This window comes from Bos taurus, chromosome 7, assembly GCF_002263795.3.
Source record: "Bos taurus isolate L1 Dominette 01449 registration number 42190680 breed Hereford chromosome 7, ARS-UCD2.0, whole genome shotgun sequence".
Classification (NCBI taxonomy): Eukaryota; Metazoa; Chordata; class Mammalia; order Artiodactyla; family Bovidae; genus Bos; species Bos taurus.
This window is the reverse complement of record NC_037334.1, coordinates 1,792,267-2,368,982: the sequence shown is the minus strand read 5'-3', so window position 1 is coordinate 2,368,982 and position 576,716 is coordinate 1,792,267. Positions and strand designations below refer to the sequence as shown.

Genomic DNA, 576,716 nt, shown 5'->3' with positions numbered 1-576,716 from the left:
AGTACACCTCCCCATAAACCTGCCCACATTTGCATCCACACAACCAGGAAGGGATCCCTGCCAGCTTGGGCCCCCTTTAGGGACTTTATGTTTTCAAAATGGCATCTCCAATGCCATCCCTCTACTTCTCTCAGTAAAGACCCGAAACGCACCCCCAACAGGTGTGGGGTCCACCCCTGTGTCCCAAAGTCGCAAGAGCCATGCTACCAAAGGTTCCTCTTGCTTTTGTCAAAACTGCATACCCAAGTCAACCAGCTCCACCTGAGTGTATGGTCAATATGTTATGAACTCAGTCACACTGGGTGCCCCTTGAGGATGCCCGCCCTGGGCCATAACGTGCTCATGCGTCACTTTCTGCTGTACAATGGGCCTCTCTGCCAAGCAGGGACCTGCAGTCTCATAACGTTCATCATCACTGTCACTTACTGCCTCACTGTCAGAGATGCTGCGTTCTTCAGGGCCACGGGGTTCTTGCTCTAAAGCCAATATACCTTACTCTAGTTCTTCCAAACATCTCTGCACATCGCACACTGGTGTGGCATCTCGGAACACTACTCATATTCGCCTTCATGGCAGTCAGCAAAATCCACCCCACAGTGCCAATGGCAGTCCGTGCCACCTTGTTCAGCAAATAAGAACTCACCACCTGTAACACTTTTTCAATGCTAGCCAGTGAACCGTCCACCACGTCCCAGTCTTCCACCAGAGCCCAAGCCAAGAGAATCATAGCCACACAGCACCACATGCTACATGGTGGCCACTGGCTTCCTCCATCCAGTGGAGCCTCAGGCTCCCCTATCTGCTGGGTATCCTGCCCACTATATCAATTGTATTGCTTCCCATCCTGCTTGTGACACCAATTGTCTTGCTGTTCACACTGTCTGCACCATTCGCTGACCCCATGGTAGGCAAGCCGCAAGCTAAGAGGCTGGAAGAAAATGTAAGGAGGCATAGGAATTGCAGACCATTTATCTTTTGCTGGCTGGTGCAGCAGCCGTAGCAGCTGACACGCTATATTCTCTCCTCTCGTGGCTGACCCAATGGACACTGCCGTGATGCAGCAGTAAGACCGCTACTTCCTTTAGTTGAAGCTCATATATGGGAATTGCACAAAGTAACCTCTGGGGCTTCCTGGCCCACCCATGGCTTGGGGTCGTGGACCTGAGACTTTCAAGGTCATGCTGGCGGCTTTGAGTGACTTGAGGAGAGTGAAACAACACCCACAAGAAGGCCTCTCCTACGAGGACCCACAGCACCAGGCTCGGACTACAGGCCTTTGCCAAGAGACTTCAACCAAAGGGCAAATTAACCCTTTAGTGGTTAGCAGCTTAACTAATTCTAGCTAGAATCACTGATTCTAGCTCATCAGTGTTGTTGTTTATCCTCAACTACCTCCAAAACCCTGGAATGTATTTTTTGTCATCTGCATCTCTTGGAGTAGTATTACTGATGCCAACCTGGGTTCTTGAGCTCTTTAATCCATAGAAACTTATGAGGTCAAATGAGAAATTCAGGCAAGGCTTTATTGGACTGGTGGAACGTGAGGGAGCAAAAACAAATAATAGATTCCCTTGCTCACTCCCATGGGGCAGAAGGAGTGAGCCAGTCACTTAAGTGGGAACCTATACTTCCATATGTGAGAAAGTGAGACTGGCAAGGAGAAATACTACGTATAGCACTATATGCTAGATAAGGTATGCTAAAGACTCTCACTGAAATCTGACACAAAATTTTCATGTGTCAGAAAATCTAAATTCCCACTTGCTAATCTAAATTCCAGGGGAGACATATCATAGATCACTTTGCTTTTTCTTTAAGGGGTTGGTATTATTAAACATTCCTACCCTTAAAGTTCAAACAGCACAAGTAATTGTCACTTTGAAATTGAACTACTTTATACTGTAGCTCAGTTGGTAAAGAATCTGCCTGCAATGCAGGAGACCTTGGTTGGATTCCTGGGTCAGGAAGATCCACTGGAGAAGGGATAGGCTACTCACTCCAGTATTCTTGGGCTTCCCAGGTGGCTTAGCTGATAAAGAATCCACCTGCAATACAGGAGACCTGGGTTTGATCCCTGGGTTGGGAAGATCCCCTGGAGAATGGAATGGCTACCCACTCCAGTATTCTGGCCTGGAGAATTCCATGGATTTTATAGTCCATGCAGTTGCAAAGAGTCGGACAGGCCTGAGCAACTTTCACTTTCACCTTCTTTTCTTTATACTGTAATTGCAAGGCAGAGGCTATATAATACCTAATCTTGCATTTTCAGACACAACTCCTCTTATTTCTGTTAAACCAAATACATTATTATTGTTCCCTAGGCAACCAACTTTTGCTTATAACTACAACTTAATTTCATGTTAACAAAATATAGTGAAAAGACAACTTTGATTCTGAAGAACTGGTTGCTATAATAAAGTAATTTACATTAAAAAATGTTGAATTTAGTTTGAAATTACTCAGAGGAATCAAGATGGCCGAGGAGTAGGAGGATGTGGAGATCTCCTTTTCCCACATATGCATCAAGAATACACTGCAAATGAAACAATACTCAGAGAGCACCTGCTAAACACTCACAAAGGAGCTTGGACACCTAAAAGGACAAGAAAGATCTCTACATAACCAGGTAGGATGAAAGAAAGAAGGGAAAAGGAAGAGGAGAAGAAGTGGGAGAGGACTTGCACCCCTGGGGGGAGGTGAAGGAGAATAGAGATTCCCTCATCTAGGGAAGTCCCTTCACCAGCAGAGAGATCACCTAGGACAGAAAAGGAGCTTTCGGGGCTCCAAGGAGAGTGCAACCTGGTCTGTGGCAGGCAGGACAGAGTGAAACCCTCACAGATGGTCTGTGTCATAGCACTGCACTCCCCAACCTGAGACATATTTCCACCAGTGTGGATGGGGCTGGGTGATGGAACATGGGGTTTAGAAAGAAGACCCAAGGAGAAGTCTGCTGTTGGCTATGAGGAGACAGCCTGAGCGATGGGAGTGAGGCGCTCTGCTAGCCCCTAGCACCAGGAATGCTAGTGGCGGAAGTCTAGACTGTCACAGAAGCTAAGTGCTGTTGTTGAGTGGTGTGCAAAGGATGGGTCTGCCACTGCAGCTTCTATCCCCATGTACCACCCCCTGCCTCCCTGGGCACTAGAAGTGGTACCCACCAGAGTGGGCTCTCACATCCCTGGCAGCTGCCTCCTCCTCCTCCTCCTCCCCAGTCCCTGGGCTTGTGTGCTCTGGGGCAGCCTTGGGAGCAGATGCCAGTGGGTGGCCCACATGCAGAAGTAGGCCTGAAATCACCTCTTAGAGATCCCCGTGAAGCCATGCAACCAAGGAAGAAGAGCTTAAATATCTCATGGCTACACAACATAATTGACTTTGTAAACTCGGCATTTGCAAACCATCTGAACAGACAGTGAGTGCTCCTGTAGCCAAGACAGGTCTAGCTTTAGCAACTGTGGGCTTTGTGGGCACGTACATGAAGGAGTCGGGCCAGGCCAGAATCTGGGCTGCCCCCATTGCACCCAGAGCAGGTCCAGATCCATATAATCGAGGTACCTGACTTCAGTGTATCTATGCTGGTGGCCTGGTGAAAACAACACCTGAGAGATATCAGGACCAATTGCTGGCACACCCACCATGAAGATGGGGCCAAGAGCAGTACCAACGGTAGTGCAATCTGAGAACTCACACAGTGGGTGAAAGGCGACAGAACAGAGCACATCTTGTCTTCTCTGCAAGTAGAAGTGCTCCAATCCCACCTTCATCGCACCACAAATCAGAAACACAGCTAAGACACACATATGTGGGCCTCTAGTTCAATAACTAGGGAGCAGACCTTACCCCTTACAGGACAGTGACAACCACAGAGCAAAAGGAAGGCACTATTCAATATATAGTGCAAACTTTAGGCACCACATCAGCAGTCATACCTCCTATCAGGGAGATAATGGCCATCATAAACAGAGGAAAGAGGTGGCAGATAGCTATACTGAAAGAAGCCCTCACACCAAAAAAAAAAAAAAAAAAATTAAATCCATGCATGATATGCAGGGACATTCCCACATAAAATTAGCCCTCCAAGAGTATCTGAGGGTCTGGCCTCAGAGAATTTAGCCTCGATGGCCAGTGGAGCTTGAGTGCATGAGCCCCACAGGGCTGGAAAACAAAGCCCACTCTTGGAGGGCGCACACAGTGTCTCATGCGCACTGGGACCCAGCACAAAGAAGTGCTGTTGCTGTTCAGTTGCTCAGTGCTGTCTGACTCTCTGTGACCCCATGGACTGCAGCATGCCTGTCTTCCCTGTCCTTCACCATCTCCCAGAGTTTGCTCACACTCACGTCCACTGAGTCAGTAATTGCTATCCAACAATCTCATCCTCTGTTGACCCCTTCTCCTCCTGCCCTCAATCTCAATACCTCCACAAGAACTTGGCCTAGGCCTACCTAGGGGTTTTGGAGGGTGCCCTTGACAACAAAGGTCCGTCTAGTCAAGGCCATGGTTTTTCCAGTGGTCGTGTATGGATGTGAGAGTTGGACTGTGAAGAAAGCTGAGTGCCGAAGAATTGATGCTTTTGAACTGTGGCGTTGGAGAAGACTCTTGAGAGTCCCTTGGACTGCAAGGAGATCCAACCAGTTCTAGAGGAGATCAGTCCTGGGTGTTCTTTGCAAGGAATGATGCTAAAGCTGAAACTCCAGTACTTTGGCCACCTCCTGCAAAGAGTTGACTCATTGGAAAAGATCCTGATGCTGGGAGGGATTGGGGCAGGAGGAGAAGGGGACAACAGAAGATGAGATGGCTGGATGGCATCACTGACTCGATGGACATGAGTTTGAGTGAACTCCGGGAGTTGGTGATGGACAGGGAGGCCTGGCGTGCTGTAATTCATGGGGTCACAAAGAGTCGGACACTACTGAGTGACTGAACTGGGGAGGGAAGGGTCAGCTGAGCTCATTGTGGGAGCAAGTATGTCAGTAGCAGAGGACCCAGGGAATATTGATTGGCATGAACTCTCTGGGAGTCCTCATTCTGGCACCAAGACTTGGCTCAACCCAGCAACCTGCAGGCACCAACTACTGAAAAGCCTCCAAGCATACAACAAACAGGGTTGGAATACAAGGCCTCCCCCATCAGAAGACTGGCTGCCTAAAGTAGTACTGAGCTCACAGTCACTCCTTGATATGGCCCTGTTTACCAGAGGGGCAAGAACTAGCTCCATCCATCAGAGGACAAGCAGCAGTCCCTTCCACCAGGATGCCTAAACAAGCCCCTGGACCAACTTCATCCACCATGGAGCAGATACAAGAAGTAGGAGAACAGTCCTGCAACCTGTGGAAAAGAGACCATAAGCACAGAAAGTTAGACAAAATGAGATGAAGGAGAAAAGTGTTAAAAAGAAGGTACAAATTAAAAACCCATAAGAACATCTAAATTAAGAGGAAACAGGAAAACTACCTGAAAAAGAATTCAGAGCAGTGATAGTAAACTTGATTCAAAATCTCAGAAAAGAATGGAGGCACAGACTGAAAAGCTATAAGAAATATTTAAGACATAGACGATTTAAAGAAAAAAACAGAGATAGACAACACCATAACTGAAAAAAGAAATGCACTAGAAGGAATCAATAGCAGAATAACTGAAGCAGAAGAGCAGATAAGTGACATGGAAGACAGAGTGGTGGAAATCACTTTCACAGAACAGAATAAAGAAAAAAGAATGAAAAGAAATGAGGACAGTGTCACAGACCTATGGGACAACAGTAAACACACCAACATTTTTGTTATAGGGGTCCCAAGGGCAAAAGAGAAAGGAAAAGGGCTTCAGAAAAATATCTGAAGAGATTATAGCAAAAATTTCCCTAACACAAGAAAGGAAATAGTCACCCAAGTCCAGGAAGCACAGAATTACATGCAGGATAAACCCAAGGAGGAATACACTGAGATACATGTTAATTAAAGTCACAAAAACTAAATACAAAGAAAAGTATTAAAAGTAACAACTAATATACATGGGAAGCCCCATAAGGTTATCAGCTGAGTTTTTCAGTAGAAACTCTTCAGGCCAGAAGAGTGTGGCACAATATATTTAAAGTGATGAAAGGGAAAAACTTACAACCAAGAATATTCTACACAGCAAGGCTCTCACTCAGATTCATTAGAGAATCAAAAGCTTTATAGGCAAGGAGAAATTAAGAGAGTTCAGCATCATCAAACCAACCTTACAACAAATGCCAAAGAAACTTATCTAGGCAAGGAAGAAAAAAAAAACAGGCCACAACTAGAAACAAACAAAAAAATCACAAATGGAAAAAGTTCACAATTAAAGGCAAATATAAAGTAGTAGGAGGAAATAATCATACACAAATATGATATCAAAACCAGCAATCATGAAAGGAGAGTACAAATTCAGGAAGTGGGAAATATATTTGATATTAAGAGACCAGCAACTCAAAACAACCTTGTACATATAATATATATGAGGACAGCTATATCAAAACTTCATGAGAACTGCCAACAACAACAACAAACAATAGATATACAACAAAAAAGAAAAAAGCAGCTCAAACCCAACATTAAAGATAGTCATCAAACTAGAGGAGAAAAGAACACAAGAAGAAGAGAAGAAAGAAGACCAACAAATTCAAAACAATTAATAAAATGCAAATAAGAATATACACATCAATAATTACTTTAAATATAAATGGATCAAATGCTCCAACCAAAATATCATCCAGACAGAAAATCAATATAGAAACAAGCTTTAAATGACACATTAGACTAGATGAACTTAATTCATTTTTACACAGGATTCAGCAGACTACACATCCTTCTCAAGTGCACATACAACATTCTCAAGGCTGAATGGATTAAAAAAAAAGAATACCCCATATATATGCTGTCTACAAGAGACTAACTTCAGACCTAGGGATGCATATAGACTGAGATTGAGGGGATAGAAAAAGATATTCCATGCAAATGGAAATCAAAAGAAAGCTGGAGTGGCAATGCTCATATAAGACAAAATAGATTTTAAAATAAAGACTGTTATAAGAGACAAGGAAGGACACTACATAATGATCAAAGGTATCAATCCAAAAAAGGATATTACAATTGTAAATATACATGCACTCAACATAGGAATACCTTAATATATAAGACAAATGCAAATAGCCATAAGGGCTTCCCTGGTGGTTCAGTGGTAAAGAATCTGCTTGCCAACCCAGGAGACACAAGAGGAATGGGTTTGATCCCTAGGTCAGGAAGATCCCCTGGAAGAGTAAATGGCAACACACTGCAGTATTCTTGACTGGACAAGTCCATGGACAGAGGAGCCTAGCAGGTTACAGTCCATAGGGTTGCAAAGATTTGGACATGACTGAGCAACTGAGCACATATACATACAATAAAAGGAGAAATTGATAGCAACACAACAATTTAATCCATTTACACCAATGGACAGATCATCCAGACAGAAAATCAATAAAGAAACACAAGCTTTAAATGACACATGAGACCAGATAGACTTAATTGATTTTCTTTTATATAGGATTCCATCTGAAAACAGCAGACTATATATCCTTCTCAAGTACACATGTAACATGCTCCAGGATAGATCACATCTTGGGCCACAAAGCCAAGCCTCAGTAAATTTAAGAAAATGGAAATCATATTAAGCACCTTTTCTAACCGCAGTGCTATGAGATTAGAAATAAATCACAAGAAAAATTGAAAAAACACAAACAAATGGAGGCTAAACAATATGCTACTAAACAACCAAACAGATTAGGGAAGAAATCAAAAAGGAAATAAAATATACCTAAAGACAACTGAAAAAGGAAAACAGGACAATAGAAAAACCTGTGGGATGCAGCAAAAGCAGTTCTAAGAGGGAAGTTTATAGCAATACAGTCTTACCTCAGGAAATAAGAACATTTTCAAATGAACAGCCTAACCCTATACCTAAAGCAACTAGAGTAAAGAGAACAAACAAAACCCAAAATTACTAGAAGGAAAGAAATAATAAAGACCAGAGCATAAATAGATGAAATTGAAATGAAACGAATAATAGAAAAGATCAATGAAACTAAAAGCTGGTTCTTAGAAAAGTTAAAATTGAGAAGTCTTTTTCTAGCTTCCCTGATGACAGAGACAAGCAGAGAGATCTCAAATCAGTAAAAACAGAAAAAGGAGAAGCTACGATAGACACCACAGAAATACAAAGGATAATAAGAAACTACTACAATCAACTATTAAAATACTTCAATAAGATGTACTACCTAGAAGAAATGGAAAAATTCTTAGAAAGGTACACACTTCCAAGACTAAACCAGGAAGGAAAAGAAAATATGAACAGACCAATCACAAGTACTGAAATCAAAACTGTGATTAAAAAATTCCAACAAGCAAAAGTCTTGGTCCAGATTACTTCATGGGTGAATTCTATCAAATATTTAGGGAAGAGTTAATACCCATCTTTCTGAAATTGTTTCAAGAATTGCAGAGGAAAGAACATGCCCAAGCTCATTCCATGAGGCTACAGTAATCTTGATACTAAAACCAGACAAACATACCACAAAGAAGAAAATTAGAGGTCAATATCAAAAAGTTATGACCAACCTAAATAACATATTAAAAAGCAGAGACGGTACTTTGTCAACAAAGGTCCGTCTAGTCAAGGCTATGGTTTTTCCAGTGGTCATGTATGGATGTGAGAGTTGGACTGTGAAGAAAGCTAAGCGCCAAAGAATTGATGCTTTTTCACTGTGGTGTTGGAGAAGACTCTTGAGAGTCCCTTGGACTTCAAGGAGATCCAACCAGTCCATCCTAAAGGAGATTAGTCCTGGGTGTTCATTGGAAGGACTGATGCTAAAGCTGAAACTCCAATATTTTGGCCACCTCATGCCAAACTCTCACAGTCCAACTCTCACATTCATACATGACTACTGGAAAAACCATAGCCTTACATAATAGTAATACTAAAGACACTGCCAGAAAACTATTAGAGCTCATCAGTGAATTCAGTAAAGTTGTAGGGTATAAAATTTTTACACAGAAATCTGCTGCATTTCTATACACTAACAATGAATGGTCAGAAAGAGAAATTAAGGAAGCGGTTCCATTCACCATCACATCAAAAAGAATAAAATACCTAGGAATAAACCTACCTAAGTAGGCAAAAGACATGTGGTCTGAAAACTAAGATGCTGACAAAAGAAATCAAAGATGACACAAACAGATGGAAAGATACACCATGTTCTTGGGTGGGAAGAATCAACATTGTCAAAATGATTATACACCCAAAGCAATCCACAGGTTCAATGCAATCCCTATCAAATTACCCATGAAAATTTCCACAAAACTAAAAAATTTTACAATTTCTATGGAAACACAAAACACCCCCCCAAAGCCAATGCAATCCTGAGAAAGAAAAATGGAACTGGAGGAATGAGGCTCCCTGACCTCAGACTATACTACAAAGATATAATAATCAAAAGAGTTTGGCACTAGCACAAAAACAGAAATACAGATCATGGAACAGAATAGAAAGCCCAGAGATAAACCCACTCACATATGGTCAACTAATGTATGACAAAGGAAGCAAGAATATACAAAGAAGAAAAGATAGTCTCTTCAATAAGTAGTGCTGGGAAAACTGAAAAGCTATATGTAAAAGAATGAAATTAGAGCAGTCCCTAATACCATACACAAAAATAAACTAAAAATGGACTAAAGACCTAAATATAATGCCAGATACTATAAAACTCTTAGAGGAGAAAATAGGCAGGACATTCTCTGACGTAAATCGCAGGACTACCTTTTTTGATCCACCTCCTAGAGAAATGAAAATAAAAACAAAAATAAACAAATGGGACTTAATTAAAAAGCTTTTGCACAGCATAGGAAACCATGAACAAAATGAAAAGACAACTCACAGAATGGGAAGAAACGTTTGCTAACAAGCAACAGACAAGGGATTAAGCTCCAAAATATACAAAACAGCTCACGTAGCTCAATATTAAAAAAAAAAAAAAAACTGAATCAAAAAATAGGCAGCAGATCTCAATTGACATTTCTCCAAAGAAGACATACAGATGGCTGCCAACCACATGAAAAGATGCTCAACGTCACTAATTATTAGAGCAATGCAAATCAAAACTACAATGAGATATCTCCTCACACCAGTCAGAATGGTCATCACGAAAAAAATCTACAAACAGTAAGTTCTGTAAAGGATGTGGAGAAAAGGAAATCCTCCTACACTGATGGTGGTAATGTAAATTGGTGCTACCATTATGGAGAACAGTATGGAGTTTCTCTAATAAACTAAATGTAGAACTATCATATGATCCAGCAATCCCACCACGAGGCACATATGCAGAAAAGCCATACTTCTAAAAGATACATGCTAAAGCAACTATATTCCAATAAAAATTAATTTTTAAATGCATACAAAAAAGATACATGCACCCCAATGTTCAGTGCAGCACTGTTTACAATAACCAAGACATGGAAGCAACCTCAGTGTCCACTGACAGACGAATGAATAAAGATGTGGTATATTACTCAGCCATAAAAAAGAACCAAATAATGCCATCTGAAGCAATATGGATGGACCTAGAGATTGTCATGCATGGTGAAGTAAGTCAGAAAGACAAATATCATATTCTAGTGTCTCTATCTGGATTTTTTTTTATTTTTATTTTTTTTAATTTTTAATTTTTTTAAATTTTATTTTATTTTTAAACTTTACATAATTGTATTAGTTTTGCCAAATATCAAAATGAATCCGCCACAGGTATACATGTGTTCCCCATCCTGAACCCTCCTCCCTCCTCCCTCCCCATACCATCCCTCTGGGTCGTCCCAGTGCACTAGCCCCAAGCATCCAGTATCGTGCATTGAACCTGGACTGGCATCTCGTTTCATACATGATATTTTACATGTTTCAATGCCATTCTCCCAAATCTTCCCACCCTCTCCCTCTTCCACAGAGTCCATAAGACTGTTCTATACATCAGTGTCTCTTTTGCTGTCTCGTACACCGGGTTATTGTTACCATCTTTCTAAATTCCATATATATGCGTTAGTATACTGTATTGGTGTTTTTCCTTCTGGCTTACTTCACTTTACAAACAGAAATAGAGTCACAGATATAGAAAACAAACTTATGGTCACCAGGGAGAAGAGAGAAATTGGGAGACTGGGATTGACATATACAGACTACTATATCTAAAATAGATAACTAACAAATACTTACTGCATAGCACAAGGAACCCTACTCAGTACTGTGTAATCACCTACATGGAAAATAATCTAAAAAATAGTGGTTATATGGATAACTGATTCACTTTGCTGTACACCTGAAACTAACACATTGGAAATCAAGTATACTCCAATAAAAATTATAAAAATAAATAAGATTTGAATGTACAAAAAAAAAGATCACTCAGCAACTGGTTAGACATTCATATATTGTATTTCTATTTGCCTAATTGGTTCTATTAAATACTTAAAATACACATTAAAAGATTTTTAAAAACTTGCATCTGAAATTATCTATCACTCCCCTGAATAAACAAGAACAGTAGTCTGCTACTATATTCTCTTTGCCATTCTTTTTTGTAATCATTTTGGTTTTTGATCTATGATTAATGACCTTCCCATTATCCCTCAAGTGTTATTTTGACTCAGAGATTTTACTGATTAATTTACTTGCTTCATTTTCTTATAATCCATACAAATTTTACTTTCTTTGATTTTCTAGTGAATTAAATTCATAAGTAATCCCACCAGAGATATGATAGTAACTATAATCTGCATAAATACTTTTACTACCCAATACAAGTTTGTGTACCAAACTAACAGAAAAGTCAGAGTTTGGAGCAGAGAAATGTTGTAGCAGGGCCATATGAGGAGACACGCAGCTCATGACCCCCAAACTCTCAACTCTTGGGAGGGTTTCAGCAAGACACTTTTAAAGGCAAGGTGAAGGAGGGGCATATTAGTTGTTGCCAGCTTCTTGGTGTAGAAAATCTTTGTTCTTCCAGCTTCAACAAGACAAATGTTATTCCCTGTTATGCACTTTTCAGTCTCTATATGAATGCAGTCTTAAAGGCCAGGGCCTTGAGAATAGGCTATCCTGTGTATTTGAGACTATAGGTAACATTATTTTACAAAAGGTTTAGAACCAGCATGACTACACACAGGTGACAGAGCACAAACGTTAAAGTAAAAAGGAACAAGTCTGATATAGGGTCAGATTCGTTCTTGCCTATTACACCTTTAGCTCCCAAATACCTTTGCTTTACTCACAACTGAATTACTAAGTTATGAGTCATAGAATTTTAAGTTATAAATTATTTTACTTTGGAAATCTGAGGATATTGCTCCACACTGTTTTCTAGAGCCCAGTGCTCCCGGTGAGAGTCTGAATGGTATGGACATTCTTGTCTACCCAATATACATCCCCTCTCCTCTTCCTATTTCCCAACAGAACCAGAAGCCTGATTCTGTGTCCATATCCATCGTCCAACCAGCACCTGAGGAGCAGAGTGAACAGAAGATAGAAACCTGATTTTTCGATGACCTTACTGAACCACTGATTCTGCTAAGCTGTAGTCTGGACCACATACTAGTAAGATTATACTCAAAATCCAAGTTAGACTTCAGCAGTACACAAACTGAGAACTTCCAAATGTACAAGCTGGATTTAGAAAGGGCAGAAGAACCAGAGATAAAATTGCCAGCATCTCATTGGATCATAGAAAAAGCAAGGGAATTCCAGAAAAACATCTACTTCTGTTTTGTTGACTACAAGAAAGCTTTTGTGTGGATCACAGCAAACTGTGGAACATTCTTAAAGACATGGGAATACCAGACCATCTTACCTGTTTCTGAGAAACCTGTATGCAGGTTAAGAAGCAACAGTTAGAACCAGACAAGGAGCAACAATATGGTTCAAAATTGAGAAAGGAGTACAACATGGCAGTATATTGTCACCCTGCTTATTTAACTTATACACAGCATACTTGTGAAATGCCAGCCTGGATGAATCACAAGCTGGAATCAAGATTGCCAGGAGAAATATCAACAGCCTCATATATGCAGATGATACTACTCTAATTGCAGAAAGTGAAGAGGAACTAAAGAGCCTCTTGATGAGGGTGAAAGAGGAGAGTGAAAAAGCTGGCTTAAAACTCAACATTAAAAAAACTAAGATCATGGAATCAGTCCCATCACTTCCTGGCAAGTAGACTGGGAAAAAGTAGAAGCAGTGACAGATTTTATTTTGGGGGGCTCCAAAATCACTGCAGATGGTGATTGTAGCCATGAAATAAAAAGATGCTTGCTCCTTGGAAGGAAAACTATGACAAACCTAAACAGCCTATTAAAAAGCAGAGACATCACTTTGCTGATAAAGATCCATATAGTCAAAGCTATGGTTTTTCAGTAGTCATGTGCGTATGTGAGAGTTGGTCCATAAAGAAGGCTGAGTGCCAAAGAACTGATGCTTTTGAATTGTGGTGCTGGAGAAAACTCTTTAGAGTTCCTTGCACCTCAAGGAGATCAGTCCTAAAGGAAAGTCAATCCTAAAGGAAATCAAACCTCAATATTCATTGGAGGGACTGATGCTGAAGTTGACACTCCAATACTTAGGCCAGCTGATGTGAAGAGATGACTGACTGGAAAAGACCCTGATGCTGGGAAAGACTGAAGGCAAACAGCAGAGCATGAAATGGTTAGACAGTATCACTGACTCAAGGGACACGAACTTGAGTAAACTCTGGGAGACAGTGAAGGACAGGGGAGCCTGGTGTGTTGCAATCCATGGGGTCACAAAGAGTCCGACACGATTTAGCGACTGAACAACAGCCTGGCCCAAGATTTCTCGTTGTGCCTTTACATGCGTACTAAGTCGCTTCAGTCGTGTCAGTCTCTGTGCAACCCTATGGACTCTTCTGCCCATGGAATTCTCCAGCAAGAAATCTGGAATGGATTGCTGAACCCTCCTCCAGGGGATCTTCCCAACCCAGCGATTAAACGCACGTCTCCTGCATTGGCTGGCAATGCAGTGCTCCTGTATTGGTGGGCAAGTTCTTTACCACTAGCACCATCTTGGAAGCCCTTAAATGCTTTTACATTTAAACTAATTTGAGCAGTCCCGTCTTCTATTATTGTACAAGTAATATACAGGATATCTTGTGTTTCCTTTTTATACCCTGGTTGCTTTTAAGATTTTAGAGTTCTGAAATTTTCTCCAGGAAGTATTTCCTCCTCCTTTTCCCCACCCTCCTGGCCCCCTGCCAGTCATGCTCAGCACTTTATCGTCTATTTAATCTGAAGAAAGACCCAGGCTTTCTTCAGTTTGAATATGTTTTCTACTATATCTCTACATGTAATCTATTTGGAATTATTTCTTTCTCTTTTTTTTCTATTTTCTTCTGAATCTTTCTGTTAGATAGCCTTTGGCTCTCAGGGCACATATCTGCTACACACCTTCCAAGATTTTCAATTTCTGGTACTCCGATGGCATTTTCCTAGACCTGTATGGGTTTTATTACTTTAAAAATTATATATGGGGCTTCCCTTGTGGCTCAGCTGGTAAAGAATTCATGTTGCAATGTGGGAGACCTGGGTTCGATCCCTGGGTTGGGAAGATCCCCTGGAGAAGGGAAAGGCTACCCACTCCAGTTTTCTGGTCTGGAGAATTCCATGGACTATATAGTCCATGGGGTTGCAAAGAATCGGACATGACTAAAAATTATATATGGAAGTGTTTTTATTTTAAAGAATATGAAGAATATGTACATTTCAATGCTGTCTTGCCAATAATGGTTCACAATTATTTTATTTTAAATTATTACTTTTATTGTGGTAAAATACACATAATATAAAATTTACCAGTTCAACCATTTTTTAAGTGTATGGCTCAGTAGCATTAAGTATATTTTCACTGTTGTGCCATCATCACTACTAGTCATCTCCAGAACTTTTTCATTATCCCAATCTGAAATCCAAACCCAGTAAACAAGAAATCCTCACTTCCTCCTTCCCTTAGTCCCTGGTAACCAGTATTCTACTTTCCATCTATGAATCTGACTATTGTAGACACCTCGTATAGGTGGAATTATACAATATTTGTCTTTTTGAGTTTGCCTTATTTTACTTTTCATGTCTTCAAGATTCATCCATATTGTAGCATATATCAGATATTCCTTCCTTTTTATGGATGAACATTTCATTGTATGCATAGACCACATTTTGTTTACCCATTTACCAGTTCACTGACACTTGAGTTCTTCCTACTTTTTCACTATTTTGAATAACACTTCTGTGAACAGTAGTGTATAACCTGCTTGAGTCCTTGCTTTCAATTCTTTGGGGAATATACTTAGAAGTGGAATTGCTGGATTATATAGTAATTCTATTTTTAATACCGAGGATCCACCATACTATTTCCACAGCAGCTGTGTTGCAGGGAGGAAGCCAATTTTGACTCCATGTTGGAAACTGTTTCTTTGACTCGCTTTTCATTGCTTTAATTATTATAATCATACTCAGTGGCTTGCCTGAAGCACCCTGCCCCTCTGTTTGATTAAAGTACCTTTGTTCAACTGGTGAAGAGATAGTTTGTCCCTGCCCACCTGTGAACAGAAGAGATTAACACACCACTTCTGACGGCTGGACATTCCCTTGGAGATGTTTTGCAAGACTGAAGGCCCTTTCACTTTGTTTCCCCATTGCTTCTCCTTCTCTAGTCTGCCTTTTGACTTTAGTTCCTCATTGCTTCTTTCTCTCTGATCTATAAAATAACCTGGCATCCAGACCCCAATAAGATGATTATTTTGAGGCGCAAGCCTGCCATCTTCTTGGTCTGCCGTTCCCCTGATTAAAGTCTCCTCCTTGCCTCAACACCTTGAAGGTCAGATTTGTTGGCCTATGGTGAGAGGAGCAGACCAAACTTGGACTCGGTAACAGCTGCAGCATTTTACATTCTCAGCAGCAGTTCACAAGGATTCAATTTCAACAAGTCCTCACCAATGCAAGTTGCTTTCTGAATTATTTTGTTCTTGTCTTTGTTTTGATAGCAGCTATCCTAATAGATAAAGTGCTAGCTCATTGTGGTTTTGATTTGCAATTCTCTAAGGTTAGCAGTGTGTACTGTTGCATTTGACTATTTTTGCTTCAGATCTCTTTCTCATATTATTTTCCTGGTATATAATAATTAATCTCTTTATTCTCTACCTTAGGTGTCCTTTGGTTTTAGGCCTGGTTTTGTAAACTTTAATGGTGGCTATTTAAAAAAGCATTCACTTGATATTTATAGAATTGTATTATTTGGTATGTACAGTGCCAGACAATGAGGATGGAGTGGGAAAGAAGGGGGTTACTCTCAATACTGGAAAACAAGCTTTACAATTTAAAGGAACCCTTTTAAAAGAAGTAATGAATGTCACGAAAAGGGCAATACTAGGTCTATGTTTTTCTTTTCACCCCATGTGTCAGTTAAATTATATATATATATATTTTTTTTTTATTATAGGTTACAAAATTTAGACAATTTTTTAAATTAAAAAAGTCGTTAAATAGATACCAACAGTTTTCTCAATAACCAAGAAAAAGCAGCAGCAAGCGGCTAGTCTTCCACATTTTCTACTACATGCTCACTTTTTCCACTTATTATCATTGTCATCATAATTTTAAATACAACGGGTGCACGAAAGGACACGTGGTTACAGCCGAGGCTTCAGCCTCTGGCTTTTGCAAGACTGCTTTCTCTAGCCTTCCCTTCCTTAGACCTTCTCGGTCTCCGTAGAGGGCCGTGCCGTGGAGACGTCTGGGAAGTATAGTTCGAAAGGAAAAGCGCTAGGGTTCTCCTGTACGCACGCGCAGTTTTGCCCGGTGGCCTGGCGGCGGCGACGCTAAGTATCCTGCACTAGGTTCTCCTCTTACCTTCTGTAGGGTCCGCCGCTTCCCACGTCCCGGCGAGCACAGGTACAGACTGCCTTTGAGAGTGGGCCCGGGGTGTTAGGCTCCTACAGCAGGGGGCGGACAGAGGGTCAGCCGCGGCGAGTCCCAGCTTCGGGCGTCCAAGCCCGGGCGGCCTTGGCAGGTGAACGCGGCCGGAGGAGGGGGCGTTGCCCCGGCAAGGCCCCTCGACGGACGGCGCGGCTCAGTCTGGGCCAGGCTCCCAGAAAGGTGTCCCTCGAGAAGAGATTGCAAGGAGCTGTGTCTCATTTCGGGATTCGTGAGCCCTGAGGCGGTTTTCAGCTTTTACCGTTTGTTGGTATTTTCCCCCTGCAGTTGAAACTTAATGTTTATGCCTTTTGCCAACCTTGTATTTTGGCATTGTTCAGGCTGAATCCTGAGTGACTTAACTGTTTCCTTTTGTGTTTAATTTTGTCCACTTGTTAAGTTACGTCCCTTTCCTCTAAATGTTAAATTCATTTCTAGCCAACGAAGGTATTTTTTATGTCTTGTACTTTTAGGAGCGTGGGGGTATGGAAGGTGGATCGGTAACGTTTCCTTTTACAGTTAAGGATGTTTAATAACTTTCTTCACAAAGGAAACACAATGTCCAAGAGGAAGAGAAGAGGACTAATTTTTGGTTGGCTGTTTCTGAAAAGGACACCAATTCTTAAAATGACATTTGAAGAATTATTATAATCCTAATTACTACAGCTCAAAATACCTAAATGCAGGTGTGAAGAATATTTGTCATGTCTCATCAGTTTAATGTCTCTGTGAGCCCGGTGAGACTGCTGTTTACAGTGTTAATTTGTATCAGGTGGTTCTAATACCTTCATTTAATTCATCTTTATTCATGAATCATTGGCTGAAAGGTTGCAGGCTCAGGGACTGGAAGTCTGCTTACTGTGCACTCCTGGTTTTGGTGGTCAAGCACAGGTCCCCTCCAACTCAGAAATGCCTGGGCTTCCAGGTTTCCTTTGGTTTCTACAGGGTGCTCAGCCTGTGGAGACTTCTTAACCTGGTCTAACCCTAATGAGGAGGGGAGTGCAGATAGAATGGAAAGACCTCACACTTTCTTTCTCCCTTTTAGGTGCCCTCTCTAAAAGGAGCAGCAGGACGGAGGGAGAAATGGCCACAAGGTTGCTGCCAGCCCAGGCTCTGGTGAGTGAAGGTTTCTTTCTTGAACTGCCTTCTGGGCTTAGAGGTTGGGGACATGCGTCATCTATTGTTGAGCTTTTCTAGGTAATGAAGCCCACTGAGGGACCAGAATTGAGGAACTCCAAAAAGACGGTATTTCCCTTGCTGCAGGGCCAGCCTCTTTGTGAATTTTCCACTTAACCAGTTAGTGCTTGTTGACTTGGAAATGAATGGGCCCACAGGCCCCATGCCAATGCCATGCCCAGAGCTTTGTGAAGGATCCAGGTTTGTTTTGCCCCATGGAGGGCAGAGACATCGGGGAGTCAAATCTAGGAAATCAACTGAGAACTAATCTACTACAGTAATACCTGATCAGAGTCTGGGTGATTTTCTAAGAAGATCCTAGAAAGAAGACCTAGTAGTCAGAGATGCTTCCTACTATTGTGGTCAGAGATTCTTCCTGCTATTGTGCAGTTTTATACATATGAGCAGTATTAGGCTTATACAGTTGTTGAAAGGAAAAGAAGTTACAATTTGGGCTGTGGTTTGGAGGAGGGGACAGATTCAGGGAAGTGAGACTTCCCTGAGGTGAGAAGCATCTGGTTCACAGTGATTTCTTCCCTTTTTTGCCCTTTCACTTGGGGAACAATAATTAAAAGCATAATCTCTTTCCAACCCAGAAAACCTTTCCACATCAGTAGAAGAGAAAGAAAACACTTTTATTATTGAGTAAACATTACACCAGAATGTATTGTGTATTACTGGCAATCCACTAAAGAGATTGCAGAGACAGAAAGCTCACTTACATATCGCTAAGTGCATAACCCAGTTTTGCAGTTTGGAAATTTGTCAGGTAGCAAGTTAGGCCCATCTCCTCCTAGGAAATGGTGACCAGGTCCTTGAGGAAACAGTCCTGAATTGTGAGACTTATTTAGCCATTAAAAAGACTTACATACATTTGGTAAGGGAAATTCGGAAAGAAAATGAAGGATGGGGTTGGAGTCTTCTCACTTATTTCTAACAGCCTTTTATTTTTAATTTGCCGTTGCCCTTACCAATCAAAGAACACCCTGGCCTTGTGACTGCCTTTCTGGATTTTAGGGATAAAGTGTGGAAGTATTTTTACCTCTAGAAATGTGTCCTAAGAAAATAAGCTTTTTTGTGATGTGCAGGGACATTCAATCCAGTATTTTTAGGGTTACAAAAATGGAAATAACCTAAATACCCACCAGTAGATTAGTTAAGTAAACCATCTAATAATCTATAAGTAATCTATACAGTGAGATATGTGGCAGCAAATAAAAAGTGTTGAGTGGGGTAAAGTTATCTGTGTAACATTTTATTTTTATTTAAATTTAGGGCCATATTATCATGTAAAAAGTCTGAAAGAACACACAACAAGAAGTGAACAAACCTTGTATTTGATGGTAGGAAGTTACATTAATGTTGCTTTTTCTTTTTTTGTCTGCACCATGTGGCATGCAGGATCTTAGTTCCCTGACCAGGGATGGAACCCATCCCTCTGCAGTGGGAGCATAGAGTCTTAACCACTGGCTATCAGGGAAGTCCAACATTCCTTTTTCTTTTGCTTGTTGATCATTCCTAATTTGCTGAAAGAAAAAAAAAAGATTCTTAATAATAAAAGAAAGGGACCACCAGTTTAAAACAGGTGACTTGTGATGCACTGAAGCCGGAGATGTTCCCAAAGCCACATTCATGTGTCTGATGTACCGTGAGGCCAAACAAACCAAAACATCAGAGTTTGGAGTGGGAAAGGTTTATTGTAGGGCCGAGCAAGAACAGATGGCTTGTATGCAAAAAACTCAACTCCCTGATGGTTTTCAGGGAAAAGTTTTTTTAGGCAAAATTTGAGATACGGGCTGCAGACTGTAAATTTCTTCTGACTGGTTGGCAGTGAGGTAACAGGGCAGTGTTCCAGCACTGTTGTGCTCAGCCTTGAGTAACCATCCTCTGCCTGGGTGGGGGCCTTAGTTCCTGCAGAAGAACTCAAAGATACGTTCTTATGTGTGTCCCTTGAGTAGGAACCAGGACCCTGCTTTTTGGCTGCACAGTTGTTTCTTGACTCCTGTTCCTTTGTTTCTGCATTCCCTCAGTTCCCTCATTAGCGACTGTTTGAATATGCCCCTTGGGATTCAGAAAGGTCTAGGAGGTTGAAGCCCTTTTCCTACAAACAAGAAATGGAGACCATGGAAAGGCTTTATGTATATAGGAGGGCCCCTCAGGGCTCCTGCTTGGTTTCAGAGAGAAGTAGAACAAAGGCTTCTGGGATGGGGAGAGTCCCAGCTGCAGCCTTGTCACTTGGCTCTTCAAAGATTGTACAGCCCACGTGCTGGGGCTGCTTCTGGGAAAGCCACGCCTGGGGCCTTCTCAAAGCCTCCTTCACTGTGACTGGCAACATCCTTTCATCCGAGACAGAGGTGGTCCAAGGTGACCACAGAATCCAAGCACACCTGTTGCTCCCTGAGTGAGTGTACCGGAGGCTCCTTCTAAAACCCAGTTCTCATGTCTCACCTGTAAAATGAGTTTGGTCTAGGTGATTGTTGTACCTTTCTATGCCTAGAGTTCTGTGTTTCCCTCATTCTGATTTTATTCCACGACTTCAAGTGTTTTATGTTGTTTGGCTGCTGAATTTCATTTTGCTGGGAGCACAATGCTTCACTGACAGTAGGTAGGTGACAGAGATGTATGTGCTGAGTACAGGAGGGGTGGTCAGGAAGTATTCAGCTTGAAACTGCTCAGAACCTAGAATGGTGACAGGGTTGCTGCTCAGTCATCCCACTGCGGGTATGGTCGTGGGTGAGCAGGAATGGGTTTCTGTTACAGGTGTCTGTGACATTCAGGGATGTGGCTGTGTTCTTCAGCCGGGACGAGTGGCTGTGCCTAGACTCTGCGCAGAGAACCTTGTACCAGGAGGTGATGCTGGAGAACTACAGCACCCTGTTCTCTCTGGGTAAGGACATTTCCTTGTGATGTAGAATCTGCTGGGGGAGCACCTTGGTGCCCTCTCCGAGGAGGGCATGGCCAGACTCAGCCCACAGGTAGACTCAGAAAGCAGCGGTTGCTGTTGCCCTCAGCTGCAGGGACAAGTCTCAGCTTGGCACAGTTGGTGATGGGCATCCTCTCTGTACTCTTCCTGTCTTCTGCCCCCTGGACTCTGTCCCTCTGCGTCTTACAGGAGGTTCCAGCTTAGAGGAATGTACAACCAGAGCCCTGACTTTCTTCCTGAGACCACTTCCTGGCCCTCCTCTGGGAGCCTGGTTTTAAGCCCTTCTCAGAACAAATCTATTTACTCTCAACTGTCCTTTGCCCCAGACTCTGGGGCTGGATCTGAGTGAGTCACTGGCCACTCATGTCTGCACCATGGATTCATTCTCTTTCTTGCTCATGAACAGGGATTCTGTTTTCCAAACCAAAAGTTATCCTCCGGTTAGAACAAGGGGAAGACCCCTGGATGGTGGAAAATGGAGTTTCTCAAAGCACATATCTAGGTGAGTGACAGTAATTGGGAAATGGGCATAGCATTTCCGAGCTGCTTGGGCTTTGCTGATCGGTAAGGAGGAGATACTGGCCATGCTTGGGAGATACTGACCAAGATGCTCCTTATGTTTCAGGATAGGTGGGAAATGCTGGGAAGGGCATATCGTCACTCGACCTTTTTGAGTACTTGGTATAGCAGGCTCAGAGGGAGAGTTGAATTCTTCCAGTATGAGTTGTACTTTGTCATATGTCCTTTGTAATTTGAATGCAGAGCATGTAATGTGTAAAGGTTTGTGATTCATATCTTCTTCCTTTTTTCTTTTACTGGTTTGATTATTTTCTTAAATTATTTTCTTTTTATGATTTGAACAAACCTTTTATCACTACAATGCATTCCTCATTGTCCCACCTTGGGTCTTTGCTTTGACTAACCTGCTACTTTTTACACATGGTTTAGCTAAAAAACCAAAATGATGCATGTATATTTATGTACTATGCAAGAGAGAGACAGCAAGGTTAGCAAAATGGTAACAGTTATTGAATTTAGGCAGAAGGTTTGCAGATATTAAACATAGCTTTCTCCTCATTCTTTTGGTGTGAAACAATTTTAAAATAACATGTTCCATCACTTCTCAGCCTTTTGGCTAAGATCTAAGTGTAGTATCTGTTCTTAACAGTTTAAAATAGTATGGTCCAGACCCTGGCTGCTAAAATGTATCTCTCAGTCTCTAAAATCCCTGTGGGTTGCTGAATCATAAGGTCTTGGTTTCTGTTGCATTTTAAAGTTTGTCTTTGTTTCTGACACTGGAGGATGACTCACTCTTTTGAGTTTTGCTCCTTGTCAGGAATTTATTTATCCTGATGGCAAAAGATAGGTTTTCTGTGTCAGTTCAGTCTGTGTTTCTATTTATGAGTTCTGTCTTGAGATTTTTGCCTTTGGTTTGACTAGAGTATTTCCTGACTAATGTTTCAGAAAGGTTCATGTATACTCTATTTGTACCTGTCTAATATCAATTCTTTTCCCTCTCCTGTGGGAATTATGTTTTGTATCTAGAACTCTGGCATCAGTTTTTATTTCCTAGAAATTGTTCAGCCTTTGTTCCACTGCTTTGGGGTTGAGTATTGTTGACTGTAAGCCTCTCTTTCCCCCACCACCTCTGTTTCCATTTAGAAAACCCTTTTCTCCTTTTTCATTTTTTGATAACCTTTTCATCTTGAAATTCACAAGTTTCATTAAGCTGTATCAAGGAAGTTTTTTTTTTAATACTATTCAGCATTCATGGGGGCCACTGCTTTGAAGACCCAAGTCTTTTTTTCATTTCAGTGATTTTTTTCTCTACCCACTTACTGACAAATATTCTGCCATATTCCATGGACAATTGGAGGTGCATGACTGTAAGAATAACAATATGAAACAGAAATTCAGTCACAGCTGTCAGAAATAAATGTATCTGTTGAATGAGTTTCAAATTTGGTTGTGAGCTTTCTGATTGGCAAAGAAATTACTAATTTCAAATTGACTATATTCTTTTGTAAGATTTAAAAAATTAATTATTTTTAATTTATTTGAGGTGTGCATGGTATTAAAGTGAGAAACAGAAAAACAAAAGAAAAGATTGATTTGAAATTTTACCAACCATACTGAGTCATTGTTAATATTTTACTATTCTTTCAGACTGAATATTTGAGTGTGTTTGTATATGAGAAAGACACACAGAGAAACAGATTGATTGTACATATTGTTCTTGAGCTTGTTTTTAGTTATAAATGTTTAATTATTTAGCCATCATTGAATAGAGGTCTACCTCATTGAAAGAACTCTACTGTATTGTTGAGCCATATTTTATTAAACAGTCTTCCTTTTGGAAATTTTAGTTTCCCATTTTTCACTATTAATATTGTTATCATTGCTGTCATGGCTGTGGAATATAAAAGTAAAAGGAAGGGGTAAAGTTCCAAATAATTATAGCACAAAGGCACAAGTCAGTCAGTTCAGTTGCTAAGTTGTGTCTGACTCTTTGTGACCCCATGAACCGCAGCATGCCAAGCTTCCCTGTCCATCACCAACTCCCAGAGTTTACCCAAACTCATGTCCATTGAGTCAGTGATGCCATCCAACCATCTCATCCTCTGTTGTCCACTTCTCCTCCTGCCCTCAATCTTCCCCAGCATCAGGGTCTTTTCCAATGAGTCAGCTCTTCGCATCAAGTGGCCAAAAATTGGAGTTTCAACTTCAACATCAGTCCTTCCAATGAACACTCAGGACTAATTTCCTTTAGGATGGACTGGTTGGATCTCCTTGCACTCCAAGGGACTCTCAAGAGTCTTCTCCAACACCACAGTTCAAAAGCATCAATTCTTCTGCACTCAGCTCTCTTTATACTCCAACTTTCACATCCATACATGACTACTGGAAAAACCATAGCCTTGACTAGATGGACCTTTGTTGACAAAGTAATGTCTCTGCTTTTTAATATGCTGTCTAGGTTAGTCATAACTTTCCTTCCAAGGAGTAAGTGTCTTTTAATTTCTTGGCTGCAGTCACCATCTGCAGTGATTTTAGAGCCCCCCAAAATAAAATCAGCCACTGTTTCCCCATCTATTTCCCATGAAGTGATGGGACCGGATGCCATGATCTTAGTTTTCTGAATGTTGATCTTTAAGCCAACTTTTTCACTCTCCTCTTTCACTTTGATCAAGAGGCTTTTGAGTTCCTCTTCTCTTTCTGCCATAAGGGTGGTGTCATCTGCATATCTGAAGTTATTGATATTTCTCTGGCAATCTTGATTCCAGCTTGTGCTTCCTCCAGCCCGGTGTTTCTCATGATGTACTCTGCATATATGTTAAATAAGCAGGGTGACAATATACAGCCTTGACGTACTCCTGGAACCAGTCTGTTGTTCCATGTCCAGTTCTAACTGTTGCTTCCTGACCTGCATACAGGTTTCTCAGAAGGCAGGTCAGGTGGTCTGGTATTCCCATCTCTTTCAGAATTTTCCATAGTTTACTGTGATCCACACAGTCAAAGGCTTTGGCATAGTCAGTAAAGCAGAAATAGATGTTTTTCTGGAACTCTCTTGTTGATGATGCTTTTTCCAAGCAGATGTTGGCGCTTGGATCTCTGGTTTCTCTCCCTTTTCTAAAACCAGCTTGAACATCTGGAAGTTCACAGTTCACGTATTGCTGAAGCCTGGCTTGGAGAATTTTGAGCATGACTTTACTAGTGTGTGAGATGAGTGCAATTGTGTGGTAGTTTGAACATTCTTTGACATTTCCTTTCTTTGGCATTGGTATGAAAAGTGACCTTTTCCAGTTCTGTGGCCACTGCTGAGTTTTCTAAATTTGTTGACAAATTTAGTGCAGCACTTTCACAGCATCAACTTTTAGGATTTGAAATAGCTCAACTGGAATTCCATCACCTCCACTAGCTTTGTTCGTAGTGATGCTTCCTCAGGCCCACTTGACTTCACACTCCAGGATGTCTGGCTCTAGGTGAGTGATCACACCATCATGATGATCTGGGTCGTGAAGATCTTTTTTGTATAGGTCTTCTGTGTATTCTTGCCACCTCTTCTTAATATCTTCTGCTTCTGTTAGGTGCATACCATTTCTGTCCTTTATCGAGCCCATCTTTACATGAAATGTTCCCTTGGTATCTCTAATTTTCTTGAAGAGATCTCTAGTCTTTCCCATTCTGTTGTTTTCCTCTATTTCTTTGCATTGATCACTGCGGAAGGCTTTCTTATCTCTCCTTGCTCTTCTTTGGAACTCTGCATTTGGATGGATAATAACTTTCCTTTTCTCCTTTGCTTTTTGCTTCTCTTCTTTTCACAGCTATTTGTAAGGCCTCCCCAGACAGCCATTTTGCTTTTGTGCACTTCTTTTCCTTGGGGATGGTCTTGATCCCTGTCTCCTGTACAATGTCACAAACCTCCATCCATAGTTCATCAGGCACTCTATCTATCAGATCTAGCCCCTTAAATCTATTTCTCACTTGCACTGTATAATCATAACGGATTTGATTTAGGTCATACCTGAATGGTCTAGTGGTTTTCCCCACTTTCTTCAATTTAAGACTGAATTTGGCAATAAGGAGCTCATAATCTGAGACACAGTCAGCTCCCAGTCTTGTTTTTGTTGACTGTATAGAGCTTCTCCATCTTTGGCTGCAAAGAATATAATCAATCTGATTTCAGTCTTGACCATCTGGTGATGTCCATGTGTAGAGTCTTCTCTTGTGTTGTTGGAAGAGAGTGTTTGCTATGACCAGTGCGTTCTCTTGGCAAAAGTCTATTAGCCTTTGCCCTGCTTCATTATGTACTCCAAGGCCACATTTGCCTGTTACTCCAGGTGTTTCTTGACTTCCTACTTTTGCATTCCAGTCCCCTATAATGAAAAGGACATCTTTTGGGGGTGTTAGTTCTAAAAGGTCTTGTAGGTCTTCATAGAACCGTTCAACTTCAGCTTCTTCAGCATTACTGGTCAGGGTTATAGACTTGGATTACTGTGATATTTTTATGGTTTGCCTTGGAAACAAACAGAGATCATTCTGTCATTTTTGCGATTGCATCCAAGTACTACATTTTGGACTCTTTTGTTGACTATGATGGCTACTCCATTTTTTCTAAGTGATTCCCGCCCAGAGTGATAGATACAATGGTCATCTGAGTTAAATTCACCCATTCCAGTCCATCTTGTTTGCCGATTCCTAGAATGTCGATGTTCACTCTTGCCATCTCCTGTTTGACCACTTCCAATTTGCCTTGATTCATGAACCTAACATTCCAGGTTCCTGTGCAATACTGCTCTTTATAGCATCAGACCTTGGGTCTATCACCAGTCACATCCACAACCGGGTGTTGTTTTTGCTTTGGCTCCATCCCTTCATTCTTTCTGGAGTTATTTCTCCACTGATCTCCAGTAGCATACTGAGCAGCTACTGATCTGGGGAGTTCATCTTTCAGTGTCCTATCTTTTTGCCTTTTCATATTGTTCTTGGGGTTCTCAAGGCAAGAATTATGATTAAAAAGATTTATTGAAAAACTACTCAACTTCATTATAAATCAGAGAAATTCAAAGTAAAGAAATATCATTTTTCCCTTTAATAGGGAATATTACAAAAGGTTAAGAAATACACATTCAGTGTTTTGCTACTGTTCTGAGCAGTAAGCACTATCTTTAGTGGGATTTTGTTTGAAGTATTTCTGGCTTTATTTACAGAAATCCCAGGCTTAAGAATTTTTCTTAAGAAAATAATTCCATAATTGTGCAGAGCTGCAAAGATAGTGTAAAGGAATGTTTGCTTTAACATGAGGCATTACTTGAAGTAAAGAAAGCTAAATGACTTAGAAGGGGATTTATTAAATGTGACATATTCATGTACTGGAATACTGTAGCCATCAAAATGATATCAGCCTACTGTCATTCACATGGAGAGAAGTTCATGATTTTTATCCCCAAACTTTAAAGTTTTTATTTTGTATTGGTGTATAACCAATTAACAATGTTGTTGTAGTTTTAGGTGAACCGAGAAGGGACTCAGCCATACATATTCATGTATCCATTCTCCCCCAAACTCCTCTCCCATCCAGGCTGGCACACAGCATTAAACAGAGTTCTATGTACTATAGATCCTTGCTGAATATCCGTTTTGAATATAGCAGTGTGTATGTGACCTTCCCAAAGTCCCTAACTATCTCTTCCCACTGGCAACCATAAGTTCCTTTTTCTAAGTCTGTGAGTCTCTATGTTTTGTATGTAAATTCATTTGTATCATTTCTTTTTAGATTCCACATATAAGGGAGGTCATATGATATTTCTTTCTCTGACTTAACGTCACTCAGTATGACACTGTAGGTCTGTCCACATTGCTGCAAATGGCAAGATTTCATTCTTTTTAATGGCTGAGTAATATTTTATTGTATATATGTACCACACAATAATTTTTTTTAAGTGAAGTGGTGCAGGAAGGTTAGTTTCAACCCACTTTAATTTTTTAAGTAAAAGTGTTTTCTTTCTCTATTGAAAAATTCTGGTGAGCTAAATTCCACATTTAGCAGTGATTGATTATATTTGCATGATATGTTTATGGGTAAACTACATTTTCATTTTAATAGTTTTCTGGAATTTCTTAATTTTTCTTACAATGGTTATACATTTCCTTTTTATATAAGAATATTAAAGCTCTATTATAAAATATATTCATTCCTTTTGAATCAGTAACCCCATTCTTGAATAGTAATCTAAGTGATAAAAATGGTAGACAAAATCATTTTCAAAAATGTACTCTCCCAGTGTTCCCTGTATCACTATATAGCCGCATCTCCATTGGATTCCCCAGGCCAGAGTGTTAGTTGCTCAGTTGTGTTTGACTGTTTGCTACCCCTTGGACTGTAGCCCACCAGCCTCTTCTGTTAATGGAATCCTCCAGGCAAGAATAGTGGAGATCCCTTCTCCAGGGGATCTTTCTGACCCAGGGATTGAACCTGAGTCTCTTGCATTGCAGGCAGAGTCTTTACCATCTGAGCCACCAGGGAAACCCCAAGCCAAAAGCTAGGCATTACGGTTGAGTCCTCTCACTTATTCTGTACTCCTTATTCACAGGTGAACATCCCTGTGGTCTCTGTTTTTAAAATACCCCAGTGTGCCTGCTTCCATTACCATGCCAGTGCAAACTGCCGTAACCTTCATCCAGGAAGACTGGTGGAGCCTCCTAATTGGCAGCCCTGCACCTGTCTTTGTTTTCTTTTCCTCTTTCCCCCCAATTACAGTCCATTTGTCACACAACTCCATAGTTTTCCTTTTTAAACAAAACCATCGTGTTCTTCCAACCCCGCAATGATCCTTAGAAGAAATTCCAAATACTGCCCTATATTTTACAAAACCTTGCATGATGTGACCCCCTGCCCATCTCATCTCCTCCTCTTGAAGCACTCTCCCCTGTTTCCCTCTTGCTTAGGCCACACTAGTTCTTTATATTCTGCAAACACACAGAGCTTTTTCCTGCCTTGTGGCCTTTGTAATTGCTCTTCTTACCCAATTTTTACATGGACAACTCTTTATGTTATTTAAATCTTTAATTTTATTTCCTCACCATAGTTTGAAATATCAAGTTGTACACATCACCTTGTTTTTGTTTATTTTCCCACAGTTGTCATCACTCCCAGTACTTTATTTGGTTACTTGGTCATTGTCAATATTGGCTGTTAGAATGTAAGCCCTGTGAAAACACGACTCTTGTCTGGCATGTTCTCTATAATCCTGAGTCTTGACCTTTGCGTGGTACATAGTGGATGCCAAGTAGGCACTGTCAGTGAAATGGATTACATTATTCATAGCACTCAAGGAGTCCCCAAACTTCACTAGTTGAGGCTGTGTTTCAAAGAGACTTTTAGAGGCAGTGCTTCTCCCACTTGTTTATAGCCCCTCTGCAATTTTCTCTTGGTTTTGGCTTGAATGTACTGGTGGCTGACCTGAAAGATGAAGCTGAATAATATACAACCTGCTGTACGCAGATATACTGTATACCCTGCTGACCTCTGCTTTGTTACTAGGTCAGGCCTGGTTCCTTTACTAGAAGAGCTCCCATCTCAGTTCCTCAGCCCACCCACATATAGTTTTCTTCAGACTTTTCCCCACCCAGGTAGATCTTCCATTCTGCTTCTTTTTCTTGCTCTTCTTTTTCTCACCCTTTTCTCAGTTCAGTTCAGTTGCTCAGTCGTGTCTGACTCTTTGCGACACCGTGGACTATAGCATGCCAGGTTTCCCTGGCCATCGTCAACTCCTGGAGCTTACTCAGATTCATGTCCATCAAGTTGGTGATGCCATCCAACCATCTCATCCTATGCCATCCCCTTCACCTGCCTTTAATCTTTCCCAGCTTCAGGGTCTTTTCCAGTGAGTCAGTTCTTCGCATCAAGTGGCCAAAGTATTGGAATTTCAGCTTCAGCATCAGTCCTTCCAATGAATATTCAAGACTGATTTCCTTTAGGATGGACTGGTTGGATGTCCTTGCAGTCCAAGGGACTCTCAAGAGTCTTCTCCAACACCACAGTTCAAAAGCATCAATTTTTTGGTGCTTAGATTTCTTTATGGTCCAGCTCTCACGTCCAAACCTGACTACTGGAAAAACCGTAGCTTTGACTAGATGGACCTTTGTCAGCAAAGAGATGTCTTTACTTTTTAATACACTGTTTAGGTTTGTCATAGCTTTTGTTCCAAGGAGCAAGCATCTTTTCATTTCATGGCTGCAATCACCATTTGCAGTGATTTTGGAGCCCAAGAAACTAAAGTCTCTCACTGTTTCCATTGTTTACCCATCTGTTTGCCATGAAGTGATAGGACTGGATGCCATAATCTTGGTTTTTTGAATGTTGAGTTTTAAGCCAGCTTTATTACTCTCCTTTTTCACTTTCATCAAGAGGCCCTTTAGTTCCTCTTTGCTTTCTGCCATAAAGGTAGTGTCATCTGCATATCTGAGGTTATTGATATTTCTCCCAGGAATCTTGATTCCAGCTTGTGCTTCAGCCAACCCAGAATTTTGCTTGATGTACTCTGCATATAAGTTAAATAAGCAGGGTGATAATATATAGCCTTGACGTACTCCTTTCCTGATTTTGAACCAGTCTGTTGTTTATGTCCATTTCTAACTGTTGCTTCTTGACCTGCATACAGATTTCTCAGGAGGCAGGTAAGGTGGTCTGGGATTCCCATCTTTTTAAGAATCTTCCACAGTCTGTTGTGATCCACACAGTCAAAGGCTTTGCCATCATCAATAAAGCAAAGTAGATGTTTTTCTGAAATTCTCTTGCTTTTTCTATGATCCAGTAGATGTTGGCAATTTGATCTCTGGTTCCTCTGCCTTTTCTAAATCCAGCTTGAATATCTGAAAGTTCTTGGTTCACGTACTGTTGAAGCCTAACTTGGAGAATTTTGAGCATTACTTTGCTAGCGTGTGAAATGAGTGCAGTTGTGCAGTAGTTTGAACATCTTTGGCAAGTACCTCTTCTAAGCACTCCATAAATATAGTTGTTAGCCATCCTTGTATTTTTTGATGTTATTTTTCTTTATTCTCAGTGCAAGAGAGACTTACATGTTTCATTTATTTTAGGATGGGAGAGCTTGTTTGAAACCAGAATTTCTGAAGAAGAAAATCAGGAAGTAATGAATCAACTCTTAGGTGATGGTCCTTTTGACTTTAGGTTGGGAAAAATCTACATAAACGAGGAAACCCTAGAGAATCAACAAAGCAAAGAAAACAGAGCTTTGAGGGAAGTCTTAGTTACCATCAAGAAAACATGCATGAAGGACAAGAGCTTTATAGGTATTGACCTTGGGAAAAATCTTGATCTGAAATTATCACTTATTAGAAAACCCAGAATCATTTCCAGAGGAAGGAAACCTTGTTCACAGCAGTATTCAATTCTATTTAAACAGCTGGGAATCAGCACAGTGCGTAAGTGTTACAAGTGTAATATCTGCGGGAAAATCTTCCTCCACAGTTCTTCCCTGAGTAAACATCAGAGAATCCATACTGGAGAGAAACTCTATAAATGTAAGGAATGTAGGAAAGCTTTTAGCCAAAGCTCGTCTCTAACTCAGCACCTGAGAGTTCATACTGGAGAGAAGCCTTACATATGTAGTGAATGCGGAAAAGCCTTCAGTTTCACTACATCTCTCATTGGACATCAGAGAATGCATACTGGAGAGAGACCCTATAAATGTAATGAATGTGGAAAAACATTTAAAGGTAGTTCATCCCTTAATAATCACCAGCGAATTCATACTGGAGAAAAGCCCTATAAGTGTAATGAATGTGGGAGAACCTTTAGCCAGTGCTCATCTCTTATTCAGCATCATAGAATTCATACTGGAGAGAAACCATATGAATGTAGTCAGTGTGGGAAAGCCTTTACTTCAATATCACGACTAAGTAGACACCACAGAATTCATACTGGAGAGAAACCTTTTAATTGTAATGAGTGTGGAAAGGTGTTTAGTTACCACTCAGCCCTTATTATACATCAGAGAATTCACACTGGTGAGAAACCTTATGCCTGTAAAGAATGCGGGAAAGCCTTTAGCCAAAGCTCAGCTCTTATACAACATCAAAGAATTCACACTGGAGAAAAACCCTACAAATGTAATGAATGTGGGAAAGCTTTCTCCTGGATTTCACGGCTTAATATACACAACAGAATCCATACTGGAGAGAAACCATATAATTGTAAGGAATGTGGAAAAGCTTTCAGTTCGCACTCAGCAGTTAATACTCATCGAAAGATTCATACCGGAGAGAAACCTTATAAATGTAATGACTGTGAAAAAGCTTTCAACCAAAGCTCAGCACTCATTCAGCACCAGAGAATTCATACTGGAGAGAAACCATATAATTGTAAAGTATGTGGGAAAGCCTTTAGACAAAGTTCATCCCTTATGACACATATGAGAATTCATACAGGAGAAAAGCCCTATAAATGTAAAGAATGTGGGAAAGCTTTCAGTCAGAGCTCGTCTCTTACAAATCATCAGAGGACTCATACTGGAGAAAAACTATAAGTTAAATGCATGGGGAAAAACCTTCCAACTGAAGTTCATTCCTTACAAAATATCAAAGAATTCATTCTGGGGAGAAAATCACGAGTAGTTAATTGTGCATTAAACTTCAGGATTTAGACCTTGCCAAACATCAGAAACTTATGATGGAAGGTAACCTTAGAAATATTAGGAAAGCTTGTATAAAATGTTTCTTCATACATTCTTAACTTATTACTGACTATAAAATAGAAAATTTATCAGATCAAAGGGTTGGTATTTTATTTTTTTTCTAGTGATATGTGGTAACAGCCACCAGCTTTCACAGGCATCACTGGGAAGCTTGTTGATTAATGGAAAAGTGCAGCCATAAAATCCAGACTTTGGATTAGTCTAGGATTGTATATTTTTGAAACTGCATTAGAGTTTCAAAGCCAGTTGTACTAAGAAAAATGTATTAGAGATGAAATGTAAACAGATGACCTGGAACTACCTCACTGTCAGTAAAATTTGTTTTTTTAAGAGTTTAAAAGCAACTTCTGTACTTGGTGGTTGTTAAAACTTTTGAGTTATTTCTCCTGTGCTTCCTAAGCCATTCACCTGAAAATAAAATCACTCTGTAAACTGGTTTAAGTTTTGGGAGTGTTCTCCCTGACTACTTGTTCCAAATTCTGAATCAGATCTAAAGTTACTTTATTTCAAATCACAAAATACATGGTATTTCACTTGTTTTTCTCATAAATTGATTACCAGTGTTGTATTACCTTGAGAATTAAAGATAATTTAGACAACTACTGCTTTTGCAAGTTGATTTACTGATAAGAGTTGTTAAAAATTATCTTGCAATGTAAGCATAGGGAGCATGACTCTTGGCTGCAAGGCTGTGTGCCTGCTTCCTTGAATTCTCTGGTTACCAGCCACCAGGAAGACCCAGGAACACATGGAACTCTGGTTGTCCTCCTGTTAGGTCAAGTGAACAAGGTAGTTTTCACGCTTATGTTTTACTTTCACCTCCATCAGGTGATGCTTGCTCTGTTTCACACTGTGAGGACCACTAGACAAAAGTTGAGGCTCTAAGTTCAGATGCTTTTTCCTCCAAAAATTGGGCTGTGTCCTTTAACAAGTTACTGATCCCAGAAACCATTTCTACAATGTGAACAGTAATTTGAACAAGATAAAAACAAATCATACTAATATTGTTGAGCTTAACAGAGGCTAACATCTAATTTTGCCAATTTTATCAGGAGTAAGCAAGCACTTAAGAACCAGAATACTCATTTCATTGAAAAAACTGTTAGTTTTTTTCTATTTGCCAAGGTGCTTTAAAAAAAAAAACCTCCAAAATGGTTAGGAGTGGAGATTAAGTAAAGCAAAAATTAGTGAATTCAGTTTTGCCTCTTAGGACTAATCAGTCTCATTGTTTCAGACTTGTGAGGAACAAATTCTTCAGGGTCGTTTAGTATTCTGCTTGCAATGTCCCTTTTCATATAACCATTCTTTTAAATTCTCCGATTACCTAAGGGAAGTTCCTAGGAAATACATAACTTTCCTAGGAAAGATAGAGCTTCTTAGTTTGGAGTGCTATACCAGAGACTGGATAGCTTATAAACAATGGACATTTATTTCTCACAATTATGGCTGGGAAGTCTAAGTTCAGGGCATCAACATGGTTGTGTTGTGGTTAAAATCCCCTTATTTCTGGTGCCTTCTCACCATGTCCTCATGGTGAGGGATCTCTCAGGGCCTCTTTTTTTAAGGGCATTGATCTATTCATGAGGGAGGTAGCCTCATGAGAGATACCTCCCAAGGCTCCACCTCCTAATAACATCACCTTTGGGGTTGGATTTCAACATGTATTTTGAGGGGACACAAACTTTCAGACCATAGCATTCCATAATATCAATGACCTAAAATCATCAAAAATCACACAATATTTTTAAGGTGAGGCCTATCAAACTTGCAGGTAATATTTATATCTTTAGCAGGATCCTTCAGAGGAGATAATCTGTAAGCTTGATGATTTCTAATATAACCCAGTACCAAAATCAGGCAAGGAAAATACAAGAAAGATTGCAGTCCAGTATCAGCCATCAACACATGTAAAAATCCTAAACAAGGCATAAGTAGATGGTACCAAAAGTACCTAGACATAGTACTAGTTTTACTGATAAGTACAGGTTATTCATGGAGATGCATGGGTTGTTTTAACATTAGGAAGCTTACAGATGCTATGTGCCATTTTAATATTAACAGAAATCCATAGGTTCGTCTCAATAGATGCAAAAAAAACAACCAAAATACTCAGCACCTACTCATGATTAAAAACTTTAACCAAGCAGCAGTAGGAAAGAAGTTTATAACTGGATAAAAAGCTATTTACCAAAAAACCGGCTGAAAAAAAAATGGTAAAAGATTAGAAGTATTCATGACATGACAAGTATGGGGAAAGAATAGACTACTCAATAATGGTTCTAAGAAGCATAAATGGTTCATCCACATAGAAAAAAACCTATTTTTTTCTATGCCTACTGTCACCATATCAAGAGTTATATGCTAGGCAAAACTGACTTTTGGAAGAATATGTAAGCAATAACTTTATGACCACAAGATAAGGATTTTTTAAACAGGACACAAATAAGCTTTATAAAATGTTTATAATGTTTGCTCACATTGAAATAGGGAACTTGTGGTTATCAGAATATACCAAAAAGGAAAAGACACAAAACAGAATGAAATGTTTCTACAACATGCCCAGTATGTTTTCTGGAAAATCTGAATGATTTGTATGGATCAATTAAAAAGAAAAACCTAATAGAAAAAAAGTGATCTGAATACATGACTACTTATTTCATAGATGAGAAAAGAGAAATTTCTAAAAACATAAAAGGATATTTCATTGGGACCAATGTAAATTCGGACCATAGATATGATTTTATAAGTACAGATGAGCAAATATGTATTACAATACTGAGTTTTGGAATATATGTGAAATAACTGGGATTCATACCCTACTAGTGGGAGTATAAATCAATACAGATCATTGACATCTTACAAAGTCGAATATTTGCTTGCTTACTGGCACCTGTACATGCTAGATAAATGTTTGCATATGAGCACAAAGAATTATATATAAAGATACTTATACTGATCATAATAGCAAATATTTGGAAGTAGTCTGAATGTCCATTAGTAGGAGAATGTATTCAGTAAACACCAATGAAAATCAATGAACCAAAGCTATATACAAAACAGATGAATTTTAAAACATACTGAGTCCTAAAAAGTCATGGGAAACTATATTAGGGATAACAATTTTTTTGCAAAATTAAGTTTATACTAAGTGATATGTGGGGAAGATCATAAAAACAAGTGATTGGATGAGATGGTATTTTAGTTATAATTAACCACCCAAACATAGAAGACTGCAAATAAGAAAAAGTATTTGAAGTCCTAAGTATTGCAATCAAGAGGCACAGATTCTAACAGCAACTCAAATGTGCTCCAAGGGGACTATTTATTTCCCAAGGGAAATAAAACATTGGGGTTTATAAAAGCAACAGATAAGGCATTCCAGAGGTGTTTAAAGATGTATTTTTACAGAAATATGGTGGCATTCAGTCACTTGTGGACAGCAAATTGTTTGCTAATCCATGATCTCTAATGAATAAGGAAAGCAGGTTCTAGATGGTCTCAGGAACTTGTGACTGTGTCAAAAGTTGATATTGCATCTGCCTTAATGGCCTCTTGGCTCCTTTTTAGATCCCTTGAACATAAGTGACTCCATTTCATTGTTCATGGTCCACATTATCCATCACTGTGTAACAACTCTCGCCCAAATTAAACAGTTTAAAAAACAAATTATTTATTTCTGTCTTGGTTTCATGTTTGGGCTCAGCTGAACAATTCTTACTTAGAGTGTCTTAATATGTTTGCATTCAAGTAGCAGGTGGGGCTAGAGGCACAACTGGGCTTGATACCCAAGACTGTCAGTTTTTGATGACTGTAGGCTGGGAGCATGGTTGGATTTCTCCATGTAGATTGGGCTTCTCACAGAAAGGTAGCTAGTTTCAGAGAGACCATGTCCCTAGAGCAAGCATCCTAAGAGACCTAGGTAGAAGCGCAAATCTTATAACTCAGTTTTGGAAGTCACAACATTAACTCACAGATTTGGTCCAGATTCAAGGCAAGAAAATTATACAAGGACATTAATACCAGGGAGCATGGTTCATTGGATGACCATATTTGGAAACTAGCTACCACAAAAACAGAAAATTCAGGAGATAATTAGCTCTGTGAGGCAAGGAAATGACTTGGAGAGGAGCAGAGAATTCCTCAGCTTGTTTGATGCCTGAAAGAGTCCCTCATCAAGAAGAGGCTGCCCAGGCCAGTCACAATGATGATCAATATGAAGACCAACGTGTATGTCAGTAAAAATAAATACCAATTTTTGGTCCAACTCTGCACTGAGTGAGAATAAAACAAAGATCTTCATGGCTGAAGAACTTAGATAAGCTGAACATACAGTTTAATATAAAGTTTAAGGAAGAAATAGTTTAAGGATAAAGTTTAAGATGTAATGACCTCAGATGTTGTACAAAGGGCAAGCTCAAGGTCATAGCATTCTTCAGTTCAGTTGCTCAGTCATGTCTAACTCTTTGCGACCCCATGCACTGCCACATGCAGTCTTTCCTGTCCGTCACCAACTCCTGAAACTTGCTCAAACTCATGTCCATCGAGTCAGTGATGCCATCAAACCATCTCATCCTATGCCATCCCCTTCTTCTCCTGCCTTCAGTCTTTCCCAACATCGGGATCTTTTCCAATGAATCAGTTCTTTGCATCAGGTGGCCAGAGTATTGGAGTTTCAGCTTCAGTGTCAGTCCTTCCAATAAATATGCAGGACTTATTTCCTTTAGGATGGGCTGGTTGGATCTCCTTGCAGTCTAAGGGACTCACAAGAGTCTTCTCTAACACCACAGTTCAAAAGCATCAATTCTTAGGTGCTCAGCTGTCTTATGTAGTCGAACACTCACATTCATACATGACTACTGGAGAAACCATAGCTTTGGCTAGAGGAACCTTTGTCAGCAAAGTAATGTCTCTGCTGTTTAATATGCTGTCTAGTTTGGTCATAGCTTTTCTTCCAAGGAGCAAGCATCTTTTAATTTCATGGCTGCAGCCAGCATCTGCAGGGGTTTGGAGCTCAAGAAACTAATGTATGTCACTGTTTCTATTGTTTCCCCATCTATTTTCCATGAAGTGATGGGACTGGATGCCATGATCTTAGTTTTCTGAATGTTGAGTTTTAAGCCAACTTTTTCACTCACCTCTTTCACTTTCATCAAGAGGCTCTTTAGTTCTTCTTCACTTACTGCCATAAGGGTGGTGTTATCTGCATATCTGAGGTTATTGATATTTCCCCCGGCAATCTTGATTCCAGCTTGTGTTCATCCAGCCTGGCATTTCTCATGATGTACTCTGCATATAAGTTAAATAAGCAGGGTGACAATATAAGCCTTGACATAATCCTTTTCCAATTCTGACTAATGTTTACCATGTCCAGTTCTAACTGTTGCTTCTTGACCTGCATACAGATTTCTCAGGAGGCAGGTCAGATGGTCTGGTATGCCCATCTCAAAGAATTTTCCACAGTCTGTTGTGATGCACACAGTCAAAGGCTTTGGCATAGTCAATAATGCAGGAGTAGATGTTTTTCTGGAACTGTCTTGCTTTTTCAGTGATCGAACGGATGTTGGCAATTTGATCTCTGGTTCCTCTGCCTTTTCGAAATCCAGCTTGAATATCTGGAAGTTCACAGTTCACGTATTGTTGAAGCCTGGCTTGGAGAATTTTGAGCATTACTTTGCTAGTGTGTGACATGAGTGCAATTGTGTGGTACTTTGAACATTCTTTAGCATGCCTTTCTTTGGATTGGAATGAAAACTGACCTTTTCCAGTTCTGTGGCCACTGCTGAGTTTTGCAAATTTGCTGGTATATTGAGTGCAGCACTTTCACAAGATCATCTTTTAGGATTTGAAATAACTCAACTGGAATTCCATCACCTCTACGAGCTTGGTTCATAGTGATGCTTCCTAAGACCCACTTGACTTCACATTCCAGGATGTCTGGCTCTAGGTGAGAGATCAAACCATCGTGGTTATCTGGGTCATGAAGATCTTTTTTGTATAGTCCTTCTGTGTATTCTTGCCACCTCTTCTTAATATCTTCTGCTTCTGTTAGGTCCATACCATTTCTGTCCTTTATTGAGCCCATCTTTGTGTGAAATGTTCCCTTGGTATCTCTACTTGCAGAGATCTCTAGTCTTTCCCATTCTGTTGTTTTCCACTATTTCTTTGCATTGATCACTGAGGAAGGCTTTCTTATCTCTCCTTGCTATTCTTTGGAACTCTTCATTCAAATGGGTACATCTTTCCTTTTCTCATTTGCTTTTCACTTCTCTTCTTTTCACAGCTATTTGTAAGGCCCCGCCAGACAGCCGTTTTGCTTTTTTGCATTTCTTTTCCATGGGGATGGTCTTGATTCCTGTCTCCTGTACAATGTCATGAACCTCCGTCCATAGTTCATCAGGCACTCTATCTATCAGATCTAGTCCCTTAAATCTATTTCTCACTTCCACTGTATAATCATAAGGGATTTGATTTAGAACATACCTGAATGGTCTAGTGGTTTTGCCTACTTTCTTCAATTTAAGTCTGAATTTGGCAATAAGGAGTTCATGATTGGAGCCACAGTCAGCTCCCGGTCTTATTTTTGCTGACTGTATAGAGCTTCTCCATCTTTGGCTGCAAAGAATATAATCAGTCTGATTTCAGTGTTGACCATCTGGTGATGTCCATGTGTAGAGTCTTCTCTTGTGTTGTTGGAAGAGGGTGTTTGCTATGACCAGTGTGTTCTCTTGGCAAAACTCTATTAGCCTTTGCCCTGCTTCATTCTGTACTCCAAGGCCAAATTTGCCTGTTACGCCAGGTGTTTCTTGACTTCCTACTTTTGCATTCCAGTCCCCTGTAATGAAAAGGACATCTTTTGGGGGTGTTAGTTCTAAAAGTTCTCATAGGTCTTCACAGAACCGTTCAACTTCAGCTTCTTCAGTGTTACTGGTTGGGGCATAGACTTGGATTACTGATATTGAATGGTCTGCCTTAGAAACAAACAGAGATCATTCTGTCGTTTTTGACATTGCATCCAAGTACTGCATTTCGGACTCTTGTTGACTATGATGGCTGCTATATTTCTTCTAAGGGATTCCTGCCCGCAGTAGTAGATATAATGGTCATCTGAGTTAAATTCACCCATTCCGGTCCATTTTAGTTTGCTGATTCCTAGAATGTTGACGTTCACTCTTGTCATCTCCTGTTTGACCACTTCCAATTTGCCTTGATTCATGGACCTAACATTCCAGGTTCCTATGCAATATTGCTCTTTACAGCATCAGACCTTGCTTCTATCGCCAGTCACATCCACAACTGGGTATTGTTTTTGCTTTGGCTCCATCCCTTCATTCTTTCTAGAGTTATTTCTCCACTGATCTCCAGTAGCATATTGGACCTACCGACCTGGGGAGTTCCTCTTTCAGTATCCTATCATTTTGCGTTTTCATTCTCTTCATGGGGTTCTCAAGGCAAGAATACTGAAGTGGTTTGCCATTCTCTTCTCCAGTGGACCACATTCTGTCAGACCTCTCCACCATGACCCGCCCCTCTTGGGTGGCCCCACAGGGCATGGCTTAATTTCATTGAGTTAAACAAGACTGTGGTCCATGTGAGAAATAGATTTAAGGGACTAGATCTGATAGATAGACTGCCTGATGAACTATGGACGGAGGTTCATGATATTGTACAGGAGACAGGGATCAAGACCATCCCCATGGAAAAGAAATGCAAAAAAGCAAAATGGCTGTCTGGGGAGGCCTTACAAATAGCTGTGAAAGAAGAGAAGTGAAAGCAAAGGATAAAGGGAAAGACATAAGCATCTGAAGGCAGAGTTCCAAAGAATAGCAAGAAGAGATAAGAAAGCCTTCCTCAGCGATTAATGCAAAGAAATAGAGGAAAACATCAGAACGAGAAAGACTAGAGATCTACCAAGGGAACATTTCATGCAAAGATGGACTCGATAAAGGACAGAAATGGTATGGACCTAACAGAAGCAGAAGATATTAAGAAGAGGTGGCAAGAATACACAGAAGAACTGTACAAAAAAGATCTTCACGACCCAGATAATCATGATGGTGTGATCACTCACCTAGACCCAGACATCTTGGAGTGTGAAGTTAAGTGGGCCTTAGAAAACATCTGGAGAAGGCAATGGCAACCCACTCCAGTACTCTTGCCTGGAAAATCCCAGGGACGGCAGAGCCTGGTGGACTGCCGTCTATGGGGTCGCACAGAGTCGGACACGACTGAAGCGACTTAGCAGCAGTAGCAGCAGTAGAAAACATCACTACCAACAAAGCTAGTGGAGGTGATGGGATTCCAGTGGAGCTATTTCAAATCCTGAAAGATGATGCTGTGAAAGTGCTGCACTCAATATGCCAGCAAATTTGGAAAACTCAGCAGTGGCCATAGGACTGGAAAAGGTCAGTTTTCATTCCAATCCCAAAGAAAGGCAATGCCAAAGAATGCTCAAACTACTGCACAATTGCACTCATCTCACACACTAGTAAAGTAATGCTCAAAATTCTCCAATCCAGGCTTCAGCAATACGTGAATTATGAACTTCCAGATGTTCAAGCTGGTTTTAGAAAAGGCAGAGGAACATGAGATCAAATTGCCAACATCCTCTGGATCATCGAAAAAGCAAGAGAGTTCCAGAAAAACATTTATTTCTTCTTTATTGACTATGCCAAAGCCTTTGACAGTGTGGATCACAATAAACTGTGGAAAATTCTGAAAGAGATGCGAATACCAGACCACCTGACCTGCCTCTATATGCAGGTCAGGAAGCAACAGATAGAACTGGACATGGAACAATAGACTGGTTCCAAATAGGAAAAGGAGTACATCAAGGCTGTATATTGTCACCCTGCTTATTTAACTTATATGCAGATTACATCATGAGAAATACTGGGCTGGAAGAAGCACAAGCTGGAATCAAGATTGCTGGGAGAAATATCAATAACCTCAGATATGTAGATGATACCACCCTTATGGCAGAAAGTGAAGAACTAAAGACCTCTTGATGAAAGTGAAAGTGAAGAGTGAAAAAGTTGGCTTAAAGCTCAACATTCAGAAAACGAAGATCATGGCATCTGGTCCCACCACTTCTTGGGAAATAGATGGGGAAACAGTGGAAACAGTGTCAGACTTTATTTTTTTGGGCTCCAAAATCACTGCAGATGGTGATTGCAGCCATGAAATTAAAAGACACTTACTCCTTGGAAGGAAAGTTATGACCAACCTAGATAGCATATTGAAAAGCAGAGACATTACTTTGCCAACAAAGGTCCCTCTAGTCAAGGCTATGGTTTTTCCAGTAGTCATGTATGGATGTGAGAGTTGGACTGTGAAGAAAGCTGAGCACCAAAGAATTGATGCTTTTGAACTGTGGTGTTGGAGAAGACTCTTGAGAGTCCCTTGGAGTGCAAGGAGATCCACCCAGTCCATTCTGAAGGAGATCAGCCCTGGGATTTCTTTGGAAGGAATGATGCTAAAGCTGAAACTCCAGTAGTTTGGCCACCTCATGCGAAGGGTTGACTCATTGGAAAAGACTCTGATGCTGGGAGGGATTGGGGGCAGGAGGAGAAGGGGAGGACAGAGGATAAGATGGCTGGATGGCATCACTGACTCGATGGATGTGAGTCTGAGTGAACTCTGGGAGTTGGTGATGGACAGGGAGGCCTGGTGTGCTGCTATTCATGGGGTTGCAAAGAGTCGGACACGACTCAGCGGCTGAACTGAACTGTGGTCCATGTGATTAGATTGACTAGTTTTCTGTGATTATGGTTTCAGTGTGTCTGCCCTCTGATGCCTCTCGCAACACCTACAGTCTTTCTTGGGTTTCTCTTACCTTAGACATGGGGTATCTTTTCACAGCTGCTCCAGCAAAGTGCAGCTGCTGCTCCTTATTTTGGATGAGGGGTATCTCCTCGCCACCCCTCCTGATTTTGAACGTGGAGTAGCTCCTCTCAGCCCTCCTGTGCCCGCACAGCCACCGCTCCTTGGACATATATTATTATATTATATATTGATAGGTTAATAATGAGATATTAATATATATAATACATAACGTATATGTATAATGTATTAATTTACATATATCATACATTAATTAATATTATGTTTATATATGTGAAGTCGCTCAGTCATGTCCGACCCTTTGCGATCCCATGGACTGTAGTCTACCAGGCTTCTCTGTCCATGGGAATTTCCAGGCAAGAGTACTGGATTGGGTTGCCATTTCCTTCTCCAATGTTTATATATAACACACAATTTATTAATTTATATAATATACACAATATACATAATAGATAATATTAATATATCATATATATGGTATATATAATATATATTTATAATTATATAAACCATTATATATTATTATATATATTATTTATATTGTAATATATATAAAATATTATAGAAGATAATCTATTATATAAAATAAACTATTATAATAATAGTTTTCAAATGGAAATTTTCTTATTCTGTAAATTTTTTTCTACACTTAATAATTGACTTCCCACTTTACGGAAGAGTTTCATTTTCTGTTTATTTCTGTGATTCTGGAAGCACAGTTTCTTTTTTCATCAGTTGACTGTAATCTGCTGATATCAGTATTGAATTTGATGCTGAAATTGTCCCAGAATTAGCCTCTAAGATTCCCAGCAAGGTGTTGTCTGTGTCCTTTCTGTCACAACAAGTTTGGGTTGTGTCCAAGATTTCAAATTCAAGTACACTTAGTTCTTTCTGTGTAGCAAAGTATGATTTATTGCCTAAATTTCTTGAGGATTGTGGAGAAAAATTGCGGGGTCTAAAATACTTAGAGTGATTTTTTTCTTTTCCAGGATATTTCCTCCCTTGAAATATGGTTTCCACACCTGTTTCTTTCTGTTAACAATATTCCCCTGAAGCATTACCTTCCCAGTAATGCCCTCTTGCATCCAGCGTGTACTTAAAATTTTTTTTTGGTAAAATATTTATAACCTGAAAGTTGTCATTTAACCACTTTACCATGTACAGTTTAGTAGCAATGTGTGAAGTCACAATGTGGGTGTAATATCACCAGAATGTATTTCTAGAACATTGTCATCATCTCAAATAGAAATTCTGTACTCATTAAGGAGTCACTCTCCATCTTACCCTTCCCGCAGACCCTGGTAACTTCTGTTCTACCTTCTGTCTCTGTGAATTCGCCTTTCCTACTTCGTTCATTTAAGTGGAATCATAGCGTGTATTTCTTTTTTGTGTTTGGCTTATTTCACTTGTGTAATGTCTTAAAGATTCATCCATGTCATAGCATGTTTCAGAAGTTCCTTCCCTTTTTTAAGGCTGAGTAAAATTCCATTGTATGTGAAGACCACATTTTGTTTATCCATTCATGAATCAATGGACTTTTGAGTTGCTTCCACCTTCTGGCTACTGTAAATAATGCTGTTATGAACACCCACATGCGTGTATCTGTTTGACTCCCTGGTTTCAATTACTATCCCATAGTTTTCCCTTTTATAGAGTATCATATGTCTGGCTGCTTTTTCTTAGGCTAGTACATTTGAGATTACCCCATGTTGTGTGTATCAGTATTTTGTGCCTTTTAATTGCTGAGTGATACTCCATTATATGAGTGTACCACAATTTATTATTCTCCACTTGAGGAACACTTGGGTTATTTCCAATTTTTGGAAGTTATGAATAAGGCTGCTGCAAACAATTGCATACAGGTTTTTGTGTGAACATTGTTTTAATTTCTGCTTGGGTAAATACCTAAGAGTGGGACTGCATCATCATTTGAGAAGTGGATATTAACCTTTATATGACACTGTCAAACTATATTCCACAGAGGATGCAGCATTTTACATCCCCATCAGCAAAGTACAAGTGTTCTAATTTGAATATGGGTTCTACTATCTACATCTTCAACAACAGTTGTTAACACTACTTTTTCCTTTTTTATAATAACTGTTCTAACAGTTGTGAAGTGGTATCTCATTGTGGTTATGAGTTGCATCCTTCTAATGACTAGGGATGTCGAGCATCTTTTAAAATGCTTATTTGGCCATGTGTATTGTATCCATTTTATTTGGAGAATTGTTTATTTAAAACCTTTGCCGGTTTTTGAATTGCATGGTTTTGCTGTTGTTATTGAGCTATGGAAGTTGTTTATATATCCTGCATGTACTTTTAAGCACTTACCTATATATGGTTCTCTTAAATACCAGTAAACTTGTGTATATTTTCACACAAAGGCTGTACTTTCTCTTTCTGGTGGTGGTTTTATATCAGTTTTAAGAACCCCACTGCCTCTTTATGTTCCATGTCCTTTATTGTTTTTTTAAAGGATATGGTGGGAGCTGTAGATTATACCACCATTGCTACCTCACCTCCAAGAATTATCTAAATAAACATTTTTATTGTCCAAACAACCATACATGATTTTTATCCGATTTTTGTTTATTCCAAAAATATTATTTAAGTGCTTATTACATGCCACATCCAAAAAACTTGCTGTTTCTTAAACAGAACAAACCCTTGTCATACCTGTGGCAAGAAGTCTAGAAACTGTCAGTGCTCCAACATCTGTTTTGTGATCTCTATTTCAGTAGAAAGATACAGGCAAAGGAAAACAAGCTGGCAAAGCATCCATTTCTTTTAAACAAATAGATTGTACATAATAAAAATCGTTTGTAGTTTTTCATGACTCACCCCGTAAATTTATAGAGTTGTGATGGAAAGACCTGGATAGATTTACCCCCTGAATCCCTATATTTCAGCACCATCCAGCCTGTACTTCTCTTCATTTAGATCAGTGGGTTTACTTTTTCTAATTTTGCAGTCACTTTTATTTTTGTTTTTGGCAGTGCTGGATCTTCAGTGCTGTGTGCGGGCTTTTTTCTGTCTATGGTGAGCAGGGCTACTCTTTGTGGTGGTGTGCAGGCTTGTCCTTACAGTAGCTTCTCTTGTAGGCCATGGGTTCTAGGTACCTAGGCTTCAGTATTTGCAGCTCCAGGGCTCTAGAAGGCAGGCTCAGCAGCTGTGGCACACGGGCTTGGGCTTAGCTGCCCGTGGCATGTAGAATCTTCTTGGACCAGGGTCGAACCCATGTCCCTGCACTGGCAAGTGGATTGCCAACCACTCAATCACCAGGGAAGACCTTGCAATCACTCTTAAATGTGTTTATACAAATATCCTTTAAACGTCTAAGAGTTTATATATATATAGGACAGGAAGATATAAATCACTTATTGCATGTTTCTATTATAACACTCAGGTTTGCAGTAGTATTTGGATGGCATTTTAAACAGTATGCACTCTTGTGTTCCCCAAATCTAGCCAGTCCATCAGCCTCAATTGCACATGTACGTATAGGGATAGATGTCGTTAAGATTGAGAGGGTAACAGGCAGGAAGCCAGAGGTCCCCCAGCGGCAGGAGGAAATAAACTGCAAGTGGTAGATTTTTTTTTTTTCCTTCTCTACACAAAATTAAAAGAGGCTTCTTTCAATTCTGTACTGATGACTCCTGGTTCTGCCTTGAGCTAACCAATGCGTTTTTCTTATGTTAATGAAACTATGTATTTGCTTAGGAATTTGCCTTTCTTCAAAATGGTTCCACCTAAGACTAACTTTTTTTCTTTTCTCAAACCTTGGGCTCAACAAACCAGAGTTCCTGTCAATTGTTTTATGGCTGGGGGATGACACACCCCATGCCATCCTATCTCAAAAGTGCTTTTTGTGGAAGAGGGACCTGGTGAAACTCCCTCAGCCTTGAGGTGTCTCTCTTACTTGATTAATAGCTTTCTAATAGACATAAAACACCTTGCTAAAAATTAGCAAGGGGACACTCTGTCCCCTTCTGATGTCTATGTCAGAAGCTTTCCCTGTCTCTATTTTACTTTAATAAAATTTGGCTACACAAAAAGCTCCAAGTAGTTAGGCCTCGTCTCTGACCCCGGATTGATATCCTCTCCTCCAGAGGTCACGGATCCTGGCATAATACACAGCTTACAGCAGCAAACTTTCAACCTTTCAGCTGATTAATTAAGAGAATAAGATGGAAGAGAAACTGTAATTTAATTTTAAACACTTCACATATATTTCATTTTAGCCTTTCAAATTTTGAATAGTTGGAAACAATTCCTACTTTTTTTCTTTTCTACAATTTTTCTTCTTATTTTCCCACTGTTAAAAAGGAAGGGAAGATGGGAGAAAGGGAGGCAAGAAAGAAAGGAGAAAGTAGTTGACCTTCAGTTACACTACAGTGGACCCAAGCGGCCTGCTGGGTTAAGGTTTCTTACTATTTCATGGATGTTGTATGTAGTGCAGACATTTTTTCAAATAAAGTAGATGGTCATTTCTTTTAAAGCAGTAAACTACATGATAAAGTGGAAGAATAGTCCTTTATTTTTTTAACTTGGGAGATAAATTTGAAACCCCTCCCATAAAATGGAGGAAAGGACAAAGAATTAAATGTGAGGTTTTCACATTGTCCTGAAAGCTGTACACCAAGAATAACAGTTTAATATGTTGCCAGTGAAGAAAGGAGAAAAAATTAGAATTGAGCCTTATCCTTTCTATTGTCCCAGACAAAAATAATGGAAAAAACCAAGTGCTAGCTACAGGGGGGATAACAGAAAAAAGTACTTAAAGATACAGGAAATGGGGAGTGGGGGAAGATTTATATAAGTCAATGTAGAGAAATAAACAGAAGAAGGTTTTCTAAAAGAGAAGAAAAATGAGATTGGCTTCAGCTGTCTCTAGAAAACTAAGTAAAGAGGTTCATGGAATAACTGAGAGGGCACAGATAAAAACTAGACTGTGACAATGTGAAAAAGAAACAGAAATGTCGAGACCAAAAGTGAAAATTAGGAAGTGATGGTATAGACATGGTCAAGAATCCATCTGAAATTGCAGGAGACACAAGAGACCTGGGTTCAATCCCTGGGTTGCGAAGATCTCCTGGAGAAAGAAATGGGACCCCACTCCAGTATCCTTGCCTGGAAAAATCCATAGACACAGGGGCCTACTGGGCTAGTCCATGGGTTTGAAAAGAGTTGGATACGACTGAGCACAAGCATCTCATCATCAGTAAAGAAACTGATTAAGTATAAATTTAATTGCAAATAAATTATAAAACTTAAGGAAATTACCAAAATTCACAGCTGAGAGAGAAAATGGAGTACAGAAGTATTAAAATTAGATAGCCTATTAGTTCATATTTTTAAAATTTTAAGTGGGACAGAAAATAAAATTGTGTTTGGTTTAAAATATTGGAATATTCAGAAACCTGAATGAATTTTTGGCCAACCCAAATGCAAAGTGTAAGAAAGCAATAAACAGAAACCTCAATTAAATAGAGATAGGAGACCAGAAGGGGTGCTCTCACCCTACAACAGGAAGAACCCAACAGGAAAAGCAAAGACTTCCCCTTCTTTGCCAGCAAGAGATCAGCCAGTGACAGTCTGTCAGGACTCAGCCAATGAAAACACCACGGACTCTTTATCATAGCCTTCTCAGCTTCTTTTCCCTCTATAAAAGAGAGCTCTTCTCCATTTTTGCTAAGGACTTGCACAGACATGTTTACAGACCTCAAATTGCAATTCTTTTGTTAATCCTGAATACACCCATCTTGCTGGAGGAAAAAACTGGCTGTGTATTTGTTGTAGGTCAGCAAAAGGAAATCAAGAGACAAGCTAATTTTTTTTTAATGGATTTATTTATTGGCTATGCTAGGTCTTTGTTGCTGCAAGGACTTTTCTCTACTTGCAGCAAGTGGGGGCTACTCTTCATTGCAGTGCATGGGCCTCTCATTGCGGTGGCTAAGAGACAAGCTAATTCTTAATAATCAGACAAATAAGCATAAAGAATGTTTTTAAAAAATTAATATAATTACCAGGACTATTTAAAAGGAATAGATATACTTCCTAGTTGAAAAAACAATGTTAACATTCTCATCTTTTCCATATTTTGAATTTTAGTATTTCCAGACACTTCTCATAACTTCTACTGAGTCCAAACTCCTGTCTTCCCTCACAGATTTACTACAATAGCCTTCTAGTCTTAGTTGCTCTACTTCTTCCTTTGACCTTTTAGTTTATTCTCAGCACAGCAGTCAGTGATCACTAAAAAAATGGACATAAGAGTTTATCTCTACAGTGCTCAGAGCATTCTCTTTCAGAGTCAAATCCAGTGGCATAATGACCAATAAGAGCCTATAAATTTAGTCCTCTTGCCTCTGATCTCCTGCTTCTCTGTCTCCTTATTTCTGTTTCAGCAACTGTAATCTTACTGTCTCCTCAATAGGCCAGGTATGCTCCTACCATAGGGCACCTGCCTGTTGGTCTGTCAGAAAGCTTTCCACCAGATATTTAGTTTGGCTCACTTCTCATCTTCCGCAGGTTCTTCTTCAAATGTTTGACCTTGTCAGTCAAACATGTCTTAACCACTTTGTGTAAAAGTGTAAAATCGGTCTCATCAAGGGTCCTGGTCCCCTTTCTTGTTCTTATTAGCATGTGGCAGTATCAAATACATACCATTTATTTATTTTATTTACATAGAGTTGATTTACAATGTTTTGTTAGTTTCTGGTGTACAGCAAAGTGATTCAGTTATGCAGCTATACATATTCTTTTTCAGATTATTTTCCCTTATAGTTTATTACAAGATATTGAATATAGTTCCCTGTACTACACAGTAGGACCTTGTTGTTTATTTTATGTAGTTTGTATTTGAAAATCCCTAAATTCTAATTTATCCCTCCTCTACCCCTTTTCCCCTTGGTAACCATAAATTTGTTTTCTGTGTCTGTGAATCTGTTTCTGTTTTGTAAATAAATTCATTTGTATCACTTTTTTAGATACCACATATAAGTGATACCATATGATACTTGTCTTTCTCTGCCTGATTTACTTCACTTAGTATGATAATCTCTAGGCCTATGTATTTTGCTGCAAATGGCATAATTTCATTCTTTTTTTTTTAATGGCTGAGTTATTTTTGCTATTATTTTTCTGCTTTCTCTCCCCTTGACAATTTAAGCTGCATGAATGCAGAGGTTGTGCCAGTTTTATTTACTGGTTTATTTCTAGCATCTACAACAAAACCACGTGCAAGACAAGTGTTAAATATACTTTGTTAAATGAATGAATAATGCAATCATACAACAGTGAAAATGAATAAACTTTTCATATATGAAGATAGGTGAACCTAATAAGTTTAGCATGTAAGTCACATTCAGCGTGTAAGTCACAGAAAAACATATAGCAGTTTCTATTTACATAAAGATGGAACACCTTGCAAAAGTAAGCACATTGTTTTAGGGGCGCCTGCTTGAGATGTACTAATCAGGCTAAGCCAGGAAGTGCTTAACACAGTTTAGAAAAATGAGGAACATCGTGGACAGGTCTTCCGAGATTCTGGTCAAGTTCTCTTTTGAAGCAGAATGTTGAGAATATGGGTTAGTTTCATTATGCTTAAACATACCTGTTCATACACTATCCTCCGTGTACACATTAAAATAATTAAAAACAATCAAAACTAGCTGGTAGGAGCTAGGTAGCACTGACCTTAAAGGCGTCAAAATTCAGGGTTTTTATTCAAATGATTTTGCCTGTCTAACAAAACAAGTCACGCAGCTGATTTAGGCAGGAAGCATTTTGGAGGAGATAACCGGCCTTATTTGTTAACGTGAACGGCCCCTCGCACTGCAACCCCAGGAGACAAACAGCTAGGCCCAACAGCGCCCCAGAAGAGAGAACATTCCCGTCTGGGAAGTTGCGGCGCCACCGGCGCCCCTGGGAAGTGTAGTAGGCGCGAGCCCATAGGCATGCCGGGAGTCGTAGTTCTCCTGGGTTTGCGGGGCTGCAAGGAGGGCTCGCGGCTTTCTCGGGGCTCGTGGCGCTGGTGATCCCGGCTCTGCTAGGGCGGCCTACCAGGGACTGAGAACCTCTCGGTTGCATCTTCCGGTGGCAGTCAGAGCCAGCACGTGTGCGGGTCTGGGCTGGGAGGTGTGCCGGCCGGGCGGGGCTGCGCGCAGGCACCAGGGAGATACCGAGGCCGAGTGGGTCTGGAGGCGGTCTGCACGGCCCAGGCCGCGATGCTTCAAGGGGAGTCGCTGCCCTGCCCCCACTCCCACCCCTCCCCAGGGAGAGTCGCGGGCAGGGAGCGCCCCGTCAGGTGAGTTGGGGTCGTCCGGGACTGCTGTTGGTGGGAGTCTTTTGTGGCTGGCTTTTCAGAAATTTCTGATGAAACAGTAACAACCATAACAATGCCTATGGAGACCTTATCTGTGCCAGGTGCTAGTCTGGCGCCTTGGATGAATGAATTCATTTCAAGCTCAGATAACAGGTAGATCCTGTTTTACAGATGAAGAAAATGAGGCACAGGTGGACAGCTAATTTGCCACATTAACTGGGGCCTTGGACTCCACCATGATCCTTTTTGCCTCTACTGTGTACTTAGCAGTTTTGTTTCTTGGGGAAGGTCACTAGACTCCCTGGTTCTCAGTCTCTCTCACATCTGTAATATGAGGTAGCAATACTTTTTAGAGTGGTTGTGCGGATTAAATAATACATGCAAGATTCAAGATGGGGAGAAGATGTGCATCGTAGAGTAACTATGGCACTTGTACAGCAGCTTTCCTTCTCTGGCTGACAGTACACAGCACACTCGGTTTGCTGAGCTTTCATGCCAGGTGCTATACCTGTAGAACCTCCTGCAAACTTAGGTAGCTAGTGCAGCAGCCTTGGCCACCACTCTTCTCTGACAGTGGTCTGCCTACGTCTCTTACCTGGCTTTCCCAGTTGGGTTTTGTGTATGAAGAATAAAGGATTTGGGGAGCTGTGGATGCTAAAAGAGGTGGCACTTGCAGAATTTGTGTTTAGGAGTGGCATCCAAATCGGTGTGCATGATGTGTGACACTTCCCTGGAAAGAACACAGCAGTCCAGGAAGGAGCCACTCAGGAGCACCTGTTGGTCATCCTGTTGAAGGAAGGGGGACCCCTTCCAGGGCCCGAAACTGGGCTCTTGTCTAACACTCGGAAATGAATTGTCCGAGGAGACACATGTGCTGACAAAGCAAGAGATTTTATTGGGAAAGGGCACCCGGGTGGAGAGCAGTAGGGTAAGGGAACCCAGGAGAACAGCTGTCACATGGCTTGCAGTCTCGGGTTTTATGGTGATGGGATTCGTTTCTGGGTTGTCCTTAGCCAATCATTCTGACTCAGAGTCCTTCTTGGTGGTGCACGCCTTGGTCAGCCAAGATGGATGCCAGAGAGAAGGATTCTGGGAGGTGGTCAGACAGGTGATGTCTCCTTTTGACCTTTCCCGAATTCTTCTGGTTGGTGTAGGCTTATTAGTTCCCTGTACCTTACTAGGACGTCCTGTTGTAAAACAACTCATGCGAATAGTTACTATGGTGCCTGGCCAGGATGGGTGGTTTCAATCAGAGTGCTTCCCCTAACAACTCCATAGAAAAAGGGACGATATGTGTGGGCAAACTCCTTTATTGTGGTTTCTTCAGGAAGGAAATGGTGAAGCAAGGCAAACAGGCTTAGGATTGGCTAGATATGTTTGAAAGTGGCAGTCTGGGACACTCACGTTCGCTGTGACCATTTGAATGTATAGTTTAAAACTATCTTCAGGACTCCAGAACTCTGTGATGAGTCACAATTTGCTTAGATACAGCTAATAGAGCCCAGTGGATGTTAAAAAGCATCTATATATGGAAATTAGAATTATGGTTAATACAAGGTGGAGGTAGAGGTTGACAAATTGTCTTAGAACTTAATTGGCTTAGTAGGCACACTTTTAAACTTGGTTTGCCTCATTTATATGGCATGGCTTTGTTCGGACCTAATGGACATTATGGGTAGTTGTAACTTCCTTTTTCCAAGCCATGCTTTGACACCAGAGTTCTTCATGACACCTTTTTTCTTTGCAGACCTACCTTGTCAAGCACTCTGCTCTCCCTTGACAGGAAAACTGAGAAGGAAAGAATGGCCTTGGATTTGCTGCCTGCTCAGGTGACAGTAAGTACATTTTGTCTTTTCCATGAATTTCCCACTGTGTTCAGAGATGGTAGATATATTTCCATTCCTTGTCCAGCTACTTTGCTTTCCAGTGAAAACTATGGTGAATCTAGAGTCTGATGGTTTTTCCCATGGTCCTGGACTTACCAAGGGGTTGCTGAGGAATGTGCATCCTCTGTCCCTAGACAGAGGTCACTCTTAATTCACACCCAAACTCACTTCATGAGCAAAGATTGAGTTGGCTCTGAACATAGGCTTCCAGATAGGATAGGTGCTTGGTGAAGAGTAGGCGTATAGGCAGTCTTTATCTTCACCGGTGATAGAGTGTCACTGGAGCAAAGCCATGGAAGGGCCAAGAGACACGCTCAATAGGCATTTGTTGAGCACTGACAATGTACAGGGTGCTGTGCGTGTCACTGGGGATACAGAGGGGATATAGAGAGGAGAGGTGTTATTTCTGTCCTCAGGGAGTTTGGTACTGATCTTAGGAAATGACCAAATGCCCAAGAAAATTCAGGGAAGAGATTGGAGAAGTGGAGTTATTTTGAGCTGATACTGAAGGTTAGGACTGATGCCTGGTGGGCATCACAGAAGGAACTGAACTTGACCCGGGCTCTCAGGCTGACGCTGGGGAGGACCAAGGCCTCCCTCTTTCTTGGCACTTTCTCTGCCTTGCGCAACTGTGATGCTGAGCCATCTCATATCCCTCTCGTCCATCGGGCGCCTCTATCGCCTTCTCTTTTGTTTTTTTCCCTGCTATTTCAGATCCCCCTCCAGCTCTTGTTTCTTGGTCCTTTTGAGATCTCTTTTCATTATTTAACTCTCATTTTTCTCAGGATCTTTATCGACTCTCTCTCCTCAGACCTGAACTTTTTCCTAAAGATCCAGTCTGTCATTCCCAAACTCTTATGAAATATTTCTACATGGAACTTCTGTTATTCTCCCAACACCAACTTTCTTCCCTTGTTTGTCACTGGCTGCTTTTCTAAAAAGTAGTAGCAGCCCACAGTTTGAAAATGTGGACTCTGGAAGTTGATTTTATGAGTTCACATGCGGACTAACAAGGTGATGAAATAAAATTATTTTCTTCCTCTGTGCTTATTTCCTCATATGTAAGTGTGGTTAGTAATATACATGCCTTGTTTAAACTTGCTAATAGAGGACTGCTAATATCTGCATTTTACAGATGGGGAAACTGGGGCACAGAGAAGCAATTAACTTAATCACAGTTTTGTTGTTGTTCAGTTGCTCAGTCGTGTCCAACTCTTTGCGACCCCATGGACTGCAGCATGCCAGGTTTCCTTGTCCTTCACCATCTCCCGGAGCTTGCTCAAACATGTCCATAGAGTCAGTGATGCCATCCAACCATCTCATCCTCTGTCGTCCCCATCTCCTTCTGCCTTCAGTCTTTCCCAGCATAAGGGTCTTTGCTAATGAGTCAGCTCTTGACATTAGGTAGCCAAAGTATTTGAGCTTCAGCTTCAGCCTCAGTAATTCCAATGAATACTCAGGATTGATTTCCTTTGGGATTGACTGGTTTGATCTCTTTGCAATCCAAGGGACTCTTAAGAGTCTTCCAAAACAGTACAGTTCAAAAGCATCAGCTCTTCGGCATTCAGTTTTCTTTATGGTCCAACTCTCACATCCATACATGACTACTGGAAAAAGCATAGCTTTGACTAGATGGACCTTTGTCGGCAAAGTAGTGTTTCTGCTTTTTAATATACTGTCTAGGTTTGGCATAGCTTTTCTTCCAAGAAGCAAGTGTCTTTTAATTTCATGGCTGCAGTCACCATCTGCAGTGATCTTAGAGCCCAAGAAAATAAAGTGTGTCGCTTTTCCATAGTTTGTTGTGATCCACACATTCAAAGTCAGTGAAGTAGAAGTAGATGTTTTTCTCGAATTCTGTTACTTTCTCTATGATACAAGAAATGTTGGCAATTTGGTCTCTTGTTCCTTTTCTAAACCTAGCTTATACGACTGGAAGTTCTTGGCTCACATACTGCTGAAACCTAGGTTGATGGATTTTGAGCATAACCTTGCTAGCCTGTGAAAAAGTCCAATTGTACCATACTTTGAACATTCTTTGGCAGTGCCCTTCTTTGAGATTGTAATGAAAACTGACCTTTACCCGACCTGTGGCCACTGCTGAGTTTTCCAACTTGCTGGCATATTGAGTGCAGCACTTTCACAGCATTATCTCTCGGATTTTAAATAGCTTGGCTGGAATTCCATCACCTCCAATAGCTTTGTTCATAGTGATGCTTTCTAAGGCCCGCTTGACTTCACCCTCCAGGATGTCTGGCTCTAGGTGAATGACCATACCATCGTGCTTATCCAGGTCATGAAGATCTTTTTTGTATAGTTCTTCTGTGTATTCTTGCCACCTCTTCTTAATCTCTTCTCTTTCTGTTAAGAGCTTGATATTTCTGTCTTTTATCATGCCCATCCTTGCATGAAATATTCCCTTGATATCTCTACTTTTCTTGAAGAAATCTGTAGTCTTTCCCATTGAGTTGTTTTCCTCTATTTCTTTGCATTTTTAATTTAAAAAGGCCTTCTTATTTCTCCTTGCTATTCTCTGGAGCTCTGCATTCAGTTGTGTATATCTTTCCTTTTTTCCCTCTCTTCTTTCCTCAGCTATTTGTAAAGCCTCCTCAGACAACCAGTTTGCCATTTTGTATTTATTTTTCTTTGGGATGGTTTTGGTCACTGCCTCCTGTACAGTGTTAGAAAACTCCATCCATAGTTCTTCAGGTGCTCTGTCTACCAGATCAAATCCCTTGAATCTACTCATCACCACCACTGTATTATCAAGTGTGCTAAGTCACTTAAGTTGTATCCAGCTCTTTGCAACCTTATGGACTGTAGCCCACCAGGCTCCTCTGTCCATGGGATTCTCCAGGCAAGAATACTGGAGTGGGTTGCCATTTCCTCCTCTGGGGGATCTTCCCAACCCAGGGATCAAATCCATGTGTCTTATGTCTCCTGCATTGGCAGAGGGGTTCTTTACCACTAGTGCGACTTGGGAAGCCCTACTGTTGAATCATAAGAAATCTGATTTGTGTCACACCTGATTAGCCTAGTAGTTTTCCCTACTTTTGGCGTCTCTGGTGGCTCAGATGGTAAAGAATCTGCCTGCAGTGCGGGAGACCTGGGGTTGATCCCTGGATTGGGAATATCCCCTGGAGAGGGGAATGGCACCCCCTTCCAGTATTCTTGCCTGGAGAATTCCATGGACAGAGGACCTAGGTGGCTACAGTCTATGGGGTCCCAAAGAGTTGGACACAACTGAGCGACCAACACTTTCGTTTTCAGTTTTCCTTCTTTCTTCAATTTGAGGCTGAATTTTGAAATAGAGTGCTCATCACCTGAGCCACAGTCAGTTCTGGGTCTTGTTTTTGCTGACTGTATAGAGCTTCTCCATCTTCTGCTGCAAAGAATATAATCAGTCTGATTTTGGTATTGACTTTTTGGTGATGTCCATGTGTAGAGTCATCTCTTGTGCTTTGAAAGGGTGTTTGCTATGGCCAGTGTATTCTCTTGACAAAACTGTTAGCCTCTGTCTGCTTCATTTTGTATTCCAAGGCCAAACTTGCCTGCTATTCCAGGTATCTCTTGACTTTCTACTTTTGCATTCCAGTCCCCTATGATGAAAAAGACATTTTTTTTTTTGGTATTTGTTCTAGAAGGTCTTGTAGGTCTTCATAGAACTGATCAACTTGAGCTTCTTCAGCATTAGTGGATGGGGCATCAATTTTGATTACTGTGATGTTGAATGGTTTGCTTGGAAACAAATTGAGATCGTTCTGTCATTTTTGAGATTGTACCCAAGTACAATCACCATCACTGCAGATGGTGATTGCAGCCGTGAAATTAAAAGACACTTACTCCTTGGAAGGAAAGTTATGAATAATCTAGACAGCATATTAAAAAGCAGAGACATTACTTTGTCAACAAAGGTCCATCTAGTCAAGGCTATGGTTTTTCAGTAGTCATGTATGGATGTGAGAGTTGGACTATAAAGAAAGCTGAGTGCCAAAGAATTGATGCTTTTCAACTGTGGTGTTGGAGAAGACTCTTGAGAGTCCCTTGGACTGTAAGGAGATCCAACCAGTCCATTCTAAAGGAGATCAGTCCTGGGTGTTCATTAGAAGGACTGATGTTGAAGCTGAAACCCCAATACTTTGGCCACCTGATACGAAGAGCTGACTCATTGGAAAAGACCCTGATGCTGGGAAAGATTGAGGGCAGGAGGAGAAGGGGATGACAGAGGATGAGATGGTTGGATGGCATCACAGACTCAATGGACATGGGTTTGTGTGGACTCCAGGAGTTGGTGATGGACAGGGAGGCCTGGCGTGCCGTGGTTCATGGGATTGCAAAGAGTTAGACACAGCTGAGTGACTGAACTGAACTGAACCCAAGTACTGCATTTTGGATTTTTTGTTGACTATAAGGGCTACTCCATTTCTTCTAAGGGTTTCTTGCCCACAGTAGTAGATATAATGGTCATTGGAATTAAATTTGCCCATTTTCATCCATTTTAGTTCACTGATTTCTAAAATGTCAGTGTTCACTCTTGCCGTCTCCTACTTGACCACATCCAATTTACCTTGATTCATGGACCTAACATTCCAGGTTCCTAAGCGATATTGTTTATTATAGCATTAGACTTTACTTTCACCACCAAACACATTCACAGCTGTACATCATTTTCACTTTGACCCCATTGCTTCATTCTTTCTGGCTCTAGTAGAAATTGCCCTCTGCTCTTCCCTAGTGGTATATTGGACACCTTCCAACCTGGGGGACTCATCTCCCAGTATCATGTCTTTTTCCCTTTTCACACTGTTCATGGGGTTCTCACAGCAAGAACATTGTAGTGGTTTGCCGTTTTCTCCTTCAGTGGACCACAGTGTGTCAGAACTCTTCACTATGACCCATCTGTCTTGGGTAGCCCTGCAGGGCATAGCTCATAGCTTCATTGAATTATGTAAGCCCCTTCACCATAACAAGACTGTGATCCATGAAAGAAGGTATTCCATTTATCGAGTAATTTTAAATGATCAAATTTAAATGTTGTATTTTGAACAGGGAAGGTGATATATGGTATGTCAGTAAGAATTTTAAGGGCATGTAACAGTAATCATTTTTTATTAGTCACAATTGCTCTGGATCGAGAATGCAGGCTGATAGCAGGAACAATTTCTGTCTCCTATGCAAAGCCTGGGGTCTTAGCTGAAAGGCCCAAAGTTTAGAGGGTAGAATCATATAAAGTATCTTTCCCTCGCATGTATTGTAGTTGATGCCAGCTTGTGGCTGAGACCTTAGTTAGGGTTGTTGGATCAAACAGCCACCTGTAGTCTCTATGTGTCTTGTGCTTATAGGGTGGTGGCCAGATTCCAAGGGTGAGCATCACGTGAGCCAGGTGGGAAGCACCTTCTTGCCTCAGAAGTCACGTAACATTACCTCCACTGAATTCTAGTTGTCATAGCCCCCAGAATCCCCTGTGCTGATTCAAAGAAAGGAAATGTAGGCCTCACTTCTTGGTGGGAGAAGTGTCAGTGTCACATTATAGAAAAGCATGTTATATGGGAGGTGTATTGGTGTGGTCATCTTGGGATAGTACAGTCTGCCACAGCTGTCAGAATTAAAAGTGTACATGTACTTTGAGCCAGTAGTTCAATCTCTACCAGTTTATCTTTTTCTAAATAATATTTTTATCTGTTTATTTTTGGCTCTGCTGGGTCTTCATTGCTGTGCAGCTTTTCTCTAGTTGCAGAGAGCAGGGGCTTCTCTCTGGTTGTGGTGCATGGCCTTCTCATTGCAGTGGTTTCTATTTTGCAGAGCACTGGCTCTAGTACACATGGGCTTCAGTAACTGCAGCTTCCAGGTTCTAGAGTACAGGCTCAATAGTTGTGGCATACAGGCTTAGTTACTCTGTGGCATGTGGGATCTTCCTGGATCAGGGATTGAACCCAGGTCTCCTGCATTGGTGGGAAGTTCTTTACCACTGAGCCACTAGGGAAGCCCCTCTACCACTTTATGTTATAAATATAGGTGTACACATACCGAGAGATATCTGTGTGAGAATGGTCATTGCACATTGTATGTGATAGCAAGAAACAGAAACCATCTAAATACTCATCAATGAAGGAAATGATAAATAAGTTTGGGTATCTGTTCAATGGCATATATCATGAAGTTGTTAAAAAGAATAAGATTTGTATATGTAGATGTGGCAAGTCTGTACAATACAAGTTAAGCATGATTCAGAATTTTTCCATTAAAAACAAGAATACATATGTGTATTTGCACAAAACATTTCTGGAAAGAAAGACGAGAAACTTTATACCATTACCTATAGGATGGAGCTACTAAACACATCACTGTGTGTTCTTTTGTGCTCTTCATATTCTTTAGCATGTGTCTGTTTTCCTTTTGTTTAATGAAATGGCCAAAAGAACACATGAATGTTCAGTTGGATATGAATTTTGTAATATATTCTTAAAACATGAATAAAACTTGTCTATAATAGGATTTAGTGTGGTATATATTCATTTTATTTTCATGTTTTTTTTCTGATTTTTCTGAAGTTTTTATGTTTAATTGTGCACTTTTTAAAAAGTTAATGACATTTAAAAGGAAAAAGAATGTCATTTTGCTGGGAGTGTTCTAAGGCCCAGGGAGATGGGATGGAAGTATAGACAGAATATAGAGTTGCTGTGAGTATTCTACGTATAGCAGCAAGATGCCTGCTCAGGCTGCCATAACAAAATGCCACAGACTGAAAACAACAGAAATGTATTTCTCATAGTCCTAGAGGCTAGAAGTCTAAGATCAAGATGTTGGCAGGTTTGGTTTCTTCTGAGGCCTGTCTCCTTGGCTTGCAGAAGGCAAGGCGCAATTCTCACTGCATTCTTACATGGTCTTCTCTCTGTGCGTGTACATGTCTGGGTGCTAATCTCTTCTTATAAGGACACCAGGCATGTTGGATTAGGGCCCAATCTAAAGACCATATTCTAATTTACTTACATCTGCAAAGACCTTATTTCCAGAGTCTGAGAGTTCTAGAGGTTAGGACTTAAACATATGAACTGAGTGGTGGTGGTTTAGTCGCTAAGTCATGTCTGACTCTTGCAACCCCATGGACTGTAACCTGCCAGGCTCCTCTGTCCATGGGATTCTCCAGGCAAGAATACTGGAGTGGGTTGCCATTTCCTTTTCCAGGGGATATTCCAGACCCAGGAAATGGACCTGGGTCTCCTGCATTGCAGGCAGATTCTTTACCAATTGAGCTACAAGGGAAGCCTATAATTTCACTTGAACTGGGTAGTTCAGTTCAGTTCAGTTGCTCAGTCATGTCCGACTCTTTGTGACCCCACAAACTGCAGCACGCCAGGTTTCCCTGTCTGTCACCAACTCCTGGAGCTTACTCAAATTCATGTCCATCAAGTTGGTGATGCCATCCAGCCATCTCATCCTATGCCATCCCCTATTCCTGCCTTCAATCTTTACCAGCTTCAGGGTCTTTTCCAATGAGTCAGTTCTTCACATCAGATGGCCAAGGTATTGGAGTTTCAGCTTCAGCATCAGTCCTTCCAGTGAACACTCAGGACTGATCTCCTTTAGGATGGACTGGTTGGATCTCCTTGCAATCCAAGGGACTCTCAAGAGTCTTCTCCAACACCACAGTTCAAAAGCATCAGTTCTTTGGCACTCAGCTTTCTTTATAGTCCAATGCTCACATCCATACATGACCACTGGAAAAACCATAGCCTTGACTAGACGGACCTTTGTTGGCAAAGTAATGTCTCTGCTTTTGAATATGCTCTCTAGGTTAGTCATAACTTTTCTTCCAAGGAGTAAGTGTCTTTTAATTTCATGGCTGCAATCACCATCTGCAGTGATTTTGGAGCCCAGAAAAATAAAGTCACTCACTGTTGCCACTGTTTCCCCATCTATTTGCCATGAAGTGATGGGACCAGATGCCATGATCTTAGTTTTCTGAATGTTGAGCCTTAAGCCAACTTTTTTACTCTCCTCTTTCACTTTCATCAAGAGTCCCTTTAGTTCCTCTTCACTTTCTGCCTTAAGGGTGGTGTCATCTGCATATCTGAGGTTATTGATATTTCTCCCAGCAATCTTGATTCCAGCTTGTGCTTCCTCTAGCCCAGTGTTTCTCTTGATGTACTCTGCATATAAGTTAAATAAGCAGGGTGACAATATACAGCCTTGACATACTCCTTTTCCTATTTGGAACCAGTCTGTTATTCTATGTCCAGTTCTAACTGTTGCTTCCTGACCTGCATACAGGTTTCTCAAGAGGCAGGTCAGGTGGTCTGGTATTCCCATCTCTTTCAGAATTTTCCACAGTTTATTGTGATCCACACTGTCAAAGGCTTTGGCATAGTCAATAAAGCAGAAATAGATGTTTTTCTGGAACTCTCTTGCTTTTTTGATGATCCAGCAGATGTTGGCAATTTGATCTCTGGTTCCTCTGCCTTTTCTAAAACCAGCATGAACATCTGGAAGTTCATGGTTCATGTATTGCTGAAGTCTGGCTTGGAGAATTTTGAGCATTACTTTACTAGCGTGTGAGATAGCAGAGAAAAAGGGGACGACAGAGGATGAGATGGCTGGATGACATCACCGACTTGATGGACATGAGTTTGAGTGAACTCCAGGAGTTGGTGATGGACAGGGAGGCCTGGCGTGCTGTAATTCATGGGGTCACAGAGTCGGACACGACTGAGTGACTGAACTGAACTGAACTGAACTGAGATAGCAGAATAAAAAGGAAATCACAGTTAGGCACATCACTGATCAGTGCTGTGCAATAGCAATATAATATGAACCATGAATGCAAGCCACATATGTAACTTAAAACTTTTGGAGTAGCACATCAAGATGGCAAAGGAGTAGGATGTGGAGCTCACCTTCTCACCATATATACATCAAAAATACATCTATATTTGGAAAAACTCTCACAGAACATCTACTGAATGCAAGCAGAAGACCTCAGACCTACAAAAGAGCAAGAGTATCTCCATGTAACTGGGTAGGACAAAAGGAAAAAAAAAAAAAGAAATCAGAACAGGACCTGTGCCACTGGGAGGGAGGAAAAGTTGTGAAGGAGGAAAAGTTTCTACACACAGAGAAGTCCCCTCACTGGTGGATAGATTGGCCAGGACATAGGGGGAATGCTGAAGCCTCTGAAGAAAGCACAGTAACAGGTTTGCAGAGGGCAAACCAAAGAGAGAACTATACAGACAGTTGTTGTTGACTGGCACTCCCCAGCTTGACAAGCTCATCCATTGGAGTGGTTGGGGCTGGATGCTGATACTTGGGCTTTGGGAGTCAGACCCAGGGGAGAGCATTAAGGTTGACTGTATGAAGACAGCCAGAAGGTCTAGGGTGTGGTTTGCCGAAACCAAGGGAGTCCAGGAAGAAGCCTGGATCTGCCAGAGATGCAAGACACCATTGTTGGGAGTAATGCAAGGAGAGGGGCGGGCCCTCCAAAGGAGCATCTTTCTCTGTGCACTCTTAGGCAGCAGGGCACCACCTGCTACCTACAGGGGCAGATGCAAGCCACTGCTGCTGTCTTAGACTCCAGAGGCAGCTGCAAACTACTGCCACTGCCAAGCATCCTGTAAACAGGTGCAGGTCCCTGCCCCCACCTTCTCAAGGGTGTGCTCTTGGTGACCCATCACTGCTGCTGAAAGTCCCACAACGCAGCACCAACCACTGCCCCTTCCTCCCCAGAGTATGTGCAACCAGCTGCCTACACTGAGGGACCCAGACTGGGAGCTAACTGCTGCCCTTTTCTTGCTGGGAGTGTGGAAGCAGGCCATGCACTTGCATAACCCCTATCAATGACCAGCACATGCTGGGGAAGGAGACAGCAAATATCCAAACCAAAAAAAGGCCTCACATCAAAAAAAAAATTAAACCCACACAAGACATGCAGGGATGTTCCTGCATATAAATAGCTCTCCAAGACTACAGTAGATATTTGTTTGTTTGTTTGTTTTTTTCTAATTTTATTTTATTTTTAAACTTTACATAATTGTATTAGTTTTGCCAAATATCAAAATGAATCTGCCACGGGTATACATGTGTTCCCCATCCTGAACCCTCCTCCCTCCTCCCTCCCCATACCATCCCTCTGGGTCGTCCCAGTGCACTAGCCCCAAGCATCCAGTATCGTGCATCGAACCTGGACTGGCAACTTGTTTCTTACATGATATTTTACATGTTTCAATGCCATTCTCCCAAATCTTCTCACCTTTGAAACTCATTGAGTTAGAAAAATATAAGCAAACAGAAGAAGCAAAGAAACCACTGTCAGTTAAAAGACCAAGAGAATTCCCCTGAAGGAACAAACAATGAAACAGACTCTTCAGTCTAACAGACACTGAGTTCAAAAAGGAGGCAATGAAAATATTGAATTACTTTAAAAAAAACTGTCAACAGAAATGTAGATTATTGTAAAAAGGAGTGGAAACTATAAAGAGGAGTCAAGGAAAATTGGAGCATTCATCTGCCAAGATAAAAGCTGCACTCAAGACAGAATAGAAGAATGAATAATACAGAAGAAAGGATAAATGATCTAGAAGATTGAATAATGGTATTTACCCAATCAAAACAATGGAAAGCCAAATGAAAAAACAAAAGCAATATAAGAGACAAATGAGATAATATAAGGCAGGCCAATCCACAGAAGGAGAAGAAAGATAAAAGGGGATTGAAAATATATTTGAAGAAATTATGGCTGAAAACTTCCCAAACATAGGAAGGAAACAGATATCCAGATAAAGGAAGTACATAGGGCCACAAACAAGATAAGCCCAACCAGACCTACTCCAAGATATATTATAATAAAAATGTCAAAAGTTAAAGATAAAGGATTCTAAAGGTAGTAAGAGAAAAACAAAGAGTTAATTACAAACAGATCCATTAAGGCTATGAGCAGATTTCCCTCAGAAACACTGTAGGCCAGCTGGAAGTGACAAAATATATTCAGTCTTGAAAGAGAAAATTTTCTAACCTAGAATACTCTATCAAGCATGATTATCATTTAGAGTAGGTGAAAAAAAGAATTTCTCAGACTAGCAAACATTTAAAAAATATAGCAATACTATAATATAATTAAATATTATAAATATAATACCTAAAAGAAATATTGAAACATCTTCTCTAAACAGAAAAGAAGCAAGAAGATATAGGAAGGAGGAAATCACAGTTGGAAAGTAGCCAGTATACAGATTTAAAAAAAAAAATCTTATTTGTGAGAGCAATAACTAAACACAAGGAACAGCAAAAGGCATAGAAAAGGGCATCAGAATCATAAAATCTGGGGAAAGAGGATAAGAAAATCTAGGTTCTTTTTCTTTCTTTCTTATTCAGAATGTGTGACTAATATGACTATGAGTGTAAAGCAAGCAGATGAAGGAGTTAACATACTTGAAAAACAGGGCAGCCATAAATCAAAAACATACAATAGATTCAGAAAAACCAAAAAGAGGAGAGCACAAATATAAAACAAAAGAAGTCATCAAACCAGAAAAAGGACAAAGAATCAACTGGAAAGCAAGATTTGAAATGGCAATAAATACATCACTTTGCTGATAAAGGTCCATGTAGTCAAAGCTCTGGTTTTTCCAGTAGTCATGTACAGATATGAGAGTTGGGTCGTAAAGAAGGTTGAGTGCCAAAGAATTGATGCTTTCAATTTGTGGTGCTGGAGAAGACTCTTGAGAGTCTCTTGGACTGCAAGGAGATCAAACCAGTCAGCCCTAAAGGAAATCAACCCTTCACTGGAAGGACTGTTGCTGAAGCTGAAGCTCCACTACCTTGGCTACTTGATGGAAAGAGCCAACTCATTGGAAAAGACTCTGATGCTGAGAAAGATTCAAGGCAAAAGAAGAAGTGGGTGACAGAGGATGAGATGGTTAGATAGCATCATTGACTCAGTGGACAGAGTTTGAGCAAACTCTGGGAGATAGTAGAGGAAAGAGGGGCCTGGCATGTTGCAGTCAGTGGGGTCGCAAAGAGTTGGACACAACTTAGTGACTAAACAACAACAATAATTACCTTAAATGTCAATGGACTAAATAATCAAAACACATAGAATGGCAGGCTGGATAAAAGAACAGGAATGTTTGATATGCTGCCCACAAGAGACCCACCTTAGGGCAAAGGATTCACATAGATTGAAAGTGAAGGGATGGAAAAAAGGTACTTAATGCAAATAGAAATGACAAGAAAGCAGGAGTTGCAGTAGACTTTAAAGACTATAAAGAAAGAAGGACACTGTATAATGATAAAAAGATCATAACAAGAAGAGCATATTACACTCATCAACTTAATATGCACTTAATATAGGAGCACCCAAATACATAAATACTAAATAAAGGGAGAAATTGATGGAAATACAATAACAGTAGGAGACTTTAACACCCCACTCACATCAGTGGACAGATCTCCTAGACAAAATCAGTAAGGCAACTAAATAAAACAATAGAACAGTTAGATTTAATTAGTGTTTTCAGGACATTACATCAAAATAAAGACAAATCAGAATACACATTCTTTTCAAGTGCACACAGAACATTTTCTAGGATTTATCACACATTAGGGCACAAAACTTAATAAATTTAAAACTATAGAAATTATTTCAAGCATCTTATCTGATCACAATGGCATGAAACTAGAAATGAACCACAGGAAAAGAAGTGAAAAAAAAATTACTGCATGGAGACCAAACAACATGCTACTGAAAAACCAGTGGGTCAATGAGGAAATAAAAAGGAATATTTAAAAAGAACCTTGAGACAAATCACAGTGAAAACACAACCATACAAAATCTGTGAGAGGCAGCAAAAGCAATTTGTACAGGGAAGTTCACAGTGATACAGGCCTTCATCAAAAACTAAGAAAAATCTCAAGTAAACAATTAAAACTGCCACCTAAAGAATTAGAAGAACAATCAAAACATAAAGTCAGCAGAAGGAAGGAAATAATAAAGATCAGAGAGGAAATAAATAAAATCAAGATTTAAAAAAAAAAAAAACTAGAAAAAAATCAATAAAACCAGTAGTTGGTTCTTTGAAAGGATAAACAAAATTGACAGCCCTTTAGCCAGGCCCATGAAGAAGAAGAGAGAACCCAAATAGACTAAATAAGAAATGAAAAAGGTGAAATCTCAACTGATACTGCAGAAATGCAAAAAACCCTCAAGAGAATACTATGAACAATTATGCATGCATGCAGGCAGCACATGCTTAGTCGTGTCTGACTCTTTGTGACCCCATGGACTCTAGCCTGCCAGGATCCTCTGTCAAAATTGACAACCTAGAAGAAATGGATGACTTTCTAGAAACACACATACCACAAGTTGAATCAAGAAGAAATTGATGATTTGAACAGACCAATCACTAGAAGTGACATAGAATCTGTAATTTAAAAGAGAAACTACCTACAAACAAAAGTTTAGGGCCAGATGTCTTCATAGGTAAATTCTACTAAACGTGCAAAGGTGAATTTATGCTGATTCTTCTCAAACTCTCAAAAGATTGAAGAGGAGGAAACACTCCCAAAGACATTCTATGAAGCCACCATCACCCTGATACCCAAACCAGGGAAAGACATCACCAAAAAAGAAATTTACAGTCCAATATTTTGAATATGGAGCTTCTCTGGTGGCTCAGAAGTAAAGAATCTACCTGCCAATACAGGAGACATGGATTCAATCTCTGGGTCAGGAAGATGCTCTGGAGAAGAAAATGGCAACCCACTCTAGTATTCCTGCCTAGGAAATCCTATGGACAGAGGAGCCTGGTGGGCTACAGTTCATGGGGTCCTGAAGAGTTGGACATGACTGAATGACAATAAAATATTTGAATATAGTTGCAAAAATTCTCAACAAAATATTAGCATACCAAATCCAACAACACATAAAAAAGATTATACATCCTCACCAAGTGGGATTCATCCCAAGTTCACAAAGATAGTTCAACATTTGCAAATCAATCAATGTAATACACCACATTAACAAAAGAAAAGTATAGAAAACTACAGGATCATCTCAATAGATATAAAAAAAGTGTCTGACAGAATTCAACATTCATTCATGATAAAAACTCTTACAAAAGTGGGAATAGATGGGCCATATCTCAATATAATAAAAAGTAAATCTCAACATAATAAAAGCCACTTATAAAACCCACAATCAATACAGTACTCAGTGGTAAAATGCTAACAGCCTTCTTATTGAAAAACTGAAGCAAGACAAGGATGCCCAGTCTTACCACTTCTATTCAGCATAGTATTGGAGGTCCTGGCCAAGCAACCAGACAAGAAAAAGGAATGAAAGACATCCAAATTGGAAGGGGAGAGGTAAAATTATCATTATATGCAGATGACGTGACACTATATATAAAACCCTAAGGACTCAATGCAAAACCTACTAGATCTGATAAATGAGCTCAGCAAAGTAGCCATGTAAGATTAATATTCAAAAACCAGTTGCCATTTCTGTACACTAGCAGTGAAATATCAGAAAGGGAATGTAAAAAGATACATTTAAAAATAGCACCCTTAAATATAAAATACCTAGGAATAAACCTGACCAAGGAGGTGAAAGACTTGTACACTGAGAACTATAGACATTAATAAAAGCAATTAAAGAGGATTAAAAGAAATGGAAAGATATTCTATGCTGTTGGATTGGAAGAATTAATATTATTAAAATGGCAATACAACCCAAAGCCATATACAGATTTAATGTGATCCCTATCAAAATGCCTATGACATTTCTTCACAGAACTAGAACAAATAATCCAAAATTTTATATGGAATTGTAAAATCCAGAATTGGCAAAGCAGTTCTGAGGTAAAAAAAAAAAAAAAAACGGGCACAACTCTCCCAGACTTCAGACAATATCACAATGCTACAGTAATCAAAACGTGTGGTACTGGTGTAGAACAGACATACAGATCAATGGAAGAGAATAGGGAGCCATAAATAAACTCACACACCTACAGTCAATTAATATTTGACAAAGGAGACAAGAATATAAAATAGGAAAAAGTCTCTTTAACAAGCGGTACTGGGAAAGTTGGACAGCTGCATGTAAATCAATGAAGTTAGAACACATCCTCACACCATGCACAGAAATAAACTCAAAAGGGCTTAAAGAGTTAAACAAGACATGACACCACAGAACTCCTAGAAGAGAGCATGGGCAAAACATTCTCTGACATAAGTCATACCAATGTTTCCTTAGGTCAGTCTCCCAAGGCAATAGAAATGAATTAACAAATAGGACATAGTCAAACTTATGAGATTTTGCACAGCAAATGAAACCATTAAAAAGAAAAGACAAAAAGATTATGAAATGGGAGAAAATATTCGCAAATCCTGGGACTTAATTTTCAAAATATACAAACAACCTGAACAACCCAACAGCAACAGAACCCCATCAAAAAATGGGCAGAAGATCTTAATAGACTTTCCTTGAAAGAGGACAAATATGGCCAGTAGGCACATGAAAAGATGCTCAATGTGGCTAATTATTAGAGAAATGCAAATCAAATTACAATGAGGTACCACCTCACACTGGTCAGAATGGTCATCATACCAGGAGAGTGGAAGAAGATGACAGAGGAGTGAGATGAGGAGATTGTCAACCTCCCCACAAATACATCAAAAAACTCATCAAAATACCAAACAACCCCTACAAAACAACCTCTAGGTGATAGCAGAAGACCCCAGGCCTCCAGGAGGGGCAAGCTAAGCTCCCTGAAATGAGGTAGGAGAGAGGATGGAGACATAAAAAGGGAAAAGACAAAGAACTCCTGGACAGGAGCATGTACCCCAAGAGAGGGAATCCTGAAACAGGAAGGATTCCCATGCACTGGGAAGCTCACTCACAGGCAGGCCCAAGGGCGAGCGGCGGAATCTCAGAAAACTGGGCAAAGCAAGGACTAAGAGGGCAGAAAACAGAGAAAGTTGCAATTCTCAGCCCATAAAAGGTGCTCAGACTGTGGCCCCGACCAGACAGCAGGCTTGGGGAACTGAGAGAAGCCCATAGAAGTCCCGCAGCACAGAAGGCAGGCCGGGTTGCCTAGAGAAGGGAAGCATACAAACCTCTGCAGCACACACAACCCTTGCGGTGCAGAGGGCAGGCTGGGGTAGCTGAGAGTGGCACAGCATACAAACCTCTCCAGTGCACACAAACCTCAGGGTGCAGAGGGTGGGCCTGGGGAGCCAAAAGAACATACAAGCCCTGCAGCATAGAGGCTGGGCCAGTGAGCCAAAAACAAGCCCTGTGAAGCAGAGTGGCTGGTGAGCCGAAATAAGTTCACATAAGCCCTGTGATAATAGAAGGTGGCCTGGTGAGCTGAAACAAGTGCACACAAGCCCCATGACACAGGGGGTAAGCTCAGGGGGCTGACAGAAGCCCATACAAGTTTCTGAGATGCAGAGGGTGTGGTCGGGGAGCTGAGAAAAGATCCTCACAAGCTCCTACCTAGCAAGCTTTGGCCTGTAGTGCAGGGTGGGACCAGGGAACAGAAGCATTGGCAAAGGTTCTAGGGACAAATAGAGGGTTGGCGGCAGATAAGATATGCTGAGAGGGCCACTTTGATGTGGCTGTGGAAATAGAAGTGTCTAACACTGACTCATTGGAAAAGACCCTGATGCTGGGAAAGATTGAGGGCAGAAGGAGAAGGGGACAATAGAGGATGAGATGGTTGGATGGCATCACCAACTCGATGGACATGGGTTTGGGTGGACTCCGGGAGTTGGTGATGGACACGGAGGCCTGGTGTGCTACGGTTCATGGGGTCACAGAGAGTCGGACACGACTGAGTGACTGAACTGAACTGACTGAACACTGCCAAGGCCAGAGGATTGCCCAAAGACATACTGAACTCATAGACACCCCAAAACCTACTACTGGACACTGCACTGCCCTTCAGAGAGACAAGATCCAGCTCCATCAACCAGAACACAGGCACAAGCTCCCCCAACCAGGAAAACATCACAGGACACTAATCCAACCTCATCCGTGGAGGCAGACCACAACCAAGAAGAACTATGACCTTGAGAACTTTTCCTATAAAGCACACTGTTTATTCCCCCTACATGTTTCTACCTTCACATTAGCCTTTTTCAGGGCTGTAGAGTTTTCCTTGTTTAAAATTTTCATTTTAAGATTTTTTTTCTTTTTTTTTCACCTTTTTTTGTGATTTTTCTTATTTGTTTTTGATATATTTGACTGCTTTTCTTATAGTTCTTTACCAGCTAATCCTGAATATATATATTGTAGGATATGTGTGTATATATATATATATATATACACACACACACACGTATATGTATATAGTGGCTAATCCTGAATATATATAAATCTTTTCCACATATGTCTATTTATCTTTGCTTTTCTCTTTTTTTAACCTTCTTTTCCACCCCTTCCTTTTCTTTTCTCTGCCTTCTCTTTTTTTCCTCCTTTTTCTTCTCCCTTTTTTCCTTCACTCTTTCTTTTTTCACCAAGCAAGTTAAATTGCTGAGCTCTCTTTGCTATGTTCCCTAGTCTGCACTCTGCTCAGGCTCAGTTTTCCAGATTGAGCTTTAGTTAGCTCTGCTTTTAATTGGTCAATATCACTTTGGGTTTCCCTTGTTCACCAAGTCAATCTCCTGTACTCTTTTCCTTAGAATGCTTTGGTTATAACTGTGTGTGTGGAGTGTGTGTATATATCCCATTATTTCTGTAATTATCTGCTTGATCGCCCACTAGAACACAGGCACAAGTCACCCCTAACAAGAAGTCAACACAAACCACTCAATCAACCTTTCCCTCCAAGGGCAAAAACCAAAAGGAAGAATGAATACAACCCTAAAGGGAGACCTCAATTGGAGCAAGTTAGAAAAAAAAATGAAAAGACAGAGAAATACAGCACAAATCAAAGAACAAGGTAGAAACTCACAAGACCAAATAAACAAAGAGCAAATAAGCAATTTACCTGAAAGAGAATTCAGAATAATGATAGTAAAGATGCTCCGAAGACGTGAAAATAGAATGAAGAAAATGCAAGAAACAATTAATACAATCACCAAGGACATGGAAGAAATTAAGCAAACAAGTGAGTAACACAACTACCTGAATTAAAAATACCCAAGAAGGAAGCAGTAGCAGAATAACTGGGGCAGAAGGGATAAGTGAGCAGGAAGATAGAATGGTGGAAATAACTGCTGAAGAGCAGAATAAAGGAAGAAGAGTGAAAAAAAATTGAGGACAACCTCAGAGAAGTTTGGGCTTCCCTGGTGGCTCACCTGGTAAAGAATGCCCCTGCAATGTGGGAGACCTGGGTTCAATCCCTGGGATGGGAAGATACCCTGGAGAAGCAATGGCTACCCACTCCAGTATTCTGGCCTGGAGAATTCCATGGACTGTATACTCCATGGGGTCACAAAGAGTCAGACACAGCTGAGCGACTTTCACTTCACTTCAGAGGCCTTTGGGACAATATTAAACACACCAGCATTCGAGTTATAGGGGTCCCAGAGGAAGAAGAAAAGAGAAAAGCACCGAGAAAATTTTTCAAGAAATTACAGTTGAAAACTTCCCCAACATTGGAAAGGAAATAGTCAATCAAGTCCAAGAAGTGCAGAGAGTCCCTTATAGGATAAACCCAAGGAGAAACACATTGAGACACATATTAATCAAGCTAACAGAGATTAAACATAAAGAAAGAATATTAAAAGCAGCAAGGGAAAAGCAACAAGTAACATATGAGGGAAAACCCATACAATTAACAGCGGATCTTTCAGCAGAAACTCTGCAGGACAGAAGGGAATGGCAGGATATATTTAAAGTACTGAAAGAAAAAATCTACAACCAAGATTAGTATACCCAGCAAAGATCTCACTCAGAATTGATGGAGGAATCAAAAGCTTTATAGACAACAAAAGTTAAGAGAATTTAGCACCACCAAATTAGCCTTCCAACAAATACTAAAGGGACTTACATAGCCAGTAAACACAAGAGAAAGGAAAGACCTACAAAAACAAACCCAAAACAATCAAGAAAATGCTAATAGGAACATATATATCAATAATTACCTTAAATGTAAATGGATTAAATGCACCAACCAAAAGATACAGACTGACTGAATGTTCAGATACAAAAGCAAGACCCATATATATGCTGCCTACAGGAGATCCATTTCAGACCAAGAAACACATACAGATTGAAAGTAAAAGTATGGAAAAAATACTCCATGTGAATGGAAACCAAAAGAAAGCTGGAGTGGCAATCATTATTTCAGACAAAAATAGACTTTAAAATAAATATTATAAGAGACAAAAAAGTACACTACATAATAATCAAAGGGTCAATCCAAGAAGAAGACATAACAATTGTAAATATTTATTCACCCAACATAGGAGCACCTCAATACATAAAGCAAATAATAACAGGCATAAGAGGGGAAATCAACAAGAACACAATAATAGTAGGGGATGTTAACACCCCATTTAACACCAATGGACAGATCATCAAAACAGAGAATCAATAGGGAAACACAAACCTGAAATGAAACATTAGACCAGATGGACCTAATTGATATCTTCAGGACTTTCTATCCAAATGCAGAAGAGTACTTTCTTCTCAAGTGCACACGGAACATTCTCCAGAATAGACCACATCTTGAGCCACAAATCAAGCCTCAGTAAATTTAAGAAAGTTTAAATTATATCAAGTATCTTCTCTGACCACAACGCTATGAGACTAGATATCAACCCCAGGAAAAGAAATGCAAAAAACACAAACTCATGGAGGTTAAGTAATACATTACTAAGTATCAAAGAGGTCATTGAAAGTATAAGAAGGGAAATAGAAAGTTCCTAGAAACAAATGACAATGAAAACATGATGACCCAAAACCTATGGGATTCAGCAAAAGCAGTTCTAAGAGGGAAGTTTATAGCAATACAATCATACCTCAAGAAACAAGAGAAACATAGAATAGACAACCTAACTTAACAGCTAAAACAACTGGAAAAAGAACAAAACCCCCCAAAATTAGTAGAAGGAAAGAAATAAGAAAGATCAGAGCAGAAATAAATGAAAAAGAAATGAAGGAAACAGTGGCAAAGATTAATAAAACTAAAAGCTGGTTCTTTGAGAAGATAAACCAAATTAACAAATCACTAGCCAGACTCATCAAGGTAAAAAAGAGAGAAAAATCAAATCAACAAAATTAGAAATGAAAAAGGAGAGCTTAAACAGGCAATGCAGAAATACAAACGATCTTAAGAGGATATTATGAGCAATTATATACTAATAAAATGCAGTCCCCGGAACTCTCCAGGCCAGAATACTGGAGTGAGTAGCCTTTCCCTTCTCCAGGGGATTTTCCCAACCCAGGGATTGAACCCAGGTCTCCCGCATTGCAGGTGGATTCTTTACCAGCTGAGCAACAAGGGAAGCCCAATAAAATGGACAGTTCAGTTCAGTTCAGTTGCTCGGTCATGTCCGACTCTTCGCGACCCCATGAATCGCAGCACGCCAGGCCTCCCTGTCCATCACCATCTCCCAGAGTTCACTCAAACTCACGTCCATCGAGTCGGTGATGTCAGCCAGCCATCTCATCCTCTGTTGTCCCCTTTTCCTCCTGCCCCCAATTTCTCCCAGCATCAGAGTCTTTTCCAATGAGTCAACTTTTTGCATGAGGTGGCCAAAGTACTGGAGTTTCAGCTTTAGCATCATTCCTTCCAAAGAACACCCAGGACTGATCTCCTTTAGAATGGACTGGTTGGATCTCCTTGCAGTGCAAGGGACTCTCAAGAGTCTTCTCCAACACCACAGTTCAAAAGCATCAATTCTTTGGCACTCAATGGACAACCAAGAGGAAATAGATTCTTAGAAAAGTTCAAGCTCCCAAGACTGAACCAAGAAGAAATAGATATTATGAACAAGCCAGTTACAAACACTAAAATAAAAACTGTGATCAGAGATCTCCCCCAAAACATATGGCCCAGGGCCATATGGCTTCACAAGGGAATTCTATCAGATATTTAGAGAAGAGCTAATGCCTATTTTTCTGAAACTTCCAAAAAGGTGCAGAGGAAGGAATACTTCCAAACTCATTCTACGAGACCACCATCACCCTGATACTAAAACCAGGCAAAGACAATACAAAAAAATAAAATTTTAGGCCAATATCACTGATGAATATAGATGCAAAGATCCTCAAGAAAATTCTAGCAAGTAAAACTCAGCAACACATTAAAAAGCTCATACACCAGGATCAAGTTGGGTTTATTCTAGGGATGTAAGGATTCTTCAGTATACACAACTCAATCAGTGTGATACACCATATTAACAAACTGAAAGATAAAAACCATATGATCATCTCAATAGAAGCAAAAAAAAGCCTTTGACAAAATTCAGCACCCATTTATGATAAAAACATGTCAAAAAAGCTGGCATAGAAGGAACCCACCTCAACATAGGAAAGACCAAATATGATCAGCTCACAGCAAACATTATTCTCAGTGGTGAAAAACTAAAAGCATTCCCTCTAAGATAAGAACAAGACAAGCGTGTCCACTCTCACCACTATTATTCAACATAGTTTTGGAAGTCCTAGCTATGGCAATTAGAGAAGAAAAAGAAATAAAAGAAATCCAGGTCAGAAAAGGAGAAGTAAAACTCTCACTGTTTGCAGATGACATTATAGTATATATAGAAAACCCAAAAGAAAGTATCAGAAAAATACTAGAGCTAATCAGTGAATTCAGCAAAGTCATGGGATACAAGGTCAACACACAGAAATCACTTGCATTCCTATATACTGATAATGAAAAATCAGAAAGAGAAATTAAAGAATCAATCCCATTCACCATTGCAGTGAAAAGAATAAAATATCTAGGAATAAACCTACCTAAGGAGACAAAACAACTGTATACGGAAAATTATAAGACACTGATGAAAGAAATCAAAGATGGAGAGCGATTCCATGTTCCTGGGTAGGAAGAACCAATATTGTGAAAGTAACTATACTACCAAATGCACTCTGCAGATTCAGTGTGATCTCTATCAAATTACCAATGGCATTTTTCATAAACCTAAAACAAAAACTTTCACAATTCATGTGTGCTTAGTCACTCAGTCATGTCCGACTCTTTGCAACATGATAAACTATAGCCTGCCAGGTTCCTCCATCCATGAGGATTCTCCAGGCAAGAATACTGGAGTGGGTTGCCATGCCCTCCTCCAGGGGATCTTCCTAATCCAGGGATCAAACCCAAGTCTTCCACATTGCAGGCTGATTCTCTACCATCTCTACCAGGGAAGCCCACAATTTATATGGAAACACAAAAGACCGTGAATAGCCAAAGCAGTCTTGAGAAAGAATGGAGCTGGAGGAATCAACTTTCCTGACTTCAGACTATACTACAAACCCATAGTCATCAAGACAGTATGGTACTGGTACAAAACAGAAATATAGACCAATGGAACAAAATAGAGAGCCCAGAGATAAACCCACACACCTATGGGTACTTTGTTTTTTTTACAAAGGAGGCAGGAATATACAATGGGGCAAAGATAGTCTCTTCAATACATGCTGCTGGGAAAACTGGACAGCTACGTGCAAAAGAATGAAGTCAGAACACTTCTAACACCATACACAAAGATAAACTCAAAATGGATTAAAGCCCTACATATAAGAACAGAAACTATAAAACTCTTAGCGGAAAACATAGGCAGGACACTTGATGACATAAATCAAAGTAAGATCTTCCATGACCCACCTCCTGGAGTAATGGAAATAAAAGCAAAAATAAATAAGTGGGACCTGCTACTGCTGCTGCTAAGTCACTTCAGTCATGTCCGACTCTGTGCGACCCCATAGATGGCAGCCCAACAGGCTCCCCTGTCCTTGAGATTCTCCAGGCAAGAACACCGGAGTGGGTTGCCATTTCCTTCTCCAATGCATGAAAGTGAAAAGTGAAAGTGAAGTCGCTCAGTCGTGTCCGACCCTCAACAACCCCACTAATTAAAAGCTTTTGCACAGCAAAGGAAACTAAAAACATGGTGAAAAGACAACCCTCAGAATAGGAGAAAATAATAGCAAAGAAGGCAACTGACAAAGAATTAATTTCCAAAATATACAAGCAGCTCATACAACTCAAAACCAAAAAAACAAACAACCCAATCAAAAAGTGGGGAAAAAAATCTAAACACATTTCTCCAAAGAAGACATAACAGTTAGCTAACAAACACATGAAAAGATGCTCAACATCACTCATTATCAGAGAGATGCAAATCAAAACCACAATGAGGTACCATCTCATGCTGGTCAGAATCAGTTCAGTTCAGTCGCTCAGCCGTGTCTGACTCTTTGTGACACCATGAACCACAGCACGCCAGGCCTCCCTGTCCATCACCAACTCCCAGAGTCCACCCAACCCACATCCATTGAGTCAGTGATGCCATCCAACCATCTCATCTTCTGTTGTCCCCTTCTCCTCCTGCCCTCAATCGTTCCCAGCATCAGGGTTTTTTCCAATGAGTCAGCTCTTCGCATGAGGTGGCCAAAGTATTGGAGTTTCAGCTTCAACATCAGTCCTTCCAATGAACACCCAGGACTGATCTCCTTTAGGATGGACTGGTTGGATCTCCTTGCAGTCCAAGGGACTCTCAAGAGTCTTCTCCAACACCACAGTTCAAAATCATCAGTTCTGGTCAGAATGGCTGCCATCAAAAAGTCTACAAGCAGTAAATGCTGGAGAGGGTGTGGAGAAAAGGGAACCCTCTTGCATTGCTGGTGGGAATATAAATTGATACAGCCATTATGGAAGATGGTATGGAGATACCTTAAAAAACTAAAATCACCATATGACCCAGCAATCCCACTACTAGGCATACTACCCTGTTGGGGGCCAGCGCAAGGCACTCCGCCTGTGACAAAGGTCATGAGGAAGGAGGCTCGACATACGCAAAGGCGGGATCGAGCCTCAGGAGTCCCCCTGGAAATCCTTGAGCATTTACCCCCATAACCAGAGCCTGCCTACTTTACTACTTTGTGCTCTCACCTACGCCTCTGACTTTACGGGGCGCTGTCCCCCACCACCTCTTTTGGAGAAGGAGTTAACTTAGAGCTCCAGTTAGTAAAAACTCCTGGGCATGACAGAGTGTTTTAACCTACAAACTCCTCTGAGGGTTCTCTAGCTTGCCTGACAGGCTTGTCCGGCCACATGTGATTGCTCACAGCCTCCCAACCGTGAGAGGCATGAGATGCTTTAAACCTTCTGAAAACAGGTTCCTTAGAAAAGTTAGAAAACTATTAGTATAAGTATAGTGGGCTGATGAGAAATTGTATTGGTGAAGGGTTTTTCATTTGTTGAGCCAATGTTTGTTGCTAAGTCTCCACATCCCCTGCCCTTACACACATTAATGAATATATAGAAGAAATAAGTATTAATCTTTGATATTAATCACGTTAGACCTTAGGCTAAGTAAATTCTATCCTTAATTAAAACTCACTACACCCTCACCCTATAGGAATGTAACTTTATCTGGTACCTTCGGAAGGTGGGGTCTGTTTTAAGAATAATCACCCCTGGAGAAATAAGTGTCCTGGTTGACTGACCGCTGTCACAAGGAGAGGGTCATAAATTGTCAGCAGGCCCCCTGGTCAGAAGATGATGTAACACCCCTAAGACCTCTGTATACATTTGTATGAAGCACCTGACTTTGATAAAAGTCAGGACTGCTGACCCCACGTGACTTTTGCATAACATCTCAGTGTATAAAAGTAGACCATGGAAAATAAAGAATTGGGATCAGTTGCTCGAAATACTGGTCTCCCCATGTCGCTCTCTCTCTCAAACTCTGGCTGAGTCTCCATCTGGAGCACGGAACCCGCCATGCTTACTAATTATGCCTGGGCTTCTAAGATCTGACCGGGGAGACCTCAGTGTCTCCTCTCCTTCGGGAGAATGGAAGGACGCCTGCAGCCTACATAAATGGTGCAAACTTCTTGTCTTGAAGTTTTATTGGTCTCCTGCGTAAACCAAGCTACTCAGCCTCTTTTCTCCACTGAATTTTCCTGCTGAGCTATCCTCATTCTATTACTCTTTACATCTCTAATTAATATCTAATTGAAGCTATTGTATCCTGATCCTCGCCGACGCCGTCCCCGCTTGGAACTCCCTGGATCAGCCAGGGCTGGACCCCGGCACTACCCTGAGGAAAACAAAATTGAAAAAGACCCATGAACCCCAGTGTTCATTGCAGCACTGTTTACAATAGCTAGACATGGAAGCAACCTAGATGTCCATTGACAGATGAATGGATAAAGAAGCTGTGGTACATATACACAATGGAATATTATTCAGCCATAATAAAGGAACACATTTGAGTCAGTTTTAATGAGGTGGATGAACCTGGAGCCTATTATACAGAGTGAAGTAAGTCAGAAAGAGAAATGTAAATATTGTATACTGACACATATATATGGAATCTAGAAAGATGGTACTGATGAATTTACTTGCAGGGCAACAGTGGAGAAACAGACATGGAGAACAGATCTATGGACACTGGGGAAGGTGGGGGGAGAGGGTGAGATGTATGGAGAGAGTAACATAGAAACTCACAATACCATGTGTAAAATAGATAGCAAGCGGGAATTTGCTGTATGACTCAGGGAAATCAAACAGGCCCTGTGACAATCTAGATGGGTGGGATGGGGAGGAAGATGGGAGGGAGGTTTGGGAAGGAGGGAATATGGATGATTCTTGTTGATGTTTGACAGAAAACAACAAAATTCTGTAAGGCAATCATCCTTCAATTAAAAACTAAAGTGGCAAAAAAGGTCTACAGATGATGGAGAGGGTGTGGAGAAAAGGGAACCCTCCTACAGTGTTGGTGTAAGTTGATGCAGCCGCTGTGGAAAACAGTGTAGAGGTTCCTCAGAAAACTAAAAATAGAATTACTGTATGATCCAGTAGTCCCACTCCTGGGCATATACCCAGACAAAATTATAATTTAAGAAGATACATGCACCCCTATGTTCATGGCAGCCCTATTCACAATAGCCAAGACGGGAAGTAACCTAAACGCCCACTGACAGATGAGTGGTTAAAGAAGATGTGGTGTTTTGTGTGTGTATATGCACGTACAGTGGAATGTTACTCAGCCATAAAAAGAAGGTGGTAATGCCATTTGCAGCATCGTGGATGTGACTAGAGATTAACATAGTAAAGTAAGTCAAAAAGAGAAAGACAAATGTCATATGATATCACTTTGATGTGAAACCTAAAATAGAGCACAAATGAACCTATATACAAAACAGAAACGGACTCACAGAGAACAGACTTGTGGTTGCCAAAGGGGAGGGGGATGTGGGAGGGAAGGACCGGGAGTTTGGAATTAGCAGATGTAAACTGTTATATATAGGATGGATAAACAACAAGTCCTACTGTATAGCACAGGGAACTATAGTCCACCTCCTATAATAAACCATAGTGGAAAAGAATATTAAAAAAGGATGTCTATGTGTGTATAACTCAGTCACTTTCCTGTACATCAAAGATTGGCACAACACTGGAAATCAGCTATACTTCAATTTAAAAAGTAAAGTTTCTAGTAGTCACAGTAAAAAATAAACAGAAGCAGATTAATTTTAATAAATATTTTACTTGACCCAGTATACCCAAAATATTATTTCAACATGTGTTGTTGTTGCTCAGTTGTGTCTGACTCTTTGCAATCCCACGGACTGCAGCACACCAGCCTTCCCTGTCCTTTGCTACCTCCTGGAGTTTGCTCAAACTCTTGTCCATTGAGTCAGTGATTGCATCCAACCATCTCATCCTCTGCAGTCCCCTTCTTCTGCCTTCAGTCTTTCCCAGAATCAGGGTCTTTTCCAGTGAGTTGGCTCTTCAAATCAGGTGGCCAAAGTATTGGAGCTTCAGCTTCAGCGTCAGTCCTTCCAATGAATATTCATGGTTGATTTCCTTTAGGATTGACTGGTTGGATCTCCTTGCTGTTCAAGGGATTCTCAGGAGTCTTCTCTAGCACCACAGTTTAAAAGCATCAACTCTTTGGCGCTCAGCCTTCTTTATGGTCCAGCTCTCACATCCATACATCTCACATTTCCACGTTATGAGTATTAAATTATTGAAGTATCATCTATATATACATATATGTGTATATATATATATATGTATGTGTGTATATATATATAAATATTTTTAGTAAATATTCTGATGTGTATTATATAAATAGCACTTAACAATTCAAACTAGCCACCTTTTAAGCACTGAACATCCATTTGTAGATGGTGCCAATAGTATCAGGCAGAGAAGTCATAGACAAGTCACCAAAAACCAGAGATTTTAAAGCAGACAGAGGGAAAAAACATGTTATATACATAGAATCAATATCTGAATGTCCATTGGCTCCTCATTCGAGACAACAGTGGCCAGAAAACAATAATGACCTTTTATATGCCGGAAGAAAAACACTGTCAACCCCGAATTCTGTAAACAATGAAAATATTCTTCCAGAATGAAGGTAAAATAAAGGCATTTTCAGATAAAAGAAAACAAAGCTGATGCATCATCAGCAGTTCTGCAGTATAAGACGTGCTAAAGGAAGTTCTTCAAGTTAAAAGGGAACAATGCCAGATGTAATCTTAAGAAGGAAATTAAGCGTATTAAAAGTGGTGACTGTCTGGATAAATATATATATTATAGAAATATATAACTAATTTTTCCTCTCAGTTTCTTTGGTATGCATGCTGCTGCTGCTGCTGCTGCTGCTGCTGCTGCTGCTAAGTCGCTTCAGTTTGTGTCCGACTCTGTGCCACCCCATGGATGGCAGCCCACTAGGCTCCTCTGTCCCTGGGATTCTCCAGGCAAGAACACTGGAGTGGGTTGCCATTTCCTTCTCCAATGCATGAAAGTGAAAAGTGAAAGTAAAGTCGCTCAGTCGTGTCCGACTCTTTGCAACCCCATGGACTGGAGCCTACCAGGCTTGGTATGCATGTGCTTGTTTAAAGCAAAAATATAGTCTTGTGTTATGGAGTTTATCATGTAAGTGGATGTAATGTATATAACAACTGTGAATTTAGAATTCATTAAGGTCTGGACTGGAAAAGTTTTGTCTCCAGGGATGCCTGAATGGCTGTTTTTTTGGTTCCTGGCCAAGATAAGGGCAATGGATGTGCTCTTATTTTATTTTTTATAATTTTCTTTGTTTTTCTTTGACTGTGTTGGGTCTTTGTTGCTGCATGGACTTTTCTCTAGCTGCAGAGTGTTGGGGCTGCTCTCTAGTTGCAGTGCATGGACTTCTTACTGTGATGGCTTCTCTTGCTGCACAGCCCAGGCTCTAGGGCATGAGGGCTTCAGTAGTTATGGCATGTGGACTCAGTAATTGCAGCTCCCAGGTTCCACAGCACAGGTTCAATAGTTTTGCACAAGCTTAGCTGCTCTCAGGCATGTAGGAACTTCCTGGCTCAGGGACTGAACCTGTGTCTCCTGCATTGGCAGGCAGATTCTTTACCACTGAGCAACCAGGGAAGCCCTGGATGTACTCTTTAAATGCTACTGACCACTCTCAGGGTCATCTTCACTTGATTTGCAACTGGCTTAAATGGTATGTCAAGGCATGCTTGATGCATAAAAAGCCCCTGCTGAGCATTTCTCCTTTAAGCTCCCCCAAACCAAGAATCTTGTCTATTAATAGATCCAATGACACAGCATAGTCTGTGCATGCAAATAAGGAGACTCATGAAGCATCTCTGGCTTCCAATACTTTCCTACACAGTTTTTATTTTGCTGCAGTGTACCCTTCGGGCTTCCAGGTGGCTCAGTGGTAAAGAATCCACCTGCCAATGCAGGAGATGCAGGTTTGATCCCTGGATCAGGAATATTCCCTGAAGAAGGAAATGACAACCCTCTTCTGTATTCTTGCCTGGGAAATTCCATGGACAGAGGAGCCTGACAGGAGGACAGAGGAGCCATGTGGTGGGAAAAGAGTCAATGACTAAATAACAACAACAAAATTGTACTGTTTGCCTTCCATGAGCAGTCTCAGAGTGAGCTGATGAGTCCTGTCAACTTTATGATCTGGGAACGTCTTTGTCATAACTTTGTAACAACTACAGCATGAAGAAGAACCGTATGTTTGCAAGCGTTTTCCCTTCTATGTGAAATCATATATTAGCTCTAAATATGCTGTGAAAAACTAAGAATGTATATTATGATTCTCAGCAGCCACCAGAAATGCAAAACTAAAAAATGAATATGTAAATTAAAGTGGAATCTTAAAAAAAGTCAAAACAAACATACACCCTGTAAAAAATGTAAGCCTAATGAAGGATATAAGTGGTAGAGTGCCATTCTGTCCCTCTCTAAAATATCAAATAATAATCTGGAACAGCTTGTTTTCTTCCAGATATTTTTGTATGCACCTATGCATATAGAGATAAAGAATTTTTCAACACATATTGACCGGGAGTTTGCTTTTTCATATGAATCGATAATATATCACAGTCAAATTCCAATGTCAGGCATACAAATCTACCTCATTCTGTTTAATGGCTTTATAACATATCATGGGCTAAATGCAGTATAAATTGCTTATCTATTCTTTTATTGATAGATAATGTAGGTTGTCTTGAAAATTTCACCATTGTATTAGTTTCCATTGTTGCTATAACAAATTATAACAAATTCAGTGGCTAAAACAACATAAATGTATTCTCCTATAGTTGTGGAGGTCAGAAGTGTGAAATCAGTTTCACTGATTTAAGGTCAAGTTCCCAGCAGGGCTGATTCTGCCTTGGCTGTAGGGCGAGGGGTGGGGAATTTGTTTCCTGGTCTTGTTTTCATCTTCTAGTGGCCCCCTATTTTCCTTGGTCTGTGGCCTTTTCAAGCATCTTTAAACTATATCATTTCAGTCTCTGCTTCCATCATTACGTAGCCTTCTCTTGTAACTCCTTTTGTGTTCTTCTTACAAGGACTGTTAAGATTACATGAGATCACCCTGTATAATAATCCAGAATAATCTCTCCCCCACTCAAAATCCTTCAACAGATCCTCAAAGTCCCATTTGTTATATGTACAATGTTTACAGGCTTATCATTCAACCTACCATAACCATTAACTTACAGGTAATGTTTTAGTGAACACCTGTGAGCAGATATCCCTACCCAGTTGTGTGATTATTCCTTGTAGTAGAATCCTAGAAGTAGAAATGCAAAGTCATAGTGATGTGCCTTTTACCTTTTGATAGATTCTAATAATATCCACTAAGCTTTGTACCGTTTGTCATTCCCTTCAGCCCTTTCATTAAAAAATTGGTATCTGCCTTCTTACATTTTGTGTTTGACTGAGATTCTCTTGGAAAGTCTTAGCTTCTCAGTATTTCCTTTTTGCACCTATGTAGTACTTGAGTTCTTCTAATTTCTTCTAGTCCACGGAACCCATCTGACAATATAGCTTAGAGATCTGTCTACCTGAATTCACTTAGGAGCTCCACCACTTGAACAGTATTAGCTAGGAAAGATTTTGTAACTTTTCTGGACTGTTTCTTGATCTGCAAAATTATTTATAGTGTCTTCCTAATAGAATATCTATGAAACTTAAATTGGCTACTGTATAAATAGTTTCTATCATAGTCTCTAACATCTTTGTGACCCCATGGACTATAGCCCACCAGGCTCCTCTGTCCATGGAATTCTCCAGGCAAGAATACTGCAGTGGGTAGCTATTGTCTTCTCCCGGGGATTTCTGACCAGGGATCCAACCCTGGTCTCCTGCACTGCAGGCTGATTCTTTACCATCTGAGACACCAGGGAAGCCCATTAATAGACATTAACGAGTATTATTTTTTTATTCTTTGCTTTATGTCTCAGAAATTCCTTTTTATTTCTGTTCTACTAGTTATATTTCTCCTACTTTTCCAGCATTGCTCTAAACGTACTCTGATTTTTTCTTTCCAGTTAATTTGGATTTTGAATTGGAAGGAGGAGATAAATGGACTCTGACAGATCCCAGGGTGCAATATAAATTCCTTCTCAGCAGGAAATTTGCCCTGTTTTTCTATGCCCTCACAAACATGCCATGTGTCTTTGCTCCAAGTGGGTAGTCGATAAATATTGTTTGTTAGTTGATGGGTGGTTCCAAAAGTAAGATAAACAGTTGCTTTGAAATATTTAGAATCCTGAGACATTTTCAGAATAGTTGCTACACATCCCAGTATCACCTTCTTACCGAGTCTTCCAGGGGAGATGTTCCTGGGTAAACAGGAATGGGTTTGCCGTTACAGGAGTCAGTGACATTTAGGGATATCGCCGTGCTCTTCAGCCGGGACGAGTGGTTGCACCTGGATGCTGCCCAGAGAACCTTGTACCGGGAGGTGATGCTGGAGAACTACAGCACCCTGGTCTCGCTGGGTAAGGAGGCTTGCCTGTCATGGAGAGTCTGCTGTGGGAGGACTTTAGAGCTCCCTTGGAGGTTCAGAGTCTGCAGGTTTCTGTCCTCTGCCCTGGGAAAGGACAAATCTCTGTAGAATTAAAAGTGTACCTGTTTGTTTTGATGCCCTTCATGCTGCTCTTTGTCCTCTGCCTTCCTCCCACCCCACGTCCTTAATAGTTCCTTCCTACTCCAATGATTGGACCCCCGTTTAGATTCTGAAAAATGCAGAGGACTCCCATCGTCATGGCATTCATAGACAGGGCCCCGTATTGTTTCTGAACCAAGACCCACCTCCTGCTCCATGCCTGTGAAAGCCTCAGTCCTCTCAAGAGTGCTTTTGCTGCCTACTTTGCCTCTCTATCTAGACTTGTATTATCTTTCCTGTAGGTTCTGGTTTGAGTTTGGGGCTTGCTTTTCATGCCATTTGTTCAAACTCCATTTCCTTCCTGATGAGCAGGGATTCCATTTTCAATGCCAAAATTGATCTGCCAGTTGCAACAAGGAGAAGATCCCTGTATGGTGGAAAGAGAAATCCCTCAAGATACCTGCCTTGGTGAGTAAGTGACTGGGGGATTGGGCACAAGTGTCTTTATACATAAGCAGGTTGTGAGGAGTGTTTGAAAACTCTCCTAGAAATTCTGAGCCCTGTTGAAATGCTCAGGACCACCTGACAAGGCTCCTTGGCTGTAATGGTTTTCTTTCATCATGAAGGTCCTTGCCTTGACATTTTCCTTCTCATACCACTCCCTGCATTCTTTCCCTCCCCACCACCTTTTGTTTTGCAGCCTCACTCACTTCCTTCTATCACCTCTTGATCTTCATGTTATTTTTCCATCTGCATTTACACATGTTCATGTCTGACAGATTTTTTTTTAACACTTTACACCTTCTGCCATATTTTGAATTTTTTTAAATAATTTTTTCATTTTGTTTTTACCATCCACATATTTCAAAGTATTATTAACATTCCTTTGTCTCTGATTTCTTATTTTCTTGGTGACTAGATTGTCATATCCCAGTATTATATATTCAATCAGCTGTTGTTAACATTACCCCCGTAGCCTTTCCAGTCCAGGGGGTCAGCAAGCATGTTGTTCCTGGTGGGCTGCGGTGCATGGAGTCACAAGGAGTCGAATGTGACTGATCACACAGCACCACCACCACCAGGCATTAAGGATCATGGTTTGAATTCAGACATTCCGAATTTTGTCTTACCCTTACCCCTGCTTACATGAGCTATAGGATAGTTACCTACCTTCTCTGAGCCTCTTTTTTCTCACTCATTTTCCATGCCATGAGCACAGTGATCTTTTTGAAACTCATGTATTTATCCTGTACCTTAAGAGACTTCATTGTTTCTCCATTATCCATGGAGTAAAGAAAGATTCCTTAATATGACATTAAACCTACATCTTAGCCTGTCTTCATATTCCTTTATGGTCTCCTCAGTGGCCACTTCCTCTTCAGCTCAGTGTTCTGGCTACATCTGCATACTCACTGTCATTTGTGTGTTATTCCTTCAGCTTGAATCACCTTTTCTACCTTGTCCATTGGGAAACTATTTATCTTTCAAGATCCATTTGTCCACCTAATATGCCACTCTTATCTGTAGATTTTTCTTATCTTTCCTACTTGCCTCAGTTGTTTGCTTGCTCAGTCATGTCCGACTCTTTTAGACACTATGGACTGGCCTGCAAGGCTCCCCGGTCCATGGAATTTTCCAGGCAAGAATACTAGAGTGGGTTGCCATTTCATACTCCAGGGCATCTTCACAACCCAGGGACTGAACCCGTGTCCCTTGCGTCTCCTACATTGACAGGCAGAGTTGTTACCACTGCACCACCCGGGAAGCCCTCCTACTTCCCAGGCAGCATTAATTTTTCCATCATTCATGTTCATACAGCACTTTCTACATAGTTGGAGTGCATTGATTATTGTATCTATCAAATGAATTGTAATTATGTTTGTTAATTATTTTTATAATAAGATTGTGCATATTTAAGGGAGAGGCCAGATCTTTGAATTCTGTTCCTCAAGCATCTGATATATTAGATTTAGTAATATTTTAAAAAATTTTTTAAATTCTGTTTTAATTGAATTAATTAGCTCTCTGATTAACTCAGTGCTGATGAGACTCAAGTTACTCAATTCAGCCAGACCACTGCAGCTACATTATTTTTCAGATTCCATTCTGTCCTTCCTCTGATCCAAGCTGCCCATTTTACCAAATATAAACATTTTTGCCTTGTTATTATCTGTCTAAGAATTTATAGCACCTTCTGTTAGTAAATTCTTCTAGTTATTTAGTAACTGTATATTTGGCCTTACTGTGCTTAACCAAAATTGTAACTAATTCCAACTCAAATTCCCTTCTTTAGTCAATAACCTCCCCCCCCCCCCCGCCCCCGCCACATAGGTTTACTTTCTCCACAAATGACTTTAACAGGCCTTCTTTTTGACTCACAGGGTCCTCTTTTCTTTTTCTGTTGAAATCCAACCCACCTCTATTGTGTATCTTCCATTCTTTACCAATATTATTGATATTGGTATCCTCATTTTCTGAACCTTAAATCTGAGTATGCAGTTGAGTCTTCTCAGATCATGGAGAAATGAACTATTACTGTTTGGCCATTTATTTTTTTCCTATTATCATTGCTAATTATTCAGTATTTGTTCAATAAATGACTGAGTCTCAGGAATCCAGTAAGAGAGGAGAGGTCTCTTTTCATTTTCAAGGTTACCTGCCCTTCATAATAATTTTTCCAACTTGGCCACTCTGCTCATTCATTCTTTATTTTTTATCTAAGACATTCTAATTGTGTACTTATCTTGTACACAATAAAGAATTAACAAATCATCATAAGACATAGCTACTGCTCTCCTTGAACAAATAACTTTGAATTATTTCCACAAACTTTATATATGTAAGTTAAGTGATTGGATGTTTGGAAAATATGTTTTGAAATTTGCAGAAAGAGGTGGATTATTTAGGCTTAAGTAATTGAGTTTTTGTAAATAAATAAGATTAGAGTAGTAGGGTACATTTCTAGATAGACAGGGAAGATCATATTGTAAGAAAGAGTAAAAAGAGAGAAGGTACCTGGTTGATCCTTGAAAATCTGAACTGCTAGGTTTCCGATGGATACCATTAAGAAAGATCTATATTCTTATGCAGATTTATAGCCTATATTTCATATTCTTATTTAATTTCATTAAATATTTTTATTACTAAAACCAGATAAACTTTATTAACATAGATAATCTATATTTTATTTAATTTGTATAGTTTATTTAAGTACACACAGTCACCTAATTAGTGATATAACTTTAATCTATTTTCAATCATGGATTGATAAAAGTAAGCCAGGTTTTAACTCAGAGTTTCTTAGAATCAGCTCAAGCTAAATCTTTTCACTTTAGAATCAGATCTGAGCTTGGGGCTTGGGCATACTTCAGAACGTCACATCTCTTGTAGACTTTTGTTAGTCTCAAAAGATCCCTGCCTTTACTTCTCTCAGATGGCAATATCTTCGTTGTCACTGTTAATTTGTCTACTATATTCTCCCACACTACTCCTGTTTACTTCTCCTTCCATTCTATCCTGTTTTTCTCTAGATTCAAGTCCATATTTGAAATTATATGGTATCAAACTCTCTTCTAGCAGAGGAGCAACTATTCTGATTTATTCCAGGTTTCAAGATATGGCCTGAAATAGAAGCATTGCCTCGCAAACAGGACATTTCTTCAGGAGAAACATCTCAAGGAATAATAATGAAAAACTCCATTAAGTTGGACATCAAGTGTGGAGAAGCTTTGGAATTTGAGGGCAGGACACAAGAGCAACAGAAAAAAACTCTCAGGCAAATGGTAGCCTCACAGAAGCAAACCATCAGTAGAACTGGAGACCAGACAAGTCTTGAATTAGGGAAAGGTTTATTTATAAATACAGTTCTTATTAGACAACAAAATGTTCCTACAGAAAGAGTACCCAGTGTATATTATACTTTTGGGAGAGATTTTAAACAGAATTTTGATCTAATGAGATGTTTCCAGATTTACCCAGGAGAAAAACCTCATATTTACAATGCATGTGATAAAAGCTTCAATCAGAGTCTTCATCTTATTGAACGCCAGAGAATTCATACTGGTGAGAAACCTTACAAATGTAGTGAGTGTGGGAAAACCTTCAGCCACAGATCATCACTTCTTGCCCATCAGAGAATTCATACTGGAGAGAAACCTTACAAATGTAATCAATGTGAGAAAGCATTTAGTAGCAGTTCAACCCTTATCAAACATTTGAGAGTGCATACTGGAGAGAAACCCTATCAGTGTAAGGACTGTGGTAAAGCTTTTAGCCAGTGTTCAACCCTCACTGTACATCAGAGAATTCACACTGGAGAAAAACTCTATAAATGTGGAGAATGTGAGAAGGCCTTCAATTGTAGAGCAAAGCTTCATAGACACCAACAAATCCATACAGGTGAGAAACCCTATAAATGTAGTGAATGTGGGAAAAGTTACAGCCAGTTTACATCCCTGGCTGAACATCAGAGGCTTCACACTGGAGAACAACTGTGTAAATGCTTGGAATGTGGGAGAAATTTCACTCGCATCTCAACCTTTATTGAACATCAGCGGATTCATACTGGACAAAAACCATATCAGTGTAATGAATGTGGGAAAGCCTTCAACCAGTATTCATCCTTTAATGACCATCGGAAAATTCATACTGGAGAAAAACTTTACACGTGTGGAGAATGTGGGAAAGCCTTTGGTTGCAAATCTAACCTTTATAGGCATCAGAGAATCCATACTGGAGAGAAACCATATCAGTGTAATCAGTGTGGAAAAGCTTTCAGCCAGTATTCATTCCTAACTGAACATGAGAGAATCCATACTGGAGAGAAACTCTATAAATGTATGGAATGTGGGAAAGCCTACAGTTACAGATCAAACCTTTGTAGACACAAAAAAGTTCACAATAAAGAAAAACTCTATAAATGGAAAGAATATGGGGTCAGAGATTTCTTAGAGGAGATAAGCCTATAAGGTTTAATTCATCTCTGAAATAATTTAAGGGTTCTCATTGGAGAATAATCAGGAGAATAATAAATAGGGCACAGACTTCTAATAGATCAAGTCTTTTTTTTACTTCTCTTAGAGAAAATATGCAAGTTATCACTAAGTAATGGTAAAATTGACCAACGAATATTAAGAGCACTGCCTTGTCAAATTTTATAAGAATCAGTAAATTTAAGGTTTCTAAAAACAAAAATTTTAAATTCACAGAAAATTGTAAAAGACCTAACTTAAAAAAATGAAAACAATGGAATATAAGTTTTATTTCTTTCATTAGACTTTGTTGCCTTTCTAACAGTAAGCTTCAATATGAATTTTCTTTTAAAGGCAGTCACTGAGTTATTAATAATGTGAGTAAGTGTGGGGCCATATTTTCTAAAATGGCAGATAGATATAGGACATGCTCTCTTTCATAAAGAGAAGCTAAAGATAAGAAGAAATTCTTTAAGTTTAGATTTTCACATGGAAATAATTAAGCTCACTTTTCATGAACTGCCTCACCAGCAATTTATATTTATAAATATACATGTATGTATATGTGTGTTAGTTTCTCAGTCATATCTGACTCTTTGCAACCCTGTGGACTGTAGCTCACCAGGCTCTTCTGTCCATGGAATTCTCCAGGCAAGAATACTGGAGTGGGTAGCCATTCCCTTCACCAGAGGATCTTCCTGGTCCAGGCTGGGTCTCTTGCTTTGCAAGCAGATTCTTTACTGTAGCCTGAGACACCCATGATAGAGATAAATGTGTGTATGTATTCATGTGTATATGTGCACACAGAAAGAGTTTTGGTCTATATTTTTTCAAAATTCTTTGATGATTAAAAAATGTGGTTTTATTACTTTAGAATTTAGTTTTGAAAATTAAAATTTTCCCCAATGGTGTCTCTTCCTTTTCTTTCCTTACATTATTTCTTAATTTGATATGGTTCTACATTACTGAACAGTCTTAGAGAAGTCAGTGTAAACTGAAGCAAGTGGAGAGACTGTCATGCAAATACTGTCTTGTGTGTTGCAAAAGGGATATATTTCCAGCCTCTGATTATATACCTGGTAGCTTATTAAAACCAGGAGAGATTTTAATTTAGTTAGTTATAGCTTTTCATTTTAACTAATGAAGAAATTGAGCTTTTTTAGTACAATTAAGACTAGAAGCTAGATCTTCAGCTCTGGTTTTCTGTAATAATTATAGGTTAATTTACAACTTCAGGCCCCAAGAGTCCAAGTCCCAAAGCTATTTGTTTTGTAAACTGGTTAGGCACAATTGCAGTAATTTAATCAGTTTTATTTTTATGTTTGGTAAGTTCCCTCAATTTTAACCTTAATAATTGACTTAGTCATGTTTTCCTTTTTTCTTATGAGTCCCTAGTTATACCTTCTTTTGTAGTAACTGTACTTAAATCCTAAAAGCTAGCTATAGACCAGATAGTGAAACTACATTTGGGGGGGTTCACATATAAAATTGCCTTTTTGTTTATGTTTTGTTACACATCTTTTAGGACTTCTTTTATGTGAAGTGATATATGAGTATCTTATTATTAAACATTCTAGTTATTGGTATAAATTGGTTATCCAAAAACATTCCATGTTTTGCAAAAAAATGTCATTTTCCCCTGGGCCTACTTCCTTCAGTTATATTTACTTTCACAGTGGATATCATTCAATAGAACTGTTCTATTAATATGAAAATTAGCTAGAACCCCCTGAGACATCTAAACTTTAAACTCAAGCATTCAGCATTTGACTTGTCTTAGCTCATTAAAAAGTATTTTCTTGGGGATTCCCTGCTGGTCAAGTTTTTTAGAATGTGGTGCTTTCACTGCTGGGGCCCAGGTTCCTTCCCTGGTCAGGGAACTACGATCCTTCAAGCTGGGTGTCATGGTCAAAGAAAGTGAAGTGAGGTGGGGGGTGTTTCTTACATATTCAAGTATATTTATAAGGAAAATGGGGCTTCCCAGGTGGCACTGGTGGTAAAGAACCTGCCTGCCAGTGCAGGAGACATAAGAGATGTTCCCTGGGTTCGATCCCTGGGTTGGGAAGATTCCCTGGAGAAGGGTATGGCAACCCACTCCAGTGTTCTTGCCTGGAGAATCTGATGGACAAAGGAGCCTGGTGGGTTCCAGTCCATAGGGTCGCAAAGAGTTGGACATGACGGAAGCAACTTAGCACATAAGGAAAATGAAGCTTTTAAACCTCAGTTTTTCACATCATACAGAGCCATTTGCAAGATATTCTAGATAAAAACCCATTTGATTACCCAATAGCAGTATCCACACATTATGCAGATTTTGGTCTCTAAATGCTATTCCTCACTAAAAGGAAGTAGGGCTCCTTGGAGAAATGGCTGATTCCGTATGTTTGGAACAGGGAAAATGTAAGATATGTTTGGAACAGGGAAAATATAAGATATGCCTTGAATACTTTTTTTGTGAAACAAAAAAAGAACTCAAAGACTAAAGGGATAATGTCAGAAGGATGTGAGGGCCAATTTAAAGGAGCTCCCACTAGTCAAATTTAGGACAATTTGAACATCAAAAAGAATAATCACAGTAATTGGATATAACATGCTAAATAAAATGATCCTATAATGAAGAAATAGAGGAAAATAGAAAAGCTCTTTATATACTTATTTGGAGAATGTCCTCTCTTCATTGTACATGGTGTGATAGATTTAGAAAAATCACCATTTTACAACCCTTAATGTAATTAGGCACATTCAATGGATGGAAAAACCCTATTACATGAAAAAAAAATTAAACATTATTTACACGGTGTCAAGATCACAGATACCAATTACAGAGGAAAGATATGCCTTTATAATGGAGAAATCTGGCTGTTAAACTGAGTGTCTCTACCAGTGGAACAAGCTGACATGTGACTCCTGATGAGATGCAGTATAAAGTAAACATGATCATCCTGTGATGTATTCTTGGGGAAAAAATGAAACTCTAATTAAATCTCTTATCTAGACTTTTCTTCCTGTTTACCAGAAATACAAGAAATAGAATTACATAGTGAATTACATAGTGAAGAATTGGACAAGTCTAGAGTTTGAGTTATTGTACAAGATAGCTTGTCTGGACTTTTCAAGAAACCAATATAATAAAACAGGAGTGGAGTCATCTAGATTAAGAAACTTGAGATATAACCAAATGCAAGGTGTGATTCTTATTTGGCATCTGATTCAGAAAATCAAAACAACTGTAAGACATTAAGGGGGATGTGGGGAAATACGAGGATAGAATGGGTTTTAGGTAATGTGGTATGTTTAATTTTCCTAGAGGTATGATGTTGATGATGTTGTTGAAGTGTGAAGGACAGTACCCTTCTTCTTAGGAGATGCATGCCAAAGTTTTCAAATTTAAAGAGTCATGATGTTTGTAGCATATTTTAAAATAAATATGTAAAAAATTAGTCAGCTGTTGTTGAATCTTTGTGGGAGATATAGTATGTTCACTGGTCATTCTGTAAACTTCTGTAAAAATTTTTAATAAAAAATTGAAGCAAAAATTTGATTGGAAAAGTGATGCATATGAAACTTCCAGTCAGTATTCTTCCTTTATACTCAAATTTCTGGTTTGAGAGTTTATCCTCTATGGATGTGATCATTGGAGATAACTTAACCATCATTTGTTCTGGTTCCTCTTATAGAATAAGCACACAACACCTTATATCTCCTACTAAATATGACTAAAAATCCTAAAGAATGCATGGAATAGCAGCCTTAGGGTCCTGAAAAGTAATGATGGTAGCAGCCAGATTTGGGAAGGAAACAAGATTTTGAAATAAGACCAGTCTGTTACTCTCAGGCGTGTCTGTGGTGAGGACACTGGTGGTTGAGCAGACACCTAAACCTCTCAGAGAGGACAACATTTATTTCTGGTCAGAGAACTGTTGGAAGAATCCTCATTGCTTTTCATCTCTCACTTTTTGCTGCTTGGACCTGGAGGTAGGTATATCCATTATGTGTGTAGCAGAGAGGAGAACCTAAAGCCTTTGTATTTTAATCAAAAGACCAGAAGAGGAGTGGGCCCTGGAAGCTGGAAATTGTCAGGCTGGTGACAGAAAAGGAAACTCAGGAAAGTAATTTCATAAGGTTGTGTATATAACCCCAGACTCATCCCTAATCTCAATCCAGAATCTCATAATGTAGAATTGCACAAAGTGTAAAAATCAGGAAAGTCTCAACAGTTCATAAGGAAAAAAGACAACAGGCACTGCCCCAAGATGACACAAATTTTGGAATTATAAAAGCATTATAACAGTGTTTCAAAAAAAATGTGACCATTCTTGAATGGAAACTTAAAAGTTCTCAGCAGGAAAATAGGTAATACATTAGAAGGAACCAAATGGAAATTTTAAAACTAAAAAATACAGTCATAAAATATACCAAAACAAAAACCACTGGACATACTTAGCATCAGCATAGAGATGACAGCGAAAAGAGTCCATAACGGAAGACAGACTGACACAGATCCAAACTGAACTAGAAAGGGGAAAAAGACATGTCGTATCAATTGATGCAGAGAAAATTTTGACAGTATTTGTGATAAAAACTAAGAAAATCAGAAATAAAAGAGAAATTAGCCTAATAAAGGGCATCTACCAAAATCCCACAACTAACATCCTGCTTAATGGTGATCAGCTGAATGATGTTAAGGTTGGGGACAAGTCATGATGTCCACTCTGAACACTCCTAACCAATCCTTGCTAATGCAATCAGCCTAAAAAAAAGAAAATACAGTTTATAAAGGAAGAAATTAAATGGCCTCTGTTTAAAGATGACATGATTGTCCTCTTAGAAAAACCCAAGGAATCAACAAAAAAAAAGCTCTTAGAACTGAGTTTAACAAGGTCAGAAGATATTAGATTAACATGCAAAAGTTTCTGCATTTGTGTACTAGCAGTGAACAATAAGGATTCCCTGGTGGCTCACTGGTAAAGAATCTGCTTGACGATACAGAAGACAGATTTGATCCCTGGGTCGAGAAGATCCCCTGGAGAAGGAAATGGCTACCCACTCCAGTAGTGTTAAATGGGAAATCCTGTGGACAGAGGAGCCTTGCAAGTGAGAGTCCATTGGGTCACAAAAGAGTCACACATGACTAAACAACAACAAAAGAACAATTAGAAAATAAATTTAAGCAATATACACCATTTGCTGTACTCTGGAAAGTAAAAAGGAAGTGGAAAGTAAAGAAATACATAGCTACAAATATGCAAATGTGTAGGATCTCTATACTGCAAAAAAAGCCCACCAGGCTCCTAGCCATTCCCTTCTCCAGGGCATCTTCCTGACCCAGGGATCAAACCCAGGTCTCCTGCGTTGCAGGCAGATTCTTTACCCTCTGAGCCATCAGAGAAGCACCGTACTGCAAATTACAAAATGTTAATGAATGACATAAAAAGATGAATTAAGGAGACATAGTTTACAAGTGAGAAGACAATATAGCTAGTATGGCGATTCTCATCAATTTATTCTACAGATTTAACACAATTCCAGTAAAAATTTCATTAGGATATTTTTTCTGTAGCTAGAAAAGCTGATTCTAAAATTTAGGTGGAAAAGCAAAGGAAGTAGGGTAGCCAAAACAATTTTGAAAAAGCAGAATAAAGTTAAAGGACTCAAAATACTCAACTTTAAGCTACAGTAATAAGTGAAGGAATAGATATGTAGATTAATGGGACAGAAAGTGAGTTCAGAAATAGACTGGTTAAACAGATGGTGGTACATCCATATATTCGAATCAGTTCAGTTCAGTTGCTCAGTCGTGTCTGACTCTTTACAACATCATGGACTGCAGCACACCAGGCCTCCCTGTCCATCACCAATTCCCAGAGCTTCCTCAAACTCATGACCATGAAGATGGTGATGCCATCCAACCGTCTCATCCTCTGTCATCCCCTTCTCCTCCTGCCTTCTATCTTTCCCAGCATCAGGGTCTTTTTCAGTGAGTTAGCTCTTTCCATCAGGTGGCCAAAGTATTGGAGCTTCAGCTTTAGCATCAGTCCTTCCAATGGATATTCAGGACTGATATTCAGGACTGTTGTGCTTTGATCTTCTTGCCATCCAAGGGACTCTCAATAGTCTCCAACACCACAGTTCAAAAGCATCAATTCTCCAGCACTCAGCTTTCATTATAGTCCAACTCTCACATTCATACATCACTACTGGAAAAACCATAGCTTTGACTAGACAAACCTTTGTCGGCAAAGGAATTTCTCTGCTTTTTAATATGCTATCTAGGTTTGTCATAGCTTTTCTTCCAAGGAGCAAGCATCTTAATTTCATGGCTACAGTCACCATCTGCAGTGATTTCGGAGCCCAAGAAAATAAAGTCTGTCACTGTTTCCATTGATTCCCCATCTATTTGCCATGAAGTGATGGGACTGGATGCCATGATCTTAGTTTTTTGAATGTGGAGTTTTAAGCCAGTTTTTCATTGTCCTCTCTCACTTTCATCACGAGGCTGTTTAGTTCCTCTTCACTTTCTGCCATAAGGATGGTGTCATCTGTGTATCTGAGGTTATTGATATTTCTCCCGGCATTTGTGATTCCAGCTTGTGCTTCATCCAGCCTGGCATTTCGCATGATGTACTCTGCATATAAGTTAAATAAGCAGGGTGACAATATACAGCCTTGACGTACTCCTTTCCCAATTTGGAACCAGTCCATTGTTCCATGTCCGGTTCTAACTGTTGCTTCTTGACTTGCCTACAGGTTTCTCAGGAGACAGGTAAGGTGGTCTGGTATTCCCATCTATTTAAGAATTTTCCACAGTTTGTTGTGATCCAAACAATCAAAGGCTTTGGCATAGTCAATAACGTAGGAGTAGATGTTTATCCAGAACTCTTTTGCTTTTTCTATGATCCATCAGACATTGGCAATTTGGTCTCTGGTTCCTCTGCCTTTTCTAAATCCAACTTGAACATCTGGAAGTTCTCGGTTGAAGCCTGAGAACTGTTGAAGCCTGTCTTGGAGAATTTTGAGCATTACTTTGCTAGCATGTGAGATGAGTGTGATTGTGCAGTAGTTTGAACATTCTTTGGCATTGCCTTTCTTTGGGATTGGAATGAAAACTGCCCTTTTCCAGTCCTGTGGCCATTGCTGCATTTTCCAAATTTTCTGTCATACTGAGTGCAGCACTTTCACAGTATCATCTTTTAGGATTTGAAATAGCTCAACTGGGATTCCATCACCTCCACTAGCTTTGTTCATAATGATGCTTCCTAAGGCCCCCTTGTCCTTGTACTCCAGGATGTCTGTCTCTAGGTGAGTGATCACACCATTGTGGTTATCTGGGTCATGACGGTCTTTTTTGTACAGTTCTTCTGTGTATTCTTCCCACCTCTTAATATCTTCTGCTTCTGTTAGGTTCATCCATTTCTGTCTTTTGTTGTGCTCATCTTTGCATGATATGTTCCCTTGGTCTCTGTTTTCTTGAAGAGATCTCTAGTCTTTCCCATTCTATTGTTTTCCTCTATTTCTTTGCATTGATCACTGAGGAAAGCTTTCTTATTTCTCCTTGCTTTTCTTTGGAACTCTGCATTCAGATGGATATAGCTTTCCTTTTCTCCTTGCCTTTTGCTTTTCTTCTCTGCTATTTGTAAGGCCTCCTCAGACAACCATTTGGCCTTTTTGCATTTCTTTTTCTTGGGGATGGTTTTGATCACAGCCTTCTGTACAGTGTTACAAACCTCTGTCCATAGTTCTTCAGGCACTCTGTCTATCACATCTAATCCCTTAAATCTATTTGTCACTTCTACCGTATAACCATAAGGGATTTGATTTAGATCATACCTGAATGATCTCCCTATTCAGGTCTCCCTAAAAAGTAGTGGTTTTCCCTACTTTCTTCAATTTAAGTCTGAATTTGGCAATAAGGTGTTCATGGTCTGTGCCACGGTTAGTTCCTGGTCTTGTTTTTGCTGACTGTATAGAGCTTCTCCATCTTTGGCTGCAAAGAACATAATCAATCTGATTTTGGTGTTGACCATCTGGTGATGTCCATTGTAGAGTCTTCTCTTGTGTTGTTGGAAGAAGGTGTTTGCTAAGACCAATGTGTTCTCTTGGTAAACTCTGTTAGACTTTGCCCTGCTTCATTTTGCACTCTAAGGCCAAACTTGCCTGTTACTCCAGGTATCTCTTGACTTCCTACTTTTGCATTCCAGTCCCCTGCAATGAAAAGGACATATTTTTGGGGTGTTAGTTCTAGAAGGTCTTGTAGGAAAGTCTTCATAGAACCATTCAACTTCAGCTTCTTCAGCATTAGTGGTTGGGCCATAGACTTGGATTACTGTGATATTGAATGGCTTGCCTAGGAAATGAACAGAGATCATTCTGTCATTTTTGAGACTGCATCCAAGTACTGCATTTCGGACTCTTTTGTTGACTATGAGAGCTACTCCATTTCTTCTAAGGGATTCCTGCCCACAATAGTAGATATAATGGTCATCTGAGTTAAATTCACCCATTCCAGTCCATTTTAGTTAACTGATTCCTGAAATATCTATGTTCACTCTAGCCATCTCCTGTTTGACCACTTCCAATTTACCTTGATTCATGGACCTAACATTCCATGTTCCTGTGCTATATTGCTCTTTACAGCATCGAACTGTACTTCCATCACCAGTCACACACACAGCTGGGTGTTGTTTTTGCTTTGATCAGCCTCTTCATTCTTTCATGAGCTATTTCTCTACTCTTCTGCAGTAGCATATATTAGACTATCACTTAGCAATAAAAACATAAGAACTGTTGATACATTCTGCATTGAAGAATGTCAAAGGCATTATGCTATGAAAGAGAAACCTGACACAGAGCTTATATGCTTTGATTTTATTTATATGGCTCTATGTAAAAACCAAAAACTAGAGACACAGAGACTAGATCTGTGGTTGCCAGGGACCACAGATAAGATAAGCAGAAGGTTTGACTATGAAAGAACAGCACAAGAGAGTTTTCTTGGGGACAGAATTGTTATACCTGTTTGTAGTACTTGTACAGATCTGTAGTGTGAAAATGTTAGAACTCATGAAACTCTACATTAAGAAAATGCAAATTTATTATATGTAAATTTTAAACATAGTTTTTTTAAATAAGATAAACATTTGTGTCTGTTCAGGACCTGTGTGTTTGTATGTGTCTGCATGATGTTGCATTAAACTGTGGATGAACCATGGAGGAGCCCATCATAAGAGGCAGTTTAAGGCCAAAGAGATGAATGTTGTGCCTGAGTTAATAAGATGAAAGCAACCGAGAGAAAATAATATAGAAGTCTGAATTTATATCAAAATTCACAGCTAATAGAAAAGCAAAGTTGGTATGAAAGTGAAAAAGTGAAGTCGCTCAGTTGTGTCCGACTCTTTGCGACTCCATGGACGATAGCCTACCAGGCTCCAGGTCCATGGGATTTTCCAGGTAAGAATACTGGAGTGGGCTGCCATTTCCTTCTCCGGGGGATCCTCCCAATCCAGGGATCAAACCCCGGTCTCCTGCATTCCAGACAGATGCTTTACCATCTGAGCCACTAGGGAAGCCCAAAGTTGGTATAGAATTGACTTAGCCTCCGCAAGGCCACACGTAATGAGGACAAGTGAAAGTAGACAGGAATTTTACAAATGAAATCTACTATGGCCCATATGGGAAAGTGGTGTGGTTTACAAGTGAAGCTACAGGAAAACATTATGAAGATGTTTTGGTTTCAAACACAATTCTAAGATGTAGAAGAAACATTGACTTCAGAATCAAAAGACTTGAGTTAATAAAGCTGATTGTACCACTCAATGTTGTGAACTTGGGAAAGTTTGATACTCTCTCTGAATCCTACTTTTTTATATCTGTGAGAAACATAGACATATAGATATGTAGGTATGGACCAGATTAGTTGACAGAATATTTTCATTTATATCATTGAAATATCCTAAGCCAAAGAAAACTGCCTCACCTGTCTATGTTTCTGTTCAATAATTTTCACCATTATTGTACCAAGAATTTCCTGCATTGAGTCCCCAGCAATTAATGCAACTTAATGAAAGAAGCTTTCTTACTTTTTTTTTTTTAAATCTATATCCTGTGTCCTCTAGTGAATTCCTTCTCCTGTTCCCTATCCCATCCCTGGATCTTCCATCTTATAAGAAAGATCTTTAAAGAGGACTGGCCGAATAAGTGAGAATAAATGTTGTCAGAAGGAATGCAGGATGAAAATAATTTTCTTTCAACCCTATATTTAGTACTTGGGAAGTCCTGGTGTGAAAGATAAAAAAAAAAGTTGTGTGATGTACACCAAACACGGTGCTGATGGCCTTTTTATGTCTTGTTGGGACTCAACTGGTAGAGAGATTAGTTTGCTCCATATGGCAACTTGTAATACTGTTTGCTGTGGTAGCTTTGTACTGCTCTCTGCTGCTTCATCTACTTCCCCTGCTTATTTCTCCCTTCGCCCACAGAAATCACATTTACTACACCAGAATTAACATATTTTAAAGGGTTTTCTTCACTAAATGTTATACTTAATAATTCAGTATATAGTTTTATAATTGTAATTATAATATGGCTATATTATATGTTATGCTTAACAAAGTTCCCTAATAATGAAGGGGCTGAAGCTAGAAATAGACTGAAAACCTGAAAAGCGAAAGTGAAAATCACTCAGTCGTGTCAAACTCTTTGCGACCCCATGGACTATACAGTCCATGGAATTCTCCAGGCCAGAATACTGGATGGGTAGCTGTTCCCTTGAACCCCGGTCTCCCAGGTTGTAGGTGGGTTCTTTACCAGCTAAGCCACTTGGAAGGCCCCAAAATACTGGAGTGGGTAGACTAAGCTTTCTCCAGCGGATTTTCCAGACCCAGGAATCTAACTGGGGTCTCCTGCATTGCAAGCATATTCTTTACCAGATGAGCTACTAGGGAAGCCCCCCAGAACGTTCAGCACTCCTCGTTGGGGAATCGAATTCCAGTCTCCCACGTGACAAGGGGGGATACTCACCACTATACTGAGGAGTGAGCCGAAAACCTAGATTGGGATAACAGTTGAACCACATTTAAAACACAGGAGCAACCATGTTCATCGTGGATAAAGCTGCTCCCTCTGGAAGGGAAATTGGTCTCTTAGGGTCAGCACAACAGGACAAGGATGCAATCCGATCCCACCTACAACCAGTGAAGAGATGAGCTAGCAAGTGTGATGAAACCCAGGGAAGAATTTGCTCCCAGAGGAAAAGAAAAGAAATACGACTCTCCCTGGGTCTGGGAACCCAAGTACAAAAAAAGTTTATAGGATTAAAGGCTATCCCAAGCAGTGTAACTGCATATTAGTCATCAACCTAACATCAATGTGAAATATCCTCCTATTGATATAGAATTTATGTGTGTGAGCTCAATCATTCAGTCATGTCCAACTCTACAACTGTATGAACTGTAGCTTGCCAGGCTCCTCTGTCCATAGAATTTTCCAGTCAAGAATACTGGAGTGAGTTGCCATTTATTTCCCCAGGGGATATTCCCAACCCAGGTATCAAACTTGTGTCTCTTATGTCTCCTGGATTGGCAGATAGATTCTTTACCACTGAACCACCAAGGAAGCCCTTATGGACTATAAGATTGTAACCTGTCAGGCTTCTCTGTCCATGGGATTCTCCAGGCAAGAATGCTGGAATGGGTTGCCACTTCTTCCAGGAGGTCTTCCTGACCCAGGGTTGAACCTGCATTTCTTGCATTGGCAGGTGGATTCTTTACCGCTGTGCCACCTGGGAAGCCCTGCCCTCTCCCCTAACCCCCTGCCAAATGTATATGGCTCTGTAACTTAGGCTCCAAAAGAGTAGTGATGATACCTGTGCTGTAAGGAACTGCATGTTTATCATATTGAGCAGTTCAGTTCAGTTCAGTTCAGTCGCTCAGTTGTGTCCGACTCTTTGCGACCCCATGAATCACCACACACCAGGCCTCCCTGTCCATCACCAACTCCCAGAATTCATTCAAACGGACACCCATTGAGTCGATGATGCCATCCAGCCATCTCATCCTCTGTCATCCCCTTCTCCTCCTGCCCCCAATCCCTCCCAGCATTAGAGTCTTTTCCAGTGAGTCAACTCTTCGCATGAGGTGGCCAAAGTACTGGAGTTTCAGCTTTAGCATCAATCCCTCCAAAGAACACCCAGGGCTGATCTCCTTCAGAATGGACTGGTTGGATCTCCTTGCAGTCCAAGGGACTCTCAAGAGTCTTCTCCAACACCACAGTTCAAAAGCATCAATTCTTCGTCGCTCAGCTTTCTTCACAGTCCAACTCTCACATCCATACATGACCACTGGAAAAACCTTGACTAGATGGACCTTTGTTGGCAAAGTAATGTCTCTGCTTTTGAATATGCTATCTAGGTTGGTCATAACTTTCCTTCCAAGGAGTAAGCGTCTTTTAATTTCATGGCTGCAGTCACCATCTGCAGTGATTTTGGAGCCCCAAAAAATAAAGTCTGACACTGTTTCCACTGTTTCCCCATCTATTTCCCATGAAGTGATGGGACCAGATACCATGATCTTCGTTTTCTGAATGTTGAGCTTTAAGCCAACTTTTTCACTCTCCTCTTTCACTTTCATCAAGAGGCTTTTTAGTTCCTCTTCACTTTCTGCCATAAGGGTGGTGTCATCTGCATATCTAAGGTTCTTGATATTTCTCCCAGCAATCTTGATTCCAGCTTGTGCTTCTTCCAGCCCAGCGTTTCTCATGATGTACTCTGCATATAAGTTAAATAAAGCAGGGTGACAATATACAGCCTTGACGTGCTCCTTTTCCTATTTGGAACCAGTCTGTTGTTGCATGTCCAGTTCTAACTGTTGCTTCCTGACTTGCATATAGGTTTCTCAAGAGGCGGGTCAGGTGGTCTGGTATTCCCATCTCTTTCAGAATTTTCCACAGTTTATTGTGATCCACACAGTCAAAGGCTTTGGCATAGTCAATAAAGCAGAAATAGATGTTTTTTGGAACCTCTTGCTTTTTCGATGATCCAGTGGATGTTGGCAATTTGATCTCTGGTTCCTCTGCCTTTTCTAAAACCAGCTTGAACATCAGGAAGTTCACAGTTCATGTATTGCTGAAGCCTGGTTTGGAGAATTTTGAGAATTACTTTACTAGCATGTGAGATGAGTACGATTGTGTGGTAGTTTGAGCATTCTTTGGCATTGCCTTTCTTTGGGATTGGAATGAAAACTGACCTTTTCCAGTCCTGTGGCCAGTCTTTCACTCAAAGATGGGCTCAATAAAGGACAGAAATGGTATGTACCTAACAGAAGCAGAAGATATTAAGAAGAGGTGGCAAGAATACACAGAAGAACTATACAAGAAAGATCTTCACGACCCAGATAATCACAATGGTGTGATCACCAACCTAGAGCCAGACATCCTGGAATGCGAAGTCAAGTGAGCCTTAGGAAGCACCACGATGAAAAAGCTAGTGGGGGTGATGGAATTCCAGTTGAGCTATTTCAAATCCTGAAAGACGATGCTGTGAAAGTCCTGCACTCAGTATGCCAGCAAATTTGAAAAACTCAGCAGTGGCCACAGGACCAGAAAAGGTCAATTTTCATTCCAATCCCAAAGAAAGGCAATGCCAAAGAATGCTCAAACTACCACAAATTGCAGTCATCTCACATGCTAGTAAAGTAATGCTCAAAATTCTCCAAGCCAGGCTTCAACAGTATGTGAACTATGAACTTCCAGATGTTCAAGCTGGATCTAGAAAACACAGAGAAACCAGAGATCAAATTGCCAATATCTGTTGGATCATCAAAAAAGCAAGAGAGTTCCAGAAAAACATCTATTTCTGCTTTATTGACTATTCCAAAGCCTGTGACTGTGTGCATCACAGCAAACTGTAGAAAATTCTGAAATAGATGGGAATACCAGACCACCTGACCTGCCTCCTGAGAAATCTGTATGCGGGTCAGGAAGCAACAGTTAGAACTGGACATGAAACAACAGACTGATTCCAAATCAGGAAAGGAGCACGTCAAGGCTGTATATTGTCACCCGGCTTACTTAACTTATATGCAGAGTACATCATGAGAAATACTGGGTTGGATGAAGCACAAGCTGCAATCAAGATTGCTGGGGAAAATATCAATAACCGTAGATATGCAGATGACACCACCCTTATGGCAGAAAGTGAAGAAGAACTAAAGAGCCTCTTGATAAAAATGAAAGAGGAGAGTGAAAAAGTTGGCTTAAAACTCAACATTCAGAAAACTAAGATCATGGCATCCGGTCCCATCACTTCATGGCGAATAGATGGGGAAACAGTGGAAATAGTGACCATCTATTTTTTTAGGCTCCAAAATCACTGCAGATGGTGACTGCAGCCATGAAATTAAAAGACACTTACTCCTTGGAAGAAAAGTTATGACCAGTCTAGATAGCATATTAAAAAGCAAAGACATTCCTTTGCCAACAAAGGTCCATCTAGTCAAAGCTATGGTTTTTCCAGTAGTCATGTATGGATATGAGAGTTGGACTATGAAGAAAGGTGAGTGCTGAAGAATTGATGCTTTTGAACTGTGGTGTTGGAGAAGACTCTTGAGAGTCCTTTGGACGGCAAGGAGATCCAACCAGTCCATCCTAAAGGAAATAAATTCTAGAATATTTGTTGGAAGGAGTGGTACTGAAGCCGAAGCTCCGATATTTTGGCTACTTGATGTGAAGAACTGACTCATTGGAAAAGACCCTGATGCTGGGAAAGATTGAAGGCAGGAGAAGGGGACGACAGAGGATGAGATGGCTGGATGGCATCACTGACTCAATGGACATGAGTTTGAGTTAAACTCCAGGAGTTGTGATGGATAGGGAGGCCTGGCATGCTGCAGTCCATGGGGTCTCAAAGAGTGGGACACGACTGATCGACTGAACTGAACTGAATATTAGGGGGGAGAATTTCAAATCATTTTTTAAATAAATTGTTCTATTCATGAAGATAAAAGGATAATGTTACCAACAGGAGATACAGTTAGAAATCTGTGTGCCCTTATGTCAAAGTAGTAAAATAGCTTATTTTTTTTTAAAGACAGTCAAAAATGGATAAAACTGCAAGGAGAAATAGAAAAATCCACAATCAGTGGGAGGTATTAAGACAACTTTCTATCTAGTTAATGGAACAAGAAGAAAACTAAATCAAAATACAAAAGATTTGAATAATAAACTAACACATTTGACTTAACAGACATATATAAAATACTGCATTCAACAGTTACCAGTGCATATTCTTTAAAGCACATGTGCAGTTCTTTAAAAAAACAAAAATTGACTACATCATGGGCCATGATGTAGTTTCAAAGGATTGAAATATTTCCCAAAATAGTTTTCTGATCATAATAAAATAAGCTAGAAATCTGTAACAATCCATAACCAGAACATCCTGTGCATGCTGTGTGCGAAGTTGCTTCAGTTGTGTCTGACTCTTGGCGACATCAGGCTCCTCTGTCCATAGGATTCTCCAATCAAAATTACCAAAGTGGGTTGCCATGCACTCCTTAGACGATTACCTAATGTTTGGAAATTCAGCAACATGCTTAAAATAACCTTTAGGTAAAAGAGAAAGTCACATTGGAAGTTAGAAACTATTTGGAATGAAATGACAAAAATGTATGAAATATCAAAATATTTAGGGCACAGCTAAAGCTCTAGAGAGAGAAATTGATAGCCACAATTGCATAGGATTTTTAAAAAATGGAAAATCAGTGGTCTAAGTGTTCACCTAAAGAAACTAGAAGAATCTTATTTGGACCGAGGCACTGGTTGCTTCAGTGTGCCATAGGGGCACTCACACATTGTGTAATCTTTATGTTATTTGAGGTTAATCCCTGAGGAGCCCCCAGAGATGAAGCAACAGCTGTGTGGGGTCATGAGGTTCAGGGAGAACAGGCTACATGGCCTCTAAATGGAAGTGTACTGTGTTCCCCTAGGTTAAGAATGCACAGTGGAGTATAAGCCCCTGGGTATGACCAGGGCACGGCTGCTCTGTGCATGGTAATCAAGGACTCACAGGGTACCTAGAGGAGGGAGTGGTGGCCGAATCCTCTGTAATGACATCATTTGGTTCCTGCTAACCATTTATCAACATCCTTCGGAAAGCACAGACTGGGCCTTCCTTACTACTTATTCTACAACCCAGGGCCTGTTTTCTAAAACAACCTCGCTGGGCTATCCAGTTATGAATTACCTGTGCCAATACTTAGTCTCAGTTCCTGCTTACCCAAAGGCTCTTAACTCTCCACTTCTAACACAGACTCTCACACACACCCATCCCAAGTTCCTCTTCCCCATTTAAAATAACTAACTGTACTATAAAAACAGAGTCAAAACAAATTACCGCAAAGAACAAGAAGAAATGCTGTGCATTCCTAAGCCACGTACAACCCCTGTACAAATTAATGTCTTCTTTTTTCATATAGACCATTTTTTTAAAAATTTGTGACCATTTCTAAAAATGAAATGACTATTTCCTTCCAAATAGTTTCTAGCTTGCATATTTATTGGCTGTGGTGGGTCTTCGTTGCTGCACGCAGACTTCCTCTAGTTGCAGCGAGTAGGGGCTTCTCTTTGCTGCAGTGCCTGGGTTTTCTTATTGTGGTGGCCTCTCTGTTGTGGAGCATGGGCTCTAGGTGTGCGTGTTCAGTCATCACGGCTTACAGGTTCAGGAATTGCAGCTTGCAGGCTCTAGAGTGTGGGCTCAAGTTGTTGCACAGGCTTGGTTGCCATGCGGCTCATGAGGTCTTCCTGGAGCAGTAATTGAATCCGTGTCCCCTGCATTGCAAGGCAGATTCTTAACCACTGGGCCACCAGGGAAGCCCCCAAACTAATACCATTTCTGATTGTTTCCTCTCCCCAGCACTGTGTACACATTGCCTGATTCCTACTTGGTCAGGGTAGCAGAAGAAATCACCTCTTCTGCCCTTCAACCTTTCTCTTCCCCAGTATCTGCTAATATCAAAGAGGGCCAGAGAGAATGCACTTTTCTTTAAAAGTGGAATCCTGATTGTAAGTAGGATTACCAAATTTAGCAAATAAAAATACAGGATTCTCAGTTAAGTGAGAGTTTCAGAGAAACAATAAATAACTTTTAGTTGAAGTGTGTCTTTTTTTTTTAGCTGCGCTTGATCTTTGTTGCTGTGTTGGCTTTTCTCTAGTTGGGGCGAGCAGGTGCATATTCTAGTTCATAGTGTGGTGGCTTCTCGTGTTGCAGAGCACAGGCTGCAGGGCACGTGGGCTTCAGTAGTTGCAGCAGGTGGGCCCCAGAGCACAGGCTCAGGACTTGTGGCCCACAGGCTTAGCTGCTTCATGGCGTGTGGGATCTTCCCAGACCAGGGGCTGAACCTGTGTCTCCTGCATTGGTAGGCAGATTTGTTACCACTGAGCCACCAGGGAGGTTCCCCATACTTTTATTTTTAATTTATTTATTTTAATTGGAGGCTAATTACTTTACAATATTGTATTGGTTCTGCCACACATCAAGTTCACTGCTGTTTTCCTGAATTTAAAATTTAACTCAACATCTAGTATTTTTTTTTCCCCTGGAAACCCAATTATAGGAGAGAAGGGGTTGTAATCAGGGAGGAGGGAGTGTCTGGAGATACTTCACCTCCACTTTGAACTAAAGGTTGACTTGGGAGCCTTTGGCTAAGTTATGTTTCCTGGAGAACTGACTCCGTGGGAAACCGGGAGAGGGATCGGTCCTTATGCGTGCCTCTTGCTGTTCATGGGATCCCGCCTTGGCTCACTGCATGCTGGTCCCTCCAGACCTTTTGGCTTTGCAAGGGCAGCACATCCTTCTGTCTGCTCAAGTTTAAGCTGGGAATGGAGGACAAGTATAGTCAAGGTAACAAGCAAACACAGGCATGATATGCAAAAACACAGACGTTTTTACTTTAATAAGTTATAAAATCAAGGAGCCAAATTTTACTCTACAGAAAACAAATGTATTGATTGCTGTCATCAGAGAGAGAAAAACACTGTGATTGAGTTCAGCACCAGAATAACCCATGCGACAGCTGCCTGTCAGACAGGGAGTACATAGTTAAAATGCTTCATCTGATAAAGACTTTGCTATTGAGCACCATTTGTATACTCCAGACAAACAAAATACCTTAAAGTACACATGAAAGGCTTATACGTGAAATTCCATGGGTTTTCCAAAAGGAGTAGATCAGAGAGCCAGGTCCCAAAACTCCAGCGGAGTCTTCCCACAAACATGAAGTGACTCTTGGGCCCCTCAGCTGACTTTCCAGAGCAGTGGACAAAAAGGACCTCTGAATCTCAACCTGGTATTAGGAAACCTTAGCTCAAAGACGGCCTCTGCCTCCCCCAGGCTCTCTGGAAGCCTCTCTGGAAGCTCAGGACTGTTGCTAAGCCAGCTGTCCAACCTCCTTAAGCTCAGTGGAAACTTACAGTGTCTCAGAGCAGGTGAACACTGCCTTCTTGGAGAGACCTCTGAGGACCATCTAATCCAGAGAACTCTGTGGATATATGGCCCAAGGCATTAAGTATGGCATGTTGAGCCATGCCCATGTGGTCTATAGTTCCCAGAGGGCATCCTTCTTCCTCCTGCAAAAGACAGATCCCCCTGGGAGTGTCCCACCTGGGGTTCTCCCCAAAGGCTTCCAGCCCCCAAGACACACAGCCTTGCTTTGCTGAGATACAAGAATGGAGTGTTCCCATCCTGTGGCTTCTAAGAAAGGTAAACTGAGTAATACTCTGGCTAGGACTAGTCCAGAGCTTCCTCAACATTCTAGAATAGACCCAAGCCAGCACTGCCCAGCCCTTCAGTCTGTGAGGAGCACCAGTTGCCATGCGTTCAGCCAACAGAGGAAAGCCGTGGGTCTATTTCCTAATAATAGAGAGGTGGGGTTGCAGAAGTGCTTCACACTACATCTTGTTAAAGAAGTGACAGTAATGATATATTTTCAGAAATATTTCCTCCAGCTGGGTTCTTAGGAGCCAGCAAGCTCCTAAGAGGACATGTATAAGAAAGTGTGGAATGTGGTGGCAGAGGGGAGGGAGGCGGGCTGTGCTGGGGCGATGGCAGGGCTGGTCCTCAGCCGTGTGATGGCTCGGCATCGTCCCACATGTTCCTCACTGTTTCCTAGAACCTTAACCTGTCCCTAGACACACACAGATACACGCACACACACGCATGGGTTCAGATAAAGGGATTTAGCACCTCAAAACTCAAAAAGTAAACATCGTGGTGTTATCTTGAACCTCAGTATTTTCATCCACAGAATGGGGAATGGAACAAGAAAGAGTTCTCTAAGATCTATGACTGGTGAGAATACAAAGTCTTTAAAACTTTCCTGGATGTGAAAAGCTTAAGAATTACATGTCAGGCTAGGCCCGGCTAAGGAGCTAATGTGCTTGGGTCCTGTAATTTCGGGAAGTTTAAGCTACATGTTCACACACAGAAAAATGAGCCCTGACCACTCACTGGATTTTCCAGCAGAGTGCATGCCTCCTTCATCCTTCCAGTGACTTGAGGAAGCAGAGAGTGTCTCTGGGGAGCCCCAGGCCTGAGGCCAGGCTGGCCAGAGGTGACAAGCAAGGCCAAGGTTAGTGAAGAAGAGAGACGTGTGAGAGCCTGGGAGTGCCAGCTGGTGACCACACTCATCCACGCCACCTGCCTCACCACCTCGTCCTGGAGTTTGCTGGAATTCATGACCTCCACTTCACTGCATTCGTCTTAATGACTGGTCACTTAGTAAATAAATCACTGTTTCTTGTAAGAGCCCCATGGGTCTTGTACCTCAACCTGGAGATTGGTAGGAACTGTCCTGCGTCTCCAGCAGGGTTGTCACCGCAAGGAAAAGATTCGCAATCACTGCTCAGAAACTTGGGGCAAAGGTTTTTTCTCTCCCTCCTGCTGTCCCTCATTGATGGGAGGTGTAGAGCCTCCATATTCCTCTCTACCCCACACCCAACCCCAGTGCAGGACTTAGAACATTCCAGGACTAGGAAACATAGGTACCAACCTAGTTGCCACATGCTTACAACTATGTGTGTGTGTGTGTGTGTGTGTATAATGTAAATATAGCTATATATTTACATTATTCTCCTTCTTTGTTTCCTCAAAACCTTTTGGAGTCAGGAATCTGACTTCATCTCCACAACACAGGAGTTGCCATGGAATATCTCTATAAGCAAGCAAAAAAAAGCTATTGATGCTATCTTTCCATTTTATTAGAACTTTCCGAGCATCTCTTTCTTCCTCATCTCATCAATGAGCTCTTGGATTCTTTGGTTTCTGGTCTTTTCATATGGGCTCGGTCGTCGAGGGATCAGGTTGGGTGGCTGGACTTCATCTTCCAGGCCAGGGATTTTGTAGGGCACATCCACAGCATTGGTTTCTGGATGGTCCTCGGTGGCATTGGTGCTGGAAGTATTGAGAGGCACCTCCAGGGGTATGCCTGGCGGAGGCTGCACCTCCATGACTAGAGTGGGCACTGAAAGGGTGGGCATGAGCTCTTCAATGTCATTGTGCTTCCCAGAGGGTGGCTCTGCCCTGTCGTCCACATCAGTGAGGTTGTCGTGCGGGTTACAGGACTTGCAGCACAGCTTATTGTAGCCTGGGATGGAGCAATAACGAGACAAGACTTCCATCCTACAGAACACTGACTTGTCACCTTGGCAGCGGCCCTCTGAAAGAGAAAAGTGGGACAAATAACCAAAGGACAGATAAGGGGGACCTTCTTCCCCCACAGGAAGCAGTTTGCTGGAGGAGGCATTGAAAAGAGCCCAGAGACAGCACAGAGGCAAGCGAGCTCACACAGAAACTCTGTGTGGTTTAGATACGAGGGAGCCCTTGGGCAGGGCGGCATCCGGGGACCCCCGCCCTGGAGTGGTGTCACACTAGCTGTGAGCAATGCTCCCCTCCTCCAAGCAGGCCCCAGGTGAGTCCAGATGTTTCAGTATCTGTCAAAGTTGGAGACAGAAATGAGGTCTGTCTGTTCTTAAGGAGTGATTCCAAGCCCCAAAATTTGGGCTTTGTCAGATCTTCACATGCGAGATCCCAGGGGTAACCTCAGTGACATTCTGTGGCACAATTTGACTCTATTTACAATCATCTTTAACCTGTAACTGTAACAAAATTAAACCTAAAAGAACCAATTGCTAACACCCAAGAAAACAAATCCCAGAGCCTCAGTTTTGGCCTCGCCATACTCCTCCACATCTTGTTTCCATCTTCATCCAAATCCCCCAGAAGAGCTTTGCTTCTGAAAAGTGCCTACATAAAAATTAAAAGTCACCCGGACTTATCTGGGATTTCTTCCACCTGCCTCAACTTATGTGACACCCCGTGTCCCGCCACTGCTGCACCAACCACACGGCTCTGCCACAACTGGGTTTCTGGTCGTTTTCCAAAGTGCTCCAGAACTCGATGCCTTCACACAGGCCAATCCAGCCTTACATGTAGATCCAGCCCAGCATATCTGCCACTTTCTTTCCCACCCAAGATCTGCTCATCCGTGGTCCCAGTGCATGGAGAACCCTGACCCTGCAGGCCACTGTTGTCTCTCTTGTTTCCTCTTTCCTCATGGCTGTCTCCTTCTTGGCCTAGCTCCAACCCTGTCTGCAGCGATATTAATAAGACCCACTCTTCTCCTCTTGTTCTCAGCCTCTGTCTTCTTCCCGAATTTCTACCCGCTTCCCTTTCCGCTAACACCTAATTCCACACATAAATTAGGTGCTATTGAGATGATTTACAAAAATGCATTCAACATAGAAGAATAAACTAACAATATAACAGGGGATATTTGATCCATCATAAATTCCTAATCACTGACCTCAATGGGCCCCACTTTCCAACTATGTTCCCTGCTCAGCCACTCTCTATTCTTCATAATGGGCATTTCAGACTTTTCCCGTCTGCTGTGCCCTCCTATCCCCTCATTCCCCTTAGGGCAGATGATATCTCCTACTGGAAGGAACCACATAGGGGAGATGGGAAGGTAGGAAGGAGGGAAGGGGCAGCCACTGGTGGGAACCACACCTGACATAGTTACTCTTTGCACTAATGAAGGGCGTGTTCTACATCTACAGGTAAAGCTATGCTAACTCATTGGGATTTCCTGCAATAACAGACAGGCAGGCCCTCTCCCATGTAAAAGCCAGTGGTTCTGACATCTGCCCTCTGCATGGCCTTTGCTCCAGCTTATAATTTCACGTTACAGGCTGGCAACCCACTTACTTGGACACCAACCTCACACTTTTGGAGCTTCAGACTCTTGGATACAACTGCCTACTAGATACCCCTCAATTTCTGAGGTGCCAAAAGTTGACTCCACGTGTCCAGCCCAAGTCCATGGCCTCCACTGGCATCATCCATCTCAGAGATTGGTCCTTCATGCACACAAGCCAGATCCCAGGGATCCCCTGTCCGGTCATCTCCAAGTCCATCAGCATGTCCCCCGATGCTCTTGACATATCCACGTTCCCCTCTCTCCTGCCTCCACCGAGCCAAGCTACCTTGCCTCTGGGCTGCACTGTGGTGAGAGCTTCCTTTCTGCCTGTCTCCTTTCTCCCTCCTTCCTATCTACTTATCCTGCTGCAGGTTCTTCAACTGGAGATATGAACATATCCCAACGCAGACTGAAGCTCCTGGAATGCCCCTCCCTTGTTTCAGGATGAGGACCTGCCTCCTGCACCTCTCCAGGCTCACTCGGGCCTTGCTTGCCTTGCTCTGCAGGGTGCTCCCTGTGGCTGCAGGCCCTTTGCACATACTATGTCTCTCTTCTTCCTCATCCTCGAGGCTCAGCTGACACACATGCTCCTCGGTCAAGCACTGCCTGACCGCCCTTGGAGGTGGCATCCCACAGCATGTAGTCTAGTGGTGCCGCGGGTCTCCCCTTCCCAGCACTCCATCACAGCTACGAAGTCCACATTTGCTCTCAGGTAAGGTAACTAACTGGAGAGGGCAATGGCACCCCACTCCAGTACTCTTGCCTGGAAAATCCCATGGATGGAGGAGCCCAGTAGGCTGCAGTCCATGGGGTTGCTAAGGGTCGGACACGACTGAGCAACTTCACTTTCACTTTTCACTTTTATGCATTGGAGAAGGAAATGGCAACCCACTCCAGTGTTCTTGCCTGGAGAATCCCAGGGACGGGGGAGCCTGGTAGGCTGCCGTCTATGGGGTCGCACAGAGTCGCACACGACTGAAGCAACTTAGCAGCAGCAGCAGCAAGGTAACTAATGCCTGACACTTTCATTATCCTGAAAGCTACAAAGGGCAGAGCCCGAAGCTGTATCCGGGTGTCCCTTTATCCCAGAGCCTAGAACAGAGAATCAAAGAATATGTAAGTGTTCAATGTGAATAAGACAGATGCAAGTAACTGAGTCCAAAACAAGGAATTCGTGGATGTTAGAATGCAATGCTACAGGCAAGAACATACAGAGGCATATATCATCAGAGAGGGACCCAACCTTGACTCTGAGCTGCTAAGTGGCTGAAATAAGGAGGAAACATGACTGGGCAAGGGCTGACGACATGAAGAGCTAGGGACAGATGGGCTGTTTAGGAAAAGCCCCGGTCTTCCTAACCCTGAGACGGAGGAACAGGCCAACGTGTGGAGGGGAAAGGCAGATGGTCTTGCACAGAGGGTCAATTCCTGAAATCAAACTAAAACGATCCTGAAATGTGGCTTTCAGGGTTTTAAAACCTTGGATAAAATTTTACATTAAATATTCAAGATCTGAGACAGATGAAATCAGAACAGTGCTGTTTGAAGCTGGGTGGAGCATGCTCAGAGCCTCTGCTCCCTTCCTCCCTCCTGGCCCCTTTACCCTCCCTGACAGCCACTGAGGTAGGCACGTGAAAACCATGCCTACTGCCCTCAGGAGACACACGGGGCTTTGGTAACGCTAGGTGTGGCATCTCCCCCAGGCACTGGCCATCAGCTGGGGCAGGGAGGCCAGAGGCCAGGTCTCAACAAGGATGGGGCAGGCCTGGCCATGCTGCTGGGACTGGGCCCCCCTGCCCCAGAGACGCCCTCTCCCGTCGCCTGTGCCGCCTCCTTCACAAAAGATCAGGACTGGCATTAAGCATCTCCCTCACTTGTCTCCAACCAGGCAGGGATCCTGAGACGCCGGTGTCACGTCAGTCTAGGGTAGGGGTCTGCCAACCACACATGTTGGCAAGTTGGTCCCTCCACCTGGTTTTGTAAACAGGGTTTTATTGGAGCAGTCCTGTTGGTGGCCTGCCTGCAACGCTATAGACAGGGTGCCCTCAGCAGGGATTTCTCCTGACCTGTCTGGGCAAGGAGACTTAGTGGACACAGCTCATCAGGCACAGTTGTCTTGATCTCCTATCTCTGGAGCTGGGAGTCTTTCGATGATCAGAGCTCTGGGCAGGCTGACCTCAGTCATGGCTACTCTGACCCCCACCCAAAGGCTGCTACCTGGCACCCTGTGCCCTGACGCCCATCTCCACAGTGCTGGGTGGTCATCATTTCTCATGAACTCCCTCCGCCCTGGAACAGGACCCCTTCGTGGGAATGGGAAGGACAGATGCCCAGATTGGGAGGCCCCATGGTGGACCTTGACATGCTGTGTGGTCCTTGTCAGCAAGGGCAGTGGACACACAGGCCCCGTGGATCCTGAGGGCAGGCCGTGGGAGACAAGGTAGGCATGGCTGGGCACACACCTGTGTGACTGCTGCAGGCCAGGAGCTCAGAGCCACAGCTGCCTTGTCCTTCTCCAGCCTAGACTCTCCGGAGGCTGGCCTAGCCCCTGAGTTGTGCCAGGAGCCAGGGCACTGGCCTGATGGTGGCTCAGGGCACAATGACCTGGACATTGTCTCCACTACTAAACACAGATTCCCATTCCACAGGCTCAGATCCCAAAGACAGGCCCTGTTCCCAACTATGAGGCCTTATCTACAAGGAGAAAACCGAGGTGTTCCTGCAAGCTGCCTGTTAGCACTAAAGGTTCAAAAATCATGGTGGGGCGTCTCCATGGGCTGCTATCATATTTTGAAAAATGCCTGGGGAGGGGGCCTAGGCCTCGGGTTGGGGGAGGGGCCCTCAGCATCTATGCTGAGCAGGGTAAGGGGGACAGGAAAGTCACTGGAATCAGAAACTGAGGAACTGATGTTCCAGAACGGCACCTGCAGCTCTACAGCGCCGTTGGCCACAGAGGTGAAAAGAAGGAGGCAGCAGTGTGCCAGACCCAAGCATCCAGTTTCACTGAACTTTTATTGAGTTTATTTGTGGGATGCATGACAGGAAGTCTTTCCACGGTTAGTAAGAGTAAAAGGTCATTTTCACAGTCACTTTGGCACACACTAACGTTGTCTCATAAAAAAACCAGAAAAGCAACGATAATGGAACCTATATAATACGTCATTAGATACATACAAAACACTAATAAAATATCCCTGATGAACCAAAGTGCATATAGACAGAGAGCACAATGCCCAGGACCGCATTGCACCTTCCCAGAGTCACGCGTGCCACTCACATCGCCTAAGTCAAAGTTGGAAGTTAACAGTCGTGAGAATTAGTATGTGTTACACCGCATATTTACATAACAGTAACTAGTGCCAAGGGAGAGCTGGACGCTGTCCAGCGGGGACGCTATGAAGAGGGGCCAGGGCTGGGGCAGGAGGGGAGTGGCCGGCTGGACTGTTGCACTCGTCACACCAAGGGCCAGGCCAGTCACCCCCTGGTGTGCGGCTGTGCCAGCGGCAGGGCGCTCAGGGCTCCAACAACAGTCAGCGCCAAGGGGCCTCCAGCGGGCCTCCTTTCCACAGAGGTGATCCCGCACCTGGGGCCCTGCACAGGCCTGGGCCTCCTGGACTCCTGGACTCAGCCAGGCCTCCTGAACTGAGAAGGCTTATCCTTGGCCAAAGGTGGGTGAGCCGGCCGCCTGCCTCTAGGTTGCACTGCCTGCCTCCTGCCTGGGTCATGTCTCCCCTCGGAAGCTGGAGCTAGCAGCCAATTCTGTTACCTTTCAACTTTAAGGCATCTTCTACATAGTTTTATCTAAGCAAAAAAGCAATAAAAATTGAGGTAATTCTGTAGTTGTTCACACGGGTAGGCGGCCACATCCATGTGAGACAGCCTTGAGCTCTCACTTTCTCGCCCCTGTGCATGGGGCCATGTGCACACGATGAGAAAGGCCATTGGAGCAAATGGACAGAGAATGGAAGTGGCGGTGTGTCCCGATGTCCCACCGCAGGGACACATTCCCTGCCTCTTCCGCTTTACCTGAACCCCAAGAGGGGCCGGGTATGGGGGCCAAGGGTTGTGTGAGCTGGGCACAAAGGCCACAGGAAGCAGGCCACGGTCACACGAGTCAGGAGGACACACTGAGCACAGGGGCAGCAGCAGCAGCAGCAGCAGAGGAGGCTGGGGAGCCCCTGGAACACTGCTGGACACGGGCCGGGCGCCAGGCTGGTGACGCGCAACTGCATGCCCGAGACCCCTCTGGGCTCCCTCTCCGGGAGGCGGCATTTAAAAGGGGGCAGGTGGGCGCCCCCTCAACTTCCAACCTGCAGCTCCAGCCTGGAGGGCTGTGGCCCTGGGAGGCGGTCACAAAGTGGTCACATTCACACTTGGGCCTCTGGCCCCTCCAGCACCACGACAGATCTTTGCCCCTTTAAAAGCCATCACCACCAGGTCCTGGCACCCCACAAGAGGCCAGTGCCCCGGGCCGTGCCTCTGCAGGACTGGCCCTCCCGGCCAGGTGGCTCCAAAGGAGACAGCCGAGCACAGATGCCCGGAGAAACAGATTCCACCAACAGAGCTCAGGAAGAGTCAGGGGAGTTTTCCATAGACAGAGAGGAGGGGCGCCCACGGCAAGCTCCACAAGGCGCAGGGCATGCACTGGAGGGCAGAGACAGAGTTATAAACGGGCCGGTTACTTGACGAGGTCTCCTGGACTGGCGAGTTGGGGTCCGGTCGGGATAGCCACTGGACCACGTAGCTCTTCTTGGAGGGGTCAGAGGTGTTTCCTAGAGGGAAAAGACAGGCACCTGTGGCTGCTAGGGTACCGGGTCTGGGCCTCCAATCCCCCCACCCCAGACAGGAGGGCTCCATGGACTCTGGTGTCCCAGGGACAGGCGGGCCCCAGTCACCCTCCAGGCCCAACTCCTGCCTCTCCTACACCAAGCATCTTGGGCCTCAGCTACACAGGGTCACTCCCCATGCAGGCCCCACCAGCACCGCCTTATCTTGAGAAGTGCTGGGAACAAGAGATCCTGGCTCTACACTCCCCTCGGCTGGGGCAGACACACCTGACCGCCAGAGCTCCCTGGTCTGTAGCAGGCACTCCTGACTGGGTCTATCTCATGAACTGTCGGGAGCAAAGAGGTAATGTGTGTCCAGCCCTTGGCAAGGCGCCCAGCGCAGTCAGGATTCTGGCTGCTTTCCTTTCAGGGCATTAGGCACCCTCTGTACTCACACAGGTACCCTCTACTCACATGGGTACCCTTACTCACACTGGTACCCCTACTCACACAGGTAACCCTACCCACACAGATACCCCCTACTCACACAGGTAACCCTATTCACAGGGTGCCCTACTCACACAGATACCCCCTACTCACACAGGTAACCCTACTCACACAGATACCCCCTACTCACACAGATACCCCCTACTCACACAGGTAACCCTACTCACACAGGTAACCCTATTCACACAGATACCCCATACTCACACAGATACCCCCTACTCACACAGATACCCCCTACTCACACAGGTAACCCTACTCACACAGATACCTCCTACTCACACAGATACCCCCTACTCACACAGGTAACCCTACTCATACAGGTAACCCTATTCACAGGGTGCCCTACTCACACAGATACCCCCTACTCACACAGATACCCCCTACTCACACAGGTAACCCTACTCATACAGGTAACCCTATTCACAGGGTGCCCTACTCACACAGATACCCCCTACTCACACAGATACCCCCTACTCACACAGATACCCCCTACTCACACAGGTAACCCTACTCACACAGGTAACCCTATTCACAGGGTGCCCTACTCACACAGATACCCCTTACTCACACAGATACCCCCTACTCAAACAGGTAACCCTACTCACACAGATACCCCCTACTCACACAAACACCCCCTACTCACACAGGTAACCCTACTCACACAGGTAACCCTACTCACAGGGTGCCCTACTCACACAGATACACCTACTCACACAGATACCCCCTACTCACACAGGTAACCCTATTCACAGGGTGCCCTACTTACACAGATACCCCCTACTCACACAGATACCCCCTACTCACACAGGTAACCCTACTCACACAGGTAACCCTATTCACACAGATACTCCATACTCACACAGATACCCCCTACTCACACAGATACCCCCTACTCATACAGATACCCTCTACTCACACAGGTAACCCTACTCACACAGGTAACCCTATTCACAGGGTGCCCTACTCACACAGATACCCCCTACTCACACAGATACCCCCTACTCACACAGGTAACCCTACTCACACAGGCAACCCTATTCACACAGATACCCCATACTCACACAGATACCCCCTACTCACACAGATACCCCCTACTCACACAGGTAACCCTACTCACACAGGTAACCCTATTCACAGGGTGCCCTACTCACACAGATACCCCCTACTCACACAGGTAACCCTACTCACACAGATACCCCCTACTCACACAAACACCCCCTACTCACACAGATACCCCCTACTCACACAGGTAACCCTACTCACACAGATACCCCCTACTCACACAAACACCTCCTACTCACACAGATACCCCCTACTCACACAGGTAACCCTACTCACACAGGTAACCCTATTCACAGGGTGCCCTACTCACACAGATACCGCCTACTCACACAGATACCCCCTACTCACACAGGTAACCCTACTCACACAGATACCCCCTACTCACACAAACACCCCCTACTCACACAGATACCCCCTACTCACACAGATACCCCCTACTCACACAGGTAACCCTACTCACACAGGTAACCCTACTCACACAGATACCCCCTACTCACACAGGTAACCCTACTCACACAGGTAACCCTATTCACAGGGTGCCCTACTCACACAGATACCCCCTACTCACACAGATACCCCCTACTCACACAGGTAATCCTACTCACACAGGTAGCCCTACTCACACAGATACCCCTACTCACACAAACACCCCCTACTCACACAGATACCCCCTACTCACACAGGTAACCCTACTCACACAGATACCCCCTACTCACACAAACACCCCCTACTCACACAGATACCCCCTACTCACACAGGTAACCCTACTCACACAGGTAACCCTATTCACAGGGTGCCCTACTCACACAGATACCCCCTACTCACACAGATACCCCCTACTCACACAGGTAACCCTACTCACACAGGTAACCCTACTCACACAGATACCCCCTACTCACACAGATACCCCCTACTCACACAGGTAACCCTACTCACACAGATACCCCCTACTCACACAAACACCCCCTACTCACACAGATACCCCCTACTCACACAGGTAACACAATTCACAGGGTGCCCTACTCACACAGATACCCCTTACTCACACAGATACCCCCTACTCACACAGGTAACCCTACTCACACAGGTAACCCTACTCACACAGATACCCCCTACTCACACAGGTAACCCTACTCACACAGGTAACCCTATTCACAGGGTGCCCTACTCACACAGATACCCCCTACTCACACAGATACCCCCTACTCACACAGGTAACCCTACTCACACAGGTAACCCTACTCACACAGATACCCCCTACTCACACAAACACCCCCTACTCACACAGATACCCCCTACTCACACAGGTAACACAACTCACAGGGTGCCCTACTCACACAGATACCCCTTACTCACACAGATACCCCCTACTCACACAGATACCCCCTACTCACACAGGTACCATCTATACTCACATGAGTACCCCTATTCACACAGGTATCCCTACACAAACGGGCACCCCCTACTCCCTACTCACACAGGTATCCCAACTCACACAAGTACCCTCTACTCACATGGGCACCCTTACTCACAAGGGTGCCCTATTCACACAGGTACTCCCTACTCACACAGGTACCATCTATACTCACAAGGGTACCCCTACTCACACAAGTACCCCTATTCACATGGGAACCCCCTACTCACATGGATACATGCTACTCACATGGGTACCCCTACTCTCACAGGTATTCCCACACACATTGGCACCCCTATTCACATGGGTACCATCTATACTCACACAAGTACCCCTACTCACATGGGCACCCCCTACTCACACAGGTACCCCCTACTCACACAGGTACCCCCTACTCACGTGGGTACCCTCTATACTCACAAAGGTACCCCTACTAATATGAGTACCCCCTACTCATACAGGTAACCCCTACCCAGACAGGAATGGGCTGAGCCCTGATGTGCAGTCACCATGAATCTGGTTTCTCTCCCAGACCAAAAGGGAGTGCCAGGAAGGCAGCGATGGGCGTGCCAGGAAGGCAGCGATGGGCTGAATCCATGCCATCCTTCTCTAGGGCCTGGCCTGGAGATGAGCATGGCAAATGCCAGTTCCTTTCATTTCCTGCCAGGGAAAGGCCCCAGACCAGGCCTGGGTGGCCCTGGCTTCTCCTTCAAGTTCACAGATGCTGTATTTGGCCAGTTGTGGGAAGAGCTGCATTTGCCTGGGCTACCCTCCTCCCCGGACCTGCTGCATGCAGAGGGCTTACGGGGACAGGGGCCAAGCCTGCAGATCCTTGCCGTCTCAGGCCGCTCCTCCCGGCACACCCCGAAACTGTCGTCCGCAGTTCGGCAGAGCACTGGCCGTTCCTGGGTGCCGTTTCCACAGGTTACTGAGCACTGCGGACAAAGAGTACCAGTCAGGGCCCACCTCCCATGCTAGGCTAGGTCTTCAAGGGCTCCCCAAGTGGGTGACCCCACGACACTTGGGAGGTGGAGAGGGACAGAGGGGAGAGTGTGAGCTAGAGGTCTGCCCAGCCTTGCCCTGGCCTCTGGAAGCTGCCTCAGGCTCTTGGGCTCTCAAGTGAGTTGGAGAGAGCAAATCTGCAGGGCCGGATAGAGCCCAGCACTTCTGGACTCGCATCGAGTGCTTCCCTTCTCCATCTAGAGGAGTTGAGGCCCGGAGAAACGGCTATGCAGTGCAGATCACCAGGAAAGCTCTGCCTGCGTCCAGGAGGCGTTAGCAGAGGACGCTCCCTCCCCCTGGACACAGAGCTCTGTGCCACCAGCACCCGCACCGTCCCCTCCAGCCTCTGGCCCCCTTGGCGTCACCACACTGGGAGGGGCCAGAAGAAGCCGTCATGCCCAGACTCCTGGCTCTGCTCACAGCTCAGCCCAGCCGAGCCAAAGGATGATTCTCAAGTTCTTGCCTCCTGTGTGAGAAAGGGCTGACTCAGCAGACTGGGTTGCTTGAACCTGCCCAGTCCCAAGAAAGGCCTATTTTCAGAACTAGCCCTTGGTTAACTCCTGGGAACCGAGTTCATGGAACCGTCTGTCTGGTAAGAGCATATACCTGTGTGCCTGAGGTCCTGAATCAGGCATTACCAACTTGTTTGGTTGGTTTACACCAAGAATATTATTTGTGGTGAGCATCTGCTTTCCTTCTGGGGTCCAGGGCTTCACTAATGGATGTCAGTCACGCAGGCACCCTGTGCTTCCATGAGTGATCCCCAGTGAAAACCCTGGACACCTGGATGCTTGTGCCTGGTTTCCTCCAGATGCTTCACCCAAGCGCTTTTTCCCTTTACTGATTCTACTCTGTACGTGAACCACGAACTCCCAGATGCTGAAGTTGGATTTAGAAAAGGCAGAGGAACCAGAGATCAAATTGCAAACATCTGTTGGGTCATAGTAAAAGAAACAGAGTTCCAGAAAAACATCTACTGTTTCATCGACTATGCTAAAGCCTTTGACTGTGTGGATCACAACAATCTGTGGAAAATTCTTAAAGAGATGGGAATACCTGGCCATCTCACCTGCCTCCTGAGGAACCTGTATGCAGGTCAAGAAGCAACAGTTAGAATCAGACATGGAACAAGAGACTGGTTTCTAACTGGGAAAGGAGTATGTCAAGGTTGTATATTGTCACTCTGTTTATTTAACGTATATGCAGAGTACATCATGTGAAATGCCGGGCTAGATGAAACGAAAGCTGAATCAAGATTGCCAGGTGAAATATCAATAATCTCAGATATGCAGATGACATCACCATTATGTCAGAAAGCGAAGAGGAACTCAAGAGTCTCTTGATGAAAGTGAAAGAGGAGAGTGAAAACACTGGCTTAAAATTCAACATTCAAAAAATGAAGATCATGGCCTCTGGTCCCACCACTTCTTGGCAAATAGATGGGGAAACAATGGAAACAGTGACAGACTTTATTTTCTTGAACTCCAAAGTTACTACAGATGGTGACTGCAACCATGAAATGAAAAGATGCTTGCTCCTTGGAAGAAAAGCTATGATCAACCTAGACATTGTATTAAAAAGAAGAGACATTACTTTGCCAACAAAGGTCCTTCTAGTCAAGGCTATGGTTTTTCCAGTAGTCATGTATGGATGTGAGAGTTGGACTTTGAAGAAGGCTGAGTGCTGAAGAATTGATGCTTTTGAACTGTGGTGTTGGAGAAGACTCTTGAGAGTCCCTTGGACTGCAAGGAGATCAAATTAGTCAATCCTAAAGGAAATCAACCCTGAATATTCATTAGAAGGACTGATACTGAATCTCCAATAGTTTGGCCACTGGGGGCAAAGAGCCGACTCATTAGAAAAGATTTTGATGTTTGGAAAGATTGAAGGCAGGAGGAGAAGGGGACGACAGAGGATGAGATGGTTGGATGGCATCACTGACTCAATGGACATGAGTTTGAACAAGTTCCAGGAGTTGATGATGGACAAGGAAGCCTGGCATGCTATGGTCCATGGGGTTGCAAAGAGTCGGACACGACTAAGCGACTGAACAACAATAGAACTTTCATTGTAATAAAGCATAACCATGACTATAGCAACTTCTGTGGGAACCTTTGAGCCCAAAGCTGGTCTTGGCAACCCCTGACCCACCAGGCATGTGGGCTGGATGTCAGTGCTCACATCAGCTCAGCCTTGCCCCCAAAACTCTCCTCCAGCCCCTGAGACTATCCTCACTATTTTTTCAGCTAGATCTAAGCCCTCCTTTGCTCATGTCCCTTCTTGCAAGTCTGATTGGTCTTTTAGCCACAGTTCTGCCCCAGAGACAAAAGCCCAGGCTTCCTTTTGCATCTTGGAGCCCAGGCTGCCCCTAGTCTTCTGGGGTTCCAGTCCCCCGTAGCACATGGGAGCCTCTGCCCTGCAGAGTAAAGATACACATTCCTCTGAGTTTCACACAGAACAGTAGCCAGGGAAGCATGGGTGCCCTGAGACCTACGGACGTGGCCTAGGGCAAGAACGGCATCCAGGCCAAGGCGGATCACCCTGGCCACCTCAGTCCCCCCCGAGCTTGGTTTCGGGGCTGAGGACACAGGGCCGGGGAACTGCTCACCTGGGACCAGGATCCAGCCCGCCACCGGCCAGGGCACAGCTCGCGGTTGCAGGCCCGGCGGCCCTCGGGTCGAGCGTCATTGCAGTGCTTGGTGTGCACGGAGCGGGTGGTGTTGTTGTGCAGAGGCTGAACACAGCGCACAGAGCGAACCTGCATGCCTGTCCGCCCACAGCTCCGGCTGCACGGCTCCCACTCACCCGTGACCCACCTGCCAGGGCACACAGCACACGGTCAGCCCCTGGAGAAACCCCGGTGGACAGGGGCAGGGCAGCCTGTTCCTCCAGGCGCATCTTCCCTGTGTCAGGAAGGTGCCCTGGAGGCTTGCTGTACCCCTGCCTGAGGTCCTGCAGACCATGAACCCCAAGCGTGCCCATTGCGGGGAAACCCTGGTTTGGGGGTGGCCTTTGTCCTTTCTTAGCCTCCTGACTCTGCCCTCTGACCTCACCAACCCTTCTGGGCAGCAGCATGGAAGCCCTCAGCACCTGTCCTCAAAGGGCCCCCACCTGCCTATTTACCCAACATCTTCCCTGCTCGGGGCCCTGCAAAAGGAACCTGGGCCCAGAAATGCAGCCCCATCAAATTCCGGGTCTGGAGGGTCAAGGCTGCAGCCCCTGGGGTGAACTGTGAGGGAAACATCTATCACAGGGCCAGAAGCAAGCCCGATACCCTCAGAGCCTCAGTTTCCCCATCTGAGCATTAGTACTTATTATCATTTCTAGCATCCCAGGTGGCCCAAATGGTTAAGAACCTGCCTGCCAGTGCAGGAGAGGCAGATTCAATCCCTGGGTTGGGAAGATCCCCTGGAGAAGGAAATGGCAATACACTCCAGTATTCTTGCCTGGAAAATTCATGGACAGAGGAACTTGGTGGGCTACGGTCCACGGGGTCACAAAGATGTACATTATTGTTTCCTTCTAGCAAGTCTGAAGGAGGAGGCCACTGCACAGCCTCAAACACCTTAGACTCCATAGAACATGTTGAGTGAGAAAGACTCTGAAACGTCTCAGGGCCTGTGGGGCCCAGAGCCACCGAGAAACCTGATCCTGCGCCACCATCCACAGAAGCCCCAGGACGCTTCCCCCCTCCTCTAGTGGGGCTGGGGGCCAGAGAGCCCCGGCACTCACACGGGCTGGGAGCACTCCTGTGGGTTGCAGGTCCGGCGGATGGCTTTGGGCTTTGAGACGGAGTCGCAGAAGCCTCGGTGCACCATCTTGTGGTCCAGCCTCCGGCGGCAGCCATACTTGGTGAATTGGGACCCTGAAGATGAGAGCTTGAGGGGGCTCAACGGGACAGCATGGGCCCTCCCGCAGGCGTGGAGGGGTGGCTCCTCAGGCCACTTCAGCCCTGCTCTCCCTGTCCTGCTGATGGGGCGAGGGTGGGGCAGTTTGGACAAGTCCAGCCTGGTGCCCGCCCAGCACTGCAGGCCAAGTGAGGGTGCCAGGCCAGGGAGAGCAGCCTGCTGGGTGGCTTCCTGGGGCAGGAGGGAAGGTTCTATTCCTTCTCCCAGCATTTAGTCATTGACGATACCTTGGATTAATATGCACTGAGAACCTCACTAAACATGGAACACAGCCTGCAAGGCTCCTTCAGCCAGTCTAGTGTAGCAGTTCTCAGCTGCTGCAGATTTTGTCCCTGGGGACATCTGGCAATGTCTGGGACACTTAGTTGTCACAACTGGAAAGGAGATGCCACCAGCATTGAACACGGAGAGGCTGGGGATGCTGCTCAGCATTCTACAGTCAGGGGACAACCTCCAAAACAGACGACTATAGAGCCCAAAGTGTCAACTGGGTAAGTCTCAAAATCTCGGCCTAGTGCATTAGACATGACAGAATATGAAAGGACAGCCTGAGCTAGACTGGGCATCTGGGGGTGCCCCAGGAAATACAGCACCCCAGTGCTCTGGTTTCATGGAAAGCAGTGAAGGAGGCTCCCCAGGCAGGAGATGGCCCGTGCAAAGGCCCCGAGGCAGAAGCGCAGCATGTCCAGAAAACCAGCTAAGCCAGCACGGACAGGCCCAAGTGAGCGAGGGTTGGGAGTGCCGGTGGCAGAGGGAGATGTCAGAGAGTTGCTTCGACCTTGGAGGCCATGAGGAGCATTTTGTTTTTTTATCAAGAGCAGAAGGATCTGCTGATAACTACGACACCAGGAAAGGGTATGGTCTAATTTGCCCCTTTAATAGTTTAAAGTGGGGGCCAGTCAGGTAGTGAGGATGCCACCAGGACTGGGAAGATGGTAACAGCAGATGAGTCCAAGAGAAATGCAGGAGGGAGGCTCAACAGGACACGCTGATAAAATCCAGGGCTGGGTGGCTCAGGGGACGGCTGGGTGTCACCTACTTAGGCAGCAGCACTGGGAGAACTCCCTGTCTCATCTTGTATGGGAGCCTGCGTGGTCCTGCATCTGAAGGTGGTCTGTCCTGGGCACCTGCTTCTGCAGGCTGAGTGTCCTCTCCTGCTTCTCATCTCCTCCAGCCCCCAAGGAGCAGCGAACACACTGGGCAGATCAGAGCTTCCTATCTGTTACGTCGTACCCAAGTTTGAGGTCCAAGGCAGGTGGGACCTCCTTGCACCCAGCCCTGCCCCAGAAAGGAAAGGCCTTTCTGAATGAACTCAGGGGTGACCTGCAGAGGAGGCCTCTCCACTGGTCTCCAGCATGGCCCAGTCCTTCCTGTGGCCTGCCTCCCGGTGTCACAGTGATCTATCCAAACCACCCTCACGGTGACCTCCTTCCCATGATGATGCAGGTGGGTGCTGGTGTCAGGCAACCCCACACATGCCCCCCTGCTGCCTTTGGCCAGCAGCCCTGAGCACCCGCCCTTCCTGTCCACCCTCTGGCACCTCCCTGGCAGGGCTAGGCCCTTGTTACCTGGGCAGAGGTCACTGCTTGTGTTCTCATAGCTGGCACAACCCTCACTCCAGACAGTCAGCAGAGACCACGGGCTGAAGGGAGCTCCTCACCCAGGAGACCCTTCCTGCTCATCCCCCTCTCCTCTGGGGCCCCGGCTCTGAGAAAGCCCCTCACCTCCACCGCAGGGCTTGGAGCAGGGCGACCACTTCTTCAGGGCCCACTCATAGCCCACAGAGTCGTCTTCCAGGACGTTGTTGTCATCCACATTGAGCGAGTCCTCATGGATCATGTACTTGTAGGTCAGTGAGATGCGGGCGTCCCCCTCTGGGATGACCTGCCCCGGAGACAGGGGTGAATATGCCCGTCCCCCACCACTCTCCCCTAGAGACCTGGTTAGGAAGGTCAGCCTGAGGAACATGCCTGGCCAAGTCTCATTATTCCCAGTAGTCAGGTTCTAGAAAGTCCCAGCAAACACTGAACCTGCCCATACTGAACCACTGGGGAACACAGGGTCTGGGCCAGCGAACCTCTGGTCATGACATTTTCATCAACAGCCTATGCATAAGCGTATTCTATGGGTGTTTCTGTTTAGACACCTTAATCAGTACACACTGTTGATTCATTGATACTGAACTCACAGCCAGCACCCAGGCACTTGTGCCTGGACAAAGCTCAGTAACACATGCATTCTTGTCTCTCCACGGGGCAAACCCACAGCCTCCACGCAGAGGGACACCAGGCACACTTCACAGCCACAACTGGGGACATTTTAAACAGTGAGATTATCTTCCGAAAGCTTAAAAAGGCAAAGAACATGGCAGTAAATAGAGTGTGAAAAGACGCTTGTTTACAGTAGGAGCTGAAATAAGTAGCAGAACCAGGCCTGGCTCCGCTCTGCTGGGAGCACGCATGTCAGGCGCTCACACTTTCCCTGCTCCGCCGAGAGCACAGGCAGACCTCGCTTTATGGCGCTTCGGTTCACTGTGCTTCACAGACGTTATCTTTTAACAACTTAAAGGTTTACGGCAGCCCCATGTGCGGCAAGTCTATTGGCGCAATTTGTCAACAGCATTTGGTGACTTTTTGTCTGTCTGGGTCACATTTTGGTACTTGCCACAATCTTTCAAATGTTTTCATTACTGTTGGACAAATCAACGGAAGTAGTCTTGTTAAGGCTTCAAAAGCTACTGACTGTTAAACAGAGACCCTGAAAGGAGTTACCTGCCAAGCTGCTCACTAGCAGAAATGGCAAAAGATCCTGGGAGCCAGCAGATAAGGAAGGAAGTAAGTCACAAGAAAGGGAGTAAGTCACGAAGCTTCCTGGGCCTTGGGAATCTGCCCTTTCCCAGGCATCTGCTGACATTCTGAGACTTACGAATAGACATACAAGGCTTCAACATAATAGCCAGAGCTGCATCTCCACAAAAAGGTACCTGTGGCTTGAAATAAAAGCAGGACTGCTTTGAACTGAGTTCTGGAGTCTCAACAGTGAGAGAAGGGATGGGAGGTTGAGGGGGACAAACTGCCCAGAACCTCTCAACTGGGGGTCCAGACTGCTGTTCCAGGGACAGCCCAGCATCGCCTGAGTATGGATGCATGCGTTTGTGTCTTGCTGTACCATGTACTGGGAGCTCCAGATTAGATCTGGATGGTTCCCAATTTAGTGATATATATCATATATATATATTTATATATATATAACATTAATTAATAATATAATAACATTATATATTATAATATATATAACATATATTATGTAATACAGTATATAATACATATAATTATATTATAACTAATTATATTATTATATATAATACATTATATTATATATAATTGTATATAATATAATATATACAATTATATATTATATTAATTAAATTAATTAATTTAATATTTAATATATATAATACATTATACAATTATATATAATATATACAAATATAGAATTATGTATTATATATTTTATATATTTACAAAATATATTTATATATTTAAAAATGTTTATAAATTTATATATTTATAAGATATTTTATATTGATATATTTTATATTATATATTATATAAATAATATAGAATATATAGAATAGTATTATATAATTATATAATATTATATAATATATTATATTCTATATAGAATATATAATTATATGTTTTTATATATTTATAAAATATTTTTATATATAATATATAACACATAGTATACTATATTAATATAATTATTTTATTAATATAATTATTACAATATAATGATTATATTAATATAATCATTATAATAATTATAAATCTAAATATACAACATATTTATTATTATATATAATTTATATATATTATATTTAATTAATATAATATAATTGTATATTATTATTATATTATATATAATATATATTTATATATCAAATATATTGGAGAAGGCAATGGCACCCCACTCCAGTACTCTTGCCTGGAAAATCCCATGGGCGGAGGAGCCTGGTAGGCTCCAGTCCACCGGGTCGCTAAGAGTCAGACACAACTGAGCGACTTCACTTTCACTTTTCACTTTCATGCATTGGAGAAGGAAATGGCAACCCACTCCAGTGTTCTTGCCTGGAGAATCCCAGGGATGGCGGAGCCTGGTGGGCTCCCATCTCTGGGGTCGCACAGAGTCGGACACGACTGAAGCGACTTAGCAGCAGCAGCAGCATCAAATATATATATATTTCTTGTGGCGATGTATGTATAATAATTTCTTACTATATTACTTGTCCTCATACTGTAACTCACTAATGTAATAAACTTCCTATTTCTTGCTTACTAAATGTGCTCTGTATTTGCTGCTCAGATGTGTCCGACTCTTTGTGACCCCATGGACTGTAGCCCACCAGGCTCTTCTGTCCATGGGATTCTCCAGGCAAGAATACTGGAATGGGCTGCCATGCCTTCCTCTAGGGGATCTTTCCAACCCAGGAATCGAACCCAGGTCTCCTGCATTGCATGTGGATTCTTTACCATCTGAACCACCAGGGAAGCCCAAGAACCTGGAGTGGGTAGCCTATCCCTTCTCCAGGGGATCTTCCAGACCCAGGAATTGAACTGAGGTCTCCTGCGTTGCAGGCAGATTCTTTATAGTCTGAGCCACCAGGAAAGCCTAGGGTGGTTATTTTGCCAGTGAATCCTCTGAACCTGAAACCAAAAGTAAGTCTCAGCAGGACATAACTCTTTCAGCAGAACAATTATTATTACTTTTATCATGGTGATCTCTGACCAAGTGGTCTTTGATTTTATTATGTAGTTGCCTTTTTGCTCTTTATCTTTAATTGAGGTATGTACATTGTTTTTCAGGCCTAAGGCTATCATACATTTCACAGACCACAGGATAGTATCCCATGTGCTCTGGGAAACAAACACATCCGCATGCCTTGCATGACTATGATATTCACTTTACTGTGGTGGCCTGGAACCTAACCTACTTATTTCTCCTGAGGTGTGTCTGTCCCAGTTTGGAGATTAGAAATACTTTCAGTAGGTGAATTTACCAACACAGAAACAGCAGGACTGAGGCCCGACTGTATGTGCACTGACAAAGGCAGGGCAGCAGAGGCATCTCTGGGGACGGAAGTGCACGCGGGCGGGGTGAGCAGAGCATGGTGCGCGTGAACACCCCAGCCCCCTGCTGCACACCCTGGTGTGGAGCGCTGAGCCCCAGCACGGTGTGCTCACCTTCACAGAGGGGCAAAAGGCACCTGAGCCTTATCTGCAGTGTTTTAATTTTTTTTTACTGACAAAACATATTGCATATGCAATTGAAATTAATTTTTAAAAAGTAAATTAGGAAATCCAACCCTCTCTGTGTTCCTATCACCAGGAGCAGCCTGTGGTCCTGGACTCAGGGGACCCGGGGTCCAGTGCTGCTCAGAGACAAAGGCTTAGTGTGACTTGGGTCTCGCAGTCCAATTTCCTGCAGCCCCATTGGTCACCCCCAGGGAGCTTCAGGATTTGAATGCAGTAGCAGACAAGAATAAGCACGATGAGAGGTGGCCGTGAATGTCGCCCAGAGTTGTTTGTGGAGGGGAAGCCTAAATGCTTACAGGGGATTTTGTCTCTGGTCGCCCAGGGACACAGGGCAAGGAGCCAGACCGGTGGCTCCATGCGTGCTCCTCACTCTGACACAGAGACGGAGGTCCTCAGCTCAAAGGTCAGGCCAGGAGGGGCCGTGCAGAACATGGCCTGAAGGCTGCAGGGAGGCTCAGGGCTCCCAGGAACCACCCGACCCCTTCCCCAGCAGCCATCTGCCCCACCTGCCTCACCCGCCTCACGCTGCAAGAAGCGGCGGGCCTGGCCCCTGTCTGACTTACCAGCACAGTGATGGTGCCGTGGAGGGGGCCCATGGTCTGCAGCGTCTCCCGGCCGTCCTCATCCCGGTACTCCCACTCCACGCCCATGGCGATGAAGGTCTTGGAGTTGGGATCCACGTCATTCTCCTCATTTAAAATGAACTTGCCTGTCTCCAGGTTTTTGACGGCTGAACGATAAAAGACAGAAGGATGGAAGACAGCCACGATCACCCGGGGGCAGAAGCGTGGGAGGTCATCAGGGTTCACTAGTTTGAACAGGTTGGGGGAATTGTGGGGAGCAGAGCCCCTTTTCTTCCTTCAGTCCCACTGACAACCCAAGCCGCCTTGGGAACCTGCCTTGTCCCCTTTCTCTGCACTGGACTTAGGTTTCCCTCTGACCCGCCCTTCTGCCAGGTCTGGGGCTCTTTCCTGGATCTGCCTCTCAGGCCCTGGAGGAGAGGCTCCATGGTAGGGACTTAGGAGCCACCAGGGCCACGTCCCTACGGTCTACTTGGAGCACTCAGGGGGCTCTCAGGGCCACTGCCCTCCCTGACCCAGCTCCCTGGGTGAGGGGTACCTGGTGGACACCAGGGTTTCCTGCCCTGGGGTGAGCATGTGTCCCACACACCCTCCCACCCTGTTGATAACTATGGCTCAGCCTGGTACCCAACCAGTCCCCTACATCCCAAAGAGGCCTGACCTGACTCGGGGACCACCCAGCCTACTGCTGCTGCTGCTGCTGCTGCTGCTGCTGCTAAGTCACTTCAGTCGTGTCCGACTCAGTGCGACCCCAGAGACGGCAGCCCACCAGGCTCCCCCGTCCCTGGGATTCTCCAGGCAAGAACACTGAAGTGGGTTGCCATTTCCTTCTTCAATGCATGAAAGTGAAAAGTGAAAGTGAAGTCGCTCAGTCGTGTCCAACTCTTCGCGACCCCATGGACTGCAGCCCACCAGGCTCCTCCGTCCATGGGGTTTTCCAGGCGAGTATTGGAGTGGGGTGCCATCGCCTTCTCCAGACCCAGCCTACTATGCATCCACAAAGAATGTCCAGGAGATGAGAATCCACTGGCACAAAGCCCCACACTTGCCAGAGTGTGGAAAGCGGCTCCTGGGGGGCTGCTGGAAGATTTTAGCAGGGAGGCCACAGACTGGGCACAAAAATCACAGGATAACAGTGAGGAAACCATTCCCTGCACAAGTTTCCTAGACTCCCTTGAGAGCCGTGGTAAGTGCCAGGAGGTCCCCGGCTTGCCACTAACCCTCCCTCCTTGTTTGCAGGGATAGCCCTGGGCAGGAAGCAATGTTTAGGTAGAAGTGTCTTTTTTTAAGGGATTGACTTTTATATTTGCCTCCTACTTAAGACAAGGAGTACTGGCTGTCCATGTTGGGACAGCAACATAAAAGTCTCCTCTAAAAATAAGGAAGAAAGAAGCATCTGCATTTTAAAAAGAGTGGTGTTTGCTCACATCAGCGGAGGTGCTAGATGCCCGCAGTCATGGAACCCCTGACCCCTCCAGGGCACAGGGAAGAAGATGGAACCCAAACTAGGAGAAAGGACTTGTGTGGGGTCCCCTCACTGACCCCCAGCATCACTTCCTACTTTGGCCCTGCAACTTGGGGGCGTGTGGATGAGTGAACCCCTGTGAGGGGTTCCAGGCAGCCTGCAGGAGCACAGTGCCACAGGGGCTGCCATGTGAGAAGGGGCATCCCGAGTTGTCAGAACATCCAAATTTCCAAGAGATGCCAGGCATCTCTATTCCAAAAGAACCGCTCGAATTCAAAATGAAACTAAATGAAAATATGCAAACGCACCATGGGAGCCCATCTACCAGCTGGCCTCGGCACCCACTGCTTGTGGAACTTGCTGACTTCCAGTGAGCGAGGGGCTTCCCCTTCGACTTTGAGTGGGAGGTATGGCATGTCTTAGACACATGTCCCTCCAAAACTGCTGTGAGGGAAGGCTTCTCCATTGGGAAAGTACTAAAGGAGAGACCCACCCATCAGCTGGGCCAAGCCAGGGGCAGAGGAGATAGGGTTGCAGCCCATGCCTCCCAGTCAGGCCCCCGACCCCCAGAAGAGTCAGGCTGTGGAGCCACTGCGCTGTCTGGCTCTGGCACTCACCCAGGTGATGGCTGGTGGTGTCTGCTTCCTGGATTAGCAGGTGTCTGGCTCCTGCCGGGATCTCAAACATCTTGATGTAACCTTGGTTGGGATGTGGGGAGACAAAGCCAAAAGAGAAGGGAGAGGCTGTCAAATGCGGACAATGTGAGGAGGGCCTTGCCCTCCATGGTGGTTCCAGAGGCCCAGTGTTTGATGGGCTCTGACTGCCCACTGAGAGAGGGGCCCATGGGAAAGCTAGTATATCCCAGACAGCAACAGCCCTCCGGCTCATTTTCAAATCCCGGCGCTTCTTCAACCTCTTCCATTGAAAACCTGGTGGGTGTCCTCACGAGTAGCCCCGGAATCATGCCCCGCATGGAGCTAAGATGCCACAACCAAGAGAGAGGCTTTCAGCAAACTGCTCGGTCTCCCTGGACCTCAGCAGCTTAATCCCTAAACAAAAGACAGCCTGCTCACATGGGACTGTGCAGCAGCCAGCTGGCAGCAGCCCAGCACCAGCTCTGAGTGGAGTGTGGCAGGTTTGCTCCAGGCCCTTCTTCCAAAAGAGTTGAGCCAAAGTGCCTGCGTGCCTGCGTGTGTGCTCAGTCACTCAGTCTTGTGCAACCCTGTGTGACCCCATGGACTGTATAGCCCACCGGGCTCCTCTGTCCCTGGGGTTTCTCCAGGCCAAAATACTGGAGTGGGTTGCCATGCCCTTCTCCGGGGGATCTTTGTGACCCAGGGATGGAACGCTCATCTCCTGCGTCTTCTGCATTGGCAGGTAGCTTCTTTACCAGTGAGGACCCGGGAAGCCCACCAAAGTGGCTTCTCCCCATTTCAGTCAGAGGCAGAGCAGTCAGCTGCTGCAGGCCCACCCAGAGCCCCGAAGCCAGGTGGAGGGACCACTCTGGAAGGAGGTTCATCCAAAGGGCTGTTTTCCCAGAGCCCACCTTGGCCAGGGACCCCAAGTTCCCCAGCCCCAAATTTCCTGTGGCCCTGTTGGGACAGGCCTACGTTTCCCTAGGCCGCAGGCTGCACTGGCTAGCTCGTCAAAGGTCCCACCCACAGGCGCCTGGGGGCGGCAGTGGTGGGGCAGAGAGCAAGGGAGGCCAGTGGTGGCTAGAAAGCCTTGGAGAGCTGGGGAGGGAGCCCTCAAATAAAGGCACTGAAGACTCACCTTGTGCACCCCACACCCTGGCATCTCCCTGTCCCCACCCAGCCTGGGGCCTGACACAGCGACCCCTAAGGTTGCCTCTCCACCTCACCCTCCCAGACTTAGAGCCCCTCTTCCCAGACAGCCCCCGGCTCGGGCCTCTGGGCAGGGGGAGGGAGGGGTGCACTCACCAAGCTTCTTGGGCGAGCGCGAGAACGTGCCCTTGACCACCTTGCAGTGGGAGTTGTCCCCTCCGCACACACCACACTTGTCCTCCTGCTTGCTGGAGCCGATCACCCCGTCACAGCCCACCTTCTGCAGAGGGATGGGGGAAATGCGGTGCCCGCTGAGACCCTACTCCCCATTGGGCCCTGGCGCCTGCTCCCTTGGCAGCCTGAAGCAGAGGAAGGAGAGGGGGCTTCGGAGCAAGAAAGAGCCTGTGTGCCCACTGCAGGGAGGGCGCAAAGTGGCCCAGATGACGTGTGCAGGCTCTCTCACCCCACATTTTGTAAATAATGACCATGTAACAGCTGAGCACATTTGTGGCCTTGCGCATGCGCATCACGAGGTGCTTGCTTAGCCGCGAGTTACTTGCGCTGTAGGGATATGTGAGCTCCACGTAAAAAGGGGCGGCGTGACTGCTGCCTCACGGCTGTGTCCCTTGGGTCAGCCACGAGAGGAGAGAACACAGCGTGAATACTGCTACAGCTGCTGCGTCAGCCAGGAGAGACGCTGTGTGCAGTTGTGTTATGTTACGTCTGCTGCTATGGCTGCCGCGTCAGCCAGGAGAGAATAAATGTGTCTGCAGTTCCAGCGGCTCCTCGAGTCTCCGTCCAGCCTCTTAGCTCTTGCCTTGCCTACCCTGGTTTCAGCGAACGGCGTGGACAGTGTGAACAGCATGACAATTGGCATCATGAAAGGGATCAGCAAGACACCCACCCAAGGACCAGCCTTTTCCTTGCTCACTCATCCACTCATCTGGACACTGTAACCTGTAGCGGACTCTGCACAGCCTAGTGTGAGAGTCGCTCAGTCCTGTCTGACTCTTTGTGACCCCATGGACGATACAGTCCATGGAACTCTCCAGGCCCGAATACTGGAGTGGGTAGCCTTTCCCTTCTCCAGGGGATCTTCCCAGCCCAGGAATAGAACCCAGGTCTCCCACATTGCAGGCGGATTCTTTACCAGCTGAGCCACCAGGGAAGCCCAAGAATACTGGAGTGGGCAGCCTATCCCTTCTCCAGTGGATCTTCCTGACCCAGGAATTGAACTGGGGTCTCCTGCATTGCAGGTGGATCCTTTACCAGCTGAGCTACCAGGCCTTAGTCCCGAAGCTGCCCTGGCATAGCACACTGGCGTCCTCGTGAACATGAATCAGACGTGGCCTCTGCCCGTGTCCCTGGCGTCCACGCAGCGGCCCTCTGGGGCTCCCCACAGAGCTTCGGCCTGCAGGTCCCTCCCTCACACTGCTCCCAGGAATGGTGCCCTCTCAGTCTGTCTCGGGGCGTGTGGGCGGGACACAAGAGCTGGTAGGACCGCTTCTGCCTTCATTCTCTCGATGAATCCTCTCAACACTGTCCACCCTAGTATTAAAACTCGTTCCACACAGAGCAGGGATGTTTCCTTGCCCGAGGCCACCTGGTAGAGGCAGTAACACATTCCAGTCCTTTTGCTCGCTACAGCCCTGCGACAGCACACCATTCCCAGCCGCAGAGCTCTGTGCGGAGCAGACCCGGGGTGTGAGCACACTGCCTGAGGCCACGTTCACACCCATGCCCACACTCAGCAGGGAAGACAGCCTCTCCTCTAGCTGCTCTGCTCCCCGCCTGTTCTAGCGTGCGCCGCAGCTTCACAGGTTTCCCTCTTTGCCCTGGCTGCCAGGAAGCCCAGAGCCAGTTCACCCCTCAAGATCCTCCTCTCACCACCTCTTGTGAGACTGCTGCCTTTCCCTTTTCTCTTTGATTTCTGCCTTTTGTCTTACAAAGACCTTTGAGGGCTGGGTCTCCAGACTACGAAGGGGCTACAGAGCCAGTTTCTGGCCATGCAGTCTTAGAGAATTATTCAAACTGGCCAACCCCAAGCTGTTTATTCTGCCTGCCTCCCCTTTCCCACTATGGAAACCCCAATAAAAGCTCTGGCCCAGACTTTCCCCTGCTCCTTCTGCCTCCTAACTGAACCTGGTGCACAGCACAGCATGCTCTTCCCTCAGGAAATGAAAGTAATAAGCTCTTCTTTAATGACAAGTGACTTTTCTGTGTCATCATTCAGTCACCTCCCTCAATTAAAATCCCACGATTACGGAAGAGACATTGCTGTCTTTGTTTTCAAGTATTAATACTTGGTTGCGTGTTTGGAGCGTGAGCAGACTACGTGGCTTGCCCTCCCTGCTGGCTACAATCCTACTGAAACATGTGTGGAGAGAATCCCTGCGCTCTCCTCCCACAACGCCACACCCCACTTCTCTGTTCTTCCATCCTCTTCCACCTCCTCCAGGGGACCCGCCGCAGGCTCTCTGCCAGAGATAGCCTGAGGATGCTCACTTCTCAGGAAGGTGAGACGGGAGTCAGCCTCGTTGACACTGCAGTCTGCCACATTTATAGAAGCTGCAGAGGCTCCCTGCTATTTCTAGAAAAGGGGGCAGGTCTGCACTCACGTCGCTAATAACATGCTGAGTGTGCCCCGGAGCTGTCTCCTGTGACATCCAAAGACAGTACAGTAAAAAAACACAGCATTTCAACAAAGAACCAAGCCGACAAGAACCACAGTGGGCTCCCCTGAGCAAGAGTAAGCTGTCCAGTGCCCAGCGGAGTGCAAGGACACAGTGGTGCTTCACAAGGGGGTCCCCAGGACCTAGTGTGTCCGGGCCACCTGTGGCGCTGGTGAAACTCATGTTCTGGGCCACGGCCTCGTCCTACACAAGCAGAATTTCTGAGGTGGGGCCCTGAGCTCCTCAGGGGGCTCCTCAGACTCAAGTCTGAGAACCCCTGTCATGGAGGAGGACAGCAGGGAGTAGGGGCTGGGAACCAACATTTGCTGACAGCCTGCCCTGATCGAGGTGCGGTTTGCAGTACTTTGCATGCTTAACCTCAGCAAGTCTTCCCGAAGCCCCAGAAAGCCGAGGCCCTGAGCCATCGCTGCCCCTGCTCCTGGGGCACTCACCCTGCAGTCCCCACGCACGCAGAGGCTGAAGGCGTCCTTGTAGGAACAGCGTGTCCCGTCATGCACCATACGCTTCATGGACACCACCTCCCCGGTCTCCTTGGACTCACAGTAGAGATGACACCGCTCCTTGGCTGGAAGGGAAGCAGGGGGGTGTTGGCTGGCTGGCCGCACCGCTCACTTTCTTGTAGTTTCCTTCCTAAGTTTGCTAAAGGGAAGCACCTCGCAAAGAGAAACTCCCACCCAGGAGCGTTTCCTTCTGATTCACCTGCCCCCCGCCCCACGTCTGCCCTGGGCCAGGGGAGAAAGGGAAAGAGGAGTAACGACAGCAACCTGCTTCATGACCCTGTTGTACGGGACTTAGCTTCCCCCAGCTGAGCCAGGCTGCTGTGGATGCAGCCAGGTCTCGGATCGCTGGGGTCCTACCTAGGGAACCCCATATTCAGGGGAAGGGCAGCTGGCTGTTTGCCAGCTCTCTACTTGAAGACCTTTTCCAGTCCACCTCTGTAACCCCAAATAAGATGCCCCTTGATTCAGTCTCGGGTACCAGGCACCTTCCCTTCTCAGCATTTATCTCAGAAGTCACTGAGACACCTCATCATTATTTGATTTTTTGCCAGACCACAGTCCCCCTCTTGGGGGGGGGGGGTCCCATCTGCTCTGGCACCTTCTCCTTGCATGCAGACGTGGGGCTTGCAACAGGTGCTCAGCTGAGGTAAGAGATACAGCAGAGCAGGCCGCAGACCCCGCCTCCCTCTGCTCGATGCCTGAAAAGAACGGAAACTGCGTGGGATCCAGTTGAAATACAAACACTCTCACGCCTGAAGCTACCAGACTTTTCAGTCCCAGCAGCCAACAAATGCCTTTTGGTGCTTAAACCAGTTCAAGTCACTTGGAACGGAGAGTTCTCACTCAAAGATGAGAGGTAAAGGTAACCTGATTCCTTGGACAACTCTGGCCTGTCCCTGCCCTGCGGCTGAGCGGGGCTAATGGTGCAATGCCAGCCTTGTCCACCAGAGGGCAACTGCAGGCGCCTGGGGCCAGCTGGAGCTTCCCTCTCTGCTGCATCCTTGGCCAGGCTCAGTTCCCTGGCTTTTCTGGGACTGCAGTCCTGCCATGAGACCCCAGCCCAGGGTGGGCTCTGTTGGCACGCCCATACAGAATCAGTGGCCCAGGGAGCCCTGGCCCCTCCACCGAGTGCCCGCTCCCCCTGGGGCTCACCGTCCCGGTGCTCGTGGGGCAGCCAGTGGTGTTGAGCGTCACCATGCTCGAAGTACAGGTCCCACTGCCGGCACTGCTCCTCGCGGAAGTCGGCCAGCGCGTCAGGGCAGTCCTGCGAGTTGCAGAGCTGGAAATCGTAGGCGAGGCCCGAGCATGTGCGGCCCCCATTGGCTGGGCTGGAGGAGAAAGCAGAGAGGCCTTCCAATGGGGTGCCACCAGGAAGAGGCCAGCACTTAAGAGTGCCACCTGTGGGATCTGAGGGGATCCCTGAGCCTTGGGGGTGAGGGGGCAGCGCTGCTGAGTGAAGGAACCCAGCCCTGCCCTGTCCCAGAGCCTTGGCGCATCAGTACAGGAGAGGCTGGTAATCCTCCTGGGGGCCCCAAGGGGAGGGAGCAGCTACTCAGGCCCTGTGCACCCCGGGCCCCACCCCAGCTCCTGTAGCTATGGCTGTGAACCAGCAGTGATCTGTAACAGGGCCTGTAGGGTCTGCCACGCCCCCAGCCATAAGCCCCAGGGTGGAGGAGCTGGGTGAGCCTTCCCTACATCCTCCCGACCTGGGCCTCACACACAGTGAGAACTCACAGTAAATCTGAAGTAGTGGAATCCTGCTACAGGTATTCTCAACAAGTGTCAGGTACATCTCCAGGTTTCCTCCACCTCAAGAAAACTTGGGCTGTACATCTGTAATTTCCTTACTTTGCTGAGAACCTCACCAGTCCTAAAAGCACTAACTCCATGGGAAACGTGCTGGCTGGTGGCCAGCAAGTGCCCCTGGAAGTCAGGGTGCTGGAGCATGGCAGGCCAGCACCTTGGGAGGAGGGGGGTGGGGGGCTTCAGTGTTGCCATCTGCCAGGTGTGACAGAGCCAAGCAGAACCCAAGGCCCCACCTGAGTCTTGGGCAAAAGCCATGCTCTGCTGTGATGGGGGTGTACAGCATATAGCATTGCAGAGTGGACGATGGAAGGGGCTGGCTTCCATGAGGCTCCTTGCACAGTGCCATGTTTTTGGGGGAAGTCAGTGGAAATAATGACCGCAGAAATTTGTGGAGTAAGAACCAAGAGGCTCAGTGTTTGAATGGGACCATGAAAGAATTTGAGATTTACATCATGGCCCCTGATGGGACGACAGACAAATGACAGTAACAGCTTGGGCATTACCAAGAAGGGGTGCAGGCCTGGGTGTGTAGGTATGGGAAGCCCAGGGCATCGGGCAACAAGAAACAGCAGGAAGGGGCCAGCCTAGGCAGGAGACAGACATATTCAAACAGAAATCTGGGATAATCCCAAAAGAGAGCATGAGTGGGAGAATATAGCAGAGGCCCGGGAAGAAGAGAAACTGGGGAGCTTGAGCTCATGCTGCAAGCTGCAGTTCTGCAATCACAAGAGTGGCAGGGCAAAGAACACAGAGGGAACTCAACCCAGGGAGCAGGGGCCCAGCGGGGAGCCTCAGAAGCCTTCATACTGGCCCTAGAATCCCAGGAAGAACTACTGAGCACAGGGAGCAGCAACTAAAGATTCGGCAGTGGGAGGCCCAGCCATTATCTCCAGGAGGACACACGAAAGGGGAGGCCCATGGAGTGGCCCCTGGAGTGTGGGGGCCTCCGGGCTCTGCTGGGCTCTGGAGGCTGGGTGCTGACGCAGGCCAGGCTGGCACGAGCAAACCACAGTCAGAGCTCTATGCGCACATCTGTGCTGTCTGATGGTCACTGATGTGGAGGGAACGGGGCGCTGGCCTGCACTGGGCAGGCCCGATACTGTTTGTGAACAGACGGGTTGGCAGGTGGTTCTGGCGGTTTTGTTCATGTTACTGCTGCCCTTCAACCCTTGCTGCATAAGAAAGCTGGACCAGCCAGAGGGGGAAAAATATCCCTAAAGTGCACATGTGGGGAGGGACAGAAGATAGAGCACCTGCAACCTGCATGATCTCCCCTAGGGCCAGACCTGGGCTGAGTCCCCTGAGCCCCAAGAGCCTGGCATCAGGCAGGCACCAGGAGGAGTCAGGGCCTGGTGAGGAGCGAGGGGGAGGCCAGGCCAGATCTGCTTCTCTGACGGTGCATCCTGGTCCGGAACCTGAAAGTCCTTGCCCAGCACCCTGTAGCCTCTGAGTCTCTAACTTCCGGTCTTGTCGATCTAAGTACGTGAGGCTCAAGTACTAGCCCCAGGGGCGCTCTGAGGATAGCACAGGGGCTGGGGCTTGCTTGGGAGGCTGGACAGAGCGCGTGGTTGGAGGTGGGAGCCTGGTGGGCCTTCGGACACCTCTCCAGGCTTTCCCCTTTTGGGCAGCTGGGCACGGGTGGCATGCCGCTTGACCTTGCCTCTTGCCTGATTGCAATCATTTGCTCTCCTGCTCAGGCTCTCAGCCTCCCAGGGCCCGAGAGAGCCCTTCTCTTTATCCCCACTGCCTCATCTCTGTTCCACCTTCTGTCTTGATGCCCTCAACCAGGAAGAGCAGAGCAGGTTGGGGTCCAGAGTAGGATGCAGGCCAGGAGGAAGGAGACCAGGTTTCCGAGTCTCCAGGGCTGGCTCTGCCCCCAGCAGACTGTGAGCCTTCCCCTTCCTAAGTCTCGGTCCCTCCCAGGGAGGATGAGAAGGGGCCAGACTTGCCTACTCTCACACCCTCTCCTGAACTGACATCTGGAGGAGCCTTGCAGGATAGGGTAGGCTAGCAAGGGCCCTTGGGGACCACAGCTGCCCCCCAGGAAGACTGGGAAACATCAGGGCAAACTCACTGTGGGTTGTCGCACTGACGGGTCCTGAACTTCACACCTGTGCCGCAGGTACGCGAGCAGGAGCCGAAGGGACTCCAGGCACCCCAGTTGCCATCTCGTTTGAGAATGTCAGGTGTCAGCCAGATGCAGTGTCCTTTAAAGCAGTGCTGAAAGACAGAAGGTCATATGCCCCCCACTCTTCAGCTTGCAGTGTCCATGATGATTGCCCGGCCCTGGAGGTACAAGAAAGAAGGCCCTACTGACCCCTGGAAGCTCGGAATCTCTTTGGGAGGTGTGGTAAGGTGTTGGCCTGCCCAGATTTGGGCACCACCCTGGCCTCCACCCTGGCCTCCTGCCACCACCACCACCACCCTGGCCTCCTGCCACCCTCAGTGCCTCGTTTAGCCTGCTCTGCCCCCTCACCAGAGCCCACCCCACGCCATGCCTGCAGGGTGAAGCCCCCAGGCCAGTGTGCCCACACAGTGCCATTTATAAAGATGCAGGCGACACACCAAGCCAGTGACTCTAGAGACATACAAGGTCTACTGTTTAAGTTAAAAAAGCAATTTAAATAAAGTACGGAAATGAAGGACAGGTGATATGCTGACATGGTAAAAATTCGTGAATATAGGACGTAGAACACTGGAGCGCAGCAAAGTCAGCCTGAACCTGATCACACTGCTGCCCTTCTTACCCCAAGGAGGAAGCTTAGACAATTTAGGGCCAACTTGAAGAAGACTGAAAAATTAAAAATACTAAATGAGGTATGCAATGGAATGTTGATTTACAACTAGAAAGTATACAATATAAAAAAGTTTAAAATTTAAAAACTGACAAATACCACAAACAACCAAAAACAGAAAACAATGATTTTTTTAGAATTGGTTGATTTACACAATGTTTGCTGCAATTCTAACTGCATACTCTTTCATCCCCTCTTCAGATGACAACAATTTGGTCAGCATGTATTTCACAGGGAGAGTAGAAAGACGATTCCCCAGCAAGCTTTTTCTGTAAGGACCAGGTGGTAACTGTTTTAATCTTTGAAGGTGACAAGGTCTCTACTGCAACTACTCAACTCTGCCATTAGAGCATGAAAGTGGCTAGAGACAACACATAAACAGATGGATATGGCTGCATTCCAATAAAACATCATTTACAAAAGCAGGCAGCAGATGGAAACTTCTAGAATGGAGCTGAAAGAGGCTCAGTGAACTCGCTCGTCAGTAAAACAACCATTTAACTGGTGAAAATTATTTTCTAAACAAACTATTTAAATTATCTGGACAATAAGGACTGAGTTATATCATAGGGAACTACATTAAATATCTTGTAATAACTTATAATGGAAAAAATCTGAAAAAAAATATTACAGAATCATTTTGTTGTATACCTGAAAGTAACACAATAATGTAAATCAACTATACTTCAATATAGAAGGAGAAGAGGGCATCAGAGGATGAGACAGCTGGATGGCATCGCTGATGCAATGGACACGCACTTGGCAAACTTCGGGAGATGGTGAGGAACAGAGAGGCCTGGCGGGCTGTAGTCCATGGGGTCACAAAGAGTTAGACACGCCTGGGTGACTGAACAACACCACCAACAACAAAATACTTCAATAATAAAATAAGGTATCTGGAAACTGTCCTAAGCTCAATACAACAAATGGAGAAAATATACTAATTCTTGTAAGAATTGTGAAAGTCTATACATTTGAGCCACAACCCTCTCCCATTCTTTCCCCATCTTAGTGTGATGGAGGCCTTACCACTTAAAAGACAGAGATTCCTTGTTTCCTCAGCTTCCAGTCTAGGGCTATAGTTTCACCCTGGGAAAGGCAGGCCATTGGCATCTCCCATACCATGCAACTCTGTGTTGCAGAAAATCTGTTTCAGGCAGGGAACTCCCTTTGCGCACCCAGTCCTCACTCCTAGAGTGGAGGCTCTACCCCAAGTATAGAAAACCAAGAATGCTGTACTCTAGTAACCCCTTCCCTGGTTTGCTTGTAGGGAAGACGTTTTATGCTGAAAGGGAAGAGCCAAGAGTAGGGTCCTATCCCTATTCACTGACCTGTTTGTACACCAAGAATGTCACTCTGGAAGTGGAAAACCCTGCTCCTAGTTCCAGGGCAGTGCTGCAGTGGTCTTCCCAGAAGGGGAGGTAGAACTGAGAGCTCCATAGCTCACCCTAAGAAGACTAAATCTATTTGGAATGGAGCATGAGGAAGTCCATGCCTAAGGGCATTGTCAAAAACAACAGAAATCTCGGTAGTGAGCAATTAAGAGGAGACCAGTAGCTCCACGATACTAGTAAGCAACAAGTAAAATAGTAACCCAACTAGAAGTGAAACAGAGAGAACCAGGGAAAGGACAGCTAGAGTACTTCTGGGATCTGTACTGTGCTGTGCTTAGTCACTCAGTCATGTCTGACTCTTTGCAACCCCATGGACTCTAGCCCACCAGGCTCCTCTGTTCATGGGGATTCTCCAGGCCAGACTACTGGAGTGGGCTGCCATGCCCTCCTCCAGGGGATCTTCCCAACCCAGTGACTGAACCCGGGTGTCCCACATTACAGGCGGAATCTGAGCCACCAGAGAAGCCTGAGCAAGCTTCAAATACTGGTAACAACCTGCCCCTGTGAAGGGTCCAGAATTTAACTGGGTCAGGCTGTGGACAACTTGTACCCCAGAGCATTATCAAAAACAATACAGCAATCAGCTAGCAGCTAGTGAAAGCTAATTGGGTGTGATACCAATAGAGGCATAATAGCTAGAGCTTAGCAGTAAAGCCAGAGAAAAAGACAAAGAGAACGTGGCTAATCCCACCGTTCTGGTGGTGGAGGTGGAGCTCTGTGGCCTCAGTGACTATGTTTCTGCCCAAGGCTATGGTCTCCGAGGAGAAGGTGATGGCAATCCACTCCAGTACTCTTGCCTGGAGAATCCCAGGGACAGGGGAAGCCTGGTGGGCTGCCGTCTATGGGGTCGCACAGAGTCGGACACGACTGAAGCAACAGCAGCAGCAGCAGGATCTCCAAGGGGCAATATCAGCAGCTGCATGCTGCAGGGCAAATAAAATTTATTCAAACAGTGCAGCCAGGTCACTAAACAAATAAACAGGTAAACAAGCAAACAACAGCACAACAAGGTCTGGGGGAATCAATATAACCAGTATCCAGAGTTTCTTCAATGTATTATCTAAAATGTCCAGTTTCAACAAAACTTACTGAGACATGAAAAGAAATGTAATCCATACACAGGAAAGTAAGCAGGCAACAGAAATTACCTTTGAGGAGGCCCAGATGCTAGACTTAGTAGACAAAAATTTCTAACCAGCTATTATAAATACATTCAGAGAACAAAAGGAAACCATGTCTAAAGAACTAAAGGGGAGTATAAGAACAGTGTCAAATAGCATCAAGAAAGTGATAGAAACTAAAAATGAAAAAGAAAAAAAAAACTAAATTCTGTAGCTCAAAAGTACAAAAACAAATGAAAAACTCACTAGAGGTCTCAGTAATAGATGTGAGCTGGAAGAAGACTCCATGAACTTGAACACAGATCAATGGAAATTATACAAGCTGAAGAGCAGAGAGGGGAGAAATAAAGAAAACTGAACAGAACCTCTGAGAAGTATGGAAGACCATAAGTTCACTGAAATGTGCATAGTAAAAGTACCAAAAGGAGAGGACACAGAGGACGGAGTAGAAAATATTCAAAGAAATAATGGTTGAAAACTTCCAAAATTTGATTACAAACATTAATGGAAACATCCGAGAAATTTAAGCAAGGACGATAAATGCAAAGAGATCCACTCCCACATTATAGTCAAAGTTGTTGAAAGACAAAGCAAAAATGTCAAAAGAAGGAAAAGAAAAATGACTCATTGGACACCCAATAAGATTAACAGCTGACTTTTAATCAGAAATAATGGAGGTCAGAGGTAATGGTGTCCACCAAGAATCATATATAACAAAGCTATCTTCCAACAATGAAAGTGAAATAAAAATATTCTTAGATAAACAAAATCTGGGATAATTCACTGCTAGCAGACCTGCCATAGAGCAAATACTAAATTAAGAGTTTAAGATTAACATACACACACTATTATATATAAAACAGATAACCAACAAGGGCCTATTGTATAGCACAGGGAACTCTACTTAGTACTCTGTAATAGTCTATATGGGAAAAGAAACTGAGAAAGAACGAATATATGTCTATGTATAACTGAATCACCATGCTATACACCTGAAACTAACACCACATTGTGAATTGACGATACTTCAATACGGTTATAAAAAAGAAATACTAAAAGGGGTTATTCAGGCTGAAAACAAGTGACAACAGAGAATAATTGAAATCCACATAAAAAAAAACAGAAAGTTCTGAAAATGGGCAAATTTCTAGAAAGACACCGACTACCAAAGCTCATTTAATGAGACCTAAAAATTTCAATAGACCTGTAACAAACAAAAGAGATTGAATTAGTGATTTAAAATTTCTCACAAAAAATAGCTGAAGGCCCAATTACTTCACTGACGAATTCTATCAAACATTTAAAGAAAAATTAATACCAATTCTTCACAAACTCTTCCAAAAAATGGAAGAGAAGATTTTCCCCAGTTCATTCAATGAGGCTAATATTACCCTGATACCAAAATCAGACAAAGATATTATAAGATAAAGACTAGAGAACAATATCTCTTATAAAAATAGACTTTAAATTCCTCAATAAAATTTTAGCAAACCAAATCCAACAGCATGGTAAAAGATTACATATCATTACCAAGTGAAATTTATCTGAGGAATGCAAGGTTTAGCATCCTAAACCTTGAAAAGAATAAAGGAAAAACAATATGGTCACCTCAAGACTCAAAAACTAAAATTGGCAAAATCCAACATCCTTTCCTGAAAAAAGCACTCAAAAGACAAGACTAGAAGTTCCTCAAGTTGATAAAAGACATCAATGAAATACCCCATCATGCTTAATGGTGAAAGAATGAATGGTTTCCCCCTAGTCAGAAGAAAGAAAAGGGTGTCTGCCCACACTACTTCTAGTCAACACTGTACCGTAAGTTCTAGCTAGAACAATTAGGCAAGAAAAAGAAGCAAAGGGCATCCAGTCTGGAAAGGAAGAAGTAAAACTATATCTATTTGCAGATGAAATGATCTTCTATGTAGAAAATCCTATGAAAGTGAAAGTCACTCAATCGTGTCCGACTCTTTGTGACCCATGGAATTCTCCAGGCCAGAATACTAGAGTGGGTAGCCTTTCCCTTCTCTAGGGGATCTTCCCAACGCAGGGATGAACTCAGGTCTCCCACATTGCAGGCGGATTCTTTATCAGCTGAGCCACAAGGGAAGCCCTAGAATACTGGAGTGGGTAGCCTGTCCCTTCTTCAGCAGATCTTCCTGACCCAGGAAGCGAACCAGGGTCTCCTGCATTACAGGCAGATTCTTTACCAACTGAGCTATGAGGGAAGAAAATCCTATGGAAACCACTAAACACTATTGAAAAGCACTAAAAACTAATTTTTAAAAGTTCAGTGAGATTGCAGGATTCAAGATCGATATACAAAAATCTATTGTATTTCTATAGACTAGCAATGAACGAACTGAAATGAGATTAAGAAAACAATTCTATCAGAGACATTGAGAACAGACTGGTGGTTGTCTAGGGGGAGGAAGGTGGGAGAGGGTTGAATTGGGAGTTTGGAATTAGCAGATGCAACTGGTGTATACAGAATGGATAAACAACACAATCTGACTGTATAGCTCAGGGAACTATATTTAATATCCTGCAGTAAACCATAATGGACAAGGACATAAAATATTCATATAATTACAGTATTTATATTAGACAATTTATAAATGTTTATATAAATACAAAAATTTACATAAATAAATGAGTCATTTTCCTGCACAGCAGTAACATAACATTGTAATTCAGCTATGCTTCAATAAAAAGTAAAAAGAGAAATTAGAAGCATTTTGAGTTAAAAAAAAAAAAAGAAAACAATTCTACTTACAATAACATCAAAAAATGACAAAAAAAATTTTAGGGATAAATTGAAGGAAAAAAATGTGACATTAGTACACTGAAAACTATAAAAACTTGTTGAAAGATCAATGATCAAAGGTCTAAGTAAATGGAAAGACATCCCATGTTCATGGACCAGAGTTTAATATGGCAGCACAGTCATGCTCAGAGACATTGCTGGTTCAGTTTCAGACTACCACAATAAGTAAATATCAAAATAAGGAGGGCCGTATGAATTTTTTTTGGTTTCCCAGCACATGTAAAAGTTACGTTCACACTATACTGTAAGCTATTAAGTGTGCCATTATGTCTTAAAAAAACAACGTACATACCATACTTTAGAATATTTTATTGCTAAAAAATGCTAACCATTAACTGATAATGCAGGGTGTTAGGGAAATTAAATGAATAGTCTGTTTAAGCTTCAGAGACAAAGCAGAGCAGGCCTCTGACCTTGCTTCTAACCTGCCTGGACACCGCCCTGGCTGGGAGTGACTGCCTGCTGTGAGGGCAAGACTTGTAGCAGTTTAGGTAAGATGGGGCAGCAATCTTGAGATTGTTGAGCCCCTGAAGGGGGCCTGGCCACCAAGTCCTAGGCTGAACAACATTCCAAGTTTTACAAGACAAAACAAACAGCATTAACATGAAACCAGGCTTGCAATTTGGTCATAGATGGATGATGATATCAGTTTGCTTCCATCCTGGGATTATAAGCAGGAACTCCTGACTGCAACCTTTAAAGTCTCACCCACAGAGCTGACTTGCTGACCTCTCCCAGTTGGGACTCCAGATGCTCTGGGACACGGGACTTCCCAGCACTGATTAAGTCTGGATGTTTGTCAAAACCCAATTTCGTGATGTATCCTCTGCTCTTTCTATTTCTCTTTTCTTTTAATCTTAGTATATTGAAAGTAAGCTAGATAATTCTCTAATAAATATTTGTATCATTTATTTGTATTATCAAGCGACTTATTTTGTTAACAAATCCTTTGAACCTGAGACGAAAGTGAAAACTTTCAGCAAAACACAGGTAGCTACAAACCTTCAATTTGTTAAAAAAAAAAAAAAGTAGTGTCTGCAAAGCGCAATAAAGCAAAGTGTAATAAATCGAGGAACGCCTGTATTCCCCATATTGATCTGTGACTCAATATGACACTTATGCTAGAATTTTGCAGACACCGAGATACTTGTAAAGATTCAAATCAAAGGATCAGGAATAGCCAAAACAATCTTGAAAAAGAAGAAAGTGGAAGGACTCAGACTTACCTGTTTCAGAGTTTACCACAAAACTAAAATAAACAAGACAGAGTGGCTCTGGCATAAAGAAACAAAATTATTAATGGAACAGAACACAGAGTCCAGAAAGGAGCCTTTACATATTGAAGGAGGAAACAGACAGAGCTGGGCTCCATCTTAGGCCAGGCTGCGAACATTAGGCTACACGTATGGTCACCCTCCCAACGGACTCTGAACTTTGTGCCCAGTGTCTATAAAGATGGCATACCAATGGAAAACCAGACCCCCAGATAAAAGAGCCTCAGGACTTGTCCTTGGACTCTCTGTTGCCGAAAAGAATATGCTAATTATCTCTGTAACAGAACAAAGTGGTAAATTCCCATTATGTTTATAGGGATATGACCACAATCCTACTGATAAATGTCCACTGTTTATCTAGTCTTGTGACACATGAATCATGGGTTAACTCTGATCGTTTATCTCTCTTTTACCTTGTCCAGACTAGTTTCAAGGAATTTGGGGAGGTGAGTTTGAACATGTACACTTAGGGTATATAAGGTTTTCACAAAACTGGCCGGGGTCCTTGGCTAAGAGGAGACTCTGCCTTGGGCCCGCCGGTGTAATAACCTGCGCTCCGCTATCTGCATTGTCCGTCTGAGTGAGTTTGTTTCCCGGAACGCATGGCTACAACCATATGCTCAACTGATTTTCAGCAAGGGTAGCAAATGATTCATTGGGAAAAAATAGCCCCTTCAACAAAGGGTGTTGAGACAAATGGGTATTCACATGCAAAAGAGCAACGCTGGCCTCCTTCCTCACACCTTACACGAATCCTAACTGACAGTGAGTCACAGATCCAAAAGAAAGAACAGGAACACACCTTCTCCACTGGATGGCAATGGTTTCTTAGTTAAACACCAAAACCAAGTGACAAAAGAAAGCATATCTACATTAGACTTCACCAAAATTAAAAACTTTTATGCATCAAATGATACTAACATGAAAGTGAAAAGACAATAATAGGAGAAAATATTTGCAAGCCATTCATCTGAGCGGTCTGATACGGGATTTGTATCCAGAATATAAAATGATAGAATGAATAAAGAATGATTATAACTTGATCATAAAAAGATAACCCAATTAAAAATAAGCAAAGGCGATAATGAATAGACATTTGTCCAAAAAAGATACATACGAGCTGTCATTACGCTCATGAAAAGGTGCTCAAAACCACAATGAGATCATACGTCACATCCACTGGGATGTTATAATAAAAACACAGGTAATACGTTTTGGTGAAGATGTAGAGAAAGTGTTAGTAGGAATGTGAAAAGGTACAGCTGCTTTGGGAACTGCTTTGGCAGTTTCTCAAAACGTTAAACATAGAGTTACCACAAGAACCAACAATTCTACTCCTAAACACATATTCAAGAAAAATGACGCAACCACGGAATAACTTGTACACAAATGTTTTCAGCGGCATTTCTTATAATAGCTGAAAAGTAGTTAACAGCTCAATGTCCATCAACTAATAAACTGATAGATTAAAAAAACAGTATGTCTATACAGCAGATTATAATCGAGCAATAAAAAGGAATAAAGTCCTGACAAATGGTATAACATGGATGAACCTTGACAACATTATGCTAATTGAATGAAGCCAGTCAAAAAAGGCCACATATTGTACAATGCCATTTATATGAAATATTCGGAAGAGGCAACTCTAAGGAGACACAAAGTAGTGATTGCCTAGGATTGAGGAGGAGGGGTGAGGACTGAGGAGGAGGGGTGAGGATTGAGGAGGAGGGGTGAGGATTGAGGAGGAGGGGGTGGATCATGTCGTAATGGCTGTACACCTCCAGGAATACAGTGAAAAGCATTGAATTGTACACTTCAGATGAGGGAATTTAAATGTGAGTCACATCTTTATAAAACTGTTACGGGAAAATAAACCAGGAGGCAGGTAGAATTGGTGTGTGTGCTGTAGCTTGCCAGCACTTGCTCTAGCATGTTGAGAGAAATATTTAATTTTCCGTAATTTAGAGAAGTTATTGGTGATGCTATACGAATATTTAGGTGACCAAATTTGGAGAAACTGCATCTGGTGTGCTTCTGGATGTGGATTTCAGGGTGTCTGACGTTTTCTTGGTCGGAGACTGATTTAAAATGCTTTTTAGATTAGCAACTCAGTAACTGTTGCTGTCAACATTTTTACTGTAGAGGCAATATTCTGAGCTTTACATTGTCTTTGATGTTATTTCATGTCAAAATCAGAAAGAAGTTTAAATGCTTTTCCAATGTGTTCATCAGATTCACTCCTCTTTGTTAATTGCACTGTCAAACACTTCAAGAGCCTGTCTATTACTTACTTCTCTTGGATATTTTTATCTCTTCCTCTTAATGAATGACTGCTTCAGTCTGATCTGAAACTTTTTGGTTATAATTAAATTTTTTGAAGTCAGATTTATTTCTACTGATTTCTTCACTCATTTTAAATCTTTATTTATTTTCCATGGATTTTTACCTGAGTTTTATTTAATAAATAAATTTAAAATGATAAAAGAAGGTATATTAATACATATCGAACTACTGCACAATTGCACTCATCTCAAAATTCTGCAAGCTAGTCTTCAACAGTATGTGAACCGAGAACTTCCAGATGTTCAAGCTGGATTTAGAAAAGGCAGAAAAACCAGAGGTCAAATTGCCAACATCTGTTAGATCATAGAAAGAGCAAGAGAATTCCAGAAAAACATCTACTTCTTCTTCATTGACTAGGATAAAGTCTTTGACTGTGTGGATCACAACAAACTGTGGAAAATTCTTCAACAGATAAGAATACCAGATCACCTTACCTGCCTCCTGAGAAATCTGCATGCAGGTCAAGAAGCAACAGTCAGAACTGGACATGGAACAACGGACTGGTTCCAAATTGGGAAAGGAGTATGTCAACGCTGTATATTGTCACCCTGCTTATTTAACTCAAATGCAGAGTACATCTTGCAAAATGCTGGGCTGGATGAAGCACCAACTGGAATCAAGATTGCTGGGAGAAATATCAGTAACCTCAGATATGCTGATGACACCACCCTTATGGCAGAAAGCGAAGAAGAACTAAAGAGCCTCTTGATGAAAGTGAAAGAGGAGAGTGAAAAAGCTGGCTTAATACTCAACATTCAAAAAACGAAGATTATGGCATCCAGTCCCATCACTTCATGGCAAATAGATGGAGAAACAGTGGAAACAGTGACAGACTTTAGTTTCTTGGACTCCAAAATCACTGCAGGTGGTGACTACAGCCATGAAATGAAAAGATGCTTGCTCCTTGGAAGAAAAGCTATGACAAACCTAGCATATTAAAAAGCAGAGACATTACTTTACCCACAAAGGTCTGACTAGTCAGAGCTATGGTTTTTCCAGTAGTCGTGTATGGGTGTGAGAGTTGGACCATAAAGAAAGCTGAGCACCGAAGAATTGATGCTTTTGAACTGTGGTGTTGGAGAAGACTCTTGAGAGTCCCTTGGACTGCAAGGAGATCCAACCAGTCCATTCTAAAGGAAATCAGTCCTAAATATTCATTGGAAGGACTGATGCTGAAGCTGAAGCTCCAATACTTTGTCCACCTGATGTGAAGAACTGACTCATTGGAAAAGACCCTGAGGCTGGGAAAGATAGAAGGTGGGAGGAGAAGGGGATGACAGAGGATGAGATGATTGGATGACATCACCGACTTGATGGACGTGAGTTTGAGCAAGCTCCAGAAGCTGGTGATGGACAGGGAGGCCTGGCGTGCTGCAGTCTATGGGGTTACAAAGAGTGAGACACGACTGAGCAACTGAACTGACTGAAATCAGAAGTCTTCATCTCTTCCTTATTTTATTGTAAGCTAAAATTTTCAAAATAGCAGTTTAACTGGTAATAGCTTTATCAACATTTTGAGCAAACTTTTCACATCCTGTCTGCATTTAAGTTTCTCTCCTGGTGTTTGAAAATTATTTTTAATGCCTGTTATGCTTTGTAATATGTATGTTTAGAGGTCTGGGCAGTTTTTCAAGAAGCAAATCATCTTGTTACACTTAGCATTTTCAAAGAACTATCCAAGTTGGATCTGTGTTAATAGTCCCAACTACAAGACAAACCCCAAAAGGAAACAAACTATTGCAAACACAGAAGTAATCACAACCTCTAGTACAGTTGAGGCCCCTTGTCTCCAATCACTTGAGAAGGCTGTGCTGAACACAGCACATATTCTTCAATGACCTTTGGTGAGTTGGTACCGAGGCAGAAAGAGTATTTCTAGAAGCTAAAAGTATACCTGGACAGAATCAACAACCTAGCTGTACATATAGGGCACTAAAAGCCAAATGCACGCATGCTCAGTCGCTCCAGGCATGTCCAACTCTTTGTGACTCCATGGACTGTAGCCCCTCGGCTCCTCTGTCCATGGGATTCTCCAGGCAAGAACACTGGAGTGGGTTGTCATGTCCTCCTCCAGGAGATCTTCCTGACCCAGGGATCGAACCCTCATCTTTTACGCCTCCTGCATTGGCAGGCATGTTCTTTACCCCTAGTGCCACCTGGGAAATCCCCAAACCATATAAATAAGCCAATAAATATACCCCAAATCCAATTTCCCCTTTGCCAAAGCCACAAAACACCTGTGGCTGCTTTAATGTCAGCCAACAGGAGAGGTGTATCAAAGGGGAAGCAGGAGTAAAAGCAGGAATGGCCCTAACTGATTATAGTCAGTGAAAACGTAAGACCATGCTGACACCCTGCTCTCAGACTTCTAGCCTCCAGACCTGCTGTTTTAGTCACCCTGCTGCTAAGTCGCTTCAGTCGTGTCTGACTCTGTGCGACCCAATGGACGGCAGCCCACCAGGCTCCCCCGTCCCTGGGATTCTCCAGGCAAGAACACTGGAGTGGGTTACCATTTCCTTCTCCAATGCATGAAAGTGAAAAGTGAAAGTGAAGTCGCTCAGTCGTGTCCGAGTCTTCGAAACCCCATGGATTGCAGCCTACCAGGCTCCTCTGTCCATGGGATTTTCCAGGCAAGAGTACTGGAGTGGGGTGCCATTGCCTTCTCCATAAGTCACCCTAGTCTCAGATATATCTGCCCCACCTGACTAAGACAACGAGGGTGGGAAGGGTCCTGGCACCTCTGAAGTTGTGATGGGGCCCAGCCTCTAAATCACTGGTGGCCACAGGGACCAAGGACCTGGGGAATGCAGGAGGCCACTCAGTGGTCCCCCTGTCCCCATTGGACTAACGGGTCTTCAGTTTGTAAATGGGGAGCTGGGCATGGGGCAACTCAGGACATGCCACGGGCCCATGGTGTGATGGACCACCTCCTCCACAGACTTGGGTCCAAGTGCAGAGAGGTAACACATACACATTATAGGAAATATGAAAACAGGGCAGGAAGACAGGAAAATCATCCTGAATTCCACAACCTAGAAGCTGTCCCTCTAATATTTTGGTTTATTTCTTCCTGGATGACTGTGAGCACTTGAAAGAGTACAAGCAAACGGAATGAACAGTTTTAAACTCTGATGCCTCAGTGTTATTAAGAAAGAAACACGTTTAATATTATTAAAGTGTTCTACAAACGTATGTTTAAATGCTTATAAATATTTCATCCAGTAGAGGGGCTTAAACCTTTAAAAGCACAAAGTCACACGTCATGAGTGAATTGGAGCCACACACACCCATGAACAAAGCTGACCTGCCTCTCAGGATAAGCACCATGGACAGCACCGGTGCACTTTCGCAGGGCCAGGAACACTGCCAGCTTGGTCTGAAAGCCTGAAAGGCAGACTGTTCTTTTCAGGAAGTGCGCATTTAGCATTTCTGAACCACTGTGGTCCTGGGTTTCCGTTCTCCACCCACCAGCATGTCCTGAGCTGGTGCCATGTGCCAGGAGCCTGGGATGTGAAGATAATTGAGTCGGACACTTAGGTGACTCGCCCGAGGGGGGACAGGATGGCTCAAGGTCACACAATGGGGAGGGAGGGAGGGCTTAAACTCCCACGCCCAGACCCTGGGCGATCCCTACCGTTATGCCTGCCTGCCAGTCCTCGACTGTGCGGCAAAAGCTGGGCATCACAGGGCCTCCGCACTTGCGTAAGCACCGTGGCACATGTTTCTGAAACAGTGCTTCTGAATTCATGAAAACGTAGAGTGAGTGTTGTTCCCAAGACACTGCAGGTGAAAGTGAGACATGAAGGACTGTTTTCTGCCAGGACACTCGGATGCAGGAGCCATCTTCACCCAGTTGGATCTGCACCCTGGCTCGGGCAAGGAGGGCAAGGCGAGCCCACTAACCCAGCCTGCAGAGTAGAGGCACCTGGGGGGACCCTCTGTGCCTGGCCTAACCTTGCCTCCAGGGGATGAAAGGCATCCCTGTGTGGCCACAGGAAGCTCCTGTCTGAGAGCAGATCCGAGCCAAGTCTCCAGCACCCTGGACAGGGCAGGACATGACTCACGCTCAGGAAGAGTCATCATCAGTTCAAACAGTCCCTGCCTCTCTCCCGCCATCATTCTAGTCTCTTGGGGAGCCATAAGTGTCAACTATGTCTTTTGTTTTCTGGATTCTGATGCTTTGACATCTGGGTCTTGCTGACCCTGGAGGGACTCCCCCTCCTAGGGTTAACCAGCTCCTAGAGATAGTAAACAACTCATCCACAAGGGTAATTTTCAAGTGCAAACTAATCAATCCAGAGCACACATACCCCCTTCTCCCCGACAGCCTCCTCCTTCATCAGCGCTCCTAAATTCCAGGCCACCATCTCCCATCCTAATCACTCCAAGCCCAGTCAGGTACTAGGAGCACCCTGATGCCCCAAAGCCCACTGAAATGATTCCCACCAGCCGACCCTAATCCTGCTCACCTTGCTTTGGCATTTCTTTCTGTCCAAACGCAGTTCCTGCCCCCACCCCCTGCCCTGCTCTCTAACTGATCCTGGAGCTCCCCTGTGAGGCTAACCACTCCTCCCCCTACTTCCTTGGGATTTTTGAGGAACTGTCTTTTCAATGACAACTCTCTTGATTTGTTGGCCTTAGCACGCTTCAACTTTTCCCTTAGTACATTACATTTTAAAATACCGTGCTCCTCTCAACCACCCTCCCCAGCCATCTTCCCCATGCTCCCACCCAAGGAGATCCCCCCACTTGGAGCACTGGTCCCACTTCTCCCCAGTCTTTGGGCTTTGGCTGAACTCCACTGAAAGCCTCTCTGTGCTTCCTCCAGGCCCCTCCCCATCCCCTTGCTCACCATCACATCATTGCTGCCTTGTCACATTGATGGCCAACCATCAGAGACAGTGACACCCTGGTGGAAGAGAAAGCCTGACATATGGATGGATGGATGGGTGGATGGATGTGAAGCCGAGGTGACTAACCAGCCTAACCCCCAGGCCCACTGCACACATCTCTTCCAAGAACAACAAGCTCAGCTCTCCCCTCTCAGCCAAACATGCCTGCTCAGAACTCCTGATTCTGTAAGAAAGCTACATGCCCACAGGCCCTCATTGCTCACTGCCCATCCTCTCCACCTGACCTCACCTTCCCATCCACTCCACAGTGTGCAACCCAGGCAGACAAGGAACAAGTCATGAAACTGGGGGCAAAGGATGCAGGTGGCTCAGCTATAGGTTTAATCCCTCTTTCCAGGTCCTCTCTGTGGATGGAATAAAGATACGTGGTTCTGTCTTTGGCAAATGGCAGGTGCAGGAGAGGAAGATTTGCTTGGGATGACCCACTGTGGACAGTGAGGAGACCAGGAAGAGCCTGAGTGCCGTGTGACCTCCTGCCCAGCGTCTGGGGTGGGGGCAGCAAGGGACAGAAAGGGACAGCTGTGCCTGGCACAGCCCTGATTCCCCAGACAACCTGCTATTTCTCCAGCCTGCCTAGTCGTTACCCTGCTCCCTTCTCACTACCTTCTCTCCTGGGCCTGGTGGCTATTCTTAGAGGAAAGGAAGAGATAAAGGATGACTGCTTTCCAGATACAAGATTACACTGCCCATAAGTAAGATACTAAAACATACAAACTCACAAGGGCAGAGGATTCTGATGGAGCCCTGGGAGGTGCCCCTCCTCCGCTTTGCTCCTGCACCAGCCCCACACACACCAGGAATCCCTGATCCAGCTCAGCTTTCTCCCTGTGCTCCTCGTGAACCAGGGCAGGCTGAGCAAAGCCCGAGCACCCCCTCAATCAGCACGACTGGGCTAAATAAACTGAGGGTCCTACCGGCAAAAACAGTGAAGAGTCATCACTGGGTTAGCACTTTCCGTGTGAAAGAGTGCTTTGGCCACACCTTCCCCCTTCCTCCCCATCCTGCCAAGGGGAAATGGGCCAGTAAGCCGGTGCTCAAGCATTCCCTGGCCCACCTTTGGCAGTGGCCAGGATTCCTGTGGGAAGGCCTACCACCGCCCCTCCACCCCGGACGAGCACACCACACAGTGTCTGCCCCCACCCCTTCTCTCCAGGCCAGGGTTGGACCTGAGGGGCAGATTGGGATAGGGGTCCATGCCAAGCTAGTCTCATTCTCCAGCTCAGCATTTACTGAGTTCCCCACTGGGGTTATGGCAAAAGTTTTGGAGCCCCTGTCTTCTCCATCGAGGTCCCTTGGAGAAGAAGGCTATGAGGTCCGTTCTGGCACAACATCCCATTTGCAACGTCTAGTCTACGGGCACAGCTGAATCATCTGAATGCCTCTTAAAAACACCAATTCCCAAGTGTTCTAACAAAAACATACACATGAATGGTCATTAGCAGGACTATTCACAGATACCAAAAGGTAGAAAAAGCCCACGTGCCCACCAAATGGTAAACAAATGTGGTATATCCATATAGTGGAATGCTATTTGGCCATTAAAAAAAGAAACGAAGCCCTGATATCTGCAACAGCACAGATGATCTTTGAAGTTAGGATGCTAAGTGCAAAAAGTCAGACACAAAAGGCACATACTACGTCATTCCACTTATAGGAAACTCCAAAATGGGCAAATCCATAGACAGAGAAAGCAGGTTAGTAGTTTCCAGGACCTGGAGAGAGGACAATAACGGGGAGTCACTGGTTCGTGAGGTTTCTTTCTGGGGTGATGAGAAGCTCTGGAAACTAGAGTGGTGATGGTTGCACAACACTGTGAAAGTCCTAAAAGCCACCGAGAGGGATTTAACTGATGAATTTTATATTATGTTGGATTTTAACATAATCTTACAAATAAAGAACCAAACAAAATAATTCTCAAAGCTTATCCCAAATCAAAATCTTCAGGATGGACCTGGAAATCCATATCTCTAACAAGCTCTGCCAGGGACTAAAATAAAGCAGAATTTAAAACCTGCGGTGCAGAAACCTCAGGCCCAGGTGGTTTGGGTGTCTTTCTAGGCCTAACACTGGGGGACACTGGAGCCCTCTCCTGGACCTCACAGCATCCTGCTGTGTCTGCTGTGTTCCCTGGGCTGAACTCTCATGGGCTCGTCTGCATAAGGAGTGGGAGTGTGAAAAACCAAGATCTGGCATCCGGTCCTGTCACTTCATGTCAAACAGAAGGAGACAAAGTGGAAACAGTGACAATTTTATTTTCTTGAGCTCCAAAACCACTGTAGATGGTGAGTGCAGCCGTAAAATTAAAAGACGCTTGCTCCTTGGAAGAAAAGCTATGACCAATCTCGACAGTTTGTCAGAGACGTCTGAGACATCAACAGAGACAAAGCAGAGACATCGCTTTGCTGACAAAAGGTCCGTCTAGTCAAAGCTATGGTTTTTCCAGTGACACATGTGGACATGAGAGCTGGACAATAAAGAAAGCTGAGTGCTGAAGAATTGACGCTTTTGAACTGTGGTGTTGGAGAAGACTCTTGAGAGTCCCTTGGACTGCAAGGAGATCCCACCAGTCCATCCTAAAGGAAATCAACCCTGAATATTCATTGGAAGGACTGATGTTGAAACTGAAGCTCTAACACTTTGACCACCTGAGGCAAAGAGCCAACTCACTAGAAAGCACTCTGATGCTGGGAAAGATTGAAGGCAGGAGGAAAAGGGGATGACAGAGGATGAGATGGTTGGATGGCATCATCAACTCAATGGACATGAACAAACTCAGGGAGATGGCGAAGGACAGGGAAGCCTGGTGTGTTGCAGTCCATGGGGTCACAAAGAGTAGATGACTCAGCAACTGAACAACAAAAATGAAAATCAGGCCCAGAATTTGGGCTGGAAGGAGAAGCCCTTTGTCTTGCTGCTTCCATTGAAAGTGGGAAGTGGGCCTGGGGTAGCAGGCAGGCACTGGTAGGTGGCCATCCAGCTACCTCTAGGTACAAGTGTGCCCACCAGGGACCAAACAGCAGTGTGCTAGGGGGTAAAAAGGCCAAGCCTGATGCTGGGCCTGAGGATCCCAGGGCCACCAGAATGTTGGCCAATGTTGGTGTCAGGGTGAGGTGATGCAGGCACCCACAGTGTGCAGGGGGTATGGAAGGCTTCCGGAACCCCAAAACTGGTCCTTAGAGGAGAGGATTCCCACAATGGGCCTTGAAGCACAGTGAGGAGCTCTGAGACATCAGGTTCCCTCTGACAGAAGAAAGAGTGTATAAGAGGTTCAGAGGGCAGGAGCTCTGGAGAGTGGAGAGTGGGGTTACTAGGAGAGAGGCAGGGGTCCCCTGAGACGACCCCGGCCCTACTCCAAGGCCCTGCAGGACCTGCCCTGGAGAGCTGTGCGCGTCCGTGTCTGCCCTCTGCCCTGACTCACCTTGCCAGGCGCACACATGGTCCCATCCAGGGGTGGCCCCTTCTTTGTCTTGCAAAAGTAGGGGTTGTCAGGGTGGCTGCACCACAGCTGTTTGCACGGGTCGAAGGTCCGGAACTGGAAGAGAGCAGCGGCAGCTGGCAGGCTGCCTCCCACTGCAGGGGCCCTCCAGGGTTGCCCGTCACCCCAGGCTCTCACGCATGGCTGCCCAGGACAGGCCTGCGTGTTGCCCTGAGCTCTGTGTGGTTCTGGTGCTGTGAGGATTTCGGGCGTACTTCATGCTTCATGACTGTACATGACGCAGGGACAGCGCCTTACGTCCCTGGGGGCTGCTGGGCCTCCCGAGCCTGCAGACCTTGGTGGCTACACCTTTCATGGAGCCTGGACCTCTTGTGGAGCCGGCTGGGCACCAGTGTGCTTGGCATGAAGGCTGGTTGGCATTCCTTTGGCCCAAGCAGGCGTCCCATGGGCACCCGCTATTCCCCGGCTGAACACTCCACTGCCTGAATCCCTCCCGAAGCGACGTCTGGACCAGCCAGGAGGGCACGGGGCACCCACTGGATATACAGCAGTAGGTGTGGGGAGAACCTGATGTTTGGAGGGCTGCTCCACCCCGTCCCGGGGAGCCACCCCGACACCAGCCACCTCCCAGGAGACCAGGCAGGTCTGGGCTAAGCTCCCGCTCAGCCCTTGCAGGTGTCCTGGGCTCCGACACTCACCGCGGTACACATCATGTAACCAAGGCCAAAGTCGAAACGGCACTGCTCGTTCATGGAGTAGTGCAGCCCGGGGAGCTGGGGCAGCGCCGGCCAGTCGTGGGTGAAGGGGTCATCCCGCAGGCAGTCATAGGAGCTGTGAGGGGACACGGGGCACCACGAGCTGCCTTCAGCACGACCGGGCTGTCCAGACCAGGCGGCGGCTGAGGCCCCCCATGGAGCCCTGGTGGTGGGGCGGCTTGCACACCCAGCCCTAAGGCTGTGTTACTATGGTTTCCTGTTGCACCTCTTTTCCTGGCATGGTTAGGCAGGATCTGTCATGCCTGGGCCCTAGGCATCCATTAAAGGTGCAGTGTCTGTAACCACTTTCCATCCAAAACTTAGCCCCCAACAATGGGATCCCCCCACTGCTGTCCCCCTCTGCCCTGCTTTGCACTTGGGGCTAGAGGCGCCCTCCTAGAGCTGAGTCCAGCACTCAGGTTCCTCCTCAGGGGACAGGGTGGTACTCACTGCAGGTAGCGGCTCAGCTCCTGCTGGCTGCAGCGGGACCAGTGGAAGCGATGGAAGGCTGCCTGCACCAGGGGCGCCATGATGCTGCCCAGCCGCACCTCGTCACCGCAGCGGTTGCCCTGCCCATCATGCTCCATGCCCAGCCTGTGAGAGGAGCCAAGACAGCCTCACTGGACCCTCACCTGTCAGCCCCACCCCCTCCAGACGCCGGGAGGGGACCCCGACCTCCCTGAGCTGACTCCCCTCGCCCTTAGCTGGCCTGGTCAGCCCTGAGCCAGGTGGTACCTGATTTCTCCCAGCTGGATTTTAGAGCTGGGGCGCTCTGAGGGGAAAGCATCCAGCAGCAGGCCCTGCAGGGTCCTGTCCCCAAGGCAGAGCGCTGCGGCATGAGAAAGCAGCGGAGGTGGAGGCAGCCACTGCCCTCCCTACACACCAGCAGCATGCACACCCGAGCTCCAGCTCTCTGTTCCTGGGGAAGGCTCCCTTGCACCCTCATCTACAGAATTGGATGAGAAGACCCTCCTGCCCAACTGCTTCAATGGCATAATGAGTGGGCAGCCCCCCCCTGCTGCCTGGCCCTCGGTGGAAAGCGGGCCTGCTGCCTGCCCAGTGCAGCACGGGGTCAGGACATCACATCCGAGGGGCTTGTCATCCAGGGTGTGTCCCTCTCAGGGCGCAGAGGAGAAGCGGGGCCCCTTGAGCCCCAACCTGCCTCAGGCAGCAGGGCCTGCTGAGGCCACTTACACATGGCCAGTCTCGTGGGCCACCACGAACGCAGAGGAGAAGCCGTCCTCGTGGTTCAGCGTGCAGCTGCGGACGGGGTGGCACATCCCAGTGACAGGAGCATAGCCTGGGAGAGACAAAGGGGGCTCAGAGCCCTCCCCACGTGGAGGGGCCCAGACCCCAACATGTCCTGGCATCACCAGAGCAAACGAGCACAGCCAACTGCCCTCAAGGCTGGCACAGCTCGAGACCAGCTTTCCCCTCCCCTAGGGGAGCGGGCCTCAGCCCTGCCCATCAGCAGCCACCCTGCAGCCAGCTCAGTTTCCCGTGTCCAGGTCTTATCTGCCAAGACTTTCTGCCACCTTGGTAGCCTCCTGCCCACTGTTCTCTTTCAGGGCACCTTCCACTTTCCTCCCCCTCTTGGCTGAGTGGCCTTTTGATCCCCGAGGCTGCAGGTTGCTTCCTGGGCTGTAGGCACTCTGGCCCTGGTGCCTGGCACCACACCCTGAGCCCGCTCCCTCGGGGCCTCCCTGGGGCCTCTGAGACCTCAGCTGGCCCCTTTCCCACAGTGCACAGATGGCTGCAGGGAGGGTGGTCCCAGGCTGTTCAGGGCAGTGCTGTGCTGCCTGCTGAGCTGTGCAGAGGAGACCGACTATGTAGACTGGCACGCAGACCACAGATGATGAGGCTCCTGGAGCCCTTGGCCTGGGAACCCTGTGCTCTGACTGGGGAGATTCTGAACCACATTCCTGCTGAGGGGTCCAGGGGTCTGTCCTGGGCAAGGCACCCCCAGAGGTGGAGAATGGGGATCAGAGGGGGGAGGGCAGCTGCAGCAGACTAACCTCTGATGTGAGAAGCCACAGACCCTCCAGCCACCGCTCAACCCACCAAGGGCTCCCGAAGAGCCACTGAATTAACAGGTCACAGTGAGGACACACAGTGGGTTTTGCCTGCCCAGTTACAGCGTGTGGGCCAAGGAAGAAGTTGGGAATGGAGTCTCACAAGGAGAGAGGGCAGGGAGGAGGCAGGAGCCTGAACCGCCTGAGCAGGCAGGTGGGAAGGCCACCCTGTGATGTGACTGGTCTGCAGAAGGATGATCCCCCCTGACTGGGCTGATCCTGATCACAGGGAGTCTTAAGATGCCCCCAGGGAAGGACCACGTTCCCGCCCACGGGGAGAGGCAGAGTGACGGGAGGGCATGATGATCCCACCCAACATGGAGGAAATCCAGACAGTGGGGCCTCGCCACTTGCCACTGGGTGAGATACAGAAGTGTGTGCAGAGCGTGTGTGCCAGGCAAGGCCTCTGTTTAAAGACCTGGGCATCCTGGAGGCTGTCAGCCACAAATCAGCATCGCCATGGGCACTTGCCATCTGCCCATGGTTAAATCAGGTGCCGCTGTACCTGCTGACCTTCAACACCCCCTGAAAGGGGTTCAGGGTGGAGATCAGGGATGAGGCGCTCTGTGCTCTGGGAAAAACTGGCGGGACAGGTCTTCAGATACTTATGTTCAGGGGCCAATTTTATGAGCTCAATTCTTGAATCTCCTTGTAACTTGAAAAGCACTAAATTCCTTTATGGTGATGTCTGCTCCTCATGACTAACAGGAATTCTCAAGAGACCAACAGAAACCTTCTGCAAAAAAATACATACTTGATTGCACGTGTTCCCTCTTCACTAAAATCACAAGTGTACTGACCTTCCCCACTACCTCTTTGGAGCAGTTTCTCAGAGCTATCTGAAATGCTGTCTCCCAGGCTATAGGCCTCGTTTTGCCCCAAATAAAACTTAACTCGCAACTCTCAGGTCATGTACTTTTTTAAGTCAGCAAGACCCAGAAAATTAGAAACCCGGACTGTCCCCCCACTGAGCCTCACTCATCTGAGACCCCACAGAGAGGTCCTAGGCAATGTGCTCCAAGAGAAAAATACAGAAAGGAAGAAGCGTGACCAGGGAGTGCTGGTTTCAGAACTGTCTAAAAGCAGTATACCCAACCATTGTCTATTTCCCTTCTAATAAACAGGAAAATATGTGTCTTAAAGTATTTTTTTGCTCTGCAGATTTTGAGATGCTTGTTCTTGAATCAGCGCCAGGGCCAACCTTTGTGGTCTTCTCTTTGTCCTTTGTATGCAAAGCCTGCATATGAATATGTGCCTCAGTCTGTATTTCTCATTCACCCACACTAGCATTACATAAACATTTAGGATCTGAAGATTTGAAAATGTATCTATATCTTTTCTTTATATCCTCCATTCTTAGTTTATTTTGCTATTATTTTCTTTCCAGATATCCTTTTAGATAGACAGTGTTCTTCCTGGATTAAGCCTCTACATCAATTTTTCTCTCATATTTTGATCCTTTTTGGTGCCCTTGACTTTTTATCTCAGCTTTTGAATTTTCCATTTCACCCACTGAGAAATGGAATATTTCTCCCCATATCAGTAAAGAAAGGATGTCACAGCATCAGCAGTTGCAGCCACCATGGATGGTGAGCTGGTGAGCCCCGAGGAAACTCAGGATGTGAAAACATTGGATACTGGCCCCAGATGGCTGAGACGCATATCAAAGGAATGATTTCAGTGAGCCCAGACTCCCGCATCTTCCCACACATAGAAAAGCACTTAATTCCTTATCTTGAGATTTCCGTTTTCTTCAATTAACAGTAAGCTTTGTTCTTATTAGCTGCCCTTTGTTGCAAAACTCCTACATATCCTAGCCCCCCTCGCCTCTTAAGAGCAGCTCAGTTCTCTCAGGGTTACTTGAGATGCTGTCCCCCAGGACTGAAGTGCTAAACATTTCTGATGAATTAAAACACACACACAACTTTCAGGTCAGACATTTAATTTTTTAGTCAACACCATCAAATCTTTAATGAAAACCCTTTTTTTCTCTGATTCTTCTTTGTAGCCTGGTCTGAGTTTACAGATATATTTCCTCAAACATTTTGGAGATATGACTTTATAAAAATGTACTTTTCCCTTCTCCAAATTATCTGTTTCCTCTGGAGTTAGCTTTTTAATTTTATTTTACATGTCGGTCCATCTTTTTCATCCTTTCCCTTTTTTTTTTTTAATATCTGGTAATTCTTGGCTGTCCTTTCACATTTTTAAATGAAGAATGAAGTCACTTAATATAAAGGTTGTGTTGGTTTCTCTCCCACAGAACAGTTCTGCTCCCTGTTAGAGCTCTCACCCGGACAAAGGGGGACAGAGGGCTCTGTCAGCTGGCCACACAGACGGGCTTGAAAGGGAGCAAGCAACCCCTCATGGTGGAGAGGCAACACCACCAACCAGGAGGCAAAGTGATCACACCTGTGTGGCCACCCCGCTGACCAAGAAATAAAACTGTCCCCACACTGCAGAAGCCTCTTCTCGGTTCCAACAGCAACTCCCTCCCTCCTGCCCACTCTCCTGACTGTGAACACTACGGATCAGTTTTGCCCACTTCCAACCCTAAAATAAGTGGAGTCATGAGTATATATTCTTCTCTGACTGTCTTATTTCACTTATTTAACAGTCACTGTGTGAGATCTTCAACTATGATTGTAGACTTGTCAGTTTTTTCTTTTAGATCTTTCAGTCTTATATAGTTTGAATTTTTAAGTAAAGTCCCTTATCTTTTAAAGATTGAAAATTTATTCAAATTTGTTTTACAAAAGGTGGAGGAAGCAAGGGCTTCCCAGGTGGCACTAGTGGTAAAGAACCCACTTGCCAATGAAGGAGACATAAGAGATGCGGGTTCAATCCCCGAGTAGGGAAGAATCCCTGGAGGAGGGCACCGTAACTCCTCCAGTATTCTTGCCTGGAGAATCCCATAGACAGAGGAGCTGGGTGGGCTACAGTCCATGGGGTCGCAAAAGAGTGGGACACGACTAAAGTGGCTTAGCAAGCACGCACGGAGGAAGCAAACAACTTAAACCCAGCCTCAGAGCTTGTCTGGCCCCCAGGCTGCCAGCCCCAGACTCTGCCCATTTCACTCCCTTTGATCTTCCCTGTCCCCTGAGAGATGCAGTTTCCTGGGGGACATGTCAGAGTTCCTGGTAGTTTTGAAGAGCCAGGAGGAGACTAGCACTTACCCTCAACCCCGACACCCTTCTCAGCACTTACCCCCTTGCCCAGACACCCCTCTCATCCCAGGCCAAGGCTGCTGGGGGCCCTGGCAGGGTCAGGCACTCACGTGCAGCCCCCCTCCTTTCTGTGTCCCCGCAGGCCCGAGGCTCACCTTGCATGCCCGAGGGCCCGAAGTCCTGCCGTGTGAGGAATATGGCGTGATCGTGGTACTCGTCGTGATCAGTGTCTGGCTTCTGCTGGAGGTAGGCCCAGCGGCAAACATTCTCCAGACTTTGAGAGGGGTTCCCAATCTCAATGAGACTCATGGACTGCAGGGGCAGGAGAGACAACAGAGACAGATTGGTATCTGGTGGCCCAGATGGGAGTTGAGCAGACTCCGTAGACTGGGGACCTGGCCCAAGTGGCCTCTCAAGAATTCCCTCCCACGTGGCTCCATTCTCCAGAGTGGTAGAAAAGCTCCCTGGCCACACAGACCTGCCTGAGCTTCCACACAAAGTCACTGCATCATTTTGGGTGAGACACAGGAACAAAACTCTGAGGCCTCAAAGCCTCAAAGGGTCCATTCAGTCCCCCACCCCCACCTCCAAGGTCCCTGCATCCTACTTGGCGCCTGCTCTGTGCAAGCTCTGGCCAGGAGGCCAATGCAGTGGGCCTCGGTTACCCCAAAGAGTTCACACTCTGGCAGGATCTGGGACAGGGAAGACAGAACTCCCAATATGGCTACAAGCCCAAAGAAGAGGAAAGGAACCCTGTGTTTCCCCCTTGATATAAGCTATTTGCAGAAAACAACACAAGGGAGGGGAAAACTCTGCAGCACATACAGTGAAGGAGCCACATAAGGAACAGGACCACTGCGATAATTCCCGCAGGAGCCATGGGCAGGAAGCCACCGGGAGCAACCGCATTCCATTTGTACCATGACACATGCCTGCTAGCCAAGGCTGACCACCAGACTGGCAGTATCGCAGGCCAGTCTGCCTCATGGCATTGGCATTCACTCTCCTACTCAGTTTTCACAGTTACCCAGAAAGGCAAGAAACTGAGGCTCAGAGAGGTCAAGTAACTTGCCCCAGGTCACACAGCTCAGAAGCCTAAAGCCGAATGTCTATATTCCATCCACTTCCCTAAACTCCCTTTCCAAATAAAACACACACCGTATCGTCTCAGAATCAGGTCTCACAAGCTGCACTCACCCCTTTTCTATCTGCAGTCAGCAGGCATTCCGGTTTCTGCTCTCACCACATACTCCTACCATCCAAGCGGTTCCCTCTAGGCAAACCTGTCCATAAAGTAGAGCTATGCATTCCTTGGTAGACCTGAAAACATACATTTTGCCTCTTCTCTTGCATAAACAAATCCAACAAGCATAGTCACATATTTCTCTTTGTGTGTATAAGTAGAATGGATTTGGGCTGTATTTATAGGGCACTGTTAGTAAGCCAGCATGTTGCAGAAGAAGGAAGAATGAGTCAAGGCCAGGGAAAACCCGTCATTGCCAGGCATCCCGTGAGTTACCCAAGTCAATGGTTTACAAGACAGTGGATCTGTTCCCACGTCCTAAGCACAGAGCCAATTGCTCCTGAGAGATGAAAATACTTGTTTTAACAGCATTCAGTGAGTCCTAATGAAGTCAGTCACAGATAGGAACGAGAGATCTGGTGGCTGGGACCTACTGGACATTCCCCAGAGATGGACAGCCCCAGAGGATGCTGGGAAAGGGGAAGAGAGGCACCTTACTGCCCTCCCTGTGACTGGGAAAGCATGTGACTACCTCCGGCCAATTAGTTGCAATCAAAAGTGATGTGTGTCTCTTCCTGGTCTGAGCACTTTATTGCCCACATGAGAGCCTTTGGAGATCTCTCCTGGCTGGCATGGGAAACAGCGACCAGGCTGCTCTGTCGCCCAGGTCCTGAGTGAAAATGAGACCAGGGTCCGATGCCAATTCACACTGAAGACACCAGTGTGAGCAAGAAATCAAGCTGTGTTGTTGTAAGCTGCTGGGACATGGAGCTGGTTTGCTTCTGCAGCACAGTCTTGCCCACCCCAAGTGACACAGAAGGGGCAAAGGAAGGGGACATGGCATCTGTATCTCATCCAAGCAGGTCAGCCCAAAACACTACCAGGAGATCACTGCCTCCAGAAAACCTTGAGAAGCCACAGCTCTGGAGGAGGAAGCAAGACAAAGAGTCTCCTTTCTAGGGAAGGAACTTTGGGTGGAATGAGAAGGAAGGGAACTTCAGGGATGGATCTAGTTTGGTGCTTGAGTTTGGACCCCATTGGGCTTAAGAGTGCCACCCCAGTTTGGACCACAAGGGCCACTGACCATCACTCGATCAAGGAAGGATGCAGAGCCCCCATGGGAGGGGGACCCTCCAGCTCCACAAAGCCCAAGACACGTGCAGATCACTCAGTCGTGTCCAGTCTTTGCAAGCCCCATGGACTGTAGCCCGCCAGGCTCCTTGTTCATGGAGTTCTCCAGGCAAGAATACTGGAGTGGGTGGCCATTCCCTTCTCCAGGGGTGGAACTGGGCTTTCCTGCATTGCAGGCAGACTCTTTACCATCTTAGCCACCAGGAGAGCCCGGAGCCTTGCTAAGCCACTTCCAGCAGAAGGACCTTGTTCTCTTTAGGGCCATGTCTCTCAGCCCAAACATCAGGGGACCGAACCCCTGGTTGGTTACAGTTACTTTTGCCTGCGTTCTTCTGACAACAACAGCCCAATCTCCCTCTGGTAAAATATCTCCTCTGTTAATCTGGGTCTGACCTCGGGCTCAGCGGCAGGAGAGGTCAAGCCCAGACAACCCCACCTAGCACCTTCCCAGCACCACGATGGTTGGGGCCAAGGAGTTGGAAAGGTGTGTGACTGTGAGGCTGGAGCTTCCCCCAGAGCAGAGAATTCCAGGGAAGGAAGAAACCAGAACAGACAGAGTGTGGCCTGGGGTGGAGAGAGCTTGATTCCCAGTGTCCTCACACCACCACGTGGCTTACCCAGGCCTGAAACCAGCTGCCCACAGGCCCGTTTATTTCCTGCAGCCATGAAATTAATAGACGCTTAAGCCTTAGAAGAAAAGCTATGACAAACCTAGACAGTCTGTTAAAAAGCAGAGACATCACTTTGCCAACAAAGATCCATATAGTCAAAGCTATGGTTTTTTCCAGCAGTCATGTATGGATGTGAGAGTTGGAACATAAAGAAAGCTGAGAGCTGAAGAATTCATGCTTTCGAACTGTGGTGCTGGAGAAGACTCTTAATAAAAGACTCAAACCAGCCAATCCTAAGGAAATTAGTCCTGAATATTCATTGGAAGGACTGATGTTGAAGCTGAAACTCCAACACTCTGGCCACCTGATGTGAAGAGCCAACTCATTGGAAAAGACCCTGATGCTGGGAAAGATTGAGGACAGGAGAAGGGGTCAACAGAGGATGAGATGGTTGAATGGCATCACTGACTCAATGGACATGAGTTTGAGCAAGCTCCAGGAGATAGCAAAAGACAGAGAAGCCTGGCTTGCTGCAGCCAGTGGGGTTCCAAACAGTCGGATATGACTTAGCAAATAACAATGAATAACAATAACATAATGAGTTATTTCCAAACTTTATGATCTGAAAAGTTTGGAAATCTGAAAAGAGTTTCCCTGGTGGCTCAGATGGTAAAGAATCAGCCTGCAATGCAGGAAACTCTGGTTTCATCCTTGGGTCGGGAACATCCCCTGGAGAAGGGAATGGCTACTCACTCCAGTATTCTTGCCTGGAGAATTCCATGGAGAGAGGAGCCCAGTGGGCTACAGTCCATGAGGGTCGCAGAGAGTTAGACACAACTGAGTGACTAACACACACACACACATGATCTGAAAAACCCCAAACACGTGTTATCTCATGGTTCCTGGGTTAGTAATCCAAAGGCAATCCAGTAGGGTCCTCTACTCAAGGTTCTCCCGTGAGATTGCTGGCAGCTGAGACTGGGGCTGCAATCTCAGCTGAAGACTCCCCTGGGTGGGACAAACTCCCACACTCATTCATGTGGTTACTGGCAGGATCCAGTTCCTCACGTGCTGCTGGACCTACGGCTCCTTGCCACCTCACATGGACCTCGCCACAGAGCAGTCACACAGGGCAGCTTGCTTCCCCCAGCATGAGTGACCTGGGAGAGCATATCTGAGACACAAGCCATAGTCCAGTTAGAGGCAAATCTCGGTCCTGCCCACACCTGCAGGGAAAGGACTATAGCAGGGAGTGACCACCAAGATGTGGGCTCACAGGGGCCATCCTAGTGCCTGCTTGCAGCAGAGATGTGTCCCACATATGTTGTCAGGAAATTCCTCCCATGAAAGTCAACTGGAGTTGTGTTATTGTCACTCGCAGCTGAAAGACCATGAGCAGCGGACTTCCTCCTTGGAGACTCGTGGGAAGCCCAGTCGAGTGCACTGGCTGGATGGTTGGAGGGCTCAGCTAGTGTGTCCAGCACCAGTGGGAGAGAAGCTCTAGTCACATTTTTGAAGAGAAGTCAAGAGTCCCAACTAGAAAGACACATGGTGTCAGGGCCAGAGAACAGGAATAAGGGCATGGAGTTGGAGACAAAGCCAAAGGGTTAAACGAGGTGAGAACAAGCAGTCTGGGGGCTCAGAGAGAGGCCTGACTGCTCAGGGAGTGGGCTCACTGGAAGTGATGGGTTGGTGTTGCAAACCCAATGCCCACAGGCCAAGGCTGGTGATGTGAGTCAGTGAGGCAGGTTGGCTCAAAGAAAAGCAAATCTGTCTTTTGTTTGCCAGTTTAGAAGTTTACAGAAGAATATTTCCCTGTTATGATAAAGAAGTTGGGGTGATAAGGAGTGGCAAGAACTGGCAAACCAAGGAGCCCATGCCCCGATGCAGGGGCAACAATACTCAGCCCCAGCTCCATGGGCATGGTATGCAAGAACAGAGCCCAGAGCTGTCGCCGGACTGATCTCTCAGGCCAGTCTTTACATTTTACAAAGGTGTGTGTGTGTGTGTGTGTGTGTGTGTGTGTGTGTGTGTCTGCAAGTTGCTCGGTCATGTCGGACTCTTTGCAACCCCATGGATTATATAGCCCGCCAGGATCCTCTGTCCAGGGAGTTTTCTAGGCAAGAATACTGGAGGGGGTTGCCACTCCCTTCTCCAGGGGGGTCTTCCTGACCCAGGGATCAAACCTGGGTCTTCTGCATTGCAGGTGGATTCTTTGCCATCTGAGCCACCTGCGAAGCCCACAAAGAAGTTCTGTGGACCAAAGACAACACATCCCTCACGTCACCAGCGGAGAAGGAAATGGCAACCCACTCCAGTGTTCTTGCCGCGAGAATCCCAGGGATTGGGGAGCCTGGTGGGCTGCCGTCTATGGGGTTGCACAGAGTTGGACATGACTGAAGCGACTTAGCAGCAGCAGCAGCATGTCACCAGGTAAGGAACCCTGGAATAAAGGCCCTTCTGGGCTGGACCCAACACTGGCATGCTGGTGAGTGCCTCCTGCCTCCCAGACACCAGGCCCTTGGATTCAGCCCAGGTTCCTAGGCCCTCTCAGCAGCCACCGTGATCTCACTGCTGTGGCAGGATAATTTACTGAAGTATTGATCTGCATTTTGTTCTTGCCTTGTCTTCCCTTCCTCCACTCCAAGAAGCAGCCCATCACTCCTGTTTTCCAGGCCCACGGGGGTCTGTGCTGCAGGACGCAGAGCAGAAGTTGTCTGGGACTCTCTCCCTGCTTTTGGGCTCCGAGGAGACTCCCCAAGGAGAGGGGCAGAAGGAAGGGCTAGTAGGGGTTCCACCAGGACGAGGTGGCCCTGAAGAGGCAGATCACAAAAAAAGCAGTGGCCATGTGCCGGGCCCTGGGAACCTGCAGCCCAGATGGGGCCTGGAGGAAGGTGATGTCAGCGTCTGACATCCACAGTCCGGAGCTGCTTGGACTTCCTGTTTCTTTGCCCACGTCCCACTTCTCCGAAGGTTCTGGCCATTCTCAAGGAATTAAGGGCTGGTATCGTCCTCCATGCTGGCCTGGAGAGCTCACGAGGGTGCAGTGTGCCTCGTGCTGTGTGGCAGGTGCCAGACCTGTATGCATTTTAGAAAGAGCTGAGTCAGTGAGGAGAGAGGACACAGTCAGGACCGTGAGGCGGCAGGAGACGAGCGAGCCAGCTGGAAGGGGAAGGAAGCATGGTTTCTGGCCATGGAGGTTGTGGAGGAGGCACGGGAGAGGCCCACACACGCGCATCCAAAGGGAGAGTCCGCAGTGCCCTGGGACACAGGCCAGAGAAGGTCTTTTCAGGCCCAGGTTTCCTCCTTGGTAAAAGTTCAGCAATTTTCCCTTGGGGAGCTCTGCTGCTTCTCAGGTGCAGCTCCCGGGGGAATCGTTTAAAGCCAGCTGGGGATTCAAGTAAGGTCAGCGGATCCGAGGCTCAAAAGAATCAAAACACCAGGTGAAGGAGGCTTGCCCAGAGGCAACCCCCACCCCCAAACAACCACCCACGAGCTTCTAGGCAGAAGGCTGCACCCCAGACTCAACTCTTCCTTGGCTTACTTCTCCCCCTTCCTGAGAGCTGCCAGCCTTCCCATCGGTTCTGCCTGCCTTGAAGGGCTCTTCACAGACAGAGCTGTCCAGGCAGAGGGCCCAGGAGGGAGGTCTGGACACCCACAAGGGTCACTCGGGCTCTGCTGGGATCTCCCCACGCTGCTCTGCCACCTGAATCACACTCACAGCCCTCCATCCCCTGTCTTTGCCACGTATCACGCAGCACATGGACTGTAGTCCTATCCAAGCAAGGACAAGAGACATGTCTATCTTTCTTTCAGAAGCGATGGCGATCCGTGCCGCCATAATAGTGTGTGTGAATGTCCGGGCTGATGCTCTGAAGAATATCAACAGCGCTGAAAAGAGAGGCAAACGCCAGGTGCCCATGCTCCAAAGTCATCGACGGGCTTCGAACTGTGATGATGAAGGGTGGTCACTTTGGCGAATTCGACATCACCGAGGATCACAGAGCTGGGAAAGCTATGAGCTTCACAGGCAGGCTGAATAAGTGTGGGGCGCTCAGTCTCAGATTTGATGCACACCTCAAGGGCCTAGGAAAATGGCAGAATAACCTGCTCCCACCCCGTCAGCTTGGTTTCACTGTCCTGACAACCTCCGCGGGCATCAAAGACCACGAAGAAGCGAGACGAAAGCACACAGAAGGAAACAAATCTTTGGATTCTTTTTCTAGGGACGTAATACATACAAATAAAATGCCTCAGAGGGGCGCCTGGAAGCCACGCCACCTCTGAAGGCGTTCTCTGTGTGGGGCCGTATCTCCCCTACGCAGGCAGGACAGGAAAGGAAGGGCGAGAGACGAGGCGGCCACCAGGTGGCGCTGCTGCCGCAGGAACAGCAGCGGGAGCCTCGTGCGCCTGAATCAAAGGGCTGCTTGCTGCTGCTCTTGAGACGCTGGCCACTGGCTCAAACGGAACCACGGAGGCCCCAGCCAGCCTCTGGGGTCCCACATTAAACAAATCAATTAAGACTTCTGCAGAAAGTTCTGTCCCAATCTCTGCTCTCTCACATCTCCATTGTTTGCTCTAGAATGAGCTGAATTATTTATGCTCTTATCTCCTTTAGTCAAGGAGACAGGAGAAAAGCGGGACCAGCAGCGCGGAGGCTCCGCAGGTTCCAGGATGTATCAGGGAATCCCTCAGATCACCAATCCCACACACCAAGGTACCTGCGAGTGATGGTGCGGCTCCCCAGGCAGCTCGGGGCCCTGGGGGTGGAAGCTTGCTTCGCTGTCATCGGCCCTGTGCCCCTGGACATGTTCCCTACATCACTGTCCCGGGCGCCCCCTCCTCAACCGCAGCGTACAGCTGGGAGCTCAGGCGCTTCCGGCCACGGCGATCAGCATCTTCAATATTCTCATCCAGCGCGAGCCAAGCGAAACCTTCTCAACTGCTCTGACCCCAGAGGGTCCTCCCCGACCCCACCTCGCAAATCCGCCCTCCCAAAGAAGCACAACACAGGACCGCGTGCACAGAGTGGAGTCCAGATCTGCTGGGTTCAAGAAAGCAGAGCCCCCTTCTCAACCTCGACACTGCTAAAATTCTCTGCGGTGGGGGCCAGTCTGCGCACTGAATGATGTTGAAGAGCATCCTGACTTCTTCCTGCTAGACCCCATGAGCACCTCCAAGGTGGGGGGCTGCAAAATCGCCCTCTGAGGGGAGCCCTGCCATGGGAAACCCCCAAGGGAAGCAAACCCAAGGAGCCCTGTGGAAAAACAGCCCAACCCAGCCTCCCTGAGCAAAGCCGCTTGCTCCCTGTTGTGTGACTTCGGCAGTCCTCACCTGTCCTGTAGGCGGTGGGTGGTGAGGTAAGTGCCCCAGAGAGCTGCTGTGAGGGTAGGTGAGGTGAGTGAAGTCACACGAGGGGCTGCAGACAGGACCCGACCCAAAGAGGGCACTGCAGGCTGAAACTTGCAAGAACCCTCGCTCCTGCGGCCATTGCTAGTGTGCGCTCACCTTACAGGGGACCCTAAGGCTCAGTGATGGTAAATGACTCACAAGGACCAACAGGAGCCAGAATTAACACCAAGCTGGGGGTCTTCTCCAGGCTGCTCTTGGGTGCCAGGGACTACCTGGAGCTCAAACCTCACCACAGGCATCCACACTCCCAACACCAGTGAGGGCTAGAAGGCGTGATCCATATTTCTGTGCTCAGGACTCCCAGATCATCAAGGCACATTCCAGGCATCCTCCCGGAGGCTGGGAATCTATTCCCAGAGAAAGCCAAGCTGCCAGCTCAAGACTCTTCAAGTGAACCTTCCCAGCTCAAGCCTGTAGGGCACACATGTGCCTCCATTGCTTCCTGTTCTTCTCTGGACCCTGGAGACTCTGGCTCAGGAGGTGGGCCACAGTGGCCAGGGGCTGGGCACCAGGCCTGGCGCCAAGTGGTTGGGGGTTGGGACTCAGACTCTGAGGAAACCAGGGGGCTGTCCCTGGGATGTTCTGAATCCCCTACACAGCCCCCACACCGTCAGGGAAGCAGAGGTCCATATCGGGTCAGCAATGGCCTGGCATATGCAGGAAGAGGGCGGTGGCACCAGCCCCTTGAACGCTGAGCCCAGCCCCAGCACTTTCTTCTCTTGCCTTCCCCTGAGAGACTCACAGTCAGAATTTCTCCGACCCTTCGCCTCTAATGCTGAAAAATTCCTAGGAGCCTTCCATACTTTGTCCTGACCTGGTCTTTCACAACAAGATACCTTATGTTCTTTGACTGTCCCCAAGTCTCTGATTTCCATTTGCTTTGATTTTCATCATCTTAGGAAATATTTAAAATGAGAACAGTTCAGTAGCTTTGGTTCCTTCTCAAAAAAATCAATTGAAAAGCCAGTTGCTATGCAACCCTCAAGCATTGCTGATGTTCTGCTCCCTGGCTGATGGCATATTGTATAAAATAAGATAATCTCTTTTCTTCTGCTGAGTTTTTTTTTTTTTTTTTAAGAAATGGAGAAAAATGTTGTTTTAGGAAAAACTTGAGATAACTCAGAGGCTCCTCATAAGCTGGAAGACAAACAACATGTCCTTTGCACAAGTCCTCCTGATTTTATCCCCAGCGGGCCTCGGTGGGGCCTGGGACAGGTGCAAGGGGAGCAGAGGGCAGGGAAGCTGGGCTGCTTCCATCACAGCTTGGAATGAATAGCAAATCTGAATACCCAGGCCACCTTCTGCCCCCAGTCTGGGTCTCGATCTCACTGCTCCCAGACCTACCCCCTTGCCCTGACTCTGCAGACCTTGGAAGACACAGCTCAGGGCCCTCTCCTGGCAGGGGTCAGCCTGCAGTCCCCTTGGCCTTTCTGTGCTTCAAGCCTTGCAGGGACAGGGCCTCACTCACTGTCAGGAAGCACGTGGCTCCTTTAAGAGCAGCTCATCAGAATCCATTCTCCTTGGGAGCCAAACTCTATTTGTGACTCTCACCCAGAAGCCCTTCCTGGCTTTTCCCGCAACAAGCAGAGCTCACTCCCTCTACACGAGTGCCAGCCAGGCAGTCCCCTCCGGATCACCCCACCCAGGACGCCCGGTGTCCTGTCTCCTTCGTGGTGCTCACCACTCCGAAACGACCTTATTTACTGGTGAACTCACGGGGAGCTGGTGCCCCAGGCCTGGGGGCAGGCACATCCCAGGATCCATTTGCCCAAGAGATGGGTCCTCCCGCTTCCGGAGGTCCCTGAGAGCCCTGGAAACAGGGCCTTACCCCCAGAACTCTGCCAGGTGGTGTCTGTGGCTGGTGGACACAAACTGTTATCAACCACAATGAGATAAGTACAGAAATGGGAAACTTTCATAGCAGTTTGATGGACTGACTTTATGTCTATGGAATTTAATAATAAAAAGTCGGGGCTGGTATTCATGAATAATCTTGGTTTTGTCACATTTCCCTTTTCCAGTTAAACGTACTTACAGAAATATTGGTCAGTGGTGCGACCTCCGGCTCTGAGGCGTTCTGTCTGTCTGGCCTGGCCTCCTTGGCCCTGGCACCTACTCTGCAGCGACTGTCACTGACAGACTTCCTGTTTGATTGCTTCAGGTCCATGGAGTGACCCCTCCTTTCCCAAGGGTGTCTCCCCTGAGCCACAGCCAAGCATCCCACACCGTCCCTGGGCTCCTGTGCGAGGTGCGCCCACTCCAGAGCCCCACCCCTCTGCATGCGATGTCTGTCCAGCACCGGCCTCCCTGGATGTGGTCAGCCAGCCATGTCCTCCTGACTCTCCTATCCCCCCAACCTGTGTTTCTGCAGCGTGTCCTCCCCGGGGAAAGTGAGATTCCCCACCTTGGACCCCACTTGCCTCTTAAAATCCCGCAACTTGCTGAGGAGGCCAGAGTCTGGCCCTGTACCTTTCTGGAACCCTGCAGGACACACAGGCTCTGAGGGGCGACAGCCTTCCCCATGGTTTCCTGAGAACAGGAAGGGTGTGGAGGTAGGGGCGGCGGGCAGGGCATGGGGCAGGGCCTGGGGGAGGCTCTGCTGCAGGAGACGGCTGGGCCCCGCTCCGTCCCTGGGCCCAGGCAAGGGGCAGCAGTATCTTGTCCTTTGTGGCCAGGCTTGGGGGCTGGGGATGGATACGGGCACCGAACTCCACATCCTAGCATGTCCTCTGTCTTGACACCTCTGAACTCCATGGCAGAGGTCTGAGTCTGGTCAGCTGTGCCCTGCTAGGCTACAGCGGGTGCAGTCTGCGCTCTGCCGAAAGCACGCATCGAGCTCCACTTTCTCCCTTCCTGCCACCTCACCACCACGGATTCCCAGCTTCCCAGCAGGAAGTCAGGGAAGTGAGCGGGGACCTCGGGCCCCCTGTGCCCTCTCACTTCTCACTGCATCGGTCCTGGTCTCGCTGGAGCTGTCCCACTGCCCAGGTGGGCTGCGGCCACCTATCTTGTTGGCCAGGGGCTCCGGTTAGCCCCATGGCCCGCCCTCCCCATACCATCCGCAGAAAGAGGAGCGTCACAAGGGGCCCATGCCCACTCCCCTTACCCTCACTCTACCTGTGGGGGACTCCGAGGGTATCAACATGGCCCAGGCAAAGCAGAACCCCTCCCGACAAGGTGGAACGTAAGGAGCTGTGGCCAGACTGGCCGTGGCCATGAGGGCAGGCCCTGCCACACTTCATAACCTGACCTCACCTGCAGGCGAGGCCATGCACTGGTGGCAGCCTGCATCCCCCTCTAGCCGATGTGGCTTGCTCGAAGTTTCCACAGACACTCGGGTGACTGAGGTCCCAGGCCCAGGCCCAGGAAAGGCAAGATTGCCCACAGGGTGGAAGAACACAGAGGCCTCTCCACTACCTCCAAGCCATCACAGAGAAGAGGAGCCAAGTAAAGCGTGAAGTCCTTCCTGCATCCTCCTTCAAATCAGAAATAAAACATTGGACACGACACTTGTAGCATGCCACTAGAGACCCTTCCCCAGGTGCTAGCACTCAGTTAAACAGAAATACTTGGACTCTCTCATTTTTAAATTATTGCTTTTAAAAAAAATAAGCAATTTTTCCATAGTTAAAAATGTGCTATAAGTGTATAAAAGAAACCAAGTATAAAAGAAACATCCTTATCATGATACATTAAGAAAATTCACCAAAGTAGAAGGAAGAAAATAAAAATCCATGACCTACTACCCAGAGATAAGTACTGTTCACATTTTATGTATTCCTTCAGTCCCTTCTGTGTATATATTTGTACACAAAATCGAGATCATAATACTGGAAGCTTATATCCTTCTTTCCCCAAAAGCAAACCAACTTGACTTTATGCTGTAACCATTTTCCAAAGCCCTTACACATGCTTTGAAAATGGGATTTATTGCCAGTCTAATAACCCACCATTGAAAAAGCAAGAAAGTTCCAGAAAAACATTTATTTCTGCTTTATTGACTATGCCAAAGCCTTTGACTGTGTGGATCACAATAAACTGTGGAAAATTCTGAAAGAGATGGGAATACCAGACCACCTGACCTGCCTCCTGAGCAATCTGTATGCAGGTCAGGAAGCAACAGTTAGAACTGGACATGGAACAACAGACTGGTTCCAAATAGGAAAAGGAGTACGTCAAGGCTGTATATTGTCACCCTGCTTATTTAACTTATATGCAGATTACATCATGAGAAACGCTAGGCTGGAGGAAGCACAAGCTGGAATCAAGATTGCCAGGAGAAATATCAATCACCTCAGATACGCAGATGACACCACCCTTATGGCAGAAAGTGAAGAAGAATTCAAGAGCCTCTTAATGAAAGTGAAAGAGGAGAGTGAAAAAGTTGGCTTAAAGCTCAACATTCAGAAAACTAAGATCATGGCATCCGGTCCCATCACTTCATGGCAAATAGATGGGGGATTTTATTTTTGGGGGCTCCAAAATCACTGCAGATGGTGACTGCAGCCATGAAATTAAAAGACACTTACTCCTTGGAAGGAAAGTTATGACCAACCTAGACAGCATATTAAAAAGCAGAGACATTACTTTGCCAACAAAGGTCCATCTAGTCAAGGCTATGGTTTTTCTAGTAGTCATGTATGGATGTGAGAGTTGGACTGTAAAGAAAGCTGAGCGCTGAAGAATTGATGCTTTTGAACTGTGGTGTTGGAGGAGACTGTTGAGAGTCCCTTGGACTGCAAGGAGATACAACCAGTCCATTCTAAAGGAGATCAGTCCTGGGTGTTCTTTGGAAGGACTGATGTTGAAGCTGAAACTCCAGTACTTTGGCCACCTGATGTGAAGAGCTGACTCATTTGAAAAGCCCCTGATGCTGGGAAAGATTGAAGGCGGGAGGAGAAGGGGACAACAAAGGATGAGATGGTTAGATGGCATCACCGACACGATGGACATGGGTTTGGGTGGGCTCCGGGAGTTGGTGATAGACAGGGAGGCCTGGCGTGCTGCGGTTCACGGGGTCGCAAAGAGTCGGACACGACTGAGCGACTGATCTGAACTGAACTGAGAATTTCCAAAACCTCAGTAACAAAATTATATGTCTCTTTCTTGTTGCCCATTTTACTGTAACTGTCTCATAAGGGCAGCATTTCCCAAAGTAAATTCTGTAGAACGTTGATTCCATGAGGAAAAGGGTTCTGTTGAGAAAGAATTTTGAGAAACCATGTGTATTAACCCACCTCTTGGAGATTCACCCTGCACATTTTCATAGTAAAGTCTCTGAGAAATTTTGTTATCAGAAATACCTGTTTTACTTTGTCGTATAGGCCTTTCCCAGACTCATTTGACCATGGAACCCCTCTATTCTCCTATGCAAACATCTAAGAACATCCTAAGAATTAGCAATGCAGAACACTTTTAAGGACAATGTGCTTCTTTTTCTACCTTTAAATAAAATTTGGGTTGTGATGTTACCATCTGTTACCAATTCTCACCCTCTCAGCTCCCAAGGAGCTGATCAGGCTCCCTGCCCTGCTGGTGCCTTCAGCAGAGGCTCCTGGGCTTTGCCAGGTGCCCCAGACTCGGGGTGCTCCCCTGTGCCCTCCAGGCTTTAGCCCCGCGTGCCAGTGTCTCCCTGGCTGGCCCTCCTGGAATGGCACGAGGTGCCCCAGACCCAACACATCTCCTCTCAGCTCGCTGCCTTTCTCCCCAATGTGCCCCGTCCCCTCCTGTGCTCTCCCCCTCAGGGGCCGCCTCATCACCTAGCAGGCTGCCCAAGGCACAAGCTCAGTGGCCTTTCACCTTCATCCACGTAGCACCCATCCCCTCCTGGTCTGGCCTCCTAAAATTCTCTCCCTTCTCTGTGGCTATGGTCCCAGGACAGCCCACGACTGTCCTCCCTTTGACGCTGCCCACTTTCTCCCAAGCCACCACTCCCACGGCCATTCTGCACACTGGAGCCCGGGGATCTTCTTAGAAATGCAAATCGGATCGTGTTACTCTCCTGCTAGAAACTGCCCTAGTGAGAAAACCAACCCCCTTGGCAGGAGGTACAGAGCCCTGAGGATCCGCTCCTTCCAGCTAGCTTCTTCAGCACCAACTTCTGCTGTTTTCCCATCTTACGCTGTCCCCTTCAGTCAGATTCAGCTGCCCCGTTCCTCCCACGGCCTGCTCTCTTCCTGCCTTTAACTTGAAACATCCCTGTGCTGGTTCATCCCCTTTTTCACTCCCTCCCTGTGGCTGAAAAGTCACTGCCTCCAGTCATCTGCCTTGACCTCTAAGGAAGGCTTGCCTGCCCCACCTTTCCCCTGCCAAGTCTCTGAGCCCTCGGTTATAACTGTTTCCCTGTCTGCATCTCCATTCCAGAGCAGCCCCTGAGGTCCAGGGGGTGACACCTGATGCACAAAAACCCTCAAAAAGTGCTTGTTAGATGATGAGCTTTGTCCTGAGGCAAATGGATGTGGCAAATTATATGAACAGACTTTCTGATATTAAACAATCATCACCTTCCTATAATAAACCCTATTTAATCATGAGGGGAATTTCTCTTTATGCATTGTTGAATGAAAGACTTAAAGCCTTAGGATTTTTTACATCTATTTTTAGAAGTGAAACAGGTCTGTACTTTGTCTTAGATATGCTACCTTTGGCAACTTTGCATGTAGGAATCAGATCGTCCTGAAAGAGAAATGGGGTGGATTTTAGAACATATATATATTCTGAAATTGTTTATATGATATTGCATTATCTTTGCTTAATAATTCCTTGCAAATGAATAAAATATACTGGCAAAAACAGGTTACCTGATTCTCTGTTTAGAGGTAATTTTAAGATAACTTTGAAAACAGTGAAGCACTTGAGTTCTCACATGATTATGGGGTTTCCCGTTTCCCCAAGAAATCCTGAATTTCCCAAGATCTTCTGGGTCCCTGACCCAGAGTTTCTCAAAATCTTACCTTCAGGTTTTCTACTGGTTTCTACCAGGTTTCTACCTGCGTGAGATACTTAAGGAAAGAAAAACAAGAAGAAACATCTTTGGGTGGGGACAATTTAGCACAAAGCCTGTCAGGAAGTAGTTAAAATAATCAAGGCTTTGTTCCATGGAGTAATTAACATCGGGAAGGAGACAGACAGTTCCTAGGCCAAATAAGAACCAAAACGTTGCCAGCACTGGTAAGCAGTTAACCACACAGAGCCCTCCAGTTTTTCCTTTTAGTGCCCTGACCACTCGGTAGCTCTTCTCCTCTTCCTACCCACTGCCCTCTGCAGAGGCAAAAAGTGGGGAGGGGGCTGGATATAACCATGCCCATCCCTCACGATACCAGCCTCGAAATTCCTCAGATGCCGAAGGATGCTAATGAGGGGTCTCAGGCCAGGAAAGGGGAACCCAGCCTGAGGAGGGGGCGGGAGGGGGAGGAACAGGGAGCAGGTTGATGACTGCTCTAATGGGGATGCACAAGTCCCGTTGGACATTCCAAAGCCCTTTGTCAGCAAACGGAGGCTGGAACTGTATCACTGGGCGTGGGTCACCCTAACCTTACCCCGCTGTATACTGCTCCTGCGTGCCGAGAATGTCCCACTCTGCCACAAACTGCCTGCTTACCTGCAGAGGAAGGTGTGCACGCCCCTCCTTCACAGACCACCACTGGGTATCAGGGTGGAAGGGTCGGGAAAAGGCCCAGGCAGCAACTGTCCCCAGAGCTTTCCCTTCAGCCAGGAAAAGCACCCCACTGTGGGTTGCATTGTACATATGCTTTCTGATATTTTAGCTTATGCTTCCTCTCTTCTTTCTAGACTAAATACGCCAAAGATTTGCTTTTCCCAAGGCTCGCTTCTCGATGGATCCTATTGTTACTTTCTATTTGCTACTTTATTGATTTTTGCCTTTTCCTAAACTATTTCCTTTTTACTTTCCTTAGGTTTTGGGGTTTGGGTAGTTGTTAATATCTGTTCTAACTTACTGAGTTGAATACAGGGCTAACTTGTTTTCATTCGCTCAGTGTGATCTTGGGAGGCGCCTGCCTCTGAATACAGCTTTGGCCACACTCCACAGGTTTTGATCTGTAGTGCTCTCATTTTGATTGCAATTGAGGCTCCAACAGTATTCTTCCCAGGAGATTTTTTTTTTTTTTTTCAGAGAGACTGGACTTACTCTTTTTATATATCCCTTTCCTCCATCTAGTTTTAGAGCACTGAGTATAGTCCAAACAATTTTTGCTGTATGAAATTCACTAAAACTTTCTTTACGACCTAAAGTACATTTGTAATTGTTAAATGTTCTATGATTCCTCAAAAAGAAGGCGTATCTTTCCATAGGTATAGCAAGGGGAAAAGATGATATAACTAATTTAACTTTACCCATTATATTATTTGTGCTTCCCAGGCAGCTCAGTGGTAAAGAATTCGCCTGCAGTGTAGGAGACATTGGGTTCAGTTCCTGGTTTGGGAAGATCCCCTGGAGTAGGAAATAGCAACCCACTCCAGTATTCTTGCTAGGGAAAACTCCATGGACAGAGAAGCCTGGTGGGCTACAATCCATGGGGTTGCAGAGTCGGACACAACTGAGCATACTAAGCATGAGCATTGTATTATTTGAAACTCCTGTGCCTTTAAGAATGTAACCTGTTAAAGGTTTCGGAAAAGGTATGAAAGACTCCTGCAGTTAGGTTTTTGCAGATTTCCCCCTTGTTCTGACAGTCTGCTTTGGTACATTTTACATTGTCCTTGGGACATTGAGGGACCATGACTACCATCCTCTGCAGTGGTCACTTGTATCACTATAGTGTAACACACTTCCCAAGGCAGGAAAAGTGGGCTCGAGGCCCAGCATTGCTGGGATTTGTCCAATCACAGAGTCCTTCGTCATCATGTCTATACTGCAGATCTTGTATGTTGTGTGCAGTTCAATTTCATTTTGTGAGACTAAGGCTCTGCCTCTGAGTAGAGGACTTAACCCTCCCCATAATTACTACGCCTGATGTGCCTCGGCTTCATCTTAATACGACTTGACTTTATTCATACTGAGTGAGGTCAGACCACGGATTCCAGAATTTGGCTGCCAGGGTGAGAAGCTGGACTCCTAAGGAGCCAGAGAAAGAAAGAAAGCAAGTGAAGTCACTCAGTTGTGTCTGACTCTTTGCAACCCCATGAACTGTAGCCTACAATGCTCCTCCGTCCATGGGATTTTCCAGGCAAGAGTACTGGAGTGGGTTGCCATATCCTTCTCCAGGGTATCTTCCCGACCCAGGGATTGAACCCAGGTCTCCCATATTGTAGGCAGACGCTTTACCATCTGAGCCACCAGGGAAGTCTAAGGAGCCAGACGCTACTGGCTACTCATGCCACTGAACTGCCTTAAACCTCAGTTTAAGTTTCACAGGTCCTTACTTGTGAAATGGGATCATCATAGTTCCACCTCCTCCTCTGTCCTTGGATTGAGTTAATTTCATGTAAAGTGCTCCCAAGCTGCTTAGCACAGGCCTGGCTCAGTCCACACCGGCCTGGCACCACGAGGCTCCTTCCTTCCTCACCAGCTCTCCTTTCAGCCCACCCTGTTATCTTTCCGTCTGGGGGCTTCCTAACCCCACTTGCATAGACCTGTGCATGCTGATAGGAAAAAGGCTTCAAGTCTGACAGCAAAGGGGTGTAAGAAGGCCAAGAGCGCTCAGTGAGAACAGCAGCTACGTGGCATGAGAAGAGGACGTAGGCTGAAGACACAGGCAGGAGTCAAACTGAGGGGCGTCTCCACCTTGCGTTTCTGCTGCTTTGACATCCAGGGCCTCGCTGACCTGGGAGGAACTGTCCCTCCCAGGCTTAACCAATTCCCAGAGTCAGTAAAGTGCTCACTCTGAAGCACATGCTCTTCAAATGCAGACCAACCGATGCAGAGTCCACACCCCCAGCCATCTCCTTCATCGGGCGCTCACGCTCCAGCCCATTATCCCCAGAGCACATCCCCAAGGACCAGGTACCAGGCACTCTGAGGCAGCCCTGGTTCCCCAGAGCCCACTGAGATGATTCCCACCGGCCAGTCCTAAGCCTGCTTACCCGTGATTAACCTGGTCCTTCCCAAGGAATCCATAATGAAGGCGCTCACCCAGTTTCCCTCTCCTTTCCCAGGCCTCCCGACCAACCCTGGAGCTTCCCTGTGCAGCCCTGCAGGGCCAGAAACTGTGGGTAAAACCCAGCTCTTCCATGGCAGTCACCTCCTGAGCTGTTGGTCTCACCAAACCTGAACCTAAATTTTTAAAGAGAAAGTGAGGTTGAAAGGAGAGCAGGGGCGGCTCACAAGTTCCTTGTTTCTTACAGGAAACACGGGGCAGCTGGGGAGAGGCGAGGTGGTTTTGGCCAACATAAAGGCTTTTCAAGGGGGCCTCTGCCCCACTGGAGGGCCCCATTCATCCCACAGAGGTGGGGGCCCTGGTGAGGTGCCCACTCACCTTCCCGTAGCTCAGCAGGATTATCCGCACCAGGACGACATTGATGTGGGCCCCCAAGGACTCATCGTGATAGATTTCGTTGACCTGAAAGACAACCAGGGACACGTCAGCAGAAACCACAGACTCACAGACCAGCCCTGGCTTTGTAAATGGCATCGCCACCAGCTCAGCCCCGGGGCAGAACCCGGGCACACCACCCCACCCCTTCCTCCTTGCCACACTTCATACTCAGGCATTACCATCAGCTCTGAATCAACCCCTTCCTTTCCCTCTGCTCCTCCTGCCCTCTTACAGCCAACCACTGAGTGGACACTGCCCCTCTCTCCTCAGCAGCCCCTCCGACCACCCCAGGGAATCTCCACCTAGAGCCTACACTGGGATGTGAACACTGCCCACGCTAAATGCTGGAGCCGCTAACTGCAACACAGCCCTTTCTGCCAGGGTGAACACGGCTCAAACCTCGGTAGAAGGGGCAATCCTGGGACTGTCATTGGTAGAAATTACTCCATAGGCGCTGTCGCTGGTTGTGAAATATTATCTGTACTCATCACAGCTTGGAAAGGGGAGTCATTTTAGGTGACCCCTAGATCTAATTTTTAATGTGCTAATTAAGAACAGATATTGCTGTACCACAAAGGTGCTTTCTGTGTTCTGTTTTGGGAACTACAGATGACTCAGTGGGCTTCCTTTGTGTTTTATCATTTTTTACTTTCTTTTTTGGGCTTCCCAGGTGGCGCTAGTGGTAAAGAACCCATCTGCTGGGTTGGGAAGATGCCTTGGAGGAGGGCATGGCAACCCACTCCAGTATTCTTGCCTGGAGAAGCCCCAGGGACAGAGGAGCCTGGTGGGCTACAGTCCATAGAGTCGCAAAGAGTCGGACACAATCGAAGTGACTTAGCACATGCATGTATTTTATTTTTTACATTTACAAACATTATTTGAACAGGTACCCGTGGGCCTCAGCAGAAGTCAGAGGAGTCCACGGCACAAGAAAGGTGAGGCACCTCCCCTCCCCACAGCATAGCCTGCATGGCCTTCCAGAAACACTGGTTATGGTTAACCCCGCGTTCAGGGCCAGCCAAGTCTCCCTTTCCCACTGATCGCACCCTCACACTCTCAGGATCTTACCTGGAACAATGCTCTCACTACCAGCCCCTTCATTCATTCACTTCCTGACCAAACTTGACTCTTCTGGAGGCCCAGCCTCCAGATCTCATCTGCTTCCCAGGAAGCATCAGGGTCCATTACTTCCTGAGTTCTCTGTATTTTCCCTGCATGTCTCCAGCACTCAGGATGCAGTCGCACCCAGCAGATACTCAGGACACACTTGTCAAGAGAACAAATCCACTCATGCCATCACTCAGTGGAGAGGCATGAACTCGTCGTGCAGGGCCTCCCTGTGTGCAGACCAAACCCCAGAACGCTGACCTTCCCCTGGTGAGGGCAGATCCCGCCACATGCATGTCCCAAAGCCCACTCTGTCATCTCAGGCCAGGGCCCTTCTCCCCCGGAATCCCAACTTTTCGAATCTCTATCTGAGCAATGGAAATTGCTACCTACAAACAGCAGGAAAACCCTTTGGGAAATCTGAGAGTTAGCAAGTAAAATCGATTCACGATGGATGGGACGTGCAGGCACATGGGGCATGGTAGACAAAGAGCCTGGTGATGACTGTCACCCTTGCTGTGGCACCAATGAGAGGGAAAGAGGGGTCCTGGGACGCCTCCAGCCAGCCCTACATGTGGCCCCGTGGGAAGCCTCCTGCCCACAAATCTACTTTCCAATTATAATTTCTCTGCCCAGACCTGGCTTTCCTCCAGGGAAGCGATGACCGATAGCCTACAGGATGGTCACTGCAACTCGTGCATGAGTCTGGAGAGAGTGAACACTGGCCTGAGAGTCACACGCCGACAAGGTGAAGCTATGACTGGCAAGGTGGAGCCAACTCACCCACACTGGGCCTTCCCTTCAGTAAAACAAGATGAAGTCTCAACTTGCTTTGTGAGGACTAGACTTCCACACGTATGTGATGGACTGATCCTGGTGAAAACAGCAAAGCTGGGGTTGTTACTGCTGCTAAGCCATGTCACCCTGCAGCCCCTAGGAGGTCGCAGTGGCAGGGTGCACACCCTCTAAATCCGGATGTCCTTGCCCACCTTTGAGGGTCAAACCAGACCTAGGCTTTTTGGTCCACAGTGAGACAATAACCCTAAAAGTCAGTTTTTCCTAAGAGAGAGGGTTTTTTTTTTTTGTCTGTTTCCAAAGTATCATTTTATCTCTCACAAGCAATTTGGCTCACAGAGTTTGACCGAAAGTTGTGGTGTAGAACAGAAGAAGGCAGTGATACAGGGAGGTTCCGCTGCCCCTGAGGCGGGGAGCAGGGGTGGGCACGAGAGAAGAGAGGGGGCAGAGACAGGGGTGAATGGCAAGCTTCACTCTACACGCTTCACTTCTGACTCCCAGGTCATGCTTCGAGTGAAAACAGTTCAGATACTTGGGAAGAAGATGAAAGCAGAGAAAGCTTGAACCTTCTCTCTGGGACCTGGGAGGGGACAAGGTCACATCAAGTCCCCGAAGTCTGGGTGACTTCAGATGGCTACCCCTGGGGACCCAAAGACAGTGGCAGGGTAGCCTGCTGTTCAGAAGGGATTCAGGGCTGAGTTTACAGAATTATCTCCTTTGATGTTCCCAATAGCTGTTGGAGGCCAGAAGGAGGGGTGTCAAGCCCTCCTGAGAGATGAGGAAGCTGAGGCTGGCCCCCGAGGGAGGAAGGAGATGCAGGGCTGGCCCCACTTCAGTTGCTGGCCCAGAGCCTGCCATCAAGGCCCTCCTGTCTCCTGGCCCCACCACTAGGGCTGAGGGTGGCCACTCTCACCTCAGGGAAGGGGTCTTATGTCCTTCTTGGACAGTGGGCGGGTCTGACCCTGACTCCTGATTCTGGACAGAAGGGGGCCAGACCCCCCAGCAACTCCACCACTAGGTCCCAAGCTCTGCGAGGCAAAGCCCCACCTCCCGCTGGGGGTGAGGGCCAGGTGTTCAGGGCCAGGGTGTCGGGCTGCTGCACAAGGCCCAGCTGTATCTTCTGAGCTGCCCACCAGCCACCAGCTCCTGGCAGTGGGGCTGGGCATCCTGCCTCTGGCCTTGGAGACCAACTAGGCCTTCAGGACTGCTGGGGAGCTAGACAGGGCATGTCCAGAGCTTGCCCAGGAGACAGCCAAAAAGGAAGCCAGGCCTGCTCTTGAGGTGTCCCAGCCCTGCCTGCCCTGGTGCCCTCCACTGAGGTGCACCTTTCTCTGTTTCTCCTAGAAAGCCTCCGCCCTTCCACACAGAGACACAGCTCCACACAACCTGCTTCTTTGGGAATCGGGGCTTTGAGCTGGGTGTGCCCCAGCCCCTCTCTACAGCACAGGCACCTCTTGGCAGCTGCTGGACCTTCTAGGTGGTCCCCAACCTGGATCCCCACTCCTAAGCCCTCCTGATGGCTCGGCCCCTGCAGACCCCCCAGCAGGTGGGAACCCCGCAGTGACCAGCTGGCGGGGCATGTCTTCTTGCCCATTAGGTGGTGTGACCGAACCCTTACGCCTGCAAACACGTCCCCCTCTGGCGTCCGGCTCCCAGTGCCCATGCTGTGATTCATCAGGACCAGAAAGAGCAGAATGCAGGGCTTGTGGGGCATGGAGGAGGCAGGCTGTGCTGAGGAGAGGGCCCTGCCCTGCCCCCCAGGGCCACGCCAACTTTTTAGTGGGTTGTGAAATTGCCACAGCCCCACAAAGCTAGCTGCACCCCATTCCCCACAGGATGCTCCAGCAGGGCCCACTGTGGCCTGGAGACCCCCATGAAGGGGCAATACTTCTGCCAAGCAGAGAGCCCACAGACACAGCACAAAAAGCCACAAAGACAGAGGCAGCTTCCCAACATCTGCCTTCCAATGCCCCTTCCTCTTCAACCCCCATTCCACTTTCTCAACAGGCAGACAGGAAGCAGCTCCTCTCCACCCCATGTCCTCCTGCCCAACCTCCCACCCTCATGGATCATTCTTTATGATGGCTGCCACTCCGAAAGGTCTGACTTCCTCTTTCCTCTGCCTGAAACCCTCAACGGCTCCTCAGTGCTTTCAGGAACAGCCCTCAGCCCTCAGCTTGGCACGTGGGGCCCTTTCAAAGGTGGCCCTGGCTTGCTTCTCTGAGCTCCACTTCAGCTACTTTCCTTCAGGAACCCTCACTCCTGACAGCTCCGCCTTCTCCTGCTTGTGCAATGCTTTGTACCTGTAATTCCCTCTCCAGCCTCTGGATTCTTGAAAAGCATTTGAAAAAGCAAAGGGCAATCAATGTGTTTCAAAGGAGGAGGGCAGTTATCACCCTGCGAGCGTCCCGCAACCCCCAGCCCAGGGCCTTCCCCCTACAACGGGAGGAAGCCCGCTGCAGCTTCTCAGGTTGCCCCTGCTTGCTCACAAGGATCCAGTCTGAGCTTCTTAAACAGGGAGTCCTACCCTTCCCTGGGACCTTTGTACTTGCTGTGCCTCCGGTTTCTCACGCTCTTCCCCCAGCACAACTATCCTCTGCTCAAAGTGAGCCCTGAAAAGTAGTTGCTCCCAGAACAGCATGGAGGTTCCTTAAAAAACTAAAAATAGAGCTACCACATGATGCGGCAATCCCACTCCTGGGCATATATCTGGAGAAGCATATGGCCCGATGCAGCACTGTTTACAATAGACAAGACATGCAAACAACTAAACGTCCATAGAGGAATGGATAAGGAAGATGTGCTATATATAGATGTATATAGTGGAATATTAGGAGCAGGCAATGGCACCCCACTCCAGTACTCTTGCCTGGAAAATCCCATGGACGGAGGAGTCTGGTGGGCTGCAGTCCATGGGGTCACTAAGAGTCAGACACGACTGAGCGACTTCACTTTCACTTTTCACTTTCATGCATTGGAGAAGGAAATGGCAACCCACTCCAGTGTTCTTGCCTGGAGAATCCCAGGGACGGGGGAGCCTGGTGGGCTGCCGTCTATGGGGTCGCACAGAGTCGGACACGACTGAAGTGACTTAGCAGTGGAATATTACTCAGCCATTAAAAAGAATGAAATAAGGCCATTCGCAGCAACATGGATGGATTTAGAGAATGTCATACTGAGTGAAGTCAGTCAGACAGAGGAGAAGTATTATATGACATCTCCTACATGTGGAATGTTAAAAAAAAATGATACAAATGAACTTACAAAACAGAAAGAGACTCACAGACTTAGAAAAGGAACTCGTGGTTGCTAGGGGGAAGGAATAGTTAAGGAGTTTGGGAAGGTCATGTACACAATGCTATATTTAAAATGGATAACCAACAAAAACCTATTGTATAGCACATAGAATTCTGCTCAGTGTTACGTGCCAGCCTGGATGGGAAGTGGGGTGGGGGATGCATGTATAGGTATGGCTGAGTTCCTTCACTGTCCACCTAAAACTATCACAACATTGTTAAACGGCTACAGCCCAATACAAAATGCTTTTGGTGTTAAAAAAACTAAATTTCAAAAACAGCCGTTGCTCCCATACTGGACTATGCCCTTGATGCGGACGCACCCCTCTTCCTCACTCACTGCTGTGTCCCCAGCAGTGCTGAGCACACAGCAGATGCTCAGTAAACAGTTTTGAATGGGTGAACAAGAGAATAACCGGAAAATGCAGACCAAGAGGCAACGGGGCAAAGTGCAACAGCAGCAGGGCGCGCAGTGCCCTGCAATGATCGAAGGCCAGGCCAAGCGCCCCAGAGCCTGCCTACCCTCCCTGCCCTCCTGAGGCCTCCTGTGTGCTGGGGAGAAGCTACTCACCTCTGTCCAAAGCCGCAGGGCTTCTCTGCGCAGAGAGAGGCCAACGGCTCTCTTGTTTGGGGAAATACATTGTAATGCACCTTTTGCTTATGCAAAGGTGCAGCCAAGTTTCTGTTCTGGAATAGAAAATAAGAAAGGATGCAGGCTCTGCATGATAATGTAAAAGTTGGCTTTCTTTGTGGCAGACTTCTACCCTGGACACCAGTGAGCCTTGGCAGGTGGCCTGCGGCTACTGGGCAGAGGTGACCTTCTCCCCTGCTGAGGTGGAAGGACAGGGCAGGACAGAAGAGGCTGGTCCAGGCAGTGGGGCCCTCCCGGGGCAGGCAGGGGCGAGCTGCTGGTTGGGTTCTCATCCCTTATGCCTAACCATCAGGAAAGTTACCACCTCTTCCTCTGAGCCAAGCTCTGCCAGCTAAGGCGCCTAGGCACCCAGTGAGAAGAAGGCAGGCCTGGAGGAGTCTGTTGTGAGGCCTTGGAAGCAGGCACAAGCTGGCTCTGCTTTGTGGCGTCTCGGAGCCTTTGACATGACTGGGAAGAAGGTCTGTCTGAGCCCTCCAGGAGGAGGCTTGTACATCACAGTGGAGGTGGAGGTGAAGGCAGTGCTGGAGAAGCTGGGGCAGAAAGTCTGAGGGCCGCCAGTGAGCATTTTCATTCGTGCCCGTCTCATAACACAGATGGGGCTGCAAAAGCCCAGTCTCACTATAAGAATGAACATTCCCTTTGCAGATCTTCTTTACCACTCGCTTCTCAGCAAATGCTTCGCAGGCAAAGCAAGAACAAACACGACGCTAGCCTCTGCTCATAATATCAAACTGTCTTGAAACGCAAATGAGCAGGATAGGAATTGCTAAGATCATATTGTGCACAAAAATCCAGGCCCCACCACTGTGACTCCTCCCATGACGGTGAAACCATCCAGTCCCCAAGCCTGCACCAGGCCACTCTCTGCTGGGCCTGGGGACATCCCTGCAGGTCTCCAGGGTGGAGACGGGTTCCTCCACTCCCAGACAAGTAGTTCGATGCCCAGAATCTAGATGGAGCCTCAACAAATGGTTACTGTGCAAACAAAGAAGCAAAGCTGCCTTAAACCATTGCCGTGTTGGTGCTGATTACTTCCAAGAAGCTGCCCGTTCCAGTCACTTCGTCAGGTTGCAGGGGTTCCAGGGTGGGCTCGGCTGCCATCTTGCCCTGTGACTTGGGCTTGATATTTTGCCCGTTTGAGCCTCAGTTTCCTCATCTGTGAAATGGAGGCAATACCAGTTCTAACCTCTCAGGCTGTTACCATGAACCAAACTCAACACTATATTTAAAGCATCCAGCAAACATCCCAGGCACATAGCACAGACTCAGGAACTCAGAAGAGCTGTCATCGAATGACAGAAGGTCAAATACCGGAGTTCTTTCTCTGGCCCCACTGGGGGTCTCCTCAGGGCAGCCAGGAAGGGCTTGCTTGGACCACAGCGTGCAGCCAGGCTGTTTCCCAAAGCCCACGCTGGGCCTCAGCAGGCACCTGTGTGAGACCCAGACCTGGGGTTCTCCCCTCTAGCTCTGCCACAGGGCAACCAACAGCCACACCAAGACTGGAGGCCCAGCCCTCCCACTCACCACCAGAGGGCTCATCAAACAGGGATAAGGCTGCAGACCAGGGAAGAACAGCTCTGCCGAGGCTGCGGGACACAGAAGGATCTGTCTGAGGCCGTGGGACACAGAAGGATCTGTCTGAGGTCCATGTGGAGGGCTCTGACAGGAAGGAGCAGGGGAAGACAGGGACCTTGATTCCTTCTGACAGCGGCCCTGGCCCTGGAGAGCCCTGGGGTGTCGGCAGCCTCCCTGTGCCCCCTGAGCTCCAGCCCCGGAGCCTGGCGTAGAGTCTCCTCTGGAGAAAACCCTTCGGAGAGGCCCTGGTGGCGACGCCACGTGACATCCCTATGGCCCCACCAGCCTCAGAGACCGTGAGCAAGACAACCAACCCCCGCCCCGCCCCTGGCCAATGTCAGCAGTTGGGCACTGGCAGGGCATGTGAAAACAGTGATTTTTCATTCCTCCTATGATTCATGTTCTTCTAATTCCCTACCGCTCTTTGACCCCAGGAAAGGAAGGGGAAAATGCCATCGTGGGGAGGGGAGCCACAACACCTGGGAGGTTCCCGGGGAGGGGAACAGGGAAGCAGCAAGTGCCCTGGCTGACGAGGGTTAGTGGAGGCGGCTGAGGACAGGCAGCAAGGCAGACCTAGGCTGTGCCCCCAACCCCTGCTCCTGCTTCTCACACACCTTTAGGGTCAAACGTAGATCCTGAGAGCTGTGGGCCCCGCTCCCCACTGGGACCCTAAGAGGAGATTACACTGCAAAAGCAGAGTCCCCTCCCCAGGTGGCTCTAGCAGGAGGTGAGGGGACCCTGTGAGTAAAGTGGCCTCAACAGCGGCTGGCGCCACCCACCCCAGCCCTGAGAGGTGTGTGTGAGCTCCAGAAGCTCCTGTCCAGCTGGCTGGGTGGGAGGTGGCAGCTGTGGGCTGGGAGAGGCCGCAGAGTGGATAGGTCATCACAGCGCCAGGCCTGGACCGGGTGGGATAAGCACACCCGAGTAGTCCAGGGCAGGAGCCCGGCCCTGGGTCTGAGGATACGCAGGGCAGGCATTCAGGCCCGCCTCCCCACCGCCATGAGGGCCTCAGGGTCCCTCACCCGAGGAGGACAGCCAGGCCCAACCCCTGGGTCAGAAAGACCCCCTGGAGGAGGGCACGGCAGCCCACTCCAGCATTCTTGCCTGGAGAACCCCATGGACAGAGGAGCCTGGCAGGCCACAGTCCATGGGGTCGCACAGAGTCAGACGTGACTGAGTGACCAACTCTTACTTACTTACTTACTGCATCAGGCCTGCCTCCCCACCGCCACGAGGGCCTCAGGGTCCCTCACCCGAGGAGGACAGCCAGGCCCAACCCCTGGGTCAGAAAGACCCCCTGGAGGAGGGCACGGCAGCCCACTCCAGCATTCTTGCCTGGAGAACCCCATGGACAGAGGAGCCTGGCAGGCCACAGTCCATGGGGTCGCAGAGTCAGACGTGACTGAGTGACCAACTCTTACTTACTTACTTACTGCATCAGGCCTGCCTCCCCACCGCCATTAGGGCCTCAGGGTCCCCAACATGATGAGGAAGAAGGAAGAGCTCCGCCCAGCAGGCACTGACCCAGAAGAGACTGGGGACACCCTGGCCACCTGAGCCTCTGGCACAGCCAGGGGGTCATCAGGAATTCCGATCTCCCAGCAAAATACAGAAGTTTCAGAGCACCGCTCCCTGTAGTATTACAGAGTTGTCTGCTGTGAACATATCCCTCCTCTGAAGTGAAATCCCTCAGCACAATTCCTAACATCCGTAAGGACCCTCCCCAACTGCAGTAGGAAGCTGCTCTGTCCACGTGGCCCACTGCCTGGTGCCACAGGAACCTGTTGGGGTCATGGCGCTCCCTTGCTAGCCTCTGTCCCCAGGCAGAGCACTGTGCTGGCTGCCTGGGCCAGGGTGGGAGCAGGGACCCAGAAGCGTGGAACCAGAGAACAAACAGGTGGCCGAGAAGATGGGTGAACATCCCCTGTGACGCAGGGAGCCCAGAGCCAAAGGCAGAGGGCCTGAGCTCACAGACACGTGAGGAGCTGCCCCAGGGCACTGCAGGATCAGAGGGGCCCACTGGAGCCCACAGGCCCGCCTCACTGCCAGGCCCGGGTGCTCCACCCCCGCACCCGGCTGCCCCCCATGCTGTGAGCTACGGACATCCCCACAGAAGGGGCTAAGCTCCCTCGGGTGCTGCTCTCCTCGGGGCCGGCCCGTCTGCTGCACCACCGTGGCCTCCAGTGCCTTCAACGGGTTGTTACGTTGTTAACTGCCACCTCCCTCCATTGGGCCCGTCTGTGCCCACTGAGAACTGGGGGCTCCTCTGCATCTTCAGCTGCCGCATCCTCAGTGTCTAGGACCCGGCTGGCTCCCAAAGCTTCAGGATCAATCCAAGCTTGGCCGTTCTGGCCAGCTCTGTCCCTCCAAGGCCTCCTGTGCCACAACCCCACACCTGCCCCACTCCGTGCCTCCCGGGACACGCTGAAGGTCCACACGGGAAAGCATGCTCCCCAACTTGTCCACTTTGCCAATATGTGGTCAAAACCAGTTCCAGACGCACCTCAACTGTGACCTCCCCAGCCAGGCAGAGGGCGCTGGCTGTGTCTCGAGGCTGCCGAGGCCCCTGTCCTTCCTGTTGCACTAAGGGAAGCCAGTGTGTCCCCAAGAGAGCCAAGCTTCTCAAGGACAAGAGCGGGGCTGCTTTGACAGACATCATAGACAAAGAAACAATGGCTGCACCTCATTGGCCAGCTCTGACCTTCCCAGACCTGTGCCAGGCACCTCCTCGCATCACCACCTTCCACTCCCGCACTCTGCAAGTGAGTGTTGCTGCCCCTGTTTACCTGTTGTGGGACAGAGGCTCAGAGAGACTGAGAAACTCGCCCACATGAGCACTAGTGGGACAGGGCAGAGGCTTTGGAGAGCACTGGGCAAAAGTGCTGACATTAAAGCTGCATATCCCTCACCCTGGCGACTCAAACCTCCAGCACCTATGCTAGAGACAAACAACCTTGAGCATCAAGGAAGGCGGACGCGAACATTCATGCTACTAGGGCTTCTTTTCCATGGGAGTCTGTGGGACCACCGTCATCCTATGAGAACTCATTTACTCAGTGATTCGTTCATTCACGAGACACTTCCTCAACCCCTGCTGTGTGCCTGACCCTTCCCCAGCTGCTGAACGTGCAGAACCAGGTAAACAGACCCTCTAAATCGGACATTAAACTTGGGGCACCCAGCCCTCCTGAGACATGCCGCCAAGGGGCCCCTCAGGCAGCAGAGGGGTCTGCTCAGCTACAGCTCCCGCAGCACAGGGGGCAGACAAGGAGGAACCTGGGTGGGAGGGACAGCTGGGGGGAAGCAGCACCCTCTGCTCTTCAGGCTCGACTGTCACCTCCTTACTGGAGTTTGCGGGCGACAAGCTCTGCCACTTCCCAGAGCTGTCACCAAGGAGTGACACTGCCCAGCCTTCCTCATCCACGGCGACTCACACTCCTACTTTGGCAACCGCCAGCTCCCCAGGGGAGGCCAAGGACAGGCTGCTCAGAGCCTTCCCTCCTCACCTGTCAGGAGGCCTCCAGGAGCTGGGAGGAAGGTGCAGGGGAGTCCTGGGGGCAGGAGAGAGCCTCACACTTCAGGGCAGAAGAGGCAGAGGGAAGGACAGGTCTCGGCTCCCCCCATCAAAATGTCCTCTGCCTGTACTGTCATCCCTGGGAGGAGGGACGTGGTCTATTGTCTCCCCCACAGGAAAGTGACTTCTTGCAGCAGGACCTCAGGCCTGCTAACATGACGCTTCTAGCACCTGGAACTGTGCTCAGAGTAGGTGCTCTGTACATACAGTGAAGTGAATAAGTCAGTGGGTGAGGGGGTGAACACACCCTAGAGCGAGGAGGAAGACACAAGCCCAGGGGAAACGCCAGGAGAGTCACAGATGGAAAAGACAGTCAGGGCCGTGGGCAGCGGGAAGAGGACCAGTATCCAGGGCACACAGGTATGTGAATCCCATCTGCCATGCCCCAGCCATGCCACTCAGCCTCTCTGAACCTCAGTGATCATATCCAGGAAAGGCAACCTCATGGGGCACTGGGGCAATGTAGAAACACATTGTGTAAGTACTTCCTTACATGTGTGTGAAAACTCAGCCCCCTAGGCCACAGGGACAGGTGTCTGGAATGGTATCAACAGAAGGCATGAGCCCTGGACTCCCTAAGAGAGATGATTCTATCTCTTTAGAACCCAAACCAACCTCATGATTCCACTGATAGTCTGTTGGGATCCCAGGCCCCTTAGCCTGGCACAGAAGGCTTTGCCAACCTCATTCCTGCCTCTCCCCCAGCACCCTACACTCTGATTGGCCCCAGCCTCGAGCTGTGATGTGGTGATGCCATTGAGCCTTTACACATGCTGTTCTATCACCCACAACACCATCAGCCCACACCACGCTGCCCTGCAGGTTAACTCTGCCTCTGGGGCCAGGCAGCTCAGCAGTGAAGAATCTGCAAGAGCCACAGGAGACACAGGTTTGATCCCCAGGTGGGGTAGATCCTCTGGAGGAGAGCATGGCAACCCACTCTGGTGTTCTTGCCTGAAGAATCCCATGGACACAAGAGCCTGGTGGGCTACAGTCCATAGGGTCGCAAACTCAGCTTAACACGCATCCAACCTGGGAAGCCCCCAGTGCCCAGCATGGGGCCCAATTTAGACCAGGCTTCTGAGAGTGCCCAACAATTAAATACAAGACTGGGGACAGCTTACACTCAAGGCATGCTCTCTGTGTGCCCAGCATGCTGTTAAGCACTTTTCTGGTATTTAACTCAAGTTATGCTCCCAACAGCCCTGGGAGGTAGTACTAATTATCCCCTATCCCAGCATACAGCAGGGCAGGCCGTCGCCTCCTTTCTTCTAGGCCTGAAGGAACAATCTACCTGCTGAGCAGCCAGTCATGTTCCGACTCACTAGTGCAGTGTGAGGTCTTAATTTCAATTCGTTGCCAACATTAAAAAGTAATTAGATTTCCTGTAAATTTGGATTTCCAGCTTCTCAGGGGACATGGCGGGGGGCAGGGGGAGGGGGCTCACAATGGTTCACCTTTCATTCACAATGGGGCTCATCTCAGGGGACATGGCAGGGGGGCGGCTCACAATGGTTCACCTTTCATTCACAATGGGGGCTCATCTCAGGGGACATTGTGGGGGGCGCTCACAATGGTTCACCTTTCATTCACAATGGGGGCTCATCTCAGGGGACATTGTGGGGGGCGCTCACAATGGTTCACCTTTCATTCACAATGGGGGCTCATCTCAGGGGACATTGTGGGGGGGGGCTCACAATGGTTCACCTTTCATTCACAATGGGGGCTCATCTCAGGGGACATTGTGGGGGGGGCTCACAATGGTTCACCTTTCATTCACAATGGGGGCTCATCTCAGGGGACATTGTGGGGGGGGCTCACAATGGTTCACCTTTCATTCACAATGGGGGCTCATCTCAGGGGACATTGTGGGGGGGGCTCACAATGGTTCACCTTTCATTCACAATGGGGGCTCATCTCAGGGGACATTGTGGGGGGGGCTCACAATGGTTCACCTTTCATTCACAATGGGGGCTCATCTCAGGGGACATTGTGGGGGGGGGCTCACAATGGTTCACCTTTCATTCACAATGGGGCTCATCTCAGGGGACATGGCAGGGGGGCGGCTCACAATGGTTCACCTTTCATTCACAATGGGGGCTCACCTGTTCATTCCAAAATGACCACAAGGGAATGGGACCCAGGAGGGGATCTCCAGGGCTGTAGCCTCTCTTGTTGCCCCAGTCCCAACCACGCCCTATTGTCCACAGCCCGGACACCTGGATTAGGCTTTCTGCCTGGCTCCCACCAGCATCTGAGGTGCTGCCCCTTCTAAGTGCTGTATTTGCTGGCAGTCACACCTCCTGGCGGCTCATGGGGCTGTGCTCTCAGAGCACTGGGATAAACGTGAGGAACAGGAACAGTGCTGGGACGCCCGGCTGTGGCTACACGAGGAGCAGAGCCCGAGCCCTGGGGAGCCACCATGTGACAGTGGGAGCCTGTTCTGCCCATCCTCACATCCCTTGCTACACCCAGGCCCAAACTCAGTGTGTCCTCTTTATCCCGGGAGCCCTGCTCGCTTCCCTTCAGCTTCAGGGAGCCAAGCTTTCATGCCCAGTTTCAGACATGTGTTTCTCTTCCCAGGAACCAGAGCCAGAGACATGTGAAAGGGACTGGGGCCTGCGCCTTTCCTCTCTGCAGCTCTGCAGCCAGTTCACGGGATCATCCCCGAGACCCGCAGAAAACATGCCTGTCCTGTCTCAGCCTTCCCTACCATCACCACATGGCCCCAACATTCTTGGAAGTTGGTGAGAAATGGAGCCCATGGGCCTGATTGTTTGCAAACCCTGGCAAGGCTTTGGTGAGCCCAGGCCAATTTCTGGATTAAATTAGAAAAGAGGAAAAATATCTGAATCCTGGCACAGAGAGAAATCATTCAACAAAAATTGTTTAAGAACATCTCATGCTAGGAAGGGTCAAAGGGTACAGTCTCTACTCTCAAAGCTCAGAAGCTCCTTTGGGTCCCTGTTCTCCACAAGCCTAAAGAGTATGTCTGCCCTTGACAGAAGACATGCTTGGGGTGGGGGTGGGGCAGCAGGAATTCTTCCAGAACATGAGCAATTAGCCTAGCTAGGAGGGGCAGCTATGTCTGCCCAGAAATCTTGCTCCTCCTGCTCTGTTGTTTTAAAATGCTCGCTCAGTTGCTTTAAACAGAATCCCTAAAGTGACTTCCTGGATCCATTCAGTTGGCAAAGTCAGGGTGGGGGTGGGCTGGGGTCTGAGCAGGGAGAGGGTGGAGCTCAGCTCAAGTGTAAGGTCCCTGCAGTGGCCTTCAGAAAAGGTTGCTCTAGCTGCAGGGTCTTAGAGGCCTGAAGGGGATAGAGGGAACTCGTCTCCTGGGGGCACCTCAGGAGTGCCTTTCCTTCCAGTCTTTATTGATCAGGGTGTGTGGGAGGTGTAAAGACAAAGAAACCAAGTTTTGGGCACGGCAGGACCTTTGCCAGGTAGGTAAAAGCCAAGATTAGGATGCAACTGTTTCTGACTCCAAAGCTGGTCTTCATTCTATGCCCAGTGCTTCCCTAACACATGCGCCCACATGCATTGACACAGTGGGAGGCAAATGAAACTATAAAGTGCTGGGGTTCAGCTCAACATGTTGTTGCTGGTTTCCAGTTGCTCAGTCGTGTCCGAATCCTTGCAATCCATGGACTGCAGCACGCCAGGCTTCCCTGTCCTTGACCATCTCCTAGAGTTTGCCCAAACTCATGTCCATCGAGTTGGTGATGCCATCCAACTATCTCATCCTCTGTCAGCTCAAGGTGGGCATTAAGTAAGTAGAAGATTTCTTTAGCTCTAAGTGCACATATTTCTTGAGCCCCAGGTAGTGGCTTTGCGGGCCGTATGGTCTTTGTCCCAACCACTCAGCTCCACCACGGTAGCACAAAAGCAGCCATAGACAATTCACAAATGAGTGGGCATGGTCACGTCCCAATAAAACTTTATTTTCAAAAACAGATGGGCTGAATTTGGCTCTTGGGCTCTAATTTTGGCAAGCTTGCTTTAGACTACCAGTTCATCCTGAAAAAAATCATGTGAATTTGCTTAAACCTACTAATATGTCCAAGTTTCAGTTCAGTCACTTGAGTCATGTCTGACTCTGCAACCCCAAGGACTCCACCACAACAGGCTTCCTACCCATCACCAACTACCGGAGCTTACTCAAACTCATGTCCATCGAGTCGGTGATGCCATCCAACCATCTCATCCTCTGTCATCCCCTGCTCCTTCCCTCTTCGATCTTTCCCAGCATCAGAGTCTTTTCCAATGAGTCAGTTTTCGCATCAAGTGGCCAAAGTATTGGAGCTTCAGTTTCAGCATCAGTCCTTCCAATGAATATTCAGGCTGATTTCCTTTAGGATTGACTGGTTTGATTTCCTTGCAGTCCAGTCCAGTTCAGTTCAGTTCAGTTGCTCAGTCGTGTCCGACTCTTCGCGACCCCATGAATCGCAGCACGCCAGGCCTCCCTGTCCATCACCAACTCCCGGAGTTCACTCAGACTCACGTCCATCGAGTCAGTGATACCATCCAGCCATCTCATCCTCTGTTGTCCCCTTCTCCTCCTACCCCCAATCCCTCCCAGCATCAGAGTCTTTTCCAATGAGTCAACTCTTCACATGAGGTGGCCAAAGGACTGGAGTTTCAGCTTCAGCATCATTCCCTCCAAAGAAATCCCAGGGCTGATCTCCTTCAGAATGGACTGATTTGATCTCCTTGCAGTGCAAGGGACTCTCAAGAGTCTTCTTCAACACCACAGTTCAAAAGTATCAATTCTTCAGAGCTCAGCTTTCTTTATGGTCCAACTCTCACATCCATACATGACTGCTGGAAAAACCATAGCTTTGACTAGATGGACCTTTGTTGGCAAAGTAACATCTCTGCTTTTTAATATGCTGTCTAGGCTGGTCATAGCTTTTCTTCCAAGAAGTAAGCATCTTTTAATTTCATGGCTGCAGTCACCATCTGTAGTGATTTCAGAGCCCAAGAAACTAAAATGTCTAAATCTTTCCATTATTTCCCCATCTATTTGCCATGAATGATGGGACTGGATGCCATGATCTTCGTTTTTTGAATGCTGAGTTTTAAGACAACTTTTTCACCTCCTCTTTCACTTTCATCAAGAGGCTCTTTAGTTCTTCACTTTCTGCCATAAGTGTGGTATCATCTGTGTATCTGAGGTTATTGATATTTCCCCCTGTAATCTTGATTCCAGCTTGTGTTTCATCCAGCCTGACATTTCTCATGATGTATTCTGCATATAAGTTAAATAAGCAGGGTGACAACATACAGCCTTGACATAGTCCTTTCTTGATTTGGAACCAGTCTGTTGTTCCATGTCTGGTTCTAACTGCTGCTTCTTGACCTGCATACAGATTTCTCAGGAGGCAGGTAAACTGGTCTGGTATTCCCATCTCTTTAAGAATTTTCCACAGTTTGTTGTGATGCATACAGTCAAAGGCTTTGGCATAGTCAATAAAGCAGAAGTAGATGTTTTTCTGGAACTCTCTTGCTTTTTTGATGATCCAACGGATGTTGGCAATTTGATCTCTGGCTCCTCTGCCTTCTGTAAATCCAGCTTGAACATCTGGAAGTTCACGGTTCACATACCGTTGAAGCCTGGCTTGGAGAATTTTGAGCATTACTTTGCTAGTGTGTGAGACGAGTGCAATTGTGCAATAGTTTGAACATTCTTTGGAATTGCCTTTCTTTGAGATTGGAATTAAAACTGACCTTTTCCAGTCCTGTGGCCACTGCTGAGTTTTCCAAATTTGCTGGTATATTGAGTGCAGCACTTAAACGGCACTATATTCTAGGATTTGAAATAGCTCAACTGGAATTCCATCACCTCCACTAGCCTTGTTCATAGTGATGCTTCCTAAGGCTCACTTGACTTCAGACTCCAGGGTATCTGGCTCTAGGTGAGTGATCACACCATTGTGGTTTTCTGGTTCATGAAGCTCTTTTTTGTATAGTTCTCTTGTGTATTCTTGCCAGCTCATCTCAATATCTTCTGCTTCTGTCAGGTCCATACCATTTCTGTCCTTTATTGTGCCATCTTTGTATGAAATGTTCCCTTGGTACCTCTCATTTTCTTGAAGAGATCTCTAGTCTTTCCCATTATATTGTTTTCCTGTTTCTTTCCATTGATCACTGAGGAAGGCTTTCTTATCTCTCCTTGCTATTCTTTGGAACTTTGCATTCAGATGGGTATATCTTTCCTTTTCTCCTTTGCCTTTAGCTTTTCTTCTTTTCTCAGCTATTTGTAAGGCCTCCTCAGACAACCATTTTGCCTTGTTGTATTTCTTTTTCTTGGGGATGGTCTTGATGCCTGCCTCCTGTACAATGTCACGAACCTCCGTCCATAGTTCTTCAGGCACTCTGTTTATCAGACCTAATCCCTTGAATCTATTTGTCACTTCCACTGTATAGTTGTAAGGGATTTGATTTAGGTCATACCTGAATGGTTTACTTTCATATAAATGGTTTACTTTCATGTAAATTTCATATAAAGTTGATGTTTTAAAAAGTCTTGCCATTCAAAACAAGTGGCACTTTACAGAAAGACTCCTCACACCTGTGTCCTGGCCTCATGACATAGGCCTCCTGAGAGGATGACTGGCCACCTCACCAATGCAAGGAGGCCAACTGGACCAGCAGCTTGGTCAGGAAGCACTAGGTCACTACGGAGCCTGAGAGCCCAGGCAACCAACAAGGCCTTTGCTTTGTCAAGGAGGAGTAGGATTGAAATGATATAGCTTTAGTTAAATGCTATAAGCCGCATAGGAAGCACTGATCTTGAGCCCAAGATTTTATATTTTTTGAAGTCTTGGCACAAATAGGTTTTACTTTTAAAAGTGCATATGTAAACACATATGTATGTATGTTCATCACTCAATCGTGTCCAACTCTGCATCCTTAAGGATTATAGCCTGCCAAGCTTCTCAGTCCATGGGATCCTCCAGGCAAGAATACTGGAGTGGGTTGCTATTCCCTTCTCTAGGGGATCTTCTCAACCCAGGGATCAAACCAAGGTCTCCCACATTGCAGGCTGATTCTCTATCATCTGAACCAATAGGGAATGGACTGGTTGGATCTCCTTGCAGTGCAAGGGACTCTCAAGAGTCTTCTCCAACACCACAGTTCAAAAGCATCAATTCTTTGGTGCTCAGCTTTCTTTACAGTCCAACTCTCACATCTATATATGAGTCCTGGAAAAACCATAGCTTTGACTAGACGGACCCTTGTTGGCAAAGTAATGTCTCTGCTTTTTAATATAATAAAATGAGGTACCAATAAAATGAGGTACTAGGCAATAATTGGTAGGAGAAAACACTCACAACTTATAGGAATATATTCTAATTTTCCATCATAAATAGTATATCAGACATGTTAAACAGTATATTTTAATAAACAAACAATGTTACTTTTCTAGATTTGAGGAGGAAAAGAAGGAAACTAGAACTCACAGGAGGTGCTTGAATGGGTTGGTGGGAGGGTTCTGAACACAATGAGACCCTTTCTAAATCCAAGTGGTTTCGCTTGAAGTGCTCAGCAAATATTTCCAACCCTCCTCACACTCCAGAGATTCTGAGATTTAAAGAGGGATGGATTCACTCCCATTTTCCTACCAAAAAAAGGGCATAAAATGTCTTGCCCATTAATTTGAAAGGAAGTGAAACTTTCACAATTTCCTACTGCCCTCATAGTCACATTCAACTCCCTCTCCTGACCCTTCCTTGGTTCCAGTTTCCCCTCTTACCTGGGCCCCTTGCTTCCCACATTGGCCCTATTTCACTTCTGACATAGAGCTGACACCCAATAAACACTGGTTGATCATACTGTATGGACAGGAGCTGTGCGGATTATGATAGAAGAGGCTGAGCTGCAGTTAAGAGAGAATCTACCACATCTCAGTAGCTCAATAGGGTAAAGGCTGGGGTGCGTTCTCCTGCACACATCAAGGCTTTATGCAGCCCCATTCTGTAGCTGCAGCTACTGGGATGTGTGGCTTCCAAGGTCCCTGTGGCAGAAAGAGAGGGAGGGAAGGGACACAGCAGCTCTCAGCTGCCTTAGCCAAGAGGCAACCTCTGTCGTTTCCATACAGGCTGTCAGATAAAACTAGCCCCACAACCCCAAGTGCGGTGCAAGGGAGGCTGGGAACTGGAAGGGAGGGGAGCACGTGAATACTTGATGAACCTGGAATGTCAGCATCACAGCAGGACCCGTGTCCCAGCCCTGGCTCTGCCACAAAGAGAACCCAGAGGGAGTCCTGCAAGCAGAGGAACTGAGTGATGAGGGACCCCAAGGTGGCTTAGCGCTGCCGGGGCTGAGCCACAGTGACACCTGGCCCCGCTTGGCCTTGTTGCTCCTCGGAGCCCACAGTTCCCAGGTTCTTGCCACCAGACCCCCGACAGACCCTCCTCCCAGAGCCTCTACGACCTTCCTCAGGAAACAGGCTGTCCGCCCAGGGCCAGCCCCAAGCCTGGGGAGCTGGGAACACTTCTGCCCTGGTCCTGGCCGTTCTCACTCTGGGCCAGCCTCCTGTCCTCCACGGCACCGCTCTGGCTCCAAGTGCTGGGGAGCCTCCTGATGGCCTGTGCATCTACAGGAAGGGGGAGACCTACCCTGGCCAGGCCTTGTGGGGCCCATGGGGCGCTGGCTGCAGATCCAGTGGGCCAGCACCTACAGGGTCTAAAGGCCCCCACTCCCGCGGCTGCCCATGGTACTACTGGTCAAGTTCAGAGGCAGGGCAGAGCAGGCAGGAAGTGGAATGGTGCCTCCCAAGGACTGGAGAGAGGGGGCACTGGGGAGTTATTGCTTAGCAGGTACAGAGGGGCAGTTCTGCAAGATGAAGAGAGTTCCGGAGATGGGTGGTAGTGATGCCTGGCTGCACAATAAGGTGAGTATGCTTAATGCAACACAGGACCCAAGAAGGGTGCTTCATCTCCCGCGAACACCCTGCACCCTTAGAGTGGGAGCTCAGCGTGGAGGCTCAGACACCTCCCGCTGCAGTGTCTCCCTGAGCCCAGGAGAGTCCGCCAGGCCCTCTGCCTCTGCAGGACCAACCCCTGAGCCTGGGACAAGCACCACCTGCTGGATACAAGCAGGGAAACAAGACACAGCCCAGTTACTCTTTCCTGGCTCCTCCGATTCATCTCCTATAATCCCTTTTCTGTTGTCTCAACAGCAGAATTTTTATACTTCTCATGCTTTTCAAGAAACTAACCAAACCATCCCTTTACCCAAAATCGAGGTTCAGTTGGATCATGGCAGTGTAAATGAATAAAGTGAAGTTAACTGGTGAAACCAACACAAAGTTCTAGACTTCCTCCCAGCACTTCATGGGCACAACGTGTGTGTGGCAGAGGGGGCTTCCACCTCAGGCAAAAGGCAGAGCTGGTCCACAAGCCTCAGGAAGACACTCCTGCAGGGTCCTTGTCAGACTTGATAAGAATAATTCTAAACCTGCTATCACTAAACTATTAATAAATATCGCCACCATCACAATAAAACCCACATTTATTTAGAGACTGAAAAGCAAGTTCATCTTCATTTATTTAATTTAATGCTCATTGACAATTCAAGATAAAAATGACTGCCCATTTTAAAGATGAGAAAACCAAGGCTCAGAAGATTGAAGCCCATTTTTAGAGACATAGCTGGTAGTAGTAGGGCCAAGAGTAATCCAGATACAAATAATAAGAAACATATATCTGGACTCTGCCCCACATTTCTGGCACAAACCTTCTAAAATCCTTGTAATTTCCTGAATGATAGGGGTGAGAGGAGCACCTTATGCTATTTATAATGAGCCCCTTTCAACCTTACCTGAGCTCATGTTAATGAAGGTATTCTTGGTGGGCCCTTAGATTGTTCAGAGTTCGGGCTGGTAGCCTGAGGAACCAGCTGTATGATTAGAATTGGAACTTTCAGCCCCATCCCCAACTTTCAGGGAAGAGAGAAGAGCTGGAGACTGAGTTCAATCACCCATGGGCTTCCCTGGTGGCTCAGTCAGTAAAGAATCTTCCTGTGATGCAGGAGACCCAGCTTTGATCTCTGGGTTGGGAAGAAAAGACGCCCTGAAGAACAGAATGGCAACCCATTCCAGTATTCTTGCCTGGGAAATCCCATGGACAGAGACTTCTGGCGGGCTACGGTCCATGGGATCTCAAGAGTCAGACATGAGTTAGCGGCTAAACTACCACCACCATCCATGGCCAGTGATTCCCACCAATCACACCTACAAAACAAAATCTCCATTAAATTCTAAACAATGGAGTTTGGAGTGCTTCTCAGTTTGTGAGCACATCAAGGTGCTGGCAGGGACGTGCATCCAGAGGGGCCACGGAAGCTCCATGCACCTCCCCCATGCATTCCTCCCTTTGGCTGTTCCTCAGTTTTCCTCAGCTGTGTGCTTTATAATAACTGGGGATAGTAAGTAAAGTGGGTCCCTGAGTTGGGAACTACTCTCGCAAATTATTGAACCTGAGGAGCTGGTGGTTGGTTGGTCAAGTACAGCTGACATCTTATACTTCTGGGGCTTGAGATGAGCGTTTAAAGCGGGGCTGTCTCGTGCGACTGAACTCTTACCTTCTGGGGTCTATGCTAATTCTGGTCGTTAGTGTCACGAGTGTTGGTATGAGTAGAGGAAACGAGTAGTTTTCCTTTACCAGGATTCAGGACTCTAATTCACCCCAGTCCTTTTGGCCACCGAGTTAGAGAGTGGTATAATGTTTGAGGAAAAACATATTTTGAAGGCAGACAAGATTTTATATTCTACCAATTTTATAGAGTTAGTGTGAAGATTTCCAAAGAGATGCATGATAAGTGACTAGTACAAGCCTGCCACACAGAATCACATATTAAGATCTCAATATTTGGGGCTTTCCTGGCAGTCAAATAGTTAAAACTCTCCCTTCCAATGCAGGGGGGTGGGCAGGTTCAATCCCTGGTCGGGGAACTAAGATCCCACATGCCTCTCAGCCAAAAAACCAGAACATAAACAACAGAAGCAATATTGTAACAAATTCGATAAAGAGTTTTAAAAAAACAGCTCCATATTTGTGGGCATCATGGTATTATTATTATTATATTAAAGGTAATTTTCAAAAGTAAGTGAGATTAAGTGTGACAACACTCTCCAAAGTAAAATAATATCTGCAAATGTAGCAGATGTCAGCCCGCTTTGCAGATGAGGTGGCTGCATTCCAGAGTCAGTGACTTACTTAAGGCAGGTGGAGAGGAAGAGAGGCAGGTAGGCAGGCAGGGGCCTCCTGGTCCCGTGACCCCGTGGCCAGCTCACTTATCTCTTCCCTCTTGCTCCTGACCTATCTCTTCACTGGGGCTCTGGGAGCAGGGTCTTGCCCAAGGGCCAGCTGAGTCCCCGGGGCTCACTGTGGCCCAGGAAGCAGAGCAGAGCTGACAGGCTGGGGCACACAGCCCTTCTGCTTTAGGACTCCCCATCCCCGGGGCTTCCCTGGTTGTCTCCAGCCCCCTGCAAAGCCACTCCTCCCACGGACACAGGCCCCCTGCTATCCTCCCAGCAGGGCTCAGCGGAGGCGCCAGGCCATGAGGGGCAGGACCTCTGTGCCACTCAGGGCAGGCAGGGCTGCACTCTCTGCAAGGTCAGAATTCTGCCCCTTCTGGGATGGGAGGGCTGGCATGCAGGGAGACACGACAGTGTGACCTGTCAGGAGACTGGTGGGGCAGGTGCGCGGTGATGCCACAGGGGGCGTGGGTGGCACACAGTCACTCAGTTAAGGAGCCCGGCCTCACAGGGAGACACCGATACTCTCTTAGTCTTTATTTCTTCTGACTGCCTCAAGGAGGAACCTCGGATGGGTGTTATTCTCTGTCCTCCTCTCTGACACATGCTAATCTCCTTTCTGCAGAGCAGAAAGCAGAGCTGTCCAGCTGGGGCTGAAACTGTTGTTCAGTCACTCAGTCGTGTCCGACTCTTTGCGACCCCGTGGACTGTGGCACGCCAGGCTTCCCCGACCTTTACCATCTCCCCGAGTTTTCTCAAATTCAGGTCCAATGAGTTGGTGATGCCATCCAACCACTTCATCCTCTGTCATCCCCTTATCACCTTGCATTTTAGTTTTAGATTCAGTTCAGTTCAGTTCAGCTGCTCAGTCGTGTCCGACTCTTTGTGACCCCAGGAATCGCAGCACACCAGGCCTCCCTGTCCATCACAAACTCCCGGAGTTCACTCAGACTCATGTCCATCGAGTCAGTGATGCCATCCAGCCATCTCATCCTCTGGCATCCCCTTCTCCTCCTGCCCTCGATCCCTCCCAGCATCAGAGTCTTTTCCAGTGAGTCAGCTCTTCGCATGAGGTGGCCAAAGTACTGGAGTTTCAGCTTCAGCATCATTCCCTCCAAAGAAATCCCAGGGCTGATCTCCTTTAGAATGGACTGGTTGGATCTCCTTGCAGTCCAAGGGACTCTCAAGAGTCTTCTCCAACACCTTTACAATAAACTGGGCTTCCCTGGTAGCTCAGCTGGTAAAGAATCCACCTGCAATGCAGGAGCCCCCAGTGATTCCTGGGTCAGGAAGATCTGCTGGAGAAGGGAGAGGCTACCCACTCCCGTATTCTTTGGCTTCCCTGGTGGCTCAGCTGGTAAAGAATCTGCCTGCAATGTGGGAGACCTGGCTTTGATCTCTAGGCTGGATCCCTGGGCTGGGAAGAATCCCTGGAGAAGGGAACAGCTACCCACTCCAGTATTCTGGCTGGGAGAATCCCATGGACTATATAGTCCATGGGGTTGCAAAGAGTCGGACAGGACCGAGGGACTTTCAGTTTACAATAAAGTGAGGCTGCTTTTGTAAATAATTTTAAGCTTTTAAAAAATCAGTTGATTTATATGAAAACACATAGCCTACACAATATGGGTATTGTGAAAAATTAAGAAAACTAGTACACAAATCGGAGAAGGCAATGGCACCCCACTCCAGTGTTCTTGCCTGGAGAATCCCAGGGACAGGGGAGCCTGGTGGGCTGCCGTCTATGGGGTCGCACAGAGTCGGACACGACTGAAGCGACTTAGGAGGACGAGGAGTACACAAATGATGAGTGTCTAGAAAATGGCCTTAGCATATAAATGGCTTTGCCAAGTCAGAATCCCCACCAACATTTGCAGATGAGAAAAGTCAGGCTAAACAAGGTCGATAGGAGGGTCACCTCTTCTCACCTGTAGACCCAGAGCCTCCCTGTGACCATTTCACTCATGCCCAGCTCCACCAGGAAGCTGTGGCAAGCAAAGGTGCCCTGGCCCACCCACGCCCCCAGCCTCCCAGCCCCACCCCAGAGCCCTCCCCCGCCACCGCACCCCTACTCACAATGTTCATGAGGGTGAGCAGGTACTTCTGCACGTGCTCCGTCCCGTGGAACTGGACCACAGAGTCGTCCACCCCAAGCAGGACCTCGATGTTGTAGTCGTCGTCGGCAGCATGCCTGCGCATCCTCCGCCTGGAGCTGTTGACTCGCTCCTCCAGAACACCCAGAGCACGGCTGAGGCTGTCCAGGCTGTCTGCGGAGATCCCTGAAAGGAGAGAGAGGACACAGCCTGTAGCAGCAGTCCAGACTCAACAAGGCCACTGCAGCCGGAAAAAACCCCACTCAGATGCAACTCGGCCCCTGCAAGATGCCAGTGTGGCCATCAGCCTGCCATCATCACAGCACTGTGACCCAGGGCACTTCTGTCCCCATTTCACGGAAGAGCAAACAGGTTCAGACAGCGCAGTTGTGATAGGCAAGTCAGCTCAGACCCAGGAGCATGGAAACCCACAGCTCGGCCATCCCAGGGGCTGGGCCTGGCACCCAGTGATGAACGGAGAGGAGGGAGCCTGGTGGACAGAGCCAGCTCTTGTCACCCATTCACATACTCGCCCAGTGCCAAAAGGCTGGTCCCCCAGGTGTTACCGGCCCATTTATAACCGGGGAAACTGAGGCCCAGCCCAGGTGGCACGTGTTTCACAGAGTCTTCCCAGACAGCTCCCCTCTGGGGCTTTTGGCTCAGTCCCTGGTTGAAGCAAAGTCCCTCCTCTCTCAGCCTGGTCCACCCACTCCCTCCTGGGCTGGGACCAGCCCGTGGGCACCCTTCCCCTGCCCAGACCTCTGCCTGCCCCTGGTGCCACGTTCTGAGGAGACGAGAGGCTTCCTGATAATCATGCAGAGCCCAGGATGAGCCCTCACATGGCAACTAGTCCACAGTCTGCTGGCCACGGCTCACTCCAGCCCCCACGGACTAACACGCGGCTCAGAGCGGGGCAGCCCATCCGGGGCCTGGGGCCACGCTGAGGGGCCGGGGGCTGCATCCCATCAGGCCAGGACCCCAGGGTGTCGCTGCATCTTCTGCAGAGCTGCAGCATGTCTCCATTCCTTCTGCGTTCCCACTGGGCCTGGAGCCCCCCATGGACCAGAGCCGCTGCCCCCACCTCCCAGGGCTGCAGCTGAGTTGGCTGGGCTGACCTTCAGCATTGCTGGCAGCCACAGACCACACTGCCCAGTAAGAACCAGTGCCAACGTCCCTGGAAGCCCCTCACACCCCTGCATGGATCTCTGCATCCGCTCCAGGCCTCTGACCCCAGGGTCCCCCTATCCTCGGCATTCCTGGTGAGGGGAGAAGCAGGTGTGTCTCAGAAACTCTTGCCCTGGGAAGGACCTAGGACATCAGGTTATCATGACATCGCCAGAGAGTCTTCCAGAACAATTCTCACTCGTCCCCTAGGCTCTTGTCTCCTGGCTCCTCTGGAGATACAGCAAGGCAGCCTGTCACCAAGGTCCTGCTCCCCCAGCGGGCCCCCTGCTTATGTGTCCTTATCCAGTGCTGACAACAGGCCTCTTTGATGGGCATTACTGACTCCACTTTACAGACTGGAGGACTGACAGAGCCCCCCGAGCCGGGCAGAAGCTCTCTTCTTTACACCTGCTGTCTGTTAGTTTTGGGGCACAAACCTGCCACCTGGTCGCTGACAGACCAAGAAGTGGAGGTGAAGGAGCAGTGGAAGGGGAAGCGCTTCACAGAAAAGAGGAATAAGGTAGGGCTGGGCTGAGGGTCTACGGCATTCCTGTACCTCCTGGGGCCCTTGTGTCGCTGCCACAGCCCTGAGTGCCCCGTGTCTCCTCATATGCACACGTGCACACACACACACACACTCCACACACGCGCACACACACATGCACGCACACGCACGCACACACACTCCACACATGCACACACACACACTCCACACATGTGCGCACACACGCACACACACACTCCACACACATGCACGCACACATACTCCACACACGTGCACACACACACACTCCACACACACGCACACACACACACTCCACACACACGCACACACACACACTCCACACACGCGCACACACACACTCCACACACGCACACACACACACTCCACACATGCACACATACACACTCCACACACGCGCACATACACACTCCACACACGCGCACACACACACACTCCACACGCGCACACACACACTCCACACATGCACACACACACACTCCACACACACACACACACACTCCACACACGCACACACACACACACTCCACACATGCACACATACACACTCCACACACACACACACACACACACACTCCACACACGTGCACACACACACACTCCACACACGCACACACACACACTCCACACACACACACACACGCACACACACACACTCCACACACGCACACACACACACTCCACACACACACACACACACTCCACACACGCACACACACACACTCCACACATGCACACATACACACTCCACACACGCGCACACACACACACTCCACACACGTGCACACACACACACTCCACACGCGCACACACACACACACCACACATGCACACACACACACTCCACACACACACACACACACACACACTCCACACACGTGCACACACACACACTCCACACATGCACACATACACACTCCACACACACACACACACACACACTCCACACACGTGCACACACACACACTCCACACACGCACACACACACTCCACACATGCACACACACACACTCCACACACGCACACACACACACTCCACACATGCACACACACACACTCCACACATGCGCACACACACACACTCCACAGGTGCACACACACACACTCCACACACACACGTGCACACACACTCCACACATGCACACACACACACTCCACACACACACACACACACACTCTACACACGCACACACACACACTCCACACACGCACACACACACACTCCACACACGCACACACACACACTCCACACACACACACACACACACTCTACACACGCACACACACACACTCCACACACGCACACACACACACTCCACACATGCACACACACACACTCCACACACGCACACACACACACTCCACACACACACGTGCACACACACTCCACACACGCACACACACACACTCCACACATGTGCGCGCACACACACTCCACACATGTGCGCGCACACACACTCCACACATGTGCGCACACACACACTCCACACACACTCCACACACACGCACACACACACACTCCACACATGCACACACACATACTCCACACATGTGTGCACACACACTCCACACACACACACACACACACACACACACACACACGCACATGGCAGGCACTGCCAAGGGCCGCTCCAGGGCCGGCGCCTGTGAAGAGCTAGTCCTTCTGCTGGGCTGTCTGGAGATGATTCAGGGCCATCCTTGCTGCTCCCAGGGGAGACATCAGCTACTTAAACCTGACGGGGGGGTGAAGAATGGCTGCTCTATTTTTACACATTTATTTCTTTGCATTTTCAACAAGCAGGGACAGTTCACCTTCAGAACCACCTTGGGAAGCAGAAAGATGATAATTTTCATTAAAAAAGAACTCTTCCTGGGGAAGAGGCTGGAGCTTACCCTCTGCCCCTGTCAAGCCAGGGTTCACTGACAGGTGGTCCCTGGGCAAAACCAGACCACGGGGGTGCCTGTTAGGGCTGTGTGTTTTTTTAAATACTGCATTTGGTCAACAGTATTTCAAATTTCGAGATTTCATGTTAAAAATCTAGAATAGTCAGCTTGTCTAAGAAATTAGGACACAGAGCCACTGTAGAGGGGAGAGGGGGGTTCATGCTGTGGAGTAATGGCCATGCCTGGGACACAGCACAGAGGTCTGGGCCCCCAGCCCTCCTGGCCCGCTGTCCTCTCTGCCCACCTAACCTCTGCAGGCCTCAGCGTGGGCCCCAGACCCTGAACCATGATGACACTGTGCAGGGACTTGGCCTGACATTCTCTGAGGAGGGCTCGGGGCTACCATCAGGACATGCTGGCTGGGGTACATCTTATAGTTGCTTCTGTTGAGCAAACTCTGTTTTAACTAAACTGTATGTTACAGGTCCATAAAGACAGCAATGTTTCCTAAGAATGCACTAGAAACATTCATTTCACCACAAGCATAATTGTTCTTATCATTATTATTTCAATCATGATAACATTGGAGGGTGACTTGGACATTATGTCCTAGAACCACTCCCAAGACCCAGCCCCTGTAGAGCTGTGCTTGAATCCAAAGGAAAGGGCAGATGAAGGGAAGCAAACAGGGCCCCCCAAGCAATTCGAAGGTGGCAGCCCCGCCCTGCAGTCAGTCCCTGGGAGCCCTAGCCCTGCTTAGCCCTAGCATGGCACAGGGAGCCGGCCCCAGACCCAGGGCCCCCAGTCCCAGGGCCACGTGAGCACTGACGGGATCCAGCAGCCAGGCTGACGCTCCACTTTCTCATTCTTGGACATCTCCCAGTTTCCCTACAGTGGGCGCAACCCTACAGGCTAGGCCACTCGGAGATCCCAGCTGTGCCCTGGTGCCGGCTCCTAGCAGACCTGCCCCTCAGGTTGAGAGTCCCGCTCAGGTCCTCAGTGGGCTGTTCTTGGTTACTTGCAACCACGCCCAGCCTCAGGGCCTATCTGCCTGCACAGGGCTGCCTGTCCGGTCTACAGGCCCCAGCTCCTCTCAGTCCCCCTCCCGCCTCCTCTGGCAGCTCCTGCATGCTCGTAAGTGGCCAAGCCTCAGTGACCCAGCACTTACCTAGCCTTGTGCCTGACCCTTCATTTCTGGCCAGGCCTGGACACTGAGCAGTCCGCACTGTCCATCTCCTGCCGAGGACGAAGGACAATCTGTCCCGGCTCCTGACACAGCCACCTCTGCACACAGCCTCCCACATGGGGAGAAGTCACCAGTCCCTTTGGGGGCTGATCCACAGCAGACAGGAGCAGGCTGGACCCCAGCAGTCTGAGGCTCCCCTGAGTGGAGGTGTCTGCGGCAGAACCCTGTCTTTTCAATGGGCAACCACGGGCTTTTAGTTGCTGGCATTCCCTGTGCTGGGGGCACCCTTCTGGTGAGCTCATGTCTCGGGCAAAGGATGATTCAACAGGAAGCCTCCAAGAGCTGTCCCTCATTTGAGCGTCTCTACAGGAGGGCAGACAAAATCCCTCAAAGAATCAATAGCAGTCTGTGGACAGGATGGAAGAAGGGGACGCAGAATGGCATCCAGGAAACCCTGAAGTGCCTGCGCTCCAGGGGAACAAGCGGGTCACAGCAGCCAAGCTCACCCACAGTGCCTGGATCACAGGACCCTGCCCGGCTCCCGCTGCCCCTGAAGCCTGGTGCGCTGGCGCGTGTGCACAGGCAAACCTCCACTACGACCCAGCCATCCAACCCTCAGCAAGTAGGAGGCTCCTCCCCATCCTCATTACTGTCTCAGTTTAGCATCAAGGAGCCTCAGGAAGATAACGCGATGCAGACAAGTCGCACCACAGAGGAGGGGCCGGGACCCAGCCCAAGCCACAGCATCCAAAGTTGTTGACGAGCCCTGGAGTGGCCTGTGTATCTCACCAGCAGCAAGAGATGGCGTGGGGAAACCAAAACTGGGAGAAACAAGCAAGCGTGTTTAGTGCAGAGAAGAGCAAGCCCAGGGACCTGGGTCTATAAACGCTGTGGGAGCGCCATGCAGCAGGTGTGGGCTCAAGGGGCCTGGATGCTGGCTGTCCCTGTGCAAACCCCATGCCCAGCCCTTCGCTGCACTCGTCTCTCCTGGGATGCCCTTTCTGCTGCTGCTGCTCCTGCCCAGATTTAGCCTTCCTATCAGGTCCAGCAGGAGCCCCCGAAAGGTCCACAGGGAACAGAGCTCACAGGCCTCTGCCTCCCGCACTGGACATGGTCCCCATCTGCCTCCCCCAAGGACACATCTACAAGGGAGGAGGGCACGGAGCCTTGAGAAGCCACTGCCCAGTGATGGGGAAGACTGCTGTCCTTTCTTCAGGAAATGATCTTCCCCTCATTCCTCCCTGGACCTACTCCCTCTCATCCTGCAGGTGTCAGCTAAAATGTCCCCTCCTCAGGGGGATTTGCCTTGTTTCATCCTAAATTAAAATAGGCTCTCTCTTCCCCCAGTGTCTCCGTGACAGCATCCTGTTTTCCTCCTTTATGGAATGTACCACTGTTTGCAGCTTGAATCTCATTTATGAATTTTCTTGGGCATTACCTGTCTACTCCACTTGAAGGAGGCCCCCTCGGAAGACAGGCCCCCTCGGAAGTGTCTTGTATGCCTTGGTACCCCACAGATACACACAGGTACCCGGGTACCACCCAGCAGGGCTGTGAGGGGCAGGAGCCCCCGTAGAGACACAGTGGGAGGAAGCACAGACCCAGCAGTGGGGGGTGAGGGGAGGGGTGCCCCTGGGAGCTGGGCAGAAGGAGGGCAGGCACAGCAGGGCCAGGAAGCCCAGGCTTGGGATGGGGGAGCGGGCAGCAAGAGCAACAGGAAGGCGACCGGCATAGGAGCATGAGCTGGCACAAAATCCTGCCGTAAATTACTTACACAAGGTGTAACTGAAACAAAATTACCCAGGAGAAGTGAAAACAAATGGGGTGAAAAGAGAGTTACCATGTAACTGCCAACAAAACAGAACCAGGCATAATGATATTTATGAGATAAAATATAATCTGACATTAAAGGGACAAACTGATCAACAATTCATTGGAAAGATAAAAAAGAGATGAAATTTCATTCACCTAACAGAGCTTCAGCCTGGTACAGGAGAAACAGGCAAAGCCGCAGTTCATGTGCATTGTAATATATTTACTCCAGAAAACACCAGATGAATTAGGTGAAACATTAGGCAGGATCTGAATTACCGTGCGTGCTCAGTCACATCCGGCTCTTTGTGACCCCATCGACTGTAGCCCGCCAGGCTATCCATGGGATTTTCCTGATAAGAATACTGAAGTGGGTTGCCATGCCCTCCTCTAGAGGATCTTCCCAACCCAGGAGTCAAACTCGCATCTCTTGTCTCCCGTATTGCAAGCAGATTTTTTTTTTTACCACTAATCCACCAGGGAAGCCCTGAATTACTGTAGAAGATCTAAGTTACTAAAACAACCTAATGTTTAAGCTCAACAAGCAGAGAATGTGTGCTGTTCAAGTACAAGTTCCAAATTTCACTTACATTAAGACAAAAGGGAAACTCAAAAATCATGCCCTCAAAAATCACAGCTGCTATCATAGATCAAAATCAAAGAAAACAAGAAGGAAGCCTCTCAAACCCTAAACACCAGAAATTAAAAACACAGTTCTAGTAAGCCTAGACTAAATAGAGAACATACATTCTAATTGTTGGCTCAAGTAGAAACCTTGAATAAACCTTAGAAAAAAATGGAAAAAAAAAAAGCAGTCAAAGACAAGCTCAGAAGGTTTTACACAAGAGTTTTACCAAACCTACAAGAAATAGTTAATTCTCATCCTCCATATAATCAGTATGCAAACATCAATACCTTTCTTGTACATAACAGACATCAGCTAGGAAACAGAATGGGAAAAGAGGCTTATTGACTATTAAACCCCACAAAATATCTAGGTATAAACAAAAATACGAAATGTAGAACGATGACACAAAGAGTAACACAATATAGTCAAAACTCTCCGGAAAAGCGTAAGGCAACCTCAGTGTTCTTGCCTGGAGAATCCCAGGCACGGGGGAGCCTGGTGGGCTGCCGTCTCTGGGGTCGCACAGAGTTGGACACGACTGAAGCGACTTAGCAGCAGCAGCAGCAGCAGCAACGTCAGTAACTGGAGACACAATGACAGTATCCTGGGCTGCAAGCTGATTGTCTTCCAAATCAATCTATAAATTTAACACCCTCTCCATTAAAAAAAAAAAACAAAACTGTCAAAATCTAACAATATAGTTCCAAAATTCAACTGGAAGACTACATATAGGAGATTAGCTGGAAAAAACTATTAAAAAGGAATAATAACAAGGAGATATTTACCTTTCAAAATTTCAGAACACATCACAAAATAACGTTAATTAGATCACAGTGGCATGACCGTTATGAAAGATAGATCATGGAACTGAATACAAAGTCTAAACGCAAATCTAAGCATAGAAGGGACCTTAGGTAAAAATGGTACATTAAACACATATATCCAATTTTTCTCCTCCTTGGAACCCCATTATAATTTTAGTAAAGGAATATTTTTTTTTTCTTAAATCACAAGCAAACAAGGACAGGGGGAGCAGGAGAGGAAAAAAATAACAGAACTGTTGCAGGCTGGAGAGCAGATGGCCACATGGCAATGGACTTAGTATATCCGAGAAGCTGGCCAGACGCTTCCAGTTTGCATCGCAGAATCCTCCAAAGGCACCAAGTACCTCTAGAAGCGGGATGATGAGTGGATTGAAATAAACACTAGTTGTCAGCTAAGGCCAAATCCCTTTCTCACAACCTGCATCCTAGTAGCAGCCCCGTAACTCACACTGCATTGGTCTGGAAGCGCACTCTCTCTCGAGAAGATCTCTGGGCTGCAGGCACCGGGTGTAGCTGAGAGCATAGGTCCCATGCTAAAAAGGAGGATGAAATGAGTGCTGAGACACCAGCCTACTTCCACAATCCACTCCCAGAACGCTGCTACTCAAGCCTTCATCCCTCAGGCAGGAAGCTGGAAGGAGGCTTCTCAGGGAATATGACCAAAGACCAAAAGGCAACATGACTGTCCATGGCTCCTCTACTACCTGCATCGAGCTCCCAGTCACCTCCTCTCTTGCCCAGGTTGCACATGAGCAGCCAGCCAAGGATCTCCAGCTCTCCGGGGTGAGCCCCAGACTCCATAGATGGAGATCAATAAAAAGCACAACAATCAAAATGAGGAGAATGGAGGAAACAGAGACTGCCTAGGAAGGTGGAGAAGCCTATTATTAGTGACCCCTGAGAGCCTGAAGGAAACACTGCACCCACTGAACAAGAACAAAATGAGGACAATCAAAAGGATCCTTTGGAATTAAAAACTTTTCAGCAGAAATAGTAAATTCAGTGAAAGGATTACGAAGACAAAGTCGAGAATCTCCCAGAAAGTAAAGCAGTAAGACCAAAAGGCTTGAACCATCAGGAAAAAGAGATAAGAAAATTGGAGGACCCAATCAAAGAAAAAAAATCGTCCATATACTAGAAACTCCATAAAGAAAGGAAAACAGAGAGGAAATAACTAATGAAATTATTCCTACAATTAAAAGGTGCTCCAAGACTGAAAGGGCCCAGCTAGCGCCCAACACAGTAGACGAAAACACACCAGCACCATGGCGCATCACCGTGAACTTTCAGAACACCAGTAACATTCTACAGACTTTCACAGGGAATAAGAGAGGGTCAAGAGGAAGCAGTTACAGAAGAAATTAAAAGAACCGGAAGCAGAACGGCTTTCAGTTCAGTTCAGTCACTCAGTTGTGTCCAACTCCTTGCGACCCCATGAATCGCAGCACGCCAGGCCTCCCTGTCCATCACCAACTCCCGGAGTTCACTCAAACTCATGTCCATCGAGTAGGTGATGCCATCCAGCCATCTCATCCTCTGGCGTCCCCTTCTCCTCCTGTCCCCAATCCCTCCCAGCATCAGAGTCTTTTCCAGTGAGTCAACTCTTCACATGAGGTGGCCAAAGTACTGGAGTTTCAGCTTTAGCATCAGTCCTTCCAATGAACACCCAGGACTGATCTCCTTTAGGATGGACTGGTTGCAGTCCATCTCCTTGCAGTCCAAGGGACTCTCAAGAGTCTTCTCCAACACCACAGTTCAAAAGCATCAATTCTTCGGTGCTCAGCTTTCTTCACAGGCCAACTCTCACATCCATACATGACCACTGGGAAAAACCATAGCCCTGACTAGACGGACCTTTGTTGGCAAAGTAATGTCTCTGCTTTTTAATATGCTATCTAGGTTGGTCATAACTTTCCTTCCAAGGAGTAAGTGTCTTTTAATTTCCGACTCTGTGCGACCCCATAGATGGCAGCCCACCAGGCTCCCCCGTCCCTGGGATTCTCCAGGCAAGAACTCTGGAGTGGGTTGCCATTTCCTTCTCCAATGCATCAAAGTGAAAAGTGAAAGTGAAGTCGCTCAGTCGTGTCCGACTCTCAGCGACCCCAGGGACTGCAGCCTACCAGGCTCCTCTGCCCATCGGATTTTCCAGGCAATGGCTTCAGACTTCCCCAAACCAGCAGTAGCTCAGTTGGTAAAGAATCTGCCTGCAATGCAGGAGTCCAGTTCTATTCCTGGGTCAGAAAGATGCACTGGAGAAGGTATAGGCTACCCACTCCAGGATTCTGGCCTGGAGAATTCCGTGGACTGTATGGTCCATGGCGTCGCAAAGAGTCGGACACGACTGAGCAACTTTTTCACTTTCAAACAAGCATTAGATGCAGGAAAACAAATGGAGAAGATAACTTTCCCACAGATGACTTCCCCTGCACAGGTTGGGCCCAGGACTCTTGGCCTGGCCCGCACTCCTGCAGGAGTCTGCACTGGTTGCAGAAGGAGAGCTGGGCTGGCCTCTGACCCCCGTCTATTCCATAAGAGCCATTCTCCCCTTCTTCACACATGGCAGTTTCTGCTCTGCAGGGAGGTAGTAGAGATTTGAGCTTCAGGGGTTCCTGAACACTGGGGCAGAGAGACTGGCTCTCATCCACACAGGGACTTCCACCCACTTGCTTGTCCAGCAGAGGCCAGGGGTGTGAAAGCTGCTTGTGAGCAACAGGCAGTCCTGGGGGAACCTGGAAGGGGCACTGGCATTAGCGTTCACAGCCTGCCTAATAAAGGGATCATAAGAAAGCCTTTGGCTCAACTTTCTTCTAGCATGTTTATGACTTCATTTTCATCATCCCAGGTCACCAACTGGACTGGAACTGGTTTCTGCTTAGGTGCGAAGCCACTATTTGAGTTTTTCCTCCTTTATCTAAACAGTTGTCCCAATATCATTAAAAAAAAAAATAGAAGAAGGCATATATCTCCACAACCAGCTTTCTCTCCTTTCCCCTTGCAATGAGCACCATTCTAAGATAATCAAAGGGCATCCTTTTGATAGAGTGTATTTTTGCAAAATCAATGCTGCTCTTTGACTGTGTTTGTTTTTAATTGACAAGTGCTGCCATGTTGTATCTCATCCTGTTTCTTTCACTCACCACTCTGTCTGTCTATCTTCAAGCCTGTGTGGAGTGCAGCTGCCAGATTTGCCCCTCTCGTCCACTGATGACACCCAGGTTTCTGCCAACTGCCCCCCAGCCTACCCAAGCAACGTTGCCATGAACAATGTTCCTGAGAGACCTGTGGGACTGTGACCACCTGTGTGCCCAGTCCAGGGGAGGGGAGAAGAGCCCGCAGGGCAAGGGTCAGTTCAAGGAGCGGACTGGGATGTCCTAAGGACACCCTGTGTTTAGGATGTAGACCCAAGAGTGAAATTACTGAGTTAACATGCTCTTATAATCATCGAGTAAGGACTGCCAGATTTCCAGGATGTCCATACCTGTTCCACTTCTACCACTTACCAAATCATCCAGTTTGGAATTGCTGCCCTGTTGTCTACTAATTTTATTTATTGTTTTATTATTTGATCAGCCATTTAAAAAAAAATATATATATATATTTAATGAATATCAAAGGTGATTAAATTAAAACAAAAGACAAGCACACACCAGCCATGCAAGGAGAGGGCGGCACTGCCCCCAGTGGGCGGAGGCTCCTGGAGGAGATGAATGGAGCAGCCTGGGGTCATGGTTGGTCTGGCTTCTGTTTCTCTGGGAAGTGACAAGGCCCTTTCTGGGGAACTTGCGAACAAGGTCACAAGTGAGTCTTGAGAAACACAGGCCTCTCTGCAGACTGAGGTGTTGACCAGGTGCTGGACATGGTCCAGGATTCCGGCCCAGCTCTCCTTCTACAACCAGTGCAGGCCCCTGCGGGGGCAACGGGCCGGGCCCAGACTCCTGAGCACAGCACCCTGCAGGAGCACAGCGGTGCCACCAGCCAGGAGAGGTCACCTGGGGGAGAGTCTTCCTCTCCATTTGTTAACGAATGAGAGACAAGCCCTCTGTGACTGCAAATTCCCCTAAAGATGATCATTAAGATAAAATATGTTTACGCAGAAGCATAATTAGGACACAGCAAAAGCACTGTTTGGAAGCCGGCAGGATCTTTGGAGGCTCTGCAAACAGAAAGAGGCTCAGCCCCACGGGGGCCATCAGCACCGAGCCCCACTGGTGAGCTTTATTAAAAGCAGCTCGTTAGGGTTATTTCCTCCCAGCCCTTTATAACTTCATTACCAAGTCAGAATTCATTTTTGCAACTCTGGCAGACACAGCCTGTCCGGTGTCACTTTTATGACTCGAGGTGGAGGGGAGGAGAGGTGGGGCGGCTGGGGCCCGACCAGCGTTTCGGAGCTCGTCCACCAGGGCCACATCTGTTAACGGCTGCCCCGAGTCTGAGACCAGCGCTGGGAGATGCGTGAATGCCTGGAGTCCAGACTCCTTACCATTCTAGCACTTTCATGGGGGGAATGGGAGCTCATGAGAATGGGGAAGGAGCTGCCCCTGGAACCTGCCCTCCCAGAGATGGGGCAATGGTGCTCCTCGTGGGGGACATGAGCCACCGGGCCTCCCCAGCACCCCCGCTCCGCTGGAGGTGAATGGAGCCACCCACAGCTGTGCTGCGTGGCAACCTGGCCTTTCTCTGGGAGCTGCTCCCTGGTTTTTCTTTGGTGACCCACCACACCCTCCCAGTCCTCAAGGGGAGTCAACGCTGCTGGATCCTCAGGTCCAGGAGCAGCCACCTGGCCCAGGCAGGCCAATGAACCCCCGTGCCAAGCATCCGTTAGGGTCTCTGGGAAGACATGTCCTCTTTTCTCTCTGCTGGGGGTGCTGAGGCGGACAAAGTGGGCCAGCGGCTGCTGGGCACCCCCTCCTTCCAGGAGAAGCAGAGCTGGGACAGGAAGGGAACAGGTGATGCCATTTAGGTCCGAATTTCAGCCGTACCGGAAGCTGACATACCCCTGGACTCTCCAGCTCTTTGAGTCAATTCATTTGGATTTCTGTCTTGAAACCACAAGAATCCTAACATGTCCCCCCCAACACACACACACACACACACACACACACACACACACACTCTCTCTCTCTCTCTCTCTCTCTCACACACTGCCCTAAGCTAGACACCATCTTTTGGTTTGATAACCAGAGCACCATCAGGCTGTGGGCATCACATGGTACTGCTCTGTTATACCTCCTGTTTTTAGAGAAACCCCAAGGTAGCTGTGGAGAAGGCAATGGCAACCCACTCCAGTACTCTTGCCTGAAAAACCCCATGGACAGAGGACCCTGGTGGGCTGCAGTCCATGGGGTTGCTAAGAGTCAGACGGCTGAGCGACTTCACTTTCACTTTTCACTTTCATGCACTGGAGAAGGAAACAGCGACCCACTCCAGTGTTCCTGCCTGGAGAATCCCAGGGATGGGGGAGCCTGGTGGGCTGCCGTCCATGGGGTCGCACAGGGTCAGACACGACTGAAGCGACTGAGCGGCAGCAGCAGCAGGGTATCTGGGGTAGAGGAAGTCCACTGGGGATTTAAGGTATGTGGCCGAGAGAAAGGGGCTCTGGCTCAGTTCCTCACAGATGCTTGGAAGGATCTCAGTCCTTGGAGGTAAGGGTGCCTGCACAAGTGTCGAGGCCATGTGAGACGAGGCCCAAACCCATGGGCCACCCAGGGCGGTGGGGAGCTCCTCGCAGCAGGACCTGGGGCCTGCGTCTGTAGCCCCCACACAGGAAGCCCCAACACCCCAGGCCTGCTCTGCACCCCCACACCAGCTGAACGGCCTCAGCTCCTCTGCACCTGCTTGCTCCCCGTGCACCACACTCCAGGTGGCTTCTGAAGCCCACCCAGGCCCAGGAACACACGTGGCTTCTTCAGGAAGCAGGCCCCTGGGGCCCCGGGGCTGACGGCCCTGCCCCGGGGAGGTCCTGCACATGGTCACGGCAGGCGGGTCCCTAAAGCCGGCCTCAGCCTCCAGGGCACCAGACACTCTCTCCGCTGCGGTCAGCTGAGGGGAGGGAAACTGGCCCTGAGTTACCTCCACACTGCCGCTCCCCAGCACTCAGCAGCCAGATGGCGGGATACAATGGAGAGCCTGGCAGATCGCTTAATGAAAATATTTACTGTGAACTTCAGAACAAAACACAGACACCCACAGGTCCCAACAGAAGGGAGGATTCCCTGGGATTTCACTGTGAATGTAGAGGAAGTGAGAGGCTGGCAAGCGGGGTGCTGACAGCCAGCGTCAAGGGACCACAGTCCTCACAGTCTCCACCCTGGCACAGCTTGTCCAAGTGTGACACCCTCAGGGACATCCCTGCTGACAGCTCCATATGCCTTCCAGATCCCAGACTTGGACATCCAGCTCTCTGGAAGGCCCTCAGGCCTCCACACTCGGACTTCCAGGACCGAATGCCTCCTTCCCCGCCATCCCACCCCTTCAGGTGCACTGCCCACCGGGGGCTATGGCACCTGCCACCACCAGGCCCCCACTAGGAACAGAGTCAGCTCCATCCTCATCCCAAGGGCCCCTGAATTTGCCCCTACCCCCATCCCTCTGTGATTGCTCATGCTAGGAACCAGCCACTCAGTCTTTGGAGTCTCCAAATCCAAGCTCAAGGCATTTCTCTCCAGCTGCCAACCTGTTTCTCCTCTTGGGCCTTTCATCTCTTCAGATATTGAGCCCCGTGTCTTGCAGGGTGGGCGAGGCCACTGCAGCATGGTGGTCCCAGTGCTCTGAGAGGGGCCTGGTGCCAACAGATGCTGCGGGTGCAGGAGGCTGCACAGCCCTGCTCTAGGCCCGCTCATGCCAGGCCATCATGGTTGATGCAGGAACTCTCGGCACCTGTCCAAGCCCCCACCCACAAGACTGGGGGATTACCCTCCTGGCTGCACCTGGAGCCTGGCACACAGAGGGGCTGGGGAGAGGATAAAGGGCTCCTCCTCGCTGATGCTGAGACTCAGGATGGCAAGGCAGGAAGGTCCACATCCTAGCACCAAGCCAGCATCCTAGGATGGAGAAGAGAATTCTCCAGACAACCCCATCAGCAGCACGACAGGGAAATGATGATGAAGATGAAACTGGTGACATGGGGGCTTTATGTTCATCTCTTATTCACTCTTCCCAGCAGCCCCACGGAGCAGGGCTTGACTCCCTCCTGTGCGGATAGGGGGACAAGCCCAGGAAACTCATGCTCCAGCCACCGCCTCATGGAGCAAAGGGAGCAGGTAAGGGTCTGACTCAGGATCCAGCCCACTGCACCTGAGCCCTGGACAGCACCCCTCAGAGCCAGCTGCACTGGGGCTGGTATACAAGAGGCAACGGAAAGGGCTGGGGGGCCCTTGCTAAGCTGGAGACCTCGTCCCAGAGCCACACACACCGTGACCCTGCAGCACAAAGACCCACGCTCCACCTCACCACGTCCACTCAAAGCCCTGAGATGTGGGACTCCAACAAGGACCCAGGGAGGCAGGATGGCATTTCCATGGAAGCAAAAAGTAGCCTTAGTTGCTCAGCACCCCTTCCCATCTCATTCTTTGCATTGTCGTTCTGCTCTGAACTGGAACTGTTAGATGTTCTCAATGAGAGTGTGTGCCGGATGGTAGGAGGGAGGCATATTCAGGACCCATAGTCAGGGCCATCACGTTCAGTGGTGCCCTGCACAGTTCTGGGGGAAAGGGGGTGCCCCTCAAATGGAGGGGCTCCACTCATCAGTGCATGCTGGAGGGGAGCCGAAGCGCTGCCGGATCTAATGCTTTAAAACCTTTCCATGAGGACTTTCCTGCTGGTCCGGTGGTTAAGAATCCACCTGCCAATGCAGGGGACATGGGCTCAATCCCAGGTCCAGGAAGATGCCACACGCCGCGGGGCAACTACTGAGCCCCCATTCTAGAGCCCACGAGTCACAACCACTGAAACCCCCTTACCCTAGAGCCTGTGCTCAGCAACAAGAGAAGCCGCAGCAATGAGGTCTTCGCACGTGGCAAACGAGAGAGTAACCCCACTCAGAGAAGAGCCTGCACACAGCAAAGGAGGTCCTGCACAGCCAAAAATTAATATATAAAAAATTAAAAAAAAAAAAAAACACCTTTCTGGGGACTTCCCTGGCAGTCCAGTGGTTAAGACTCTGCACTTCATTGCAGGGGGCACAGGTTTGATCTCTGCTCAGGGAACTAAGATCCCACGCACTGCACGACCCACAAAAACCAAAACCAAACAAACAAACAAAAACGTTCCATGGACTGAGCAGGAAAACGGACAGAAAGATTCTGAAGATCCCAGGTTGGGCGAGGCAGAGGGACTGGGGATTTCTAACTGGAGAGATTGTCCTGCAGGAGGGTCACCTTGGGTCAGCCCAGAGAAGTGCTCTGCACGGGGCTCACGTGCGTCCTCTCTTAAACACTGCTGACCCAGGAATAGGGAGCCCTGAGCCCCCAGCTTCCCAGCAAGTCCCAGGGACACATCAGCCCTCCCCGCTACACAGGCTCAGCCTTCCTTTCTGGACTTTCTCCATCCACCACCAGCAAGAGACCCAGCTCTGCCATGGATAAATCCCAGGGTGCAGACTGAGAGGCCCCCAGTTCAGCCCACTGTGGACGCCCACCATACCAGAAATGGTATGCAGGTATGTCTGCAGAAACTGAGTTTTCCTCTGCTGCCTTCCTGTGTGAGCTCAGGGGGTTCAGAAGCCTGCAGGGCTGGGGGGAACAGCGATTAGTATGGATGAACCAACATGTCCCTCTCCCATGGTGCTCCTTGCCTTGAAAGGCCATATCCTGCGGTCACCAAGGGAATCCCTGGAAACCTAGGGCTGCTGCGCTTCCACCGTGGCCAGGAAGGGACATGCCCTGGGCTCCCTACACAGCACCAAGCCTCCCGGCAGACAATGGTGTTGACGGGCCTTAATTTGATCAGCCTCATCTGAAGAAGGGAGGAAATGAGAAATCAGAGCAAGTGCTGAACGCTGTAAATTCAATCTGTGACACAGCCTCACAGGGGCCTTTCCTAACAGACTGGGGTGCAGAGGCGGAGGCTGCAATCCAATGCTGAGTCCCACGCTCACCAAGGGCTGCCCTTTCTGCAGGGAGGTGGCACAGGGGCCAACTCACCAGGGCCCTGGCTGCCCTGGACACCCCAAGGGCTCCCAGGACAGGCCAGTGGCTGGGCAGGCGGAGACTGCAAGAATCATCACAAAGTTGAACATGTTTGGGGTTTCCTTTCCTGGTTTAAAAGCAGATGTGATCCCGCCAGGGTCTGTGCAAGTCGGCTCCTGGACCACAGTGCCCTGGCCTGGCCCCAGCGGGCACCCCACCAGCCTGGCACACAGACACCACAGGGGCTACTGGCACCTGCTTCTCCCATCTCCTGCAGCTCCAAGCAGGGCAGGGAAGGCCATTTATGACCCTGCCCCGGCCCACCTGCCAGTCTCCGTTTGCTGGCTTCTCCCACCCTTGAAGCTCGCACACACTACTCCCTGGGGCAGAAACACCCCAAGCGCCAGACCTAGCTACCACTGTCTGCCTGGCAAATCCAGCTCCTCCTTGAAGGTCCAGCCCCAACCTTCCTCCTGTTCAGGAAATTTCTGACTGGCTGCCCTTCCCTATGCCATCCACCTGGCCCCCAAAATCTGTGTTTTCATTCCGTCATTGGTTCCTTCACTCCTCCAGTATTTCAGTCCCAGTGATCTGCCAGACCCCTTTCATCTGAAGAATCACCCCCATGACAGCCCTCTGGGGCTATATCACCTTCATAGATTTGCTGACTGGCTTGACACACATTGGCACGTGTGCACACAAGCTCACACACTCACAATCACGTGCTTACCACACATTCACACATGCTCATTTACAACACACACACTCTGGGGAATTCCTGGAAGAGTGAGTCCCCCTTGGACCTCTGACAGGGCTTGGCAAAAATAAACCAACAAGCCGGAGGCCAAAACCACCTGTTGGATACATGGAAAACAACTGTCTTCCTTATTATACGTCTGAGCAAACTGAGGCTGAGAGAGCTTAAGGGGCTGCAGGCATGGAAGCAGCATTTCCTTGGGAGGAGCAGTCACAATCGCGGGGAGTACCTTGAAGGGAGGTGTGTCTACCGCTTTCCCCGTCATGGGAGTGGTGCCGGGAGGTTAGGGGCTGCATGTTCACGCCCACTTGGCTGTGCAGCTGGTGATGTTGCTACTGATCTTCTGTCTTCTCCTGGGAGAGCAGTTGCCAAGCTGCTAGCACATCCCAATGCCCTGCGGGAGCCATCTGAGAACACATCACCAGGCCCAGCCACAGGGCAGGCATCACTCCAAAGAGACCCTCGTTGCGGCTCCCAGCCCTGGGGGCCTAGCTGTGCCAGCGGCAAGGACTCAGCATGTGCAGGTGGCTAGGCCAGCTCTGTTACCATATCCCTTTCTCTCTTTGACCCAGACACACGTTGTTTACATATTGAACACAGAGAAATAGTCTGCATTTCCAGAAAGAGATATGTTCTCCCATTTTTCCTGGAAACAGGGGGACTTCTTGGCTCATCTTTCGTGTTTTTCACTCTTAACTGAGAAATATCGCTCTCCTAAGAGAAGCCAGGTGGAAATGTTGACTTGGGCCAGGGACAAAAGGGCACAGCAGGGGTGGGAAGGGGAAGTAGGTGGGGTGGAATGGTGGAAGGCAGTGGCTAGGAGTGTGTAGGTCTGTGTTACTGGGCCTTATGTTTATAAAGAAGTCTGAAATGTGGATTTGCATGTGAAGTCTCTGTTCTGTAGATCAAGCAGCTCAGTCACTCAGTCGTGTCCGACTCTTTGCGACCCCATGGACTGCAGCACACCAGGCTTCCGTGTCCATCACCAACTCCCAGAGCTTACTCAAACTCATGTCCATTGAGTTGGTGATGCCATCCAACCATCTCATCCTCTGTTGTCCCCTTCTCTTCTCACCTTCAATCTTTCCTAGCATCAGGGTCTTTTCCAATGAGTCAGTTCTTCACATGAGGTGGCCAAAGTATTGGAGTTTCAGCTTTAGCATCAGTCCTTCCAATAGATTTTCAGGACTAATTTCCTTTAGGGTTGACTGGTTTGATCTCCTTGCAGTCCAAGGGACTCTCAAGAGTCTTCTCCAACACCACAGTTCAAAAGCATCAATTCTTTGGCACTCAGCTTTCTTTATAGTCCAACTCTCACATCCATACATGACTACTGGAAAAACCATAGCTTTGACTAGATGGAGCTTTGTTGGTAAAGGAATGTTTCTGCTTTTTAATATGCTGTCTAAGTTGGTCAAAACTTTCCTTCCAAGGAGCAAGTGTCTTTTAATTTCATGGCTGCAGTCACCATCTGTAGTGATTTTGGAGCCCAAGAAAAAGTCTGTCCCTGTTTCCATTGTTTCCCCATCTATTTGCCATGAAGTGATGGGACTGGATACCATGATTTTAGTTTTCTGAACATTGTTTTTAAGCTAACATTCTCACTCTCCTCTTTCACTTTCAACAAGAGGCTCTTTAGTTCTTCTTCACTTTCTGCCATAAGGGTGCTGTCATCTGCATATCTGAGGTTATTGATATTTCTCCCAGCAATCTTGATTCCAGCTTGTGTTTCATCAAGTCTGGCATTTCACATGATGTACTCTGCATATAAGTTAAATAAGCAGTGTAACAATATACAGCCTTGACGTACTCTTTTCCCAGTTTGGAACCAGTCCATTGTTCCATGTTCGGTTCTAACTGTTGCTTCTTGACCTGCATACAGATTTCTCAGGAGGCAGGTAAGGTGGTCTGGTATTCCCATCTATTGAAGAATTTTCCACAGTTTGTTGTGATGCACACAGTCAAAGGCTTTGGCATGGTCAATAAAGCAGTAGGTTTTTTTTTTTTTTTTTTTTTTTTTGTGTGCTCTCTTGCTTTTTTGATGATCCAGCAGATGTTGGCAATCTGATCTCTGTTCGTTTACAAGGCAAACCATTCAATATCACAGTAATCCTTCCAAGTCTATGCCCTGACCAGTAATGCTGAAGAAGCTGAAGTTGAATGGTTCTATGAAGAACTACAAGACCTTCTAGAACTAACACCCAAAAAAGATGTCCTTTTCATTATAGGGGACTGGAATGAAAAGTAGGAAGTCAAGAGATACCTGGAGTAACAGGCAAATTTGGCCTTGGAGTACAAAATGAAGCAGGGTAAAGACCAACAGAGTTTTGTCAAGCGAACATACTGGTCATAGCAAACACCCTCTTCCAACAACACAAGAGAAGACTCTACACATGGATATCAACAGATGGTCAATACCAAAATCAGACTGATTATATTCTTTGCAGCCAAAGATGGAGAAGCTCTATACAGTTAGCAAAAACAAGACTGGGAGCTGACTGTGGCTCAGATCATGAACTCCTTATTGCCAAATTCAGACTTAAATTGAAGAAAGTAGGGAAAACTCAGGTATGTTCTAAATCAAATCCCTTATGATTATACAGTGGAAGTGACAAATAGATTCAAGGGATTAAATCTGGTAGACAGAGTGCCTGAAGAACTATGGACAGAGGTTCATGACATTGTATAGGAGGCAGTGATCAAGACCATCCCCAAGAAAAAGAAATGCAAAAAGCCAAAATGGTTGTCTGAGGAGGCCTTACAAATAGTACTGTCTGAGAAAAGAAGAGAAGCTAAAGGCAAAGGAGAAAAGGAAAGATATAATCATTTGAATGCAGAGTTCCAAAGGATAGTATAAGGAGAGATAAGAAAGCCTTCCTCAGTGATCAATGAAAAGAAATAGAGGAAAACAACAGAATGGGAAAGACTAGAGATCTCTTCAAGAAAATCAGAGATACCAAGGGAACACTTAATGCAAAGATGGGCTTGATAAAAGACAGAAATGGTATGGACCTAACAGAAGCAGAAGATATTAAGAAGAGGTGGCAAGAACACACAGAAGAACTGTACAAAAAAGATCTTCATGACCCAGATAACCACAATGGTGTGATCACTCACCTAGAGCCAGACGCCCTGGAATGCAAAGTCCAGTGGGCCTTAGGAAGCATCACTACGAACAAAGCTAGTGGAGGTGATGGAATTCCAGTGGAGCTATTTCAAATCCTGAAAGATGATGCTGTGAAAGTGCTTCACTCAATATGCCAGCAAATTTGGAAAACTCAGCAGTGGCCACAGGACTGGAAAAGGTCAGTTTTCATTCCAATCCCAAAGAAAGGCAATGCCAAAGAATGTTCTGTGGACATCAGAAGGCAATTAAAAACAGTGTGAGCCCTGTACTGCCTGATGAATCAAATCAAAGCTGGGCTCCCAGGTCATTCTGAGGCCTCAGCCCCATCCGGCATGCACATTTCCTAGAGGCTCCTCCTGGCAGAGAAGCCTGTGGTCAGGACCACAACAAGCCAGACCAAGTCTACTGTCTGAAGTCTCACAGTGACTGAAAGTTCCTGGGCCAAACTCACACCCACTGTCTACCAGAGTCCCTTTCTCCTTCAAGCCAGGTCCTGGTGGCTGTGATCCATTATGGAGTCTTCACACAAGGACTCAGTAGAGACCCGCTGGTTATCCACACTGCAAGACACACTCAGTGTCTCCCAGGCTCTTCCTCTTTCAGGGTCTTGGCTCATTCCCACACACAGCCAAGGAATCACCCAAGATCATGTGCACTACACACAGCGGCTTGATGTCCTTAAGAAAGTAAAGTGCTATTCTATTTACTGTAGCTAGGACATGGAAGCAACCTAGAAGTCGACCCACAGAAGAACAGATAAAGAAGCTGTGGTACGTATATACAGTGGAATGTTACTCAGCCATAGAAACGAATGCATTTGAGTCAGTGCTAACGAGATAGCTGAACCTAGAACCTATGACACAGAGTGAAATAAGTCAGAAAAACGAATATTGCATATTAACGCATATATATGCAATCTAAAAGATGGAACCTATTTTCAGGGCAGCAGTGGAGATGCAGACAGAGAGAACAGACCTATGGACGGGGAAGGGGGGAAGGAGAGGGTGGGGCGAATGGAAAGAGTAGCACAGAAACATAGCCATTAACATATGTAAGATAGACAGCGAGTGGGAATTTGCTGTATGACTCAGGGAATTCAAATGGGGGCTCTGTGACCATCTAGAAGGATGGGATGGGAAGGGAGGTGGAAGGGAGGTTCAAGAGGGAGGGGACATAGGTATACCTATGGCTGATTTATGCTGATATATGGCAGAAACCGATATAATCTTGTAAAGCAATTATCCTTTAATTAAAAATAATTTTTAAAAAACGTAAAGTGCTCTTTCAAGTCAACAAGAAGGATCCCAGCAATCCAAAAGGAAAATGGGCAAGTGGTATGAATGAACAGTTCTTGGAAGGGAACATCACGCAGCTTTTAACTATATAAAAAGATATCCAACCTCACCCTTGATAAAAGAAATACAGACCTGCTCAGATTGCCAAATTTGAAATGTGTGGATCTGGGGGCCCATGTTGGTAGAAATATATCCCTGTGTGGTGAGTGAGGGGAGCCATACGCAGGGAGGGGCATGGAAGGACAAGGAGGGGGTAGAGCCAGGAAGGAAGGTGCTCAGACGTGTAGAAGCCATCAGAAAGGCCACACTGCGTGCAGGAGCTGGGCCCCCTCTGGAGGACATGCCAAGAGACACGCAGCCTCCGTAAGGAGATGGAAAGAGGCAGCGGTGGCTGCAGCCTGTGGACAAGCACACAGGCTGAGAGGCAGTGTCGCTGCTGCGACGTGTGCAGGGAGTGTGAGGGTGGGGAACTGGGCACCCTGCTACCCTGGGAAGCCTTCTGCTACAGGGAAAGCCTTGGGAGGAGTCACGTGGAAGAGGTGAGCCCACGTTGGGGCATGCTATGCTGGGATGGGAAAGAGCAAATCGGCCAAGATGGCATGGGCAGGCTCTCTTGCCCCACGTTTTGTGAATACGTGGGTACGTAACAGCTGAGAGCGCTTAGAGCGGCACTTCTGTGCATCACCAGGCACTCGCTTGGTCAGGTTCCTTTGTGTGGGACGCCTGTATAAACAGCACCTGGAAAAGGCCTGAAGGGTTGTGTGTGGTTATGTTGCGTTATGTTATGTCTGTGGATACGGCTGCTGCGCCAGCCAGGAGAGAATAAACGCATCTGCAGATCCTACAGCTCCCTGCATTTTCTTTCAGCCTCTTAGCTAGCGTCTTGACTAGCATGGGTTCAGTGAACAGTGTGCATGGTGAGATACTGTGAGACAACTGATGCTGTGAGCAGGATCAGCAATACAGTTGGCATAGTCAGCAGGACACTCAGCAGGTAGAGGAGTCTGAGGCTACACAGAAGAAGAGCCAGCAGAATACCCAGCGAGTAGAGGAGCCCGAGGCTCTGCTGGATGGAGGAAGCCAGTGGCCACATATAGCATGTGATACTCTGTCATTGTGATCCTGTTGGTGCGGGCTCCGATGGAAGACTAGGAGGTGGTGGACAGTTAACCGGATAGCTTTGAAAAGGCGTTACAGGCAGTGAGTTCCCATTTGCCAAACAAGGCTGCACAGACTGCCGCTGGCTCTGTGGGGTGGATTTCGTGACTGCCCTGAAGGTGAATATGGATAATGTCCTCAGTGATCCTGCACTGGTGTGCAGTGTGCAGAGATGCTCGGAAGGACTAGAGCAACGTACATTGGCGTTAGAGCAAGAACCCCGTGGCACAGAAGAACCTGCCATCTCTGACAGCAAGGCGGTAAGTGACGGTGATGATGAACGTTACGAGACTGAGGGTCCCTGCTTGGCAGCGAGGCTGTTGTGCAGCAGACAGTGAAGCACAAGCAGTCTAGAGACCAGGGAGGCATCCTCAAGGGGCCCCTGATGTGACTGAGTTCACGACATATCAACCATACACTCAGGTGGAGTTGGTCGCCTTGGGTATGCAATTTTGGCAAAAGCAAGGGGAACCCTTGGAAGCGTGGCTCTAGCGACTTTGGGACACAGAGGTGGACAGTATCCTATGCGTTGGGGACAAAATAGAACGGTTGGCATCTGTAACCATTCACCCCTCATTGAGACAAAGGTTCCACAACATTAGGCAACTCATGGAAGGAACACCCAACCAACGCACACCCTGATGGAATGGATTGACACTGCCATGTGCAGTGCATACTCAACACAGGAGAGTGCCCAGATACTGCAAGTAAATGGCACACCTATGCCAAGATGACCAAGTGGCGAGAAAACTGGGCATGAAGCAGTCAATGTTCAACCCAAATAACCAAGGCCCAGATGATGAGCACTTTACTGGAGCACTCGCAATGCCATTTTGAATAATATCCCATCTACCTCCTTTGGATCGCTGACCGCTATTCTTGTACCCTGTGTGGGGTGACCTCGATGGTGGCTAGCTTGGGAGAAATAGAGAGATGGTGGAGGCACAGGGGATTAGAAGGGCGAAGACCCTGAAGGGCACCGGAGCCGGTGAAGGCCCCATCCTGGTGACAAGCATGCACATGCGGGCTGATTTTCTGGCAGCAGGAGTTGACAGAAATAAAATCAACAGACAGCACACTGCTCTGCTTCTAGTGCTACAGAGGCACTGAGACTGCAGCAGCAGTTTACCAAGTTTGGGAGGCACCCACAGCAAGAGACACGGGCACTGCAATGACCACGTGGTGCCCAGGATGCTCCTTCAGAGGATGCCCTTTTCCACTTTGAATAGGGCTCAGACAAAGGTGCCAACCTGAAGAACCCAAGCAAGGACTGGAGGCCCCTGCAGAACTTGCAATTTGCCAGTCACTAGCGGAGAAGGCAATGGCACCCCACTCCAGCACTCTTGCCTGGAAAATCCCATGGATGGAGGAGCCTGGTGGGCTATGGTCCATGGGGTCGCTAAGAGTTGGACACAACTGAAGCGACTTCACTTTCACTTTTCACTTTCATGCATTGGAGAAGGAAACGGCAACCCACTCCAGTGTTCTTGCCTGGAGAATCTCAGGGACGGGGGAGCCTGGTGGGCTGCCATCTATGGGGCCGCACAGAGTCAGACACGACTGAAGTGACTTAGCAGCAGCAGCAGCAGTGAATGTACAGAGAGTAATGGCCCTGGTCAACCCCGGTGCTGAATGCAGCCTTGTTTACAGCAAGCAGTTTCCCAGTCCTAGTGCAGACACTGATGGCCATGGCGGCCAAATGATGTAGATTTAGACTATAAAGACTTAAGCTGTGTTTGAGATTTAGAACAGTGTCCTGTGATGTAGATTTAGTGCAACAGCATCCTGTAACGGCTGTGTCCTGGGATGTAGGTTTAGTACAACAGTGCACTGTAAAGGCTGTGTTCTAAGACGTGCTACTGACCTCTGATCTTCTTGCAGATTTAGAACAGTGTGAAAGCATGTGGAATCATGTGGGTGGGCTGTGAACACCACAAAGATCCCCTCCTTGAAGGGGTGGGCCCGGCGCCTGTAGGGGATTTTGTGGGTCTTTAATATAAAAACTCCACAGAAGCAGAGTTGTCCCTGTGGAGACTTTCCTGCAATCTCACATGGACAGACAGCAGATTGGATTGGCCGTGGAAGATAAAGGCACTCCACGTGTGGTAGGTGGCTTTTCTAGCCCCGTGAGGGCAAGGACTACAGTGTGAGTTCCAGGCGATACCTGGCGTTGGGTTTTGCTGTGTATTAGAGATGTAACTTGTTGTAGCTAATGCTATTGCAGGATATAAGTCCAAGGGTCAGCGTTACTCGCCAAGGAAATATGCAGAAGATGGACTGGGCATAGAATATGAGGCGAGAGACCCTGAAGGGGTGGAGTGTGGGGAGAGAGCAAATTAGCCAAGACAGTGTGGTCCTGCTCTCTCGCCCTGTGTTCTGTAAATAATGACTGCATAATGAGTGAGATCACTTGGAGACATGTGTGTGTCACGGGGTACGCGCTTGGTCCCTGGGTACTTTGTGTGGTATGCCTGTGTGAGCTTCACCTGGAAAAGCCCTTGTGGCTGTGTGCAGTCATGTCATGCCATGTCCGCTGCTATGGCTGCTGCGCCAGCCAGGAGAGAATAAAAGCGTCTGCAGTTCCTACGGCTCCCCGCATTTTCTTCCAGCCTCTTGGCTGGTGCCTTGACTACCATGAACAGAGTGCACAGCAAGATACAGTGAGATAACTGGTGCCGTGAGCAGGATCAGCAATACAAACTCCAAAGACAGATATCCACTAGGCACTTGAGTACGAGGGCTCTGGGTACAGAGAAAGGGCTGGGGTGGAGTCTATGTCAGCCATGAGGTTTGCCTTCCAGGACACACTAGGGGAAGGACATCAAACTGACTGCAAACTGGCAGACAGAGACTCTTGCCCACTCCCCAGAATCCTGTCTGGGCAGCTGGCTGTCCTGTCCTCTCCAACCGGGGGGCAGACGGAGGCCACCTCGCCACAGCACATGCCTCCAGCAGGGCCCCCTCGCCTGCAGCAGTCCCCGGCCAGCCTGGGTGGGAGGTGTGAGGAGCCTGTGCCGCAGGTCCCAGCTCTCAGCCCAGCACTTCCTTGCATCCAGCTGTCTGAGGTCTCTCAGAGCAGCCAGTGTGCCCACGGCTGAGGGACGGACCAGACGTGTCTGGGTCTGCCAGCCAAGCCCTTGGCACCAGCAGGATCCAAACCAAACCCAGGTGGCACTTCACCGCTCTGCCAGGCTGATCCTGAGCATCCGCGGCAGACCCCGGAGGCAGTGCCTTCACACCTACGGCCTGGTTCCACATCTAAAACCACTCAACCCTGTGCCACTTCCAAGATGATCACTGGCTCGCAGAGTCTGGAGGGAAGTCTTAGCAGTGAGCACTGTCTCCCACACAACAAGCTCTCCCTGGCCAACAAGACCCTGTGCTTCCTGCCCACACCTGAGAGGCACCCTGGGTTCTGGCCCCCAGCAAAACCGCCCCCCCACCCCGAGCTGTGAGATGTGGCCACACCACTCCCTCTCTGGGCCTCGGTTTCCCCATATGAAAAACAGGCACAATGATTTTGGCAACAGCCCACAGAACACATGTTCCATGCACATAAAACAGCTGAGGCTCGGGGAAGCGAGGGAGCTGTAAAGGCCCTTGGTCAGAGAATTGAGAGAAAGAAGCTGACAGCCATAGGTGGGGAGTAGTCGTGCATGCTCTTTGCGACCCCAAGGACTGTAGCCCCCCAGGCTCCTCTGTCCATGAAACTTCCCAGCAAGAATACTGCAGTGGGTTGCCATTTCCTCCTTCAGGGGATCTTCCTGACCCAGGGACTGAACTCACATCTCCTGAGTCTCCTGCATTGGCAGGCATATTTTTTACCCCTGGGCCACCTGGGACTCTGACAGCCGTAGAGTCAGAGTCAAATGGCTTGGAACTGAGTAAAATATGGGAATTGGTCACAAACACCAGACCCCTGTTTCTCCCCTCTGCCCCCTGGCTAAGAGGTATCCAGCCTGGTCCAGGCCTCCAACTGCTGCTAGAAACGTTCTTCTGAGGGGTCCTGCCCCAAGTGGAGCTCAGGGGAGTATCACCCAAGGTCCAGCCCCCCAGAAAGTGCCCCATCCCAGGCTGCTCTTGAAATCACCTCGAAGAAGAATCACTTCTGCTTCCAAAGACATCCCCAGGCAGGAAATGGGCCGCAGGCACCATGAATGTTTAATTACATTAATTGTCCAAGTCCAGTGCACATCATCACTTTATAAGTACCTTATGGGAAATTGTAATTAAGCATGAAGTGGCTCATTTTTACAATTCCCCCTGTTCATCCTTCTCCAGGCTGCTGGGAGCCCCTGCCTGCCTGCCAGGCTCTCTCACTAACGCTCGCCTTCCTTCTCCCTCATTTAATTTTTTGACCTTTTCTCTTGACATCCCTGCCCCCACACATTCCTCTGCCTTGGCATACATATACCAAGCACCATAATTACTTAACTATAAACCTCTTGTGGAAATTTGCTTTTGACTTTGTTAGAAAGCATTGTAATCAAGTCCCTGAGGGTCCCAGTCGATGGGCTGGCCTGTCAGCGGAAATGCATTGCAGGATTAAAAGGTTTAGCAAGAGGAGGTCCAGGCGACAGGCAGGGCTGGCTAGCTGGCAAGGCGGCTGGGTACAGAGGCCTGAAGGTGTGGCCTGTCCCTCTCTGGGGCAGCAGGCATTACAAGTGCTCTACCAAGTACTCATGAGGCATGGACCCGAAAATGCTCCCCTGGGCTCAGTGTGACAAACCTGTGCAGGTCTTGAGGCTATCATTCACGTATACAATGATCTGTCCAGGGTCTGCTCCTGCAGAGGCCGGAGGGAAATCTGGCCTCAAATATACATCAAATATACACCTGTGACATTATGCCAGGAGGCTGTGCATACAGGTGCACAGAGAGGGTGGGGTTTGAAGGGGAAGACCTGGGGTCCCTTCTCTGGAACTCCTGCTCATTGGAGGCCATGGAATTGACTGGCACCAGCGCCTGGCAATGTGTTTGCACCTGGTACAGTTCAGTTCAGTCACTCAGTCGTGTCCAACTCTTTGTGACCCCATGGACATGCCAGACTTCTCTGTCCATCACCAACTCCTGGAGCTTGCTCAAACTCATGCCATCCAACCATCTCATCCTCTGTCATCCCCTTCTCCTCCCGCCTTCAATCTTTCCCATCATCAGGATCTTTTCCAATGAGTCAGTTGTTAGCATCAGATGGCCAAAGTATTGGAGTTTCAGCTTCAGCATCAGTCCTTGCAATGAATATTCAGGAATGATTTCTTTTAGGATGGACTAGTTGGATCTCCTTCCAACCCAAGAGACTCTCAAGAGTCTCCTCCAACACCACAGTTCAAAAGCATCAATTCTTCAGCACTCAGCTTTTTTTACAGTCCAACTCTAACATCCATGCATGACTGCTTTATCTCAGGCACACACTTAAAATGTACCTACATGGCACCCCTTCACTTTTTAATATGATGGGGCTTTCGAAAAATGAAAGGTAGCCAGGCCTGTCACACATCCAAGTCCATGGCCATGTACTCTGTGCACGGACTCACACTTCTGCACACACATGCCCTTTCTCACATGGAGATGCCTGGGTGCTGAGCAGGTACCAAGGACCAGACCCCAAGTTTTGGGGGATGGATCAGCATCTCCCCTTTCCTGGATCAGTACCCCAATTGTGTTTCCAGGAATCACACTGGTCCCCCATGTGCACACAGCCTTCCTCTGGACGCTCTCCTGAGCCAGGTGGTCCAGAGATAAAAAGCCATGGGCTCACCAAAAAGGGCTCATGGCTGTCCAGCCCCTCCTGCAGCCCGCCTGGCTCCCAAGTCCTTCCGTAGCCTGGCTCCCTCCCTCTCCACTGACCCTGTGGGTGTCTTGACTTTCTAAGGCGCTCGGACTCTATGCATGCTGCCTGCCACCAGGGAACCTCCCTGCTGCCCAGGCACCCATAGCAGGCCCAGGGACGTCACTGCCCCCACGGCCTAGGCATCACAGAGCTTAACCCCTGATCTAGAGGGAATTCTGGCCCTGCAGCCTCCGCTCTCCCTGATGGGAAGTCCTAGGTGAAACCCGCCAGCTCTGCAAGGCTAAGCTCAGAGAGGGGAGTGAAGCTGACCCCACAGACTCTGGCCCCACACACCTGGGTCTAGTCACCACAGAGGCCTGCACATTCTCTAAGCTTCACACCCACTGTCCTCTCCCTTCCTTCTGTGCTTGCTGCTTCCACCCACAGGATCACGTGAGGGTTGAAGGTGCCTGCCCAGCTGCAGCCTGCCCGAGGGCTCCAGACCTGCCACCAGCTGCCCGCAGCTGCCCCCAAGCACCTCCACATCAACAAACCCCAGGCGAGCTTTCCTACCCCAATCCTGGTAGATGCCACTGGTCACCCATCTTCCCTCCATATCCAAGACACCATTGAATCCCCGGCACTTTCCCCGTCTGTTCCATGAAATCTGCCCCTTTCCCCCTGCAAGGGGTGAGGTCACCCCTCATTACCTCCACCCAGCAGCCTCCTCACAGACCTCGCCACATCTGCCGTATGCCCTGCAGTGGTTCCTGGGCAACCCAGAACCCCCAGAAGTGGAAGCCTCACTGGCCAGAGACTGCTGACAGGCCTGACACCATGCCAGCCCCACCACCCTGTCCCAGTTACGCCAGTCTCCTGCCTGGGAGACCAGCTGAGGACCCTGCAATGCATTTATAACCTGGGGTCCTAGAAAGCACTGCTTGCTCTGCCCGGAATGTCCATCCCTGCCTTTTCTGGCAGACTCCTATTCAGTCATTAAAACCCAGCTCCATGCCCAGTTTATCACCCCTGAAAACAGAGAAAGTCACTCCCTTTTCTAGACTTTCATAGCCCCCTGCACTTTCTTCTGTTAAAAGACTGATCACTCAGAATTATTAAATTCACGTGCTCCCCAAGTAAATCTGTGTGTTAGATTCACCACTGGATCTTCAGCACCACCCAAGAGGAAGATCTCAGTGAAGACAGCACGAGAGAAGGCGTGCATGCACACTAAGTCGCTTTAGTTGTGTCCGACTCTGCCCACCAGGCTCCTCTGTCCAGGGGGTTCTCCAGGCAAGAATACTGGAGTGGGTTGCGACAGAATGAAGAAATAAACAAAGAGCAAGGAAAGGAGCCCACCCTCAGGTCACTTGACATCATGAAGTGCCCAAGGTGTATGAAACAGAGATGTCCTTCACGCCTATGGAACCAAGTGCCCATCCCTGTGTGTATCCACATTCTGCCAACTGACACAGGCCAAGACCAAGTGCAAACCAGATGCCCACCAAAGAGGATCAGCTGGCAGGCCTTGAAGAAACTCACCCGCACTTTGTCTCAGATGGTTAGAGGTTGGGGTTGCCAAGAGCTCTAGGTAATGGAGGAGAAGGCCTTCTTCTCATCCTTACCCCAGGAGTCCAGGCAGGATCACTGAAAAGGCTTAGGTGCCAGGCCCACCAATTTGGTCTTCTCTATTTCTGGACATTTTCCATGGACCATGTGAGTCCCAAGCAGAGCTCTCAGTGGTTCCAATCGATAGTCGTCCCCAGTAAATCCTAGAGTAGATCTTTCTGCACCAGGATTACTCCAGCAGTCCTCCCCACACACCAAGACACAGGTTGCTCCCCATCTGGTCCAGCCCCTTCTCAGACTTCTTCCGACTTCAGCCCTGCCTCTTGTCACCTTTGTGCCCATCAGCCTGAGTCCTGATTCCAGCTGTCCTCCCGTTCCAGCTGCACTGATCTAACAGGAAAAGCCTCTGCCCCTGAAACAGTGCTCAACTGTGAAGCCCCCTGCCACTTCCTAGCTTCCATGTGTCACCAGGCCTTGCATTCTGCCCAGCCTTCTGCCCACGGCTGGCTTGACTCCAGCAGGGTGAAGAGCTGCCCAGGAGAGAAATAAAAAGGAGAACAGAGGGGTTGGGAGTGCCAGGCCCGTGATGGTAGGGGCAGGGGGAGGTAGGCTACAGAATATTCAAGTGATCAAGGTAACACTCACCTAATGAGGACACGTGGGCAAAGACCTGAATGAGGGGATGGAGGGAGTCGTAGGAACATCTGAGGAAAGAGCATCCAGGTAAGGCAGAGAGGCCAGAGGGAAAACAGGATAAGGAGGCAATGGGCCAGATCGCCAAGGGAGGTGGTAAAGACCATGCCTCCTACGTCAAATCAAGCGGGAGCTATCGTGAGGGTTCAGGCAGAAGATAGATGTGATCCGACTGAAAGCATCAGAGAATCCCTGACAGGACAGTGTGGTGTACGACAGCATTTATACAAAATGCCTGGAGAGGGCAAATCCATAGACAAGAAGGTGATTAGAGGTTGCCTAGGGGTGAGAGGAGGAGAAGGCGATGGCACCCCACTCCAGTACTCTTGCCTGGAAAATCCCACGGACGGAGGAGCCTGGTGGGCTGCAGTCCATGGGGTCGCGAAGAGTCGGACACGACTGAGCAACTTCACTTTCACTTTCACTTTTCACTTAGGTGAATTGTATGGTATGTGAATGATATCTCGATAAAACCATCAGAGAAAAAAGAATGCTTGCTGCTGTACTGGGGCTAGACTTGGGAGGGGGTGGCGGGCAGCTGGCTGGGGTAATGCAGGGAGACTTGTGAGCAAACTACTGAAGTCTTCCAGGCAGAGGAGGGTGGCTCAGCCCGAGGTGGGCCCAGAGGAGGTGTTTAGACAAGGGCCAGTTCTGTGCGGACTTTGACAGTGAAGCCGAAAGATTTCCTGATAGACTATCCAGGGGTAGCTTCCCAGGTGGGTCAGTAGTAAAAAAATAACCTGCCTGCCAATGAAGGAAACACAGGTTGGATCCCTGGGTCAGGAAGATCTCCTGGAGAGGGAAATGGCAACCCACTCCAGTATTCTTGCCAAGAAAATCCCACGGACAGAGGAGCCTGGTGTGCTACAGTCTATGGGGTCACAAAGAGCCAGGCAGACATGACTCAGTAATTGAACACGCACACACAGGCATGTGAGAGGAAAGCATGAGCAAGTGGAGACTCGAAACCTTCAGCTGTGCGGATGGGAGGAGGATTCGCCATCCACAGAGATGGGACTCCGTGTGCAGAGCAGTGGCGTGGGTAATTCTGGGGCTTGGTTTGGGGTGTGTCAAGTTCAATATTCCTATTAAGTACTCAAAGATCAAGGAGGCAGTTGGGAATATGAGTCTGGGGTGCAAGAGAGAGGACTGGGCTAGAGATACAAATCCAGGAGCTAACAATATTTAGATGGTATGCAAAGCAGTAAGGTGAATGAGGTCACCAAGGAAGACATGTTGAGGGTAACAAGAACTCCAGAGGTGGGGCACTGGGGTTCGCCAACATTTAGAGTGAAAAGAAAAGAGGGAGCATCAGTGAAGACCAGTGAGGTAGCTGGAGCCCAGGGGAGTGGAGTATCCCATCAGCCACAGCAAGGGTAGGAGGGACCGGCTACAAGGAGAACTAGGGCTGGCCAGTGCATTTTGCATCATGGAAGTCATCAGTGACCTCAAGGAGGAGAGTAACGGGGACAAAGGCCTGACCGAGCAGGGTTAAGAGGGAATGGAGGAGAGGAACTGAGGACAATGACTCCTCATGGGGAAGTTTTGCTGTAACGGGAACCAAAAAAGTGACCACAGCCAGTAGGGGAGGGGAGTGATCAGATGTACAGAGAATGAGGAGGTGACGTTGGAGAGAAATGACAGGAAAAGGTGCCTGGGGAGGGGAGACTGAATGGACCAGGGAGTGTGACTGCTGGCAGCCTAAAGACCCACTGGAGTCTTGTGATGATCACTGTGAAAGAGACCACCCATGCGGCTGAGCATCTTCCTGATGCTCCATTCTGGGCCCCCACTCCCAGGGTTTGCAGTAGTTACAGAACTTATTCTACCAGGATGCCAGCAAAGCCGCCGTGATCATAATGAGTGAACACTACTTAAGTAATTTCAGAAAAGGAGGTTGTTTAAGGGATGGAAAGAGACACGGACAAGGAAACAGCATGGATGGGTTGGAGGTCTTAGCTGGGCTGAAGGTTTGTTAAAGCCTACAAAAGCAGAAGGTAGGGTGCAGAAAACTTGATGCCAAAACATATACCAAGGTCACTGGCGAAACAAAGTCTGGGGCATGACCACAGGTGCCATCAAAGGAAAACCAAGGTCGTGAGTCCTCTTGGAAACCCTGAAACCTACTGCCATCATCAAACTGGTGGGAAGTTCTGCGGAACTGGGCCCTCTGTCAGATGAGCCCCAGCAATGGGTCAGGGCACAGGCTTGCTGCGCTGGGAGGCAGCAGCTCCAGCTCCCTGTGCCTTGCTGTTCTCTGCCCGGCAGGCACTGCTATGAGAGGCACTGACACAACTCTTGGTCACAGCAGTGACCAAGAAAACTATAAACAGTCTCAAACTTTGAGTTCACATCCCATCTCTTCCAGGGACTTTTTCCAGAAAGGGAAGTGGAACTTCTGGCAGTACTTGAGGGACCTCCCAGAGGACCACTCTGATGCATTCAGCCCAAGTTGGGAGGGGCTCTCAGGTTCTGTCAACGAGAAGCAAACCCAGTTCTCAGGAGGACTGGATTGGACAACTTAGCTTGAGTCTTGGTTTTGCTGACAGATGAGCTTAGCTGTATGGATGAGGTAAACCGAGGCCCTTTGTGGGAGCTGCTGGAAAACAGTGATGTCCTTTGGCCAAGAAGAAACTGAAATGTGAGAGAAAAAGAGGGGTGCACCCTCCAAAGTCAGAGGCCAGGCTGCTGCAGGCTGGGCTGAGCAGCGAGTCTCATCACCATGTCAACCAAACTCCTCAGGACAGAGCAGACACGTCCTTGACCCAGGAAGCCCTCCTCTGCGACCCTGACCAGCAGCCAGTGCTTGCACTCTGAGCAGCCTCCGTGAAGCATGCCTGCCAGAGATGACCTCACACCCATGGAAAGTGAGGCCACAGCAAATCAGTCCAGCCAGGCACCCTCTCCTCCAGCAGGGCCAGGCCGGATCAGTCTGTTACTCTGTATTTTTATGAGTCAGAGTTTTCAGTCTCAGGGCCATCAAAACAGATTCAAATCAATTTGATGTCCAAAATGACATGCAAATAGCTGTGTCAAAGGCCATTCTGTAATTTTCAGTTTATTAAAGTCAAATAATGGTAGCCTCTTGGAGAAGTTTGTTTTGGGGTGGGATTCAAGTTTACCCTTCCTTTTATTTGTGCAATTTGAATGTGTTTCAGTGTTTCAGGAAGTGACCAATCATTTTGGCATGAAAAATGAAGTTAAAGGAGCTATAACTCTCATGAAATTTATTTTTAAGTTCTGAGTATATGGAAGAGATTTACAGTGGGTGAAAACTAATTGTACAGAAAATAGTGTGTGTGCCTATCTATACGCATTTTTTTAAAGGGTAATTAAAAGCTATTTGTTAATTTTTTAAGCCAGCAGCCCTCGGGACTCTTTGTGTGCAAATCAAGCCCACCTGCTCCCAGCTGGCTCAGGGGAGGCGTATAACTCACACCTGGTACCTCAAACCCTTCACCACAGTGAGTGGTCCAGAGGGTGGACATGTGACTGCAGTGAGGCTAATCAGTGGCCCTCCATGAGGTCTGGACACTGGGAAAAAGAAACATTCCCTTCCTGGGTCAGCTTGGGGCTGCTTAAGCACAGAGCCAACCTAAGGAGATATTTGTGCAGAAGACAGCCAAGTCAGGAAAGAGAGGGAGTGGCAGAGCCTTGGCAGCTTCTTTGGGTCAGCCATGCACACCGTCTCATTCACGTGTGCCAGTATTTCCTTTCTTACCTTAGTTAGATTTGTGTCTCCATCACTACGGATGTGAGAGCTGGACCATAAAGAATGCAGAGCACACAAGAATTGATGCTTTCGAACTGCGGTGCTACAGAATACTCTTGAGAGTCCCTTGGACAGCAAGGAGATCAAACCAGTCAATCCTAAAGGAAATCAACCCAGAATACTCATTGGAAGGACTTGTGCTGAAGCCCCAATACTTTGGCCACCTGATACGAACAGCCGACTCATTGGAGAAGACCCTAATTCTAGGAAAGATTGAGGGCAGGAGAAGGGGACGACAGAGGATGAGTTGAATGGATGGCATCACCAACTCAACGGACATGAATGTAGGCAAACTCTGGGAGATAGTGAGGGACAGGGAAGCCTGGCATGCTGCAGTCCATGGGGTCACAAAGAGTTGGACACAACTTGGTCCGACAACTCCATCACTTACACTTTGAAGGACCCTGATAGATACAGGGTCCTCTCTTTTCCTCACTGCTGTGGTCTGAAGAAAGGTTAAAAATGACCTGTCTTGAATTCCAGTTCTAGAATGGTGGTATGAGAAATCCTATGGGCCCCTTTCTCAGCAAAACAACAGTAACTGGTGAAAATAGTTAAAAACAAAACCAATAACAACAATCCAAAGTCTCTCGAAATTGTTCTAAGGGCATAGAGCAAAGAAGAAACGTCATATATTCAAGAAATCTATTGAATCTTGCTTTTAAAAAGAACTCAGTAAGCACAGAAAGAGTCTGTGGCGCTTGAATCATAACCCACCCCCTACTTCACCCCAGCCCAGCCCATCCTCACCAAATCAGTCTAAGGGGAGCTCTACCATGAGGCATGGCTGTGGCCAAGAAGATGGAGCTTCATCTCCCATCAGATCCCAATCAAGGGGTGCAGTATCTCACTGGAATACGCTGGCCACCATCTCCAAGTTGCAGAGGCAAAATTCCTGGTGAGCCAGGCTGAAAGGTCAGGGGCTCCCTTCCTCCACTCAACCTCATTCAAAGGGAACAGCCTCTACTACAGGGGCAGCAAAGTGAGAATACTGGGGTCCCAATTCTCACCCCATTTGGTTTGTAGGAAAAAGATTCCATGCTGGGAAAGGCAAGCCGAAAAGATCAGAGGCTACCTCTTCTGCCTAGCACCTGGAGTAGTGGCTTACAGATTTTCCCTAAGGAGAAAAACAGTTCAAAAGAACAGAATACTCGGAAACTCTCCCCAAAAGGCTGAATTTATTTGAATCAGGGTGTGGACAAGTTCAAGCCTGAGCATGCTCTCAACAATAATAGAGATTTTGGTGCTAAGCATGTAACAGGAGGCTAGTAGCTCTAAAAGGGCTTGAGCTAAATACTGGACGGGTAGCCTTTCCCTTCTCCAGGGGATCTTCCCAACCCAGGGATTGAACCCTGGTCTCCCATACGGCAGGCAGATTCTTTACCAGCTGAGCCATAAGGGAAGCCCAAATGTAAACTACTAGTTTACTAAAGAGAATCATGAAAACAGACAGTTATGAAGAATCCTCCTACAGGCAGAAGAAATCTCAAAAGACTTGCCTCAAAAACCAGTGCTACCAAAATTCAGTTGGATCAGACTATAATACAATTTATGGTTCCCAGGCATTGTTGAAAATAATAGAATAATCAGCGATCAATCAGGGGAGCCTAAATGAGGCAGAGAGCCAACAGAGAGAGCAGAGAGAGAGTCAAAGAGCCCTGCTAAAGCCACTGTTACAGTCCAAGGGTGACCATGCACATGCCCCAGGCTGTGCCCTCTGAGGAGCAACATCAGAGGTTTCACACTACTGGGGAAGCAGACTTCACTACAACAGTCTAGTCAGGTCAAGAAACAAATAAATATGCAAACATCAACCAAATTAAGCCCCAGAGTAGAGGAGGAGAATCGGCATCCAGAGTTGTTACAATACATTGCCTAAAATGTCTAGTTTTTGAAAGCCATAAAGAGAGAAGGAAAGCAACGTGAAGAAAAGAGAGAGTATGATCCAAATACAAGAAAAAGAAGCAGGCAATGGAAACTGCCTGTGAGACAGCCCAGATATTAGATGTAACAAATATTTCAAAGGAGCCATTTTAAATACATTTTAAAAAATCTAAAGGAAAGGAGCTCTGTATGGTGACACTGTCTCATCAAATAAAGAATGTCAATAAAGAGATAGAAATTTTTTAAAAAGAACCAAATGAGAGTTCTGGAGTTGAAAAGTGCAATGAGCAAAGGGCACAAGAGTATATCTGAACTGGCAGAAGACATTTATGTGATTTGAAGAACAAGAAAAAGAAAGAAAAAACGTGAACAGAATCTAAGAGAAAGGAGGAACATCATTAAGGACATACAGCAGCAACAGAAAACTAATATAACGTGTATGGCAATAAGAGTTCAAAGAGAGTAAGGAGAAATGGCGCTACATAGGAGTAACATTTTATAGCTCATTGGAATCAAGTTAACATAAATCTGAAGTGAATTCTGATAAGATGTATATGGTAATAGAGAGGACATCACTAACATATCAATAGCAGAGTAAGGAACTCCCTGGTGGCTCAGACAGTAGAGAATCTGCCTGCAATGGGGGAGACCCAGGTTCGATCCCTGAGTCAGGAAGATCCCTTGGAGAAGGAATGGCTACCCATTCCAGTATTCTTGTCTGGAGAATTTCATGGACAGAGGAGACTGGTGGGCTACAGTCCATGGGGTTGCAAAGAGTCGGACACCACTGAGCAAAGAGCTGGACAACACTTTCACTTTTTTCAGGGAACTCCAAAAATCTGTCCCTCTACAGAAGCAACAAATAACCTGGTAAAATCTGTCAGAATCAACTTTTTTTTAAACTCCAGAACTTGATAAAAAAAATTTTTTTTTACAAGGGATATGGTTAATGAAGAGAGAAGCTGCTGAATTTCAGTAAGTGAGTGCTGTGGTGTTCTAATTTACACACTTCCCATCCCCTACTCCCCATCTCAATGCTGGCCATGAAGAAGGCAGCCCAAGTTCTGTTTGTGGGCACCAGTGAGAGCAATATGAACCTTATTCCCAAAGAATTGTGATTTTGTGTTTTGACTTATCTAGTTGTTCCTTGAAAGATCAGCTCAGGGGCTTGCTTTTGTTTCTCCTGCTTTGGCCCTTCCCCAGGGCTGAAGTGGATTCCTGGGCAGTGTCTGTTAAAAGCATTTAAAAGCAAATGTATTAGCCATAGCCACTTGGGGCAATAGTCAGGGCAATGCAAATAATACACAAATCAAAAGGCCTGGGAAGGAAGAGCCTATGCAAGGAGATACTTGGAGAAATAAGTCTTCGGAAAACTCTCACATATGCCAAGGAATCTGGAAGGGCACACACATACCCAGGACTAGACACATGCCCCAGAAGACCTGGGAACACCCAAAGCTTTCACCTCTGATTGACCTTTGAGCTTCAAGGAAGCAGGAAGTGAAGTTTAAGACAGAGTTTAATCTGGCTAAGTACTGAAAGTTGCTGCCACACAGAGCTAATCTGTAAAGACTGAAATAGTATTATTTCTTCTTTGGTCCAGAGCATTTATTGAAATATGTCAAACAAACAGCTAACAGGACAGAGATTTCAATGGCCACACACAACAAAACAGACTTTACAAAAACAGGTTATAAAAGTCACTAGGGAAAGAACAAAAACCCACAAAAAGCAGCAACAAACCCTGAGGAGGGAGGCAAATCTGATCTCCAGAGTCGTCACATACAATACTCAAAACGTTCAGTTTCCAGCAAAAAACTTACGAGGCGTGCAAAGAAACAAGAAAAGTACAGCTCATTCTCAGGCAAAAAAAGAAATTAAGACAAACTCCCTGAGGAAGTCCAGACATTGGGCTTCCTAGACAAAGACTGTAAATCAACTGTCTTAAATATGCTAAAATAGTTAAAGGAAACCATAAACAAAAGACCTAAAGCAAACCAAGATAAAGACTGCCTTAAATATACTCAAATAGTTAAAGGAAACCACAAACAAAAGACCTAAAGCAAACCAGGATAAAGATGTCTCACCAACAGAGAATGTCAGTATAGATAGAAAAGTACCAAAATAAATTCTGAAGCTGAAGATTATAACTAAAATGAAAAATTCACTAGATGGGTTCAACAAGAGATATGAACAAATCAGTAAACTTAAAAATAGGTCACTTACCCAGGATGAAATCTAGGAGACCTGTGAGAGACCTCCAATGCACCAACACACGCATAATGGGAGTCCCAGAAAGACAGCCAAGAGAAAAAGGGCAGAAAGAATATTTGAAGAAGCAATAGCCAAAAACTTCCTAAATTTGACAAAACATCAATCTACACAGCTAAGGATCTCCAAGTTGGATAAATTCAAAGAGATACATTCTGAGACACATTATAAGCAAATTATCAAAAATCAAAGTCAAAAAGAGAATCTTAAAAGTAATAAGATAGAAGCCACTCTACATGTACACAGGATCTTCAATGAGATTAACAGCTGATTTCTCATCAGAACTATGCAGGGATGAGAGAAACTGGGATGACATATTTAAAGTGCTGAAAGAAAAATATTATCAAGCAAGAATTCTATATCCAGCAAAACTTTTCTTCGAAAATGAAGGAAAAAATCAAGATATTATCAGATAAACAAAAACTGAGGGAGTTTGTTGCTAGTAAGCCTGCCATTCAAGGAATGCTAAAGGAAGTCCTTCCAGTTAAAATAAAAGGGCACTATAGTTCAAAGGGTCACAAAGAGTCAGACATGACTGAACACACTAATACACAGACAGTAACTCAAATCTGAAATTCTTCAGGAGATGGGAATACCAGACCACCTGACCTGCCTCTTGAGAAATCTGTATGCAGGTCAGGAAGCAACAGTTAGAACTGGACATAGAACAACAGACTGGTTCCAAATAGGAAAAGGAGTACGTCAAGGCTGTATATTATCACCCTGCTTATTTAACTTATATGCAGAGTACATCATGAGAAACGCTGGGCTGGAAGAAGCACAAGCTGGAATCAAGATTGCTGGGAGAAATATCAATAACCTCAGATATGCAGATGACACCACCCTTATGGCAGAAAGTGAAGAGGAACTAAAAAGCCTCTTGATGAAAGTGAAAGAGAAGAGTCAAGAAGTTGGCTTAAAGCTCAACATTCAGAAAACGAAGATCATGGCATCCAGTCCCATCACTTCATGGGAAATAGATGGGGAAACAGTGGAAACAGTGTCAGACTTTATTTTTGGGGGCTCCAAAATCACTGCAGATGGTGACTGCAGCCATGAAATTAAAAGATGCTTACTTCTTGGAAGAAAAGTTATGACCGACCTAGATAGCATATTCAAAAGCAGAGACATTACTTTGTCAACAAAGGTCCGTCTAGTCAAGGCTATGGTTTTTCCTGTGGTCATGTATGGATGTGAGAGTTGGACTGTGAAGAAAGCTGAATGCCGAAGAATTGATACTTTTGAACTGTGGTGTTGGAGAAGACTCTTGAGAGTCCCTTGGACTGCAAGGAGATCCAACCAGTCCATCCTAAAGGAGATCAGCCCTGGGATTTCTTTGGAGGGAATGATGCTGAAGCTGAAACTCCAGTACTTTGGCCACCTCATGTGAAGAGTTGACTCATTGGAAAAGACTCTGAGGCTGGGAGGGATTGGGGGCAAGAGGAGAAGGGGATGACAGAGGATGAGATGTCTGGATGGCATCACTGACTCGATGGACGTGAGTTTGAGTGAACTCCGGGAGTTTGTGATGGACAGGGAAGCCTTGCGTGCTGCGATTCATGGGGTGGCGAAGAGTCAGACACGACTGAACTGAACTGAACTGAACTCAAATCTATATGAAAAACAAAGAACAGCAGTGAAGGAAACTACAAACTCTTGGTTTATAAGTCCTCTTTTTTCCCAATATTATTTAATAGACAAATGCATAAAACAACAATTATCAACCTATGTTAATGGGCATGAAATGCATAAAGATGTAATTCATGACAATAATATCATAAAAGGTGGGGGAGACTGAGGTGTATAGGAGTGTAGTTTTTTGTATATTGTTTAAGTTAACTTGGTATTCATTCAAAATAAAATTTTACACATTTAAGATAATAATTACAGGATTTCCCTAGTGGTCCAGTGGTTAAGAATCTGCCTGCCAACTAGGGGACACAGGCTCGAGCCCAGCTCCAGGAAGATCCCACATACTGCGAGGCAACTCAGCCCATGTGCTGCAGGTACTGAAGCCTGCACACTCTGGAGCCTGAGATCCACATGAGAATCCACCACCGTGAGAAGCTGCAACTAGAGAAAGCCTGCACACAGCAACACAGACCCAGCACAGCAATAATAAATAAAAATGTAAAAGATCATAATTATAATCCCCTGGGATTACCACCAAGAAAATGACTTTAAAATATAGTTAAGGAAATGAGAAAAGACTCAAAACAACACATTAGAAAACGTCAATGAAACACAAAAAAAAGCGGCATTGGTGGCACTGCAGTGCAAAAAAAGATATGACATATAGAAAACAAAGAGCAAATGGCAGAAGCCCTTTCTTGTAATTACTGTAAATATAAATGAATTAAATTCTTCAATTAAAAGACAGAGATTGGCAAAATAGATTAAAAAAAAAAAAATGATCCAACTATATGCTGTCTAAAAGAGACTCAATTTTGATCCAAATACCCAAATTTGTTAAAAATAAAAGGTTGGAAGAACAAATTCCATCCAAATAGTAAGCAAAAGAGATCTGAGATAGCTATACTAATGTCAAACAAAACAGATTTTAAGTAAAAATATATGAAGCTAAAACTGACAGAACTGAAGAGAGAAATAGACAGTTCTACAATAATATTTGGAGGAGACTTCAACACTCCACTTTATTTTTTAATTGGACTATAATTGATATACAATATTATATGAGTTACAAATGTGCAATATGATACACAATTTTTAAGGGTTATCCTCCATTATAGTTATTATAAATACACTCCATTTTCAATAATGGATAGAACAACTCTCCAAAAAATCAATAAGAAAACAGAGGACTTGAACAACCCTATAAACCTACTAGACCTAACAGATATAAACAGAGGACACCACCCCCCAAAACAGCAGAATATGAAGTCTTCTCAAATACAATGGAACTTTCTCCAGAATATCATGTTAGGCCACAAAATAAGTCTCAATAAACTTTTAAGGACTGAAATCAAATGAAGTATCTTCTCTAGTCACAATGGAATAAAATTAGAAGTTAGTAATAACCTCAGATATGCAGATGACACCACCCTTATGGCAGAAAGTGAAGAGGAACTAAAAAGCCTCTTGATGAAAGTGAAAGTGGAGAGTGAAAAAGTAGGCTTAAAGCTCAACATTCAGAAAACGAAGATCATGGCATCCGGTCCCATCACTTCATGGGAAATGGATGGGGAAACAGTGGAAACAGTGTCAGACTTTATTTTTGGGGGCTCCAAAATCACTACAGATGGTGACTACAGCCATGAAATTAAAAGACCCTTACTCCTTGGAAGGAAAGTTATGACCAACCTAGATAGCATATTCAAAAGCAGAGACATTACTTTGCCAACAAAGGTCCGTCTAGTCAGGGCTATGGTTTTTCCTGTGGTCATGTATGGATGTGAGAGTTGGACTGTGAAGAAGGCTGAGCACCGAAGAATTGATGCTTTTGAACTGTGGTGTTGGAGAAGACTCTTGAGAGTCCCTTGGACTGCAAGGAGATCCAACCAGTCCATCCTAAAGGAGATCAGTCCTGGGTGTTCTTTGGAAGGACTGATGCTAAAGCTGAAACTCCAGTACTTTGGCCACCTCATGCGAAGAGTTGACTCATTGGAAAAGTCTCTGATGCTGGGAGGGATTGAGGGCAGGAGGAGAAGGGGATGACAGAGGATGAGATGGCTGGATGGCATCACTGACTCGATGGACGTGAGTCTGAGTGAACTCCGGGAGTTGGTAATGGACAGGGAGGCCTGGCGTGCTGCGATTCATGGGGTCGCAAAGAGTCGGACACGACTGAGCGAGTGAACTGAACTGAACTGAATGGAACAAAACCTGGAAAGATTCACAAACATATGTAAATTAAGCAACACACTCTTTAACAACCAATGGGTCAAAGGAGAAATTACCAAGGAAATTAGAAAATATCTTGAGAGAAATACAACATACCCAAAATTTATGGGATACAGCAAAAGCAGTACTCATCAGAAAATTTACAGCTGCAAACTCCTACATTAAAAAAAATAAAGAACTCAAATCAATAAAAACTTATACCTCAAGGAACTAGAAGAAGAGCAAACTAAAACCACAGCTGGCAGAAGAAAGGAAATAATATAGATTAAAACAGAGATAAACAAAATAGAAAATAGAAAAACAATAGGGAGAGTCAGTGGAACCAAAAGTTGGTTCTTTGAAGTTGACAAAATTTAGCCAGACTGACCTAGATAAATGAGGGAAGACTCAAATTACTAAAATTAGAAACAAAAGTGGGGGCATTACTATTGACCTTACAGAAATAAAAATAATTACAAGAGAATACAATGAACAACTGTATACTAACAAATTAGACAACCTAGATGAAGCTTCGGAGAACACAATGGCACCCCACTCCAGTACTCTTGCCTGGAAAATCCCATGGACGGAGGAGCCTGGTAGGCTGCAGTCCATGGGATCGCTAAGAGTCGGACATGACTGAGCGACTTCACTTTCACTTTTCACTTTCATGCATTGGAGGAGGAAATGGCGACCCACTCCAGTGTTCTTGCCTAGAGAACCCCAGGGACTGTGGGGCCTGGTGGGCTGCTGTCTATGGGGTCGCACAGAGTCGGACACGACTGAAGCGACTTAGCAGCAGCAGCAGCAGCAGATGAAGCTTAAAAATTCCTGGAAACACACAAACCACCAAAATTAACCCAAATACTAATAGATTTAAACAGATCCCTGGTGGCTCCTGCAATGCAGGAGACGCAGGTTTGATCCCTGGGTCAGGAAGATTCCCTGGAGAAGGAACTAGCAACCCACTCCACTATTTGTGCCTGGGAATCCCATGGACAGAGGAGCCTGGCGGGCTCTAGTCCACTGGGTCACAAAAGAGACTGACACGACTTAATAACTAAACAACATCAAAAATAAAAAGTAAAGAGTACAAAATTAGTATTGAAAAATCCCCAATAAAGAGAAGGCCAGGACCAGACTGCTTCACTGGTAAATTCTACCAATCATTTAAAGAATTAACACCAATCTTTGTCAAATTCTCCCCCAAAAAATCCCACCATGACCATGTGAGATTTCCAAGAAGGCAATCGTGATTCAAAATACAAAAATCAATCAGTGTAATACAACAGGTTGGTTGGATGGCATCACCGACTCCATGGACGTGAGTTTGAGCAAGCTCCAGGAGTTGGTGATGGACAGGGAAGCCTGGCATGCTGCAGTCCACGGGAGTCGCAAAGAGTCGGACATGACTGAGCAACTGAACTGAACTGAACTAAATACAGCAAGTTAACGGGATAGAGGAAAATAAAGCACATAATCATCTCAGGTTCTTAGTTCAGTTCAGTCACTCAGTCGTGTCCGACTCTTTGCGACCCCATGAATCGAAGCACGCCAGGCCTTCCTGTCCATCACCAACTCCCGGAATTCACCCAAACTCTTGTCCATAGAGTTGGTGATGCCATCCAGCCATCTCATCCTCTGTTGTCCCCTTCTCCTCCTGCCCCCAATCCCTCCCAGCATCAGGGTCTTTTCCAATGAGTCATCTCTTCGCATGAGGTGGCCAAAGTATTGGAGTTTCAGCTTTAGCATCAGTCCTTCCAAAGAACACCCAGGACCTATCTCCTTTAGAATGGACTGATAATCATCTCAACTGATGCAAAAAAAAAAAAATATCTGGCAAAACCCAACACCCTGCATGATTATTCAGTTCAGCTCCATCACTCAGTCGTGCCTGACTACTTGTGATCCCATGGACTGCAGCACGTCAGGCCCCCCTGTCATCACCAACTTCCAGAGCTTGCTCAAACTCATGTCCATCAAATCGGTGATGCCAGTCAACCATCTCATCCTCTGTTGTCCCCTGCATGATAAAAATATCACCCTGCATAATAAAAACATCAATAAACTAGGAATAGTAGGGAACCCCCTCAACATGAGAAAAGGCATGTTAAAAGTGACAGCTAACACTATTCTCAGTGGCAAAAGACTGAAAGCTTCTCCTTTAAGATCAGGAAACACATAAGGAAGTTCACTTTTGCAAATGCTATTCAACAGAATACTAGAATTCTAGTCAGAGCAATTAGGCATGAAAAAGCAATAAAAGCCATCTAACTGGAAAGGAAGAAAGGAAGATGTCTTGAGGGTAAATGGGAAATGAGTGTTAATGAGTATGAGGTTTCTTTGGGGGCAATGAAAATGTTCAGAAGTTGATGTGATGCTGTGACTACACCAAAACTCACAGAGTTGTGTATTTAGAATGGGTGAATTATGACATATGATTATATATTAATAAACCTATTATAAGGGATTCTGTGGTGGCTCAGCTGTAAAGAATCCACCTGCCAATGCAGAAGACACAGGAGATATGGGTTGAGAAGATTCCCTGGAGAAGGAAATGGCAACCCACTCCAGTATTCTTGCCTGGGAAATCCCATGGACAGAGGCGCCTGGTAGGCTACAGTCCATGGGGCTGCAAGGGTCAGACACAACTTAGCAACTAAACCACCACAAAACCTATTATAAACAAAAGCTAAAAGAATGACCTGACCCTTGACCTAATTTCTCTGAGTCATTCCCAGTCAAGCTCAGACTCCAGGTGAAACTTGGTGGTGACCACATGACCACCCATATTTTGTTGCTGCTGCTCCTAAGTCACTTCAGTCGTGTCCAACTCTGTGCGGCCTCATAGATGGCAGCCCACCAGGCTCCTCTGTCCCTGGGATTCTCCAGGCACCAGCTAATGAGGCCTCTCGGTCCTGCTTTGCGGCTTTTAGGTGTTGCACGGTGCAAAGTCGTGGGAGGCCACTGAGTTAGTTGAGCTCTCAAGATGAAAGGAAATGAGTTGCCCTGGTGAGAGACAAGTACACTCACCCTCACCATACTAACTCCCTTGCACAAACAGCTTCTGCTCATGTTCCAAGCTGCAGTCAGCCCATGGGCACTTCTGCCAGAGGGGCCCTGGGTGACTAAACAAGAAAGACGCAGAGACATCCAGGGTGCTACCTAAAGCTAATGTAAGCAGAAAGAGCCTACTATCTGCCTTAGATGGGCCTGGGTTCAAGTCCCAGCCACTCCGGTTTCTAATCGTGCCATCTCCGAAGCTCCCATTTCCAACCCATAAATGGGGTTCTTTCCATCTCTCCAGGCCCTTGTGAAAGAACATCGTGAGCTTATGGGAAAGGAACATCTACACGACACTGGAAGTAATGTGTGCAAAGGCTCGGCAGCCAGAGAAGGTTTGAGCTTGCTACCCCAGAAAAGCCTCAGCATTTGTATTTCTGCCAAAGAGGGATTCACTTCAACACAGACCCAATGTGGAAATTATTCTCCAGTCAAAGAAGCAGAGCTCAAACCCTCTCTGCTGCCTCCTCAATTTCTGGAGAAAGCCAACAGGCCGATGCCTGAGAACATCACGTCCTCAGACGAGAGGCAGAAACCTGCAGGACCCCGAACACAAGGAGAGGCTGGTTCCTGCTAATGAGGAACAAGCAGCAGGCCTTCTCAGGCACCTACACAGGAGCTGTGAGACGAAGTCTGAGAACTCACAGTGAGCCGCGTGCACAGCCACAGACCTAGCAATGTTCTGGGGATGGTAACTGGCTCTGACACCTCCCCCCCACACAGACCCAGGAAAGGGGACATCGTGCTCAGGTCACATTGGAAAACAGTCTGGTACATTTCTCAAAATGATAAACACGGAGTTACTATATGACCCAGCAATTCTAGGTTTGTTCCCAAGAGTAATGAAAATATATGTCAACACAAGAACTCACAGAGGAGAAGACAGCCCCGGATGAGGTGTTATATGCAGAAGACACTCCCAGAGCCCTGGGCACAGGGCCTGCACCTGAGACTCAGTTCCTGCCCAGTTCCTGGCCAGTCTCCCCAGGTCACCTTGTCATTCCCAGTTAACTGAGGTGAACAGCCCCTCCGAGTGCTGTTTAAGAGAAGGCAGGGCTCATAAAAGAGGTGCACAGGGCCAATTTAGGCTACATATATGTTTTGAATGGCCCATATCATGTTTTTTAATGCAGAAATTTCTTGCGGAATTACAAATTTCTGACTTCTCTTAGGAAATCAAAAGATCTGACAACACTGACCTTGCATCCTTATAACAACAACAATCATTAGAACAGAGGTTTTCTGGTTCATTGATTTCTGATCTTATCTTGTATTATCTATCCGATTCCACTTCCTTTGAGTAATTTTTGCTTTTTTCTAACTTCTTACATTGGAAATGTATTTAATTTACAGTCCTTTTTTTCCCCTTATATAAATTACGATCCAAGTTTTGACACTTAGTGCTCTTATTATCATGCAGCTTTAAGCATCCTTGAAGTTTCATTTTTAGTCCTTCTTTGATCAATGAAGTACTTAAATGTGTTTTATTTCCAAATAATGGGGATTTTCATTTGGGTAGTTATTAATTTCTAGCTTAAAGGCATGATGGTGAGGAAACAGGATCTGCATCATAAATATTCTTTTAATTTTCAGGAGACTTGCACTTAACTGATCACTTTTTTTTCATGAGAGTTATACACGTGCTAGAGACAAATGAGGGACCTCTACTCAGAGGATGCAAAATCTATCTACTTCCATTAAATCAAGCTCATTATTTGTGTTATTCAGAACATTCTTGTCTTTGGTGATTTTCTGTCTACTTAATCCAACACTAACTGGAAAAAAAAAATGGCTGAAATCTCCTGAAATGATGATGGATTTGTCAATTCCTCTATTTCTAACAAAGTTTATGACAGATATATTGAGACTGTTTTATTGAACGAGTGAGCCTTTAAAACTGTTTTGTCATTTTGGGGAAGTGAACCCTGCCTCATTAGACGGTGACCCATCTTTCCTGGAAGATGCCTCGAGCCCACGGAGTCTGACATTGATGAGACAGCCTGCCTTTGCCTGCCTGGTGTTTGCTTCCACTCCTCCCCTTTCAACCTTTTCCTGCCCTGGTGACAGCGCAGCTTAGGTTTGGGGTTTGGTTTGGTTTAGTTTCTTTAATGTAACAACATCTGTCTGTGAACAGGTGACTTTAATCCATTTACAATTACTCCGATCACTGATCAGTTTGGACTTGCTTCTCCCATATTCCTCTATTATTCTGCTTCATTGTTTTGGCTTCCCTGTTCTCTTTTCTAATTCTTCTTTAAAAACGTGACTCCTTTTCCTCCAACACACCCTCTCCTGGATATGCCGGCCAGCCGGGCCCTGACAGGCAGCCCACAGACACGAGCACACACACACACACACACACACACACACACACACACACGACCATCCCAGCTCCAGATCTGAGCATCAGCGCCAGGCCAGTCTCCATGGCAGGCTCTCTTGGTTTCGGCACTTCCTCTTTGGGAACAGGGTTATTGTGGGGGTTGGAGGTGTTATTTCTCAGATTCCACATTTCCCAGCGTACAGCTTGTCCAGAGCTGTCACGGCAGCACGAGCATGTCATCTTGCGAGGACCCTCAGTGCCGCTTCAGAGTCAACACAGGAGTGATAAGGAAGCCACTTCTTCAGTGGGAAAGCGCTGGAGTTTTTTAGCATAGCACAGTCCCTGCTGCTCCCTTCTGCAGTGTCACGGCCCTGGGCTTCACAAAGGCACATTGCTGCGTATTTTAGGCACCTGAGAGGCAGGCAGGCTCTGAACCCATACCCAGCAGCACCTTCCTTCTGCACTGAGTGCTATTTTGTGGCAGCAGCAGTGTTTACATTCATGTCACTGGGCACCTTCCACTCCCATAAAGAGGGGCTCCGGAGCTCCACACCCTCCCTGGGAACTAGCCTAGAAAACGTATGTGACAGAGCCTTATACTAAAGGTTTTCTGAAGAAATAAAGTTCTTTCATGCCTGTTTCTGGAGAGTACCTAGAATCAACAGAGAAGAGGTTATAGTCATAGGCAAGTCAGAAGAAAGAGCCAGGAGGCTGGTCCACGGGCCCTGCCAGGAGACTGACGCATGGTCAGTGTTGCAGGCACAGGCTCCGGAAGACACAGCACGGCCGGCTACCCGGAGACCCAGGGCACAGGGAAGGGCCTCAGAAACCTACAGGGCCAAGCCTGGGTTGGCAAGGCACGGAACAGACCATGGGCTTGCAGACCAGATTATTTTAAAAGACCAGGAGCAAAGCCAGACCCAGAAGGCCACAAATTGTGTGTGTCCATTTAAATGACGTGTCCAGAGTAGGTAGAGCCATAGAGACAGGAAGTCAATTAATACTTGCTAGGGGCTGGGGGAGGGTGCATGGGAAGTGACAGCTAGTAGGTACAGGGCTTCCATATGGGGGATGAAAAGGTTCTGGAACTAAATGATAATGATGGTTACACAACAATGAGGATATTCTAAAAAGCAGTGGATTATATACATTTTCTGGTTTCCCAGGTGGTGCTAGTGGTAAGGAACCTACCTGCCAATGCTGGAGAGGTAAGAGATGCAGGTTCGATCCCTGGGTCAGGAAGATCCCCTGGAGGAGGGCATGGAAACCCACTCCATGGCTCTTGCCTGGAGAATCCCATGGACAGAGGAGCCCGGCGGGCTACAGTCCATAGGGTTGCACAGAGTCAGACGTGACTGAAGCAACTTAGCAGGCACATACGCACATACACATTTTAAAATAAAGTGGTGAATTTTATGTCACAAAAAATAAATTGTTAAACAAAAGTGTTAGTCGTTCAGTTGTGTCCAGCTCTGCGACTCCATGGTCTGTGGCACGCCAGGCTCCTCTGTCCATGGGATTCTCCAGGCAAGCGTACTGGAGTGGGTTGCCATTTCGTTCTCCAGAGGATCTTCCTGACCCAGCGATTGAACCTGGGTCTCCTGCATTGCAGGCAGATTCTTTACTGTCTAAGCCACCAGGGAAGCCCGCAAAAATATAAAGACCAGCAGAAATTCAAATGTTAGTAGGAGTCCAGGGGAGACATAAATGAGTGACAGCAGCTGGAAGGTTGCAGATCAAGCCCTCTCGGAGCCAGAGAAATATATTTTGGTTTAAAAAAATAGACAATAGGGCACAATGATGACGGATCCCAAGCCCCAGACTCCTGGCTCGGGGAGTCAGTGGAAATACTGGGGGCCGGGAAAGGAGCACACAGTCCACCTCCAGGGCCCCTTAGCATCCATCCACCGGAGCCGCAGGGACAGCAGCACAGGCCCAGTGTGGCCAGGCGTCCTGACCTCTCACAGAAAGCTGGGAGCCCTCGTGTATATAAATCCTCCTAAACACGAGCTCAGTTTGTCCAGTTTATTGTGTAACACTGGGACAAACATGCCAGTGTCCAGCAAGACCTACGGCTGGCAGTTCTCATCTTCCACTCAGTGCAGAAGGTCTGGGGTGCACAGGGACGGCTCCAGTGAGAGGTTCTACCAGGTTTCAGGACTACCCAGTGCCACCTTCCCCTGGATGCCTGTCCTGGCGCAGCAGCAGAATTGATGACACCCCCAACCTGCCCAGGGCCTCAGTGATCTATGGCCTCACACTGTGCCTGCTCCCCTCCCTGACCGGATGAAGCAGGAAAGTGAATCGGTTTGGAACAAGACTTCCCCACCCAGGGCCCATCTGAAATGGGCACGGGATAGTAGCCCAGAAAACATCTGCCGAAAAAAAGGAGTGTGGGCAGCAACCTGTGAGAGAGAGCCTGACTGTCTGGTGGCCACAGATGGGGTGGGGCTTTCCCTTCTGTTCAAGGCAACGCTTCATTATTCAGGCTGGGTCCACACTGGACCCATACTGCGTTCTTCACAAGTTTGATGGGGACTAATCCTCCCAACAACCCTACCTGCTGGAAATCCCCTACCTCCATTTTTCTGATGAGGAAACCGGCAGAGGCGGAGGGAGAAGCCAGGATTCAAACCAGGGAACAAGACCTCAGAGTCTGTGCTTTGAGCTAGCATCCCCGTCCTTCCTTGTCCCTGGAGACTGAGCACAGCCACTTGGCCTTAGAGCCCAGCAACCACACTCTGACGAGCTTCCTGGAGCTCACCCCACCAGGGCAACATCAGCTGCTCGTGCCCTGGGCCTCTAGTGTGTTAGAAGCACTTGGCATGGTTCATCCCCTTATCCACCTCTCCCTTCAACCAGGGCTCCTCAGAAGTTTGCGATGCCCAGCACACGGCTGACACAGGGGTGCTTGAAAACACTTTTTGAATGGATGGACGGAGGGATAAATGGATGGATGAGTGAGCGAATAAACTAATAAGTGACTAAATGAATTAATGAGTGAATGAATGGGTGAGTATGCAAGGGAATGAACAAATGAGCTAATGGACTCTGACACTGGAAAGTGAATTCTTTGCGCCCGTGACAATTGAATCAGGAAACAAAGTCGGGGACAGGAATGATGGCATGTGATTCCCAGGCATTTAGGGGATAGACCTGGTTAGGCACGTTCACAGATCAGCTCCAGATGCTGAGGGAGGGGCTGAAGATAATAACCCAGGACACTGTCTTTGGAGATCAGCAATGCCAAGGCAGCCACTGAAGTAGGACAGAAGAAGGTGCCCACCCATTAGGGAGGGGAGATTCGAACTTGAACTCCACGGGTGTGCACTCACTTTAGGCCAGGCCTGCAGGGCTCCCCATCCCTGCATTTGGAATCCACAGTAACTCAAAGCAACGAGGCAAGTCAACACCAGAGCCCAAGGAGGGAGCAGAGGCTGCTCAGTGGCTCAGAGCTGGGGCTTGGATTTGGGTCTGAGAGTGTCTGACTCAAGACTGAGGCATCATAGCCACCTGGTGAAATCTCCAGGAGGGCGTCTGGGGTGTGGGTCTCAAGCTGGGGGTCAGGGGGACAGGGGACAGGGCTGGGGCAGCTGATGTGGCCTCTGGGTCTGAGTGGGCTGGATTTAGATCCACCTTCTCTACCACCTTCCCTCCATCCATCAGCGAGGTCAGACCCTTCCCACCATTCAGCCTTGGAGTCCCCCTACTACTGTCTCCTCTCTTGAGAGCCCACCAGGTCCTAATTCAGAGCAGGTCAGCAAACCCCTGAGGCAGGGCCAGCTCCCAAGACAGTGGGTCCTGGACTCATTCTGCCTCCTCTCAGCAGGTGGGAAAACTGCTGTGTTCCCTTGGAATTGGCTCTCAGCTGCTGCGGGAGCCACACACGACAGAGACACGAATAACACAGGGCCAGTCTCCCTGTCTCCTGCTACCAGCATCCAAAGGGAGCAGGTGACTCTGCAGAAGCTGGCACGGGGCCAGGCTGCCAGGGCCGGCAACACGTGGGCACCTTCCCCCTCCACCTACCAGGCTACCTGCCCCACCAAGCCCCTTTGCACAAAAACTGCCAGGCCAGTCTGGCAGGCCCAGGGGTGGCTTATATCCCCACACATGAGCTTTGGCAAGTCACCCATGAGCTCTCCATCACTCCCCCTCACCAGTGTCTCCCACTGAGTGGCCTGTGCCCACCCAGGGTGAGTGTGCTCTGAGGCTGTCCTTCCTGCAGAAGGCCTGGAGGGTCTTGTTCTGGCCTCAGAGCACTGCAGCCCCGGGTCCCCTTCAGGAGGGAGCGCAGGTGCCTCTCATGCAGGCTGAGGGCCCAGAAGCCAGCTCAGCCATTTGTCCTGGCTTATCTAGTCCTGTGACCCCTCACTTGGGTCTTGGCTGCCCAAAGGGAAAAGGACTTAGGAAACCCCTCCAGGACCTAAGGTTCATTCCAGGAAGATGTAAATGAGTCTGTGTTGTGCATGCATATGCACATGTACATGTGTTCACATGGACACATCTGTGTATATATGTGTGTGTGTGAGAGACAGAGAGACAGCTTGAGAGTGTGTAACTACCCGCCAGAGGCCGTCTTCCTCCCAGAGCCTCTCTCCATCACCAACCAGAGCAGGCAGGGCCAAAGCGAGTCAGGGGGCCAGACAGGAAACCACGGGGTAGAAGAACTCTGGCACACGCCCGCAAACACTGTTGTCAGGAACAGGCCCCGGGCACAGGGCCTTCTGATCTTTCTGAGAAACTGAAAATTAAGATTTTAATGTGAAACCTCTTGACCTTTTAGTGTTCACTTTCAGTGTTTGAAGACATTGTGTAAATCAAATAAAACATGTGAGGAGAGGGGTGTAGCCTGTAAGCTACAAGATGGGCCCGGCTTTGGTCCAACACCCCTGAATTTGTAAATGGGGAAACTGAGGCGGAGCCCCTCGGATCCCTCACCCTCTCTGGGTCACCATAGCCCTTGAGGAGCACCCACATGTTCCAGGAACTGAAGGACCCAAAGAAGGGGGCACTGGGGCCCTGGCTGCTCCCAGGTCTGTCACCAAGGGCCCAAACTGAGTTTTCTGAGATTGCCCCAGGTGGGTCCTCTCCTCGGCGTGTGAAGACCTCGCGTTCTTTTCAGTCCAAGGTCCCAGGACAAGGACAGGCCCTGTTTGTCCTACTGGTGAGTTTGCCAAAAATGTAAGTAGCTTCTGGGACACAGCCCAGAACCGAGGAGCTCAGTCACTTGACCAGAGTCCTATTGCACCTTCAGCTGATCTTTGCTCCCCAAGCTGCAGGGACCGTGGGAAGGATGAGCATGCTGGGAAAGCAGAGCACAGGCCTCTGGGACTCAGCACGCAGCTGCACAGGGCAGAGGTCCATCCCCTGAGCCCTCAGGCCTGGCTATGCGGGCGGTGGCCCTAGCGCTGTGGCAGGGGCCCGTCTCCAGGGGTCTGCAGATTGATCCCAACCAAACGCCCTTCCCTCCCCACCCCCCACCCCAGGCTCCGTCTGGAGGCCTGGATGGAGCCTTCCCAGCCACACGCCCGCCCCACTAATGCTCTGCAGATGGGCTTCGCCACTGGCCTCCAAGAAAAACACGACCACGATGACAGCAGATCTCACAGAAACAGAACTGCTGGAAAGGTCTCTCGCGATATTCTCAAAAGGAAAATAAAAATTCCTCTTCAGTGCATCTCAGCTCCGCAGCATTACCAGCCACATGGAGAGCTTGGCCCGGCTGCTGCCAGGTTCCCAGGGGCTGGGGTCCCCGGCACTGAAGCTATCCTAGGACCCTCGAGCCTCTGCCGCTGCTACCAGGGGCCTGCGTGCTTCACACACAGCTTTTGAAAATTTTGAATCAGCTTGCCAACATTTTGAAATGAAAAGGTTTTACATAAAATCGCAATTTCCGGCTACTCCTGAGAAACCAGCGGCCCTCCTGTAACTGACTCCACGTTGGCCCGCACCCTAGCAACTGGCATGGAAGACTCCAGCAGAAACACACTCTCTCCAGACACCTGACCCCAGGCTCTGCGCAAGGTGGCAGGGCGGTGAACCCCCATCCTTGCGGCCCTGGCCTGTACGGGGTCCGTGTCACTGACCACTCAGCCCGCCCGTCCTGAGCCTGGTCACTGGGCCCATGGTGCCCGCACTCCAGCCTGTGGTTGCCCACAACTGAGGCTTTATAGGTTGGTGGGTGGGAATGAGCACCCCCTTGTCCCTAACCAGAGCCCTTGGCTCATGACCCAATCTGTACTGCACTTCAGCCAACTTGAGACCCCTAGAGACCACTCCCCATGGGCCACTAGAGGTCTGTGCCTGGAGGCTCTGGGGATCCCACAACAGCCCTTGGTCCCTCATCCTGTGGGACATCAGCAGACTGGCCTGGTGCTCCAGCTCCTTGTTCTCCCAACTCCATCACCTGCCAAAGCCTACTTGTCCCCATACGCCTGGCCCGCCCGGCCACTGGCCCATGAACTATCAAAGCACTAAGAATAAAGATGGTTATCTGGCCCTTGGAACAACCCCATAGAGGCAGTTGGGCAAAGAAACCCCCACACCGAGTCAGCATTTCTCCTCAGCCAGGAATCCACAGATAGCATTTTTCACTTGTCCCAAAGGTGAGTTTGGAGAGATCTGGATAGAAGCCTTAAAAAATAAAAAATAAAAATAAAAAAGTCCAAACATACAAAGACCTTCCCGGGCCTGCACCTCAGCAAAGATTCTGCAGGCAGAGTAGGGAAGAGGCAGAGACGAGAGGGCGCAGCTGGGAGCTGTGGTTCTGCTCCTCCCTGACCCTGGGAGGATGCTGCCAGCCTGGATGGGAATGTGGTTCTGCCCAGTGGGCAGCACCCCTCTCTGATCACCATGGGGACCACCTAACAGGACCCCCAAGATCCTCCCTGCTCTATCGCTCCATATTGCATCTGGCCATTCCTCCCTCTTCCACTTTACCGACAAAGGTCCGTACAGTCAAAGCTATGTTTTTTCCAGTAGTCATGTATGGACGTGAGAGTTGGATCACAAAGAAGGTGGAGTGCCAAAGAACTGAGGCTTTCGTATCGTGCTAGAGAAAATGCTTGAGAGTCCCTTGGATTGCAAGGAGATCAAACTACTCAGTCCTAAAGGAAATCAACCCTGAATATTCATTGGAAGGACTGATGATGAAGCTGAAACTCCAATACTTTGGCCACCTGATGTGAAGAGCTGACTCATTGGAAAAAATCCTGATGCTGGGGAAGATTGAAGATGGGAGAAGAAGGGGACGACAGAGGACTAGATGGTTGGATGGCATCACTGACTCAATGGACGTGAGTTTGAACAAACTCCAGGAGATTGTGAAGGGCAGGGAGGCCTGGCATGCTGCAGTCCATCATGTTACAAAGAGTCGGACGTGACTGAGCCAATGAACAACAGCAGCTCCTCTTCACCACCAGGGCCAGCCTGCCCAGGCCACAGTCTCTCCAGCCTCATGGCAGCAGCCTCTCCTGGCTCCCTGAGTCTTCCCTTCTCACCCACCTCCATAGTAACTAGGCCATACTCCTTCTCTACTTACAGCAGAGCAAATCACCCTCCCTCCAACCCCCACACCAAGAGAGCCCGCCACGATCTGCCCCTCAGACCCTCAGTCTTCACTGGTCCTCCCTGCTGGATCCCCAGACAGGCCAAGACCACTCCCCTAAGGACACTCGCCCCTGCTCCCCCGACTCCTCCTTTCCTAGTGAACTGCAATCCACATCCAGATCTCAACGCCAGCCCCCAGTTCCTGTATGCTGACTGTGTGGTGTCTCCCACTGCATCCCGCCTGTTCACCATGCATGGCACACGTGTATCACATGTATGACCCTGGGCTTGGGGGTGCTGTGTCTGTCTGCTTCCCAGGGTTCCAGAACCCAGCCAGTGCCCGGCCCTGTGCAGGCCGTAAGTAAATTTATCAGCTGAATGAATTGAACAAATGAGTGCCTGGGATATGGTGTCCACAGGGCACATGCTGAAAGACAGCAGCACAGTCTCTGAATGGTAGCCAGCGTGTGCCGGGCCCAGCGAGGTGGCCTCCCCTGGTCCCTGGGCGCTGTGGCCTGCTCCATCTCCCCACTGCCACCTCCCCCTGGCCCCTGGGCACTGCGGCCGGCCCCATCTCCCCACTGCCACAGTGAGGAAACACCACTCGACATCCCAGGAGCCCGAGGCCCCAGCAAGGCCCCACCTTCACAGAAACCCAAAGCCAGGGGTATCAACAAAAGTGGCAATAACAAAAGTGGGCTTCCTTCAGCGACGAGCCCTCAAAAGTCTGCCAAGGACAGCAGCGTCCTCAGGAACGAGGGACATGTGGCCAGGCCTCCGGGCACCAAGTTCACGGATACTGAAGCACCAGCTACGTGCCAGATGCTCCCCCCAGTGCTGGGGGTTTCACAGCAAGTCAGAGATTCTCCCCACAGCTGCTATACTAAATGACCTGAGACACCCCCTTACTCACCCTCTCCGTGCCTCAGTTTCTGCATCCCGTAGGCCGAGCCTCAGCGCTAGGAAAGCCCCAGGTGTCCCAAAGATGGCCAGCCTTCAGGCGGGGCCTGGGAAGCTCCTCCCTGCCCAGGCAGGAGTGAACGGCCTGGCTTCAGCTGTGGCTCTACCACTCATGAGCTGTGAGAGTCAGTGCCTCAGTTTCCTCATCTACAAAGTGAGCATAATGACAAGAGCAGCCAAGCTCACGGAGTCATTACAGGAATCCACGAGCTGACGCGCCTGCAGCGCTCCGGGGACCCCTGCACAGGGAGCCCTACCGGCACGATGCTCTCCTCTGCCCAGGACTCTCAGCCGGCAGTGTTCTCTGGGCCCTGTTCTCTGCCTGCCCCCGGGGCCGCCGTGCAGATTAAATAACACACAGATGCAAGCACCTATCCTCACAGAGGCCCTCAATGAAGGCACACATCTCCAGACCACCAACCGGCTCAGAGGGGAGGAAGAGAATCACCCACAGGCTGGGCTACAGAAAAACGGGCTTTTGTGCAACAAAAACTAATGTAACGAAAAGGTAAAGGGAACTGCAGCCTGGGGAAAAGGCCTGTATCAACCATGACAGAAAGTCGATATCTAAAGTAGATAAAGGGCTTATCCCAATATAAAAGACCCCGGGAGATGAACGGGCAAAGGACTTAAACAGGTAGGGAAGACATACAAAGTGATCAAACTCAGGGAGATCATTCGTCCTTGCCGACCATCAAAGCCACACAAATTAAAGCAGAAAGCAACACTGCTTCACTGTGAAGTGAAGTCAAAGTGTTAGTTGCTCAGTCATATCTGACTCTTTGTGACCCCATAGACTACAGCCCACCAGGCTCCTCTGTCCATGGAATTCTCCAAGAAAGAATACTAGAGTGGGTTCCATTTTCTTCTCCAGGGGATCTTCCTGACCCAGGGATTGAACCCAGGTCTCATGCATTGCAGGCAGATTCTTTACCAGCTGAGCCACAAGGGAAGCCCAAGAATACTGGAATGGGTAGCCCATTCCTTCTCCAGCGAATATTCCCCACCTAGCGATCAAACCCAGGTCTCCCGCATTGCAGGCGGATTCTTTACCAGCTGAGCCACCAGGGATCAGCAAAAGATCCACCAGCAAAGCCCTTATGCTGGGGAGGACATGGTGACTCTGGGAGCCGAGGTGGGAAAGCAGCCTGGCTGTGCCCAGGACCGTGTATCTGTTGCCCTTGGATCCCATAATTATTCTGGTCATGTAGCAAGTTCTCCCTGCTTAGAGCCAGGGCTCGAGGGGATCCAGGCCATCATGCCTTTCGGGGCTGGCAACATATACCTGTTCACAGGAGAAGAACTGAGGCCAGGAGGTCCCCAAGTCAAATTCCAAGAGAGGTTGCACAAAGGGCAGGGTCATTACCACCATCCCGGCTGTGTGAGCAGCCGGCCAGCACTGCCTCCAGCCCGGCTGGGTGGACAGCAGACCTCGGCCTGCAGGGCCCGAGAAGCAGGCGTGCACAGCCCATCACGCACACTGGCATCAGCTTCCATGCAGCCCAGCGTGGGGCCCCCTCCAAAGCAGCAGGCGTGGAAGGAGGACCTGCTTCACCACAAAGGCCAGGACATACACACATCCGAGGGTGCCTGGACTTTACACTATGCTCAGCTACCCCATCCTGCAGAGCAGGGCCTCTGATGCCCAGGGCAAGAGGATCCGCGAGCACACTCCAGAACCTGTCCATCTGTGGGGTCAAGTCTGGGGTCCCTGTCCCCCACCATCAGAGTCTGGAAACCAAGTGGGCTTGGCCTCTGGCCAGCACTGTCCCCTCTGGGAAGTCCCTTCCTCTGAGCCAGGGGAGGGAGGAACAGTGGGAGGGCCCAGCTCTGAGGTCTGAGGATTGGGCCCCAATTCTGCCTTCTGCACTGCGCCTGCCTCTCCCCCGCCCAGCCTCGCCACCCCAGGCTGCGCCACACCCATCCACCATCCTCCCAGGAGCTACCCTTGATCCCTTGCTCACACCCACGTCCTGTGAGCCCTGCTTCCAAAAGCATCCTGTGCTCATCCACCAGGCCATCTCACGCTGGCCATCAGGACCCCCCGGGGCCCCCTGTGTACAGCCCTCCCTATAGCCACTCTCCCCACTGACAGTCCTCAAAGGTTTCCCACTGCCAGGAGAATAAGACCTCACCTCCTCCACGACTCAACCCCATCAGCCCTCCCCACCTCCCTGGGCCCTGCCCTTGCTCTCTCTCCATTACTCCTTCCCTCCAGGCACGTGGCCCTTTTTCTGCCCCTCAGCCACACGGGGCTGACTCTGGTTTCAGGAACTGGAGCAGTCTCCTGGGCCGGGCCCTCCCACCAGCCGAGTCTTTTGTCTCTGACCCAGAGACCCTCCCCCAACTCAGTTCACCCTTTCCTGGGTTTTGCTTTGCTCACAGCTTTACCCGCCTCTGCAGCAGTGCGCAGGTTGCCTGTTCTTAGCCTCCACGTTCCATCCAGCAGTCCCACCGTTGTTTGTGGTCTTCCACCAGTGACTGGGAACATCACTAGAAGCCTGGCCCCTTCCAGTCCAGACCAGGCCTAGGCAGGCCCAGCTCCCAGGCCACCTCCTCCATCAGGACCTGGCCCCAGACTCCCCAAATCCTGTGCCATCCTGCAAGCTCTCACCTGAGCCTTGACTTCATCCCAAGTGTGCAACTTTGTCCTGCCTGCACATCCCTGGAAAGGAACACCAGCTGGACTCTGCCTCCAGATTCTCCCATGCGCTCTACTCACACTCTCGGAGGCCTTCCTAGCTCCAGGTCAAGGGGAAGCCCACACCCCAGGACTGAGCCCAGGCCAGTGGAGCCAGGTCAAGAGCTCTGGAAGAAACATCCCAACTCGAGAATCCAGCCCAAGTTCCAAACATGTGCGCGCGGGAGTATGTGTGCACAGCAGCCGAGAGGGCCAGACGGAGGGGGAGACGCAAAAAGGGGGAGGGAGAGACAGCCAGACACCAAGACTTCCGTCTAATTGCATGACCTTTTCCCAGCTCAGAGTTCCTTCAGTGCCAAGTGCACAGCACTGCTTGGTATTAATTTGAAAGAGAAATGGGTCAAGGAAAGTTGGAAATTTTTTTATAGAAAACACTTCAGGCTTGGAGCTGGCTGAAGTGTTTGTCAACCTGCAGAGAATTCTGAGAGGAAACAGGCCTTGGTCAGAGCCCTCCAGCTGGTACAGACTTGCAGAGTTTGGAACTCGGGCCCAACGAGCTTCTGGGCTATGCCTGGCCTCACTGCTTCTGGGGAAGGGCTCCTCTCCCCTCTGAGCTGTCTTTGCAGCCCGATCCCCTGATGCTGGGACCAGCACCTCTCCCCTGTCCTTGGACCCCTCTGCTTCGCCAAGAGGCCTCTGTCCAGGGGTTCATCGTGGGACACCTGTCCCTCTGTCCCCCATTACGTATACAGCACGCAGAAAGCCCAGATCTCTTGCCAGCTGCCCCATGGGGTGTGAAGGGACTGTGTCAGGACATTCGGGGCCCAGCCACTCCCATCCCCGGCAGGCCAGCTGACACCTCTGAAGCACAAAGCATCACAGACATGTAAAGTGGCCACTGGAGACATCAAATCTCTCCCAGAAACATCCCGGTCTGCTTCACTAGAGGCCAGCAAAGAGCAAGTCTGCAGAGCCCATGGCTGATGTGATAGCCAGACACACCACTTTTGCTAATTTAATTCCAGATGCACCCAGAGCAGAGCACAATTTTGCTTCTGAGATGGTGTGTTACCTGGAAGCCAGGCATAGTCACCATGTGTCAACAGAAAGCTCTTTAGGGGACATTCACTACACAATCCAGGGGATAAAAAGAGTATCAGTGAATTGGGTCTGTGGAAAAGAGTTCCTCAAAGATGGGGCGGCAAGGGCAGAGAGGACCTCAGGGCCCGAGACAGCCTATGATCTTAAGCATATGTAACAGCAAGCACAGAGTGGGCACCATACCAAGGGTGAGATGAGGATTAGCAGGCCCTGCCGACACTATACCCATTTTAGAGATGCGAAAACTGAGACATGATGGGGCTGGGAAAGCTGCCAAGGCAGGCACACTCAATCCCTAACCAAACTGCCCCTGGCCTCCGTGCTGGGAGCAGCTACTGATGTGCGGAGGTGGCTCCTCTAAGAACTGTCCCCTGCACCACAGGCAGGCCAAGGCCTAGAGCACTATCCCCGGGTCACATTCGTCATCTGCTCACAGTGCTCCAGCCAAGATTCAAGTCCTTCCTGGACCACACTCACCCAGCCAGCACCGCCCCTGAACCAGATTGCATATGAGTGTGGGAGAAGAGAGGAAGCAGGGAGGGTAGACCTTAGACACAGGAGAGGAGCTGAGCGCGTGGGCTGTCTGCACCCACCAGGCCAAGTGCCGTCACAGACTGCATCTGTGGAGTCTGGGAGGAGGGGGCATGCCGGGCAAGGCTCCACTGCAGGAGGAGATGGGCTACAGGCACCACCTCTGCCCTCACAGCCCACGGGGCAGAGCCCCCCAGCTGCAGAACCCAGTCAGAAAGACCCCAGCTCAGCCGCCAGCTCTGCAGCAGTCTCCTCAGTCTGACCCCAGATCGCAGCAGGCCTCGGCTGACCCAGCACAGCCCCCGCCCACCTCCCCAGCGTGTGGCCACGTCAGCACACTGGCATCTCCAGCGGCCGTCCAGGGGGCTGACCACAGAGCAGCGGGAGCACCATGGCCTCTGCCAAGGATACACTCAGCCCTGAAACACGCCTCCCGGAGTCAGGCCAACTGCTTCGGGTTTCACAATCAGGACTTCTCTTGGGGTTCCCTCTGGCCCCCAGGCCATAGGCACAGCCCAGGGTAGAATGAAGAGGAAGAACCGAGAGGGCCCTGGGCATAAAGCACTAAAGTGCCCAGACTTTCAGCTGCAATGCAGTGAGCTGGCAAGAGCCATCTGTGCAGGGCATGGGCCAAGTCCAGGAGCAGCGCCCTTGAGTCACCAGCCTGAAAGTGCCGGGCCAGGCCCCAGGCTCCCACCAGTGGCCCAGAGAGGGGCCCTAGCACCTGGACTCTGGCCAGGTCTGGGGCTCAGGGTGCAAAACCTGCCTCTCTTGACCTCTCTCCCATTTCTGCTAGGACCTCAGCCTTCAACATTTTGATATCATGTGGGCTGAATCATGGGCCCCAGGATGTCCCATCCTAACCCCCAGAACCTGTGAGGATAGCCTCATATGGCTAAAGAGACTTAGCAGACATGATTTAGCTAAAGACCTTAAAATGAGAAAATTCTCCTGGAGTAGCCCAGTGAGCCCAATGTAATCACAAGTGTCTTTATAAGAGGGAGAAACTTACTACAGACAAGAGAGAAGTCACCGTGACCGCAGAGCAGAGGCTGGAGTGATGCAGCCACAAGCCAAGGAATGCTGGCAGCCCCCAGAAGCTGGGAGAGGCAAGGGATGGATTCCTCTCTCGAGGCCCCAGAGGAAACCAGCCCTGCTGACTCCTTAACGTTAGCTCCTTGAGATTCATTTTGGACTCCTGACTTCCAGAAGAGCATAAGCCACTGACTTTGCGGTAACTTGTTACAGTGGCCATAGGAGATAAAGCACTACAGAGCAGAAAGCTTCCGCAAATGGGCTTCCAGCAAGTTAGTGCCCCCTCCACATCCCCTACTCCATTACCGCATTACTCCCCCCTCCCCCCTCCACCAGGTCTCATTCCTGACTGAGCCCTCTCCCTTATGACTCACACCCACTGCATCACCAAGGTAAGCCTGACCACCTAGCTGGCACCGAGTGGAGCCTTGCCCACTTCCCACTAGTGTCCTGTCCTGACGGCTACGCACTTTCCCTGCAGCACTGCTCTAGGCTCCCTGCCTCCAGCCTGGACCAGAGCAGCTGGTTACAACACAGGACTGTCAGTCCCCTTCCCTGCTGGGGCAGCCCCTGTGAGCTCCCAGCATTAGCTCCAGCCCTCTGCTTCCTGGCCCTGAGCACCCATCATGAGCTGTGCTCTTGGTGCCTTCAGATCAGATCAGTCGCTCAGTCGTGTCTGACTCTTTGCGACCCCATGAATCGCAGCACGCCAGGCCTCCCTGTCCATCACCAACTCCCGGAGTTCACTCAGACTCACGTCTATCGAGTCAGTGATGCCATCCAGCCATCTCATCCTCTGTTGTCCCCTTTTCTTCCTGCCCCCAATCCCTCCCAGCATCAGAGTCTTTTCCAGTGAGTCAACTCTTCACATGAGGTGGCCAAAGTACTGGAGTTTCAGCTTTAGCATCAGTCCTTCCAAAGAAATCCCAGGGCTGATCTCCTTTAGAATAGACTGGTTGGATCTCCTTGCAGTCCAAGGGACTCTTGGTGCCTTAGCCGTCTGGAAAACTCTCTGGCTCAGGGAAGTGGGGCAGAGATATGCAGCAGGTCAGGAGGGGAGGAAGGGCTGCTGGAGACTGTGCAGGCGGGCCACGCTCAGCCACGTGGAGAAGCCATGCAGGGCTGGCACCCTGTCCTCGCTCTCCTCACAGGCTTTCCTTGGCAGCAACAGGGCACAGCATTCCCGAGGGCACCCTGCCTCCTCTGCCCGCCAGGGAGGATGGTGCAGTCTGACAGCAGCGGGCAGAGGCTTGGCACGAGCTGTTTCTGAGAGGGAGGCAGCCAAGGTCACAGACACTGAGCTGTCTGCCTTCTCTGCCTTCAGCCCAGGGCCAGGTATAAGGCAGGGTGGGAGACTCTGCAGCCCACTAGCAGCTCAGCAGGAGTGCACAGCCTCCCCTTGTCCCAAGGCCATGCCCAGGGACTGCAGGAAGCCCATGGAGGAGGACACAGGACATTTCCACCTCCACGTCTCTGAAAACACAGGTGGTCAATAGGGGCCATTGTATTATTGGCCCATATGGTGCTTTTCAGAAATCTGAAGCAACAATTTAAAATCAGGAGAGTTCACATCAAAGTTCTGATGTCTGGATTCTCTTAACGGCAAAAAAAATGGCTGCCCCGGGCCCACACTCCCACCAGGTCTTGGTCAGGGGAGCTGAGGACAGGCTGCCCTATGGATGATGTCTATTGTCTGTCCTGTGCCCACGGTGAGGCCAGGGCCAAATGCCACGTGTCACTGCTGTATCCATTTCAGCAGAGACTTTCATGTTTGTATCAAAAGAAGGAAAATTAAAACGGGGCCAAGGGTGGGTGTAATTTGTTTTCTTGCCCTCTGCCGCTCTCCTCACTGGCATTGCCTGTCGGGCCCTGCAGGTCTCTGAGTTTGCAGCCCTTGTCTTGAGATAGCAGGACTTGTTGCAAATGTGCCCGATAGAGTGAGACCACTTGCTCAGTGTGTGACCCAAGGACCTTTCCCACTCAGTGGGGACTTTCCCAGGGTCCCAAGTTCAGCCCTTCTTGGTGCAACCAGTAAGGCTATTATCTCAGTACGCTTGGTCTTAGAGTCAGACCACGGCCTGGCTGAGACTGCACTAGGGTCCAGCAGATGCAGAAAAGGGGCGTGGGTCCTGCTGGGCTGTGCCTGAACATCATCCCCTGAGAAGGAGTGAAGTCTGCCTGCAGGGTTACTCCTCCATAGATGTGCAGCCCCGGTCGCTGCACAGTCAGCCTTGTAAGGGAGGCTCACTCACGTCCTACAGGACTGATGCTGAAGCTGAAGCTCCAGTACTTTGACACTTGATGTGAAGAGCTGAATCACTGGAAGAGACACTGATACTGGGAAAGATTGAGGGCAAGAGGAGAAGGGTGCAATAGAAGATGAGAGGGTTGCATGGCATCACTGACTCAATGGACATGAATTTGAGCAAACTCCAGGAGAGAGTGAAGGATAGGGAAGCCTGAGTTGCAAGAGTCAGACACCACTTAGCAACTAAACAACAACAAATAGATTGAATGGTGGTCCCCAAAGATACCAGGTCCTACTCACCAGAACCTGGGAGTATTATATAACCAAAAAAGGGCTCCACAGATATGATAGAAGTATGGATCTCGACAGGTGGAGATCATCCTGGATTATCAAGGTGAATCCCAAATGCAATCACATGCACCCTTAAAAGAAGAAGGCGACATCACTCAGAAGCAGAGGAGGCACTGTGACCATGAGAATAGAGGCTGGAGTGATGCAGCCACAAGCCAAGGAATGCAGGCAGCCCCCAGAAGCTGGGAGAGGCAAGGAACAGACTGCCGCTAGAGCCTCGGGAAGGAACACAGTCCTGCCAACATACTGACTTCAGCTCAGTGACACTGAATTCTGCCCTCCCGTAAAAGGGAAAAGAATGAGAGAATTAACTGCTGTTTTAAGCCACCCAGGTGATGGTAACCAGCAGCCTGAGATTTGGGGCATGATATGCCAGGATCAGGCAGATGAGCTCTGAGCAGGGCTTCCAGGCTGGGCTGGGGCTCCCCATTCCCCATACCCACTGGCCCTGGCTACTCCTCAGCAACCTAGAGTATACAGATGGCAGCTAGCGCAGTGCTCAGGCAGGGCCTAGAACTTGGGAGGGAGGCTCTGTCCATGCTTGTGTGTAAATGCAAACACACACGCGTGCACACGTGTGCAAACACCAGAGAAGCCAGCATTACACAGCACACCTCCCAACATACTGCCCTGGGCACAAGTCTGGCCCTGACTGAGAAAGGGACTTGGGGTTCTGGAGAAAGGTCTAACCCAGAGGAGTCCTAGAGATGCCCGAACCCCCTCTCCCCAAAAGGCCACGACGGCACCCTGGCCTTGGAGCACTGCCTTTCTGGCCCGGACAGGCTCCCAGGCCCAGCAGAGCCCAGCAGAGACACTTCTGCAACACCTGCGAGGCCAGTGAGGGGGAAAGTCGCCCTGGTCTCCTTCAGTCTCTTGCCCACCCTCGTGCCCTCCTCCAGGGTCTGAAAGTGTGGGCTAAGCTGCCCGGGGCAACATCCAACCCTGGCCTGAGTCCTGGAAGACACCCCCAAACCTTCATTTTCCATCCATTTCCCTGGGCAGCCAGCAAGCCAGTAGCTAACCTCAGATGACACGGACTTGGTGACAAGGATGCTCCGAGGCTCTGAGAGCCCCTGAGACCACCCCAGGAAGTCCACTGGCTGCTCAGGGAAGCCAGGGCAATGACACTGTGTCTCAATGCCCTGGAAGAGCTGTATATAAGACCCCCCAACAAACCCCTTACCCCAGCCACACCAACCCCCACAGGCACCCTCACCCATAACCACACCACTTTCCAGGCACCCCCACTCCAACTCTTACACTGGCAGATGCTAATCTCCCAGACCAGGAGGCTCAGGACAGGTGTCTCCGCTTCCCCTTTCTCAGAGGACCCATTGTATCCATTGTCCTTGATAAATGGCCAGGGTATTTCAAACATGCTTACAGAAGTCGCCTCGTGGGGGCAGGAGGAAGCTGCCAGTTAGTACCTCCTGCCTTCTTTGATTGGAGCTGCACATCAGAATTCATGAGAAGAAAAGATCCCCTAGCTTACACACACACACACACACACACTGAAAGACTCTTCACAGAGGCCCTGGTGTTCTGTGCCCAGTAGGTCACGTCCTCTTGCAGGAAAGAGCACGGACCAAACATGCTCAGACAAGGACATTGCTTTTACGTATCTACCAGCTGCCACTGTGGGCCCTGACAAGACTGGGGCTGATGGAGAGTGGGGCTCTCTGGAGTCACCGCAGGCCCTCAGACCAGCCACAGCAAAAAAGTGTGTCTGGGCCACCTCCAGCCAGTGAGTGGGCCTCAACCCTGGGCACAGGGGAACAACCAGGCACATTCAGGGAGAAGAAATGTGCTCTCTGTGGACATTGTCTACACGGGGTCACGTGGACCCTGGGCAGGGACACCAAGGAAAGGGTGCTTGGTGCCAGACTCTAGCCTCTGGCTACCTTCAACCCACGGCCTTCAGCCCACACACCCACAGCCCTGGGCTGAGGTCCAGAGCTCAGTCCAGACAGCCCCGCACCCCCGGCCCGTTTCAGCGCACCAGCGCCAGACCGGAGCAGCTGGCCTTCCCTGGAATCTCCTAAGGTCAATGGGTTTTGGGCTTGTACTGAGTTTGGAATCCCTTTTCTGTGTTCTGAGTTTAAGTGCTCACCAGAGATAGGCGGATGAGGTTAGGGAAAGGATTCCAGAGAAGAAGTCAGAAGGCCAGCAGAAGCCTGGGAAAGAAGGCCCTGCCAGGAAGGAGGGCAGCATGTTCACGAGACAGTGGCCCATGGATTTAGGGATCGGCAGCCTGACCCAGGCACCTGGCAGCCTCACTGTGCAGGCTCCACCTCACCCAGCCTAAGTGCCAACCCAGGAAACCCCCTGAATCTTCCAGTAAAGGCCAGCCCAGAAGCACCGAAACCAAAGTGGCCAGCCCTCAGCTCTCTGAAGCACAGGCACTTCTAATCGCTCTGGACAGATGAGAAAGCAGAGGCCAGAGACCCAAACCTGCCCAAGGGCAGCCAGCCAGCAAGGAGCAACACCAGGGTCCTGATCCCTGATCTGAGGCACAGCGCCTGCCCCATTTCCACTCCTGCCCTCACCCCATGGGGTTACTCTCCATTCCTCCCCATGCAGAGAAGCCCAAGGGTAGGAAAGATAGGAGGGGCTGAAGCTGGGAAGGCCAGGAAGGCAGTACCTGGGGGACCCCCTCCACTGTTGGCAGACGGCTTGCAATTCATCATCTGGGAAGAAGGGGCAGCAAGTATTGATCGACTCTACAGAGCACTGGGCATCCTGATGGAACAATTCCTTTGCAAAAGTATCTGATACCATTTCTTGAAATTAGAATGGTGCCCTGCCAGGCTGCACCCAATTTATCTGTCAGCTGGGAACTCAGAGAGACCTAAATTAAATGAGGCGGGGCTGCCTGGGGGCAATGGGAGTGTCTTGGCTAATCACAGCACAGCTGGGTGGGCCCAGTGGGGCCTCCAGGGTTTCCTGTCAACATGCAGATGAGTTTAACTCAAGACCCGGGCCTCCAGCCTGCTGCCACCGGCGTGGCCATGACCGAGTGCAGCCAGGGATCTACAACTGGAAACTCAGGGCTGAGCCCAGCCTGCCTAAGCCAGGCACAGAGCCTGGGCATGGCGAGGCCTGCCAGGACCATGGCCAGAACCCAGTCTGGACTCGCTGCAACCAGGGAGCCGAGACCCTGAGGACACTGGGGAGCTCTGGGCCAAAGGTCGCAGGTCTGGCCTCCGGGAGGGCTCTGAGGGCTGTACCACCTCCCCAGCAGCTCCCTCCTCACTCCTGGGCCCAAGAGCGCGGTTGGCTCTAAGTTGAAAAAGTTAAAACCACACAAGTGTACGCACAGGTTGCCGAGGCTGTACCTTTGGGCTCTCTGTGAAGCACTCCCCTCCCCCGCTGGCCCCCGGCTGCCTCCCAGAGGGAGCAGGATTCAATCGGGGCCAAGGAAACACTCAGGGCCTTTGTTTGTGAGCCAAGGCACAGGCTCCCAGACATGGGTACAGGACTCAGGCTTGGTCTGGGTCTTGCCTGTTTCCTGACACTAGGCAAGATCCTCAGGCAGCTTTTCCTGCCTGCTCAGGACTTCCCAGGCAGAGCTAGTGGTAAACATCCCACCTGCCAATGCAAAAGACATAAGAGATGCGGGTTCAATCCCCGAGTCGGGAAGATCCTCTGGGAGGAAGGCATGGCAACCCACTCCAGTACTCTTGCCTAGAGAATCCCATGGACAGAGGAGCCTCGTGAGCTACAGTCCATAGGGTCACAAAGAGTCGAACACAACTGAAGCGACTTAGCACATACACGCTCACGTGGAGGCCTCAGGCCTACAGGTTTATGGCCCACATACACCCAAAGCAGAGGTCCCCAACTCAGCATTTTAGCACCCCCACTGTGCTATGTGGTCAGCAAGGGTGGTCTCAGTCCAGGCCTGGAACCAGACCTACAGAAATGATGCCTGGATCCCCCCAGGGGAACATTCAAGGTCTACCGTGCAACCTCCCACCCGCAGCAGCCTTACCTGTGTCCAGGGCCTGTGGCCCCCCCAGAGGAGGGGGTCTGGAGGTGGTCGGTCGATGATACACCACGTGTACACGGCCCTGTTCGGCCTCCTTCGCCGCCAGACCTTTCTCCAGGGGCTCAATAAAGAATTCCTCCTCTTCCATACGGATCAGGCCAGCCTACAGGGCAAAGATGAGATTGTTCAAATTCCCAGGTCACAGCAGACCAAGGAGGGAAAGCAGTGAGGAGGGCCCCAGAGAGCAGAACTTCTAACCTGGCTGCACAGGGCCCAGTGAACCCCAGCTAGGTGTGAGGCCTGAACCCCAGGCCAGGAAGGGCATGAACAGGTGGCTACAGAGGCCCCATCATGCCAGAGCCTCCACTTACAGCCATGAAGGCCAGAGCTATTTGTGGGTGGTGAACCCTGTCTGAGGAAGGAATTCTTGCCTGGATCATCCCCACCCTCCCCACCAGGAGCTCAAAGTCCAAGACAAAGGCCAAAACTCTGAGCCAGGGACTGAATCTGCCACAGGTATGTTCAGTTGGACACAAACAGTATTTTCAAAGTTCTGAAACCAACCCTCAAAATGATAAGATTTCATGTTTGAAATATGGAATTCCATCTTCCCTTGGAAAATGCAGGCTCTGACAACAGTGCGTGGTGCCCAGCGTGGACACCATGGATGGAGCATGCACTTCAGCCGCAGGCCACAGTCCCTACTGTATATCCTTTTATCCATGACAGCCAGCAGCCCAGACTCGGCAGCAACTGAACCGCTGCCTCCACCAAAACTAATTATGGCTCTTCCATGCTGTCAAGCCCTCAAAGGACCCCCGTCCCCGTCAGGATTCAAGCCATTCTACACTCTGGCATCCAAGGCTCTCAGCCTGCCACTGTCCTCTTTGCCCCCAGCTCACACACCTCACTGCTGCTGCTGCTAAGTTGCTTCAGTCGTATCCGACTCTGTGCGACCCCATAGACGGCAGCCCACCAGGCTTCCCCATCCCTGGGATTCTCCAGGCAAGAACACTGGAGTGGGTTGCCATTTCCTTCTCCAATGCATGAAAGTGAAAAGTGAAAGTGAAGTCGCTCAGTCGTGTTCGACTCTAGCGACCCCATGGACTGCAGCCTACCAGGCTCCTCTGTCCATGGGATTTTCCAGGCAAAAGTACTGGAGTGGGGTGCCATTGCCTTCTCTGCACACACCTCACACCAGTCCCTAAAATGGTCCCGTCCTTCCAATACAGAGCACACCACCTGGCCTTCAAGCTCCTGAATCCACGGAGCCCTCAGCTTGGGAGGACCTGCTGCTTCCCCCACCCTTGGCCATCTGATAAACTCTAATTCTCCAAGGCTCGGCTCAGACCCCTCAAATGCCATCCCCCAACTGCAGGCACATGGCCCTGCCCTCCCCTTGAGGCCATCCCACCCTCACTGCCCCATTCAGCTCCCATACTTTTGATTCCATAAACCAGCTGTCACAGTAGGAGTCTCCACTGTGTCAAGCTGCAGATGTATTTTCTTTAGATCATATACTTACAAACTACTCATGGTTTGGAATTTTTTAAACCACGTGCTGCGATTCATGGGGTCACAAAGAGTCAGACATGACTGAGTGACTGGACTGAACTGAACTGAACTGACATGTAAAAACATGATACATAGTTAATATATACAACTCAGTAAGTTTGGGAATGAGTATACACTCACGAGGGCTTTCCTGCTGGCTCAGATGGTAAAGAATCTGCAATGCAGAAGACCCATATTTGGTCCCTGGGTTGGGAAGATCCCCTGGAAAAGGAAACGCCAACCCACTCCAGTATTCTTGCCTGGAGAATTCCAAGGACAGAGGAATTCCCGGCAGGCTACAGTTCCATGGGGTCGCAAAGAGTCGCATATGACTGAGCAACTAACACTTTCCTTTTGACTTTCATATACTCGTAAAACCATCTGCCATGAAGGTCATAAACATATCCATCACCTCTCACAGTATCCCCCTACACTTTTTATTATCATTTTTTTTTGCAATAAGAACACTATATGTAAAATCAACCATCTTAGCAAATTTTAAGTATATTATAGACTATTTTTGATAGAGTACTGTTAGTTATAGGCACTGTGCTGTATAAAAGATTTCCAGTACCTACTTATCTTGCATACTGAAATTTTGTACTCTTTGACAATCACCTCCCATTTCCTCCTCCCTCCAGCCCCGACAACCTGTGGTTATGAGTTTGGCTGTTCTTGATTTTACACATAAGTGAGATGTTACAGTATCTGTCTTTCTGTGTCTAGATTATTTCACTTAGCATAATATCCTCCAGTTTCAGCCATTCTGTGCAAGTGGCAGGATTGCCTTCTTTACAAAAGCTGAATAAAAATATTTCCATTTCAACAGCTTCTGTAGAATACATTGTACATAAATACCACACTTCTTTATCAATTTGTCATCCACAGATGGACACTTGGATTGTTCCCATGTCCATGGTGAATAAAGCTGTAATGAACACGGGAGTACAGATACCTCTTCAATATCCTGTTTTTCTTTTCTTTGGGTACATTCCCAGAGTGGGATGGCTGGTCACGTGGTAGTTATATTTTAATTTTTTGAGGAACCTCCATATTGTTTTCCATGGTGACTAAGCCGATTTCACTTTTTTGCATTCAGTTTTCCCAACACTGAGACACTATCTTTTCACACTGAAAATTCTTGGCTCCCTTGCCAAATATAAATTGACTGTATATGCATAGGATTATTTCAGGTTTCTTGATTCTGATCCATTGGTCTATGTGTCTGGTTTTATGTCAGTTCCATACTGTTTTTATTACTAGAGCTTTATAATATGTTTTGAAATCAGGACGTGTGAGGCCTCCAGCTTTGTTCTGTCTCAAGGTATTTGACGTATTTTTGTGGTTCCATAAAAACTTTAGGATTTTTTAATATTGGAATTTGGAATTTTGATAAGGGCTGCATTGAATCTATAAATAGTTTTGGACACTATGGACATTTTATAAATATTAACTCTTCTGACCCATGAACACAGTATACCTTTCCATTTATTTGTGTTTTCTTCAATATCTTTAATTAGTATCTTATAGTATTCAGTCCTGGAGAAGGCAATGGCATCCCACTCCAGCACTCTTGCCTGGAAAATCCCATGGACAGAGGAGCCTGGTGGGCTGCCAGTCCATGGGGTCACTAAGAGTTGGACACGACTGAGCAACTTCACTTTCACTTTTCACTTTCACGCACTGGAGAAGGAAATGGCAACCCACTCCAGTGTTCTTGCCTGGAGAATCCCAGGGATGGGGGAACCTGGTGAGCTGCCATCTATGGGGTCACACAGAGTTGGACACGACTGAAGCGACTTAGCAGCAGTAGCAGCAGCAGTATTCAGTCCATAGATCTTTCACTTCTTTGGGTAAATTTATCCCTAAGTATTTTACAGTATCAGATACTATTGAAATGGAAATATTTTATTTCTTTGTCAGTTCACTATTGGTGATTTTTGTAGGTTGACTTTGTACCCTAAAACTTTACTGAACTTATTAATTATTCTAACAGTGTTTTTGATGGATTCTTTATAATTTTCTATATACAAGATCATGTCATAAGGAAACAGATACAATTTTACTACATCTTTCCTATCTGGATGCCTTTTATTTCTTTTTCTTGCTCTGGCTAGAACTTCCAGTATTATTTTCAACAGGAGTTGTGAGAATAGGCACACTTGTCTTATTCATGATCTCAGAGAGAAAGCTTTTAACCTTTTACCATTGTGCATGATATTAGCAATGGGCTTGTCACATATGGTCTTTATTATGTTGAGGTATGTTCCTTCTACACTTAATTTGTTTAGAGTTTTTATCATGAAAAAGGTTGAATTTTGTCAAATGCCTATTCTGTGCATATTGAAATGATCATATTAATATAAATTTTATTTTTCATTCTATTAATGGTGGTATATTATATCTATTGATTTTCATATGTTGAATCAACCTTTCATCCTAGGGATGAATCTCACTTTGATCATGGTGTATAATCCTTTAAATGTGCTGTTGAATTTGGTTTGCTAATATTCTGTCAAGAATTTTTGCATCTATATTCATCGGGGGTATTGGCCTGTAGTTTTCTTTTCTTATAGGGTCCTCATCTGGCTTTGGTATCAGGATAATGTTGGCCTCACAAAAATGAATTTAGGAGTGCTCCCTCCTCTTGAAATTTTTGGAAGAGTTTGAGAAGGATTGACATTACTTCTTCAATAAATGTTTGGTAGAATTTACCTATGATGTCATGTAGTCCTGGGCTTTTCTTTGGAGATTTTTGATTACTGACTCAATCTCCTTACTCATTATTGGTCTATTGAGATTTCTATTTCTTCATGATTCAGTATTGGTAGGTTGTATAATTCTAGTAATTTCTTCATTTCTTCTAGGTTGGTCAATTTGTTGGTATATACTTATTCATGCTGCTGCTGCTGCTGCTAAGTCGCTTCAGTCGTGTCCGACTCTGTGCGACCCCATAGACGGCAGCCCACCAGGCTCCCCCATCCCTGGGATTCTCCAGGCAAGAACATTGGAGTGGGTTGCCATTGCCTTCTCCAATACTTATTCATAGTAGTCTCTTATGGTCTTTCATATTTCTGTAACATCCAGTTGCAGTGTCTCCTCTTTCATGTATTATGAATCTTCTCTTTTTCTTGGTAAGTCTACCTAGAGGTTTGTCAATTTTTTTTTTAAGCCAACTCTTAGTTTTGTTTACCTTTTGCATTGTTTTTCTATTCTCTGTTTCACTTATTTCTGCTTTGATCCTTGTTATCTCTTTCCTTCCACTAACTCTGGGCTTAGTTTTTTCATCTTTTCCTAGTTCCTTCAGGTATAAAGTTAGGTAGTTTATTTGAGATCTTTCTTTTTTACCGTATGCTTTTATTGCTATAAACTTTCATATATGTATTTATAAATATATATAAAACTTATATATAATTTCAGAACTGCTTATATTATAAAATTTCAGAACATACATAAAATTTCAGAACTGTTTTTGCTATGCCACATAAGTTTGGTATGCTGTGTTTCCATTTTTGTTTGTTTCAAGATATTTTCTTTATTTCCCTTTGATTTTTCCATGGACCCTTCGGTTGTTCAGCAGTGTGTTAATTTCCATGCATTGTGAATTTTTCAGTTTTCATCCTGTTATTGATTTCTAGTTTCATACAACTGTAGCCAGAAAAGTTACTTGGTATGTTTTCAGTCTCTTACATTGGCTAAGACTTGTTTTTTGACATAATATATGACCTCTTTTGGAAATTGTTGCATGCAGGCTTGAGAAAAATGTGTATCCTGCTAATATTGGGTGGAAAGTCCTATGTGTGCTGGGTCCATTTACAGTATAGCTTAAATCCAATGTTTTCTTATCGATTTTCTGGATGGATGATCTAAAGTCTCCCACTATTATTGTATTGTTGTCTATTTCTTCTTTCAGATCTATTACTATTTGATTAAAAATTTTAGGTGCTCTGATGTTGGGTGCATATACATTTACAATTATTATATTCTTACGCTGAATTGCCACTTGACCATTATATAAAGACTTTCTTTGTTTCTTTTTTTAATATAAAGTTATTTATTTTAATTGGAGGTTAATTACTTTACAGTATTATATTGGTTTGTTTCTTGTTACAGTTTTTGACTTAGTCTGTTTTGTCTAATAAGTATGGCTTACCCCTTTCCTCTTTGGTTTCCCTTTGCATAGACTATTTTTTTCCATTCCTTCACTTTGAGTTTATGTGTATCCTTAAAGCTAAAGTGAGTCTCTTGGGAGCACATAGCTGTGTCTTGCTTTTGTTTGCTGGTTTTTTAATCTATTCAGTCATTCTGTCTTATGATTTGAGAATTTAACCCACTTACATTAAAGTAATTGTTGATAAGTAAGGACTTATCTAGTCAAAGCTATGGTTTTTCCAGTGGTCATGTATGGATGTGAGAGTTGGACTGTGAAGAAAGCTGAGCGCCAAAGAATTGATGCTTTTGAACTGTGGTGTTGGAGAAGACTCTTGAGAGTCCCTTGGACTGCAAGGAGAGCCAACCAGTCCATCCTAAAGGAGATCAGTCCTGGGTGTTCATTGGAAGGACGCTGAAGCTGAAACCCCAATACTTTGGCCACCTCATGTGAAGAGTTGACTCATTGGAAAAGACCCTGACGCTGGGAGGGATTGGGGGCAGGAGGAGAAGGGGACAACAGAGGATGAGATGGCTGGATGGCATCACCGACTTGATGGACAAGAGTTTGAGTGAACTCCGGGAGTTGGTGATGGACAGGGAGGCCTGGCGTGCTGTGATTCATGGGGTTGCAAAGAGTGGGACACGACTGAGCGACTGAACTGAACTGAACTGAAGGACTTATTAAAGCCATCTTGTTAATTAATTTCTGACTTTATTATAATTCATTTCTTCCTCTCTTCCTGTCTTCTTTTGTGAATTGATGATTTTCTGTAGTGGCATACTCTGAGTCTCTTCTCTTCAGTGTATGAATATGTTCATGTTGTGTGGTCCCTGGTGACAACTACTGCCGTGCGTCCATAATGGTTGCAAGGACTCTTGGGGTCCTCGGTGTGGGTTCAGCAGCCAGTTACCAGAGCTGGCAGTGGAGGCAGCCGGAACAAGCAGTATGCACACACTTAGCTTCAGGGGCCAGCTTCAGGGCCTGTGTAGTGGCAGTGTCCACTTGTCGTTCATGACAAGGGTCGGGCCCAGCAGGAAGTGCCAACTGCAGGCACACGAGAGCCCTGGCTGTTGATATGCACTCCTGTGGCTGCAGGGTCTCGCCATGGCGGCACACGCGGGCAGTGGAGGCTGAGGATGGAAACCAAGTTGATGGCAAACATGTGCACAGCTGGAGGCTAATCCTGAGTATATGCATACTGGTGGGGGCTAAACGTGGTCTAGGCAGGTATTCCACACTTGTCATTCAGTCGCTAAGTCATTTCTTACTCTTTGCAACCCCATGGACTGCAGCATGCCGGGCTTCCTTGTCCTTCACTATCTCCCAGAGTTTACTCAAACTCATGTCCATGATACCATCCAACCATCTCTTCCTCCGTCGCCCCCTTCTCCTCTTGCCCTCAATCTTTCCCAGCATCAGGGTCTTCTCCAATGAGTCAGCTCTTTGCATCAGGTGGCCAAAATATTGGAGCTTCAGCTTCAGCATCAGTCCTTCCAATGAATATTCAGGGTGGATTTCCTTTAGGATTGACTGGTTTGATCTCCTTGCAGTCTTTGAAAGGGACTTTCAAAGGGACTTTCAAGAGTCTTCCCCAGCACCACGGTTCGAACATTATCAATTATTTTGGAGCTCAGCCTTCTTTGTGGTGCAACTCTAACATCTGTACATGACTACTGGAAAAACCATAGCTTTGACTACATGCACCTTTGTCGGCAAAGTGATGTCTCTGCTTTTGAATACACTATTTAGCTTTGTCATAGCTTTTCTTCCAAGTAGTAAGTGTCTTTTAATTTCATGGCTGCATTCACCATCTGCAGTGATTTGCAGTCCAAGAAAATGAAGTCTGTCACTGTTACCACTTTTTCTCCATCTGTTTGCTATGAAGAGATGGGACTGAATGCTATGATCTTAGTTTTCTGAATGTTGAGTTTTAAGCCAGGTTTTTCACTCTCTCACTCTCATTGAGAGGCTCTTTAGTTCCTCTTTGCTTTCTGCCATTAGAGTGGTATCATCTGCATATCTGAGATTGTTGATATTTCTCCTGGCAATCTTGATTCCAGCTTGTGATTCATCCAGCCCTACATTTCACATGAGGTACTCTGCATAAAAGTTAAATAAGCAGGATGACAAAAATAAAGCCTTGGCATAATTCTTTCCCCGCTTTGAGCCAGTCTGTTGTTCCATGTCCTTATGTCCTGCAGTTCTGTAGCTGTAAAGGCCTGGGCCAGCTGCCCATCCTGTGTTGAGGGTGGGGAAGGGAAGGGTGTCATCAGGAGGGCTCGGGTGCCTTGTGTCTGTGAATGCAATTACCCATAGAGCAAAGCCTCAGCAGTAAAATCTGCAGGAGGTCTGCAGCAGCCGTGCTGTCCATTGGTTTCTTCAGCAGTGAAAGCTATTGGGCGCTGCAGAGCAGGCCACTGAGAAACACGGTCACTCCCACTACGCAGCTCATGGGAGCCCCCGTTCTTCTTCCCAGTGGTTTCTATTCATCTCAGTTTTGCTGGTCTCTGGGTGAAACCAAAGTTGGTTCTTTGTGCATTACCCAAAGAAGCTAGGAAAGCCAATGGCTCAGACCACTCCTCTTCCCAGTGAGGGAAACATTCTTGCTGGGGATGACAGGATGACACATGCAGAATGAAACCATCTTCCTTCTCTTCGTGAGCTGTTATTCTCAGGGGTTTTTTTGGGGTTCCACTGTGTTACTGAGGTTTTTAAGTGGACACCAGAGCTCTCCTAGGGCTGCTTCTGTTCATGGATAGCTGTTTAATTGTTCATCTTTGCTGAGGGATGGAGGTTGGGGTCACCTAACACATCTACTTAGTGACTTCACTCAGGAGTTTTAAAAGCTTGAATTAGTTGCTCCGACTTAGGAATCAGAGGGTTCCACATAAATGGACAGATTTCAAGATTCTCTCAGAGCATCAGAAAGGCTGGCACTTCCTGTTTCCCATCAGCTTAGTCAGCAGTGGCCAGAGGTTCCCTCTAGGGTTCTCCCCTTGAGCCTCCAGAGGGAATACAGCCCTGCTAATAACTACTTTGGCCTCCAGACACAAGAGAAGACGTTTCTCTTGTCTTCAGTAATTTCCAGCAGCTGCAGGAAGCTAACACAGGGCCCAGGTGGGCAGAGGGGTGAGGTGGGTGGCCATTCTCTGAGGGCCACAGGATGGGGCGCAGGGGTTGCAGACCCCTGAGGACACACGTTTGAGGCATCCTGCACTTCTGGGGAAGGGGTCTAGGGCAAACAGGAAGGGCAGGAAGAATGACAGCCAGACTGGGGCACCAAGATCACCCGTCTGTGGGAAGAGAGAGGAGAAGAGAGACCCATGGGAACCCTACAGGCCCCCACACTCTGACTCATCCCTGAGTCCTAGGGCCCTTCCACGTTTGGAGAGGGTGAGCAAATATCTGTGAGATAAGTGACTAAGTGACCCTGAAACAGCAGGACATGTCTCTGAGAGGAAGACGGATGGCGGGGCGAGGATGCCACGGGCCATCCCCTTCTACTGGCCCGTGGTTAATACTGTTCACACTGGCAAACCTCTCTGTATGCTGCCATGGACTCTTCCCATGTCTGTGGTTTGGGGGCACACTGGTGTCTCGAGCCCATCTCACTGATGGAACCCACGGACACGTGGCCTGGGAGTGGTCTGGGAGTTTAGTGTCCTGAGTTCCCAGCACCATTTCTGTCTGACCAGGCGGCCTCAGCCCAGGTGTCGGAGCTCCTGGGCTTTTGATACACTTGCCTGTAAAGGAGGGAGGGTTGTCCCTCCCCTCACGTGGTTGCTGCAGGTACATAGGCAACCTAGGAGGCACTCAGAATCAGGGCACACAGGCAGCGCTCTGCAACCCAAGTGGTGTCATCTACCTGCTTGCTTTCCAAAGAAGAAAACTGAGACCGAGGGGCAGGAAGCTCTGCCAGGGACACACGAGGTCCAAGAATCAAACCCCAGACCCCAAATGGAATGAATATCTCCTAGGTGGAGACCCAGGCCTATCCTGCCTTATTAAGGCATGGCATGGAGAACATCCTCTGGAGTAGGAATTGGCAACCCACTCCAGTGTTCTTGCCAGAAAAATCTCATGGACAGAGGAGCCTGGTGGGCTGCAGTCCATAGGGTCACAAGGAGCAGACACCACCGAGCCTGCGTGCATGAACTGGGGCATCGGGGTCCAGCGGGGCAGCCCCCTCTTCTGGAGGGAAACTTGCACCCCAGAGTCAGAGCCACACGTGCCACAGGCCCAGCTTCCTGGGATCATTCTGGAGGGACCCAGTGTGACAATGACCCAGAACCTAGCCTGATGAGGAGCCAGTCTTCTCTGGCTTGAGAGATTCTAGGACTCTTTGGGGTCCGCCTGTCCAGGGGGATCGGGTTCTCTTCCCTGGCGAGATTTTTCTGGTTAAAGGTCATGGGGCTGATGAACGGGCACTGGATCTGTTCGATGCTGACCTCCACCTTGCTGTTATCAGAAGCCAGGGTCCAAGGTGGCTAAGCTGCCTGGCAGGGACCCTCCAGAGTGCCATCTGAAGGGCACTGTAGTGCTCTGAGAGAAATCTGAAGTATGGTGCCAGTTTACTCAAGCGTCCTCACGCAACCAGAGACTTCTAAACTGACAGTTCTCTCACGGAGAAGTTACAGCCCTCACCAGCATCAGCCCATCCCTGAGAAGTCCTGAGGAACAAACGCAGGGGTCACACTGATGTATAAGCTGGGCCTGCCCCAAGAGCAGCAGCTGACCATTCCGAGACCGGTGGATGACCACCGAGCCCAGCGGCCGATCGCCCCTCAAGACCACCAGCTAAAGCGCTGCTTGGTAAGGCGCTCCCCACAAGGAAAGTGGGGTCCCTTTCATTGCCTGCTTCTCAGGCATTTTAGTATGCATGCCGGGAATAATCTGTCTGAAAAACTGCAGAGGAAAATCGACAAAACAACAAGGTACAGAATGTGGGGTACATTTTGCTGAGTCTTCTCCAGGACTTTGATTTTTTTTCTGCTGCCAGTGGCAAATATATCTGGGTTTACATGTAATTTTTATTAATAAGAATCAATTTCCTCTCCCCACTTAATAAATATTGAAGAAGTCTCTGAAGCACACTGATGTGAAGGGCATTCAATCAGGAGCCTGCCCGTGTCTGTCCAGCCTGATGTTACGTGGAGGGGCTGGCTCTCACCGGAAATCCACTCTGCTCCTGACCGTTGTGGCTGTCGGCCTAACCTGGCCAGGAGGTAGGCTCACGGGAGGACCCTGTCCCTGACCCTCAGGGTCCACCACTGAGACCTGGCAGGTCTTTGGTCATCAAATCACTAGTTCTCAGATCTTGGTGAATTGTAAGATGCCTGCCCTTTTTCCTCCTTTCTCTAAGGCCTTGTTCCTTTGCTGTTTGGTTTTTTACAAGTATGGCTTGTGGCATCTTAGTTCCCCGACCAGGGATTGAACCTGAGACTCACCAACGAAAGTACCAAGTCCTCACAACTGGACCACCAGGGAATTTCCTGCTGTTTGGTTTTTGATGAAGTAGTGACTAGGAATGGAAACTAAAAGTTGAACATTTGTCAGAATGAAGAGGCTTGACACATACCCTCCGTCACTTTGAACTCTAAGCACTAGAGACACTGACCCTCTCGGGGTCGCGGTCTCACAGGAAGGCCAGCGTATACCCTGCTTCCCTGTGTGAGGCGCCCGGTCTGCAGGCCCCAGGGGATCCCCTGGTGGAAGTCACAGGCCGCAACACATGCAGATTCCCGTGCGTGCGGGACAGGGGCCGGGGCTGTCACTTGGCCTTGTCACACTTGCAACATGCGGTACCACGACCGTCATGTGTCTGTCAGGGTTGCGGTAGCGATGACCGAGAATAGAAAGAAAAAAAGAAGCTGGTCCCGAAACAGAAAGATCCAGACTGTGACAGGACAAGACAGCATGTGTCTGCAGCAGCTCACAGATGCCCCAAACTTGACCTTCCTCCGAAGCATACACGCCTGTGTGTAAATGCACATGTCCATGTGCACACACACTCTTGCCACCGGAATCCCCCCCAGTGCTGGCATCTGATAAGCATGCATCTGTCCTCTCCCCTGCCTGTCAGCTCCTGCTCTGCCCCTTGCAAAACATCACCTCCTGGAGGGATCTGCCTGCGGATGCCCCAGTGGCAGAGCCCCTGCCTCCCCTGCTCTCTGCCTCACTTGGTGGACAAGTAGGCCTTGCCATGAGCCATCCAAATCCTCCTTCCTCTTGGGGAGCCATCCCTCCTGCTGGTGTATAATCTCTCTCCTTATAAACAATTAGAGAGGTGTTAAAGATCTGTGAGTATCAAACCGAGACTATCTTTGATTCAATCATCAAGTTTAAAATAGAACTGAAAAGGGAATAATTTTCTCACTATGAATTTCATGCTTTCTAAACTATGAAAGAGCTTTACTGGGCTGTAATTCATATATCATACAACTCATTCACTTACACCATACAGCTCAACTACCACCACAATTTTAGAACATTTTCAACATATCATACACATTTGCAGCCAGTCCCCATTTTCTCCTAGTCCCCTCATCGACCCTGCTGCCATGCGTCGGCCCCTGGCAACCACTTAATCTACTTTTATTTCTCGATGGATTTGCTTATTCTGGACATTTCATATACATCGAATCATACAGTATGTGACCTTTTGTGATTGGTTTCATTCACCTAGTAAAATGTTTACAAGATTCCTAATATGTCAGCACTTAAGTTCATTTTTATTGTCCAATAATACTCTATTTTACATATGTTCCACATTTTATTTATCCATTCACTGGTTGATGGACATTTGGATTGTTTCCATATTTTTTGGCTTTTATGAATAATGCTGCTTTGAACATTTACGCTCAAGCTTTTGTGTAGACATATGTTTTCATTTTTCTCGAGTATAGACCTAGAAATGGAACCATTGGGCCATAAGGCAACTTTATGCCAAACCAGCTGCACAATTTTACATTCCCACCAGCAGTGTATAATGATTCCAATTTCCCCACGTCCTCACCAACACTTACTATCTACCTTTTTCCTTCTAGCCACCCCCCTGTGTATGGACTGACGTCCTATTGTGATCGTGATTAGAATTTTCCTGATGACTAAGGAGTTGGGCATCTTTTCATGTGCTTATTGGACATTTGTTTCTCTTCTTTGGAAAAATGACTATTCAGTCTCACTGCTCATCTTTTAACCGGATTAAGTTCATTTTTGAGTTGTAAGAGTTCTTTATTCTAGATACAATTCCCTAATAGATATGTGATGTGCAAATATTTTCTATCATTCTGTAGGTTATCTTCTGACTTTCTTGATGGTGTTCTTTGAAGTTATAAAGGACATTCATAAAGTACACCTTATCTATTTTTTCTTTTATCATTTGTGTTCATGGTGTTATATCAAAGGCTTTGCCTCAGTTCAGTTCAGTCGCTCAATCGTGTCCGACTCTTTGCAACCCCATGAACTGTAGCACGCCAGGCTTCCCTGTCCATCACCAACTCCCAGAGTCCACCCAAACCCATATCCATCGAGCCAGTGATGCCATCCAACCATCTCATCCCCTGTTGTCCCCTTCTCCTCCTGCTCTCAATCTTTCCCAGCATCAGGGTCTTTTCAAATGAGTCAGCTCTTCACATCAGGTGGCCAAAGTATTGGGAGTTTCAACTTCAGCATCAGTCCTTCCAATGAACACCCAGGACTGAATAATAAAGATTTGTTCCTACATTTTTATGAGTTTTATAGTTTTAGATCTTACATTTAGATCTATGATCCATTTTGAGTTAATCTTTATATGATATGGGGTAGGGGTCCAACTTCAGTCTTTTGCTTGTGGATTTCCAATTGTCCCAATACCATTTGTTGAAAAGACTATTCTTTCCTCCACTGATGTCTTGGCACTCTTTTTAAAAATCAATGCAAAGAGTTATTTCTGGATTCTCAGTTCTATTTCATGGATCTATATGTTTATCCTTCTGCCAGTACCACAATCTTGACTACCATAACTTTGTAAGTTTTGATCAGAAAGTGTGAGTTATCTAACCTCATTCTTTTTCAACATTGTTTTGACTATTTTGGGTTTCTTGTATTTTCATATGAACTTTAGCTTGTCAATTCCTGCCAAGAAGCCAACGGGGATTGTGATAGAATACAATGCCTTTTAATATCATGTTTGGTGTCACACTGATTCACCCTTATGCCAACCTTTGAGGAATGCTGGCCTAGAGAGAACACTGCATTAGAAACCGAGAGACTGGGATGCGAACCCTGTAGACTAACCAGATATGTGACCTTGAGTAAATCAGAGCCTCAGGAAGCTGCAGTGTACAGATGCACATACCACCTCTGCTGCTAGACAGAATCTTCTCAATAGCATCACCTCAGCTCCACTTCATATCTCTTTTTATCATTCCTCTCCTGCCACTTAATGCAGCCCAGACTTGAATTAAAAATTTAGTCCCCACAGATAAGGAAATCACAGGTTAAAAGTATCAGAACTGACTTCTTCATCTATTCCACTGCAACAATTATGGTTACAAACCAGAAGTCATTTACCATATATTCTGGAAAGGAAATCCATGCAATGTAAAAAATAATTTATAATTCAACTTTAATAACTTGGGGCAAAAACTGTCAAACAAGTCAGCAGAAATGAAATAAAAGGGTAGAGGAGGTAGAAGAAGTAGTCTAACTGTATTAATTTCTTAAACGGACATAAAAGGATCAGTAGTTACTGACAAGCTGGTAAAGTTGATAGCCGTAAGTTTAAGAATACTAAAAAAGCCATAACTAGAAAAATTAATATATTCCTTCCAAATAACTGAACATGGAGAATAGAAAATAGAAAAACAGCACAAAAAAAAAAACATTAAAAAATGTAAGTAGGATTATAGAAGTAACAACAAATATATCTGTTATAACAATAAATGTAAATGCTCGGATTACTTCCAAAAATTTCTATGACTTGCCAAAAAAAATGAAAAAACTTATGCTAGACCAAAAGAGTTTTACAGATAAGACTTTTCACCACTTAAACAACAAATACATCCATGTCATATCATTGACTGAGAAGGCAGGCCCAGCTCTACTGTGACGATGAACTTAGGTGAAGTCTTAGATGTCTCCGAGCCGATTGTCAGCGCAACCTAAGGGAGCAGGGCGAGCCCGCTAAGGTTCTCGGCTTCGATTCAAATGTTGCTTCAGCACTGGCTAACTGGATTCAGCTCCAGTGTTTCCAACCTAAAATAAGGATAATGATAATCTCGCACAGTTGGTTTGAGGGTTAAACCAGGTAAAGCACTCAGCACACTACAAAGGTAACAAACTAGCCAATATCATCCTTATTAGGAAGACAAAGGGAAAGCTGTGTGGACACACAGAGAGAGCTAGCAAAGAGCTAACAGAGCCACGGTTTGCAATGGGTTTAGCTTTCTTATCACTGTTGTCTGTATTTTTTGACGATTTTTTTCTTTTTTACAAAAGGCACACATCAAAACAGACAATTTGTTTAAAGAAAGGAGCAGGAAAAGAGGGGATGGGCAGGGAAAGAAAGATAAGGGAGAAAAAAAATGGGATAAACAAGACGCTAACAAGAATGCTTCACAGCGACCAAAGTAGAGGCCAGCCCGCCAGTCTTCTCACTAAATCAAGCATTCCCAGGACGGCTCCCACGGGAGCTGGCCTGTCCGGCCTGCTGGGGAGGGCCTCCAGGAGCTGGTCTCCCAGCCAGGCTAAGAGAGAGGGGTCAGCAGGTCAGGCCCAGACCCCAGGACCGTAACAGGCCTGCCCATCCATCACAAGAACTGACACCCACCCCTGCCAGATGCTCTAGCTGACATTTCCCAGGTCCTACTCAGCATGAAGGCTGTGTCGGGGAATGTCCCCAGTCACAAATTAACATTCGCATAAATAACAAGGCACTCTCTAGTAAAGAAGAAAAATGAATCTTGCTGTAGGAACATTTGCCAAAATACCAAAAAAGTGGACTTTTTCTTTCCGAGCTTCCATCTATCACCAGCTGGGCCCCAGCAGACTATGGCCTTGAGACACGAGGTGGAGGTGAGCTAACAGAATAAAGTCCAAGTTCCTTGTTCAACATCCTGTTAACAGATCCTCCCCTGAGCTGGCACCCAACCCTAAGGCATCCCAGCCCGCACAGCACACATACCAGCAGCTAAAATCCAACACATTTGCACTGCTGTCCAGCAGGCCTCCCTGCCTCCTTGGAGACCACACACACCCTGCTTTTCCTCCTCTCCTCTGACTTGTCGGGGACCAGTATGTCTGAGCCCCACCAGCCCTAGCCTGGTCCAGACATAGTCTGGTAAGGGGCTGAGGAACTGGAACCCTTGTCTAGGAGCACCACTGTCTGCTTTTGCCCCAGATGTGTGCTCTTTGAGGTGCTATTATGAAGGCACTAACGCCCCCATAGGTAATGTCACAGGTGGCTGGGGTCCTGGGCCGAGGAGTCACCAGCCACCTGCACCCACAGAGCTCCAGGCTCTGCACACACTGTCACTCAGTCATCCTTGGCGGCCAAGAGACGTACACTGGCAAGCAGAGCACACGAGGTCCCACTTCAGGGCCCAGGTGCCTGGCAACCCCAGGACCGTCCCTTGGCATTCAAGCAGACGCGCTCCACACTGGCCAGCTTCCTCCCACAAGACGCCAGGGCCAGCACCTCCTCCACTGCCTCTGCCTTCATCTGTTCATCTCATCAAAATACTGTAGCCTGCATGTCTTCAACCGTAGAGATTTATCTTCCTGATTTCTGGAAGTCAGAGATCAAGTCAGCGAGGCGATCAGCAGGGTGGTTTCTCCTGACGCCTCTCTCCGTGACTTGTAGGTGGCACGTGTCCTCCCGTGGTCACCCTTCTATGTGAGTCTATGTCCAAATTTCCTCTTAATAAGGAAGTCACGTTGGATTAAGGCTCCACCCAGCTGACTCATTTGAAAAGACCCTGATGTTGGGAAAGACTGAAGGCAGGAAGAGAAGGGGACGACAGAGGATGAGATGGCTGGATGGCATCATCGACTCAATGGACATGAGTTTTGGTAAACTCTGGGAGTTGGTGATAGACAGGAAAGCCTGGTGTGCTGCGGTTCATGGGGTTGCAAAGAGTCAGACACAACTGAGGGACTGAACTGAACTGAACACATGACCTTAATGGAACTTAGTTAATCTCTGGAAAGGCCCTATCTGCTGTTTTGGGGTCACATTCTGAGGTACTGGGGGGTTAGGATTTGCCATATGAATGTGGGTTGAGGGGCCTTCCCTGTGATTCAGATGGTAACGAGTCTGCCTGCATGCAATGCAGGAGACTCCAGTTTGATCTCTGGATTGAAACGATCTCCTGGAGAAGGAAAATGGCAACCCACTCCAGTATTCTTCCCTGGAAAAATCCCATGGACAGAGGAGTCTGGTGAGCTACCATCCATGGGGTCACAAATAGTCGGACATGACTGAGTTACTAACAATTTAGCCCAGAACAGCCTCTGTGCACCAACGCTGCCCAGACTCAGAGGTAGTTGCTGGTAGGGGTGCCAGGTGGTCCTTGGGCCCAGAATAACAGAGCTGGGCAGGGCTGCTGCTCAGGGAGCGACTCTGGGCAGTAGTAAGGAGGTCACTCTCTGAGTCACACCTAAGTCGGCCAGCACTCAGGCAAGTTGGAGCACAGCCTAGGCTGACCTCATGGGACTCCTGACTCTCACTCCTTCTAGCGTGGACATTCTCATTTCCATGACTCAGAGTAGTGAGTGCAGTCCCATGGGGGTGGGAAAGCTGCAGAGCACGCACGAGGACCCCGTCTTCCAAACCAACCGCTATCCTGGGAACCAGAGAGAGCCCTGCCCCAGAGCCCCCCTGGGGGCAGGTCCCTCAATCCTACACGCCTATAGCGAGGAGACAGGCCTCCTGCCAAGGGGCTCCCCCCATGCCCACAGCACCCCAGAATTTTAGGGGCTCCCAAGGCTGAGTCTTCACAGTTGCAGAAGACTCGGGAATGCAATGCTAGTTGGGCAGCACATCCAAAGAGGCAACACCCCTTCCAGGAAGGAAACCCTCAGCTTCAGGGGCCCAGGAAGCAGTGTCTTGCTCCGTCCCACGTGGGATGCTCCTCCAGGACCAGGGGGAAGACACAGGCTCACCAAGGGTCCAGCGGCCTGGTTGATGGATGGACAAAAGGTGGTGGGGGTGGGGGGAGGAGGGGGGAGGGGGTGGGAGGAGGTGGGGGGAGATGCCCCGCCCAGTGGGTGTGTCCCTCAGAGACACAAAATCCCTGGCAGGGAAAGCGCAGCCTGCCACTCGGACCCCAGAGCAAGTTCGTGCACTTCACTGGGCAGCGCTGGCTCAGCTCTCCTCTTCCTGAGCCTGTTTCCCAAGGTAGAAGTCAGTGTCACAGAGGGCGGGTTGAGGGTATCCTGGCACAAACAATTGCTGGGCACCCAGGTCTTCAAGTTTTCCAGGCAGAGGAGCTTCGCTTTCTGTGCTCACCATGGGCCATCGCATCCCTGGGTCTCTAGGCGACCAGCCCCTCTCCAGGCATTCAGGCCTCGTGCTCACAGAGAGCCTGGCGCCCTGCCTGACTTTGGTTTCTTTCAAATCCGGCTTCTTTTCCTACTTGGATCTCTAGGGCCTGTGGTGGTATCCGGGGCAGGCTGACCGCCAACCGTCCTCTGCCCGCCTGCCCAGCTGCTTCTCTCGGGCAGGCAGCCCTGCCAGGGCCCAAGGCTCTCCACTGTCCCTTCTTGTCCAGATTTCCCAAAACAAAAATCAGGCCACACCATCTGACAAAGAATCTCGTCTGGTTTATTTATGGGGAAAGACAGGGCTAGAAGGGCCAGGTTCTCTGGGCGGTGGCCAGGCTCCTCCACAGGCCCTTGGATGCTGCATCCTCCCTTCTGAAGCACTGATGTCCAGGGTGACGGGCTGGGCCCCTGCAACAGTGACCTTGGGGTGTTGATTATTTCCAGAGCCAGGATGGCAGCCATATGGCCCTGGACCCCTCTGTGGGTCGCCGTTGCCTAGACATGGAGCCTGAGCAGCAAGGCCAGCAATGACCAAGGGTACTGCATCCAAAGTAAAGGCTCAGTGGGCCCACTGTCTCTTGTCACTGTGGGAAATCCAGGGAAAGTTCACACATGGCATCAAGTGCCCCGTGGGATCCTGCTCCCGACAGGGGACAGGCCACCAGGTGCCCCCCTGGGAGACGGTGGTAGAGTCCCAGAGTATGAAAGCAGACATCAGACAGATGTCCAATCCACTCCCTGAATCCAAACTCATCCGCGGAAACTCCAGGCACCGCATGGAAACCACGCACACTAACCCAGCCTGCCTACCTATGGGGCCCCGCCTGGGCTCTCAAGGCCTCCGCTGGAGGCCAGCAGGTGAACTGATGGCAGCTCAAGCAGGCAGAGACCACACATGCTCCAGGCCAAGTCCACGAGGAGACTGCTGCCCCAGCCAGCTCTCCCCGCCTCGGGGCTGCCTGCTCTCCTTCAGGGTTCCTCTCACAGCAATGCTCTTTCTGCGTAGACGGATTGCCTCACCACCCCAGGTGAAACGGTGCAACCGCTGTGAGAAACACTTCGACTGTTCCTCAAAAAATTAAAAATAGAACTATGATATGATCCAGAAACTTCTGGGTATATACCCTGAAGAATTGAAAGCAGGGTCTCAAAAAGTTATTGGTACATCCATGTTCACAGCAGCGTTATCCACAGTTGCTAAACTGTGGAAGCAACCCAAATGTCCCTCAGTGGATGAAATGGATAGCAGCATGCTGCATGCGCATCCCACGGAATGGAAGATATTAAAAAGAAAAGAGGTTCTCACACATGCTACCACCCGGATGGATCCTGAGGACATTATACTAAGTGAGACCAGACAATCACAAAAGTACAGACACTGTATGACTTCACTTATACGAGGCACTTAGAGCAGCAAATTCATAGAGACAGAAAGCAGAACAGTGGTTGCAGGGGGCTGTGGGGAATGGAGAAGTGGGGAGCTACTGTTGAATGGGTAGAGAGTTTTGCTTTCACAAGATGAAGAGAGTTCCAGGAATGGATGGTGGTAACAGTTGCACAAAAATATGAATGTATTTAACACCACTGAACTGTGCTCTTAAAAACTACTAAGATGGTAAATCTTAGGTTAAGTGTATTTTATCACAATGAAAAAACAACTTCTTAAATCATACCTAAGCATATCAACGGAGAAGGCAATGGCACCCCACTCCAGTACTCTTGCTTGGAAAATCCCATAGACGGAGGAGCCTGTTAGGCTGCAATCCATGGGGTCGCTAAGAGTCAGACACGACTGAGCGACTTCACTTTCACGCATTGGAGAAGGAAATGGCAACCCACTCCAGTGTTCTTGCCTGGAGAATCCCAGGACGGGGGAGCCTGGTGGGCTGCCATCTATGGGGTCGCACAGAGTCGGACACGACTGAAGTGACTTAGCATAGCATAGCATAGCAAAGCATATCAAAAGGGTAGAGGATCCAACCTGAAGATGCTCTCATTTGACAAATCAGATAACTTTAATAAAAGAAAAAATAATTATAGTAACAGGCTAAAATCCACAGAATAAAATACATATCCACAAGTCCATACTGGTATAAATAAATAACTGAATAAGGGCTTCCCTGGTAGCTCAGTCGGTAAAGAATCTGCCTGCAATGCAGGAGACTCAGGTTTGATACCTGGATTGGGAAGATCCCCTGGAGAAGGAAATGGCCACCCATTCCAGTATTCTTGCCTAGAGAATCCCACGGACAGAGGAACCTAGCAGGCTACAGTCCATGAGATCCCAAGAGTTGGACATGACTTAGGTACTAAACCACCGCAGAAGAAAGAACAGTTCTTCCTTACAGTGGAATGCAATTAGCAAATGTAGGAGAAACGATGGAGACTGAAAGTCACCAAGGTAAACACCACAGTAAAGGATCACTGCAGATAAGAGTCACCCACGGGTGCTAAAATCACTGGGCGAAAGCATGAGAAACAGAATGCTTGCATAATCTCCGAGTATCTCTTCACAAGATATTTATGAATTAGAAAGGAAAAACCCGAAGGTTTACAGAGGAGAGCCCCAGGAGACGAAGGCGGCGGGGGAAGGAGGTTCCTCAAAGTGCTGAAGATTACTGTCTCTAACAGCCAGACAATTTGACATCACGCAGCACAATGTAGTCCCATCACTTCGTCTGGTCCCATCACTTCATGGCAAGTAGATGGGGAAACAATGGAAACAGTGAAAGACTTTATTTTCTTTGCCTCCAAAATCACTGCAGGTGGTGACTGAAGCCATGAAATGAAAAGACACTTGCTTCTTGGAAGAAAAGCTATGACAAACCTACACAGCATATTAAAAAGCAGAGACATTACTTTACCAACAAAGGTCCATATAGTCAAAGCTATGGTTCTTCCAGTAGTCATGTATGGATGTGAGAACTGGACTATAAAGAAAACTGAGTGCCAAAGAATTGATGCTTTTGAACTGTGATGTTGGAGAAGACTCTTGAGAGTCCCTTAGACTGCAAGGAGATCAAACCAGTCCATCCTACAGGAAATCAGTCCTGAATATTCATTGGAAGGACTGATGCTGAAGCGGAAACTCCAGTATTTTGGCCACCTGATGTGAAAAACTGAGTCACTGGAAAGACTCTGACGCTGGGAAAGATTGAAGGCAGGAGGAGAAGGGGACAACAGAGGATGAGATGGTTGGATGGCATCATGAGTTTGGGCAAGCTCTGGGAGTTGGTGATGGACAGGGAAGCCTGGCATGCTGCAGTCCATGGAGTCACAACGAGTCAGACACGACTGAGTGACTGAACTGAACTGAGCCCAATGTGGAGCAGGCAACCCTTCAGTGATATCCCTGGCCCAAACGTGTAAGTCATCTAACCTGAGAAAACATGAGACAGAGCCATGCAGAGGCCATTTACAAAGCAACTGACTGGTCCTCTTCAAAAGAGCCAGGGCCAGGAATGACAGACTGAAGATCTCAGACAGGAGAACACCTCAGAGACACAACTTCTAAATGCCACGTGGGATCTTGCCTGGGATCCGAACCAGATAAAAAGACAGGAGACAGAAAACAGGTGAAAGGCAAGTACAGTCTGGAGTCTAAGTAATGACAAGAGGTTGTTCAGGGTGAACCTCCTGGTTTCGATCCTAAGAAGGATCTTTGCTGCACTGACTGGACAGTAAACCACCAGGCTGGCACCCCTTCTCCCCCGTTCCCCTAAATCTGCATCAATACATCACAATTCCAAACATGGGCTTGTGGATCTTGGAACACACTTTAATTAAATTATGTATACAGAAATCAAATATCTGCCCGGGACCCACCAAATACCCTAGAGACAGCCATACCACTGGAAGCAGTCTAGAAGAACTGTTACTAAGGAGCCCAGGTGAGGAGAGGTGGGAGCCAGCTCACCTATTTTAACGCGCTCTTCCCGGAATGTACATCTGAGACAGAAGAACCACAGCGGGGCCAACCACACCCCTCACCCCATGCTGGTGTCCTGACCACTGCGCAAGCAGCTTTCCATTTCTAAGTCTCCATCACCAGTTCCCAAGGCTTGCCTTTAATGCCCTTCTGCTTAAATGAGTTGAATCAGGCCAATACTGCCAGCTTCTGCGCCCGTCTTCCTGGTGGCTGTCAGGGGCTCTGAGCCCCAGCGGTCCCAGCCATTCCCCCTGCAGCCCCCCGCACTGTGAGCTCACCGGCTAAGGGCCCGCGGATCCTCTCGCGCGTGCAGTAAGTGCTGACACACCGCCTCCCTCCCTGTCTGCAGAGAGGTGGTGTGGGAGAACAGTCTAGCCCCTCATCCCTCTGTGCTCCCAAAAAAGGGGCGCAATGGCCGTCATGTTCCTTTGTCCCCACAGAGTCACGCTTCCTCAGAAAGTGCTAATCTTCACCAGAGTCCAGGGTGCTATGCATCCCTCTAAGTAAGGCAGATTAATTAGCCAATTCACACTTGGGGAGCCTCTTATTCTTGCAGGTTTTGTTTACAGGTCAGAAATTAGACTTGAAGCAAAAACTGACATCTCAGCGTGAAGAGTGCTTTCCTCACAATACGGCGACTCAGGGCCCGGGGGCTCAGACACGTGTGGAACATCCCTTCCCTTCACTATGGACCAGGGCGTGGCAACGGCCGGCAGGACACCGGGGACGTGAGTCTTCCATGGCCGTGGACCAGGATGAGCCGAAGGACTGGAAGGCCCGATGCGAACTGGAACCTGCCTTCCCAAGCCGTCTCATCTTGTTTAGTTGTTTTATTGAGATGCTGGTGCCTCCTGAGCACTCAGCTTTATCCCTGAGATCTGGGTGTGTGGTGCTGATGAAGGTGTGTGGCCTGTAGCCAGAGCCGACAGCCTAGAAACACAGCCAGCCAGCCAATCATCTTCAGCTGATGCTCTTTCCTTAGCAACTCAATCCCATGAACAGGGACGAGGGGAGCCTGACTAGAAGCTCCATCTGGGTTCTGAGGACGATCCTAGCAGTGCTCCTGGGGACCTGACCCCTGGGGACGCTGGGCGCAGCCTGGCCCAGGGTTGCCAAGCAGCCCCGGCTGGTCTGATCTGCTCAGCACATTCTCGCGTGGGCAGCTTGTGGTGCTCAGGAGTGGTGGCCCTGAGAGCCCACACCCTTGGCACCACAGGCTCTGGGAAGCAGCGGGGCTGCCCCAGGCCCCGGCCTCAGCGCCTCCTGCAGCAGCGCTGCAGCAGAACCTGCAGGGTGGCCTCAATGAAGCGCTGCAGCTTCTCAGGAGGCCTTGCTGGCTGAGTGGGAAGGCATATCGCCAGCAGCAAATGTCAAGATTATCCCTGAACAGCCCTCAACTCCTGCATCAGGTCGAGTAGACGTGGGTTTCATGGGCACTCAATATGGTAACTGTTTTGCACACAAATGTGGACTCAACTCCTGCATCAGGTCGAGTAGACGTGGGTTTCATGGGCACTCAATATGATAACTGTTTTGCACACAAATGTGGGGACCCACCAAGGCAGTCTAAAGGAAGAAAAGAAACCCCACGTGCAGATGTCCAGTGCTGCTACCATTTCAGTCTGCCTGTCTACTGCCTCCTGGCGATCAGGGAAGGCTCCTGCTGGCTCCATGGTCCCTTGGTTTCTGCTCCAAAACCAGGCCTGGAACACCCTCCTGGAGGCTGGTTTGTCATCCCCGCAGTATGACAGCACCCAGCAAAAGACCCAGTACCTACTAGTGCTAAATAAATAAGCTCTGGATGGAGAAGGAAAGCTAAACTGGAAAAGACAGAGAGAATGGGGTCGGCTTCTCTCCTTTCAGGTTGAACCTCGGGGCTGGCTGTTCTCCTTCTGCCTCCCAACCCCTTCACCTCTATCCTGCGCTGCGCTGCACGTGGACCAGGCCAGCGGCCTCTCCCTGGCTGTCTTGGCCAAGGTGGGTGGCGACAGGAAGTCAGGGGCTGGAGAGAGACTTTCTCTCTGCTCGGCCCCGCAGGTACAGCGGCAGTCTCAGCTCCCCACCCACCCTGCGGGTCCCCTAATCCTGTCCAAGGCTCAGTGAGGTGTGCAGCGGACCCCCAGGTCCTCTGGGGCCCTGGCTGATGCACTGTCTCTGTTTCGGGATGGGACTCCCACACTTAAGGAATTGCCTTAAGGCGCAATTCCTGCCCTTAAGGACACAGGGTTAGCCTGCTCCCTGCAACCACGCAGACTCAGGCAGACAGAATCCAAGGTCACCCCAGAGTACGCTGAACAAGGCATGCGAACCACCCCGCCTCCCCCACCTTCTGTGCTGCTGCAGGCCATCCCAGACAGGAGGCAAGGGTCATAGGGAAACTGGATGCTCTGGAAAGAACTTTGGGATGGCTGCTTGAGGCCACTCTTCACACACAGGCCCTAAACCTTCCTCCCAACTGAAAACAACCAGATAGATCTGTGCTGGGAGCAAGGGGGTGATGTAGACGTGGGCCTAGGGAGGAGCCTGCCCCGCGAAGAGGAAAGGACCCCCCACCCCAGGAGGAAAGCCCCTTCTGGACAGTGGTGTGGGGACCATGAATGTGGCCCATAGGTCTGCAAGGGTATCATGACCTGTAGAGAGGGTCACCATCCTGGTTAGAAGAGGGATTCGCCACCACCAGGAAGGCCCCCAGCCAGCTTGGGGGGGAAAGAGAATGAACAAGCACACAGGGAAGACAGACCAGAAATGACAATGCAGACAATTGTCTGTGTCTACGCCGGTCTAGAGCATCTTAAAGCAGCTGTGAAACTTAACACAGACATCAAACTGTGAAAACAGAAGGTGCATATTAATTTTTAAAAGTGGTGGTATAACAAGTACCAAATTCTAACCACAGTGAAATTCGCTGGGTTTGAATATGGTTGGGAGTGAGATGCTCTAGTCCTTTTGAAGAGAAATAGTCCAGAGCGTTGTCTAATTCTTAGGGCAACTTAAGTTTAAGAAGGTTTTAAAAATTGAAAAATAATAGCTGGCAGGATAAAAACAGGATGTATATCTTCTAAGTTACTGTAGAATGGAGCAAAGTAGAAGACATAGTCCAGATAACAAAAGACAAGAAAAAAATCTTTAAAACCACAAGTTAACGAATCTATGCTGAGACCTAAGGAAGGCCAAGGCCCAGGGCAGAAAGGAGCTGCAGAGAGCTGAGTTGTGACATTCACAGACAGAGGAGGGGGAGGTGAGACGGCTGGAGCGCAGCCAGACCCTGGCCAGAGCTGTGGGATTTCCTCTGAAAGCAATGGCAGTCAAGAGAGTGTCTTCAGGAGAGGTGGGTGGTCTGATACAGCTGTGGACGGGCCAGCTTCAAGGCCCTCTTCGGAAGAAGCGTGAGGAGACTTGCCAAGGGCCAGTGGTGGGGCAGGGATGGTGGAGATCAGGACCAAGGCCAAGCTCCCTCGTGGAAGCCCCTGCATGGGGGTGCCCTTTACCAAGATGGTGAAAGTTCAGGATTAGAGGCAAGACTCGGGTCTTGTTTTTGGTTCAATTTGGGGGTTGAGAAGAAAGGAGCTGGGGCCGGGGAGGGGGGGGGATCAATCCTTCCATTCTGGACTTCCTGCCCTCATCAATGGGTAAGCAAGCACATAGAGAGTCAAGACTGACTTGGAAAGGCCAGCCAATGCTGGAGGATGGTCATGATGGCCCTGGGAGGAGATGCAGGGAAAGGACAATGGGTCAAGACCTCAGGACTTTTGCCATGTCCAGGTTAAGTAGAAGAGGGCCAGTGGCATGGGAAGAAAGTCAGGAGCCAGGGGGGCCAAGATCTATACTGCGGCACAGAGGGAACAGGGGAGCCTGAGACACAGGACAGATTAATGACCACCTCCTGTGGACAGGGGGCACTGTATCTGGACACTGTCAGTGATACAGGGGGGTTGTGGCGGAAGTAGAGGATGGAGGCAATGCTTCTGAGAAGGCTGGGAACTGGCCAGTAGCCCCAGGGACAGCTGGGCCATGGGTTAGGGGCAGTACCAGGGCCTAATGTACCCCTAAGTGGGAAATGGGCTTCCAGAGGGAACTAAGGGAGAAGCAGGGAATAGCTGCTGGGCAGGTGGGTGGGCAGGGACCTGGAGTGGAGGAGGGGCCTGCAGTCAGGAAGTTAAAGGTAAATTTCTTCAGCTACGGTAGAGAGTTTCCTCTGCCTGCAGGCAGGAAAGTGAGGGGGTTGGATAGGGTTTGGCTCAGTAATTCACTGAGGACGACAAGGAATGGGGACGCATAACCACAAAGACAAGCTGTGGTGTCCAGGTTGGATGAATAAGGACAAGAAGGCAGGGCAGGTGGAGATGGGGCTGGGCTGGGTGAACAGGGTCCTGAGAGGGCAGGACAGAGGTGGGATTGGGGGGGGGGCGGTGACTTCAAAGTGAGTGTCAGGGTGCAGCATCTGGTGTCAGAGCAGCTCCCCTGTGACCCCCGCAACTGCGGGCGGGTGTGGGGGTCAGGGAGAACAAGTCACACTTAGAGATACAGGCCAAGAAACAATGACAACATCAAGACCACACGGATCACTACCAACCAGCATTGGGTTTACGTTTGGGTTATAGATCCGTTAGAGCTTTTTTCTCTATTGGCACGCAGTACAGTACAAGTTCGAGGTGTTTAGCATAATGGCTTGAAACACATGTATTTCAAGATGATCACCACCATAAGTTTAGTTAATATCAATAGTTTGGCCGCCTGATGTGAAGAGCTGCCTCATTAGAAAAGACCCTGATGCTGGGAAAGATTGAAGGCAAGAGGAGAAAGGGACCACAGAGGATGAGATGGTTGGATGGCATCACCGACTCAATGGATGTGAGTCTGAACAAGTTCTGGGAGGTGGTGATGGACAGGGAAGCCTGGCATGCTGTAGTCCGTGCAGTCAGAGAGTCAGACATAACTGAGCGACTGAACTGAACTCAACTGACTGAATATCTATGACCTCACATAGTCACAATTTCCTCTCCTTGTGATTAGGTTCAGTTTAAGTTTTAAAAAATAAATGACAATGCTGTCTAAAAAAAATAAGTAAAGGGACTTTCCTGGTAGCCCGGCAGTTAGGGCTTCACCTTCCAATGCAGGGGTGTGGGTCCAATCCCTGCTTAGGGAGCTAAGATCCCACATGCCTCCCCTCCAAAACACGAACAACCAAAACATAAAGAACAGAAGCAATACTCAATAAATATTCAATAAAGACTTTTAAAATGTTCCACATAAAAAAATCTTTAAAAAATATAATAATTGAAAACAAGTAAAAACGCCAAAAGATAAACAAATACACTCACAGAAAGCAAGGAATCTTTAGTATCACAAACAGAGAACTCAGATCAAGAAGCATGAAATACATCTGCATCTCCATTCTTTCCCTACAAATGCTTTCATCAGCACCATTCTTCTAGATTCCATATCTAAGCATTAATACATGGTATTTGTTTTTCTCATTCTGACTTACTTCACTCTGTATAACAGGCTCTGGGCTCATCCGCCTCAGTTCAACTGGGTCACATTTGTTTCTTTTTATGGCTTAGTAATATTCCATTGCATATATGTACCACAACTTCTTTATCCACTCATCTGTTGATGGGCATCTAGGTTGCTCCTGTATCCTGACTATCGTATTGATAATACAATATAAAATAATAATAATAAATAATGGACACAATGGGGGAAGGAGAGGGTGGGATGAATTGAGAAAGCAGTATTGACATATATATACACTACTAAGTCGCTTCAGTCGTGTCCGACTCTGTGTGACCCCATAGACCGCAGCCCACCAGGCTCCCCAGTCCCTGGGATTCTCCAGGCAAGAACACTGGAGTGGGTTGCCATTTCCTTCTCCAATGCATCAAAGTGAAAAGTGAAAGTGAAGTCGCTCAGTCATGTCCGACTCTCAGCGACCCCATGGACTGCAGCCTACCAGGCTCCTCCGTCCATGGGATTTTCCAGGCAAGAGTACTGGAGTGGGCTGCCAAAGCTAGTGGGAAGCTGATGTATAGCACAGGGATCCAAGTCTGGAGCTCTGCGACAACCTAGAGAGGTGGGATGGGGGTGGAGATGCGAGGCTCAAGAGGGAGGGGAGAGACATATATGTTTATACGTGTATATAGTTACGGCTGATTTGCATTGTTGTATGCCAGAAACCAACACAACATTATAAAGCAATTACACTCCAATTAAAAAAATCTAAAAAAGAAGTATGAAATAGCTCTTAGAGACCCTCGTTTCGTCGACAGTTCACGATGAAAATGCACAGCCAGCAAGTTCGCAAAGCAAGTGACGCAGCCTCCACCTCTGTTAGAGCTGTGAGGACAGCGCGAGCAGGCGGTGGTGTCGGCGGGCCTCTCACGGCCCGGCTCAGCTGAGGACAGACCGTCTGACAGGAGCAGAGGGGCACAGGGCGTCTCAACAGTGAAACACGTGGGGCTCACTTACTCGGGAAAGCACATGGAAACATTTACCAAAATTGATCCAGCCACTTCAGCCAGCCAGACTAAATGCCCTGACCTGCCACCCTGGAACCCCAACCCCCCACCACACAAAGCCACGGCCCAGACCCCTCCCAGATGCTGCCTCTCGAGAGGTGAGAGGGCTGTCTCCACCAGCTCCTCCCCATCTACATTCCTTGACCAGAAGCTCCCCGCCCCCCAGTAGAGCCTGCCTGGCCTGTCCTGTGACCTGCCTCCTCACACCCCCTGCCCCAACACCCAAGATCCCCGGTTCTGGAATCATGGAGCATAATGCCCAAGTCTCCACCCTTCAACTGACGAAGCCACTTCACGGGCTCCTCACTCCCTTTCATGCAGTCTCAGAGCAGGAGGAAAGTCCTATGAGTCAAAACCCCCACACTGCTCCACCGCCTTAGCCTGCTCAAGAATTGCACTGTATTCCTTGCCCCTCACCCGGCTGCCTCTTCAGCCACCTCCACTTCAGGACTCCTTCTCCAGGGCCAGCAGCACACCTGTATCTGCCTGTCCGATTCTAAGCAAGAAAACCCTGCCTCTCCCTCCAGTTACCATCACCAATGTCTGCTCCCCTCCATGCACTCTTCCCAGCACACTGGCCTGTGCTGGTCCCAGATTGACATCCCCTGTGCTGCACACCCAGCACCCACGTCCTCTGCCCCACCTTCAGGGACTTCTCACCACCCTCTTTCAGCTTTTCTCTGGTGCCATCTGGTTTCCATGGCACCAGGGGCTACAGGTTTCCTCTCAGTGTATTTGCCCTGAAACAGAGAACGTACGTTTCCTTGAAAGTCCACTAACATTTACAAAGCTGAGCAAACGCCAGAGACAAGGACAATTTCAGAAACTCACCAAGGCTCATGGCACCCAGGTCAGCTGCCACACTCATAACTCAGAATCTGCTGGCCTCGACCATGGCATCTCTGCCAAGTCTCCATGGAGATTGGCTCTTCTCCTTCCTCTGGAGTCTGGCAGCTGAGGAAGGTGCCCGAAGCTCCATGAAGCCTGGGGCGCTGGCTGGGAGACTATAGATGTCCAGACACCTGGCAGGAGGGTGCAGACAGGCTCTCTGGAACTGAAAGAGAATCCAGAGATGCCCAGAAGCGTTTGATCATGTTGCAGCGGAAGTAGGAGAAGTGGGCCCTTGCAGGAAACTTGAGTCTGCAGTGTCTAGTGGTGGTGTGAGTGAATGGGTGAAGAAACCAGATTCAAACCCACAGGCACTGAGATCTAAAAACATTTGGGTTGTACTAGGAAGTAACTTGGAGAAGGCAATGGCACCCCACTCCAGTACTCTTGCCTGGAAAATCCCATGGACGGAGGAGCCTGGTAGGCTGCAGTCCATGGGGTCGCAAAGAGTCGGACACAACTGAGCGACTTCACTTTCACTTTTCACTTTCATGCATCGGAGAAGGAAATGGCAACCCACTCCAGTGTTCTTGCCTGGAGAATCCCAGGGACGGGGGAGCCTGGTGGGCTGCCGTCTATGAGGTTGCACAGAGTCAGACACGACTGAAGCGACTTAGCAGCAGCAGCAGCATCAGGAAGTAACTTCAAAGGAACAACCTAACACCCAACCACTTGGAAGTCTTTTAAACTTTCTCCTAAATAACCCAGGTTATTAGAATCAAAACAATAATTTTTAAACTTTTTATTTTGTTTTGGGATATGCAGATGACACCACCCTAATGGAAGAAAGCAAAGAAGAACTAAAGAGCCGCTTGATGAAGGTGAAACAGGAGAGTGAAAAAAGCTGATTTAAAGCTCAACATTCAAAAAACTAAGATCATAGCATCTGGTCCCACCACTTCATGGCAAATAGATGGGGAAACAATGGAAACAGTGACAGACTTCATTTTCTTGGGCTCCGAAACCCCTGCGGACAGTGCAGCCATGAAATTAAAAGACACTTGCTCCTTGGAAGGAAAGCTATGACCAACCTAGAGAGCATATTCAAAAGCAGAGACATAACTTTGCCGACAAAGGTCTGTATAGTCAAAGCTATGGCTTTTTCAGTAGTCATGTACGGATGAGAGAGTTGGACCATAAAGAAGGCTGAGCGCCAAAGAACTGATGCTTTTGAACTGTGGTGCTGGAGAAGACTCTTATGAGCCCCTTGAACAGCAAAGAGATCAAACCAATCAATCCTAAAGGAAATCAACCCTGAATATTCAGTGGAAGAGCTGATGCTGAAACTGAAGCTCCAAAACTTTGGCCACCTGATGCAAAGAGGCAACTCATTGGAAAAGACCCTGATGGTGGGAAAGATTGACAGCAGGAGGAAAAGGGGGCGACAGAGGATGAGATGGTTGGATGGCATCATCAACTCAATGGACATGAGTTTGAGAAATCTCTGGGAGATAGTGAAGGACAGGGAAGCCTGGAGCACTGAAGTCCATGGGATAGCAGAGTCGGACACGACTGAGCAACTGAACAACAAGATAACCAATTAAAAAACAACATTGTGATAGCTTCAGGTGAACAGTGCGGGGACTCAGCCACACATATACATGTATCCATTTCCCCCAAATACTTTTTAAAATAACAATGAGAATTCAGCATAACAAAATTAGTAGATAAAACCACAAGTGCCACCAGAAGCAAATTCACAGCCTCAAATGCTCCACAATTATAAAACAGAATGATAATAAACAAAGCAGGCACTCAAGAGGCAGAAAGAAAAAAATAAACCTAAAGTAAATAGTTAAAATAACATGTATATGATCCCATTTATGAAAAAATACATCTTTGTAAAAAAAGGAAAATGGCCCTCCAAATATCAGTGGTGGCTAAACTCGTTTCTATGGCTGCTGTAGCAAAGTATTGCAAACACATTCCATTATTCTACAGTTCTAGAGGTCAAAAGCCCAATATCTGTCTCACTGGGCTAAAATCAAGATGTTGGCAGGGCTAAGTTCCTCCAGAAGCTCTAGGAGAGAATCCATTTCCTTGCCTTTTCCAGCTTCTGGAGGCCACCACATTCCTTGACTTGTGATCCCTTCCTCCATCTTCAAAGCCAGCATCTTCAAATCTCTCTCTCACACTGATCTCCTCTTTGGCACCCCTCTCGCATGTTTAAGATGACTTGTGGTTACAGGGGGACACTGGACAATCCAGGAGTGTCTCCTTACTGTGAACTCAGCTTATTAAAACCTCACCTCCACTGCGCCCTTAATTCCCCCTTGCCACCTAGCAGAACATGTCCACAGCGCCCAGAGACTCGGTTATGGGATCTCCGTGGGCTATTATTTCGCCTCCCACAGTGGCTATGTCAAAATGATAGGATTCCGTGTTTTTAATCTCCTTCCTTATACTTTTCTACACTGTTGGATGTTTTTGGTTTACAATAAGTATATACTTACATGCTTAAAAAATAATGAGCATAACAGAAAAAAAAAAGAATTAATAATTTCCTCTTACATGCCCCATTGACAGCACCTCTGCAACACCATTTTTTGGCTGGTTTTTCTATTCTCCTCTCCTGACTGTGACCTGCCTAAGGACAGGGCAGACCTTTTCCTTCCTGTGTCCCTAGCACCAGGCACAAGCTTTTTTTTTTTTTTTTAAGCACAGCAGGCTAAAGCAAACATTTCTTGAACTTAGGATAAATCCCTTTATCAAGAAGACTGGTTCTGGAGGAATGATGTGCACACTCAAAAATGTGCCTCAAAGCCAACATCCAAATAAACACAATGATATTACTGACAAGTCCTCATACACAGAACTTAATGCAGAAGCAGTATGGAAAAGGCAAGCCAGCAGACAGAGAACATGTTATTGCTTGGGCTCTGGAGAAAACCCTTCCTCTGAATAGAGCCAGAACAGAGATGTTAAAAGCCAGAAGGCCCCGCAGAACACAAGGCTTCCAAAAAACATTTAACTCCTCAACCTGACCAAGAAGGACATGCTGGTCTCACTGCAAGAACACCCCCACCATGCCCTGAGCTAGGCTCTGGGGGCCTAGCTTGTACCTGACCCCCAGTGGGAAGCCCCAGAAAACAGAGGGAATTGCTCAGAGGCTCAATCTGATTGTGCCATCCCCAAATCCAGGCTGGAGCAAAGTGTGAACTGGCCAAGCTGAGACTTGTATGAGGCTTCTAGATCAAATCCCTGCCCTGTCATTCCCGAGCTATTTGACCTCTTTTAGCCTCGGTGTTTTTACATGTAAAATGGCAAAATGTTACCTACTTTATAGAGTTGTTAAGGAATAAAAATAAGATGATGAGGCAAAGTTAGTGAGAGGAGTATCATTCCCATTTTACAGATTGGGAAGCTGAGGCTCAGTAAGATTACATGACTCTTTCGGGGTCAGGCAGCTAATGACTGGCTGACTCTTCCCCCACCAAACACTGTGATGGGGTTCCCCATGGGGCTGCCCCTGTGGCTCATGGATGCCACCCAGATAAAAAGCTGTTCACAGACTTCCCTCTTCATAGTAGCACTTGAGTTACTGAGGGACTGAAGAGGATTTAAAGAGTCTCCTTCATGAATGCTTTGGGTTTGGGGATGCTGAATTCCGGATTTGATGCAGAACTTGAGACCAACCCACCTCCTGGGAAAGGAATACAAATTAAGACGGAATCCCCCTAGTAGCGTCCTCTTACCCAGTGGAGACTTTAAGAAGGAGAGAGCTGCCAGAAACCTAGACAGCAGTGGGGAGTACTGGGGAAAGGAGGAAAGAAAAGCCTCCTATAGATCCAGACAAGTTGGGTCCACACACTCAGCCTGTGGGCATCCTTCGGAAGCAGCCTAGGCTCTGGGTTCAGGGACTCCCTGAAAGGAGCTTGGAAAGTCAGACCTGACCAGCATCTGGCCAACCTCTGGCCAGTTTCAGGAAGGAAAGCGTAGAGTGAATTGAAAGCCCATGCAGGCATCGCGTGGGGCAAAGCCCTCAGCAGAGGTTGGGCTGCCAGGATGTCTGCCTCGTATCTAAACACATTTATGAAAATAGATGGGGTGGTCAGGTCAAGGTGCTGCAAGCTGAGGTCACCAAGATTCTCAGCAGAGGAGAGCTGCCTCCTACTTGGGTCCCCAAGATCAGAAAGGATCCCTAAGGTCCTGGGGTCCACAGCATCCAGCTCCCCAAACTCACCTTGACAGCAGTACCATCAAGATACACCCACACCTTCACACACATGGCCAACGTCTGTGATCTGGAGCTGGCTGCAGACCATGGGGAGCAACTCCTAATGGCACAAATGGGCAGCAAACAGGCAAGCAGGAAGTAGAGAGAATAAGAGAGGGACAGAACCATGAAGACAGCAGGGGAGGGCAATGTCATGGGAATGACAAGGAAAGCTTCCCGGAGGAGGTGACACTGGAGCTGAGGCCTGGCTAAATGACATAAAGGAGCCAGCTGTTCAGAGATCTAGGGAAGCAGGTTCCAGGCAGAGGGAACAGCAAATGCATAGGCCCTGTGGCCAGAATGAACCTGACGTGTTTGAGGAAGAGAAAGAAGACCAACGTGATTAGACGGTGGGAAGGTCACGAGGTCATGAGAGGTGGGCCAGCCCATTAAGTAGAGCCTAATCAGCTGTGCTTAATTCCCATTTCTCCTCTCTGTAGTGGGAAACCCCTGGGAGGTCTTAGGCAGTGGCTGATATGATCTGATGCCCATCTCATTTGCGTCGGGCATGTTGCAAGAACTGCAGGGCAGCAAGTATGAGAGCAGGAGGTCAGTGAGGAAGAGGCGCAAAGCCTCCCTCCCCTCTCTGTCAAACGCCCTTATCCAAGCGGGAAGTCCCTCCCCAGACTATAAACCACCCGACACACAAGGTCTCCTAAGCAAGCGTGAGCACACTTCACTTAGTCTCGCCCGTTGAACGCAGCTAAAGAAAACAGACTGAAGGCATGCAGCAGCTTGCAACTGGAGAAGGAGACCAGAATCGGAGCTACCTCCAAACGGACAGTGAGTTCACTGTTTTTCTAACCTCCAGTATCTCGCAGTCTGGGTATAAGGCAGGGGAAACCCCAAAAGTAGGCTCTGGGGTGCAGATAGCTGAGAGAAGCCCTCTAGTTGCAGCTCAAGGAGAAAGAAAGGACTTTCTAACACTCAGAGTAGGGGAAACACCCAATTTTTCTTTTTTATTTCATTTTTCTCTCCTCCATTCTCTCACACTCTTCTCCATTCCCTGTCACATTCTCTCACACCTATCAGTACACTCAAAAAATTTGAGAGAGGGGAGCCTTACTCTCTAATTGGTGTGGTCCCAGGAGGGTGAACCACACATCTGTTGCTCTTCTCTTTCTGTATCCTCTCATGTAGTTTCAGGAAATGTACAACAGAGCAGGGTAAAGAGAGCCTCAACTTCGTGGTCAGAGAGCCTTAGGAAACACCAGGAAACCAGAAAACACCAGGGAGATGATGGATAGAGTGGAACTTTGGAAACTGACGTCATAAGTTGTTTATAATCTCCTGGGCTCACCACTGAGCTGTGCATCCATAGATCTGACTCTAAACAGCACACCACAGGCTTTGGGAACTAAACTAGGAAATAAAACAATGCCTGGGTCCCAGAATGGCCAGTGGGTGTTGCACACAGGGAACTAATACAAATATCACTGCACGATCTTCAAAAATGTACCTGACGTTGAAACTACAATCCATAGGAGGCAGGTTACAACTTGTAACCTGAACCTAGCTGGGTCAATTATCTGATAAAATAAAAATATCAACCTTCTCCATAGGACTTAAATAAGACTACAGCATTTAAACAAAACCAAAAGTTTCATAGCATAGTAACGAAATGTCCAGCATCCAATCTAAATCCAATCTAAAATTACTTGGCATCTGAAGAACCAGGAAAATCTCAACTTGCATGGGAAAAGACAATCAACAGATATCAACACTGAGATAACATATATGTTAGAATTATCTGACAAAGATTTTTAGGCAGCTATCATAAAAAGTCTTTATAATGTAAGGGCAAAACCTCTTGCAATGAATGGAAAGATAGTCTCTGGAAGAAATATAAGATAGAAAATAAGGGAAAAAATGGAAACTTTATAACTGAAAAATACAATAAGCAATTTAAAAAAATTCACTGAATGGTTGCAACGGCAGAACGGGAATAACAGAGGAATGAATCAGTGAACTTGAAGACAGATTCACAGAAATTATCCAATTTGAACAGCAGAGAGAAAAAAAATTTTTTTTATAAAGAAAAGAGCCTTAGGGACTGATAAAATACCAAAAGAATCTAACATTAATGTCATCATTGTTCCAGGAGAAGAGAATGAGTATAGTGATTAAAAAAAAAAAAAAAAAAAAGAGTGAAAAATCCCCAAATCTGGTGAAAGATACAAACCTACAGATTCAACAACACAGGGAACCTCAAACAAGATAAATCCAAAGAATTCTACTCCTACACATGTTATAATCAAACTTCTGAACACTATACAAAGAAAACAACTATACAAAGAAAAGCCTTGAAAGCAGCCAGAGAAAAACAGTGCATTACTTATAGGGGAAAAAATGATTCAAATTAGCACAGATATCTCATCAAAACCATGGAGTTGAAAGGCAGTGGAAAAACAATTTTAACATGCTGAAAGAAAATAACTACCAACACATAATTCTAATATTTCCAGCAAAAAATATCCGTCATGACTTATGGAGACATAAAGACATTCTCAGAGGAAGAAAAACAGAGAGACCATATTACCAGCAGACCTACCCTAAAACAGGTGCTAAAGGAAATTCTTTAGGCAGACAGGAAATGATACAAAAGACAATTTTGAACATCATGAATATGAGAAGAACAATGGAAATAGTTAACAATGGAAATAGTTAACTATTCCATTGTTCCATCTCTTCTCCTGGAACGGTGATGACATTAATGTTAGATTCCTCCAGTTAATATATCTGGGAAAATATAATATTCTCTTAAGTAGGAATTATATTGTCTGATGGCTCACTGTATGCATTTGTAAACATAACTAGAACAGAAAGGGAGTTAAGGGACCTATATGATGCTAAAGTTTCAACATTCAACTTGTATTGGATCTAATAGACAGTGAAAAATTAAGTATGTTTATTGTAGTCCCTAGAGCAATCAACAAAACAGCTATACAGTTATAGTCACACTGCTGCTAAGTCACTTCAGTCGTGTTCGACTCTGTGTGACCCCACAGACGGCAGCCCACCAGGCTCCCCCGTCCCTGGGATTCTCCAGGCAAGAACACTGGAGTGGGTTGCCATTTCCTTCTCCATATAGTCACACAGACAAGTTTAAATTCTAAAAACAAAACAATTCATTAGTTGTTAGAAATATTAAAGTTAAAGAAACTCAAAGCAAGCAGAGAGAAGGAAATCGAAATAAGAGTAAAAATCAATAAACCTGGGGTTTCCCTGGTGGCATAGTAGTAAAGAATCCACTTGCCAATGCAGGAGACCGGTTCAACCCCTGATCCGGGAAGATACCACACGCCGTGGAGCAGCTAAGCCCGAGCACCAGAACTGTGGAGCCCACGCTCTAGAGCCAGAAGCCGCAAGTGCTGAGCCCATGTTCTGCAGCTACTGAAGCCTGCACATCCTAGAGCAGAGCTCCACAAGAGAAGCAACCACAATGAGAAGCTTGCACGCTGCGACTGGAGAGCAGCCCCAGTTCACCACAACCAAAGAAAGCCCACGCAGCAATGAAGACCCAGCACAGCCATAAATAAATAAATAAAATTTATTTTTTAAATCAATAAACCTGAACACACAAAAATAACAGAGAAAAATCAATGAAGATAAAAACTGGTTCTTTGTAAAGATCAATAAAATTGATAAATCTCTATCAAGACGAACATTTTTTAAAAGGAAAGAAATGTATACTAACAATATCAGGAATTTTTAAGAAGGATATCATTGAAGACTTCACAGGCATTAAAAAGATAAAAGAATACCACAAACAAAACTGTGCAGATAATGCAACTTTGATGAAATTCATAATGTCCTTGAAAACCACAAACTACCAAAATTCACCCCAAGATAAAATAGATAGCCTGAAAGTCGTATAACCATCAAAGAAATTGAACTTATAGTCTAAAAGCTTCCAACAAAGGAATCTTTAGGCCCAGACTATTTTATTGGCAAATTCTACCAAATATTTAAGGAAGAAATGACACCAATGCTATACAATCTATTTTAAAAAGTAGAGGAGAGAATATTTCTCAATTCCTTTTATGAAGCCAATATTACCCTGATACTAAAATCAGACTAACATAGCTCAGGGGAAAAAAATGATGGACCAATTTCCTCAAAAACATAGATGCAAAAATCCTAAGCAAAAAGTGTTGAATCAAATCCAGCAATGCATAACAAGTATAATATATCACAAGTAGAACTTACCCTGCAATACAGGCTGGCACAATATTTAAAAGTCAATGTATCTACCATATTAACAGAAAAAAAAACACTGTCATATCAAATGTTACAGGAAAAAATTTTGACAAAATTTAACATTCATTTACAAGTAAAAATTTTTAACTTTCCGCTAACCAATATAGAGAAAAAGTTTCTCAACTTGAAGAGAATATACCAATAAACCGTAAAGCTAATATAATACTCAATCTTGAAAAACTATTTTATCTCCTAAGAAAGGAAACACATTCTTCCTACTCTTATTCAGCATTGTACTGGAAGTCCTAGACAGTGCAATAAGACAAGAAAAATAAATACAAGGCATACAAGACTGGAAGGGAAGAAATAAAACTGCCCTATTCCCCAATAACATGATTGTATATGCAAAAAAAAAAAATATATATATATATATATATCTCTCTCTCAAGGAATCTATAAAAGAAACTTCTAGAAATAACAAATGAGTAAGGTAACAAAATATAAGGTCGAAACACAAGAAATCAATCATATGCCTATATTGCAGCAATAATCTCTTGGAAACAAAAACCATTAAGCCGTTTACAACGCTGAAAACAAAATACTTAGATATAAATCTAAACTACACACATGGGATTTGTATACTGAAAACTAAAAATGCTGATAGAAAGTAATTTTAAAGGACGTAAATGAATGAAGAAATATACTATGTTCGTGAGGAGGGCATGGTAACCCACTCCAGTGTTCTTGCCTGGAGAAGTCCATGGACCGAGCAGCCTGGCAGGCTACACTCCACAGGGTCACAAAGAGTCAGACACAACTAAGCAACTGAGCACACACCATGTTCTTGGACTGAAAAACTCAACACAGTAAAGATGTCAGTTCTCCATAAACTGGTCTGTAGATTTAAAGTGATTCCAACTGAAGTATGAGCAGGATTTTTTACAGATATAGACAAAATAAGCCATTAGGCCATAAGCCATTTAGCTTGATTTAGTAGTCAAGACAGAGTTGGCAAAAATAGACACATGAAGTTGAGGTTAACGGGGGCTCTGCAGACAGCAGATGTGGCCAGAGCCTAGGTGTACATCCCTAGAGAACAGTAATCATGCACCTCAGCCAAGGGCTACAATTTCCAAAGTGATGCAGTGAGCACTTAGGACAGTGGTGCTGACTCTGATTTGGCACAAGCCAGCACAGATAGGTCAAAGATAGTTCTGAAACTACCACACTTACTCAGTGGCTTTCTCAGGAACTGTCCTGAGGAAGGCCAGGGAGAATAGTTTGTGCCCACGAATGTCCAGAAGTACACCTTGTCTGTGAGCTTCACTAGTGTCCAAAGGAGGGACAGAAGGTTGGTAACGACTTGGTAGCACGTCCAAGTCCCCCACACTCCAGGCCGCCGTGCATGGCCTCTGCCTCTCAAGCCCTATTGCGCTCTATGCCTCTCCACGACCTTCTTCTGGCATTCAGAAAACTAAAAGTCTGGCTGTCTCTGCACTGCTTCTCAATACCCTAACCCTCATCCCCGCCTGAAAAACTCCTACTCAACTTCAGGGCCCAACTCCAATGTCCTCTTCCTCCTTCCACAGATACAACTTTGGTCCTAGACAGAAAGTTTGAGGAGGAGCAGGGCGAGGAGGGAAGTAATAAAATACAGTCAGCAAATAATGTGCTGTGGGAGAGGCTGGAAACAGCACCCTCAGTGCCCCCACTCCCCACACACGGGAAAGCCAGACCAAGAATCAGCCCACTGCACTGAATCTCTGACCGTTAAAATGCCCACACGCTCTGTTCCAGCAGTTCCACTCATGACATCCACCCTACAGACACCACACCACCTCAGAACACCAGGAATTGCGCTCACTGAGTTTCACTTTTACTGGCAAAAGGCTGGAAATGACCCAGGTACCCAATCACATGGGCCCATTTAATATTCCATGAGGTATTCACACAGTACAGTGCTGGATAAGGGCTTGTAAAATGAGTTCAATCTCTGCACATCAACACGATGTGGTCCCCAGGATATATTTTTGAGTGAAGAACACAAAATTACAGGGTGATAATTATGGAATGTGTTTTAAATATATATGTACTTTTTAAGGGAAATATACAAACAACTTTATATACTTTTCTCAAAGTACATTTAGGTGCATGTAAAAACATAAAAAAAGATCTAAACATATATTTTTCATTTTCTCAAAGGGGTGGTGGCCAAGAGTCCGGGGTGTGGCAAACTATAGCCTTGGCCTAATCTGCACAGGTGTAGGTTTTACAAGGAGAACATATTCAAAAACCTTGGGTGACTAAAATATAATGAAAGTAGATTAATTCATTAAAATTAGAATTTCTCTCAATAAAGAAAACCCTGCCGTGAAATCTCCAAGGTTGAACCTGTGGCCAGGGCTTTGTAGGGTGAGGCCAGGGTGCACACACAAGGTTCCCAGTCTTCACTCTGACGAGATGAGATTGCACTGGTATGAGAGAGAGGAAGGCTCAGCACAGGGGCCCCCCAGGGACAGAGCACAGTCAGATTTGTCTGAGGGCAAGCTGGCCTGGCAGCTTAGAACACCCACATGCACACACGCTCACATGTGCAAACACAATCATACATACACATACATACAAACACACACCACACAAATACATATCATAATCCCATAAACATATACTCAGATACACTCGCATAAATGTACATACATACACCCACACCACACACACACACACACACACCACTTTCAGTCACACAGATATACACTACAAATTCAAGCTCACACACCATTCACATGGATAAATACACACTCACAGACACATAAGTACACATTTGTACACAACATTGGAACACACGTTTGCACATTCTCCCAGGCACATGATCATGCTCACTCACAGACACGTTCACACATTCCCAGCACTCACAGATGCCTGAGGTCGGAGCAGCCAGTCCCAGGAGCCTCAACCCTGGGACTGAGTCCTTGGGGCTGATGGGGGAGCCCAGTATGTAGCAGAGGATGCACATTCACCAGGGGCAGCCAAGGGAAGTGAACCTTGAGATGAGCCAGGAGCCAGCCAGCCTGAGCCCAGCCCAAACCCTCACTGCCAGCAAGGGGCAAACATGAGCACCCACACGGCGGCAACCTTCCCGCAGGTCATCCGTCCCTGCTGTGTGCTGCCATCCCCCCAGCAGATGCTGTGGAGGGATCACTACCCTCCACAGAGACCATCAGCCATCCCCTGGTCCCAGCACCAGGCACTGCTCACCATGCAAGGAAAGGTTTGTGGTACAGCGGAAACTTTGCTCACAAGGGCTCAGCAGCTTAAGAAGCCGGCCCTGGAACCCCCAGCCTGCAGGCATCTCCTGGGCCAGGCTGTGCTGATGGGTGACAGTGCCGTGGAGCGCTCCAGGCTGGGAGCCAGGGCTTGCTGAGCCCATGTGACCGCCATCCCCACATGGTTGTGTGATGGAATCCCTGGGACATGAAGCAAACCCGTCCCCGTATCCCCCAGAGGCTTCCCACAACATGACTGCCCTGTCCCCTGACTTCCTCACTCAGAGCTCCTGTCCTTAGCACACTTCAGCTTAACTCCTGCCCCGGGGCCTTCACACCTGCTGCGCCCTGCACCTGGAAGTCCAGGTCTCAACTCAGAGGTCTCCTCCTCAGAAAGACCTTGGCTATAAGCACTCCTTCTCTGTCATTCTCCATCCTGCCATTCTGTTCTATTTTTTCCATCAAACCGTTTCCCAGTAATCGACATATGGGTTCTTTACTGGGTCACTGTCTGCCCTCCAACCAGAAGATCTCAGCAGAGTGGGGTTTTCCCTGCTGGATCCACGGCCCCCAGATCAGTGCCTAGCACCTCAGAGGTGGTCAATAAACATGGGAAAATCGCCTCACCTTTGGAGCCCCTCCTTCCCCTGCTTGCATGAGGCTTCCTTCTGAAGGTCAGTTTCACAAAATGGGCCACGTTTACTGCCTTCCAGCATGAGCAGAGCATAAGAGGAAGTGTAAAAGAAATGTTTATGTTGAGAATTCTGGTGCTCTGATTTCTCTCTGGTTTATAAAATATTCGGGTTGCCTGCGTGGAGGTGGGAAGACAGGCACTGGGAGTTGTCTGACACAGGTTATCTTAACAGCAGGGGAATCTGAAGGGATGTCGGGAGGCTCCAGGACCATCTGACAAATGACCACCTCGGGGATCTGCAGAACTCAGCAGCGCTGGGAGAGAGCACTTGAAATGCCAGCTGGAAAGGTCGTATGCACCAGCTGGAAGCGGAGCTGTGTAGCCTCACGGGTAGGCAAAAGGCGGGAACACCCCTGCAGACCCCACGCCATAGATTATCTCGTTTTCTTTTTTTAGACAAATATTTTGAAGGAATTTTTAAAACCGTATTCACAGAATACCTTCTCCCAAAATGTGCATCAGTGGGAAGGCAGGGAAAGAAGGTTTGAGCACTCCCAGAGAAGTGACCCCTCCTCTGGGTGGTGGGCCCAGAAGGTGCATCAGCAATCCTGGATAACCGTGTGTCACCTGGGAGCTCGACAGAAGTGAGGAACCCCAGCTTCACCCCAGATCCTCAAACCAGAACCTGCATTGTTGCATGTTCCCAGGTGAACGGATGCTTGTTAAAGTCTAGGACATACTTTCCTTTGTGTGTGTGTGTGTGGTGTGACAGCACCTGAAATCTACCCTCTTGGCAATTTTCCAATACTGAGTCCAGTATTATTAACTCTACCATGCATGCTGTACATTAGATCTCTGGACTTACTCATCCTGCATAACTGCAACTTTACACCTCTGACCAACATCTTCCCCCCACCACCTCATCCCCTGGTAACCACTGCTCTACTCCCTGCTTCTGTATACTGGACCTTTTTAGATTACACAGATCAGTGAGATCATGTCGTGTTCTTCTTTGTCTGGCGTATTTCACTGAGCATAATGTCATCCACATTGCCATAAATGGCAGGATCTCCTTTTGTAAAAGCAAATAATATTCCACTGTGTGTGTGTGTGTGTGTGTGTGTGTGACAATTCTTTATCCATCCATTCATCTGTATAATCATTTTAATAATCATTTCACTATGTGTGTGTGTATCAAATCATCATGTATACCTTAAATATACACAAGTTTTATTTTAAAAAAATAAAATATAACTTAAAATCAGCCTAGGACATGCCGCTCAACACTCCCCAGGGCCTCTCGAAGATCAGCTGTGTGGCCAGGGCAGTGAGCTCTTCCCGTTCACCAGGTCTCCTTCCCCAGCAGTAAAATGAGAGGACTCTCTCAGGTTGGCAAAGGCCCAAGGGAGAGGAGGGCCAGGGAGAGGAAGCTGGGAATCCCTGGAGAAGCAGGAGCCCCAGGGCCTTGGTTGGCCTCCTCGTGATGGTAAGAGGGCTACCACACCGTACAGAGGCCACTGTGGGGTCAGGGAGGCCTTAACCTGGGCGAGCTGCCCACCCTCGCCATCCAGCACCCAGGACCAAGCCACCCACCTACCCCAGCACACCGTCACCGACTGGATACCTCTTTCCTCCTGGCCTTGGCCCCCTGTCTTCCACTTTGGGGTGGGGCCAAGGATCCCCATGAGGGCAGGACCTGTGTTTGCCATCCACCATCTCAACAACAACAGGAAACAATTTTTCCAAACCACTCTCCAAACCAGATTATATAAGGGAAAGATGCATGCGTTCAACAGATGTCTGCTCAAATGTCAATCTTCCCCAAGCCCTCTGAGCAGGAAAGCCTTCCCCACTTCTGCTCGGGACCGGCCCTCCCAGCCCAGGGGGAGCTGGCCTCTGGCTGAACACGCCTCTGGAAGGCCTGGTCCTAGGCTGCGCTGAGCCAGGCTGCAAGCCCAGCCCTTCTCCAAGAGTGCTCACTGCTCTCAGTAACCTAAGGGCAGGCGCAGGCCCTGTGCAGAGGCGCCATGAGTGGCCAGGACCAACTGGCTTCAAGTAACACACAAAGAGTCAGAGCAAGAAACACAAGTCTGCTGGCAAAGGCCCAGCCACAGAGAAGAATGTGAACCGTGAACACCTTGCCATGCAGAAGGGGAGGCAGAGATGACGGAAATGGGGAGGGGACAGAGTGGGCACCAGGGACCCCAATCACACAGTAAGAGAGGTCAGCTGATGCCAGAAGAAGCAGAGATGCAAGCATGGTACTGAAAGGTCCATAGGGCGTGGTCAGCTCCAAAGATACACCCTAGTCCTAATCTCTGAGGACCTGTGAATGCTGTTACCTCGTAAGGCAGAAAAGCACTTTTATATGTGATTAAATTAAGAAACTGGAGGTGGGAGACAATCCTGAATTAGCAGGGCAACCCTCAGTGCAATCACATGTCCATTTCCTTATAAGAAGAAGGCCAGAGAGACCAGACACCCAGAGGAGAAGGCCCGGCAAAGACAGAGAAGAGCGAATGAAAATTCTGGCCTTGAAGACAGGAGCGAGGCAGCCACCAGCCAAGGGATGCCTGGAGCCACCAGAAACAAAGACACAAGGAATGCATTTTCCCCTGGAGCCACTGCTGAGAGCATAGCCCTGCCAACACCCTATTTTCTGCCTCCAGAACCAGGGTGTTAGTCACTCAGTCGTGTCTGACTCTTCGAGACCCCATGGACTGTAGCCTACTAGGCTCCTCTGTCCATGGGATTCTCCAGGCAAGAATACTGGAGTGGGTTGCCATTTCCTCCTCCACTCCAGAACTGGGAAGCAATACATGTCTGTTGTTAAAGCCAGTAAATTGGGGGTAATTTGTTACATTCAGAGGCAGAAAGTTGATAAAAGAGGGAACCTTGATATCGGACTAAACTGGTGAAAAAAGTACTGTGGAAGACTGGGGCAGTTAAGGGGCAGGAGGGTTGTCAGAGAGCTAAATCCTCATCTTCTGTGGCAGGAAGTCAAAAGATAGAGTCAAAACCTGACACACCAAGAAAGTGCCAGGAATGCACGCAAAGGCACGATAGTGACTGCTGAACCCACAGCCCGAAACCCTCCATGGGCCCCATGCTTGGGGATGGCCCGCGAGGAAGGGGCACACACGCTCACACACTCATTCACGGGGACACACACCCACAGTCTCTTCCATACTCTCACACTAACAGGCACCCTTACATTCATACACACACACGCGCGCGCCCGCACTCAAAATGCATTCTCACACTTGCATGCATCCTCAAATCCATTCACATCTACACATACAGACACACACTCATACACCACACCAGAAGGGGAGCCAGAGGTCCCCCAGAGCCAGCATGTCAGCTCTGGCGCTACGGGTCCCAACCAGAAGCTGAGGAGGGGCCCCTGCGCCCAGAACACACAGGGCCACCCAGGGCTCCGCAGCCCGAGCACTGCGCTTCCGCACCCACTTGGAGCAGGCGGGGCTGTGCCAAAGCCAGGCCATGGATGGCACTTGCCGGGCTCCAGGCCCTTTCCTGCCCCTGCCAGGCCGGCTCCTGTCCTTGTCTTACTCCGCTCTCGGGAAGCACCTCTCGCCAGCCATCTGGGGTTTGGCCGAGCCTCAGCCTCCTGGCTGCCACGTCTCACTCGGCGCTGGGCGGGTGCCAGCTCTGAGCTAAGTGAGTGCGGGCGGAGGAAGGGGAGAGCAGGGAGCAGGGACAGGGCTGCTCCTCCTCCCGCATCGCGGCCGGAACAGACACTGTTTTCCCATCCCTTTTGAAATAAGAGGAATAAATCCACCAGCCTTTACTCAGAGCTCCCTGGGCTCACAAGCCCTCCTGCCTGCTTGCCCTCTGTGGGCCCAAGGCCATGTCCCTCCTCTCTTGGTGTGTACTCTGCCACATCCTCACTGAATTATGGCCCCGTTTTATAGACGAGGGGAACAAAGCCTGCAGGGGCCAATGTGCCTGCCAGGTCACAGAGACCACAGGAGGTGATCCTGGCCAGACTCCAATCCCCTCGCCCTGGAGTCTGCCCCCTGCCAGCCAGCCCTCATGGCCTCTGTGCCCCCAGGTCATGTCCTGCTTGTACGCCCATGCCAGTTGACTCTCCAACCAACGGGCTGGGGTCACCATCTCCCTATGCCAGGGCCAACCAAGAGCCATGGGAACTCAGGAGGCTCCCTCAGCACGGTATGAAGAGGCTCAAGCCCAGCCTGTCCAGACAGAAACTCTTCCCTTCCTCTACACCCTGCTCCTCCCCTCCCTCATCCACGGGCACAGGCCCTCCTCCCAGTCACACAAGCCAGGAGCCTGGAGGCTGTCCTGGGCTCCTCCTCCCTCCCACTCACATCCCCAAGGCTCAACTCCTCCACTTCTCAACTACCCACCACCACCACCACATTGCCTCTCCCTGCCCCTTCCTCAGCAAGAGAGCCACCTCTCTCTCCTCTATTCCTCCAAGGGTGCCAACTCAGGCCCTGTCCACCCAGCACAGTCTCTTCCCAACCCCAGAGAGCTCTTCCCAAGATACACATCACAAGGTAACCACAGATAAGATGAAATACCCCCACGTTCCAGAATACACTGAAACCAGATCCCTGTGTGAGGGTCATGTCAGCGTCCTGGAGCCAGCCCACTGCACTCCCGTGGGTAAAGTGTGGGTGTCCCCAGGAGCACCCATTTCCCTCCGCTGTTAATCCAGGGAGCCAGTATCAAGGGTCAGGGAATAGGAGCCGGGATCAGGAGGTACACGCAGGAGTGGGAGGAAAGCCAGCTCCGGAGACAGTCTTCCTCACCTCCCTTGTCCCATTCACTAGAAGGGACTCAAACCCTCCACCCACATAACCAGCCACGGTCATACGCCCTGGGAAATAAGAGGTCACATTTGAGCAGTACGTTAAAAGAAAAGCCATACCCAAGACAGCCTATAGATGAGAGAGAACCGAAATAAAGATATCATGTATTCACATGGAGACAACATTTATCTCTATTCACATAGAGATAACATTGGGAACATGGAGAAGGAATGCTGCTGCTAAGTCACTTCAGTCGTGTCCGACTCTGTGTGACCCCATAGACGGCAGCCCACCAGGCTCCCCCATCCCTGGGATTCTCCAGGCAAGAACACTGGAGTGGGCTGCCATTTCCTTCTCCAATGCATGAAAGTGAAAAGTGAAAGTGAAGTCAGCAGCTACCAAAAAACCTAGTTAGGACAAATGTTTCTAATTGGAAAAAGACCTAGTTACTGAACTGAACAGCAGAAAGAATGAGCCAACCAACCAACTCAGAACCTGAGGGTGTGGTGGGAGCACTCCCTCTGGATGCTTCGGGATCAAGCCAGAGAAGGCATATGGGAAAACTCAAATGACGTAGATGAACCCATACCATCCACATGATGCAGGAAAGGAGGGAGAAAGAAGAAATTTCCCAAAATTAGTTGAAATATTTCAACTTAAATAGAGAGCTTAACTTAATTTTCAACTTAAATAGGTTCATAGAGAGCAGATCAAGATGTATGTGGAAAAAAACTCACTAAGGAAAGAACTCACCGAGATACAGTATCCTAAAACCCAAGAATATCAAAGACAAAAAGAGCCTCTGACAGTTCCCAGAGAGAAAGAGCAGATCAATACAGAGGAAAGCGTCTTCAGACAGATATGCAAGTTTAGGATCAGGACCAAGCACCAGAGGCAACAGATAGAGACTGGCATCAGGCAGCAATATCTGCAAAGAATTCAAGAAAAGGATCTCTAAGGGAGTGGGGTGGAGGGACACAGCCCATTCCCTGAGGCCAAAGTGACAGCAGACACAGCGGAGAATATCCAAGTCCCTTCGGGAAGGTGGGCAGCGGCAGAGGCCACGGCAGAGTAGAAGAGACCCCCTGACCTAGTGGGTCAGCATCCTGGGGGACACTTAAACAGTTAGAATAGGGGACTCACCCCACCGTGAGCATGGGAGGTTCCTGCCTAAGTCCCGTAACGGCTCCCGACTGCAGAACACGCCTTTGCTCCCAGGGATGGCATTTCAGACCCTCCTGATGTTGCTCCTGGAGAACACTGCCTCTTCACAGTGTCCACAGGGCCTGGCCAGGGAAGCACAGACAGATGCGGTTGAACAAAGGAGGAGCGGGGAAGGAAGGAAAGAGAAAGAAGGGAGAGAAGCAAGGAGGAAAGGAAGACAAGAAGGAAAGATGAAAGGAAAAAAAAAAAAACAGGAAAGAAAGAAAGAAATCACAGCTAATTCTCAGCAACATACAAGTGCAGGGATGTAAGGACAGCAGCAGAGCCCCAGCCCTCCTGCCAGCTCGTCCGGGGGGCCACCTGGGGGCCACTGCAGCCACCAGCAGCCAGCAGCCTCAGCCCTTTGCCCCAGCACCTCGGTCTCTTTCCTCCTGATGGCTTCCAGGTAATTCCTCACAAACCAAGCTTGGGCTCTGGCTTGAGCTGTCCTTGTCCCCGAAGTCTGGCTCAGCTGGCAGAGCAGCTGACATTACAACACATCACACTGCAGGGCCAGCCTGCTCGGGTGGTGCACTTCTGACCCCAATTTCTGACTCCAATGCAACAAGGAGGGAACATGAAAACCTCCAAAAACCCACAGCACAGCTTCACACACACAGAGACACAAACAGCTGAGGGTCCAGGGAGGCAATGACGCTAGTCTGCAGTGAACCTTACCCATGGGAGGGAGGCCCCAGGGATATGAGTGGGCATCCCTCCCCACTGTTCTCACAGCACCCTGCTGCCACCCAGCTGTCCGGAGGGGAGGCTAACTGAGGGAAAGAAACAGGATCTCATGCCCTGGAGCAGAGCCAAGAGCTCTGCAGCCGTCAAGGACCACTGGGCTCATGGCCGGACACGCACCCTGAGACTTTCCAGGAATGCTTCTGGCATTCAACACCACGTGTCCCAATAATTACAGGGAAAACTCACTCACTTTCTTGTATTAATTACACAAGTATTATGTCAACATACTCTCCTGAGCATCATCCTGCCATCTGCTCCTCCCTTCCACGTCTTCTGTCCACTCTCGCCCACCCCTGTGCCCACACTTCCAACTCACTCCTCGACACCCCTCTGCTCCACTCAGGGGAGCCAATTCATTTGGACAGACGTGGAGACATCTTATTTCAGACATCTTATCTTGCAGGATGGTGCCCTTTGCATCTATGTCTCAGGGAAATCTCAAGGACTGGAGCGCAGGATGGGTGCCCACCCAGCGGGTCTTTGCCCTAGACACAGACCCGGGCCTTGATGCTGCCTACCCAAAGGGGACCAAGAGCATGGCCGCACTGGGATAACTGATGTTTCTCTAACAGCCAAGGCAACTCAGAGTTTATGCTTGTTAGACACAAGCTAACAAACATCTGTCTCGGCACACGTCTCACTGAGGACGGTGCGGCCAGCACCAGGCAGGCCATCCTGGCCAGGCGAGGAGAGAGGTGCAGGTGTGCAGGGGGGAGATACGCCAGGGTCCCAGTCAGCAGGAGATGACAGGGTAGACTGAGGCCTTCCAGCGTCTCTGAGAGCCTTGTCCACGGCTGACACGGAGCTGGGACAAGAGGAATGGGCAACAGGAAGCCCAATCTCTGCCTCCCAGCAGGATCCCTACCTGAAAGCCCTCCCCAGGCCTCGGGGATGCTGACACTGGGTTGATGGTTGCCCTGGTTCCTAGCAAGAAGGCCGTCCCTGGAGCAGGCAGGTGGGGCAAGCTAGCCCTTCTGGCCCCCAAGCTCAGAGCCCCAGCCCAGAGCCCACAGTGCCCACCCTGGCACTGCCACACAGAAGGAGATCCTAGACTAATACATCCCCGGCAGAAAAGGCCATTCATCTCTGGGCTTAACTAGCCTCTTCCAATTAGCGAAGAATAAAATGGCAGCATTTACTCTGAAGAACTGCAATGTCAGATTATTAATTAAATGCACTGCTGCTGAGCCGCCCCACACAGGAGGCCAAGCCCTCATTAAAACGGCATGAGACTAAAGCCGGGAGAGGGAGCGGAGGCAGAGGGGGAGCCAGACCTGAGACAGGAGAGCGGGAGACAGCAGTCAGGGGCAGACGCGGGGCAGACAGGGCCAGCAAGGCCACGGGCGCTGTCACGGGGAGGGCCGCACCGTAAACCCCTCTGGGAGAATGTGCCTGCTGCAGCTGCTTCGAGTCCTTTCTCAACACGATTGGAAGGGGGGATAAACGCAGTGTGCACTGCAGCGGCTGCAGCAACACTAGGCCTCCTCTTCACAAACCTTAGCAGGGAAACACACAGGGCACAGCCTGCAGGTGGCCTTCACTCCCACGTGGCAGAGGGCAGCTCCTCCCTGGGCGCAGGGACCAGGCTGAGGCCCTTGACTCAGGCAGGGGCTGTCCTCTGGCAATTTCCTGGGAGGAGAGCTAATGGTACTCTCTTGAACCCTGAGACGTTGAGCCCTGTCCTCTCCTGGGGGAGAAGCTTGAAGGGCCATCCAGGAACGTCAGACCCAACCCAAAGGAGCAGGTCACAGACAGCACCATCCACTGGGCAGGAAGGCCTTCTTCCACTGGGCACTTGGGAAAGGGTCGCTGCTTGCTATGCTGACTTTGCTTTCCCCCTGGGTGTTATTTCTCTTCTGTTTTCCTCCAGCCGTGAGTGCGATGTTGTGAAAGGTTACAGGTTGTTCTCACTCGTGACGGTGGGTACCCAGCAGCTCTAACCCTTGACAAGCACATGTGCACCACACACACATGAATGCACAGTTGTGTGCACTCCTACATGCTTCACACATGTATCCACATGCACAAAACAGGCCCTTGTACACACACATCACACACACACGTGTGCCCACACAACACACTACACATATGCAGAAATCCAACACGCATGCACATGTGTTCACACATGTGTGTGTGTCGTTCCTGCATGTGTGTCACACATGTACCTACAGGCACTTGCTTGCACAAACACCCGCCCTGTTAGCTGCTCTTGGGCTCATTCTCTGCTTACTTATTTTCATGTTTCTTACCACTATCTGAAATGATGTTCATTCCTGTCTCCCCCATTCTACCTGCCCACAGTTTGTTGTGATCCACACAGCTAAAGGCTTTAGGGAAGTTAATGAAGCAGAAGTAGATGTTTGTCTGGAATTCCCTCCTGGAATTTCTTCCAAGGAGTAAGCGTCTTTTAATTTCATGGCTGCAGTCACCATCTGCAGTGACTTTGGAGCCCAAGAAAATAAAGTCTGACACTCTTTCCACTGTTTCCCCATCTATTTGCCATGAAGTGATGGGACCGGATGCCATGATCTTTGTTTTTTGAATGTTGAGTTTTAAGCCAGCTTTTTCACTCTCCTCTTTCACTTTCATCAAGAAGGCTCTTTAGTTCCTCTTTGCTTTCTGCTATAAGGGTGGTATCATCTGCATATCTCAGGTCATTGATATTTCTCCCAGCAATCTTGATTCCAGTTTGTGCTTCATCCAGCCTGGTATTTTGCATGATGTACTCTGCGTATAAATTAAATAAGCAGGGTGACAATATACAGTTTTGACGTACTCCTTTCCCGATTTGGAACCAGTCCATTGTTCCATGTTCGGTTCTATCTGTTGCTTCTTGACCTGCATACAGATTTCTCAGGAGGCAGGTAAAGTGGTCTGGTATTCCCATCTCTTGAAGAATTTTGCACAGTTTTTTGTCAGCCACACAGTCAAAGACTTTGGCGTGGTCAATAAAGCAGTAGTAGATATTTTTCTGGAATTCTCTTGCTTTTTCTATGATCCAACAGATGTGGCAATTTGATCTCTGGTTCTTCTGCCTTTTCTGAATCCAGATTGAACATCTGGAAGTTCTCGGTCCACATACTGGTGAAGCCTGGCTTGAGAATTTTGAGCATTACTTTGCTACCATGTGAGATGAGTGCAATTGTGCGGTAGTTTGAATATTCTTTGGCGTTGCCTTTCTTTGGGATTGGAATGAAAACTGACCTTTTCCAGTCCTGTGGCCACTGCTGAGTTTTCCAAATTTGCTGGCATCTTGAGTGAATCTCTTTAACAGCATCGTCTTTTAGAATTGGAAATAGCTCCATTGGAATTCCATCACCTCCACTAGGTTGGTGCGTAGTGATGCTTTCTAAGGCCCACTTGACTTCACATTCCAGGATGTCTGGCTCTAGGTGAGTGATCACACCATCATAGTTATCTGGGTCACTAAGATCTTTTTTGTATAGTGCTTCTGTGTATTCTTCCCACCTCTTCTTAATATCTTCTGCTTCTGTTAGGTCCATACATGTGTGCCCCACCTCTAACAGGCCCCAATAATCCTGGTCTCTGGCTACTGAGGGAGGAGGACTCCCTGCGTGGCTCTAGTGCTCATGTTTCTGCATTCAGGCCACTCTAGCTGCCCAGCCTGAGGGTTCCCAAGGCAGCCAGCAGGTGGTCAACCTCCTCCAGCCTGACACTCTCCTTCCAGGGCTGGCCAACCCCCACGAGAGTTACGGAGCCTGGTTGGCAACTTCAGTGTCCCTGCCCTGCCCAGCAAGTGAGGGGAGGCCCCAGAGGAAACTCCCTCCTGCCCCATATCATCACCCACACTTTCCTTCCATCCTGTGGGGCAGCAGCTGCCTCCTCCAGCCATCTAGGGCTCCCGCCCCCTGCCCTGCCTCTTCTTTGGGGACCTCGGCCTGCCTAAACCGCACTGCCCTCCTTCTGATAACATAGCCCTGTGTTTGTCAGGAGCCACGCCCCACCACCTTCCCACAGGTCCCGTGGAGGTAAAGGGCCACACAGCCCAGGCAGGACAACCCAGCCGCAGTGAACACAGGCTTAGGGACAAGGACTTGCCACAAGTCAGCCTATTGGGTTAAATCCAGAAACCACTGCTGCAACTGGGGCTTCCCTGGTGGCTCAGAGAGTAAAGAATCTTCCTGCAATGCAGGAGACCCAGGTTCGATCCCTGGGTTGGAAAGATCCCCTGGAGGAGGGCATGAGTCAGGAGAATCCCCATGGAAGAGGAGCCTGGTGGGCTACAGTCTATGGGGTCACAAAGAGTCGGACACAACTGAGCAACTAACACTGCTGTAACTATTTAGAAAACCTGTTTTCCCTGGGGTTGTTATAATGTACAAACCCGAGGAAGCATCTACCTTCAGCCTTTTTTTCTGGATGAATAAAAGAGCATGAATGAAATCAACACTGAGAGGAGTACAGCCAAGAGCTGGAGAAAGTAAGAGATGAAAACTTTACTTGGTTACCTGGATCCAGCCCCCTGGCATAGGCTGCCATGCGCTCCTCCAGGGGATCTTCCCAACCCAGGGATAAAACCCAGGTCTCCCACATTTCAGGCAGATGCTTTACTGACTTATCCAGCACGGAAGGCCACAATAGAATACTATTTGTCCATAAAAAGCAGCCATGAAATTAAAAGGTGCTTGTTCCTTGGGAGAAAAGCTATAACAAACCTAGACATCATATTCAAAAGCAGAGATATCACTTTGCCAACAAAAGTCCGTCTAGTCAAAGCTATGGCTTTCCCAGTGGTTGTGAGAGTTGGACCATAAAGAAGGCTAAGCAGCAAAAGAATTGATGTTTTTGAACTGTGGTGCTGGAAAAGACTCTTGAGAGTCCCTTGGACAGCTAGATCCAACCAGCCCATCTTAAAAGAAATCAACCCTGAATATTCATTGGAAGAACTGATGTTGAAGCTGAGGTTCCAAAACTTTGGCCACCTGATGCAAAGAGCTGACTCACTGGAAAAGACCCTGATGCTGGGAAAGATTGAGGACAGGAGGAAAAGGACATGACAGAGGATGAGAGGGTTGGATAGCATCACCAAATCAATGGACATGAGTTTGAACAAACTCTGGGAGATAGTGAAGGACAGGGAAGCCTGGCATTCTGCAGTCCATGCAGTCACAAAGAGCTGGACATGACTGAGAGATTAAACAACAGCAACGAAAAGTAATAAAGTTCTAGACTTGCCTGGTGGCACAGTGGATAAGAAGCTTCCTGCCAATGCAGGGGACACAGCTTTGATCCCCAGACTAGGAAGATTCCACAGAGCAACTAAGCCCATGTGCTACAACTGCTGAGCCCAAGCTCTAGAGCCCAGGAGTCACAACGACTGAGCTCCTGGGCCACAAGAGAAGCCACCGCAACGAGAAGCCCACACGCCGCAACCAAGAAGAGCCCCTGCTGGCCGCAGAGAGAGACAAGCCCATGTAGAGCAACAAACCCCTAGAGCAGTCACAATAAATAAATAAGGGTCCGTTCAGTCGCTCAGTGAAGGTAATGGACCCAGAAAAAGTAAAGAAGTTCTGCCACGTGCTGCAACACAGAAGAACCTTGAAAGCGGTAACTGAAAGAAGTCAGACACAAAAGGACAAAGATCCTGTGATCATATCTATGTGAAAAGTACTGTATAAGCAAATCTGAGTCAGAAAGTAGAACAGTGGTTCTCAGGGACTAAGCGGACAGGGCACTTGAGTCTGATAGCCACAGGGTCTGGGGTTTCTTTTGGGAGTGATGAACATGTTCTAAAACTCACTGGTGATGGTTGCACAACTCTATAAACATACTAAAGCCACTGAATCTTATTTTAAATGGGTGAAATACATGGTATGTGAATTTTATCTCAATAAGTCATTACCCAAAAAAAGGCACGATGACAAGAAAAAATTTAAAAGCACATGCGCTGCTGTATTATAAACCGTTTTGATGTTAACAGGTTTATTTCAATGGAATTGGTATTCTTTGTATTTTAAATTATGACTTAGAAACATTATTCTGATGAAGGGTCCGAGGGCCTCCACAGACTACCAGGGGTCACGACACAGAGTGAGGAGGACGAACCGGAACGTGTGTGCTGTGATGCAGCTGTGTCACCTGCCGTGGCAAAGAGAACAGGCAGGGCCTCCTGAAACCGACGGTGAGGAGTTATCCAGGCATATGGGACTCCCAACACTTAAGACAAAGGCCCAGAGGTCCTTGGAGACGCCCCCCACTCCATCTGCTCTGTTAATACAACCCCAGATGAGCCCACGGAGTCCCGGCTTCCTTTCCCACTCAGACCTTTGACTTGTCTTAGGCCCCAGTTAAAACTTCTCACCTTCAGGTTGTCTTTAGGTCTAACTGCAGCCTAGACAATCAGCTCCCTCCTAGTACCGAGACAAGGGTATTCTGCAACATGGGCTATCTGTAACACTCCCATTGGTGGGAATGTAGGGTCTTTGGAAAGCTCGTCCCAGGCCCGCAGGATAGAAGAGAGGGAGCTGGGTAAACTAAGTCATAAGGGATCTTGAATGCTGGTTTACCCAATGGATGAAGAAGAGCCATTGAAGGCGCTCAGGGGAAGGTACAGCAAGACAGACTAGAGCAGGAGAAATGGGAGTCAGGAGAAGGGGCAAGACACGCAGAGATCTGGGAGACAGAGAAGGCAGCGGGCCCTGCTGCTATCCCCTACAACAGCAGTCTGGCTTCCCACTGGGTACCCAACCCTCCTTGTCTGTGTCCTAGAGCTTCAGACCATAGACTCTACCCCTGGAGCCAGCGGACATGTGACCAGACCTGGCCGATGGAAGCCCTGCTCCCTGCGCTGGCCACAGTGATTGCTCAATACTTGACACGTGACCTAGCCTAAGTCAGTAAGAACTAGACTCAGGACACTTGAAACCCCAGGGGGAAAGAAGGTCTTTCTGCTGGGCTGGAAGCTGGTGGGGGGTGGGCCTGCAGCCCTGCACTGGAGAGTGCCTGCTGAGGTCACGCCAGGGAGGAGGGAAGCGGAGCTGAAAGAGGGCAGCAGGCCTGAGCATCCTCTTCTGGCCTGAAATGATTCACACGGGGTTTTCTGTACGTGCGTTGGCAGGGGTCTGGACCTGGGGATCACCAGGGGGCCAGGGCAGCAGCAGCAGCTACACGAGTGTTGGTGACAGGATGGGAACACGGAGTCAGCCTCACAGTCACACCCTCCAGATTTACACCCAGAGAAGAAATTAGAGGACAGGCTCTCCGCCTCAGGGGGTTGTGCTAGGAAAGTAGGAAGGGACAGGTAGGGAAGACAGGAAGAGACAGGAAGGGAAGGGAGGAAGAAATTAGAGGACAGGCTCTCCCCCTTCTTGCCTGGCCAGTGCCTCCAGACAGCTCTTCACCCCCAAAAGCTGCCCCTCCGTCTTACAGAGTAGGCCACTCACCAACCTGGCGTGCCTTTCCCCTCCCCAGCCCACTGCCAACACACGAGCTCTTCTCTCCTTCCAGGCTGGAAATCTTTCCCACATCCTGGCTAATTGTATTCAGGTGAGGAGGATTTGGCAGAAGAAAAGTCGTGTTTGTGTGTGTGTGCGCGTGCACACATGTAAGTGTATGTGGGTGTGTATGTAGGTGCATGTGTGTGTGTCCCCGCCCCAGCCCTGGCAGCTGTCCCAGGAATGCTGTGTCGACAGGAAGGGACGGAGGACCCTCGGCCGCAGTCTGTGTCCTGACGGGCTCTCGGTGACGTCAGTGGCTCTTGGCCGCATCCAGTAAACATCTGGTCTCCTTATTCTGACCCAGGAATTCCATTTCAGAATAGTCACGGCCGCATCTGGCAACATGTCCCAGGCTAGTTACGGCCTGGGGCAGGGAGAGCATCCTACTCAGGGGCCTGCCGGCCCACAGCCCTGCCTCCCTCCTCCCCACGCCCAGCCCCAGCTCAGCCCATGGAGCGCTCAGAAATGATAAGTATCTGCACTGCGCTCCATTCGTCTCTGAGTACTCTCCCGCTTTGGCTTCTTCTAACAGCACCCCAAGGAAAATACTATCTTGTAGTAACAAGGGCCTTTCGCTACTATATGCCAGCTGTGGGCCCTACTTCACTGAATCCTCATAACAACCCATCAAATTTACCTTTCACAGAGAAATAGGAGGCTCTGTCGGGGAGGGAAGGAGCCAGAATCAAACACACCGTGTTTGTGGGACCATGTCTGACTTCCGCGCACAGGGCCCCACACAGAGACAACATTCTATAAGTCGAAACCGTGAGTTAGAGGCAGGAGGAAGAGACGACTGGCCGCGGAACCCCTCGGGCATCCCACCTCAACACACGAGAAAGCCAGGTGCCAACGCAGGGCCACGTGGGAAACGAAAGTAACCAGGCGATGGTGATCACAGCGCGCGGTGGAGGCCGTGAGATCCCTCTCGAGGGCTCTGGCCCCGCTCAGCTCCAGCCCTCGGAAATACAGGCCGAGCAGCTCTCCCAGGTTCTCAAGAGAAACGGGAAATCTGGAGCTCTCTGAGAAATTTGTCAAACACTGAGAAGGCCAAACAAAACTCATCTGTGGGTGGACATGGCACGCAGCCCACCCGCTCGCAAGCTCCGCCCTGCACGATGAGAACACTGAGCTTCAGATGCCGTTCTATTGGTCAGGGGCAAGGCAGGGGCTCAAAACGGGGTTTCAAAGTCCAGATTCATTCAGACTTTGAGGTTATACGTGTGCATGTACCTGCCAGCCTTCCCCTGCAAGGGTTTCACTGAACTGCTTCCCCAGCTGAAATTCAGAACAGTCTTTGAAAGACCATGCCTTTCCTGCCAACCTTGCAAACAATGCTGCTCAGGAGCACTGCCCCTCAGCTGCAGGGAACACAACAGCCCAAACGGGGCTGAGAGAGACTCCCTGACTAGTGGAGGCCTGCCAGTCACTGCTGCTCATCCCCCCAGAAACCACCGTACATCCATGTTCTGTGCTCAAGCTCTACCTAACGCAACAGACCAGGGAAAGAGAAGTTGCTCCACCAAGGGAAAGTGAGGATGGGAGATCACCTCCTCCCAGACATGCCCACTTCCGGTCGGCCATCTGCACATTCACAGAGAGAGAGGCAGGACCAGGTCCTGCTCTCCCATGGATGGCGGCAGGCCAGATGCTCTGCATACACAGTTGTGGCTCCCACACAGAATTGCTAAAATTCAGCGTTATACTGTAACCAATGTAATAAGACATAAAATGAATAAACACTGAAAAAGAAAATGCAAACATATTATGAACTGCAGAAGATAATAGCATATGTAAAAAATTCTCACCCCCCCAAAAAAAATCCAACAAAACAGGACAAAAATAATAATACAGAAGTTCATGAAAATGCCTGCTGCTGCTGCTAAGTCGCTTCAGTCGTGTCTGACTCTGTGCAACCCCATAGACGGCAGCCCACCAGGCTCCCCCGTCCCTGGGATTCTCCAGGCAAGAGTACTGGAGTGGGGTGCCATTTCCTTCTCCAATGCATGAAAGTGAAAAGTGAATGTGAAGTCGCTCAGTCGTGTCCGACTCTTAGCGACCCCATGGACTGCAGCCTACCAGGCTCTTCCATCCATGGGATTTTCCAGGCAAGAGTACTGGAGTGAGGTGCCATTGCCTTCTCCGTGAAAATGCCTAGATGTGAAATAAATATAGAAACGTGTGCATCTGGAGTGCAAACATGGGAAACATCCAATCGAGAGATTTACTTTAAAAGGGTTTTTTCGTGATTATCCATGTTCTGCATCTGTGCCACTATGATATTGGAAGACTGATTCTGCTGAAGCGCAAGAGAAAGATGTAAGCCATCAGGAGCAAATGACGAGGAACAGGAGAGGCCTGTTTCACGATGGGGTCTGGGTTTGCCAGGTCAACGGCAGCTGTCGTGTTTAGAAACAATTATGCAAATGCTTATATAATTTGTACTAAAATGCTGTTTATATTTCTGTTGGCTCTTTGGGAATGAAGGTGTCTAAACTCTAAGGCAGTTGGATGGCATCACTGACTCGATGGACATGAGTTTGCACAAGCTCTGGAAGCTGGTGATAGACAAGGAAGCCTGGCGTGCTGCAGTGAGTCAATGGTCTCACAAAGAGTCCGACACCTGAGCGACTGAACTGAACTGAAACTGAGGATATCATTAATCTGGAACAAGTAGGTTCTGGGTATTCTGAGTAAATGATCATCTATTGTATCCTAGATTAAAAATATTCCTAGACATCTATAACAACTTACTATAAAACATAACAGAAAAGATCCTATTTGTAATGCTAATAACATTCTAACTCTTGGTAGTAAACCTCCTGGGATATATTTTAAAAGGTATGAATTAATGTTCTTATTTCCCTGAGAAAAATAACCATCTTGAAGATGTCAATCACTTGTTTTCAGCTACGATTTGCTGCAGTTCTGTTGAATGCTGGACGCTAATTTAAGCAGCAGTATCACCCAAAATAAAGATCCTCGTGATCTTCATGATTGTTTAAAAACCATAAGAAAACAAACCCAAAAGACATTTGATAAATGGACAAAAGTAGCTAAAACATTTTAAGTCACGATGGTGATTCTTGCCCTATGTGGTTTTAGAATATACTGTTGCTGCTGCTAAGTCGCTTTTGTCATGTCCAACTCTGTGCGACCCCATGGACTGCAGCCCACCAGGCTCCTCCATCCATGGGATTTTCCAGGCAAGAGTACTGGAGTGGGGTGCCATCGCCTTCTCCGAAAATATACTGTTAAGCACAGTAATTACAAGACTCTTGTGCTAGTGCAAAAAAGATAACATTTTTCACGTGAAAAATGAGCCAGATCACCTCCATGAACTTCAGAGATACGAAATATGCACCCCAAAGTCAGGAGGAAGGGTGACTTAGTACATAAAGGGTGTTGAGACCACAGAGTGGCAATTTAGAAAAAATAAACACTTAAAATCTTTAATTTATACAGTACAAGAAACACTTCACTTGAAGTAAAGAAGCTAAATACTTAAAATTCAAATCCGTAAACAATATCAAAACATATGAAGTACCTCTTTGAAAGGCTGATTATTTTCTACAATCTAAATAAACAGAAGAAATCAGTAGGAGGGACCTCACAGAGTTGACCAGAAGAAAGCAAAGTCAGCAAGGTAAAATAAAAAAGGAAACTTGAAGACTATGTCTGCCCAAGCTAACAAAGGGTTAATGTTTAGCCGCAAGGAGGACGAGCCAGCTTCAGAAGAGGAAAAGATTCAGCAACAATAGGATCATACCCACACCCATATAATTAACCCAAAGCAAACGCCCAGGGCTGAGGGGCCCAGTCCAGCCCTTGCACTCAGGAGCAGAGCTCATTCCACTGGAAGCAAGGAGCACCTTCAGGTTGGGGAGGACTGTGAGGACCCTGCCCCTGAGCAGCACAGGCTGACGCTGGGACAGAGCATCTGCCAGCATCTGTGCTCCTCCCTCGTGCCCAGTCCCAGAGGATCCACTCTGGTCACCAAAGCCATCATCAACAGCCATCAGTTCTCTGCAATTGGCCTGGCTTTGGCTCTTAGGCTCCAAATCCTACAGACCCAAGAGCTCCTCAAAGAGAATGCAGTGACTCCAGTGACCTTGATGGTGGGGGCAGATGCCAGGCACACTTTTCTTGCCTTTCCAATGTCCACCACCCCCACCCAGCTGTGGCCGCCCCCTGCCTTCTACTCCATCCACTCCCAGACACCAAGCGGGAGCCAGCCTCATTCATCTCCTTATTCACACGTCCGTCTCCTTGCTCAGGCATCCTTGTGCAGGACACCACTTGCACAACCTTTCATGGCAACCCCGAGCAGAGCACAGTTTGGCCCAACTGGCCTCCCTAGTAAGGACACAGTCAGCAAGGGCCTGGGAACCCTGGCAGAAGAGATGGCACCCAAAGGCCAGGCCACCCTATCTGAAGTGAGGGCCACTCCAGCAAGGCAGAGCAAGGCCTTGACCTCATTTGCTGGGAAGTGCACCAAGAACTCAGCTCTTCCCTGGAAGCAATTAACCCTGCTTGTGTGGACGGTCGAGGGGTGACGTGTGCTCTGAGATCAAAAGGGCTTTATCCAGAGCTTCAGCGGGAGGGGCTCAGGCTCTGGACTCTGTGTGACCTGGAGTAAGTCACTGCCCTCTCTGAGCCCTGCTTTCCTCCAAGTCCAGCGGGATCGTGTCACCATCCCTGACTGCGCCTATTGTCAGGGGGAGCTTGTGAGCATCGCAGGAGGTGACTGTGAACAGAACAATACGGTGCCGCCTGGGGCTAAGTGTGCAGCCAGAGATGAAGAGTCCACTGCCCAGGAAGGGTACCCAGGAAGGGCCATCCAGGGTGACGGAGGGGGCTCCCCTCACTGTGGGAAAGAAGGGGAGGACAGACAGAGGAGGAAAGAGAAAGGGAAGTAGGGAGGGGAGGGAGTCGGAAGAACTGAGGGGGAAAAAGAGAGAAGAGGGAGGGAGGAGAGGAGGGAGGGGGTAGAGAAGGGAAGGATGGGGGAAAGAGAGACAGAGGGGAAGCGAGGGATGGGAGGGGAGGTGCGGGGTGAGGCAGGGAAGAGAGAGGGACAGAAGCGATGCCGGGGAGTTTGAACCAAGACCCCAGCGCCACCCCAGAACCCAGCACCTCTGCCTGCTTGGAGCTGCTCTGGAGAGACTGGCCCGCCCTCTGTCTGCTGAGCGGAGCCCAGGCCCGGGACCTCCTTGCTCTTTGCAGGCAGGTCTCAGACAAACCACTCCAGGCGGTGTCAGACCCCGCACCCCGGGGGGCGCCGAGACCCCAGCCCAGGGCTAGTGAGCTCAGGCTAGTAGCTAATGGCCAGCCGGCAGGTGCAGGGAGCAGAGGGGAGGGGAGCAGGCGAGGAGCCTCAGGGGCCTTTGTTCTGGCTGGGGGCATCAGTGGGCGCCACGAGGAGGACACCCTGCATCTACCCTGCCCACTGGATCTGCAGCATCACACCCACTGAGTTCCACGTGCCTGTGGCGGGCAGCCAGCCCTTGAGATGGCTGTGCAAGGGAGGGCACCCTCCCTCTGCCAGATTCTGAATTCCCAGATGGGGGACCCAGGGCAGAGAGGGCCAGGAGGCAGCTCCCCTGGTCCCAGGCCGCCTGGAGGCCTGGCCATCCCTCTTGGCCATCACCTTTCACCCCAGTCTCCCCACGACATTCCTTTAGACCGAGGCCAGCCAGACTCATTTCCCATCACTCCCTCACAGACACATGCCCTCCGAGGCAGGTGGCATGGCAAGGAAGGAAACTGAGGGGCACAGGCCAGCAAAAGGAAGGTAGGGCCCCAAACCTGGCTCTGGGTGACCTCAGGCCTCCCCATCCCCAGGTCCTGCCCAGATCTGATGAGTCAGACTCTCTCAGGGTGGGACCTAGGCACAGGCATTGTTCAAACTGCCCCAAATCCATGCCTGTCTGTGGGCAGACAGCTAATATGATGGAAAACAAATTTATTTTTACAGGCCACAGATTTCCTCTAAGGGGACAATGGTCTTTGGGAAAAGACCTTCTAGGCATGAGTGAATAAAGCTAACAATGGGAGGTAGGAGGTCTATGTCAGCAGGTGTCAGTGACTCAGAAGGGGGATAAAAAGGGGGCCTGCCCCAGAGAAACTGGAGGATGGGAAAGCCATCACTGAGAGGAGGGGGACCTGCCGTCAGAGGGACAGATGGCCTTCCTGAGGACCGCTCCCTGCGCTACAGGGAGCCAGCGGCACAGCTAGGCAGGGCAGCCCCCTCCGCCTTCCCGCACCCCGCAAGGGCTTCCTGTGAGAGGTCAACAGCTGTTCACAGGGGCCGCAAGCTTGCAACTGAGGGGACCGGGCAGCAGTCCTGAAGTCCAGGATGGCAGGGGCCCAGCCTCTGGGAACTGCAATGCCTTGAGCCTTTAAGGAGGGTGGTGGTGGTGTGGGGGTTAGACACATTTTACCTAGATTTCAGTTCCTTTGCTGATGAAAAGGGGATCTTAGAAAACTAGAATTCAGAGGATCTTGCCTTCGCATGAAATCCGTCTTAGTCCACGAGCAAGCATTCTATTAAGCAGAGAAATGCCAGGGGCGTTCCCATCAGAGTCGGGCGCAGAAAGGAATACACAAAGCCACCGCGGGTACTTAACGTTACTCCGAAGGTTCTCGATGGCACAGATCGAAAATTAAGCTCCAGAATTATCATAGGCCACAAATGGTACAGCTGTTTACCCAGAAAACTCAAGGGAACTCACAAAGATATATGAGAATTGAGTTCAATCAAGCAGCCTGATAAAAGATAATTGCATACAAATCAATAGTCACCCTGTATACCAGCAATAGACGGAAATGCTTTAATTCACAATGGCAAAACGAAAAAAACCCTTAAAATGGCCCTGGTTTTAAACAATAGGTGACCCATATAAAAAAATGTGCGATACTTTACTAAGCAACATCAAAGTAGAATCTAATTAATCAAAAATATACCATATTCTTGATAAATACTACAAATTATGTCCATTCCCCCTTTAATTGGTGTCTAAGTTTAATTTAATGTCAATCGAATTCACCAGGGATGTTTCTAACCTGACAAAACAATTCTGAAATTCAATTGAATGAATAAACAGATGTGACCAGCCAGGAAAATTTTGCAAAATAACAGCAAAATGGGAAGTATCCAGTCAGATGTTTCAAAGCAGCACGATCCAACAGAGATGGCATATGAATGCTACATGCAGCCATGTTTTTAAAAAGGTAAATTTAATTTCAGCAATATATCTTACTTAACCCAATATATCCAAACTATTATCATATTAACTTGTAGTCACTATTGAATTTATCCGTTAGACATTTTATATTCTTTTTCTTTGGTGCTAAGTCTTTGAATTCTGGTGTGTATTTTGCACTCAAGAGCACTTCTCAGTCCTGACCCACCACATCTCAAATAGCCAACAGCCTCGAGTGGCTTATAGCTACCATAATGGACAGCATAGTTGTCAAATAGCCAATATTTTACATATTCGAGCTTTAAAGCTCTAATAATGAACATAATTCAGTACTGGTACAAGAACATATACCTTATTTGCCGTGGGGTCCAATCCCTGCTTTCAAAGGAGAAATATCCAGGTTCAGAGATGAATCTTTGAACATTCTGCTCATAGAGCCGGGAAGGGTTAGTCCTTGCAGTATGGACAACCCAGGCTCTGCCACCACCCTGGTGCCCTACCATGGGCATTGCATGCCAGCTCTCAGGGATTAAAACCATTAATCACACGTAACATCATCAAAATAACAAAACCACATGTCCAGGAATCTAAGACACACATTTTTCACATTTACCACATCCAAACTCAGGATGAAATCCATGGGTCTTTTCACTGCTGGCAGCCAGCAGCAACTGTGGGGTGGCTGGCATTGCCTGGCACACACCAACTCTGCCACAGTGTTTCATATTGCCATCACGTCACCTGACTTATGTGCGGGGTCGCCGACACTTGCCACCCAACATGTCTTCAAGAAGTCACTCTGTGACACAAAAATTACAGTCTGTACAGAAAGACACAGAGAGCTTTGGCATCCAGAGGAATGTCCCTGGAGGAAGGACCATGACTTCATTCCTTTATTAAAGAGAGGAAGATACCAGGAGTAGATGAAGCCAGTCACACACTAAGTAAGCAATGTGAGCAGGGCAGGCGAGCGAGGCAGGAGCTACCACGCGGAGCAGCCAGTGGCAGGGTGGTGGCTGCCTACACTCCACGAGACCACGGTTAAGGTGCAACGGAGCAGTTCAGTTGGAGTGTCCCCTCTTTCCTTCTGTGTCCTCTAATTGATGGCACCTTAGACACAATGAAACTCAGAAATGGCCCACATTTCCCAAATCATCGACCTGGGCTAAGCGCTGCTAAACCCTGCAGCCCTCCTTCCAAAGCCCAATGAGGGGGCCAATCCGAAGAATGGGCAAAGTTTGGGCAATCCAAACATCGGCAGTGTTGAGGCCCTTGTCAAGGCTGCCCAGCTGCCAGGGACAAAGCTAACCACGGGACACGGCAGCCTCCAGCCCACGTTAAGTCCACCGCTCACCATGGCGCTCACTGAAATGTGCATGGCAGGGTGGGGCGGCGCAGAGCCTGCGGAGCCTTGTCCTGGACGCTAGGGCCTCCTCCGCCTCACAGAGGAAGCTGTGTGCCCCCTCCACAGGCCCTGGAGGAGACGTGCAGTGCAATTGAAATTCATGGGTGAGCCCGAGGAGCCGGCTCCAGACTCAGTAATAACTTCTCCATATTAATGGCAGCACAGCAGAGCCGGTGGACAGCTGACATTTAATATGAAACATACGCAGCAGAGCCAGAGGCTCCTACCCGGGCCCTCCCATTCGAGAACGCCTGCCAGGCGGGAGAGCAGGGCCCAAGGCAGCACCCAGATTCAGGGGGCGGGAGTCATGCCCTCCCCTCAGTCCCTCCATCCCACCTCAGTCCCCTCCCTTGCAGGAAAGCCCCGCTGAGAACATACATGATCACACACACACTCACACTTGAGTGCACACACTCGCACACGTGCTTACTCAGATGCACACAGACATACACACAGATACCCACACACACTCATATGCACACACACCATACTCATACAGATATGCATACATGTGCACACGTTTCCACATACACATGCACACATATTCCCATGGACAGGAACGTGCACACATATTCACATATACCAGCAGCCTGCTGTGTTCAGGCTACAACACAAAATTCCCCTGTTTGCCCAAGTGGAGGAGGGCAATAGGGGTGATCACAGACGTGTCTGCCTGTCAGTACAGACCCACAGTCCTGGCAGAGTCCCCCAAAACACTTGACCCTACATATCTCAGAGGTCAGAAGAGGAGACCCAGGCCACAGCTCAGGCCACCACACAGCAAAGCCCCCCTGGATGCGGAAGTGGACACCCCAGGCCACGGTGGGGGTGGGGAGCACTCCTGTGGCCCAGAGTGGTGAGCTCTTCGATGCCTCCTCTACTCAGGGAGGTTGTGGTACCTGTGGTTCTCGCAGAAGGCCTGGGTGAAGACCCAGCCTCTCCTCGCCTCCCTCCTGATGCTGGTCCCTCCTCATTCATTAATTGCTGGGGACATGGGGGCACAGGCAGTCAGCCATCAGGCAAGGGAACCTGAAACCTGCCAGCACCGAAAGGAGCAGCAGCTCACGACCAGTGCCAGATACACAGAAGCAGGCAGTGCAGCCAGGGCAGGGGTGTCAGAAGACGGTCGGTAAAGAGCCTCCCTGGCCTGAGACTCAGGCGGCAACCAACCATGCTGGCCTCCATGAGGGGCCTAGTCAGGCTCCACTCTGCTCCTGCATGCACTGCCAGGCCACGATGACTGGCTACGGGACGGTCCCAAGACCTAAGCCTGTCCATTCTGCATGGAGCGAAGAACTGTTCCCTTTTAGAACCTGGTTATGCCTGTGCGGTGTGAGGAGTGTGTGTACAGCTACAGCCAAAGGTTCACCAGAGAACAGAGTCACACTGGGGAGAAGGAGCTGGGCAAGCGGGGACATGACTCCACCTCTGAATTACCTGCACAGCCTTCCCAGTCCCCAGAAGCCTTGTGTGTGTGCGTGATACACCATGGACCGCAGCCTACCAGGCTCCTCCGTCTACGGGATTTTCCAGGCAAGAGTACTGGAGTGGGGTGCCATTGCCTTCTCCAGATAAAATATACACATAACACAAAATTTACCATCTTAGCCACTTTGAAGTGTATGGTTTGCTGGCATTAAATACATTCACAAAGTTGTGCAATGATCACCACCATCCATCTCCAGAACCCTTTCCTTTTTGTAAAACTGAAGTTCTGTATCGACAACGCTCTGTCTTCCTCCTTTAGCTCCTGACAGCCACAACTTACAACTCTACCCCGTCTCTAAGATTCTGATAAACAAAAAGGCCTTCAGATGCCATATTGGCTGAAGCCTGGTGAGTCTGGATTTCCAACCACAGACCCGCCTACGCCATTCTAAGGGGGCCACCACAAGGCGGGCAGGGGCCGTGGGCTGCTGCTCTGCTGCTTCCGGCACAAACCCCTGACAAGCCAGCCTCCACCAGCCACAGGTCAGTGCACCCAGTCCCAGCAGGGAAGAGCCCCTGGGAAGCTCCTTCCCTCCCACCAAACGGCACTAGGTGAGAAGTGGCGGGGAGGCCATCCATCTGTGGATGCCCCGGAAGAGACCAGGGGGTATCTGTAATGAAGTAAGCCTGGGTTCTCAGCAAGTTCTCAAAGAAAGCTCCTGCCTGCAGGAAGCCCTGCCCATCTACTAATCCCGCTGCCAGTGCAGCTCTCAACACTTCCACACATGCCTCTGGAGGCCCGGTCAAGACCTCAGAGCTCCGTGGAGTCACATTGGATTCATTTGCTCACGTAATATCAACAGACTCAGAAATGCTGCTTCTCTGAAGAAACATCTGCATGTCTGGCAGCAAAGAGCCTGTGTTCCCAAGGGCCAAAAATCTATCAAGGAATGCAGGGCATAGACTGGCCATGGTTCCCACCTCTCCTTCTATCACACTGATCCCCTCAACTGATCGCCATTTGGTGCCAAGACACCAGAGTTGCTTTATAAAGGTCTCAGAAATTATTATTCCAGCCCCACTTGCCACCTGAACAAACTGAAGCTCATTGCTCAAAGCTGGATGGTGACTTGCCAGAGCCCAGTCTTTTCAGGCCCAGAGGGGGTCCCTCTCTTACTTAAGTTTCATTTAGACCACGGATTTTCAACTTGTCTTTCATGAACTCCAAAGTGGGGGCAAGAAAACCGCATAAAACCACATGAGAATACAATGCTTTCCTGCGGAAAAGGAGCTTTTGGGCACTCTTCTAGGGGACCTACCCTGCTGAGTGTGGACATTCTGGGGTATGTCCACATACCCCATCCCTGGGTATGGAGAAGTGGACCATCCCTGGGTATGGGGCACAGGGTCTTGAGGGCCAAAGGACTGCACAGGCTTCTATCCCCCACTCCACAGACACTCATTTCATGGCCCCTAGCTGAGCTCCACCCAGCTGGAGCTGGGCCCTGTGGACCCAGGTACAAATTGCCTATGGTACAAGTTACCAAAGAAGCATGGGGTACAATGTGGCATGTGAATGTCTAGGACAGCTTCCTGGATGAAATGCCATTTAGCTGAGACTACACTGGACTCCAAAATCACAGCAGATGGTGACGGCAGCCATGAAATTAAAAGACACTTTCTCCTTGGAAGAAAAGCTATGACAAACCTAGACAGCATATTAAAAAGCAGAGACATTACTTTGCCAACAAAAGCTTTTATAGTCAAAGCTATGGTTTTTCCAGTGAGTCAGTATGGATGTGAGAGCTGGACCATAAGGAAGGCTGAGCGTCGAAGAACTGATGCCTTTGAACTGTGGTATTGGAGAAGACTCTTGAGAGTCCCTTGGACTGCAAGGAGATCAAATCCTAAAGGAAGTCAATCGTGAATATTCATTGGAAGGACTGATAATGAAGATGAAACTCCAATACTTTGGCCACCTGATACAAAGAGCTGACTCATTGGAAAAGACCTTGACGCTGGGAAAGATTGAAGGCGGGAGGAGAAGGGGACCACGAATGACGAGATGATTGGATGGCATCATCGACTCAATGGACATCAGTTTGAGCAAGCTCCAGGAGAAGCCCGGCATGCTGTAGTCCATGGCGTCACCAAGAGTCAGACAGGACTGAGCGACTGAACAACAACCGAGTGAGCCAACTAAAGAGGGAGGTAAGAGTGGTCCAGGCAAGGGCACGGTCTGTGCAAAGGGTCTAAGACGGCAGTGTCCAGTGGCAGAGAAACTAAAAGCTTGATGTGACTGTAGTACAGGCATGAGCGGGGACACAGTGACAGACAAGGCTGAAGACTACTGGGTCAGGTCATGGGAGGCCTCCTATGCCAAGCCAGGCCTCCCTGGTGGCTCAGACGGTAAAGAATCTGCCTGCAACACAGGAGACCCACGTTCCATCCCTGGGTCGGGAAGATCCCCTAGAGAAGGAAATGGCAATCCACTCCAGTATTCCTACCTGGGAAATCCCATGGACAGAGAAGCCTGGTAGGCTACAGCTTATGGGGTACAAAGAGTCAGACACAACTGAGTGACTAGCAGTTTCAGTGTGTCTGAATTTTTTTTTTTTTTTTTAGTTTGGATTTTTTAAGGGCAATCAGAACCAATTAAGACCACTACTCAAGAAAAGTCTTAAGCAAAGGAGTGACATGATTGAATGCATGGTTTACAAAAATCAGTCTGGTAGCTGTGTGGGGAGAGAGTTGCTCCAGTTTGGAGTCCCTAAGGATCACAGGGCTTGGAGCTGGCATGGTAGAAAGCTGTGAACTGAGATCAAGTCTGGAGATGTCTATGATTATGACTAGCTGCATGTGAGGGTCATGGAGAGAGCAGGGAGGGGCAATCCTGGGATTCCCGCCCAAGTGAACGATGAGGTCTGGAGGACAGTAGAGAGACCCACGTTCCATTTCAGAAGCCTGGGTCACTCAAGGAAGGGTCCCACGAGGCAGCTTGGCAGGCAAGTCTGGACCACAGGAAGAGACGTGGGACCTGAAGTCTGGGTGAAGTGTGGTGGCCCAGCACACTGGTCCTTCCCCTTGCTTTCTGATAAAACCTCAATACGTTCCAGAGTTTGGGGATCTGACCCTCACTCTCAACTCCAAAGATGGGCAAGAGACTCTAGCTAGGCTCACATCACAGTGTTTGATTCAAAGGTGGGCCTATAACCTAAGGGCTCCCCAGGTGTTCAGTTCAGTTCAGTTCAGTTGCTTAGTCACGTCCGACTCTTTGCAACCCCATGGACTGCAGCACGCCAGGCCTCCCTGTCCATCACCAACTCCCAGAGTTGACTCAAACTCATGTCCATTGAGTCAGTGATGCCATCCAACCATCTCATCCTCTGTCGTCCCCTTGTCCTCCTGCCTTCAATCTTTCCCAGCATCAGGGTCTTTTCAAATGAGTCAGCTCTTCGCATCAGGTGGCCAAAGTATTAGAGTTGCAGCTTCAGCATGAATCCTTCCAATGAATATTCAGGACTGATTTCCTTTAGGTTGGGTCTCCCTGCAGTCCAAGGGACTCTCAAGAGTCTTCTCCAACACCACAGTTCAAAAGCATCAATTCTTCAGTGCTCAGCTTTCTTTATAGTCCAACTCTCACATCCATACATGACCACTGGAAAAACCATAGCTTTGACTAGAGAGACCTTTGTTGGCAAAGTAATGTCTCTGCTTTTTAATGTGCTGTCTAGGTTGGTCATAACTTGAAGCAGCCCTGAGCCACTAGATCCAGCCATGCCTGAAGTCCGCCTCAGGACCCCAAGGAACTGGGCCCACGACATCTTGCTTGTTTCATCCAAGTTGGCTTTCCACCACTTCAGCTGAATGCATCTTAAACAACAAGGAGAATAGTAAGCCAGGTAGGAGGCTGAGACCACCTTGGGAAGCTGTGTAGATTGCCAAGAGTAGGGGCCAAGCAGGAGCCTCTGCTCCTCTGACCTGAGGAGCCCCAACACCTAGGGAACTCAGACGTTCCCGCAGCCCCTCTTTGATGTTCCTGAGACCTTCTCATTGCCCTCCAGGCAGTGCCAAGGCAAGGTGAAAGGTGAGGAGACTCTACAAAGGGCAACTGCAAGTCTTATACACTTCTCACCCGTTGCCCTGCAGCCCAAGCGTGTTGCCCCTGCCCTCGCCATTCTAGCACCTGAGCCAGCTGGAACCCAGCGTGCAGCCTCAAAGACAGTGGCCTTTATAGAAAAATGAAACTCAATTCCATCCATTAGGCCAGCAAACGACCTCTCTCTCTCTGTGGCCCTCAGTGACTTTCAACGCCCATCAAGACTCTACAGAGCAGGGGCCTGGCCGGCATAGCAGCCCAGCAGGGGAGCCCCAGCCCACAAGGCCGCAGGCCTTGATCATGCCCCTCAGAGTCGCTGCCCAGCCCATAGACATTCCCACCGATGGCCTTGCCAATCAGAGACGCCAGGCCAGAGAAGTCCCCCTGAGCAGCAATGCATGGAGGAGACAGAGGTGCGGCAGGGCGCTCCCATCCCACTGGAGTCTCCGCTGCCGTTACCTCCCCACAGGGACTCAGGCCGCCTGAAAGGGGTGCAGCCAGAGCATGTCAGCCGCAAGTCACAAAGCCACCTGGCCACCAGATCTACCCCCAGCTCCCACTCACTGACGCCAACAACAGGCAGTGCTGCGGACCAAGAAGGTCTTCGGGAGCTGACTAGAAGAGGTAGGAAATGTTTTAAAGAAATGCATTGCTTTATTTTATTTTATTTTGGCATGCAATAAAGGCAATAACATGTAGTAAGCACGGTCTTAGAACCAAATAGACGTGTATTTAAATACAGACCCACAAAGCCTGAAGCAGGCTATCTCAGTTAATTCATCTGTAAAATGGGAATAATATCAGTCACACAGTATAGGGTGTGGTGAGGATTAATCAAGGTGATATAGCATAAGGTGCTCAACGGAAAGCCTGACACATAACATGGGCACAGTAAACCGATGTTCTGTTATTATTTTTTTATCAACAGGCTTCTCATGAGTCTTTAGTGAGCATGTAAAAATGACATGGAATTACATATCATGTGGCCTGAGAGGTACTAGAGAATTCTTCCATAGCAATGAGATATACAAGTATCCTTTGTTAAGCATCATTTTCTCACTCATTGTGAAAAGGCAAATGTTAACCTTCCCCTGAGAATATGATGAACAATATCTACCTAGTGGCTATAAGAGAACCTGGAAACTACACCTACCAACCTCTCTGTAAATAAAATGTACGGTGTGTCTTATGAAGCATGTGGCTTTTCCAGTGGTCACGTATGGATGTGAGAGTTGCACCATAAAGAAAGCTGAGCACCAAAGAATTGACGCTTTTGAACTGTGGTGTTGGGAAGACTCTTGAGAGTCCCTTGGACTGCAAGAAGATCAAACCAGTCAATCCTACAGGAAATCAACCCTGAATATTCATTGGAAGGACTGATGCTGAAGCTGAAGCTCCAATACTTTGGCCAGCTGATGCAAAAAGCCAACTCATTGGAAAAGACCCTGATGCTGGGAAAGATTGAGGGCAGGTGGAGGAGGGGACGACAGAGGATGAGACGGTTGGATGGCATCACCGACTCGATGGACATGAGTTTGAGCAGGCTCCAGGAGATGGTGAAGGACAGGAAAGCCTGGCGTGCTACAGTCCATGGGGTTGCAGAGAGTCAGACACGACTGAGTGACTGAACAACAACATGAAGCATGCGGCATTTCTTGAATCTACACCTCTACCTGACTCAGCTAGAATCGTCACCTTGGCCAGCCCAGGCCCTCACCTCATGTCATTCTAGGGAGCAACACCCCTTGCACTCTCCATCCACGGGGTTCTACAAACCTCATGTTCTGTTTCTCATGGGAGCATCTGACCCCAGCCTGAATAGAGTGCTGCCCAGGAGTCAGCCAGAATTATCAGAGAAAGATTATCAGCCAGCACCACTGCGCCCCTTGACTTACCACAGAAGGACTCCACCTGAGAACAAAGCCAATACATAAAAAGGTGGAGGCAGAGAGGCAATGCGGGAGGAGCACCTGGATCCAGCCAGGCCTGAAGGCCGAGCATCGTAAGAGCCACTAACTTCCCTTTTCTGTTTCAATGGTCTGACTTGTGTTTCCTTCACTCGTGACTAAAAGGATCCTGACCATAAGAATCCCCTCGTGCTAAACAGAAAAGGAGACTGCTGTCCACAGAAACCAGAGCTACTACTGCCTTCCTTTAAGGCAGAGAAACAAACTCAGCACCAAGCAAGTAGATGAGTAAATATGTGTCCCAGGCCAGAAGCAGGCCAACAGGTGTGAAAAGGCCTATGGCTCTGGGGAGAGGCTCATCCCACCTAAGCACCTAAGCACCTCAACCTAAGCTGTGAGCTGCCAGCTGCCTGCTGTGACCCTGCTTCATGGTTTTTCCACTTGTCTTCCAGGAATGCACATTCCTGGGGTTCCTGCAAAGAAGAGGTTGATGGCCTCATCTGCATGGGAAGTGCTACAATACATGAAGTTCAAGAGGTTTCTTTATTACAGAGCTTCTCAGAGATCGCAATGGGCCTCCCTGAATCTCCCAGGTTGAAAGCAAGTTGCAGCGTTTCCCACACCAGTTGTCCATTGAACCCCATTTGCTCAGAGAAACTTGCAGTGTGATCCTATAGAACTCCTTTGCAGAAATTAGGGTGTGATACTTTGCTTCTCAAAGGGCAGTCCCAAACCCCAGGAGCATCAGCCTGGTAGTTCATTAGAAACGCAGAACCTTGAACCCTACCCTAGACATGCTGACTCAGAATCTGAATTGTAACAAGATCCCTGAGGATCTACACAGACACTGCAGCCTGGCACACCTGCTTCTGTGTGTTTCACTATCTATGAAGGAAGAGCAGGCTCAGAGGAAGGGGTACTGTGCAGCATGGCTGCTGAAATGCATGCAGGACCATGAGGGAATGGCTCGGGAGTAGAGTTCTACCACCACATACCAAGCGCTTTTACTTGCCCAGACTTGGAAGCACCCTGGCAGAAGGGGCTGGACAGAACCAGGCCAGACTCCTACCACCACAGACAGTGTGGCCTTGGGCAAGCCACTCAATCTCCCAGAGCCTCAGCTGCCCATCTGTAAATGAGGGATGAAGAATCCCTCCCACTACAGGGCTGCTGTGGACCAGAAACATGATGTTTAAACCCTAGGCGCTTTGCAATCGGCCCATCAGTGATACACAGTGGGACTTAACTAGTTAAGGAATTAAGTGATATCAAATCAGGACATTCACACACCAAAAAGAAAGAAGGACAAGGAAAGAAGAACTAATGATGCTGCTCCACAGTCTCAAAGCCATTTTCACTGACCACATTCAAGGCCACGCTGGCAGACTCCAGCCCCTTTCAGCTCCAGTCTGCTCTCCAGTTGTCTCTTGCACTTCTGCTGGTGTGTGTCCCGTACATGTGACATCTCACTGCGCCTGTTCTGATCAAGCCAATTCACACCTGGTACTTCTCTGCATATGCTCTTCCCTCTGGGCCTTTGCCCCCTGGCAACTCATGCTCAAAGAGCCCCCAAGAGCATGCTTTCCAAGCCCTGACCAGAGTGGGCCCCAGACTGTTAGCTGAGCACGGTGCCCCGGGGAGGGGGAGCAGCGGGGGCGGGCACCAGGCCAGCTACATCTCTGACCATCACAGCAGACAACTGTGCTTGGAAGTACTGGCTGAAAAAACAAACCACAGAATGAACAGATGAATGAATGATACATGAACAAAGCCTCTCTGAAATGCTTTCCATCAAGAATTACTCAGCACACAGGAGTTGCTCAACAACAGACTGAGGAAATGCAACCCACTCCAGTATTCTTGCGGGAGAAATCCCATGGACAGAGGAGCCTGGCAGGCTACAGTCCATGGGGTCACAAAGAGTTGGACACGACTGAGCAACTAACAACAGACCACTTCCATGTCAACTCTCCCACCCCATCTCAGGCCACCACCACCCCCATTCCGAGCCCCCAACACCAATTTCCTTTTATTTAGGAAATTCACCTCCAGCGTAAAAACAAGACACACTTATGAAGTCTGGGATATCCTCAGAGGCAACAGAATATAAAGGGCTGCACCATGTTACCCAGCTATTCCAAGGACATTCACGGTTGTTTGCAATACGTCTGGGTTCCAACTAAATCCAGCCGAAGGCAGTGATTTTCCGAAGCAACAAGTGACATTTCCTGTGTGTCCATAAAAAGAACACCACCGGTTGTGGGGTTCTGTGTAATTGCTGGCTCTGCAACTTGCAGGGCAAGCCTGAGGACGGGGGGCTTGGGGGCCACCAGGGCTGGGAGAGAGGCCACTTGCTCCGAGCAGGAGTCCCCTGAGTAGTAATTAGAGCGGAATCCACGGTGGGCGGCTTCAGATGTCTGGCCAGCACAGCCAGCCTGACCACCACACAGCCAATCCAAAATAGAAAACTGCAGTGGCTTCTGCCATGTGCCAGGCCCCGGGGTGGCCAGACAGAGCATTGCCAATGTCAGCCTCCTCCCTAAGCATTGATCCCAGGCTTCCTCCAAGGCTCTCTTATGCAAAGCCATGGTCCCTCTAGGCTCCTGGAAGCAGGAGAACTTCCCAGAGCTCCGGTCACACTGAGGGGCCCAGCCAGTCCCAGAAGGGTCCCTCTCCCCAGCCTCTCCTGTCCTTCAGGGGCTGCCCGGGGGCACCAGAGACTGCATTTCCAAATGCTCCGCTTGGCTCAAAATAGAGAGAGAAAACTAACTTTTCAAATAACCAGCTGAAATCCAACAGGAAACCACAGCATAAAAAATCAGCCAGGGGGCAGAGGGATAACTGGGCATTTCAGCACCATTGCCTGTTCGCTGGGCTGGCACCACCTGCACACACAGAAACAAAAAAACCACCCACCTGCATACCTGCCCCCTCACACACATATCACACGTGCTACAATGCACAGCAACACACTGAACAGACACTGACATACAAATGAGCAAAAACCTGTGAATACACACACGCACAAGACACAAGAACACGGTCACATGTTCACACAAGTGCACATGTACTTAGATACTAGCACCCATGCCAAAACACGTGTGCAGATGCATGCACTCACCGAGATATATACACACCTGAATGCAAAAGGAAAACCAGTTCCTGTAGGCTTAAGGGGGACCACACTTGGCTACTTGCTAAATACTTTGGAAATGTGGCCCTCCCCCTGCGTAAATCACCCTCTTGGGCCAGTCAAAACAACCTGCCTTCCAGCCAACCCCTTCGGTGGTCCCTAAGCACAAGGGGTGCAGAGAAGGTCCTCAGTACAGGCCTTGCCCTCCCAGCAGACCCCCAGATAACAGGCTTCCAAAGCCCACGTGAGAGCAGTGGACAGACAGAAGGGAGAGAAGCGCGTACTCACCAGCCCATCGCAGTTGCTGAGCGCCACGGAAGAGGATTCAGCCAGGCCCGCGACGTCTCCGACGTAGAGGCAGGTCCCAAGCAGGGGCTCCACGCGGGTGGCACCCGATTCTCCCTGCCACTCCACCGTGGCCCCAGGCGCCACGAGGCGGGCGTTGGGCCGCAGCCGCAGGTGCAGGTCTCGGCCAAACACCGTAACATTGTAGAAGAGGCGGCCACCGGGGTCCTCCTCGCTGCCTCCAGAGAGCCCCGGGATCTGGGCAGGGGCGGCCCTGCGGGTCCGCACCCCAGCTGGGGCCGTCGCCGCCGACACCACGTGGGACACCAAGCGGCCCTGGGCGTCAGTGCGCACCGGCACCGCCAGGATGCGCTCGGCTCCGTGCCCCTGGGGCCCGCCTGCAAAGGGAAGGGGCGTTAGACCAGCCGAGACCGGGAAGCCCCAGGGCCCCGCCACCGAGCACAGCATCCTCCCAAACCCCGCCCCATGGCGAAGGGAAGGGCGTTCCACTAGGCATCCCCCAGAAACTAGCCTGCACCTCCCCGGCCTTCTTCCAATCGGGAAGGGGCGTTAACGGGGCTACCACGCTGGCGCTCCTCCGACCTCCGGTCGACCCCTCTGGGGCCCTCCCAACCAAGAGCTCTGCCCCCTGCCCCGTTCCAAGTTGGGGTTCCTCAGCTCCTCGCAGTTCCCCAGGGGCGGGCCCGGTCAGGCCGTCCCCCGCCCCTTGAACCTACCGTCCTTGGCAGGACAGGGGGGCTGCTCTGAAGCCATTCCCGGTTGGTTCCCTACCCGTGCGCTTCTACCTCTTAGCAGTCCCCGCCGCGCGACTGCCCTCACCGCTCGCCTCCGGAGCTGCGAGGACTCGGCTCCCCCCGGCACCGGCGGCCTGTCCTCCGCGTACAGCTCCAGGTTAGCCCGTTGCCGGCCGCCTCCCCCGCGTGCCCGAGAACAGGGAGGGGTGGAGCAGGGTCCCTCCGATCTTCGAGGATCCCCTCCGGGGCGCCCCAACCAATCCTCAAGGCCCAAGGCGGCGCGCTCTGCACCCGACTGCTCCCGAGCGTCTCCGGACGCGAGCCGGGGCGCCGCCTCGCCCTGGCTCCCCCGGACCCGCTGGTGCTGATGCTGCGCTCGCCGCCGCTGGGCTTTCCCGGCCCTCTGTCTCCACGCTCGGCGTCCCGAGAGCCGCGAGCGCTCCGGGGCTCCCCCCGGCCCGAGATTCCCGGGTGCGCCGCAGGGCGCCCCCTGCCCGACCAACCCGGCCCCGAAGTTGGCCAACTTGGCCCCGGGCGGGGCGCGCGGAGTTTGCCCAAGTCGAGCCGGACGCCGCCTGGGGAGGGGGCGGTGGGGCGCGCGGGGCGGAACCCGGCCGACTGGGGTCGCGAGGCGTGGGGACTCGGCCGCACCTACCTGGGGGGTCGGCGGCAGCGGCGGCGAGCCGGGCGTCCGCGGGCAGCGGCAGCAGCAGGAGCAGCAACAGCGCGGGGCAGAGCAGGCGGCCGGCGGCTCCCGCCGGCGGATCCATGGCAGCCGGACCACAGCCGGGGCCCCGCACTCGCAGCCGGCGCGAAAGTTCCCCGCGCGCCGCCCAGCCCACATCTGGGGCAGCTGGAGCCGCCCGCAGCTGCAGCACCGCAGGGCGCGGGGCGGAGGAGGCGAGGCGCGGAGGGGAGGGCGGGGGAGCGCGGAGGGAAGGCGGGGAGAGGGAAGGAGCGCGAGCGAGGGAGGCGGGAGGGAGGAGAAGGCGCGCGAGGGGGAGGGCGGGGACGGCGGGCGCCTCAGCCTGCGGTGACCCGGCGCTTCTTGGCGCGGCGGCCGCCGCCGCCGCCCGCTCCCCTCCTCGCGCCGTCGCCGCCGCGGTTCCCGGCTCGTAGCGAAGCAGAGACACCCCGAGGCGGCGGCAGAGAAGCGCCGCGGGTCGGGTCGGGGGAGCCCCGCGGCCGGCCACCTTCGACGCGTCCAGCGCACTCGTGGCGCGCCACCTCGGAGGAGCAAGTTCCCCGCCCAAAGAGGACTCGGGGCCCCCGGGTCCCAGCCGTCGGTCTCGGGGCGCAAGAGATGGCCCCTCTCTGTGCGCCCTCGGGTGGGCGGAGAGGCCTGATTACTGTGGGTCTGAGACAGGCCTTTTGACCAGATGGAGACTCCAGGGACTGGAAGAGTTTTCCAGGAGGGGGTGTGCACCACAGGGGCCTCCCCAAAGATCAACTTTTACCCTTCCAGAGAGAGGCAAGGCTCCCTCAGTCCCCAGTTGCTCTTTGCCTTAAGGTCTCCCCACACACCCTGTACTCTTCCTCCCCAACCCTCCACTGCAGCCTTCGAGCACAGTCTCCTCCTCGTAGACCTGGGCTCTGCCCTCTCCTCCTCGTAGACCTGGGCTCTGCCCGCTAGACCTCACAGGTTGCCTCCCTCACCTGTCCTGAATCCTGCATGGGCTTCTCGAAGTCTGGTCTTTGCACTCACCCAGGCTCTGCCTGAAATAGCCTCTCCACACTCTGCCCACCGTTTCCAACTCAGCCTCCAAGGCGTCCCTCTGCAGCCTGGAGCCAGTTTGCAGTCAAAGCCCATCCCCAGCTGGACTCCTCATCCTTTCGCTGCCTGGAGTCACCATCCTACCGTGTCTACTGTCCCCAGGCACAATGACCTCCCCCACCCCCCATCCTGCCCAGGAACTCACTTCCAAACGTGTCTATGGGAACACCTCTGCTGTGTGACCCCTGCCTCAAGTCCCTGAAGGGGAGACACCTGTCCCTTTGGAGTTTCTTATTCACCCTGCCCCCAGCCTGAGTGGCCAGGGCTTTGGGGTTGGCTTGGCCAGGCGGGGCCTGATGACTCAGATCCCTCCATGCCCACCAGAAGGGCCCAGTCTTACGGGGAAAACATGTGACTTGGGGAACTTGCTTTAGCTGTGGTTTCATATCCTTAGTTCCATCATTTCCAGGACCTGGGTGTATGAGCACTGCAGCTTGACGGTCATCTTCACATGGAAGCTTCTCTCTGTGTCACCTGAGGGTGCCCACCACAGCATCCAGCCCCCAGGTATGGTGACCATTTGTTGTCAGTGTTTAAACCGGTGACATTTCACCTAAAATTTTAAACTTTTGACTTCTCTTGAGAAATTGGAAAGTGAGACCACACTGGGCCTGCATTTCTACTTATCAGTGATAAAATGAAGCAAATGCTCTGCAGTTTGCTGTAGGTGTCCTTCCCTTACCCCCAACAGTCGTCCACTTTTGTGACCTCTGATGCTTCCAGAGAAAGTGGATGGAGATCAGTGTATGAGGAAAGAGCCAGGTATCCTTGAGGACTTCCCGTAAGAAATGGCATGGGTCAAGTCCTGAAGGCGGAGGAAGCCAAGCAGCCCAGAGTTGGGTTCAGCTAGGTGCTGTCTTGGAACCCATGACTCTCTTCCACTCATTTCCCGTGTGGTTTTTGTGCTTTCATCCTCCTGAAAAGACGAATGAGACCCAAGCAGCAGCATCACCTACTTGATGAGGGTGACGTTCTATCACCTCACTCACTTCCCTGCCAGGTTTATGGTCGTTACCATAATCCTTCCACCACCACCATTATTTCTTTATACTGTACTTAATCCTGTACTTTAGTTTTTAAAGGATACTTTAAATCATACTGTACATGGGAAAGCCAAAATCTTGCCATAAGTCAAAGATAACTGCCAAAAATAAATATATGAAACAAAAAGCTGTTATCAAAGTCTAAATACTACTGCCTGCAAAAGGCATTGAGACTGAAGATGATTAACAAGTGTTGAAAAAGTGGTAAGACAGACCAGCAGAAGCAAAGCCCTTTCCTTTGATGTGATCAGAGCATGAAGGGAGAATTGAAAATGAATGACTCTTTCACCTTGCGAGTTGATATTTTCTAACGGGTCCATATAGCTAACTTATCTTGCGCACTTTGAAAAATCAGCTCTAGAATATCTTTTTGGCAAGCAGCTTTGTCTCTCTGACACTCCTGAGTCACTCCTGGCAACTATTCCTCCCACATCACCCCAAGCCTCTTGGGGCTCCACCCCGACAGAGACTCCTCGAAGGCAGACCACTGCCCTTAACCAACCCATCCTTTAGTCCCCACAATGACACCTGTCTAGGCTGAGTGGAAGAACCAAGCACAGACGCATCAAAATTTATGGATGAATCCTTGAGCTCTTGGGGACTCCTCCCAGCTTCCTGATCACTTGTCCTCAGCTCAAAAATAGAAAAGATCACCTCTACTTCTTCAAACCTCCATGCTCAGGTCTTTCTCCTCCTGGAAAATGCTGCCAGAACTGAGGTCGTTGCCTCTCCTTCTGTTCCCCTCTTCTCCTCTGGGTGAAAGGGGAACAGAGGAATGCACGGTGGTTCTTCGCTGAAGTCTGCTTATCCAGTCTAGATCCAGTCCAGTTAGACCTCTTACTAAGTGCATATCCTGTGTGTTTGACTCCAGCTGAACTTGAGTGGCCTTCGGTCTGGCTTGCACTCTCCTACTTGACCATCCCCACCACTCCCTGCTGTCCGATACCTGCTTTTTGCTCACAGTTGTGTCCAGTCTGATCCCTGAAGAACTGGAATTGCACCCCTGATCTAGAACAGCCCCATGTTGTGGACAAAGGGTGAGAACAGCTCAGAGTGAGCTCGAGGCCTCCAATCCCTTTAAAATCTTCCCAACATGAGGTACAGAAAGAAATGGGGACTTTTTCTGGTCATTTTGGGTATCACAAATCACAGTGCCTGCCTTGGAGTAGAGACATTAAGCAAGGAACTTAATGTCTCTACTCCAATGGGTGCCTGCCCCAGCTGTCTGGTGGGAGCAGTGCCCCCTTGGCCTGAAGAGAAGCAAGGCTCTCAGCCCGCCTCTGACTTCCGGGTCACATGCACCAGGACAGACTTCATCAGAGCCGTTCCTGTCCCCTGGCGGCCACACAAAAACCAGAAGTGCTTCTGCCCTTTGCCGAGGTCACCATCCTTGGCAGGCCATGCCCATACTGCAGGCTGCAAGCAGATGGAAGTAGTGAGAGCTCCTTCTCCTGCGTCCGACAGGCAAGATCCTAGGGCTTGTGGGGCAAGATCTAGACTCTTCTAGCCCTCCGGGGACCCGTATGCCGAGCATAACAAGCCGTGAGGACTTGGCGACCTTGTCGAAGGGCCTCTGAAGAGAGCAGTTCTACCCCCCTCTGCTATTGGCAAACAGCGGGTGCAATGGCCCCGTCAGACGCACAGGCAGAGTTCTGGCTGGGAGCAGCCTTGGTAAGCAATATGTCAGGGGAATGCTAATTAAACAGAACATGCCAGCCAGGTGGCCTTTAGGGGTGTAGTTCTTGCAGTTTCTTGAGCATCCCCCCCAACACATACACTGACAGGGATCTGTGTCAGACAAAAGAGGAAATGAAGATTGTGTCCAGGTCAATTTTTTTTCATTGCCATGTTCTACACAGAGGAGTCCCACCTCCATTGCAGTCAGTTCTGCCTAGAAGTGAAAAGCAAAGTGCTTGAAGTTTGGAGGCTTGGGGATCTAGGCTCAGTCAATACTTTTACACTGGAGACAGAAGCTGGAGGCTCAGGCTCAATCTATGCAATCAAGAGCTGGGGAAGGAGAAAGCTCAGTGTGCACCTCTGACTATCCATGTGTGCTCCACCTAGCAGAGAGGCAGAAGGTCCCAAGACTTTTCAAGGTGACGCTGGGTGTGGCAAGTAGTGATGCTCTGAGTCTCCTGGGATCAGGGTCTAGACCTGTGTCTGGCCTCTCACACAGGTCAAGGGGGACATTTGTTCCAAGCTTCTCATCTAAGAAATGCCTCTGGGTCCCTTAAGATGCCCCTGGACACAAGTTTCACAGCCCACTTAGACCATAAGGAAATGCAGGAGGTCTGCAGGCACGACAGCTCCAGAGCTCAACCAGGTAGCAAGATGACCGAAGCACATGCAGGGGTCCTCACCTCTCCCAGATGGACCAGCTGACTCCCGCCCCAGGCTGGGTCATACGGCCATTGCTGAACCAGCTGCTGACAAGGGGCAGTGCTGTTACTGGGACAAGCCTGGATTAACCATCGGAGGCAGAAACATGTTAGGCGTTAGCCTCAGTGTCCCCCCAGCTCTTTACTTGCCTTTATGTCCAAATGAGAGCATGGCACAGTCCCAGGCTTTCCCTTGTCTGGTGAAAGAAGATGTTCTTCCCTGGAATTCACCATTCCCTGATGACATCCCCCCCAGAGACTGGAGAATGAATTTCTTTACATATAAATCCTGTATGTTACTGTGAACGGCACAATCCTACTACACTGTGGCATTTTGTATTCAAACGCTTTGTAAACCTCACTGGACATTTCTTCCCTGGACAATCCAGGGAATGTCAGTGGGTGGCCCTGGCCAATGCCTTGGTAAACCCAGGATCCCTGGCCTTCGGAGCCTTGTTCTCTTTCGATTGCATTCCCTTCATGTCAAGTTCCTTCCAGTCCTGCCCAACCCAGCAGGGCTCACACCGTCTAGGATGTGGGCCTCGAAGAGGCCAAAGCTTCTAGCTGGGTCTGGCAGTAGCACTAACCATGGAATCCCGAGGCTGAGACTCAGTGAGAAGAAATTCCGGACACAGGGTTGAGGGCCTTTGGCCATCACTGCAGCCCTTGGGGACTCCCTCGAGACCCTCCACCCCTGCAAGGGTGTCAGGAGGATTATTCCCCACCAACGTCCCCGTCACTAGTAGGATGGGTGTTTCTTGACTATCTCCCTCCCAGCAGCTCCAGATGGTCCCTCCTCTGCAGAAATGCTGAGACTCGACACAAAGTCCACTCCAGTGTGGAGTTTATGGAGGAACAGTCTCCTCTGCCCCCTGCAAAATAGTGTCCCCATCTTCTGCTCATTCAAAAAAAGAGATAGACCTGTGTCTTTAGTGCAATGTTCTGAAGTTTTTGTTTTGGATAAAATAAATAGCCCCTTGCAGGCTCTCTGCAAATCTGGCTCCAGGCAGCACCTCACGAGAGGACCCTTCACATGTCCCCATAGCCTCTGGCCACTCCTCAGGGCCCGTCCCAATGGATGCCATTTTGTCTCCATACACAGGATTCCTCCTCAGCCTTCTTCATGTGTTCAAGGCTCTATGCACAGACCACCCAGACAGGTCTGTCCATCCTGTAAATGTGGCAACCCCTAGGCATCTCCGTCAGCGTGTCCCAGAGCCTCAGCTTCTCACAGCCCTCATCTCCACCCACCCCCAGCCTCCTGGGCTCAAACCTGGCATCTCTCCTTCCACCTGGGCACCAGGGGCATCTGAGCCCCATCTCTTTCCTTTTGTTGTTGTTCAGCTGCTCAGTTGTGTCAGGCTTTTTGCGACCCCATGGACTGCAGCAAGCCAGGGTTCCCTGTCCTTCCCCATCTCCCTGAGTTTGCTCACATTGATGTCCATTGAGTTGGTGATGCCATCCAACCATCGCATCCTCTGTCATCCCCTTCTCCTCCTGCCCTCAATCTTTCCCAGCATCAGGGTCTTTTCCAGTGAGTTGGCTCTTTGCATCAGCTGGCCAAAGTATTGGAGCTTCAGCTTCGGCATCAGCCCTTCCAATGAATATTTAGGGTTGATTTCCTTTAGGATTGATTTGTTTCATCTTCTTCTTGTCCAAGGGACTCTCAAGAGTCTTCTCCAACACAACAGTTCAAAAGCACCAGTTCTTCAGTGCTCAGCTTTCTTCATGGTGCAACTCTCTTATCCATATGTGACTACTGGAAAAACCATAGCTTTGATTATACGGACCTTTGTCGGCAAAGTAATGAAATGTCTTCACTTTTCAATACTCTATCTAGGTTTGTCATAGCTTTTCTTCCAGGCATCTTTTAATTCCGTGGCTTCAGTCACTGTCTGCAGTGATTTTGGAGCCAAAAAAATAAAGTCTGTCACTGTTGGGGTTTTTTTGTTTGTTTGTTTGTTTGTTTTCTTTTTGCCATGAAGTGATGGGACTGGATGCCATGATCTTAGTGTTTTGAAGGTTGAAATTTTAAGCCAGTTTTTTCACTCTCCTCTTTCACTTTTATCAAGAGGCTCTTTAGTTCCTCTTCACTTTCTGCCATTAGGGTGGTGTCATCTGCATATCTGAGCTTATTGATATTTCTCCCGGCAATCCTGATTCCAGCTTGACCTTCATCCATCCTGACTTTTCACATGATGTGCTTTGCAAATAAGTTAAATAAGCAGGGTAACAATATACAGCCTTGACATATTCTTTCCTAATTTTGAACCAGCCCATTGTTCCATGTCCAGTTCTAACTGTTGCCTCTTGACCTGCATACAGGTTTCTCAGGAGACAGGTAAGGAGGTCTGGTATTCCCATCCCTTGAAGAATTTTCCACAGTTTGCTGTGACCATACAGTCAAAGGCTTTAGCATAGTCAACGAAGCAGATGTTTTTCTGGAATTCCTTTGCTTTTCTCTTTCCTTACCCCTACAGTAAAGCAGTCAGCTCTCCATCTCTCTCTCATTAGGAGGAGGAATTCACCTCTCTTCCCTGCTACTCCGTCAAGGCCAGGCCTAGCCACTTGTCTCGGCCATGGTGGCAGTACCCTCACTATCGTCTTGGTTGGGCAGTGGGTGCCTGAAGTTGAACCACTGACTCTCATGACTTTCTCTCCCGAAAGTCAGTGAGGCACCTCTGACACCTTGCACACTGTGCCCAGTCTCTCCACTGCCCATTTCCCCATCCACAAAGCTGGGACGCCAGGGTCAGGAAGAGCTTGGGGCCTGGCTCATCCTCATTTTCAGAGCAGAATGAATGTAAGATTCCCCGACACACACTGGAAGCTGAAACCACATGTATTACTTTGGAATAATGAGTCAGATGGCTTAATGAGAGCGTTCCCTCCCAACCCTGACAGTGTTGCCATCCTGGGCAGCAGAGGCCTTGCTCGCTGAGGGTTGCTGAGAGGGGGGTTACACGATGGTTCCCCAGCATACACAATTGTCTACTCCCCAGAGCAGCCCAGAGACAGGCTGCCAGGGCTCTGTCAGTCACTTTCCAGTCATGTGACCTTGAGAAGCTTTCTTAACTTTCGCATGCCTCAGTTTCTTAAACTTTATGATGGGCAGAGTCATATCACATTCTTCACAGAATGGCTTGGAGAATTAAATGATTTAACACATCTGGAGCTGTCCATACCTTAGCTGGTTTTGCTCTCCGTCACTCCCTGTACCCAGTTGTACGTAGTTCAGCGTCGGCCTATAGATGCAAAGCTGTATTCGTTGGAAATTTTCCAGAGTATTTTCACTGCGTGCTTTTTTCATATCATCACTGACCTTCGAACTAAACCCTGGCTGTCCTGCAGGAGATGGGTGGCTGGGATGCCAGGGTTGAATGTGGCCTAATGAGGAACCTTGCTGAAGAACTGCGAGAAACACTGATTGACAAAACACAGAATAGAACGTAGTGGGCACTCAGTAAATATTTGAAGGGTGAATTTTTAAAAATAAGGTAAGTTTCAAAGATAGATGCTATGAAGAAAATAAACAGAGACTCATGATATAGAACACGTGGGACAAAGGAGAGGAAGAGGAGGGGAAGTTAAAAGCTGGTCAGAGAGAAGTTACCAGTCTAAGTGTTGGGGGGGGAAAAGCGTTAGTCACTCAGCTGTGTGCGACTCTCTGTGACCCCAGGGACTGAAGCCCACCAGACTCCTCTGTCCATAGCATTCTCCAGGCAAGAATACTAGAGTGGGTAGCCATCCCTTCTCTGGAGATCTTCCCGACCCAGGGATCAAACCCTGCATTGCAGGCGAATTCTTTACCATCTGAGCCACCAGGAATCCTAATGGGCAGTCTAGGCAATGAGCATCTCAAACAGAGAGACCAGCACAGGCAAAGGCCCTGAGCAGAAAAGAGATTTTACTGCTCCAGGGAAAGAAGAGCAGTGAAACCAGAGGGTGGTAAAAGAAGAAAGAGATGAAGCGAGAAAGGCAACCAGGGGATCATAGATGAGGCAGGGCCTTGCAGGTCTCAGCTTGCAGGCTGCACTTTGTTCTAAATGGAAGATTTAAGTAGGAGAATGAAGCAAGATCGTGTTCATCTTGAAAAGCCCTGGGAGCTGGGAGCACTCACCAGGACACTGATCTGGAGCTTCCAGACTCCCCTTCTCAGGAAAAGGATCTCACACATCAGTGTTCCATGGCCATCCCCCTGTGCCCTGGTCAAGTATGACTGGCCAACCTGAGGCCCACAGTTTCCTCTTCCCAGTGAAGACACTGGGGTCAGTGTGCCCTTGGGAAACACCTCTTGTCCCAGTCTGTGTTCTGTTAATCACAATATTTCCCGCAAGCTCGCAGCTCTGTTGGTGAGTTAGCAGAGCTCTTAAGTAAACTACCTCCCTTTATCCTCACAACAACCCTCCAGGTGGAAACGCAACCTTACCATGTTCAGGTGAAGAAGTTGAGCCTTAGAGATGATAACGCCTGGGGCCAGAGCCAGACCAGACCTCATGATTCGCTTCAGAACCAGAGCACTCATCACCCACAAGGTGAACTGCTCTGGGTGCTCCTGTGAAGCCTTCTGGGATGTGAATCTGAGAATCCTTTCTACCAATCCCTACTTTTTGCCAGAGTCAAGTATCATAACTGATGCATAAGGGGCTCCCAACTAGCAGCCCACAGGGTTTTGTTTGTTAAACTATTTGCTAAAACTTTTTAAAAATCAAAAGATGCCCCCATTAAAATATGCCTCTCTGGCTTCTCTGGGGAAAAAAGTACATCTGACCACACTGGGCATACCAGGTCATATGGAGAGCCAAGCTGGGTCTGAGGGGTAGCACAGCATTTAGATGCTTTTCTGACCTTCCTGGCCCCCAGCCGGCTGGCTTCACCCAGAGGCAGCAGGGCCTCCACCTGCCCTGCAGGGCCCACCTCCGGCTCTTTGGATGGGGAAGCTAGAGCAAGCACTTCTGCCTTCCGGCGGCCCCTGCACGGCCTGTGAGGCATCTGCAGGCTATGGGGGCTGCTCTCCAGCACCCACTGCCTTTGCATCCCCTTCTCCTTCCCAGGCTTCTCAGCCGTGCTCAGTCAGGACCTCCATGAGGGCCTCTGGTTGCTGGAACCTTCCTGTATGCTCCTTCTTGTGGTCCCCACATGGCACCATTGACCCTCTGCTACCCACTAAGAGATTATATTCCCTAGCTGAGAATACACAGCCCCCCAAAGATAAATCTGAAAGCACAGGCTGCCCCTGGGAGCAGGGGTGGAGGGTGCCAAGAACCGTCATTTCAAGGTCTGGGGATGACTGTTCCAGGAGATGGGAGGTGAGAGTGTTCATTTGCACCTGTGCACACACACACACCATGCCACGTGCATGTGGTGATATATGTGCACAAACGAGCACAGAGGCACACGTTGACCCCAGCCCCCAAACACCACAGACCCAGACACCCAGACACTCGCTCCAGAGCCCACGCAGTGCCTTGGCCTCCCTAATTGCATTTCTGGAAACGGGAACGAGGAAACCGAATGAGCCGGGCGGCACAGTTCCCCCATGGCGATTCCCGTCTCTGCTCTGAGTGGCTGCAGCAGCCAGGCTCTCAGCTGAGCCCCGGATTCCTTAGCAACCCTCCGCACTGCAGCTAATCCCCTGCCGTGACTGGCCTGTGGGCTCTGCCGTGTCGTGGCCTGCCCTGGCCATGAGGGCCATAAACAGGACGTGCCAGCTTACCTAGGGGTTGTGGTGATGGTGGGAGCCACTGGCCTGCTTGCCCGGGAAGCCAAGGCCCCCCTCACAGCAAGGGCCCCAGATTTTCTCCACCATTATTGAGCCAAATTGCCCTCTCTGGGTAAACTCAAGCCCTGTACCAAGGGCTGGGCAGCAGCTTCCCAGAGGCTCTTCCCTTCCACCTTCCACACAGGGTTGGGCTGCGGTGTTTGTCCTCCTCCTGACCTGCTCAGGAGCCCCTCCTCCAGCATACGCCAGAACTGCCTGTTCCACACAGGCTCCCAGACTGAGCCCAGACAGAAGGTCATTGCTGGCCATAATGTTACCTTCAGTTGTGGAGCAGACAGATCACATTATCAGCCATCTTGTTACACCTCAGGCTGACTGAGACACTTGGGTCTTTTTAATAGCAGAGTAATGCCTGCCTCTTCACTGGGTGTTGACAATGCAGATTTTGGGCTCAGTTGCGGTTCTCACTGACTCTAACCTGTGAGACAATAAGGTGCACAGCGGAGCTGTGTCACAGGGCTTGATGGCCCCAGTGATGCCCCAGTTCTGGTCTGAGGGGCCAAGGCCCTGCTCTCCTGCATCCTCTTGGGCCACGGGAGAGACCAGAGAATTGCAGAGCCAGGGTGGTGATGGGTAAACAGAGACTCAGCTCTGGGAGCAGCAGACGGTGAGGGATCATTTGGCTCCAGATCCATCTGAGGCTATCTGTCCACCAGGATTTCCCAACAGATGGCAGCAGAGACATGGACACCTCCAAAAGTTGTCCTCCTCTCACCAGAAACTGGGTCTCAGCTTTGTTGGACCTGGCCTTGCCGGATCCCCAGCCTTGGCTGGCCTGTGGGCTCTGCCATGTCCTGGCCTACCCCGGCCCCTGGCCTTGACCTGACCAGACCCCAAGAGTTGCCTCTAGCCCCTCGGCAAACTCCCCTGGGCTGCAGCCTCTGTGCTCCCCATGTAGCTCCAGCCTTGCCTCTCCCCTCTCAGAGAGTCTGAGGCGCCTGAGGAAATGCCTTCTGCAGAAGGCTTACTCCACCATGCAAGCTGTCACTCTGGAGAAAAAATAAAAACCTCCCAGCTTCGCTTATAACAAACTTGGTCTGTTGTGCAACTTTGCAGTACAGAATGTGCATGTGCCCAATCTCCTCTGTTGCATAATTTTCCAGCTGTTTTCAGGACTATTTCATTCTTCGTCTGGCATATTTCACAAGCCATATATAAAAATTAGATACGTGTAAATATAAAGCTGAGCATATGTGTGCAATGAAACAGTAAGTGTGAAGTGCAGGCAAGGAGGTGGGGGACCAGAGCTGAGCAAAAAGGCACACGAAACAAGTGTAAACATTTTGAATGCTGCCTTCTAGAAGTCTGGGAGAGAAAATGAACTTGGACTCAATTTAAAGTGAGAAGTTCATCCGGTAAAATCAGTTTCAACCTGGTGGTGTTTGATTTCCTTATTCTCCGTAACTGTTTTGGTTTGGTGTGGTTTCATTCGGTTCGGTTTGGTTTTTTAGAGCAATCCCTAAGAGCCACCATTTTTGTAAAAGAAACACTATGGGCATCTTCTTGCCAAATGTTCTTAAAACAGCATCATTTGAGATGCCCTGGAAAGGGCAGAGGGGCATCAAGATGACAGGCCCCCTCCGTGGCCTGGCCATCCTGTGCACAACCGCCGGTAGAGATGGGCTCTATACGCCCTCCTGATGGAAATCCTCGGTTGCTGCAGGGCCCACTTGGGTTCTGTGTCACACGGAAGGACCCTCTCCTCCTGGAGCAAGGATTTTCCCAGGATGGTGCCTCAGACAGGAAGCAGCTGAGCAGAGGGATCCCTGGGCCCAGCCGATCTGCACCCTAGACCATAAGCTGGAAGATTACAGGCAGAATTCTACTCACAGGAGTGTTTGGTTGGGACAGCACAGTGACATTTTTAATTGAGTCAGAAACACACATAAAAATTAGGAGATTAAGGATTTGAAATCTATATTCTTGTCTTCTTTTGGAGAAAGACAAGAGTTACCTGCAGGCTCACAGCTGTACAGCTTGGCCAAGGCAGCTCTCCTGACAGGGCACGTCTGGGGACAGCTGGGGCAGCTCATATGTAAACCAGGATGCAGAGACAGCAGCTCTAAGGGGAAGCTCATCTCCCGGAGGAGATCAGAGGCTTCTAAAAGGGTAAGCATGAGTACACAATGCCTCTAAGACCTGGGCTCCAAACTGGCCCACAGTTTATTTCACCCACCTACCCTTGGCCACGTGAGACATATGGACCAACCCCATGAATGGGGCAGATAACTCTGCATCCTGGGGAGAGAAGCTGCAGAGTCACAGGGCAAAGGATGTGGATACAGGACATGTAGTGGACTGAGCAGTGCTCCCCTGAAAAATGCATGTCTGCCCAGAACCTCAGAAAGGGATCTTATTTGGAAAAGGGGTCTTTGCAGAAGTGATGAGTTAAGATGAAGTCATACTGGATCAGAGTGCACCCCTAATCCCATGTGACTGATCTCCTTATAAGAAGGGAAGTAGAGACACTCAGGGAGAATGCTGTGTGACAGTTGGAGGCATAAATTGGAAGGATGTGTCTATGACTCAAGAAATGCCAGGCTTCTCTGGTGGCTCCATGGTAAAGAATCTGCCTGCCAATGCAGGAGACATGAGTTTGATCCCTGATCCAGGGAGACCCCACATGTCACAGACCAACTAAGTACCACAACTACTGAACCTGTGCTCTAGAGCCCAGGAGCCACAACTGCCGAAGCCCATGCACCTGGAGCCTGTGCCCACAGCAAGAGGAGCCTCTGCGATGGGAAGCGCACTTCCGCTAGAGAGCGGCCCCTGCCCACCACAACTAAAGGGCCACGCAGCCGCGGAGACTCAGTACAGCCAAAACAAACAAATAAAGATATGTTGAAAAGAACAGGCTCAGAATATTCTCTTAAAAAAGGAAGAAATACCAAGGATTTCTGGCTATGAGGAGCTGGGAGAGAGTCACAGAACAGATTCTCCCTCACAGAAGGAACTAACCTCGCTGACACCCTGATTTCAGATCTCTGGCCTCCAGTAAACCTCTGTCACATAAAGCCAACCAATTTTGCGGTTATCTGTTGTGGCAGTCCTAGGAAACAACTACACGATGGGTAAAGAATCGGGAACATGAGGTGGATGAAACTGGAGCCTATTATACAGAGTGAAGTAAGCCAGAAGGAAAAACATAAATACAGTATACTAACGCATATATATGGAGTTTAGAAAGATGATAACAATAACCCGGTGTACGAGACAGCAAAAGAGACACTGATGTATAGAACAGTCTTATGGACTCTGTGGGAGAGGGAGAGGGTGGGAAGATTTGGGAGAATGGCAATGAAACATGTAAAATATCATGTAGGAAACGAGTTGCCAGTCCAGGTTCGATGCACGATGCTGGATGCTTGGGGCTGGTGCACTAGGACGGCCCAGAGGGATGGTACGGGGAGGGAGGAGGGAGGAGGGTTCGGGATGGGGAACACATGTATACCTGTGGCGGATTCATTTTGATATTTGGCAAAACTAATACAATTATGTAAAGTTTAAAAATAAAATAAAATTAGAAAAAAATAAAATAAAATAAAATAAAAATTACTATAACACACACACAACAAAAAAGAATCGGGAACAATGATAGAATCTTCCGCAAAGGGCCCTCTTGGACGCAGTTGCTGCTGCTGCTAAGTCGTTTCAGTGGTGTCCGACTCTGTGCGACCCCAGAGACAGCAGCCCACCAGGCTCCCCCATCCCTGGGATTCTCCAGGCAAGAACACTAGAGTGGGTTGCCATTTCCTCCTCCAGTGCATGAAAGTGAAAAATGAAAGTGAAGTCACTCAGTCATGTCCGACTCTTCTCGACCCCATGGACTGCACCCCACCAGGTTCCTCCATCCATGGGATTTTCCAGGCAAGAGTACTGGAGTGGGGTGCCATTGCCTTCTCCGCTTGGACACAGTTACCCACCCACATACAAAATACACTCATTCTCACTCAACACACCCAATCGCGGTGTCAAGCTTGAAGCTGAGAATCTCGTATTCTAAGTCAGATCCAAATGCAGCTCCCCTTGCTCCTAGGACCTAAAGTACAAAAGGAGAAGTTGTTTGTGCCCCTCCTCCCCTGCAACACCTCACACAGGCCAAGTGGGCCGTGATAGAACAGGGACATGTCAGGCAACAAACACTCCCATTCAAATGGGAGGAGGCAGGGTGGGCTGAACTGGGAGACAGTGATTGACATATGCACACTACTGCATTTAAAATATATAACCAATGAGAACCCACTGTATAGCACAGGGAACTCTACTCCACGCTCTGCGATGACCTAAATTGGAAGAGAATCTAAGAAAGAGTGGACATACATATATGTATAATTGATTCACTTTGCTAGACAGTAGAAACTGACACAGCAGGATAAAGCAACCATACTCTGATTTAAAGAAAAAAGGAAGGACAGGAGGCCCCAAACAGTCACTGTGAGTTAAAGTGCTAGTTGTTGAGTCATGTCTGGCTCTTTGCAACCCCATGGACTATAGCCCGCCAGGCTTCTCTTTCCATGGCATTCTCCAGGCAAGACTACTGGTTTGGGTTGCCATTCCTTTCTCCATGGGATCTTCCAGACCCAGGGGTCAAGCCTGGGTCTCTTGCATTACAGGCAGATTCTCAACCACCTGAGCCACCAGGGAAGCCCCCTGGTCCACTCATGTGTGTGTGTTGGTCACTCAGTCATATCCAACTCTTCACTATCCTGTGGACTGTAGCCCACCTGGCTCCTCTGTCCATGGGATTCTCCAGACAAGAATACTGGAGTGGGTATCCATTTTCTTCTCCAGGGGATCTTCCCGACCCAGGGATCAAACTTGGGTCTCCTGCATTGCAGGTGACTTCTTTACCATCTGAGCTGCCAGGGAAGCCCCACTGATCCACTGTTGCTGCTGCTGCTAAGTCCCTTCAGTCGTGTCCGACTCTCTGCGACCCCATAGACGGCAGCCCACCAGGCTCCCCCGTCCCTGGGATTCTCCAGGCAAGAACACTGGAGTGGGTTGCCATTTCCTTCTCCAATGCATAAAAGTGAAAAGTGAAAGTGAAGTCACTCAGTCGTGTCCAACTCTTAGCGACCCCATGGACTGGAGCCTACCAGGCTCCTCTGTCCATGGGATTTTCCAGGCAAGAGTACTGGAGTGGGGTGCCATCGCCTTCTCCTCACTGGTCCACTAGCCCACAACAATTCTTACATCCTGTTAGAGAAACATTGCCAGGAACTTCTACCCTGGAGCAGGGAGTATTGTGGAATTAGGCTTCAAGTCTACTCCCTGGAGCTGTGGTTCTTGGCTCTACTCCCTACAATATCTTTCCTTCTCCATCATTCTCCTTGGCCACTTCTTTCTTGTCACATCATTCTTCTTGGTCACTTCTTGTTCACATCATTCTTCTTGGTTACTTCTGAGAAGGATACTCTAAAATATGGCTTTCATGGATGCTGAATGCTTTCTCAACCTGCACCTTGCCCATAACAAATTAGTGGCCCAGAGGTTTTCCATCTTGAACAGTTTCAGTGTCTTTTGGTCCAGATTGGCAGGGCATTCAATATCACAGGAATCCAAGTCTATACTCCAACCACTAATACAAAAGAGCTGAAGTTGAACCATTCTATGAAGACCTACAAGACCTTCTAGAATTAACACCCCAAAAAGATGTCCTTTTTATCATAGGGGACTGGAATGCAAAAGTAGGAAGAGATATCTGGAGTAACAGGCAAAATTGGCCTTTGAGTACAAAATGAAGCAGGACAAAAGCTAACAGAATTTGTCAAGAGAATGCACTGCTCATAGCAAACACCCTCTTCCAGCAACACAAGAGAAGACTCTACACATGGACATCACCAGATGGTCAATACCAAAATCAGATTGATTATATTCTTTGCAGCCGAAGATGGAGAAGCTCTATACAGTCAGCAAAAACAAGACCAGGAGCTGACTGTAGCTCAGATCATGAACTCCTTTTTGCCAAATTCAGACTTAAGTTGGAAAAAAAGTAGGGAAAACCAGTAGACCATTCAGGTATGACCTAAACCAGATCCCTTATGATTATACAGTGGAAATGACAAATAGATTCAAGGGATTAGATCTGATAGACAGAGTGCCTAAAGAACTATGGATGGAGGTTCATGACATTGTACAGGAGGCAGTGATCAAAACCATCCCCAAGAAAAAGAAATGTAAAAAAGCCAAATGGTTGTCTGACAAGGGTTTACAAATAGCTGAGAAAAGAAGAGAAGCGAAAGCAAAGATATACCCGTCTGAATGCAGAGTTCCAAAGAATAACAAAGAGAGATAAGAAGGCCTTCCTAAGTGAACAATGCAAAGAAATAGAGGAAAACAATGGAATGAGAAAGACTAGAGATCTCTTCAAAAAATTACAGACACCAAGAGCATATTTCATGCAAAGATGGGAACAATAAAGAACAGAAATGGTATGGAACTAACAGAAGCAGAAGATATTAAGGAGAGGTGGCAACAATACACAGAAGAACTATAGAAAAAGATCCTCATGACCCAGATAACCACAATGATGTGATCACTCACCTAGAGCCAGACATCCTGGAATACAAAGTCATGTGGGCCTTAGGAAGCATCACTACGAACAAAGCAAGTGGAGGTGATGGAATCCCAGTTGAGCTATTTCAAATCCTGAAAGATGATGCTGTGAAAGTGCTGCACTCAATATGCCAGCAAATCTGGAAAACTCAGCAGTGACAACAGGACTGGAAAAGGTCTGTTTTCTTCCAGATGTTCAAGCTGGATTTAGAAAAGGCAGAGGAACCAGAGATCAAATTCTCAATATCTGCTGGATCATTGAAAAAGCAAGAAAGTTCCAGAAAAACATCTACTTCTGCTTTACTGACCACACCAAAGCCTTTGACTGTGTGGATATCAACAAACTGTGGAAAATTCTGAAAGAGATGGGAATACCAGACCACCTGACCTGCCTCCTGAGAAATCTGTATGCAGGTCAAGAAGCAACAGTTAGAACTGGACATGGAACAATGGACTGGTTCCAAATTGGGAAAGGAGTACATCAAGGCTGTATATTGTCACCCTGCTTATTTAACTTATTTGCAGAGTACATCATATGAAATGCCCGGCTGGATGAAGTACAAGCTGGAATCAAGATTGCAGGGAGAAATATCAATAACTTCAGATATACATATGACATCACCCTTATGGCAGAAAGTGAAGAAGAACTAAAGAGCCTCTTGATAAAAGTGAAGGAAGAGAGTGAAAAAGTTGGCTTAAAACTCAACATTCAGAAAACTAACATCATGGCATCCAGTCCCATCACTCATGGCAAATAGATGGGGAAACAGTGGAAACAGTGAGAGACTATTTTCTTGGGCTCCAAAATCACTGCAGATGGTGACTTCAGCCATGAAATTAAAAGATGCTTGCTCCTTGGAAGAAAAACTATGACCAACCTAGACAGCATATTAAAAAGCAGAGACACTATTTTACCAAGAAAAGTCTGTCTAGTCATAGCTACGGTTTTTCCAGTAGTCATGTGTGGATGTAAGAGTTGGACCATAAAGAAAGCTGAGCACCGAAGAATTGATGTTTTTGAACTGTGGTGTTGGAGAAGATTCTTGAGAGTCCCTTGGACTGAAAGTAGATCAAACCAGTCAATCCTATAGGAAATCAACCCTGAATGTTCATTGGAAGAGCTGATGCTGAAGCTCCAATACTTTGACCACCTGATGTGAAAAACTGACTCATTGGAAAAGACCATGATGCCAGGAAAGATTGAAGGCAGGAGGAGAAGGAGATGACAGAGGATGAGATGGTTGGATGGTATCACCGACTCAATGGACATGAGTCTAAGTAAACTCTGGGAGTTAGTGATGGACAGGGAAGCCTGGTGTACTGCAGTCCATGGGATCACGAAGAGTCGGACATGCCGGAACTGAACTGAGCTGAACTGGGGGCTTTTGTCAATACAGCTCTCTCAAAACTTGTGGAGTTCCTATGTATTTGATTTAATATGCCAAAAGCCATATTCCCACTTCATTTCAAGACATGTCTGTCTCTGCATGTACAAGTACTGTGGGCAGCTCGGGCTGATTTAAAGGACCACATCGCTGATCTTTCTAGTAACTTTAAGCACCATCTAGTTCTTCCAGAAGCCTTCACAAGTGCAAGTGCTGTGCCTTTGATTCACTCTAGACCCCTGGGCTATATCTTAATAGCCATACCCTTGATTTGACTTCTCTCTCAGGCTATGTTTGAGAATCTTTTATTGAATGGAGAAGATGGAGATTAAAAATAGTTTTGTTTTTCAACACAGCAAGTCCAAGATTTTCCAGACTCTCTTTGGTCACTCTAATCCTTTCTGAGACCTGAGCAGTCAAGAAGCACTGACTCTTTGTAGCCTGCTCCTGCCTGCAACATTCTACCTGCGCACTCTTGGCCCAGAGCCACCAGTGTATTAGGCACACTTTCTTTCCTCCAAGTTATTTCAAGTGACAGTTTTTAGCAAATATCCCACCATTCCATAATACAGGCCATCATTTCTTCAGCCTCCAGTAACAGTTTCTTGTTCCAAAGTCAACGCCACATATTGCAGGTTTCTGTTCCAGGTACCAATTTCTGTAGCGGTTACCCAGTGCCGTGGTAACACTGGATGCTAAGCCACCTTAGAACCTGGAAACCCAGAACAACAGTAGTGTTCACTCAGACCCACAGCTCTGCTCTCCCTGTGTGCAGCCTGGACCCAGGGGAAGCCCGTCTCATGGAGGAGGTCGGGAGCTTCTAGGAGGAGAAGCATGAAAGTACGATGACCCCTCTGGGCTGGGCTCCAAACCAGCACACGCTTATTTCCACTCTTGTTCCATGGGCCAGGAAAGCCACATGAATGGGGCAGAACACCTACTCCATTCTAGATGGAGAAGTTACAAAGTGACATAGCACAGGGGTGGAGAAAGAGAGGGGTAAGGAGCTGGGAAAATGATGCAATCCAACACATCTTAGATTCAATTTTCCTTACTTGACATCTTTCATATTACGAAAGTAGTAGTTGTTGTAACAAGTGAAACAATTCCAAATCATGTGAAAAAAAAGCAAGTATCTCTTCCCTGTGAACCGCCCAATTTCCTCTCCTGGTTAGAGAAGAATGGATCATGCAATGCATGGGGAAGCCAGGGAGAGTAAGGAGGAGCAGGAGGGAAGCAAGGAAAGGGCTGTAAGCTTGCCAGGCAACTCTCTGGTACTGCTTCTAACCCACAGGAGAGTGGAATGTTCTTTCCACTCTGGGTTTCATGAATTGCAATCCCCCCCCCACCACCACCATGCTCAACACAAAATTCCTACTTTGTTCAGATGGCTTTCCCTTCTGTGTTAGTATCCTGTGGCTGCTACAAATAAATCAGCACCAAACAGGTGACTCAAAACAACAGAAATATATTCTCTCCCAGTAGGCCAAAATTCCAGAGGCCAAAATCAAGGCATCAGCAGAGCCAACCTCTCCCCAGAGACTCTAGGGAAGATTCTATTGCTCAACTTTCCCAGCTTCTCGTGACTGCCAGCATTTCTTGGCTTGTAGCCGCAACACTCCAGTCTCCACTTCTTTGATCTCGTTGCCTGTGTGCGTGCCCAGTCTCCCTTGGTCTCCCTGTTATCTGGACACTTGTGCTTGTTTTTAGAGCCCATCCAGATAAATCAGGACAACTCCTCATCTGAAGTCCTCAAATTTAATCATATCTGCAAATAAGGTCACATTTCACCATTTGCAACCAACCAGCCCTGGCAAACCATGGGAGTTGGCCAAGACCACATCCAGAGTAGGCAGAGGCAAGTCAGCAAGCTGGGATCTTGCCCACCAGGAGCAAAGAGAAGACATCCAGGGAGAGGCAGCGAGCAGCATGGACAAAGGCAAGCACTGTGAACATGCGTGCTGTGTCCAAGAAATTACTCCCGGTCTCAGCTATGTTGCCTCCGCAGAGACCATGAGGGCTCAGCAAAGGGCACAGACGTTTCCTTTCTGTTCTCTGAACCCACCATTAAGTCCAAGCCAGGTGTCACTTTTTCCTAATGAAAATATCTTCTATCAGTGGAGCTGCCTCTGTACAGGAAAGCCCTGCTTTGATGAAACCAGTCCTTTAAAATGAAACATTTTATCAAAAGCAATAATACAATCCCAGTGAAATTAAACCAGGAAGACAGACATTCTAAATGCCCCAGACTCTGGTTTTGATTTTTTAAATTTCCAGTTAAATTAAAGTTGCCCATGGAGATTCAACACTTGGCTTGCCTTCCTGAAGGCAAATGCTCTGATATCCCTCCCTCAACACATCTTCCTCCTGCAGAGTTCTCAGAGGTTGGTTGTAATTCTCACCCACAGGCTGGTTTCAGCCCAAGGACTGGAAGTTAGAAAGATACTTGGGTACCAAAACTATTCACCAGGTAAGTAGGGAACCCACTCCATGTCAGGACAGCACAGTGGCCCCACCCAACCACAGGAAGGATCAGAGGTTGACAAGAACTGGTGGCTCAGCCATAGCTATAAGACAGTGACAGGAGCTGACTTGGGCTGACTTGGGCAAAAAAAGAAATTTATTGTATGACAAAATTAAAAATCCAGGGATTGTTTGGCCTTGGACATATGAAATGATGTCCCTAGAGCCCAGTTTTTTCCCTCTAACTTTATTCTCCCTGCCTTTGGGTCACTCCCTTCTCAGGCAAGAAGTCTCTTCATGGTGCCCAGAGGGCTGCTGTGGCTCCAGCTTCACACTCTCACAACCTCAAAATCTGGGGGGAAACCCTTGCCACTCCAAGAGCTCAGACTGAGTCTCAACTATCTGATGGGCCCCAAAGGGATCAGATACCCATTCCTGAATCCATCTCCTGGTCAAGAGAGGCCAGGCCTGGGCCATGTGATTCACCTTTTAAGCCAGGGCTAGGCCAACGTCACCCTAACTACATGATTCATAGAAAAGGGGTATAAGTGGCCCCTGTACCACCCTAACAGTTCTGACTTAGAGTGAGACTATTAAATCACAAAAGAGGTTTACTCTGATAGCCTGAATTGTCCAGTTTAAGTTCCTGAGTAATGAGAGGAGATTGAACCTTGTATCCCAGTCTCAGACACTGGCTTGGGAAAGGCCAGGTGAGCACCGATCCCTATGCATCTCTTTGCTGCTGGGTGGCACTGCCCTTTGGCTGGAGTCTGGGACCCCTTCCTATGCCTGTGCTAGGCCCAGCTCCAGGTCTCACCTGGCCTGAGACCCCGGGTACCAAACAAGGTGTGTTTACCCAGCACACAACAAGCCAAATGCTGAGACTCTGAGGTCTGCAGCAGAGAGTTTATTTATGAGACAGCCAAGCAAGGAGGTAGGAAAACAAATCTTAGATTGACCTACTGGAAGGCTAGGGGCTCAGGAATTTATGGCATAAAGCAGCAGGCTGATCTGAGGCATGAGGAGAAAGGGGAAATGTGATTAGAGATAAGGGAAGGTAGAGATGATCTGATTCTGCATGGGCTCAGCTTAGCAACAGGCTTCTCCATGGGACATGCACTCAGAAGAAGTATGGCAGCGGGGTGCACACAGGGTGGAGTGTTTAACCCTCTGACGTCAAAAAGTCCCTGAGTGGACACTCAGAGGCCCAGCTGGACGGTCAGTGGTCTTAAGCAGTCTTAACCCGGAGCTTGAACTAGACACAGCTGACCAAGTTCCTGGAAAACAGCTCAGGCAAACTTTGTTTAGGCTGCATGAGCTCTTGGGGAACCCACAAGTTTTTTCTAACAAAAATTAAGGTGAGCTTGATCAGCAACAGCAGGTTACAGTTGTACTGGATCCAACAGATAATCTCTCTAGTTTTCACAGGTAGGGTGCTCAGAGATGGGTGATGCTCAGCCCTGTCCTGGCCCGCTTGGTCGGCCTTGCTCACTCCTCTCCACTTCCCAGTGTACATTCCGGCACAGCGATAGGTGAGAGGATCCTGTGGGACCTGGGGAAAATCTATTCCAGCCTCTCATTGCAGCAGCCTAGACTAGACCACCAGGAGGCTCTGAGACTGATGTTGGAGCCTGCCTTGGATGGGTTAGATCACATGAGAAGATGTACTGTCCTGCTTTTCATCCAGCCAGGCTTCTCACTGTCCCAGGATCTAGCCATTCTTACCCCAGCCCCACACAAAGGGTGTACTAGGCTCCTGCTCGTCTAAGCACCCACCACGCCCTGGACAGACCTCCAGAGAAGCCCCTCAGATGGGACAGGAGTGTCTGACACACATCTGGGTCACCAGTGGCTGGCACAGCATCAGCATACATTGGGTATTCAGTTTATCTCCCTTCCCCTCCAACTCTTTCCTTCCTGAGCTCAATCACCAGTGGGGGCAGGATATTCATCCCCCATCTGCAGACACCATCTCTTCCTCCCAGGCCTACAGCCCAGAGCTCAAATCGACAAGACCTCATGGGTGGGGCTAAAGTCACCTGTGCAGATTTCCAGATCACATGTGGGAGCTCCTGGGGGTCTGGCGTCAGACCTGAAATTAGAGGCCTCAAACAGACCATTCACAAGCCCAATCCAGTTCATGGGCTGGTTTGTTTGCCCCTTCAGAGTTTTTTAATTTTTTAAATGAAAACCAACATTAAACCATTAGGGAATGTTGTGCATGAGTTGTGTTCCCCCAGAAATTCATACATAGGAGTCCTGAACCTCAGAATCTCAGAAAGACTATTTGGAGACAGTGTCTTTAAAAAAGAGGCATAAGGTAAAATAGGTACCCTCCCTGGTGGCTCATTGGTAAAGAATTTGCCTGCAATGCGGGAGACCCAAGTTCAATCCCTGAGTCAGGAAGATCCCCTGGAGAAGGGAAGGGCACCCCACTCCAGTCTTCTTGCCTGGAGAATCCCATGGACAGAGGAGCCTGGCGGGATACAGTCCATGGGATCGCAAAGAGTCAGACACGACTGAGCGACTGACACATTCTCACTTTCCCACTTAGCCTTCTCTGGCTTCCCGGGTGGCACTGGCGGTACAGAACCCACCTGCTAATGGAGGCGACATAAGAGACCCCGGTTTGATCCCTGGATCGGGAAGATCCCCTGGAGAAGGGAAGGGCAACCCGCTCCAGTGTTCTTGAGTTGGACTCAACTGATCGACTACCACGCTCATTTCACTTTCACTTTTCAGGGTAAAATGAGGTTATATGGATGGGCCCTCATCCTATCTTGCTTGTGTCCTTATAAGAAGAAGAAATTTTCATACACTGAGAGACACCAGAAAGGTACATTCAGAGGGGTGACCACGTGAGGACCCAGTGAAAAAAAAAAAACTCGAGCAAGACAAGTGGCTGCAGAGGAACCAAGGCTGCCACCACCTGGATCTTGGCTTACCAGCCTCCAGAGCCATGAAAAAATACATTTCTATTGTTTAAGTTCTCCAGCCTATGATAGCTTGTTATGGCAGCCCTGGCAAATGAATACAAAAGGATTTCACCCAGAAATCTGGATTTGCAGCTTCTCTTGAACTATCAAGAGTCGGCATCCAAGGGCCCGTGTCCTGATAGAGCAAACTAGCTAGAGCCTGGAGCCAAGAAATGCTACTCTGTCTCCACCAGGCTTGGACTGCCCTGCAGGGCCACTTGACCTGGGGGCTTGTGACGCCAGACCTCAATGAAGGGTGGGGCAGAGTTACAGCACAAAGTGCCCACCAGGAAACACGCTCCTGCTGCCCTTCTCCCCTGCCAGCCTATCCCAGGTGCGAGGGGGGATCTCAGCCCCGGAAGACGGTCCCTCTCCATGACCAAGGCAGTGATCCTGGTGAATTCCCTGACACAGAATTCCCAAGATAATACTGATCTGCCACAATAATTCTCAGGCTCTAAAGTCACATTTCCCACCCCAAATGGCTTCTCCTCCCAGGCTCCAACAACTCACCAGGGCCGCCCTACACTGGAGGCTCTGGGAGCCTGATTCGGGGCTGTTTCCACAAGGCCTCCTACTGGAGAGCAGAGAGACTTAGCCCCAGGCAGCTGCAGCAGGTTCAGCCCTCCTTTACCACGGCTGGACAAACAGAAGGTGGCTTGACAGGGACCCCACTCCCTTCTTGGGGGCAGACACAGGGCTGCCTCATTCGTGGTGCACACGTGCTAAGTTGCTTCAGTCGTTTCCAACTCTGTGTGACCCCATGGACTGTGGCCCACCAGGCTCCTCTGTCCATGGGATTCTCCAGGCAAGAGTACTGGAGTGGGTTGCCATGCCCGCCTCCAGGGGATTTTCCCAACCCAGGGACTAAGTGCGGGTCTCCTGCATTGGGAGGTGGGTTCTTTACCACTAGTGCCACCTGGGAGGCTACCCAGTCGTTCGTGGGGCACCAGTCAATATGCTGCTGGCTGGAGCTGCCGGCCACTCCCAGCAGGCCACGCTGGGCCCAGTGGAAGTATGCCAGCCCTTCCAGGAAGCCCTGAGTGGCCCTCTGGGATAGGGCTGCACAGAGCTGCTGGCATGTCATAGCCTCAGCCCCGCTGCCTAGAGCTCGCCATCCATCTGCCAGTTGTCCCCACCAGGGCTGCCTCTGCACGGCCTCTCAGCCCGCTCTCCTGCCAGTCCCCCTGCCGAGCCACCCCGGCTGCTCCAGGCAGGCCGCTGCTCCCACCCTCTCCTCACCAGCTCCTGGCAGCAGCCCAGAGCCCACCCCACCCTCTCCTCTCCCTAACCCCCTCTGCCCTCAGGGCTGAGCCCAGACCCTTTCCTGCACTGAGAGCCCTGCAGGCCGCCGCTCTGCCCTCCCTCTGCGCCTCCAACTGGCGTCGAGTCCCAGCCCCCAGCGCTGTGCCTCTGCTTTTAAGACATCTCAAATGTCCTTTCCTCACTGCCTTACGTGGGCTGCTTCTTCCACCTGGAGTTCTCACCTCTAGTGTCTAGCCCAGTCCTACCCATTCAACAGAAGAAAAGGCCCATGTAAACCGGGACACAGATGCAGGACCTCACCCATCACCAGGGATGTGCAGACAGACTACCTCCGGGCGTGTGTCACTCTGCAGCTGAGAATGACATCTCCAGACCTCAGGAAATCATCCTCCCTGAGCTGCTGAGCAAATATATTTCAGGGCAAGCCAGTTTACTGAATCTCTGTGAACTCATCTGGTGTCTTAAGTCCTTCCTGGGTGCAAGGAGTGCATGCCTACCTCAGCATCCTTCAAGTGGAGAGAGAGGAGGGGAGATGTCTCCGAATCCAGGTCTGACATACAATGGACATTATGGAAAGCAGTGGCCAGCCCTGTTCTTGGTTGGTCATCACCCAGGGTGACGATCATAAGCAAAGTACCAGCTAGAAGGGAGTGATCACAAGCCAGAGAGGTGGTGGAGGTGCTACTGCAGATTTTAGGGAGGCTGAGCAGCTCCTTCCCCCAGTCCCCAGCATCTGTCCATATGCTGGAAGCAATGACTCCTGCCTCTGTCACCCACAGGGTCCCCAACCACCGATACTACATGAAGAGATGGGGGAGGGGCCTGGAGCCCTTCCAGTGCCTTCTTGCAGTGACTTGCCTGGGGCAATGTCAGGGCACCTCCACCAAGCTGCTGAGCACAGAGGCTCCACTGGGTCCCCTGCCCTGAGTTCTAGGATCCCATTAACAAGATGAGTCTAAAGGAAAAGTCTCTTAAAATTAAAGTGAACAATTCATATGCCCCTTGATCCAGCAGCTCTTCGTATTCACTTGAATGAGGAAAGGCTTGCCTATGTGCCCAAGGGGGACTGGGTAAGCCTGCTCCCTTTAGTGTTGCATATCAGAGCAGAGTAACAGATCCAAGAGCGGTGTCCAGGCCACAGCAGACCAGCTGGACACGCTGCCCCCACACCCAGAGGGACAGCCTGCAGGCAACCAGCAGAGACGCCCACTCTCGCTGTCTGTGTGGTGAGCACGGTCACAGTGCTGCAGCACAGACGACGCCGTTGACAGTCAGCAACAGCAGAAGACTCCTGCACCCCTTCCCTTCACCCCCTCGCCCTGCTCCCCACTTCCTCCTCCTCCCTGGGGCCATGCCCCTGGGAGCCTGTCATTCCCACTCTAAGGAGGGCCCTTGGCTCACCATGGCTCCGGTGCTGTTCACCTCACTACCTCCTTAGAGGGTCATGTACTCTTGAGGGTTCCATCTGTAAACTGCGCTATGCAGGCTGAGTGCTGGGGCTTGGAAATAACAATAATATCGGCAGACCTCACAGATTCTGAAGGTTCAGTTCCAGACCATCCCAATAAAGCAAATACTGAAATAAGGCAAGTCCTATGGATTCTTTTTGGTTTCCCAGTGCACATAATACTTACATTTACACTATAGTCTATCGTGTGCCACAGCATTATATTTTTAAAATGTACATACCTTAACCAAAAAAGCACTTTATTGCCAAAAAATTCTAACTGTAAATCAACAACACAGGATTGCCACAAACCTTCCCTTTGTAAAGACTGCAGTATCTATAAAGTTGCAATAAAGCACAGCATAATAAAACAACGTATGCCTGTAGTTAACGCTTGTATTCGCCGAACTGCTCTAACAAAGTATCAGATCAGGTAGCTTAAACAACAGAAATCTATTTCCTCACAGTTCTGGAAGCTAGAAGTCCAGGACCCAGGTGTGGCCAAGACCGGTTCCTCCGAGGCCTCTCTCCAGGCTTGTGGATGTCTGTCTCCTCCCCGTGTCCTCACGCGACCCTCCCCCTGAGCATGTCTGTGTCCTAATTTCTTCTTATAAGGACACCGGTCATACTTGATCAAGGCCTACCCTAGTTACCCCATTTTAATTTTTCTACCTCTTTAAAGGCCTTATCTCCCAATACAGCCACATTCTGATGTTTTAGGAGTTAGGATTGCAACATATGAATTTTGGAGACACAATTCAACCTGTAATACTTGCTGAGCACTTGTAATGTGTGGGCAATATTCTAAGTGCCTTCCCCCTTGTCTCATTTAATTCTCTGCACAACCCTCTGAGGCACACACCATTTTTATCATACAGAGAAAACTGAGGCTCAGGGAAGTCAGGGCAGTCACGCCAGGGCACCCAGCCATCACGCTGCCCAGCTCTCAGCAGTGCAGCTGCTTGTTTTCTCCACCACCTTCTCAGCACCCACAGCGCACATGCCTCGTCAGTCCCTCCACTAGAAGCAGAGTCCATGAGGGTAGGAGGGGATGGTTCCCTCCTTGATGTCAGCACAGAGGTGCTAGATGAGAAGTGGGCATTTTCAAGCTAGCATCGTCCTTGCCCTTCAAGGACTGTGGCCCCCACAACAGGCTTCTCTTTCAAAGTCTGGCTCAGAGCTGAACCCCCTGGCAGCCAGCCTCAGCCCTCCAGCCCCAGGCCTGCCCAAACACAGGAGCCTGCAGAGCCCCTTGGTAAAAATCAATGCCTTGGCTGGCAAGCAGTCCGGCCTTTCTTCCCGGGCCTCCACCGTATCCCAGCAACGACACGCGCATCCTCTTGTCTGCAGGCTACTGAGAAGATGCTGCTCTCAGAAGCCAGAGTCCAGCCAGTTCCAGCTGGAACCACTGAGCCTGCAGCCTTGACTCAGGGCTCCCCTGGGCTCACTCCTGGGCCAGAGGCTGACCCTCTGCGAGCAAGGCTGAGAAAGATGTCCAGGCCCAGGACCCCACAAAGTGGGGCCCCAGGGTTCTGCTGCCCTCCAAGCAGGTGGTAAATCCTCTTAGATCAGGGTAAATTGCAGGGAACACTGTCTAAAATATGAGAAACTAAGATTTGAGTCTGTAAATAAATGCATATGCAAGATGTTTCATGGAGATGTAGCTGCTTGAATCGGAGAGGTATCACCATTCTGCAGAGAGACCAGCTATAGAAGTGAGCACTAAAACAGCCCAGTGGAAACCCCAGGCCATCGCCTCCCTGTTTGGTCAGAGCTGCTGCTGGATATCAGCTTGTATGGCTGGCGTACCTAATTCCAGCACTCAGGGAGCCTGATCAGCAGCATGACCTTCCGTTGGTGCCCTGCTGAGTGGGGCTGCCAGCCACTGGCCCCGGGGGAGGAGGCAGATGGCAGGAGCCCACCCCAGGCTCATCTGGACTGTCCTGGGCCCTTCCACCCTTCCCCACCCAGAGTCACATATTTTTAATTTCCCTATTTTACTCTTTCTTCTGTCTTGTTTATTGAGAAGAGGGCAACAGAGGATGACATGATTGGATGGCATCACCGACTCAGTGGACATGAGTTTGAGCAAGCACCAGGAGATGGTGAAGGACAGGGAAGCCTGGTGTCCTGCAGTCCATGGGTTTGCAAAAAGTCAGAAACAACTTATTGACTGAACAACAACAAATGCTATTTACTCCTGCAGTTTTAACTTTGAAAAAATTCTGTAGTTCTTTTCCTGTTTTATCTCAGCCTTTCATCACAGAAGCCGTCAGTTCATTTCATCTAGAGTGTTTCCCTTATCTTGTTTTTACAATTTATTGTTTGATTTCCAAGAGTGACCTAAGCCATGGGGAATGACATGTTTGGAGAGAAGAATCAGGTTTGAGAGGCTGGCAGACCCTGACCCAGATATGACTCTGCAGGCTGGTGACCTGGCCTCTAAGGGTCTCTTTAGGTCTCTGCGCCTGATTCCTTACATGAAAAAAGGAGATAGTCATACCTTGGTGGAGAAGCTGGCCTGAGGGAGACCCCAATGGCAGACAAAGGAGGGTCTGGGCATGCCAGGCCTAGGTCCATACTATGGGTACAGCCACAGTTTGATTCTGAGAGGCTTTGAGCTGGGGATGAAGGGGAAAGAGCCAGCAGGGAGTGGTCTAGAAAGGGAGGACTACAGCCAGTGACTAGGTCCCAGAACCATGAAGATGCCTCATTTCCCATCTATGTGACCAAAGGAGACCTTCCTTACAGAGCAAGAGGTGTGTGCAAAGGAGCCTGGTTTTCATAAAACGGCCTGCAACTTCAGAAGAGAGCAAACACAGAGTTCCTGCAGGGTCCCTCTCTGGTGGAGCACCTGTGCCAAGGCAGGCAGGTGTCAAAGCGTGTGGCCAGGCAAGGGAGGGGAGCTGAGCTTTGAACGCCTTCAACACGAAGCCACCCGGGGCTGTGGGTGAAGCTGGAGATGGGAGGTGACTCAGCTAGTCTAAGCGGTTTGCATGTCACCCTGAGTAGATTTTTGTCAGGAATGCAGGAGAGGGATTGAATGTCCTCAGTCTAACCACAATTTCTCCATTGTTTTAGGAAAGAACATACTAGATCTCATATGATTGTTTGGGGAAAAAATGTCTCATCTACTCAGGCTGGTGAGCAGCATGCAGAGCAGACTACGAGGACAGGACACAGACCACAGGACCCAGAAGTGGGGCGTGGGATGGACACAGAACATCCCCTGATCAGTAACAGAGAGCAGGCCTCCATTCCAGCATCAGTAGTATGTGGACTGGCAGGGACTCAGTAGTGGCTGAACCGCTAGAGCTCAGCATCTGGGCAAAGTCTCTGCATCCAAACCGAGCTAGGCAGGCTGGAGCTGCTGCTATGGACAAAAGTAACAGGGAGCCCCAGGGGAACGAGCCCAGGTACATGTGCCCAGGTGCCACCACAGCCCTGTGTCTCAGCACCCACCCCACCTCCTATCCATCCTCCCAGAATCCTGGTGCTCTTCCCAAAACCTGGAACCAGTCTCTCTATTCCTCACTGAAACCCAAGTCCCATAAGAGTCAGGGCAACTGCTTTGGCCTGATCTTCAAGGTCTGTTATTCAGCCTAGACCACTCTTCCTGGGTTCCCCACCACCACCAGCTCCACACGCCTTCCTTTCTCCAAGAACCGGGTCTTCAGACCTGGGTCCACATTCACTAACTCTTGATGCAACCTTAGGCGAAGCAGTTACCTGCCTGTAAGATGGAGCAGCAGTGCCACGATGTAAAGTCACTCTGCTCCAACGTGAGCAGGCTTCCCACTGCTTCTTCTGCCCGCTGCTGGTCACCTTCTCCCAACTGCCCCGACCGGGACGAAGCAGGAAACTAGGTCCTAAGAGAGCCAGCCACGTCCCTGGCCTTAGTGGATCCAATCAGAGTGACCCTCAGTGTTCTGGAGTGGAAAGTCCCTCTATCCCATGGGTGCCTAGGGAGGAGATGGAGCTCTTCTCCGGGAGGGAGTGGTGTGAAGGTGGATGGTTGGGAGCTGCTTCCCTGGAGTAGGGAGGGGGCAGCTAGGCTAAGGATGAGCCCAGCATTCAGAAGGAGCAGAGCCAAGAGAATCCCAGAGGACTGGAGCTGGTTCTTAGTGATGTCATCGCAAGCCTCTCTGGACTTGGCAGTAACATGAGCCAATAAATTCCCTTTAGAGCTTAAGCTAGTTTAAGTAGGATTTTCTGTCACTTACAGAAATTCCCAGTGGAACCCTCAGGAACTCCAATCCTGGACATGGCCCTGGTACACATACCATCAACTCCATGAACTCATCTGGGGTCTTGGGACAGATGTCTGCCCCCCCATCTCATCTGCTTCCTTGAATGCTCAGACAAAGGCCATATCACAGGCAGCTTTGCATACTCAGAGCCTTGGTAGTGCTCCAATGTGTAAGCTTAATTAATGGTCAATCTCAGACGGAAGTAATTCAGAATTCAAGTATGGGGACACCCCAAGATTCAGCCTGCATCCCAATTCCTCCTGAACCTCCTCACCAACTAGAAGAACATGCAAGTGCTAAGAGAGGATTTTGAAAGAGAGTCGGGGTGCATCTGGAAGCTTCTGTTTCATACCATGAATGCAGCCCCCTCCATTGTAGAGGGGTGTGGTGTGCCACCCCCTTCACCTCTGGTCTACTGAGGGCACTTTCAGGGGGTAACTTGGAGGTTTTGGGCACTGAAGACTGAGGTCAGACCCCCCCACTTGGGAGCCAGTGCCAGCTGATAGAGGGACCAGTGTCGTGTTCGTGGAAGCAGACTTCGGAGGGAATTGCTGTACTGGGATCACCCCGCCTCTCAGTGCCCCAGGGCCAAGGATGCTCCGGGGACCAGATGTGGTGGGACATGGAACCCCCAGGCTGAGAGGATGTGGAGCTCAAGGGGAGTCTGCATGCAATGAATCTGTAGGAACCATGAGGACAAAAAAAGACACCAGTGGAGGAAAAAGCACATGGCTCACCTGCTAAGCAGCTGCAGTGGCCCCTGAGCATCCAGCCCACCCACCCCCTCCTGGGGAAGCACTCTGTCTCTTCCTGAGGGACCCATGGGATAGGGAACCTTCCGTCCCAGGACCCTCACAGTCATGGAGCTGGAACCTTCCAGTAACCATCAAACAGCACACATGAGAGAGACAGCCCAACGCCGGCCAGGCCAAGAGCAGGCAGCCAAGCCACCCTGATCGGCAAGGTCGGGGGAGAAGCTCCACAGGAGAAACAGCACAGAAGGCAACCTCAGCAAGTTCCCACGGCAGGAGTCCAGCCAGAAGCCAGCCCAGCAGGACAAGGCAGAAGTTGGGCCACGCTGCCGAATTAAGAGTTTAGTCACAGCCTTGACCTGGTCGTGCTGATTTGGGGATGAAGTCTGTGCGAGACCCATCACCGGAGAGCTGAGAGGGCGTGAGACCAGCCGGCATTTTCCTCCAGAGAGGGCAGGGTGTCCTCCAACCAGCACACATTAAGAGGAAGGTAGGAAAAAAAAAAAAGAGGAAGGTAGAAGAAAAACACTGTTGCAATTTGGTTCCATTTCAGGGGTGTTTGCTCCCCAGGTTAGTTGCATACATGTTTGGCCTCCACCAGCTGTGCATGAATGTGCCTGTCCCCTGCATCTCACCAGCACAAAGTTTTATGGCATGCATTTATTTTTTATAACAATAACTGGGAAAAGTGAAAATGCATTATTGGTTGGCATTTTTTAATGATTTAAAGTGAAGCTTCCTGAGACATTGGTTTATCGCTTTAGTTTCCATTTAGATAAAATTCCTGTTTCACTTGCTTTGGATACTGTGTCCTGGAGGATGAGAGTTGTAGCAAGCCCTTATGTTTGTGTTAACTTTCTCATCGTCTTTATGGAACCTGTTATTTCCCATCTGTTGCTGCTTTTTATCTTGGTTGTGTTCCATTTCAATCTGCAGAGCTGCTTTGTTTTGCTGTTATCCCGTCACTTGTCACATCACTGGGTCAAGGCACAGGCTCCGAGGCTGGTGGACTGAGTTCCAAGCTGGTGAAGCCCTTGTACCACAACTTCAGGCAAGATCCTCACCTCCCTAGTCAAGAGTATCGTCTGTACGATGGAAATAGTAGCTGGTAGCCATGAGCGATAGAAAGAACTATCTATGTAAAGCTCACTGCACAGTACATAGTCCCTAACACATAGTAAGCATTTTAAATCTTCACATTACTACCACTTTCACTTAGCATTTTCTTCCTTCCAGAGATGAGACAACAGGCAAACGCTTTGCCATACCACTTGTTCATTTAAATTTGAAATCATGAGGAATTTATCATAATGTCTGGGATATGATTGGGTTAAGATTTCCTTTCTCCCTAGATTAGAATCCAATTTTCCCACCTACATTTATTTAATGGTTCCTCCATACAGGGACAGATGACTTGTAAATTTATCTTAAAACCTGGAAATTGCTTGCCTATTCATTTCCTTATTTATTAATATTTGAACTTCAGCTTCAGATATTTAAGCTAAAACCATACTCCTCAGATCACAGCTTTGTTAACACAGATGCAGGCAAGCCCCTGATTAAGCCCACTTAATTTTTCCCTTCTTTCCATCTACTCTTCTCACTGCCTCCCTCCACAGGCACATGCTCTGTCTGATTCAACCTTAAAGATGCAGGCTTCCCTGTGTAGTACGCGTGGAACCCTCCTCATGCTGCCTTGCATAAACAACTTTGAGCTGCAAACTCTGCTCCAATCCTACTTTCTTCTCTTAACACAGTTTTTGAGCTCTGTTTATGGAACTTATGAATAACTGGTCCAGAGTTCCTTCACGTTGCTTTGTACACAATAGTTTGCACTCAGCACGTCGAACTTGTCATGTACCTTTGGCTGTGAACCTGGAGCCATCTCCAGCATTCTGCTAACAGAAACAATAGCGTAATAAACATGGCCATGCACGTCCCTTCAGGCACCCCTGTGGAAGCGTCTCTAGGATTCCTGGGTCAGAGGACACGTTCACAAAACTCTGAAATTGTCGCCAGAAGCACACCCCCCAATCAACCATTCCTGAAAATCCCGGCACACATCCCACTGATGCTTGGTATCATCCACCTTTCCAATGTTGCCACTCTGCTGGGTATTCAGTGGCACCTCACTGTGGCTTTCACTTGTGTTTCTTTGACCCCTGGTGTGTTCAAATCTCTTCAAACACTTGCTGGCCATTTGGGCATCATCTCCTTATAAGAACTGTCTTTTCCTCCCCTCTCCCATTTTTCTATTGTGCTGCATGTCTTTCTCTTAGTAACTGGCAGAAGACCTTTCTATATTCTAAAAAGTAATCCCTTAGCAGTTGTGAGCATCACAAATATCACCTCCCAGTCTGCACTCTCTTGACTTGGGCTGTGGAGTTCTTCATTGAACAGATATATTTAACTTTGATTTAGCCAAAAGCATCAATTTTTCACCTCTGATTTGCATTTTGGCGAGTTTTATTTTAAAAAGTCTCTGCACCACTCTAGATCTCAAAAGATGTTATCCTGCATAATCTTCTGCCGGCTTTAAAGCTTTACTTTCCATCTGTCAGCCTTTAATCCATCCAGAGACCCCCCTAGGATATCGGGGTGAAGTAGAGTCCAGTTTTAAAGCCCATTTTCCCAGCCTCATCCACTAAATAGCCTGTCCTTCCCCCTTTTCTTTGTGATGCCACCTGTACCGTATTCCAAATCCCCATGTCCACCAGGTCTGTTTCAGCTTCTCCGTTTCATGCTATTGACATCCCAGTCTATCCCATGACCAGGACCACAGTCTCCAGGACACGCCGTGACAGAGAAATTTTGAAAGATCAAGTTACCTCTTCTTTTGTTTTTTTGTTTTGACAAGCATTCTGATTTATTACTTGTCTTCAACGGACCTATTAGACTTAGTTCTCAAATTCTTTATTCAAGATGCCATGAATATCTTGATTAATGTGTCTCAATCTTCACCTGGTTCAGCGAGTGCTGCAGAGGGCCAGGGACCTTGAGGAAAGTGCTGTCGCCCTGCAAGCCTCCTCTCTCCTCAACAGTCCTTGCTCTGCCCAAGCAGGGTTTTTCCCAGCCAGGAATGCTCCAGAAGTTCCTCCCCTCGCCTGACTTTTCCTGGCTTCACTGGGTGGTAGGCAGGTGTGTTCTTTTCATATGCAAAGAGTTCTGTGTTCTTCCATTTGGGACTTTCATGATGCCCTTGAAGAAGTCTGATTAGCAAACTAGATTGATTGTTTAATAATTGGAAACACCCTGTTTGCCTAATTTCTTTTTTCTAAAACAAGAAATGAAAAACTTTTTCCTACCTGCTCAGATTCCTTTCTCATTCACATCCTTTTTTGCTTTTATATTTCCGTGTCTTTCAAAAATAAAGAAGATGGAAAGAGTCAAGTAATATGTGGAGACAAAAAGTAGGAAAGGATTAAATGTGAAAGAAAAGAAGGGATGAAAATGGTAAGGTTGCTAAATTTGCTTCCTTGGAATGTAGACTGAGTGGCAGATGGTCACTGGATCAAAGCTGGGGGGAGGGCATCCCACCACATCTCCCAGACCTCAAGGCTTCTGCCATTTCTTTCACTCGAGGGCACCTAGTTTGGGGCTCATGGCCTTCCTCCACCTTGTGATGACCATAATGGGATTGAATTTGATACCTGATTGTGAAGGACAGGGAAGCCTGGCACGCAACTGGTCCATGGGGTCGCAAAAAGTTAGACGCCACTTAATGACTGAACAACAACAACAGCAATTTATGAACAATTTTGATAAACTGGAGTACATACCAAGGTGGAGATCTAGGATGATGTAGGGTCTGGAAACCTTATCACATGAGAAATAGTGGCAAGACCTACATGTGCTTGGCTTGGAGTGACTCACCTCTTCTTATTTGATAGTTCCATATACATTTGGCAATGAGCTTGTTGATTTCCTCAATAATTCCAGCTGAAATTTTCATCTGGATTGCATATAATGCCTACATGAATCTGGGAGACTCGAGAGCCTTGTAACAGTAAGAAATCTCACCTGTACACACAGTAATCTCTCCTTTTATGTCATATACTAGAAGTTTCCATTTTTCTACAGAAAAGTCCTCTATATTCTTTGTTATGCTTTTTTTTGCCATTGAAAATGGTGACTTTTTAAAATTTCTTGATCATTTTTCATTAAGAATTTGTTCCTATAAAGCATTTTATGGCATTTTTGAATATCAATATTTTTCCAGTACATTTGCTGCATAATATATGTTTCCTCAGTTCTTTTTCAGTAAAGATAATTTGTCTGGTTGATAACGTCTCATTGTTTGACAGAACCAGTTGAGGGTTTGGCTAGTAGCCAGCTGTTTTTGGATTGTTTGAAGAGAACCCTATAAATTTGTAGTCTAGGAGTAATTCTGCTGTTGCTTCAAAACCTGGAGTTTCAATAGACCTTTAAGTACTGGCTCTCTTACAAAGTTATGTGCAAACCAAGGAGACGTCTGTATTTTCCACTTCAAAATTGAATCAATAAAAACAGAACTCCATGCTTTATAAAAAATATTTACAGGCTTTCCCTTCAGTCAGTTTATTCATTCATTATACAGGACACAACTCAGGAACAATTGAATAGAATAGATACTTCAGGGGATGCGTAGGGGGAGAGTTCCATGCTTAATCCAGATGTACCACCCTCCCAGCATCTCAACATGGCCACTGGGACTTATTTTTTAGGTGGTTGTTGCTGATATAGCAGGAGGTTGTTGGTGTCTGTAAGCTGATGATGAAAACTTGCTTAAGTGACTTGTTGGTTCTATTTTTTGGTCTGTTGATTGGGTTGAGCTTAATGTATATGTAATGTTATTCCCTCCTTGTAATGAGGATTTAATCTCTTTCCTTCCAATTCTTGCAGGTATTATGTCATTTCCATTCCAGAGAGTATTGGTGCCAAAACCCCAAATACGGTGTCAACGGTGGGGACAGTATGGGCCTTATCACCCAGCCTTGCTCATAGTGCAGATGCTACCCCCAAGTATCTTGTCTGCTGTAGGCTTTTGAAATATAGTAGCTGTTATGAAGGTAAAGCGGAGAAGGCAATGGCACCCCACTCCAGTACCCTTGCCTGGAAAATCCCACGGACGGAGGAGCCTGGTAGGCTCCAGTCCATGGTGTCGCTAAGAGTCAGGCGCGACTGAGTGACTTCACTTTCACTTTTCACTTTCATGCATTGGAGAAGGAAATGGCAACCCACTCCAGTATCTTGCCTGGAGAATCCCAGGGACAGAGGAGCCTGGTGGGCTGCCGTCTCTGGGGTCACAAAGAGTTGGACACGACTGAAGCGACTTAGCAGTAGCAGTAGCAATGAAGGTAAAGAAGCTTCCATCTATTTCTAGTTTTATGATAGTTTTTAAAAAATCATATGTAAGCATTGGAGTGTTTTTCTGAACCTGGTAAAATAATTAAGATCAGCACTTTATTAAAAATATAATATTTAATTTCATTTATGCCAATGTCACCATCTATTAAAGAAATTAATGATCACTTTTTCAAGTGCAGCTTTGAAAATAGTATTTATAAGTGTTTACTGACTAAGTGTGGAGTAGGAAATGGCAACCCACTCCAGTATTCATGCCTGGAAAATTCCATGGACAGCAGAGTCTGGTGGGTATATATGACTCCATGGGTATATATGAATCTTTGAGACTCCATGACTATAGTCCAAAGATGGAGTCTCAAAGATTCAGACACAACTGAGCAGGCATGCCTATTGACTACCTAATCCATTTTCCTCATAAAGTAAATATTTACTCCATGGTTCAAATTTTATATATATATTTAATTTTTTATATATATATATATATATGTAAGACAAGTGTACACATTTTTCTCATGAATACCTAGAAAGATTTGGAGAAGCCAGGAAGACACTGTAAGGTAACAAATCAGGTGGGGAGGATGAAAAACTAGCCTGGGCCACGAGCTCTATCCCAGCCCTGCTGGGCACACTTTGCAGGAGTGGAGACACCTCTGCACTTAAAGAACTAAAGTGAGACTTCAGGGACGAGTGCGCGTTTCCGACTGCACACACAAGAGAGATGGCTTCAGGGTTGGGAGGTCCGCTTGCTGTGGCCAAGGAATGGGGTGAAGGGCTTTCAGAGTGACGGCTCCTCCGGGCCCCATAGGCAACCCAGAACTGGAGCACTGGTGTGTGCCACAGCTGGGCAGGTTAGGGTCAGGCCCACTAGGGTGACCTGAAGAAAAGCGTCAGTTCAAGGTGAACTGGCTGGCCTGGAGCTACTTCCTCCCCTCCACAGCCCTCAGTCACTGAGCACCAGACAACTCCAACCAAACAGAAAAGTTCTCAGAAGAGTGCGTTCCCCAGGGCACTACAGATGATGCGTGAGGGGCAGGACTCCTTAGTCAGGAGGCGGCTCAGAGTAGCCAACAAGCCCAGAGCATGAAGGGCCACACTGAGCTCTTTGCACTGGGGCCCAAGAGGTGGTCCAAGGCACTGAAACTAGCCTCCTCCATACTGTGCCCAGCTTGAAAGATGCGTGATGCCCCCAGGGAAAACTAGCAACGGTGTTTTTCACTGGATCTTCCCTGGTGCCTGGTGGCTCAGTTAGTAAAGAATGAGCCCACAGTGCAGGAGACCTGGGTTGGATCCCTCGGTCAGGAAGATCCCCTGCAGGAGGGCATGGCAACCCACTCCAGTATTCTTGCCTGGAGAATCCCCATGGACAGAAGAGTATAGCAGGCTGTAGTCCATGCGGTCGCCAAGTGTCAGACACGACTGAGCAACGACAAAGTACACACATCTTTCTCTGAACCAATAAAGAATGTGAACCAGACCTGTAAACTTGTAGTCCATAGGCAAACCCACATGTGGCTTTGTTTCACTGGTTCCATGTTTTTAAGCTTCTGGAAATGGATTGCTCGACCAGAGAAAGTGGTCTCCACTGGCCACAGACCCCTCCACTCTATTTTGTTCAGTATCTAGCTTGATTCATTTATGTTGCATATCTGGCCCCTCTGGGCATTCCAGTGTGCAAACCCAACTTAAGCACAGTTCAAGACTCTTCCTGCGTTTATGGATTCAACGATGGTTGTTCTGATTTCGTGCACAGGGTCCCCTCAGGAAATAAGCCACGTGACCTCCATTTAGGATAAAGGCTGTTCTTGCTTTGTCACAACACAGTGGTATGGGTTCTGAATCAGAAGATGACCCTTCTGCGTGTAAAGCACAGTTCTTCTCCTTTTGAGTTTTCCTTCAGTAACTTGCTACTAAAGGGTCTTTTCCCAGAGCCCTTGGGAAAATGAATAGCTTCTGAGTAGACTCAGACAACCACATCAGAGCCAACCCCTCAGGAAGTCTGTCCATATAATTGCATGGTGGTGGCCCTGTGGCTAACCCCAGCCCGGTGAATTCATGGGAGATGTGCTGGCTCGAATCAAACAGCCTCCGAGCTTTACTTATGGACAAAACAGATGACACCGGAATGTGCTCTTCCCCTGGATCTCATCACCCCTTAAATTTCAGGAAGAGGGGTCACCAACTCAAGCGTGGACGACAGAAACAAGTGAGGTTTGACGTGTGTGAGAAAAACCACACTGTCCACTCAGCATATCTTTCCATTTTTGTAAGAGGCACGGATGAAGGCACTTGGATTCATAGAAATGAAAAAACCAACAGCAAAAATGTGAAGATGAACAGCAACCATCAGTCTGGATAAATACTGCCGTTTGTCAGTTCCAAGTAGACAGACAGATATGATTCTCCAGAGCAATAACATTTTCTGATTTTTTAACGTTGGTTCATTTAAAAACAACGGCCACACTGGGTTGGTACAGTCTACCTTCAGTCATGATGGAATAATTGCCATCACACTTGCCATTCTGCCTTAAGCAGATTTAATGGAACAAAATATATAAAGAAAATGCTGTGAGGTATTGTTATAGCCAGCTCAGGATTGCAACCCCTAAGAGAAAGAAGCACATCAGGTGAGCCCCAAGCACTGCCTGGCCTAGGACAATTTCCTAACCACAAAAAAGAAGGAGCCTGATCTCTTCTACCAGAGGGAGCACAAATGCCGAGTTGAGAAGGCAGAGGTTAGTTTAGAGCCATTGAAACACCTAAAATGTAAAGATTTGAGCAACACAGAGAAGGGAACTGGCTGAGAGCTTGGCTTCACATGTACGGAGAAAGACCGAAAGACCCTGCAGAAAGCAGCTGACATGGCTGAAAGCAGAGCTGAGATACTAAATGTCACACTAGCAGACACTGGCTTCCCTGGTGCTCAGAGGTTAAAGCGTCTGCCTGGAATGTGGGAGACCTGGGTTCGACCGCTGGGTCGGGAAGATCCCCCTGGAGAAGGAAATAGAAACCCACTCCAGTACTCTTGCCTGGAGAATCCCATGGAGGGAGGAGCCTGGTTGGCTACAGTCCATGGGGTCGCAAAGAGTTGGACACGACTGAGTGTCTTCACTTTCTTTCAGTAGACACTGGAGCTCTGGTCCAACCAGATGAAAGAGACCTCATTAAGGCATTCATCTGAGATATAATATTTATTCCAACATCACACAAGTAAGATTCATGTCCTAAAGAAGTGGTTCCAAATTGGAAGGGTGAGGTGATTTTTCTCCTCCCTCAAAGAACATCTTGCAAAGTCTAGAGATCTTGTTTTTACTGTCATGATGAGACATACTGGTGCTGTGTGTGCTTAGTCGCTCAGTCGCGTCCAACTTACTGCCGCCCTTTGGACTATAGCCCACCAGGCTCCTCCGTCCATGGGACTTTTCAGGCAAGAGTACTGGAGTGTCTTGCCATTTCCTTCTCCAGGGGACGGGAAGTACTACTGCCATCTAGCGTGCAGAGCCAGGGATATTGCTAAACATCTCACAGTTCACAAGATAATCACACACGACGAAGAATTTTCCAGCCTAAAAATGCCAATAGTGTCAAGGTTGAGAAACCCCACCCTAGAATAAGTGCTACTCTGCTGCTGTTGCTGCTGCTAAGTTGCTTCAGTCGTGTCCGACTCTGTGCGACCCCAGAGACGGCAGCCCACCAGCCTCCCCGTCCCTGGGATTCTCCAGGCAAGAACACGAGTGGGTTGCCATTTCCTTCTCCAATGCATGAAAGTGCTACTCTAAACCTTTGCAAAAGCTAGTAGCTAGCTTCCCCAGTGATCCTCGCCTCCTGTTATTCATATCTTTGTCTAGTTCCCACCCACCCACATGGAAAAGCTCAGATGAAGCAGGACAGAGGTCTCTGTCATAGCCAGAAATGAGAACAGGTCTGCCAATAAGCATGTGAGTACTCTTGAAAGCATGTTTTGCAACTATGTTGGAGTCTTAGATGACTATAGCCCCAAATGATGGCTCACTGCAACCTCATAAAGAGTTCCTGAGCCAGAACCATGAAGCCAAGTCACTCCCGGATTCCTAATCTTCAGAAATGGTGTGATAATAAATGTTGTTTTTAACTGCTAAGTTTTGGGGTAATTTATTACACAGCAGTAGATGAACACAACAATCTTTGCCCTAGCAAAGCTTAAAACTGCTGTTGCTGCTGCTGCTGCTAAGTCGCTTCAGTCGTGTCTGACTCTATGCGACCCCATGGACTGCAGCCTACCAGGCTTCTCTGTCCATGGGATTCTCATGGCAAGAACACTGGAGTGGGTTGCCATTTCCTTCTCCAAGCCTAAAACTAAGTCTTGTTAATTGTATGCCAGAACAAAACTCAAAACTCTTTAAAAAAAAAAAAAAAAAAAGGCCAGATTCTTTAAAACGCATAATTTACAATGTTTGAGAATACAGTAAAAAAAAAATTACTAACCATGCAAAGAAATGAAAAAATGACTCATAATGTTTTTTTTAAAAGCAGTTAGAAACAGATTCTGAGATGATCCAGAAATTGGAATCAGCACACAAGGATTTTCTTTAAAGCTATTAGAATTATGCTAAAAACTTAAAGAAAAATATAGTTCTAATGAGTGACCATATGAGGAGAAGTCCACAGAGAAACAGAAATTATGAAAGAGAAGCAAATGGAAATTCTCTAACTGAAAAGAAAATATCAGAAATCAAAATTTTACTAGATTGGCTTAAAAGCAAATTTAAGATGGCAAGAGAAAAAAAAAAAAAAAACAAGTGAACCAGAGACAGATTCATAACAATTTCCAGTCTGAAGGAAAAAGATTTTTTAAAAATTTAAAAACATGAACAAAGTCCCAGTGACCTGGGGGACAACGTTAAATAGTCTAACATAAGTCCAGTTCAGCTCTCAGAGGAAAGCAAAGAAAGAACAAGAAAGAAACAATTTAAAAAACAAAAACAAAAAAAACAGTGATTGGCATTTTCTTAAATGTAGTGAAAAATGTTAACTTGCCGATTCAAGAAACTAAGCGAACCCCAAGCAGGATAAACACAATGAAAAGCACAAGCAAGCACATTACAATCAAACTGCTGAAAACCAAAGATGAAGGGAAAACTCTGAAAGCAACAAGAGAAAAATGACTAAATAAATACATGAGAGGAACGACACAAAGACAGCTATCTTCTCATTGAAATGATGGAGACCACAAGTTATTACAGAATAACACTCTATAACACAGTGTATAACACAGAATAACACTGAAAGGAAGAAAGAAAAAACTGTATTCTAAGAATTTGTATACAACAAAGATATTCTTTAAAAGGAGAGCAAAATAAAGACATTTCAGACTTTTTTAAAGTTGAAAGAAATGGTTCCTAGCAGATATGCACTATAGGCTAAAGATAAATGATATCTTTATCTTTAAATAAATATTTCCTACAAGGAAATATCTTTAGATAAATATACCTACAAGGAAATATTCAATCATAAAAGTCTATAATAGAAAAAAAAACAAAGATTAAAAATTGACAGCTCAAATTTACACTTTACCAAATAGAAACAGATCCACAGGAAAAAATGACAAACACTGAAAATGTTATATCTAATCTAAAACACTAGATTTCCCCCTTAATTTACTTAAAAGACAAATGCCCATTAAAAGTGAAAATAGTAACATTATAAACTGAGGTCTATACTATACATAAATTAAAATTATGGCTACATCACAAAGGATGGAGAGGAAAATGAAGTTAGGCTGTGCGTGCTCCTTATCCTGTTCGTGACGCCATTTGTCTCGCTGTTCACACTATCCGCACGGTTTGCTGAACCCAGGGTAGGCAAGACGCGAGCTCAGAGGCTGCAAGAAGGCTTGAGGAGACACATTTATTCTCTCCTGGCTGGTGAAGCAGCAGCCATCGCATAACCTAACACAACACAACCTCTCTCCTGGCTGACACAGCAGCCACAACAGTATTCTCTCCTGGCTGACGCAGCACCCGTTCCACAATTCTCTCTTCTCATGGCTGACCCAACAGACACAGCCATGTAGCAACAACAACGCCTCCACCTTTTAGGTGGAGCTCACATATATGTACAGCCCCCAACCCGTGACTAAGCAAGGACCTCGTGACGTGCATGCGCAGTGCTACAAATGATCCCAGCTGTTACATAGTCATTATTTACAAAACGTGGGGCGAAAGAGCCTGAGTACGTACCCGATCGTGGCTAATATGCTCTCTCCCCACGTACTGCCATTAGTTTCTTATATCTGTTAAGTGTGAATAACAATGTGGGAAGTTAAACAATATTAATTATAATTAGACTGTGATGAATTAATAACACATAATCCTTAAAGAGCCAACAAAAATAAAAAGAAAAATAGCTTTGATGCCAATAAAGAAAATGAAAAAAAGAATACAAAGTATTTGATTAATCCAAAAGAAAGCACAAAAGAGGAAGAACACAAAGCAGATGGGACAAATAAATAATTACATGTCATACTTAAAGCTCACTATATAATTTAGTAAAACTGAGCTGAATACTGTGATTAAAAGGAAATGGTTGTCAGAGTAGACTTTTTAATTATTTATTTTAATAAATTTATTTAATTTATTTATTAAAGTTTTTTACTTTACAGTAAAAACAATGCCCAGACTTCCCTGGTGATCCAGTGGATAAGAATCTTCCTGCCAATGCAAGGCTCAGTCCCTGGTCTGGGAAGATTTCACATGTTGCAGGACAAGTAAGGCCGCACACCACAACTACTGAGCCCACACTCTAGAGCCTGCATGCCGCAACGACGGAGCCCACGTGCTTCGACTACTGAAGCCTGCGGCACCGGTGCTCGGTACCGAGAGAAGCCGCAAGAGAGCCCACACACCGCAACTAGAGAGAGGCCTCACTTGGCAGTGAAGACCCAGGGCAGCCAAAAATAGATAAGCAAATACAAGTTTTAATAAATAAAAAATAAAAACAATGCCCAACTATATAAATGTGAAATATAAAGACACAGATTAAAGATGAAAGGATGGGAAAGTATGAAAATAGTAAAAGTAAGAAAACTGGTAGGGTTACGTTAAAATAAAACAAAGCAGACTTCAAGGCAAAGCATTTCCACAGATAAAGGGAGACGTTTCATAATACCACAAGCGTTAACTCAGCAGGAAATCATTAAAATCTTAATTTTGCACCTAATAACTGAACTTCAAAAATCATAAAGCAAAAACTGAGTAACAAAATGAGAAAAATAAAAATTTTGCCAATCATGACTGGAGATTTTGGAGCCTCTACCTCAGTAATTTACAGAATGAGGAGACAAAAAAAAGAAATAGTAATCATATAAAAGATCTGAACCACATTATCAATGATCATGCTCTTACTGACACTTTCAGAATATCTCCCTGAACGATTTTAAAGTACACATTTTTTCAACTGCACACGAACACTTATCAAAATAGACCGTATACTGAGTCATAAGTCTCAATAAAGTGCAAAAGATAAAATCTTATAGTATGTTTTCTGAGCATAATGGAATTAAATTAAAAGTCAAGAACAATAGATATCCAGAAAATCCTCCTAAATATTTGAAAAGTAAACAACATTCTTCTAAATGAAAGTGAAAGTTGCTCAGTCATGTCAGACTCTTTTCGACTGCTTGGACTATGCAGCCCATGGAATTCTCCAGGCCAGAATACTGGAGTGGGTAATCTTTCCCTTCTCTGGGGGATCTTCCCAACCCAGGGATCGAACCCAAGTCTCCCACATTGCAGGCAGATTCTTTACCAGCTGAGCCACAAGGGAAGCCTGCAGATACTGGCTTAGGTAGCCTATCCCTTCTCCAGCGGATCTTCCTGACCCAATAACTCATGATAAAAAATTAGTAGGAAAATTAGAAAATATTTTAACTGAATGATGATGAAAATAAAAAGTAAGAAATTTTATGGAATGAACTTAAAGCAGTGCCTACAAGGAAATATTCAATCATAAAATTCTATAATAAAAAATAAAACAAAGATTAAAAACTGATAGCTCAAATTTACTAAAAAGGAGAACACATTAATCCCACAATGAGTAGAAGGAAAGAAATAATAAAAACCAAAGTCAATTAAATAAAAACAAGCAAATAAATAAAAAATAATAAAGCCAAAAGATAACTCTGAAATGATTAATAAAAAATTTTTAAAACCCAGCAAAACTAATCAAGATAAAAAGAAAAACTTACAAATATCCAAAATAGAAGATAAGACATCACTACAGAGCCAATAGATATAAAGTATAAGGGATTATTCAGAGACGGCAATGGCAACCCACTCCAGTACTCTTGCCTGGAAAATCCCATGGACGGAGGAGCCTGGTGGGCCGCCGTTTGGGGGGTCGCACAGAGTTGGACACAACTGAAGCGACTTAGCAGCAGCAGCAGCAGCATAAGGGATTATTATAAACAACTTTATAATAATAAACTCAAGATTTTAGATGAAATGGATAAGTTCCTTGAAACAAAATCTACCAAAAGTGACACACGTGAAAAAAGAAACAATATGAATAGCCCTATTTTTTAGTGTCCTATGGCTTCACAGCCAGTCCCAAAACTTAGCAATTTAAAATAACAAAAACAACAACCATTGCGTGGCTGCTGAATTAATTGACTTCAGTTGGGTGTTTCTCCCCATCCAATGGCGTTGGCCGGGATGACTCAGCCTGCTCCTTTCAGTTGGCAGACGGGCCACGCTGGAAAGTTCACGGATGCATTACTCACATGTCTGGTACCTAGCGCTCCTTCAGATGGTCTCTTCTCTTGAGCTCCCTCTTAACCATGCAGCCTCAGAGCAGTCATATTTTCTCTATTGTGGCTGACTTCAAGAGGGAAAGCGTGAGCTGCTGGGGCTCCTACGGGACAGAACTTAAACTGACTGTCATTTTCCCATATTCTATTCGTCAAAATAAGTCTTAAGACCACATTAGCCTCAAGAGAGGGAGATATATGCAAAGGAATGCACACAGAGGGGTAAGAAATGGATGGCATCCCAGTTTGGAGATCCTCTACCACAACCTAAATCTATTAAATAACCATAACCAAAAACTACCCCCCACCCCCCACCACAAAAAAAAGAACTGAAGGCCTAGATGATTTCAGTGGTTCAGTTTAGTTCAGTCCCTCAGTCATGTCTGACTCTTTGTGACCCCATGGACTGCAGTACACCAGGCTTCCCTGTCCATCACCAACTCCTGGAACTTGCTCAAACTCATGTCCATCAAGTTGGTGATGCCATCCAACCATCTCATCATCTGTCGTCCCCTTCTCCTCCTGCTTTCAATCTTTCCCAGCATCAGGGTCTTGTCCAATGAGTTAGTCCTTCACATCAGGTGGCCAAAGTATTGGAGTTTCAGCTTCAGCATCAGTCCTTCCAATGAATATTCAGGATTGATATCCTTTAGGATGGACTTGTTGGATCTCCTTGCCATCCAAGGAACTCTCAAGAGTCTTCTCCAACACCGCAGTTCAAAAACATCAGTTCTTTGGTGCTCAGCTTTCTTTATGGTCCAACTCTCACATCCAGACATGACTACTGGAAAAACCATTGCTTTGGCTAGACAGACCTTTGTTGTCAAAGTAATGTCTCTGCTTTTTAATAGGCTGTCTAGGTTGGTCATAGCTTTTCTTCCAAGGAGCAAGTGTCTTTTGAATTTCATGGCTACAATAACCATCTGTGGTGATTTTAGAGCCCAAAAAAATAAAGTCTGTCACTGTTTCTATTGTTTCCCCATCTATTTGCCATGTAGTGATGGGACTGGATGCCATGATCTTAGTTTTTTGAATGTTGAGTTTTAAGCCGACTTTTTCATTCTCCTCTTTCACTTTCATCAAGAATCTCTTTAGTTCTTCTTCACTTTCTGCAATAAGGGTGATGTCATCTGCATATCTGAGGTTATTGCTGCTTCTCCCAGCAATCTTGATTCAAGACTGTGCTTCATCCAGCCCAGCATTTCATATGATGTACTCTTCATAAAAGTTAAAGAAGCAGGGTAACAATATACAGCCTTGATGTACTCTTTTCCCAATATGGAACCAGTCCATTGTTCCATGTCCAGTTCTAACTGTTTTTTCTTGACCCACATTAAGATTTCTCAGAAGGCAGGTCAGGTGGTCTGGTATTCCCATCTCTTTCAGAATTTTCCACAGTTTGTTGTGATCTTCATAATCAAGATAATCACGATGGTGTGATCACTCACCTAGAGCCAGACATCCTGGAATGTGAAGTCAAGTGGGCCTGAGGAAGCATCACTACAAACAAAGCTAGTGGAGGTGATGGAATTCCAGTTGAGCTATTCCAAATCCTGAAAGATGATGCTGTGAAAATGCTGCACACAATATGCCAGAATATTTTGAAAACTCAGCAGTGTCCACAGGACTGGAAAAGGTGTTTTCATTCCAATCCCAAAGAAAGGCAATGCCAAAGAATGCTCAAACTACTGCACAATTGCACTCATCTCACACGCTAGTAAAGTAATGCTCAAAATTCTCCAAGCCAGGCTTCAGCAATACGTGAACTGTAAACTTCCAGATGTTCAAGTTGATTTTAAAAAAGGCAGAGGAACCAGAGATCAAATTGCCAACATCCTCTGGAGCCTCGAAAAAGCAAGAGAGTTCCAGAAAAACATCTACTTCTGCTTTATTGACTATGCCAAAGCCTATAACTGTGGATCACAATAAACTGTGGAAAATTCTGAAAGAGATGGGAATACCAGACCCCTGACCTGCCTCTTGAGAAACCTGTATGCAGGTCAGGAAGCAACAGTTAGAACTGGACATGGAACAACAGACTGGTTCCAAATAGGAAAAAGAGTACGTCAAGGCTGTATATTGTCACCCTGCTTATTTAACTTATATGCAGAGTACATCATAAGAAATGCTGGGCTGGAAGAAGCACAAACTGGAATCAAGATTGCCGGGAGAAATATCAAGAACCTCAGATATGCAGATGACACCATTGTTATGGGAGAAAGTGAAGAGGAACTAAAAAGCCTCTTGATGAAAGTGAAAGAGGAGAGTGAAAAAGTTGGCTTAAAGCTCAACATTCAGAAAACTAAGAGCATGGCATCTGGTCCCATCACTTCATGGCAAACAGATGGGGAAATAGTGGAAATACTGTCAGACTTTATTTTTGGGGGCTCCAAAATCACTGCAGATGGTGACTGCAGCCATGAAATTAAAAGACGCTTACTCCTTGGAAGGAAAGTTATGACCAACCTAGATAGCATATTCAAAAGCAGAGACATTACTTTGCCAACAAAGGTCCATCTAGTCAAGGCCATGGTTTTTCCAGTGGTCATGTATGGATGTGAGAGTTGGACTGTGAAGAAAGCTGAGCGCCAAAGAATTGATGCTTTTTCACTGTGATGTTGGAGAAGACTCATGAGAGTCCCTTGGACAGCAAGGAGATCCAACAGTCCATTCTAAAGGAAATCAGTCCTGGGTGTTCTTTGGAAGGAATGATGCTGAAGCTGAAACTCTAGTACTTTGGCCACCTCATGCAAAGAGTTGACTCATTGGAAAAGACCCTGATGCTGGGAGGGATTGGGGGCAGGAGGAGAGGGGGACGACAGAGGATGGGATGGCTGGATGGCATCACTGACTCAATGAACGTGAGTTTGAGTGAACTCTGCAAGTTGGTGATGGACAGGGAGGCCTGGTGTGCTGCAGTTCATGGGGTCGCAAAGAGTTGGACACGTCTGAGCGACTGAACTGAACTGAACTGAGCTGTTGTGAGCCACACAAAGGCTTTGAGGTAGTCAATAAAGCAGAAGTAGATGTTTCTCTGGAGCTCTCTTGCTTTTTCAATGATCCAACACATGTTGGCAATTCGATCTCTGGTTCCTCTGCCTTTTCTAAATCCAGCTTGAACATCTGGAAGTTCACGGTTCATGTACTATTGAAGCCTGACTTGGAGAATTTTGACATTATTTTGCTAGCATGTGAGATGAGTGCAATTGTGCAGTAGTTTGAGCATTCTTTGGCATTGCCTTTCTTTGGGATTGGAATGAAAACTGACCTTTTCCAGTCCTGTGGCCACTGCTGAGTTTTCCAAATTTGCTGGCGTATTGTGTGCAGCATTTTCACAGCATCATCTTTCAGGATTTGGAATAGCTCAACTGGAATTCCATCACCTCCACTAGCTTTGTTCGTAGTGATGCTTCCTAAGGCCCACTTGACTTCACATTCCAGGATGTCTGGCTCTAGGTGAGTGATCATACCATCATGGTTATCTGGGTCGTGAAGATCTTTTTTCTATAGTTTCTGTGTATTGTTGTCACCTCTTCTTAATATCTTCTGCTTCTGTTAGGTCCATACCATTTCTGTCCTTTATTGTTCCCATCTTCACATGAAATATTCCCTTGGTATCTCTAATTTTCTTGAAGAGGTCTCTAGTCTTTTCCATTCTATTCCAAAGAATAACAAGGAGAGATAAGAAAGCCTTCCTCAGTGTTCAGTGTAAAGAAATAGATTCCACTGGTAAGTCCTATCAAATATTTAAGGAAGAAAGCTATCAGTCTTACAGACCTAGTGGGCTTCCTCGCTTATCAGTTGGCTCAGTGATAAAGAATCCACCTTCCAGTGCAGGAGACAGAAGAGGCATGGGTTCAATCCGTGGGTTGGGAACATGTCCTAGAGAAGGAAACAGCAACCCACTCCAGTATTCTTGCTGGACAGAGGAAATTCTCATGAACAGAGGATCTTGGCAGGCTACAGTCCATGGGTCACAGAGTCAGACATGACTGAATGACTGAGCACACATGCATGCATGCACACACATATGCAAAAGCAAAAAAAATCCTCGATAGAATATCAATAAATAGAATCCTGGCAACACATAAAAGTGATAATAAATCATGGCCAAGTAAATTCTAAGAAATGCAAGTTTTTGAATGTTGATTCAAAAGTGTCATCCTGTTAATGAAATAAATGAGTAAAATCATATATAGTTATTTTAATAGATGTGGGGCAGGGGGTGATAAAGCTTAACATCAATTCATGACACAAATCCTCAGCACACTGGAAATAAAAATGAATTTCCTCAGTTTGATAACTGTTGCTTATGAAAACCTACAGTTAGCATCACGCTAAGTAGTGATATACTGAATGCCACACTCACAACTTCTACTGAACATCATGCTGGGGGTTCTATGTACTTCAACAAAGCATGCAAAATGAATAAAAGGTGAAAACATTGGAAGGAAGTCAATAAAACCGCCTTTGTTCATAGAAAATGTGATGGTCTACATAGATAATCCTAAAGAGTCTACAGAAAACTACTAATATTAAAAAACAAGTTTAGCAAACTCACAGATATAAGGTCAAAAACAGAAATATTAATAATTGCATTTTATATACTAGCAATAAAAATTGGAATGTAAAAATTTTAATTTACAATAGCGTGAAAAAACATTAGATACATAGAAACACATCTAACAAAAGATACTAAAGACTGTCACACTGAAAATTATAAAACACTGCTAACAGAAATTAAAGGAAACCTTCTTTCACACATTAAAACTAGGGGCACACTGATTTTTTAAAGATATAACTGACATTGTTAAGAAGAAAAAATAGAAATCATTTACATTCCTATACACTAACAATAAAAATATCAGAAAGATAAATTAAAGGAAAAATCCTGTTTACCATTTCAACAAAAGAACAAAATACCTAGGAATAAACCTACTTAAAGAGACCAAAGACTTGTACGCAGGAAACTAAAATACACTGATGAAAAAAAATCAAAGACACCACAAACAGAGAGAGATAGCATATTCTTAGATTGGAAGAATCAATGCTGTCAAAATTACTATGCTTCCCAAAACAATCTACAGATTCAGTGAAATCCCTATCAAATCACCAATGGCATTTTTCACGGAACTAGAACAAAAAAAATCACAATTTGTATGGAAATACAAAGACCCTGAATTGCCAAAGCAATCTTGAGAAAGAAAGATGAAGCTGGAGGAAACAAACTCCCTGACTTGAAATTATACTACAAAGCTACAATCATCAAGACAGTAGGGCACTGGTGTGAAAGCAGAAATATAGACCAATGGAGCAAGACAGAAAACCCAGAGATAAACCCATGCACCTATGGGCACCTTATCTTTGACAAAGGAGGCAAGAATATACAATGCAGAAAAGACAGCCTCTTCAACAAGTGGTGATGGGAAAACTGAACAGCTACGTGTTTTTTTTTTTTTTAAATGAAATTAGAACACTTCTTAACTCCATACACAAAAATAAACTCAAAATGGATTAAAAACTTAAATGTAAGGCTGGAAACTATAAAGCTCTTAGAGGAAACCATAGGCAGTATACCCTTTGACATAAATTGTAGCAAGATTCTCTCTGACACACCTAGAATAATGGAAATAAAAACAAAAATAAATAGATAAAAGCTTTTTTAAAAGCTTTTACACAACAAAGGAAACTATAAACAAGATGAAAAGACAACACTCAGAATGGGAGAAAATAATTGCAAAGCAAGTAACAAAGGGTTAATCTCCAAAATATATAAGAAGCTTATACAATTAAAAAACACATACAGCCCAATCAAAAAATGGGAGAAGACCTAAACAGACATTTCTCCAAAGAAGACATACAGATGGCCAATAACATGTGGAAAGATTAACAGTAATAATTAAAACTATGATGAGATATCACCTTACACCAGTTAGAAAGGCCATCATCAAGAAATCTACAAACAATAAATCCTGGAAAGGATGTGGGGAAAAGGGAACCCTCCTACACTGTTAGTGGGAATGCAAACTGATACAATCATTATGGAAAACAGTATGGACATTCCTTTTAAAAACTAGGAATAATACTACCACATGACCCATCAATCCCACTATTGAGCATATACTCTGAAAAAACCATAATTATAAAAGACTCATGTACCCCAGTGCTCATTGCAGCAATATTTACAGTGGCCAGGACATGGAAGCAACCTAGACGTCCACTGACAGATGAATGGATAAAGAAGTTGTAGTACATATAAATGTACCATGGAATATTACTTGAGCACAAAGGGAACAAATCTGAGTCATTTGTAGTGAGGTAGATGCACCTAGAGCCTATTATACAGAGTAATGTAAGTCAGAAAGAGAAAAACAACTACAGTATATTAATGTATATGTATGTATACATATGGAATCTAGAAAATGGTACCGATGAACCTAATAAAGAACAGACTTGTGGATGCAGTCAGAGAAGGTAAGGGTGGGACAAACTGAAAAAGTAGCGTTGACACTATCACATGTGAAATAGTGGGTAGTTGCTAAATAACACAGGGAGCCCAGCCTGGCACTCTGTGATGACCTACAGGGGTGGGAAGGGAGTAAGGGAGGTTCATGAGCTAAGGGGTGTGTGTGTGTGTGTATAATTATAACTGATTCTCACTGTTGTACAGCAGAAACCGACACAAAATTATAAAGCAATTTTCCACCAGTTAAAAAATTAATAAAATTTCAAAAATAAAATAAATACAAAATGGAGTGATTTGCTCCCAGAACATCAAACCACAATCTCATGGCAGTTTCAACATCTCCTAGGGGTATGAAATTTTATTGTTTTTGTGCGGCATTATCTTTAATTAAGTATAGACTTTTCCAATCATGTCACCTAGAGGTCATTTTATCCACTGCTGTTTGGCTATGAGTCTCTTGTCTCTCTCTTCAGCAATGGTAAGGTGGACACTCTTTGCATGGGGGAGAGAGATCCATGGTGTTGCCTTTGCCAATAATGAAAATGTTGGAAAATCTGGTGTCAAAGCTGTTGGCACTGGCATCTTTCACGAGCTACAAAAGAACCAGGGTGTCTCTCGCAGTTGGTGATCATATCAATTCTTTCCAGGTTAGCACCTCCAGAAACCATGCAGATTACCAGTGTCAAATTAGATGAAATCAGTAATCTTGCCAGTCACCAGATCAATTTGAATGGTGTCATTCACCGTGATGAGGGACTCAAGGTGGCTGATGGTGCAAACATCAAGGGTCATCAGATGCAGAATTCCTTTTGCCCCGCAAAGATCTTTCTCACTTAGTAAAACTTATACCTGGCCTCTTTTGGTGTAATGCAATGAACAGCAAAAGATGAAAATTCTCTCCAGTCTTGTCAATGCTAATGATATCCATAAAACCAGCAGAGTAGGTTATATCAGTGAAGACCTTGCCACCAATCTAAATGAAACGCTGCATACAAATCTTTATTTCATCTTCTGTCAAAGCATAAATAAGTTTGTTCCTCAGGAAAATTATTAGGAGGAGACATTCCCTTAGCTTATGGGGACCAGTAAATGGATGAGAAGCAAACACACCAGTCAGTTTATCTGGCATCCAACGCTTTGGAGGTGTTACACACTTCAGGTGCTTCTTGAGACCATGAGCCATGACTTCACTGGGCATAAAAGAGCTAGGAAAGTGAATTTTAAATATATAACCTGAAATTTCAGAAGTCTACTGGTCCCATCACTTCATGGGAAATAGATGGGGAAACAGTGGAAACAGTGTCAGACTTTATTTTGGGGGGCTCCCGAATCACTGCAGATAGTGACTGCAGCCATGAAATTAAAAGACGCTTACTCCTTGGAAGGAAAGTTATGACCAACCTAGATAGCATATTCAAAAGCAGAGACATTACTTTGCCAACAAAGGTCCATCTAGTCAAGGCTATGGTTTTTCCAGTGGTCATGTATGGATATGAGAGTTGGACTGTGAAGAAAGCTGAGCGCCGAAGAATTGATGCTTTTTCACTGTGGTGTTGGAGAAGACTCTTGAGAATCCCTTGGACTGCAAGGAGATCCAACCAGTCCATCCTAAAGGAGATCAGTCCTGGGTGTTCTTTGGAAGGACTGATGCTAAAGCTGAAACTCCAGTACTTTGGCCACCTCATGCAAAGAGCTGACTCATTGGAAAAGACTCTGATGCTGGGAGAGATTGGGGGCAGGAGGAAAAGGGGATGACAGAGGATGAGATGGCTGGATGGCATCACCAACTCGATGGACATGAGTTTGAGTGAACTCCAGGAGTTGGTGATGGACAGGGAGGCCTGGCGTGTTGCGATTCATGGCGTTGCAAAGAGTCGGACATGACTAAGCAACTGAACTGAACTGAACGTGGTAAAGACCTCTTCTGTTTCCTTCCCTCCAAGCGAAGATGGCCTGGCTTTAAAAAAAAAAAAAAAAATCCTTTCTTTTCTTTTGCTAGCACCTTCTTCCCTACTTTCCTTCTACCTATAAAAACCTTCCATTTTAAGCAACTCCTTGAGCATCCCTCTATTTACTAGATTGGATGCTGCCTGACTCCTGAGTTGTTGAATAAAGATAATTAGATCTCCCCACCAAAAGAAAGAAATGAAAGGAGACTAATACTAATAGAAATACACACCACATACAACATTCGAATCATAGGAGTCCCAGAAGAAGAAGACAAAAAGAAAGCCATGAGAAAATACTTGAGGAGAAAATACTTGAGGAGATAATAGTTGAAAACTTCCCTAAAATGGGGAAGGAAATAATCACCCAAGTCCAAGAAACTCAGAGAGTCCCAAACAGGATAAACCCAAGGCGAAACACCCCAAGACACATATTAATCAAATTAACAAAGATCAAATACAAAGAACAAATATTAAAAGTAGCAAGGGAAAAACAACAAATATCACACAAGGGAATTCCCATAAGGATAACAGCTGATCTTTCAATAGAAACTCTACAAGCCAGGAGGGAATGGCAAGACATACTCAAAGTGATGAAGGAAAATAACCTACAGCCCAGATTATTGTACCCAGCAAGGATCTCATTCAAATATGAAGGAGAAATCAAAAGCTTTACAGACAAGCAAAAGCTGAGAGAATTCAGCACCACCAAACCAGCTCTCCAAAAAATACTAAAGGATATTCTCTAGACAGGAAACACAAAAAGGGTGTATAAACTCGAACCCAAAACAACAAAGTAAATGGCAACAGGATCATACTTATCAATAATTACCTTAAACGTAAATGGGTTGAATGCCCCAACCAAAAGACAAAGACTGGCTGAATGGATATAAAAACAAGACCCCTATATATGTTGTCCACAAGAGACCCACCTCAAAACAGGGGACACATACAGACTGAAAGTGAAGGGCTGGAAAAAGATTTTCCATGCAAATAGGGACCAAAAGAAAGCAGGAGTAGCAATACTCATATCAGATAAAATAGACTTTAAAACAAAGGCTGTGAAAAGAGACAAAGAAGGTCACTACATAAAGATCAAAGGATCAATCCAAGAAGAAGATATAACAATTATAAATATATATGCACCCAACACGGGAGCACCGCAGTATGTAAGACAAATGCTAACAAGTGTGAAAGGGGAAATTAACAATAACACAATAACAGTGGGAGACTTTAATACCCCACTCACACCTATGGATAGATCAACTAAACAGAAAATTAACAAAGAAACACAAACTTTAAATGATACATTAGACCAGTTAGACCTAATTGATATCTATAGGACATTTCACCCCAAAACAATGAATTTCACCTTTTTCTCAAGCGCACACAGAAGCTTCTCCAGGATAGATCACATCCTGGGCCATAAATCTAGCCTTGGTAAATGCAAAAAAATTGAAATCATTCCAAGCATCTTTTCTGACCACAATGCAGTAAGATTAGATCTCAATTACAGGAGAAAAACTATTAAAAATTCCAACATATGGAGGCTGAACAACACGCTGCTGAATAACCAACAAACCACAGAAGAAATCAAAAAAGAAATCAAAATTTGCATAGAAACGAATGAAAATGAAAACACAACAACCCAAAACCTGTGGGACATGGTAAAAGCAGTCCTAAGGGGAAAGTTCATAGCAATACAGGCATACCTCAAGAAACAAGAAAAAAGTCAAATAAATAATCTAACTCTACACCTAAAGCAACTAGAAAAGGAAGAAATGAAGAACCCCAGGGTTAGTAGAAGGAAAGAATCTTAAAAATTAGGGCAGAAATAAATGCAAAAGAAACAAAAGATACCATAGCAAAAATCAACAAAGCCAAAAGCTGGTTCTTTGAAAGGATAAATAAAATTGACAAACCATTAGCCAGACTCATCAAGAAACAAAGGGAGAAAAATCAAATCAATAAAATTAGAAATGAAAATGGAGAGATCACAACAGACAACACAGAAATACAAAAGGTCATAAGAGACTACTATCAGCAATTATATGCCAATAAAATGGACAACGTGGAAGAAATGGACAAATTCTTAGAAAAGTACAACTTTTCAAAACTGGACCAGGAAGAAATAGAAAATCTTAACAGACCCATAACAAGCACAGAAATTGAAACTGTAATCAGAAATCTTCCAGCAAACAAAAGCCCCGGTCCAGACGGCTTCACAGCTGAATTCTACCAAAAATGTAGAGAAGAGCTAACACCTATCCTACTCAAACTCTTCCAGAAAATTGCAAACTTCCAAACTCATTCTATGAGGCCACCTTCACCCTAATACCAAAACCTGACAAAGATGCCACAAAAAAAGAAAACTACAGTCCAATATCCCTGATGAACATAGATGCAAAAATCCTTAACAATATTCTAGCAATCAGAATCCAACAACACATTAAAAAGATCATACACCATGACCAAGTGGGCTTTATCCCAGGGATGCATGGATTCTTCAATATCCGCAAATCAATCAATGTAATACACCACATTAACAAATTGAAAAATAAAAACCATATGATTATCTCAATAGATGCAGAGAAAGCCTTTGACAAAATTCAACATCCATTTATGATAAAAACTCTCCAGAAAGCAGGTATAGAAGGAACATACCTCAACATAATTAATAAAAGCTATATATGACAAACCCACAGCAAACATCATCCTCAATGGTGAAAAATTGAAAGCATTTCCTCTAAAGTCAGGAACAAGACAAGGGTGCCCACTTTCACCACTACTATTCAACATAGTTTTGGAAGTTTTGGCCACAGCAATCAGAGCAGAAAAAGAAATAAAAGGAATCCAAATTGGAAAAGAAGAAGTAAAACTCTCACTGTTTGCAGATGACATGATCCTCTACATAGAAAACCCTAAAGACTCCACCAGAAAATTACTAGAACTAATCAATGAATATAGTAAAGTTGCAGGATATAAAATCAACACACAGAAATCCCTTGCATTCCTATACACTAATAATGAGAAAATAGAAAGAGAAATTAAGGAAACAATTCCATTCACCATTGCAACAAAAAGAATAAAATACTTAGGAATAAATCTACCTAAAGAAACTAAAGACCTATATATAGAAAACTATAAAACACTGGTGAAAGAAATCAAAGAGGACACTAATAGATGGAGAAATATACCATGTTCATGGATTGCAAGAATCAATATAGTGAAAATGAGTATACTACCCAAAGCAATTTATAGATTCAATGCAATCCTTATCAAGCTACCAACAGTGTTCTTCACAGAGCTAGAACAAATAATTTCACAATTTGTATGGAAATACAAAAAAACCTCGAATAGCCAAAGCAATCTTGAGAAAGAAGAATGGAACTGGAGGAATCAACCTGCCTGACTTCAGGCTCTACTACAAAGCCACAGTCATCAAGACAGTATGGTACTGGCACAAAGACAGAAATATAGATCAATGGAACAAAATAGAAAGCCCAGAGATAAATCCACGCACCTATGGACACCTTATCTTTGACAAAGGAGGCAAGAATATACAATGGATTAAAGACAATCTCTTTAACAAGTGGTGCTGGGAAAACTGGTTAACCACTTGTAAAAGAATGAAACTAGAACACTTTCTAACACCATACACAAAAATAAACTCAAAATGGATTAAAGATCTAAACGTAAGACCAGAAACTATAAAACTCCTAGAGGAGAACATAGGCAAAACACTCTCCGACATACATCACAGCAGGATCCTCTATGACCCACCTCCCAGAATATTGGAAATAAAATCAAAAATAAACAAATGGGGCCTAATTAAACTTAAAAGCTTCTGCACAACAAAGGAAACTATAAGCAAGGTGAAAAGACAGCCTTCAGAATGGGAGAAAATAATAGCAAATGAAGCAACTGACAAACAACTAATCTCAAAAATATACAAGCAACTCCTACAGCTCAATTCCAGAAAAATAAATGACCTGATCAAAAAATGGGCCAAAGAACTAAATAGACATTTCTCCAAAGAAGACATACAGATGGCTAACAAACACATGAAAAGATGCTCAACATCACTCATTATCAGAGAAATGCAAATCAAAACCACTATGAGGTACCATTTCATGCCAGTCAGAATGGCTGCGACCCAAAAGTCTACAAGCAATAAATGCTGGAGAGGGTGTGGAGAAAAGGGAACTCTCTTACACTGTTGGTGGGAATACAAACTAGTACAGCCACTATGGAGAACAGTGTGGAGATTCCTTAAAAAACTGGAAATAGAACTGCCTTATGACCCAGCAATCCCACTGCTGGGCATACACACAAAGGAAACCAGAAGGGAAAGAGACACATGTACCCCAATGTTCATCACAGCACTGTTTATAATAGCCAGGGCATGGAAGCAGCCTAGATGTCCATCAGCAGATGAATGGATAAGAAAGCTGTGGTACATATACACAATGGAGTATTACTCAGCCATTAAAAAGAATACATTTGAAACAGTTCTAATGAGGTGGACGAAACTGGAGCCTATTATACAGAGTGAAGTAAGCCAGAAAGAAAAACACCAATACAGTATACTAACGCATATATATGGAATTTAGAAAGATGGTAACAATAACCCTGTATACGAGACAGCAAAAGAGACACAGATGTATAGAACAGTCTTTTGGACTCGGTGGGAGAGGGAGAGGGTGGGATGATTTGGGAGAATGGCATTGAAACTTGTATAATATCATATATGAAACGAGTCGCCAGTCCAGGTTCTATGCACGATACTGGATACTTGGGGCTAGTGCACTGGGACAACCCAGAGGGATGGTAAGGGGAGGGGGGAGGGAGGAGGGTTCAGGATGGGGAACACGTATATACCTGTGGCAGATTCATGTTGATATATGGCAAAACCAATACAATATTGTAAAGTTAAATAATAAAATAAAATTTTAAAAAATAAATAAATAAAAAAGAAATAAAAATAAAAAGACTTGCATAGAATGTTGTATAGAAACTTCATTGATAATAGCCCAAAACTGGAAACAATTCAAATGTTTCAGATCAGATCAGATCAGTCTCTCAGTCGTGTCCGACTCTTTGTGACCCCATGAATCACAGCACGCCAGGCCTCCCTGTCCATCACCAACTCCCGGAGTTCACTCAGACTCACGTTCATTGAGTCAGTGATGCCATCCAGCCATCTCATCCTCTGTCATCCCCTTCTCTTGCCCCCAATCCCTCCCAGCATCAGAATCTTTTCCAATGAGTCAACCCTTCACATGAGGTGGCCAAAGTACTGGAGTTTCAGCTTTAGCATCATTCCTTCCAAAGAAATCCCAGGGCTGATCTCCTTTAGAATGGACTGGTTGGATCTCCTTGCACTCCAAGGGACTCTCAATAGTCTTTTCCAACACCACAGTTCAAAAGCATCAATTCTTTGGCGCTCAGCCTTCTTCACAGTCCAACTCTCACATCCATACATGACCACAGGAAAAACCATAGCCTTGACTAGACGGACCCTTGTTGGCAAAGTAATGTCTCTGCTTTTCAATATGCTATCTAGGTTGGTCATAACTTTCCTTCCAAGGAGTAAGCGTCTTTTAATTTCATGGCTGCAGTCACCATCTGCAGTGACTTTGGAGCCCCCAAAAATAAAGTCTGACAGTATTTCCACTATTTCCCCATCTGTTTGCCATGAAGTGATGGGACCAGATGCCATGATCTTAGTTTTCTGAATGTTGAGCTTTAAGCCAACTTTTTCACTCTCCTCTTTCACTTTCATCAAGAGGCTCTTCAGTTTCCCTTCACTTTCTGCCATAAGGGTGGTGTCATCTGCATATCTGAGGTTATTGATATTTCTCCCGGCAATCTTGATTCCAGCTTGTGTTTCTTCCAGTCCAATGTTTCTCATGATGTACTCTGCATATAAATTAAATAAACAGGGTGACAATATACAGCCTTGACGAACTCCTTTTCCTATTTGGAACCAATCTGTTGTTCCATGTCGAGTTCTAACTGTTGCTTCTTGACCTGCATACAAATTTCTCAAGAGGCAGATCAGGTGGTCTGGTATTCCCATCTCTTTCAGAATTTTCCACAGTTTATGGTGATGTACACAGTCAAAGGCTTTGGCATAGTCAATAAAGCAGAAATAGATGTTTTTCTGGAACTCTCTTGCTTTTTCCATGATCCAGCAGATGTTGGCAATTTGATCTCTGGTTCCTCTGCCCTTTCTAAAACCAGCTTGAATGTTTATCATCAAGTAAACAAATAAATTGCATTTATTCATACAATGGACTAGTACTTAGCAATTAAGTGAATCGAAGTACTGATACATGCAACAACATGGATGATAAACATCATGATGAGTGAAAGGAGTTAGGAAAAAAGAGTATCTGCAATCCATTTACGTGAAGCTCGAAGACAGCAAAACTAAGCTGTGATGTAGATGTCAGGACAGTTCTTGCCTTGGTAAAATGGGGTTTAACTCAATTTAGTTGGGAAGTGACATGTGGGAACTTCTTGAGATAATGGAAATGTTCTCTATCAATTGAAATGACAGTTACACGGATGTATAAACAAATAAACAATAATTGTAGGTAAATAGATACAAAGTAAAATACAAAATGGAAAGCAAACTTGTAAATTTCCTGAGCAGAAAAAAAAATTAATCTTATTCTAGACAACAGGTAAAAACAACCTGGGCCACTTCTTATAATGTCTCTGAAGAGTATAGCAAAGTATTAGTCACTCAGTCATGCCCGACACTTTGAGACCCCTTGGACTGGCAGGCTCCAGTCCATGGGATTTCCCAGGCAAGAATACTGGAGGGGGTTGCCATTTCCTTCTCCAGGGGATCTTCCTGATCCAGAGATTGAACGTGGGTCTCCCGCATTACAGGCAGACTCTTTACCCTGAAGAGGATAAATGAAACTTAGACTGTCACCCACAATAGGAAGAAAACTCTAAGCTATATAACAAATCATTGTAAATCATAAGCAGCCTCTGCATTTCACTATGTAAATTGTCCTATAACATACCTCTGTGTCTCATTCCATTGTTACAGAGACCCAGCTTCACAAACTGCTCTTATATGCACAATAAATGCTTACTAAATACGATTTTACTAATCTGGTGGTTCTAATTTTTCTATTTCTGGAGTTATAGGTATATAAACACGCAACTAGGACAAATAAAGCATACTTGTTAACTACATGACACTTATGGGCTACTAGTTTGCAAACTGAGCTAGAGAATCAATGGGATGAGGAACAGCATTCTGATCCCATACAAGTAGGATGATTGCATTATATGTTCTTAGGAACAGATATATTTTTAAGGCTCTTTATTGGATATACATACCATAAAAAGAAAGAAAACAATGACACCAATAACCATCTTCCCAACTCCTTATTTGGTTCAATAAAGGCCCTTTTCCAGGCCCAGCATCCTCTCTGGGAACTAGTGCAACAAGAAGCAGAGGTTAAAGACAAGATGGCAGGGTAAAAGAGATCACCTCCTCTTGTGTAAACATCAAAATCACAACTAACTGCTGAATAATCATCAAAAAAAAAGAAAAAATACTGGAACCTACCAAAAAGAGATATACTACATTCACAGACAAAGAAGCCACAATGAGAGGTAGGAGGAACACATTTATGATACAATCAAATCCCATACCAGCTAGGAGGCCAACCCACAAACTGGAAAACAAATATATAACAGAGGTTCTCCTCAAAGGAATAAGAATTCTGTGCCCCACATCAGGTTCTTCCAGTCTAGGGGTCTGGCATTGGGAAGAGGATCCCCCAGGCCAGTGGGGTTGATCACAGGAATTACACAGGACTCGGGGGAAAGGAACTCCAGTCTTGGAGGGTGCATACAAGGTTTCATGCACACTAGAAACTGGAAGAAAAGCATCGACTTCATAGAAGCCTGGGCCAGACCTATCTGCTGGTCTTGGAGGGTCTCACGGGGCGCAGGAGCAGCTATGACTCACTGTGGGGACAAGGACACAGGTGGAAAGCATACTAGGGAATATTCATAAGTGTGAACCCTTCTGCTGGCTGCCATTTTGACAGCAAAATCTGGCGACAAAAAGCATCCTCAGTACTGGAGTGACTCAGGCCAAGCATAACAAAGCAGGACCACAGCCCCACCCATCAGAAAGCAGGCTGCCTAAAATGTTCCTGAGTCCACAACCACCTCTAAATGAACTCCTTAACACAGCCCTGCCCATCAGAGGGACACGACCCAGCTCCATCCACCAGTGGGCAAGCACGAGTCCATCCCACCAGGAAGCCTGCAGAAGACCCTTAGATCAGCTTCACCCACTGGGAACAAACATAAGAAGCAAGAGGAAATACCATCCTGCAGCCTGTGGAAGAGAGGCTGCAAACAGAGAAAGAGACAGCAGAGTAATATGTCCCAGAAGAGGGAACAAGATAAAACCCCAGAACAACTAAGTAAGTGGAAATAGGCAATATACCAGTATTGAAAAAGAATTCAGAGTAATGATAGTGAAGAAGATCCAAGATTTTGGAAAAAAGAGTGGAGGCACAGATACAAGACATGTTTGACAAAGAAGATAAAAAGAGCAAACAGAGTCAAGCAACACAATAACTAAAATGAAAAATACACTAGAAGGAATCAATAGCAAAATAAGTGAGGCAGAAGAATGGATGAGTGAGCCAGAAGACAGAATAGTGGAAATTACTGCTGCAGAACAAAATAAAGAAAAAAATTGAAAAGAAATGAAGACATTTTAAGGGACCTTTGGGACAATGTTAAATGCACCAACATTCAAATTTTAGGAGTCGTAGGAAAAGAAAGAGAGAGAGAGAGGACCAGAGAAAATATCTGAAGAGGCAATAGCTGAAATTTTCTATAATGTGGGAAACAGTCACGCAAGTATAGGAAGCATAGAGAGTCCCAGGCCAGATAAACCCAAGAAGGAACACCCCAAGACACACAGTAATCAAACTGGCAAAAATTAAAAGCAAATAAAAAGTATTACAAGCAACAAATAACATACAAAGGAACTCCTATAAGATTATCAACTTGATTTCTCAGCAGAAACTCTGCAGGCTAGAAGGAAGTGGCACAATACATTTAAACTGATGAGAGGGGAAAACCTGCACCCACAAATACTCTTCCCAGACTCTTTAAGAGGATTGGGCTCAGGATGACAGGGTAGAGGGATGTGAGCTCACCCTCTTCTTACAAAAGCACCAAAATCACAACTGCTGAATAACCACTAGCCAAAAATGCTGGAACCTACCCCCCCTCCAAAAAAAAAAAAAATACCCTGCATCCAAAAACAAACAAAAAAAGCCACAACAACCTGGTAAGAGGGGTGCTATCATGATAAAATCAATTCCCATACCCACCAGATGGGCCACCCACAAATCAGAAAATGATTATACCACAGAAATTATCCCACAGAAGTGAAAGTTCTGAGCCCCATGTCAGGCTTCCCAGCCTAGGGGTCCAGCAACAGGTTCTCAGCAATACCCAGAGAATCTGGCTTTGAAGGCCAGAAGGGTTTGATTGAAGGACTTCCACAGGACTTGGGGAAACAGAAACTCCACTCTTGGAAAATACATAAAGTCTCATGTGTACGAGGACTCAGGGGAAAAAAGCAATGATCCCATAAGAGATGGGGCCAGACCTATCTGCTAGCATTGCAGGGCCTCCTACAGAGGTAGGGGAGCTGTGGCTCACTGTGGGGACAAAGACACTGGCAGCAGTAGTTCAGAATCATACTCATTGACTTGGGGGCTCCCAGAGGCCACTATTAGCCCAACCAGAGCTTATAGGCTTCAGTGCTGGGTCACCTCAGGTTAAACAACTAACATGGTGAGAATACATCCTCAAGCAAGTAGATAAAAATTTTATTGAGCACTGCCCTGCCCACAAGAGGGATAAGACTGAGCTCCACCTACCAACAGTCCCTCCCATAAGAAGCTTGCATAAGCCTCTTAGACAGCCTTATCCACTAGAGGGCAGGCAGCAGAAGTAAGAACTATAATCCTGCAGTCTTGGAACAGAAACTACATTATAGCAAATTAGAAAAAAAAAAATGAAATTACAGAGAAATATGCCCCAGATGAAAAAATAAGATAAAATCCAGAAAAACAACTAAGTGAAATGGAGATAGGCAATTCAAAAAAAGAATTCAGAATAATGATAGTGAAGATGATCCAGAGTCTCAGGAAAAGAATGGAGACAAGGATTGAGAAGATGCAAGAAACATTAACAAAGACCTAGAAGAAATAAAAAACAAACAGAGGTGAATAATACAATTACTGAAATGAAAAACACACTAGAAGGAATCAATAGCAGAATAACTGAGGCAGAAAAATGTATAAGGGACCTGGAAGATAGAATGGGGGAAACCACGGTCACAGAACAGAATGAAGAAAAAGAATGAAAAGAAATTAAGACAATTTAAGACATGCTTGCTCCTTAAGCTATGACCAAACTAGATAGCATATTGAAAAGCAGAGACATTACTTTGCCAACAAAGGTCTGTCTAGTCAAAGCTATGGTTTTTCCAGTAGTCATGTGTGGATGTGATAGTTGGACTATAAAGAAAGCTGAGCACCAAAGAATTGGTGCTTTTGAACTGTGTTGTTGGAGAAGACTCTTGAGACTCCCATGGACAGCAAGGAGATCAAGCCAATCCATCCTAAAGGAAATCAGTCCTGAATATTCATTGGAAGGACTGATGATGAAGCTGAAACTCTAATACTTTGGCCATGTAATATGAAGAACTGACTCATTGGAAAAGACCCTGATTCTGGGGAAGATTGAAGGCAGGAGGAGAAGGGGACGACAGAGGATGAGATGGACGATGAACATGAGTTTGAGCAAGCTCCAGGTGTTGGTGATGGACAGGGAAGCCTTGTGCGCTGCACTCCATGGGGTCGCAAAGAATCAGACATGACTGAGCGACTGAACTGAACTGAACTGAAGAGACCTCTGGGACAACATTAAATGCACCAACATTCACATTATAGGGGTCCTAGGAGAAGAAGAGAGAGAGAGAAAGGACATGAGAAAACATTTGAAGAGATAACATCTAAGAAGGAAGTTTGCAGCTATACAATCTTACCTTGGGAAGCAAGAAAAATGTCAAACCACCTAACATGACACTTAAAGCAACTAGAGAAAGAAAAACAAACAAAATCTAAAATTACTATAAGGAAAGAAATCATAAAGATAATAGCAGAAATGAATGAAATAGAGATGAAGAAAGCAACTGGAAAGATCAGTGAAACTAAAAGCAGGTTCTTTGAAAAGATAAACAAAACTCATAAACCCTTCACCAGACTCATCAAGAAAAAGAGAGGGCTCAAACAAGAAAAATGAAAAATGAAAAAGGAGAAGTTACAACAAACAGAAATACAACAAACAGAAACCACAGAAATATAAAAGATCATAAGGGACTACTGCAAATAACTATATGCCAATAAAATGGACAACCTAGAAAAAATGGACAAATTCTTAGAAAGGTACAAGCTCCCAAGACTGAATCAGAAAGAAATAAAAAATATGAACAAGTACTGAAATTGTAACTGTGATTTTACAGCTCCCAATAAACAAAAGTCCAGGACCAGATGACTTCCAAGGCAAATTCTATCCAACATTTAGAGAAGAGTTAACATCCATCCTTTTGAAACTTTTTCAAAAAACTGCAGAGGAAGGAAGACTCCCTAACTCATTCTATAAGTCCACCATCATCTGATATCAAAACCAGACAAATATATCACATACACACACACAAAAAAAATAATAGGCCAACATCACTGATAAATATAGACACAAAAATCCTCAACAAAACACTAGCAAACCAAATCCAACAATATGTTTAAAAAATCACAAATAATGACTTATGATTTAAGTGTGATTTATCCCAGGGATAAGAGTATTTTTCAATATCTGCAAATCAATCAGTGTGATAAACCACATCAACAAATTGAAGAATAAAAACCATATGATCATCTCAATATATGCAGAAAAAACTTTTGACAAAATTCAACACCCATTTATGATTAAAAAAAAAAACTCTTCAGAAAGAGCTTATATCAAAATGAATCCGCCACAGGTATACATTTGGCAAAACTAATACAATTATGTAAAGTTTAAAAATAAAATTAGAAAAAAAAAAAGAAGAAAGAGCTTATATCTCAGGAATATACCTCAATATAACAAAGGCCACATACAGAAAACCTACAGCTAACATCATACTCAACAGTGAAAAACTGAAAGCATTTCCTCTAAATCAGGAACGAGACAAGGATGTCCGCTTTCAAGATAGGTTTGCAAGTGCTAGCCAAGGCAATCAGAGAATAAAAGGAATACAAATTGGAAAAGGAGTAGAACTGTCACTGTTCGCAGATGACATGATAGTACACACAGGAAGTCCTAAAGACACTGCCAGAAAACTAATAGAACTCATCAATAAATTTGGTAAGTTTGCAGGATATAAAATTAATACTCAGAAATATCTTGCATCCCTATACACTAACAATAAGAGATCAAAAAGAGAAATTAAAGAAACAGTTCCATTTACCATTGCATCAGGAAGAATAAAATACCTAGGAATAAGCCTACTTGTGGGTAAAAAAGACCTGTACTCTGAATGCTATATGTCACTGATGAAAATAATTAAATATGATATAAATAGATGGAAAGATACACCATGTTGTTGGACTGAAAGAATTAATATTGTCAAATGACTACACTTCCCAAGGCAATCTACAGATTCAATGGAATCTTCATCAAATTGCCCAGGCATTTTTTCACAGAACTAGAACAAAAGTACTTTTAACTTGTATGAAAACACAAAAGACCCCAAATAGCCAAAGCAATCCTGAGAAAGAAAAACTGAGCTGGAGAAATCAGTCTCCTTTCAGTTCAGTTCAGTTCAGTCACTCAGTCGTGTCCAACTCTGCGACCCCATGAGTCGCAGCACGCCAGGCCTCCCTGTCCATCACCAACTCCCAGAGTTCACTCAGACTCACGTCCATCGAGTCAGTGATGCCATCCAGTCATCTCATCCTCTGTGGTCCCCTTCTCCTGCCCCCATTCCCTCCCAGCATCAGAGTCTTTTCCAAGGAGTCAACACTTTGCATGAGGTGGCCAAAGTACTGGAGTTTTAGCTTTAGCATCATTCCTTCCAAAGAAATCCCAGGGCTGATCTTCAGAATGGACTGGTTGGATCTCCTTGCAGTCCAAGGGACTCTCAAGAGTCTTCTCCAACACCACAGTTCAAGAGCATCAATTCTTCGGCGCTCAGCCTTCTTCACAGTCCAACTCTCACATCCATACATGACCACAGGAAAAACCATAGCCTTGACTAGACAGACCTTTGTTGGCAAAGTAATATCTGTGATTTGAATATGCTATCTAGGTTGGTCATAACTTTCCTTCCAAGGAGCAAGTGTCTTTTAATTTCATGGCTGCAGTCACCACCTGCAGTGATTTTGGAGCCCAGAAAAATAAAGTCTGACACTGTTTCCACTGTTTCCCCATCTATTTCCCATGAAGCGATGGGACCAGATGCCATGATCTTCGTTTTCTGAATGTTGAGCTTTAAGCCAACTTTTTCACTCTCCACTTTCACTTTCATCAAGAGGCTTTTGAGTTCCTCTTCACTTTCTGCCATAAGGGTGGTGTCATCTGCATATCTGAGGTTATTGATATTTCTCCTGGCAATCTTGATTCCAGCTTGTGCTTCTTCCAGCCCAGCTTACTTCAGACTATATTATAAAATGACAGTAAACAAAACAGTACAGAACTGGCACAAAGACAGACTTCTAGATCAACAGAACAGGATAGAAAGCCTAGGAATAAACCCTGGCATCCATGGTCAATTAATCTACAACAAAGGAAATAAGAGTATAAAATGGAGAAAAGATAGTTTCTTCAATAAGTGGGGCTGGGGGAAATGAACAGCCTTATGTAAAAGAATGAAATTAGAACATTCCCTAACAGCATATACAAAAATAAACTCAAAATAAATTCAAAACCTAAACTCTTAGAGGGAAACATAGGCAGAAACTCTTTGACATAAGTTGAAGCATTTCTTTTTGGATCCACCTCATAGAGTAATGAAAAAATTAACAAATGGGATCCAATTAAATGTAAAAGCTTTTGCACAACACAGGAAACCAGAAACAAAATGAAACGGTGACTCACAGGATGGGAGAAAATATTTGCAAATTATGCAATCAATAAGGGATTAATCTCCAAAATATATAAACAGTTCATGCAGCTCTATGTCAAAAAATAAACAACCCATTCAGAAAATGGGCAGAAGATCTAAACAGACACTTTTCCAAAGAAGACTTTCAGATGACCAAAAAGCACATAAAACGTGCTTAGAATTGCTAATTACTAGAGAAATGCAAACTACAGTGAGCCATCACCTTACAGCAGTGAGAATGGCCATCACCAAAAAAATAAATGTTGAAGAGGATGTGGAGAAAAGGGGACCCTCCTGCACTGTTGGTGGGAATGTAAGTCATCACAGCTACTATGGAGAACTGTATGGAGGTTTCTTAAGGACCTGAAAGCAGAGCTACCGTATGATCCAGTAAGGGCTTCCCAGGTGGTGCTAGGGCTAAGAATTCGCCTGCCTATGCATGAGACATAAGAGATGTGGGTTTGATCCCTGGGTTGGGAAGATCCCCTGGAGGAGGGCATGGAAACCCACTCCAGTATTCCATGGACAGAGGGCCCTGTGGGCTATAGTCCATAGGGTTGTACAGAGTCAGACAAGGCTGAAGACACTTAGCACACATGCACACACATGATCCAGCAGTCTCACTCCTGGGCATATATCTTGGGAAAAAGATTGAAAAGATACACGCACCCCTATGTTCATTTACAAAAGCCAGAACGTGGAAGCAACCTCACTATCCACTGACAGATGAATGAATATAGAAGATGTGGTACATATATGCAATGGAATATTCTTCTGCCATTAAAAAGAATGAAATAAAGCCATTTCAGCAACATGAATGCACCTCAAGATTATCACACTACATGAAGTAAGTCAAAGTCAAATATCATATGCTGTCACTTACATGTGGGATCTTTAAAAAATGATACAAGTGAATTTATTTACAAAAGAGAAACAGACTCACAGACTTAGAAAACAAATTTATGATTACCAAAAGGGGAAGGTGGAGAAAGGGATAAATTAGTAGTCTGCTATGCTATGCTAAGTCACTTCAGTCATGTCCGACTCTGTGCGACCCCATAGACAGCAGCCCACCAGGCTCCCCGGTCCCTGGGATTCTCCAGGCAAAAACACTGAAGTGGGTTGCCATTTCCTTCTCCAGTGCATGAAAGTGAAAAGTGAAAGTGAAGTCGCTCAGTCGTGTCCTACTCCTAGCAACCCCATGGACTGCACCCTACCTGGCTCCTCCGTCCATGGGATTTTCCAGGCAAGAGTACTGGAGTGGGTATATATTATATATCTAATCAACGAAGACCTACTGTACAGCACTGGAAACTCTATTCAATACTCTGTAAAAACCTATACACGAAAAGAATCTGAAAAAGAATAGATACATGTACAGCTGAATCATTTTGCTGTACACTTGAAAATAAAATTATAAATTAACTCTGCTGCTGCTGCTAAGTCACTTCAGTCATGGATTGCACTGCAGTTAATGGCACCCCACTCCAGTACTCTTGCCTGCCAAATCCCACGGACGGAGGAGCCTGGTAGGCTGCAGTTCATGGGGTCGCTAAGAGTCAGATACGACTGAGTGACTTCACTTTCACTTTTCACTTTCATGCATTGAAGAAGGAAATGGCAACCCACTCCAGTGTTCTTGCCTGGAGAATCCCAGGGACCGGGGAGCCTGATGGGCTGCCGTGTATGGGGTCACACAGAGTCAGACACAACTGACTCGACTTAGCAGCAGTTATATAAGATGTTACCGTTGGGGGAAGCAGACAATCCTACAAGGATTTACAATTTTTGCAACATCCTGTTAATTATTTCAAAATTAAACGTTAAAAACACATAGGCAAGACACGTGCTGAGATCATCACCACCAGCAACCACAAACTTGGTGGGCCTGTGCATGGCACACCAGGTGTCCTGCCACTCTGACCAACCAGTAGCTCCTCTCTGGTTTTAATAACAAAGAGCTGTTCTTTTTCCTCCTAGCCAAAAATAGTAATGATAATCCCCACCATGCAGGGGCATGACATACATCCTTAGCAGCAAAGCTCGTCCGCCTGGCCCTGCTGACCTACAGGGAGCAGTTTCATCCCTCTGAGGCATAAATGCTAAGTGAGCCCCACCAGGTGCCAGGGACTGTGCTCACTGCCAAGTGGAAAACAGGCTGAAGAAGATACAGGGTGGTGGGTTGGAGGCCAGTACAGAGTCCAGGAGAGACAGAATGATGACTTGGCCCAGAGGTCACAAGGAGAGGAGATCAAGGGTGAGTTTGAGATCCATATGAAAGGTAAGATAAACAGAACATGGGATTGTTTGGATGTGGGCAGTTATGCAAAGAGGTGTCCAGGGTGACCTCCAGGTACACTCTGGCAACGTCTGTGACAAGAGCAAGGAGAGGAACCAGCACTGACAAGTCAGTATGTCCTCACTTGGGTACCAAGAAGCCCCCACCCCTCTGGACTCTTTTTCCTGTTTCAGCTGCTTGCACTCAGCGGCTAGTAAGGTGATAGAAACTAGGAGGGATGGCCCTGGAAAGCTCCACCCCAGGGCAGGTCTGTTTGGGGCCATGCCTGTGCAAACCTGGGAACACTGCAACGCTCGGCTCCAGGCAGGCAGCCCCAGCCAGCTCACAGAGAGGAAGGAACTAGATGGAGCAACTGGAGAGGGGGACAGGAAGAGGAGCAGATGGGACAGGAGAGAGCAAGTTCAAGTTTGGGACCAGCTGAGATGTCCAGCGGGTGAGTCCAAAGCTCAAAGGTGGAGACACAAAGGGTCATCAGCCTATAGATGGTCTTACTGTCACAGCTGGACAGCTTTGCCTGGTGATGGTTTAGAGTGAGAAGCAAAGAGAACCAAGGACTGAGGCTCGTTTTAGAACTGTGTGAAGGAAGAAGAGGTAGAAAGGGAGACTGAGAAGGAGCAATCAACAGAGTAGAAGGAAACATAGTAGGTTCCTTGTCAGGGACACCAAGAGAATAGAGGGAGATACTCTGCAGAGGGTCTGTGAGCTGAGAAGCAAGAGGTCACAGATGGGCCTATGAGTTGGAGACTTGCCGTCACTTACACACGGGGGAGCACACAGCCTTGTGGTCACAAGACCCACAGACACCTGTCCACACTGACCTGGGCCAAGGGGTACAGACCATTGTCCTGGGTAAGGGAGGAGGCCACCCGCATTTGGAAAACAGCTGCCTGCCTTCCAGGAATGAGATGCGCCCCCTGCATGCTTGGTTACCTCCAGGTCCTGTGGGCCCCTACCTGCAGTGGGCTTTTAGTTGGAGAACCAGATGCTCTGCAGGGATTTCAGTGTTTTGCTAAAGGTCACTTTGGGTTGGTTCACCAGTGTGCATGGTCCCCTCCCTTCCAGATGAGAATCAACAGTGTGACTCAGCTTGGCCCCCAGATGAGGGAGGGCATGGCCAGTGGCCCCAGTTAGGTGATGTCTCCTGATTGGGACATTTCCTGAAGTTCTAAGCAAGAGGCCCTCTCCACACACTGGGTTGAGTAAGGCAGGAGTAGGAGCCAGAGCTCCCAAGGTCCAACGTGGGGAGCGTATCCCTGAAGAAGCTGAGGAGAGTTCAGGTTCATGGGGCTGAGAAGGACCAGGGAGCTGAGCCCTGCTGACAAGGAGAAGACGTGGCCTGGCTACACCAGCCTCACCTTAACTGGCTCACATTTCCCCCTTAAGGTCATCAGCGACAGGTCTCTGAGAATAAGCTGACACAGACCTCACACCCTACCGTTTGGGAACTCCCTCCCTGTGGACCCACCTTCTTGACCCAGGACCTGTCCAGAGCTGTAGTCTGGTCAGGCAGGCCTTGTCTGCACTGCTAATGGCCCCCAGCCACATCCCTGCCCAAGTACCATTCCTCAGTCCCAATGCCGGAGTGCCCCACCTTATTCTGAGGGCCTGGCAGCCCCCCTGCCTGGCCCCCATCCCCACCCGCCTCATCTCTCCTTCTCTACCAAAGCTGGGAAACCCAGGGTAGTGGTACTCCTCTGTGGGAGAATTTTGGCCCAAGGCTCAGTGCAGACGTGCAGAAAGGTAAGCCAGCTTTCTTAGCCCCCTTCCCATAAAATGCCTTGGCCAGCAGACTCCAAAACTAGGCAGAAAACTCTCCTGTGGGAATTTGAAGACACCTTCGCTGCTAATCCTCCTGGTCCTGAGTGGTTTTCACAGCTCATTAGAACCACCAGAACAGATCTGGCCTCCATAATGAGACCTGAGCTTCCTCAACCTGGGAAGTGCTTGGCCCTAATGAGTTTCTCTCCACTATAAACACTACGCTGTGAGTTAAGAGCAACGAATTGGCATTTGTGGTTGGATCCCAGTTTTTAATAAGGCCAAGACTTCACTCTACAGCCAGCTAAGCAGAGAGCAATGCCACCAGTGGGGAGTGGAGTGGGACAGCTCATAGCACCTCTGGCTTCTCCCAGACAGGAGCCAGCCCCAACCCCACAGCAGTGTGGGCAGAAGTCCCAGCCCTACCTCCCTCCTAGAGCTACAGGGCTGGGTGCAGAGGGCTGGGTGTCTCCAGAGAGCACTCATAGGTGAGATAGGGATGCAACAGAGGAGCCCAGGAGTTGCTGAGCCTGTTTCCCCTCTGGGTAGTGACATCCTAAGGGTGTCCACTTTGAGAATAACATGTCAGGCTTGGTCAGAGAGGTACCAGAACCGTCCAAACACCAGGTCATGGGGTGGGCCCTTGCTGCTGGCCCAGGGGAAGCTGGACCGCCTCACTCCCCTTGGATGTTAGCAGAGCAGGCTGCTGCCAGAGGCTGCTCTCCCAGCAAGGGGGTCAGACTGGGAGTGGCTGGCGAGGAGGAAACGGGGAGGCTGCTGGCCTCCGCCCTCTCGCTGGGCCTCTGCGCGCCCCTTCAGCCTGCATTAAAGCTGCGCCTCTTGGACATATTGGTGGGGCAAGCCCTGGGGCCAGGACAGGTGGCCTCAAGGCCTCGCCCTGATGGGATCCATGTGGCTGAGCCGGGCCAGGCCTGCCGGTGGCCCTTCATCCACGACTCTTCTCAGTGGGCGGCCGTACTCCTGCCACGGAACCCACCCTTCCTCTGCTGGCCTGTGGGTCAGCATCCACTCCCTCCCCGGCTCCCCTGACTGCCTCGGGAGCCCTGTTCTGGAAAGCGGGCTGCGTTCCCTGTGCAAGTGGAGCCCGGCGCCGGCACCAGAGTCTGTGTGCGTGTCGGTCACAGAGCAAACAGCTCTTGCCTCTCAGGCCCCCTGCCAGACTTTGATTCATGCAACCTAGAAAATAAGACATATTTTCATGCAGTTTTGCCACATTTATTAAAGAGAAATGTGTTGAATTGACTGGCTCAAACCTGCCTTTCCATCAACGGGGCAGCAACTCAGGCTCCACCCATCTGTTCCTTCAAGTTGGTTTCAATCTTTCCTGGGTCCAGGTCAAAACCTCTAAATCGCTCCAACAAAGTAACCTGACCACTTGCTTCCAAGGGACTACTTCCTGAAGAGCATTTCTTTCCAGCCTCGTTGCAGAGCCCTTCCCCCTACCATCTTGTTTCCATAATCCTGAGGCTCAAGCAATTAAAATAAAATATCCTTATAGTCTCTAGATGTTTACTAGACCAGCTGGTAATGAGCTAAGCAGTATCTTCTCTATTACATAAAGGAAAAGAACAAAGAATTAGGAATATGGAAGACATTCAAATGTCTTAATTAGTGCTTCCATCTGTAAAAAAAAAAAAAGTTTCTTCATCACTGACAGCCACCCTCAGAGGCCTATCTTGGGAAGACCACAGACTCCAAAGCCACAACACGCAGGACAGCAGCATCAGGCCCACCCACAGGACCCCAAGACCCTGGCGTGGCCAGGACAGCAGGGCCTCCCCTCCAGTCGGGTCTGAGCATGGCACGGACTCCAGAAGGGGAGAAGCCAGCCAGGGCCTCTGAGCAAGCGTGGCCAGGGATGAGGCAGAAGCCCTGGGTTCCTGATGGCATCTCGGAGAGGGAAGTCTTGGCCGTGACAGACACTAAGCCGGGCTCCAGAAACTCCTCCAGCTTGGCCTCCTCCTCACCTTCCCTGAAGGCCTAAGTGGATCCTCTCACAGCCTCCCCGAAGCCTGAACACCAGAGGGCCCAAAGCACCGACACACTCAGAGATTGTCATTTGCCTTAGGGTGACAGCCTGGGCCTCACCAGGACTGACCCTGCCCCAGAGCCCTGGCAGCAGAGCTGGGCTTGTGGGTGCAAGGTCATGGAGTCAGGCCGAGCACGCGGCCTCATCTTCCAGCTACCGTGAGGCTTCAGGCCACCTCCCAGTGATGTCATCCCAGACGGCTGCACAACAAGCAAGTTCAGTGTCCTCAGTCCTCCTGGTGCCAGCCCTGTGCTGAGCACTCCGTCACATTCACCCTCTTTATAGAGGCAGAGCAGAGAGCAGTCGCCTCAGCCAGCCAGCAGCCTGGGAGCCAGGCTCTGAACCCTTGTCTTCCTGAGTCCACCAACTTCCACACCGTGCCCACACCATGCTGCCTCCTGCAGCCAGCAATCACCACAGCCTCCCAGACTTCAGAGGCCCAGACACCTCGGCCTTCGAAGGCTACTCTGAGCCGAGCTGTGTGCTCACCCACCCCCACCCGCCACAGCTCCCAGGTCCCCAGCTGAGGGTGAGCAGCCCTTTGCCAGAAGCGGGCCTCCCACACTTCTAAGCACAACATCCAGAGCAGGCCCAACTCAGGACCCAGTAAATACTGACAACTCAACTGCATGAAGGTTGGAAACTATTTTAAATTTAACGACAATGGATGACCCTTAAAAGCCAGGGAATGAGAGACGAAGAAAGTAAAACTGATGTGAGCAGCCTTGGGCTTCCAACATGTCCAATGGAACAGTTTAGGAAGTTCCTTCTATTGAAAAATAGTTCTTTCCTGTAAGGCATCTTGGTCTAATGTTGGACAAATTCCCTTCAAATGGTTTAAGCCTGTTCTTTGCGGATCTTATGTCCTAAACCTTTGAAAGAAAACCTCAAATACATTGGATATTTGGGACATGGTTCTCTCACTAGCCAAATGTCTGAAAGATTTGACACTTTAAATAGCCAAACTTCAATTTGCTTCAACAAACTTGTTGCGTTTCTACAAAAAGAGTAAGGTGATGCCCTTGCGCTTGAAGAACTCATGGGAGAGGGGACACAAAACCAGACAATTGCAATGAGTTGTGGAAATGCCTGGCTAGAAGTCGAAGTTGCTGCAGTGGGAATAAGTTCATGGCGAGGTCCCAGGGGAAGAATGAACAGGGAGTGGGAGCTGTACTCTACAAAGGAGAGGGCATTTGACTTGACCTTGAAGGAGGATTTACAAGGTCAACTAGGCAGGATATGCCACATAGAGGGAACAGCACGAGCAGCAGCCAGATAACAAGAAACTGCTGGCATTTTCAGACCACAAGGAAGAAGTGAGCATGTCTGAGGACCAAATGAAAGAGGCAGGAAAGACAGGAGGCAATGAGATATGGCTTCCAACTGACCATCAGTCCAGTGCTTAACGAGGCCCGTCTCGGGATCCTTCCAGCTGCATAGAATGTTTGACTTCTGCTCCAGTCAGCCTCTTGTTGTAATGCCTTTGTATTTCTCTCCTCTGCTTTTATTGGCTTTTTTCCTTTTATTTTCTTTCTCACATATCAGACTGATACTTTTCCCTTTTTGCTGTAATTATTAGCACACGTATTCATTGAATCATTTACTCTATAGATATTCTCAGATAGCTACTAGGGGCAGGATCCTGGGGAAGACCCAGAGGAATCGAAGGACCCAGTGCCGGTCCCTGAGTCCAATATGAGGATAGCAGGGCTGGAGGGAGAATGGAGGGGACGGGTTGGGGTAGCATGTCCCAGGCCTACATCCTCATACCTCACGGCATACTCATATAGTCACACACACACACACACACACACACACATTTGCTGCTTCTCCACTATTCCATTTTAGAAACCAGTTATCCAAACTTGCTAGAAATACATTTAATTAAAAATTTCCCAGTAAACCCTGCTTCTTCTCTTCACCCTGCTGGTCCAAGATGGTCCCAGCCCCTCACTGTTCCAGCTCCAAGTCCTCACCACTCCGGAGGGATACCTTCGTTTCTCTCCCTCTGCTCCATCGGAGTGGACTCTGCCTCCTGCTGGAAGAGTGACTGCTCCAAACAGGCCCTTGCAGTGGCCTAAGGGTCCACTCAGAACACCCCAGAGATGGTAGAGGCAGGCTCAGAGATGGGGAGTGGTCCTTTGCAGATTCTCCCTGGGCTCTTGGTGGCAGACCTCCAGCCAGCTGTGCAGATAACTGTTCTTCGTCATCATCCCCAGACTCCCAGGCCCTCCTGTAGCTGAGGCTCAGCACAGGCCAAGCTTTCTCCAGGGAGCTCTAGGGTCCAGATCTCTGCAGGGGCACCCAAGAGCAAGCAGCAGGCCAGATCCTCACCCACACCAGGAAAGCCACGCTGAGCTGTGGCACGCAGGAGTGAGAACACGTGTCTCCCTGCCGCCCACCCCGCAGTCAGGATCCTAGCCTGAGACCCCTGTGCCCAGGATGGACTGGACTGAGCCAGGATGTCTTCCTTTCTTCATCCTCCTGGTCTGGGGTCCTGCCTTCCACTCAGACTGAAGAGAAGGCAGGTCCAGCGGCTTCAGCCAGGCCCTGGCTGGAGCTCCCCGTAGCTGGGTCCCCCAACCTGGATGGGCGTCCAGGTCAAATAGACACTAGAGAGTGGGTGTTCTCCCTGAGGGGCAGAGATGAGTACCCCAGCTGGCCCTGGCAGGAAATTTGGACCAGGAAGCCAGACCCAGACCCATACCCACGGCATAGGGGTTTGGCTGGGGCCCCCCTTGAAGTGACCACCAGGGGCAGAGCCAGCTGCTGAAGCTGTGACAGCACCACACTTCCCGGCAGCATAAGCAAGTCAGTTTCCCTGGGCCAGCTCGGCTCTTCAAGGCCAGCAGAGGCCAGACCCAGCCCCACAAGAAAGAGTGGAGTTCTTTCAACTGCAATGGAAAAAACCAACAACCCCAAAGGAGCAGGACACTCCGCCAGATCTGCGATAACCACCCCATCCTTTGGGTTAGCCAGCTCCCAGCAATTAGAGGCTCTGGACCCAGCAGGCCTGGGACACAGCTCTATCACAGCTTATCACCACTCCTGGGATGCTGGCAGCCCCACTGGCTTCCCCCTGGCCATGAGCCTGGAGCCTGGGACAGACAAGCCATTGGTGAGGGCACCATCGGCAGCCTCACTCCCAGTCTGACCACTGCCCTTGGCTTTGGTGGCCTTTCCAAGTGCCCTCCCCCACTGAGCTTCAGCTCCCTTGTCGGTGACATGGGGACAGGAACGCACGGGCAGGAGTGAATCCCAGATGTATGGCACAAATGGAAGTTCCCCAAGAGAGGTTGGTCCACTTGCTGATATTATCAGAAGCCACAGCAATCCCCAAAGCTATTGCTTAGCCAGCTCTGAGGCCTTGACCCACCTAATGACCTTAAAACCCAAGGACCCACCTCCCCATCGCCAGTAGGAGGGTAGGCTCTAGGAAAGCAAGCAGGCCAGGACCAAACCGAGGGAAGCAGCTCTCAGCTCCAGGGTGAAGCTCCAGGGAGAACTTACCTCCTGGATACTGAATCCCAGGTTAAGCCCTGACCCTAAGTTAACAGAAAACCACTCTGAGACCCAAATACACAACATCATTTATGTTGAGGCCTATGCCGCATTTGTGGAGTGGGGGAAGATTAACTAACAACTCCACTTGGAACTTGAGATGGGAGAAGCAGGGACAGCATGCAGGATGGGGAGAAGCCAGCCTTCCCAGCAGCTAGTGACGCATGAAGGCTCCCAGCAGAAGCATGCTTGGTGGCCGCCCCTGCCCGGCCTGAGTCCACACAGCTCTGGGGCCCCCTGCACGTGCCTCACCTGCTCAGCCACAGCTCCTCTTGCACACACTTCAGGTCCCAGCCCCTGGCCTTCTCCTGGGCCTCCAAAGTCAGGCTTTCTACCACCACCCCCACTCAGATGCTCCCTGACAACCCACTGACTGTGGCCTCGCCTCCCATGCCTCCTTCCCATCCTTTTCTGTCCACGTTTAGTTTCTCCAAGTAATCGTGAGATCTACAACTGCTTACTTGTTTGTTCATCATGTTTTGGGCTTTAAAGAGAAGGGCTTCCCTGGTGGCTCAGCTGGTAAAGAATTCACCTGCAATGCGGGAGACCTGGATTTGATCCCTGGGTTGGGAAGATTCCCTGGAGAAGGGAACAACTACCCACTCCAGTATTCTGGCCTGGAGAATTCCATGGACTGTATAGACCATGGGGTCGCAAAGAGTCGGACACAACTGAGCGACTTTCACTTTCACTGAGTTCAGATTCCTCAGTACGTGGCCTCTATCTCTTAAGGCTCCACAGGCCCATGACTCACTCTGTGATTTCTGCTTCCCCTTGCATCCCTGCTCCCTTCCCACCAAACACGCCTCACATTCCACAGCCAGCACCCGGGGTCTTTGCTGTGTGTCTTTGCACTTTGAGTGTCCTTGTGAGATGGGGCGGGAGAGTCTCTTCCTGACATAATGTTGTAAAACAGCCTCCACGTTTCTGACTTTTCCACTCGGCCCCGAGTGAAGGCCCAGTGGCAGCACTGTGCACCCTGGGATTAGCTGCTTCTCACAGAGGCAGAGCTCAGGGAGCCCTGATGCCCTTGGGTGCCTATGCAGGCCAGGACCAACAGCACCAGGGGTGGCCTCTCAGGGACTCTCAACGTGCTCCATCTGCCCATCGGTGTCCCTTTGCCCTCTGGAGGGCTGCACCTGTCCCTAGCCCATTTCCTGTCCCCACACCCACGCACTCTGTGGCTCTCAACAGTGTCTGCTTCTCTAGATGGTTTAACGCATCAAGGGCAGGCCCAGTTCACCTGTTGATTTGCCACAGGCATACCCCCAGCAGCACAGCAGTGCCTAAGGGAAGGCCACGCAAGGCCACCTTCTCACACACCTCCTCCAGAGCAGACCCCAGCCCCAGCAAGATCTGCAGGATGGCCACTGTGGGGCTCCTGGCCTCTGGGGGTTGGGGGCGGCTCAGAGGCAGGTCAGCAGAGGAATTCTACAGGGGCTCTAGCACTGCTGGTCTTCTTAGGTGGACCTTGCAACACAATTTCAAAATACAAATCCAAGTCAATAAAGGGGGCTGACACACTCCCACCCAGCCCCAGCTCCACCCATCTCTACTCCTCCATTCCCCAGAGCCTCTGTCTTGGGGACCCAAAAAGAGAAGAGTGAGGTGGGCCCTTCCCTGGGAGAGGGGCCAGCAGGACGGAGTCCCCCACACCAGGCGCTTGGTGGGAGTCAGGGAGGAGCCCTAAGGCCTGCTCCCTCCAGCACATTCTGGGGCAATTCTCCTAGAAATGAGGCACCCCCTTGTCTGCCACGGGCCTTTCCCCCGAGGCTCTGTGAAAGGTGAGCTCACCATAGTCTCATGCTGCTCCCCGCCCCTGCTCTCCAGGGCTCTCCTGCCCCCCATGGCCCTGCAGGCCCCCACAGATGCCTCCCAGTGGGCCTCCTGACCATCACTGAACAAGGACCTGAGCATGGACACAGGGAGAAGGCTCCTGAGCGGTGCAGGCAGCACACGCTAAAGCTAGGCCCCACCCTCGCACCAGATACCAGCCATCTCCATGATTGCAATGGATTGAGCTCGGCCTGGCTGGCACAGAGGTGGCCATTTCACGGGTGAGCTGGGTCAGGTGAGACAGGTGGGTCAGGAGAGACAGGTAAGTCAGACGAGACAGCTGGGTCAGGAGTGACGGGGGTTCAAGGATGACAGCTGGGTCAGGTGAGACAAGCGGGAACAGGAGAAGAGAAGGGGAAGCAGGAGGAGGAGCACAGCCACGTGTCAGGATGGGAGGGTGAGTGAGGAGGGCGCTGGGGCGCTGAGAAGGTAAGAGCTGCGATTCCGGAGGACGCCACAGGACGGATGCTGGAAATCGCCATGAGCGGCCAAGGCTCGCAGCCCGCAGTGGAGACACCCTGCAAGCAGCCTCAGTGTTCCGCCTCCAGCTGTCAGACAACGAGGCGCCCTGTATCTGCACAGATGGGCTTTAGAAGAGGCCCAGCAATGTGCACCCTCTACAGTGGGAGGGTCGCTTCTAATCCCCACATCAACCCATAAGAAAGACTGTCACCGGCCCAGCCTACAGACAAGGAAACCAAGGCCTGGAGCAAGCACATAGCCCAGCCACCCCCAGTTCCAGAATGAGGGTGCAGAGGATTTGCAGGCTCCTCCAGGCCCTCGGAAGCCAGAGTCCGAGTCGAGACCACCAAGGGAAGCAACCTGAGAAAGGAGAAGCGCCTCTACATGGAGGCTTGAGGACCCAGGGGCCCTGAAGGAGAGGAAGGCAGAGGGCTAGGAGCACATGAGACTTAGGAACTGGGGCCAGAGGTGGGGTACTCCAGGGCCCCACAGTGACCATGGTGGCCCTAGGATGGAGCATACTCGCCAGCAGGAGCCACCCTGAGACTCACCCTGAGACTCTGTCTCTGAAAGCAAGCCCCAGACCCTCCTTCTGGGGGTCGGCAGTCACCAAAGGCTGACACCACTGCACTGGGCTGGCCTGGAGTCCCTAGGTTCCCTGGACCGTTTCCTGAGAAGCTTCTGACCAGCGCTTTGGCCCCTATTTCTTAGTGGACACACAAACCAAATCACAGGTGCCGGAGCTGCACATCCTTCCAGGAGGGACTGGGAGGTGGGGAGAACAGGGGAGAAATGCTGGGAGCTCAGGGAGCCAGAATCTCAAAAGGAAAAGGTGGAACAACCAGGCCAGCCTACTTCAGGAGACCCTTAACATAGAGACTTTGTCAGAAGTCCTGTCCATGGCTACTCTCCCAGTGTTCAAGGCTGTCTGAAGAAACACAAATTAAAACCACAAGAAAACATCACCTCACACCCAGTAAATTGGCTAAGCTTTCAAAGTCTGACAGCACCAAGTATTGATGAAGGTATAGACCAACAGAAGCTCTCGTACATTGCTCAAGTGAAAGTGGTGCGAGCACTTTAGAAAATCATTTGGTGTTTTGTTACATGGTCGGTCCTCCATGTCCATACGTCCATATCCAAAGAGTCAACCAAGCACAAATCAAAAATATTCCGGAAAAAAATTCTAGAAAGTCTCAAACCGCAGAACTTGAATTTGCCACACACCAGCACCTATCTATTGTATGCGGTATTTACAGAGTGTTTCAGTTCAGTTCAGTAGTTCAGTCATGTCCAACTCTTTGTGACCCCATGGACTGCAGCACGCCAGGCTTCCCTGTCCATCACCAATTCCCAGAGCTTGCTCAAACTCATGTCCATCAAGTCGTGATGCCATCCAACCATCTCATCCTCTGTCGTCCGCTTCTCCTCCTGCCTTCAGTCTTTCCCAGAATCAGGGTCTTTTCCAATGAGTCAGTTCTTCACATCAGGTAGCCAAAGTATTGGAGTTTCAGCTTCAGCATCAGTCCTTCCAGTGAATAATCAGGACTGATTTCCTTTAGGATTGAATGGTTAGATCTCCTTGCAGTCCAAGGGACTCTCAAGAGTCTTCTCCAAAATCACAGTTCAAAAGCATCAATTTTTCCGCATTCAGCGTTCTTTATGGTCCAAGACTCACATCCATACATGACTACTGGAAAAACCATTGCTTCGACTAGACAGACATTTGTCAGCAAAGGAATGTCTCTTCTTTTTAATATGCTGTCTAGGTTGGTCATAGTTTTTCTTCCAAGGAGCAAGCGTCTTTTAATTTCATGGCTGCAGTCACCGTCTGCAGTGATTTTGGAGCCCAAGAAAATAAAGTCTCTCACTGTTTCCATTGTTTCCCTATCTATTTGCCATGAAGTGATGGGACCGGATGCCATGATGTTAGTTTTTTGAATGTGGAATTTTAAGCCAACTTTTTCCCCTCTCTTTTACTTTCATCAAGAGGCTCTTTAGTTCTTCACTTTCTGCCGTAAGGGTGGTGTCATTTGCATATCTGAGGTTATTGATATTTCTCCTGGAAATCTTGATTCCATCTTATGTTTCATTCAGCCAGACATTTTGCATGATGTACTCTCCATATAAGTTAAATAAGCAGGGTGACAATATGCATCCTTGACGTACTCCTTTCCCAATTTGGAACCAATCTGTTGTTCCATGTCCGGTTCTAACTGTTGCTTCTTGACCTGCATACAGATTTCTCAGAAGGCAGGTAAGGTGGTCTGGTATTTCCATCTCTTTAAGAATTTTCCAGTTTGTTGTGATCCATACAGTCAAAGGCTTTGGGGTAGTCAATAAAGCAGAAGTAGATGTTTTTCTATTTACATTGTGTTTATATTATATTATCAACTACTTACATAAGCATGGTAATGCAAATATGATTTAAAGTGATAGCTTGAAGAAGAAGATTTAGCTTCGGGACCAAGGACCAGGCTTGATCACTCAAGAGCTTTTGTGTAGCAGAGTTTTATTAAATGAAAAAGGGACTGAGAAAGCTTCTGACACAGACATCAGAAGGGGACGGAGAGTGCCCTCCTCGCTGGTGTTAGCAAAGGACTTACATACTTTTTAATTAATCATAACAATAAATCAAAAGAATGTCTCAAGTTTGTCAATATTTTACCAGACCCACTCCCACAATTTACATTGTAGGATAACAGGATTAGCCAGAAGGTTTTCAGGAAGGAGAAATTGTCCTCACACAGGATACACTGTTGTTATATAATCCTTAGTACAGAGTTTAAACTGAGTTGTTTGTTGTGTAATCATCAGTTCCTGGCTTAAAGAAAAAAAAGTTTTATGTGACTAAGACTAAGGAATGTAAAGAAAAAAAAAGATGTTTGTCCTTTCCTCCTCCTTGAGAATTCCAGACCCTCTCTCCTCAGGGATCCCTGGACTTCTTATCAACCTGCCTAGGAATTGACTCTCTGAAAAGTATACAGGAGGATGTTCTTAGATTATATGCAGATACCACTCCATTTTACCTAAGGGACTTGAGCATCTGCAGATTCTGGGATCCACAGAGGTCTTGGAATCAATCCCCTGCAGTTACCAAGAAACAGGTGTAACATAAACCTATCTCATGAGCCAACAATTCTACTCTTAGGCAGTTACCCAAGAGAAATGAAAACATTTCCACACAAAAAAAGACCTGCTTAAGAACGTTTAGTCTTTATTCATAATTGCTCCAAACTGAGAATAACTCATATGTCCACAATAGGATAGTTCATAAAATGGCATGAAAGTGAAAGTGGCTCAGTTGTATCTGACTCTTTGCGACCCCATGGACTATACAGTCCATGGAATTCTCCAGGCCAGAATACTAGAGTGGGTAGCCTTTCCCTTCTCCAGGAGATTGTCTCAACCCAAGGATCGAATCCAGGTCTCCCGCACTGCAGGAGGATTCTTTACCAGCTGAGCCACACGGGAACCCCAAAATGGGATGCTACTCAGCAATTTTTTAAAGCTACTAATATGCGTAAAAACATGGATGAATCTCAAAAGCATTTTGCTGAAAGAAGCCAGACCCAATAGAGAAGTGAGTTCCAGAACAGGCAGAATTAGTCTCTGGTAACATAGCAGATCCGAGCTACTTAGGGGTGAGTTCTGGCTGGGGAGGAAGGGTTCACTGAAGGAGGCGCAGGGGAACTCTGCGGGGTGATGTGATTTTCTCTATCTTGATTTGGGTGTTGGCCACACTTCTATACACGTCTGTGTCATTTTATTAACCTGCACATTTAAAAATGGTACGTTTTATTAGCCATAAATTACTCCTCAACCAAGATGGTTTTTAGAAAAGCTACCCGTGGCTTAGCATTACACCCGAAGCCTTGACTCCTCCAGGCTGTCCGTGATCTGCCCCCAGCAGGGCTTCTGCCCCTGCCTGCGTGCTGTGCCTTCTTGTCTCACGCTCCTCAGCAGGGCCTCCCGCCTCCCGCCTCCCGGATGGCATGCCAGGCTACTGCCGTCTGCATCCCCTTGGAAGATCAGCCTCGGGAAGCGGGAACTGTGCCTGCTCTGTGAACCACCCTGCTCCATGCCTGGCACTGAGGAGGGTCGGGACCAGCTTGGGGGCTCTCAGGCCCCATGACCATCCAGGGGGACAAAGAGATTAGTAAGGGAAGTTACCATGGGGAAAGCAGACGCCCTGGGGGAGGGACTGGAGCAGAGACTGGTTTGGAAGCGGGGTGAGGCATGGTGCAGGAGGTACCGTGGTGCCAAAGGCACCAAGTCATGCCCTCCAGGGAAACACCAAGTGTGACGTCCAGAGCAAAGCCCCCTGGAAGGGGCGAGGGCGAAAGGGAGGTCAGGTTCTGGTGGTGGAAATGCAGGCCTCTCCCCACCCAGAGGGGTCCGAGAGCCACAGGATGGCCCCTGCTTATCACTCTGTACACTTCTGAGGCACAGAAACAGCCCACAGGCTGTGGACCTAAGTGCAGGACCACCTCCCTCCACCCTCAGACTCACTCCCAGGGTCTCCCTCCTCCCTCCCTGCTGCAGGCCTCAGGCAGGAGACCTCTACCAGACCCAGGGTTCAAGAAGGTCTCGCCCAGGGAGAGGTTCCATGCTGGTCTTCAGAAGAAACCATTTCTGGGAGAAGACAGCGCCAGAGCTGAGTTTCAGCCCTACGGGCGTGGTTAATGACCCCAAAAGACTTCAGAGTTGATGGGGCAAGGGGTCTTTGACAGATAAGTTACTTTTAATCCATTATCAATTAAGCCATGGTTACTAATTTCATCAGAGCTTCCCTTGTGGCTCAGATGGTAAAGAATCTGCCTGTAATGCAGAAGACCGAGGTTTGATCCCTGCGTTGGGAAGGTCCCCTGGAGAAGGACATGGCAACCCACTCTAGTATACTTGCCTGGAGAACTCTATGGACAGAGGAGCCTGGCGGGCTATAGTCCATGGGGTCATAAAGAGTTGGACACGACTGAGCGACTAACACACACTAGTTTCATCTCATCAGAAAAAGAAATACAAACCACAATGATATGAATCAATCATGTTTTAATAGAGAATCTCAGTAATACATGCAGCACAGAAGATGGGGATTAGTTCATGGAGTAAATAAGGCGGTGACCCATGGCTCCAGATACATATCACCTGCTTCCAGACTGTGTACGCAGCTTCTGTCTCTGAACAAAACTTCCTGAGGAAGGCAAACGTAGTATTGCCATGACAAACTCCCCTGCTCTGTCATTCCAGTCCCTCTGATGACTTCTCTGAGCCTCCCTCTGAATGGGGTGCCCCCTCGAGCCCCAGCATTGCCCCCACTTTCTCCTGTAACTGGAGTTAGATCCAAAGACTCCGACCCAGAGTCCAGATGAGCCCAGATTTGCCAGGTCTGCTGACACAAGCCCCAGCACATTGGAAGAGGGGACTGGAAGCCCAGCAGTCCAGCCAGGAGTCACCTCAGACCTCACAGGAAGCCAGGTCAGCTCTTGGTTCAGCGCTCCAAGCTGACTGAGGTATGCAGTGTTGGCTGCCTCCCCACATATAGCCTCCCCTTCCTAACAGATACCTACATCTTCCAACTTCAAGTTGGGCTCCTACTGGCCAGTGAGGGCCTCTCAGCCCCTTGACAGCAGGAATGGGTCCAAAGGTAGGCATGTGACCCAAGTCAGGCCGGTGAAATAGGGGGAGAAGTTGCTGAGGTCTCCCAGGAAAGATGCTTCCTCAGTCTACAGGAGGTTCTGGGGAAAAGTTCTTTCTCAGTGATAAAGAACATGACCTCATATGCCACTGGTACCCACTGTATCACCAAGAGGAGACCCAGCGTAAGATAATGCCTACAGCACAGGAGAGGAAAAGCTAGGAGGGATTTGTGATATCACTGAACTGCTTGTTCAAGTCTCTTCTGAGGAATCCAGTCTATGACTGGACATTTTCAATTTTTGACTCAATAAATTATCTTCAATGTGGTGTATATGTGTGTGTGTATATATATATATATATATATATATTCATATTCTTTACCAGCTCAGCTGGTAAGGAATCCACCTGCAATGCAGGAGACCCTGGTTCAATTCCTGGTTGGGAAGATCCCCTGGAGAAGGGATAGGCTACCCACTCCAATATTCTTGGGCTTCCCTGGTGGCTCAGATGGTACAGAATCCACCTGCAATGTGAGAGATCTAGGTTAGATCCTTGGGTTGGCAAGACCCCCTGGAGGAGGCCCTGGCAACCCACCCCAGTATTCTTGCCTGGAGAATCCCATGGACAGAGGAGCCTCATGGGCTTGCATGGGGTCGCAAAGAGTCAGACACGACTGAAGCAACCAAGCACAACACAGCACACATATGTGTATATGTTAATATATATAATGGAATATTACCCAGCCATAAAAAAAGAATGAAATAGTGCCATTTTCAGGACCTAGGGGTTATGATACTAAATGAAGTAAGCCAGACACTACACTATGACTTGTGTGTGGAATCTAAAAACACAAAACAAAAGAATTCATTTATAAAACAGAAAAGGACCTACAGACATAGAAAACAAACTTAGGGCTACCAAAAAGGAAATAGGGGGAGGGATAAATCAGAAGTTTGGAATCAACATGTACACACTATTATATAAAATAGATAAGCAACAAAGATCTACTGTATAGCACTGGGGATGGTATTCAATATCTTATAATAACCTATTTAGGAAAACAATCTGAAAAAGTGTATTTATATGTGTATATATATATGTGTGTGTCAGAGAAGGCAATGGCCCCCCACTCCAGTACTCTTGCCTGGACAATCCCATGGATGGAGAAGCCTGGTAGGCTGCAGTCCATGGGGTCGAGAAGAGTTGGACACGACTGAGCGACTTCACTTTCACTTTTCACTTTCATGTATTGGAGAAGGAAATGGCAACCCACTCCAGTGTTCTTGCCTGGAGAATCCCAAGGACAGGGGAGCCTGGTGGGCTGCCGTCTATGGGGTCGCACAGAGTCGGACACGACTGAAGCGACTTAGCAGCAGCAGCAGCAGCATATATGTGTGTGTGTGTGTATTCTTTTTCAGATCTTTTCCCATATATATTATTTACTGCATATGTGCCATGTATGCTAAGTCGCTTCAGTCATGTCCAGCTCTTTGTGACCCTATGGACTGCAGCCCACCAGGCTCCTCTGTCTATGGGATTCTCCAAGCAAGAATCCCGGAGTGGGTTGCATGCCCTCCTCCAAGATATATTTGCTGTACACCTGAAATTAACACAACATTGTAAATCAACTATACTTCAATTTTTTAAAAAAGAAAGAAAAAAGAAAAAAATTCTTGTACAGCTGAATTTGGAGGTTCAAAACCTCCCCATTCCTCTAGCTTCTCTAGTCCTTTCTCCAGTCCATTCCACATGGTTTTACTTTCAGCCTTCTCATGATAACAATGGGCCTGTGAATTTCAGGCCTTCATGTCCTCAGATTCAAGTTCAACAAGAAATAAAGCATCTCTTTCCAGAAGTTTCCACCTGAGTCCCAGAATTCCACACAACTGAACAACCTGATGGAAGGGCCTCCCGCTGCGGCTGTGGAAAAGAGGCAGAGCTGTCCTGAGGCCATACCATCTGAGGTGGGAGGGGAGGCAGGTTCCCAGAGGCAGCTCAGCACTGCTCCTGGAGAAGGGGGAAGCAGCTGCCAGACGGGAGAGCTCACAGACCAAACACAGAGTCCTTGCACCATCCCAGGAGGACCGCCCACCCAGCTGTACCACCCTGTACCCTTCCTCACCGACCCGCCCGCTCCTGCCACCCCTGAGGATGGAGGGGGACCTGTCCATACACCACTTCCGCCAGCCTCTTCTGAGGCCAACCCAAAACCTTCTCCTCACTCAGGACAGCACCACCTCTAGGAAGTGATGCTGAACTCCACAGCCCACCCAGTGGGGCTTCCCCCCGGATCCTGCCTGGGTCTTATCAGCACTCCCCAGCCTCTCCTCCAGCCCTGCCTAGGCAGGAACGGTGGCTGAGCCCTGCAGGTACTCTTCAATTGCTCTCCTGCCAACGCCCATAGCAACCTTGTGTCCCACCCTTCTGCCAAACAAGCCTATCTTAGAGCAATGAAAATGTGTCTTTTCTCAAATACTCTGAGGGCTGAGGCTACAGAAATCCAGGGTCCCCAGCAGTCCTTGGCAGCACTCGTGCCCAGCCCATGCCCAGCCCCCAGGCTCCACAGTCTCCATGTAAACCCAGTGCCTTCACTCAACCTGAAGTGGGTGCGCCCCTCAGCAAGCCTCCCCTTCAGGACCTCTCCGAGGACTGCTGGGGAGGCTCCCAGACCCCAAAGTCTGCTCTGATTGGGAGTCACTGCCCTGCCTGTCCAGGTAAGGGTTAATAAGACTGGCTGTCAGGGAGATGTTTTCCCACCTCCAGACTCCGGATGAAGATAGAAATGGTATTTATGATTTCTTCCCAACGTTTCTGGAAAGGATTTAAGGTGCTTACGAGGATACACATATATAACAAGACAGCATAAATTAAACGTGGGAGACAAAAAAGAAAGAAAAACAAGGGTAGGGACGTAAAGAGGAACAAGAAAGAAAGCGAACTTGAAAACAACGGCCAAATGAATGCCATGCGTGCTCCGTGTGCTTGCTATAACGAAAAACAAATGTGTCCCAACGCTTCCCAGCAGCTCACCGGAGAAAAGCAAACCTGTCTGCTGGAAGCTTCAGCGTTGGTTGCATTAAAAAGCACACACGATTACCCAGGAGACATCCCAGGGCTTGTTTCCCAGGAACGTCTCCCAAGGGATGGCGATGCAAGGACAATGGGAGGTGAGGACTGATGGGCGTTTGTCCCGAGCTGTGAGCTTGGAAGTAGCAGGGCGTGCGCTGGCAGGGCGTGGGTGGGACAAGGAAGGCTCTAGCCCCCCCGCTTCCCACACCTGGACAGCGAGGGGACTGTAATAGCTGCCATGCTCTGGGAATGGCACCCAGCCTCTCCTGCTCCTACCCACACCCTCAGAATGGCACCCCACCCTCTGGAGAGAGATCTCCAGTGACTGTCTCGGAGGCCCCTCCTGCTTGGCGGAGTGGAATGCCAGCCAGCCCCCCTCAGGGCATCACTAGACCTTGCAAGTCCCATCTGCTCTTGCTTTGGACACCCAGATCTTCACTCCCTCATATTTCAGTCTGAAAGCTTTAAGCAACTGCTGGGCACAGCCTGGGGTTGTAAAGGTTACAGAGGAAAAAGGAAGCCCGACTAAGGCTGCCTGCAATTATTTGGCCTTCAGGAGGTGCTGCAGAGTCAGGGGGCCACCCACATCTTGGGACTCCCTTCAGGAGGATCCTCTGAGGACCACGGGAGCTGGCGTGTGTAGCGGCAGCCTGGGTGAGAGGCTCAAGGTTGCAAATGCAGCAGCGTGCAGCATCTTGGACTAAGAGGTGAAGGCCTTATAGATCCCAGTTTAGGTCTCCTAGAAATGGCTGGGGAGAACGTGGGGAGAGGCCTGGGGAGAGGCCGAGACCCTGGGGTCTGCCGTAGCCAGGGTGGGAGGAAGGCAGAGCCTTAATGCAAAGTGACTCCATCGGTGCCTCCGGCTTCACAAGGCCCTGGGCGGTCCTGCCATAGGTGAGCAACTCTACTGTTCTGGCATCTGACCTATTTCTTTCTGATTACGAAAGTAATATATTCTTAATATGAAAAAAAAAAAAACTTTAAAAAGGCAAAGGGAAAGCAAAACAATGAGCCATAATTCCCCCACTAGCAGCGGTTAGGGCTGCTCTCCTTCTGGTATGCTAGTCTCTTTTAATTAACACGTGCATTTTGGGAAATTTGCGTGGCAAAACCACCATGGCCAAATTAAAATTTTAAAAGACAAACTTGGAGGGGGGAAATATTTGCAACTCATATCACCAACGAAGAGCTAATTTCCTAATACACAAAAAGATCCTAGAAATCGTTAAGAAGGAGATGGAGTCCAAATGCACTGCCATAGCAATGTGTACGTTGGGGGTAGGGGTGAATGACACTCAAGTGTCCAATGGTCTGTGTCATCTGAGGGGAAGATGAAGATATTGATTAGCCACAGGATTTGAAAAGTTAAGGACCATCCTGATTTCCAGGGGGACTCCTAAAAGAACAGAACTACACAGGATTAAGGACAGTGGCTCCCGATGGGTGAGGAAAGGGTTAAGACAGCATGGGAGTGGATCCTAGGGTGCTGATCTCTTTTCATTCCTGATTTACTTGCTGGTTATCTGAGTGTTTCATTCATAATTATTCATTTTAACTGTACAAATGTTTTGTATAATTCTGTCTATATATGCTATAATTCACAATTTAAAAAAAATTAAAAGATGTTCACCACTCATAATAAGATAAGTGAAAAAAAATTTAAACTATTTTATAAAGGCCAAAAAATCTGAGGACTGACTGTGTTGGCAAGGGGGTGGAGAAATGGTTGGTGGGGTATAAATTGGTGCATCATCTGTGGAAGATACTTTGGTAATTTTGACCCAAATTTCCAAGATACAAAGCTTTGCCCTCCTCTGGGGTCTTATCCTACAGAGTGAGTCACAGATGTTCAAATTTACTTGTGCAAAGGCTTCTTCATTGTAATAGCAAAAGATGGGAAACAACCTAAATGTCTGTTGTTAAATGAATAATGGTGTGTCTGTGTCGTGAAATATTATGCAGCCATGAACAAGGACCCTCTCTAGTAAGCAATTATCATCAGGTCGCATCATTAAGTGAAAAGACAGGTGCAAAGCAGCATGTACAATACTGTCAGTCATGTGACAGCAGCTGGGAGAGGTTGTTGTTGTTTAGTCACTAAATAGTGTCCAACTCTTTTGCAACCCCATGGACTGTACCTGCCAAGTTCCTCTATCCATGGGATTTCCCAGGCAAGCATACTGGGGATGGTTGTCATTTCCCTCTCCAGAGGATCTTCCCTGACCCAGGGATCAAACCCAAGTCTCCTGTGTCTCCTGCTTTGGCAGGCGGATTCTTTACCACTGAGCCACCTGGGATGCCTCGGGAGGAGGTTACATACATGTAATTGTCTGAATAGTCTTCAGATTTCTAAAACATTTCTAGCAGGCTACACAAGAAACTGGTAGTTCTAGATAGCCTAGAAGGCATGGTTAGAAATCCTGTTTTTCACTGTACATTCTTTGGTGACTTTTGAACTTCAAAACAGAAAGTACATATACAAAATTATAAGCATAAATTATAGCAGGGTTGGGAAATACTACAACCCCTTCTGAGCCCAGCCATCCCCTGCCTGCAAGGTTTTCAAGGAAGCTGTAGGAAGGGGAGGGACAGTGGCACATGGCCAACCAAAGTGCGCCTTGTGTTATTAACTAGATGTATACCCAGCTCCCCTGGGCAGGGCGTCAGCTCTCCAAATCACCAGCAAGGCGAGGCAGGACAGTCCCTGCTCATTGGGCGTCTGTGGCCACTTCAGAGAAAGAGAGAAAGAGTCACCCACTCAAGGACAAGGGGGGATGAAGGGGCCTGCAGCACCCCCATCCTGTTGCCGGGAGGGAGAAAGATGTGCACACACACACACATCCACTTCTACAAAATCCACCTTGTTCACCCTGTTTTAAAGCTTGCAGTTCCCACCCAACAGCTTATCTGGAACATTCTCTCCCGTTAATAACTGCTCTTTTGCGTGCGTGTGCTAAGTCACCTCAGTTGTCTCTGACTCTTTGCAGCCCGCCAGGCTCCTCTGGCCATCGGGATTCTCAAGGCAAGAATACTGGAGTGGGTTGCCATTTCCTTCTCCAGAGGGATCTTCCCACCCCAGGGATCAAACCTGGGTCTCCTTCATTGCAGGCAGATGCTTTACCTTCTGAGCCACAGAAGGGAAATTGAAGGAAGCCCAATTTTTTTTTAAAAGTTAACCAATTCCCCATCAAACATTTGAGACTTTTTTTTGTGGTCCTCAGCCGTGCTTTGATGAAAATCAGCAGAGCTAAATGTTGATGCCTCTCTTAATTACATCCTTAGAAGACTATCCTGGAAGTTGGGTAAGGAATATAGACATTCTTTGGCTTTCTATATCCATCTCTGCTTTGACTCAGCCTACTTTAATATGAGGGTTCATCTCCCAACCCCCTTCCGAGCCTGGATTCCAATTTGGTTTTATCTTTGCCTACTTAACATTTGCAGGGGGAGGCATCTTTTTATTGCTTTAATTTGCATCCTTTGATTATAATTGGGTTGAGATCTCTTCGCATGTTTTTTCACCTCTAACACAAATCACCCGTTTGTGCAGCCATACAATCCCAGTGCCTTCCTTCCCCTCCTCTTTGCTTAGGCCCGAAGAGCCCTCCTTGTACATTTGCAGCTGTCAAAATCTTCCCATCTTTCAAGGTCAAGCACCCTGCCTTGCCCTCCCACCAGGAGTCGTTCTTGACTTCCCGCACTCGGCTTGGAGCGCTTGCTGCTCTAGTTCTGCTTATAGTTAACAGCTGCACGCCTGTACCCCGCCATCTGCACCAGCTGTCCACTTTACCCCTCAGGCCCAAGGCTCAGCCACGGTCCCCACACCAAAGACCCTTGGGCAACAATGTTTGCTGGGCACCTACTACCCAGTCAGTGCTCCCAAACAGACTCAGACCCCTTTGCTGCCCCAAGCCCCTCAGGAGCCGTGAGCACCGGGGAGGCCCCTTCCTGCCAGCCAGCTGTCTGAGTGTCTGACCCAAGCTCATACCCACCTCTTGCCTGCTCCCGTGGGGATGCTGAGCCTCAGAAGCAGAGCAGGTGCCAGCCTGAACTCCCCCTGAGAGTATTCTCCATAAAAAACTGAGCCTGAGTGGAGAGGAAGGTAAAGCCCCTGGAGTGGATAGACAAGGAGGAAGAGGAACAGGGGCAGTCAAGTGAAGAGTAATGTCAGGACTTTAAGAATGACTGTCTGTATTTTAGGCCACGTGCAATACCTGTCCAGCCTTGGCCATGTTAGGCCATGCTCTCTGGGCACGCTGTGTCGGCAACTCCTGTCCGTAGGGGGAGGGGAACACGGTCTTCACCAAGACCCTGACAGAGCCAGGAGCTGGCCTGGGAGGCCCATGGTTCTCCGGAGATGCTGCCACCACAAATGAAGGTGCACAGGCAGGAAGGCCCCCTGGGAGGGGGCTACCCTGGGCCTTCCTCAGTTGTGCAGGGACCCTCCGAAAGTGCCTCCCCTCCCAGGAGGCAGTGATGACCTGAAGTGCCCACCCTGTTGGCCTCCAAGGCCCGCAGCCTCTCTCAGCACCTGATGGACACTCCTGGTGTCATCAAGGAGCCAACTCCACAGTCAGGGTGACCTTGGCTCCCAGCGCTGGAGGAGATGACAAATTTCTTTTCTTCCTGCTGAAAACATAATCTATCCTTTCATGGACCTCTGGGGACTAGCGGTGTGGCACACACATTATGGAAGCTTTTGCTAAGCTCATTTCCATTGTCTACAGGGTTGGCTTGGCGCCCACTCTTCCTTAAGCCCTTCAGACGCTGAGAGAGTATTTCAGTGCCAAGGGGCAGATCCAAAGATGTTCCTAAAAAACATTATATTTCTGTATCAACTGCTGCTGTCTTGATTTCAAGGCTTTAATTTCTTCATTTAGGCAAGAATAAGCTCCTGCACACGCCAGGCACCAGGATCCAGCTTGTCCAGTAAGGATCTGCCCTCCCACGCCATGGTTCTATGGTGTGCTCAAGGGGCTCTGGGGCCTCCAACCCAGACCTGTGGGCCAGAAGGGTCTTCCCAGAGAACGTGACACAGACCCTGAGACCTGAAGGCTGAGGGGCTACTGGTCAGCTGAGGGGTGAGGAGCCTCTGTGAAGATGGGCTAGGGATGCTGGTGAGGTAAGCCAAGGCCAGGCCACTGAAGGTCAAGGATGCCAAGCCATTGGGTTTGAACTTCATCCTGAAAGCCATTGGGAGACCATGAGCAAGTTAGTCAGGAAAACAACACCGATAGATGTGCCTTCTAGAAAGATCATGTTGACAGCCTCTGGACAGCAGACCAGAACGGTTCCTGGCAGAAAGAAGCAATTCAGGAAGGAGGAGGAGGTGTCCGGTCAGGGGAAGTTCCATGCAGATAAAAGGAGAGATTCCCATATAAGCTGCATTTCAGAGGTGGAACTGGGAGGACAGAACATGGGGTGAGTAGTAGCAGAGGACAGCAGAGGGCCATATGAACTGCTGGTGAGTGGAGGAGCCCTGAGGCAGAGGAGGGCCACAGAAGAGTAGTCGACGGGGACTGACCGCCGGCTGGGGGAGGAACAGCAGTGAGCAAGTGCAGGCACCCTGAGCTTTAGCTGTCTGCGCCCCTAGAAACACCCTGGGCCAGAGATGGACCTTCTCCAGGAACCCGCACACAGGGAGACAGACAGCCGCCTAACAATCATGCAGGTACAGGACAAGAGCCTCCAAGAGAAGGACTTTTAAGCAGAGGCCTGCTGAGGGAGGCCTCCGAAACAGAGGAACAGCGGGCCTTGTGGGAGAGGGTACTGGCCACGTCTGCAGAGCCCACGGACAGCGGGGCTGAAGGGGCACAGGCAGGGAAACAAACAGAGCCAGATGCGGTGTGACCAGCTGACCTCTTACATTACAAATGTGGTGTCCAAAACCATTCTTTTCTCCTTCTTTTTTCAGTTCTGAACATAGAGCAGCTGAAAAATAAACTTGCCAGTTAAAGACACCCTCTGCCGCTGGATGCCCACCAGGAGTAAAAGGGCAGGGAGGCCTGTCCCAGGGAAATAAGAAAAGTACGTGCCTAATCAGGTCTTCCAGGCGGCGCTGGTGGTAATGAACCCGCCTGCCAAAGCAGGAGACGTAAGAGACACGGGTTCCATCCCTGGGACGGGAAGATGCCCTGGAGGCGGGCATGGCAACCCACTCCAACATTCTTGTCTAGAGAATCCTATGGACAGAGGAGCCTGGTGGGCTACAGTCCGTGCGGTCACATGACTGAAGTGACTTAGCACGCACACACGCACATGTGCAGTTTGCAAAGGTAAGTTTAAAAGTACCTGAGACAAGAGTCAGACACGACTGAGCGACTTCCCTTTCACTTTTCACTTTCATGCATTGGAGAAGGAAATGGCAACCCACTCCAGTGTTCTTGCCTGGAGAATCCCAGGGATGGGGGAGCCTGGTGGGCTGCCGTCTCTGGGGTCGCACAGAGTCGGACACGACTGAAGTGACTTAGCAGCAGCAGCAGCAGCAGCAGAGACACTAAAAAGAAACAATGAGAGGAAACCACCTTATCAGATATTAAAACACGAGCACTTTAATATCAAATCAGTGTGGCAATATGCAGATACAGTGGAGACAGACCAAGAGAGCAGATGGAGACTCAAACACACAGGAGGTCAGTCAATGATAAAGACAGCATCTCCTTTAGTAAAGATGAACTCTTGAATAAATGATGTTGGAAGTGATTAGCTGCTTTCTGGGAAAAGATCAGGTGGGATCAGTCTCTCACACCATACCTCAGGATAATCTCTAAATGAATCAAAAAATGTAATGTATAAATTAATCTACAAAAGTATGGGGAGAATTGAGCTTTACAAGCTTGAAGCAAGGAAGGCTTTTCCAACTATGATTTAAAATTGAAGAGCCATAAAAGACTGATAGATGGCACAAAGACCAAAAACTTCTGCAGAGCAGTCACTTAGGCAAAGTCAAGAGACCGTTTGGGAGATGGCTAATAAACACAGGAAACATCTTTTATTCTTGGGCTTCCCTGGTGGCTCAGCTGGTAAAGAATCCACCTGCAATGCAGGAGCCCTGGGTTCGGTCCCTGGGTTGGGACGATCCCCTGGAGAAGGGAACAGCTAGCCACTCCAGTATTCTGGCCTGGAGAATTCCATGGACTGTATAGTCCATGGGCTCGCAGAGTAGGACATGACTGAGCAACTTTCACTTTCACTTTAAGGGCTCCCCTTGTGGCTCAGCTGGTAAAGCAGCTGCCTGCAATGTGGGAGACCTGGGTTCAATCCCTGGGCTGGGAAGATCCCCTGGAGAAGGAAATGGCAACCCAGTCCCGTACTCTTGCCTGGAAAATCCCATGGATGGAGGAGCCTGGTGGGCTACAATCCACGGGGTCATTATTATTATTAGAGAAATGTAAATCAAAACTACAATGAGTATTGCTACTCCTGCTTTCTTTTGATCTCTATTTGCATGGAATATCTTTTTCCAGGGAGGGAGGTGGGAGGGGGGTCAGGATTGGGAACACATGTACACCCATGGTGGATGCATGTTGATGTATGGCAAAACCAGTACAATATTGTAAAGTAAAAAATAATAATAATAAAATTAAAAATAAATAAATAAATAATTTTTAAAATAAATAAATAAAAATAAAAACTACAATGAGGTATCACCTCACACAGCTCAGAATGGCCATCATTAGAAAATCTACAAATAAAAGCTAGAGAGGATGTGGAGAAAAGGGAACCCTCTTGCACTGTTGGTGGGAATATAAATCAATACAGCCATGATGGAGAATAAAATTGCGAGTTCTTAAAAAACTAGGAATAATACTACCATATGATCCAGCAGTCCCACTACTGGGCATATACCTCGAGAAAACCACAATTCTAAAACACAGTTCATTGCAGCACTATTTACAACAGCCAGGACATGGAAGCAACCGAGGTGTCCATCAACAGATGAATGGATAAAGAAGCTGTGGTGCAACGTACAGTGGAATATTCAGTTCAGTCGCTCAGTCGTGTCCGATTCTTTGCGACCCCATGAATCGCAGCATGCCAGGCCTCCCTGTCCATCACCAACTCCCGGAGTTCACTCAGACTCATGTCCATCGAGTCAGTGATGCCATCCAGCCATCTCATCCTCTGTCGTCCCCTTCTCCTCCTGCCCCCAATCCCTCCCAGCATCACGGTCTTTTCCAATGAGTCAACTCTTCACATCAGTTGGCCAAAGTATTGGAGTTTCAGCTTTAGCATCAGTCCTTCCAAAGAAATCCCACGGCTGATCTCCTTCAGAATGGACTGGTTGGATCTCCTTGCAGTCCAAAGGACTCTCAAGAGTCTTTTCCAACACCACAGTTCAAAAACATCAATTCTTCAGTGCTCAGCTTTCTTCACAGTCCAACTCTCATATCCATACATGACCACAGGGAAAACCATAGCCTTGACTAGACAAACCTTTGTTGGCAAAGTAATGTCTCTGCTTTTGAATATGCTATCTAGGTTTGTCATAACTTTCCTTCCAAGGAGTAAGTGTCTTTTAATTTCATGGCTGCAGTCACCATCTGCAGTGATTTTGGAGCTCCAAAATATAATCTGACACTGTTTCCACTGTTTCCCCATCTATTTCCCATGAAGTGATGGGACCAGATGCCATGCTCTTAGTTTTCTGAATATTGAGCTTTAAGCCAACTTTTTCACTCTCCTCTTTGGAATATTACTTAGCCATAAATAGGAACGAATTTGAGTCAGTTCTAGTGAAGTGGATGAACCTAGAGCCTGTTATACAGAGTGAAGTAAGTCAGAAAGAGAAAAACAAATACCATATATTAACGCATATATATGAAATCTAGAAAAATAGTATTGTGAATTTATTTGCAGGGCAGGAATAGAGACTCAGACATATAGAACAGACTTATAGACAGGGTGGGGGAGGAAGAGGGTGGGACAAATTGAGAGAGTAGCACTGACATATATGCATGACCATGTGTAAAATAGACAACTAATGGGAAATTGCTGCGTAGCACAAGGAGCTCAGCCTGGTGCTCTGTGACGACCTAGAGGGGTGGGATGGGGTGGGAGGTCAGAGGGAAGTTCACAAGGGAGGGGACGTAGCTGTACCTATGGCTGGTTCATGGTGTTGTATGGCAGAAACCAATACAACATTGTAAAGCAATTATCCTCCAATTAAAAATAAATTAAAAAAAAGAGAGAAACCATCTGGGAAAAAGATACTTGCAGCTCAGATCACTGTCAGAGAGCTAATATTCATAATATGAGGAGCTCTTGGAAACTAATAAGAAAAATATCAATAATGCAATAGGATCCCATATGTAAGATAGACAGCAAGTGGGAACTTGCTTGGAGAAGGGTGTAGCAATCCACTCCAGTATACCTGCCTGGAGAAACCCATGGAGAGAGGAGCCTGGCGGGCTACAGTCCTAGGGGTTGCAAAGTCAGACACAACTGAAGCTACTTGGCGCCCATGCACGGAACGTGCTGGGTGACACAGAGAGCTCCATGCAGTGCTGTATGACAACCTAGAGGGGTGGGAGGGAGAGGGGACAGGTATACCTGTGCCTGATTCACACTGACGTATGGCAGAAACCAACACAATACTGTAAAGCAATTATCCTCAAAAAAAAAAAAGTGCGCCAAATAATAATAATAATAATGCAATAGGGAGAAAATGATAAAGGACAGGAACAGATAGTGAAATACAAAGGGACCTGAAATATACAAAGATACCCTTACTAAGAGAAATACAAATTAGCCCTACTGTGGCTTCTCAGTATCAGCTTGGCAGAAGTGCAAATTTGAAAACACCCTTTGCTGGGGAAGCAATGTGGGGAGAGGTGTCTCTCCCCAGAAGGCAATTCAGCAACGGCTGTCAAAACAGCAAACGCGTTTACCCTTTGACCGAGCAATTTCACTTCTGGAAACGCAGCCTTGACATAGGCCTGCATGTGTTAAAAGCAATAGATCTGAAAGCTAAGCAAAGTCACATGTATAAAAAAAAAAAAAAAACGTATGGCCCAACAAAGAGGAAAGACAGGCAAAAACCCAGAGATTGTCCCATTTGCCTGCCAGATTCGCCGTCCATCATTCACCCTGCTCAGGGCCTCCGGGAGTCGTCGTGTGACTAAGACAACAGTTCCATCACCCTCTGACTCCAGGTCTAGTTCAGTGGTTCAGTCACTGGACAGAGTGGGCAAGAAGAGAAAGAAATGGAGGTATTTTCCCCCAGCAGGGTCACCTGAACCTGGCTGCACCCGGGTAAGCAGAGGTCATGGCTCCTGGCAGGTGGCCCTGTTGGCTTCCCTCTCCCGCGTTCCCCTCACCCCTCTGGCCTTGGACAGTAAGAATGAACGCCACCCCTCATGACTTCCCTGTGTCCTCCCCACACCTCTGTAAAGAAGAATCTCTCTCAGTAAACACTCCTCAAATTGCCCAATTTAAGTGAGCCATCTGTTTCCTGCCAGGCCCCTGACTAATGCAGTAGCTATTTATAAAAAAAAAAAAAAAAAAGGACAAGGACATACTCCAGGTATCAGACTGGAAGGGTTTCCAGGGTGCCATATAAGTAAGAGTATATGGTAGTTAGCTGCTGCGTTAGGGAGCTGCAGGGTGAGCAGACTGCGAGCTGCATCTGTGTGTGTGACCCTACAGAGACACTGTTAGGACCCACAGGCTGATGAAGGTGGTTGTTGGTCCAGGAAAGGACAGGGCTTCCCTCAGTCCACCCTTCGTTTTCAAGCCTGCCCTGCTCACCTTGCCAGAACTCAGGCCTCTCTGTGGGCACCGATCCCTGCTGGGCACCTGGGCACAGCCGTGCTGCGCTCTCCCAAGTCACCATCTTCGGGCCTTGGCTCGGGAAGCCAGAGCTCCTCACGAGGGGAGCAGGAAGGATTCTCAGAGCAAGTCTTCAAACAGGAGCAAAGAAGAGATGCCTGAATTCCACTCCCAGGGGTTTAAACATTTCCATGAGCTCTAATTCACTGACTCTCAAAATAGTAATTAGTTTCAAGGGGAAAAAAAATCACTTCTAGTCTCAGAGCCTCTCTGGGGACCCTTAGAGGCTTGAAAGCTTTCAGAACATCCCGCACATTCATTCTGGAGCCCTCACAGGGCCTCTGGGGTTCCACACACAGGCACTAATTCCTTGTCCCACCGCCTTCTCCCAGAACAGAAGGCGGCTCCCAAGCCCCTCTGGTAGGCAAGTCTCCTCCTGGGTGCTTCTACCTGAGCCAGCCCGCCTTTAATTCCTCGGGTACATGGCTGGCTTTAAAATTCACTTCTGCCCTTCCACACAAAATGAACATGGGCGGGGTGCAGAGCCTTCCTGACTGATTTTCAGGGGTGTCATCTGTAAGACCAGGAGTGTTCTAGCCCCCACTTCCCAGGGCTATGGGAGCAGTGACTGAGAAGCTGTAAGCAAAGCTCTTTGCAGGTGTCTGCCTAGTGCACCCAACCATGTCCATTCAGAGAGGGTGAGATGCCAGGAGGGACCTGGGAAAAGGGTCAGCCTGAGTGGGACTTAGATTTTCCTTGTAAGGAACTCATCTCTGAGCCTCTGCCTTCCCTGCTGAAAGGCTGGTTGGGTCCTCTGGCCCCAGCCCAGTGCTGGAGACTTCATAACCTTTAGCTTTCTGAAGTATAGCACCAACTCCCAAGTCAGTGTTACTGTTCCCTTTCCATGGATGGCAAAATAAAGGCTCAGAGGGCCCAGTCCTGCTTCCCTGGCAACAGCCAGTAGTCGGCACATAGCCTCAGCTTCACATCCCCAATGTCCCCAACAGGACCTGCAGCTCCCCAGAGCCCTGAAGAGCCTTTCTGGAGGGAAGCAGCTCTCAGAGCCTGCCTGTCCTCACCACCTGGCCATCAGGGGCCTGCCCCTCACTGCCCGCTGGACGAGAAGTCCTTCTCAGCAGTCCTGGGCAGCACTGCCCCCAGCTACGTTCCTCCTCTCATCACCCCAAGGGGCAGTCACTCCGGCTTGTCTTGGATCCAGGGAGGCTCCTGTCCCACTGCCCAAGCGGCAGAATCCAGGGACCCTGCTACCCCGGGCAGGTCCTGCCCCCACCCTCCTCCATGAGAGACCCCCAAGCAGAGGGGGGCATGCCCCAGTGCAGCCCTGTCTAGCATGTGGGCAGGAGAGATGGCAGCCAGACAGGACCCAATCAAAGCAGCTATTTGGGTTTATGAGGAGAGGGTACCCACTGCCCAGTTTTCCAGACAAGATGTAGCAGTAGACTGGGTCTGAAGAGGCTGTGGGATGGCGTGGGGGACCGTCAGCGTTGGAAAGTGGCCCGGGCGGTTCTCACTAGGATCGGGCCCAGCTAGCGACAAGCTCCAGGCACCATGGAGTAAGCCGAGGCATGGCACAGACTGCAAGGCCGTCAGAGCACTCGTGACTGAGGGGGCGGCCAGTGCTGTAGACCCACAAGGCTCAGCCTCCCACTCAGCTGGGGCTACACTGCCAGCTGAATCCTCCTGTCCAGGTGCTCTGGGGTCCGGGACCTGGAGTTATCAGGTGGTCTGGAAAGGCAGAGGCAGAGGCTGGCCACACACTCATGCCACAGGATGAGAGAGAAGAAGCACGGTACCCCCCAGATGGTCCCTTCTCTCGCCCCAGCAGCTTCAGGGCGTGGAGACTGGGCAGGATGAGGTTCCCAGAGGAAAGTGACTTCTGGGTCAAAGGAGCCAGCAATTCATGTCCCCTCCTGTCCTCCAGACCCCTAGACCCACAGGAGAAAGGAAATAATGAGCCCATTTGCTATTCTCTGCTTAATTCTTTTTCCTGCTGACTGGCAGGAGATTTGGGATTGATGACTTTCCATGTGAGTTGCTGGAAGTAATGCAAGGCCCCACTGAAGTCATCATGGCAGGGATGGGTCCAGCCCCCACTGTGATGGGTGCTTACCTAGGCCAGCTGTCCAGCTGGAGCACTGCCCCCATTCTCCTGCCCTCTGGCTGGCAGGAGTGTCTGTGGACACAGATCCCTGGACAATTTCAGGGCCAGGCCTGGGAAGCCACCTCATCTGCTCTGACTCACCCCTTCCAAGTTTGAATTTCAGCAAGTGTTGCCATGAACTCCACAAGAAAACCGGGGCCTTGAGAGATTTCCTGTGAAACCCCAGTGTGCTACTCAGCATCTCATCTCTGGCTGTGGAGGCCCTTAGAAGTCGGTGGGCTGCTGTAAATTTCTAGCCATGCTCCCTGGATTGTCATCTGGCTGTGAACTCTAGCAGAAGTGTACCAAGGGCAAAGCCAGCCCTCCAGGCCAGAGGGGCAGGGGGCGCAGCTCAGAGACAGGCCTGCCAAGAGCAGACTCCATGACTGGGAGAGGCAAGGAAGCCAGGGAGGAGGTCAGACCTGTGGGCGATGGGCTAACACCGTCTGCCCCACCCCACCCCAAGCAGCCCAGCCAGATGGGAGTCTCCACCTGGTGCAGTGGGCAAGCATGAGGACCCAGCTGCCCACTCCAGACGCCAGTCAGAAGGCACCCTGCCTTCCAAAGCATGTAGACCCAATAGAGGGCCAGTGCCCCAGCTCTGGCCAAGCCAACCCAAGCATGCCCCAAATTCAGCTCAGGATAGGATGATGGCAGCTGTGAGCCATGGATAGCTTGTGTTGAGCCCACTGCCCAGGGCTCCTGAGCAGACAGGGGGAGGCTGAGGTCTGCTTGTGTGTGTGGGAGTCCAAGATTGACATGTCGGCAGGGTGGTTTTCTCCTTAGGCCTCTCTTCTTGGCCAGTGGATGGCCACCTTCTCACTGTGAGCCCACACGATCACCCTCTGGATGTGGTCGTGTCCTTATCTCTTCTTGTCCTAAGGACACCAGTCATTTGGATTAGGGCATACTCACGTGACTTCATTCTTACTTCACGCAGTCCCATTCTGAGGTACTAGGTGCTAAGGCTTCACACATGAATTTTAAAGGAGACACACAGTTCAGCCCATAACAATTCCTGTCCTCATCTACACCCTGTATCAACTGGGAATCCATCTGGCTATGCGTAACAGGAAGGGAAAACACACAAGGCAGAAGTGTAAGTCTCTCTCAAAGTAAAGACCAGAGGCGGGCAGGCTGGGGCTGCCTAGCAGCTCTGCTTCCCCAGATCCCCAGGGAACCACCTGATGGCTCTGTCAAACCTGGCCCCTTCCCTAGGTCTCCCAGCTGAAGCTGCAGTTCCGGCCGTCACAGCTGCATTGCCAGCATTTGGAAGAAGGAAAGGACAAAGACAGACGGGCAAAGAGCACCCTGACCATCTTCAAGGAAGATGCCAGACATTGCCCTCTACCCTTCTCCTTACATGTCATTCCCTGGACTTCATCGTGTGGCCACACCTATTTGCAAAGGAGACTGAACTGCAGCCTTGACTCCAGGTGGCCCTGTGTGAAACAGACAGTGAGGAGTCTGCTCATTGTCGAAAAAAAGGGGTGTGAATAATGGGGTTTAGTGGATGACTTGGGTAATGATCTCCACCACACACACCCTTGTGTTCCCCTAAAATGGTATTTCGCTGTTGTTTTCATTGGCATTTTCCCAATAATTACTGAAATAGGCTATCATTTCATTTTTATTGTCTATCTGTAGTTCTCTGTCTTAGAACGTTCTTATTTCTCTTCTTGGAATTGCCAGTTTTCCTTTTTGGGTTGTTTTGTCTTTTTATCAATTTGTAAAAGTGTTTACTTACATATTCTAAGATAATCCTTTGTCTTTTTATAATTTTTTTTTTTTTTGGCTGTACCACATGACATGTGGTATCTTAATTCTACACTTAAGGATTGAACCCCTGCCCCCTGCAGAGGGAGCTCAGAATCTTAATTACTGGACTGCCAGGGAAGTCCCTTTGTCTTTATGTCGCAAATATTTTATCCTTATCTGTCGTTTTTCTCATTTGTTTATGACATCCTTTGTCATAAAACAGATTTTCAGTTTCCTAATACAAATTGTATCGGTCCTTTCTGTCATGGTTTATTTTTAATTTGTGTGTTCTTTAAAGCATTGTGTGCTCTGGGGTTGTAACCATATCCTCCTATATTTCTTTAATGCTTCAGTTCTTTTGTTTCTGATGTTTAAATCTCTGATTGATCTGGAATTTATTTTTTTAAGCCATGAACGATAGATCTAACTTGTTTTCTCCCAAGACGACAGTTCGCAGTCTTGGCCTGTTTACTTCCAGCCCCATTCTGGCCCGTCTTCTGCTTCACCCTGCAGAAGTGAAGCAGAGGAGACTGAGCAGAGACTGAACTGTAGGGGCGCTGACCCTACAGTTGCATCTGCCTAGGCCACCATGTCACCTAGCTTCCAGCCGGGCTCAGGCCAGAGAAAGCACTGGCAGGAGGCTGGAGGGCAGGAAGGAGGGAGAGCTGGGGTGTTTGCCCTCCCACTCTGGCCAGGCAGCCACTCTGAACAGTCAGCAGCTGCTCTGTGGCTCTGGCTCGGCCTGAGTAAGACAAGCGTGCACCCAGCCTCAGCCAGTGGACCCCAGTCCATTTTATTCCCCGCACCGAGGCCAGGCCCGGCTGCACCTCTGGCCCCTACTGGCTGTTTTCATCACCTGTGTAACTAGTTCTGTGCATTCAATGGCTTCTATTATGAGAACTCTTTCCTTTCCTGAGTGTGCCATGACTGATACAAAGAGCCAATTGGCCTTACCCTATCTATTTAAAAAGAAAAGAATAAAAGCTCTCCCCCTGCATTGGAAATGCCACTTCCGTCTTGCACTAAATGCTCCTAAGTGCGTGGATAGCTCTGGCTTCCTCTGAGCCCTTTGACTGTCCTTTTTCTCGTGCCAGCACCACTGGCACACTCTACAGACCCTCACTCTGGACAGACCTGGAAGAACCTCACTGTCATCCTTTTTCAGAAGCATTTCCTTCTTACCCATGATGTCTTCCACATGAATTTTGGGATCAGTTTGAAGAGTTTCAAAAAAAAAAAATCTTCCATTCTGAGATTTTGATTGAGATTGTCACTGAACTTATATTAATTCGAAGAGAATGAAGTCTTCAGGATACTGAATATTTCCCTTGTTAAATGTGACATTTCTTTCCATTAACTGTGAAGATTTGTTATGCTTTTCAGAAAGGGTTTATGATACCCAACACTTGAATCCTCTCATATTTTGTCAGATTCATTCCTTGACGTGTCCTGTTCTCTGTAGCTATTGTCATTGATATTTCATTTGTTTTATGCTTTTAATTAGTTATTGTTGCAGTTAGGAATGCTCTGATTTTTAGGGTGATCTATTTTGCCATCTTGCTGAACTCTCTAATTAACTCTAATAATTTGACAGGTGGTTGAATCTCTTGAATTACCTAAGTAGAGGATCATATCTACCTTCAAATAATGACAGGGTTTTTTCTCTTTCTTTGCAATGTCAGCTTTTGTATTGCCAAGATTCCAGTTTTTAGCCATAGTGACAGAGAACTTGAACTTAACTCCATCCTCACTTTTAAAAGGAATCAGCCTAATATTTCACTTTTATATGTGATGTTTGCTTTAGATTTCTGAAAGACATTCTTTACCAAGTTAAGAAAGTTTTCTTTCATTCCTAAGAGTTTATTTTTGGGGGGTTCTTTTTTTTTTTTTTTAATCAGTAATAGAAGAGCTTCTACTTCCAATAATGATGGGTATATAATTTGGGCCAACCCTTCCACTGAAGCAGAGCAGAAAAATGGAACCAAAAATTTAAAAATCTGTTAGACTGTATCACAACCCTAACAAGATAATAAATAATTCCCTTGCCAGTACCTGGGAGAGGATGGAGGCCTGAGGAGTATACCCACTGCTACCCACTGTGGAGGCCAGAATTCTAAGTCAGCTCCAAGATACCTGGCCCTGGTATTCACCTACCTTCTCTAGGTTAGTAACGCATTCATCTAGGCACTTTTGTGAAATGATTTTGCAAATGTGTTTGATGTCCTGAATCAGTCTATCTTTAACCAGGAGATTAACCTTGGTGGGAAAGACTTAATCAGATGAATCTTTAAAAGGGACAGTGTTGTTCCTGGCAAAGGAGATTCAAACTGTGAGAGAAAGTCAATGTGGCAGAAGAGGCTCCTTTGCTGGTTTGGAAGATGGAGGGGCCCTCTCGCAGGACACGTAGGCAGCTTCTAGGAGAGGAGGGTGGCCTGTGGCTGACGGCCAGCAAGGGACCTCAATCTTACAAATGGAAGGAAATGAATTCTGCCAAAGAACTGAACGAGGCTGAAAGCTGCCACAGTGTTCCAAATGAAATCCAACCTGGCCAGCAACCTGATTTCTGCCTGGTAAGACCATGAGCAGAGGTATCCTATCCGCTAGTGCCAGACCTTTGACCTGCACATCTGTGAACTAATGAACAGGTCCTGCTATAAGAGGCTAAATTTGTAGTCATTTGAAAACAGATACATTCACTGCTTCCTAAGGAGACAGCTAAGACCTTAAGTGACACCTCGATGGCTTCAAGAGGGAATTGAGGCCAGAGGCTGCTCTCTGAAAACTGAAAAACACACATTGAAATAATTAATGGATCAAAGAGAAAAATCACAATGTAAGTTAGAAAATATGCTGGAGTTAATGAAAATACTATGTATTAAAATTTGTAAGATTGCAATTGAAGCCATGATTATTACTTGGAACTATGGTTTTAAACACAAGTATTACAAAATATAAGGCTGAAAATAACAGCTAAATAAATCAAAGAAAGTAAAAGGAAAGAGATAATAAAATGTAATATATGTTCATTAAAATTTTAAGGTATGCAATAAAAAGGATCAGCTAAGCCAAAACTTGGTTCGTTGGTAAACCTTGCAGAGATTGAGCAAGAAATAAAGAAAAAAAAAAAAAAAAAACAGAAAATGATGTCAGAAATGGAAAAGAACATATCACTAAAGATCTTACAGACGTTCAAGACAAGAGGAAAGGTTACCAGAGAACATAGAGGCACCATATATTCAGTGTGTGTTAGTCGCTCAGTCATGTCTGACTCTTTGCAACCCCAAGGACTGTAGCCCAGCAGGCTTCTCTGTTCATGGAATTTTCCAGGCAAGAATACTGCAGTGGGTTGCCATTTCCTACTCTAGGGGCTCTTCCCAACCCCGGGATCAAACCCAGGTCTCCTGAATTCCAGATTCAGAGCCCAGAGATACTATATGATCCAGCAATTCCATCCACAGGGATTTATTCAAAAGAGCTGAAAACACATCCAGACAGAAACTTGCATACAAATATTCATAGCAGTTTTATTCACAATAGTAAAAGAGGAGAGTCAGTCACATGTTCATCAGTGAATGAACGGATCAACAAAATACGATCTATTCATACAGTGGAATGTTATTCAATCACAGAAAAGACTGGATTACTGACATACACCACAACATGGATGAGCCTCAGAACCGTTCTGCTCAGTGAAAGAAGTCAGACACAAAAGGCCCTAGGTCTCCTGACTCCATTCATAAGAAATGCCCAAATCTGTATGGACAGAAAATACCTGAGTGGTTCCCAGGGGCTGAATGAAGGGAGAACGACTGCTGAGGAGTCTTTGGGTGGTGATGAAATGCTCTGGAATTAGGTAAAGGGGACGGATACACAACACTCTAAGTATCTGCTGAATTGTATGCTTTGAAACATACAGTGAGTTTTATGAGTTTTATGTTATGGGAATATTGTCTCAATAAAAAATTTCAAAAAAAAAAACTATGGGAGGCTATCACAGACAAATTTATGCAATTCACAATTGTGAATTTATAAATTCACAAATTTATGTGAGGCAGAGGGCCATGGGTCTCAGGTCCCTCTCTGCCGCTCACAACACCTCATCATCAGGAAGATCCCCTGGAAAAGGGAAAGGCTACCCACTCCAGTGTTCTGGCCTGGAGGATTCCACGGACTGTATCATCTATGGGGTCGCAAAGAGTCAGACACGACTGAACGACTTTCACTTTCAATTCACCATCCAGCCCAGACTCAACAAGAACCTGCTTCGGTTACAGATTTCAGAAGAGAGCATCTGCTCAACTGAGCCAGGGTCAGCTGTCCATCCTGGTTAGACCAAGGGTGGCCACGGTGACAGGAATATGTGGCAAAAACTTAGCCACCATAACCCCTCCTTCGGAGGAGTGGGAAGCAGTTCTCAAAGGAGAGAGATTGGACAAACACCCCCCAAAAAATGGCCATTCCCCTCAAACTTTTCTGTCCCTCAGAGCACCGAGTCCGGAACGGATGCCCAAACCCTGAGATAATAGCGACATGTGCAGAGGATAACCACGCCCTGCACTGCACGGCTCTCTGCCTCTTACGACGTGACTTTCCCACACAACTGTCTCGCCCTGAGACACTGGATTTGTTTCCTATTGCAGAGGATAACCACGCCCTCCACCGCAGGAGCTCTCTGCCTTTTACGACGTGACTCTCCCACACAACTGTCTCACCCTGAGACACTGGATTTGTTTCCTATTGCAGAGGATAACCACGCCCTCCCCCGCAGGAGCTCTCTGCCTTTTACAACGTGACTCTCCCACACAACTGTCTCGCCCTGAGACACTGGATTTGTTTCCTATTGCAGAGGATAACCATGCCCTCCACTGCACAGCTCTCTGCCTCTTATGACGTGACTTTCCCACACAACTGTCTTGCCCTGAGACACTGGATTTGTTTCCTATTGCAGAGGATAACCACGCCCTCCACCGCAGGAACTCTCTGCCTTTTACGATGTGACTCTCCCACACAACTGTCTCGCCCTGAGCATGGTCACTGCATTCGTTTCCTATTGCCACTGTAACAAATTACTACAAATTCAGTGGCTTAGGATGAAACAAATTTATCCTCTTACACCTCTGGAAGTCAGAAGTCTAAAATCAGACCCATGGAGCTAAAGTCAAGTTGTGGGCAGACTGATTGGGTCCTTCTGGAGGCTCTGGGATGAATCCATTCCTTCCCTTGTTCAGCTCCGAGTGGCCACCTTGGCTTCCTCCACTCTCAAAGTAGATCACGTCTCCTTTTCCTGTCATCACACCTCCCTCTGCCCCCCTCTTATGAGGACTTTGATAATTACATTTGGGGCCCATCTGGATAATCCAAGATTATCTTCCCATCTCCAGATCCTTAATTTAATCACATCTGCAAAGTCTCTTTTGCCATATAAGGTAACATTCAAAGGTTCCTGGGATTCGAACAGGGACTTCTTAGGGAGGGGACCATTATTCATCCTCCACAGTCAGCCTGGGCCTCTGCTGTCTACCCACTACGTGGCTCTGCTCCTCCAGATGCTCTGTGACATCCCCACACAATAGGGTCCCGTGTCCATTGGGAGCCCTGTCCCTCACACCCCTCCTCCACCCCAGACCAAGGGAGCTTCTTCATCAGTCACTCACCAGGGTCCATTTTTGTGTAGCCTGCTGCAAGCCCCCTATCCTAAAGGACTGAGAGTCACCCCCTATCAGATGCCCTATGGCCTGAGGCTACCCCATCCTGTGCTGGCCTCCCACTTACCACTGTCCTATAAGCTGCTACAGTGTTCTCATTGCCAAGTCTCAGCCGCCATTCAGGGCAGCTCTGTAGCCCACCCCCTTCATCCAATAAGCTTCTGCATCCTCTCCAGCAGCCAGGTTAGCCTGGGGACATGCTGCATCTTGTCAGCAAGCACAAGGACAGGAGTGTATGTGGAGTCAGTGAGGGGGACTGGACAGGAGGAAGGACAAGGTGCCAAGCCCCGACCAGTGACTTCTCACCACCTGGGCACCTTCCAGAGTGAGGGTCAGAGCCAGCCCTGCCATTACACCTTCTCCAGGGAGACCATGCCCTGTTTTACCAAGCCACTTCCCGGGATGTCCCCAGCTCTGAGCAGGCTTTATTTTATCTGTCCATCCCAGGGGTCCCACGCAGAGACCGGATCCAATTCATGTCTAGATTCCCGGTACCCACTATGGAACCTGACATGCGGTAAATGCTCAATAATTGTTACGGGGGTGGAGGCATGGGTCGATGGATAGGTAAAGGAGAGACAGATGGAAGGAAAGGCTTCCCAGGTGGTGCTAGTGATAAAGAATCCACCTGCCAATGCAGGAGACAGAAGACACTCGGGTTTGATCCCTGAGTCAGGAAGATCTCCTGGAAGAAATGGCAACCCTCTCCAGTATCTTTGTCCTGGGAAATCCCACGGACAGAGTAGCCTGGCAGGCCACAGTCCATGGGGTCTCCAAGTGTCAAGACAGGACTGAGCGACCAACATGTTCATGGATGGAAGGAAGGGAGGGTGGGGGAGAGGGAGAAAAGATGGGTGTAAGCGAATGAAGCTTGTAGCCCAGTACGCTCCAATTCCAGATGAGGACCCTGAAGTTCTCTCTCTCCTAGCCCTTGCTGGTAACAACCCACAGAGAGAGTTTCAAAATCAGGCAGCTCAAGGTTCTGGCTGCATGGCTGCAGGACTCTGGAAAAGTGCCCCAACCTCTCCGTGCTTTAGTGTTGCCCTCAATAAGATGGGGCAGTAGTAATGCTCCCTTCAGAGGTCATCAGGCCAGTGGGAGAATCCATGAGGAGACTTCACCACGGCTCCCAGCCAAAGGCAGCCCCTGAAAAACGCTGGCTTTGCTCCTCGTGTCTCTTCCACGCCCTGCGCCCCTCTGTTCCCCTGAAGACCACAGGAAAGCATTCACTCCTGCTCCGGCCCTCAGTCTGTTCCCGGGCAGGTGGGAGGGATGGCCCTGGCAGAAGAGAAGCTGGAATACCCACTCCCCAGGCAGCACCTTGCCTGGCCTAAGAGGCTGGGGCCTCAGGCTCCCGGGAGCCTGCCCACCCTCCGCAGCCCAGGATTGAAGTCAGCTCTGTGGTCAGGGCCAGTGGCCCTCAACCAGGCCCTGTGCTCCTCCTGAGGAAGAGGCTGCCCTTGAGCAAGAGCTGCAGTGAGGGGCAGGACAGGACGGTGTCTGACCCCACAAGCTAGGGCGCGAACGCCAAGCTAACAAGCTTGACCTTGCCCCAAACAGGGCAGGAGCACCAGAAGGGTCTGGTCCAGGAGAGTGCAGTGACTAAGAGGTTTCTCCCACACATTCCAGGGCTGTGGAGGGTGTGGCCTGGGCCGCGTCTGGGGGTTCAGGAGCATGGCCAGGTGCTGAGCACAGGAGCCCTGCGGGGAGACAGGATGCAGGGCTGGGGACAGGATTCTCAGGGGCCAGGGACAAAGGAGGACGGAGGTCCCTGGAGCCCTGGGCTGCCCAGGCAGGATCTCCAGGTCCTGCATGCTCAAGGTGGGACTTGCTTTTAAGGAAAGACGTCTCAAGGCAGCCTTTGCCCGGCGAACACTGTGGGAGTCCTAGGCCTGCCTGGCACGGAGCCACCCACTCAGGCACCCTCCTTCTGCTGTGCATTATTAAATTATTCCTGGGGAGATTAGGGTAGAGGCATGAATAATTCAAAGTCAGAGATAAAGTCAAATCTAATCAACTCTGTCTGCCGGCTTGAACTTTGGCATGATGACCAGCTCAAGTCAATAGAGCCTGCTGGGAGCCCGAAATGAGAATCCAGGTCTGGGATTCGCCCTCAGATATTTCAGAGGAAGCTCTGCTGTGAAGTCCTAAATCGTGGCTGCAGCAGCAGCTTCTCCATCTCAGCCTCCCCGTTCATGCTGGCCCTTGTTATCCGTTACAGGGCAGCTTGGTGGCTGAGGTTGGGCCCCAGCACTCTTTAGCCAAGTGACCTCAGAGAGGTGCCTAACCCTGCCAGGCCTCAATTTCTTTGTCTACAGAATGGGAATGGAAATGGCATCTGCCTCACAAAGCTGCTTTAGGCATTTGGTGAATAGCATACAGACAGCATCGTGTGCTGACACCAAATGCAGGATAGGCATTCGTCTTTCACGTCAGCTCAACATCTCAAATTCTACCGACTAAAAGGTGTGTATGTGCGTGTTCATTTGGGCTTCCCTGATAGCTCGGTGGTAAAGAATCCACTTGTCAATGCAGGAGACAGGGGTTTGATTCCTGGGTCAGGAAGATTCCCCTGCAGAAGGAAATGGCAACCCACTCCAGTATTCTTGCTGGAAAACTCCACGGACAGAAGAGTCTGGTGGGCTACAGTTCCTGGGGTCACAGAGAATCCAACACAACTTAGTGATAAAGACCAAACCAGATGCTTGCTCACCACACACAAATGTGTTCATTTATATGATGGCAGAAATGCATCTTTCTCATGAAAGAGCTACATGCTCATTTGAAAGTTCAAGAGGGTAGACTTTAATATTTTCTCATTGTCCACAGAGGTCCATGAGTTTGGAAGTGGTAAGTAATGGAGACATAAGGCACCCTCCAAATGTATCATGAATACTGACAAGAACCAGCAAGGAAATCACTGATGGAGTTATATTAACAAGGTGAGCTTGGAGGCAAGTGGAACATAGGCAGCATCTCCAACCCCTCGGTGGGGAGAGGGCTTCATGCACAAGCCGCTGTCCACACCGCTTCAGCCACCCGGGAGGTCCCCACCCACCCCCAGTATGCCAGCTGCCCTGTCGCAGAGGGCAGGAACAGAGGTCGCTGGTTGAGTGAGACAGCCCCACCTACACAGCCTCCTCTGTGGCCACCCTGCAGGATATGCTGGTCCCTGCTGCTGCTCCGGAGGTCTCTGAGGGTCCCTGCCAGGAGCACCACAGATCCTCCCGGCACTGTGAATGTTGGCACTGCGTCTGTGCACTCCTCACCCACTTCCGAGCCGGAGCTGTGGTACAAAGCTCCGTGCTTGGAGCCCTGGGAGGGGTTGCCCATCGTTGTCGCCAGGGCTCAGCATCAGGAGCCTTGTCTGCAGCAAGAACTGAGCCCAGAGATGAGCAAGGAGAAGAACGGCCCGGGCCACCTGCTCACCTCCATCAACACCCTGCCTGCTCCTGGGCAAAGCTGAGTGCCTCCTACCAGGGACTCTCACCCTTCGCGCCCTCCTCATCTGAAGCACCGGGAGGAGGACACCACTCCAGTGTTGGTTACTGGCTCAGTAACCACTATGGACTGAATTGGGTCACTCCCTGCCCCCAGCAAAAAATGATATGATAAAGTCTTAGCCCCCAGTCCCCGGCCCACTCAGAATGTGGCCTTATTTGAAGGTAGGGTCTTCAATGAGTTAGTTAAGGTAAAATGAAGCCATGTGGGTGGGTCCTAATCCAGTATGACTCGGGTCCTTCTACAAAGCGGACATGAGGACACAGACACGCACAGACGGAGATGACGTGAGAAGGAGGGAGAAGACGGCTCTCCAGGAGCCGAGGAAGGAGCCGAGGAAGGAACCGACCCTGCTGACACCTTGACCTTGAACTTCCACCCTCCACGACTGTGAGAAAGTAAATCTCTGTTGCCTCAGCAACCCAGCCCAAGCAGACAAATGCAGACCCTTGCACTCTTTCTGCAGCAGTCCCTCCCACAAACACTTCCTGTGTACCTATGACACTCTTCCAGGCACGGGGTTGCATGGTATGCAAGTCCAGCCCTCACAGAACTAGTCTTCAGGAATCCAGCAGCCCTCACCAATCATACTTACGAGGGCTGTAACGCTGGCCTTCAGTGCTGGTAAGGGAACACGTGAAGTCCTGGATATTGCCTGGGAAAGGGCGTTGGGCAGAAAGAGAGACGCTCGGCATTTTAGGTGTTCCTGACTCTGCTGAGATGTGGGAGACCCTGGAAGGAGTGGGGCTTCTAGCACTGACTCTGGACCAAAATCCTTAGACAAAGAGATACTGGGGGAAGCTTGCAGCAGAGCAAGAAAGAAACCCCCAAAGCCTCGGAACCCAGCAGAGCTGTGTTAAATGGTGAGAACTCGGGTGGAGAGGAAACGGTTTGAGGTCCAGAAAGAGAGCCAATCTGGAGAGGAAGACACAGAGGTGGGAATGGAGTGGTCCAACCCGGAGCCCACCTGCCTGGGGGAGGGCTCACAGCTGAGCACTGGGCCTCAGGCCAGGATGCCCTCAGGGGCCAGGCAGTCCAGCAGGCAGGGAGGCAGCCTGGCCTGGGGCTGCAGGCAGTAGAGCACAGCACAGCTCCCTGCAGGCGGCTCCCCCCGCCAGCTCCTGCCAATGGGCCTACAGGATGTCAGCCCAGGGCTGCCCTCTTCAGAGATGCCAGACACCCAGGCTTTGATGCCACATTAGTAATCTATCACTGTGGGTGCATCAAGCAGAACAGGTCTTCTGGCCAGATGCGGCACACCCACTGCCTCTCCCACCACGCTGCCCCCTTTCCTGATACACAGACCCAGCCTGTGGGGGAGGTCATCTGCTGTCCTGTCTTCCCTGAGTGAGCAAGTGGCTCCCCTGAGCCAACCTGGCAGGCGTCTCGCCCTCCTAAGTTCCCTCCTGAACCCTGCAGGGCTGAGCTCGGCAAAGGGCAGCCGTTCTTCTTTCTGACATTTTCCAGATAAGTGGATGCTTTTCTTCAAGAATTTAGGAGCAACCTTTATCTGCTGTCTGGGAAGAAGCATCTGTCACCCAGGTGAAGCTTCCACTCTGTGGCCCCTGCAAACATCAAACACCCAGTGTCTGGGGCAGGCTGGCCATGGCACCAAGGGATGCCCAGATCCAGTAGCTGCCCGGGAAGGTGGCCAGGGCAGGCACCCATCAGACACAGACAGATGGGGACATCAACCATTTGTGGGCACTCTAGGCACCAGGTGTAGAGAAGAGAGGAGCAGAGAGTGGCCAATGTGGGTGAAGACTTCCTGGGACCCACCACAACCCCTCTAATCAAAACCAGGGTGATGGCTGAAAGAAAAAGTTTGAGAGTAGGAAAATGGCCATTGGGCAAGTAGCCAAAAGTCTGCCCAGAGGTTGTGTTGGAAAGAGGAGTCAAGTATGGGGGAAGATGGTGGGGTGCTTAGGCATTACTGGTACCACATAAACAGCTCGTGAGTTACTGCAGATGAAGGTGTGCAGGCCCTTGGGAAAATACTTTCTGTGGGGCCTCTGCTTATGTTAACTATTTGAGTCACCCCAAATCAGCATTTCAGCATCATTCTAGCAATCCAACCTCGTGTGACTACATAAAAGGAAGACCACACCAGCTAGCAGGAAGCATTTACTTACTAGGTCACCGTCTTGGAACCAAGGTCCAGCCACAGGCCCACAGAATGACCATCAGCCCAAGTCCTGGAGCCACTTGAGGCATATGGTCAACTCCACACATTGGTTGCAGGGCCATACAGTGCCTGAGGGAGAAAAATGGGGTCCAGGGCCCACACAGGTCCCCTTCAGACTTGCAGAGCACCCCTGGGTACCTCTGCCAGCCTAACTGGTCCCAGGCACTTAGACAACTTCATGAAAGGCACTCCAAAGGTTGGGGGGGGGGGCGGTGTCTGGGGGACCCAATGACCCAGGTCAGAGACCCCAGGTAAGGGACTGGGGTATCATTAGACACTCCCTCTTAGGACTAGAGCTGGGTGTGATAATACTGAAGGTTGTGGTGTGATAATACTGAAGGTCGTGAAGGGACTAGGGCAGAGCTGGCCCCAGATGAAAGGGAAATAGGAAGAAAGCAGACCCTGAAGCCAAGACTAGCCACTCTGGGCATATCTACAGACTGCATCACCCTTAAACATCCTAGACCCCAGGTTTTCAGAGCACAGAGGCAACACCCACCTGCTGCCTGTGTCCAGGCCACCCCCAGCCACCCACGACTTCTGTCCCATACCCCGCGCTTTGCCAGCCTCTGGCAGGCATCTTCTCCCTGAGGTTCTGCACAGAAACACAAGAGGCTTTCTCTGCAGACCAACAGACCAGACAGTGTTCATCTCTCAGTGTCAGTACAGCCCGCGTCTCCAGGGCAATGACTTTTACTCAGTAAATACTAATCAGCCTCGGACAATGGGTGCAAGCCCCTAGTCTAGAACTATGCCAGCACTCTGCCACCTACCTGTCACGTCTCCCTCCTGAGGCTGGGTGAGGCTGGGATGTTGCAGGGATGAGCAGATGGAGGGTCTAACAGGCCCCTTGCCCTCAGGGACAGGAGAAACAAGTCATGGCTTCTCTCCATCTGCATAAGGGGACCCAGGACAGTGGGGAGAGACTTCTGGGATGTGACCTACCCAGGGAGGCAGCAACTGATACAAAAACCCACAGTAATATGTAGAACAAGCTGTGCCCACATGTTAGCAGTTGGCAGGCAGGTGGGGATTCAAGTGCAGATCCAGGGGCAGATCCCGGATGGGGGTCCTCTGGTGGAATCCGTGCCAATAGATGACCAGGGTGTGAGCATGCCGTCATCTCCTGACCTCCCTGTCTTTGGGATTGCCATTCCACCATTCCATGGGGATTCTGTTCAGACTTTTGAGTTGAGGGAGAGGGGATACTGAACCCACCCCTCCTGCCCCAAAGGTGAGCTGAGTCTCAAGCTTGGCACACCTATGTATCCCACCACTCCCTTACTTTTGACCCTGCTCCCATGAGTGGCAGAGACCCAAGCTCAGCGACCCTTGGGTATTCCCAGACTGCTGAGATACTTGAGATGTGCTGACTCTGTAGCTGTCATATTTCTGGGCCTGTTGGCAAGGAAAGGGTAGGAGTCGTGGGGTCTTCCCCTCTGGGATGCAGATTGCTCACCTCCAGAATATCCAAAGTCAAGCCTTGTTGCCGTTGTTGTTCATTCTTCAGTATCAGGTCAATATGAGAAATAAATATTGCTCCTAGTCACATAACACATTTTTACCTGTTGAGCTAATAACCAGATTGTTCCTTTGGCTAAAGGAGAAGACACATCTACCCCTACTGTGTCAGGCTGCAGTGACTTTCTTCACGAAACTTAATAAAAGGGGCCAGAGCAGACCCAGTTCCTACAAACCCAGAGGTCTTTTCTAATTACCCAACCACATGACCCATTATGAGGTTTGGCTTCTCTCAGAGGTGAAGTGAAGTGAAGTCGCTCAGTCGTGTCCGACTCTTTGAGACCCCATGGACTGTACCCTACTAGGCTCCTCCTTCCGTGGGATTTTCCAGACAAGAATACTGGAGTGGATAGTCATTTCCTTCTCCAGGAGATCTTCCCAACCCAAGGATTGAACCTGGGTCTCCCACATTGTAGGCAGATGGCAGATGCTTTACCGTCTGAGCCACCAGGGAAGTCTCCTCTCAGATTGGGGATCCAAATATCTGTTGGATGGATAGATTGATGGATGGATGGAATAAACAGATGGATTGATGGGTGGTTGAATGGTTAGATAGATGAAGTAAATAGAAGAGTAGATGAATGAACAGCAAATGAGTAGGTGATAGGTAGATGGGAGATAGATAGGGAGAATAGGTAGATGTATGAACAAATGTGAAGACCGAGACATGGGTGCCTGCATGGATGGATGGACTGGTGGATAAACAGATGGACTTCTGTTCAGAGAGACCAAGTTTTTTGAAGATATGTCAGTCTCTTTTCATTTCTTTGTTTTCATCCACAGTGAATGAACATGCCAGGCTTCCCTGTCCATCACCAACTCCCAGAGATTGCTCAAACTCATGTCCATTGAGTCAGTGATGCCATCCAACCTTCTCATCCTCTGTCACCCCCTTCTCTTCTGCCTTCAATCTTTCCCAGCATCAGGGTCTTTTCCAGTGAGTCAGTTCTTCACATCAGGTGGCCAAAGTATTGGAGCTTCATCTTTAGCATCAGTCCTTCCAATGAATATTCAGGATTGATTTCCTTTAGGATTGACTGGTTTGATCTCCTTGAAGTCCAAGGGATGCTCAAGAGTCTTCTCCAACACCACAGTTCAAAAGCATCAATTCTTTGACACTCAGCCTTCTTTATGGTCCAACTCTCACAAGACTACTGGGAAAACCACAGCTTTGACTATATGGACCTTTGTCAGTAAAGTATGTCTCCGCTTTTGAATATGCTGTCTAGGTTTTTCACAGCTTTTCTTCCAAGTAGCAAACATCTTTTTATTTCATGGCTGCAGTCATTGTCTGCAGTGATTTTGGAGTCCAAGAAAATAAAATCTCTCACTGTTTCCACTCTTTCCCTACCTATTTGCCATGAAGTGAAGGGACTGGATGCCATGATCTTTATTTTTCAAATGTTGAGTTTTAAACCAGTTTTTTTCACTCTCCTTGCTCACCTTCATCAAGAGGCTCTTTAGTTCTTTTTCACTTTCTGCCATAAGGGTGGTGTCATCTGCATATCTGAGGTTATTGATATTTCTCCCAGCATTCTTGATTCCAACTTGTTCAAGGTTTTCTACTGTGTGCTAAGTACCAAGATCACCTAATGTGAAAAGCCAACTAATTGGAAAAGACCTTGATGCTGGGAAAGATTGAAGGCAGGAGGAGAAGGGGACGACAGAGAATGAGATGGTTGGATGGCATCACCAATTCAATGGACTGAGAAAATTCCAGGAGATAGTGAAGGACAGGGAAGTCTGGCATGCTGCAGTGCACGGGATTGCAAAGAGTCAGACATAACTTAGCAACTGAACAACCAAGTATGGAGACAGCCACTAAGGAGCAGGATCCCTGTTAGAACCAGCCCCGTTCCTTCCTGAGACTTAACTTCTAGCCATGTCCCTTTTCATGGGGTGAGGTGTCCACTGGGTCAAGGGGAGACGGCCACCCGAGCCCACTCCCTCACACTCCAGACTGTGCTCTGTCTGAAGTGCCCCAGACTTTACAGGTCCTGACCCCAAAACCCAACTTCACTTTCAGGACCTGAATAGTCCTCTTGCATAGATCTGCCCTGGAGGGTGGCCAACAAACCTCTCTTTTCAGGGGTGCCTGGAGCCTGGGATGAAGAGAGAGGGTGACGCCAGGCCACAGCGCCCCTCTCCACCACCCTCCAGCACAGAACTCTGATGAGTTCAAGATGTCTCCATCTGGGGGATTCTCTGGTGGGCCAGTGGTTAGGACTTCACGCTTCCATTCCAGGAAGCATGGGTTCAATACCTGGTCAGGGAACATAGATTCTGCAAGCCATGGGGTACAGCCAAAAGAAATGAATTTAACTTATTTTTTTAAAAAAGAATTTTCAATTTGAATCTGGCTTTCCAGGCTGTTTTAAAGATGTATCTTTCAAGACTAGAGCAACAACATATTTTATTTACCAATTTGTTAACTTGATTCATAAACTCTTAAACATTTAGACCAGCAGTTCTCAAACTTTCTGGTCTCAAGACACTTTTACTTTCTTAAAAAGTATTAAGAACCCAAAGAGTTCTTGTTTTGTATGTTACACCCATCAGTGTTTACCACATTAAAACTTTTAACCGAGACATTTTAAAAACATTCATTCATTAACTTGTTTTAAAAATAGCAATAATAAGCCTGTTGCATGCTAATATAAATAACACATTTTTAAATAAAAACTAATTTTCCAAGACAAATGAGAAAACATAGCACAAAGTGTGCCACTGTCTGACAGGTTTGCAAATCTCCTTAATCTCTATATTAAGAAAGGCAGCTGGGTTCTCATCTTTGTTCCTGCTTCTATTTATTATGATGCGTTATTTGGTTGGATGATAAGAAGAAATTCAGGATTCCCTCAGAGATACAACCAGTAAAGAGAGGAGTATTTTAATAGCCTTTTCAGAGAATTATGGATGTTCTTACTTGATACTATACCAGAAGTCAACATGCATTTCATTCTTTTTGTTAAACTGAAGTATAGTTAATTTATAATATTTTATTAGCTTCAGGTGTTCAGTTCAGTTCAGTTCAGTTCAGTCGCTCAGTCATGTCCGACTCTACGATCCCATGAATCGCAGCACGCCAGGCCTCCCTGTCCATCACCAACTCCCAGAGTTCACTCAGACTCACGTCCATCGAGTCAGTGATACCATCCAACCATCTCATCCTCTGTCGTCCCCTTCTCCTCCTGCCCTCAATCCCTCCCAGCATCAGAGTCTTTTCCAATGAATCAACTCTTAGCATGAGGTGGCCAAAGTATTGGAGTTTCAGCTTCAGCATCAGTCCTTCCAATGAACACTCAGGACTGATCACCGTTAGAATGGACTAGTTGGATCTCCTTACAGTCCAAGGGACTCTCAAAAGTCTTCTCCAACACCACAGTTCAAAAGCATCAATTCTTCGGCACTCAGCCTTCTTCACAGTCCAACTCTCACATCTATACATGACCACAGGAAAAACCATAACCTTGACTAGACAGACCTTTGTTGGCAAAGTAAAGTCTCTGCTTTTGAATATGCTATCTAGGTTGGTCATAACTTTCCTTTCAAGGAGTAAGCATCTTTTAATTTCATGGCTGCAATCACCATCTGCAGTGATTTTGGAGCCCCAAAAAATAAAGTCTGACACTGTTTCCACTGTTTCCCCATCTACCTCCCATGAAGTGATGGGACCAGATGCCATGATCTTCGTTTTCTGAATGTTGAGCTTTAAGCCAACTTTTTCACTCTCCACTTTCACTTTCATCAAGAGGCTTTTTAGTTCCTCTTCACTTTCTGCCATAAGGGTGGTGTTATCTGCATATCTGAGGTTATTACAACATAGTAATTCCATATTTTTACAGATTATACTCCTTGTTACAAAATGTTGGTTCTATCCTTTGTGCTGCACAGTTCCTCTTTGTAGCTTATTTATCTTATATACAGAATTTTGTAACTCTGAATTGCTTTCACATGTTTTGCCCCTCCTCCCAGCCCTCTCCCCACTGATAACCAATAGTTTGCTCTCTGTATCTGTGATCTGTTTTATTTTTTCAGATTTCACATATATATATGAAGACACTATGGAGGTTACTCAAAAATTTATTTAAAGAAGCTGTTTCTTAAGGATTAGTTACCAGGACTAGAAAAAGGGTAAGGGAGGCACTCAGGGTACAAACTCAGGAGAACTCATTCTCAGGGGTGTGAGGTGCCTGCACTTCATTCCTTTCACCTAACACTAGGCCTGCTGGTTGAATGAGAACCTCAAAGCTTAAGCGATAAGCTTTGTTTTGTACTCTGTTCCATTAAAATCCCCTTTATGTCTTGTAGCTTGAATGGGTTTTTTGTTCATGTGTGATTTTGTAACTGTCAGGACTAGGATTGATTTTACTCTACTTACAAGGTACTAAATTAACTTGCTGCTGTTTCACAGATGTTGGCAAGAGACATGAGAGTCCTTTGTCAGTGACAAAGGACTTGACTACTCACAGCATGCTTCCCCAGCAAGCACCGTGAGCATCAGCCTGTTTACATCGCTTCTCTTTGCCCCCCAGGTCCCACAGAGGTTATGCAGAAGCGCCTGGATAGACGCTACGCAAGCAGCGGGGTTGTGTTGCAAGTGACAGACCCTGAGCTTGGGGACCAATGTTTTTTACAGTACATAGTAAGCAAGCCTGCTCTTTGACCTAAAGGGAGACAATGCCTCATCCTTCAAGGCTGCTCACTACAAACACTTCTGAGAAACAGCTTGAATAAAGAGAGAGTCAGGTCTTCCATTCTTGGCACACCCAGTGAGATCTGCAGAGTGGAAGCGAGCCCCAGGGAGGACCGACTTCTCAGCAGAAACATGATGCGTGGCCGTTCAGAAAACACTGGTTCTCTGAGACATGCGGGAGCTTCCAATTGTTGACATGTTGCTTTAAACAATATCAAAAATCACATTCATTAATATCATTAATCTCATCAGAAAAGGCTTCCTGTGTTGAGAAGCTGTTACACTCACAGTGGCAGGTACATGTTACCCAAATTTCTAATTTTCACTTGAAAGTTTAAATTTTCTTTTTAACTATAAATGCACTCAGTTGTTTTATGTGAACAGACAAGCTAACTTAGATCATTTTCAATAGAACGTATCCCATATGGTGGTGGTGCTGTTTCGTCACCAAGCGGTGTCCGATTCTTTTGTGACCTCACGGACTGTGGCCCACCAGGCTCCTCTGTCCATGGAATTTCCCAGGTAAAAATTCTGGGGCAGTTTTCCTTTTCCTTCTCCATGGATCAAACCCGTGTCTCCTGCTTGGCAGGTGGATTCCTCACCGTTGAGTCATCAGGGAAGCCCTGTATTCCACATATCCACATCTGAATAACCCTAGGGTGTCTGCCACTCACTCTTTCAAGCCCAGGACCACATGGTCACATCTCTACCACTTTCCCACTCATGTCTATTTCTCCATGTCCTCTCAGTCTCTTGCTACACCCTAGGAGAATTTGTTTCTGCTTCAGGGCCTTTGCACATGCTCGTCCCTTCTGTCTAGAATGCTCTTCTCCCAGAGAACGTCCTCCCCCAAGGCATTTAGGTATCTGTTTTTAAAAGCACTTTCTCAAAGAGCACTGCCCTGACTTCCTGGCCTGTAATAACCACTGCCATACATACACTGAATACCCTCATCCTGCTTTATTTTCTCCTTAATGTATATCAACTCCTGAAATTATGCGATCTATTTTCTTGTTTATTTGCTATCTGTTCTTCCCACTACCACCTTCACCACTAGAATGCCCCTTGTGGGAGGAAATCCAGCACCTAGAACAGCACCTTGGCACATGGCAGGTTCTCAAGACCTATTTGATAAATGGATGGATAACAGCTGTCACTGGGCATCAGGATCTAGGAGACAGAATACAAAACACACACAGTCACAACTTGTAAGATACTTGCAATTTTACTCCATAGTTGCAAAAGAGTCTAATGACAATGAAATGTGAAACTGTATGAGAAATAGGTACAGGGTGGGAGTGAAACAGTCATAGACTCAAATACCCATCAACAAAGAAATGAGTAAATTGTGGCCTGTGTATAAATGGAATACTACAACAGAAGGGAGAGAGAGGAAGAGAGAGAGAAATATTCTCAGCACCATGGATGAATTTTATCATGCTGAGTGAAAGAAGCCAGACACGAAAGAGAAAATGCTGAATGACTTTATTTATATAAGGGACAAGAGCAGGCAAAGCTCTGTAATTATAGAATCACAACAGTGGTACTTCTTGGGACGGAGGAATGTATAGACTAGGAAGGGACATAAGGCGGGTGCTGTCTTGAAATGAAATTCTGTTTTAATCAGATATGCTAAGGTAACAGACACAGAGACAATGTCTTTGAAAGAAGAGTTTGCTACTTACAGTTTCCAAGAGAAGAAGTGGCCATGCAGGGCCACTTGGAAAAGCGCCAGGTTGGTCAGGAGGCAGAAGGAGCCGGGGAAAGGCATGGTCAGAGCTCATATTGTGATTCCCAGGGAAGAAATGGGAGAGGCAATTGGCAAGTTTAAGCAAGTTTAGAACTGGATCAGTTCAGTTCAGTTCAGTCGCTCAGTCATGTCCTACTCTTTGCGACCCCAGGAATCGCAGCACACCAGGCCTCCCTGTCCATCACCAACTCCCGGAGCTCACTCAGACTCACGTCCATCGAGTCAGTGATGCCATCCAGCCATCTCATCCTCTGTCATTCCCTTCTCCTCTTGCCCCCAATCCCTCCCAGCATCAGAGTCTTTTCCAGTGAGTCAACTCATCACATGAGGTGGCCAAAGTACTGGAGTTTCAGCTTCAGCATCATTTCCTCCAAAGAAATCCCAGGGCTGATTTCCTTCAGAATGGACTGGTTGGATCTCCTTGCACTCCAAGGGACTCTCAAGAGTCTTCTCCAACACCACAGTTCAAAAGCATCAATTCTTCGGCGCTCAGCTTTCTTCACAGTCCAACTCATCCTGAATTATTTTGGCAAGCTCTGTACTATGAGGATGGTATCTTATCTAGTTGTCTGGTATCTGACCCTGGGGTGATTTAGGGCACAAGGGATACTAGCTTAGCCTGTGAGTTGGATTGGTTGGCTTGCACATAAAAGACACTCTTGTAGACAAGCTGTTTGCTGTCTTTAGGCTGGAAGGGGCAGTCTCCCTGAGCTAGTAAAGCAACAGAAGATGTCAAAGCATCATAAAATACTGAAAATTTAAGATGCCATTAATATAGGAGCTTTACAGAATACTGATAAGCCTCTCTATCTATGTAGAAAAATTTGCTGTGAAGATCTGCATACTACTGTTACTGAGCCAAACTTGGATTGGCTTGCCCATGTGCAATAAAGCCAATCTACTGACACTGGCTTGTGGTGAAGTAAAGTGCAGCATTTATTTCAGGCCCCAAACAAGGAGTCTGGGCAGCTAATGCTCAAAAGACCAGCACCCTCAAAGGCTTTTAGAAAAAGATTTTTAAAAACAGAATGAGGGAGTGGATTGTGGGATGTGCAATCAGCTCGTGGACATTCTTCTGACTAGTTGATGGTGAGGTAATTGGGAGTCAACATCATCAACCTTCTGGTTCCAAATAATCTGGAGTCTGCATGTTTGCGGGCAGCACACAGTTAACTTCTTCCACCTGGTGGGAGATTCAGTACCTGCAAAATAACTCAAGGGATATTACTCAGAATATTACCCATATCCCTTGAGGAGAAATTAAATGTCTTTGACTTCTTTTAACAGCTAAACTAATATTTTGTCTTATTTGACTGTCTTGGGTTTTTTTGTTTGTTTGTTTGTTTTGTTTTTAACATTTTCTCACTTCTCTGATTAAATTTATTCTTTGGAAGGCCTAGAAGGCTAAAGATTTTCTACAAACATAAGACAGGCGGAGGAGAGGGGAGAGGGGGAATCTGTCCCAGGAGGGCCCTATAGGGTCCTGTTCGGTCAGGATATCAGGGCTCTTGATGCATTTTGTCATGATACCTCAGTTTTCTAAAACTACAAATATGGAATTCAATTGTAAGAAACACAAAGACAAGGGAACTCACTAACTCACTGGTCACCATTCAGGCTCATGCTCTTTCCAGCATCAGAGTCCTCCTCCTTACACCCAGACTTCAGTCCCAGGGCTCCCGGCGCAGTTCCATCCCCTCCCAGCCTCCAGATAGCTTGACTCATTCATGGGAGCCCTCCAGTCTGCTTCCAGCTGCCAGCTTAGAACTTAGCAAATTCTCCCTTTGACTCTTTCTCCTGAGTCTTCCTGTAGGCAAAAAGTAGGGAAAATGCACTGCAGGGTGCCACCCACTACCACCTTCCCCAGACATGGCTCTCCCCTGTCGCACCGTCCTAGGATACTTGAGGATTCCGTCACCCCTTCTTGGAAGCTAATCATTTAACAGTATGAATTTTTACCTCATTACTGGAAATGAGGCAAAAAGTGCTCACTAAGCACGCAGGAACTACTCCTGGAGTGCGAAGCGGGCAGGAGTGGCGCCAGGATGGTCGTGATTAAGCCAAAGTTGAAGGCGACCTGGGGGAGAGAAGGGTGGCTTGGCGCTCTGCACACCGACAGGGAGACCTGGCGACACCCCCTCGATGCAGACCAGGTGTGGCCCACTCAGATCAGACACAGATGTTCGCCTGGCCAGGCTCCCTTGACCCTCAACCCATTCTAGAAGGATGACATCACAGGGGGGTGCCTGTGTCCTAGGGCTCACAGCTCATGAGGCGGGAGCCTATCACCTCTTCTGAGGCCAGTGCAGAGCCTACTTGGCACAGAGGCATGGGCAGTCACCACTGTGGATTGAAGTATGGGTGGATAGGGGTTAGTATGGAGGTCATCAGGGTGACATCTGAGAGATTAGGGCACATTCTCTGGTGTGTCACCTCTGACATAGCTCAGCTAAGCTCTGCCCAGAGCGTCCCTTCCATGACACAGTATTACAGGACTCCAATACTTCCAGCCTGGGACAAGCTCAACCAAGTGGCCATGAGTATGCTCTCAGCTCGATTCTGCAGTGCGACTATGAAATGCCTGCTTTGATGTTGGCCAAGCCCTGGCCCAGCCAAGGACAGTTCAGGAGAGGCAGGGCCAACCCAGACAACACACACAGATGGACCTACAAACGAGACAGCTGGCGGCCCAGGAAGCCAGCTCTGGCCCACTGCGGAGGGCCCTGGTCCAGGGGCTGTGTCAAGAACCTGCTCCTTCCTCAATCTTGGAAAGGAACAAACTAATTATAACAGCTCCTGGCCATGCAAATCTCAGCCGAGAGGAAGCCTGCACTGCCAGATGGGCCTGCTCATTAAGTTGGGGAGTATGGTATTTCTTATGCAAATGAGGGCAAATAAATCCATCAGAGAAATGAGAACAACAAACATGAACAGGAGTGTGGACTCCGTAGGTGCTGGCTGACGGAGGAGAGAGGGGAGGGAAAGGAGGCCAGGGAGACCACCGGCACTGCCCTGGCACTCTCAGCCCAGGTGCCCTGGATTTGCCTGCCCAGGCCTCCCAAGAAGGAGAGGAGGCTCCTGGGCCCCATGCAAGGCCCAGTGGCTGAGCCTGGCCCACAGCTGAGCACAGGAGTGGGCAGGGAGTGTGAAGTGGACCAGGAGCTGATGGGCCCCAAACCAGGCCCACAATAGCCCAGCCCACTTCCCAGCTCGAGTAACCACACATACAGAGGGACGCTGACCAGACACAGCCAGCAGCTAAGATACTGGGGAAAGGATCATCAGCGCCCAGTCCATTGGGTCAGCCCCATGAGAAGCAGGGCCCTTCCCAGATCTAGGTGTCTCCAAGACACTGCAACTCGGCACACTCAGCTCTTGCCTCAGGACAGGAGTTCCCTGCTCCATCCAGACTCATCTGACAAATGATCCAGAGCTAGGAGTCTTTTCAAACCTCCCTTGTCTTCTTCCCAGGTGTCCCGCCCATCACACAATACTACCAGTTCCGGCTCCTAATTATCCTCCACAAACCTACCTGCTTCTCCATCCCTACCACCCCTCCCTGCCCCAAGCTGGGGGAGGGGGTTGTTCCAGTAACAGACTTCACACCCCCACCTACCATTGCCCAAAATCTACCTTTCCAATCAATGAGACCTGACCACCCTTTTTGATGCTGAAAACTACCTCTTCATCCCCCCTTAGCCTGCCCTTCTTTGCCTTTCCACAGCACTGATCACATTCTAGCATGTTAGATTATTTACTCATTAATTTTTCATGTTTATTACCTGCCTTCCCCACTAAAATGTGAGCTCCATTGAGGGCAGCAATCACCATCTGTTTTGATCCCTGACGTATCCCGCGGGCTTGAACCGCGCTTGTACCTAATAGCTACTCAACACGTATTATTTGAGTGAGTAAATACAGAATGTCTCATGACCACAGTGGTTTTGAACAGCAGGTGAGTACCACTTGGTCTAACTTCCCAAGCTTGATTTAAGACAGAGATTAATAAGGTGAATATTTTTCAAGTGTCTTTCAGTTGACAGTGGAGAACTTAAGATGACAAGACTTAAAAGGTCTTTATTGACTCATATACCTTAAAAATCTAAGAGTAACTAGCTGCAGGTATGGCTGGATCCAGATAAGCAAATAATGCTGTTATAACCTGGCGTCATGATTGCTAGTTTGAGCCTCAGGCAAGCTGTTCTTCGTGTGTAACACTAGTAGCTTCAGGGCAACTTCTTCCCTATCTCAGGTCCCCAAGGTAGAGGCTTTCTCATACAAAGGGCCCCCAAATTAGCTTGCCTAGGCCTGGTGTGGGTTGAATGGAAGCTTCCACCCCTGCCCCAAACCAACTGCCATTCACACAGAATGGAATACAGTGGCTGGCCGTACCCCAGACACTAGAGTTAGCCTAAAACACAAGGACTTGGATGGAGGAGGCGAGAGGTCTGCTACCAAGGAAGAGATCCCGGGTACAGGGCAGGCATAAGCAGCTGTCTGCCCCCGGTGCCTGCCTCTCAGGGGTGTGGGAATAGCTCCCAGATGGCCTGGTGGATCTGACACTGACAGGGGTTGACCTGAGGACTGGCCTGCCTTACCCAGAAAACCTGAGCTGTCTTCTCCTGACCCTAGGCTCCATCCAGATGAGAAGTGGCTCAAAAAGGGCAAGATGTCAAAAATACCCCTTTAGCCAAAGTGTTGGAGAAGGAAATGGCAACCCACTCCAGTGTTCTTGCCTGGAGAATCCCAGGGACGGGGGAGCCTGGTGGGCTGCTGTCTATGGGGTCGCACAGAGTCGGACACGACTGAAGCGACTTAGCAGCAGCAGGCAAAGTCTGGCCTCAGTTGCAGTGCTGCTTCCTACACATTTTCCTGACTCCACCCTCCACTGGCCCTCAAAATCAGAAACTAGGACTAAGAATGATGACTACCATGATCACTCTCTAGTAGCATTGTTTTAATTTACAATTTTTTACACTGCATGAGCTAATAAAGACCTTTTCAGTTACGTCATCTAGAGTTCAGTTTGCCACTTTCAACCAGAAGACACTTAAAAAAAATTCACATTATTAATCTCTGTCTGAAGTCAAGCTTCACAAGTCAGACCCACAGCTGTATTCACCTGCTGTTCAACTGTAAGACCATGTAATTAGACTTGAAAACAATATACAAAGTTTGAATATTCAAAATGAGTTGCAACAGTATCATTATTTGTAGATGAGAAAATTACGGACCTGAAAACTCCAAAGTACCGACTGAAAGGTATTAAAAATAAGATAATTCAGTGAGTTAAAAAATCTACCTCCAAAGCAAAATTGATTTCCTATAGTTTGTTATAAGAAATAGAAACAGCTAGATTGTGCAACAAAAGAAACTATATCACTCAACAAAAGGACAAAAAAATTTTCAATTAGGAATGCAATGCATGAAAAAAAATATTAAATGATGTAAAGGGGGACCTGAATAAATTGACATACCTCTTTTTCTTTTTTTTTTAATACAAATTAATTTATTTTAATTGGAGGTTAATTACTTTACAATATTGTATTGGTTTTGCCATACATTAACATGAATCCGCCATGGGTGTACATGTGTTCCCCATCCTGAACCCCCTCCTCCCTTGACATACCTCTTTCTTGAAAACAATATTGATACAAATTCTAAAAAAACATTCTACTGGGTTTCAGTATCCTCCCCAAATTTATGTCCTTCCTGAATCCTCAGATGTGATTTTATTGGGAAATAGGGTCACTGAAGATGTAATTAATTGAGATGAGGGCATACTAGAGTAGGGTGTGTCCTTGTCTAAAATGACTGGTGTCATAAGAAAAGGGCAGAGACACAGGGAGAACACCATGTGATGGCAGAGGTAAAGACTGGAATCATGTGTCTACAAGTCAATAAACTGCCAAGACCTTCCCGGAACCACCAGAAACTAAGAGGAAGGCGTGGACCAGATTCTCTTCTATAGACTTCAGAAAGAGCATGGCCTGCTGACATCGGGATTCAAGACTTCTGGCCTCCAGAACGTCGAGGGATTGGGCTTCGGTTGTTCTAAGTCATGCGCGTGTGTGCTCAGTCACTCAGTCGTGTCCAAATCTTTGCAACCCCAGGGACTGTAGCCCCCCAGGCTCCTCTGTCCATTGGATTCTCCAGGCAAGAATACTGGAGTGGGTTGCCATTTCCTTCTCCAGGGGATCTTTCTGGCCCAGGGACTGAGCTGGTGTCTCTTGCGCCTCCTGCCCTGGCAGGTGGATTCTTTACCACTGAGCCACCTGGGAAGCTCCAAGTCATGTAGTTTGTGGCAATTTATCACTGCAGTCTAGAAAACTAATACAGATGCCAGTATTTTTCCATATAAACTACAAGCTTAATTCAATCCTAATCAAAATCCTATTTGGTTAGGTTTGTAGTTTGGTTTAGTTTGACTTTTTCTTCCTTGCTTCCTTCCTTCTTCCCTTTCTTTCTTTTTGGTTTAGTATAGTATCTTGTTTATTTTTTTCTTCTCATTTTTTTTTGGAAAAGGAAGATATTTAAAAGTCAGTCAGTCTATCAGAAGGAAAATATAGTTATATCTAGGAAACTTCTGAAAAGAAAAAGTAACAAAGCAGGACTAGCACTCTCTCCTGGATGTGATGAACCTACCTGGCGCCACTGCCAAGAAGGAGGAATCAGGGCAGACAAGGGGGTTCAAAAACAGTCTAAGTACAATCTGCTGCTAAGATGCTGCTAAGTCGCTTCAGTCGTGTCCGACTCTGTGCGACCCCATAGACGGCAGCCCACCAGGCTCCCCCATCCCTGGGATTCTCCAGGCAAGAACACTGGAGTGGGTTGCCATTTCCTTCTCCAATGCAGGAAAGTGAAGAGTGAAAGTGAAGTCGCTCAGTCGTGTCTGACTCTTAGCGACCCCATGGACTGCAGCCTTCCAGGCTCCTCCACCCATGGGATTTTCCAGGCAAGAGTACTGGAGTAGGGTGCCATTGCCTTCTCCACTAAGTACAAGCAGGGATTTGAAATGTGATAGAGAAGAACCACTGAATACCTCATTCAATAAAAGGCATTGACACAACTAGAAAATTAATCAATTAAAAACAATACAAAAATGAATGCCAAATCACAACCGTATTCCTTTCACTAATATAAAGTTCTCATGGATCAAACAACGAAGGAAACTATAAGCAAGGTGAAAAGGCAGCCTTCAGAATGGGAGAAAATAATAGCAAATGAAGCAACTGACAAACAACTAATCTCAAAAATATACAAGCAACTCCTGCAGCTCAATTCCAGAAAAATAAATGACCCAATCAAAAAATGGGCCAAAGAACTAAACAGACATTTCTCCAAAGAAGACATACAGATGGCTAACAAACACATGAAAAGATGCTCAACATCACTCATTATCAGAGAAATGCAAATCAAAACCACAATGAGGTACCATCTCATGCCAGTCAGAATGGCTGCTATCCAAAAGTCTACAAATAATAAATGCTGGAGAAGGTGCAGAAAAAAGGGAACCCTCTTACACTGTTGGTGGGAATGCAAACTAGTACAGCCGCTACGGAGAACAGTGTGGAGATGCCTTAAAAAACTGGAAACAGAACTGCTGCCATATGACCCAGCAATCCCACTGCTGGGCATACACACAAAAGGAAACCAGAATTGAAAGAGACACGTGTACCCCAATGTTCATCGCAGCACTGTTTATAATAGCCAGGACATGGAAGCAACCTAGATGCCCATCAGCAGATGAATGGATAAGAAAGCTGTGGTACATATACACAATGGAGTATTACTCAGCCATTAAAAAGAATACATTTGAATCAGTTCTAATGACGTGGATGAAACTGGAGCCTATTATACAGAGTGAAGTAAGCCAGAAAGAAAAACACCAATACAGTATACTAATGCATATATATGGAATTTAGAAAGATTTAACAATTTAAAGAATTTAACGATAACCCTGTATGTGAGACAGCAAAAGAGACACAGATGTATAGAACAGTCTTTTGGACTCTGTGGGAGAGGGCAAGGGTGGGATGATTTGAGAGGATAGCATTGAAACATGTATATTATATTATGATATGTGAAACAGATCGCCAGTCTGGGTTCGATGCATGAGACAGGTGCTCAGGGCTGGTGCACTGGGATGACCCAGAGGGATGGAATGGGGAGGGAGGTGGGAGGGGGGTTCAGGATGGGGAACACATGTACACCCATGGCTGATTCATGTCAATGCATGGCAAAACCACTACAATATTGTAAAGTAATTAGCCTCCAATTAAAATAAATTTTAAAAAATAATGTAAAACCTTTTTCTAAGGATAGAAGCTATAAGTGATTTTATTGTTTCTTAAAGTTTGTCTCTAATTATAAAAAATGTTCTAAAAACATAAATAAAGCTAAATGAATCAAACCTTGAATTGAATGGTGAATTCAAGGTTGTGAGCTGTATACTTCTCATATCCTCCACTTCCAAAATAGCTAAGAAATGGCACGAGAAAACAGCATTTGGAAATGAAAAGGTCCCCCGAAAAACATGGGGAAGCAAGAATGATGCTCTTGAGGAACCATATACTTTGAGGAATTTCTGAAAAATAGAAAGCAAATAAGATTCAACTTATGAGAGAAATCAGAGCACAGGGAGTTTCATTTTTGGGTGAGGGTTTATTTTTCACACCAGACCTCTTTGGTGCTTCTTGCAAAGGGATCTGGACACCCAAACATACCTAAGACCCAGAGCATGTGCATGCAATTACACTTTAGAAGGATTCTCAGAGATGAAATCCAACCCAACATTCTAAGAAGGAAAAATATACTCATCAGGTAAATTTTTCTACTCATCTTATAAACCATTTTCCATTTGCAAAGACTTTAGAAAACTGAAGCAAACTCATGAATTCCTGAAATCGAAAGGTTGTTATTTGGGTAAACCAATATATAAGACATATATAACATTACATAAGACACTATATAAACTAATGTACAGTTCACTGATTTATACTCCTGCCACAGCAAGCACCACTTATCATGTTTTGCTCACAACTCTGTCCAAAAGGGAAATAATTGAGAGTGTAGCTGCTGCACAGACACCCCCAAAAGAGGGACACAAAGGAGACTGGATTCAAGCAAAAGACACATTCCCTTTTCCTTTTCTCCCCCTACACAAATACTGTTTAGACAGTTTTTTACTCTTTTTGTAAGCTATCCTCCAAAGACCTCTTTCCACAAGGACAGTACCTGCTGAAATGGAATCATTCTCCTGACAACATTGCTGAGCTTGGCCGAGTCCTGCTGGTATTTCCGCAGTCGAGTGTGTCCTTTGAGTTATTTCCAGAAGTTGTGATGGATTTTCACTTATCACTTCCCTGGCCCCTCTCAGGCAGGCTGCAGCAACAGAGCTGGCCCCATAGTGGGAGCAGAACACACTGGCCTTCACTGCACAGTTGGAGACATGCTCTGTGTGTTCTTGAGAAAGAGGAAGACCACGTGGAGGCCAGGCCCTGTGCCCCAGTTCTCCAACAAAGTCTGAAAGCAGCCCCACGTGCAGTGAGCTAAGAAATAAACACAGCCACCACCACAGGGGAGAGAACTCACACCAAACAAATCCATAGACATCTTTGCCCCTTGCTACAAAATTAAAGCAACATTGAAGTTTTGTTTTATGCCCATTAAATTAGCAAATAATAAGAAAGCTAAATGATAGCACTGGATGCTGGCAAGGGCACAATGAAATCTGTGCACTGATACCCGTGGGGCTTCTGGGCATGGCCCTGTCTCCAGACCAATTTCCCTCAGCTACTCCAGTCATCTTTGTCTCTTGCAACTAAAGACCCCTGACTGAAACCAGGAATGAACACAGAGATGCCTAAAGCATCTTTGCAAAATTAGAGACAGTCTCAGTCTACCACACAAGATTTACTACAAAACAATGACACAGCAGCACAGTAGAATGGGATGTGGCTTTAAAATGACATAAAGACTAACTGGTACATGTATCAAATCATTGGGTTGTACACCAAAAGCTCATACAATGTTACGTGTCAACTGTATCTCAGTAAAAACAATAATAGATATCTTTCGGATTATCAGAAGAGATGCACACAAAAAGACAGATAACAGCCCTCAAAACTAAATTATATGACAGAACCAAGACAAAACATACTTGTCACGTGGTCTAGTATTGTAGAGTAATACACAATCAAAAATGTCCCCAAAAGCAACATCCCATTCCACACTATGTACAAAAGATATAACCAAGAATAACTCAGAAAGATAAAACTTAAAAGTATAAACAAGTTATATTGGAAATGCAGCAGAAAGTATAAAGGAGGTTGGATTCATGGCAAAAAACATTAATTAATATGAAAACTGGCCCTTTGTTACAGTCAAAGGTGCAATTCTCAACATAGATAATGGTAACTAAATAACAAATAATAGCATCAATATTCATAAAGCAAAAATGACAGAAGATATAAAGAATAATAGGTACATGAATATTAAAACTTTGAGCTCACATCTCTTTTCCAAGACAATGCAAACTATCAAAATAAGGGTTAATTAGTTAATAAAAGTAAATAAAACCTTAAAGCAAATAGTACCTTTTGTGCATCTTTCCACTTAAAAAAATAAAACTCAACAAGCACAAACACATACACACAGCATGAAGAAAAAAAAAAACAAGATTAAAGGAAATAAGGACTCAAAATGAAATCCATCTCATCCTTCCAAATGTATAAGAAGTGGCCACATGTATAAACATGAATGTGTCTTTATTCAGCCCTCATTTTATGCCAGGACTCACATTTAACTTTCACCACAATGCTCAGGCAGGTAGGTTTTGCAAACAAAGACACTGAGGCATCAAGAATTAGCGTGAAGAATAAACCTAACCAAGGAGATGAATGATTCATATGCTGAGAATTATAAAACATTAGTAAAGGAAAATTAAGATGATTCAAAAAATGGAAAGATATCCTATGCTCTTGGATTAAAGAATTAATATCATTAAAATGGCAATATTACCCAAAGCAATCTACAGATTTAATGTGTTCCCTATGAAGCTACCCCAGAGAAGGCGATGGCACCCCACTCCAGTACTCTTGCCTGGAAAATCCCATGGACGGAGGACCCTGGTGGGCTGCAGTCCATGGGGTCGCTACAAGTCAGACACGACTGAGCAACTTCACTTTCACTTTCCACTTTCATGCATTGGAGAAGGAAATGGCAACACACTCCAGAATTCTTGCCTGGAGAATCCCAGGGACGGGGGAGCCTGGTGGGCTGCTGTCTGTGGGGTCACACAGTCGGATACGACTGAAGCGACTTAGCAGCAGCAGCAGTATGAAGCTACCCATGACATTTTTCGCAAAACAAATAATCCTAAAATTTATATAGACCCATAAAAGACCCAGAATTGCCAAAGTCATCCTGCGGGAAAAGAGCAAAGCAGAAGGCGTCACCCTTCCAGACTTCAGACAAGACCACAAAGGCACAGCAATGACAACAGTGTGGCACTGGCCCAAAAGCAGACGCACGTCAGTGGAACGGAGTAAAAAGCCCAGAAATAAACCCCACACACCTGTCGTCAGTTAATCTCTGACAAAGGAGGCAAGAATATAAAATGGGGGGAAGCTGGTCTCTTCAGCAAGTGGTGCTGAGGAAGTTGGGCACCTTCATGTAAATCAGTGAAGGGAGGAGCACGCCTTCACATCATGCACAAACATAAACTCGAAAGTACTTAGAGACAAGACACTGTATAACTAGACGAGATCATAGGCAAAACATTCTCTGACATGAACTCTACCAATGTTTTCTTAGTTCATTCTCCCAATGCAGTAGAAATTAAAACAAAAATAAACAAATGGGACCTAATCAAACTTGCAAGCTTTTGCACAGCAAATGAAACCATTGACAAAATGAAAAGACAATTTATGGAATGGGAGAAAATATTTGCAAACAATGTGACCAAAAAAGGCTTAATTTCCAAAATATATCAGCAGCTCATTCAACTCTACAACAAAAAACAAACAGCCCAATTGAAAAATGTACAGAAGTCCTAAACAGGCATTTCTCAAGAAGATATATAGATGGCCAATAGGCACATGAAAAGATACTCAACTATTATTATTGTGTGTGTGTGCATGCGTGTGCACACTCAGTTGCTCAGTCATGTCTTGACTCTTTGCACCCCCTGGACTGTAGCCTGCCAGGCTCCTCTGTCCATGGAAGTTTCCATTCAAGATACTGGAGTGGGTTGCCATTTCCTACTTCAGGGCATTTTCCCAACCCAGGGATCAAGCCCACATCTCTTGCATCTCCTGCATTGGCAAGCAGATTACCACAGCACCAGAAATGAAAATCAGAACTACAATGAGGTATTACCTCACACCTGTCAGAATGGCCATCATTAAAAACTCTCAGTTCAGTTCGGTCAGTCAGTCATGTCTGACTCTTTGCGACCCCATGAATCGCAGCACGCCAGGCCTCCCTGTCCATCACCAACTCCCGGAGTTCACTCAGACTCACGTCCATCGAGTTAGTGATGCCATCCAGCCATCTCATCCTCTGTTGTCCCCTTCTCCTCCTGCCCCCAATCCCTCCCAGCATCAGAGTCTTTTCCAATGAGTCAACTCTTCACATGAGGTGGCCAAAGTACTGGAGTTTCAGCTTTAGCATCATTCCTTCCAAAGAAACCCCAGGACTGATCTCCTTCAGAATGGACTGGTTGGATCTCCTTGCACTCCAAGGAACTCTCAAGAGTCTTCTCCAACACCACAGTTCAAAAGCATCAATTCTTCGGTGCTCAGCCTTCTTCACAGTCCAACTCTCACATCCATACATGACCACTGGAAAAACCATAGCCTTGACTGGATGGACCTTTTAGCAAAGTAATGTCTCTGCTTTTGAATACGCTATCTAGGTTGGTCATAACTTTCCTTCCAAAGAGTAAGCGTCTTTTCATTTCACGGCTGCAGTCACCATCTGCAGTGATTTTGGAGCCTACAAAATAATAAATTCTGGACAGGGTGTGAAGAAAAGGGAGCCCTCCTACACTGTTGGCAGGGATGTCAGTTGGTGCAGCCATTGTGGAAAACAGGATGGGATTCCTCAGGAAACTAAAAATAGAATTGTCACATGATGCAGCAATCCCACTCCTGGGCATATATCTGGACAGAACTATAATTCAAAAAGATACATACACCCCTATATTCATTGCAGCACTATTCAAAATATGTAAGACTTGAGAAACCTATATGCAGGTCAGGAAGCAACAGTTCGAACTGGACATGGAACAACAGACTGGTTCCAAATAGGAAAAGGAGTACGTCAAGGCTGTATATTGTCACCTTGCTTATTTAACTTATATGCAGAATACATCATGAGAAACGCTGGGCTGGAAGAAGCACAAGCTGGAATCAAGATTGCCGGGAGAAATACCAATCACCTCAGATATGCAGATGACACCACCCTTATGGCAGAAAGTGAAGAGGAACTAAAAAGCCTCTTGATGAAAATGAAAGAGGAGAGTAAAAAAAGTTGGCTTAAAGCTCAACATTTAGAAAACTAAGATCATGGCATCTGGTCCCATCACTTCATGGGAAATAGATGGGGAAACAGTGGAAACAGTGTCAGACTTTATTTTTCTGGGCTCCAAAATCACTGCAGATGGTGACTGCAGCCATGAAATTAAAAGACACTTACTCCTTGGAAGGAAAGTTATGACCAACCTAGATAGCATATTCAAAAGCAGAGACTTTACTTTGCCAACAAAGGTCCGTCTAGTCAAGGTTATGGTTTTTCCTGTGGTCATGTATGGATGTGAGAATTGGACTGTGAAGAAGGCTGAGTGCCGAAAAATTGATGCTTTTGAAGTGTGGTGTTGGAGAAGACTCTTGAGAGTCCCTTGGAGTGCAAGGAGATCCAACCAGTCCATTCTGAAGGAGATCAGCCCTGGGATTTCTTTGGAAGGAATGATGCTAAAGCTGAAACTCCAGTACTTTGGCCACCTCATGCAAAGAGTTGACTCATTGGGAAAGACTCTGATGCTGGGAGGGATTGGGGGCAGGAGGAGAAGGGGACGACAGAGGATGAGATGGCTGGATGGCATCACTGACTCGATGGACGTGAGTCTGAGTGAACTCCGGGAGCTGGTGATGGACAGGGAGGCCTGGCATGCTGCGATTCATGGAGTCGCAACGAGTGGGACACGACTGAGCGACTGAACTGAACTGAACTGAACTGAAGACTTGGATGGATAAAGACAATGTGATACATCTCTACAATGGAATACTAATCAGCAATGAAAAAGAACAAAATAATGCCACTTGCAGAAACATAGATGCGACTAGAGAGTATCATATTAAGGGAAGTAAGTCAGAAAGAGAAATCACTTATACGTGTAATCTAAAATATGGCACAAATGAACTTATCTATGAAACCGAAGCAGACTCACAGACAGAGAACGAACTTGCGATTCTCAAAGGAAACCGGGTTGGGAGGGGGATGGACTGGGAGTTTAATGTTGGTAGATGCAGATCCCGTAGACTACACAGTCCATGGAATTCTCCAGGCCAGAATACTGGAGTGGGTGGCCTTTCCTTCTCCAGGGGATCATCGCAACCCAGGTATCGAAGTCAGGTCTCCCTCATCGCAGGCAGATTCTTTACCAGTTGAGCCACCAGGGAAGCCCAAGAACACTGGAGTGGGTAGCCTATCCCTTCTCCAGCGAATCTGCCTGACCCAGAAATCAAACTAGGGTCTCCTGAATTGCAGGCGAATTCTTTACCAACTGAACTATCAGGGAAACCCTATTAAATATAGAATGGATAAACAACAAGATTCTACTGTATAGCACAGGGAAGTGTATTCAATATCCTGGATAAATCATAATTCAAAAGAATATAAAAAAGAATGTGTATATGTATATAACTGAGTCATTTTGCATATAGCAAAAATTAACGCAACATTGTAAAACAACTATATGTCAATTAAAAAAACAATTTAAAAAAGAAGTTAAGGAAGGGGTTCAGGATGGGGAACACATGTACACCCATGGCTGATTCATGTGAATGTATGGCAAAAACCACTACAATATTGTAAAGTAATTAGCCTCCAATTAAAATTAATTAATTAAAAAAAAAGAAGAAGTTAAGTAGCTTGGCAGTTACCCCCAGCCACAGCTTTCAAAGGAAAAGGAGAAGCATTCTCTGAAGGTAAGGAAGACTGTTCAGAGGCTTTTCACTTGTTGGTTTACTTTCAAATGCCATTTTGAAGTTTTCCAAATAAAATCAAGAAATCTGTGAAAAGATTAGTACCTCCACTTGGCTCTCAGAGCCACCTCCTCTTCCCCAAGCCCGGCATCCACCGCGCCTATTCAGCCCCAGCTTCAGCCACGTGCTTCTCATTCTGGAGTAGCCTTTCTTTCGCCTGCCACCCTCCTGTTCATGCTGATCGCCAGCCCACCGTGGCCTTCAGAGAAAATCCAGACACCACATCCAGTGTGCTGCTGCCCAGGCCCACTGCTCACATCTTCTGCCCCTCCACTCACTGCCAGCGGCCATCAGCACGTGGAAAGTTCCGAGTCCCTGACGCTCCCCTTTATGATGCTGTCCACCAGCGCAGTATGCCATTCCCACACCTAGTGAACTCTTTATTAACAATTTTATTGAGATATAATTATCACATCATAAAGCTCACCCTTTTAAAGTGTACAATTCAATGGTTTTAAGTGTGTTCACAGAGAATTAGGAATCATCACCAAAATCAATTTTAGAACATTTTCATGACTTTCCCCCAAACCTCCATACCTATTAGCCTTCACCCCCCTTTTCCCCTCAACCCCTAAACAGTAATCTACTTGTCTCTGTAAATCTGCCTCTTACAAAAATTTCATGTAAGTAGAATAATATAATTGATCTTTTATGAATTATTCCTTTCACTTAACATAATGTTTTCAAGTTTTATCCATGTTGTCACATATATCAATATATATCAATATATACTATATATTATGCCAGATAATATTCAATTGAGTGAATATATCCTATTTTGTTCCATTCATCAGCTGATGGATTTTGAGGGTTGTTTCCACTTTGGGGCTATTCTGAATAAAGCTATTATGAATACTCCTCCACAAGTATACCTCATTTTATTGCACTTCACTTTATTGCCTTCTCATACACTGAAATTTTTACAAATAGAAGGTTTGTGGCAACCCTGTGTTGAGCGAGTCTATTGGTGCCATTTTTCCAACAGCATTTGCTCACTTCATGTCTCTGTGTCACTGTCATATTTTGGTAATTCTCCCAATATTTCAAAATTTTTCATTATTATCTTTGTGATAGTTACCTGTGATCAGTGATCTTTGACAGTGCTATTGCAGAATGCTTACAACTAACTCAGATAATGGTTAGCATTTTTTAGCAATAAAGTATTTTCAATTAAAGTATACACTATACTATAACAAATATATATTGTTTTTTTAATGTAAGGCTATATGAAGTGATTCTCATTGTGGTTTTAATTTCCATTTCCCTGATAGCTAATGATGTTGAACATTGTTTTATGTGTTTATTAGGTATTTGCATATCTTCTCTGAAAAAAATGTATATGCTGATCATTTGCCCTTCTTCTGGCCTCACAAGATCTTAGTTCCCCAGCCAAGAACTGAACCTGTGACCCTTGCAGTGGAAGTGCAGAGTCCCAACCACCCGACCTCCAAGGAATTCCCCATTTGCCCATTTTTAATGGAGCTGTTTATCTTTTCTTAGTAAAATGAAGGAGTTCTTCATATATTTTAAATGCAGGTCCCTACCATATATGTAAATATTTTTACGTGTTTGATGGTGTCCTTCACAAGACAAAAGTTCTTAATTTTGACACAGTACAATTTATTTATTTTTCCTTGTGTTGCCTGTGTTTTTGTTGTCAATCTGTTTATGTGCTATAGGTCTAGTCAGATATTCAAGTTACTCCTGAGTCAGTTTTTGTAGTTTGTCTCCTAGAATTTGTTCATTTCATCAGTTATTTAGTATATGTACACACACACACACACACACACACACACACACATATATATATATATATACTGCTGCTGCTAAGTCGCATCAGTCGTGTCCGACTCTGTGCGACCCGAGACAGCAGCCCACCAGGCTCCCCCATCCCTGGGATTCTCCAGGCAAGAACACTGGAGTGGGTTGCCATTTCCTTCTCCAATGCATGAAAGTGAAAAATGAAAGTGAAGTCGCTCAGTCGTGTCTGACCTTTAGCGACCCCATGGACTGCAGCCTACCAGGCTCCTCCATCCATGGGATTTTCCAGGCAAGAGTACTGGAGTGGGATATATATACTAGTTATCTAATATACTGACAAATTTATAGTTTTCCTTTATAATCTTTTCTATGATGTCATCTTATTTATCTTCTAAAATCCAGCTACTACTGAGTTCACCACCTTCCCAACAAACATACTCACACACCTTCCTGAGTGTTCTTCTGTGTTCACAGCCTACCTCATTCACACTGTAACTAGGACACCTTGTCACTCGGTGTCACAGTCAACTTGCTTACATATCAGGACGCTGTGAGCTCTTCAAAGGTTAAGACCACCCCATCCATCTCTGAGTACCCAGCTACAGAGCAGAGCTGGCTGGACTGTCTCTGAACTTGATGAGTCTTTGCTGGCATCAGAGAGGGGGTGTCTTTGGCTTTCTCTAGCAGTGCCGAGGAGCAAAGAGTGGGAATAGAGAAAGCTGGTATGAGGGAAAGTAAAGTAAGAACTAGTAAGGGGCTCCTTTCCAAATGTAAGTAGCTCCCCAAGCCCTCAAAGAACAAACTCTTTCTAGACCATCAAATTAACCAAAGGAAGCACAGTGCATGAAAGTCCCTAAGGACAATACTACACTATTAGCTATTCATAAAGTGCCTTTATGTAGCCCTCTTTCTTTCTACAGAGGTATTTGGCATAAGGGACTTAACAGATAAGATTTGAAAGTAAAAACCATTCTCACTAACACAGTCTCGAGGTCCTTTGGATACTATCACCAGCCATCTGAGTCTGTAAGAAACACCAGGGCTGAATAAAGATTGGCAGGGCTCTTTCATCAAGGTTGGGGAGGTTTGATGGCATCCCTTTGCTAATTAAAATTCACTCTTCCAGAGAGCTGTGATCTTTGGTGTCTTATGCACCTGAAAAATATACCTTGACATTTAAACCACACTCTCTGGGATTGTGCTGGTGGCAGTAATAAGTCACAAATTCCAACCAGAATGAAAATGCTAAATTCTATGCCGGGGCTTGATTTAAAGGGCAAGGAGACCCAACTCCTAAGGTTTGTCATTAATCCTTCACCACCCAGAGAAACAACCATCTCCCTGTCCTTGGAATAACAAGGCCAACAACCCAAGGCCACTGCCCACTCCTAAAATTTGAGGCTATGATCACAACAAACCACTTTTATGCTCTGGACAGTTTGGGGGGCTGTTAAGGGGCAGTTGGCATATGTTTCAGAAATTCACTGGGCCACACAAGATCAGGTGGCTGGGTGGGCAGAGTCCTTAGACCTGCTCCAGGCTCAGTCACAAGCCCACAGTGACAACTAGCTGCCACCTCTGCCCAGGATCCCAGGATCCCAAGAGGATCAATTGACTGTCAGGGAAGAGATTCCTGGCTTTCTGCCAGATCTCTGCTCCCAGGCTCTTCTATCCTGGGGCTGTGGCTTTTTGGCCACCCACACATGCCTCCTCCCCAGTCCCTCCCAGGTCCCCAGGAGGCTGCACATGTAGGGAGGAAATGCTGTGACTACAGCTGGCCTCTTCTTCCTGCGTAGGTCAAGCTGTGCATTCCTGACCAGGGTGGCTTTGCACCCTGTCTGAAATGTGGGCCCCAAGCACACTTGCCCTTCATACCTTTGCAGACACTGCTGCTGGACCAAAATGCCCCTTCTCATCTGCCTCTAGAACAGGATTGCACCCTCACGGCAGCTTCCTTCACCTGTACCCCATCAACCAAAGATCAGCCACCTCCATTCTGGGATCCCCCATGTCTCTGCTGTAGACAGCCCTGACAGGCTAGTCGTGTTCCCCTGATTGGCCATTACCTGCCCCCCCATGTAGGCAAAGCAATAATGGTTCATGGAGTGAGACTGGGGTCAAGAAAATAAGGGGAACTATGCCCTGGAGGTCAATGGATCCATCACCCACCTCTTGGTCACATCAGGCTCAGGGAACAAGAGCAGTTGGGCTATCTTATAAAGTGGAAAAAGTATTTAAGAAAACACCATCCTTGTTCTTGCTTCCTCTAGGAGATTGTCATAGAATGCAGTTTTTAGGGGAGATAGAGTCAAAGGATCGGAGAAGGCAATGGCAACCCACTCCAGTACTCTTGCCTGGCAATTCCATGGACGGAGGAGCCTGGTAGGCTGTAGTCCATGGGGTTGCTAGGAGTCGGACACAACTGAGCGACTTCACTTTCACTTTTCACTTTCATGCATTGGAGAAGGAAATGGCAACCCACTCCAGTGTTCTTGCCTGGACAATCCCAGGGATGGCCTGGTGGGCTGCTGTCTCTGGGGTCGCACAGAGTCAGACACGACTGAAGCGACTTAGCAACAGTAGCAGCAGCAGAGTCAAAGGATAAAGGGAAGAGTGAGAGAATGGAATCAGAAATAACTGCAAAGGAATGAGATGTTGGGACAGTGGCCCTGAGACAGACGGTGATGCTCACTCCAAATAAGCTGCTTCCTACTCCAAGTTCTGTGTCCTATCTGTAACCCATCACCAAAGTGCTTGGTTTGGTTGACAATACAAATGTATTACCTATTCACAAAATTAAGTTCATCTTAAAAATATGTGAGAAATTCAGGTGGGGATAGACAATATGGCAATATGGTAGGTAGACATGGAGTACATCTCTCTCCACAGATGCATCAGGAATAAGTAAACCTTCAGATTTAGAAGATCTTGCAACAGACAAGAACACTTGTCTTGTCTGAGAACAGACAAGAGTCCCTGACCACTGGAAAGGAGTATATAGACTCATGAGCAACTCAGTAGGATGAAGGAAGGAAGGGAAAAAGAAGAGAGTGAGCAGGACTGGACCTGCAACCATGGGGTAGGGGAACTGAAGTGGGGGTGAGGTCTCCACATTGGGGCAAACATTTGGGATGGAGGGAAGCATTTGAGCCATTGGAGAGTGCAACAGCTCATCTGTGACATCTGAATGGAGTGAGAACCACACAGACAAACCTTGCCACAGCCCTATATACCCCAGAGAGGGACACAAGTCCCCTGGAACACTCAGAGGCTGGGAGCTGGAGCATAGGGGTTGGAAAGCAAGCCCATAGCAAGGTCAGCTGTTGACCATGAGGAGACAGCCTGAGGGCATGGAGGAAGGAGACCGCAGTGAAGAATGCCTTTGGAGGAAAGCTGAGCAGCCATGGAAGCAAGGCAATACTGCTGAGTCACAGGCAGGGGATGGAGCCGTCACTGCAGCCTCTCTCACCCCGCACACTAGTGCCAGCAGCTGACCAATAGAGAAAAGCCCTGGAGAGGGTGGCCCTTTGAGCTCCTGATGTGCTGAGCAATGGAGAAGTACTCTAGCCAGAGTGGTGCCTTCAAGTGCCTGCTGTTCCAAGCAACAGAGAAGGACCAGCCAGGGAGGCGCTTTGAATGCCAGCTGCCAGAGGCTAGAAAAAGACTCTAATACTGCCATAGGTTCTGTGCCTGAAGATACCAGTGTCTCTGAATGCTTGGTGCTGCCAGGGTCCCCATGATCCAAGCAGCTGCACCACCTACATGCTCAGTCCTCTCTGGGGCAGAGCTACCAGGGCTAGAAAAAGTTCCTAATAGTGCCATATCATCTGTGCCCACAGCCACCAGCTCCCCTGCATACCCAGTACTTCCAGGATCCCTGCGATCCCATCAGCTGTTCCAGCTCCAACCCAGTCCTCACTAAGGCAGACCTAAATCTTCTAGGACAGCCTCAGGAACAGCTCCTGTGAATGATCCACAAGCATGTGGGGATGAAACCACAATTGAACTCCAGGGGCAGTATGGCTAAAGAAGAAGATCAAAAACCTCTCCATTGGCTGTACAAGCTGCAGATTAAATCCACAAAATCAACTAGGCAGACTCTGTGTCTCTGCAATATATTGAAGGACAATGAGAGTTCCCACAAAAGAACTGGTTCTGGATTTTCTTTTCTTCTTTCTTTTTCCATTGCTGAGGTTGTTGATTTTATTATTACTATTAACTCTATTTAAGCTTTTGAGAACTTTTTTTTAAAAAACACACTTTTTATTTCCTTTATATACTTATACCTATACATTGGCTTTTTGTGGCTCTATAGGGTTTTTTCTACTTAAATTTTTTTGTTTGTTTTTCTTATTGTTCTTTTCCTGCTGCAGTTATTCTCCAATACATATACTTTTTATATATTTTTCTTATTGTTCTTTTCCTGCTGCAGTTATTCTTCAATACATATACTTTTTTTATACACTTCTATTTAACTTTGCTTTTCTAGTTTTCCTCTTTTCATCCTTTTCTTTCTTTATTTCACCATGTTTGTTAGTCTGTTTTGTTTTCTTTGCTTTATTCCCCAGTTGGCACTCTGCTTTGGTCTTGTTTTCGGGTTTGTGTTTTAGTTAGTTTTGTTTTTAATTGGTCGATATCATTTTTGGTTTCCTTTGCCAGCCAAGTGGCTCTCTGGTACTTTCTTCTTTCTGGGCTGTTTTGGTTTTGTTTGTGTGTATGTATGTATGTTCCTTTGTTTTTGCTGTTTTTTGTCTGATTTTGTATCTACCATTTGTCTAGGGTTTCTTGCTTTGTTTTGTTTTTTGTTTTTCTATGTTTGTTTTAATCCACTTTAATGCCATAACAAATGGCTTGTGGAATCTCAGTTCCCTGACCAGAGATTAGGCATGAGCCTTTGGAGTGGGAGTGTTGAGTCCAAAATACTAGACTGCCAAAGAACTCCTGATGCCAGGGAGTATTAACTAGTGAGAACTCCCACAAAGGCCTCCATCTATATCCAAGACCCAGCATCACCCAACTGCTGGCAGCATCCTGGGCAGGATGCCTCACCCAAACAACAAGCAAGACAAAAACATAAACTTGATCATCAGCAGACACCCCAAAACATACCGCCTCACACAACCCTGCCCAGTAGGGGGAAAAAACCCATCTCCTCCCACCAGAATGCAAGCACAAGTCCCTCCCAATACAAAACCTACACAAACTACTGGACCAAACTCCCCCACCAAAGCCAAAAACTAAAAGGAAGAATACAGCCCTAAACCTGGGAAAAGAGGACCTCAGTCACAGTAAGCTAGGGATAAAATTAAAAGGCAGAGAAATGTTGTGCAAATGAAGGAACAAGGTAAAAACTCACAATATCAAATAAATGAAGAGGAAACAGGCAAACTACCTGAAAAAGAATTCAGAGTAATGATAGTAAAGATGATCCAAAACCTCAAAACTAAACTGGAGAAAATGAAAGAATCAATTACACATTTAACAAGGACCTAGAAGGAATAAAGAATAAACAAACAGAGACAAACAATACAATTACTGAAATTAAAAATTGTCTAGAAGGATTAATAGCAGAATAACTAAAGAGAATGGATAAGTAAACTGGAAGATGGAATGGTGGAAATAACTGCTGAAGAGCAGAATAAAGGAAAAAGAATAAAAAGGATTGAGGATAGTCTCAGAGACCTCTGGGACAATATTAAACACTCCAAAATTTGGATTAGAGGAGTCCCATAAGAAGAAGAGAAAAGGAAAGTGTCTAAGAAAATTTATGAAGAGATTATAGTTGAAAACTTCCTAACATGGGAAAGGAAATTAGTCAATCAAGTCCAAGAAGCACAGAGAGTCCCATAAAATATAAATGCAAGGAGAAACACACTGAGACACATACGAATCAAATCAACAAAGATTAAACACAAAGAATGACTATTAAAAGCAGCAAGGGAAAAGCAACAAGTAACATACAAGGGAAACCCCATATGATTAACAGCTGAGCTTTCAGCAGAAACTCTGCAGGCCAGAAGGGAATGGCAAGATATATTTAAAGTACTGAAAAGGAAACATCTACAACCAGATTATTCAACCTGGCAAGGATCTCATTCAAAAAAATGGTGGAGAAACCAAAAACTTTACAGTCAACCAAAAGTTAAGAGAATTTAGTACCACTAAACCAGCTTTACAACAGGCGTTAAAGGGACTTCTATACGCAGAAAACACAAAAGAAGGAAAATATTTACAAAAATAAATTAAAAACAATAAAGAAAAATGCCAATAGGAACATAAATATCAATAATTACTTTAAATTTATTTTTTTCTCATTTAATTTTCTCTTTATTTTCCTCTCGTCTTTTGTTTTTTTTTTTTTAATTTTATTTTATTTTTAAACTTTACAATATTGTATTGGTTCTGCCATATATCTAAATGAATCCACCACAGGCATACATGTGTTCCCCATCCTGAACCCTCCTCCCTCCTCCCTCCCCATACCATCCCTCTGGGTCGTCCCAGTGCACCAGCCCCAAGCATCCAGTATCGTGCATCGAACCTGGACTGGTGACTCGTTTCATATATGATATTATACATATTTCAATGCCATTCTCCCAAATCATCCCACCCTCTCCCTCTCCCACAGAGTCCATAAGACTGTTCCATACATCAGTGTCTCTTTTGCTGTCTCATATACAGGGTTATTGTTACCATCTTTCTAAATTCCATATATATGCGCTAGTATACTGTATTGGTGTTTTTCTTTCTGGCTTACTTCACTCTGTATAATAGGCTCCAGTTTCATCCACCTCATTAGAACTGATTCAAATGTATTCTTTTTAATGGCTGAGTAATACTCCATTGTGTATATGTACCATTGCTTTCTTATCCATTCATCTGCTGATGGACATCTAGGTTGCTTCCATGTCCTGGCTATTATAAACAGTGCTGCAATGAACATTGGGGTACACGTGTCTCTTTCCCTTCTGGTTTCCTCAGTGTGTATGCCCAGCAGTGGGATTGCTGGATCATAAGGCAGTTCTATTTCCAGTTTTTTAAGGATCTCCACACTGTTCTCCATAGTGGCTGTACTAGTTTGCATTCCCACCAACAGTGTAAGAGGGTTCCCTTTTCTCCACATCCTCTCCAGCATTTATTACTTGTAGACTTTTGGATCGCAGCCATTCTGACTGGCGTGTAATGGTACCTCATATTGGTTTTGATTTGCATTCTCTGATAATGAGTGATGTTGAGCATCTTTTCATGTGTTTGTTGGCCATCTGTATGTCTTCTTTGGAGAAATGTCTATTTAGTTCTTTGGCCCATTTTTTGATTGGGTCATTTATTTTTCTGGAATTACTTTAAATTTAAATGGATTAAACACTCCAGCCAAAGGACACAGACTGGCTGAATATATACAAAAACAAGACCCATATATATGCTGTCTATAAGAGACCCACTTTAGACATAGAGACACACACAGACTAAAAGTGAGAGGATGGAAAAAGATATTCCATGCAAATACTCAGATCAGATAAAATAGACTTTAAAATAAAAACACGTGTACACCCGTGGTGGATGCATGTTGATGTATGGCAAAACCAATACAATGTTGTAAAGTAAAAAAAAAAATAATTAAAAAAAAAAGACCATTACAAAAGACAAGGAAGGACACTGTGTAATGATCAAGGGATCAATCCAAGAAGACATAACAATTGTAATTATTAATGCACCCAACATAGGAGCACCTCAATACATAAGGCAAACACTAACAGACATAAAAGGGGAAATTGACAGTAACAATAGAGGACTTTAACATCCCACTCACACCTATAGACAGCTCATCAAAATAGAAATTTAATAAGGAAACACAAGCCTTAAGTGACACACCAGACCAGATTGACCTAAGTGATCTCTTTAGGATATTCCATCCAAATGCAGAAGAATACACATTCTTCTTAAGTGCACGTGCAACATTCTCCAGGATAGACCACATCTTGGGTCACAAATGAAGCCTCAGAAAATTTAAGAAAATTGAAATCGTATAAGCATCTTCTCTGACCACAATGCTACGAAACTAGATATCATTTACAAGGGGGAAAAAACTGTTAAAAAAAAAAAAAAGTACAGGAGATTAAGAAACATATTTGTAAATAATAGATTGCTGAAGAAATAAAAAGGGAAATCAAAAGTTCCTAGAAACAAATGATAATGAAAACACAATGACTCAAAACTTATGAGATGCAGCAGAAGCAGCTCTAACAGGGAAGTTTATAGCAATACAATCTTACCTCCAGAAACAAGAAAAACATCAAATAGACAACTTAACTTTACACCTAAAAACAACTGGGAAAAGAAGAACAAAAACCCCAAAGTTGATAGAAGGAAAGAAATCAGATCAGAGCAGAAATAAATGAAAAAGAAATGAAGGAAGCAATAGTAAAGATGAATAAATCTAAAAGCTGGTTCTTTGAGGAGATAAATAAAATTGACAAATCATTAGCTAGACTCACCAAGGAAAAAAGGGAGAAAAATCAAGTCAACAAAACTAGAAATGAGAAAGGAGAGTTCAAGGGACACTGCAGATATAAAAGCGTCATAAGAGACAATAGCAAGCAACTATATGCCAATAAAATGGACAACTTGGAAGAAATGGACAGATTCTTAGAAAGGTTAAGCCTTCCAAGACTGAATCAGGAAGAAACAGAAATTATGAAGAAGCCAATAACAAGCACTGAAATCAAAAGTGTGATCAAAAACCTCCCAAGAAACAAAAGCCCAGGGCCAGATGGATTCATGGGTGAATTCTATTCAAACATTTAGAGAAGAGTTAATGTCTATCCTTCTTAAGCTCTTACAAAAAATTGCAGAGGAAGGAGCACTTCCAAACTCATTCAACAAAGCCACCATCATACTGATACCAAAATCAGATAAAGACATCAGAAAAAATAAAATTACAGGCCAATATCATTGATGAACATAGATGCAAAAATCCTCAACAAAATTCTAGCAAACAGAACCCAACAACACATTAAAAAGATCATACACCATGATCAAGTCTGATTTATCCCAGGGATGCAAGTACTCTTTAATACTTGTATATACAAGTCATCACTGTGATACACTGTATTAACAAATTCAAATATTAAACTATAAGATAATCTCAATGATGCAGAAGACACTTTTGACAAAATTCAGTACCCATTTATGATTTTTTTAAATTCTTCAAAAAATGGACATAGAAGGAAACTACCTCAACAGTGGCCACAGGACTGGAAAAGGTCAGTTTTCATTCCAATCCCTAAGAAAGGAAATGCCAAAGAATGCTCAAACTACCACACAATTGCACTCATCTCACACGCTAGTAAAGTAATGCTCAAAATTCTCCAAGCCAGGCTTCAGCAGTACGTGAACTGTGAACTTCCTGATGTTCAAGCTGGTTTTAGAAAAGGCAGAGGAACCAGAGATCAAATTGCCAACATCCGCTGGATCATCGAAAAAGCAAGAGAGTTCCAGAAAAACATTTATTTCTGCTTTATTGACTATGCCAAAGCCTTTGACTGTATGGATCACAATAAACTGTGGAAAATTCTGAAAGAGATGGGAATACCAGACCACCTGACATGCCTCTTGAGAAACGTATATGCAGGTCAGGAAGCAACAGTTAGAACTGGACATGGAAAAACAGACTGTTTCAAATAGGAAAAGGAGTACGTCAAGGCTGTATATTGTCACCCTGCCAGGCTGGATGAAGCACAAGCTGAAATCAAGATTGCCAGGAGAAATATCAATAACCTCAGATATGCAGATGACACCACCTTTATGGCAGAAAGTGAAGAAGAACTAAAGAGCCTCTTGATGAAAGAGAAAGAGGGGAGTGAAAAAGTTGGCTTAAAGCTCAACATTCAGAAAACTAAGATCATGGCATCCGGTCTTATCACTTCATGGCAAACAGATGGGGAAACAGTGGAAACAGTGGCTGACTTTATTTTGAGAAGGGGGCTCCAAAATCACTGCAGATGGTGATTGCAGCTATGAAATTAAAAGACGCTTACTCCTTGGGAGGAAAGTTATGACCAACCTAGACAGCATATTCAAAAGCAGAGACATTACTTTGCCAACAAAGGTCTGTCTAGTTAAGGCTATGGTTTTTCCAGTAGTCATGTATGGATGTGAGAGATGGACTATAAAGAAACCCGAGCACCGAAGAACTGATGCTTTTGAACTGTGATGTTGGAGAAGACTCTTGAGAGTCTCTTGGACTGCAAGGAGATCCAACTGGTCCATCCTAAAGGAGATCAGTCCTGGGTGTTCATTGGAAGGACTGATGTTGAAGCTGAAAGTCCAATACTTTGGCCACCTGATGCGAAGAGCTGACTCATTGGAAAAGACCTTGATGCTGGGAAAGATTGAGGGCAGGAGAAGAAGGAGACGACAGAGGATGAGATGGTTGGCTGGCATCACCAACTCAGTGGACATGAGTTTGGGTGGACTCCAGGAGTTGGTGATGGACAGGGAGGCCTGGCATGCTGCAGTTCATGGGGTCACAAGGAGTCAGACATGACTGAGCAACTGAACTGAACTGAACTGAACCTCAACATAATAAAGGCCATGTATGATAAACCCACAGAAAACATTATTTTCAATGGTGAAAAAATGAAAGCATTGCCTCTACGATCAGGAACAAGACAAGGGTAACCACTCTTCCCACTATTATTCAACATATTATTCAACATATTTTGGAAGCCCTAGCCATGGCAATCAGAGAAGAAAAAGAAATAAAAGGAATCCATTTTGGAAAAGAAGTAAAATTCTCACTGTTTGCAGATGACATGATACTACACATAGAAAACCCAAAAGGTACTATCAGAAAATTACTAGAGCTAATCAGTGAATTTAGTAATGTTGCTGCTGCTGCTGCTAAGTCACTTCAGTCATGTCCAACTCTGAGCGACCCCATAGACAGCAGCCCAGCAGGCTCCCCCGTCTCTGGGATTCTCCAGGCAAGAACACTGGAGTGGGTTGCCATTTCCTTCTCCAATGCATGAAAGTGAAAAGTGAACTCGCTCAGTCGTATCTGACTCTTAGTGACCCCATGGACTGCAGCCTACCAGGCTCCTCCATCCATGGGATTTTCCAGGCAGGAGTACTGGAGTGGGGTGCCATTGCCTTCTCTGATACAAAATCAATATACAGAAATCACTTGCATTCCTATACACTAACAATGAAAAAGCAGAAAGAGAAATTAAGGAATCAATCTCATTTACCATTGCAACCAAGAGAATAAAAAACCTAGGCATAATCCTACCTAAGGAGAAAAAAAGTACAGTATACTGAAAATTACAAGACACTGATGAAAGAGATCCAAGACAACATAAATAGATGGAGAGATATTCCATGTTCCTGGGTAGGAAGAATCAATATTGTGAAAATGACTACATACCAAAAGCAATCTACAGATTCAGTGCAATTCCTATCAAATCATCAATGGCACTGGTAAAACTGGGACAAAAATTTCACAATTCTTATGGAAACACAAAAGGCCCTAAATAGCCAAAGCAATCTTGAGAAAGAAGAATGGAGCTGGAGGAATCAACCTTCCTGACTTCAGACTACACTGCAAAACTGTAGTCATCAAGACAGTATGGCACCAGCACAAAAACAGAAGTATAAACCAATGGAACAAGATAGAAAATCCAGAGATAAACCCATACACCTGTGAGAACCTTATCTTTGACAAAAGAGGCAATAATATACAATGAAGAAAAGATAGCCTCTTCAATAAATTGTGCTGGGAAAACAGGACAGTGATGCATAAAAGAATGAAATTAGAACACTTCCTAACACCATACACAAAGATAAATAAAAATGGATTAAAGACCTAAATGTAAGATCAGAAATTACCAAACGCTTAGAGGAAAACATAGGCAGAACACTCTACGACATAAATCATAGCAGGATCCTCTATGACCCATCTCCTAGAGTAGTGAAAATAAAAATAAACAAACCGTTCCTGATTAAACTTAAAAGCTTTTGCATAACAAAGGAAACTACAAACATACAAACCGTACCTGATTAAACTTAAAAGCTTTTGCACAACAAAGGAAACTACAAACAAGGTGAAAAGATAACCCTCTGGATGGGAGAAAACAACAGCAAATGAAACAACTAGCAAAGGTTCAATGCTCAAAATATATGAGCAGCTCATGCAACTCAGTGCCAGAAAAGACAAACAACTCAGTCAAAAAGTGTGCAGAAGACCTAAACAGACATTTCTCCAAAGACATACAAATGGCTGATAAACACATGAAAAGATGCTCAACATCACTCATTATTCAGTTCAGTTCAGTTCAGTCACTCAGTCGTGTCCGACTCTTTGCGACCCCATGAATCACACAGCACGCCAGGCCTCCCTGTCCATCACCAACTCCCAGAGTTCACTCAAACTCATGTCCATAGAGTCGGTGACGCCATCCAGCCATCTCATCCTCTGTCGTCCCCTTTTCCTCCTTCCCCCAATCCCTCCCAGCATCAGAGTCTTTTCCAATGAGTCAACTCTTCGCATGAGGTGGCCAAAGTACTGGAGTTTCAGCTTTAGCATCATTCCTTCCAAAGAAATCCCAGGGCTGATCTCCTTTAGAATGGACTGGTTGGATCTCCTTGCAGTCTCTCACAAGTCTCTCAAGGGACTCTCAAGAGTCTTCTCCAACACCACGGTTCAAAATCATCAATTCTTCAGCGCTCAGCTTTCTTCACAGTCAAACTCTCACATCCATACACGACCACAGGAAAAACCATAGCCTTGACTAGATGGACCTTTGTTGGCAAAGTAAAGTCTCTGCTTTTGAATATGCTATCTAGGTTGGTCATAACTTTCCTTCCAAGGAGTAAGTGTCTTTTAATTTCATGGCTGCAGTCACCATCTGCAGAGACTTTGGAGCCCCCAAAAATAAAATCTGACAGTATTTCCACTATTTCCCCATCTGTTTGCCATGAAGTGATGGGACCAGATGCCATGATCTTAGTTTTCGGGATGTTGAGCTTTAAGCCAACTTTTTCACTCCCCTCTTTCACTTTCATCAAGAGGCTTTTTAGTTCCTCTTCACTTTCTGCCATAAGGGTGGTGTCATCTGCATATCTGAGGTTATTGATCTTTCTCCCGGCAATCTTGATTCCCGCTTGTGTTTCTTCCAGTCTGGCGTTTCTCATGATGTCCTTTGCATAGAAGTTAAATAAGCAGGGTGACAATATACAGCCTTGACGTACTCCTTTTCCTATTTGGAACCAGTCTGTTGTTTCATGTCCAGTTCTAACTGTTGCTTTCTGACCTGCATATAGGTTTCTCAAGAGGCAGGTCAGGTGGTCTGGTATTCCCATCTCTTTCAGAATTTTCCACAGTTTATTGTGATATACAATGTTTTACTCACCCATAAAAAGGAATGAATTTGAGTCAGCTCTAGTGAGGTGGATTCACTAGAGCCTATTATACAGAATGAAAAAAGTCAGAAAGAGAAAAACAGATATCGTATATTAATGCATATATATGGAATATAGAATATGGTACTGATGAGTCCCTTGGACTGCAAGGAGACCCAACCAGTCCATTCTGAAGGAGATCAGCCCTGGGATTTCTTTGGAAGGAATGATGCTAAAGCTGAAACTCCAGTACTTTGGCCACCTCATGCAAAGAGTTGACTCATTGGAAAAGACTCTGATGCTGGGAGGGATTGGGGGCGGGAGAAGAAGGGGATGAAAGAGGATGAGATGGCTGGACGGCATCACTGACTCGATGGACGTGAGTCTGAGTGAACTCCGGGAGTTGGTGATGGACAGGGAGGCCTGGTGTGCTGCGATTCATGGGGTCGCAAAGAGTCGGACATGACTGAGTGACTGATCTGATCTGATCTGACCCTATTTGCAGGGCTGGAAGAGAAATGCAGAAGTAAAGGATGGACTTGGATACAGTGGGGGAAGGAAGGGACAAATTGAGAGAGTAGCACAGACTTATATACACCACTATGTGTAAAATAGGTAACTAATGTGAAGCTGCGGTATAGCACAAGGAGCTCAGCCCAGCGCTCAGTGATCTAGAAGGGGTGGGATGGAGAGGGTGAGTTGGGTGGGAGTTTCAAAAGGAAGTATACATATACCTACGGCTGACTCATGTCACTCTATGGCAGAAACCAACACAACATGGTAAAAATTATCCTCCATCAAAAAATAAAGTTTAAAAAAAAATATGTGGAGAAGCATGAGGCTGGAACATATTGGGCTGGCTGCCCAAGCCCATTATTGCCCTTGAACTGGGAAGGCTTGTCTGGTGAGGGAGAGTGGTCGAGGTATGGCTGGAGATGGGCCTGCTGGGTCAGTGTCACCAGCTGCAATTAGGAAAAGAGGATGAAGTGATGCTGCTGTTAGGATAGTCTGGGCAGCTTCCTACACTCTCTGCTTAATATTCTCTTTAACTCAAGACATTCTGACTCTATCTTGGAGATCCGCACCAGAAAAGCCCACAGCAGAAGGCTGTGTCTGAGATGCCAGGCTCTGGTTCCTCCTTTTCTCTCTTCCGTTGCCAGGCTTGAACTGGACCTAAGGCTGTTGCAACTATGACATTTAGAAGTCCCTTGCAGAATATTTGTTGACTTTATTGTTAGGCACCCCATATTTTTGTTGCTTTAGTAAATTTATTTATTTTCATTGTTTTTGGAGTGTACAAAGGCAATTGGTTTTTTTATTCATTATATATCAAGCAGCTTACTATTGGTTCAGTTCAGTCATTCTGTCATGTCCAACTCTTTGCAACCCCATGGACTGCAGCACACCAGGCTTTCCTGTCCAACTCCTGGAGCTTGCTCAAACTCATCTCCATTGAATCAGTGATGCCATCCAGCCTTCTCATCTCTGTCTTCTCATCTCTGCCATCCCCTTCTCCTCCTGCCTTTAATCTTTCCCAGCATCAGGGTCTTTTCAAATGAGTCACCTCTTTGCATCAAGTAGCCAAAGTATTGGAGCTTCAGCTTCATCATTAGTTCTTCCAATGAATATTCAGGACTGATTTCCTTTAGGATTGAATGGTTTGATCTCCTTACAATCCAAGAGACTCTCAAAAGTCTTCTCCAACACTGCAGTTCAAAAGCATCAATTCTTTGGCAGTCAGCTGGCTTTATGGTCCAACCCTCACATCCATACATGACTACTGGAAAAACCATAGCTTTGACTAGACAGGACTTTGTTGGCAAAGTAATGTCTCTGCTTTTTAATATGCTGCCTAGGTTGGTCATATCTTTGATTCCAAGGAGTGAACATCTTTTCATTTCATGGCTGCAGTCACCATCTGCAGTGATTCTGGAGTCCAAGAAACTAAAGTCTTTCACTGGTTCCATTGTGTCCCCTTCTATTTGCCATGAAGTGATGGGACTGGCTGCCATGATCTTTGTTTTTTCAATGTTGAGTTTTAAGCCAGCTTTTTCACTCTCCTCTTTTACTTTCATCAGGAGGCTCTTCAGTTCCTCTTCACTTTCAGCCATAAGGGTGGTGTCATCTGCATATCTGAGGTTAGTGATATTTCTCCCAACAATCTTGTTTCCAGCTTGTGCTTCATCCAGCCCAGCATTTCACATGATGTACTCTGCATATAAGTTAATTAAGCAAGGTGATAATATACAGCCTTGATGTACTCCTTTTCCAATCTGGAACCAGTCCATTGTTCCATGCCTGGTTCTAACTGTTGCTTCCTGACCTACATACAGATTTCTCAGGAGGCAAGTAAGGTGGTCTGGTATTCCCGTCTCTCTAAGAATTTCCAGTTTTTGTGATCCACACATTCAAAGGCTTTAGCGTAATCAGTGAAGCAGAAGTAGAGTTTTTCTGGAATTCTCTTGCTTTTTCTATGATCCAATGGATGTTGGCAATTTGATCTCTGGTTCCCCTGCCCTTTCTAAATCCAGCTTGAACATCTGAAAGTTCATGGTTCACTTACTGTTGAAGCCTAGATTGGAGAATTTTGAGCATTACTTTTCTAGCATGTGAGATGAGTGCAATTGTATGATAGTTGAACATTCTTTGGCATTGCCTTTCTTTGGGATTGGAATGAAAATTGACTTTTTCCAGTCCTGGTAGTCTTATACTACCTTATTGATTCCTGTCTTCTGTTTGTAAATGGAGAGAGGCGGTCTATTTATACAAGCATATCTTCAGACACCAATTACTATTTGTTTTCCTTTTTTCTAATCCTTGTATGTTGAATTTGTTTTTCTTCTTTGTCTAATTTGTCTTGGACCTACAGGACAATATTGGATTTAAAGAGCACATTGGGTATCTGATCTTATTTCTGATTGGATAAAAATTACTCTAGCATTTCACCCTGGAGTATGATGTTTGCCATAGATTATAATATGTAATTTCTTCTACTTCTAATTTGCCAAAAGTTCGTTGTTTTTTTTTTAAATCATGAGCAGCTTTTGAATTTTATGAAATTCTTCATCTGCATTTATTGAGAATATTATTTTCTCAGGCGGTAAAGAATCCGCCTGCATTGTGGGAGACTGGGTTCAATGCCTGGGTTGGGAAGATCCCCTAGAGAAGGGAAAGGCTCCCCACTCCAATATTCTGGCCTGGAGAATTCCATGGGATTGCAAACAGCTGGACACAACTGAGCAACTTTCACTATCACTAGTAGACTTTCTAGTGTTACGTTGAGTTTCTGAAATATTACAACTTTGCCATGTTTATATCTTTATGTATGTTGCTTTGATTCAGTTTGTTGATATTTTACTTAGGTTTTGTGTCCATGTTTCAGGAGTAGATTGGCCTATGATTTACTTTTCTCCTAATTTTGTCTAGTTTTAGTACCTAGGTTATTTTTGTATTAACAAGTGAATTGGAGAGTATTTTTTCAGAAGACTTTATATAAGACTAAAATGATCTTCAAAGTTACCTTAAACTTACCACAGTCTGTTGTTTCATTTATGAAGGACTGTTTACTAATAATTTGGTTTCTTTAAATATTATTAGGTTTTTTCTTTCTCCTTGAGCCATTGTTGTTTAATTTAATTTTCTAGATGTTCTTAGGAAGTCCTGTGTTTAAGGACATTGAGTCATCCATATTATTTTCCTACTGTCATTTTAATCTTCGCTTTATCTTGAGTCTATCTTCTCTTCATTCCTGACAATTTTTGTGTTCATGTGTGCTCTTTTTTCCAACTTTATCAAGATACATTTCACACCATGAAAGTCACCATGTAAAATATTAGAGTTCAGTGGTTTTTACCATATTCTCAGGGTTGTTCAACCATCACCATCATCTAATTTTAGAAAACTTCCACATTAAGAGAGACTTCAAGCACATCAACAGTCATTTCCCATTCCAACTCCCTCCTTAGCACATGAATTGGCTTTTAATATGTTATATGTTTACATTGATTCAAAAGTCAAAAGAACATTAAGAGGTATGAAATGGGTATAAAAACATACACAGGGAATTCTAACTCCCACCCCCTCTTTATAGGTAATCATTTCATTAGTTTTCTGTTCATTTTTCTATATTTCTTTATGCAAACACAAGGAAATGCAAGTATATTTATTTCTGTTTTCCATCCTTTCCTTACAGAAAGATAACATAATTTCCACAGCATTGTGCACCTTTCTTTTGCATTCACCACATCCTACAGCACACCCTCCTTCTTTCCTACAGTGATGTGTGTGTGCTAGTCACTCAGTCGTGTCCGATTCTTTGTGACCCCATGGACTGTAGCCCACCAGTCTCCTCTGTCCATGGGAGTCTCCAGGCAAGAATACTGGAGCGGATTGCCATTCCCTTCTCCAGGGAATCTTCCTGAACCAGGGATCAGACCTGGGTCTCTGAATTGCAGGCAGTTTCTTTACCATCTGAGCTACCAGGGAAGCCCATGCTTTATGATAAAAAGTATATGAATTTGGTCCAAATTTCTGGCACAGAACTCCTAAAACCCTTGGAATTTCTAAGTGATGAGAATTTCTAAGTCTTTTGTTATGTTGAGGTGATTTTAGCCCCCCCACCTTAGGATGGGGTTGACGGCCAGGAGACCCAACCATGTGTCTCTGTGTGTGTGAATATGCGAGTGTGTGTGCAAATGAGTATGCATGTGGGAGTGTGTGTGTGAGAATTCTCAGCTCCAGTTCCAAGGAGCTGGAACAATTGCCAATGGTCCGATTTATTTACTCATGCCTTTATAGGCATGATGCCTATGTATGCAATCAATGAAGCCTCTACAAAAAAAAAAAAAAAAAAAAAAACGACAGGGTTTGGAGAGTTTCCAGGTAGATGAACACGTGGAAAATTTGGGAGAATTTGCTCAGAGAAAGTACAGAAGCTCTGCAAACCCAAGGGGGTGAGTCATTGGAACCTCTAATCTATAGCACAGGTGATAATCTGGGCTTGCAATTGGCATCTAAAGTGTATGGAGGAGTGGGCTTACATGGCTGCATTCATCTGGCAGCCGGCAGTCCAAGAAGCTGGACAGCCCAAGAAGGCATCACGTACCTGTCCCATGCATTTGTCATCCACAGGTGGGCTCTCCAGGGGCTGGCTGGCTTGCGCTTCTTCACAACATGAGGGTCTAAAGGAAGCCAGCCTTCTTGCATTATGGTTAATTTCTCAAGAAGGAGGAAACAAGCTGCCAGTCCTCTTATGGCATGGATTCGGAAGTCATAACATGCCGCTTCTGCACTGTATTAGTCAGAGAAAGTCACGGGCCAGATTCAAAGGGTCGGAAATGACTCCTCCTCTGGCTTGGGGAGTGGGATGGGGCACAGGAAACAAGAGCTGGTGGCAGCATCTTTTAAGACCTTCTGTCATCCACATCTGCATTGGGTAGATTATCCTTTTGCAAAACTAATTAGAAACATTTTTGCCAGTTTATCATTTGCCTTTTGATTTTGCTCATATTTATATGTGTATAGTGTTTTTAAAATTTTATTTTGAAACAATTGTATAATCACAGGAAGTTGCAATCATAATACAAATTCCCCTTGGACTCATCACCTGGTTTCTCCCAATAATAAGATATTATGTTAACATCAAAAAACCTCAAAACCAGAAAATATCAAGACCAAGAAACATCAAAGTCAGGAAAATTGACATTGGTATCACACGGGTCATTTTGTCACGTGTGGAGATTCATGTAACGACAATCAGGGCACAAAACTTGCCCATCAACACAAAGATCTGCTAGAGCTTCTTTCTCGTTGTCGTGACCCACTGCCCTCGCGCCACCATACTTAAACCCCACAACCACTCATCTGTTTTTTTCCATCTGCAAGGGGTCAAAGAGTGGCTTCCAAAAAGATGTGCCCAAATCCTAACTCCAGAATCTGAAACCAGAGAATGTCAAGGATTAGCTCTTCTTTTTAACGGATTGTGCTTTTAATGCCATGTCTAAGAAATCTTTACCAAGAACTAGGCCTTGGAGATTTTTCCAGATGTTATGTTGTGAGAGCTGTATAGTTTTACAGTTTATAATTAATTCTCTAATCCATCCTGAGTTAGTTTTCGTGTAAAGTATAAGATTTCGGTTAATGAGCTTTTTTTTTGGCTATTGTTCTAGCACTCTGTTGAAAAACTATCTTTCCTCTGTCTAACTGCTTTTGCACTTTTGTTCGTAATCAGTTGGCCGTACTTGCTTGAGGCTATTTCTGGATTGTCAATTTTGTTTCATTAATCCCTCCACCAATACAATACCGTCTTGATTATTTTAGTTATAAGTCTTTAAAAAGGGGTGATTCCTCCCACTTTTTTCTTCTTTACCAAAACTGTCTTTAACTATTCTAGTTTCTTCTCCTTTCCATATAAATTTAAGAATAATCTTGCCTATATCTTACTGAGATTTTTATAACAATTGGTTAAACCTATGTACCAGTTTAAGGAGAACTAATATCTTTGTTATGTTGAATCTTTTAATTCACAAACATGGTCTGTCTCTCCATTTACTTACACAGATGTAGAAAACAAACATGGGCTTCCCTTGTGGCTCAGCTGGTAAAGAATCCACCCGCAATGCAGGAGACCTGGGTTCGATCCCTGGGTTGGGAAGATTCCCTGGAGAAGGGAATGGCTACCCACTCCAGTGTTCTGGCCTGGAGAGTCGCAAAGAGTCGGACACGATGGAGCAACTTTCACTCTCACTCTCTCTCTTTGCACTTTGAGGTTTTGTACTAGAAACTTTCTCAGTTTTCAGCACTTGAATCCTGCACATGCTTTGTAGATTTACACCTGAGTATTTCTCTTTTTTTAAGTGATTATAAATAATATTGAATTTTAATTACAGTGTCCACATGTTCACTGCTTGTTTGTAGAAATACAGTAGACTTTGTAGTCTATAACCTTGCTGAAATCACTTAGAGGATTTTGCAGACTGCCTGAGATTTTCTATGTAGTCCCTAAATGTTGTCTACAAATAGAAAAAGTTTTATTTCTTCCTTTCCAATGGTATGTTGTTGTTGTTTAGTTGCTAAGTTGTGTCTGACCCTTTTGCAACCCCATGGACTGCAGCCTTCCAGGCTCCTCCGTCCATGGGATTTTCCAGGCAAGAGTACTGGAGTGGGGTGCCCAGGGATCAAACCCATACCTCTTGCCTCTCCTGCATTGCAGGTGGACTCTCTACCACTGAGCTACCAGGGAAACCCTTCCAATGGTATACATTTTATTTAATATAGTTGACTTGCATAGCTGCTGCTGCTGCTGCTGCTAAGTCGCTTCAGTCGAGTCCGACTCTGTGCGACCCCATAGAAGGCAGCCCACCAGGCTCCGCCTTCCCTGGGATTCTCCAGGCAAGAACACTGGAGTGGGTTGCCATTTCCTTCTCCAATGCATGAAAGTGAAAAGTAAAAGTGAAGTCGCTCAGTCGTGTCCGACTCTTAGCGACCCCATGGACTGCAGCCTTCCAGGCTCCTCTGTCCATGGGATTTTCCAGGCAAGAGTACTGGAGTGGGGTGCCATTGCCTTCTCCATTGCATAGCTAGAACTTCTGATAATATATTGAATAGCAGTGGTGAGAGCAGACATCCTTGCCTAGTCCTGATTTTAAGGAGGAAAGATCTAATCTTTCACCATTGAGCACGATGTTAGCTATAGGATTTTCATAAATGTTCTTTATCACATTGAAGAAGTTCTCCTCTATCTCTAGCTACCTAGGAGTTTTTATCATGAATAGATGTTAAAATGTGTCAAATGCTTTTCTATATCAATTGATATGATCATGTGATTTTGTTGATATAGCAGATTACATTAATTGATTTTTTTTTAACATTAATTGATTTCTGAGTGTTGAACCAGCCTTGTATCCTTGGAACAAATTCCACATGGTCGTGGAGTAAAATTGGTTTTATATATTGCTGAATTAAGAGTTTTTGAAATATCTTATAATTCTAATGTCAATTATACCTCAATAAAGTTGAACTTTTAAAATAAAACTAAATTAGCAGAGAAAAAAAAATCGTTGCATCTATATGCATGAGGGAATATATATTGACACATTGTGTCTATATGCATGATCAATGTATATATTAGTCTCTAGGTTCTTCTTTCTCTTTTTTTCATTTGTTTGGCACAGTCTTTGTTTCAGGGTAATACTGACTTCATTAATGAGTTAGGAAATATTTTTTCCTCCTCTGTTTCCTGGAAGAGGTTGTATAAAATGAGTGTTAATTTTTTAAAATGTTTGATAGAATTCAGGAGGGAAATCATGCTCCCAGAGATTTCCTTTGGGGGAGTTCTTTAATTTTGAACTAAATTTTGTTAATAGTGATGTGCTGTGTGCTAAGTTACTTCAGTCATGTCCAGCTCTTTGCAACCCTATGGATCGTATCCTCCAGGCTCCTCTGAACATGGGATTCTCCAGGCAAGAATACTGGAGTGGGTTGCCATTTCCTTCTCTAGGGTATTGTCTCAATCCAGGGATCAGACGCGCTGCTGTTATGTATCCTGGGTTGGCAGGCAGATTCTTTACCACTAGCGTCACCTGGGAAATTAATAGAGATAGGGTTAATCAACTATTTCCTATTGGGTTAGTGTGGAATTTGTGTTTTCAAAGAAGTGATCCATTTCATATAAGTTGTCAAGTGTATGCGTGTACAGTTATTCACAGTATCCCCCTTTCATTCCTTCAGCATCTGCAGGGTCTGTTTTATTCCTGGTATTAGTAACATTACTAATATGTGGCATCTCTCTTTTTTCTTTGTCAGCCCTGCTAATGCTTTGTGAATTTTACTAATCTTTTCAAAGAACTAGCTTTTGGTTAATTGATTCCCTCTGTTGCTTTCCTGTTTTCATCTTCACTAATTTCAGATCTTATCTCTATTATTTCCTTTATTCTGCTTGCTTCGGATTTTTGTTGTTGGTGTTCTGAGTTCTTGAGTGAAAACTTAGACTACTGATTTGAGACTTTCCCTCTCTACTAATGTAAGCCTTCAGTGCTACAAACTTATTTTCAGTAGTCCTTTAGCAGCATCCCACAAACGTTGATGCTATATTTTCATTTCTAATCTACTTTTTAATTTGCTTTAAGATTTACTCTTTAATCCAGGGATTATTTAGAAGTGTATTGTTTAGTTTCTGTTCGGAGATTTTCCTGTTATTTTTCTGTTACTGATGTCTAGTTTGAGTCCAGAATAGTTGGGGAACACACTGTATGCTTTCAGTAATTTTATACTTGCTTTGGTTCATTTTATGACACAGGATGTGGTCTGTCTTGTTATACAATCTGTGGGTGCTTGAGAAGAAAGTGTGTTCTGCTGTTGTTGGGTGGGATGTTGTATAAATGCCAATTATATCTTGTTGATTGATGGTGTTACTGAATTCTTCTGTATCTTTGATGCTTTTCTGTCTAATTGTTCTATTAATTGTTGAGGAGGGGTGTTGAAGTCTCTATAATTGTAGAGTTGTCTCTCCATTTTTTTGGTTTCTGCTATGCATATTTTACAGTTTTGCTGTTTGATGCATATACATTTAGGACTGATATCTCTTCTCTTTTTCTTTCAACTTGAAGGAAAAGCATTTATTATCTGAGAGTGACACACAGGAAATCTGACTTATAAATTGTGCTTAAAACGTTACAGTTTCCAACTTTCTTTAATGCTAATCTTAATGCTATAATAGGTTGTGAGATATGTGTTTTGACTTGAGATATTTTCTTCCTTTTCTAATTAATTCTCAACTTTACTATATGAAGCATTTGGGGTGGAGGAGTTTCAGGAGTTTGCACGCTGTTGGAGAAAGTGTCTGTTGGAGGGGTTCACGTGGCTGTTTTCCTAAAGGGACTTTCAGAAAAATTCAGTTCATCTAGAAAATCAAAGTGCTCACTCTCCACTGATGAAGTTTGGAAAAAAGCATTTGCGTTGCCATTCCACTATGACCCAAGCTATCTCTACCACTCTGGTCTGGACTCCATCCTTCTCTCTCAGGTTCTTGCTGTTCCTGTCAGAACTGCCTCTGAAGTTCCCCACTGGGACCAGATACTCCCAGCACCACCATTTTATTCATGTGACTCCCCACCTGGATTTCCACTAGACTCCCCCACATCTGTGCAGATTCTTATAATATCGGCTTTGCTCTTTTTCCCCCTCTCCCACCTCCCACCCTATCTCACCCCTCTAGGTGGTCACAGAGCCCAGGTTTGAGTTCCATGAGTCATACAGCAAATTCCCATTGGCTATCTATTTTACATATGTTAACGTATATGTTTCCATGCTACCCCTTCCATTCACCCCACCCTCTCCTTCCTACCCACTATCCTGTGTCTATAGGTCTGTTCTCTATGTCTTCATATCCACTGCTACCCTACAAACAGGCTCATCAGTACCATCTTTCCAGATTCTATATATATATGCATTAATGTATGATATTTGTTTATCTCTTTTTTAGTTACTTCACTCTGAGTAATAAGCTCTAGGTTCATCCATCTCATTAGCACTGACTCAATTATGTTCCTTTTTATGGCTGAGTAATATTCCGTTGTATATCTGTACCACAACTTCTTTATCCATTCATCTGTCGATGGACATCTACATTGCTTCCATGCCCTAGCTATTGTGAATGGTGCTGCAATGAACACTGGAGCACATGTGTCTTTTTCATTTATGGTTTTCTCAGGGTACATGCCTAGTAGTGGGATTGCTGGGTCATATGGTAGTGTTATTCCTAGTTTTGAAAGGAATCTCCATACCGTATTCCATAGTGGCTGTATCAATTTACATTCCCGCCAACAGTGCAACGGGGTTCCCTTTTCCCCACACCCTCTCCAGCATTTACTGTTTGTAAATTTTTTTGATGATGGCCGTTCTGACTGGTAGTGAGGTGATATCTCATTATAGTTCTGACTTGCATTTCCCTAATAATGAGCAATGCTGAGCATCTTTTCATGTGTTTATTATGATATGTCTTCATGACAGATTGGTCCTTTTTCTGGTGGATTAGCTTTATTTCCATCACATGATTTCTTTCTCTGTTCCTGATAATTTTATTCACTCTGAAGTCTATATTATTTAATATAAATGTAACCACTTTTGTGTTTTTAATTAATGTTTGCACAGTATATATTTTTACCCTTTTATATTCAACTATATCATTATAAACATTATAAGTTTCTTGTCAACAGTGCATAGCTGGGTCATGTTTTTTAATCCAGTTTGCCTATCTCCGCCTTGTAGTTGATATATTTAGACTATTTATATTTAATGTAAATGTTTACATGTTAGGGCTTAAGTCTGCCACTTTATATTTTCCTCTTATTCTCTCTGATTTTCATTTCTGTTTTCTTATTCCCACTTTCCTTTGGGTTACTGCAACTTTTTTTAGAATTCCACTTGACATATCTCTAAGATCTTTGAATGTATATTTTTGTATACCCTTTAGTGGTTGCTGTATTACATTATATGTACATAATTTATATAGTCTAACATTTTAGGAATCAATGAACTAAAATAGACTTGAATGGGTGAATTTAACTCAGATGTCCATTATATTGACTACTGTGGGCAAGAATCCCTTAGAAAACATGGAGTGCCAATCATAGTCAACAAAAGTCTGAAATGCAATACGTGGATGCAATCTCAAAAATGAAAGAATAATCTCTGTTCATTTCCAAGGCAAACCTTTCAATATCACAGTAATCCAAGTCTATACCCTGACCAGTAATGCTGAAGAAGCTGAAGTTCAATGGTTCTATGAAGACCTACAAGACCTTCTAGAACTAACACCCAAACAAGATGTCCTTTTCATTATAGGGGACTGGAATGCAATAGTAGGGAGTCAAGAGATACCTCAAGTAACAGGCATATTTAGCCTTGGAGTACAAAATGAAGCAGGTCAAAGGCTAACAGAGTTTTGCCAAGAGAAGGCACTGGTCATAGCAAACACCCTCTTCCAACAACACAAGAGACAACTCTACACATGGACATCACCAGATGGTCAATATTGAAATCACACTGATTATATTATTTGCAGCAGAAGATGGAGGAGCTCTATACAGTCAGCAGAAACAAGACTGGGATCTGACTGTGGCTCAGATCATGAACTCTTTATTGCCAAATTCAGACTTTAATTGAAGAAAGTAGGGAAAACTGCTAGACCATTCAGGTATGACTGAAATCAAATCCCTTATGATTATACGGTGGAAGTGACAAATAGATTTAAGGGATTAGATCTGATAGACAGAGTGCCTGAAGAATTATGGATGGAGGTTCATGACATTGTACAAGAGGCAGTGATCAAGACCATCCCCAAGAAAAAGAAATACAAAAAGGCAAAATGGGTGTCTGAAGAGGCCTTACAAATAGCTGAGAAAAGAAGAGAAACTAAAGGCAAAGGAGAAAAGGAAAGATATACACATCTAAATGCAGAGTTCCAAAGAATAGCAAAGAGATAAGAAAGCCTTCCTAAGTGATCAATGCAAAGAAATAGAGGAAAACAATAGAATGGGAAACACTAGAGATCTCTTCAAGAAAATTAGAGATACCAAGGGAGTATTTTGTGCAAAGATTAGCACAATAAAAGACAGAAATTGTACGGACCTAACAGAAGCAGAAGATATTAAGAAGAGGTGGCAAGAATACACAGAAGAACTGTACAAAAAAGATCTTCACTACCCAGATAACCACGATGGTGTGATCACTCACCTAGAGCCAGACATCCTGGAATGTGAAGTCAAGTGGGCCTTAGGAAGCATCACTACAAACAAAGCTAGTGGAGGTGATAGGATTCCAGCTGAGCTATTTCAAATCCTAAAAGATGATGCTGTGAAAGTGCTGCACTCAATATGCCAGCAAATCTGAAAACTCAGCAGTGGCCACAGGACTGGAAAAGGTCAGTTTTCATTCAAATCCCTAAGAAAGGCAATGCCAAAGAATGTTCAAACTACCGCACAGTTGCACTCATCTCACACGCTAGCAAAGTAATGCTCAAAATTCTCCAAGCCAGGTTTCAACAGTACGTGAACCATGAACTTCCAGATGTTCAAGTTGGATTTAGAAAAGGCAAAGGAACCAGAGATCAAATTGCCAACATCTGTTGGATCATCAAAAAGCAAGGGAGTTCCAGAAAAACATCTATTTCTGCTTTATTAACTATGCCAAAGCCTTTGACTGTGTGGATCAAAACAGACTGTGGAAATTCACAAAAAGATGGGAATGCCAGACCACCTTACCTTCCTCCTGAGAAATCTGTATGCAGGTCAAGAAGCAATAGCTAGAACTGGACATGGAACAACAGACTGGTTCCAAATGAGGAAAGGAGTACATCAAGGCTGTATATTGTCACCTTCCTTTCTTATCTTATATGCAGAGTACATCATGTGAAATGCCAGGCTGGATGAAGTACAAACTGGAATCAAGATTGCCGGGAGAAATATCAATAACCTCAGATATGCAGATGACACCACCCTTATGGCAGAAAGTGAAGAAGAACTAAAGAGCCTCTTGATGAAAGCAAAAGAGGAGAGTGAAAAAGTTGGCTTAAAACTCAACGTTCAGAAAACTAAGATCCTGGCATCTGGTCCCATCATTTCATGGCAAATAGATGGGGAAACAATGGAAACAGTGGCAGACTTGTTGGTGACTGTTAGTGACTGTTGGTGACAGACTGGATGGTGACTGCAGCTGTGAAATTAAAAGATGCTTGCTCCTTGGAAGAAAGGCTATGACCAATCTAGACAGCATATTAAAAAGCAGAGATGTTACTTTGCCAACAATGGTCCGTCTAGTCAAAGCTATGGTTTTTCCCAGTAGTTATGTACAGACATGAGAGTTGGACTGTAAAGAAAGCTAAGTGCCGAAGAATTGATGCTTTTGAACTGTGGTATTGGAGAAGACTTTTGAGAATCCCTTGGACTGCAAGGAGATCCAACCTGTCAATCCTAAAGGAAATCAATCCTGAATATTCATTGCAAGGACTGATGCTGAAGCTGAAACTCCAATACTTTGGCCACGTGATGCAAGGAACTGACTCATTGGAAAAGACCCTGATGCTGGGAGGGATTGGGGGCAGAAGGAGAAGGGGACGACAGAGGATGAGATGGCTGGATGGCATCACCGACACTACGGACATGAGTTTGAGTGAACTCCGGGAGTTGGTGATGGACAGGGAAGCCTGGCGTGCTGCAGTCCATGGGGTCGCAAAGAGTCGGACAGGACTGAGCGACTGAACTGAACTGAATGGTGTTGCCACTTAACCAGTTTGAGTGACGGGAAGAACACTTACCTCCTTTAAAGTCCCTTTACCTTACACCGTTTATAGTTGTCTTAAATATTATCTCTATAAACACTGAGCCCCACATTAGACAGTGTCATAATTTTTACTTCAATCATCAAAAATAATTTGGAAAACTCAAGAGGGGAAGTCTATTGTATTATCTACATTTTTGTTCTTTTCTGTATTTATCTACATTGTTCTTTTCTGATGTTCCAAGGTTCCTCTTTTGTTATTTCCTTTCTGTTTGAGGAACAACCTTAGCCATTCTTTTATGGTAGATCTGCTAGCAACAAATGCTCTTAGTTTTCCTTCATCTGAGAATATCTTGATTTTCCCTATATTCCTGAAGCATATTTTCATGGGCTTGACACAATTCTGGGTTGCAGTCATTTTTTTCAGCATTTGAAACAATACTGCACCACTTCCTTCTAGTCCCTATGGTTTCTGGTGAGAAATCTGCTGAAATTTTCTTTTTCCCCAAAGGTTTCCATATTGTTTCTCTTTAGCTACTTTCAAGGATTTTGTAATTTGTCTTTAGCTTTTAGATATTTGACTCAATGTGTATTGACGTGGATTTCTTCAGGTTTATCTTTGAGTTCACTCAGTTTCTTATTGTACATTCAGGTGTTTTGTTTTTGTTTGTTTGGTTGGGTTTTGTTTTTGTTTTTTGCCAAATTTAAGAATCTTTCAGCCATTATTTCTTCAAATATTTTCAGTTCCATGTCTTCTCCTTTCCTGGGACTCTGATGGCATAAATTTTAGATCTCTGTTAGAAGCCCACATGTCTCTGAAGTGCTATTCTTTTTTCCACCACTTTATTTTCTCCCCGTTATTTCAATTGGATAATGTATTTCTTTTTTTTTTAATTTTATTTTTAAACTTTACATAATTGTATTAGTTTTGCCAAATATCAAAATGAATCCATCACAGGTATACATGTGCTCCCCATCCTGAACCCTCCTCCCTCCTCCCTCCCCATACCATCCCTCTGGGTTGTCCCAGTGCACTAGCCCCAAGCATCCAGTATCATGCATTGAACCCGGACTGGCATCTCGTTTCATACATGATATTTTACATGTTTCAATGCCATTCTCCCAAATCTTCCCACCCTCTCCCTCTCCCACAGAGTCCATAAGACTGTTCCATACATCAGTGTCTCTTTTGCTGTCTCGTACACGGGGTTATTGTTACCATCTTTCTAAACTCCATATATATGCGTTAGTATACTGTATTGGTGTTTTTCCTTCTGGCTTACTTCACTCTGTATAATAGGCTCCAGTTTCATCCACCTCATTAGAACTGATTCAAATGAATTCTTTTTAATGGCTGAGTAATACTCCATTGTGTATATGTACCACAGCTTTCTTATCCATTCATCCGCTGATGGACATCTAGGTTGCTTCCATGTCCTGGCTATTACAAACAGTGCTGCAATGAACATTGGGGTACACGTGTCTCTTTCCCTTCTGGTTTCCTCAGTGTGTATGCCCAGCAGTGGGATTGCTGGATCATGAGGCAGTTCTATTTCCAGTTTTTTAAGGAATCTCCACCCTATCTTTTTTTAAAATATGGAACACTTCGCAAATCTGCACATCATCCTTGTTGAGGGGCTGTGCTCATCTTCCCTGTATCATTCCAATTTTAGTATATATGTTGCTAAAGCAAGCACTATATCATTCTATCTTTAAGTTAACTGATTTAATTGATTCTTTCCCCTATCCACTCCATCCTACTCTTAGGCCAGTTGTTGAGGTTTTTGTTGTTGTTACTGCACATTTAGGTATAAAATTTTTCAGAGTTCTTTATAGTTTCTATTTCTTGCTGAGACGCCCTATTTTTTCATTTGTTTCAAGCATGTTCATAATTGGCAATGTTTCGTTTCTCACCCAGCACGTATAGAAGTCTTGGCTCCTCACTTGGCCTTCTCTGCTAGCACCCTACTAATGGAGGCATCGATTGAGCCACCTCATTACAGCATGGCAAGAGAAGAAGTCTAGATCCTCTGGAGAAGGGCATGGAGACCCACTCCAGCATTCATGCCTGGAGAATCTCATGGACACAGGAGTGTAGGCCAGAGGGTCGCAAAGAGCTGGACACAACTGAAGTGACAGCATGCAAGCAAGAACGGACGTCTAGGCTCTCCTCGTGACCTCTGCTGACACAGAGCGGGTGGGACCATCATTGTTTCCTGCGAAGTCTGGCTGAAGCAGAGTAGTTATTGTCTAAAAGTTTTCTGTCTTGCTAGGCTATCTTTCTGGTCATTTGACCACAGAGAGCAGGCTTTGTTGAGTCCTTTACTTTGTTGGCTTCTATCTCTCTACCTTTCAGAGTCTTCTTGTGTTCATTTTATATACATCTTCCAGGAGCTTTAGTTGTACTTAACAGAAATAATAGGAAAAAGTACATCGACTCCATCTTTCCAGAAGCAGGGTGGAAGATTCTTTTTAAATATAATCAAATCTATTTTACATTCCTACTAGCAATGCACAATGGTTTCGTTTTCTCTATGTCCATACCAACACTTGTTTTCTGTTTTATCATAGCCATTCTGATAAGTGTGAAGTGATATCTCATTGTGATTTGTATTTGCATTTCCTTCATGATTACTGATATTAAGCATCTCTCCAAGTGCTTACTAGACATTTCTGTATCTTCTTTGGATAGAGGTCCATTCAAGTATTTTGCTTATTTTTGAATTGGGTTGTTTGGGGGGTTTGTTATTGAATTTTAGGAGTTCTCCATATACTTTGTTATCAAATCAGATCAGATCAGATCAGTCGCTCAGTCATGTATGACTCTTTGCGACCGCATGAATTGCAGCACGCCAGGCCTCCCTGTCCATCACCAACTCCCGGAGTTCACTCAGACTCACGTCCATCGAGTCAGTGATGCCATCCAGCCATCTCATCCTCTTTCATCCCCTTCTCCTCTTGCCCCCAATCCCTCCCAGCATCAGTCTTTTCCAATGAGTCAACTCTTTGCATGAGGTGGCCAAAGTACTGGACTTTCAGCTTTAGCATCATTCCTTCCAAAGAAATCCCAGGGCTGATCTCCTTCAGAATGGACTGGTTGGATCTCCCTGCAGTCCAAGGGACTCTCAAGAGTCGTCTCCAACACCACAGTTCAAAAGCATCAATTCTTCGGCACTCAGCCTTCTTCACAGTCCAACTCTCACATCCATACATGACTACAGGAAAAACCATAGCCTTGACTAGACGGACCTTTGTTGGCAAAGTAATGTCTCTGCTTTTGAATATGCTATCTAGGTTGGTCATAACTTTCCTTCCAAGGAGTAAGCGTCTTTTAATTTCATGGCTGCAGTCACCATCTGCAGTGATTTCGGAGCCCAAAAAATAAAGTCTGACACTGTTTCCACTGTTTCCCCATCTATTTGCCATGAAGTGATGGGACCGGATGCCATGATCTTCGTTTTCTGAATGTTGAGCTTTAAGACAACTTTTTCACTCTCCACTTTCACCTTCATCAAGAGGCTTTTTAGTTCCTCTTCACTTTCTCCCATAATGGTGGTGTCATCATCATATCTGAGGTTATTGATATTTCTCCTGGCAATCTTGATTCCAGCTTGTGTTTCTTCCAGTCCAGCGTTTCTCATGATGTACTCTGAATATAAGTTAAATAAACAGAGTGACAATATACAGCCTTGACGTACTCCTTTTCCTATTTGGAACCAGTCTGTTGTTCCATGTCCAGTTCTAACTGTTGCTTCCTGACCTGCATACAGATTTCTCAAGAGGCAGATCAGGTGGTCTGGTATTCCCATCTCTTTCAGAATGTTCCAGTTTATTGTGATCCACACAGTCAAATAGGTGTTTGCAAATATTTTTCCCACTTTTTTACTTTGTTGCTGGTATTCTTTGATGCATGAAAGTTTTTAACTCTGATGAAATCTAGTTTGGCCATTTGTTTTCTTTTTTTGCCTTTAGTGTCATATCCAAGGAATCATTACCAAATCCAGTGTCATGAAAATTTCCCCTATGTTGTTAAGAGTTCTATAGTTGGGAGCTTCCTAGTGGTCTAGTGTTAGGGTTCTGCCCTTTCACTGCTGTGGTCCAGGCTCAGTTTCTGGTCAGGGAACTGAGATCCTGCAAGCCACATGGACAAAAAAATAAAATAAAAAAGTGTTTTACAGTTTCAGTTCTTACACTTAGGTGTTGTATCCATTTTAACTTAATTCTTGCATATGGTGTTAGACAAGGGTACAGTTCATTCTTGCATGTTGATACCTAGTTTTCCCAGCACCATTTCACAGCACTATTGAAAAGACTGCTCTTTTGCTATTAAATGGTCTTGGCAACAATTACTTGTCAAAATTTACTTTTTTAAAAAAGTGAAATCATGAATTCATAAAATATAAAATAAGCAAATACAAAATATTTAATTCATTGATTAATGATAAACCAATAAGATGTTGCAACCAGCTTAAAGGAGAATTCAAAGGATAGAGACATACATAGAGCATAAAATGAATCTACAAATAGATATAAATAGACATTTGGGGGGGTGTATTAGTTTCTTATTGCTGCAATCACAAATTTACTGGCTTAAAACAACAAATTTATTACTTTACAATTCTAGAGGTTGGAAATCTAAAATGGGTGTTCAGCAGTGTGGATATTCCTTAAAAAACTGGAAATAAAACTGCCTTATGACCCAGCAATCCCACTTCTGGGTATACACACTGAGGAAACCAGAATTGAAAGAGACACATGTGCCCCAGTGTTCGTCACAGAACTGTTTATAATAGCCAGGACATGGAAGCAACCTAGATGCCCATCAGCAGATGAATGGATAAGAAAGCTGTGGTACATATACACAATGGAGTATTACTCAGCCATTAAAAAGAATACATTTGAATCAGTTCTAATGAGGTGGATGAAACTGGAGCCTATTATACAGAGTGAAGTAAGCCAGAAAGAAAAATACCAATACAGTATACTAACGCATATATATGGAATTTAGAAAGATGGTAACAATAACCCTGTAAGCGAGACGGCAAAAGAGACACAGATGCATGGAACAGTCTTTTGGACTGTGGGAGAGAGTGAGGGTGGGAAGATTTGGGAGAATGGCATTGAAACATGTATAATATCATATATGAAACAAATCGCCAGTCCAGGTTTGATGCAAGATACAGGATGCTTGGGGCTGGCGCACTGGGATGACCCAGAGGATGGTACGGGGAGGGAGGAGGGAGGGAGGTTCGGGATGGGGAACATGTGTATACCTGTGGCGGATTCATGTTTATGTATGGCAAAACCAATACAATATTGTAAAGTAATTAACCTCCAATTAAAATAAATAAATTTATATTAAAATAAATAAAATAAAATGGGTGTTCAGGTCTGTTTCCTTCTAGAGGGTCTAGGCAAGAATCTGTTTCCCGCCTTTTCCAGCTTTAAGAGATTGCCTTCTTTCTTTGGTCCATGACTGCATCACTCCAACCTCAGCTTCCATTGTCACATCTCCTTCTCTAACACTGACCCTACTGGTAAAAGGATCCTTGTGATTACATTGGACCCTTCTGGATAATTCAAGAGACTCTCCTCATCTCAAGATCATTAACTTATCACATTTGCAAAACCCTTTTGGCCATGTAGAGTAACATATTCACAGGTTACAAGTAGGACATGTACATTTTGCAGGGAGCATTATTCTGCCTACAAAAATGGGGGGTCAATTATTCCTTCCATCACAAATAATTAAGTTGCATATATAAGATTAAAATCATTTGCACTGGGGACTTCCCTGGCATTCCAGTGGTGAAGACTTTGCCTTCCAATGCAGGTGGTCAGGGAGCAAAGATCTCACATGCCTCATGGCCAAAAAGACAAAACCTAAAACAGAAGCAAGATTGTAACAAATTCAATAAAGACTTTTTTTAAATGACCCACATCAAAAAAAAGAAAAAGAAAGAAATCACTTGCATTGCTATTGGTTATTTACAATTTGCATGTGTGTGTATATTCAGTCGCTCAGGCCTGTCTAACTCTTCGTGCCCTACGGATTGTAGCCTTCCTGGTTCCTCTGTCCATGGGATTTTCCCAGCAAGAATACTGGAGCAGGTTGCCATTTCCTCCTGCAGGGGATCTTCCCAACCCAGGGATCAAACCCATATCTCCTGCACCTTATGCACTGCTGGTGGATTCTTTACCACTGAGCCACCGGAGAAGCCCCATTTACAATTTACAAAATCATAAAATAGCACAAAGGTGCAGCCCCCGAGGGGATAATCCAGAAAGCAGTGTTTAGTGTTCCATTCCACTCCAAAGCATAGTTTTCCATTAAAGACACCTCATAATCCTTTTGACCCAATTCAATGTCTTTCACCGTCTTCACTGGTTCTCTAACCTGTTTCATTCCCTTATTGCTGTTTCAGGTTCCTTCCTCACTGATAACCTCTATATGCCTTATTGTGCTTTCTGCTCTACTCTCTTTCAAGCTCCTTTTAATTTAGTGTTCATTTCTGATTTTGTATTTTCTTCTGTTTCTCTCCTGATTTCTACCAAGATAGTTCACTATCTTCCTTTCGTTTAGCTCCTTCTTTCCTAAGGTCTTAAATTCCTGCTGTGTGGTCTTTCTTCAAAGCTGCAACTATTTCACTGAGCTATTATTATTATCATTAACATATGTTGGAAGGTTAGGGTACAATTTTCCCCCACCTTTAGCAACATTTTTCTGGTGTGTTTTCTTCATATGCAGAATAATTCTGTTTTTCCTTTTCACAATTTTTCTTATGATATTCTTATAAATGTGCTATAATACCTATTATGTTACTGATATTTTGGTGAGTTCTGTTTTCTAGGATCAGCTGTTAGTGGGCAATCCTGAATGTTGGTAGTACTGGGGCTCCAGGGCCCCCTCTTCTGTGAATATAAAGGACAGATTCTTTCACCTACTCTCTGCAGAGCCAGGCCGCCAGTGTAGAAGGGCTCCCAAGGCTCACAAATACATGACAACTAAACAACGCACTCCTAGACAACAAATGGGTCAAAGAAGGAGTCAAAAGGAAAACCAGACAATGCTTTGAGATGAATAAAAATGAAGACACAACATACCACAACGTATGGTATGCAACTAAACAGTGCTTAGAGGAAAAGTTATAGTTATCACCTTTGTTAACAGAGAAGAAAGAGCCTATCAATAACCTAATGCTGCTGCTGCTGCTGCTAAGTCGCTTCAGTCATGTCCGACTCTGTGCGACCCCATAGACGGCAGCCCACCAGGCTCCCCCGTCCCTGGGATTCTCCAGGCAAGAACACTGGAGTGAGTTGCCATTGCCTTCTCCCAATAACCTAATGGTCTACCTCAAAACGCTGAAAAAAGGAGAGCAAACTAAACTACAGAAGGGTTTCTTCCCAACCTCTAAGCATCTTCAGTTCCTTTATCAGTAACTGCTGTCTCCAAGGAACACTGAGTCTGCCTTCCAGGGACCCACTCTTTTCCTAAAGCAGTTATTCCTAGGTTGGCCACATCTAGACGCCCTCCAGGCCCATCTACATCTTCTCTCAACCTCCTCCAACTGATTTTCAGTCTTTATTACAGCAGCTCCTCCTCGGAGTAAGACCTTCTCCTTCTAGGAAGTTCTTGTTAGACTCTTCCCCACTGCCCCTTCTTCTCTGCCAGGCCTAGTGATCAACTGTGAGAGCTTTTGACTGCAGTTAAATGTAATTCCAGCTTGGAGCTCTCCTCTGTCTCCTAGATTCACCAAAGGTGCCGTTTCATGTTGTTATTGAGATATGGGGGAAAGTTCAGGGTACTCATTGTTCTACAAGGCTTTTAGGACAAAAAGCGTGAAGGTCTGTGACTAAACTGCTGCCTGAGTCCTTCCCAGATTTCCAAGGGGTTTTCTCACCAAATAACTCAGTCTCAATCACGGCTCACGTGAGAGGGCACAGGGAGCTATTGGGGGAGCCCTAGGTTATACTACCATGGCCCTCACCAAGGAACAGAGGCCGCTGCCCCCTTGCATACATGCTCAATTCCACATTTACACTGGGATTATTAAGCCAGAGTGCAATCCTGCAGTTCAGTTCTGATGCTAACAGTCGAGAGCTAGCATCAGGCTCCACAGGGCAAAGCACAGTAAGTAAACGTGCTGTCCGTCTGGGCTCACTCTGCCCCTCCAGGTTTACAACAGGATACAGCATCAGAACTGCAGTGTCTGCAAAAGCCCCTCTGCGCAGGGCTCACTGGCCATCTTTCCTCCTCACACTTCCTCTTGCCACGGGCTGGGTCTGCTCTTCTCTCTTCCCACAGTACCAGCCTCTTAGCCTCAAATTCCTGTACGCAATACCAAATGAGTCTCCAGGACAACCTCTGCTCAACTAAGAACTCACTAAGGTGAACCCTAAGCAAAACGCCAAGAACCCCTTGGTCTCTGCTCTCAGCAGCGTGGAGAGAAAGCTTTGACTCCTCCTCCCTGAACACAGGGCCCCGGCCACAGGGGTAGGCTAGGGTAAGGTGCTTCCTCCCGCCAGACAAAGAAGGCCATCCTCCCCAGGGCTCTGCTGCCTGTTCTTCTGCTGCTTGCCCAGCCTGAATTCTTGGGTGCTTGCTCTGGACTCACTCGCCATGCATAAGCTGGTTGGGATTCTGTAGGACAAGGCTCCATATGCCCCTCTCTTGGCTCTTGCCTGCAAAGTCCCCATCTGTGGTATCTTCAGAGTCTGCCCTTCTCTTCCTGTGTGACTTTCATAGTCTCCTTGGGTGCTCCCACCCAGTCCTATGGCTTTACATCCTACCCAAATGCTGAAAAACCCCCATTTCCTGCCCAGGTCCTTCATCCATCTGAATGAAAACACAGGAACTCTTAACTATGGTTTCATCTGGGAAGAAGTTCCAGGAGTTTGGGATGGGAGGAATACCATTTTTCCTTTACTCATTCCCTACTACTTGAATATTTCACAATTCTGTAGTTTTCTATCCATGAAGGTTAGTGTTATGTACCAACTTGGCTTAGATGTGAGAGTGAAAAAGTGAAGTCGCTCAGTTGTGTCCGACTCTTTGCGACCCCATGAACTGTAGCCTACTACACTCTTCCATCCATGGGATTTTCCAGGCAAGAGTACTATAGTGGGTTGCCATTTCCTTTTCCAGAGTATCTTCCCAACCCAGGGATCGAACCCGGGTCTCCCACATTGTAGGCAGACACTTTACTGTCTGAGCCACCAGGGAAGTCCTACACTCTTTAGAGACTAAGTAAAGGAGATTATCCTTGGTAACCTGGATGGGCCTCATCCAGTCAGATGAAAGTCTTCAGAGCAAAACTGAGGATTCCCTGAGGAAGAAGCCCTGCCTGTGGATGCACTGTCAGCTCCTCCTTGATGGTCCCAGCCCGCACTTCCTCACAGCCTGCCCTGCGGATTTTCAACTAGCCTCGGCAGCCCTACATGTAAGCTTTGCAATAAATCGACCTCTCTCTCTCTTTAATATCTTTCTGATTTTGTTTCTCTGGCAGAACCCTGACTGATACAGTGCCTAATACCATTAATTAAACTCAAACTCATTACTCTCATTGCCTCCGCCCCACCATCAAGCCCACCCAGGCACACTGCCATGATCCTATCCTGATGGACTGCATGGCTTTCCTGGCAGCTCCCCAAGTCAGAAGCCCTGGGGTGTGAACTGACTCCTCCCTCCTGCGCTCCTCCTCTACTCAGTCAGCTGGGTGGAAGGAGAGAGCAGGGGAGTAGAATTCTCTCGAGTCTGTGCCCAGCCCTCCAACCCCACTCCGATCTCTTCTCCCTCTGGATCTGGCAGTAGTTCATCCCTGGACTCCCTGCACCCATGACAACTTCACCTTCCTTATTCACTCACCAGCCAGAGTCGTCTGAGAAACCCACTTCCCCTATCTGAAGGCCTCTGCACATGCAGCGTGGAGCCCATGTCCCCAAGCCAGTGGACTCTACCCGCCTCTCGCCATGTCTCCTCCTTCAGCTCCTCCAGCCTTGGTTCCACACCTGGAGCGGGCCTCCCTCTCTCACCTCTGCACCTTGTCTCCAATTTCCTCACCTTCCCAACCACCCCAGTGAGCCAAGCCCAAGTCGCCGAGCCTTGGACTATCATCTGGCTGTTTGCCTGCCTCCCTGGATCCCGAGCACATTCAGCCCCTGGTGGCAAGGGTTTGGGCTGGCTTTGCTCAGTCCCTGTTTCAGAGTCAAGAACCACAGTAATTGCTGAAAAACATGTCTCACCACAGAATCATCACGTGGACTAATTTACTCGCTCTTTCCTTCTTTCCTTTCCCTTTTGCTGCTCGTGATATGGAACCGAAGAAATGCGTTTAATTAGCTTAGGGGGTTACTAAAGGGAATTTCATTCTATGTTTATGACTTAACTGCAGATGATTTAGGACAAAGAATATTTTGCCCCTGAAGAAAACTAAATAAATTGCTTTGACTCATTTTGGGGCTTAAATTGAGTTTAACTTTTTGTTTTCCAGTAGCACTTGATACTAAAATATGTTCTGCTCAGTGATTCTTTAGTATGTCCTAGAAGAAAATGTGACTCCGGGGCCCCTTTTACAGAGCCTTAAGCAGTTGGAAGAACCCCACGCCCCGGCAGCTCTTACTGTTGTTGCCATCATGACTGTTTTGGATAGAACCCATCCTAAGCATCTTCATTTCCCAAACAGAGTCTTGTCCCTTACCTCAAGCCTTTGTCTCCATCCCTGCCATGAAACTCTTCTAAGTGTTAACTTGGAGATAAGCCTGGTTCACCAGGACTCAAGGCAGAGCCCAAAGCCAGGTGTCCTTGATGGGCAGAGCCCACAGGGTCCCGGGCCTGTGAAGCTGCCTGGTCCCCAACACCACAGGGCTGAAGACACAGCATCAGGAAACAGAGCTGACAGGAAAACCAGCAGCACTTGCTAAAATAGCATGCGTGAACTTTAACGTCCTTCTCTATTTAAGACCCTTCATTTCCCTTCCGTGACCCCCAATTCCTAGTAATCATGCAATACTGTGTCCTCACTGAAAAGTTATGGATGTTGATTGAGCAGACATTTCTGTCAGCAAATAACTGCAACACATACAATCTCCTAAAGGTAAATTTAATCTTTACCTTTGCAGATTGAACCCCTTGCAGATCGAACCCAGGTCCCCTGCACTGGAAGGGCAGAGTCCTAACCACTGGACAGCCAGGAAATTCCCTAAGTTAATTAAATGAAGAGATCAGATGAAGCGAAGATGGACAGACTCCAAATCCTAACAACCTGTGTGCCAATGACATCTGGGAGGAGAATCCCGGGGCCCTTTTGGGGGGACTCTCTCTGCCATGGAATGTGTCCTCCCACCACCCTTCGCAGGAAGCTCAGGCCCCAGAATCGGCCTCCCCTCTAAGTTCCAGCCCCCTTCCAGAGAGGTCCATCTCCTGGTAGTTTTCCACCCTCGCCTTCTGAATTCCTGCCATTCCATTGCTCAGAGACAAAGTCGCACTTCTCATAAGCTCAGAACTTTCAGGTTCTCTCACACAGAGACCAGACTCATAAAGGGAGTAACCAAAGAAATTCTAAAGCTCCAGGAACTAAGAGGAGCGGAGAGGGCAGCTGCCAACGGCAAAGCAGTTGAGCCCGTGCGGATGGCAGTGAACCAGCAACCTGGCGGGCCACTGCGGGGCTCGGGAGCCCACTGCCATGGAAACCGCACACAGCATCGCTGCCCCTCGCACCGGCACCAAGCAGGTGACAGTGTTCGGCAAGGCCGCTCGGTGGGTAGAAAACAGCTGAATGAAGCCTTGGGAAGCGTGCCTTCTTCTCGTGGTTGTAACACACTCTCTTCTTATGTCTGGAAGGAGGGATTGCCCCAGCGGGACAGCCTCTCCCCGGGAGATAATATCAAAAGAACAGTAGATAAGAAACCTCGGCTCAAAGGCAGCAGCTGCTCTGTGAGCTTAAAGGGACTGGTGTTTCAGTTACTGTGAGTTGAATGATGAGGACAACCCTTGAGGGGCCAAAGGGAAAGTCACCCCTCCCCTCTTCCAGTCAGAAAGCTAATGGAGAAATTATCCCTTCTGGCTAAGGAATTCTCCCCTAAACCGCTGCATGTGAGTTACCGCACAACTGGTAAATAGCAATATTACACATTTCTTACCATAGCAAGCCACAGGAGGTACGTGTAAGAATTAAAAATTGCAATCTTTAGTCTCTTCCCATCCTGAGGCCACTGGAATTAATCTGCCTTGACATGGCTCTGGCCATCTTCTCCCTCTACTGTGAAACTTTCAATGGCTGCTTGTTGCCTGCAGGAAAAATCCAAATCTTTTGGTGTCTGGAAGCCCAAGTTCTCCACAATCTGTCCCTGAGCTTTCCTCACACTACTCAGCAGCTTGAACCTGGACCCCAGCCACCTGCATTCCACATCATCCCTTAAATATGCTGGGTTTCCTTCAACAATTCTTCATCTGGTGCACCACACAGTAAATGTAACACTCTGTCTACTTATAAGTTATGGAGAAGGAAATGGCAACCCACTCCAGTGTTCTTGCCTGGAGAATCCCAGGGATGGCAGAGCCTGGTGGGCTGTCGTCTATGGGGTCGCACAGAGTCGGACATGACTGAAGTGACTTAGCAGCATAAGAAACTTCTGCTAAAAGAGACTTGCACAATACTGGAGAAAAAAGACAACACTGTGAGGGAAATGGGGAAATCTGCAAGTATTATTTGGTACTGGAAGACAAGAAAGGATTAGACTTAGTCTCACCCTTACAAATAGCTGAGAAAAGAAGAGAAGCTAAAGGCAAAGGAGAAAAGGAAAGATATACCCATCTGAATGCAGAATTCCAAAGAATAGCAAGGAGAGGTAAGAAAGCCTTCCCAGAGATCAATGCAAAGAAATAGAGGAAAACAATAGAATGGGAAAGACTAGAGGTCTCTTCAAGAAAATTAGAGATATCAAGGAAACATTTCATGCAAAGATGGGCACAATAAAGGACAGAAATGGTATGGACCTAACAGAAGCAGAAGATATTAAGAAGAGGTGGCAAGAATACACAGAAGAACTATACAAAAAAAGATCTTAATGACCCAGATAACCACGATGGTGTGATCACTCACTAGAGCCAGAAGTCAAGTGGGCCTTAGGAAGCATCACTATGCACAAAGCTAGTGGAGGTGATGGAATCCCAGTTGTGCTATTTCAAATCCTAAAAGATAATGCTGTGAAAGTGCTGCGCTCAATATGCCAGCAAATCTGGAAAACTCAGCAGTGGCCACTGGACTGGAAAAGGTCGGTTTTCATTCCAATCCCAAAGAAAGGCAGTGCCAAAGAATGTTCAAACTACTGCACAATTGCACTCATCTCACATGCTAGCAAAGTAATGCCCAAAATTCTTCAAGCTAAGCTTCAACAGTACGTGAACTGAGAAATTCCAGATGTTCAAACTGGATTTAGAAAAGACAGAGGAATAGGAGATCAAATTGCCAACATCCCTTGGATCATAGAAAAAGCAAGAGAATTCCAGAAAAACATCTACTTCTGCTTCACTGACTATGCTAAAATTTTTGACTGTGTGGATCACAGCAAACTGTGGAAACTTCTTAAAGAGCTGGGAATACCAGACCACCTTACCTGCCTCCTGAGAAACCTGTATGCAGGTCAAGCAGCAACAGTTAGAACTGGACATGGAACAATGGACTGGTTCCAAGTTGGGAAAGGAGTACATCAAGGCTGTATATTGTCACCCTGCTTATTTAACTTATATGCAGAGCACATCATGCGAAATGCCAGGCTGGATGAAGCACAAGCTGGAATCAAGATTGCCAAGAAAAATATCAATAACCTCAGATATGCAGATGACACCAGCTTTATGACAGAAAGTGAAAAGGACCTAAGAGTCTCTGGTGAAAGTGAAACAGGAGAGTGAAAAAGTGAGCTTAAAAGTCAACATTCAAAAAACGAAGATCACGGCATCTGGTCCCATCACTTCATGGCAAACAGACGAGGAAACAATGGAAACAGTGACAGACTTTATCTTTTTGGGCTCCAAAATCATTGCAGATAGTGACTGCAGCCATGAAATTAAAAGACACTTGCTCCTTGGAGCAAAAATATGGCCAACCTAGACAGCATATTAAAAAGCAGAGACATTACTTTGCTGACAAAGGTCCATCTATTCCAAAGCTATGGCTTTTCCAGTAGTCATGTGTGGATGTGAGAGTTGGACCATAAAGAAAGCTGAGCATTGAAGAATTGATGCTTTTGAACTGTGGTGTTGGAGAAGACTCTTGAGAGTCCCTTGGACTGCAAGGAGATCCAACCAGTCAATCCTGAAGGAAATCAGTCCTGAATATTCATAAGAAAGACTGATGCTGAAGCTGAAATTCCAATACTTTGGCCACCTAATGCGAAGAACTGACTCATTGGAAAAGACCCTGATGCTGGGAAAGATTGAAGGCAGGAGCTGAAGGGAACGACGGAAGATGAGATGGTTGGATGGCATCACCGACTCAATGGACACAAGTTTGAGCAAGTTCCAGGAGTTGGTGACGGACAGGGAAGCCTTGTGTTGTAAAGAGTTGGACACGACGGAGCAACTTAACTGAGAAGATGAGAAAGGATCAGACATAGTCTTACCCAGGAGAAAGAGGTGCTCTCAGACATTGTTGAGAGAGGGAGAGATATAAAGGGGCAGCTCTAAAGGGACAGCTGGCAAAACCTACCAAAAGTATACATGAAAGTACATTTTAATGCACCAGTATCACTTCTGGAAATCAATTCTGCAAATACTCCTGCATACATAGAAATGACAGACACAAGATTATTAACTGGGATGTTCATTGTAATGGCAAAAGATTGAAAACTTCCCAAGTGTCCCTCAGCAGGGGATTCATTAATGTACTATGATACATCAACCAAGGGGACTACCTAGAGCTGTGAAAGAAAATGAGGGAGATCTTTATGAACCAATATGAAAAGATCTCCAGGGTATATTGGTAAATATATTGCATATCACCCTTGTTAAGAAGAGAAAAATCTAAATATGTATCCATACATAATGCATAGGAAACACACTAGTAGAAACAAGAATCTAATGGAAAAAAAAAAAAAAAGTCACCTAGAGGAGTGGGAGATGAGGAAAGAATGTGAATGGGGATAACTTTTCATGACATTTTGATTTTTGAACCCTGTAAGTTATCTCCTGTTTGAAATTAGACATGATTTTTAAAGGATTATACCCATGCAAACAAAACATTTTTAAATTCAAGAACCGCAAAAATGTATCAAGTTGGGCTTCACTTGCTGGATGATCCATGAAATCTACGGATTTTGCATGTTCCTCCCTTGAGGGAAAGCATTTTGCCCTATTTGTGTCTCTAGGTCCAAGCTCATAGTAGGCATTCACAAGTATTTATTGGTTAAGATGGCGGCTATTTGTAGAAACTGACAGCCACAGATAATACACGAAATAAGGTACCAGTGTACACGATCAGGACTGTTCACTTTATTTAACAAGAATCACCATAGTGATGAGAGACAAGTGAGAAAGATGGCTCTGCGGTTGCTAACAGCAGCGGCCTGCAGCCGGCAGGTCCTCTGAACAAAACCTGGGCTGTAGCCAATGAGGGGCTCATCACTGGCTAGAACTTATGCTTGGGGGCGATTTACTGTAAAGGTTTATTCATTTTAACAGCAAATGCTGAAAATGTTCAAATATACATTGTCCCTTAAAATGTATAGCTAAAATATAGGAGATTTAGGTCTCTTGCCATTTTTCCTTTGCTGATAAAAAAAAAAAAAAAACAGGAAATGAAATCTGGTTTATATATAATTTGTCACACATGTAATATATCCAACTTTGTAAGCACTCCAAGTTTTCATTAACTCTGCTGAAATATATTTACACTAAGAAATCTCTCAGCACTAGTGTCTCCAGTTTCAAACTTCCAAACTTAGTTGCTTTGCTAAAAATGCAGATCAGATCCAGATGGAAGATCAAGCACCCCCATTTGACCTCCTTCCTGATCAAAATCCTATAAATGACAGAAAAGACTCGTTTAATTAACAGAAGCAAAAAACAAGAGAGGGGAGAAAGGAAAGGAAAAAGAAGTACATAATGGTAACCAAGAATCTCCAAACTCTTGAGAAAAATCAACACCATGATAAAATCAAATTTAGCATAGAAGAACTACAACCAATCAATAGAGGACATAAAGACATCATAGGACTTCTCCGGTAAAGACTCCACCTGCCAATGCACGAGATACAGACTCGACCCCTGGTCTGGGAAGAATCCACATGCCTTGGAGCATGCCCGTGGACCACAGCTGTTGAGCCTGTGCTCTGGAGCCTGGAGACAAGAGAGGCCACCACAATAGGAAGCCTGCACATTGCGGTGAGGAAAGAGTAGCCCCCATTCTCCACACCTAGAGAAAAGCCCACACAGCAAGGGAGATCCAGCACAGTCATAAATAAATAAATTAAATTATTTATTTAAAAAATTATAGTGACTAGAATTTCTATTTTTAGAGAGATGACAGGATATTTTACCCATTAAAAATTAATTGCAAATATTTAGCAAAAACTGAAGATTAACTTCAAAAATAAGGCATTATCAGAATAACACAGGTCAGGGAAACTACTGACATGAAGATCAAAACAAGGAATTCTCCTAAAGCTAAGTTAGAAGGACAAAGAAATAGAAAACATGAGTCATGAGATACGCAGGGTAGACTCAGAAGTTCCACTGTGTGTGTAACAGGAGTTCCAAAAGGCAAGAACAGGTAAAATGCAAGTGAAGAAATACTCAAAGAAATGATGGGATGGTGGGTGGCAATTCCAGAGCTGAAGAAAGATATTAGTCTTCAGACTAATAGGGTTCATTGAGTGCTAAGCAGAGTGAATGAAAAATCAAATTGAATTTCAGAAATCTAGACATATTGTGGTAAAATTTTGGAACACCAAGGGTAAAAGAAAGTCCTACTAGCTTCAAAAGAGAGAAAATAGGTTATCCCAATACAATGAAAAATAGCTTGGCATCAGTTCAGTTCAATTGTTCAGTCATGTCCAACTCTTTGCAACCCCATGAACTGCAGTAAGCCAGGCCTCCCTGTCCATCACCAACTCCCAGAGCCTACCTAAACTCATGTCCATTGAGCGCCTTCAATCTTTCCCAGCATCAGGGTCTTTTCCAATGAGTCAGCTCTCTGCATCAGGTGGCCAAAGTATTGGAGTTTCAGCTTCAACATCAGTCCTTCCAATGATTATTCAGGACTGATTTCCTTTAGGATGGACTGGTTGGATCTCCCTGAAGTCCAATGGACTCTCAAGAGTCTTCTCCAACACCACAGTTCAAAAGCATCAATTCTTCGGTGCTCAGCTTTCTTTATAGTCCAACTCTCACATCCCTACATGACCACTGGAAAAACCATAGCCTTGACTAGACAGACCTTTGTTGGCAAAGTAATGTCTCTGCTTTTTTAACATGCTGTCTAGGTTAGTCATAACTTTCCTTCCAAGGAGTAAGCGTCTTTTTATTTTGTGGCCGCAGTCACCATCTGCAGTGACTTTGGAGCCCAAGAAAACAAAGTCTGCCACTGTTTCCACTGTTTCCCCATCTATTTGCCATGAAGTGATGGGACCAGATGCCATGATCTTTGTTTTCTGAACGTTGAGCTTTAAGTCAACTTTTTCACTCTCCTCTTTCACTTTCATCAAGAAGCTCTTCAGTTCTTCTTCACTTTCTGCCATAAGGGTGGTGTCATCTGCATATCTGAGGTTATTGATATTTCTCCCAGAAATCTTGATTCCAGCTTGTGCTTCATCCAGCCCAGCGTTTCTCATGATGTACTTTGCATATAAGTTAAATAAGCACGGTGACAATATACAGCCTTGATGTACTTCCTTTCCTTTGGAACCAGTCTGTTGTTCCATGTCCAGTTTTAACTGTTGCTTCCTGACCTGCATACAGGTATCTCAAGAGGAAGGCTTTGGCATAGTCAATAAAGTAGAAATAGGTGTTTTTCTAGAACTCTCTTGCTTTTTCTATGATCCAAGGGATGTTGGCAATTTGATCTCCTATTCCTTTGCCTTTTGTAAATCCAGCTTGAACATCTGGAAGTTCATGGTTCACATGTTGTTGAAGCCTGGCTTGGAGAATTTTGAGCATTACTTTGCTAGTGTGTGAGATGAGTGCAACTGTGTGGTAGTTTGAACATTCTTTGGCATTGCCTTTCTTAGGGATTGGAATGAAAACTGACCTTTTCCAGTCCTGTGGCCACTGCTGAGTTTTCCAGATCTGCTGGCATATTGAGTGCAGCACTTTCACATTGAGTGCACATTGAGTGCAGTTTGACATCAGACATCTCCATTACCCTGAATGCTAGAAGATAGTAGGGCAATTTCTCTCATAATCTGAAGGAAAAAGCATTTTTAACCTAGAATCTAATACCCAGCCAAACTAGCATTCAAGTGGGGATGCTAAATAAAGACATCTTCATGCATGTGTCAGTTATAGCAGGTAAAACTTGCAAAGAATCAAAAAAAGTGGAAGATATCAGTTCAGTTCAGTTCAGTCGCTCAGTGTGTCCGACTCTTTGCGACCCCATGAATCGCAGCACGCCAGGCCTCCCTGTCCATCACCAACTCCCGGAGTTCACTCAGACTCCTGTCCATTGAGTCAGTGATGCCATCCAGCCATCACATCCTCTGTCGTCCCCTTCTCCTCCTGCTCCCAATCCCTCCCAGCATCAGATATAGAACCCAATAAATAATGGAGGAAGAGGTAAAGTAAAAACTTAGAGTTGGTGCACTAGTTTTAACAAAAAGTTAAATTTCAATATGGAAGTAAAATCTCAGTGAGCTCACTGTGATAAGGAACTGGTTGCGGGGTTAATGGGAGCAGCTAGGAGAGAAAGAAGTGAAATTATTCTCAAAGTGTATATACTGCCTGACTGCAAGAACAGACCTTTTTTTAACAAAACATCCTATTATAACTGCCATATTCTATAAAAATAACTCAAATATGGATTTTAATAAATTGCTCAGATTCACTAAATAGTTGGACTAGTAAACCAGTGTTGCTTTTTATTAAGCTAATGAACGTGTTTATAAAGTTTGTCATTGAGTTAACTCAAGGCCAGAAGCAAGGTGAGGAGTACAACTAAGATACTGATTTAAACTGTCACATATACTTTTCAGTAAATCAGATCATACTAGGTGGAGAGCTACCTGAGATGGTAGAGAGATCGTATATGATCAGCAACTGTACAGGAAAGCTTGTATCCTGACAGGTTCTCTTAAAGAGTGTTGAGTTGCTGAGCATGAAAAATTTCTAAAATCACTAATAAATACATTATTAACATATCAGCATATTAAGCTTAAAAGAAACCTCTCCTTTATCCATTTAAATCCAATAAAGAAGCTTCTTTTAATTTATAACAACAGAATGCAAAGGGTGGTAGACTGAACTATCTCCCCAGTTGTTCTCCTCTCTCTGCAGCCACACCCTTGTCACAGTCTCCATGCGGGAGGCACTTTCCCACCGCTTTGGGCTTTCCCATTGACTTTGGGCTCCCTCAATGATATATTAGCAGCTCTGACACAAGAAAAATTTGAAATATGTTTGAGTGGTCAAGAGTGCCCTCTCTCAGACCCCTGCCACCACCTAGAGATGAACATGACCCTGCTAGTTGCAGGAGGAGGGTAGGAGTCCAAAAAAGCATGAAACAGAGCCACACCAGGCAACTTGCAAACTCATGTGCCTCAGGTCATACACAGCAGGTGCTAAGTCACTTCAGTCATATCCAGCTCTTTGCAACCCTATGGACTGTAACTCACCAGGATTCTCCATCCATGGAATTCTCCAGGCAAGAATACTGGAGTGGGTTTCCATGCCCTCCTCCAGAGGATCTTCCTGACCCAGGGATCGAACCCCCATCTCTTAGGTCTCTTGCATTGGTTGGAGGGTTCTTTACCACCTGGGAAGCCCCACAAACTCATGAATAAAAAATACATACGTATTACTGTATGTCATTGACATGTAAGTTATGCTGTTATGCAGCGTAACTGTGGCAATACCTAATACTGGGTAGGTGTTGGGTGTTACCGCAGCAGGTGTAAGGAGTGACTTCTGAGTCACTGCCTGTTAACATGACTTCTCCCATTGTAGATAGAACATTCCACCATAGTAAAAAGTCACCACTTGCACTGTGGTGACAAGGACACGCTCATATGTTGCTGGTGGGAGGGTAAATGGATCCTTTCAGAAAGCAATTTGGGCATAGGTGTTAAGATTCTTAAAAATGCTCACATCTACTGACCCAGTAATTTTACTTCTGAGTATTGATCCCAAAAGAGTAATCTTAAATAAGGAAAAAGGCTTTGTGCAACATAGTAATGTGGTTTATAACAAAAGAAAAAAGGAGCATTTACTGCAATTATCCCAGTAAGGTTCCCACATGCATTTTTTTTTAATTGGAGTATAGTTGTTAGTTTCTGCTGTAGACAGTATAACATGCAGGTTAGGACCATGGGCCAGGAACCAGCAGTCCAGCGCTTTCCCTTCAAACCTGGACTGCTGGCTCCAGGGCCCATGGTCCTAACCTGCATGCTGTTCCACCTAAAACAGCCAAAAGAAAGCATGTGGTTCACTCACACTCTGGACTGTTATGCAGCCATTTTAAAGCACACAATAATTTTATTCTTTTTGATGCAATGGTAAATGAGGTTGTTTCTATCATTTTTGTTTCTGGTAGTTCATTGTTAGTGTATAGAAATGCACCAAGTTTGTTTACTAACTGTATTTATTGTTTTATTTATTGTTTACCAAATTCACCGATGAATTTTTCAGTTTTCTGATGGCACCTTTGGGATTTTCTGTGTACAGTATCATGTCATCTTCAAAGAATGACAGTTTTTCTTCTACCTTTCCAATTTAGGTTCCTTTTATTTCTTTTTCTTCCCTGACTGCTGTGGATAGGACCTCCAAAACTATGTTGAATAAAAGGGGTAAAAGTAGGCATCCTTGTCCTTTTCTTGATCTTAGAAGAAATGCCTTTAGTTTTTCACCATTGGGTATAGTGTTAGGGCTCCCCAGGTGGTGCTAGCGGTAAAGAACCTGCCTGCCAGTGCAGGAGACATAAGAGATGTGGGTTCAATCCCTGGGTGGGGAAGATCCTCTAGAGAAGGGTATGGCAACCCATGCCAGTATTTCTGTCTGGAGAATCCCATGAACAGAGGAGCCTGATGGGCCTACAGTTCATAGGATTGCAGAGTCAGACACTGAAGTGACTTAGCACGTACACACTGCATCTCAGATCCGGTATAATGTTAGCTGTGAATGTATTATATGGAGTCTATTATTTTGAGGTATGTTTCCTTTATGCTCACTTTCTGGAAAGTTTTGTCAAAAGTCTTTCTGCATCTATTGTGATGATTATATGCTTCTTATTCTTCAATTTGTTAATGTGGTATATCATATAAATTGATTTGTGGATATTGAAAAATCCTTGTATCCCTGGGAATACCTAGGAATAGACCTATCTAAGGAAGTAAAAGGCCTTGGAAAGTATAAGACATTGAAGAAATAAACTGACCACTAATGTCACCTGGGAAGCCCTCTCTTACCTTATGACCCAGCAATTCCACCCCTACATATTGACCCAAGAGAAAGGAAACACGTGTCCACACAAATTATTGTTCAAGAATGTTTATTGCAACTTTATTCATAGTAGAAAAATGGAAGACAACTCAAATGCTCATCAACAAGAAAATGAGTAAGCAAATTGTGGTATGGGTTTCCCTGGTGGCTCAGTGGTAAAGAATCCGCCAGCCAATGCAGGAAACACAAGAGACAGAGGTTCAGTCCCTGGGTTGGAAGGTCCCCTGAAGAAGGAAACGGCGACCCACTCCAGTATGCTTGCCCGGAAAATTCCACCGACAGAAGAGCCTGGCGGGCTACAGTCCGTGGGGTTGCCAAAGAGCCGGACACGACTGAGCGACTAAACGACAGTGACAATAATACAGGGGAACACTACGTGACAGGTTTAAAAAGGAATGGTTTACTAACACGAGTGAGAACAAAGAGTACCCTTCAAAAGTGTGTTCTGAGCCAAAGGAGATCCGAAAGAGTGTGTACTTTATGATCGGTTAATATGGAGTTCAAAACTAGAAAAAAAAGGCTAATTTTTTGGAATAGAAATCAAAATAGTGTTTGCTTGGGGAGCAAGATGGGGGCAGGAGGGAGACAGAGTGGAAAGGAACAGGCAGGATTTTTTCTAAGATGATAACAATGTTCTATAAGTTGATGGGGGTGTTGGCCACACAGATACGCAAATATTTGTTAAAAAAAAATCATTGAGCTAAATACACTTAAGGTGTGTGCATTTGACTGAACTATACCTCAGTTTTAAAATGCATGTGTGTGGAGTTGGAGATGATATCCGGCTGAAGCTGAGGGACAGAAAGGCCCATCTGTGGACTTGGACAGCCCCCAACACCCAGCGGGCTCCAGGTAGACAAAGCTTGGCACTCTCACGAAGACTCTGGAACACTTTTCATGGGCTCGGGGTCTGGGCACACCTCTAGATATTTCTGAGGGCCCAGACGAATCTTGGGAAAGAAGTTCAAGTGGGCTGACAGTTGCACTGAAGCTTGTCTGCCACATGGGAAGGAGGCTGAAGAAGGCAGGTGAGCAGAGGAAAAACAGGGCGTTTGCTGAACCCTCCGGAGGAGTCCTGCCTGGAGTCCCATGGGCCCTGGGGAGGCAGGGGAGAGCCTGCTTCTCAGGCTGCGCAGTTCAATGAACCCCCTTCCCACCTTGGCTCGCCAAGAGTCTTACGTAAGTCTGTAGTTTCAGCAGTCCTTCCCACGTGAGAGGGGAGTGCGGACCGTGCAGGCTTTTCTCATCTCTGTCAGAGGAGGGAGATGCACGGGAAGCTCCTGGGAGCTTGCCCTCCTACAGGTACTAAAGAAGCGGACACATTGGGGCCCATACAGAGTCTGAAAATAGTGTCAGCGGAACAGCAGGTCACGGTGGTGCCCCTGGCCTGAGAGGGCAGAGCGAGCAAAGGCCAGAGGAGCAGGAGCAGGAGCAGGGCACCGCAGACCATGGCCCCGCACAGGATGGGAGACGCCCTCCACAGCCCAGAGACCAAGAGGGCCCCGGGGGGAGGGCTGGGGGCTGCTGTTCGAAGGCGGAAACACTTGAGGACACACCTTAGCCAGAATCCACAGGTGACCCCTTAGAGGCAGCTGGGTCACTGAAGTAAGACCCACAAAGACGCTGAGGGGCACAGCCCACCTGGGTCCTGGGCGGCAGCATGAGCAGCTGAAGGCTCCGAGCTGCCACATACACACGGCAATGTCAACAAAACAGGACTTGGCTGACACAGCCTGGGACTCTGAGTTTGTACTCAGAACACCTCAACTGTGCAGAAATATGTGCAGAAACACTGGGACAAAACATGGCAAGACATCAGTAGTGACTGTCTCTGGTCTCTTGGCCATACCCTGGAACCAGCCCACCCATGTGACTGCCCATGAGCAGACTTTCCCAAGGGGCCTCCAAATGGACAGGCAAGACACAGCCAGCATAGCAAATAACTCATATTTGTCTTGCATAAGACCTTAATTTGTATAATTTTGTGATTTACTTTGGCACTGTCATGAATCTGACTTTTTTGTCACAAAACAGCGAATAACATTTGCTAAACAATGTATGGAATTTAGGGACTTCACCAGTGGCTCAGCTGTAAAGAATCCGCCTGCAGTGCAGGAGACCCTGGAGACATGGGTTCAGTCCCTGGGTCAGGAAGATTCCCTGAGGGAGGAAATGGCAAGCTACTCCATTGTTCTTGCCTGGGAAATCCCATGGACAGAGGACCCGGCAGGCTGCCGGCCATGGGGCTGCAGAGTCGGACACAACTGAGCACACCCATACCATACATACATATGGAATTTATTTTTTATTGGTAATAAAAAATGAACTATGTACTTTTAAAAGTGATTTTCCTCTTCTCTGTAATGTTTTGGTTCTTTACAAATTTATAATAAAAGAAAATCCTTGGGACTTCCCTGGTGGTACAGTGGTTGGAACTTTGCCTTCCAATGCAGGGAGTGTGGGTTCGATCCCTGGTGAAAGAGCTAAGATCCCCCATGTCTCTAGGCCAAAAAACCGTAACATAAAAGAGAATCAATATTGTAACAAATTCAATAAAGACTTAAAAAAAAAAAGAAAAACTTTGAAATGTATCTGTGGATATGTGATTACATATAAAATAGTGATTTCAAATGTTTTTGCCTCAGGATACTCTTAAAAAGCTATATTGCAGACCCCCAAAATAACTTTTGTTATGTGAGTTTGTACCTATCCATTTTAACTGTATTAGATAGTGAACTGAGGAGATCTTGAGATATTTATTTATTTTAAAATAGCGTTAATAAACTTAGTGCATGTTAATATAAAATAAGTTTTATGAAAATTAACTGTATCTTCTAAAAATGTAGTGATATTGTCTTACGTTTACAAATCTCTTTAAGGTCTGGCTTTGCAGATGACAGCTGGATTCTCAGATCTACTTCAGCCTTCAATCTGTTGCTATGTCATACGTCATGTAGTCTCCTAAAAACTCCACTGTATACTCCTGGGAGAAAGAGTGAAAAAAAAGGCAAATGACATCTTAGTATTATTATGAAAATAGTCTTGGTTACACTTAGATTCCCTGGTGGCTCAGAAGGTAAAGCATCTGACTGCAATGTGGGAGACCTGGGTTCGATTCCTGGGTCGGCAAGATCCCCTGGAGAAGGAAACGGCAATCCACTCAAGCACTCTTGCCTAGAAAATCCCATGGACGGAGGAGCCTGACAAGTAAAAACGCCCAAATAAAGGTGTCTTGATGCCACCTGGTGGTGTCTCTAATTATTGCAAGTACTGGTTACCACACGTGTGTATGCATTTAGTGTGTGGCGTGTGTGTGCAGGTGTGTGTTCCCATAGGTCATGTGTGTGATGCAGTGTACTGAGCATGCAAGTGACACAGTGTGGGTGTGGGTGGTACGTGGTACATGCGAGGTTGTGGCACGTGTGCATGTATTGCCTGTGTGTGCTGCGCAGGTATTGTGCGTCTAGGTGTCTGTGTGACATGCGTGTGTGCGGTGTCTGCGTATGTGAACACACCGTGTATATGGTAAGTATGTGCGTGGAATGCACGCCTGTAGTGTGTGCTGCCATAGTGTGTGTTTGTGGTGCACGTGCATGTGCTGTGTGTGTAGTATGTGAACACGAGAGAACACTTGCTCTTTCACTGTCTTTGGCATATGCACTCAGCCCTGGACCAATCTCTCAACATTGTAAAAACACCCATTAAATCGCCTAGCACAGCTCCAGGCAGGTGTAAGCCCTCAAGAGACATTCATTGCTGTCCACCAGCTTCATGAATCAGGCATTATCTTCATTGACAAGGAGGACTCTTGGAGGTAAAGTACTTGCTCAAGGTTCCACACCTAGTGAGTGGTAGACCTGGGATTCAGACCTGGGTCTTCTGATCACCTTGGAATTTAGTCATCTGCACTAATGACTGCTTCTAAGTTGTAAAAAATCATCTATACGATATGACCCAAAATATGTTAAAAGGCAAAGGCAATGGCACCCCACTCCAGTACTCTTGCCTGGAAAATCCCATGGACAGAGGAGCCTGGTGGGCTGCAGTCCATGGGGTCACTACGAGTCGGACACGACTGAGCGACTTCACTTTCACTTTTCACTTACATGCATTGGAGAAGGAAATGGCAACCCACTCCAGTGTTCTTGCCTGGAGAATCCCAGGGATGGGGGAGCCTGGTGGGCTGCCATCTATGGGATCACACAGAGTCGGACACGACCAAAGTAACTTAGCAGCAGCAGCAGCATGTTAAAAGGCAAACAAATTTCCAAATGAAAATAGCATGACAGCATCACCTGGGCATTTTCTCTGCTCCATTACCCTTTCCACTGGTGTTCGGGCACACATGTAGGCTACATGAATAATTGAAAAGATATTAATTAGCACCTACTGGGCACCAATTGTATGCCAGGCAGTATGCATATTTTCACATTCAAGTATAAATGTAACAAATACAAATTTTCAGCCTCAAAATCACATGTTCAAAACCTAGCTCTCTATTTTTCATAATGCACTCTGAATTTTTCTTTGCCACATTGCATGGCTTGTGGGATCTCCCAACCAGGGATCAAACCTGGGTCCACGGTAGTGAAAGCGCATGTCTTAACCACTGAACCACCAGGGAATTCTCCAATCTGAATTTCTGATTCCAGTTTCTGTACAGTTTCTTCCAGCCTCCTGAAGGAAAACTCGGTCCCATCTTTGATCCCTCAGACACTTCATGCAGATTCATCCCACCCTGCCCCCCTTTTCTTGGATGGATCCCGGGCTGCAAGACTGACACCTGGCCTCAGTTCCACCAGCATCCTCCCAGACAGCAGGTGATGGACGAGCATTTGTGCCTCCACGGAAGCCCACCCCCAGCCACGGCCACCTGCTGGGAGGGAAGGCACTTTTCGTGTTTTTGTCATTGCTGAGAAAGTCCCTGAGGTTCTCTCTCAAGAGATCCAGGCTGTTTACCTGAACTCCCTGCCCCAAGTCCTGATGTGCTGAAGTGCTGGTACTCCACAGTCGGCAGGCTTTCCGTGCTCACACACAGCCCACTCACAGTCCTGCCAGGCTCCCAGCCAGTGCACTCATCTCTCAGCTCCTACAGTTCAGTTCAGTTCAGTCGCTCAGTCATGTCCGACTCTTTGCGACCCCATGAATCGCAGCATGCCAGGCCTCCCTGTCCATCACCAACTCCTGGAGTTCACTCAAACTCATGTCCATGGAGTCAGTGATATCATCCAGCCACCTCATCCTCTGTTGTCCCCTTCTCCTCCTGTCCCCAATCCCTCCCAGCATCAGGGTCTTTTCCAATGAGTCAACTCTTCGCATGAGGTGGCCAAAGTATTGGAGTTTCAGCTTCAGCATCAGTCCTTCCAATGAACACTCAGGACTGATCGCAGTTAGAATGGACTAGTTGGATCTCCTTGCAGTCCAAGGGACTCTCAAAAGTCTCTTCCAACACCACAGTTCAAAAGCATCAATTCTTCAGCGCTCAGCTTTCTTCACAGTCCATCTCTCACATCCATACATGACCACTGGAAAAACCATAGCCTTGACTAGGCTTCCCTGGTGGCTCAGAGAGTAAAAGCGTCTGTCTACAATGCAGGAGACCCGGGTTCAATCCCCTGGAGAAGGAAATGACAACCCACTCCAGTCCTCTTGCCTGGAAAATCCCATGGACTGAGAAGCCTAGTAGGCTACAGTCCATGGGGTCGCAAAGAGTTGGACATGACTGAGCGACTTCACTTTTTGAATAGACAGACCTTTGTTGGCAAAGTAATGTCTCTGCTTTTTAATATTCTATCTAGGTTGGTCATAACTTTCCTTCCAAGGAGTAAGCATCTTTTAATTTCATGGCTGCAGTCACCATCTGCAGTGATTTTGGAGCCCAAAAAAATAAAGTCTAACATTGTTTCCACTGTTTCCCCATCTATTTCCCATGAAGTGATGGGACCAGATGCCATGATCTTAGTTTTCTGAATGTTGGGCTTTAAGCCAACTTTTTCACTGCCCTCTTTCACTTTCATCAAGAGGCTTTTTAGTTCCTCTTCACTTTCTCCCATAACTGTGGTGTCAATCTGCATATCTGAGGTTCTTGATATTTCTCCCAGCAATCTTGATTCCAGCTTGTGCTTCTTCCAGCCCAGCGTTTCTCATGATGTACTCTGCATAGAAGTTAAATAAGCAGGGTGACAATATACAGCCTTGACGTACTCCTTTTCCTATTTGGAACCAGTCTGTTGTTCCATGTCCAGTTCTAACTGTTGCTTCCTGACCTGCATATAGGTTTCTCAAGAGGCAGATCAGGTGGTCTGGTATTCCCATCTCTTTCAGAATTTTCCACAGTTTGTTGTGATCCATGCAGTCAAAGGCTTTGGCATAGTCAATAAAGCAGAAATAGATGTTTTTCTGGAACTCTCTTGCTTTTTCGATGATCCATTGGATGTTGGCAATTTGATCTCTGGTTCCTCTGCCTTTTATAAAACCAGCTTGAACATCTGGAAGTTCATGGTTCACATATTGCTGAAGCCTGGCTTGGAGAATTTTGAGCATTACTTTACTAGCGTGTGAGATGAGTGCAATTGTGCAGTAGTTTGAGCATTATTTGGCATTGCCTTTCTTTGGGATTGGAATGAAAACTGACCTTTTCCAGTCCAGTGGCCACTGCTGAGTTTTCCAAATTTGCTGGCATATTGAGTGCAGCTCTTTCACAGCATCATCTTTCAGGATTTGAAATAGCTCAACTGGAATTCCATCACCTCCACTAGCTTTGTTTGTAGTGATGTTTTCCAAGGCCCGCTTGACTTCACATTCCAGGATGCCTGGCTCTAGGTCAGTGATCACACCGTCGTGATTATCTGGGTCATGAAGATCTTTTTGTACAGTTCTTCTGTGTATTCTTGCCACCTCTTCTTAATATCTTCTGCTTCTGTTAGGTCCATACCATTTCTGTCCTTAATTGTGTCCATCTTTGCATAAAATGTTCCCTTAGTATCTCTAATTTTCTTGAAGAGATCTCTAGTCTTTCCCATTCTGTTGTTTTCCTCTATTTCTTTGCATTGATCACTGAGGAAGGCTTTCTTACACCAACCTGCAATCTTCCCTATTCAGTTCTTCATGCAGAAAAAATGTTTGAATGAGTCTTTCAGGATTTGTCTAAGTAAATCAAAAAGATCATGATTTTCAAATTAGTCTTTCCTTGGTTGTAAGTTAATCCATTTAGAAACTTGGCTGTCTTTGTGTTCTCTCTGGGTCTGAGATCTTAGTGTCCCTTCTTCCCTGAGCCAGGAAGAGGCCCGAGAAAGCCTACAAGGACCACAGTGAGGTAAGAATGGTAATTAACATGCACAGGGCTGGCTGGGTGCTGATTCAACCCAAAACATACAGATGGAGAGGTAGAGAAATGGGAATCCAAACCTCTGTTGGCCAGCTCGCTCACCATTCTCTTGTCCCCACGCCCCCAGGGAAGGAAGGACTTGCTCTCATGCCTCATGCCAACTCCCCAGTGTGGTTGGGCAAGAGCCCCCAAATCTTACCAGCGCAGGTCTGGAGGGGCCCACATCCCTCACATGAGTAGGAAAGCAAAGGCCACAGGGATATAAGTAGCAGTTCTCAACAGAATCCCTGGGGAGCTAGTAAACATACATGTTCCTGGGCCCTGCCCCCAAATATTTGATTCAGGCGGTCTCCAGCAGAACCTGAGCATCTGCATTCCCACAGAGCTCCCAAGTGACGCTAATGCTCTGGCCCAGGACCACAGTGAAAGCACTAATTCAAAGGACCTCAAAGGTGGCTTGAAGGAAGGGGACAGAGGCCAGCCATCAGAGGAGGTGGCCCCAGCAGAGGCAGACTTCAGAAAGGAAACAAAAAACAATGCTGAACACAAGAGACACTGTAATGAGAACTCTTAAGGAGATATGTCTACACAGAGAGACAGGGAGAGAGAAATTAGATACAGATTTGGTATAGATATAGTCCAAAATCTTTGTTTTTTTCTTTTTTTCTTGTTTTTCTTTTTTTCTCAGGAATTCTGGCCCTCAGTCCGACTTCTCCCTTAGACACAGGAGTCTGAGTCCCAGCCCCTCCTGTCTTGTAACCAATTGTCCAGGGCCTCTACTCTCCTATATGGTTCTTCTAGGTTTTTCTCGTGGGACCTGAAGAGCTGACCAATGTCCGCAACGTAGAGAGACTGAAGAAGGAGCTGAGGGTGAGGCTGGGAAGTCTGTTGCCCCTGCTCACGTCCTCTGACTTGCAGTCAGCCTGCCTCCCTTACCCTGGAAGCCCTCTCTAGGTTCGCTGAGGTGGCGGGCAAGGCGTTCATCAGCCTGGTCATGTCGGGCCGGGTGGTGGCAGCGACCGAGAGCTGGTGGCGGCTGGGGAGGCCGGAGGCCATGCAGCTCCCCTGGCTGGTGGGGTCCCTGCCACCGCAGGCCGCTCGCGACTCCCCGGTGTACCTCTTTCCTGGCCGTGACACCTGTTTCCCCACAGGCTGCTGCTCCTCCACCTGGAGCTGAAACGCTCGTTTTTTCTTATTGTTTCTTGCTAATATCTTCCTGACTCTCCTTAAGAGTTCTCATTACAATTATTTTTTAGATTTTTGTTATAATTTTAACTTATTTATTTGTACATTTTATATATTTGTGTATTTTATTTTTACTTTATTTTTAATAGTTTTTATTCTATATACATACAGAACATATATACATACATTCAAATTATAAAAATTCAGTAGAGGTAATGAAAAGCAAAATGGATGCTCTAGCATTATCGTAATTATCACTCCCACACACACGCCAAACTCCTGCCCCTAACTTCCTTGAACTCTCTTAATGAAACCTTGACCATGTTAAATCCAACTCTCCAGCAGAAGATAGCTGGGAAAAATCACAAGTCGCATGGATGGGCTTCACTCCAATCCCTGACTGTGAACCTCAAGAGGCAGTTTGTCCTGCCCAGGTCATGTTGTACTTCCCTCATCCGTCCACTCCCCAGTCTCCAGAGGCTTGTTCTCACTTTCCTCTCTCGCCGCAAACCCCCAATATTCTGCCTTTACCAGCCCTCTCCCACCAGCATCTGCCCACCCTGGATTGTCCAAGCTGCCACCCACAGCCAGTCCCTCCTAACCGATGCAAGGGTCCTGCTCCAACAACATTGCTCTCTCTCTGCCACATCATCAGTCTTCATTCTTTCATTCTCCTGGATCTTCTTCAACTGTATACAACAATGCTGTTACCTCTCCCAGCTGAAAAGAACAAGAGAAAAGACTTGTGGACTCAGCGGGGAAGGAGAGGGTGGGACCAGCTGAGACAGTAGCACTGAAACATATACATTACCATATGCAAGGGGCTTCCCTGAGAGCTCAGTTGGTAAAGAATCCGCCTGCAGTGTAGGAGACCCCGGGTTGATCCTGGGTCGGGAAGATCTGCTGGAGAAGGGATAGGCTACCCACTCCAGTATTCGTGGGCTTCCCTTGTGGCTCAGCTAGTAAAGAATCTGCCTGCAATGCGGGAGACCTGGGTTCAATCCCTGGGTTGGCAAGATCCCCTGGGGAAGGGAAAGGTTGCCCACTCCAGTATTCTGGCCTAGAGAATTCCATGGACTTCCTGGACAAGTCCATTTGGTCGCAAAGAATCGGACACAACTGAGCAACTTTCATTTTCACCATAGGTAAAATTAGATAGTCAGTGGAAATTTGCTGTGTCATGCAGGGAGTTCAAATCTGGTGCTCTGTGACAACCTAGAGGGGTGGGATCAGGTGGGGAGGTGGGACAGAGGTTCAAGAGAGAGGGGACATACATATACCTATGACTGATTCATGTTGATATATGGCAGAAACCCGTGGAATATTGTAAACCAATTATCCTCCAATTAAAATAAATTAAAAAAAAAACCACTGCAGTTTTGTTTTTTTGGCCACACAGCACTGTTTGTGGGATCACAGTCCCCCAACTAGGGATTGAACACATGCCCCTGCAGTAGAAGCATGCAGTCTTAACCACTGGACTGCCAGGGAAGTCCTCAAAACACCCTAGTCTCGAGCTTACTCCTCCTGCCAATATCTGTCCCATTTCTTGTCTGTACTTGTCTCAAATTCTTCTCCATCCACCGTCTCTCTTTAACGTACTTCAATCAGGCTTTTACACGTGACAGTAATAAATTGCTCTCCTCAAGCTTACAAATCATTTCCATATAGATCCCATGGGCTGTCCTCATCTCACTGTCCCAGCATGGCCACCTTCCCATCCTTGTAATATTTTCATCCTTGGTTTCCAGGATACCATCTCCTTGAATTCCTTTCATCTCCTGAACATTTCTTCTCTGTCTCCTTTGCTAGCTCCTCCTCCCCTCCATGACCTTCTTTTCCCCTCTAACTACCTGGCTTCCCTGGTGACAGCCACATCTCCTCCCACTCCTTCCCAGCAACTAGAAGACCATATGTGACTAGTTCTGGCTAATAGATTGAGTAGAAGAGACAGGTCACTTCCCAGCAAAGCCTGGCATAAAATTTTCCAGCTGTCTTTTCTCCTGCTGTAGCTATTTAGAGAATTTCTCATGTTGATGTGTGGGACCAAAAAACCAAAGCAGCCTGTTCACTGAGTCACTCTATAAAAGACAGACGTCCTGGAAATGAACCCAGACGTGCATCAAGCTTCATATCATTGAGCAAACATCTGTGTATCAATTGCTTGTATTTGGGAGATATTTGTTACCAAGGCAGAAGCCTCATCTATTCTGACCAATACAGTTACCTTATCCAACTTTATACCTTTAACTACTTAACTACATATGCCAGTTACTCCCAAATTTATAGATTTTGCCAAATTTGTCTCCTGGACTCTAGACTCAAATATCCAACTACCTACCCAATGCCTCCAGTTGAAACATTAGACTTCTCAAACTTAACATATCCCAAGCCAAATTATTGATTTTACTCTCATAACATTCCTCATTTCAGCTAGCGGAAACTCTGCTAGCCATTACACTCCACTGCTACCAAACTCCACTGCTACCACCCTGATCCCAGCCACTGTCACACTCGTTAAAGAATCACTTCCAGTTAGTTCTCCCACTTCTACCTCTACAGTCTATTCCCATACAATTGATACCTGGACAATCTATGCCTAACAGATTAGCCAGAGAGATCTTTTTATTGTTTATGAAACTATACTAAAAATTCTTTATCTTATTGAAGTATAGTTGATTTACAATGTTGTATAAATTTCTGCTTGTGCAGGACAGTGACTCAGTTATATACATACACATTGTTTTTTCATATTCTTTTCCATTGTGGTTTATCAGAGGATATTGAATATAGTTCTCTGTGCTATACAATAAGACCTTATTGCTTATCCATTTTACATATAATAACTTACATAAGCTAACTCCAACCCTCTGTTCCATCCTTCCTCCGGCCCTCTCCCCCTTTTATAATAAGTCAGATCAAGTTATTCTTCTGTATCAATACTCTACAATGGCTTCCCATTTTAGCCAGAGTAAATCCAAAGTCTTTACTGTGGTCTATAAGACCCTATGCTATGCTATGCTATGCTATGCTATGCTAAGCTAAGTCACTGCAGTTGTGTCCCACTCTGTGCGACCCCATAGACGGCAGCCCACCAGGCTTCCCCGTCCCTGGGATTCTCCAGGCAAGAACACTGGAGTGGGTTGCCATTTCCTCCTCCAATGCGTGAAAGTGAAAAATGAAAGTGAAGTCACTCAGTTGTATCCGACTCTTAGCGGATACTAAATATCCAACTACAGTCCAAATATCCAACTACCTACCCAATACCTCCACTTGAAACGTTAGACTTCTCAAACTTAATATATGCCAAGCCAAATTATTGATTTTAATCTCATCAGATCAGATCAGATCAGATCAGTCGCTCAGTCATGTCCGACTCTTTGCGACCCCATGAATTGCAGCACACCAGGCCTCCCTGTCCATCACCAACTCCCGGAGTTCACTCAGACTCACGTCCATCGAGTTAGTGATGCCATCCAGCCATCTCATCCTCTTTCGTCCCCTTCTCCTCTTGCCCCCAATCCCTCCCAGCATCAGAGTCTTTTCCAATGAGTCAACTCTTCGCATGAGGTGGCCAAAGTACTGGAGTTTCAGCTTTAGCATCATTCCTTCCAAAGAAATCCCAGGGCTGATCTCCTTCAGAATGGACTGGCTGGATCTCCTTGCAGTCCAAGGGACTCTCAAGAGTCTTCTCCAACACCACAGTTCAAAAGCATCAATTCTTTGGCACTCAGCCTTCTTCACAGTCCAACTCTCACATCCATACATGACCACAGGAAAAACCATAGCCTTGACCTGATGAACCTTTGTTGGCAAAGTAATGTCTCTGCTTTTGAATATGCTATCTAGGGTTGGTCATAACTTTTCTTCCAAGGAGTAAGCGTCCTTTAATTTCATGGCTGCAGTCACCATCTGCAGTGATTTTGGAGCCCAGAAAAATAAAGTCTGACACTGTTTCCACTGTTTCCCCATCTATTTCCCATGAAGTGATGGGACCGGATGCCATGACCTTCGTTTTCTGAATGTTGGCCTCACTTCAGCTAGTGGAAACTCTGCTAGCCATTATAGTCCACTGCTACCAAACTGCTACCAAATATCCATGGACTGCAGCCTACCAGGCGCCTCCATCCATGGGATTTTCTAGGCAAGAGTACTGGAGTGGGTGCCACTGTCTTCTCCGATAAGACCCTATAGGTTTTGTTATCCATCAGAACCTCAGTATCCACTCTGTGCCAGTCATACCAGCATTCTTGCTCTTCATCCAACACACAAGGTACACGCCCTTCTCAGGCCTTTGCACCAGCTGCCTCCTAGAATGTTCTTCCCCAGGTCCTGCAAGGCTCACTCCCTCACCTTGTTTGACTAATTCTCACCTTCTCAAGAGGCCTACCCTGAACAACCCATTTAAAATTGCAGATCGGAGGAGCTAAGATGGCGGAGGAGTAGGATGGGGAGAACACTTTCTCCCCCACAAATTCATCAAAAGAACATTTAAACACCGAGTAAATTCCACAAAACAACTTCTGAATGCCGGCACAGGACATCAGGCACCCAGAAAAGCAACCCAAGTCTTCAAAAGGAGGTAGGAAAAAATATAAAAGACAAAAAAAGAGACAAAAGAGGGAGGGACAGAGTTCCGTCCCGGGAAGGGAGTCTTAAAAAGAGAGAAGTTTCCAAACACCAGGAAACCTTCTCATTGCCGAATCTGTGCAGAGCCTTGGAAGCACAGAGGGCAACATAACAGGGAGGAAAAATAAATAAACAATTAAAACCTGCAGATTACGAGCCCTATGGTAACTCCCCCAGCGGAGAAGCAGCGCAGACGCCTGCACACGCCACTAGCAAGCGGAGGCTGGGCAGGGAGGTGTGGCACAGGCTGCATCGCTTAGAGTAAGGATCTGGCCTGAATACCCCGAGCGCTATCTGAGCGAAATAATTTGGGCTAGCAAACCAGACTGTGGGATATCTACCACGCTAAAAGCCAGCCCTAACCTAAGACACCGCCAGGCCCACGCACGGAACAAAGGACTGAACAGAGATAGCCGGCTGCAGACCATCCCCCTCCGGTGACAGGCAGCCAGAGCCAGAAGGGGGCAATTGCAGCCCTAGAGAGACATTATCTATAAAACTGTAAGCAGGCTTCTTTGCTAACTAAGATTTCTTGGGGGTCTGGACGGTCAACATCCGCCTGAGAAGATGCGCCGGTTGTACACCTAGATAACTGAGTGGTGGGGAGGCGATAAGTCGCAGCAATCGCACTCGCCAAACACCTCATCACCTGAGCTGCTCGGACCTGGGAAGGGCACAAAATGCAGGCCCAACCGAGTCTGCGCCTCTGAGGACTACCCGAGTGCCTGAACCTGAGCAGCTTGGACCTGGGAGGTGCAGGCAGCCCAGGGCCGGCCACGGATGGTTCCCGGCAGAGCAACCTAGAGCCTGAGCAGTGTGGGCAGGGAGGCTCCATGCGCCGTGAGTGGGGGCAGAACCAGTGTGGCTGAGGCACTGCAAGCACACGCCAGGGTTATTTGTTTGCAGCGTCCCTCCCTCCCCACAGCGCGACTGAACAAGTGAGCCTAAAAAAAAAAAAAAAGTGTCCACCACCGTCCCCTTTGTGTCAGGGCGGAAACCAGACACTGAAGAGACCAGCAAACAGAAGAAGTTATAACAGAGGGAACCGCCTTGGAAGCTACAGGCAATAGATTAAAACCCTGTGATTAGTACCATCTACATAGGAAGGGGCCTATAGATCTTGAGAAATATAAGTCAGACCAAGGAACTAGCCGAAAACGAAATGAACCCACAATACCGACAACAAAACCAGAGAAAGTCCTAGATATATTTTTACTATTTTTACGATCATTCTTTCTTTATTTTTTTTTTAATTTTTAAAAAAATTTTAAGTCCTCTATTGTTCCTTTAATTTTCACTTCTATAACCTACTATTACTTTGCAAAAAAAAATCTATTTTTAAAGCAAACTTCATATATTTTTTATAATTTTTTGACCTTTTTTTTTCTTCTTTTCTTTAACATTGTATTTCTGAAATTCCAAACTCTACTCTAGATTTTTAATTTTAGCTTTTTGGTATTTGTTATCAATTTTGTACCTATATTTTTTTTCTTTTTATAATTTTTGTGACTTTTTTTTCTTTCTTTCTCTTCTTCTTTTATATAACATTGTATACCTGAAATTCCAAACTCAACTCTAGATTTTTAATTTATGCTTTTTGGTATTTGTTATCAATTTTGTACCTATATTTTCTTTATAATTTTTGCAACTTTGTTTGTTTTTGTTTGTTTGTTTTCTTCTCTCTTTCTTTTTCTTCTTTTTTTTAACATTGTATTTTTGAAATTCCAAACTCTACTCTAGATTTTTAACTTTTGCTTTCTGGTATTTGTTATCAATTTTGTACCTATGTTTTCTTTATAATTTTTGTGACTTTGTTTTTGTTTGGTTGGTTTTTTTCTCTCTCTCTCTTTCTTTTCCTTTTCTTTTCTTTAACATTGTATTTTTGAAATTCCAAACTCTACTCTAGATTTTTAATTTTTGCTTTTATGTATTTGTTACCAATTTTGTACCTTTAAGAACCCAATCTTCAGTACCCATTTTTCACTAGGAAGCGAGATTACTGGCTTGACTGCTCTCTCTCCCTTTGGACTCTCTTTTTTCTCCACCAGGTCGCCTGTGTCTCCTCCCTAAGCCCTCTCTACTCTATCCAACTCTGTGAATTTCTGTGTGTTCCAGACAGTGGAAAACACTTAGGGAACTGATTTTTGGCTGGATCTGTCTCCCTCCTTTTCATTCCCCTCTTTTATCCTCCTGGCCACCTCTGCCTCCTTCCTCCTTCTTCTCTTCTCTGTATAACTCTGTGAACATCTCTGAGCAGTCCAGTTGTGGAGTGCACATAAGGAAGTGATTACTCGCTAGCCCACTCTCTCCTCTATTGATTCCACCTCATCTCATCCAGGTCACCTCTAACTCCCTCCTCCCTCTTCTCTTCTCCATGTAACACTGTGAACCTCTCTGGGTGACCCTCATGGCGGAGAAAGTTTTCATCTTTAACACAGATGTTTTATCAATGGTGCTGTATAGAAGGAGAAGTTTTGAAACTACGGTAAAAATAAGACCGATAACTGGAAGCAGGAGGCTTAAGTCCAAACCCTGACTCCAGGGAACTCCTGACTCCAAGGAACATTAATTGACAGGAGCCCATCAAACGCCTCCATACCTACACTGAAACCAAGCACCACACGAGGGCCAACAAGTTCCAGGGCAAGACATACCAAACAAATTCTCCAGCAACAAAGGAGCACAGCCCTGAGCTCCAAGATACAGGCTGCCCAAAGTCACCCCAAAACCATAGACATCTCATAACTCATTACTGGACACTTCATTGCACTCCAAAGAGAAGAAATACAGCTCCACCCACCAGAACACCGACAGAAGCTTCCCTAACCAAGAAATCTTGACAAGCCACCTGTACAAACCCACACACAGTGAGGAAATGCCACAATAAAGAGAACTCCACAAACTGCCAGAATACAGAAAGGACACCCCAAACTCAGCAATTTAAACAAGATGAAGAGACAGAGGAATACCCAGCAGATAAATGAACAGGATAAATGCCCACCAAACCAAACAAAAGAGGAAGAGATAGGGAATCTACCTGATAAAGAATTCCGAATAATGATAGTGAAATTGATCCAAAATCTTGAAATCAAAATGGAATCACAGACAAATAGCCTGGAGACAAGAATTGAGAAGATGCAAGAAAGGTTTAACAAGGACCTAGAAGAAATAAAAAAGGGTCAATATATAATGAATAATGCTATAAATGAAATTAAAAACACTCTGGAGGCAACAAATAGTGGAATAACAGAGGCAGAAGATAGGATTAGTGAATTAGAAGATAGAATGGTAGAAATAAATGAATCAGAGAGGAAAAAAGAAAAATGAATGAAAAGAAATGAGGACAATCTCAGAGACCTCCAGGACAATATTAAATGCTACAACATTCGAATCATAGGGGTCCCAGAAGAAGAAGACAAAAAGAAAGACCATGAGAAAATACTTGAGGAGATAATAGTTGAAAACTTCCCTAAAATGGGGAAGGAAATAATCACTCAAGTCCAAGAAACCCAGAGAGTCCCAAACAGGATAAACCCAAGGCAAAACACCCCAAGACATATATTAATCAAATTAACAAAGATCAAACACAAAGAACAAATATTAAAAGCAGCAAGGGAAAAACAACAAATAACACACAAGGGAATTCCCATAAGGATAACAGCTGATCTTTCAATAGAAACTCTTCAAGCCAGGAGGGAATGGCAAGACATACTCAAAGTGATGAAAGAAAATAACCTACAGCCCAGATTATTGTACCCAGCAAGGATCTCATTCAAATATTAAGGAGAAATCAAAAGCTTTACAGACAAGCAAAAGCTGAGAGAATTCAGCACCAACAAACCAGCTCTCCAACAAATACTAAAGGATATTCTCTAGACAGGAAACACAAAAACAGTGTATAAATTCGAACCCAAAACAATAAAGTAAATCATACTTATCAGTAATTACCTTAAACATAAATGGGTTGAATGCCCCAACCAAAAGACAAAGACTGGCTGAATGGATACAAAAACAAGACCCCTACATATGTTGTCTACAAGAGACCCACCTCAAAACAGGGGACACATACAGACTGAAAGTGAAGGGCTGGAAAAAGATTTTCCATGCAAATAGGGACCAAAAGAAAGCAGGAGCAGCAATATTCATATCAGATAAAATAGACTTTAAAACAAAGGCTGTGAAAAGAGACAAAGACAGTCACTACATAATGATCAAAGGATCAATCCAAGAAGAAGATATAACAATTATAAATATATATGCACCCAACATGGGAGCACCGCAATATGTAAGGCAAATGCTAACAAGTATGAAAGGAGAAATTAACAATAACACAATAATAGTGGGAGACTTTAATACCTCACTCACACCTATGGATAGATCAACTAAACAGAAAATTAACAAGGAAACACAAACTTTAAATGATACAATAGACCAGTTAGACCTAATTGATATCTATAGGACATTTCATCCCAAAACAATGAATTTCACCTTTTTCTCAAGCACACATGGAACATTCTCCAGGATAGATCACATCCTGGGCCATAAATCTAGCCTTGGTAAATTCAAAAAAATAGAAATCATTCCAAGCATCTTTTCTGGCCACAATGCAGTAAGATTAGATCTCAATTACAGAAGAAAAACTATTAAAAATTCCAACATATGGAGGCTGAACAACACGCTGCTGAATAACCAACAAATCACCGAAGAAATCAAAAAAGAAATCAAAATTTGCATAGAAATGAATGAAAATGAAAACACAACAACCCAAAACCTGTGGGACACTGTAAAAGCAGTCCTAAGGGGAAAGTTCATAGCAATACAGGCATACCTCAAGAAACAAGAAAAAAGTCAAATAAATAACCTAACTCTACACCTAAAGCAACTAGAAAAGGAAGAAATGAAGAACCCCAGGGTTAGTAGAAGGAAAGAAATCTTAAAAATTAGGGCAGAAATAAATGCAAAAGAAACAAAAGAGACCATAGCAAAAATCAACAAAGCCAAAAGCTGGTTCTTTGAGAGGATAAATAAAATTGACAAACCATTAGCCAGACTCATCAAGAAACAAAGGGAGAAAAATCAAATCAATAAAATTGGAAATGAAAATGGAGAGATCACAACAGACAACACGGAAGTACAAAGGATCATAAGAGACTTCTATCAACAATTATATGCCAATAAAATGGACAACATGGAAGAAATGGACAAATTCTTAAAAGTACAACTTTCCAAAACTGGACCAGGAAGAAATAGAAACTCTTAACAGACCCATCACAAGCACAGAAATTGAAACTGTAATCAAAAATCTTCCACCAAACAAAAGCCCAGGTCCAGATGGCTTCACAGCTGAATTCTACCAAAAATTTAGAGAAGAGCTAACACCTATCCTACTCAAACTCTTCCAGAAAATTGAAGAGGAAGGTAAACTTCCAAACTCATTCTATGAGGCCACCATCACCCTAATACCAAAACCTGACAAAGATCCCACAAAAAAAGAAAACTACAGGCCAATATCACTGATGAACATAGATTCAAAAATCCTTAACAAAATTCTAGCAATCAGAATCCAACAACACATTAAAAAGATCATACCACCATGACCAAGTGGGCTTTATCCCAGGGATGCAAGGATTCTTCAATATCCGCAAATCAATCAATGTAATACACCACATTAACAAATTGAAAAATAAAAACCATATGATTATCTCAATAGATGCAGAGAAAGCCTTGGACAAAATTCAACATCCATTTATGATAAAAACTCTCCAGAAAGCAGGAATAGAAGGAACATACCTCAACATAATAAAAGCTATATATGACAAACCCACAGCAAACATTATCCTCAATGGTGAAAAATTGAAAGCATTTCCTCTAAAGTCAGGAACAAGACAAGGGTGCCCACTTTCACCATTACTATTCAACATAGTTTTGGAAGTTTTGGCCACAGCAGTCAGAGCAGAAAAAGAACTAAAAGGAATCCAAATTGGAAAAGAAGAAGTAAAACTCTCACTGTTTCCAGATGACATGATCCTCTACATAGAAAACCCTAAAGACTCCACCAGAAAATTACTAGAACTAATCAATGAATATAGTAAAGTTGCAGGATATAAAATCAACACACAGAAATCCCTTGCATTCCTATACACTAATAATGAGAAAACAGAAAGAGAAATTAAGGAAACAATCCCATTCACCATTGCAATGGAAAGAATAAAATACCTAGGAATATATCTATCTAAAGAAACTAAAGACCTATATATAGAAAACTATAAAACACTGGTGAAAGAAATCAAAGAGGACACTAATAGATGGAGAAATATACCATGTTCAGGGATTGGAAGAATCAATATAGTGAAAATGAGTATACTACCCAAAGCAATTTATAGATTCAATGCAATCCCTATCAAGCTACCAACATTATTCTTCACAGAGCTAGAGCAAATCATTTCACAATTTGTATGGAAATACAAAAAACCTCGATTAGCCAAAGCTATCTTGAAAAAGAAGAATGGAACTGGAGGAATCAACCTACCTTCAGGCTCTAATACAAAGCCACAGTCATCAAGACAGTATGGTACTGGCACAAAGACAGAAATATAGATCAATGGAACAAAATAGAAAGCCCAGAGATAAATCCACGCACCTATGGACACCTTATCTTTGACAAAGGAGGCAAGAATATACAATGGATTAAAGACAATCTCTTTAACAAGTGGTGCTGGGAAAACTGGTCAACCACTTGTAAAAGAATGAAACTAGAACACTTTCTAACACCATACACAAAAATAAACTCAAAATGGATTAAAGATCTAAACGTAAGACCAGAAACTATAAAACTCCTAGAGGAGAACATAGGCAAAACACTCTCCGACATACATCACAGCAGGATCCTCTATGACCCACCTCCCAGAATATTGGAAATAAAAGCAAAAATAAACAAATGGGACCTAATTAAACTTAAAAGCTTCTGCACAACACAGGAAACTATAAGCAAGGTGAAAAGACAGCCTTCAGAATGGGAGAAAATAATAGCAAATGAAGCAACTGACAAACAACTAATCTCAAAAATATACAAGCAACTCCTACAGCTCAATTCCAGAAAAATAAATGACCCGATCAAAAAATGGGCCAAAGAACTAAATAGACATTTCTCCAAAGAAGACATACAGATGGCTAACAAACACATGAAAAGATGCTCAACATCACTCATTATCAGAGAAATGCAAATCAAAACCACTATGAGGTACCATTTCATGCCAGTCAGAATGGCTGCGATCCAAAAGTCTACAAGTAATAAATGCTGGAGAGGGTGTGGAGAAAAGGGAACCCTCTTACACTGTTGGTGGGAATGCAAACTAGTACAGCCACTATGGAGAACAGTGTGGAGATTCCTTAAAAAAACTGGAAATAGAACTGCCTTATGATCCAGCAATCCCACTGCTGGGCATACACACTGAGGAAACCAGAAGGGAAAGAGACACGTGTACCCCAATGTTCATCGCAGCACTGTTTATAATAGCCAGGACATGGAAGCAACCTAGATGTCCATCAGCAGATGAATGGATAAGAAAGCTATGGTACATATACACAATGGAGTATTACTCAGCCATTAAAAAGAATTCATTTGAATCAGTTCTAATGAGATGGATGAAACTGGAGCCTATTATACAGAGTGAAGTAAGCCAGAAAGAAAAATACCAATACAGTATACTAACGCATATATATGGAATTTAGAAAGATGGTAACAATAACCCTGTATACGAGACAGCAAAAGAGACACTGATGTATAGAACAGTCAGTCTTTTGGACTCGGTGGGAGAGGGAGAGGGTGGGCAGATTTGGGAGAATGGCATTGAAACATGTATACTATCATGTATGAAATGAGTCACCAGTCCAGGTACAATACGTGATACTGGATGCTTGGGGCTGGTGCACTGGGATGACCCAGAGGGATGGTATGGGAAGGGAGGAGGGAGGAGGGTTCAGGATGGGGAACACGTGTATACCTGTGGCAGATTCGTTTCGATATTTGGCAAAAACCAATACAATATTGTAAAGTTTAAAAATAAAATAAAATTAGTAAGAATAAAAATAAAATAAAATTGCAGATCATCCCTATATTATTAATACCACTCCCAACTCTCCTTGCCCTACCCTACTTGTCTCTTTCTTCTTTAGTACTCATCATCTTCAAATATATTATGGAATTTACTTCTTTGTCATCTATCTCTTCTCACTAAAATGCAAGCTCCTTGAAAGCAAGGTTCTTTGTGTTATTCATGATATAACCTAAGTGCCTGAATTTGGGCACAGAGGAGGTGCTCAAAAATGTTTGTTAAGTAAATACATAAATAAATAACACCACAAACGCATATTCCTGACAAGAAAAGAAGCACGGAGAAAAAAAGAGTGAATAATAATAGTTCCAAAATGAAAGAAAGGAACAGTAGAGAAAGTAATAATATAAGATATAATACATGAAAACTTCCTTATCTGAAAAAAAGACTTGAATTTTCTGATTGAAAATGCCAAGCTAAGTACCAAGCAGAGTTAATTTTTTAAAGTCATAAATATGACATTTCCTGTAAATTTTTTGAACTGTGATTATCAAAAGACAATCTTAGGAGCTTCCAGAAAGAAAGAACAGGCTATTTTCCAAAGATAATCATACTTCTAATGCATTTCTCATACGGTCTACCATAAACATGTCCTTTCTAAGGAAATAAGTGAAGAATAGTTTCATAAACATGAAAATTAAATCAGAACAGTAACCTCAAGACAAGAGAAGACAGTGTATACAAGGAATACTGATGAATGAGAAATCTAATTAAAACCATAACCTGCTTTGTGAAATAATTTTACTAAACTGCCCATTAGGAACTGGGTGTTATATGAACCACCAAATCAAAAAATTGGGTGTGTTCAGAAGCATTTCATTATGACATGTAAGGGGTACCTACTAGAAAAGTCTGAGTGGTTCCAAAAGACCCAATAAAATACCTGTGTGTGTGTGTCAGATTCCACAGGACCTGCCCCTACTGCTTTGCTGCCAGGCCTGCCACTATTCTGTGATCTTATGGGTATTCCCTATGACCATAAAATGAAGAGAAAAAAGCGCAATATGCCAGCACCAGCCTAAAGGGGACAACCACTCAGGGAAAACCCTAGAAACCCTAGAAAACAGTATTTGGAGATCTTCCCAAAGACAGAACTTCAGACAAGACATCTGGTGCTCCGTGTTGTATGGAAGGAAAGATGGCCTGTGATATGGGTCTACAGTGGTTCACGTGCAGTGGCTAATAGATTGGCCAGCTGGTCTAGGACTTGGAAAGAAGTAGAATACCTAGAAGACAGCATCCACCTCCTGAAGAGAATGCTCTCATAAATGTCAGTCAGCCTCTTCCCCAATCGCCCAGTGCTTGTTCATTAAGTCTAGGTACAAAGTGGCCACAGAAACAAGAAGGAGGCTCTTTGTGGACTTTCCTTCATAGAGGTTGCTCTGGCCACAGCTGCTGCTGAGGGCCTACCCTACCAAAGGCAGACAGCACCAGTTCCCAGGGAGACCACTCAGCCCACTCCAGGTGACCACACTGGGTGCTTCTGTCAGGAAGGGGATGGGCCCACTCCAGGTGATCACAGTGGGCACTTCTGTCAGGAAGGGGATCAGCCCACTCCAGGTGACCACACTGGGCACTTCTGTCATAAAGGGGATCAGCTCACTCCAGGTGCTCACACTGGGCACTTCTGTCAGGAAGGGGATGGGCCCACTCCAGGTGCTCACACTGGGCACTTCTGTCAAGAAGGGGATCAGCCCACTCCAGGTGATCACAGTGGGCACTTCTGTCAAGAAGAGGATCAGCCCACTCCAGGTGATCACACTGGACACTTCTGTCAAGAAGAGGATCAACCCACTCCAGGTGCTCACACTGGGCACTTCTGTCATAAAGGGGATTGGCCCACTCCAAGTGATCACACTGGGTACTTCTATCATGAAGGGGATCAGCCCACTCCAGGTGCTCACACTGGGCACTTCTGTCATAAAGGGGATTGGCCCACTCCAAGTGATCACACTGGATACTTCTATCATGAAGGGGATCAGCCCACTCCAGGTGCTCACACTGGGGACTTCTGTCATGAATGGGATGGGCTCACTCCAGGTGCTCACACTGGGCACTTCTGTCAGGAAGGGGATGGGCCCACTCCAGGTGCTCACACTGGGCACTTCTGTCAGGAAGGGGATCAGCTCACTCCAGGTGCTCACACTGGGCACTTCTGTCAGGAAGGGGATGGGCCCACTCCAGGTGCTCACACTGGGCCCTTCTGTCAGGAAGGGGATCAGCCCACTCCAGGTGATCACACTGGGTACTTCTGTCAGGAAGGGGATCAGCCCACTCCAGGTGCTCACACTGGGCACTTCTGTCAGGAAGGGGATCAGCCCACTCCAGGTGCTCACACTGGGCACTTCTGTCAGGAAGGGGATCAGCTCACTCCAGGTGCTCACACTGGGCACTTCTGTCATGAATGGGATGGGCCCACTCCAGGTGACCACACTGGGCACTTCTGTCAAGAAGGGGATCAGCCCACTCCAGGTGATCACAGTGGGCACTTCTGTCAGGAAGGGGATCGGCCCACTCCAGGTGATCACGGTGGGCACTTCTATCACGAAGGGGACAGCAATTTGTCCTAATAGAGACAGACATAGTTTTGGTGTATGAATTTGCCTTCCCTGACCGCAATATTCTTGGCAGCTGCCATAACCATCACAACAAAATTAGACAAACTAGAATATTTTTTAAAAGGAAGAAACATGGAAGGAGGGAAGAAGTAAGAGAATAAGGAAAGAAGGAAGTGAGAAAGGAAGAAAAGGAAGACAGGAAGAAAGGAAAAAGAATGGGAAAGGAGAAAAAAAATCCTTATACACCAAATGCAAATTTTCTAAATAAAATATCAGTAAATAGAATCCAGCATTCTATTAAAAGAAAAATAATAACAATCTAATGGAACTTATTTCAAGAATATAAGAATGGTTCAAGAGTAGAAATTTTCTTACCACATTAACAGATTAGTGAGAAAAATTTCACCACTATCTTGATAAACATGTTTCTCCCACTATCCAAAAGTAGAGCGTTCCTATGAAACCTTTTGTAAAACTACAAAAGGGCAATAAAGCTAGAAGCGATTACCTCAGGATACATCTTGCTAAAGGACACATGAAATACATCTAGACAAAGCACAGATGCTCACGGACATGGTTCACAGCTTCAGCAGCTCCTTGCTGAGGTGCCAAGCGGTTCCCAGGGAGGGAGTTGGGCAGGGCCACTCTATGCTTGGGATTCAGCTGCCTCTGTACAGACTCATCTGGTTAGCAAAAAAAATGCTGAATGCTGTTTTAGCTTCTTGCCTTTTTTGTAAAGGCAAAAATCTTCTTAGACTTCTTTCAGTTCAAAGCAAAAACAGGTCATTTTTTCATTGAATAAGGATACTTGCTTCACACTATTGTGTTCGTTTCTGCCATATAACAACTTGAATCAGCCATAAGTATGTATACATATATGTGTGTGTGTGTGTGTGTATATGTATCGGAGAAGGCGATGGAACCCCACTCCAGTACTCTTGCCTGGAAAATCCCATGGAGGGAGGAGCCTGGTAGGCTGTAGTCCATGGGGTCGCTAAGAGTCGGACACGACTGAGCGACTTCACTTTCACTTTTCACTTCCATGCATTGGAGAAGGAAATGGCAACCCACTCCAGTGTTCTTGCCTGGAGAATCCCAGGGACGGGGGAGCCTGGTGGGCTGCCGTCTATGGGGTCGCACAGAGTCGGACATGACTGAAGCGACTTAGCAGCAGTAGCAGCAGCAGTATATATATATATATATATATATATATCCCCTCCTTCTTGAGCCTCTCACCCCTCTATGTCATCACAGAGTGCCAAGTTGGGCTCCCTGTGTTATACAGCAGCTTCCCACTAGCTATCTAGTTTATACATGGCATTTTTGCCTGGAAAATTGCAAGGACAGAGGAGCCTGGCGGGCTACAGAACATGGGGAGGCAAAGAATCAGACACAACTGAGCATACTATACACAGACAGTGTAGATGTTTCAATGCTACACTCCCAGCTGGTCCTGCCCTCTCCTTCCCCTTCTGTGTCCACAAGTCCTTTCTCTACATGTTCCTCTCTATTCTTGCCCCCAAAACAGGTTAAAAGGTCTCTTAAGGTAAGTCTTTGTAAAAGTGAAGTGGTGTAAAGTAGGGGATACCTCTGTCTGTAAACCATTTTATAATGTTTGATACCATTCCTGATTTTATTTTAAAGCTGAAGAAGAGAAAGAAGCTTATTTAACATCATGAAATTTAAAAAAATGTCTCCCCACAAATCTATAATAAGAAACTAATGCCATAGTCTAAAGCAATCAATCAGTAATAATAAGAGCAAAAGACAAAGACGTAAATCTTAAAAAGGCGGGGGGGGGGGGCGGGGAACTGACACTGTTTTGCAAAAGACGTGATTGCCTACCTAGAAAATTCAAGAGGGTCAATTGATAGGTGAATAATTAACAAAAGAATAAAGTAGAAAGATATCACAACACAGTAAAAAGTCAATACTTCACATTTCAAGTAAGTGGAGGAAAAATAGACTATTGAATAAACAGTGTTTGAATAAATGGCTAACATTTGGGGGAGAAGTTAAGTTCCTGTATTGTATCAGACACCAAAATAAATTCCATACAGATCAATATATCAATATAAAGAATACAATTGTAATACTACTAAAGCAAAATATAGGAGTAAGTGTTTAGAATCTTGAGATGGTAGCAGGGGGGAGTTTAAAAAACCACAAAGACATAAAATAAAAGAATAATATAAGTTCCAGAAAGAGAAACCCAAGAAAACTAAGTAGACAGGTTTATCAAATAAATAATGTGAAACCATTCCCAGAAAAGTAGAATACAAGTTTTCAGATTAAAAGTGCCCACTACTACTACTACTTCTACTACTAAGTCGCTTCAGTCGTGTCCGACTCTGTGCGACCCCATAGAAGGCAGCCCACCAGGCTCCCCCGTCCCTGGGATTCTCCAGGCAAGAACACTGGAGTGGGTTGCCATTTCCTTCTCCAATGCATGAAAGTGAAAAGTGAAAGTGAAGTCGCTCAGTCGTGTCCGACTCTTAGCGACCCCATGGACTGCAGCCTACCAGGCTCCTCCATCCATGGGATTTTCCAGGCAAGAGTACTGGAGTGGGGTGCCATCGGAAGAATGAACTTTCAAATCATAATTCAAAATCCACTGGGGATGAAATATGCAACATGATGATTAGTTTACACTGCTGTGTAATCTATTTGAAAGCTGACAAAAATTTTCATCACAAGAAAAAAAATTTTTTTTCTTTTTTTCTTGTATCTATACAAGATGAGGGATATTAAGTAAACTTATCATGTTAGTTATTTTGCAATATATGTAAGTCAAGTTATCACACTGAATACCTTAAATTTATATAATGGACTATGTCAATTATATATCAATAAAACTGAAATTAAAAAATAAATCAATAAAATTGGAATTTAAAAAATGAAATCCAGAGGCCACACAGCCTTGCTTCCTGCCAACTTGGCAAACCAAGGCTGCAGACTTGCTCCCAAGAATGGAGAAGGAAACATGAATACCAAGAAATAACCATCCCCCCAAAATAATAATCCCCAAGAAAGCTCTGAAAAGACTAAAACTTAAGTAAAGGCAGAATTTGCAATAAGAAGGCATATTGGAGTACAGCTTTTTACTCCATCCCCCAAAACCCAACCCACCCATTTTCTCGGGACAACATGTCCCCCTAGAAACCTGTGGTTAAACCATAGGTGTCACAGATTGTGAGGTGGTGTCAGAGCAGTGTAAAATTCTGTTGAGATGAAAGCTGATGAAGAGATACTATTACACCATAAAAATGAATGAAAATTTTCCAGCAGTATTGAGATATTATTGATATATAACATTGTATTAGTTTAAGGTATACAATGCAATGGCTTGAAATATGTATGCGAAATCAACTTAATTTTTTCTCTAGTTATGGAGAAAGCCACAACTGGAAGAAATTTTAAGAGAAATAATAAGTTAATAATACCTTCTCAGAAACTGATAGAACTGTAGGGAATAATAGCTAGATCAATAATTTTAACATCTCTCTTGGAACCAATAAACACAGCAGATAAAACAATAAACAGGGACATGAAAGACCTACGAAATGCTTTTTAAATTTATATGTATGTGTCTTTATCCACAATAAACAAAATTATGTAATTACATATTTAATTATGTAATTTAGAACATTTCTGAGAATTAAACATATGATTGCACCTTAAAGTACACTTTAATAATTCCAAAAATTCAATATCATAACACCTCTGTTCTCCAACCATAATGGAAATGAAAAGAAAGAGAGAGAAGAGTAAGGGAGAGAGGGAAGGAGGAGGGAGGGATCTTGGAAGGAAAAGAGGAAAGGAAAAATAAAGAAAGAAATTATGTACGCCTACATAACCCTTCCAGCTGAGCTATTTCAAATCCTAAAAGATGATGCTGTGAAAGTGCTGCACTCAATATGTCAGCAAATTTGGAAAACTCAGCAGTGGCCACACGACTGGAAAAGTCAGTTTTCATTCCAATCCCAAAGAAAGGCAATAACAGTGTTCAAATTACTGTACAACTGCACTCACATCACATGCTAGCAAGGTTATGCTCAAAATCCTTCAAGTTAATCTTCAGCAGTACATGAACCGAGAACTTCCAGATATACAAGCTGGATTTCAAAAAGGCAGAGGAACCAGAAATCAAACTACCAGCATCCACTGAATCATAGAAAAAGCAATTCCCTTGCTTTGGAATGGGATTCAAAAAAAAAAAAATTCTACTTCTGCTTCACTGACTACACTAAAGTCTTTGACTGTATGGATCACAACAAACTGTGGGAAATTCTTAAAGATATGAGAATACCAGATCACTTTACCTGCCTCATAAGAAGTGAAAGTCACTCAGTCGTGTCGGACTCTTTGCGACCCCATGGACTACACAGTGTGTGGAATTCTCCAGGCCAGAGTACTGGAGTGAGTAGCCTTTCCCTTCTCCAGCAGATTTTCCCAACCCAACCCAGGGATCGAACCCAGGTCTCCTGCATTTCAGGCAGATTCTTTACCAGCTGAGCCAAAAAGGAAGCCCCCTCCTAAGAACCTGTATACAAGACAAGAAGTAACAGCTAGAAGAGACATGGAACAATGGACTGGTTCAAAATTGGGAAAGGAGGAGTACGACAAAGCTGTATATTGTCACCCTGCTTACTTAACATATATGCAGAGTACATCATGCAAAATGTGGGCTGGATGAATCACAAGCTGGAATCAAAATTGCCAGGAGAAATATCAACAACTTCAGATATGCAGATACCACTTTAATGGCAGAAAACAAAGAGGAACTAAAGAGCCTCTTGATGAAGGTGAAAGGGGAAAGTGAAAAAGTCTGGCTTAAAACTCAACATTCAAAAAATGAAGATCATGGCATCTGGTCCCATCACTTCATAGCACATAGATGGGGAAACAATGGAAACAGTGACAAATTTTATTTTCTTAGGCTCCAAAATCACTACAGATAGTGACTGCAGCCACGAAGTTAAAAGACGCTTACTTCTTGGAAGAAAAGCTATGACACACCTAGACGGCATATTCAAAAGCAGAGACATCACTTTGCCAACAAAGGTTCATATAGTCAAAGCTATGGTTTTTCCAGTAGTCATGTATGGATGTGAGAGCTGGACCATAAAGAAGATTGAGCACAGAAGAATCGATGCTTTTAGACTGTGGTGTTGGAAAAGACTCTTGGGAGTCCCTTGGACTGCAAGGAGATCAAACCAGTCAGTCCTAAAGGAAATCAGTCCTGAATATTCATTGGAGGGACTGATGCTGAAATTGAAGCTTCAGTACTTTGGCCACCTGATCCAAAGGGCAGACTCATTGGAAAAGACTCTGATACTGGGAAAGACTGAAGGCAGGAGTAGAAGGGGGTGGACAGAGGATGAGATGGTTGGATGACATCAAGTGACTCAATGGACATGAGTTTGAAGCTCCAGGACATAGTGAAGGACAGGAAAGCCTGGCGTGCTGTAGTTCATGGGGTTGCCCAGAGTTGGACGCGACTTAGTGACTGAACAGCAACAAGAATATATTGACGCAACTTGTCAAATCCTGGATTGTTAGAAACCCAAATCCATTTTAGACCACTAGATGGAGCCAAACACTGATACTTGTTACATAGTCATGCGTGTCTTTGGGCATAAATTTAAGAGTATTCATGATATTCCCTACTGGGAAGTAGAAAAGCCTTCACCTCTCTGCAGAGCAGAGCAGAGCTTCCAGACTAATAAGGCTACTCAGCAGTTAGCTGTTCAGAGATGCTGATATGTTTGGCCCAGGGGTGACCCAGTGAAGTCTGAGGAAGCAAGACTCCCCAAGTGCTACTTCTGCAGCAAGAAGTCTTCCATTCATTTACAATGCAGTGTTCTACCACAAACAGTATCATGCTCTGAGTGATTCATGATATGAAAAAGATTAGGAAGCACAGCTTTAGGAATGAGAATCTCTCAAACTTATAAAGGAGTACAAAGACCAGAGAGTTTGAGAATGCTTGTTCAGGAAATGACCTGGAGCAGCCATCTACCTGAAATTTACTGAAAGAGTAAATATCCATCCTGAGCTCTCCGTTTTAAAAACAATTTGCATATATAATTAAATAATATCATACATTCCTTTCAAACATACTTAATGAACACTCGATCTGTGTCTTCTCTGCCATACAGAAGGGAGTGTTATTGTCAGGTGGCCCCTTTTTTCAAGGAGCTCCCAATGTAGAGAGGAGCCAGACAGACAAACCAAATACTATCATACAGCAATAAATACACTGTGAAACTAGCACACCAAATGAAGTTCAGGTTCACACAGTGCATCACTTAGGGATACTTTCAGCTGCAAGATGAAAGTAAGCATTTACTGTGGCATAAACAGAGTTATTTACCCTCATGCTGGTCACATTATGATGCCAAAATGGCTGCCATGGCTCCAGCCATCGTGTCTACATTCAAGGAAAGGAAAAAAGGAAAAGGAAGTGGATCATCAGCTGGTGAATACATAGATAGACCTGGTAAATGTTACATGGCTTCCCACTTATCAGAAAAAGCAAAAGACTTCCCAAAAGCCCCAATACAGTAGTTACACTTCATTGGTCAGAATTACGCTACATGGCACTCCTAGCTGCCAGGGAGGTAATAAACATCAGTATCCCACCTAGGACTGAGCCTATTAACAAAATCAGCATTTATTTAGCAAAAAAAAAGAGTACCTATACTAATAAACAAAGAAATGAAACAAAAGGAGAGCTTTCTCACTTATCAAATTGGCCCACATCTCTAAAGGCTGATAATGTCTAGTGTTGGAAAGATGGAGGAAAGTGAACATTTTCATAACTTGTTGGTAGAAGTGTACAGTCTTCATCTGGCCATCTACTACAAATCAAGATTTTTAATTTATTTTTGGCTGTGCTAGTTCTTCGTTGTTGCATGCCAGCTACTCTGTAATTGCCGTGCACGGCTTTCTCATGCAGAGGCTTCTCTTGTTGCAAAACAGAAGCTCCAAGATGTATAAGCTTCCTTAGTTACAAACTGTGGCCTCAGTAGTTGTGATGCATGGGTTTAGTTGCCCTGAGGCATATGAGATCTTCCCAGACCAGGGATCGAACCCATGTCCCATGCATTGGCAGGTGGATTCTTAACCACTGGACTACCAGGGAAGTCCCAAGATCTTTTTTTAATGAAACATTTTGACCCAAAAATTCCACTCCCAGAAAGTTACTTAGGAGACAAGTACACAAAGATATGCATGCATGTTAAGTCACTTCAGTCATGTCTGACTCTCTGAGATCCTGTGGACTGTAGCCAGCCAGGCTCCTCTGTCCATGGGTTCTCTAGACAGGAATACAGGAGTAGGTTTCCATGCGGTCCTCCAGGGGATCTTCTCCCAACCCAAGGATCGAACCTGTGTCTCTTATGTCTCCTGCCTTGTGAGGCAGGTTCTTTACCACCAGCACCACGTTGGCTCAGTAAAGAATCTGCCTGCCAATGCAGGAGATGTAGGTTCAATCCCTGGGTCAGGAAGATCCCTTGGAGAAAGAAATGGCAACTCACTCCAGTATTCTTGCCTGGGAAATAAATCCCATGGACGGAGGAGCCTAGGGGGCTATAGTCCATGGGATCTCAAAAGAGTTGGACACAACGTGGTGATTAAACAACAATTTATTTTTAAATTAATACAAGATTAGTTTCCTAGAATAACTGTCTTGCATAATAAGAAAGACATATTTGATACTCTGCTCCTGGTCCCCAGAACAGAGCTCCTAAAACTTGTCATTTCCTGAGTGAAATAGAGATGGGAACAGCTTTTTTGTTATTTGTAAAAAGCCTGTTTCAACAATACCTGAGTGCGGGGATCGAGCTCCGCCTCTGGCAAAGGTCATGAGGAAGGAGGCTTGGCATACGCAAAGGCGGGATCAAGCCTCAGGAGTCTCCCTGGAAATTCTCGAGCAATCTACCCCTCAAAACCAGAGTCTGCCTACTTTCTGCTTTGTGCTTTCACCTACACCTCTGACTTTACGGGGGGCTGTCCCCCACTACCTCTCTGAAAAAAGAGTTAGCTTATAGCTCCAGTTAATAATTCCTGGGTGTGACAGTGTTTCAACCTACAAACTCCCTTGGAAGTCCTCTAGCCTGCCTGAATAGGTTTTTCCGGCCACATGTGATTGCTCAGAGCCTCCAAACTGTAAGAGGCATGAGATGTTCTAAACTGTCTAAATACAGATTCCTTTGAGCAGTTAAAAGATTGATTAGAAATTGTATTGGTGAAGGGATTTTCACTTGTTGGGCCAATGTTTGCTGCTAAGTCTCCATATCCCTTACCTGCTGTGTCCCTGGCAGTGTATTGATTAATATAATTGGTGTAAATAGTAGCTTTAATGTTTGTAACCTGGGACCCTTGAATTAATTCTTTTTCTTGTTATAGCCCACCACACCTTTGCTCTGTAGGAATGCAACTTTATCTAATGCTTTTTGGAGGCTGGCGCCTGACTTTAGAATAATCACCTTTAGAGAAAAAGGCCTCCGGGCCAGAAGATGATGCAAATCACCTAAGCTTTTGCATATGATAAGTTTGCAGGAAGAAAGCCTGGCTTACTGCATGACTCTACCCCTTCCCCATTATCCTCTATGCATAACTTAAGGTATAAAAACTACTATGGAAAATAAAGTGTGGGCCTTGTTCTCCAAAACTTGGTCTCACCATGTCGTTCTTTCTCTTACCTTCTGGCTGAATTGTTCAGCCTCTTTTCTCCACTGAATTTCCTCACTGAGCTATCCTCATTCTATTACTCTTTATATCCTTAATTAACGTTTAATTAAGCAATTGTTTCCTGATCCTCGCCGACGCCGTCCCCGCTTCGAATTCCCTGGATCAGCCGGGGCTGGTCCCTGGCACCTGAGTTTATGCTAATGAGGTGACTCTTGTGATTAGAGAGTTGGAAATTTCATGCCTACCCCACCCCCACCTCCTGGGAGGGGTAAGGGGCTGGAGATTGAGTTCAATCACCAATGGTTAATAATCAATCATACCTATCTAACTGAACTGCCACTAAAACCCTAAGCAGCAGGATTCATATCAAGGTGCTGAGGGGGTAATGCACACAGAGAGAGCATGGAAGCTCCAAACCTCTTCCCGTGCACGTTGTCCCGTGCATCTCTTTTTCATTTCCATTGGTTTCTTAGCTACATCCTTACCACAAAGAGGATAGTTAAGTAAGGCACTGTCCTGAGTTCCATGAGTTATCCCAGCAAGTTATGAAACCTGAGGAGGGGTTCGTGGGAACGGCTTACTGATAAGTCAGTTAGAAGTACTTGTGTCACCAAACAAGGGCTTCTGTGCCCACAGCACAGACAGCCAAACCCTAACAGCAGGGGTCTGCAGAAGTGAGAGTGTATTTGCAGGGTATCAAGCAAGGGAGTGGAAGACAAGCCCCAGATCTACTCCAACCCGATCTTCGGCTTGGGGGTGTTTTTTAAAGGGAAGAACAAAGAAGCTGTGTTTAAACATTATCTTGTGACAATTCTTGATCATAATTGCAGAAGTCAGGATATCCCCAGTTTAAGATTCTCTAGCCATGTGTGGTCCATGGCTCAGGAGTCTGTGAGCTCATAATGCCCTAGAGAAACAACCTGAGTTTTTACATTAATGATGATGTCTACAATAGCAATTTGAGTACTTCAACAATGTTATTGACAAGAGCAATTTTAGTCATCCGACTCTGGTTGACTAGGGTTCAGTTAGCATAGGACTGAGGTCAGAGGGGACAAGAAAGGGAATAAAGTTTTAAATAGATTAATCATAAACTCGGTAAAGGAACTCAGTTTTAGGGGGACTCAGTTTCACTGGAGGCCTAGATTGGCCTCTGAATTGACGGGACAGTCTTTTTTTATCTTTTTTTAATGGAAGGATAATTGCTTTACAGAATTTTCTTGTTTTCTGTCAAGCATCAACATGAACTAGCCATCAGTTCAGTTCAGTTCAGTTCAGTCGCTCAGTCATGTCCGACTCTTTGCGACCCCATGAGTCGCAGCACGCCAGGCCTCCCTGTCCATCACCAACTCCCAGAGATCACTCAGACTCACGTCCATCGAGTCAGTGATGCCATCCAGCCATCTCATCCTCTGTCGTCCCCTTCTCCTCCTGCCCCCAATCCCTCCCAGCATCAGAGTCTTAGGAGGGGACAGTCTTGTGGGACTGAGCCCTCACCCTGTGGGGTCCACATTAACTCCAGACAGTTAGTGTCAGAAGTACTGTGAGTAGGAAGACAAGTTTTCCTTTCAGTTGGTTACCCTTTAAACTTTCACACTTTGATGCCATCTCAGCAACAGTACTTACATCTCGTTCAGTCACAACGAACCACCACAAGTTCT

At 46.4% G+C, this 576,716-nt stretch overlaps 3 protein-coding genes, 1 long non-coding RNA gene, 3 other non-coding genes and 1 pseudogene across 10 annotated transcripts; 4 read left to right on the top strand and 4 right to left on the bottom strand.

Annotated features, from left to right (window-relative positions):
• Window positions 1-16,887: 16,887 nt before the first annotated feature.
• Window positions 16,888-32,923, top strand: ZNF879 (zinc finger protein 879). Of its 3 annotated transcripts, NM_001255974.2 has the most exons (5): window positions 16,906-16,985; window positions 18,052-18,122; window positions 20,943-21,069; window positions 21,512-21,607; window positions 30,706-32,918. In NM_001255974.2, exons 2-5 carry the CDS (start codon window positions 18,090-18,092, stop codon window positions 32,151-32,153), a joined length of 1,704 nt encoding a protein of 567 aa, NP_001242903.1. In that variant the 5' UTR covers window positions 16,906-16,985; window positions 18,052-18,089; the 3' UTR covers window positions 32,154-32,918. The 3 variants fall into 3 exon arrangements, with proteins under 3 accessions (XP_059743893.1, XP_059743894.1, NP_001242903.1); XM_059887910.1 differs by lacking the exon at window positions 21,512-21,607 and having other exon boundaries at window positions 16,888-16,985; window positions 30,706-32,923; XM_059887911.1 differs by lacking the exons at window positions 20,943-21,069; window positions 21,512-21,607 and having other exon boundaries at window positions 16,888-16,985; window positions 30,706-32,923.
• On the top strand, window positions 22,221-22,417 carry LOC112447642 (U2 spliceosomal RNA). Its single transcript, XR_003035825.1, has one exon. It is a non-coding gene; the product is annotated as a U2 spliceosomal RNA (small nuclear RNA).
• Window positions 32,924-49,521: 16,598 nt separating the features above from the next.
• Window positions 49,522-89,793, top strand: ZNF354C (zinc finger protein 354C). 2 transcript variants are annotated; one of them, XM_024995389.2, is made up of 5 exons: window positions 49,522-50,472; window positions 52,238-52,325; window positions 83,679-83,805; window positions 84,285-84,380; window positions 87,519-89,793. In XM_024995389.2, exons 1-5 carry the CDS (start codon window positions 50,393-50,395, stop codon window positions 88,877-88,879), a joined length of 1,752 nt encoding a protein of 583 aa, XP_024851157.1. In that variant the 5' UTR covers window positions 49,522-50,392; the 3' UTR covers window positions 88,880-89,793. The 2 variants fall into 2 exon arrangements, with proteins under 2 accessions (XP_024851157.1, XP_002688547.3); XM_002688501.6 differs by having other exon boundaries at window positions 49,524-50,283; window positions 52,274-52,325.
• Window positions 89,794-108,303: 18,510 nt separating this feature from the next.
• ADAMTS2 (ADAM metallopeptidase with thrombospondin type 1 motif 2) lies at window positions 108,304-353,551 on the bottom strand. The gene is given in 22 exon segments (NM_174631.2): window positions 108,304-109,584; window positions 115,809-115,898; window positions 119,681-119,810; window positions 122,486-122,693; window positions 123,610-123,742; window positions 125,510-125,669; window positions 129,667-129,833; window positions 131,767-131,847; window positions 133,090-133,213; window positions 136,058-136,191; window positions 137,279-137,454; window positions 140,007-140,152; window positions 158,015-158,128; window positions 158,731-158,863; window positions 159,238-159,381; window positions 159,982-160,087; window positions 164,182-164,338; window positions 182,860-182,943; window positions 207,258-207,460; window positions 276,352-276,511; window positions 351,899-352,293; window positions 353,306-353,551. Coding segments are annotated over 22 exon segments (3,618 nt in total). The 5' UTR covers window positions 353,421-353,551; the 3' UTR covers window positions 108,304-109,126.
• A 45,852-nt stretch (window positions 353,552-399,403) lies between these two features.
• MIR11986 (microRNA mir-11986) lies at window positions 399,404-399,457 on the top strand. The gene has a single exon (NR_162280.1). It is a non-coding gene; the product is annotated as a microRNA mir-11986 (primary transcript).
• Window positions 399,458-405,740: 6,283 nt separating this feature from the next.
• On the bottom strand, window positions 405,741-406,500 carry LOC100848503 (small ribosomal subunit protein eS4, X isoform-like; annotated as a pseudogene).
• Window positions 406,501-473,836: 67,336 nt separating this feature from the next.
• Window positions 473,837-480,502, bottom strand: LOC132345666 (uncharacterized). Its single transcript, XR_009495128.1, has 3 exons — window positions 478,160-480,502; window positions 476,136-478,007; window positions 473,837-475,620 (listed from the first exon to the last, which is right to left on the bottom strand). It is a non-coding gene; the product is annotated as an uncharacterized lncRNA (long non-coding RNA).
• A 41,990-nt stretch (window positions 480,503-522,492) lies between these two features.
• LOC112447580 (U6 spliceosomal RNA) lies at window positions 522,493-522,595 on the bottom strand. Its single transcript, XR_003035780.1, has one exon. It is a non-coding gene; the product is annotated as a U6 spliceosomal RNA (small nuclear RNA).
• Window positions 522,596-576,716: the final 54,121 nt, after the last annotated feature.

What these genes read in the sequence shown, in the direction of transcription:
- ZNF879 (NM_001255974.2), top strand. Translation starts at nt 18,090, where the DNA reads ATGGCCACAAGGTTGCTGCCAGCCCAGGCTCTG. An exon ending in TGCTGCCAGCCCAGGCTCTG is followed by an intron (nt 18,123 to 20,942) that starts GTGAGTGAAGGT and finishes TTTCTGTTACAG; the next exon opens with GTGTCTGTGACATTCAGGGA. An exon ending in CAGCACCCTGTTCTCTCTGG is followed by an intron (nt 21,070 to 21,511) that starts GTAAGGACATTT and finishes GCTCATGAACAG; the next exon opens with GGATTCTGTTTTCCAAACCA.
- ZNF354C (XM_024995389.2), top strand. Translation starts at nt 50,393, where the DNA reads ATGCTTCAAGGGGAGTCGCTGCCCTGCCCCCACTCCCACCCCTCCCCA. An exon ending in TGCTGCCTGCTCAGGTGACA is followed by an intron (nt 52,326 to 83,678) that starts GTAAGTACATTT and finishes TTGCCGTTACAG; the next exon opens with GAGTCAGTGACATTTAGGGA. An exon ending in CCCTCAAGATACCTGCCTTG is followed by an intron (nt 84,381 to 87,518) that starts GTGAGTAAGTGA and finishes GATTTATTCCAG; the next exon opens with GTTTCAAGATATGGCCTGAA.